At 43.3% G+C, this 565,928-nt stretch overlaps 14 protein-coding genes, 3 non-coding genes and 2 pseudogenes across 43 annotated transcripts; 10 read left to right on the top strand and 9 right to left on the bottom strand.

Annotated features, from left to right (window-relative positions):
- Positions 1–216: 216 nt before the first annotated feature.
- DHX38 (DEAH-box helicase 38) lies at positions 217–18,708 on the bottom strand. 2 transcript variants are annotated; one of them, XM_012437421.3, is made up of 27 exons: positions 18,543–18,708; positions 16,530–16,871; positions 16,014–16,201; positions 15,247–15,351; positions 14,238–14,385; positions 13,985–14,103; positions 13,750–13,826; positions 13,163–13,318; positions 12,479–12,640; positions 11,932–12,039; positions 11,512–11,624; positions 9,602–9,739; positions 9,019–9,205; positions 8,679–8,864; positions 8,205–8,345; positions 7,717–7,827; positions 7,525–7,641; positions 7,244–7,351; positions 6,719–6,831; positions 5,592–5,800; positions 5,335–5,489; positions 4,752–4,907; positions 4,521–4,655; positions 4,199–4,324; positions 3,622–3,717; positions 2,067–2,188; positions 217–717 (listed from the first exon to the last, which is right to left on the bottom strand). In XM_012437421.3, exons 2-27 carry the CDS (start codon positions 16,850–16,852, stop codon positions 633–635), a joined length of 3,684 nt encoding a protein of 1,227 aa, XP_012292844.1. In that variant the 5' UTR covers positions 16,853–16,871; positions 18,543–18,708; the 3' UTR covers positions 217–632. The 2 variants fall into 2 exon arrangements, with proteins under 2 accessions (XP_012292844.1, XP_012292843.1); XM_012437420.2 differs by having other exon boundaries at positions 18,413–18,708.
- Positions 18,709–18,838: 130 nt separating this feature from the next.
- Positions 18,839–61,487, top strand: TXNL4B (thioredoxin like 4B). Of its 2 annotated transcripts, none has more exons than XM_021672555.2 (4): positions 18,839–19,096; positions 21,741–21,909; positions 23,227–23,378; positions 60,421–61,487. In XM_021672555.2, the coding sequence occupies exons 2-4, from the start codon at positions 21,778–21,780 to the stop codon at positions 60,440–60,442; spliced, it is 306 nt and encodes a 101-aa protein (XP_021528230.1). In that variant the 5' UTR covers positions 18,839–19,096; positions 21,741–21,777; the 3' UTR covers positions 60,443–61,487. The 2 variants fall into 2 exon arrangements, with proteins under 2 accessions (XP_021528230.1, XP_012292846.1); XM_012437423.3 differs by lacking the exon at positions 60,421–61,487 and adding an exon at positions 25,293–26,954.
- LOC105706814 (haptoglobin) lies at positions 28,755–33,507 on the bottom strand. The gene is made up of 5 exons (XM_012437422.3): positions 33,355–33,507; positions 31,807–31,889; positions 31,402–31,503; positions 30,591–30,665; positions 28,755–29,688 (listed from the first exon to the last, which is right to left on the bottom strand). The coding sequence occupies exons 1-5, from the start codon at positions 33,357–33,359 to the stop codon at positions 28,910–28,912; spliced, it is 1,044 nt and encodes a 347-aa protein (XP_012292845.1). The 5' UTR covers positions 33,360–33,507; the 3' UTR covers positions 28,755–28,909.
- Positions 61,488–61,904: 417 nt separating the features above from the next.
- Positions 61,905–76,987, bottom strand: DHODH (dihydroorotate dehydrogenase (quinone)). Its single transcript, XM_064383250.1, has 9 exons — positions 76,952–76,987; positions 73,647–73,859; positions 71,448–71,647; positions 68,712–68,794; positions 64,899–65,086; positions 63,895–64,008; positions 63,067–63,220; positions 62,754–62,913; positions 61,905–62,263 (listed from the first exon to the last, which is right to left on the bottom strand). The coding sequence occupies exons 1-9, from the start codon at positions 76,970–76,972 to the stop codon at positions 62,209–62,211; spliced, it is 1,188 nt and encodes a 395-aa protein (XP_064239320.1). The 5' UTR covers positions 76,973–76,987; the 3' UTR covers positions 61,905–62,208.
- A 4,056-nt stretch (positions 76,988–81,043) lies between these two features.
- PKD1L3 (polycystin 1 like 3, transient receptor potential channel interacting) lies at positions 81,044–169,507 on the top strand. Its single transcript, XM_064383251.1, is given in 33 exon segments — positions 81,044–81,338; positions 82,302–82,424; positions 87,001–87,117; positions 94,039–94,088; positions 96,474–96,722; positions 98,802–98,933; positions 100,368–100,544; positions 102,739–102,866; positions 102,965–103,091; positions 104,394–104,522; positions 105,286–105,517; positions 109,086–109,279; positions 112,206–112,436; positions 114,954–115,055; positions 115,962–116,140; positions 123,023–123,169; positions 131,802–131,998; positions 133,171–133,370; positions 134,186–134,366; positions 135,617–135,809; positions 135,909–136,143; positions 139,943–140,042; positions 143,193–143,333; positions 144,318–144,590; positions 144,593–144,616; positions 144,619–144,755; positions 151,243–151,267; positions 159,831–159,958; positions 161,452–161,612; positions 163,144–163,354; positions 164,389–164,490; positions 167,944–168,075; positions 168,444–169,507. Coding segments are annotated over 33 exon segments (5,196 nt in total). The 3' UTR covers positions 168,588–169,507.
- A 703-nt stretch (positions 169,508–170,210) lies between these two features.
- Positions 170,211–200,492, bottom strand: IST1 (IST1 factor associated with ESCRT-III). 2 transcript variants are annotated; one of them, XM_012437332.2, is made up of 10 exons: positions 200,404–200,492; positions 180,825–180,927; positions 179,895–180,075; positions 179,375–179,462; positions 175,999–176,082; positions 175,385–175,495; positions 174,481–174,693; positions 173,764–173,856; positions 172,334–172,382; positions 170,211–170,505 (listed from the first exon to the last, which is right to left on the bottom strand). In XM_012437332.2, the coding sequence occupies exons 2-10, from the start codon at positions 180,910–180,912 to the stop codon at positions 170,306–170,308; spliced, it is 1,107 nt and encodes a 368-aa protein (XP_012292755.1). In that variant the 5' UTR covers positions 180,913–180,927; positions 200,404–200,492; the 3' UTR covers positions 170,211–170,305. The 2 variants fall into 2 exon arrangements, with proteins under 2 accessions (XP_012292755.1, XP_012292756.1); XM_012437333.3 differs by lacking the exon at positions 200,404–200,492 and adding an exon at positions 187,151–187,687.
- A 5,348-nt stretch (positions 200,493–205,840) lies between these two features.
- ATXN1L (ataxin 1 like) lies at positions 205,841–246,316 on the bottom strand. Of its 6 annotated transcripts, XR_002478882.2 has the most exons (4): positions 246,251–246,316; positions 244,292–244,353; positions 208,094–208,382; positions 205,841–206,254 (listed from the first exon to the last, which is right to left on the bottom strand). XR_002478882.2 is itself a non-coding variant. In XM_012437334.3 (3 exons), exon 3 carries the CDS (start codon positions 242,644–242,646, stop codon positions 240,577–240,579), a length of 2,070 nt encoding a protein of 689 aa, XP_012292757.1. In that variant the 5' UTR covers positions 242,647–242,763; positions 244,292–244,353; positions 246,251–246,316; the 3' UTR covers positions 235,237–240,576. The 6 variants fall into 6 exon arrangements, 5 of the variants coding, with proteins under 5 accessions (XP_012292757.1, XP_012292761.1, XP_012292759.1 ...); XM_012437334.3 differs by lacking the exons at positions 205,841–206,254; positions 208,094–208,382 and adding an exon at positions 235,237–242,763; XM_012437338.2 differs by lacking the exons at positions 205,841–206,254; positions 208,094–208,382 and adding an exon at positions 235,237–242,766.
- On the top strand, positions 207,553–232,466 carry ZNF821 (zinc finger protein 821). Of its 15 annotated transcripts, XM_064383261.1 has the most exons (10): positions 207,553–207,602; positions 208,226–209,337; positions 209,614–211,136; positions 214,769–214,859; positions 222,702–222,891; positions 223,529–223,654; positions 226,817–226,962; positions 227,943–228,047; positions 230,543–230,709; positions 231,503–232,466. In XM_064383261.1, the coding sequence occupies exons 6-10, from the start codon at positions 223,573–223,575 to the stop codon at positions 232,155–232,157; spliced, it is 1,155 nt and encodes a 384-aa protein (XP_064239331.1). In that variant the 5' UTR covers positions 207,553–207,602; positions 208,226–209,337; positions 209,614–211,136; positions 214,769–214,859; positions 222,702–222,891; positions 223,529–223,572; the 3' UTR covers positions 232,158–232,466. The 15 variants fall into 15 exon arrangements, with proteins under 15 accessions (XP_064239331.1, XP_064239330.1, XP_064239323.1 ...); XM_064383260.1 differs by lacking the exon at positions 222,702–222,891; XM_064383253.1 differs by lacking the exons at positions 214,769–214,859; positions 222,702–222,891 and having other exon boundaries at positions 209,614–209,980; positions 211,020–211,136.
- An 11,359-nt stretch (positions 246,317–257,675) lies between the features above and the next one.
- Positions 257,676–260,168, bottom strand: LOC105706738 (E3 ubiquitin-protein ligase TRIM13-like; annotated as a pseudogene).
- A 16,582-nt stretch (positions 260,169–276,750) lies between these two features.
- AP1G1 (adaptor related protein complex 1 subunit gamma 1) lies at positions 276,751–353,759 on the top strand. Its single transcript, XM_021672577.2, has 23 exons — positions 276,751–277,037; positions 293,965–294,168; positions 306,155–306,279; positions 309,367–309,508; positions 311,158–311,254; positions 312,715–312,791; positions 317,010–317,105; positions 317,922–318,002; positions 318,198–318,296; positions 321,195–321,250; positions 323,451–323,564; positions 326,214–326,354; positions 328,980–329,034; positions 332,253–332,375; positions 332,601–332,690; positions 333,860–333,987; positions 335,805–335,909; positions 336,586–336,727; positions 336,925–337,051; positions 343,221–343,328; positions 343,459–343,619; positions 347,610–347,708; positions 349,567–353,759. Exons 2-23 carry the CDS (start codon positions 293,968–293,970, stop codon positions 349,666–349,668), a joined length of 2,469 nt encoding a protein of 822 aa, XP_021528252.1. The 5' UTR covers positions 276,751–277,037; positions 293,965–293,967; the 3' UTR covers positions 349,669–353,759.
- LOC135277314 (small nucleolar RNA SNORD71) lies at positions 323,891–323,976 on the top strand. Its single transcript, XR_010344933.1, has one exon. It is a non-coding gene; the product is annotated as a small nucleolar RNA SNORD71 (small nucleolar RNA).
- Positions 353,760–358,515: 4,756 nt separating the features above from the next.
- Positions 358,516–434,400, top strand: PHLPP2 (PH domain and leucine rich repeat protein phosphatase 2). 4 transcript variants are annotated; one of them, XM_012437479.3, is made up of 19 exons: positions 358,516–358,531; positions 367,263–367,555; positions 379,896–380,029; positions 389,142–389,332; positions 395,599–395,724; positions 398,139–398,293; positions 400,494–400,640; positions 401,031–401,261; positions 403,367–403,569; positions 407,868–407,928; positions 410,546–410,641; positions 412,243–412,398; positions 415,136–415,336; positions 420,871–421,033; positions 421,316–421,446; positions 422,984–423,094; positions 423,930–424,124; positions 426,101–426,332; positions 429,308–434,400. In XM_012437479.3, the coding sequence occupies exons 2-19, from the start codon at positions 367,269–367,271 to the stop codon at positions 430,460–430,462; spliced, it is 3,975 nt and encodes a 1,324-aa protein (XP_012292902.2). In that variant the 5' UTR covers positions 358,516–358,531; positions 367,263–367,268; the 3' UTR covers positions 430,463–434,400. The 4 variants fall into 4 exon arrangements, with proteins under 4 accessions (XP_012292902.2, XP_064239336.1, XP_012292901.2 ...); XM_064383266.1 differs by lacking the exon at positions 358,516–358,531 and adding an exon at positions 358,952–358,982; XM_012437478.3 differs by lacking the exon at positions 358,516–358,531 and adding an exon at positions 366,643–367,078.
- Positions 383,635–383,769, top strand: LOC135277307 (small nucleolar RNA SNORA70). Its single transcript, XR_010344927.1, has one exon. It is a non-coding gene; the product is annotated as a small nucleolar RNA SNORA70 (small nucleolar RNA).
- Positions 413,346–413,449, bottom strand: LOC135277366 (U6 spliceosomal RNA). The gene has a single exon (XR_010344977.1). It is a non-coding gene; the product is annotated as a U6 spliceosomal RNA (small nuclear RNA).
- LOC105706848 (2-(3-amino-3-carboxypropyl)histidine synthase subunit 1-like) lies at positions 416,455–417,652 on the top strand. The gene has a single exon (XM_064382952.1). It carries the CDS (start codon positions 416,576–416,578, stop codon positions 417,650–417,652), a length of 1,077 nt encoding a protein of 358 aa, XP_064239022.1. The 5' UTR covers positions 416,455–416,575.
- On the top strand, positions 417,658–418,236 carry LOC105706724 (esterase OVCA2-like; annotated as a pseudogene).
- A 1,294-nt stretch (positions 434,401–435,694) lies between the features above and the next one.
- On the bottom strand, positions 435,695–456,669 carry MARVELD3 (MARVEL domain containing 3). Of its 2 annotated transcripts, none has more exons than XM_012437481.3 (3): positions 456,230–456,669; positions 453,248–453,375; positions 435,695–438,762 (listed from the first exon to the last, which is right to left on the bottom strand). In XM_012437481.3, the coding sequence occupies exons 1-3, from the start codon at positions 456,667–456,669 to the stop codon at positions 438,125–438,127; spliced, it is 1,206 nt and encodes a 401-aa protein (XP_012292904.2). In that variant the 3' UTR covers positions 435,695–438,124. The 2 variants fall into 2 exon arrangements, with proteins under 2 accessions (XP_012292904.2, XP_012292905.2); XM_012437482.3 differs by lacking the exon at positions 435,695–438,762 and adding an exon at positions 442,164–445,343.
- A 35,946-nt stretch (positions 456,670–492,615) lies between these two features.
- On the top strand, positions 492,616–502,904 carry TAT (tyrosine aminotransferase). Its single transcript, XM_012437483.3, has 12 exons — positions 492,616–492,723; positions 493,383–493,629; positions 493,785–493,889; positions 495,852–495,919; positions 496,782–496,940; positions 497,146–497,284; positions 498,119–498,171; positions 498,965–499,117; positions 499,402–499,530; positions 499,857–499,940; positions 500,972–501,070; positions 501,489–502,904. The coding sequence occupies exons 2-12, from the start codon at positions 493,395–493,397 to the stop codon at positions 501,627–501,629; spliced, it is 1,365 nt and encodes a 454-aa protein (XP_012292906.1). The 5' UTR covers positions 492,616–492,723; positions 493,383–493,394; the 3' UTR covers positions 501,630–502,904.
- An 18,869-nt stretch (positions 502,905–521,773) lies between these two features.
- CHST4 (carbohydrate sulfotransferase 4) lies at positions 521,774–523,019 on the bottom strand. Its single transcript, XM_012437529.2, has one exon. It carries the CDS (start codon positions 523,002–523,004, stop codon positions 521,844–521,846), a length of 1,161 nt encoding a protein of 386 aa, XP_012292952.1. The 5' UTR covers positions 523,005–523,019; the 3' UTR covers positions 521,774–521,843.
- Between the last annotated feature and the right edge of the window lie 42,909 nt (positions 523,020–565,928).

A 565,928-nucleotide genomic window follows, 5' to 3' on the forward strand; every position in this document is an offset into this window, starting at 1 on the left:
CTGCTCACCTCCCTCCCACCACCTGGCCATCGAGGCAGCTCTGCCATTGCCCTGCAGCCTCAGGAGCAGCTGGGCACCCTCAGAGCTCAGCCTGCCCTGTACAGAAATGAGGACAGAGTTCCAGGATGATTCGTGCAAGGAAGTCAGGGCAAGCTTCTGCGGCCCCCTTCTTTATTACGTGATTTAAGGGGGCGAAAAAAGAAGTCAGAAATGCAATCATGTTTTACAAATAATAAATTTATTTCCAAATCCTGAATTATAACCAAATTACAATTCCCTTTAGGTCTTTTTTGCTGCTTTACACAAGGATTAAAAAAGACATAGCCACAGCCAAGTCACACATATGCCAAGTGTCCTGAGCTGGTTTATTTGGATGCGATGGGTCCAGCCACCTCCCACTGCCCAGGCAGCATCTCGGATGCTCTGCAGCCTGGCTCCCACCATGCTACACTCCTGCATGGAAGAACCCCACCTCCTCTGCCACAAAGCCTGGTCCAGCAGGAACTGCCTCGGCCATGAAGTGCACAGATAAAAGTCCTCAGATGAAAGGACTTTGTCCATAGCCTCAGGGCTTCTGCTAGAGGGCTCAGGGCCCAATACCTGCTGCCATCCTCTCCGGGGACAACCTCAGATCACAGACCAAAGCGGGCTGGCGTGCGGCGAGGGGTCATGGGCTCTCCTTGTTCTTTCCGGCCTGGAGTGTAGATCTTCGTAGACCTGGAGACACACAGGAGGAATCAGGAAACACCGTGCCCTCTCCCCTGGGAGGGAGGGCAGGAGGATGCAGAGCCCCAGGCCTTACTGTTCTAACCTGTGGTGAGGAGCTCTGGGGCCAAGGGATCTCCTCCTCGGCACATTCCCACTCCCCTGCCGTCCCCATGTTTGACTGACGATGGAATCAAGGAAGCTCACTCATTCCAATATGCTTCAGATTGGATTTTAACAACTCCTTCCACAGTCCCTATGTGAGCTACAAAGGCAGCTTTAGCACCACTCCAGCTGTGTCACAGAGAATTTCACCTGCCTTTGTCCCAGTGCCTGGGAGGCAACTCTAAACCCTTGGAATTTCCCAAGTGACTGAAGTGTTTGCTATTCATGGGGGCCCCTCAGCCCTCGTTTGAGAGATTACACTAATGAAGTGACTCTTGGTGAGCTCCTGAGTTTATCCAACAAGATGACTCAAGGCAGGCTGGCCTCTCAGCCACGGGGTTAGCGTTGGGGCTCTAAGCCATGTGCTGTCAGCCTCACTTCTGAAGAGGAGGGAGGCCTGGAGGCTGAGCTCTACCACGTGACAATGCTTCAGTCATTCATGCCTAAGTAACAGAACCCTGATGATAAGAACTCTGGACACGGAAGTTCAGGTGAGCTTCCTGGCTGGCAATACCCTGTCATACTGTCATGCATCAATGTGCCACGGGGGGACATGGTCCTGAGGGCAAACAAGGCTTTGCCTTTGAGACCCTCGCAAACCTGTCTCTATGCATCTCTCCCTTTGGCTGGTTCTACTTTGTAACTTTTTGCTATAATAAAGCTATAATGGTAAGTACAGCACTCTCTGGAGTTCCAGAAGTCATTCAAGCAAATATTGAAGCTGCAGGAGTCCATAGGGATCGCCAAATTTGTAGCACGTTGGCTGGAAGTAAGGATGATGTCCACACCTGCAGCTGGTATCTGAAGTGAGGGCGGTCTCACAGAGGACTGTGCCTGCAACCTTCAAGTGTGGCCTAACTCCAGGGACCAGCACAGACTCAGAAGCCCGAGGAGCTCTTCTCCCCAATGCACTGTGAGTAAAGATGTGAGACCTGCCCTGCTACTCCAGGCAGCCTCAGGCCTGAGGCTGAATCTGAGCGATAAGCAGAGGTTGCAGGTGTACAGTCACCCCTTTAAAGCTGCCTGGAACTCCTCCCACACGTCTATGTGACCACCCAGCACACAAGCAACTTCTGTCACCAGTTCACCTCCACGCATGCACCTTCTCATAAATCCTGGCCCTGCATCAGGGCCTGGTCTCTGGCAGCCTCCCGGAATGGGTGCCACCCCTGCCAGGTCCTACGGCCGGAGCTCACCTGACACTGCCCAGGGGGCTGCGCTTCTCCTGCTCCTGCCGCCGGGCTCGCAGCTGCTCCTCGGCCAGCGCCATCTCCTCCTCCATGGCAGTAGCTTCCTCTTTGGCCCGACGACGGTTCTCCTAGAGAAGAGGGACAGGCCTGGCTCAGCCTACTGGGGACCACTGAGGAAGGCGGCCTCGTTGGCACTCATGTCCCTGCCAAAAACCAGGCGCTGCGTCCACCAGGCCAGCACTCCACATGGCTACCTGCCCTGGTACCAAAGCCGCCTTCTCTTCTGCAGCTGAGGCCTGCTTTTTTCATCGACTCAAGACGCTGGACAAGTCAGTCCTAACCCAGTCATGCCTCAGTCCAGGGAGTACTTACATTTTCTTTCTTATTTAAAAAATAAAGTTCACAGCTATGCCAGGAAGTACAGAAAAACACAGACGATGTTACCTGCTGGCTGGATGAACAGGCAGAAGGTGCAGGCAGGCCCAGGGTGGGGAGAATTATGCTATGAAAGGGGAAAGCAAAAGCCCAGCACCATTTTGCAACCCTAAATAATGGATCTAGGTGATGGCCATCAACATACACTAAAACCTCAAAGAGACAGAGGAGCAGTGGAAACCTATCATGGAAGGGGCAGGCTGCCACCACTGGGGCCTCTCATCCATCCTCCCATCGGCAAAGGTGGGGCCACCAGACCTCACATGCTTCCCGACAGCATCTAAGAGGAGGTTCACAGCACCATATGCAGGCATTTCTGCCACACACAGCTGACCTGGGATCTAATCAAGCGGTCAGACTCATCACCAGCTTACAGCAAGTGCACGAAACACAGGCACAGGTTCAACACCAAGCAATGAGGCAAATACATCATACGGACTATTCAACAGGACAAATGACCTGACTGCTCCTATAAATCAATGTCATGAAAAAAAGCGTGAGGCGGAGCCTGTTCTAGAATGAAACAGTTAACACACATAAGCAGTTGCAATGTCTGGATGCTAATTCGTCATAAAGCATTATCTTTGAGATAAATGGGGAAATCTGAATGTAGACCAGAGACTTAGGTGACATTAAGTATTCATTCTTTTAAAAGTGATAATGGCACAGAGGTTATATTTAAAAATTTTAAAAGTCCTTTTACTCAGAGACACATACTCAAGTATTTCTGGATGAATAATATGATATATGAGATAAGCTTTAAACTATTCTAGAAAAAAAAATGGATGTGTGTGGAGGGAGGGTAGGAATAGTGAAACTGACCAAATGTTGACAATTACAGAGGCATGGCAATGAATTCACGGTGGCCTGTTGTACTGTTTTTCCCACTGTTATGAATATTTGGACTTTTCAATAATGAGTTTTTTGGTTTTATTTCTAAAGGCTCAGCCTACCAAACAACTGGAATGGGTGGTGGGGAATCAGACAGACCAGCCTGCTGAATCACAGCCTTTATGTTTGGAGAGAAAAGTAAGTGGGCTGGATGATGACGAGTCTTCAATACAAGCTGAGTGAACATCGACCCCACAGGCAAACAGCACCCCTGGGTAGAGCACAGAAGCCTCACCTGCCGTGACTTGCCTGCCTGTTTCACGCTATAAAACATGGGGCCCAGCTCCGCCAGCCACTCCCCGTCCACGGCAGTCACACATTGCATATACTCCTGTGGGCAGAAGGGCAAGGAGGCGAGGGTCACAGGAGGGCCAATGTCCCTCCCAGAGTGGTTCCACAATTAGAAGCCACGTGGGAAAGGCCAATCCCTGGCCCTGCAAGGCTGAAAAAGGAAAGTAAAAACCCCAGATACTCCCATCCAAATTCTTCCATGCTTAAGAAAATGCCCCCTAGTATCTAACAGAAAAGGCCTAACCCCTCTGAAAATCCTTCGAATGACACCAACAGGGGTTGCTCATCCCAAGCAGCAAGTGGGGAACGATCCTGCCCACACGGCTGAGGTCACTGCAGTCTAGGGCTCAACCCTGTGCAGAACTTCCCCAAGTCCCCAAATGAAAACCAGCCTCATATGGCAACACATGTGGCCTCAAGGCTCCCAGGCTAAAAGCTCATGCCAGAAGGCAGTGAGGGGTTTCAAGGCCTGGCCCAGACAGGTGGCCCTGCATTATGCAAGCGCCTTGGAAAAGACTCACCTTGGTGGTCATGACCAACTCGTGATACACTATGTAATCTGGGGTGTAGCCCATTCCAAAAAGGGAGCTGGTGGGGTGCAAGTGGCAGGGCATCCCTGTGCGGATGTTCACGTACTCCCCAATTCCCTAGGAAGGAGACAGAACAGGCAGTCGCATCAGGAAAACACCACCCCTTTGGGCAGCCACCCCATTCCTTAATGCTGTCTTGACACACCCTTTGGTGGAAGCCCGGATCTGCAGAACCACACCAGGAGAAAGGAAGAACTCTGCCCTCATATAGACAGGTATCAGGCCAGTGGGGCCCAGGGGCTCCCGGGCTCACCTTGAGCTTGGCTGCTTGGTGGAAGTAGGCAGCACAGATGCACTTCCTGACTATGTCCCAGTCAGTGCCACATGAGGCCAGGCTCATCCGCTGCTGCACCATGATGTCCTTGAGTTGAGCTCGCACCTCCCGGACCTGGGGCAGGACATGGAGGCACCAGGAAGGATCCCTGTTTCCTTCCCCACCCTCCCCTCATCCCAATATCCTGCTCATCTGGGCCACCACCCCTACCTTCCGCATGGCCTTAGCATGGATGAAATGATCGTTACACCAGATGGTGGAGTAATTATTGTTCTTCCACTGCAGGTAGACATTCAGGTAGGTCAAATGATCGCTCTCAGGGACAGCAAACTTCTCCCGGATTTGATCGCTCTCCTCCTCTCTGCCCTAGTAAAGGAAAAAGAACACTCACTCTAAGCACAGGGGAGTCCAGGCCCACTGAGCACATCCCAGAGGTTCTAACACTACCACCTACCCACACAGAGAACTTCAAACATGTCAACAGGTTACCCTGACAATCTGAGAAAAATAAAAATAATTTTTAAAAAGTCTATTCTAAAACATGAGGGTTCAAGAGCAACCATACTTTAAGATAAAAAATGCTCTTGCAAATTTCCAAAGCATTCCCTGAGAGCCACTGGCCCAGCCCTTCCTTTCCCCTACCCCAAACCTGCTTAACCGAGAACAGCAAAATCATTCTTCAGAAACTGATTCCGCCCTCTGTTCCATTTCAGTGATACAGAGAGAAGCCATTCCCCTCTCCAACACCTCCTCGAACCCTCTGGCGGGAGAGGAGAGCTGGCCGCTGCCCTACCTTGGGCCTGTAGAAGATGGCCGGGACCGAGAGCATGGAGACGATGAGCAGGATCTCAGAGCTGCAGCCCATGTCACAGGACACGATGAGCATCTTGGACAGGGCAGGGTCCAGTGGGAACTCCACCATCAGCCGCCCGGTAGAGGTCAGTCCACCTAGGAGAGATGAGCAAGCCCGGATATTTGACGGACAGTGGAGGGAAGAGGCAAGTCAAGTGCCAGCACCCATGAGCCATGAGGCTCCCAGGGCTGCCTCACCTGTGTTGTCCAGGGCCCCGAGGATCCAGAGCTGATACATGGAGTTGAGCATGTTGTCCTCCGGGGGCGGGTCCATGAAGTGGAACTGCAGCAGGTCCTGCACCCCGAGGGACTTGAGCAGCAGCACCACATTGGCCAGGTTGGTCCTCTGGATCTCGGGCACTGTGGTGGTCAGGAGCTCATTCTTATAGGCGCTCTGGGTGTAGAGCCTGCCAGGGAGAAGAAACCATCTTCTCACCACAAGGAAACCCCACAGCAGCCAGTACAGATGAAATCCCACAGGGAAGGAGGAAATTTCTCATTTCTTCTCCCAACCCCCTACTTCAGTGAGTCGCTGACTTCCACCTATTCAAAACTCCAATGTGCCAATTCAGCTCTTCTTCTAGAGCCTCTTACCCATCTGTTTCATTGCTGTAACCAATGGGCCTGGGATTAGAATCATGGCTGGGTTTTATTTTCTTGATATTTTTCTACATTCACTAACTCTCTGGAGTAAATACATTATTTTTAAAAATAGGAACAAAAAAAGGGGGAGAAAGCCAGGCACAGTGGCTCACGCCTATAATGCCAACACTTTGGGAGGCCAAGACAGGAGGATTACTTGAGGCTAGAAGTTCACACTACCAGCCTGGGCAACATAGCAAGACTCCATCTCTACAAAAATTGAAAAAATTAGCCCGGTGTGGTGGGGTCTGCCTGCAATCTCAGCCACTTGGGAGGCTGAGGTGGGAGGCTCACTTGAATGCAGGAGGTCAAGGCTGCAGTGAGCTGTGATTGCATCCTTGTACTCCAGCCTGGGTGACAGAGCAAAACTGTCTCTAATTGAAAAAAAAAAAAAAAGAAAACAAAGAGAACAACAGAGGTGAAAAAGAACCAGTGGCATCCTTTGTCCAGACCTACCCTCTGAAGGGAGATAGGCTGTATTACCTGCATGTGGACCTCCATCCACGTAGGTCGCCCTCAGACCTCAGAGCTCCCGGGAAAGCCACTCCTTCCTTCCACTCAGTAGCACAGGATGAAAGGACTAATAAGTAGCAGCCCTGCCAGCGGCCTCCAGCCTTGGGGACCAGCATTTTGCCCGCCCCGGCCTGGGCTCCACACTCAGCAGGCTAGCACAGGGCTCCTACCTGAAACACTGACCTGGGCCCGTCCTGCCGGCTCGCCCTGACCGCTGGTTGGCATTGGCCTGGCTAATGGGATAGATCTGCAGAGCATCCATGCCAATCCTGGGGTTGAAGACCTAGGAGGGGACAGCAAAGTGCTGATGAAGGACAGAGTGAGGGGAAAACAGAGGTAGTCCTGAGACAAAGACAAGCCCTGGCTGCTGCACATGGCAGAGGAAAAGCCAGAAGCACCGGGAGCCGTCCTGTGGAGCCAAGAGCCTCGAGGAATGTTCTCGTGAACACCTGAAGACGTCTTCCCCACAAACACCAGCTCTGTGAGCTCCACTGTTATTTCAATTATCGACCTCATTGAGTATTACAAGAGTTAAGTGAGCCAAGCACAGTCAGTCAATGTGAGCCTCCTGCCACCACCACCACTTCCACGTGCTCCCACATCCTGGGGCCCGCAGCAAGGCCCTGACTTCCCACCTCGCAGCTCAGTTAGCTTCTGGTGAAGACCCAGGCCCTGCCTCCCATGTCTTCTCTTACCTTTAATTTGCAATAACCAGAATCGATAACAAACATGATGCCGTCAACTGTCAGGGACGTCTCGGCAATGTTGGTGGCAACAATGCACTTCCGAACGCCATCTGGAGCCTAGAGCCGAGCGAGACACACAGGGAGGGAAAGCTGAATCCCTTGAGACAGGAAATGCTCCACGAGGGGAAAAAACCCACCTGCCAGCTCACCCCCTGCCAGGACAGTCACATCCCCTCTCGCTTCCTTTAGAGAACTCCAGGAGCCACTCCTGGACATTCCTGCTGTCGCACCTTCTGAAAGATTTTGGCCTGGAGGTCAGAAGGCAGCTGGGAGTAGATAGGCAACACAGCCAGGGCAGGCGCGTTCTCCAGTTCCTCCAGATGCTCCACAATCTGGTCTGAGGTCACCTGAGAGCCCAGGGAGCTGTGAGACACCGGAACCCTAACCTCTCACCCGCTCACCACAGTGACCAAGGCACACACCTCAATGTCCTCTTGGCCAGGCATGAAGATAAGGATGTCCCCAGGGGCCCCTGACAGATGCACCTGCAACGACTGCTTCACCGCAGCCTCCACGTAATCCTCCTGCGGGGTCTGCAACAGCGGCAGGGACACAGTCAGACGGAGGTACTGGAAGCCTGTGGCCCAGGCCCTGCTCTGGGCTACAGCCATGGACTTTGAACGCCACCACACCTCTAGATAGGCCTGACTGCGAGGCCTCTAAAAGAAGCCACAGTGCCTCCCTAGGACCTATACTTCAGCCCCAAAGAAACAATGAAACAAAATTTTGCCCAGAGCACAGTCCTCTGTCCCCCTGAGCCCCACAGCTGCAGGCTGCTCCATTTGCACCATGGTCCCCATGAAATCTTCTCCAACCCAGTCCCCTACCCACCCTCTACCCTCCAGCTGGCTTCTCATCAGAGAAAGGCATGGCATGGAAGGGTCAGTTCATAACATGGAGGCCTCAATACCTTGCTGAAGAGGATGTCAACAGGGAAGGTACGGCCAGGGATGTGGAAGATGGGGACATTCCCAAAAAAGGCAGCAAACTTCTCTGCATCCATCGTGGCTGATGTGACAATGAGCTTCAGGTCTGAGCGCCGAGCCACTACCTGGGAGAAGAGGCCGCTCAGAGGCCTCCGTGGTGGGGACCCTTGGCTCCTGCCCTGCAATCCCATCAGCACAACTCCCAAGGAAACAGAAGTCAAAGCTGACAAATGGGCCTATTCAATTCTTAACCAATCCTGAAGCAATGAAGCCACTGCGCAGAAAACCCCAAGTCACTCTCAGTGGAGCAAGAACAGCCTAAACTACAACCCAGGTCTGAACTCTGCAACCAGAGGCCTCAGCGAGAGGCCTCAGCCCACCTGGAGCACCCCACTAGCTACTGGTGCTGCTCTGGTTAACACCCCATGTGCAGAGGCACCAAACCACACAGCCCTCACCTCCCGGAGCAGCCCGAAGAGCACATCAGTGTTGAGGGAGCGCTCGTGGGCCTCATCCATGATGATGGCGCTGTAGTGATCCAGGTCAGCTTCCCGGAGGGACTCTCGGAGCAGGATCCCATCGGTCATGTATTTGATCAAGGTGTTCTCTGAAGTGCAGTCTTCGAAGCGGATAGCGTAGCCCACCTGGAGGTCAGAGATGGCTTGGACGTTCTGGCCACGGCTCACCACCAGCACACCCCATGCTGGGGTCCAGGCCTTGGCAGATCACACCCTTTAGCAAAAATGGGTGGAAGCTACTGGGGAATAACGACATGGCTCAGCCCCCAAGCCCACTCACCTCCTCGCCAAGGTTTCCCCCCATCTCTTCACTGACTCTCTTGGCCACTGACATGGCAGCCACGCGCCGGGGCTGGGTGCACCCAATCATCCCATAGTCCGTGTAACCATCTTCATGCAGATACTGCGTCAGCTGAGTGGTCTTACCACTTCCCGTCTCCCCAACCACGATCACGATGCTGTTGTCTCTATGAGGACAAGCAGGCAAAGGGCTTATCAGCTCAAGTGGGAGGCCAATGCCCACCCTCTGAGAAGACTCCACTACTTCCTATCTCCATGTCTAGCTATCCAGAAGCATGCCAGCTTAGAAGGGAGAATTTCACTGGGAAAACAGCCTCTTACTGAGATACCACCTGAAACATCTGGAATACGGTGGGGTTTAAACAGATGAGTTAAAACAAAATGGTGCCCTCTGTTACTTTGTGTGGTGTACCCCAGGCATGAGGTCAGAGAAAAAAATTATTACCCTTCTCCACTGGGTGCAATGCACAAAAAGGAAAAGAGCTCCTGGGTAAACATGGGAGACCTGGGTCTGCTTCTGACTCTGATTTGACACTGGATTCTTGGACCCTGGGTGAAGTTACCTGATAATAGTGAGCAGTTCCTGCTGCACTGCAAAGATGGGCAAGTACTGCCTCTGCTCCAGGATGGATTTCTTCTTTGCAAATTCACTGCTGGCTTCACTCTTTTTCTTCATGTGATCTGCAAACTTCTGCTCTGTCCTGGGAACACACAGCAGCCTAAACACCCTGCATGGTGCCCTATGCTGCCCTTCCTCCTACACTCAGGAATGAGGACTTCCACAAGAATCTGAGACACCAAAGCAGCCAGGGAATCTGAGATGGTTCTCATCGGCCTAAGGACTGAAATTGCCATGTTAAGAATCCATCATCCACAACACACTCAACACCCCAGGGTCCAACAGAGCTGGGATTGGAGGAGTTACAGATAACCAGGCTGGCAAACCCTCTAACCTAAACAAAGTGTGCAGAAAAGGAGCAGAAATCAATTCCCAGGTCACTAACTTGTAGAAAATACTCTTGGGAAACTTCAGCACAACACCTAAAGCGCTAAAATAGCCACACGGGCCTTGTGAGGAGGTAAGGGTGCAGAGCACGTGACATGGGTCAAACTTCCTCCCTCTTCTTGGCAGGACAGCAGGACAGCATAGTCTGTATGGCTTTGTTTTCAAAGAACTGTGAGAACAGCCCCACTAAACAGTTACCTGCAACCTCTACTGAAAGCTCTCAATGTCTGATACACGTACACACCCAAGACTCAGAGCACTGTCACTTTCCCAAGGCTGCAGGGCAAAAAGACACCAGCTCAGTGCTCCACGCTGTCCACACTCCCCTCCCCAACCCCTTCCCCAAGAGACTTTTCCTGGCAGACCTGCCACTCTATGCTCTGTTGAGCTTCCTATTTCTAATTTCACCCAGTTGCTTCTGGTCACCCAATATCTACTACCGAAGGAATTAAGTTAACTAGAGACAAGTAAGGACTGATCAATAGTACCAACTTGTCATTTGGACATTTCACATAGGAGTAGAGAGAATTATTAACTCAAATGACTGTTCAGTAGGATGTGAGGGCATTCGAAGGATGAGGATCTTGAGGGACAGGTGAGTCCAGCCACTGGCCCAACGTAGGAATCCCAGCTCAGCATCTGGTTAGATGCCTCTATGAACAGAGAAGTCATTGCCCAATAAGATAACCCTTTCTATTTCGGAACCTCTTTTAAAAATAGTTCTTCTTGCCAGACGCAGTGGCTCATGCCTGTAATCCCAGCATTTTGGGAGGCCGAGGAGGGCGGATCACCTGAGGTCAGGAGTTTGAGACCAGCCTGGCCAACCTGGTGAAACCCCATCTGTAATAAAAATACCAAAATTAGCTGGGTGTGGTAGTGGGTGCCTGTAATCTCTCAGCTACATGGGAGACTGAGGCAAGAGAATCACTTGAACCTGGGAGGCAGAGGTTGCAGTGAGCCAAGATCGCGCCACTGCACTCCAGCCTGGGAGACACAGCAGGACTCTGTCTCAAAAAATTAAAATTAAAAAAAATTTTTTTTTAAGTTCCTATAGTGAACTGAAATCTAAGAGAGTAAAACCCAGCCGCCCATGCTCAACACCTGGGAGATACTTCAGCAGAGTGGCTGAGGGCGTGGGCTCTGACAAGAGACTGCCTGGGTCTGATCCTAACTCCCTCATTGGCAAGCTGGGTGACCTCAGACAAGTTACTTAACCTCCCTGGGCCTCCTTCCTCTCACAGCACCAGCACCAAAGGAAACAGTGGGGGCAGCAGGAATCACATCTGGAAAAGTAGAAGACAGTGAAGAGACCAGGAGGAAGGGACTGGAAGAGAGCAGAAGATGCCAAGAGGCATCTTAAGCATCTCCCACTCAGGAGCCACAAAGTCGATGGGTTCTGCCGCGACTGCCCAGACGGGCCCCCATCTTTGGAGCAAAGCCGCTCCACTGCTGGTAGAGGCTGCCCACCTGTAGTCTACCTTCCCGTCCTCCGTCACAGGTTTATCTGGCTCTTCCTCCTTCTTGACGCCCATTATATCTCCCAGTTTGGTCCCAGCCAGTTCCCAGTGTTTGTGCTGGGCCTGAAAAGGAAAAAGGTCAGTCTGCTCCCTCCTGCCATGTGACTGTGGGCAATGGAAAATCAATCCCAGTGGACAGCAGGCTTCACCCCACAGGTCATAAACTCCCCCAGGGCGCTGGTGGCTCCGAGCCATGCATTCCAAGCCCCAAGTCTCCAGCTCTCCCAACACCAGGCTTCGTGGCTATCAAGACTAAGGACTTGATGGAGGAGACTCCTACCTCCTATCTGTGGCCTAATAAGACTTTTGAAAAGAAGAGAAAAGGAAAAAATATGCATAGACTTTGCAGCCCCGGTGACAAGAAACCAACCTTCTTGCGCTCCTTCTGCTCCCTGTGCTTCCGCACTGTTTGGCTGCCTTTCCGAGCAATGATGGCCAGGTCAGAAGTGGCATCCTTCACTGGAATCACTGGCTCCGGCTGCAGCAGGTCGGGGAAGAAGGCCAATTTCGTAAGAGTCCTACACGTGAAAGGGAGTGCTACCCTCTCATGGCACAAGGCTATTGGCTATTTTCTCCTTTCTCTTTCTGTCTCCACATCAGGGCTTTTTTTTTTTTGGAGACAGAATCTCACTCTGTCACCCAGTAGGGTGATGCCTGCTCACTGCAGCTTCCGCCTCCCAGGTTCAAGCAATTCTCCTGCCTCAGCCTCCCAAATAGCCAGGACCACAGGTGCCCATCACCACGCCCAGCTAATTTCTGTACTTTTGAGACGGGGTTTCACTGTATTGCCCAGGCTGGTCTTGAATCCTGTACTCCAATGATCCGCCCACTCAGCCTCCCAAAGGCATGAACCACTGCAGCTGGCCCACTTCAGGTCTCTCTGAGCTGTCTTGTCCCTGGCCACAGAGGAGGCTAACCTGCTTGGTGAAGACAATGCGCCCATCCAGAAAGGGAGGCACCAGATTGTGCACCATTAGGTGCACCTTGGCCGCGTTGTCCTCTTCAAAGTCCTCGTCCACCTCCAGCCGATGGACCACCCCACTGGTGAGCATGCGGTTCGTCTCCCAGCGCTCGTTATCCTGTGAGGACACAACGGGAGCCACACTCAAATTTCCATCCCAAAAGTCGTCCTGAAAGGTTACCAGGTAAGTCCATACATCAAGTCCCAACAGAAGGCCACTGGTGGCTGTAAAGATGTCACTAGCCTCTACCCACAGCTCCACAGACAGAATCACCTGCAGGACTTTGTTCCAAGAAGCAGTACCTTTTAACTAAATCAGAACCTCTAGATGGACACACGAATGGTGAGCATCCCTAACCCACATCAGAAACACAAAGAACACAGCCCACAGAGGCAGGTCCCACTGCACCTGTTCCCATCAACGGTACTTCCCTGAGCGCAGAAGAGAGAAGTATGAGCGGGGGCTTTCCTTAAGCTCCTAAAAGGCTCATCACCCACTCCTCCTCCACCGCCAGAGGACCTGGTCTTCTCAGCAATCGGGGGACAAACTGTGCTGGCCTCACTTGGGTGTAACCTGCTGCTTCCCCACATGCTCCACCTCCAGCTCTCAATCTGCTCCAACTTCTGCAGGCAGCCTCACCTCGTTGATCTGTCTTCGCTGAGCCGAAATGCGCTTCTGCTTCTGTTTATGCAGGTGCTGCTCCCGTCTCCTCACGTAGTCCTCGGAGGAATAGGCCAGCGGGTTGTGGAACTCATCATACCCCTCGTCCATCATGTACCAGTCCCGATCAGCTTGCTGCAGGGCAGGAGGCAAAGCAAAGGAATAAGGAACAGATCAAGTTTATGCACGAGACGTGGCCAACAGAGGAGGGGACGCTTGGTAAGAAGTCACTACTGCAATGGAGTTACCCTTGTGAGGGGTGTAAGAAAGGCCACCCTGCACCCACGTGCCATCTGGAGGAGAACCACAGTGGGAGACTACACACAGGACTGGAGGGCCCATCACGACAGCACATCTTAGATTTACCACATGGTGGCACCAACACGTAACCTACTGCAGTGAGTGACAGGGTTCACTGTGCCACCTATGCCTCTGCAGAAACTCCAGGGCTTTGGGGCTAAAAAGGGATCAGCTGCACCCTCATCAAAGCCCAGTCCCACTGGAGGGTCCCCCATCCATGGACGGACACCAGGCTCAATCAGCCCCTCAGAGGTATAAATCTTTACCCTCTGGTCATCCTCCCACTGCTGCCGCTCCTCCTCCGTGTCAAACGAAATGCCTTCTTCGCCCTCCTCACGTCTTCCTGGAGGAGCACAGAGAGCAGGTCAGTCCACACCCTGGCCTATCCCCAGTGGCCCTGGACAGATCTGCAGGGCTGCACAGCTCAAGAAGTGCAGCTCCTGCTCTTACTTGCTAGGGTGAGCAAGCCTGCTCTTCTGCCTCCTGCCCCCCAGGCCTCACCTCGGCCCCTGGACAGACGCGGGGTGGACCCCAAGTGTCTTCTGTCATCGGCCCACTCATTGTATTTGTAGGAGGGAGTTGGCAGAGGTGTGTCATCCGAGTACTTGCCCCTCACAGACCTGAGAACAGCAGCACCAGTATCAGAAAACCGTCACTGAGCTAAGTCATGTCCCACTGGCCGCCATCTGCTCTCCCTGCCAAGGCGCCTTACCGCCCACCTAGCGAAACTAGGCTGCTCTGCCCGGAACATCACCTGTCTCGATCCCGAGTGGACGGCCGATGGCTCCGCTCAGAATCCCGATAGGAAGGTGTTGGCGAGGGCGATTCCCACTGCGAGCGCCTTGAGGAGCCATAGCCACCATCCTCTTCCTCCCAGGTAGACCTTGAAGGGGTGGCTGCATCTGGGGCCACAAAAGACATATCCACAGGCAACATCTCACTTAACCACAACATGGCTCTAGAACCAGTTGCCAAAAGTCAATTACCCAAATTTACTCCTTTTACTATTTCTAAACCTTGCACGGATCTATAATGGATAAGATTGGTTTTGACAGTTTTTAAAGATACCTCAATTTTTAATGGTCCAGGAATTTTTTTGTTTGTTTGTTTTTTTGAGAGGCCTCGTTCTATCACCCAGGCTACAGTACAATAGTGTGATCTTGGCTTACTGCAACCTCCGCCTCCTGGTTTCAAGTGACTCTCCTGCCTCAGCCTCCCAAGTAGCTGAAATTAAAGGCGCCCACCACCACACCAGGCTAATTTTTGTATTTTAGTAGAGACAGGGTTGCACCATGTTGGCCAGGCTGGTCTTGAACTCCTGACCTCAAGTGATCTGCCCACTTCAACCTCCCAAAGTGCTGGGATTACCAGTATGAGCCACCGCACCTGGCTAATGGTCCAGTTTTCATTCTGTGTTTATGACAACATTTTAAGGGATATTTACTTTATCTGTACAAACACACCCCTCTTGGATATAAATAGTTTTTTTAAATAAACCCTTCTTCTACCTCTAGCTCCCTATTCTTTTGGGCCATTTGGAAAACTGGCCATTCAGCAAACCAGCCCCTCACAGTAAGCATATCCACCCCAATGGAGAAGTGCAGAGCTGTGCCCACCTGACTCAGAACCAACCATCCCAAGATGTTCATGGTAGAATTGGGAATTCTGACTCAGTGTCTCGGCCATCTCACTGAAGACAAAAATCACTCATTCTGCCTTTTATACACCTGAACCCTCACAAACCAACAAAACAGCCAGTCTACCTTTAGGTCGATGTCGTGGGCTCTCAGGTTCATTTCTTCTGCTGCTACGCTCTGACCCTCCATCTCGCTCCGATCTGCTGCTGTGCCTACTTCTATCCCGCTCATCTATGAAGAGTCACACAAAGCTTAGAAACAAACGTGTGTCCCACCCTAAGGTGCACCCATCTTCACCCTAAAGAAAGGACAGGCTGCCCACTCACTCACAGGTGCAACGTGCACTGCTCAAATGTGACCTGTAGGCTCCTGAAACTCACCTATGCCCATTCTCCCAAGAGGAAAGAAGTTACTGGCTAGAAAGTTTCAAACACCTAGTAACAGTTATTTTTCAGCAAGAATTCAAAAATAATAGTAAAAGTTTACAGTGAATCACTTTTTTAATAGTTACAATTCCATCAGCTATAAAACTCAATGCTGAGCACGGACAACACTGGATTTTATGTCTAGCTTTGTTTCATAGTACTGTCCTTTCTCTATAACCCATACTATTATAAACTCCGGTCTCTTCTATATATTCCTTATCTCCTTTATCATCAATTTTCATAATAAAACGAAGGCCACACACTCAAGGAGAGCAGCTATGTTACAGGCAACAGCTCTTTTCTGAAACTAGTATTCCCAATCCCAACAGGGTCAAAACCACTCAGGCGTACATCATGCAAATAGGACTCCCTAACTTAGGGGTGTTGTAAAAACTCCTGCAACAGGAAAAAGGGTGCCATGTTTATTCAAATGCTAACGGACAACAGGAACTATGCTGAACAGTTTACCTCTGTCCCTCTTGCGGTCATAGTCTCGATCCCGCGATTTCTCCTTCTTCCAATCCTTTTCTTCTTTGGATGAGGCATAGACACCATGTTCCCGCCGCTCCCGCTCTCTCTGCCGACTGCGTTCCCAAAACTCTTCACTCACACCACCAGGATGGGATGGAGTCTCTACCCGAGCAGATCGATAATGTCTGAAACAGGGAGGGCAAGAGGTAAAGCCCCTCCATAGGAGAAAAACTCTGCCCGAAAAACAAGTGATCTGTCCTTTTCCACTTTCTCTCCCTGGTACAGCAGGCTCACACATGGCAATAATCCAAGGCATCTCTAACCTGTACCGTCTACTCTTCAGCCACATTTGTTTTGCCCCACAAATTCCTACCTACCCTCAATATTACATAATCATCATAAAATCATAAAGCTCTAAATGTCCAACAGGAAATCTGAGAGATAAACATGAGATGTTATTTTCCAGCCTCCATTCACTTCCCTCTGCGGGCTAAACCATCGTAAGGCCTTTACCTGTCTTTCCGGATATTTCGGCCAGCCTGGGCACCACCCTCTTCCTCAGCATCCTTCTGGTCATCCTTGCTCTCTTCCCAGTCCTTGTAGGAAGAGATTTTGGACTTCTTCTTGTCCTCCCCATCGTCCTTCTCCTCTCGCTCCCTCCGTTTCAGGGAAGCCAGCAAGTCCAGTCCCAGTAATGAAGGGCGAGGAGCAGGGGCCTTGAAGACATGCTGCTCGCTGGCCGCACTTTTGGTCTTGCAAATTAGACCGCCAACCTGAGAGTCCAGATCGGTGCCTTCCAATCGATGGATAGAGGCATCCTCACTGGTGTCCCCCATCACAGGATATGGGATTTCTCTGGAAAGAAGGCAAACCATTTGCTACTGGAGAAGGCTCAGCTCTACTATATCCCAGAATAAATACAGTTATGGTTAAATTTAGGTGATTAACCATCCTCATCTCTCCCTAAGACCAGTACTATTTTTGCTGCCTCTCTCCAAGATCTTTCCATCAAGTCACTGACAATCTCCAAAGATCCTATTTCCACCCCCAACAGACACCCAAACAGATACACACACACACACACACCCCATATATTCCTCCCCACCCCCCACAAGGATCCAAGAGGCAATAAAAGGCCTCACTAAGGGATACTTTCTAGAGCCTGATGTCATCTGTCACAGGGCTGTAGGGGAAACACCACTAAGTTTGAGTCAGAAACCTCAATTAGAAACTAAGCTCTTGACACTTTCCACCTGTATGATAAGCAAATAATCTTTGGTTAGCCATAATTTCATATCTATTAAATGGAAATAATTGTTACTTCACCTAATCCATGAAGCTATTGTGAGAATCAAACAAAAAGTGTACGTGAAACCATAAAGAGTAGTTCTTTATGTAACCATAAGAGTTACATAAATGTAACAGCTACATTATATTATTTGCTATCCTCCTATATACTGTTGGTCTCTCACCAATTTTTTACATGAGTTCTACCTCTCCCTCTCTTTAAACATCAGGTACAGCAGTGTAGAGATGGGGCATAAGGCTACCATTCATGTTCTCCATACGTTAGTGACTTTTCTTGGCCTAGCTGCGTTTTACAGAAAACAATTTACTCACAGCAGCCAAAATCAGTTTAATAACGAACCATGTTCACCAAAAATATTTATGAGAAACACTAGATCAGGAATAAGTGTTACTGAGAAGTATTTAAGTGGCTACAAGCCTTCTGGCACTCCGCTTGAAACAAATTCCTCTTTACCTCTCACTACACATCTCCCACACATCAGCATATTCTAGTTCTGGGTGCTTGGATAATTCCTCTCATTCCAACAAGTTATCAAAGCAAAGGAGAAGGATGAATGACAAAGAAACTACAAGGGATACGAGGAAGCCAGGGAGGAAAGAACCTGGATTCATTCATTCGACAATTATTCACTAAGGGCCTCCCTGAGCCAAATGTAGTTCTCGGCAGTAGCAACAGAGAACAGAACAAAACAAAAATCCCCGCCCACCTGGAGCTGATATTCTAATAGAACAGATCGCTCCCCAGATTGCCTGGTATAAACAACACTGTGAGAGAGCAGAGGAAGACAAGGTGACAGTCTGGGGTGGGCAAAGGTGGAGGCCTGCGAGAGGGAGCAGGGCCGCTCCAGGCAGCATCTCTGGATCTCAGCGAGGCCGCTCCAGGCAGCAGGATCTGACTAGAACAAGGAGAAAGGCCAAGGTGGGCAGGACGGACGCAGCATACCTGAGTAGTAAGGCAAGGTGGGTAACAGGGACAACAGAGGAACTCCCCAAACCGGGGCCCCGACCTGAGCAGGGAACCAATATCCGCCGCCCGGAGCCGCCATTATTGGCGAAGGGAAGGTCAGCAAGGAAGAAGGGACTCTCACCTCACCAAGCGCGACTCTTGGGACCCTTCAGTCCCAGATTCTGGGGCGCCGGCGCTGCCACCCCTCGCTTAGACAGCCTCAAGGAGCCAAAATCCGCACCTTGAATGCGGCCATTATTGTCCCTTAATACCTTGCGCGGCCCCCTCTATCCGCCCAAAGGCACCATAGAGAGCAGCCTGGAACATGCCGATTCCTGGATCCAAGCGTGGAACGGAACGAGACCGAGCTCTCCTGCCCTCCTCTGGGGCTCTGATCAGAGGCACTTCCGAGTCTCCTTGTGACCAATCACTCTTAGTCTAAGAGACGACATCCCGCCTCTCGTCTGGCGGCAGGAAAAGGAGGGAAAAGTCGACCATTTTCAATACTGGCAGAAGTGACGTAAGACTTCCGGTCAGAGCCGGGCAAAGTGGGCGGTGACTAGAGGCTCTGCTGCTTATTGGAGTATTGAGCGGGGCCGACCGAAGCAAGGGAGTTTTCTTTCTGCGTTTGCGCGTTTTCCTATTAGGCTTCCTTCCCGCCACCGAGGCCACGGGGGTTGCTAGGCAACAGCCCGAAGGTGGTTTGGCCTTAGGGTCCGGTCCCGCTTGGGGCAGATGAAAGGAGTAATCCGCGTCCTGGCTCTTTCGAGAAGGAGTTGTTGACAGCCACGAAGGGGAAGGGAGGGAGGCGGCGTGGACGAGTAAGGTAAGTGCCGCGGTTCCTAGCGCTGTGGGCCAGGAGCAGCGCAATACAGGTGACTTTAAATATATATATGGGATAGTTAAATAAAGACGCGCGCCCCGCTGTAAATAAGAATCACCCATACCTTCACACGCAGAGTTGACCACTGATGGTGTTTGGGGATGTTTATTTCCAGTTGTTTTTCTGGAATATATTGCAGTTAGGTTCTGTACAAAAGTGGGTTCAAAGTTTATGTTTCTTCCTCTTTTTTTGGTGTTTCTGCAGTAGTGGCGCTGCCTGAGGTTACAGCTACTCGGGAGGCTAAGGCGGGAGGATTGCTTGAGTCCAGGAGGTTGAGACCAGCCTGGGCAACATAGCGAGACCCCTTCTCAAAAAAAGAGAGGGAGAGAGGAAAGAAGTGCAGTTATTGGTCAGAGTCTGTCAGCTTTGTATCCATAACGGTTTTTGTGTCTGCAGTCCAGCAGGGACTCCCTGTACCTGCCTCTACAGTCATACTCTTGCCATTATTGTGTACCACTATCTTGTTTAATTTTTGCCAATTCGGTGAATTTTTAAACGTATCTTTTAATTTGCTTCTCTTTGCTTATTAGTAAAGCTTAACTATTCAAATTTATTTACTGTCCATTTGTACCTCTTCTTTTGGGAATTCTCTGTGGATATCGTTTGCTATGGACATTTTCTTAGATGTGGTCTCAGTTTTCCTCTCCTTCCAACATTTGTCCAGTTCCACCCTTGGCCTCGCCACTGACAACTTTGTCTCCCCTTACCTTCTCCTTTTGATGAGTAACGCAGAGGAGTTGCTGTTTGTTTGAATTCTAGTGGGAGAGATCCATCTTCTCTTTGACCTTCCCTTTCATTGGTAATTTGTTCTGCTGCTCACATTTGATGATGTCCCTTTGCGCCATTAGTGTCCCTATTTAGAGTATGACCTATAGCTGGAACAACATTATTTCCTGTGTGAATTTTTATTAATTCTCTGTGTGTGTGTGTGTGTGTGTGTGTGTGTGTGTGTGTGTGTGTAGGCGGAGTTTTGCTCTTATTGCCCATGCTGGAGTACAATGGAGTGATCCCAACTTCCGCCTCCAGGTTTCAAGCAATTCTCCTGCCTCAGCCTCCTGAGTAGCTTGGATTACAGGCGCCTGCCACCACGCTGGCTAATTTTTTGTATTTTTAGTAGAGATGGGGTTTCACCACATTGGCCAGGTTGGTATTGAACTCCTGGCCTCAGGTGATCCACCCACCTTGGCCTCCCAAAGTGCCGTAATTACAGACATGAGCCACCATGCCAGGCTTAATTCATATCTTAAAATGTGACTTGTGACAAAAAAAATATAGAAAAATCCTCCCTTTTCATATTTGGAACTGAATTCAAAATACCGAGTATCTCAACGGAGTCTCTTATTGATGTCCACAAAATTAAGCTTCGTGGTCAAAGAGTTTCTCAAAAATGAAATTTCTTCCAATCATGAAAATAGCTCATTGTAGTAGAAGGACCCCTGGTCTAGAAATTTGGTGGCCTGTATTCTGGTCCTTGATGCTGTAGCAGGAAGTGCAACTGTAAGCAAGCCAGTTTGTAAAATGACGGGGCTGGATTAGGCCCCTTCCACCTCAGTACTTTATGATTTGTTTATGGAATTGTGGTTTTCACATACACTCTTAATTGATCTATTTGCCATGTAATGAGGTGCACCTAGTAAGTTGTGCACCAAGAATCTTTAAGCCAGGACTTGTAATAATATAATGTCCACAATAAAGGACTGTTTAAAAAGTGTAACACATGAAAGAAATAATATGCTGCCATGGCAAAGAATATGGATGCTCTCTATATAGAGATATGGAGTAATCTTCATCGGTTAGGTTCGAAATCATGAGAAGTGCAGAAGAGTAGACTAAGTGTGTGTGCCAGGAACACCTGCCATTTGTCCTTCTGCAGCCATTCTTCATCCTCCTCTAGAATGCTCTGGGACCAGGAAGCTTGCCTGCCTTAGCAGGCCCCTGCCCTCTGGTTCCAGTTGGAGTCAGCCTGTGAGAGCACTAGCAGGGGTAGGAGGGAGAGAGGAGAGTGGCTGTAACCCTTAACTGCAGGCCGCCCTCCTGTACACCGTCCTCTCCACTTACCTCTCTTTGCCACACAATTCTTATAACTGCTTCCTTCCATGGCCCCTTCCTCCCATGGCCTAGGGGTGGGTACAGCATCCCGCTGTTACTAGCCCCAAAGTACTGCACTTTACCTTGTGGTTTTTCTACACTTGCCTTAGTTAAACTGCCTTCAAATTACCAAATTTGAGAGTGTCCACTTTCCTGCTGGAACACTAACTGATACAATAGGCTCTATCTTTGGGAGAGAGAGAGAGAAAAAAATAAATATAGAAACACATAATTGCATTTTTTTGTGAATGCATAACAAAACTCTGAAAGATACATGAGAAACTAATGAAAGCAGTTATCTGGGCTGGGGGAGGGATCAATGAAAACTGGGCCCAAGGAGCAGGGACAAGGCGGGGAACTCCACAGTATTACCTTTCTATGATGTTTCTTTTTATGCCGTGTGAATACATTACATACTCTGTGAATTAATTTTTTTTTTTTTAACAAGGGCTCATGTACTTACTCTAAACTGTCTTTAAACATTGCGCCTTTATTTCAGGAGTGAGAGTGAGGAGTCACATTTGGGTTATTTCAAGATGAGCTTCCTACTGCCCAAGCTGACTAGCAAAAAGGAAGTAGACCAGGCGATAAAAAGTACTGCTGAGAAGGTGTTGGTTCTCAGGTTCGGGAGAGATGAAGATCCTGTCTGTCTGCAGCTAGATGATATTGTAAGTGAATGTCTAACATAAGTGGTTTTTATTAATAGTCTACATATCCTCACTTCAGCATCTGCATAGGGTATGAAAGGGAGTAGTCAGCTGTTCATTTGTTAGTTCACTAAGAGCTGATCGTGTGCCTGCCCTGAGCCGAACCCCCACATCTTTGTGTGCTGTATCTGCCTTGGATGTCCTTACCCACTAGAAGCTGTCAGTGCTGTTTCACCAGCAAGGCGATGGAAGAGCAGAAAACTATTAGCAAGCATCTGTGAACATTAGCTTTTCAGTGCTCGCAACAGTAGGATGCTAGTAGCACCATTTCCCAGTTGGAGAAAAAAATGCCAGAACGGTCAAGTAACTTTTCACAGGCACTGATCCATTAAATTCCAGAGCCAGGATTTGAACTCAGTTTTCTGTAGCTGCAAATACTCTTTTCTAGTGTGCTGCCTCCAGTGTGTACCTGATGATAATCTCTGGTTCATGGCACGTCTTCACATTCTGAGTAGAAAGGAGGAGGAAGATGGGACAGCATGGGAGTATTCTTATCTGTTCATTGCATAGAGACTTAACCCAGAACTAAGACCTCTTCCCTCCATTTCCACTGCTCCCATCCTGTGTAATAGCTGAGCATATGAATCCTCTTTTCTGTGGTTACAATGAGGGTCTGATGTGTTAGCCTGGGGAGAAAAGGACCAGAGGATTTCACCGTCAGCTGTAGGGAGGAGGAAATACCACAGAGGTCAGTAGTGTAGACTCTGAAGCCATGCTACCGAAGTTCAAATCCCAGCCCTACTGCTCAGGAGCTGTGTGACCTGGGGCAAATTATTTTCCCTCCCTGTGCAGCTGTTTCCTCATCTATAAAATGAGAACTCTAATAGCACATACCTCATAAGAATGTTGTAAGGATTAAATGAGTTAACAAACGTTAAGCACTTAGAACAGTTACCACATAGTAATGTCATCCAGTCGTCTGCTGCGAGTAATCATGATTATCATTTCTGGGAGGATTGGGAGGAAGGAGAGTTTAGGGAGTTTCAGTATCCATATTACATATTTCTAAGTTGAATAAGCATGGATTACTTTTATAAAACATTCAAATAAAGGAAGAAATAGATTCACACAGTTTTCCCCAAGGTCTCCTCCTAACCCAGTCTGCAATGACTGAGACTCTGGAGGATGAGGTTACGTCGTGTCTAATGGGGGAGCAACATGAGCTGCTTTCTTGGCCCAGGAGTTTTTTTGAACAGAATACTCTGTTGTCACAAGTTTCACAGAAGAAACATTAGCTGCCTCTCATATTGTAACCTTTGTCTCTCTCATTATTTGCAGCTTTCTAAGACCTCTTCTGACTTAAGTAAAATGGCTACTATATACCTGGTAGATGTGGACCAAACTCCAGTTTATACACAGTATTTTGACATCAGTTATATTCCGTCTACTGTCTTTTTCTTCAATGGGCAGCATATGAAAGTGGATTATGGGTAAGTGTCATTGATAGGAAGGTATTGCAGCCTTGAAAGTTTCCTTTGGTAAGCAGTTTCAGTAGCTGCCTATTTGCATGTGATATTGGCTCTGTGAGTCTTATATCAGTACTGTTGCCTCAATGAATGCATGCTCTAATTTTTTATGCAAAACCTTGCTACAAACTGAGTGTTTCAGGTATGATTGTCAAATTTTATGTTTTTAATTTTAAAAATAATGCATACACACGGTTTGTCAAATTTTAATTCCCAACCTAAGTGTGAAGAAATAGTACAGTTTGCAAAGCACTAACCATCCTTCAGTCTATAAAATTTAAAATAGCTATATTAGCTAAAGAAAGAACTCTTAACATTTTCCCAGGAATTTCATTTGAAACAAAGTATGTAGTTGTTCTTAAGCTTTTGGACTGGTAAGTGGCATTTACAAAAGACGCATTCCTTCCAGCAGACTAAAATGTGCTTCTCTCTTACAAAGTTTCCTGCTTTTCACCACTCAGAGAATTTTAAATCATTCTTCAGCAAAGCCTGTCAAGAATAAGTAACATGAGGTCTTCTTTAATGCCTTCCGCTCTATCCAATTACCGTCTAATACTTTAACCAGTTACTGTCTAATACTTCATATTTGTGGTTGGATGCATCCATGATTCTGACCATTTCTTACTGTGGTTGAGGAGTTCACTTGTCTAGATCTGTGTACCTTTTTGTCTTCGTTTGAAAGTGTGTGGAATATTATCTGTTTTAAAGTGTCTTACGCTGGGCACAGTGGATCACGTCTGTAGTCCTAGCACTTTCGGAGGCTGAGGCAGGTGGATCATTTGAGGTCAGGAGTTCAAAACCAGCCTGGCCAATATGGTGAAACCTCATCTCTACTAAAAATACAAAAATTAGCCGGGTATGATGGTGGGAGCCTGTAATCCCAGCTACTCAAGAAGCTGAGGCAGGAGAATCACTTGAGCCTGGAAGGTAGAGGTTGAAGTGAGCAGAGATCACATCACTACACTACAGCCTGGGTGATGGAGCAAGACTCCGCCTCAAAAAAAAAAAAAAGAGTATTTTAAAGCTGTTTGTTCTACCAGAACACATTTGCTATAAGTATTAATTTGGCACAACCTTTTAACAGGGCCAGTTCAACATTATGTATCAAATACTTCGAAGTGTTTTAACTTTTTAAACCAGTAATTACACTTCTAGGATTTTAATATGATATTGTAGATGCATATTTAATGACTGAAAGAAATATATGTTAGCTGGAAAAAAGCACATTACCGAATAATTTGTATGACATAATTCCCAATGTTGGGGAAAAAGGAAATGTACATAAGCACACATACACACACGCACGCGCACGCACACACACACACACACACACACACGATAGGACGGATATACACTGAAAAATGTCCTCTGGCCTCATTGGTGATTTTCTTTCTTTCTTTAAAATTTTTACAGTAACATACCTGGTGTTTGAGATACTTTTCTTAAAAAACAATGTTTTTAATGCATACAACACAAAAGTATAAGTGACTAGATCTTAAAGACCGTGACTAGTGAATGGGCTTTGCACAGTGCCCAGGCAAAAACCACAACAGCGAACCAAGAAACAGTGCGCACTCCAGCACTTGGTGAATTCTACTTATGATTTGAGAAGTGATAAAAGCAGATTCTGGGATTAAAATAGATTTGAAGCTGAATCTTTTCACATGACAGAGCTTTCATTCTAGTTGCCCACTGCGCTGGGTTTAGTCATTTACCAAATGGAAAAAAATGATTAAAAAATTAACGTGGGGCTTTCTGTCTGAAGTCTCATTGACAAGAAGAAAATAAAGCTATTGTTCATTTTGTTTATCCTGAAAGTCTTCAACAAGTGATTTTTCAGAGTTCTTAGAGCATTTGTTTCTCTTCTACGCTGTCTAGCTCTCCAGATCACACTAAGTTTGTGGGAAGTTTCAAAACCAAACAAGACTTCATAGATTTGATTGAAGTAATCTATCGAGGAGCAATGAGGGGGAAGCTTATTGTCCAAAGTCCTATTGATCCCAAGAATATTCCCAAATATGACCTTCTCTATCAAGACATTTAGCACAGTAACTGCTGTCAGAGATGAAGAAAAAGGCACATCTTGACGTGATACCTGAATCCAGCCATGCTGTTTTTCCGGAGTCCTTTGGAAACATGCCCAGTGTCCCAGAGGAGAAGAGGTTTGACTTGCCTGTAGAAAACTCAGCCCCTGAGCGAAGACCCTGCTGATTCTCTGATGACCTGGGATGCCTGTCTACACCCTGCGAGCCTCAGAGCAGCCAAGTCAATGGTGTTCGTTTTCTCCTATGGTGATTTTTTCACTTCTCTTTATAATGTTTTTCTTTATCCCTTTAATACAGAATCCTTCCAGACATTGGTTAGTACAATTTGATTGAACCATCTTCATTTGATACACAAGTGAACTGGAAAGTCATTTTCCGTGGAAGGAAAAATACTTATTTTCTACCCTAGATAGGTGCATGCATGCACACTACACACACACACTCACACAGACACACACACACACACACACACGCTCACACAGACACACACCCCTTCACCTGTTCCTCCGCTCAAACATCTCTCATGCTTTCCCATCTCCAGTTCTTATTACCGTAGTTTCTCTTCAGATAACTAATGGAGCAGACAAGTTTGTTTTATTTTGGAGCCTTTTGGCTCTGGCTTTTAAATGTTGTCCTGGTTGGCTCCTTTAATTATGTTTTTGTTATAAAATTGAATATGAAAACAGAATTGGAACCTTGACCCTCCACCACTCTGCTGAGGTAAAACAATGAATTAGCCACCCTTAGCAGGGGCAGATTTTACCCAAAAACTGCTGCCTCTTCCTGAGGCAGAAAATTTATTATTAGGGCTCTAAACTAAAAGAGATGTGAGAAGTGTTAGAATGAAATGTCACCTGTATGGGATTTGCCTGTTTAAATAACTTTGCGGAGAATTCTTGCTCTTCCAGGGGCACCTGGCACAACCATGGGCAAGTTACCACTCCTCTCAAAACCTCATGGTGGTTATTGAAACTGACTCAGAAGGAGAGGGTGCGCACAGAGCTGGAGGGCCACAGGCGAGGCAGCTTGTGATCTGCTTAGCAGCAGCTGACCTCCTCACCAACAGAAGCCCAGTCCCGTTCAGGGCAGCACTGTCACTGCAAGTCCAGCCACGTTTACCAGGGGCTCCATTCCATGCCTTTCTGCAGGGAGGAGTGCCATGAGCTTGCTTCTAGCTCTTGAGGCAGAGGGGGAAGGCTGCTGGGCACTGCTTGTGTCCCTGCTGATGAAAGGAGGGAGTCCCTCCTGGAATAAGACACAACAAAAAGAGAGAAGGAGCCCACCACCTCTATCCTCTCCCATCCTACACTTCCTGCCACTGGTTTAATCCTGATGCATGGAGCTACAACAGCCATCCTAGGCCCAGCGTCAGGTAAACATCGATATGCTAAGAACAAAAAGAGCCCTGATCCCCGATATTATTGAGCTACTGTGTGAACTCTGGACCTGCCTCTTTCCAGACTTCTGTGAAAGAATAAAATTTCTTTTTGCCTAAGTCACGGTTAGTCGGGTTTTCTGCTCTTCAGCCCAGATCACACAGTATTTGAGGTACAGTGAGTGCTCAGCGAGCCAGCCAAAACTCAGAACCTGCATGTGCAAAATTCGGGGGTCTTCTTCCCCCTAAGGGCTTTCAGTCATCTTTCTCTCAAGTCCTGATTTGTATTTTTGATCCTATCTTAGTTGCTTTCCATTCCACAAGTATTAAGTGCCTGCTGTATGCCCCATCCTATGCTGAAAGCTACGTAAGTACAGATGGCTCCTGGAGGGCAGAAAAGGTCCTGAGAGGAGGCAGTGCCTGCATCTATCTGGAAGGAGAGTAGGAGGTGCTCATACAGGAAGGGGAAGGGAATTTCAGCAGAGGGCCCCCGCGGAAATAAAGCCCAGGGACTGGAGATGGCCTGGCGTCAGAGAGCAACGAGGAGTTTGGTGTGGCTGAAGCCCATAGACTGAGGACACGAGGTGGTGCTGAGGAGGGAGGCAGAGAAGAACACCCGAGCTTTTCTCTTACTGTTGTTCTACCAGAAGCCACTTAATACAATCAGACAGTTCTTTAACAAAGGAGTGCTTCTTGTTACAGGAAACTTGGTGCTGAAGAGAACTACCAGAGGAAAAGGTGTCAGTTACTGTGTTCTGAGAGGCTTTTTTTTTTTAAGAGTTTGACTGTTATTTTCCAGTTTCTGGCTGTTATCTCTTTCACAGGTTCTAGAATATAGGTGTGTGTCATATTGGCCTACTAGCGCTAACCTGTTGAAGTTTACTGATGAATCTGCAGGGTGCTTGTGAGGAGAGCTTTACAGAGATGGCCAGACCCTGCTGAGAGAGAGTGACATCATTGTCATTTTATACCCTGCAAAGAAGGGCCCATATTTTGGCATGAAAAGAAGGTGCATTGGTGATCGGTCAGGTTATTGAAAGCTTGTAGCAAAAGAAAGGTCTCTTAGAACAGCTTCTGTTTATCGGAGTTCAGAACCTTTCTTTTGGGAGACCCTTCATAGCATGACCTGCCATCGGGAGAGGAGCCTTAGACAGCTTGCATTTGATTCCTGATGAAGGATGGGTTTGTTCCAAGTAGGAAAAGCAGCTTCTACTGAGGCAGGAACTCTACCTCCCCACTCTTTACAGAGTCCCCGAAGGTTATTGCTGATAGGGACGTTAGCCATCGCCTGGCTCAAGTCCTTCATGGAAGAAACTAGGAACTGATGGCCTGGAAGCCTAAATTACTTGGCACATTTGTGGGCCAAGCTGTGACTTGGACCCAGCAAGTCCAGAAATCCTGCCTTTCCATTCATCGTCTTTTGTTTTCTGGAGTGCTGGTAGATTAGATCACAAACTCTGAAGTACTGTCTGTGTCAAAGCTTTTTCCTATCCTATTTCCCATTCTGTTTTGAGCTAGCCTCTTCCTCACCAGGCCCACGCCCTTTCTCCTTATTGCCTTTAAAGAGGCAACAGGATGCAGTGAAAAGAGCTCTGAGTTTGTAGCAAACAGACCTGGGTTCAAAGTTCAGCTTCACTGTTTCGTAGCTATGTAATCTTGAGCAAATCACTTACCTCCTCTGAGTCTCTGTTTCCTTGTCTGTAAAACAAAGACAACAATTGCCTTTCTGGGACCTGGCATCCATCAGGCACTGAATCAGTGAGCATGATTCCCTAAGATGGAACAGTTTGTATCACCTTAGGGATTCGCAGTGAGTTTGGGTATTTTCTGCCATACTCCCCGTAGACTCTATACCTTTTCGCTACCCTGTACCATCAAAGAGAGAATAAAAAATTCTCAAGACTGAACACAACACAGAAATGAGTCAAAAGAAAGCTCTTTATTGACTGACTCAGCAACGCAGGGCTGGCATCCATCAGCTTCAAACCACGTCTCATCCCGTCCACTCCCATCCACTTTGCCCTCCTCCAGGCTGAAATCCTGCTTTCAGGCAAAGGCTTCCAGCCAGGCTTGCGTTAGTTCTCAGCTATGGTTTTCTGAACCCAGTCCTGGATGGAAGTCGCCTTCACGTACACACCATACTCAGCCACGCTGCAGCTCTTATCAAAGCTTAGGATCCCAGCCGCGTACCATGTGTCCTCCTCCAGGTCGTGAACGGCAAAGGCACTGCCCGCATCACCATAGCAGGTGTCTTCCTGGTACTTGGACATGCCAGCACAGAAGGTGTGTTCGTTCAGTATGGGCTGTACACCGACGGGGCTCTTTGGTGTCTTCTTTTCAGGGACTGTGCTGCCTTCATAGTGCTTTACGCATTGGTCTTGGTCAGCCACAGGCAGCATGACATACTTCAGATGATCAGTAAATTTAAAGTTGGCATTTCGCCCCCAGCCAGACACGTAACCCACACGTCCTACTTCTGCATAATCCTTTGAAGGTAGGCAGATGGGCATCACTCTCTCATTAACAGGCACCTTCTGTTTGAGTTTGATGAGCCCAATGTCTACCTGGGAGTAGGTAGGGTGTAGAACCACCTTCTCAATCTCTACAAGCTGATTTTTCCCCACATAGAGTGTTAAAGTAGGGGCAATGTCTTTTGCTGTTGCATTTTCTGAATGGTTCAGGAAGAGATTTTTAGCTGTGGTCAGCAGCCATCGTTCATTGATCAGCGTGGCCCCTGTGGTGAGATTATGGCGGGAGACCATCTTAGCCTGCCAGGGAAAACTGCCTTTGGCATCCAGGTGTCCACCCAGGATCCGCTGCACCGGGTCTGCTGGATTCTTGGGCTTCCCACATACTGTCAAGAGCAAGACACTCGTGAGTGGAAATGTGCAAGAGCCTCCTCATCTGAGAAAGGGGTGAAACCATTGGCGGCCGTCACTGCTGCATAAACTAGAAAGTTTAAATGCTTTGCCCTTACCACCTGCTCATCTCATTTCCAATAGTTGCAGTTTTAAAATAATTGTTTTCTTTAATTGTTTGCATCACAAAAAGCTCTTATTTCTGGCCTTTCTGACAAAGGAAATGAGAAATACTGAGATTTTTGAACCTGGCTGATGAACTGTATTATATTTAAACAATTATCCCAACAAAGGAGTTTCTCCCATTCCCTGAAGTTCATTGAAAGGGCTAGGAGCTACAATAATTCATTCTCTCTGAAGAAAGAGGAATCCAGAGCAGCACTGCCTGGAGTTCAGATTTTGTAGATGGTGCAGTTCTGCACCACTAAGAGCAGGAGAGGCTGGGCCAACGCCTACAGTTCTGAGAGGGAAAGGAGAGAGCAACAGCTCTTCCTAGTAACCAGAAGCAAGAGTCCCAGCCCACGTCCAGCCTCCTGCTAGGCTTCCAGGGATTAAGATTTAATGTCTTCCCTTGACTTGTTCTCTCTGGAGCTTGCTTCTCCTTAGACCCAGGGCTCTCTAGCAGGCTCTCTGTATGCACAGGCTCCCCTGATCTGTGGGCAATGTAGACAGTGGATTCAGCCAATGCCCTGCAGGCCCCGATGAACAAGACCCTTAGACCCTTGGTGACCCTTAGGGAGTCATCACCTAACTGCCTGAGTCTCTCTTCCTGGCCAGTTACGGTCCTCCCACATCCCTCCTCTGGGCTCTTGTGTGCTCAAAGGAAGCCGCGTCGGAAGGCTGTGCCTCTAGGACATGCCCACCCGGAGCCTGCCTGGGCTAAGTGCTCAGCACCCACCTGCTTCACATTCAGGGAGTTTATCTCCAACAACCTTATTTGTCCACTGCTTCTCACTGTTTAAGGTGTACACTCCTGAAACAAAAGGCAAGAAATGAGCCAAAAGAGAAGTCAAGTCTGGATCCAGTGCAGAGTGAGAAGGCATTTAAGCAGAAGAATTAAAAAGAGTTGGGAGGGGGAGGAGATAGAAAGGGGAAAAGGAGGGAGAATATGAGGAGGAGGAAGGGAAGGAGTGCTGTGCTGGCAGCCAAGTGCCTCGACGCCAGTTATGCCCAGAAGAAGAGACTGTGGTCATGGTGGACACAGCCAGGCAGTACAGGGAGGGCTCAGGGTTCATATCCTGACTCTGCCTCTTACAGGCTGCCTGAATTTGGGCAAGACGCTCAACCTGTCTGTGCCTCAGTTTCCTTATTGGCAAAGTTGGGATAATAATCTCCATTAAGAGGGATATGAGGACTAAGTGAGCAAATAAGTGTAAAGCACTTAGAGCATTGCTGGGAATGCAAGACTCACTAGGTGAGGGTGACTTGTCACCATCAGTGTTCCTTCTTTTCCCACATCTCCTGACTCTGAGATAGGTAGGCTGCACGGCATTGCCTCCCCTTAACAAAAGAGAAAACTTGAGGCTGACAAAGGTTAGTCTGCCCAAAGGGCCACAGCTGCTGGCGACAAAATGCTTCTTAGAATCTAAATCTCCTGGCTCCACGGAGAGCACGTGAACTGTCTGGCCATTCACCCCAGCACCACCCCTCATGGAAAAGTCGGAGCAGGGGTTGTGTGTAGGGTACTGAGGCGGGTGTCCAGGTCTTACCGTCTCCCTCTGTGCGCAGTCTATAGTATTTCTTACACTGGTAGCGAACCAAGTGCTCCACATAGCCATTTGCAATCTCAGGGGGCTTTGGGCAGCTGTCATCTGCAAAGAAAGACAAGCTAGAGAGTTTACTCTTTGGAAATTATTCCCAGAGACCCATGAAAAGTCAGATGAGAGGACGCTGCTCTGCACATCAGTCTCCTTCTACCCCAAATAGAAGCCAGTGGAAGGGCAAGCTCCATCATTTCTGGCAGGATCCCCAATGTTCTTCAAGGTCCTGAAAGCCCAGAGGTCGAGATAAGAAGGTGGAACTGGGTGTTCTTGGAAAGCAGGAGTGCAGACCCAAGAGGGTCAGAGTGGGATGTGGCGCCAGGGATGACGCTCCTACCCAGCTCAAAGACTGACCTGCAACATCCGTGACATCGTTGCCTGAGTCCACTGCGAAAAGCTGTCCCCAGAGCAGGAGGGCAATGACAGCTCCCAGGGCACTGCAGAGAGAAGACAAGAAGGAGTGGAAAGCTGGTCTCCCTGCTTCACAGCACATGCATGCATCCACACACACAGACACGGACACAGGCATGCACACACACTCCTCCCACTGAGCAGCCAGAAAAGAAAATCGATATATGGAAGTGCTAGGACCAAGAAGTTGCCCCTCCCCTGCACATACACAGTTTAGCAGCTTCTGAGCTACTAAGCTTCCAGCAAGCTTAGAAGTCCTGCTGGAAATTCTACAGAGAGAAATAGGAAGAAGCATAGGTTGGGGTGGGGGGGCTCAGTTTCTTGCCACATTCAGGAAAGTACATTGGCAGTAATACAGGAGCCCTCCAGGAAAGAGAAACCTCCCTCAGCACCTGGAAGATGCTGCTAATAAAATGTAGATAACTCAGAGATGGGAACACAGGGCTTATTATGCCATTCCCTCTACTTCTTGAAATTTTCCATAATAAAAGTCTCCTTAAATATATAATTTTAAATACTTATGTGGTTATTTTTAGTATTTCATGACAATTCACCTTTAGGAAATGTATCACGAACCCCAAAATGTCAGCAGGTCACCTGGAAGAGACCTGGTGTCTGAAACCAGGACTGTGGCCGTGGGCATTGATGCACAGGCGCCACCTGCCAGTTCACTGTCCCACTAACACGCTGGCTATTCAGGCACTACTTGCTACTATTAAAATAGTTTCTAGGCCAGGCGCGGTGGCTCACGCCTGTAATCTCAGCACTTTCGGAGGCCGAGGCGGGCAGATTACAAGGTCCAGAGATCAAAACCATCCTGGTCAACATGGTGAAACCCCATCTCTACTAAAGATACAAAAATTATCTGGGCACGTGGTGGCACACACCTGTAGTCCCAGCTACTTGGGAGGCTGAGACAGGAGAATCACTTGAACCCAGGAGGCAGAGGTTGCAGTGACTGAGATCACACCACTGCACTGCAGCCTGGCCACAAAGTAAGACTTTGTCTCAAAAAAAAAATTTCTAATGTTTTTATTTCAACATTTCAAAAGTCTTTTTGTTTTTCTAAGATCTGAGTATCTTAATGAGATGTATCCCAGGTACTCATGTGTATCCCAGGTACTAGTCAGTTAATTGTGTCACTCAAATATGTTACTATTAGTCTTATACATTTTTAAAGAGGAAAATATCTGCTAGTAAATATATTCAAAATGCCAGGAAGCCTACTACAGGAGCTGATGACATCTCCTACAAAGACAAAAATGTAACCTCAAGGAAAAAAACACTCCTGAGAGTAAATCACATCTCCTAGGAAAGACAGCACTGTCTATGGATGCAGGAAAGGAGAAGATTTAACCCACGAAGCCCTTTAGTTCACTATAATTTAGCCCATTTGCCCTGCTTTTTATTCTATTTCTGCATCTCCACCAGTGTACGCAAAGAATGAAATAAAGAACCAGAGGAAAGGCAGGAGAGAAAGCTGTGACCCACCTCATCTTGGTTGGTCTTGCCTCTGGAAGAGCAGAGCTGTGGGGCCTGTGCTGGTCTTTTTATGCCACCACTAGTTCACCTCTCCCCCTCTCTATTTTGTAATTCCTGTGTCTACATTGACTTTGGCCTTGGTAAGGTCACTCTCTTCCAGTAACCACAAACAATACCCGTGTGAAGAGTTGAGCTCTTGCTTCACACTTGATTTTCCTGTGGTGTTCTCTTACAAACCCCAGAGAAACCTGGTAACTTCATTACCCACGAACCTGCAAAGTATTTCCCGAAATCAGCAACTGGGCAGGACAGGGCATGGCAGCAACTGTCAATCCGTCTCTATCTGGGAGGATTTTCACACTGCAGAAGGCCTCACTTGGAGTTGTTTCAAACCCATTGTAGACATTTCTGCAGCCTAGCTTATATGGGGCTCTAAAGAAAGCACTTCCTTGTCACAGTAATTTTCTTCACCTTGTGTGTGGACATCTCCATGTTGCTTAAAAGCTCTCCAGCCTGAAATCAGTAAATGTGTTTATTGTGTCTTCTCTGATTGCTCTTTGCAAGAAATCACACAACTAATAAAAGCTATAGTGTAGACTGACACAGACCATGCTCAATGACAGTGGTTCTCATGTTTTTATAGTCTGGTGAGTAGCCTAAATAGGCAGATGAGAAAAAGCCATATGTCTCAGCCAAATGTCTTCACCTGTGTGCATCCCAGGTACTAGTCAATTGAAATTTAGTAGCAACTCAATACAAGATTGATTTAGTAATTAAAAAGGGTTAGGCTGGGCACAGTGGCTCACACCTGTAATCCTAGCACTTTGGAAGGCCGAGGTGGGTGGATCACGAGGTCAGGTCAGGAGATCGAGACCATGCTGGCTAACATGTGAAACCCCATCTCTACTAAAAATACAAAAAATTGGCTGGGTGTGGTGGCATGCACCTCTAATCCCAGCTACTCAGGAGGCTAAGGGAGGAGAATCACTTGAACCCAGGAGGCAGAGGTTGCAGTGAGCCAAGATCGTGCCACTGCATGCCAGGCTGGGCGACAGAGTGAGACTCTGTCTCAAAAAAATAATAATAGTAAATCTTTAAAAAAAGGGTTAGTGGTTCTTAGAGTGTACAAAATAATTACTTTTGGATAATCATGGTGACACTGATATAATAGGAGAGTAGCTAGAAATGAGACAAATGCCCATAAACAGGAGGATGTGTCAACCATGCGTGGTATGTTGACATGATGGAATATTACACAGCTTGAAAATGAATAAACTCTGCAAGAACATGGATAGTCTTACAAACGTGATTTTTGAAAGAAAACCGCAAGTTTCAGGAGATTACCTTCAGAATGATAGTAGTCTTCTAGAGATCAAAATGAAGTAAAACTTGGCAGTGGATTTTTAGATATGACCCCAGAATCGCAAGGAATCAAATCAAAATTAGATAAATTGATTATTATCAGAATGAATGTTTGTGCATCAAAAGGCAGTATTAAGAAAGTAAAGACAATTACAGAACGGGAGAAAATCTTTGCAAATTATATATCTGATAAAGGGTTAATATCCAGAGCATATCAAGGACTCCTACCACAACAACAAAAGGACAGACAACTCAATTAAAGCATGAGCAGAGGATCTGAATAGACATTTTCTCCAGAAAATATACATAAAGTGCCAAAAAGCACATAAAAAGATACTCAAGGCCTGGCAGTGGCTCACACCTGTAATTCCAGCACTTTGGGTCCAGGAGTTTGAGACCAGCCTGATAAAAATACAAAAATTAGCTGGGCATGGTGGCATGCACCTGCAGTATCAGCTACTACTCAGGAGGCTGAGACAAAGGAATCGCTTGAACCTGGGAGGCGGAGGTTGCCGTGAGCTGAGCTCGCATCACTGCACTCCAGCCTGGGTAACAGAGCCAGACTCCATCTCAGAAAAAAAAGAAAAAGACACTGAACACTAATTGGAAAATGTCAATAGGGAAATGCAAATCAAAACCACAGTAAAGCACCACACCTACTAGTAGTGAGTGTGTGTGTGTGTTTGTGTGTAACACATGTGGGCAGGGATGTGGAAAAGTTAGAACCCTGGTACATTACCTTGCTAGTAAGAATGTAAAATGGTGCAGCTGCTGTAGAAAACAGTTTTATGGTTCCTCAAAAAGCTGAGCATTGAGTTGCCATGTGACCCAGCAATTCCACTTCAAGGTATACACCCAAAAGAATTAAAATCAGAGACTCAGAGACATGTACACCAACATTCATAGCAGTATTTTCACAATGACCAAAAGGTGGAAGCAATCCAAGCTTCCATCCACAGAGGAATGGACAAATGCATACAATGGAATACTATTCACTATAAAAAGGAATAAAATTGGTACATGCTACAACATGAATAAACCTTGAAAACATACTAAGTGAAAGAAGCCAGACACAAAAGGGACAAAATATTATATGATTCCACTTATAATAAAGTATCTAGAATAAGGAAATGCATAGAAACAAAAAGTAGATTGGACTTTACCAGGGGCTGGGAGAAGCCAGAAATGGGAAGTGCTTGCTTAATAGGTACAGAGTTCCTGTTTGCGGCGATGATAAAATTTTGGAAACCCGCAATGGTGGTGGTTGCACAACGCTGCTGATGTAATAAATACTGCCGAATTGTATACTTCAGAATGGTTACAATCAGAAATTTTATGTTATCAATATTTTAGCACAATAAAAATTTCAAGAAGTAAGTAAATAAACTTCTTTTTATTGGAGCGAAAAAAAAAAAGGAAAGAAACAAGCAAGACTCAGCAGTATGTTGCTCAGGCATTGATACCAAAGAGACAAAACTGTATTTTTAAGTCTTTTAATGGAACGGAAATCCTAAAATGTGAAATGTTACATCCCGGGGAGAGGTAGGAGGAAGGCATAAGAGAAAGACACTTAGGGAAATATAAATAAGTTGTTAATGACCCAGGTTTTTGTCTGGGTAGTAAGTTCATTAATGTACATTATATTATTGTGTTTTATTTAAAAAATATATATATATATGCCCACATATATATGTCACATATAATGTTTTATAAGTATCAAATATTTAAAAATATGAAGGAGGAGGGAATAACCCAGAGGACATAGTGGCCCCTTTTCCATGAATTTGATCCAACAGGTCTGCTTGGGGATGTGAGAATCTACATTTCAAATGTCCATAACTTCTCCCCACCCCTGCAGGTACGAGACAGTAGACTGCAGCTCTTCACTCATAAGCAGGAGCCGATTTCTGTACCCCTGGAATCTGGGTTTGGCTCTGTGGCTATGTTGAAATAGCAGCAAATATAAAAATGATAGCCTTGAAATATGCTTGTGAATTGGGGTTTGCCTGCTTTTCCAGCACCTGGAATCTGGGGGCTGCCCTATGAATGAGCCCAAGTTATTCCTCCATTGCTGGAGAATGAAAGATCCCCATAGAGCAGAACCCAGAAATCCCAGCTGACAGGCAGCCCCAAATTCCCAGAAGCCCTCCACAGAGGCATGAGCGAGCCCCTGCCAACACCAGCTGAAACTGGTCCTGACCAAAACCACCTCCAGCTAAGCGCAGCGTACATTGCTGGCCCACAGAATCATAAGCTCGATAAAAGATGGATGTTCTAAGCCACTAAGCTTGGGAAAGACTCGTTAGGTAGCAAATGTTAACCAGTAGAACTGGCATATGGAATGATGGAAATGGAGCTGCTCTGGCTGAATCTGAGGTGAAGGTGTTAGAATTCTGCTCCCCAGGTCCCTGGGTTCCTGCCATGCTCTGTCACAGCTTGTCTTTACCTGCACTTTGCCACCCAGTTTCCTTCAGTGACCAGAAGGAGGGAGCTACACCCTACATTTTCCAAGGATAACATGTGCTGAAGACTGTGAAGGATTCCACTACACCTGGAACCCTTCCCTCCTTTGACATCCTCATGCCCTCCTCCCCCGCCACCTCATCCAGTCCGTCACCCCTCCCCACAGAAACTGTCAAGCCTTAGCCTCTCACAGTCCTCTGTCTGGTCTTGGAAATGTCACAGCCCCAGGCTTCTTGTTTCTTCTCTGTCCAGTTGCTGCTACTTTTCCAGAGGGAAGAGACGGCTTCTATTTCTGCAGCTCTGTGGATCCTCAGGGAAGCGGGGAGAGCGCTGGTCCTGTGAAATGCAGGAAGAGACTTCCTCCTCAGACTGCAGCTGGTGCCCTCCTAGGGTGTCTAAAGTGAAACATTTCTCACCACTGCTGTAGAACAATTGTTTATTCACCAGGTTCGTGAAAATTCATTCTTCCTCTGAACATACCCTTAACTCTATTACTCTGACCCCTTGTCTTGGCCAACAGGGGAGCATTCACACACAGCCTTCCTGCCCTGGGTGTCTTTCATTAACTTGAGGAGAAACAGGATCCAGCCCAAAAGGCTTCTGTCTTTCAATGGAAAAGTCAAGGTGTGAGAGAGCAAGTCAGAAGGCTCCGCCAAGGGAAATAGGAATATATTTTGTTGGGAGAATAGAAAGCAGGAAAGCCTGAAACATTAACAGGCAGGACAGCAGTTGACAGCGGAGCTTGAAGGGGAGAGTTTTGATTTTAGAAGCAAAAAATTCTTTTTAAAAGTTCACTCTGCCAGTCAGCCATAGTGGCTCATGCCTGTAATCCCAGTGCTTTGGGAGGCCAAGGCAGGTCGATTGCTTGAGCCCAGGAGTTGGACACCATATGGAATAAAATGGGCAACATGATGAAATTCAGTCTCTACAGAAAAATACAAGAAATTATCCAAGCATGGTAGCACACGCCTGTAGTCCCAGCTACTCTGGAGGCTGAGGTGGGAGGATCGCTTGCACCTGGGAGTTGAGGCTGTAGGGAGCTAAGATCATACCACTGCACTTCAGCCTGGGTGACAGATTGAGACCCTGTCTCACAAAAACAAAAAGCTCACTCTGCCATTACAAAAGTCTTGAAATTTTGTAAGCTACCAACAAATGAAAATAAGAAACAAGTCCTCCGATAATTTCACCACCTCGAGACAACCAGTAACGACGTTAACACTTCAGCGTCACTTCCTTCTGTTTCTCTACATACTTTTACACAGTTGTGATCACTCTTTGTATAGAATTTTTAGGTCTACTCTTTTCACCCAATGTTGTAGGCATTTTCTATGTTGCAGCAAACTCTTTAAAACATTTTAAATGCCATATTATACTCTTAATTTAAGGAGGAGGTATCACATGTACTTTAATTTTGGTGTTATGAATAGCTTCCACACACACAGGGAAGTGAGGTAGGGAGACCACTCTCATTTCACTCCATATGGATGTACAAATGATCCAGCGTCGTTTACTAAAAATGCCTAATCTTAAGTGTTCATCTCAATGAATCTTTATAGTATGAGATATTTCTAGCACCCCAGAAAACTTCTTTGGCTTCCTTTCAGTCCACACCCCACCCCTACCAAAGTAACCACTGTCCTGACTTCTATCATGATCGAATAGTTTTGCCTGGTCCTGAACTTCATATAAATAGAATCGAATAATAGGCATTCTTTGTTTCTGGCTTGTTTTTTACAACATAATGTCTGTGAGAATCATCCATGTTGTGTTGTCACATTAGTTTCTTTTTCATTGCTGAGAAGTATTCCATTGTGTGACTAAAGCACAATTGATTTATCCAGTCTCCTGATGGAGAGATTTAAACTGATTCCATTTGGGGGCTATTGTAAATCAAGCTGCTGTGAACATTCTTGCATATATCTTTTGCTGGTTACCTGCACTCAGTTCTTTTGGATACGTACCTGGTTGTATCATAGGAAAGCATATGTCTAGCTGTAATAGATTCCCAGTTTTCCAGTAAACACTCCTATCAGCAGTATGTCAAAGTTCCAGTTGCTCTGCATCCTTGCCAATATTTTTCAAGTTTTGCCATTCTGCATATATGTAGTAAAATATAATAATGGAGGCCGGGTGCAGCGGCTCAGGCCTGTAATCCTGGCACTTTGGGAGGCCGAGGTGGGTGGATCACCTGAGGTCAGAAGTTGGAGACCAGCCTGGCCAACATAGTGAAACCCTGTTTCTACTAAAAATACAAAAATTAGCCAGGTGTGGTGGCACAGGCCTGTAGTCCCAGCTACTCTGGAGGCTGAGGCAGGAGAATTGCTAGAATCCAGGGGGTGGAGGTTGCAGTGAGCCAAGATCACATAACTGCACTCCAGCCCAGGCAAAAGAGCAAGACTCTGTCTCAAAAACTAATAATAATAATGGCTTTAATTTTGCATTTCCCCAATATCAAATGATGTAGAGCACTTTTTAGATTTGTGTTGGACCGTTTAGATACCCTCTTTACAGAATGTCTCCTTGTAGATTTGTTGTCTTTTTCTAAAGTATTCTGCATACTAGTCTTTCTTTGGATAAATGTATTGTAAACATGTCTCCCATTTTGTGGCTTGTCTTTTAATTCTCTTAATCTTTTGAAGAACAAAAGTACAGAAGTTCTTAATCTTAAATAAGTCCTAATTTAACAGTTTTTTAAATTTCATAGTTAGTGGTTTCTATCTTCTGATTAAGAAATCTCTGCCTACAAGGTTGTGACAATATTCTCCTATATTTTTTTCTAAAAGTGTATTGTTTTACCTTTCAAATCTAGGTCTGTGATCCATTTGGAATTAATATTGGTATATGATATGAGAAAAAAGTTCATTTTTTTCATATAGATGTGCAGTCAATCCAGTATTACTTGCTAAAATGACCATCCTTTGCCCCTGAATTGGAGTGCTATCTTTATTATAAATCAGGTGACTACATAGGTATTGGCCTCCTCCTGAATCCTCTGTTCTCTTCCATTAGTGTATTTGTCTAATCTGGAGTCATTGTCATATTGTCTTAATAATATGTGAAATGAAACTGTCTTAAACCCCCAGAATCACTAAGCTAAAGCGAAAGTTAAGCAGGGAACTGCCTAGGGCAAACCTGCCCCCATTCTATTCAAAGTCACCCCTCCGCTGACTGACATAAATTTGTATCCGATTGCCTCCTCAAAAGAATACAGCCATTTGTCTCTTATCTACCTATGATTGGAAGCCCCTCCCTGCTTCAAGTTCTACTGCCTTTCCAGACAAAACCAGTGTTCAACTGACATATGTTGATTTCTCATATCTCCCTAAAATGTGTAAAACCAAACTGTGCTCTGACTGCCTTGGACAGACCTCATGAGGTTGGGCACATGTCAGGACCCCCTGAGGTTGTGTCGCGTGTGCATCCTCAACCTTGGCAAAATAAGCTTTCTAAATTAACTGAGACCTGTCTCAAATTTGGGGGGTTCACAAATGGGAACATTTTTTTGAGACAGGGTCTCACTGTCCTCCAGACTGGAGTGCAAGGGCAAGATCTGCAGCCGCAACCTCCTGGGCTCCAGCAGTCCTCCCACCTCGGCCTGACGGGTAGCCGAGACCACAGATACTTGCCAACACACACAGCCAACGTGTTGTTGTCGAGATGTGGTTTTGCCATGTTGCCCAGGCTGGACTTGAACTCTTGGGCTCAAGTGATCCACTCACCTCAGCTTCCTAACCTGCTGGCATTACAGGCATGAGCCTCCACACCTGGCCAATAATGGGAACTTTGTAGTAAATCTTGCTATCTGCTATTATAAGTGTTCCAACTTTATTCATTTTCTTTCAGAGTTTGTCTTGACTATTCTAGGTCTTTTCCATTTTATGTAAATTTTAAAATCAGCTTTCCAATTCTCACAAAATGTCCTGCTGGGATTTTTATTGGGATTACATTGAATCTCCAGATCACTCTGAGGAGAGTTGACATCTTAACTGTGTTGAGTCTTTCGAGCAATGAGCATAGCATCTCTCTTCATTTATTTAGGCTGCCTTTAATTTTAATAATTTGTTCATATTGATACAGATCCCTGGCACCTCTTTCATTAGATTTATTCTTAAGCATTTGATTTTTATGTTACTGTAAATGATATTTAATGTATTTAAGTAGTGTGGCAACAAATACCTGCATAGCCATGAAGTAAGAACCGTGAGTATTCCCAGGAGTATACGTGACCTTTGAACAGAATGGAAAGTGGAGTGTTGAATTCAGAACAGCACATGTTGTTCAGAATCACAGTTTATCTTGATAAGAAAGTTAAACAAAGACATTGACATGATTACACCTATTTCTAGACTGTCTCCTTTTTTCACAGTCACCAGGACCAGGGGCTACAGGGACCTGCTGTGCCTGGAACATAGGCATGGCTTCCTAGTTGTATTTCCTTACTGTCAGCAAATCTCTTCTCCAAAACTGAGCCACTGGCAGACACAAATATGGATATTTTGTACCATACACATTGATATTTTAAGCTTTTTTAAAGTTTTTCAAAAGTAGCATCAACACTGATAGTTTGTAAATGAGGAACTTCCAAGATCCAGGCGGCTAAATCAAATACTACCCTCAGACTGGTTTCCTGTCAGCAAACAGCCAACCAAGGTGGGCAACCCACACAACCTGTCAAAACTTCCAAAATAATACTGCCTTTCCCAGCGTGAAACTGGGCAGGTGTCAAAGGCATGAGGACATTCGTATGAGTGTAAAAACTGACTCTCTATTCAAAAGAATTCAGATCAACCTTACTCAGTTTCTTCAACCTACATTTGTGGGACAGATTTGAGGAAAGGTAGGACCACGTCGGTGTTTTTCATTCACCTTTATCTCTATATCCGCAATGCCCGGCATGCAGCAGAGGCCTAGTCCAGTTGATTGAATCAATGGATGATAAACATAGCCTCTGCCTTCAAAGAGTTCAGAGTGGGGGCAGAAATCAAAACTGTAACATAAGTAAGTGCTACCTGTCTCGTCAGCTTCTGTCTGCAGAAGATCCAGCCCTCAGAAGCATAAAAGCTGTCCACAGAACCAGCCCTGCAGGTACTTTAGGAGAAAATTCAGTCAACTCCTAGTAACAGGTAACGTTGGGAGAGTCCTATGTCCCAGGCACTGTACTGTGTGCTTTCTGTGTATTCACTCATTTAATTCTAAAACAGCTCATAAGCAGTAGGTCTTTCTATTATCTAACAACCCCATTTTTACAGTTGGGGCATAGAGAGGTTATAGAACTTGCTCAAGGTAAAACAGCTAGTAAAGAGAGCAGGCAGGATTCAAACCCAGGCCAAGTCCTTAACCACCCTGGGTGCTACCTCTCCCACATGATGAACTACACAGAATTTTCAGGACTCCCTCACACGGGCTGGGCACGGTGGCTCATGCTTATAATCCCAGCACTTGGGAGTCCAAACTGGAGGATTACTTGAGACCAGGAGTTCAAGATGAGCCTGGGCAACATGGGGAGACCCATCTCTACAAATAAAAATAAAAAAAGAGCCAGGTGCGGTGACTCACACCTGCAATCCCAGCACTTTGGGAGGCTGAGGCGGGCAGATCACCTGAGGTCGGGCGTTCGAGACCAGTCTGACCAACATGGAAAAACCCCATCTCTACTAAACACACAAAAAATTAGCCGGGCATGGTGGTACATGTCTGTAATCCCAGCTACTTGGGAAGCTGAGGCAGGAGAATCTCTTGAACTGGGAAAGTGGAGTTTGTGGTGAGGCAACATCACGCCATTGCACTCTAGCCTGGGCAACAAGAGTGAAACTCCATCTCAAAAATAAAAAAAAAAATAAGAAATTAGCCAGGCATGGTAGTATGCACCTGTAACTCCAGCTGCTCAGGGGACTGAGTGGAGAGGATCACCTGAGCCTGGGAGGTCAAGGCTGCAGTGAGCTCTGATTGCGCCACTGCACTCCAGCCTGGGCAACAGAGCAAGACCCTGTCTCAAAAATAACATTAAGAAGATCCCGTCACATAATCAGCATTAAGGGCTCACCATTAGAGTCACTTTTAAGGGTCATTTGGGGGCAGATCTTTCACTGCGTTAAGGCATTTCAGACTTGGAAGGGATAATAAGCTTGCTAGCTTAACCACATTAGCCAGGCTAAAGGGTATCAATTCTGCATGGCTGTGGAAGCCCATTAAGAACCCTGTGTCTCAGATTTCAACCGTGACTGAGGCAGTGATACCCAGCAAAGAGGATAAGGAGAACCCGAAAGCACTGGCACCCAAGTCTGGAGAAGCTGCAAAGAGTTGGAGGCTTTCTCCAAGCATGACCCCTGTGTTGGCCTTGGTGGCGCTGGAGCAGGCAGAAACCACGTGGGCCATGGCTGGGACGCACATTAGGAAATAGATCAAGGAAACTACCTGCTATCTTCAAAGCATTTGGGCAGCACAGTGCCCTGGGTGCCAGCCAGATGCAGGGAGGAGTGAACCATTCACCCTGGTCTCAGGACAGATCTCTCCAGAAGGAATAGAATTTAAATGGAGCTCTGCTTTTAAGCAGTCAGTGGGAGAAATCAAAGACTCCCATAAACTTGCCAAGCCCAAAGCGAATCCCCTCTCCACTACAGAAGCACTGGGCTTGTTGTAGCCCACAGCTTTGTTCCTGAACCCACCAACTTGAGTGATTAACGGGGTGTCAGGTGGTGCAGCAGCCAGGTGACCTCCACACACTGTAACACTTTTTGTTTCCTATGGGACACTTTCCGGATGGAGATTTCAGCATGCAGGAAACCTTTGTGGCTGGCAGGAATGCAAGGAGTGCAATGTTCATCTGTTTCCTCTCCTGAAGCCCTGCCCTTTGGAGCCTTATCCTTGTATTGCTTCCCAGGTAGTTCACAAATTCCAGATCATTCCCACATTGCTCCTGCACACACACCACTATGCCCTGTCCACTGCTGTCCTCTTACATGTGACAAGCCACAGTGACTTTATTTCTTACGTGTCTAACCACAAGGTTCTTAGAGAAATTTTCCCTGGCTGCCAAGACTCGTTCAACATCACAGGTGGCCAGACTAGAGGATAGGTAACATCGTCTGAGAGCTTTCCCATGGTGTACCGGGACCAGAGGTCTGCACCTGCAGGAAAGAGAAATCCTAAAACATGTTTTAGCCAAGTGGGAAGCACATAACATCTCTTCTAAGCAAATATAAAACTATAGTAGGCCTCAGTCTGGCTTGTTTATTAGCTAGGATTAAATTTGACTAAGTGACTTAACAGGGATTTAAGCACACAAGGTCCCACCCACCCTGGGTAACATAGTGGAACCCCATCTCTACAAAAACTACAAAAATTAGCCAAGTGTGGTGGCACACACCTGTAGTCCCAGCTACCCTGGAGGATGAGGTGGATCTAAAAAAATTTTTTTAATTAATTTAAAAAAATGCACACATATACACAAACAAGGTTCTGTTTTCTCAGGTAAAGAGGTGGGGAAGTAGGCAGACAGAGCTGGTATTGGTGGCTACATTAAGCTCTTCCCAGCTTTTGCTTCCATCATCCCTGCAGGGTGACCCCGATCTTCAGGTCTAAAATGAATGCCAGAGCTCCAGCCATCATACCCATATTCCAGGCAGCAGCAGACTTCCCAGAAACTTCACACAATACTTTCACATATATGTCATTGAATAGAATTTGGTCACAGGCCCATATCCAACTATACTGGAATCAGGAAATGTCTTTATACTGGGCATCCAGAACATGGAACCATTGATATGGTTTGGTCGTGTCCCCACTCAAATCTCATCTTGAATTGTAGTTATCATAATCCCCACATGTCATGGAAGGGACCCTGTGGAAGGTAATTGAATCGAGGCAGTTACTCTCATGCTGCTCTCATGATAGTGAGTTCTCATGAGGCCTGATGGTTTTATGAGGAGTTTTCCCCAATCCTTCATTCTGCATTTCTCCTTCTGCCACCATGTGAAGAAGAACATGTTTGCTTTCCCTTCCACCATGGCAGTAAGTTTCCTGAGGCCTCCCCAGCCATGCTGAACTGTGAGTCAGTTAAACCTCTTTGCTTTATAAATTACCTAGTCTCAAGTATGTCTTTATTAGCAGCATGAGAACAAACTAAAACAGCCATCTACAAGATAACTGGCCTGATCTCATGAGACGTTACTGTTCTAAATTAAAAGAAACTAAAGGGCACATGGATGAGCCTTGATTGGATAAGGAAGATATTTTAGGTACAATAGGAGAAATTTGAACATGACTCAGTGTTAAATGATACTAGCAAATCATAATTAATTCTCTTATGTGTGATTATAGACTAATGGTTACATAGGAACACGTACTTAGATAACGCAGGTTACAAAGTAGCTAGGAGTGAACCAAAATACACAATAAAAATAGGTTAAAAGATTGACAGAGCCAACAGGGAAAATGTAGTAAGGATTACTGAGTGTAGGTGGAAGGAGTACGGATATCTATTATACTATTCTTTCAGATTTTCTTATATCTAAACTTTCTTTTCTTTCTTTTCTTCTTTTTTTTTTTCTCAGAGACAGAGTCTTGCTCTGTCGCCCAGGCTGGAGTACAGTGGTGTGATCTTGGCTCACTGTAGACTCTGCCTCCCAGATTCAAGTGATTCTCCTGCCTCAGCCTCCTAAGTAACTGGGACTACAGGTGTGCACCACCACACCTGGCTAATATTAATAATAGTAGACACAAGGTTTTGCCATGTTACCTAGGCTGGTCTAGAACTCCTGGCCTCAAGTGATCTGCCCACCTTGGCCTCCCAAAATGCTAGGATTACAGGCATGAGCCACCATGCCCAGCCTAAAATGTATTATAATACAAATTACAGGAGAGTAATTCTCTATTTGGGCTGACTATTCCTCAGCTTTCTTATGTGAGGCTGATGGCCTCCTGGTGCAAAGGAATGGGGTTCCTGTCAGCACTGTGGAACCAGTCAACACAAAGGGTCTGTGAGGAATGGGTTGAAGCCTACGGTCTCAGCCAGGATGAGTCTCAGAGCTTGTGGATGTGGAGATAGAAGGCTGCCCTCCAGCCTCAGCTTCTCTAATAGTCTTCTGCTGTCACCCAGCACTGCTGCAAGGAGCCACAAATCCCATCACCTATTTGAGATAACAACATGGCAGAAGATAGAAAATGAATCTAAGACATGTAGTGGAGACATCAGTACTGTGTTAGAATGTGACTGGGTGGAGCAGAACAAATGCCAGACTTGAGATTAGGAGGATTCGTTGCCCCCTCCACCATTTCTGCCCATATCACCTTGGAGCAGGTGCTTAATCTGTTTCCTCACCTGTCAAGTGGGGATTGCAATTGCCACTCTCAACTACTCCACAGAGCTGTCTGAGGCTCAGATAAGATAATGTGTGTGATTTCTGATAAATGTGCAAGACCGTTTGGAAGAACACGTTGCTTAGCCCTGAACTACCGCTTTATCCTGTTAGACTCACATGCAATTATCCACAGACCCCAGAACCAGATGAACTTTTTCAAACTCCTGCTTGTGGTGGTTGAAAAATACCTCGACAAATTATTGGACATTCCTCCCTTCAACAGTGGAAGCCACCACATTTTTCTTCACCAGCTCACTTGGAAAAAAAGAAAAAAAGTGGGCTGGACTAAATGACTGGCTTCTAACATAGGATTGCCAGATAAAATATATGATGCCCAGTTAAATTTGAGTTCAAATAAACAACAAATAAATTGTAGAATAAGTGTGTCCCAAATACTGCAAGCGATAGACTTACATTAAAAGTGTATTCATTGTTTAGCTCAAATTCAAATTTAACTGCGCATCCTTTTGTTTTAGTTTTGCTTAAACTAGCAACTCTATTCCAATGAGTAGAATGAAGCTGGGCACAGTAGCTTATGCTTGTAATCCTAGCACTTTGGGAGGCCAAGGCTGGAGGATCTCTTGAGCTCAGGAGTTCAAGACTAGCCTGGGCAACACAATGAGACCCAATCTCTACAAAAAATACAAAAATTAGTGAGGCCTAGTGGCACATGCCTGTAGTCCCAGCTACTCAGGAGGCTGAGGTGGGAGGATTGCTTCAGCCTGGGAGGTTGTAGTGAGCTGTGATCGTGCCACTGCACTCCAACCTGGGTGACAGGGAAAGACCCTGTCTCTAAAAATGAAATAAGAATAGAATGCATGTGGCATAAGTAATGATGTGTGACTTCCAAGGCTAGGTTATAAAAGCACTGTAGCTTCCACCTTGCTCCCTCTTAGATCACTCTGATGCCATATTGTGAGGACACTCAAGCAGCCCTATGGAGAGGTTCACCTACACTTCCTGCCAACAGCTTGCATCAGGAGGAGATGCTCATACCCTGGGGGGCTCCAGTTCTATGGAATCCTAGCCTCATGGTTTAGGGACGTTATTTAATCTCTCAAAGCCCTTGGTTTATCTATAACTATGGGTATACTAATATCTGTTTTCAGGACCTGTTTGTGATAATCAGAAATATCAAAAATAATAGCTAACATTTATTAGAAATTTAGAATATGCTAAGCACTATTCTAAGCACTTCACATTTAGTCCTCATAGTAACCCTCTGAGATTAGTGCTGTCCTTATTCCCATTTTATACATTGGGAAACTGAGGCACACAAAATTACATGATCACCCATAGCTAATAAGTACATAATGTGCCCAGCACATAATACGCATCCTTTTTTTTTTTTTTTTTTTGAGACAAAGTCTCATTCTGTCACCCAGGCTGGAGTGCAGTGACCTGATCTCGGCTCACTGACTGCAATCTCTGCCTCCTGGGTTCAACAATTCTCCTGTCTCAGCCTCCTGAGTAGCTGGAATTACAAGCACGTGCCACCATGTGCAGCTAATTTTTGTATATTTTGTAGAGACGGTGTTTCGCCATGTTGCACAGCCTGGTCTTGAACTCCTGAGCTCAAGCAATCCTCCCATCTTGGCCTCCCAAAGTGCTGAGATTACAGGCTTGCATCACTGCATCCAGCCTGCATCTTTTTATTTTATTTTATTTTATTTATTTGTTTTTGAGACAGAGTCTCGCTCTGTCACCCAGGCTGGAGTGCAGTGGCGCCATCTTGGCTCACTGCAACCTCCGCTTCCCCAGTTCAAATGATTCTCCTGCCTCCGCCTCCCAAGTAGCTGGGACTATATGTACGTATGCACCACCACGCCCAGCTAATTTTTGTATTATTAGTAGAGATGGGTTTCTCCATGTTGCCCAGGCTAGTCTCGAAATCCTGGCCTCAAGTGCTCTGCTCACCTCAGCCTCTCAAAATCCTGGGATTACAGGTGTGAGCCACCACACCTGGCCAATATTCATCTTCTTAGAAGTTGCTGTTAGCATATCATCAAACCACTGTTTTTACAGTTGAGAAAATAGGGCCTCAGGGAGGTTAGGTAATGTACCTTACAAGGCTGACTCCATGTCTGTACTTGCACCCTACACCTAGTGAGTCTGGGGTCAACAGCACATCCCCAGGTGCCCTCCTGCCCCACCCCTGGCTGGAATGGGCCCTTTTCCTGAAACACCCCTAAGTCCTCTGCTGGTGCTCCTGGTTCATGGACTTAACTAATCACTACCAAGGATTGCTCTTGTCATCTTATGCCCCCAGACAAGATTGACCCGGGAGACGTATCTAAATTAAACGATGCACACAATTAGAACAAAGAAGAATCTGGAATCTCAAAGTATCAGCATTTTTGAAAGTTCCAAACACAATTGTCAGTCTCTCTAAATTTTTAAAGGCGACTAACTGGAACAATTAACAAATGTCTCTGAAAGCTTGAAAGGCTCTCAGACCCTAAAACAAGGAGCCCTGTATCTCCCTGCTCCCTCATTTGCATTCCACTTCCATCTTTTCCATCTTGCCACCACACTCTTTGTGCCTGGAACATTGCAAGGACCCTGAGGGTACCACCAAAAGCCCTTTGAGCCCCTCCAGCTCCTCCAAGGTTGCAGACAACTGCGTACCTTTCTCCTGAGCCTCAGACTTCCCACACAATTCCAGCCCCGAGTTCTGTTCTGCTAGATATTCTCACTCCTCAGTGAAGTGGTGGGTTTTTCCTTGAGACCTTCCGTTTCTCAGGAAGGGGGTAATCACTCTGGGGCACATGGATAACTCCGTATGCCAGTTCTGCTCATCTCCTTTGTGAGGTGATTTTTCAGTGAACTTTCAGAAGGCAAGGGGGAAGCTTTCCCTTGAACCCTGCAGTTTTGGTGCTGTTAGCGGCTCACCAAAGCCACTCTGCTCTTCTAGAAGGCATAGTGAAGGGAAGCCAGGGCCTGACAAGCAGGCAAAAGGGTAAGAATTCCTCAGCAGTCAGGCTCCCCAGCTTGTCTTGCTGTGAATCCCAGTTGCGCAGACAGGAAAAAGTAACTGTTTATCTCCTCAACATAATCTTGATTAATGGGAGTGCTGTGGTTTGGCTGTGTGCGCACCAAAATCTCACCTTGAATTGTAATAATCCCCATGTGTTACGGAAGGGACCCGGTGGGAGGTAACTGAGTCATGGGGGCAGGTTTTTCCTGTGCTGTTCTCCTGACAGCAAGTCTCACAAGATCTGATGGTTTTATAAAGGGGAGTTCCCCTGCACACGCTTTCTTGCCTGCTGCCATGTAAGACGTCCCTTTGCGCTTCCTTCATCTTCCACCGTGATTGTGAGGCCTCCCCAGCCCTGTGGAACTGTGAGTCCATTAACCCTCTTTCCTTTATAAATTACCCAGTCTTGGGTATGTCTTTATTAGCAGCGTGAGAACTGACTAACACAGGGAAAAAAGGATTTGTGTGACTGGTTTTGGGTGTAGAGCGCTGGTGTGCTTTTTGGTAGTTTTTGATATGAATATTCTTATTGTTTGATCCCTTTTTTCACTGAAATAGTCTTTTCTTTGTCATCTTCTTTCTGTGTCATTCTGTCACAAAAAGAGGTAGAACATGAGCCTAAGCCCCTAGAAGACCTCTTGTTCAAGCCAGTTCTGCAGACTGCTCAGTTTGTGGTTCTGCTCAACATTACTTTGAGACAGGGTCTTGCTCTGCTGCCCAGGCTGGAGGGCAGTGGCACAATCATGGCTCACTGTAGCCTCAACCTCCAAGCAATTCTCTCACCTCAGCCTCTTGAGTAATTAGAACTACAGGTGGTTGCCACCACTCCTGGCCAATTTTGAAATTTTTTATAGAGACAGGGTCTCTTTTCTGTCAGAAAATAAAAGTGCACACTTTAAAAAAGTGTGACAGGGTCTCACCGTGTTGCCCAGGTTGGTCTCGAACTCCTGGTGTTACCAGTTGAAGGTGTCCAGGTTCTTGGAGTCTTCAACAAAGAACTGGACAAAATGCACAAACAAAGCAAGGAAAGAGGGAAGCAACAAAAGCAGAGATTTGTTGGAAACAAAAGTACACTCCCTAGGATAGGAGTGGTCCTGAACACAGGGGCTCAAGAGCTCCATTACAGAAATTTCTGGGGTTTCAGTACCCTCTAGAGGTTTCCATTTGTTACTTGGCGTACGCCCTATGTAAATGAAGGGGATGAAGTAGAGTTACAAAGTCATTTACTCAGTGTATGCCCTATGTAAATGGAGAGGGTATTTCCTGTCATAGCTGAAGTGTTTCCATTTGATTTAGTTCTAGGATGTCAGCGTGAATTGGCCTTATGTTCCCTGCCTCCAGACCCTATTATCCTGCCTCACAGGGCTCAAGCAGTCCTCCTGCCTTGGCCTCCCAAAGTGCTGGGATTACAGGTATGAACCACAGTGCCTGGCTTCAACACACTTTTTGTTCTGAACATGTCAAGCTCTTGGAGGAGTTTGTCTTAAGAAGTTGCTGTGGGGGCTGGGAGTGGTGGCTCACACCTGTAATCCCAGCACTTTGGGAAGCCAAGGCGAGTGGATCATGAGGTCAGGAGTTTGAGACCAGCCTGGCCAACATAGTGAAACCCTATCTCTACTAAAAGTACAAAAAATTAGCTGGGCATGGTGGCATGTGCCTGTGGTCCCAGCTACCTGAGAGGCTGAGGCAGAAGAACTACTGGAACCCGGGAGGCAGAGGTTGCAGTGAGCTGAGATTGTGCCACTGCACTCCAGCCTGGGTGACAGAGTGAGACTCTGTCTCAAAAAAAAAAAAAAATTCTCTATGGGGATTTTGTTGTCTCAGCCCTTGTTGCTAGGTTACTCCTGGGAAAGTCCAGTTCCAGGAGAGTCTTCCTAGTGTCATAGATTAACAGGTCTGTGACTAGTGACCCCCCACAAACTTGTAGGTTGCTGGAGGCAGGGTATGCACAAATACCATCATCCTTAACCATCTGTGGCAACTAGAGTCTTTTGCCAACTTAGCCTGTTCCTGGGAGTGAACTTTTTTGCATGGGGAGATATTTGGCATTGCCTCTTCTACACCCTTCCCAGGAAACACCTGTTTCTTAACTCAAAAAAAAAAACAAAAAACAACTTACTCTATATCTGGAAAATTACATCCTGGACTTTCCATAAAGAGTCAATTGGATTGTGTCATTATTGAAATTAGTACACCACTGAAAACTCTAAATGTCAATGGCCAGCTGACAGATCCTTTAAATTAGCCTCCTAAATTTTAAAAAATCTTAGAGATCTCTCATTCAAAACAAATGCCCTCATTGTATTTATGAAAATATTAAGTTAAACTATAAAGACACTTAATAGTTTCATGGCTAGCCCTAGAAATTCTCTTGACAAAATTAAAGAGTAAAAACATGACCTAAAACAAAGTTAATGTTATATGTAAATTTTCAGTGCTGTAAAAGCATTAGCACTCAAATATAAATTTTCTCAGCAAGGCAATTTACTTCTATAGAAAGGTGTGTCTCAAGAATGGAGCAATGACGAGCACATGCACATGAACAGGGGAGTGGAAGGGGTTCTTATCCCTGACTCAGGAAGCCCCTACTGCTGTGTCGTTCCCCTGTTGGCTAGGGTTGGACTGCACCATCTAAGCCAATTCCAATTGGCTATTTAAAGGGAGCAGGGGTATGAGCCAGAGTGGTGGGGTGAGCAGTTTGGTAAGAAAGACGGTTGCAGAACAGGTAACTAAAAGTGACTCAGGTCAGAGCAGGTGACCAGGGGAACAGATGTGAACTACTGATTAGAACTGGCAGGAAAGTTGTTTACTGAAACTAGAGGCAAGGGGGTGAAGAGAGGCAGGAATTTAAACTTTAAAATGGAGAACAAAGAATAAGAGAGCTGAACATATGGACATACTGATTCTTTGAAGAGAAACTTGGAGCTCACTTTATTTAACACTTAAAATAATTTTTATACTCAAACTGCCTGCTTTTGATCCCCTGTAGATTTTACAAAAAGCACTCCACCCTATGGGCTAGTGGCTGAGATTCTGTGCTTTTGTGGCTGTAGCCTAGGTTCAATTCCAAGTCAGGGAAACAGTCCCATTTGTTTTAAATTATTTGTTTGACTCTTGACCTTTTTTGGGTACCCATTTGTTATTGATCCTTTTTCCTTCCATGGACACTGATAGTGACATGGCTAGCTTTAGAAATTCTCTTGACAAAATTAAAGCAAAAACATGATTTGATTTCCCATCTTTTTCCTTCTATGGGGCATATGGGGGCCTTTGGGCCTTTGGGCCTTTATGCATAGGTGCTCAGCTGAGAAGCTGAGATCCTAGAAAATATGGCTAGTTAGAAGTGTAGGCTATGTTCCATTTGTGGCTAAAAAGACTTTTTATCTTTGAGCTGACTTTGTGGTAGTTCTAGATCTTGTGAGGACTGTTTTGCACCTCTTGGAGATGCCTGGTTCCTCTTTGACTAACCAAGTCATAACCTTGGTTAAGGGTTATTGCTTTTGGTGAACTACTTGAAGAAGTACCTTTGGTTCAAAAGAAAAACGAGCTAGCTAAGGTGTTTATAAAAGATAGGCCCTCAGGCAAAAATAGACTTGCTAAGTCCAAGCATGGAAAAGGCTGCCTTTACCTTGTTAAAGGGCTCTGCCCTAAAGTCAATAATCGGATCAAGAAACAACCTAATTTAAAAAGACCAATCTAACTAGATTGGTTTCCAAAATACTTCCTGGTATTTAGCTGGCTATTTTGAAATTATTTGTAAAAGAAATTTACATCTATGAAAGAAATCTCCATTTGTAAGGACCCTCTGCATCCCCATACTTAAACCATTAGAAACTTTTCAACAAGAAAGATGTCTTAGTTTACATAACAAACCTTACATTTGTTTAAGATACTTTTCCTGGAAAGCTTGTCTTGACTGGGCCTTTACCTACCCCTTTTTTGTCTTGGCAGATAATGGTGTTTAGATCTAAGTTCTGTGTCTTTGAAACGTAAATTTTTACCAAATTAATCATGTCTTTCAAAGTACGAATTTCAGGTTGCCTAGCTAACAATTGCTTACAGCTTGATAGTCTGTCTGCAGGGAGGAGAAAAACTATTTGAAAACTGACAAATGAAGAATCTTGTAAAGCTTTAAAATTTTCTTCTGGCTGAATGTTTATATGTGTCATGTGTACGTGATAGTTCACTACCAAAATATATGAAAGAGCTCTAATTAGTTGGCTTAATAAAAAAATAAACACTTAAATCAAAATATTGTATCAGAAAAATAGAAACTAACTCAAATGCCTTTTAGCTTATGTGACTCTAGTAAGCTTTGGTAAATAAAACTAGTTTAAATTGTTGGCAAAGTAAAATTAAATGTCTTCAGAATTATCAGTATTAAATTTGACTCAGACTTCTTGCCTGAATGTATTGGTTAGACAGGTTTAGGTGGTTTCTGTAGATGTTTTAAGGTCAGAAAACTGTTGCTTACTTAAAGCTGTGAAGGCTGGCTGTTGGGCTCCCCAAAGCCTTGCACACATCTTACTGTCAGCCTCTTTTCAGTTTTCAGCATCTGAATTCTAGAGTCTGGACAGGTTGGCCATGGTGGGATCTGGGGACATGTCCTCAGTTCCTTGACCACCAGCTGTAAGTCAAAACCAAGCCCAATATGGCCCCATCCTCCCTGGCCCAGCTTTGCCTCCTTGCTGTTGGAAACAAATGCTTGGTGCCACAAAGAAGAACTCGCACTTAGGCAAAAAGTTTTCTCAGCAAGGTAATTTACTTCTGCAGAAGGGTGCTGCCTACATCAGTCATGATCACAAGAGCACAACAAACAAAGAAGAGAAGAGGTTTTTATCCCTAACGCAGCTCCTGTCCCGGTGTCCTTCCCCTCTTGGCTAGGGTTGGACCGCACAAACTAAGCCAGTCCCAGTTGGCTAAGAATTAAACTTTTCTAAATATGGTTAGCACGCAATTTGTAAGAGAAGGAGAGGGTGGGAGTGGTGTGTCTGTTACAGTACAAGACATGTCTGGACATGTCTGGGCGTGTCAGGGCATAACTAGAGTGGGAGGGTGGTCTGCAGGCTGGAAATAAGAGAGTACAAAGAAGTTGGGCTTTTGAATAAAGGATAGGAACATTACACAATTAAACCTTTTGAAGAGGAACTTTTTATTCCTAACATTTCCATGCTGGGATGGGTTGGATTCTCCAGGCATTAGCTTCACAACTCTATCCTGTCCTGAGCTCTATATCTGGTATGTAAATTTGGGACCGCAACAGGGTCTGCCCGTCATAGCTGTCCTTGGGTACCACATGGGCACTTGAGACCCAAGACAACTGAAAAAAAACATTAGGAAGAGTACCTGTGTCATCATTTCAAATAATTAATTTAAAGTCTTAAAATCATGCTATGTTAAATAATAAGTAATCATAGAATGTCTAAGTCATATGTTTAGAAAACAATAGATCTGTTAATAATAAATTGAGGAAACATATCTTTCTAAAAAATTACAAAATGGTTTTCATCTACAAATATTGATATAAAATAATTCAAAAGCACTTCCTAAGTTTTCCACTAGAAATTAGGGCTACTAAGAATTAAAATTATAGTTTATATATATAATTAAAACTACTAGATGTGCCTGTAATCCCAGGACTTTGAGAGGCCAAGGCGGGTGGATCAAGAGTTCAAGACTAGCCTGGCCAACATGGTTAAACCCTGTCTCTACTATAAATGAGCCAGGTATGGTGGCACGTGCCTGTAGTTCCAGCTACTCGGGAGTCTGAGGCAGGAGAATTGCTTGACCCTGGGAGGCGGAGGTTGCAGTGAGCCAAGATGGCACCACTGCACTCCAGCCTGGATGACAGAGCGAGACTCTACCTCAAAAAATAAAATAAAATAAAATAAAACTAGATATAAGAGAAACAATTCTATATATAGAGTGTATAAAGAAAGTAAAATGTGTTTTTTATTTTTAAAACAGTTAAAAAGTGTAATTTTGTTCTTTTACATGAGAAAGGACTAATGAGGAGAGAAAGAAAAGTAAATTTTTTTTTTTTTTGAGATGGAGTTTCACTCTTGCTGTCCAGGCTGGAGTGCAATGACACGATCTTGGCTCATCGCAACCTCCGCCTCCTGGGTTCAAGTGATTCTCCTGCCTCAGCCTCCCAAGTAGCTGGGATTACAGGCATGCACCACCACACCCAGATTTTTTAGTAGAGACAGGGTTTCTCCATGTTGGTCAGACTGGTCTTGAACTCGCGACCTCAGGTGATCCGCCCACCTCAGCCTTCCCAAGTGCTGGGATTACAGGCGTGAGCCACCACACCCAGCGGAAAAGTGAATTTTTGACCTAAGGTCAAATGCCAAAAAAAAAAAAAGGAAAAGTATAGAACAAAACTGAAGGTTTAAACAAGTTGCAGATGGTTTGTAGAAGATTAAGCTGTGAAAGAAACTTCATGTATGATCAAGTTGGCTAAAATTAAAAGAAATCTACATATTTTTCCAAAAATTGAACACTAATATCAAAAGAACACTGATGCAAGGCCAGAGTCTGGGCCCCTGTGTTGGACCAGTGGTTTTCTCAAAGCACTGATTTGCTCTTTAATGAAAAAAAAATCATAAAAGAATTTTCTTTACCTTTTAGGGAATTGGCCTAGGAAACAGAGTCCATTCCGTGTTTCCTCAGGAAAATTTCTTATGCTTTGTGACTCTGAAATCTTTTGTCATTTTCATTTTATTCATAGTGACCTGTGATCCTATTTTGATCAAGTGTTTTAAACCTTCACTATTTGACAGACTTCCCAAAATTAAATTTCAAATTATAAAATCAAGTCTTTTTTGACCTGAACTAACTTAGACATAAGAGGAACTCCTGTAGGCCGGGCGCAGTGGCTCACGCCTGTAATCCTAGGGCTTTGGGAGGCTGAGATGGGTGGATCATGAGGTCAGGTGCTCAAGACCAGCCTGGCCAACATGGTGAAACCACATCTCTACTAAAATACAAAAACTTAGCTGGGCGTAGGCCGGACATGGTGACTCAAGCCTGTAATCCCAGCACTTTGGGAGACTGAGGCAGGTGAATCACGAGGTCAGGAGATCAAGACCATCCTGGCTAACAAGGTGAAACCATGTTTCTACTAAAAATAAAACAATAAAAAAATTAGCTGGGCATGGTGGCACATGCCTGTAGTCCCAGCTACTCAGGAGGCTGAGGCAGGAGAATCACTTGCACCTGGGAGGTGGAGGTTGCGGTGAGCCGAGATCACGCCACTGCACTCCAGCCTGGGCAACAGAGCAAGACTCTGTCTCAAAAATAAGGGGAACTCCTGGAAGTCCAAGAGAGACATATTGGACTTGTTTAGTATGTTAAAAAACCATATAGGAAGCATTGTCAAATAAAAAAAATGATGTTTAACTTTCTTTGAGTTATATTTATAAAAATTATTAACATGTTCTGAGGCCCAAAAGTTAAAAGCAGAACCAAGAGGTCATGGCAGGGTGAGGGGAGTGGTAACACTGTGTCCTTGGAAAGTGTTGCAAAGTCTGTTTTTCTGTGACCAAGTCAAAGAACAGTGCCTGAAAACAACTGTACCTGGAAATTCCCCACCTGGCCACCAAGTACCAACTGACCAACAACCTGGAACCAGCCAATTAAGAGACTGTTCTGGCCAGGTGCGATGGCTCACACCTGTAATCACAGCACTTTTGGAGGCTGAAGCGGGAGGATCACTTGAGCTCAGGAGTTTGAGACCGGTCTGGACAACATAGTGAGAATCCATGTCTACAAAAAATTTTTTAAATAGCCAAGTATGTGCACACTTGAGAGGCTGAGGTGGGTGGACTCTGAGCTCAAGAGGTCAAGGCTGCAGTGAGCTGTGATTGTGCCATTGCACTCTAGAGTAGGTGACAAAGTAAGACACTGTAAGACTGTTCCTGCCTCCTTTTCTGTGGGTTTTTGCCTGTATAATGTCCTGCTCTCTGACACGTTCTCAGAGCACACTTTGATTTTACACCAAAGGCTGTGTCTCCCCGATCTGCAGATTGCCTTCAGAAAATAAAGTTCTCCCTTTTGCCTCCATAAATCTCATGGTCTTTTGTTAACAGTATGGACCTAAATTAGAAGCCCTAATTCACATATGGCACACAAACCAGTTTTAATGGACTGGCACGATATCAGCTCATGTCTTAAAAATTGGAGATGATTCACAAAACATGCAGATTTCTGCCTTCTCTTATTTTTATTTATTTATTTATTTTTTATTTATTTGGTTGTTTTTTGAGACTAAGTCTCACTCTGTCACCAGGCTGGAGTTCAGTGACGTAATCTCGGCTCACTGCAACCTCTACCTCCAAGGTTCAAGCAATTCTTCTGCCTTAGCCTCCCAAATAGGTGGGACTATAGGCACGCACCACTACACCCAGCAAATTTTTGTATTTTCTTTTTTTTTTTTTTTTTTTTTGAGACGGAGTTTCACTCTTGTTACCCAGGCTGGAATGCAATGGCGCGATCTCGGCTCACCACAACCTCTGCCTCCTGGGTTCAGGCAATTCTCCTGCCTCAGCCTCCTGAGTAGCTGGGATTACAGGCATGCGCCACCATGCCCAGCTAATTTTTTGTATTTTTAGTAGAGACGGGGTTTCACCATGTTGACCAGGATGGTCTCGATCTCTTGACCTCATGATCCACCCGCCTTGGCCTCCCAAAGTGCTGGGATTACAGGTGTGAGCCACCGCGCCCGGCCTAATTTTTGTATTTTTAGTAGAAACGGGGTTTCACAATGTTGGCCAGGATGGTCTTGATATCTTGACCTCATGACCTGCCCGCCACAGCCTCCCAAAGTGCTGAGATTACAGGCATAAGCCACTACGCCCGACTGGCTTTCTCTTATTAAAGGCTGGCCAACATTGCAGGCAGCAAACCAGCTGGAGTGCAAGAGCAGGGTCCTCTTCCAGATGGAGCCTGTGACTCCCATCTGCTGCTGAGAGCAGAGCTGAGTCAACCCTCCGTGTCCTGCAAACCTGATTTCCCTACCCAGGGACACTGAGTAAGCACCACCAAGAAGCTACTAAGCTAGCCAAGCTACACCCTCGGCCTCCAAGATGGAAGTGAGCAAATCGTCTCCACGCTGCATCACTGTTCCCCACTTGTCCTGGAGACTGCCATTCTGACTGGATATTTTCCAAGTGGGGTCTTCATAGATAACCAGATTAAAAAGTATTGGCTACAGAACTTGACCCAGAAGCAGCCTATCAGAAAGTCAGTGGGGAAATGAATTCTTTCAAAACACAGAGTGTATATGACCTGACGTACCTGCCCCTTTGAAGGAAGCTGCTGCATGTAGGAACCTCAGCCGTTTCTGATACAGAGCTGAGCCCATTGTAGGAGACAGAGGAGAGAAAAAGAGAGAGATGCACGTGACAGTCACTCTGGCTGCAGCCCAAAGTAACTTGCTAAACCTTCCTTTTTTTTTCTCTCTTTTTTTTTTTTAACCAAGGGAGAGCCATAATTCAAGCTATTCCTAGTGGAAAAGTTGAGAAGAAAGAACAGCTTATTCCAGACCAGTGAAATTGAAATTCCCGTGTGGAACAACGTAAGAGGAAAGGGGCCTCCCTTACAAAGTTGGACAGCCCTCTTTCATGGCAATTTGGCAATAACTATCAACATGTTCAGTGTGTATAACCTTTGCTCAAGCAATACCACTTCTGGGAATCTATTCTACCACGAAGATATGTAAGACTACAAAGATACATAAACCCTGAGCACTGAGGCACTGTCTGATGTGAAAAACTGAAAATATCCTGTGTTTACCCATAAGCAAATGCTGAAGCATTTATGCTGTGGAAAGGGCTGTTAGAGCGGGGCCAATCTGAGGGATGAATATTGAAGTATATCATTATGATGATGTGAAGAGTAAGTCACAGAATAGGGTTAACTTAGGGCTTTTATTTAACTGATATGAAATTGGCAAGCAAAGACAATTATGCACTCCACAGAAAACACAAAAGTGAGTAATGTAAATAGCATTTGGAATTCTGCGCACCTTTCCACCATCCTCGGTCCCAAAAGAAGACGCAGGCATCACCAATCTCCCAGGTCTCCCAGCACTGACAGCTGCTCTGGGGTCGGAATGTGGCTTCCAGCATTAAGAAAAATAGGTATCCTCGGGCTGGGTGTGTTGGCTCACACCTGTAATCCCATCTCTTTGGGAGGCTGAGGCGGGCAGATTGCCTGAGGTCAGGAGTTCAAGACCAGTATGGCCAACATGATGAAACCCCGTCTCTACTAAAAATACAAAAATTAGCCAGGCATGGTGGTGGGCACCAGTAATCCCAGCTACTCAGGAGGCTGAGGCAGGAGAATTGTTTGAACCCAGGACATGGAGGTTGCAGTGAGCAGAGATTGCACCACTGTACTCCAGCCTGGGTGACAGAGTGAGACTCCGTCAAAGGAAGAGAGGAGGGGAGGGCAGGGGAGGGGAGGGGAGAGGAGGGGAGGGGAGGGAAGAAAAATAGGTATCCTCACACCAAATGGCCCCTGAATGCAAGACAGCTCCTTACCCTGGTGCTCAAGCAGCCTGTTCCAGCTGTGCTGAGACAGAATGTCAGTCTCCCATGGAGAACCTTCCAAGGGCCTACTCCTCCCCCTTCTCCTCTACCCCTTCCCTTCCCTTTCCGGAGTCTTTCAGTCCTGAAGCTATTAAATGGGACAGAGAAGGTAGATGCCTGTAACATGGGGAAGGGAGGGCAGGTGGCTCACAGAGAGCATCGAAGCCCAGACAGAACAAGGAGGGTGTCCAGAGTATGTGCACAAGTACTTGATGTGGCATGTTGGAGCCCAAGCTGGTGAAGAAAGCGACCCACAGGGGACTGGCCAGCATGTGGCTCCTTTTCCTTCTCCTTCTGCCCATTCCTGTCTCTCCTTCAGGGCACTGCTCTTCCTGGAGTAAGGAACAAATATGGAGAAGCAGAAGGCAATGAGCCGGCTTTGACAGCAGCCAAGGCTTGGCCCATTCGGCCCAACATGCTCTGCGACCACCCCGCCAGGCTTGAGCCCAGCCAAGCAGCCTCCACACACACGGACTGGACCATCAGCCACCTCTCTGCCCCCATCTCCTCATCTGTAAAGTGGGCATGTCAAGCCCTTGGCGCAGCATCCGGCCCACAGTCAGTGTTCAATGGATGGGAGACGCCTTCCCGCAGCTCCTTTCTTCAGGCCTCACAGGGTAGCTTTGAACAGGCAAAGCCAAAGGAGCTAGGGATGTCCCCTCTGTTGCTGTCTCCACGATGGGAAAGGGGCAGCTTGGCTCTATCTATCAGAATGTGAAACACACCAACCCCTCAGCCCAGCTGTGACATCTCTTGGAATCTGCTCTGCACTGTTGCCCGAACGAAGGCACATTCACACGGTGTTCACTGAGGCACCAACAGTGATAGGAAAATGCCAGAAGTCAGCAACGTGATCACCAACACAGGCCCAGCGTGAACCGGCCCACACGTGATGAAGAAAGTCAACGCAGAATTGTATTTGTGGGATGATGCCATTTGTGTGAAAACGTAAAATAACTATACAGAAAACAGTGTGCATTCCATCCATAAATAGGTATTCCAAAAATACACACAGCCACATGGATATCTGAGTGTGTATGTAGAAAATGAACACTTTTATGCAGGGGAAGAAGTCCGGGAGATAAATACCAAGCAGAAGGCATGTCTGCAGAGTGGCGTGAGGAGGGACAGGAATGTTTACACGTCAAGAGTGTGGTACTGTTTGAATTGCTGGTGAAGAATTCAGGCCAGTTTTCTCATCAAAAACCTAACGTCAGGATGCTTAGGAGATACAGACTGAAGCACTTCAGGGTAAGGCGCAATGACTCAGCAATAATAAATACATAATACACATGAATATTTTATCCAGGTTATAGAGGGAGGGAGAGAAATGGGAAAACATTTTTTGTTTTTGCTTTTTTTTGTGACGGAGTCTCGCTCTGTCACCCAAGCGGGAATGCAGTGGTGCGATCTTGGCTCACTGCAACCTCCACCTCATGGGTTCAAGGGATTCTTCTGCCTCAGCCTCCTGAGTAGTTGGGATTAAAAGTGACTGCCACCACGCCTGGCTAATTTTTGTTATTTTTGGTACAGACAGGGCTTCACCATGTTGGCCAGGCTGGTCTCGAACTCCTGACCTCAGGTGATCTGCCTGCCTTCACCTTCCAAAGTACTGGGATTACAGGCATGAGCCATCACGGTTTGAATTTTTTTTTTTTAAGTTTAAAATATTAAATAAAAAAGATCAAATGAAACACAGTCAGGTTCCTGGGAAGCCCACTGCAGATGCAGGTAGAAGATCCTGGAAGGCCCCGCAGCTTCTGGGCAGGGCCTGTGGCAAACCAGAAAGGGCTAGGGTTTAAATCCAGGTTCTAAATGACTTTATTTTTTCCATGACTTTTTTCCCCTAATATTCAATGTCTTGCAATACTGACGGATCCTAGGGTTTGAATCCACAAAGAATCACAAATGCAGTTGATAGTCTGACCAAGGGACTGAAGAAAGCTCACGGTTGAGCCTGGTGACCCCGATTGGCTTTTATGGTGCAGCCATGCCACAGCTTGGGGACATAGCTCAAGACAGAGTCCCTCCTCTCACGATCCAGCCACAGAGGCTTGCCTGAGTCCTTGGGAAGATTCCAGATCAGGTTTCCCCACAGATGCCATCCTCACCTCCGATGATCTGCTCCAATGGCATCTGTGACTCTGCCAAAGCCCTGTTCTCTGGAAAGAGCAAACAAAGCAATTTCAGCAAACAGTGAAGGATGGGCCCTGCTCTTACAGGAAGCCCACGTTCACCCATAAACGCATCATCCTGCCCAGGCACATCTTCGTTCGTTTTCTCTACACTCTTCACCCAGGGACCTGGGGATAGTTCCACCAAGGTAGGAACAGAGCAGGAAGGAAATTGCTTTTAAGCATTGACAGCTCCCAGCATTGAGCCAGTGTTGCTTAATTAATGGGAATGCTGCTGGGATTCCTCAGGCTCCTCTCCCTCAAGCAAATGGACAACTCCGCTTTAGAAACACCACTGCCTTGGAGGTTAATCCTCAGTTCTGCTTGGCACTGTTTGTCCTTCATCAAAAAAGTAACCCAGAATAATTTCTCCCCACTTCAGAGTGTACCCCTCAACTCCTTTTTGAATGAACAAGAAAGTGATTCTGAATTAACCTCTGCCTAACTTCTGTTTCAAGCCACACATGGCTTCACTCACTTCAGAAGGGCTTCCAGTTCCCGCTTGACTCTGCCCACCACAGGTGGCCCCCAGAAGGTGAGGGCCGTGTACAGCTGCACCAGGGAGGCCCCTGCCTGGATCTTCTCCAGCGCGTCCTGCCCGCTGCTCACACCACCAACCCCAATTATGGGAACTCGGCCTATAGAAAAACACATGGCAACACCATAAAGAAGGATGTGGCTTCAGCCCCCCAGCCCCCCACAATCACAGCAGATTAGGGAATTATGATTCCCATCACAACCCAAGAGCCCAAACCACATGCAGATCTGAAGACAGACGCCGGAAGCCTTGCCTTGGGTGAGTGCGTACATCTCCCGAATGGTCTGAGTTGATAAATCCCGGAGGGGCTTCCCACTCAGCCCTCCTGTTTCAGAGCGTAGGGCACCCTGGAGGCCAGCAGGGCGACTCACAGTGGTGTTTGTGACAATCAGCCCATCGATGCCCAACTGCAGTGCGAAATAGAGAAAAAGCCGTGAGTCATGGCACTGCAGAACTCAGAGGTGCTTCTCTAGAGGTCAAAAGCAGCAGCCGGGCTGCACTTACAGCCCCCAAAGCAAGAGCTACACCAGACCCCACTACTCAACTTTTCCTCAACAAGTTGTAAAACGAGCCATAACGTGACCACGCTGACCACCCGTAACATTCCGCTAGGACAGGGTCCAGTCCTTACAACAACCCAATTATAGTGTCTTGTCTGAGGCCCCCAGGTAGTAAGTGGTGGAACCAGGATTTGAACCCATGACGGCCGGGCTCAATCAGTTTCCACTACTCTCCTATGCCACAGAGACCTGCTGTTCAGACAGGCTGGAGAGAGGAGTGACATAAGGAATTTTCAGTCCCATTTGAGACTGGCCAAGGACCCAACCAAGCTCAAGCCTTAACCTTGCTGGATGGAGATGAGGAGACACAGGAAGAGGCATGAGAAAAAGACTCCTTCGAGCATTTATTCCAATGTTCGCTTTTGACTACAGGGTGAGTTACACCGTGACAGGCACCAACCCAGCCTTCAATATCAAGGAGAGGAAATCACAAAAGCTGCTGTTCTGGGCTAGCCCAGCTGGCCAAATGGCCTCTGCAGACCACTGGGGGGTGCACCCTGGGCCCAGACCCCCACTCGAACCTCTTTGACCACACTGGCAATGTCCTCCTTGTCCTGGGCGGTGAGGTCAGGAGCGATCTTCACCAGCACTGCCGGCCTGTGCACTCCCTGCAAGGCATCCCTCTCCTGCAGCACCTAGGGTGACACAGCCAGAGCTGGGGACCCTGCAGACCACAGCCCACAGCGCAGCTGTGACCTAGAGCGCAGGTCAGGGTTTCCACAAAAGCGATCAGACTAAAGCAGGAACAATTTCTCCTTTTCAGGAAACCTAGCCCTCAGACATGTGAGGTGCACCATCAAGATGGATTCGATTCCATTTAGGCCAAGGGATCCCCATGGGCATCAGCTAATAGCTTAAAAGTTTTTCAGACGTTTTTTGAGACAAGGTCTCACTCTGTCACCCATGCTGGAGTGTAGTAGCATGATCACGGCTCACTGTAGCCTGCACCTCCCTGGGCTCACGCGATCCTTCCATTTCAGCCTCCAGAGCACCTGGGACTACAGGTGTGCGCCACCATGCCCAGCTAATTTCTGTATTTTTTGTAAGATGGGGTTTTGCCAGGTTGCCCAGACTGGTCTCAAACTCCTGGGCTGTAAGTAATCCACCCACCTCGGCCTCCCATGGGGCTGGGATTACAGGCATGAGCCACCATGCCCAGCCTCTTCTAGACTTTTATTCCTAAAAGATAACCAGGAAATATTACCACAAGTAGTAGGTGATGAAGTCCTTCAGTTCACTCAGAGCTCTGGGTGCAAGGGTCAGAGAGACAAATGAGAGAGAGACAGTCTCTGCTCTCACAGACCCTGTGGTTTACAGCAGCAGGGACACATAATTTGTCACCATCGTGTATAATCGTCATGACAGGGGATCAGAGGGGGCTCCAGGAAGGCATAGCCAGGGGTCTTACTGGTCCAGATGCTAAGGATAGCTTCTGAGGGCGATGCTGAAACCGCCCTAGAGAATGAAGGTAGCAGGTAGGACAGGCTGGTGGGACGGGGCCTGGAGAAGAGGTGCAGTTGCCCACCTTGGTCAGCAGGCGGCGCAGCTGGGCCTTTCCCTGAAGGCTCCGCAGCCCGGCAGTGTTGGGGCTGGACACATTCACCACCAGGTAGTCGGCCAGTGGACCCAGCACGCGCACCCCTTCTGCATAGTCTGCCGCGGCGTCCGCTGAGGTCTTGTTCTTCCCCAGGTTGACACCCAGAGGCAGTCCATCTGCAAACATCGCTGGTCAGGCCTGCGCCCCGCACACCATTTCCTGTGCCACCTTCTGAGGCTGTCTTTGACCAAACCACCCATGGACAGCTGCGTGGAAATTGCCCCCAAACCTGACCTGCCCCACACCAGCTGACAGGTGCTCCACTGGCCTGGGCCTGCCTACCGACCAAAAACCACTCGCTGCCTGTCTAGCAAAGTCTGGGCAGCTATCACAATGTTTTGCTACATTTTGCCCTTTTTATTTTTAAAATTTTCATGGAAAAATGGACAAATAAGTGCAAATACTTATGGTACAAAAGATGGGCCTCATAAATTGAATAAAACTGAGAACAGACAGAACTCAGTAGGACGTCAGACCGGCGACGCTCACCTCGAGGGATGCTTGTTGGTCTTGGCTCAGCTGACTGGATGTGCAGTTGTGAAGAAAAAACAAAATGAAAGGAGTATGTATACAATACTGAAAACCAGGCCAGGCATGGTGGCTCACGCCTGTAATCACAGCACTTTGGGTGGCCAAGGTAGGATTGCTTCAGCCCAGAAATTCAAGACCAGTCTGGGCAACATGGCGAAACCCCGTCTACAATTTAAAAATCAGCCGGGTGCAGTGATGCACTCCTGTAGTCCCAGCTACTTGGGATGCTGAAGTACGACTGAGGCCACAGTGAACTGTGATCACGCCACTGCACTCCAGCCTGAGCAGCAGAGCAAGACGCTGTCTCAAAAATATATATATACTGGAATTTTTTTTTTTTTTTTGAGATGGAGTCTCCTCACTCTATTGCCCAGGTTGGAATGCTATGGCACGATCCTGGGTCACTGCAACCTCCACCTCCCTAGTTCAAGCAATTCTCCTGCCTCAGCCTCCCAAGTAGCTGGGATTACAGGTACACGCCACCACACCCAGCTAATTTTTTTATTTTTAGTAGAGACAGGGCTTCACCATGTTGGCCAGGATGGTCTCCATCTGACATCATGATCCACCTGCTTCGCCTCCCAAAGTGCTGGGATTACAGGCGTGAGCCATGGCGCCCGGCCTAATTTTTGTATTTTTAGTAGAGATGGAGTTTCACCATGTTGGCCAGGCTGGTCTGAAACCCCTGACCTCAAGTGATCTGCCTGCCTCAGCCTCCCAGAGTGTTGGGATTACAGGTGTGAGCCACCGCACCCGGCCAAATATTTTCAATTATCATGTCTAAAATGTGGAGGTATAATTGTTTCTAACTTCTTTTACTTCTCTGAGGAAAGAGACTCTCCCTCATGTGACAACTGAGGGAACCCCGTATCTTCCGTGCTCCCGGGACAGCCTGATCACTCCCCTAGCCTGGGCATCATTATTAACACCTGCCCCTTTTTACTCTCAGGAGGCTCTCAGTTTGCATGTAAGCTCACTGAAAAGTCCACAGGACTCACTATCAATGGACTTGCATTTTGGACTTCCAGAAAAACACATTTTCAGAAACACACTATGTGTAAAAGAAAAGGGTTGTCTGCACTTGATTTCTCCTAAGATACTCTCATATCTGCATAGGGAGTGGTACATCAATGGTACAGGCTGTTTTTTTCCATCTGAAGGTTGGGGAAAGACCTAGAACAAATAGCTCACAAAATGTGTTCCCAGGCCAGAGAGGAACGAACATTTGCTGTACTGCTAACCACCTTCTCACGCCCCAGCACCCCCTCTCATCTCAGCTAGAAAGTAAATGAGATTAGTGTAGCTACCTTCCAGGGTGGGGACTGGAGGAGGGGATCAGAACCCTATTAGAAGCCGGGCACAATGGCTCATGCCTGTAATCCCAGCACTTTGGGAGGCTGAGGCAGGCGATCACTTGAGGTCAGGAGTTCAAGACCAGACTGGCCAACAAGGTGAAAACCTGTCTCTACTAAAAATATGAAAATTAGTTGGATGTGGTGGCAGGCCCCTATAATCCCAGCTACTCCAGAGGCTGAGAAAGGAGAATTGCTTGAACCTGGGAGGCAGAGGTTGCAGTGAGCTGAAATCATGCCACTGCACTCCAGCCTGTGCAACAGAGCCAGACTCTGTCTCGGGAAAAAAAAAAAAAGAATTCAGTTAGAGAAAATGGTTATCATAAGGTCTCCAAGCTTCCCATCAAGCCAAGACCATTTGTAAGCTTGAATTCTTTTCCACGAAAGTAAACTGGCTTGAAGGAGACTCCATGTAGCCAATGGATTAGAAGTCACCTGCCCAAACTGACAAGATTTGGGAGTTAGACAGAAATTGCTGGATTACTCTGTTCCCAAAGGGCACGAAAGCGTTTATCAACGCACGTTCCTTAGCATGGTGCTAACAAGAAGCTGTCATCAAGGCCCCTAAGCTGCTGGCAGACACATCCGTGCAGAGCACTGCTGCAGCTCTGCTTCACTCCGCTGACCAGGAGGGCCACTGGGAGGGAGGGCTGGGTGGGGAAGAACAGGGGATAAAGCCAGGACACAGCACTGCAGACACCGAGAAAAAAAAGCAAGCACGAAGGCAGGCGAGCATCACAAACCATGCAGGTCCTGTGATGACCTCCAAAGTTCCCCACGTGGGCGGCTCTGCAGAATAGCGGGATTCCACCCAAGCCAGGGGTTTCCAAAAGATCACTTCCTGTTCCCCAAATCCGACACTGCTCAGTGCCCTTTCCACCTCACTTCCTGAAATGAATCCGGTGCGGTTTCTTCATCCTGCTACCAGGACTATCTGGGACTAAGACACCCTGGAAGGAGTTTCAGAGGGACCCAGAGAAGAAAATAGTCACTACTGAGCCGCAGCCCCACACAGTCCCAGAGCGTACCAGGGGCATTAAGGTCGGAGCAACACAGGACTACGACCACTAAGTACATCCGGAGAGAGAGGAGGCAGAGGCCACAGAGAACACCCGTGTGGCTGAAGGCACCTTCCAGAATGTATGTTGTTTTTGTTTGTTTTTTTTTCTTAGAGAAATGGGATCTCACTATGTGGCCCAGGCCGGTCTTAAACTCCTGAGCTCAAGCAATCCTCCCACCTTGGCCACCCAAAGTATTGAGATTACAGGTGTGAGCCACCACACCGAGCCAAAGATGAGCATTGTTTTCAAAACGAGTCATGAAGAATATTTTCCCAAATGCTAATATTAGTTATCCTTGAGTAGGGAGGAGTATCTGTTTCTTGAACTTTCTGTCTTTACATTTCTATTTACTAAGTCTTCTATAATTAATGAACAATATTTACACAGTAGACAAAAAAAAAAGGAGGACAGAGGGGACCAGAGGAAGATGACGCTCAAGTCCTGCTCACGCGGTCACTGCCCGTGAGATCGCAGCCCAGCCGCTTTGCTTCGTTCGCTTTCAGGCCTCCCTAGTTAGGGTAACAGGTTACATAACGAGGCAGAAGCAAAGTGAGTATTCGCTAAATTGTGAAATCCAGTTAAACTCTTGGAGGCTGTGCAGGACCAGGAAAATCCCTCTAGAAGGCATTTTGGTGGTTCCCTAGTGGTTTTTGCTATTGAGCTCAGGTAACCACTGAGTTCCTTAGTGGTTTTTGCTATTGCTCAATCACGTTTATTTCACTAGAAATGTTCCCAGCGTTTCTCCCACGTTTCCTCCTAATCAATAAGAAAGGCCCGCTGACGCAACCCCACTTTACCTTCTGTGAGCTTGGCCTGCTTCTGCTGTCTGGCCCGTAACCTGTGTTCCACCACTGAAAGCCCGTGACTGTTAAATCCATACCTGCAGAGAACAAGCAGATGGGAGGGGCAAAGTGAGAGGGCAGAGGATTTAGAGAGACCGCTCCATGGCCACTTCCTGTATACTTAAGACTTTTAAACACAAGAGAAAAAAATCACAGTCAGTTCTACACTTCCAGGGTCTAAACACCCCTGGGGCTCCTAGAGAACTTGCCAGGACACCATCCAATACCCAAGAAAAGATTAAAATTTGCAAATGCTCAGTCAACTGGCATTGGAAACAGCCCAGGCTCAGCAGCAGCTGCCCCAGACCTGCTGGATCGCCACTCCTTACCCAACCACTGAGAATCGCACGCGCACTTGCCACCTGCTGCTGGGCTCCCCAACAGCCTCCTGAGGCCCCTGCAGCCACCTCCATCTCCCTACGCTTTCTGCCTGTGAAAATCACATCTCTTCCTAGCTCAGAGCAAACGCTCCCTCTCCTCCTGCACAGAGCTTCCAGCTACCAAGGACCCCTCATCCCCCTGGCCTTCCTACCTCTCCTGGCTCAGGATAGATGCACACATGTATGCTCAAGGTCTCCTACCAGGTTACAATCTTCTTGAGGGTGAGCAACATCTCATACCTCTCACATTCCTCTGTCACTGTCACTAGACACTCCTCAAAGGCAGGGGCCTCATGTCTCTTTCATCCCTTTGTCCCCAGCCTCACCGTGCGTGTTGACCTAGTAGCCAATCCCCTTCCTCTTCCTTCTAGTCAGTAAAACCCACCTTCCCTGATACAAGGTAAAAATGCTAATGACTCCTTTCCCAGTCTTGCTGGCAAGTGAAGCACAAATGTGTGCCCAGATGTGGACACGGAGACACTAGTGAGGCCTACTGGGAGCCTCTGAGAGCAGCCCTCCACTCTTCCCTTCTGCTCTTGGGCGTCCGTGTAAGAACATAATACTTGGCTGGGTGTGGTGGCTCACGCCTGTAATCCCAGCACTTTGGGAGGCCAAGGCAGGCAGATCATGAGGTCAGGAGACTGAGACCATCCTGACCATGGTGAAACCCCATCTCTACTAAAATACAAAAAAAAATTAGCCAGGCGTGGTGGCGTGCACCTATAGTCCCAGCTACTCAGGAGGCTGAGGCAGGGGAATTGCTCGAATCCGGGAGACAGATGAGTGAGCTGAGATCCTGCCAATGCACTCCAGCCCGGCGAAAGAACAAGACTCCATCTCAAAAAAAGAAAAAAAAAAAAAAAAAAAGTTTACTTGCAGCTGAGGTCACTCTCCAACAAGCTAAAAGGGAAGGCCCAGAGAAGTTGGACCAGAGTCTCAGCGTTGCCCTGGTACTCAACCAACCCCGGACCTGCCCATCACACCTGTTATGAGAAGAAAATAATATCAAATGCCTGTTGTTTAAGCCACTTTGTTAAAGCCAAAAGCATCTATAATAACAGATACAGTGGCACACATATTTGATGACTTCATAAATTCACCCATTCATTCAGAAACTGTTTACTGCACACCCACCATGCGCTGCGCAGCCAGGAGGCTGCATACACAGTGCTCAGAGCACGATCTCACACCCCTGCTCACCTACAGGATTCACCAAGTACCATCCTCCCAGCACCTGCAGTTATCTGTAGCAGCCGAATGATATGCAAATACATTTTGCCTGGCCAATTCTGAAGATATTGATCTCCACCTGCAATGCAGCAGAAAGATCAATAACTTGATCTCTAATGCTGGGGAATTTCCCTGAAACAAGCATAATAAAGCAGGAAGCACGGCCAAGTAAACATCCTACAGGTCTGTCTCCCAGGAGGCTACCAGTGGCCCCAAAGATGCCCTTTGAAATCTCCCCAAGGAAGCTCTTCAAAATCCTCTTCCAAAAAGTAGGCACTTCTTCACTTTTTGGGTTTGCTGTAGTAAAAATTGCCCAGGGATGACAAAGGGAGGGGCTTTCTACAGTCTAGAAGGATCTCTCCTACTAACAGCAGCTGTGCCTGCTGAATATCACTTTCTCCTGTTTGCTCAAGGCTGGGGCTGTGCTGTCCAATACAAGCCTGCTGGCCACATGCGGCTACTGGCTGCTGGGAATGCGGCTGGTCCAAAGGGAGAGGTGCTGAGAGGAAAGTACACACTGGCTCTTGAAGACTTGGGACAAGCAAAAGAGGTAAAAATAGCCCATTAATAACTTTTATGTTGTTTTAAATATATGTTTTTTAAATACTTGTAACAGATTAAATATAACTAAATTATAATTTTAAGTATTAATTTCACTTATTTCTGTTTACTGTTTTAATGTGGTCACTAGAATACTTTAAATCACATATGGGCTTATATTACATTTCTCTTGCACAGTGGAGTAAGGGCATTGGAGAAACAACATGGGCAGAGCAGAGACTCTAAAGTCCAGCAAGCCCAGGCCATGCCCAGGCTCTCCTGCTTACAGTCTCCGTGACTGAAGCTGTTATTTGGCTCCATGAGCCTCCACATACACAACGGTTAAATGGACATAACAAAGCCTGCTTTTCAAGATAGACGCCCGGGGCACATAGTAGATGCTCAGCAGCGTTCCTGAACGTTCCAAATGACAGAAGAATGTCCACATTGTATGACAGAAAACAATAGACGCAGATCTTACATCTCTGAAAGCCTGGCTGGAAAGAGGGCATCCTCCGTGAACTCTGGGCCCCTCACCTACCTGTTAATGACAGCTTGGTCCTCAGGGAGGCGGAAGACTCTGGGTCTGGGGTTTCCTTCCTGAGGTTTTGGAGTCACACTTCCTATCTCAACAAAACCAAAGCCCATCTTATAAAGTCCATCCACGGCTTCTCCATGCTTGTCAAATCCTGCAGCAATTCCTACTGGATTTCGGAATTTATGGCCCAGAACTCTCACTTCCTGAGAAGAGGAAGACAAAGTGAGAGGCACACAAGGCTACCCCAGCGTGTCTCAAAGCATGCTTCCTGGCACGGCTACATCAGAATGACCCAGGAAGCTTGTGAAACCTCAGATCTCAGGGCCCACCCCCGAGGTCAAAATCCTTAGCGGGGGAATGGAGCACTGGGGGAACCTATTTTTAACAATGCCGGCTTTCCAGGGGACTGTGACGCCTGCTACAGTTTGAAAACCATGAGAATTTATTATTAGCAAGCCTAGGGGAAGAAACGGTGTTTTTGTTGAATGAACAAAAGACGAGCACTGTCTTTTCCAATTGTGGTTAAGGTTCATACCTTGTTGTCAACTAGCCTTGGTGGGAGAGAGTAGCTCGCTGGTGTCAGGCCCTAGGTAGTGCTTCCCTGAAACCACAGCATGTCAAGCAGCAAAACCCTTTAATCAGCTTAATAAACATCAGCTCCAGCTGTGTCCCTCTTCATCCAGGCTGGTAATAAGCCCCAGCCACGTGCCCCACCCTCCCATGGGGAACCAGAGGAAGGAAGGTGAGGTGTTCAGCTGGGCAGAGCTGACTGACTGGCTTCATGACCTTTCAGGAGACTAGCCAGGGCCTCCCAGGGTGAGCACCAAAGGATCCTGGAAGCAGGGGGTTAAAAGAGACACTCCAAGAAGGAAGAATAACAACAAATGAAGGTAAGAACGTTCGTGGCACCTCGGGACTGGGAGGAGACTGGGGGCTGTGCTAGACCAGGCCCCGCTCTCAGATGTGGCGGTGAAACTGGCCTGGCATCGGGCCAGGGCATCTGACTATTCCAAGTGTACCCCCAGGGGATTCTAACACATCTGACAGAGGCAAAGCATGGAGAGCTAAACCAGGAAAGTTGGTGTGAAATCATCAAGAGTCCTGGCTACCAGTTAAAAAGCCTGAGTCACATTCTAAATGAGCTGCTGTAAGAGTGGGCCCACACCGCGGTGTTTAGGGCAATAGCTCAGGCATCTGTGTTTACACAGACACAGCTTTTGCCCTCAAGCACACTGCACTTCCTTCTAAATTCACCCCATCTCTGTATCCCACTCATCATTCACTCACATTTTCACTGGTTCCAGGGATCTCAAACTAGCAGTCTGGGGTGAGGACGGCTTAAGGGAGTGCTCTTTCTGAGCCTACAGTGCCTGTTAGCGTGTGAGCAAGGTGAGGCAAGGCAAATGACACATCTGCTCAACACCGTACAATCAGAAAGTGAAAAGGAGTTTACGGTAGGAAGGGGAAATGCGGTGAAGGCCCCTTTAGTTTGTAACAGTGACCCTCCCCACCAGAGTTCTGAGTGCTCCTTGTTTGCATTTTCACACACAAATCTTTCTGATGTCCTTCCGTTTGGTAAGCAGCCTCTCAAAAGGAGAGGAGGCTTCCACGAGGATGCAGCTTCCACAAGGACAGGGATTCTTCAATTCAGTGTGCTGCACTTAGCCCGGAACACAGCCCGCATCAGCGCGTGGAGAGCGCCCGTATGCTGGACATGCAGCTGAGTGGGGCTGAGGCTGGGACTAGACCCTCCTGCCTCGCACCTGCGCTTATTGATTCTGGCAGCTTCCCCATACAGCCAAGGGGAAGACTGAACTACCTGAACCTCAGCAAGGCAGGACAGTGGCCAAGGGGCAGGAAGCCAGCGTCAGACTCCATGGGTTTGAATCCTGGTTCTGCTACCCGCTAGCTGTGTGACTTGGGTTACTTTTTGTTACTACTCTGCTCCTCGGTTTCCTGATCCCTGTCGGGGGATGGTTACAAGACCCAGCTCATGGAGCCGTTGGGAGGATCACACAGGAACACCACCTAACACCATCCCATATACGCAACATGACATAAAATAATAATGCTCAGACTGAATTCCAAATCCCCACTGCCCACTTGGGGTTCTGGTTTTCAAAAAGATCAGTCCCAGCTGAGTTTAGGAGACTTCAGCCCTCACCTTTGCATTTAATGCACGGGGTGTCCCGGAACACCTACCAGCATGTCAGAGTCTTGAAATGTGGCCCGAGGAAGGAGCCCCAGGGAGGTAAAGCGAACGGCCAGTCTGTGGGCTGACTCTGGGTCCAGCAGGCCCTGCAGAGCCGGCATCAGGTGTTCAGCATAGAAACGCTCATCCCCCGTGGCCATCAGGTAGGAGGCGAAGAGAAACCCTCCACCCCCCAGGATGACCACAGCATCCTGGGCCCGCTTCTGCAAAAAAAGAGCCTATTAGGGGGGCCCCCGGGCCGGGCTGCAACACCCTCCCTGAACCCTTCACACCCAGGCACACAGAGGGCATAATGGCAGGCCACATGAAACAGACGCCTTTAGCCTTCCGCTGACACTAGCCTCTACAGTCGGAGGCTCTATCTACACTTCTGCGTACATACCCTCTTCCGGCCCTAAAGGCCTTCCTGGGACTCCAGGCCAGAGATTTCAGGAGGGACAGTACCGTCCCCTAGGGGAATTGTGGTGGATACCATTACTGGTTACAGTGACAGGGCAATGCTAATATACGTGGTGGGCAGGAATCCGTGAAGTCAGACATCCTTCTGGGATTGAGACTATCTGACATGAACTGCGCCACTTCCTGTGTGACTTCTGAACGTCCTACTGACATTTGTGTGGGGGAAAAAGTTATCTGTTCGTATTATCTGAACCAAACTACATTTTACCACATCAACACAAACTGTCTTCCTTGACCTCCTGGTTTCAAGCAATCCTCCCACCTCAGCCTCCCCAAGTAACTGGGACCACAGGTACATGCCACCAAGCCCAGCCAATTTTTTGAAGTCTTGCTATGTTGCCCAGGCTGGTCTTGAACTCTAGGACTCAAGCAGTACTCCTGCCTTGGCCTCCCAAAGTGCTGGGATTACAGGTATGAGCCACCATGCCCAGCCTCCACAAGGTTTTCACATACAGTACAAGTATCTTGTAAATTGAGGGGCAACTGTCCAGTTTTGCACAGAACATTCCCAAGAATTGTTCACCATTTCAGAAAATCTCATTGGGAATGGTATAGTGCTTTGCTGGGGTGTTTGATGATGTCACACACCTGTGCACTCACATTTCTAAATAGAGGCTTAAACAGAACTATCTCACTAGGGGAATCATATAGAATATTTACATACTGAAATACATGTGATTTTATTATTAATATAAACTTTTAAAATTTCTCCTTTATATTCCAGTTGGGGTATTAATTATGCTGGCTTTTTAAAACTGTACATAGCTGGACTTGGTGGCTCATGCTTATAATCCCAGCACTTTGGGAGGCTGAAGTGGGAGGATTGCTTGAACTCAGGAGTTTGAGACCAGCCTGGGCAACATGAGACCCCGTCTCTACAAAATATAAAAAATTAGCCAGGCATGGTGGTGCACCTGTGATCTCAGCTACTTGGGAGGCTAAAGTGGGTAGATCCCTTGAGCCCAGGAGGTCCAGGATGCAGTGAGTCAGGACTCACTTTCAGGTGTCTCCACACTATGCTCCTTCTGTCAAAAGTGGCTCGCAATGCTTTTCTTTAATTATCACTGCCAGACGCTGAATGATAATTCGTGAGTCCAGTCATTCATCAAATACTGATGAGCAAAAATGGCAAAACAGATCTTGCTCCTGCCCTAGTGGAGAATGTGATCTTATGAAGAGACAGACAGAAATCAATCATCATGCAAATATGTAGTCATGGTAACTGTGATGGATAAAAAGTATAAGGTAAGGAAAGAATTCAACCCAACCTTAGAGGTAAGGAAAGCCTTCCTTAAGGAAATAACTTAAAGCTGATGCTCAAGGGATAAACAAGTTGATGGGAGTCTCTCTGAACTTACTCTGGTTCAATTATTTTAAAAAATAGTTAACTAGAAGGCAGTAGGGAGAGGAAAAAGTATAAAGGCTCTCACAGTAGCAGAAGAGAATGAGAAAGGGAGAAAGTTTGGAACAGTGAGTGAGGGAAAGTAAGGCTTAAGATGAGGCAGGAGAAATGAGCAGGAGTCTTGGCCAAAATAAAGATTTGGGTTTTGTTCCCTAAGCCAGGAAATGACATGATCAGCTTTGTTTTTAAGGATCTTTCCAAAGTGCTATAAGAGATGTAGACCAAGTATTCATTGGCTGGGTGCAGCAGCCCACGCCTGTAATCCCACCACTTTGAGAAGCTGAGGCGGGAAGATCCCTTGAGGCCAACAGTTCTAGACCAGCCTGGGCAACACAGTGAACCCCCATCTCTCTCCCTATATTTATTTATTTTTAATTTTCTATTTTTGAGACGGCGTCCTGCTCTGTCGCCAGGCTGGAGTGCAGTGGCACGATATCGGCTCACTGCAACCTCTGCCTCCCAGGTTCAAATGATTCTCCTGCCTCAGCCTCCCTCCCGAGTAGCTGGGACTACAGGCGCCTGCCGCCACGCCCAGCTAATTTTTTTTTTTTTTTTTTTTGTATTTTTAGTGGAGACGGGGTTTCATCAAGTTGGTCAGGATGGTCTCGATCTCTTGATCTCATGGTCCGCCTGCCTCGGCCGCCCAAAGTGCTAGGTGAGCCACTGTGCCCGGCCTCATATATTTATTTTTAAAAGAGACTCGGGCCGGGCGACCAACATGGTGAAACCCCGTCTCTACTAAAAATACAAAAATTAACAGGGCATGGCAGGACGCGCCTGTAATCCCAGCTCCTCGGGAGGCTGAGGCAGGAGAATCGCTTGAACCCGGGAGGCGGAGGTTGCAGTGAGCCGGGATCACGCCATCGCACTCCAGCCTGAGCGACAGAGCGAGTCCGTCTCACAAATAAATAAGTAAAAGAGAGACTCAAGGCATTCATTGCCTCCCTTGGAGACTCTACGACCCCCCATACCAAGCAACAAACATTTGAATACCTACTACACACGGGGATACAACTAAGAACGCTTTACATAGAGCCTCCCCCACAACAAAACTTTACCTAAAAGGGTTGGGAGCATGTCCTACTCTAGATTGATTCCGAATTGGATCCTGCACACAACGCTAGGAGGTCATGTGTTCACTAAGCAGCCCTGTGCCAGGTTCAAAAACATGGCCCAGGCTCAGACACTCAGATCAGCACCCTCCCAGACCTGCAGGCGCTGTCTGCACACGCCTGACCGAGTCCACGTGCAAATGCACACGTACGAGCATTTGCAAGCGCCCCCGGAAACACGCACACGTCCCGGGGGAGGCCACACTCCCGGAGCCGCCTTCGATCGAAGCCTCACCCGGCCTGGCTCCCCGTTCTCCCCTCGCCCGCCCTGGTCCCGTCCGGACACACCCTCGCGGCCCCAAGCATCACCCGCGGGACTCACTTTCAGATGTCTCCACGCCATGCTGTTTCCGTCATTAAGCCCGCCCCTGTCTCCCTTCCATTGGAGGATATGGCGGCGGCCCCTCCTATTTCCAGCCCTTAGCTGCCAATCCACACCAATCCCCGGGCAGTAGGGTTGAGCGGGCGCCTCCGCCGCGGGGAAGGCCCGGCAGCACCTCGAGGTTCTGGTTGGGTGCGCTTGCGCAGTAGCGGCGGTCAAGCCTCTCACACCCGCCCTCCTGGTTTTCCTGCGGGGTTGCCGGCGGTTGACCGAGGAGCTGCTGCGCGCGGTTTGTCGCTAGTCCCGTAGTCCCGCAGTCTCGAATCCGAGAGTCCGCGAGGAGTCGGGGCTCTGTCAGAAAGACAGGTGTTGAGGTCGTGCCACACACCGCTGTCTTTCTGCCGGGGTCGCGTTGCGACTTTCGTGGGCCCCCTGCTGGTTTTAGTGTGGACATCAGAACACTGTGTTTCACAGAGTATATGTGCAGTTTTTATTACTTTAAAAAATAAATTGGCCGGGCATGGTGCCTCACGCCTGTAATCCAAGCACTCTGGAGGCCAAGGCGGGCGGATCACCTGAGGTCGGGAGTTCAAGACCAGCCTGACCAATATGGTGAAACCCAGTCTTTATTTAAAAATAAATAAATAAAATAATAAATTTTACTGCTGTGTTGATATAAAATGAATATGTTAATATATAAACGTTTTTCTACTTAAAAGTTGATTTTTCTTCAGGTTTTTAAAGAAATTAAAACATTTTCTTGAGGCCGGGCGCGGTGGCTCACGCCTGTAATCCCAGCACTTTGGGAGGTCCAGGCTAGCAGATCACTTGGGGTCAAGAGTTCAAGACCAGCCTGGCTAAGATTAAGCAACACCCCCCCACCATCTCTACTTAAAAAAAAAAAAAGATAAAATAACCGGGCATAGTAGCGGGCACCACTTGGGAGGCTGAGGCAGGAGAATCGCTTGAACCCCGTAGGCAAAGGTTATAGTGAGCCAAGACTGAGACTGCACTCCAGCCTGGGCAACAGAGCTAGACTCCATCTCAAAAAAAAAAAGGACTTTACCCTTTATGAAAAGGACTGAAATGAAATTACCTGACTTGACTTTCAGAGATTTCATCAACATCAGGTTTTATTTTAAAATGCTTGAAACATATGTGTGGATGTGTGGTGTATTTATTTGTGTATGTATATGAAGATGTTTAGAAGTTGAGGCTCTGTGAACTCTGAAAACAAAAAAGCATCCTGTATCCAGATGAGTCCATTGCCACACACTCTTGTAAGGGTGGACTGCTCTGCTCAGAAACCTTCCAAATAAACTGCAAACCTTTTATCCTGGCACTTGAAACTCTCCCATTTTCTGGTTACGGTTCCCACCAGAGTCCCACCGAGTACCCCCTACATGCACACACACACAAATATTTCTTTCCGTTTATCAATACCTTCCACTTTCCCACCTCTGTGTATTTATTCACATCGACTTCTCTGCCAAGATGTCCATTTCATCTGTCTAATTATTGCCATCTTTGTATGTTTGTTTCAAAGGCCGAAAGTAGTTTCTTCCTTTTCTGAACCTTAACAGCAGCACTTAAGCTGTCCCTGTAGGCTGGCACTTTTCGTTGTCTCTGTTAGTTATAATTATTATGCCTTTTCTTCCCTTATTGGACTTTTTGAAAGTGATGATTGTGCTATATTTATCTTTCATCTGATTACTGCAGTGTTTTTGGGTTTTTTGTTTTTTGGGGGGTTTTTTGAGACAGAATCTCACTCTGTTGCCCAGGCTGGAGTGCAGTGGCACAATCTCAGCTCACTGCAACCTCCACCAACTGGTTCAAGTGATCCTCCTGCCTCACCTTCCCAAGTAGCTGGGATTACAGGCACGCGCCACCATGACTGGCTAATTTTTGTATTTTTAGTAGAGACAGGGTTTCACCATGTTGGCCAGGCTAGTGTTGAGCTCCTCAACTCAAGTGATCCGCCCACCTCAGCTTACCAAAGTGCTAGGAATAGAGGCCTGAGCCACCACACCCAGCTGATTACTGCAGTGTTTTTCAAACAGGATGTATTCTTGGAGTCTGTGTTTTAGAGAATCTCATAATTTTGGTGGCCACTTCTGTACTGATTTTTAGAGTAATTTAAGCATCATTTGGATTATCTGAATAACCATCTTAACCCTGAAACCTGTCAACTGGTCCAGTGCCCACATTTGTTTGCGTTTATCATCACTTTTTGGCACCAAGACAGAACCAGCTGTAACACATGTGATGGGTACGCAACAGGTGGAGACCAAATGACCTGCTGTGTTTGAACAAAGGTTTTTTTCTTTTCGTGAGTCAAATAAAGAAATGTGGTAACAGAATTGAATCTTCCCCATATCATAAAATAGTATGCATGCCAGATTCAAAGGAACCTGTGCAGTCATAGGCCAGAGAACCCTGTTTATCTGCTATTTAGCTTGGCAAAATTTGGATCTCATTCGTTTTCAGTTTTGTTTGTATTTAATTTGTATTCATTTTTCCATTTAATATTGTTTGGTTTTTATGACTGAGTAAGAGTTTTAAGATAAAGTTCATGGACCTGGGATGGTGGCTCACACCTGGACTTTGGGAGACTAAGGTGAGAGGATCATTGGAGTCTAGGAGTTCAAGACTGCACTGAGCTATGATTGTGCTACTGCCCTCCAGCCTGGGCAGCATAGCGAGACTGCATGTCACAAAACATAGAGTTTATGCTTAGTTCTGTTTGCATGTACTTAAAAGACAGAATACAGTAATTTAAATCAGTCCTGGGGGTAGCAGAGATGTAGGATGAACAAGTCGAGAGATTTAATGTATGATCTGAGGACTACAGGTAACAAAACTGGATAATAGACAGGATTCTTGCTAGATGAATTTTAGCTGCTTTTGCCACAAAACCAAAAAAAAGGTGGGTAACTAATGTTAAATGATGGATATGTTTGTTTTACTATAATAGCCTTCTTAATATCTATATGCATCCCATAACATCATGCTATGTACCTTAAATATTCACAATAAAATTCCTTTTTAAAAAAATTAGGCCAGGTGCAGTGGCTCACACCTGTGATCCCAAAACTTTGGGAGGCCAAGGTGGGTGGATCACCTAACGTTAAGAGTTTGAGACCAGTCTGGCAAACATGGCAAAATTCCGTCTCTACTAAAAATACAAAATTAGCCAGGTGTCGTGGCACATGCCTGTAATTCCAGCTACTTGGGAGGCTGAGGCAGGAGTATCACTTGAACCCAGAAGGTGGAGCTTGCAATGAGACAAGGTCACGCCATTGTACTCCAGCCTGGGCAGCAAGAGCAAAACTACATCTCAAAGAAAAAAAAAATCAGTCCTAGGGGTCTGCAAGAATGACTTTATTTAAAAAAAAAAAAAAAAACATGTAGCTGAGTCTGGTGACTCACACCTGTAATCCCAGGACTTTGAGAGGCCAAAGCAAACAGATGGCTTGAGCCCAGCAATTTGAGACCACCCCAAGAAACACAGCAAGACTCTACCTACACACACACACACACACACACACACACACACACACAAAATTAGCTGGGCGTGGTGGTGCGCTCCTGTAGTCCCAGCTGCTTGGGAGGCTGAGGTGGGAGGATTGATCAGTTGAGCCTTGGAGGTCGAGGCTGCAGTGAGCTGATACCATGTCACTGCACTCCAGGCTGGGCAACAAAATAAGACCATGTCTCAAAAAAGAAAAAGCTACACTTATTAATTATTAGCAACACTGACTTAGATGTTAGATATTCATCATCCTCTACCTCACGCAGCTTAAACTCAGCTTTGTAATCCACCTCTATTTGCTATAGGCATATATGGTAAGTAGACACAGATGGTGGGGCCCCGGATACAAAGGCTCATTACTTTATTGATCTCTGCTATTTGTTTTCAGCTTGTAGGACAGGAACTGCACCTGGGTCCTCAAAACAAAACCTTTTGTATCCTTGGTAAATCGTTCCCAATTCATAAAAGAATAATACTAAGACAAGGCCACTAATATATATATTTAAAGGACCAGGCAGCTGCTGAACCTACACACTTTTTCTTGCTACAATTCAGAGAAAATGTTCTTCAAAGGAAGAAGCTGGCTTTGGTTATACATGAGAACAAGTATCCTTCTAGGAAGTGAGCTAAACAGCCCAGAGCCACGTGGGCAAAATAATTGTTATCAGCTTAACAGCTTTCACTGCAGCTTTGAGGAAGCAGAGCACTACTGCCATGCCCAGGGAGGATTCCTAGCTCATATTAGGAGCCAGCGAGTTCCAGATCGCATCTGGGACTTTCTGGAAGAAGGAAAGAAGTGGTGGATTGGGCAAAATGTAATGCCACTGAAAAAACATCAAGACGAAAAATACCCAGGTGAGACTGCGGGGTTAGTGCTGGTGAAGGAAGCTTCCCTGTGTTTTATTCTGGGGCAGAAAAAAAGGAAAATCTTAATCTTTCTGCTTTTGTATACAGAAAAACCAGTCACTTTACTTCATTACCATCTTTCCTCTGAAATGTTTCCGTTTTGTGCTACAGCCTTTGATTCGTCTGTGTAGCAAAGGTGATGTGATCTTTCCTAGAACCCATCTAAAGTTAAGTTACCTAACCTTTCACTAAAAGAATTGTGCTGGATTCGAAAGACAGCAACCTTTGACAGTCACGTTTTTCCCTAATAAACATCTCTTCATTATTCTGAGCTCCAAATTTCCTAACACAAAAACTAAGAGGAAATTATCTATTGTCCTTCTTACAAAGTGTTTTCAAAGTTATGCACCATCATCTTGAAGTTTTAGAGACAAATCCAAGGCATTTATTATATCATTCTCGTCATCTTCATTAATGCATAGGTAAAGTAATACTAAGCCTCGTGATAAGGAATACATATGAAAAAATAAACTATAATGCACGGGAGGAAATTCTAAATTGCTATCTATTGGAAGTCAGCCAAATTTGGCTTTCATGTTTACTTTTTAAAAATGTCTGGTGGCTGGGAACAGTGGCTCATGCCTGTAATCCCAGCACTTTGGGAGGCGAAGGTGGGCGGATCACCTGATGTCAGGAGTTCGAGACCCGCCAGGCCAACATAGTAAAACCCCATCTCTACTAAAAACACAAAAATTAGCCAGGCACGGTGGTGGGCACCTGTAATTTCAGCTACTTTGGAGGCTGAGGCAAAAGAATTGCTTGAACCCAGGAGGCAGAGGTTGCAGTGAGCTGAGATCATGCCACTGCACTCCAGCCTGGGCAACAGAGTGAGACTCTGTCTCAAAAACAATAATAAAAAATAAAAGCCTGGCTTTTGAGTATGAGGCTCATCTGGGTCTGATCTCCCCTCAGCAGACATTGCTGCCCGTGGGGACACAAAGCCCCCCAGCTGCACCTACCTGTCCAGAAACTTCAGTCAGATCTCATTCAAAGGGGACGAGTGCTCACTGGGACACTATTTCATTTGCCAGACTGGTAAGTGATAAAGCTACATACTGCCAAAGACCCAAATTTTAAAAACTGACTCTAAATAAGGAGTGCATGTGAGAGTATTGGTTAAATAGTCTGTGAATGATAGACCATGGGATGATACAGGGCTTTTGATTTCCATGAAACTGATTAGCATGAGAAACTGTTATCTGGAGTGACTTCCACTGGGAGTTGGAAGAGTTGTGCCTCGATGTTCCCTCGTGTTTTGACTTGGATAGAGTGTCAGAGAAACTGTATTGCTGACATCATTTTCCACATGCGCACTCGTGATTCAGTCAGCATTCGGGCTTCAGAGGGAAGGATGGGAAAGAGGAGAAGAAGAGAATATGGCAGAGGAAGATGAGAAGACTAAGGGTGAGGGTGCTGTTATCCGAGGTTCGCGTCCACAGAAGTAGATCAGGATTAAGCTATGTATGTATGCATTCATGTGTGTGTGGTTGTTGTTGTTGTTGTTGTTGTTATTTATTTATTTATTTCCAAGCTGGAGTTTCGCTCTTGTTGCCCAGGATGGAATGCAATGGTGTGATCTTGGCTCACCGCAACCTCTGCCTCCTGGGTTCAAGTGATTCTCCTGCCTCAGCCTCCCAATTAGCTAGGATTACAGGCATCTGCCACCATGCCCAGCTAATTTTGTATTTTTAGTAGAGGTGGGGTTTCTCCATGTTAGTCAGGCTGGTCTCAAACTCCTAACTTCAAGTGATCTGCCTTCCTTGGCCTCCCAAAGTGCTGGGATTATAGGCGTGAGCCACTGCTCCTGGCTTGCTTATTTATTTATTTATTTATTTATTTATTTATTTATTTATTTATTTATTTATTTTTGTGGAGATAGGGTCTTGTTATGTTACCCAGGCTGATCTCGAACTCCTGGCTTCAAGCAATCCTCCCACCTTGGCCTCCCAAAGTGCTGGGATTACAGGAATGAGCCGCCGTGCCCGGCCTTGGTGATTTCTTAAAAAAACAACTACTATACAACCCAGAAATTGCTTGGAATTTATTGCAGAAAGAGAAAATCTATGCTCACATAAAAATATGTATATGGATGCTTATAGCAGCTTTATTCACAATAGAGCAAAATTAGAAACAATTCAGACATCTGTCAACAGGCGAATGGTTAAACCACTGTGGTCCAGCCATGATAGTCATGCGTCTCTACTTTCCCGGGTGACTTTCCCACTTCCCGCTCTCTACTCAATCTCCAACACCTGGGGACCTCCCTCCATCTCATTCTCAGGTCAGGTGATCACCTTGCTTTCTAACTCAAGGAGAAAATCAAAGCAATGTAGAGTCCTTCCACGACTCCGACTGTCAAACCTAGCCACCTACCAGCACCTGCACCTGTAGAGAGACAGTGCCTTCTCTCATGCTCTTCACACTCCTACCCAAAGTGAATCCCTGGAGTTGTTGAATTGGACTCTATGGAGTCTAATTCAGTAATAAAAAGAAACAAACTACCGATACAGCAATTTCGAGAGAATTCTGCTGAGTGAACAAAGCCAATCTCAAAATGTCACATACTCTATGGTGCCATTTATTGAGCATTCTTGACAACATGATAGGAGTGGAGAACAGATTAGTGGTTGTCAGGGTCTAAGAAGGGCATGGGGACAGGATGGAAGTAGGCGTGGCTATAAAAGGGCAATGTGAGGGATTCTTATAGCAATTGAAAAAAATTTTTGACATGACTGTATCAGTGTCAATATGCTGTTGTTGCTCTTGCAAGATGTGTTACCCTTGGAAAATGGATACAGGCATCTCTCTGCATTTTCTCTTTCATCTGCATGTGAATACATAATTATCTCAAAATAATAAGTTACATAAAAAAAAAAAAAGAAAATGTGGCCAGGTGCAGTGGCTCATGCCTGTAATCTCAGCACTTTGGGAGGCTCAGGCAGGAGGATCACAAGGTCAGGAGATCAAGACCATCCTGGCTAATACGGTGAAACCCCATCTCTACTAAAAATACAAAAAATTAGCTGGGCATGGTGGCATGCACCTGTAGTCCCAGCTAGTCAGGAGGGAGGCTGAGGCAGGAGAATCATTTGAACCTGGAAGGCAGAGGTTGCAGTTAGCCAAGATCACGCCACTGCACTCCAGCCTGGGCGACAGAGCGAGACTCGGACTCAAAAAGAAAGAAAGAAAAATGCCTTGATGTAAGTATACACATGACTTATACAGTATTCTTGCCAAAAAAAAAATAGAGTAATGCAAATTAAAAATAAACGGAGATATCCTTTCCCATCTATCAGATTGGCATAAATTCACAAACTTAACAACAGATGCTGTTGGCAAGGCTGTAAGAAAATATGTCCTCTCATAAGTTGCTAGTGAGAATGCAGGAATATATAATCTCTGTATATCTTGTAAATAAAGGGGAATTGAGCAATATCTAGCAAAATGACATATACATCTACCCTTGACCCCGCCTCCACTGCTAGGACTCTATCCCAAAGTCAAAACAGCAAAAATACAAAAAGATGAACGCATAAGACTGTTCATGTTGCTCTCTGTAAGAGCAAAAAGTAGGAATAATCCTATCAAAAGGGAACTGGTTGTAAAAAGCAAATAACAACAATCTCCGTGTACTGCAGTGGGGTTAGCTCTGTGATTTTTTTTTTAGTGGAAAATAAAAGTACAGAACAGATATATTTGCTTATATACATACACATATGTATAAATATAATAGAAGGAGAAACAAAAACTGATGGAAATTGTTACGTCTGGGGGAGAGAGAAAATGGGGCAGAAAGGATGAAGATGGAAATAAGACCTTTCGAAATGTACCGGTTTGATAGTTTAGGCATGGAAACTCTTTAAATGTTTTCCATAATTACTGCTATGGTTTGAACGTGCCCCTTCCAAAACAGGTGTTGTCAATGTGATTGTATTAAGAGGTGGGGCTTTAACAGGTGGGCTGGACCACAGGGCTCCTCCCCTGTGAATGGGACAGGCGCCCTTATAAAAGGGTTCGGCAGAGGGAGGGAATTCTCTCGACCTTCCTCCTCGCGAGAGTGTAAGTCTCCTCTGACTCGAAATGGCAGTGCTTTGATCTTGGGCTTGCAGCCTCCAGAACTGTAAGAATTAGATTTCTGTTCTTTATAAATTACCCTGTTTGTGGTATTCTGTTATAGCAGCACAAAATAGTTTAAAGCAATTATAAAACAAATTTATTTCAACATTTTTTTTTTTTTTGGAGATGGAGTTTCACTCCTGTTCAGGGTGGAGTGCAATGGCGCCATCTCAGCTCACTGCAACCTCCGTCTCCCAGGTTCAAGTGATTCTCCTGCCTCAGCCTCCTGAGTAGCTGGGATTACAGGCATTCACCACTATACCTGGCTAATTTTTATGTTTTCAGTAGAGACAGAGATTTCACCATGTTGGCCAGGCTGGTCTTGAACTCCTAATCTCAGGTGATACACCCTCTTCAGCCTCCCAAAGTGTTGGGATTACTGGTGTGAGCCACCATGCCCAGCCTGTCAACATTTTAAAAAACAATCTCTAAAAGTAGGGAAATAGAGGGGAGGAGAAGAATTGGAGCTAACAAGTTAGGACAAGTTTTAAGGTGGTTTTGCTCAAGAGCAGGAAACAGCTGGGGCAGTAGTTCGTGAGGCCAATATAAGTTGCTGGGTTTTTTTGAGACAGGAAAAATAGCATTCGGGGATGATGCACTGGATTTGAGCTACTGAACAACTAGAGGGATTCACTTTGGGTAGGAGTGTGAAGATGGGTAGAGCATGAGAGAAGGCACTGTCTCTCTACAGGTGCAGGTGCTGGTAGGTGGCTAGATTTGACGGTCGGAGTCGTGGAAGGACTCTACATTGCTTTTTCTCCTTGAGTTAGAAAGCAAGGTGATCACCTGACCTGGAAATGAGACGGAGGGAAGCTCCCAGGTGTTAGTGGTTGAGTAGAGGGAAGTGGAGGTCACCTGGGAGAGTGGAAACAGTGAGACTGCCAGGCAGCGTGAAGGCGGGCCACTCAAGCTTCATGACCATGAATTTAAGCTGAGCCACAGTCAGGTGGTTATATGATTGCATTGCTTGCAGTGAACCAAGATCACACCATTCCACGCCAGCTTAGGCAACAGAGCAAAAACTACCTCTCAAAAAAAGAATGTTATCACCCACCTTTGTTAAGTCTTATCTCTACCAATGAGAGTTATAGAACAGAAAGGAGAATATTATGCTTAGTAGGATATTTCCCATTTATACTGGAGGTTGCAAACTTTTTTAGTGAAAAGTCAGACCCTGGCGATGACCTTAAGCAGTAGGATATAATTCCGAGCTTAGCATTCCAATAATGGAACACTAGGCATATAGGGTTAATGAACTTCTCAGTGTTGATCCAGTTAGTGGACTTAATTTGAAATGTAGAACACCATAATTTGATGTGACCAGGCTGCAGAGTAAAAGGGCTACTGCAGAATTCGTATTGTCTTTAAAAAACTGGGTAGTAATTTTTAATTTGTGTTTTCCTGATTATCACATATGTGCATGTAATGATGATTTTATAGACTTGTAGCTAGAGCTATAACCTATAAATTAACTTGTGTATTGGCCTCCAAGTAGATGCCTTTGTGGACGGAGACGCTCGTTATGAAAGAAATGGAAATAATTCTCATTTGCCATGGAGACCCAAGAAGACAAAAAGAGAAGTTGAAATACCAAGAAACAAAATGCTCCCAGGTAATATGTTACTACCTCAAGTAACCTTAAAAATCAGTGAAATCCATTGCTGCTCAAAGGATGCACAAGACTGAATTAATGCTGAAATGTGGTATCATACCACGTGCCCAATATTCGTTGTGTTCTATTCTGTCTGATCTTAATATGACAGTCTTTGCCTTCGTTTTATATTTGTGTTTGCTTGCTATACCCTTGGCCATCTTGTTTTCAGATATGCCCAAGTACAAGGCAAGGTTTTATTCCCACAGAATTTTTTCATCAACAAAGAGAAAGTCGTCTTAAAGTTCTTGCAAAGTCTTTGAAATCATGGTGTTATCTCTTGTTTATTTTTTAATTTTGAAAAACAAGTACTGTTTGGGAAGGATGCCTTAGCCTGAAATGACGTCAGTATCGGTGGATGTGATTATAGAGGTCACCTGAAAGAAAGGAGTAAAGCAGAGATCAATTTAAAGTGGATCTTGTGATTATTCATCAGGGTACGACCTCACTGCTGCAAGTGGTAGGTGTCCTGATCAACAAACCCTTTGAATATCCCTTGAAAGAACAATTTAGAAAGGGTTATTTAGAGACATGAATATGTATTTAAAGAACAAATGGGAAAACTAGCTTTTCTCAAGGCTTTGTAAATGGGGACTTGTGATTTGTAGGAAAATATTTAGTGATCACATTAGGTAGAAGTAAAGAGGACATAGTTTGGAGAACTGTTAAATCCAGAAGTTCTGATGATGAAGCAGTGATGTTAAAGATGCATTGGAAATGTCTGAATTAAACTGTGTCGTGAAATGGGAGTTTCATGAGAGTAATGCTTCTACTATTACTTCATATGACATGTGACTTTATGTAATAGTAGAACTGAATTGCTGAATTAAATAGACATTTGACTGTTTCACCTATATCCTTTAAGTTTATATTGTCAAGCTTGCCCCAGAAATACTTTTTAAAAACTCCTCATTGGGAAAAATGTAGATCGCGTTATTGTGAGGCAATTTACCTAACAGGGTATATGCCTAATATTTATGTATGAGGGTCCTTTAAAATGTTTGCAGGCTGGATCTCCCCTCAGCAGACTTTGGCTCACACCTGTAGTCCCAGGTGTGACTTGGGTGTAATATAGTGACTCACACCTGTAATCCCAGCACTTTGGGAGGCTGAGATGGAAAGATTGCTTGAGGCCAGGAGTACAAGTCCAACCTGGGCAACCTACTGGGACTCTGTACAAAAACTTAAAAAAATAAAAATTAAAAAAATTAGGTAGGTGTGGTGGTGCATGCCTCTGTAGTCTCAGCTACTCAGGAGGCTGAGGCAGGAGGATAGTTTAAACCCAGGAGTTACAGACTGTAATAAGCCATGATCAAGCCACCATATTCCAGACAGCCTTTTTTTCTCTTATCAGATTGCTTGTAAAATTTTTTTGTAAATCAGAAATATTCTTAGTGTGTATCTAGGTTATTTTTCACTAATTGTGCCTAAAACATGATGCTACATATACACATCCTTCTTGAATCAAAAATATCCTATGTATGTATCACTTCTATTTCATTTATTCTGGTTTTGTCCTTAAGAAATACGAGGTATCGGCCGGGCGCGGTGGCTCACGCCTGTAATCCCAGCACTTTGGGAGGCCGAGGCGGGCGGATCACGAGGTCAAGAGATCGAGACCATCCTGGTCAAGACGGTGAAACCCCGTCTCTACTAAAAATACAAAAAATTAGCTGGGCATGGTGGCGCGTGCCTGTAATCCCAGCTACTCAGGAGGCTGAGGCAGGAGAATTGCCTGAACCCAGGAGGCGGAGGTTGCGGTGAGCCGAGATCGCGCCATTGCACTCCAGCCTGCCTAACAAGAGCGAAACTCGGTCTCAAAAAAAAAAAGAAAGAAAGAAATACGAGGTATCTATGTGCTGTATTGTTGCTTCCTATCTTCAGCCTTTCCTGCACTCCCTTTAAATGAAAATAATGGTTTTGTATTTATCACCCTTTCTGTTAGAGGAGAGCACCTTACATTTATCTTCCATATCAGGGACTAATTTTTCCACATCTGCTCAGTATTCCCTACCATGCAGATTTTAATTTTTCTGCAGTATGTTTTTTCATCATCTGGAAATCCTTTTATATAATTTCTTTTTCTTTTTCTTTTTTTTTTTTTTTTTTTTTTTTTTTTTTTTGACAGAGTCTCACTCCGTTTCCCAGGCTGGAGTGCAGTGATGCGATCTCGGCTCACTGCAACCTGTGCCTCCCGGGTTCAAGCGATTCTGCTGCCTCAGCCTCCCAAGTAGCCGGGGTTGCAGGCACCTGCTACCACGACGGGCTAATTTTTATATTTTTAGTAGAGATGGGGTTTCACCATCTTGGCCAGGTTGGTCTTGGTCTCCTGACCTCGTGATCCACCTGCCTTGGCCTCCCATAGTGCTAGGATTACAGGCATGAGCCACCGTGCCTGGCCTATTGTGTGTGTGTGTGTGTGTGTGTGTGTGTGTATGTGTGTGTGTATGTGTGTGTGTGTGGAGTCTCACTCTGTCTCCCAAGCAACAGAATTACAAGCACCCGCCATCACGCCCAGCTAATTTTGTATTTTTAGTACAGACAGGGTTTTACCATGTTGGCCAGACTGGTTTCGAACTCCTGATCTCAAGTGATCTTCCTGCCTTGACCTCCCAAAGTGCTGAGATTACAGGCATGAGCCACTGCATCTGGACTTCCTTATCTTTTAAGGCGAGATCTGTCTACACAAAATATGTGTCAGTTGACTAAGAAATTGAATGGCCCTAATGTAGCAGCCCGTCAGCTGATCCAGTGGCTGTAACCCCTCCCAGATCTACAACTGATGTGCAGGGTCCTTCCCTGTTCCCAGCACACCACCCACCTCATGACCCTACTCTGAGGCGATGGTTTTCTCTCATTTCTGCGGCCTGGTTTTCTGGTGCTCTGAATCAGCGCATGTGGAGAACTTTAGCACCCCGCGTTTGCGTTACTGTTCTTTCTGTCTCCTCATGACTCCTCTCAATCCCATTCCCTGGTGCTGTCTTTGGGGGCAATGCTGGCAGGGCCCATACATCACAGAACCCACCATGCCCGCCCTGGTTCCTTCCTCCTTGCCTGCCTCACTGAGGTCTATCATGACCTGGGGCTTCCCAGATTAAGAAAAATGGCATGAGCTGGAAAAGCCGCTGAGAACCATGACAATGGCACTGTGCTCATCTCAAAGGGTAAGTGTAGGGCAGAAGGGAAGGTACTGCCCATGTTTGTTTCTCTCTTTCTTTCTTTTCTTTTTTTTTTTTTTTGGAAACAGGATCTCACTCTGTCACCCTCGCTGGAGTATAGTGGCCTGCTCCTGTCTCATTTCACCCTCGACCTCCTGGGATCAAGTGATCTTCCTGCCTAAGCTTCCTGAGTAGCTGGGACTACAGGCGTACACCACCATGCCTGGCTAATTTTTATATTTTTTGGAGAGAGAGGATTTCATGATGTTGCCCAGGCTGGTCTCGAACTCCTGGGCTCCAGGGATCTGCCTGCCTGGGCCTCCCAGAGTGCTGGGATTACAGGCATGAGCCCCCACACCCAGCCTTTCATTTTTCTAACCAGCAAAGGCCTTGGGTGTCTTAGTCAAGGTACAAGTGTCAAGGGGGTGCAAAGTTCCTTCTTACCCCCTAAAATGGTCAGGGTGTCTTTGACAAAATGAAACTGACATACTCCCTGAGGACAGTGATCTCTATAGAGGCTTACAGCCCATTTCATCTGCATTTTAATTTGTATCCATTCTTCCTATTAAAGGAAAAAAGTATTCTGAAACTTATTAAAACAGTAAGGAAGACCTGTTTCAGGACTATCACAATAGTGGAGAAAGATCAAACTCAACTCCATAGTGAACAAGTGGGGATTTATAGCCAAGGAGAAGGAGTAGGAGTTGGAAGTAGATGGAAAATTACTAAGAGGAGACATCAAGCATAGAGAATTCTTGCTGAGGGCAGGCCGGGGTGATCAGATAGCAAGGGTGAAAGAAGGGATTCTTGTTAAAACTAGGCTAGGCACGGTGGCTCACACCTGTAATCCCAGCACTTTGGGAAGCCAAGGCAGGCAGATCACAAGGTCAGGAGTTCAAGACCAGCCTGGCCAACATGGGGAAACCCTGTCTCTATTAAAAAAAAATAAAATCAGCTGGGCATGGTAGCGCGTGCCTGTGATCTGATCCACTCAGGAGGCTGAGGCAGGAGAATTGCCTGAACCCTGGAGGCAGAGGTTGCAGTGAGCCAAGATCGTGCCACTGCACTCCAGCCTGGGTGGCAGAGCAAGACTCCATTTGGGAAAAAAAAATTGGTTATGCAGATCTAGCAAGGATGGGGCCTAGTTAGGAAGTAGGTTTAGAGGAACTTAGCTAAAGTTTGCTTAAAGAGTCTATAATCACTTTGGGAATCTGAGGTAGGCAGATCACTTGAGGTCAGGAGTTCGAGACCAGCCTGGCCAACATGGCGAAACCCCATCTCTGCTAAAAATACAAAAAAAATGGCCGGGCACAGTGGCTCATGGCTGTAATCCCAACACCTTGGGAGGCAGAGGTGGGTTAATCACAAGGTCAAGAGACCAACACCATCCTGATCAACATGATGAAACCCCATCTCTACTTAAAATACAAAAATTAGCTGGGTGTGGTGGCACACACCTGTAGTTCCAGCTACTCAGGAGGCTGAGGCAGGAGAATTGCTTGAACCCAGGAGACAGAAATTGCAGTGAGCCGAGATCATGCCACTGCACTCCAGCCTGGCGACAGAGACTGTCTCAAAAAAAAAAAAAAAAAAAAAAAAAAAGAGCTGGGCATGGTGGTGCATGCCTGTAATCCCAGCTACTCGGAAGGCTGAGGTAGAACAATCACTTGAACCCGGGAGGTGAAGGTTGCAGTGAGCCGAGATTGCACCATTGCATTCCAGACTGGGTGACGGAGTTAAGACTCTGTCAAATGAATGAATGAATGATTGAATGTATTACTCCCAAGTTCTAGAATTAGCCGATCAGTCGTGTTTATAGTAAAGTGACTTTTTATCTTTACAAATATTTTAGAAAAAAGCAGGGAGATGGTTTACAGAAGCTGTTGTCATAAGTTATTTGGAGCTAAAAGTTACAATTAGAAATCCTGCTCTAAACACATTGCTTTAAAGTTCACATTTTTAGGTATCATTACACCCATTTGCCAGACAAGAAAACTAAAAGGTCATGTTCTCAAGGCTTCATAGTTGCAGTAAAAGGCAAAAGTGGCTCTGAAACCCAGGTCTTTCGACTCAGAATGCAGTTTTTCTTCTACCCTCTGTCATCTTTGCCTTGATAGAAAGTCATGACATCTGATCAGAAGAGCATCTCAGAATTCTGTCCTCCCCCAGCAGTAGTAACTGCAATGGTTTGGCTGCTAACTATATGTATCAGCCCTGCGAACACCAGAGGGAATGTTAAAAGAGAGGGCAGAGAAGGCTTGCCATAGCCAGGTACTTGTTAGTAGGTCTAGAAGCTCTTGTTTTGAAAGAGATCAACCTAAGCTAATAGTAAGTAGACATATTAATGCACTGATAGTATCTTCAGGTCATGGTTTCCTACTGGAAAACGGGGTGGGGGGAAGCAGTAATGGTTATCTGGCACAATTTTATAAATGATCATTTTCCAATGATTGTTTGGGGGCCGGGGGTGGGGGAGAGAAGACAGAGTCTTGCTTTCTTGCCCAGACTGGAGTGCCATGGCCTCATCTCAGCTCACTGTAACCTCCGCCCCCCAGGTTCAAGCAATTCGCCTGCCTCAGCCTCCCGAGTAGCTGGGATTATAGGCATACGCCACCATGCCTGGCTAACTATTGTGTTTTTAGTAGAGATGGGGGTTTCACCACATTGGCCAAGCTGGTCTCGAACTCCTGACCTCAAGTGATCCAACTGGCTGGGCCTCCCAGAGTGCTGGGATTACAGATATGAGCCACCAATTACAGATATGCCCAGCTCCAAATTATTTCAATTAGTTAATAAGGAGCTCCTCTTTTTGGTAAATTGATGAAGCAAGTATTTCTATAGTAATATTTGTATACTGGGTACTTTATGATTAATGTGATTTTTTTTTTTTATTTTTTTGAGACAGAGTCTGCCTCTGTTATTCAGGCTGGAGTACAGTGGTGCGATCATTGGCTCCCTGCAACCTCTGCCTCCCAGGTTCAAGTGATTCTTCTTCCTCAGCCTTCCAAGTAGCTGGGTTACAGGCATGCGCCACCACACCCAGCTAATTTTTGTATTTTTAGTGGAGACAGAGTTTCACCATGTTGGCCAGGTTGCTCTTGAACTCCTGACCTCAGGTGATCCACCTCCCTCAGTCTCCCAAAGTGCTAGGATTACAGGCGTGAGCCACTGTACCCAGCCTAATTTGATTTAATATTTATTTTTTGTACAGAGTGTTTCAACAGCAAACAAAGAGATTCGACATTTATAACAGAGTTCTAGTTTGTCTACAGACTTATCTATAATGACAAATCACTTGGTTTTCCTTTTTTTTTTTTTTTTTGAGATGGAGTCTCACTGTGTCTCCCAGGCTGGAGTGCAAGGACGCAATCTCAGCTCACTGTAACCTCTGCCTCCTGGGTTCAAGTAATTCTCCTGCCTCAGCCTCTCAAGTAGCTGGAATTACATGTGCGGGCTACCACGCCCAGCTAATTTTTTGTATTTTTAGTAGAAACAGTGTTTCACCATGTGTGACCCAGTCTGGTCTTGAACTCCTGAGCTCAGGTGATCTGCTTGCCTCAGCCTCCCAAAGTGCTGGGATTACAGGCATGAGCCACCGCTCCCCGGCCTTGGTTTTCTGTGTAAAACAATTTGCATTGTTTTCAGCCATGAATAAGATCCCCAAGTAATACAGAAATATTTCTATTTTAGGCTCTTACTTGAATTTGCTTTCTTTTTTCTATAGGAGCTGCTCATCTTTCAACCACATGTCACCATCCTCCTCATGCTCATCTTGTAAGTGCTTCCCTTGACATCTTGGAATGTTGATCCCTTTGTCATACCTAGTAGATCCGGTCAGAGCTCTGTCTTACAGAGTGTTCTGAATACAGTTTTCTAATAAGGAAAAGAAAGTATTTACATGCGGGAGAAAATTGTGTTTAATAGGTGCTTTGTTAAAGGAATTTATTTTTTTCTTTTTTTTGAGACAGCATCTCACTCCGTCACCCAGGCTGGACCGTGGTGCCTCAGTCTTGGCCCACTGCAACCTCTGCCTCCCGGGTTCAAGCAATTCTCCTGTTTCAGCCTCCCAAGTAGTTGGGATTACAGGCCTGCACTACCACACCTGGCTAATTTTTGTATTTTTAATAGAGACAGGGTTTCACTACGTTGACCAGGCTGGTCTCTTAACTCCTGACCTCAGGCAACCCTCCTGCCTCAGGCTCCCAAAGTGCTGGGATTACAGGTGTGAGCCAGCATGCCCATACTTGTTACAAGATTTTTAAAGCCTATCTTTCTGACTTTCATGCTGATGTAATTATCATTTATTTGTTGGTTGGATGTGTGTTCCCTTCTTCATTGCAAAAGGGACTTGTGGCATCTTACAAAAATACAATGCAATAAAATGTAAACCTCAAACAGAAAGGAAAAGGAAAATAAAGGTAGAAACTGTCCACATAGTCTATAAAATGTCACCTTCAAAAAAATCTGTCAGCATTCTCATTTTTGTGTCCTATGTAGAAACCCTTCAGTTGATGCCTAAACACGGATGTGTATTTCTTGGACTCAATGCTCCCTGTAAAAATAAATGTTTCTAACAGTATAAAAGAATGGGGGGCCAGGATTGGTGGCGGGTGCCTGAATCCCAGCTACTCAGGGGGCTGAGGCAGGAGAATTGCTTGAGCCTGGGAGGTAGAGGTTGCAGTGAGCCAAGATCACACTATTGCACTCCAGCCTGGGTGACAGAGGGAGACCCATCTCAAAAAAAAAAAAATTAATGAAAAAATGAACTTGCATACTTGCCTCATACTGATCTGCTTCTACCCTTGCTGATTTTTCTCTTTTCTCAACAGAGTGGTTGATTGTTTAAAACACAGAGTGATGCTTTAAAACAGAAGTCAGCTCATGCCACTGTTCTGCAAAGCCCTTTAATTCATCCAAAATAATATCTGCATTCCTTTCAACTGCCTGACAGATGACACTGTGCCAGCCCTGGGATCTTATTGATCCCCCTCCTGCCACCAGTGCTCCTCTAGCTTCCTTGGCCTCCCTCAGACAGAGCCAGCTGGCTGTGGGCTTGGGGGCCTTTGCACTCCTCACATGCCATCACTAACACACAGGCAGAGTGCGCGCTCTCTCCCTTTATTCAACTCTCAGCAAAAATGTCCTTTTCATCAGGCATAGTGCCTCGTGCCTGCAATCCCAGCACTCTGGGATGCCAAGGCAGGAGGATCACTTAAGCTAGGAGTTCTAGACCAGCTTGGGCCACATAGCAAAATCCTGTCTCTATAAAAACGTGAAAAAAGGCTGGGTGCAGCAGCTCATGCCTGTAATCCCACCATTTTGGGAGGATGAGGTGGCAGATCACTTGAGGTCAGGAGTTGGAGACCAGAATGGGCAACGTGGTGAAACCCCATCTCTACTAAAAATACAAAAATGAGCTGGGTGTGGTGGTGTGCTCCTGTAGTCCCAGCTACTCAGGAGGCTGAGCCAGGAGAATTGCTTGAACCTAGGAGGAGGCTACAGTGAGCCAAGGTGGCACCACTGCACTGTAGCCAGGGTGACAGAGTAAGACTCCATCTCAAAAAAAAAAAAAGTAGCCAGGCATGGTGGTATGTGCCTGTAGTCCCAGCTACTTGGGAGGCTGAGGCAGGAAGATCACTTGAACCCAGGAGGTCAAGGCTGCAGGGAGCTATGATTGTGCCACTGCACTCCAGCCTGGGTGACAGAGTGACTCCTCATCTCAAAAAATCCTCCCCTTACCACTGAATACCGTCCATGATAGGCACTTTCTATCTGCTTAGCCTTATTTTTTCTTCATAGCACTTATTTAATGCATGACACAATTTATCTGCCTCCACCAACACAGAGGCTCGACAAGGCCAGGAACTTGGCTCCTTTTGCTCCTTGCTGTATTCGGTTCTCCAGAACATTCTTAGCACTTCATAGATGTTTAACAATTTATTGAATGACTGATATAAATACACTAATGTAAATCCTGAATCTCAGTAATATAATATGCAGCTTTCTTGAAGCTGTTTGAGCACAGAATTTTTGAACAGAAATGCCTGTTACCTCATAGGACATGAGAGTTTCAGAGCAATTTGGGAAACACTGCCTTAATTATTCCTTCAATGATAAAATCAGATTTTGCCTTTTCCTTTACGTATTTTTATCTTTTAGTCCAAGACGCTGTGTCATCCCATCAGCCCATTCTCTTCAGTACTACCAAAAATCACAGCACAGGTAACGCCAGTCACATCTGAACCCAGCAGCCAGCCTCTCCCTGTGAGAACAGAGCCCACCAGTCCTGTGTCTGTCACACAGGCTGGTCAGTCTCAGACGGAAACGGCTTCAAGCCCAGAGGAAGACGCTCATCCAAATAGCTTCACCTCTCATCGCCCGGCATCACTGCAGAATGCATCTGGTCAGGTAAACATGGGAAATGCAAGTACAACTAGGTAGCTTTGTGACAGTGAAAAAGCAGTTGGTTTCCCATTTGCCTCCCTGCGGAACTGCACCTAAGAAAGCCTGACAGACCAGCATGTGTGCCAATCCAAAGCCAAAACGAAACGAGGCCGTGGAAACAGCCTACAATTTGGTGGCACCCGTACAGCCCAGCGTTTCATTAAATACTCAAATATTCTCATTTCACTATTTAATGATATTATTTAATGCTATTGTATTTAATGCTTCAGATGGACAAGAAGTTTTGTTCACCTGCCCTGCTTTTTCAGCAGCAGCAAACTTCTAGAGAATTCCTCCTACTCACCATCCTGACTCTTTTCCCCTTGTTTCCTTCCTTCCAAGAGCATGGACAACAAGGTAGCCAGACGCAGTGAGTCACACCTGTCATCCCAGCATTTGGGAGGCCAAGGTGCGGGGATCACTTGAGCCCAGGAGTTTGAGATCAGCCTGGGCAACATAGCGAGACCTTGTCTCTACTAAAGTTCAAAAAAATTAGCTGGGCACAGTGGCTCATGCCTATAATTCGGCACTTTGGGAGGCTGAGGTAGAGGATCACTTGAGCCCAGAAGTTTGAGACCAGCCTGGGCAATGTAGTAAGAGCTTGTCTCTACTAAAATTCAAAAAAAAATTATCCAGGTGTGGTGGCGTGCACCTGTAGTCCCAGCTACTTGGGAGGTGGAGGTGGGAGGGTCACTTGAGCCTGGGAGGTCCAGGCTGCAGCAAGTTGTGACTGCACTACTGTACTCTAGGCCAGGCAACAGAGCAAAACTGGCTCAAAAAAAAAGACAAAGCCCCTTTGACAGTATTGACTGAAGAAAATAATCCTGCTTCACCTACCCTTCCCCCGCCACACCAAACTCAAAAGAGCCCTGTTTATATGCAAACATTTCCCTGCTAAAACATAATCCTGTTGACCCTGGATCTGCCTGCAGTGGTGATGGAAATTAGGGGTTCTGCTGGGGGGAGAAACTGACCTACAGGAGTTTAAACAAAGAGGGATTTTTTTTCTCTTAAATAGAAATCTGAAGTATAGGGTAGCCAAAGGAATCTATAATTATTAGAAATATTAAGAGAATGTAGCAGTATTCAGCATTTAATCAAGTTTGATTGACGATGTGATTGATTTAAGCTGGGAGTGAGCTGTTCTCCAGAACTGGAACACATAGTTGGCATTAACGGTGATGGTCTCAGGGCCAGATTTCCAGTTCAAATGCAGGAGCCACTTAGTTTTGGGATAGCGGCTAGTTGGCTCAGTTTGTTTTTTCAGGAGGTTTTCTGCTTCCCCCGCCTCCTGCTATGAGGCATTTTAGGTCACTCCCTCTTGAATATGAACTCTTTTGTTTTCTGGGACAGAGTTTTGCTCTGTCACCCAGGCTGAAGTGCAGTGGCACATTCTTGGCTCATTGCAACCTCCACTTCCCAGGTTCAAGTGGTTCTCCTGCCTCAGTCTCCCGACTAGGCGAAGACTACAGGCATACGCCACCATACCCGGTTAATTTCTGTATTTTAAGTAGAGATAGAGTTTCACCATGTTGGCCGGGCTGGTGTTGAACTCCTGACCTCAAGTGATCTACCTGTCTTGGCCTCTCAAAGCGCTGGCATTACAGGTGTGAGCCACTGTGCCCGCCTTAAATATGAACACTTGAAGGGAGGGAAACTCGCACAGAGGGAAGCCTGGAAGGAAAACATACTTCTGAATAGAAGAGTTTGCTTTTAGCTTTTTGATGTCCGTGTTTCCCTCATCTTTGCTCACGGCCTTAAAACTTAAAGTTACTGCTATAAATCTCATTTCCAGACTCATTTGCCCTTGGAGCAACGATTGTATAACCTCCTCTTTCATTTTCTCTATCATAAGGAAAATGTAGAAATAAATTGTGTCCACTTGCAGAAAAGCTTCTGAAAGTAATCACTGTTTTAGAGAGCTGTGATTCGTAGAGTTTATAATGTTATTCACGGTCAACTTTGGTTAAAACAGTCTTTCTGACTACTACAGTACGGTAATTTTATATGAGTAATTTTGACAAAATTCTTTGTTCTCTATAGGTCATAGATGAGACAGTAGGAAACTTAAGCAGAGCAGTTCATGGTTTGCAAGCTCATAACAAACTGCAGGAAGCTTGTGAGGTACTCCAGAAACTAACAGCCTTGATCTCGAGATTTTCTAAGCCAGCTCAGGTAAGCAGAGGGTGACTGGGAGGGAAGAAGACAGGAAAGAGGGAAAAGTGAAAAACAGAAAAAGAGAATCTAAGGCTGGGTGCGGTTTCTCACTCCTATACTCCCAGCACTTTGGGAGGCCAAAGCGGGAGGATCACATGAGGCCGGGAGTTAGAGAACTGACTGGGCAACATGGTGAAACCATCTCTACTGAAAAAGAAAAATTCAAAGATTAGCTGGGCTTGGTGGTGGGCACCTGTAATCCCAGCTACTCAGGAGGCTGAGACACAAGAATCACTTGAACCCAGGAGGCGGAGGCAGTGAGCCATTATCACACCACTGCACTCCAGCCTGGGTGGCAGACAGAGACTCTGTCTCAAAAAAGGAAAAGAGAATCCGGAGATTGTACCCTGTGCCAAGCTTAACATTATAAAGACTGTGTTTAAATTTTAGCAAGCAAATTTTTACCTTTAAATCTGGAAAGTTAAGAATTAAATTGGTCAGTAGTAACATTCTTGGATATACTGTGTTTATGTTCATTTGTTCATTAATCAGGTTACTGCCTTGCTGTTGCCTTTGTTAGAAGTGTGCCAGTATTCAGCCAGGCACAGTGGCTCATGCCTGTAATCCCAACATTTTGGGAGGCCAAAGCAGGCAGATAGCTTTAGCCCAGGAATTCAAGACCAGCCTGGGCAACATGGTGAAACCCCGTCTCTATCAAAAATTCAACAATTAACTGGGTGTGGTGGCGTGCGCCTGTAGTTGCAGCTGTTCGGGAGGCTGAGATGGGAGGATGGCTGGAACTCGGAAGGTGGAGGCTGCAGTATGCCAAGACTGCACCACTGCACTCCAGCCTGGGCAACAGAGCCACACCCTGTCTCAAAAAGACAAAAAAACTCAGCATTGCTCTTTTCTTCAGCATTTCGTTTTTCAGTCTGGTGGTGGTAATTGGATATTTGGTCTACTTACCACTCAAAAAGAATTGTCAGTTTGTCAGAATAATATGAAATATGAATCCTACCTTATAGGTCATATGAAGTAATATATTCTCCTTCCCTGTCAAATTGTAACATTGTTTTTTATAAAATGCAAATTTAAAATAGTCACGTGCTGGGTGTGTGGCTCATGCCTGTAATCTAGACACTTTGGGAGACCAAGACGGGGATCTCTTGGAGCCAGGTGTTTGAGGCCAGCGTGGGCAACATAGTGAGCCCCCACCTCTACAAACAATTTTTAAAAATTAAGTGTGATGGTGTACACCTGTAGTCCTAGCTACTGGGGAGGCTGAGGCAGGAGGATTACTTGAATCCAGGAGTTTGAGACTGCAGTGAGTCGTGATTGTTCCACTGCACTCCAGCCTGAGCAACAGAGCAAGACCCCATCTCTTAAAAGTAAAATTTTCAAAAGCAATCATAAACAGTTCAAGGATGTATGTTTGCTTTCTGATACTCCCAGGTTCATCTCATCAATTCCCTTATTTACCTGAGTGAACAGTTCCTGAGGATCCCATTTCAGAGCAATAGCAGTCTGGGCTTCAAAGTTCCTGCAGCTATCTGCCTCTTTCATTCTTTCAACAATGTCATCAAAGCTGGAGAAGGAAGTTGGCAGGGATCCAAGCATGACCCTGAGCAGGTAGGTGCCAGGTATGCAGGTGGCCAAATCTGCTTAGAAGCATTTTAATCTTGGCAGGTCCAGGTATCACAGCCTCTCCACAGACCTTTAAAGAGAACCTTGCAGAAGTATGTGCTGCGGAAGAAACCACCTGCCAAGCCTTCTCTGAGGTCTCCCTCCCCACCCCACCAGTGAGCCAAGACTCCCTAGTGCTACAATCAAGTGAAAAGAAGTTAGGGGCTGGGACCCGGTGGCTCACACCTGTAATCCCAGCACTTTGGGAGGCCAAGGAAGGTAGATCACCTGAGGTCAGGAGTTCGAGACCAGCCTGGCCAACATGACAAAACCACATCTCTACTAAAAAAAGTTAGCCAGGCGTGGTGGCAGGTGCCTGTAATCCCAGCTACTCAGGAGGCTGAGGCAGGAGAATCAATTGAACACGGGAGGCGGAGGTTGCAGCGAGCTGAGATCATGCTACTGCATTCCAGACCAGGCGACAGATTGAGACGTCATTGGGGGGAAAAATGACTTAGGAAAGTGTTGGCATACAGCAAACACTGAATAACTTAAGTTTGCTATTCACATGAAAAGACGTTCAACATCATTGGTCATTAGGGAAATGCAAATCAAAACCAAAATGAGATACCACTTCACACTCAAAAAGACAGAAAATAACAAGTACTTGCAAGGATGCTGAGAACTTGCAACCCCATCCATTGATGGATTGTAAAATGATGCAGCCGCTTTGGAAAACAGTTTGGCAGTTGCTTAAAACGTAAAAAGTAGGCCTAGTGCAGTGGCTCATGCCTGTAATCCCAGCACTTTGGGAGGCCAAGGTGGATGGATCACGAGGTCAGGAGTTCAAGACCAGCCAGCCAATATGGTGAAATCCCATCTCTACTAAAAATACCAAAAAAAAAAAAAAAAAAAAAACTAGCTGTGCATGGTGGCGTGCACCTGTAGTCCCAGCTACTCAGGAGGCTGAGGCAGGAGAATCGCTTGAACCCAGGAGGCGGGGGTTGCAGTGAGCCTAGACCTCACCAGAGCACTCTAGTCTGGGCAACAGAATGAGACTTCCTCTCAAAAAGTAAAAAATAAAATCGCCATGTAATCTAGCAATTCTCCTAGTGTCTACCCAAGAGAATTGAAAACATGTCCGTATAAAAACTTGTACACTCATGTTTGTAGCAGCATGGTTTAATAGCTAAATAGCCAAAAAGTGGTAACTACTCACACATCTATGATCTGATGGATGGCTAAATAGAATCCGGTCTATTCATACAATGCAATATTATTCAGCAACAAAAAGGAATGAAGTCTTGGTACATGCTCCAACATGAGCCTTGAAAACATGATGCCAGGTAAAAGAAGCCCATCACAAAAGACTGTATTGTGATGCATTTATATGAAATGTCCCAAAGAGGCAAATCTATAGACATAGAAAGTAGCTTCGTGGTTGCCTAGAGATAGAGGGACTAGGGATGGGGGAAATGAAGAATTACTGCTAATGGGTACCAGGTTTATTTTATTTTATGAGGCAGAGTCTCATTCTGTCTCCCAGGCTGGAGTGCAGTGGCACGATCTTGGCTCAATGCAACCTCCATCTCCCAGGTTAAAGCTATTCTTCCGCCTCAGCCTCTCAAGTAGCTGAAACTACAGGTATGTGTCACCATGCCCAGCTAATTTTTTGTATTTTCAGTAGAGATGGGGTTTCACCATGTCAATCAGGTTGGTCTCAAACTTTTGACCTCAAGTGATCCAACCGCCTCAGACTCCCAAAGTCCTGGGACTACAGGTGTGAGCCACCATACCCAGCTACCAAGTTTATTTTAGGGAGGTTGAATCCTAAAATTAGATTGTGGTGATGGTTGCATAACCCTGTGAATATACTAAAAAACATTGTTATATACTCTCAGTGGATAAATTGTATATAGCAAAGTCATCTCAATAAAGCTGTCATTTAAAAAAACTCTATCATGAGCAGGTCTAGGCTGATAATCTGATGGGGCAAAGGTATATTTCTTTGGTTGGCCCTCTTAGTTGGGTTCGAAGGATAGTAAGTCATTAGCCAGGTTGCAGGTACTTTCTGCTGGGTTCCAAGGCCTTCTCTAAAGAATACCTGAAAATTACCCTTCCAATCCTCTCCAAAACATTATTTTACTGATACAAGACACGAAGGTTTTACAAGTCACATGCTGTTTTCCTCTCCATGCAGGTAGAAGACATGCTGGAAATGTCCTTGGTGGCGCTTGGGAATATCGGGGAAGCATTTCTAGAGCAGAAGCAGCCTCCCAAGTCTTCTGTGACTTTGACCTCTTCCATTGCTTCTCTGCTGCTGAGCAGGTTAACAGGGGAGGAGGGAACGGGACGAGTTTCACTGTGTTTTTCAATTTCAGAGGCCATAGAAAAATTGACTTCCTTTTTCACTTGTTTCTCGTTAGACAAAACCTGTCAACTTTACCTCTGAGCTCTTACACTCTGGGTCACCCGGCCCCTGTAAGACTAGGCTTTCCATCGGCTTCAGCTTTGAAGGAGCTCTTGAATAAACACCCTGGAGTTAATGTCCAAGTGAGTGTGAAATTGATTGTGATCAGAATGAAAGTGGGATCTGATGGCCACATAGGCACTGGGGCGAAAGTAATGTACCATGAAATGTAAGCTGAACAGACCAGATCACATGAGAGAGTTTATGTGGCATTTGTTTTTATTTCATACTGGCAGGGATAGAGACCTCTTAAAAATGATCCACTGTAGAAGTTGGGAGCATTAAACAGATTTCTGGATTTAATTAAATTTCTAGGTTGTGATTTGAATTGATCTCAACTCTGTAGTTTGTTTTTCGTTGTTGCTTTGAGACAGAGTCTCAATCTGTCACCCAGGCTGGCGTGCGGTGGCATGATCTCAGCTCACTGCACTCTCTGCCTTCTGAGTTCAAGTGCTTCTCCTGCCCTAGCCTCCTGAGTAGCTGGGATTACAGGCGTGGCCCACCACATCCGGCTAATTTTTGTATTTTTAGTAGAGATGTGGTTTCACCATGTTGGCCAGGCTGGTCTCGAACTCCTGACCTCAGGCGTCCGCCTGCCTCAGCCTCCCATAGTGCTGGGATTACAGGTATGAGCCACTGTACCCAGCCTCTGCACTATTTAAAAAAAAGCTGGGACTATCTAAGTAATTGCTGACTAAGTATACCAACCTACTCATATCAATATATTTCAGCAATTACCTGACAAATAGCTAGGTAGCATCGTTTCCTTATCCTGAAGAGCAAAATAGTTACTTCCTAATAAAACAGAATCCTCTAGATACAAAGAAGAAAAATAATAATTCTGGGAGCCCCAGGTATAATTCATCTTTAACTATTTCTCATAGAGGTTATAATGTAGAATGTTATTTGTGGTATTAGTAGGGGTAACATCCCAACATTTACTTTAATACATGATATCCAGCTGGGCATGATGGCTCACGCCTGTAATGCCAACACTTTGGGAGGCTGAAGCAGGAGGATCCCTCAAGTCCAGGAGTCTGAGACCAGCCTGACCAGCATAAGGAAACCCCATCTCTACTAAAAATACAAACATTAGCCAGGCATGGTGGCACATGCCTGTAGTCCCAGCTACTTGGAAGGCTGAGGCAGGAGACTCACTTGAACCTGGGAGGCAGAGGTTGCAGTGAGCTGTGATCATGCCACTGTACTCCAGCCTGGTTGACAGAGTGTGACTCTTTCTCTAAAAAAAAAAAAAAAAAATTAGACATATACACATACATATATGGTTGTATATACATATATATGATATCTGATATCTTAGGAAAATTGGGGTCATTTGTAAACATTACAGCAGTGGATAAAACTGGACTTTTCTTTGTCTCTAGGTAACAGGACTAACTTTCAATCCCTTCAAGGATTTAGACAACAGAAACGTTGTTGGAATCATTGGAAGTGTGTTACTAAGCGCTAATCATAAATTGCTCCAAGTCCATGATTTAATGGAGGACATTGAGGTAACAATGGATTCTTAGGGAATAAAATAGAGAATGGGATATTCTAGAACAGGGTGGGAGGATGCAACAACTTAAAAGGAATTATGTTAGAATGATGGCAGTGCCATTGTTTTGTTATTAACATCTTAGGAACTTTTACAGGGAGACATACCTTACCCTTAGAAAAAGTGTTTTAGAGAGCCGGACACAGTGGCTCATGCCTGTAATCCCAGCACTTTGGGAGGCTGAGGTGGGAAGATCACTTGAGGTCAGGAGTTTGAGACCAGCCTGGCCAACATGGTGAAACCCCATCTCTACTAAAAGTACAAAAAATTAGCTGGGCATGGTGGTGGGCACCTGTAATCCCAGCTACTCTGGAGGCTGAGGCAGGAGAATAGCTTGAATCTGGGAGGCAGAGGTTACAGTGAGCTGAGATCATGCCACTGCACTCTAGCCTGGGCAACAGAGTGACACTTGGTGTCAAAAATAATAACTGTTTTGAGTCTTGGTCTATGTACTTTTAACCTCAGCAGTATCAGCTACTAACATCCAATGAGGAAGCCTTGGCTGCGACAGTGGCTCATGCCTATAATCCTAGCATCTGGGGAGGCTGGAGCAGTAGGATTGCTTGAGACCAGGAGTTCAAGATGAACCTGGCCAACATAGCAAGACCCCATTTCAGAAAAAAAAAGGAAGACCTAGGAAGTTTCCTTACCTTATCAATATAACGGATTTTGAAAGGCATCAATGAATGGACCATTATAATGATTGTCTCTTATTCTAGATCATGCTCTGGAGAAATGTTAGCCTGGAAACCCATCCCACCAGCATCAACATGAGCACAGATCAGTTTACAATCACAGTGAACATCACATCCTTGGAGAAATCCCTGATAGTGAGCATAGATTCTGACAGTCCCCTTTTAATGACGCTCTACCTGGGGTTCCAATATCAGCCTAACTGCACTCACTTCCACCTGAACATCACTCTTCCAAAGGATAAGGTGTGGCAAAAAGGTAAAACCCAATCAGCTGTTAGAAACTTACCTTGATTTTTTTTTGGCCTAGGATGGAGTGCAGTGGCACCTGTACTCCATTGTTCTCTGCAGCCTCAAACTGTCAGGCTCAAGGGATCCTCCTGCCTTAGCCTCTTGAGTAGCTGGGACTACAAGTGCACACCACCACATCTAGCTAATTTTTTTAAAAGAACTTTTGTAGAGATAGGGTCTCGCCATGTTGCCTAGGCTGGTCTTGAACTCTTGGCTTCAAGCAGTCTTCCCGTCTCAGCCTCTCAAAGTGCTGGGATTACAGGCATGAGCTACCGCACCTGGCTAATTTTTTTTTCTTGTTTTAAAAAATTTTTATTTTGAGATAATTGTAGATTTGCATGCAGTTTCAAGAAATAACAGAGACAGGCCAGGCGCAGTGGCTCACACCTGTAATCCCAGCACTTCGGGAGGCCGAGGTGGGTGGATCACCTGAGGTTAGGAGTTCAAAATTAGCTTGGTCAACAGGGTGAAAACTCCATCTCTATTAAAAATACAAGAAATCAGCCAGGCCGTGGTGACGAGCACCTGTAATCCAGGCTACTTGGGAGGCTAAGGGAGAAGAATTGCTTAAACCCTGGAGGTGAAGGTTGTAGTGAGCCAAGATTGCACCATTGTACTCCAGCCTGGATGACAGAGTGAGAAAGAAAAAAAACTAGACAGGCTGGGCACGCCGTGGCTTATGCCTGTAATCCCACTGAAATCCTAGCACTTTGGGAGGGAGAGACCAGTGAATCACCTGAGGTCAGGAGTTTGAGATTAGCCTGGCCAACATGGTAAAACCTCATTTCTACTAAAAAGACAAAAATTAGCTGGTGATGGTGGTTGACACCTGTAATCCCAGTTACTCGGCAGGCTGAGGCACAAGAATCACTTGAACCTGGGAGGCAGAGGTTGCATTGAGCTGAGATGATGCTACTGCAGTCCAGCCTGGGTGACAGAGACTCTGCCTCAAAAAAAATAAAGAACAGCAGCAACAGCTTGTATATCTTTCATCCAGCTTCTCTGAATGGCAGCATCTTGCATAACTATAGTAAATCACAACCAGAAAATAACATTAATACACTGCGCTGATTTTATGCAGATTTCACCGGGTTTACAAGCACATTTCTGTATGTGTGTGTATTGAGTTCTGTGTGATGTTACCACATGTGTAGATACATGTGACCATGAAATGCATTTTTTTAAAAGATTGATTATTGGATGGATGAGGATATATATGTGAGGAAGCAGATTTAGTAAGATGTTAATCGTAGATTTTAGTTAGTGTTTATATGGTTATTCCCTGTAAAGTTCTTTATGGTTGAATATTTTCATAATAAGTTGAGACCCACAGCAGAAGTGAGGTTCACAGCACCGTGGGTTACATGTACCTCACATTTATATATTGTAGATGAGTACATACAAAATACACCATATGTACTGCAACTTTATTATTATTTTTTTAACACCTACAGCACCCAGTATTTCCAGGCAGTCTCCCGTCCAAGTAATAACCAGACCCGCCCCTGCTTAGCTTCCAGGATCAGGCACGTTCAGGGTGGTATAGCCATAGACTTCAACTTTTTTTCTTACCTTAGATTTGAGGAAGAAAGGCCTGATGATATCTCAGTGAATGACTGTACTGTAGTTTTTAAAAGTTAAGAATTTCTGAGACATAACATTACAGTTAAAAATGTCTGGCCTGGTGTAGTGGCTCATGCCTATAATGCCAGCACTTTGAGAGGCCAAGGCAGGAGGATCACTTAAGGCCAGGAGGTTGAGACCAGCCTGGGCAACATAGCAAGACTGTCTCTACAAAAAAAGAAAATTTTCAAAAAAAAAAAAAAAAGCCTGGTGTAGGGATGTGCACCTGTAGTCCTAGCTACTTGGGAGGTTGAGGCAAGAGGACTGCTTGAGGCAAGGAGTTGAAAACTGCGGTGAATTTGGATCATACCACTTGGTAACAGAGCAAGACACTGTCTTGAAAATAAAAAATAAAAATTCCTGATAGATAGAAGTAGTGCTTGGATATATTTGATCAAAAACATGCTCTGTGGGTATCTACTTTAAATGTAGTAGTGAAAAGTCTTAATGAGAGCTACACTTTTGTGTTATTTTTACATTGGGAAAATTCCAAGTGGAGAAAGCATGCTACAGTCTCCCATCAAGACCACTTTCCGTGTTGAAAGAACTTTCTCTGGTTCGTACATGGTTCCCTCTCACACAGGAACAATCACTTTTAAGTTCTTTCTTTTAGGCAAAGCCCCTGAGGCAGCAATGCTCACTACCAGGCTGCCCACTGCGGGGTTTGTGTGACTTTACAACGGGCCCTTTCCCGATTCCAAAGGTGTGTTCAGTTTTGTTTTTGTTTTGAGATGGAGTCTCACTCTGTCGCCCAGGCAGGAGTGCAGTTGCGTGGTCTCAGCTCCCTGCAGCCTGAGCCTCCCAGGTTCAAGTGATTCTCATGCCTCAGCCTCCCAAGCAGCTGGGACTGCAGGTCCATATACCACCACACCTGGCTAATTTTCTGTATCATTAGTAGAGACAGGGTTTTGCCATGTTGGCCAAGCTGGTCTCGAACTCCTGGGCTCAAGAGATCCTCCTGCCTTAGCCTCCCAAAGTCCTTGGACGACAGGTGTGAGCCACTGCGCCTGGCCATGCACTCAGTTTTTCTTGCTGATCTTGGCAATGATATCTTGTCATTCAGAGTGGGAAGGGGCCTTTGAGAGCCTTTGTTTGAGAAACAGGACTCTTTGAAAGATGAGAAAGCTGAGGCCCACAGAGACCGGGTGACTGGCCTTATCCCCTATCAGCCAGCTGCTGACAGAGCCAGGCCTGACCTCAGGTCCCTGGCGTGCCAACCTGGGCTTTGTTCCTGGAGCCACCCTATCCCTGTCTTTGCTTCACCCTGCGGTTTCTCTTGTGACCTTAGCCTTCCATCTGCTAACTTATGTGTGTGATCATTTCATTTTTGTAAACCTCATAATACATTCTAAATTATTAGACCTAAATGATCACATGCCAAAAGAATGTCTTTTTTTTTTTTTTTTTTTGAAACAAAAATCTCACTCTGTTGCCCAGGCTGGAGTAAAGTGGTGTGATTTCAACTCACTGCAACTTCTCCAGGTTCAAGCAATTTTCTTGGCTCAGCCTCCAGAGTAGCTGGGATTACAGGCCCACATCACCACACCCCACTAATTTGTGTATTTTTAGTGGACGTGGGGTTTTGCCACATTCACCAGGCTGGTCTCGAACTCCTGATCTCAAGTGATCCACCCACCTCAGCTTCCTGAAGTGCTGGGATTATAGGCATGAGCCACCGTGCCTGGCCCAGGACGTAGCTCTTGAGCCTTGTCATGCCAGTGATTCCTTAGGAGCAAAGCAGTGATCCAGAGCCTGGGATTGTATCACTGGTCATTTTCTTTCAAATCGTTTGTGACTCTAGGTTTGTCATGGTCTCATTTGTAAGATATTAATAATAGATCCTTTAGAAGAGAGATTCTACTGGTGCTTTTGTCCCGTTTGATACACAAGTAAGTACTCTTCTTTGTTCTAAGATGAGGAGTACACGTGGGTGCTGACTCCAGAGCGTCTACAGCACGGGATTGGCACCTACTATATAACAGCTGTGCTGAGTGAGAGCCAGGAGGCTGCTCAGCAGATGCCCAGCTTGGTCTCGGTCATCACAGCCGTCACTCAGTGTTATTACTGGGACAGCCACAACCGGACATGGAGCAGCAGCGGATGCCAAGTAAGAAACTGAGCCGCCTCTGGGGCCTGTCTTCTGCTGTAGCCGCTGTTAAACCCAATGCATCTGTTATCTCATTTGGGGGAGCCCAGCAAGAAAAATAATCAGGAGGCGTGAAGTGACTCTGCTTGGGCAAGAGGAGGAGGGTTGTGGGTGGGGCAGGGCGAGTGTGGCTCTTCTGCAGGAGCAGCTTTGTGCTTTATCTTTGTAGTTTCTTCCTCAAACAGTCCAGGGTAGACCTGACCATTGTGGATAAAAGGAAGCAGTGTGCGGAAGCTGTGAAATTCTACAAGTCCTAAATAGGTTGTGGGTGGGTAAAATGAAGCCTCTTGCTAAACAAGAGAGAACTTTCATAGTTCACAAAAGAAGTATGTACCCCTGAGTAAGGACACTAAAGGTATATATAAAAAAAAAAAAAAAGAAGAACTATGTTCTCAGATTCTTGAACATTCCAGGCCAAGTGAGGACAGGTTGTCACTTTAGTAATTAGTCACCTTGTCCCTGGTCTCCAGCTGGTTTAAAACACCACTATTACATTTGCACACTCGTGATTCTGTGAGATTACGCCTGATAAAGTCCTGGTTCAGTAGCTCAAAGAACGTGATGTAAGGTCTTGCAAAGCATGAAGCTGTCCTAAAAAGAGCTGAGAAAGTGCCATCTAGATTGGGAAGAGAAGGAAAGACAATTTTTTTTTTTTTTTTTTGAGATGGGGTCTGACTGTATCGCTCAGGCTGGAGTGCAGTGGCATAATCACGCCTTACTGCAGCCTCGACTTCCTGGGCTCAAAAGATCCTCCTGCCTCAGCCTTTCAAAGTGGGGATGAAAGGCATATGCTACCATGCCTGGCTAATTTTTTGGTCAGACAGGGTCCCAACATGTTGCCTACACTGGTCTTGAACACCTGGGCTCAGGCAATCCTCCCACCAGCACTTTGGAAGGCCAGAAAGGATTTTTAGGAAGGAATCTGTACCATTCATAGCCTCAGGCAGTCATAGCTGGGCAACAGCTATCAAGCAAATGTATAAACAGAGCTTGTTAAAAAGGAGATTCTGATGCAGTAGCTCTGGTCAGGCCCTGAGAGTCTTTCTAACAAGCTCCCAGCTGATGCCAGTGTTGCTTGTTAGGGAAACCATAATTTGAGAAGTTTGAGAGCTTTTCCCCTCCCACAGCACAGACCCATTGATTGCAGAAGGCATCAGATATTTCTCATAGCCTTGCAGCACTCTGAAGTGCTTGGACTCCATGAAAGGAATTGAGCTGCCCCAAGTACAGCACAAGAGGTTTTTATTTATTTATTTATTTATTTTGAGACGGAGTTTCGTTCTTGTTTCCCGGATCCTGGAGTACATTGGCAGGATCTCGCAGGTTCAAGGAATTCTGCTGCCTCAGCCTCCCAAGTAACAGCGATTACAGGCACCTGCCACCACATCCAGCTAATTTTTTGTATTTTTAGCAGAGACTGGTTTCACCATGTTGGCCAGGGTGATCTCAAACTCCTGACCTCAGGTGATCCGCCCGCCTCGGCCTCCCAAAGTGCTGGGATTACAAGCATCAGCCACCGCGCCCGGCCAAGAGTTCTGCTAAGGGCAGACTAGATTGGGCCTCCGGGACTTAACTCTGTGCCATGCAAATAAGTAGTAATGACAGTACTTTAGGCTTTTCATCCACGAAACCAAACATCGAATTGGTAGCTTCCATGTAATCACCTTCTGACATTTTTTTTTAAATATTAGGAAGAAATGTTCCGACATATGGAAAGTCATAAGAAATAATATAAAAAACATTGAATGCACATTCAACTTTACTAAAGTTCATATTTTCCTCAGCTTCAGATTATCTTTAAAAATTTCAGGAATAATTGAAGCCCTTTGTGTAGCCCTCCCTAATCTCTCTCCTTCCTTCCCTTCCACCAAAGGGTAACTAGTTGTCTGAATTTGTGTGGGTACTCATTCTGTCAGCAAGCATTTATTGAGTATCTTCTACATGCCATGCCCAAGTCTAGGAACTAGAGATAAAGCAGTGAACAAGACAATATCCTCATGAACTTACATTCTGGAGAGGGAAACAGACAATGAATAGATAAGTCTTTTGCATGCTTCTCAGGCTTTGTGTAAATAGCACTGTACTGTACATATCTCTTTAATGCGTTTTATATTTACTCAGCATTTATCTATGTTGATACATCTACCTCTAATTCATTCATTTTTTACATTTTTATTTATTTGTTTTTGAAGATGGAGTTTTGCTCTGTCACCTAGGCTGGAATGCAGTGGTATGATCTCAGCTCACTGCAAACTCTGCCTCCTGGATTCAAGTAATTCTCCTGCTTCAGCCTCCCAAGTAGCTAGGGCTACAGGCATGCACCACCACACCTGGCTAATTTTTATATTTTAGGTAGACATGGGGTTTTGCCATGTTGTCCAGGCTGGTCTCAAACTCCTAGCCTCAGGTAATCCACCTGCCTCAGCCTCCCAAAGTGCTGGGATTACAGGTATGAGCCACCACACCTGGCTAATTCATTCATTTTTAACTGCTGTATAGAATTCCATTAGTTTGCCTCTGCCTACTTAGGTATTTATTAATTTGTATGTTCTGTTACTAAACATGTAAGTTTTTTCCTGTTTTTGGTAATTATAAACAAAGGTGACAAAACACTTCTTTTAGTAGATCTTTATACACATGTGCAAAGTTCCCCTAGAACATATATACATTCAGAACTGGAATTGCAGGATTCGAAGAGTTGGTGCTTCTTCAGCTGTACTAGGTGTTGCTGAATTGCTTTCCACATTGGTTATACCAGTATACGCCGTGACCAGCAGTGAGTGAGAGATTTAAGCATCTCTTTCCATCTCTAAATTGCCAGTGTTTATGTCTGGCTCGTCCTTAGCACTCTATCCGACTAGAGTCAACATCTTGATTCTAATTCCAGGTTGGGCCACAGAGCACAATTCTGAGGACACAGTGTCTCTGTAACCACCTGACCTTCTTTGCCAGCGACTTCCTCGTCGTGCCCAGGACTGTGAATGTTGAAGACACTATCATACTCTTCCTTCGCGTGACCAGCAATCCTGTTGGGGTGTCGCTGCTGGCCAGCCTTTTAGGATTCTACATGATCACAGTTGTGTGGGCCTGGAGGAAGGATCAAGCAGATATGCGGAAGGTAATGAGACTTGGAGTCCAGCAGTTCCGCCGTGATACTGACTATGTTAAATTACATGGGAAAAAAAACATACCTTTGTCAAAAGAAGCCAGTGGCACAGTACTGAGAGGCATAGAAATTCAAGTGAAACTTAAATTTATCTTCATGTCCACTGTCTCAAGACCTAAGAAATTTTTCTATTTTTTTTTTTTCTGGATCCAAGATTGGACCGTTGTGGGACTCATTTTAGATTAGGAATGAGCCAAAAGAAAACACCAGCTTGGTGCAGTGGCTCATGCCTATAATCCCAGCAGTTTGGGAGGCCGGGGCAGGAGGATCACTTGAGCTCAGGAGTTCAAGACCAGCCTGGGCACCATAGCAATGAAAATTAAAAAAATTTTCATTGAAAATTAAAAAAATTTTCATTGAAAATTAAAAAAAAAAAAAAAAATTAGCCTGGCATGGTGGTGCATCTTTGTAGTCCCAGCTACTTGGGTAGCTGAGGTGGGAAGATCACTTGAGCCCAGGAGCTTGAGGCTGCAGTGAGCTATTGTTGTGCCACTTTACTCCAGCCGGGGCAACAGAGACCTTGTCTCCAAAAACAACAACAACAAAAAAAAACAAAAGAAAAGAAAACACCTAGAGAGCTTAACTGGAGTCAAATGCAACTTTATCCTACTTTATACATTATATGTGAAAGTTATATGTAAGTTGGCAGGGCACAGTGGCTCAATGACTGTAATCCTGGCATTTTGGGAGGCCAAGGCAGGTGGATCACCTGAGGTCAGGAGTTCAAGACCAGTGTGGCCAACGTGGTGAAACCCTGTCTTTACTAAAAATAGAAAAATTAGTCAGCTGTAGTGGCACACACCTGTAATCCCAACTACTTGGGAGGCTGAGGCAGGAGAATTGCTCGAGCCCAGGAGAAGGAGGTTGCAGTGAGCCGAGATCGTGCCACTGCACTCCAGCCTGGCTGACAGAATGAGACTATGTCTCAAAAAAAGAAAGTAAGTTATATGTAAGTCAAATTATAATTTAATGTAACTGGCCAGGTAAAGTGGCTCACGCCTGTAATCCCAACACTTCGGGAGGCCAAGGCTGGTGGATCACTTGAGGTCAAGAGTTAAAGACCAGCCTGGCCAACATGGTGAAACCCCATCTCTCCTAAAAATACAAAAATTAGCCAGGCGTGATGGTGGGCACCTGTAATCCCAGCTACTTAGGAGGCTGAGGTGGGGGGATCACTTGTACCAGGGAGGTAAAGGTTGCAGTGAACCAAAAACACACCACTTGACTCCAGCCTGGTCAACATAGCAAGACTCTGTCTAAAAAAAAAGTAAAAATGTAACTATAATATGCAAGAAACCTATATGGAATCTTTATAAAAACAAAAACATTGGCCGGGCGCAGTGGCTCATGCCTGTAATCCCAGCGCTTTGAGAGGCCGAGGTGGGCAGATCATCATGAGGTCAAGAAATTGAGACCATCCTGGCCAACATGGTGAAACCCCATCTCTACTAAAAATATAAAAATTAGCTGGGCATGGTGGCGGATGCCTGTAATCCCAGCTACTCGGGAGGCTGAGGCAGGAGAATCACTTGAACCCAGGAGTCGGAGGTTGCAGTGGCACAATCTTAGTTCACTTGTGCCACTGCACTCCAGCCTGGGCGACCGAGCAAGACTCCATCTCAAAAAAAAAAGATTTTTTTTTGACAATATCTTCTTTCCATGTGTATGTTCTTCCTATGTTTTGCACTTGGAAATTCTAGAATACGCCAGGTGTTCATTTCTTGTTGCCCTGAGTTCAGGGTTGTCAGTATCAGTAAATATTCAGGGCCGGGCGCGGTGGCTCACGACTGTAATCCCAGCACTTTGGGAGGCCGAGGCGGGTGGATCACGAGGTCAAGAGATCGAGACCATCCTGGTCAACGTGATGAAACCCCGTCTCTACTAAACATACAAAAAATTAGCTGGGCATGGTGGTGCGTGCCTGTAATCCCAGCTACTCAGGAGGCTGAGGCAGGAGAATTGCCTGAACCCCGGAGGCGGAGGTTGCGGTGAGCGGAGATCGCGCCATTGCACTCCAGCCTGGGTAACAAGAGCGAAACTCCGTCTCAAAAAAAAAAAAAAAAAATTCAGGCTATCTAGTTAAATTTGCATTTTAAACAAATAGTGTGTTTTTAGTGTAAGCATGTCCCAAATCATTCATAGTTTATCTGAAATGCAAATATAGCTGGGCCTTCTCTGTTATGTGGTGACCGTCCCTGAGTGGGAGGGAGGTGGGAGGATTTAGAAGCCCAAGACATGGTCAGGTGATTCTGACTATTTCACTTGAGAGGCACCGGCCCGGAGGTTCAGGCCTCATCCCCACTTTAGTGGCTTAGGTCTGCTGGTGTGTCTGTCTGCTGACCACACGTCTGCCCTGCTTTCTCTAGTGCTGCCACACCTGCGGTAGTGCCTCCTCTTGCTCCTCAGCTGGAGGCAGGAGCTATACTAAGTGGAGGCCTGGTATGTTGCTTAGTTCTGCTTTTCTTGCAGGTGAAGGTTACTGTCCTGGCTGATAATGACCCCAGCGCTCAGTTTCACTACCTTATTCAGGTCTACACCGGATACCGAAGAAGGGCTGCTACAACAGCTAAGGTTAATGAGAAAAATGTTCTTCCCTCATTGCGTCGTGTCTTCTGCCACATGAGATACACTCTGAGTTGGTGATATCCTGGCAACCAATAGCACTTTAAAAGAGATCAGAGGCTGGGCATGGTGGCTCATGCCTGTAAGCCCAGAACTTTGAGAGGCCGAGGCGGGCAGATTATGAGGTCAGAAGTTCAAGACGAGCCTGATCAACATGGCGAAACCTCGTCTCTACTGAAAATACAAAAATTAGCTGGGCATGGGGGTGAGCGCTTGTAATCTCACCTACGCAGGAGGCTGAGGCAGGAGAATAGCTTGAACCTGGTAGGCAGAGGTTGCAGTAAGCGGAGCTCACAGTGAGCTGATATCACACCACTGCATTCCAGCCTGGGCGACACAGTGAGACTCCATCTCAAAAAAAAAAAAAAAAAGATCAGAGATGGGTATTTTATAGTTCTAAACTGTACATGTGGGCCAGGCATGGGGGCTCCTGCCTACAATTCCAACACTTTGGGAGGCCAAGGCAGGCAAGTCCCCAGAGGTCAGGAGTTTGAAACCAGCCTGGCCAACATGGCAAAACCTCTTCTCTACTAAAACTGCAGAAGTTAACTGAGGGTGATGGCCCATGCCTGTAATCCCAGTTACACAGGATGTTGAGGCATGAGAATTGCTTCAACTCTGGAGGTGGAGGTTGCAGTGAGCCGAGACCGCGCCACTGCACTCCAGTCTGGGTGACAGAGCAAGATTTCATCTCAGAAAAAAAGACTATACATATGAAGAGCTCTCTATGCTTGTCTAAGATCTGAAAGACTTAGTCTAAATACAGTTTTCTACGTCTTCCTCTTTCTCCTTATGGGTAAACCCAAAGAATCATGTTAAAACTCCCTATATTTACCTTTCCCTGTCTCATTATAGGTTGTCATCACCCTCTACGGATCAGAGGGACGGAGTGAGCCCCATCACCTTTGTGACCCCCAGAAGACAGTCTTTGAACGAGGGGGCCTGGATGTCTTCCTTCTCACCTCTCATTCCTCTCTAGGGGAACTGCACAGCCTTCGGCTCTGGCATGACAATTCTGGCCTCAGTCCTTCCTGGTGAGCACATGTATCATGTTGACTATTGCTGTTTCTTTGTGGATCTAAGAGAGAAGAAAGCTTATCACCACAATAAAAACAGTAAATCTTTGAGCCGAATAGTAACAAATGACTGTTAGATTTAAGTTCTCAAGCTGTCTACAAAGAATAAGCCCTGGCTGTTGGTTGCTGATTCACTCTAATGACTGTTTCTTTTGCCGTGCAGAAGCTGTGGAGTTTGATTAGGTCCCATTTGTCTATTTTGGCTTTTGTTGCCAATGCTTTTGGTGTTTTGGCCATGAAGTTCTTGCCTACACCTATGTCCTCAATGGTTTTGCCTAGGTTTTCTTCTAGGGTTTTTATGGTGTTAGGTCTTATGTTTAAGTCTTTAATCCATCTGGAGTTAATTTTAGTGTAAGGTGTCAGGAAGGGGTCCAGTTTCTGCTTTCTACACATGGCTAGCCAGTTTTCCCAACACCACTTATTAAACAGGGAGTCCTTTCCCCATTGCTTGTTTTTGTCAGGTTTGTCAAAGATCAGATGGTTGTAGATATGCTGTGTTGCCTCCGAGGCCTCTGTTCTGTTCCATTGGTCTACATCTCTGTTTTGGTACCAGTACCATGCTGTTTTGATTACTGTTGCCTTGTAGTATAGTTTGATGTCCGGTAGTGTGAGGCCTCTCGCTTTGTTCTTTTTGCTTAGAATTGACTTGGCTATGTGGGCTCTCTTTTGGTTCCATATGAAGTTTAAGGTGGTTTTTTTTTCCAGTTCTGTGAAGAAGGTCATTGGTAGCTTGATGGGGATAGCGTTGAATCTGTAAATTACTTTGGGCAGTATGGCCATTTTCACAATATTAATTCTTCCTAACCATGAACATGGAATGTTTCTCCATCTGTTTGTGTCCTCTCTTATTTCGTTGAGCAGTGATTTGTAGTTCTCCTTGAAGAGGTCCTTTACATTCCTTGTTAGTTGTATTCTTAGGTATTTTATTCTCTTTGTAGCAATTGTGAATGGCAGTTCATTCTTGATTTGGCTCTCTTTAAGTCTGTTATTGGTGTATAGGAATGCTTGTGATTTTTGCACATTGATTTTGTATCCTGAGACTTTGCTGAAGTTGCTTATCAGTTTCAGGAGATTTTGGGCTGAGACAATGGGGTCTTCTAGATATACAATCATGTCATCTGCAAATAGAGACAATTTGACTTCCTCCTTTCCTAATTGAATACACTTTATTTCTTTTTCTTGCCTGATTGCTCTGGCTAGAACTTCCAGTACTATATTGAATAGGAGTGGTGAGCGAGGGCATCCTTGTCTAGTGCCAGATTTCAAAGGGAAAAAATTTTTGCAGCTTACCCATCTGACAAAGGGCTGATATCCAGAATTTACAACGAACTAAAACAGATTTACAAGAAAAAAACAAGCCCATTCAAAAGTGGGAGAGGGATATGAACAGATACTTTACAAAAGAAGACATACATGAGGCCAACAAACATATGAAAAAATGCTCATCATCACTGGTCGTTAGAGAAATGCAAATCAAAACTACATTGAGATACCATCTCACGCCAGTTAGAATGGAGATCATTAAAAAATCTAGAGACAACAGATGCTGGAGAGGATGTGGAGAAATAGGAACACTTTTACACTGTTGGTGGGAGTGTAAACTAGTTCAACCATTGTGGAAGACAGTGTGGCAATTCCTCAAGGACCTAGAAATAGAAATTCCATTTGACCTAGAAATAGAAATTCCATTTGACCCAGCAATCCCATTACTGGGTATATATCCAAAGGATTATAAATCGTTCTACTATAAGGACACATGCACACGAATGTTCATTGCAGCACAGTTTACAATAGCAAAGACCTGGAACCAACCCAAATGCCCATCGATGATAGACTGGACAGGGAAAATGTGGCACGTATACACCATGGAATATTATGCAGCCATCAAAAATGATGAGTTCGCATCCTCTGTAGGGACATGGATGAACCTGGAAACCATCATTCTCGGCAAACTGACACAAGAACACAAAATCAAACACCGCATGTTCTCACTCATAGGCGGGTGTTGAACAATGAGAACACATGGACACAGGGAGGGAGCACTATACACTGGGGTCTGTTGGGGGGAATAGGGGAGGGACAGCGGGGGGTGGAGAGTTGGGGAGAGATAGCATGGGGAGAAATGCCACATATAGGTGAAGGGGAGGAAGGCAGCAAATCATACTGCCACGTATGCACCTATGCAACAGTCTTGCATGTTCTTCACATGTACCCCAAAACCTAAAATGCAATAAAAAAAAAAAGAATAAGCCCTGGAATGAAGCGTGAGAAATTAATAATACAATTTTTTTGGAAGGTAGAATAATAGACGCTTTGTTTTCTCTAATTTTGTTTATTAACTGCCATGATTGTATGCAGCAAATAACACCAACGAAATATTGCCTGAAAGTGCCACAAATTAAAAGTATTTCTAAGTATGAAACACATCCTTAAAGACTAACTTTAGTAAACAACTGTCTACTGATAGTCAAACTTAAGAGCTTAAGGGCAGGGTGCAGCGGTTCACACCTGTAATCCAATACTTTGGGAGGCTGAGGCAGGAGGATCACTTGAGGCCAGGAGTTTGAGAACAGCCTGAGCAACATAGGAAGACCCTGCCTCTACAAAAAAAAAAAAAAAAAAAATCAAAAAAATTCACCAGGCATGGTGGTGTGCACCTATAATCTCAGCTACTCAGGAGCCTGAAGTGAGAGGATCACTTGAGCCTAGGAGGTTGAAGCTGCAGTGAGTATGTCTGCACCACTGCACATCAGCCTGGGCAACAGCAAGACCCTGTCTTGGGGTGGGGGAAAAATGTCAAGATCTTAAGGAGAAAGAATAGAAGTACCATGTGAGATGTGCCTAGGGAATTAGAGAAATAAACAGATGATGATAAAGTCCTTGAACCTAACACGTGTTAGGTTTGAATGATTCAGCATCTTCCTTCAGCAGCACTCAGAATGAGGAGAGGTGCTAGAGAAAGTAGATGATACAATTAATTAAAAATGAAGATTACCGATTCCTTGGAGTTGGGGGAAAAAAAGAAAAATGGAGTAGAAGTCTTAAGGCTCAGGCCCTCAAAAGAATCTGTTGCTAAATGTTGCCCGCCTGTAAAGAGCGTGCAGTCTGCTTACATTTATTAGTGAAATAAGTTTTTTCCACTAGGCTAGATAGACCAGCCACTGGGCCAATAAAACCTAATAACTTCCCCGCTGCTTCCATTCTGTTCCAGTACGCACAAACCAGCTAGCAAACTATCCTTCCAGTTTTATTTGTAAAGGCGAATAATGTATAGCAAGCGCTTGAAAAGATGTGCAACATGGTTAGTCATCAGGAAATGAAAATGACAGAGCACGAGCCGCCCATCAGAATGGCTTAAATTTAAAATGCTCACAAAAGGCCACGTGTGGTGGCTCACACCTGTAATCCCAGCACTTTGGGAGGCCGAGGCGGGCAGATCACTTGAGGTCAGGAGTTCAAGACCAGCCTGGTCAACATAGTGAAACCCTGTCTCTACTAAAAATACAAAAATTAGCTGGGCGTGGGGCCCGCACCTGCAGTCCCAGCTACTCAGGAGGCTGAGGCAGGAGAATTGCTTGAACCCAGGAGACGGAGGTTGCCTTCAGCCAAGATTGTGCCACTGTACTCCAGCCTGGCAACAGAGCAAGACTCTGTCTCAAAAAAAAATAAAAAAGTGAAAAATAAAGTATGTGTATAGGAAAAAGTCTAGAGTATATGTAACAAATTATTATAGTTATCTCCAGGTAGTAGGATTATAAATTTTTAAAATTTTCTTCAGTGTACTTTTAGGTATGTTGAAACATTTTAATGATGGATGTTATTTCATAATTATAGCAAAATAATTTTGAAATTTAACTCTTAGAGAAAGCACCCAAAGAAATTTCTACTGATGTAGTATTTTCTACTTTTCTCGCAATTTCTTAGCACTGGTTTATATCAATCCTAATTCTATATGTAGTCTTTGATTATAATACTATTATTTTTTAGCTCACGGTGATTTCATGCCCCTCAAGGATAAAGATACTGTCTTATTAGTATTCTATTCTCAGCTAGTACAATGCCAGGATTATAGAGGGACTGAATAAACACTTGTTACAATTAATAATTACAATTAATACTGTAACAATAAATATTTGTTACAGTTAAATTCTCAGGATTATGTGTCACCTCTAGAGCTTCGTATCAGGTATCATGGCTCTTTTTGTTTTGTTTTGTTTCAGACAGAGTCTTGCACTGTCACCCAGGCTGGGGTGCAGTGGTGCAATCTCAGCTCACCACAACCTCTGCCTCCCAAGTTGAAGCGATTCTCGTGCCTCAGCCTCCCAAGTACCTGAGACTACAGGTGTGTGCCACCACACCCAGCTAGTTGTTGTGTTTTTAGTAGAGGTGGGGTTTTACCATGTTGGCCAGGCTGGTCTCAAACTCCTGGCCTCAAGCAACCCACCCACCTCAGTCTCCTGGAGTGCTGGGATTACAGGCATGAGTCATTGTGCCCAGCCCGTAAAGCTCTTTTGAAGGCATTCTCTAGTCTCCATTTGATTTTCTTTTCTTGTTTTTGTTTGTTTATTTTTGAGGCAAGGTCTTCCCCTGTTATCCAGACTGCAGTGAAGTGGCATGATCATGGCTCGCTGCAGCTTCAACCTCCTGGGTTCATATGATCCTCCCACATCAGCCCACCAATGAGCTGGGACTACAGATGCATGCCACCACACTGGCTAATTTTTCTTTTTTTATAGAGATGGAGTCTCCCTGTGTTGCCCAGGCCAGTCTCAAATTCATGGGCTCTAGCAATCCTATTTTGGCCTCCCAAAGTGCTGGAATTGCAGGTGTGAACCATTGTACCTGGCCTGTTTTTATTTTTTAATTGCAAAAGTAACATCGGTGCTTTAATGCAGACAACTTGGAAAGCACAGAAAAGCGAAAGACTACTACTTTTTTTTTTTTTTTTTAGCAAAAGACAGCTTTTTTCCATAATCTTTCTGGTAATCATAGTGACTTTCCTAACACATTAGACTCTGTACTTTTTCTTACATTTGAAAGAATATGAGAATAAAAGTTACAATTGATGCATAAAAAGCCTGGGACTAGAAAATGAATATTTTCTTCTGTATTGTTTTATTCTACTTTTATTATACTTAGCTTTTTTTTTTTTTTTTTTCCTTCTTATTTTCTGAGACAAGATCTGGCTCCATCACCCAGGGTAGAGTGCAGTGGCATGATCACAGCTCACTGCAGCCTCTGTCTCCCGAGCTCAGGTGATCCTCCCACCTCAGCCTCCTAAGTAGCTGGGCCCACAGGCATGCACCACCATGCCTGGCTGATTTTTGTATTTTATAGAAATGGGGTTTCACCACGTTGCCCAGACTAGTCTCGAATTCCTGAGCACGAGCAATCCACTCATCTCGGTTCCCAAAATGCTGGGATTGCAGGCACAGGTCACCAACCCTGGCCCATACTTTGCTTTATAATGACAGTTTTAAGTGTATAAAATGCACTGTCTAGTTGAATCAAATGCAGCTTAGTCACCTGTTGTTTCATAAACTGCTTCAATGAGACAGTCCCCAGAAATACCTTAGGTTTAAAGGAGTCTATATTCCCAATACAGAAAATAATGTTCAACTAAAATGAAGATTTTCACGAGGGCAATTTAAGTGGTTTCATGACATTAAACACAGACCCTTGGAGAAAATACCATCATTACAGTGAAGCAGGAGGTTTGCTGACTAGTTGTGAGATGAAGTCAATAAGTTGAACAGTCAGGTGAAGACAAGTGTGTGAGTGGCTGAAGTTTGCGGAAAAGTTAGTGATAAAACACTGTGGCTGGGAAAAGGATGAAATCTCAGGGCCTTTGCCTCAGTGAAGTGGAAATGAGGCCAGACTAAGTAGAGTGAGAAGTCATCGATGTAAACGTTAAAGACTATGCCCCATTTGTACCCGGGATGATGAAAGAGAGGCAGATGGGATATTTGAAAATGTGGCAAGCCACTGTCACATACAGGACAGAGAAAGGTTATAAAAAATACATATACACTGGGCACAGTGGCTCTCACCTATCATCCCAGCACTATGGGAGGCCGAGGCGGGCAGATCACGAGGTCAAGAGATCAAGATCCTCCTGGCTAACATGGTGAAACCCTGTGTCTACTAAAATACAAATAATTAGCCGGGTGTGGTGGCATGCGCCTGTAGGCAGGAGAATCACTTGAATCCAGGAGGCAGAGGTTGCAGTGAGCCCAGATTGTACCACTACACTCTAGCCTGGGCCACAGGGTAAGACTCTGTCTCAAAAAAAAAAAAGTATATAGGTGAGAAAAGTTTGAAGTCTGGTGTCTGATATATGAACTCCCTTAGAAGTTAGTTGGGAAGGGAAGGATAAGATCTACTCTCGTTTCTTTTTTTTTTTTTTTTTATGGAGTGGGGGTCTCACTCTGTCACTCAAGCTGAAATGCAGTGTTGCAATTTCAACTCACTGCAGCCTTGACCTCCTGGGCTCAAATAATCCTTCCACCTTAGCCTTCCAAGTAGCTTAGGACTACAGGCGAACACCACCATGCCCAGCTAATTTTTATATATTTTTTAGAGACAGGATTTTGCAATGTTGCCCAAGCTGGGCTCACACTACTGAGCTCAAGCAATTCACCTGCCTCAGCTTCCCAAGGTGCTGGGGTTATAGACGCACACCACCGTGTCTGGCCTCTACTCTCCTTTCTTTCCTTAGTTCTTGCCTTGCAATGAAACAGTTCGTTTACTTGAATAGTTACTAACGGTGCTATTACGTCTTACTACAAACAACTGATTCGAGCCCACCTCCCTAACATGACTGTCTTCATTTTACTATAGGTATGTCACCCAAGTAACTGTCTGTGACATGGCAGTTAAGAGGAAATGGCATTTCCTGTGCAATTGCTGGCTGGCTGTGGACCTTGGAGATTGTGAGCTTGACCGAGTCTTCATACCAGTTTCAAAGAGAGAGCTCTTTTCCTTTAGGTACTGTTGGAAAATTACTATTAACAGTGAATACTGATGTTCACTATTAATTGAATTGTTCACTATTAATTGAAATGTTCACTATTAATTGAATTGTTTTCAATGCAAATTATTAATATATTATTTCAAACATACATTAGCATTACTGTTGTGGTTGTAAATGGTGTAACCATTATCTTAAAAATCAGAAGCATGACAAGTATAGAACTTAAAAATGTTGCCATTATTTTCTGAAGCTGCTTACCTAGAGAATCATTTATAAATAATTTACTAAGATATCTGGGAATAAAACAATCCCTCAATGGAATATAAAAAGGATACCACTACTTCCATGATGCAAATACGAGGACAAAACATAAGCGTAGAGGAAAGTGTGAGAGGGCTGTAGCCTTCAACTGATTTTCAGAGATACTAGTAAACTGGCCAGGCACCATGGCTCACACCTGCAATCCCAGCATTTTGGGAGGCCGAGGCAGGGGATCACTTGAGGTCAGGAGTTCGAGACCAGCCTATCCAACATGGCAAGATCCTGTGTTGACTAAAAATAAAAAAAATTATCCAGGCCTGGTGGTGCACGCCTGTGATCCCAGCTACTCGGGAGGCTGAGGCATGAGAATCACTTGAATCTGGGAGGCAGAGGTTGCAGCGAGGCAAGATTGGGCCACTGTACTCCAGCCTGGGCAACAGAGCAAAACCCCGTCTCAAAAAATACAAAGATGCTAGTAAACCAAAATAATTAGAGCAATGTGGTATACTGGTAAATTCACAGACCAGGAGAACAGTATAATGTGTGTATCTACTTCTGTATCTTTCTAGGTATCCATGTATCTTTCTGTGTCTCCTGAATGCTAAAGATGAGAATATGCCTAGGAGAATATACCTCTGCCACCTGATACTCTTCTTCCCTTCAGTTTTCTGGTTCAATATTAGGGCTGTTGGCTTTTTCCTTATGGGAACAAGATGATTACAAGAGGCCCAAACACCATGTCCTGGCCAGGCATGGTGGCTCACACCTGTAATCCCAGCATTTTGGGAGGCTGAGGCAGGCGAATCACTTGAGGCCAGGAGTTTGAGGCCAGTCTGGCCAACATAGCAAAACCCCATCTCCACCAAAAGTACAAAAATTAGCCAGACATAGTGGTGTGCGCCTGTACTACTTGGGAGGCTGAGTCAGAAGGACGGCTTGAACAGGGGAAGTGGAAGTCGCAGTGAGCCAAGATCAAGCCATTGTGCTCCAGCCTCAGCGACAAGAGAGAAACCCAATCACACAGATGGGGATCTGTGTGATTGAGTAGTGAGGATGTCCGGAACAGCAAGAAATGTGTGTTTCTTTATCAAGATCTGCTCCAATTACAATTGCTGTGTAACAAATTACTCCCCAAACTCAGTGGATTGAAACAACCATTTTACTTTTCTCCTGGTTTTGTGGGTCAGAAATTGAGTGAAGCCATGGCGGGGAGTTTTCCTTTGGGCTCGTTCATCCCAACTGGGTCTCTACTCATCTGTGGGCTTCTCTGTTAGATTTCCAAAAATGATTTTCTCACAAGGTCAGCAGGTGGCGCTGGCTGTCAGCAAAGCACCTATGCATGGCGCCCGCAGCAGCCTCAGAAGAGTGTCATTTTTCACAGGGTGGCTGTCTCCTTCCAGAATGGGCAGTTCAACAGAATTAAGTGGGGGCTTTGGCCTTTTATATACTAACTTTGGAAATAAGATTTAAGGAGAAGGGCCAGGTACAGTGGCTCATACCTGTAAGCCCAGCACTTTAGGAGGCTGAGATGGGTGGATCACCTGAGGTCAGGAGTTAGAGACCACCCTGGCCAACATGGTGAAACCCCCTCTCTATCAAAATGACACAAATTAGCCTGGTGCTGTGGTGTTCTCCTGTAGTCCCAGCTACTGGGGAGGCTGAGGCAGGAAAATCACTTGAACCCGGGAGGTGGAGGCTGCAGTGAGCTGAGATCGTGTCACTGCACTCCAGACTGTGCAAAGGAGTAAAGCCTTGAAAATAGTCTTTGAAACTAAAAAACATGGATGTTCATCAAGCAGGAAGTGGAAAAAAAATACAGAATGAGACCCTATCTCCAAAACAAAAGCAAACAAAAAATACGTATTTTAAATTGTGTGTTGCTTGTGTCTAGGAATAAACTGGTAGAAGTTTTCTCTCCTTGATGAAAACTTAAGAGATAGTGAATACAGTTTCCCTTCCGTATGCCTGTTACAGTTCCAGGTTTGTTTTGTTTTGATTTCTGAGATAGGATCTCGCTGTGTTGCCCAAGCTGGTCTTAAACCCCTGGGCTCAAGCAGTCCTCCCACCTCAGCTTCTTGCATAGCTAGGATTACAGGCAAACACCTTTGCATCCAACGAGTTCTAGTATTTTTAAAACATATATAGGTATATTTATTAATTCAAATATATTCATTTTTATTGTTGAAATGTGATTTTTTTATCCGTTTAATTTCTGTGTTTCCAATAGAGGTATGACACCATCACTCTGGGCTTTTTTCTTATTGTTAAAGTAGCTCTTTTAATAGTTCTAATGAGAGGCGTGTGTGTCCATCTTTACTCTCGACTCTTAGTTTAGCTATTTAGCTGGATAGAAATTTTTTGCTATCCTTCCCTTAACACTTTGAAGATTTTAATACATTGTCTTCTTCTTGTCAAGCAGTTCCTAAGCAGAAACACTGTGACAGCTATTTGGCTGGCTAGCGACACTTCCATTTGGCTTGTAAGATGACAATGAGCCCAGGTGAATTTATCTTCTTAATAGATTGACCCCTTAATAAAATGTCCTTTGTGTCTAGGAATAATTCTTGTCTGGAGGTATATTTTATCTTAGTATAGCCACTCCAGTTCTCTTTTGATTGCTGTTTGCATTTTTCCATCTTTTTAGTGCGGTGGTGTAATCTTGGCTCACTGCCACCTCCTGGGTTCAAGCAATTCTCCTGCCTTAACCTCCGAACTAGCTAGGACCGTAGGCATGTGCCATCACACCTGGCTAAATTTTGTATTTTTAGTAGACATGGGGTTTCACCAAGTTGGCCAGGCTGGCCTCGAACTCTTGACCTCAAATGATCCTCCCACCTCAGCCTCCCAAAGTCCTGAGATTATAGGCGGGAGCCTTCACTACCAGCCCATCCTTTTAATTTCATTTCATTTGTGTCTTCATGTCTAAATTACGTCTGTTGTAGACATAATATAGTTGGATTAGGGGTTTTTTGGTTGATTCTGCCAATCTCTATCTTTTAATTTGTGAGTTTAACCTATTTACATTTGATATAATTACTAATAATGTGAGGTTTATATCTGTCATTTTACTATTTGTTTTCTATATGTGTTTTCTATTGTATCATTTTGGTTTCTATTTTTTTATCACTACCTTTTTTAGCTTCATCACAAATGGGGTTCAACAGTTACCCACACCTACTGGCATAGAATCTACAAATGAACATCACTGCCTTCTTTGTGTTACATAGATATTTTCTAGTCTACTGTATTCTTTTGTGATATCTTTTACTATATATTTTTAAATTATTTTCTCCATGCTTTCCCGGGCAATTATAAATCCTAATTTATGACAACTTAGCTGGATTAATATCAACTTAATTTCAATGGTACACAAGAACTTCACTCCTATAGCTCAGTTCCCTTCCCACTCCTTTGTGCTACTGTCATACCAATTACCTCTTCATGCACTGTGTGTCTATCACCTAGATTCATAGTCACCGCTGCATGTAGCTATTTTTGAAGGCAGACAGAAAAGTTGCAAGCTATATATCTAGTTTATGCTTTTTTTTTTTTTTTTTTTTTGAGACAGAGTCTCTCTCTTTCACCTAGGCTGGAGTGCATGGCCTGATCTTGGCTCACTGCAACCTCTGCCTCCAAGGTTCAACAGACTCTCCTGCCCTCCTCCCATCCCAAGTAGCTGAGATTACAGGCACATGCCCCCATGCCGGGCTAATTTTTGTATTTTTAACAGAGACAGGGTTTCACCATGTTAGCTAGGCTTGTCTGGAACTCCTGACCTCAAGTGATCCATCTGCTTCGGCCTCCCAAAGCGCTGGGATTACAGGCGTGAGCCACCACACCTGGCCTGTTTATGCTATTTTTAAAAAAGTTTTAAATTATGGTAAAAGCACATAAATTTTACCATCTTAACCATTTTTAAGTGTTCAGTTCAGTAGTAGCATATATATTCACACTGTTGTGCAACAGAGCTCCAGAACTTTTCCAGCTTGCAAAACCGAAACTCTGCACCCATTAAACAACTTCCTGTTTCTTCCTCCTTCCAACCCTTGGCAACTATTCTTCTATTTCTACGAATTTTATTACTTCAGATTCCTCATATAGGTGGAACCATATGGTATTTGTCTTTTCGTGACTGGCTTATTTTATTTATCATTGTCCTCAAGGTTCAGTAGTGTTATAGCATGTGCAAGAATTTCCTTACTTTTGGGGTTGGGTGCAGTGGCTCACACTTGTAATTTCAGCACTTTGGCAGGCCGAGGCAGATGGATTTCCACAAGTCAGGAGTTCAAGACCAGCTTGGCCAATGTTCTGAAACCCCATCTCTACTAAAAATACAAAAATTAGGTGTGGTTTGGATGCCTGTAATCCCAGCTACTTGGGAGGCTGAGACAGGAGGATTCCTTGAACCTGGGAGGCGAAAGTTGCAGTGAGTCGAGATTGTGCCATTGCACTCCAGCCTGAGCAACAAGAGCAAAACTCCATGTCAAAAAAAACAAAATTCCTTCCTTTTTAAAGCCAAATGACAGGCCAGGTACAGTGGCTCACACCTGGAATCCCAGCACTTTGAGAGGCTGAGGCAGGTGGATCACTTCAGCTCAGGAGTTCGAGACCAGCCTGGACAACTTGGCAAAACCCCATCTCTACAAAAAATGCAAAAAGTTAGCCAGGTGTTATATTTAGTCCATTCTCATGCTGCTATGGAGACATACCCAAGACTGGGTAATTTGTAAAGGAAAGATGTTTAATTGAGTCACAATTCAGCATGGCTTGGGAAGTCTCAGGAAACTTACACTCATGGCAGAAGGCGAAGCAAACACATCTTTATTCACGTGGCAGCAGGAAGGAGAATGAGTGCCTAGTGAAGGGGGAAGTGCCTTATAAAACCATCAAGTCTTGTGAGAACTCACTATCACAAGAACAGGATGGGGGAAACCAACCCTATGATTCAATTATCTCCACCTGATTCCTCCTATGACAGAGGGGAGGATTATGGAAACTACAATTCAGGATGAGATTTGGGTGGAGATACAGCCAAACCATATCAGCTTTGGTGGTGTGCACCTGTGGTCCAGCTACTCAGGAGACTGAGGTGGGAAGATGGGATGGAGGTTCCAGTGAGCTGAGATCTCACCTCTTTACTCCTCTCCAACCTGGGTGACAGAGCAAGACACTGTCTCAAAAAAAAAAACGAAATGATACTCCATTGTGTGTGTGTGTTCATATACGCCACATTTTGTTTATTATCTTTACCTATGTAGTTACCTTTACTACTATTTATTTCTTACTGTGGTTTTGAGTTACTGTCTAGTTTGTAGGGCAGGATTATTAGAGATAATTTTCTCAATTTTATTTCTCTTGAAGTGTCTTAATTTCTCCTTGATGCTAATATACATATACATGTATATGTATCTATAAAGAAAAATGAATAGAAAAATAAGGATGCTTACTTCTCCATTTTTGAAGAATAGTTCTGCTATATATATAATTTTGGACTGACAACCTTTTTCTTCCTATACTTAAAGTGTGTCATCTCATTGCTTCCTGTTCTCCATGATTTCTGATGAGAAGTCAGCTGTTAATCTTATTGAGGAGCCTTGTACATTATGAGTTGCATCTCTCTTGCTGCTTTCAAGATTCTCTCTGTTTCTGGCTTGCACCAGTTATATTATGAAGTGTACAAGCGGATCTCTTGAGTTTATTCTACTTGAAGTTCTTTGAGCTTTTTAGATACATGATAATCTTTAATCGAATTTGGGAAATTTTCAACCATTTCTTTAAATCTTATGCCTCTTTATCCTCTTCCGGGACTCCTATGGTGGTTCACTTGGTGGTATTCTACAGTAGTCTGAAACTCTGTACATTTTTCTTTATTTTTTATTTCTGTTTTTCAGAATAAATCATTTCACCTTACCTATGTTCAGGTTTGCTGATTCTTTTTTCTGCCTGCTCAGATCTCTCTAGTGAAATTTTCATTTCACTTGTATTCTTCAACTTGAGAGTTTCTATTTGATTTTTAAAAATTTTCTCTTCATTGATATTCTGTATTTGGTGAAACATTCTCAATTTTTCAAAATAGTTTCCTTTAGTTCTCTGAATATATTTTAAATAGCTGATTTAAGGCCTTTGTCTAGTAAATTTGGTGTCTTTCTCAAGGATAATCTGTTGACTGCTGTTTTTTGTTTTTTGTATGTGAGGACCATACTTTCTTGTGTCTTTGCATATCTTGCATATCTTGTGATTTTTGTTGTTGTTGTTGAAAACTGGACATTTTAAATAACAAAATCTAGCAACTCTGGAAGACAGATTTTCTTCCCCTCCTCTAGAGTTCATTGTTTTTAATGTTTGTTGCTGTTTGCTGGTTTGCTTAGGGATTTTTCTGAATGAATTCTGTAAAGTCTGTATTCCTTGTTGTGTGTGGAAACTGAAGTTTCTGCTCAGGTAGCTTAGTGACTAGCTATTTATTGAACAGAGATTTCCTGAAATGCCTAGAGCTAATAAGTCACCAACTATTTACCAAGGGACTCTGTATGCATGTTGGGTAATGCCTTCAACATTCAGAAAGGCGATTGACAATTCTGTGTTGGCTTTCACTTCCTCCTTGCTGAGAGTCCACGTTTTTTAGTTTCAAGACTTTTATTTGTTTCCTTTTTTTTCTTTTTTCCTTCCTTTTTTTTTTTTCAAGACAGTCTCGCTCTTTTGCCCAGGCTGGAGTGCAGTGGCATGATCTCAGCTCACTGCAACCTTTGCATCGCATCCGAGGTTCAAGTGATTCTCGTGCCTTGGCTTTCCGAGTAGCTGGGATTACAGACATGCACCACCATGCCCAGCTAATTTTTATATTTTTAGTTGAGACAGTGTTTCACCATGTTGGCCAGGCTGGTCTCAAATTCCTGGCCTCATGTGATCCGTCCACCTTAGCCTCCTAAAGAGCTGGGATTACAGGTATGAGCTGCCATGCCCAGCCAAGATTTTTAATTTATATGATGTCTGGTTTTTTTCATAATATTTTAGACTTAAGTCAACATTATTCCTTTTCCATTTTTTTCAGACAGTGTCTCTGTCACTTAGGCTGGTGTGCAGTGGCATAAGCACAGCTCACTGCAGCCTTAATCTCCTTGAATTACAGGTGTGTGCCACCATACTTGGTGAGTTTTTAAATATTTTTTAAAATATTAAAGTAGTGACAGGGTCTTCCTATGTTGCTCAGGCTTATCTCAAACTCCTGACCTCAAGCAGTCCTCCTGCTTTAGCCTTCCAAAGCATTAGGATTACAGGGGCCAGACAGTACACCTGGCCTATTCCTTCACTTAGAGCAACCTGAAATATTTACTTCAAAGTTCTTGTCACACTGCCCCATTAAATTAATTTCTTTTGAGCTGGATTGTTGTTTTCCCTCTCCCTCACACTCCTCTCCCTACCACTGCACCTCCATGTACACACACACCATCCCTTCCACCCCTCCCACAACAAACACCATCTCTGACTGGTTTTGCTACTGTTTTCATTCTAACCCTTCACATCTCTAGTTTAGGACTAGGCCTTACGGTATTATATGGCATTTTGGAGCTCCTATTCTTCAATGAAATTTATGAAACTAGGAATATTGCAGACCTTGGCATAAGCCAGTAGATCTCTTGACTCAGTTTCTGGTCGTGAGACTGTTCTTTTTTTCTCACCTTATTACTACAAATGTGTAGCCCTACAGAGGTTTTTTTGCTTTCAAGTATTCTTTCATGAGCTCCAGGCTCAACCCTGGCTTCTAGCAGTGAAGTTGGCTTTGTCTCTCCCTCTCCTGCACCCAGTGAAACATTTTTAGTTTCAGTTACCCTACAAAAGTCAAACTCCAACCTTTGTACTACTTTCTTCCAGATCTAGAGCTCTGTAATCCTGTGGCTTCTACCTCCCTCTCACCATCTTGTTTTCTTATTCTGCATGTCTTCCTCAGATGTTTATTTTGTGTTTAAGCCCAGCGAAGTCATTTTGGTCCTCCTCTCTTTTTATATATTATTTGTAGTTCCTCCAGATTTCGAATAGAGAAAGTGCTCAGAGTATGAATTCACCAAACTATTTTGAATAGAAGTTTAATGTAAACTTTTGAAGAGTAAAATATTTACCAAAACTCTCATAAAGCTAAAACATTTTTAATTTTAAACTTGGATACCATAAAAATTATCCTAAACTTTTTGTCCTAAAATAACAAAAGAATCTTACATGGACACATTTGTGTAATGGTGAAAGAATTATGTTATCTGAATATAATATATTCAGTGTTGAATAGAGGCTTGGGAGTTGCTGTGTCACTTGTTGCTGGACAAATCACATCTTAAACTGGGGCACTTTTAGAATAAAATCTCATGTATTTCCTCTTCTGATTTCTCTTTTCAGACATCTGTTTTCCTCCATGATTGTAGAAAAGTTCACCCAGGATTATCTGTGGCTTTCAGTTGCAACTCGGCATCCCTGGAACCTGTTTACAAGAGTCCAGCGGCTGTCTTGCTGCATGACACTGCTCCTCTGCAACATGGTCATCAGCATTATGTTCTGGAAGATAAATGGCAACACTGGCAAGAGAGATGAGCAAAGTATGGATGAGCCCTGATGTGGGTAGTAAGCAGAAGCAATCTTTTTTTTTTTTTTTTTTTTTTTGAGACAGGGTCTCACTCTGTTACCCAGGCTGGTCTAGAGCTCCTGGCTTCAAGTGATCCTCCTGCTTCAGCCTCCTGAAATGCTGGAATTACAAGCATGACTCACCATGCCCAGCCTACTATGCAATACTTTTACTAAACTCCGCTCTCATTACTTTCGGGATTAGAAACAGAATCATGTTGTGTGATACGGTTTTCCTCTGTGTCCCCACCCAAATCTCAGGTCCAACCGTAATCCCCGCAGCGCTGGGGGAGGGACTTGGGAGGTGACTGCACGTCCGACTGTAATCCCCGCAGTGCTGGAGGGGGGGACTTGCTGGGAGTGACTGGATCATGGGGGCAGTTTCTCCCATTCTTTTCTCATGATAGTGAGTGAGTTCTCGTGATATCTGATGGTTTAATTGCTTGAACCCAGGAGGCGGAGGTTGCAGTGAGCCAAGATTGTACCACTGCACTCCAGCCTCTGTCACAGGGGGAAAAAAAGTGTGTGGCAGTTCCCCTGTCACTCGTTCTCCTGCACCATGTAAGATGCCTTGCTTTGTACAGCATGTGAGGTGTACTGCTATGTAAGGCGCCTTGCTTCCTCTTCACCTTCCACCATGATAGTAAGTTTCCTGAGGCTCCCCCAGCCATGCAGAACTGTAAGTCAATTAAACCTCTTTTCTTTATAAATTACCCAGTCTCAGTGCAATGGCATGATCTCGGCTCACCGCAACCTCCGTCTCCTGGGTTCAAGCAATTCTCCTGCCTCAGCCTCCCGAGTAGCTGGGACTACAGGCTTGTGCCACCATGCCCAGCTAATTTTTGTATTTTTAGTAGAGACGAGGTTTAACCATGTTGACCAGGATGGTCTCAATCTCTTGACCTCGTGATCCACCCGTCTCAGCCTCCCAAAACATTAGAATATTCTAACAGATTTTTTCAGTGTTCTCACTCATTAACAAATGAAGCAGTATTAGGAATACAACATGATCTTTACTGCCATGATAATTTTATTCCTAGATAAACATAGTTAGCTTCCTCAATAAATAGTTAAACCTAGGAGAGGAATGACTTTGAGATTATTTTAATAGTTGAAGATAAAAGTTGATGTCATGCTTTCCTTTCAGTGGGTACATTTGCTGTGGCCTGGTCTGAACTGCTCATCAGCATCCACACTGCTGTCATCCTCTTCCCAATCAATCTTGTCATTGGGCGGCTCTTCCCATTGACTCAGCCACAGGAGACTGTGCCCCGCTTTCCTCCCAACCAGGTCTCCTGCCTCTTAGATGCTTCTGTTGAGCCTCTCTCTGTCACAATGGTAGTTGAGGTAAGTTTGGTATCAAATTTTATTTTATTTTTATTGCTTGCTTGTTTGTTTGTTTTGAGATAGGGTCTGGCTCTGTTGCACAGGCCTGAGTGCAGTGGTGCAATCTCAGCTCACTGCAGCCTCAGACTCCCAGGCTCAAGCAATCCTCCCAGCTCAGCCTCCCAAGTAGTGGAGACTACAGGCATGTGACACTACATCTGGGTAAATTTTGTATTTTTTTATAGAGACAGGTTTTCACCATGTTGTCCAGGCTGATCTCAAACTCTTGGGCTCAAGCCATCCTCCCACTTAGGCCTCCTAAAATGCCAGGATTACAAGCGTGAGCCACCTTGCCCAGCTAGTATCAAATTTTACAGATGAATTACATGCTCTCCTTCCCCACACAGTGAAAGAGAGCAGTGGGAAGAATCTCATGGAAGGCTGTCAGGGTCCTCTTACCTGTAACCTATTTTTCCCAGTTCTTGTCCCCTGAGCTGTGATTAACCACATCTTTAGCTTTTACTCTTGGTCGTGAAGTATTCTGAGGACTGAGTGGGTGTGCATAGGTACCACTCTGGCCTTGTTTTAGTCTTTGATGTTTGATCAAATTGTCTCTTTTTTCATTCTGTATTCTCTCATAAAACTGGTATTGCAGCTACTGTGAGCTATGAGGTGACTGCTTTCTGAAAAATTAGAGAGAACATGAAAAATTGAGGTTCTTCATGCTAAGCAGATCCCCTTTTGACTAAAGGAAACAGCCTTACCACCTGTAATTGCTACAAATCCCGGGTTAATGAAAAACAGGCTGATTTTTCTCATCTTGGTTCTATATTCAGGAATTAAGGGAGACTGTGCAATTCCTGCTCAGGAGACATACATACCTACTCTCAGAGTGTGAACAACCGTCATGGAGTTCTTGCAGCATTACTAAGCTGGTGGAACTTTTATCCAGCCTCCTGTCTTCTCACTTGGAGGGTCAAGGCTGTCATCAGCAGGCAGAGCACCACTGTGCACTTGGTAAACTTCAGTAGATTTGAGTAACGAATGTTCCATCTGCCTCCCACTCCCTTGCCTGTCTCTTTCTTTCTTACTCATTCATAACTGACAGGCCTGATACAACCTTCTGCTTGTTTTAATTGCCTTAAGCTCTAATATAGAGCTGATAGCTTTGTTCTCCTTGATGGCGTCTAGACAATCTATCTGGTGATACAAAGTACAGGATTTAAAAAACACACACACACAGGCCAGGCGTGGTGACTCATGCCTGTAATCCAAGCACTTTGAGAGGCTGAGGCGGGTGGATCACCTGAAGTCAGGAGTTCAAAACCAGCCTAACCAACAAGACAAAACCCTGTCTCTACTAAAAATACCAAAGTTAGCTGGGCATGGTGGCACATGCCTGTAATCCCAACTACTATAGAAGCTAAGGCAGGAGAATCCTTGAACCTGGGAAGCGGAGATAGCAGTGAGCTAAGATTGCACCATTACAACTAAGCCTGGGTGACAGAGCAAGACACCGTCTCAGAAAAAAAAAAAAAAAAATACAGGAAAAATGTTCTCTGGGCCAGACGCAGTGGCTCATGCCTGTAAGTCCCAGCACTTTGGGAGGTCAAGGTGGGTGGATCACGAGGTCAGGAGATCGAGACCATCCTGGCCGACATGGTGAGACCCCGTTTCTACTAAAAATACAAAAAGTAGCTGGGTATGGTGGCACACACCTGTAATCCCAGCTACTTGGGAGGCTGAGGCAGGAGAACTGCTTGAACCTGGGAGGCGGAGATTGCTGTGAGCCGAGATCATGCCAGTGCACTCCAACCTGGGCGACAGAGTAAGACTCCATCTCAAAAAGAAAACAAAAAGAAAAAATATTCTGTGTATTAGACCCACATATCCCATCTGCTTTGTTGAAGGCTGTTGAAACTTATCATTCTTTTTCTTTCATGAGATGGTGAGATGATACAATCTATGGATCCTCAAAACAATTTGAGTCTCCTGGGTACTAGTATAGGTCACATGTACTGCCATTCTGGCGAAGGAGTCAGTAAGGTTTTAAAAGTCTTCAGATCAGCTTAGAATTTTACAGTTGTTAAAATTCACCAGTATCCTCAGAGAAGATGGTAATACTGCAAGTGTTGGGTACAGTCCAATCTCTGCTAGTAGTGGGAAAATTTAGCCTCATCATCAATTAATGAATTGCTCATCTCTACCACTAATTGCTACTTACTGAAATCTGCTTGTGAAAGTATCAACTTGAAATATATTTTCAGTTGTTCCTGAAAACCACCATCATTTCTGCTGTTACCTGTGTAGAGTTCTACAGAGGCTAAAATCTCACTTAGGCACTCTGGGTCTCACCCAGGGTCACCAGACTTGTGACCTCCTAGCTGCAGCCAGCCATCTTCAAAAACTCCAGGAATTCTTGGAAACACACATGCTTCCCACGGAGCAAGAGCCATTCAGGTAATGCACCACACCAAGCCTTCTTTATCCCCTGTAGTGTTCCTCATCCTCTCTCTCAGCTGGTGGGTATGAGATGATTCCTTCAACTTTGTTCTTCAGGGAAGTCACCAGTTTTGCCATCCTGAGCTCAGAAGAAGGAAAAAGGCCCATCTCTAATGGCCTGTCCAAATGGTTGAGTTCATTCTGCTGGCTCCTACTGGGTCTCACTAGCCTGGCTTCGGCCTTCTTTACAGCACTTTATAGCTTGGAATTGAACAAAGACCAAGCCACCAGCTGGATGATTTCAATTATTTTATCAGTGCTTCAAGATGTCCTCATCAGCCAGCCAGTAAAGGTATGTGAGGAATGGGAAGAACCACTGGAGTTGCAGAAGTTTGGGAAACTGAGGTCCCTTGGTGTCAATCCAAAGTGCCTAGTGGTTTTGACAATGTATCATAAACATCAAAAAACAAATAGGCAAACCAGGCTGTGCGCAGTGGCTCACACATGTAATCCCAGCACTTTGGGAGGCCAAGACAGGCAGATTGCTTGAGTCTAGGTGTTCAAGATCAGCCTGGGCAACATGATGAAACTCCATCTCTACAAAAATTACAAAAACTTAGCCAGGCATGGTGGTGTGCTCCTGTAGTTCCAGCTACTTGGGAGGCTGAGGTGGGATTGGTTGGCCCAGGAGGTTGAGGCTTCAGTGAGCTGTGATTGCACCACTGTACTCCAGCCTGGGTGACAGAATGAGACCTTGTCTCAAAAAAAAAAAAAAAAAAAAAAAAAAGGCACACTGACGTTTGTTAGGGATATGTGTAATTCATCACAGAAAAAACTAAGAAGCATGGCAGAAGAGGATTGGGAGCGAAGAGGACAGTAACCAGTAACAAACCAACAACCTAGACTACTTTGAAAAAAACAACCAACAAAAAACTTAAAATTTTTATATTTAAGGAAAATGTCAAACCCACACAAAAGTGTAGAGATTAGTATACTGCATCCTAAAGTCCTACCGCCCAGCTTCAATAATAACCAACTCATGGCCAATCTTGTTTTATCTGTTATGTTGGGGGGAAAATATCAGACTTCATATCATTTTTTCCATTTCACATATTTTAGTCTTTATATTTCTAAAAGTTATGGACTCTTCCTTTTAAAACAAATATAAATACAAAGAGACAGCTTGTGGGAATTTTGGGGGCGATGAAACTACTAGGTATCTTTTTTTTTTTTTTTTTAAGATAGAGTCTCATTCTGTCACCCAGGGCTGGAGTGCAATGGCGTGATCTCAGCTCACTGCAACCTCTGCCTCCCGGGTTCAAGCCATTCTCCTGCCTCAGCCTCCCAAGTAGCTGGAATTACAGGTATCCGCCACTATGCCCAGCTAATTTTTTGTATTTTTAGTAGAGACGGGGTTTCACCATGTTGATTAGGCTGGTCTCAAACTCCTGACCTAAGGTGATCCATCTGCCTCGGCCTCCCAAAGTGCTGGGATTACAGGCATGAGCCACTGCACCCAGCCAACTACTTGGTATCTTGACTGTAGTGGTAGATATACAACTCTAAGTATTTGTCAACCCTCATGGGTTGACAAAAAGCAATTTTTTTTTTTTTTTTTACTATATATAAGTTAAGATAGAAATTTTTTAAAGCAAAAAACCCTGTGATTGCAGTGGCCAAAACACATGTAAGAAATTTAGCTTCAACTGGTCCAATGAAATGATAATACCATGTTTTTGTTTTAATAATGGCAACGAAAAATAATAATACACAGCAATGCCACGGAAGTGAACAGCCAATGCTGGTTAAGGAAAATCTGGCAATATAAAGTGAAAACCTGAAAATTGTGCATCCTTTCGCTAGAGAGGTTTCACATCTAAGGATCCATCTCAAGAAAATCCATAGTGGTTTATAACAATAAAATAAATTGCAGTAATTTACATGCCCAACAATAGGGCATTGGTTAATATATTATGAGACAACCATATCACGGTGTATGGAGTAACCATTAACAATGTTATAGAAAATGTAATGATGTAGAAGCTGTTCCAGGTATATAAAGTAAGGTACAATGGATTGAAGGCCGAGTGTGTGGTGGCTTATGCGTGTATCCTAGCACTTTGGGAGGTCAAGGTGGGAGGATCACTTGAGTTCAAGAGTTCAGGACCAGCCTGGGCAACAGAGTGAGACCCTGTCTCTATTTAAAAACAAAAATTGAACAATTTACCCCCATTTTTTTTAAGACAGAGTCTCACTCTGTTGCCCAAGCCAGAGTGCAGTGGCACAATCATGGCTCACTGCAGCCTCAGCCTCCTGGGCTCTAATGATCCTTCCACCTCAGCCTCCCAGGTAGCTTGGACTACAGATGCTCACCACACTACCCAGCAAAGTTTTTTTTTTTTTTTTCTTTTGGAGACAAGGTGTTGCTATGTTGCCCAGGCTGGTCTTGAACTCTTGGCTTCAAGTGATCCTCCCACCGTGGGCTCCCAAAGTGCTGAGATTACAGGATGTATTCTGAATTTTAAGGCTTTAAAAAAATATCTGGTGGCGAGAATACACAATATTTTTAGGTTTTTTTTTTCCTTTTTCCAAATTTTTATAATAAACATTACAGTTTTTGTAAAGGTTGAGGGAAAGTATGAAAAGAACAGGATCGCTGGAGACCAAAGTATTGGTAATCATTGGTATTGCTGCAGTGGAGAGTTTGGTTGGATCATGGCCAATGAGACTTTCTACCACCAAGTCTTGTTCTTGGGACGATCCACTAGAGGGCGACTTTAGGTCTGCAGAGCAAACGGACCCAGAATTGCCACCTCAAATCCATCAAACTCCAAAAGTAGGAGTAAAGAAGGACCTGAAACCCCCCTCTAAATACAAAGCCTGGCCCTGGCCCAAGCCCACCGGCCCAACCCTGGGAAGCCCAGGCAGGGCTGAGCAGACCACACTGCAGGCAGGCAGGTCCCAGAGAGAGGAATCACCGGCAGATTCTTCCTAGTGAGTTAAGGTGGAGTAAGGGGAGTGTGGCCCCGGGCTGAGAATATCACCCTTCTTCATTCTCCTGAGTATTGGAATGGAGCTTTCTTGCCCTCCATGGAAATTTAAGGAATGGGGGAATACTTGCTTCCTCTAACAGATGCTTAAGGTCTTACTCGATTCTAAGATTTCTTAACTTCTTTTGCTAACCTGAGATTTAATCCTGGGACTTCTAAAAGACTGACTCTTGGCCAGGCACAGTAGCTCATGCCTGTAATCCCAGCACTTTGGAAGGCCAAGGCAGGCAGATCTCTTGAGGTTGGGAGTTCAAGACCACCCTGGTCAACATGGTGAAACCCTGTCTCTATTAAAAATATAAAAATTAGTTGGGTATGGTATGCACCTATAGTCCCAGCTACTTGGGAGGCTGAGGCAAGAGAATCACTCGAACCCAGGAGGCAGAGGTTGCAGTGAGCCGAGGTTGTGCCACTGCATTCAAGCTTGAGTGACAGAGTGAGACTTCATCTCAAAAAAAAAAAAAAGTCTGGATCTTCATCAGAGGTCTTCCAAAGACACTGAGAGATATTACTGAATAGACATCACAAATCATTTGACATTGTAAACTTCTCCAGCCAACCAGATTAAGAACTATAAGCAAAAAAGAGGAATATTAACAGTATTTAGAGTCTGCTGGCCCTTCTCCAGGTCCCCATCATTGTACAAAAATGACTGAAATTAGTTTTCCATTGAAATAAAGGGCCAAAGCCAGGCACAGTGGCTCATGCCTGTAATCCCAGCACTTTGGGAGGCCAAGGTGGGAGGATCACAAGGTCAGGAGTTCAAGACCAGCGTGGCCAAAATGGTGAAACCCTGTCTCTACTAAAAATGCAAAAATTAGCCAGGCATGGTGGCGTGCACCTGTAATCCCGCTACTGGGGAGGCTGAGGCAGAGAATTGCTTGAACCCAGGAGGCGGAGGTTAGAGTGAGCCAAAATCGCACCACTGCCTTCCAGCCTGGGCAATAGAGTGAGACTGCATCTCAAAAATAAAAATAAATAAATAAATGGCCAAATAATTGAAGTTTTTCATTAATGCCCACCTCTTCCTTTACATAAGGTATCATCCTCCTGGGTCTGTAGTTTCCGCTCACGATGTTCTCCTGTGGTTCTCCTGCCCAGGTGGTCGTCTTCACATTCTTCCACTCACTGATGATGAGCAGGGTGCCCCGGCTTCACAAGGAGGAGGAACAACAAACCAAGAGGATCTTGGCACTCCTGGGTAACTCAAGTAGTTCCAACAACTACCTAATTTTGAAAAAGCAAATTAGATCAGATCAGTGGTACTCTGGCCACCTTGCTGACTCAGAGAAATTAACCCATTCAAAGGACTTGTCTCTAACCAACTGGTTATTTCTCCTCTTCTGCCCAAAACTAATGCGCTTCCAGACGAGGATCCTCACCTCGATCATCACATTCTCCCTCCTAGTGCTTCATCTCTCCCCTGCAGTTTATTTTGTTTATTTTTATTTTTTTGAGATGAAGTTTCACTCTTGTCGCGCAGGCCGGAGTACAATGGTGTGATCTCGGCTCACTGCAACCTCCGCCTCCTGGGTTCAAGTGACTCTCCTGCCTCAGCCTCCCAAGTAGCTGGAATTACAGGCCTCTGTCACCACACCCAGCTAATTTTTTTGTATTATTAGTAGACACGAGGTTTCCCCATGTTGGCTAGACTGCTCTTGAACTCCTGACCTCAGGTGATCCACCCTCCTCGGTCTCCGAAAGTGCTGGGATTACCAGTGTGAGCCACTGCACCCAGCCTCCCTGCATTTTAGATCTCCTTTTCATCTCTGTCTGTCTCCCTCCTTTCTCCTCTCTCTCTTCTCCCTTCCCTCCCTCCCTTCCCTCTCATGAGCCCGAGGTGCCATTTTCCACGGCTCCCTATCTGGAGCTTCATGCCTCCAAGTGTGTCAAACTAAATTGTTTGCCTGCCCCACAAATCCACTTCTTTACTATATTTTCTCATTCTAATCAAGAGCATTAGCATTCTCTAAAAAAGTCAGATACATAATCCTAAATTCCTCTCTTAGTTTCCGCATTTAGTGACCAAGCCTGAGAGAGCCTACCCTCTAAATAACTGGCTAGGGCTAACTTATCACCTGGGTGAGCCTCAGAAACACAATCTTGGGCAAAAAGAGGAGCTTGCAGAAAAATTGGCAGAATATTTTAATCACGTAAAAATGATGCATATCTTGATTGGAGGATACGTATGTATCTCTTCTATGCATTTATAGATAAAGTATAAAGAAATGCATGGAAATGATAAACTCCAAAATTCAGGAAAGAATCGCCTCTGAGGGAAAGAGGGGAGAATGCCATCACAGAGGGGTACGCAATAGACTTGATGTTGCCAGTCACTTCTTTTTTTTTGAGATGGACTCTCACTCTTGTTGCCCAGGCTGCAGTGCAGTGGTGCGATCTTGGCTCACTGCAACCTCTACCTCCAGGATTGCAGCGATTTTCCTGCCTCAGCCTCCCCAGTAGCTGGGATTACCGGCATATGCCACCATACCTGGCTAATTTTTGTATTTTTAGTAGAGATGGGGTTTCACCATGTTGGCCAGGCTGGTCTTGACCTCCTGACCTCAGGTGGTCCAACTACCTTGGCCTCCCAAAGTGCTGAGATTACAGGCATGAGCCACGTCACCTGGCCTCCTAACAGTCACTTATTTTTTAAGCGGTGATCTACTGCTAAGCAGTAGGCACTCCATTCCTTGTGAGATGAAAAAACTTAATCTGACTTGAAACTGCCTTCTGTCCACGACCAGCCTGGCCAACATGGTGAAACTGTCTCTACAAAAAATACAAAATTAGCTGAGTATGGTGGTGCACACCTATAATCCCAGCCTCTTGGAAGGCTGAGGCAGGAGAATCCCTTGAACCTGGGAGGCGGAGGTTGCAGTGAGCCGAGATCGCACCATTGCACTCCAGTCTGGGCGACAAGAGCGAAACTCCGTCTCAAAAAGTAATAATATACTGACTTCCTTGCACTTAGTTTCTCCATGCATTCTGAACTGTTGGTCTCCCTGCCTAAAAGAGACTTTTTTTCCCCCTTATCCTCAGCCTTGTTCATCTGGAGAGCTCTGATTCATCCTTCAAAATAAATGTCAAATGTCACTTCCTCTGTGGAGCCTTCTCTGACTTTCTTGGAGAGATGTATTTGCTGACTCTTCACTGATCCCACGGTATTTGGCACATACATGCTAGCAAGTTTCATGCCTCTATTTTTTTTTAATTTAATTTTTTTTTTTTTTTGAGATGGAGTCTTGCTCTGTCACCCAGGCTGGGGTGCAGTGGCATGATCTCGGCTCACTGCAACCTCCGCCTCCCAGGGTTAAGTAATTCTCCTGCCTCAGCCTCCAGAGCAGCTGGGATTACAGGTGCACGCCACAACGCCCAGCTAATTTTCTATATTTTTAGTAGGGACAGGGTTTCACCATGTTGGCCAGGCTGGTCTCGAACTCCTGAGCTCAGGTGATCGGACCACCTTGGTCTCCCAAAGTGCTGGGATTACAGGCGTGAGCCACCGCACCTGGCCTCATGTCCTCCTCTAATTCACTGGCTTTCTCTCACTCTTAATCTGTCTCTAGATTCTTCTACTCATGATGTTGTCTGCAGACCAGCAGCACTGTCATCTCCTGGAATTGTCAGAAATGCAGAATCATCTTAGCAGTTACCCATGGGGTGGAAAAATAAAAAGTAAAAAATTAAAAATAAAAACATAGAAATGCAGACTCAGACCCCACTCCAGAATCTTTATTTTAACAATATTCCCAGACAATTCCTAAGCACATTAAAATGTGAGAAATGCCACTATAGAATAGTGCTATCAAAGTGTGGCTCACAGACTAGAATTGTTTGTTTCTAGTCTAAGATAAGTACAGGAATCAAGAATAAACATTTGAAAACTTTAGCAATTTGGCAGCCTAACTTTATACCTATTAAATCTAATTTTCAAAAACAGGCTTTGTATTTTACCTGCTTCTGCTTTATTTTATATATATATATATATATATATATATATTTAAGAGATAGGGTCGCAGGTGGATCGCCTGAGGTCAGGGGTTCGAGATCCACTTGGGCAACATGGCAAAACCCCTCCCAAAGTGCTGGAATTACAGGCATGAGCTGCTGTCCTCAGCCTGGTAAATAATTTTTATTGTATTGCATAGAAGTATCAGTCTCCAATCGATTGGAATTTTTTTAAAAACAGGTCCTTTATAATAGAGAGTTTAAGAAGCACTGCAGAGGTAGTTTTACTCCTTGTTTCTTCAGCATTTAAAAGGAGGTGCTACATAGATGCTCAGTGAATGGTGAGTGACCGCTTAATGAAATATAACATTTCTTTGGTCTACATTTGAATTTTTGACAGCAAAGTGTTCTTCATCAGTACCAGGTTCAAGAGATAAGAACAACCCCGTCTATGTAGCCCCAACTATGAATAGTCCAACTAAGCACCCAGAAAGAACCTTGAAAAAGAAGAAACTCTTCAAGCTGACTGGAGATATTTTGGGTATGGAGAGGAAATGCCAACATATTGGTAATACAACACTTTTTTCAGAAGGGAAAGGAAGAGGGAATAAAATGGAAAATAAAGAAGGTTTCAAAAGCTATCTTTTAAGATCTTCAGCTTGTGAGATTTGGGATTCCAGTAAAGCAGGTGGGATGGTAACTGGACAGACCCCCGACCTTGGAGTCTAGAGGTTTCATTGTGTGCTTGAGTACGTCACTTTTTCCACCTGCAAAATATAATAACACTTGATCTATGGAGGGAAAATGAAAATGCTTTGGCAAAAGGCTATCCTGGAGGTGCTAGTTGACTGGCTTCAACACAGATTCTCGAATCCAAGGAAAACCAATTCTGTTTTTATCATGACTTCGCTTCTAGTGAACACAATCAGATGAGTGAGACGGAGTGCACACTTAGTCCTTAGAGCTAAACACAACGTTTCTTATATGGGATTTTATGTATCTTTTTTTTTTTTAATGGAGTCTCACTCTGTCGCCCAGGCTGGAGTGCGGTGGTGCAGTCTCAGCTTACTGCAACCTCTGCTTCCCAGGTTCCAGCGATTCTTCTGCCTCAGCCTCCCAGGTAGCTGGGATTACAGGCATGCACAACCACACACAGCTAATCTTTATATTTTTAGTAGAGAGGAGGTTTCACCATGTTGGTCAGGTTTGTCTCGAACTCCTGACCTCAGGTGATCTGCCTGTCTCGGCCTCCCAAAGTGTGAGGATTACAAGTGTGAGCCACTACGCCTGGCCTGTGTATCTTATTTTAAGTAAAATGTATGATTAGTGGCAGAATAATTCTGGGAAGGAAATGTGTATGTGTGTATTTATAATTATTAGATTGAACCATATGAAATTGCCATTTTTTTTTTTTACTGGTTTTGACCTACATATGTCTATAGACTTAGGAAAAATGAAGAAAAAGGCATAGAGAATTTCTAAGTTAACCACTCAACTATGACATTTTTTTCCTCTTCTAAACTAGTACAGATCTTCTTCCTTACCCTGTTGCTGACTACAATCTACTCTGCAAAGAACTCCAATAGATTTTACCTCCACCAAGCTATCCAGAGGACCTTTGCTCACCGTTTCTCAGATATCAAGCTTCTTCAGGATTTCTATCCCTGGGCCAATCACATCCTCCTTCCTAACCTGTATGGGGATTACAGAGGTAAGAATGCAGTCCTGGAGCTCAGTCATTGCAAATGTAGGATACAATTAATTTTCCAAATACCCGCTACCAAGACCCATGAGAAAGTGGGGAAGGTCAGCTGGCTTTTATTGATATGGCCATACCTGTGGGTGTCCCAAGGGCCTGCTCCCTGAACCTCATCTAAGCAAGTTCAGTTTTATCTGTTCACCCAGGCCTATGGGGCTGATTTCCACTGATGAGCTTCACAAAAGACTGACGAGAATGAGAATGGTTTCAGTGACATCATGAGAAGGAACTGGAGTGACCCCTGGGACTCAGCCACACGTAGCAAAGAAGGCTGTTGGATAAGTGCAAAACCAGGAATGTGGTTTCGCTGGAAAGATCTCCACATGAGATGATATTCTGGCCTGAGCCATCTTTCCCAGTCTATGAGTGTGTCTGTGTAACTTTACCTTTGCTTGGATGGGTACCCAGTTCAGACCCTACAAACATGCATGGAACTCCTGTAATAAGCTGGGAACTGTCCTAGGAGCTAATGATAAAAAGATGGACCTGATATGGTTTGCATCTTAAAGGAACATCACCATGCAGAGGAGTTAGTATGCTTTGCTGTGGACAGTGATGAAGAAATGCTAAAGAATGACTTTCTTAAGGAATGCATCTGGTTTTTTCTGTTTTTTTGTTTTTGAGATAGTCTCAGTCTGTCATGCAGGTTGGAGTGCAGTGGCATGATCATGGCTCACTGCAACCTCTGTCTCCTGGGTTCAAGCAATTCTCCTGCCTCAGCCTCTCTACTAGCTGGGATTACAGGCATGCACCACCACACCTGGCTAATTTTTTTTTTTTTTTTGAGACAGAGTTTTGCTTTTATCACCAAGACTGGAGTGCAGTGGTGTGATCTAAGCTCACTGCAGTCTCCGCCTCCTCAGTTCTAATGATTCTCCTGACTCAGCCTCCCGAGTAGCTGTGATTACAGGTGCATGCCACCACACGTGGTTGATTTTTGTATTTTTGGTAGAGATGGGGCTTCACCATGTTGGCCAGGCTGGTCTCAAACTCCTGACCTCAAGTGATCCACCCGCCTCAACCTCCCAAAGCACCAGGATTACAGAAATGAGTCATCATGTCTGCCAGGAACATTTCTTGATCGATATTTTTCCACCAGTTACCACTCTGTCATTATATAACTGTAGATCGTGTTAAGTAAAGCTGCATTCTGAAAATTGTTACATTCATTTATCTCAGGATTGGTGACTTCCTGATGAGATTTGGATCATCTCCTAGGTTCCCGAAAAAGAATCTAAAATACATTTTTATCTCAGCAAACATTTAGTCTTTTCTTAAAGGTGTGGTTGGTGTATTTGGGTGAGTTTTTATAGATGACAACTCCTGTTTATTGCATGTTGAATCTATTTAGTTCAATTTTTTTTTTAATGTTACTATTAGAGTCAGGATCTCACTCTCTCACCCAGGCTAGAATGCAGTGACAGGATCTCATCACACTACAGCCTGGAACTCGTGGGCTCAAGCGGTTCTCCCACCTCAGCTTCCTGAGTAGCTGGGACTACAGGAGTGTGCCACCATGCCCGGTTAATTTTTTTTTTTTTTTTTTTTTTTTTGAGACAGCGTCTTGCTATGTTGCCCAGACTGGTGATGTTAGTTCAGTTTTAGGTGGTGACAGTTCTGGATTCAGGATATGTTCTTTTTTTTACCAAGAAAGAGTTTTGCTCTGTTGTCCAGGCTGGAGTGCAGTAGCGTGATCTCAGCTCACTGCAACCTCCACCCACCAGGTTCAAGCAATTCTCCTGCCTCAGCATCCTGAGTAGCTGGGATTATAGGCGCCCGTTAGCATGCCTGGCTAATTTTTATATTTTTAGTAGAGATGAGGCTTCACCATGTTGGCCAGGCTGGTTTTGAACTCCTGACCTGAGGTGATTCACCTGCCTCAGGCTCCCAAAGTGCTAGAATTAAAGGCATAACTCATCATGTCCTGTCCAGGGCACATTACTTGCAGTCTGTAAATCTATCTTGTGCTGAACAAAATAATGAATAAAAATAACTGGACCAGGCCCAGTGGCTTATGCCTGTGATGCCAGTGCTATGGGAGGCTGTAGCAGGGGGATCAGTTGAAGCCAGTAGAAGTTCAAGACCAGCCTGGGCAATATGACAAGATCCCATCTCTACAAAAATTATATAAATTAGCCAGGCATGGTTGCACATGACTATAGTACCAGCTGCTTGGGAGCTTGATTTGAGCCCAGGAGTTCAAGGCTGCAGTGAGCCATGATTGCACCACTACACTCTAGTCTGAGCAGAGCCAAGACCCCATCTCAAAAATAGTGGGCCAGGTGCAGTGACTCACATCTGTAATCCCAGCACTTGGGAGGCTGAGGTGGGTGGATCATGAGGTCAAGAGATCGAGACCATCCTGGCCAACATGGTGAAACTGTGTCTCTAATAAAAATAAAAAAAAAATTAGCTGGGTGTGGTGGCACATGCCTGTAGTCCCGGCTACTCAGGAGGCTGAGGCAGGAGAATTGCTTAAACTGGGGAAGCAGAGGTTGCAGTAAGCCGAGATCGCACCACTGCACTCCAGTCTGGCGACAGAGCGAGACTCCATCTCAAAAAAGAAAAAAACAAAAATAGTGACTGGATCTCTGGCTGTGGTCTGCACCGTCACGGTAGGCATGGTCTCTCTTGCACTCCTTGACTCTGTAGTATGTAGTGTCTTGGCCAGGCACAGTGGCCATGCCTGTAATCTTTGAGCCCAGGAGTTAAAGACCAGCCTGGACAACATAGTGAGACCTTGTATCTGTTTTTTAAAAATAGAAGAATTTTAAAAAGAATCGTTTTGCAAATCAGTAAAATATGAATGTGGAGAAAATCTAGCCAGGCACAGTGGCTCATGCCTACAATCACAGCACTTTGTGAGGCCAAGGCGGGAGGATCCCTTGAGCCCAGAAATTTAAGGCTCAGCCTAGGCAACATGGTGAAAACCCCATCTCTACAAAAAATATACAAACTAGCTGGGCACGGTAACACACACCTGTGGTCCCAGCTATTTGGGAGGCTGGGGTGGGAGAATTGCTTGAGCCTAGGAGGCAGAGGTTGCAGTGAGCCAAGATCACACCACTGCACTCCAGCCTGGGTGACAGAGTGAGACCATGCCTCAAAAAAAAAAAAAATCCAAGTGGACAACAAGGGTATATTGTGCAATTCTTCCTTGTCCCATAGTCCCCCTTCTCTCAAGAAGCAGTTGCATTCCCAGCTTATTATATATTCTTTCAGAGGTAACGGCCAGATGTGCTGACTCACTTTGTGGGTGTAATCCTAGCACTTTGGAAACAAGGCAGGCATATCACGAGGTCATGAGTTCAAGACCAGCCTGGCCAACATGGTGAAACCCCGTCTCTACTAAAAATAAAAAAAAATTAGTTGGGCATAGTGATGGGAACCTATAATCCCAGCTATTAGGGAGGCTGAGGCAGGAGAATTGCTTGAACCCAGGAGGCTGAGATTGCGGTGAGTTGAAATGGCACCAAGTGACAGAGTGAGAGTCGGTCTCAAAAAAAAAAACAAACAAAAACACTGAGGTAATGTATGCATTTGCAAATATATTTGACAATGAATGATAGCATACTATAAAAATTGTCAGGTGGCCAGGGGCAATGGCTCACACCTGTAATCCCAACACTTTGGGAGGCTGAGGCGGGCGGATCACCTGAGGTCAGGAGTTGGAGACCAGCATGGCCAACAGGGTGAAACCACATCTCTACTAAAAATACAAAAAATGAGCCGTGCGTGGTAGCACGTGCCTGTGTTCCCAGCTACTTGGTAAGCTGAGGCAGGAAACTCACTTGAACTGGGGAGGTGGAGGTTGCTGTGAGCTGAGATCATGCCACTGCATTCCAGCCTGGGCAACAGAGTAAGACTGTCTCAAAAAAAAAAAAAAAAAAAAAAAAAAATTGTCATGCATTTTGCTTTTTTCCATTAACAATTTTTCTGGGACTTGTTCTATCCGAATATATGAAGCTGCCCCTATTATGTTTTATTCACTTACTGTATAGTATTCCATTGCATGGATATACCATAATTTATATATCCAGCTCCTTTTGGATAGATATTTAGATCATTTCCAGTCTTACTGTTAGCAAGAATATCATTAATATCCTTGTACGTACTTAATTCCACAAAGGTGCAAATATATCAAAAGATAAATACCTTGGAAAGGACTTGCTAGGTCTAAGTATATACACATTTTTAATTTAGAAAGACATTGCCAGATTGTCTTAGTGTACCAATAAACACTTCTATTAGCAATATATGGCCGGGTATGGTGGGTTACATCTGTAATCCCAGCACTTTGGGAGGCCAAGGCGGGCGGATCACTTGAGGTCAGGAGTTCAAGACCAGCCTGATCAACATGGTGAAACCCCATCTGTACTAAAAATAAATAAATATGTATATATAATTAGCTTGACCTGGTAGTGCGTGCCTGTAGTCCTAGCTGCTCAGGAGGTTGAGGCAGAATTGCTTGAACCTGGGAGGCGGAGGTTCCAGTGAGTCAAGATCATGCCACTGTACTCCAGCCTGGGTGACAGAGCAAGACTCTGTCTTAAAAAAAAAAAAAGAAGCAGTATGTGAGAGCACCTGCCCACATCCCCAGCAGACAGCCTGGTGAAAACTGGTGTTTTCAAACAATTCAGGTGTCCCTAAAATACATGAAAGACTTTGCAACTGCACTCAGAGAAATCCAAGTTCAAACTAAACTAAGATACCCTTTTTCCCTTCTCATAGGGGCAAGACTTGCCCATATGCTTTTGCCTTTTTTCATTCAATCCTTCCCGTATTCTCTTTTTCAGACATAAACTTGTGTTACTTCACTGTTCAAAACCTCCCAGTAGATTCCCATCAAACTTAAAGTCCCAAGTCGCCCCTGGTCGTACCTGTTACTTCATCTCTTACTCCTCTGACCGTTGCCACTCAAGCGTCTGTATTTTCCTTAAATATGTCAAGCTTGCTCTCACTCAGGGCCTCGGAACTTGCTGTTCTCCTGGCTGCTGATATTTGCGCTGTGTGCTCCCGACTGTGTTAGGGCCTCTCCTGCGCCACCTTCCCAGAGAAAGCTGCTCTAATGATCCTACCTAAAGTGACAGCATGGCTCCTCCCCAAAGCACTCTTCATCCCCTTACCCTGCTTAATTTTTCTTCATAGCTCTTATCATTACCTGAATATTATTTGGTTATTGCCTTTCTCTCTCGCTCCTCAAATATGGGCTCTCTGTGGCCTAAACTCTCTTACATCTACTGGTATATTCTGGGTACCTAGGCGGGACATGGTGCCTTTGAGCACTCAAGACATACTGATTGAAAAAATGAATGAATAAGCGTCTGCCCATATTCTTTGCCTATTTTTCAACAGGCTGTGTGGTTCTGTTTACCCATTTTGATTTGTAGGAGCTTTTTATGTATTAAGAATGTATACAAAGATCTAGATCTTTATAGAGATACAGACTAAGAACCTATAAATATTAATTTAGGGAATTAATATTTTTGTTACATTCTTCCTACCTGATGGCATGGTATGCTTCTATGTCTGTTTTCATCTTCATTTGTAGCGCTCAGTAATATTCAGAATTGTTCCCCATATAGTTTGTGTACATCTCTTATTAGGCTTATTTTTCCTTTTGTGTTACTATTATAAGTAAGATGTTTTAGGCCAGGTGTGGCAGCTCATGCCTTAACCTCAGCACTTTGGGAGGCCAAGGTGGGCAGATCACCTGAGGTCAGAACTTTGAGACTAGCCTGGCCAACATGGTGAAATCGTGTCTCTACTAAAAAAATAATAATAATAATAATAAATAGCTGGGTGTGGTGACAGGCACCTGTAGTATGTGCTACTTGGGAGGCTCAGGCAGGAGAATCACTTGAACTCAGGGGGCAGAAGTCACAGTGAGCAAAGATCGTGCCACTGCGTTTCAGCCTGGGCAACAGAGGGAAACTCTGTCTCGAAAAAAATGTTTTAGTTCTGTATACTATCTAAGTAAATATTGTGTGGCCATATGAACACTATTGATTTCTTTGTGTTTATTTCGTATCTAGCTATCTTGCTGAATTCTTTTTGTAAGTACAATTGGCCCTTGAACAATACAGGGCTTGGGGTACTGGTCCCACTGCAGATGAAAATTTATGTATAATTTTTTTTTTTTTTTTTTTTTTTTTTGAGAAGTCTCACTCTGTCGCCAGGCTGGAGTGCAGCGGTGTGATCTCAGCTCACTGCAGCCTCTCCTTCCCAGGTTCAAGCAACTCTCCTGCCTCAGCCTCCTGAGTAGCTGGGATTACAGCCACACGCCACCACGCCCAACTAATTTTTATATTTTTAGTAGAGACAGGGTTTCACCATGTTGGTCAAGCTGGTCTCAAACTCCTGACCTCATAATCCACCCACTGTGGCCTCCCAGAATTCTGGGATTACAGGCATGAGCCACCATGCCCAGCCCATGTGTAACTTTGGACTCCTCCAAAGCTTAACTACTAATAGCCTACTACAGACTGGAAGCTTTACTGGTAACAGTTGATTAACATATGTTTTGTATGTTGTATGTATTATATACTGTATTCTTACAATAAGTTAGAGAAAAGAAAGTATTAAGAAAATCATAAGATAAAATAATTTACTGTTCATTAAGTGGAAGTGTATCATCGTAAAGGTCTATATCCTCATCGTCTTCACATTGAGCAGGCTGAGGGCGAAACAGAGGGGTTGGTCTTGGTGTCTCAGGGGTGGCAGAGATGGAAGAAAATATAGGAGGACCCACGCAGGTCAAACATGTATTGTTTAAAGCTCAGTTTTTCAGTTGATTCTCTTAACATCTAGATAGACATATCGTTTACAAATTGTGACAATTTCACTTTATTATATGTCTCATTTTTATTAATTTTTTTTTTTTGAGACAGAGTCTTGCTCTGTTGCCCAGGCTGAAGTACAGTGGTACAATCTCGGCTCACTGCAACCTCCACCTCCCAGGTTCAAGCAGTTCTCTGCCTCAGCCTCCCAAGTAGCTGGGATTACAGGTGCCCGTCACCATCCCCAGCTAATTTTTGTATTTTTATTAGAGACGGGGTTTCACCATCTTGGCCAGGTTGGTCTTGAACTCCTGACCTCATGATCTGCCTACCTCAGCCTCCCAAAGTGCTAGGATTACAGGTGTGAGCCACTGCACCCTGCAAAAAAAATTTTTTTGCTATAAAGACCAGATCCCCCTTTGTTGCCCAGGCTGGTCTTGAACTCCTGGCTTCAAGCCATCCTCCTGTTTTGGCCTCCTAAAGTGCTGGGATTACAGCTGTGATGTACCATATCCATTCTTATTTCTTTTTCTTGCATAATAGCATTATTTAGAACCTACAAAAATGTCTTCAAACCTAATGGTGAAAGTGTGCATTTTATCTCATTACTAACTTAATGTGGCACTTTTTACATCGTTTCTTTTTTCTGCATTCTGGATGTGCTGGAAAAAAGATTTCAAAAAACACGTAAACAAAAGTGTTTTTTTTACTTTCTCATTAGGATTTATTGCTGACGGGAACTCCTTTCTTTTGGGCAATGTTCTGCTTCGTCAGATTCGTATTCCTGATGCTGGACTCTTCCCAGCTGGAGTATCTCCCCAGGAGCAAGTGAAGCCCTCTCACCAACACCAGGAGGATACAGAGAACTATGGGGTTAATTGGGGTGCCCTCGATACAAACATCACCAAATCAGATAGCATTTGGCATTATCAGAATCAAGAGACCCTGGGTGGCTATCCTATTCAAGGGGAATTTGCCACTTACTCAGGAGGAGGATACATTGTGAAACTTGGAAGAAACTCCAGTACTGCAACCCGGTGAGTAGCCTCAGCCCAGAACGAGAGGACCAGAATATTTGCTCTTGCCCATTCATGGGACAGTTAGGAATTTCGGACCCATTTGAGTAGTTTTGACAGCTATGCTACTGTCTATAAAACTTAGGACACTTTTTTTAAATTTTAGACTTTTTTTTTTTTTTAGATGGAGTTTCATTATTGTTGCCCAGGCTGGAGTGCAGTGGCGCTATCTCGGCTCCACCTCCCAGGTTCAGGTGATTCTCCTGCCTCAGCCTCCCAAGTAGCTGGGATTACAGGCGTGCGCCACTACACTCAGCTAATTTTGTATTTTTAGTAGAGATGGGGTTTCTCCAGGTTGGTCAGCCTGGTCTCGAACTCCCAACCTCAGTTGATTAGCCCACTGTGGCCTCCCAAAGTGCTGAGATTATAGCCGTGAGCCACCGCGCCCAGCCTTTATTTTAGATGTCTAAAGAAATATACCCTTTAGTTTAAAAATTCCTTGCTCAAGTTCAAACTACAGGTATGTTTTGGTTTGGCAGTTTGCCAACACTCATTTTGTAGCTGGAAAAATACCTGACAGTTTCAATCCTAGCTGGAGTTAAACTCAAGTGACCCTAGCTTGGACAAACTGTAATCTTCACATATAAAGGAAACATTGCTGGTCATGAGCCAAAATATAGAAACCCAAAATTCAAATGCCAAAATTAAGTTTCCTGAGACTTTCAGAGTGGTTTACTATTCTCAGAGTCTCTGTCCTTACGTGAGAAAAAAAAGTCTAAATAAAAATAATTACCTCTTCATTTAAATGTACAGCAAGGAATTCATTATTCAGCAACAACAGTGCCAACCAAATAGTGACATTTATACTCCTTCTACCTCCCAAAACTGAACAGCTGTTACTAAAGAGTAACTTTGAATATTTTAAGTAGAAATAGTTATCATAGCATATGAAATTCTGCTTCAGACCTGAAATGCCAAATATGTTTTCCTGAATGGTTAACCTTGTTGTGAATATTATTGTAAAAACTGTCATTGTTATGGTCTACTAAATTTATATTAATACCAGTGAAAGTTTGGGCTTTAGTAATCATAAAATATTTCATAGGAGAAGTAGATTGGGAAATGTAACTTCTTACCTGGTATATGACAGTGTTGGAAACATCAGGACATTCTCCTCCTTTGCAGTATTGGAGAAAGCAGCTGACCCTGTCCTCTGTTTACCCAGAGTTCTACAGCATCTTGAACTGAGGCATTGGCTAGACCAACGCACAAAAGGCCTCTTTGTGGAATTCGTGGTCTTCAATGCTAATGTGAACCTGTTCTGCGTTGTGACCCTGATGCTGGAGTCCAGTGATGTGGGTATGAAGGCCTCTTCTCTCCTCTGTCTGTGATTTGTGCTATGGCCTGGATGTTTGTCCCCTCTAAACCTCATGTTGAAATTCCATCCCCAGCGTTGGAAGTGAAGCCTGGTGGGAGGTGTTTGGGTCCTGGGGAGGCAGATCTTTCATGGATAGATTGATGCCCTCCCTTAGGGGTAAGTGAGTCGTCATTCTATTAATTCCCAAGAAAGCTGGTTGTTTAAAAAGAGGCTGACATTTCCCTGACCCCTCTCTTGGTTCCTCTTGTTCCATGATCTCTGCATAGGCTGTCTCCCCTTCACCTTTTGCCGTAAGTGGCAGCAGCCTGAGGCCCTCAGATGCAGATGCCCAATTTTGAACTTCCCAGCCATCAGAATTGTGAGCCAAAGAAACCTTTTTTCATTATAAATTACCCAAGACTTGGATACTCCTTTATAGCAACACAAAATATACTAAGACACTTGGGTAGCTCAGGAGAAGGCCCAGGTTCTTTCTGTATCTTATACCATTAAGTTAAATATTTTTAAAATTACAATTATTATATATAAATATAACTTTAAGAGTCAAATAGTTCAAGGGAAAAACAGGAGTCCTCAGTTCATCCCTCCCTCCTTCCTACTCCCCAGAGGAGGCTACTTTCAGTTTTTTTAAACTAGATCTTTCAGATTTTAAAAATTATTAACATGGTTATTGTCTATTTTATAAATTTTCAGTTTGGGATATTTTCTGTTTCTTTGTTAGGTTGAGGATTTAGCTAACTTGCTTGCCTTTTTTTTTTTTTTTTTTTTTTTTTTTTTTTTTGAGGCAGAGTCTCGCTCAGTCACCCACTCTGGAGTGCAGTGGTATAATTTTGGCTCACTGCAACCTCTGCCTCCCAGGCTCAAGCCATTCTCCTGCCTCAGCCTCCTGAGTAACTGGGATTACAGGCACCTGCCACCACACCTGGCTAATTTTTGTATTTTAGTAGAGATGGGGGTTTCATCATGTTGGCCAGGCTGGTCTTGAACTCCTGACCTCAGGTGATCCACCTCCCTCAGCCTCCCAAAGTACTGGGATTACAGGCAGAAGCCACCACACCCAGCCTTGGAATTTGAGATTTAGAATTAAGCTTTCTTACATCCACATATATGTTGAACACATACACATCTTTTTTCTTCCCTCCTTCTCACAATATAGTAATAAAATTTATTTAGTTTGAGTATTTCTATTATGTGTTTCAGTGATGAGACATTAGTATATTATGATTAAATTTCGTTTCTTATACAACCTTTTGTTTTCTCTAGAATTTATTACTTTTTAAAACTTTGTTAGGTTTTCTATGTATCTGTCATTGATGCATCTCCAATTCTTTGTAAAAGTAGAAATGCTCCTAGAGTATCATGTAAACTCTCATTTTATCTTCTTGGAGACACCTCTGTGGAGCCCTCCCTCTGTCGTACCATCTGGGTTATTCTCTAGGCTGCTTCACAGCTCTCATCCAGGACTCTCCCTTCACCAACACCCTGGGATTATCTTTACCTCTCTCCTCTACTGGATCCCCTTTCTTCTGGATTCCATGTCTTCCTTTCTTGGCTCAGTTGCTCTTTTTGCTAGATCATATCCTCCACTAACTTCCTGGAAGAGGGCAAGGGAGGTAAATTTGTTGGAGACGTACATATCCAAAAATGTTTTTATTCTGCCATCACATTAGATTGCTAATTTATCTGTATATAATTTCTTTATTGCAGAATTTTGGTGTTTTGTTGTTTGTTTTGAGATGGAGTCTTGCTCTGTCACCCAGGCTGGAGGGCAGTGGAGCGATCTCAGCTCACTGCAACCTCTGCCTCCCGGGTTCAAGCAATTCTCCCTGCCTCACCCTCCCGAGTAGCTGGGATTACAGGCACCTGCCACCATGCCTGGCTAATTTTTGTATTTTTACAATTTATGTATTTACCTATTTTATGGGGTTTCGCCATGTTGGCCAGGCTGGTCTTAAACTCCTGACCTCACGTGATCCACCTACCTTGGCCTCCCAAAGTGCTGGGATTAAAGGTGTGAGCCACCACACCCAGCCAGAATTTTGAAAAGTATAGGTCCATTGCTTTCTAGCTTTTCATGGTACTGTTAAGTATTACACTGTCATTCTGATTCCCAGTCCCCAACCCCAAAAGTTTTAGATTTTTTTCTTTGTCCTCTGGGTTAGGAAAGAATGTCGTAGCAAGCCCTATTATCTGGAAACTTGTGTCCTTAAGTTCTGACAATTTTCTTGCATTTTTCTTTAATTTCTTCTTCATTTTCTCTCGTCACTTTTTCTGATTTTCTAGTATTTTGAAGTTGGAACTCCTGGAGTGATGTCATTTTCTTATATTTTTGATTCTGTTTTCCATCTTTTTTGTCTAATATCTGCAGTATTACTTTAATTTTTATATTGTAAACTATTTGTTTTTCTTTAATATTTCCAAAATTGTTTTCATTTTTTTTCATAGTCTCTTATTCTTTTATGGATCCAATAGCCTCTCTTAACTCGGAGGATATTATGGTGGGTTTTTTTTCTTATCCTTTACTGTCTCTAATTCCTCTGAACTTCTTTTTTGATTTGTTGTTTGTTTTCATCTACAGTTTTCAACATTGGAGGTTCAAGTACCTGGCTGTCCTTTTGAAGAAAGGCAGGCTGGGTGTGGTGGTTCACGCATATAATCCCAGAACTTTGGGAGGCCATGGAAGGAAGATCACTTGAGCCCAGGAGTTTGAGATCAGCCTGGGCAACATGGTGAAACCTGTCTCTACCAAAAATACAAAAATTACCCTGGTATGGTGGTGTGCACCTGTAGTCTCAGCTACTTGGGAGGCTGAGGTGGCAGGATGGTTTGAGCCTGTGAGGCAGAGGTTGTAGTGAGCCAAGATCGTACCAGTGCACTCCAGCCTGGGTGAGAGTCAGACCCTGTATCAAAAAAAAAAAAAAAGCTACAAAAAGCAAATAAATGCTAATTATAAACTCTGTGCCCGGCTGAGCTCGGTGGCTCATACCTATAATCCCAGCACTTTGGGAGGCCGAGGCAGGCAGATCACCTGAAGTCAGGAGTTGGAGAACAGCCTGGCCAACATGGCAAAACTCTGTCTCTACTAAAAATACAAAAGTTAGCCAGGCATGGTGGCACACACCTGTAATCCCAGCTACTCAGGAGGCTGAGACAGGAGAATCGCTTGAACTCAGGAGGCAGCGGTTGCAGTGAGCTGAGATCATGCCACTGTACTCCAGCCTTGGGGACAGAGTGAGACTCTGTCTCAAAAAAAAAAAAAGGCTGTTATCTATGTCTCTCTTTTTGGGCAGTCAGTTTTTAGAGATCCTCCAAGCTCCTACCTTGAGGATATGAGCCTATTATAGTTCTCAGAGTGAGTTGAGGGAAAGGATCTGGGAAGCATCTCACCATGCGGTATGTAAGCTTTCCCTGAATCCCCTTTTCCTCTAAACTGTTACTGTCACGTGCAGCTTGTGCTCCCAAGTCCAGATTCTCTCATTCAGCATCACTTGGAAACAAACTTTTAGTCAGTGGGGTGGTGGAAGGCAAGATGGGTAGCAAATCCCTGGTTGTGAATGGTGAGGGAGGAAATTTGGAATCTAATTGTTTTATATGTATATATATAATGTCTGAGGCTTTCCCGAGTTTCATGGTTAGAACTGGTTTGCTTCTGGTTTCTGTACTGCTGTTCAGGTTCCAGCTTTCTTGAACTTGCTAAGTCAGTGTGATTCCTCTACTGTTCAGCTTCTAACAATTTGTTGCCCTCATCTGCCCTCCTTTTCTTCATCTTTTGAAGTTTTTACTTTACACTTTCACTTTCATTGTAGCGGCATTTTGTCAGGGATTGGAGGTAAACTGGTCCATTCAGTTTCCCTCCCTTTAACAGGAAGTCTGTCCTAATCCAACTTTTTTCTCCTCTTCTTTCTCCCAGAATTGGTTCACAAGTATCCTTCCATTTTCTGGCACATCTTTCTCCTAATCAGGAATTTTTCTCCTCTCAGACCTGCAGAGTAGACCACGTCTCTTATATTTGTTTCTAATGAACCATAAAGGTTTCCTGAGGGTCTTCATGGGATTTTTATTGGTAGTTACTACCAAAATATAGACAGGGATTAAAATGGGAAAAGGCCTCAAAGTCTTGAGAGCTAGCTAGGTGAAATAGGAATTCCTTTTGTTCTTAAATGTCTTTTCTACCTACAAGAGGTACATCTGAGTTTTAATGTCATGGCATCCTTAGGGTGTGGCTTTGCCAGCCAGAAACCTCTGTGGCCAGCAGCACCTTCTGCCTGAGTATTGCTTACACCCACTGGGCTCCTTCTGCCCACTTGGCCTGGCAGGCTGCACTTGGCTCGTACTACCAGCCTGGATCCGACACCTGCCAAAGGAGAGCCAGGCACGGAGCAGCAAAGGGATATATGGGTGAGCAATCGTGGGGTCCAGCCACTGCACACAGCCAGGCATGCTGGCTGCTGCAGTGAGGTGGGCATCTCTATGTGCTGGCACAGGTGCCGGCTCCCTGCAAGGCTACAGTTGGACCACATGTGCTGCACATGGTTTCCGCTGTGGGTACCCGCCTCTGAATGAGAGAAACACCATGGTGGCCAGAAGTTTGGAGATGCCAGGAACCACAGAGGCCCAAAGAGGGTGTCACAGCCCTGGCTCAGGGAGCCCATAGGTCTGGGCTTCCCCAAAGGGCCGCAGCTCTTCTCTCCTCCTCATTGCCTGCAACATGGCCCATGAGGGGCTGTTTCAGCCCTGTTGGTGCTGTGCTTTTTCAGTCCCACCACTTGGGGGGTCCAGAGTTTTTGTCCTGCATCCAGGAAGAATGAGGTACACAGACAACTGGAGGGTGAGAGAGGTGGAGAGGAGCTTCACTGGTGGCAAAACAGTTTTCAGGAGACCTGGAGTGGGTAACTCCTACCTGCCATCTGAGTCTGGAATTTTTATGGGATTCAGAGGGGAGTGTGTGCTCATTGGTCAATGTGCAGCCATGAGTGGACCCAGAAAAAGTGTCTTAAGTTCTCATTCCAGTTGGTGAAAGTGCCAGGTTCCTGAACTGGCAGCCAGGCCCCCAGGCTTGAAGGTGCGGCTGTACTGGGGACCCGCCCCTTTCCACTCAGGAGCCTGTCTGCTTCCTGCCAGCATCCATATGTCACCCATGGTGCCCAGGCTGTCTGTGCCAAGGGGCACCTGCAGGCCCATGCCAAGCTGCCCTTCGCCCCCCACCTTGCCTGCCCTCCCTCTCATGCTTGTCAGTGCCCAAAGTTCAGAGAGGGCTGAGACAGTAGGGGACTGCGTGTCAGCACTGCCCCAAGCGCATACACACCCGTCTGGGTCTTGGCAATGCCCAGGCTTGGCCAAAACTTTGCTCCAAAATCAGAGCAGATGAGGGTAGTGGGGAGGGGCCGTGCAGCGGGAGCAGGGATGGCCGGTCTGCAGCCATGGCTGGGCAGCTACAACTGCACCCAGGAGGGTGGGGCTCCCAACCCTCCAGCTCAGAAGGGGGCAGGTCTCCCACCAGTTTCTGGCTCCCGCGCTCAATGGAGCACACAGCCCCGGCCACACCTCCCCCACTGCAGCAGGTGTCATGGCAGCAGCCACTCCAGACAGCCTGCTGCTGCCATCACTAATATTTTGAAGCTTTATGAAAGGTTTACATTCATAAGACCTCTCATGATTTTATAAACTTGAATCTTTTCACTGTCCTTCCACATGGAGGCTGAAGCCTTTTAGTCCATCCTTATGTAAATGAGTATCCATGGGATACTATCATTAGTCATGGCCTATCTCTGTGCTTTAGACTTCTCTCTACAGCCATTCCGACTGGGTTAGGGTGACATCTATAACAGGTGTTAAGCCACTGACACCTTCCCTGCAAGGCAGGATCAGCAGCATATCCTTTCCCGCTACTGACTTTTGTGAAACCAGTATTTCTCCAGTAGTTTTGCATATATGATCTCATTTAATGTTCATAACAGCTCTAAAGGAAATACTAAGTGGAGCATTGAACTCAGAAACATTTGAATTGATGATATAGGAAGAGTTGGGGTTATTCAAAGACAAAGTGTAACCACAAGTGGGCAAAAGTTTTAGACGCTTGACTCCAGGTGTTCTTTGTTATTCTCAGGTGCTTTCTTCACCTCTGTGAGACTGGAAAGCTTCACTTCCCTCCAGATGTCACAGAAGGGCTTTGTCTGGTCTGTCATCTCACAAGTCATCTATTATCTACTGATCTGTTACTATGCCTTCATACAGGTGAGTCAGTAATGTTAGATGTCAGCCTGGGCAATGTGGCAAAACCTCGTCCTTAACAAACTACAAAAATCACCCAGGTGTGGTGGTACACACCTGTGTCCCAGCTACTCGGGAGGCTGAGATGGGACAATCACTTGAGCTTAGGAGGCAGAGGTTGCAGTGAGCCAAGATCACACCACTGCACTTTAGCCTGGGCCACAGAGCAAGACCCTGTCTCAAAAATGATGATGATGATGATGACGACGATGATGTTAGATGTGAGAAATAAAGGTTGCCACATTTTATTTGGGGAGCTCCACAATGACCTGTTACTAGAATTATGGCGATGATTTTGGTCCTTTTCCGAAACTTGAATTCAGTTAAAGACTGACTGGTTTTCCACCAAATAGAGTAGCTCTTTCAAATTTCAGGTGCTAAAGAATTTAGTCTGTAGAAATAGTACTTTTATAGTTTTATTAACCCTATATAAATTAATACCAAGCAAGTATGATGAACAAACAGCAAGCACTCAAAAATACAAATGATTGGCTGAGCGTAATGGCTCACACCTGTAATCCCAGCACATTGGGAGGCTGAGGCGGGTGGATCACCTGAGGTCAGGAGTTCAGGACCAGCCTGGCCAACATGGTAAAACCCCGTCTCTACTGAAAATACAAAAATCAGCTGGGTGTGGTGGTGGGCTCCTGAAGTCCCACCTACTCAGTAGGCTGAGGCAGGAGAATTGCTTGAACCTTAGGGGTGGAGGTTGCAGTGAGCCCAGATGGCGCCACTGTACTACAGCCTGGGTGTCTGTGAAACTCAGTCTCAAAAAAAAAAAATACACTCACAAGAAAATATATTTATATCTTAAGCCAAACATAGTATTTTTTCTTCAGTCTCAGGCTTAATAACTAGCTTGGAAACTTTTCCTGGCCATGGTGGCTCATGCCTGTAATCCCAGCACTTTGGGAGGCTGAAGTGGGCAGATCACTTCAAGCCAGGAGTTCGAGACTAGTCTGGGCAAAATGTCAAAACACTGTCTCTACAAAAAAAACACAAAACTTGGCTGGGCATGGTGGCATGTGCCTGTGGTCCCAGCTACTCAGGAGGCTGAGGTGGGAGGATTGCTTGAGCCTGAACTTGAGCCTAAGAGGTTGAGGCTGCAGTGAGCTATGATCACACCACTGCACTCCAGCCTGGGCCACAAAGCAAGACCCTGTCTCAAAAAAAGAAACTTGTATTATTTATCTTTAAGTGACAGGCTTATGATCTCCAAGAAAAAGAATAAATGTATTCAGTGGAAGTTGTATGAGAAGCCAACTTTTCTGTAAGTGGCATTTCTGAATGACTACAGAGCTGAACTAAGACCATAACTCGTTTGTCTAAGTGAGAGCTGATAAATGCCTCGTAGTGTGCTCTGCCCATAGACATCAGCTGCGCTTGTCACACTTAAGCAGGGAGAAACCTAGCTAATCTCTTAGACCAGCAGTGATGACCTTGCTGTCTATGTTTAGGGTTGTCGGCTAAAACGGCAGAAGTGGAGGTTCTTCACCAGGAAAAGAAACATTCTGGACACGAGTATAATCCTCATTAGCTTCATTATCCTGGGGCTTGACATGAAGAGTATTTCTCTACATAAGAAAAACATGGCACGATACCGCCATGACCGGGACAGGTGAGAGGAAGCCTGAGGGGCAAAGGATACTCCTACCTCATGTCTAAAGTTTCCTGGTTATACACAAGTATTCTTTCAAACTCCCCTTCCTTCACTGGTCTACCAGATCTGTATTTGTATAGTATCAGAGTTAAAACAGAACTTGGATTCATGTCCACAGCAGGGAAAACTGAACTAGGCTGGGCATAGTGGCTCACACCTGTAATCCCAGCACTTTGGAAGGCCGAGGCGGGTAAATCACCTGAGGTCGGGAGTTGGACCAGCCTGACCAACGTGGAGAAACCCCATCTCTATGCCGGGCATGGTAGCGGATGCCTGTAGTCCCAGCTACTCGGGATGCTGAAACAGGAGAATCACTTGAATCTGGGGGGCAGAGGTTGCAGTGAGCCAGGGTCATGCCATTGCACTCCAGCTTGGGCAACAAGAGCAAAACTGTCTGAAAAAAAGAACACAATGAACTAGAAACCATTTAACTGCTAGTCACACTGAAGAGCTCTTCTGCCTTCATTAGTGCTCAGGTATGTGCTTAAGGATAATGCATTTAAGTTTCATAAAGGCCTGGAATTGGTCATTATTTTGCACTCTGGCAAAGGCATAAAGCCTGACGCATGACAAATAATCCTTTAAATGAAAGTACAACACATAGTCCATCCTTTAAATTCAAAGGGAGTTGCTTTCTGGGTAGGGATTTCATCCATTCACTCATCCATACCAAGAGATGTTTGGCGTCCCTTTGGGTGCCTTCTCTGGTTTTTCCCATGGAGAGGAACATCTTTCTGTTTCCCACGGCAAGTGTTGCCAAGTGGTGCTTTGCTACGCTTTTTGTCAGTGGCCTACAGCCTGGACAGTGATCTGTGTGACTTTTCCTGAGGCATTGTTTCAAGTAGGCCTTATGGAGAGTAGTTTATGCAGGGACTGTGTCTGTGCAGAGCACCGCTTGCTAGTGTCTTGGGGAGGTCCTTCCAAGTTACCTGGTTGCTGCAACCTAAAATTATGAATATATGTCTCATAAAATAAAACCTAATTGTTGAGCAACACCCCTCGCCTCTAGTCTACCATCCATCATCATTTTGTTCCAAGCATTATTAAACCTGTTACATCAATCCTGTACTGCCAGAGAACAACACAGGATTAGTGTGCCGCAGAAAACAGACCAGCAGAATGGCTCCTCTCTCTGGGTTGAGTTAATCTCCTTTTGAGAGGAGAGATTTGGCTCAGAGCAGTGCAGGAGGCTGGTTTTGCTTCCCAGGATGAATTTAAAGAAATCAGCTAGAGGTCACATTTTAAGGTTTCTTCAGCACAGCTCCCAGTGCCATCTGCAGCAGGCAGATCATTTGAATAACATGTGGCCTTTTGTTATTCCCATATCCACAACTCACACGAGACCACACTAGAAAGCAGTTCTCATATCAACCAGCATTCGATCTCATAGGACTCAGGGCTGCTGCGCTCAGCAGGAGGGGCGCTAGGGAAACCGCGGTACAGGCGCATAGTCTTCTTGCTCAGTAACTGTCAGCTTTCTTTGGTGCAGGTTCATCAGCTTCTATGAGGCAGTAAAAGTGAACTCTGCTGCAACCCATCTCGTGGGCTTCCTGGTTCTGCTGGCAACTGTTCAGTTATGGAACTTGCTGCGTCACAGCCCCAGGCTGTGGGTCATCAGCAGGACACTGAGCCGAGCCTGGGACGAGGTGGTGGGCTTTCTGCTGATCATCCTGATCCTGCTGACAGGCTATGCCATTGCTGTAAGTCCCCACATTGCTGTCTGTCCTTCCACATGGGCTGTGGTCTTTTTTTTTTTTTTTTTTTTGAGTGGAGTCTTGCTCTGTTGCCCAGGCTGGAGTGCAGTGGCACGATCTCGGCTCACTGAAACCTCCACTTCCTGAGTTCCAGCAATTCTCTTGCCTCAGCCTCCATAGTAGCTGGGACCACAGGTGTGTGCCACCACACCCAGCTTTTTTTTTTTTTTTTTTGTAGAGACGGGGTTTCACCATGTTGGCCAGGCTGATCTCGATCCACCTGCCTCAGCCTCCCAAAGTGTTGGGATTACAGGTGTGAGCCACCTCGCCAGGCCCACTGTGGTTGTTTTATCGCTTCCCATAGAAATGGTTACAACACAGAAATCTGAGGTGGCAGAGTAAGAAAGCTAGGTTTAGTTCTAGTTCCATACTTAACTAGTATAATTTAAACCCACAGGTTTGTCTCTAAAATGGGGATAAAACTTAGCTCACAAAGTAATATAAAGGTCAAATAAATTTATATGAAACCACTACGTTAGGCCCGGCGTGGTGGCTCATGCCTGTAATCCCAACACTTTGGGAGGCTGAGGCGGGTGGATCAAGATCAGCCTGAGATCCACTGAGGCGGGTGGATCACAAGGTCAGGAAATCGAGACCATCCTGGCCAACACAGTGAAACCTCGTCTCTACTAAAAATACAAAAATTAGCTGGGTGTGGTAGCGCCAGCCTATAGTCCCAGCTATACAGGAGGCTGAGGCAGGGGAATCGCTTAAACCTGGGAGGCAGAGGTTGCAGCGAGCCAAGATCAGACCACTGCAATCCAGGCTGGCGACAGGGCGAGACTCCATCTAAAAAAAAAAAAAAAAAAAAACCCTGTGTTATTACAAAGAAAGAAAGTTTATGTATTCTTCAGGGCATAATTTGGCCACAAGGAATTTCTTTCTGTTCCTTTGGTTAAATACCAGCGACATCGCCAAGCACCTCAGGACAGAAAGATGGGTGCTCCCTCACGCTAACAGGCCTTTCCCCTTCTGTTCAGTTTAACCTGCTGTTTGGATGCAGCGTCTCTGACTACCGGACATTTTTCAGCTCATCAGTGACCGTTGTTGGTCTCCTCACGGGAATTTCTCACCAAGAGGAGGTAAAAAAAAAAAAAAAAAAAAAAAATTAGTTTCTCCACAGAATTCTATTTAATATATTGAACAAGGAGAGTTGGGGGTGCTTCTTATGAAAACAGCCCCCTACTGTGCACTGCACACTGGAAAGGTGGGAAATTTCAGTCCTTTGGTCTTTTGTTTCATGGTACTGCCTTACACATACAGTGTATACATGGCTGTTGCCTTCAGAAGTCTGCCCTTTCCTAAGTGCTTAGTCCTTCCTTCCTCACTTCTTGTGTCCTTAATAATTATTAGCAAAAAACACTGGGCCGAACCTTGTGCTGTTGTGCTTGACCAGATTAACATGATTCGGTATTTCTCAATGGCCCTTTTAAAGTGCATTAACAGGGCAGGGTGAGTTAGCTCAAGCCGTGAGAGGCCAAGGGAGGACTGCTTAAGGCCAAGAATTTGAGACCAGCCTGGGCAACATAGTGAGACTTTGTCTCTACGAAAAATAAAAAAATAAAAATTAGCCAAGTGTGGTGGTACACTCTGTAGTCTTAGCCACTCAGGAGGCTAAGGCGGGAGGATCCTCTGAGCCCAGGAGTTGAAGGCTGCAATGAGCCATGATCATGCCACTGCACTCCAGACCCTGTGTCTATTAAAAAAAAAAAAAAAAAAAAAAAAAAAAAAAAGCTAGGTGCAGTGGCTCATACTTGTAATCGTTAACACTTTAGGAGGCCAAGGCTGGCGGATCACTTTGAGGTCATGAGTTAGAGACCAGCCTGGCCAACATGGTGAAACCCTGTCTCTACCAAAAATACAAAAATTAGCCAGGCGTGGTAGTGCATCCCTGTAATCCCAGCTGCTGGAGAGGCTGAGGCAGGAAAATTGCCTGAACCTGGGAGGTGGAGATTGCAGTGAGCCGAGATTGTATCACTGCACTCCAGCCTGGGCAAGAGAGTGAGACTCTGTCTCAAAGTGACATAATGGAAGTGACAAAGAATTTTGAAGGTACAGTTCCAAGAGGAACTGCATTATTTCTGTTCAGTTAATAAATACTTCAGACAGCCTATTATTTCCTCCCAGGAACGACCAATAGAAATCCCTGCCTTCCTACTCATCATATAAAGTAGGAAACCCAAATGAGGCATTGGGCGCCAAACACTAGTATGAAGGGTAGACACGTTCAGGCAAGGAAAAATCTGCCATTTAAGCAGTGAAACTGGCAAGATTTTGATAATGGTTGACCATTCTGATGATCTACAATTTCAAAATTACTAATTAAAATAGGTGGTAGGTTCAGTTTCTAATGTATCCACAAGTTCCACATCCTCAGATTCAACCAACCCCAGAATGAAAATATTTGAAGATAATAAAAAATAACACCAATCTTAAAATACAGTAGAAGAGTCAGGCATAGTAGCATGTACCTGTAGTTCCACTTAGGAGGCTGAAGTGAAGATTGCTTGAGCCCAGGAGTGAGGCTGCAGTGAGCTATATCGCGCTACGGCTTTCTGAGCGAGACTGTCTCCCCCCCCCAAAAAAAAAAAAACAAACCGGTATAACTATTCTACGTAGCATTTACGCTGCATTAGGTACTAGAGGTAATCTATAAGATTAAAGTATAGGAGAGATGTATATAGGATTTATGCAAATACTGTGTCATTTTTAAAAAGGGCTTTCTAAGCCAGGCGCAGTGGCTCACCTGTAATCCCAGCACTTTGGGAGGCCAAGCCGGGGCAGATCACTTCAGGTCTGGAGTTCAAGACCAGCCTGGCCAAAATGGTGAAACCCCATCTCTACTAAAATACAAAAATTAGCTGGGCATGGTGGTGGGAACCTGTAATCCCAGCCACTCAGGAGGCTGAGGCAGGAGAACTGGTTGACCCTGGGAGGTGGAGGTTGCAGTAAGCTGAGATGGCGCCACTGTAGTCCAGCCTGGGTGACAGAGGGAGACTCTGCCTATAAATAATTTTTTTAAAAGGGTCGAGTGAGGGGAACCCTTTCTTAACCTTTAGGGAAGCTTGCAATAAATAAATAATAAAAATAAGGGACTTAAGCATGCTCAAATTTTGGTACCTGTGGAGGCCCTGGAGCCAATGTCTCTCAGATACTGAGGGACAACTGTAACTGCTATTTTCGCTGACTGGGCTGTTCTGTTGTGGTCCTAGCTCCAATAACTGGGGAATGAGCCTTTACCACTGCAGCACTTTGTATCCAAAGCAGTGAAGGAAGTAACAATCAGAATAACAAACTTTTGCTGATACCTGCTTTTTGATGGGGAAAAAAACAAACTTTTCCGCTTTTGATGTAATTGTATATCACAAAAATAGAGTAAACTTATTGGAAAAAAGTCTTGTATCACAAACTCAAGAGATTGCCCACATTATCTGGTTGACCTGAAATTTTTATAAGCATTTTTAAGTGGGTAACAGTTTGGTGCTTGAAAATATTTTGTCATAAAGATTTCCATCAGGGTAGTGTTTAAAAACATCCTGAAAGGGGGTGATTATCATAAAAAGTGCCCTCGTGGCAACAATGAATGGGCCAGTACCAAGGGAAAATACCATTTGTTGATAAAGAACACCTAAATTTTTAAAAATTCTGTTATGGTAACCATTCTAGTAAGCCCAGAACTTGATGTTTATTTATGCAGAAAACTAAAAGGATGACATAACTCAATACTTAAACCTTTAAAAATGACAATGGGAAAAAAAAGTACTAAAAAGCCAGTTTTCTGTGGCCAACCTGTTAACTTTTATTGGAATGCTCCTGTTTTATTTAGAGTTGTGGTTTCTTGATGTGGCAGAGACAGTTTGCATTCTTTTCTAGTATGCATTTATTCTTTCAGTGTGCATGACCCCTTTTAGCTTCCATGATTAGATGAATTTTCTGGAATTGCCAAAACTCGTGTGACATTTGAATCACTTCCAATTCCACTGCAACTCACCTGTTTTCTTCTTGTGAAAGCCCTGAAGTCAAAATTATCTTACCTCCTTAAAATCAGTCATTCCTGCTCCTCTGTTTGTTTATAAAAGTATTTTCCCCTGGGTGTGGTAGCTCATGTCTGTAATCCCAGCACTTTGGGAGCTGAGGCGGGCAGATCATGAGGAAAGGAGTTAGAGACTAGTCTAACATGGTTAAACCCCATCTCTACTAAAAATACAAAAATTAGACGGGTGTGGTGGCACGCGCCTGTAATCCCAGCTACTTGGGAGGCTGAGGCAGGAGAATCTCTTGAACCCAGGAGGCAGAGGTTGCAGTGAGCTGAGATCACACCACTGCACTCCAACCTGGGCAACAGAGACTCCATCTCAAAAAAAGAAACAAAAAAAAAAAACACATATTTCCTTCTTAGTATCTTTTTGCCTCTCTCCCTATGTTTTTATCAGATAAGCTTTTCTTCTGAAAAGATCCCAAACTTTAGCATATAGCTTATGTTTGTAAAGTTGAAACTAAATGGTCAGTCACTGCAAGTGTTACTGTCTTCCCAGGTTATCGCTTTAGACCCAGTCCTGGGCACCTTTCTGATCCTCACCAGTGTCATCTTGATGGTACTTGTGGTAATTAATCTTTTTGTTTCTGCCATTCTAATGGCCTTTGGAAAAGAAAGAAAGTCACTTAAGGTAGGTAACTAAAAGATAAACTAGCATGCTGTTATGTCACTGGGAAAACTCCACTGTAATTGCCCCTAAGACTTTATTTATAATGCACAGAATCATATTACTTTTATTTCAGAAGCTCTGCCAGCTATCTTCCTAGGAAACCCAATTTATAAGACTGTGTAATGTTCCATAGCCACTGTCCTATTAATAGCTGGGTCTCAACCATTAATTAGATAGTGGAAACATTCCAATGCCTGACTGTAAATTATTAAAGAAATAGTATCTTTACTACACATTAACTAATTTTTAAAAAATCTTTGGTACATTTTTACTCCAGTATTAGTAATTTTAGTTTTCTCACATTTCTCTTTTTGTCTTCAAATACTCAGAGACAAGTTGCACTAATAGATATGCTGCTACAGAAGCTCTCAAATTTGTTAGGAATCCGTCAGCCCCAAAAAACGTCATCTGAGCAAGCAGCTACAACATCAGTGGGCACTGACACTGAAGTTTTAGAAGACGAACTACCTTAATCCTGTTTTCTCCTACTTGGCTTGGTATTTCTTAGCATATTACTACTTAGCATCTTTGCATGGCATGACTTTACAATAATAACACACTTTGTTTTTAATTCTGTAAGTTAGTGAGAAATTGGAATCCCCTTGGTTCCAAGTTCTTAGGGATCTTGGCACTGTCAAGATAGGATTAACACCGCAAGAAGACTACCAGACAAACCAGCTCAGCTGCCAACCACCAAGTAACAGAACACTCACCACCCATGGCCCAGGATGGCTTGGGAAACGGAGGAGTCAGAAGTGAGCTCACTGCAACTTACTAAAAATAAATATACAAGGATGAGGCATGGCAGATGCGGAGCCCTGCCACTAAGGAGGACCAAATTCACAGATGCTGTCTGGGCTGTCTAAATACAGAGATCAAAATGAGCCCTGCACTGCTCCAGGAATCCTGAAGTTAAGGGCTGGCTCACATGGATCACTTGGTTAAAATATTCTCCACTGAACTCCAGCTTTCTACTTCATCATCTGAGCAAACAGAGAAAGCAGGACACAGGATCTTTAACTTTATTAGCAGCTACTGAGCTACAGAATACAAACCAACTGAAAACATTAAAGAAAGTCTGCTTGAAACAGGTATGTACAGGTATACTACACAGAAGTGAAAGCCATATCCAATCCCACAGCCACCCCTGTGGGGAAGGATGGACTTAGCTATGAGCCAAAGGAGTATAGAAGTTACAACATGAGAGTCCCATCCATCCAGGAAAGCAGTGAACAACTATAGCCGCATGGGCACCAAAAATTTATCTGAGATTAGTTTTAAAGGTTCCATGAATCAGTTTTCAAATGAAAACAGGTACCCCTCTTTTCCTGTAGGCTTTCCAGCTCACTACCCAAAAGATTTGAGTACTTCTATTAAGGCAGCTGGAAGCCCACCCTAGACTTGAATGGCAACCTGTCCTTTTTTTTTTGCCAGTAATGCAATCCAACAGAATATGCTATGGGAAAAACAGGAATTTCCACAGTGCTGCCCTCTGGTGAAAGGGAAATACAGCACTCAAAGCAAAAGGCCACAGAGGGCTCCCTGAGAATCCAGTACAACTAAGCGAGGCCTTCAATTGTTGAGACAAACTTTGCAACTGGATCCTGGTGGGACAGTTCCCTGCGGCGAGGAGTAGCGTATATGCCAATGAGAGGGCCCAGTTTCCAGGAACCGTTACAATGGCGTCCTGAGTCATTTTCTCTCTCCCAGTCACATTAGAGTGTGAGAATACACACACCGTGGCCTTGATTCTCACTCACCACAGTCCCCCTGTACAGAGGGGTTTGTTTCTAAGTCTGGAACCTCAACACGAGGCTGGGACATTTCATGAGGTGCTCTCTCCCACTGTCCAGCCATCTTTGGTGGTCTCTCCACAGTGTTTCCCATCCTCTCATGCTCCTGTGGAGGGACCGTGGGACAGGCCAGGAGGAAACCTGGGATCACTCTGACAGGAAACCTACAAGCACAGCTGCCAGGAGCCAGCTGCTCCGGCCTCAGTCTCCAGTTGTTAGGATCAACAGAGAACTGGAAAGCAGCAGAATCTGGAGGAGCAGGAAGAGAACCCAGAGGAGGAGTGTTGTACTCAGTGACGGTTAACAGATGAAACGGAATTTCATGGAGATTCTTTGTTACAAGGAGAGATTGCTCAGTCTCAACTCCCAGAATGTGAAAGTTGCCTGGTTTAAGAGACCTATGTTTTCTTTTTCAGCTCTTCAAACCTCCGGGAAAGATCATCAAAGTCAATGTCTTCAGAGGCTGAGGTGCTGGCACCAGCAGATGCAGTTGGTAGTGTGTCTGGCACAGATGGCAACTCTGGTAGGACAAAGTTGTCATAGTGATCCACAGGTCTGGAAGGAAGCTTTGCAGAGGGTTCTGGCTTGGGTCCAGGACCTGATTCAATTAGGACAAGGAGCACAATGTTACAAACACCAAAGAAATGACCCAGATCCCTTTTCGCAGTAAAAACAAAATGATCAAAATACAGGAGAAAACCCTAGTTTAAATTTTTATTTATTTTTTTTTTTTAGTGACTCTCTCTCTGTTGCCCAGGCTGGAGTGCAGTGGCATGATCTCGGCTCACAGCAACCTCTGCCTCCCAGGTTCAAGTGATTCTCCTGCCTCAGCCTCCTGAGTAGCTGGGACTACAGGCAGGTGCCACCACACCTGGCTAATTTTTGGATTTTTAATAGAGATGGGGTTTCACCATGTTGGCCAGGCTGGTCTTCAACTCCTCATCTTAAGTGATCCACGCACCTCAGCCTCCCAAAGTGCTGGGATTACAGGTGTGAACCACCACAGCTGGCTACCAAAAATTTTAATTCTGAAGGCTAGTAAACATCTACATCTTCTAATTAGGGTTGAATCCTATCTGTTTTACTTTCCTGTGGTAAGAAAAAAGTGGGATACATGGGGCCATATCCACAGAGCAATCACCTAAAGGGAGTGTCCCTTTCATAAGGTCTGCTCCTTTACCAACCAAGTCCAAGGAGTGGAATAGGATTCTGCTAGAACACTGCTTCCTTCAGAACCAACACTCTTTAGGGATTGGGGGCAAAGCTTTTTTAAAGAAAGAAATGTCCAAGTTATTTGATAGAATGGTCTGATCTGTATTTCCAGTCTTCCATTTAGTAGTTTATGTTAAAATCATACCCCAACACACACCTACTGTATGTTTTCATCAGTTCTAGAATGAGGAAAACTAAACTAAATTACAAAAAAAATCCAAATAGTGCTCTGACTCTGGAGGAAAGGGCAGAGTTGACTGGAAATAAGGGAACTCTGAGGTAAGAACAACATTGTATACCTTGATCACAGAGTAGGATTCTGTGTGTGTGCATGTATACATACACATACTTAAAATCTATGCGTTTTTTAATGTAATTTATATCTCCATAAAACAACTGTCTCTAATTTTAAAAGTATTCTTCTGGTCAGGCGTGGTAGATCACCTGAGGTCAGGAGTTCAAGACCAGCCTGGCCAACATGGTGAAATCCCGTCTCTACTAAAAATACAAAAATTAGCCTGGTATGGTGGTGTGCACCTGTAGTCCCAGCTACTTGGGAGGCTGAGTCAGAAGAATCACTTGAACCCAGGAGGCAGAATCCTCTGGGTTCCTGGTAGTATCTTAATTTTTAAGACAGGGCCTCACTTTGTCATCCAGGCTGGAATACAATGATAGCTCACTGTAACCTTGAATTCCTGAGCAGCTGTGACTACAGGTCTGCACCACCAAGCCCAGCTTATTTTGTGGAAACAGGATCTTGCTATGTTGCCCAGGCTGGTCTCAAACTCCTGGCCTCAAGTGGTCCTTCTGCCTCTGCTTCCCCAAGTACTCAGATTACAAATGTGAGTCACTACACCTGGCCAGTGTTTAATTGATAGCTACATGAACAGGTTTGCTTTGTAAAATTCACGGAGCTATCTGAGGCACAATGTAAGATGAAGCAACAATAATATAAAGAAGTCAAGCATGACCGAAAAAGAATAGTGATACCACTGACAGGAAGAGGGAACTTGGGAGCTTCTTCTGGGCCAGGGAAAATCTTTAATCTTTGGAAGCAGGATATCCTGAGTTGTATTTTAGCATGTGGGATGAGAACAGGGCATGCAGATAGAATGCGATGGGCATGGAAACAGTCTCTAAGGGAGGAACAATAATGAGAAAACAGCAGAGGATTCAGCACTAAGCCTTAAAGCTTTCAGACTGATACCACTCACCAACAATCTGTGCAGAAGAGATATTCTTATCAGCATTAATGTCATCAACCTGAAACACAAAGATTGTTACCATAGGAAACAGCAATGGCATCACTGAAGAAAGAACTGATGTAAGCCCCTGTGTTTCCAAAAGCTGAGTTGCTCACCAAGTGCAACAGAGCCTGCTCCAAAGAAACTGCCCCTGCATTTCTTCCATTCAGGTAGATACCATGTTAAACTCGTTTGTTTTTAATTGAGAGAGGGTCTCCTTCTGTCACCCAGGCTGGAGTGCAGTGGCGCAATCATGACTCACTGCAGCATCTACTTCCTGGGCTCCAGCCATTGCCCTGCCTCGGCCTTCCACATAGGTAGGACTGTAGGCATGCAGCACCATGCCTGGCCAATTTTTGTATTTTGGGTAGAGACAGGGTTTTACTATGTTGCCCAAGCTGTTCTCAAACTCCTGACCTCAGGTGATCTGCCCGCCTCGGCCTCCCACAGTGCTGGGATTACAAGCGTGAGCCACCAGGCCCAGCCTCATGTTGAACTCTTAACTGCCAAACGGAGAAAAAAATCCCTACCACACTGACACCTTTGGGCAAAGAGAAAGTATTCCTGAATATATCTGTAAGAACCAAGTCCTCAAATACTGATGAAGGTTTTCGACCTCATTCCTACAACCACCTGTGGGTTATGCTCTGACACATGCAAAAGCAAAGCATAAGAAAAACTCAGGCCCAAGGTAGAACACATCAGCTAGAGATGGAAACCAAAGGAAAGAACAGAAAGCAAGCTCAGGAACAGGAAGAACTTCCTAGATGAGTAATTTACATAGCAAATGCCACACCAATTTGTTTCTCAGTAAAAAACTAGATGGAGACAGGTCTCAAAAGGCATACAGTAACTGAAGAAACAAGGCTGGTCAAAAGCAAGCACTAAACCACCTCCAGTTCAAGGTATCATTACTATATTAGCTATTCATTACTAAGTTTTGACTAGAATACTAAAATGAAATCAATACTACTGGCAGACATCTATTAACTGGATAATTCTGGTCAATGTTCCTTTACATGTGTTGAGAACATATAAGAGGAATATTTTAATAATTGTGATACTCTAGCACCATGACTTTATCAGCTCAATGTGATCCTTTGCCTAGTCAAAACAACTAGTTAAGTGCCTTCATAGAGCACTACAACTTTCTAAGAAATCTGCAGTTCCTTCCTGATGCCTGGCTTAATTGCGGACAAAGCACTGCCACCAATGATACTGCCATCACCACCATTCCCCATATCCAGGGTAATGTTATAAAGCAAAACAAGAATCCCAAAGCAAGAATGATGACGGTACTAGGAGTTGATCAAAACTCTGCCTTTCCTGTGGTCATTATTTTGCTTGCTCTTCATGGGATTCACTCTCCTGTTGCTTATAAAAGAGGCTCAGGCACTTACAGATTCATACGATGGGGGAGTTGCTGGTATCTGAGGTGGATGAATATTGGGAAAGGCCTGGTAAGTCCCCATTGGCAATCCATTGAAATCCGACTGTAAGAGGAGAAAGGCAACATCAGACACACTGACCCCAGTTTGCAGTTTCCGAGGTTTGGGTATGGGAAGGGAGAAAAATACATGTATATTCTCATACTGAATATATACAAATATTCAAGATCCTTAAAAATGCCCAAAAGGGCCACATGTGGTCAGAAGGATTCCAGATTTTTAAAGATCTGTAGCCAAAGGCTATTCTTTACGTAATCAAGTGCTTCAATGTTTACAAGGGAAAATTCTAATCAGACTTTCTTACTAGCAATGACCATCTTACCTACAAAGGCTTTTCTGCATGGTAATAAAGTGGTGATGGAAAATAAATAAATAAAAAGTGGTGGTGGAAAAAGCTACTAGTATGAGTATAACAGATCCCAGATATTCAGGAAACCTTTATGAAAGTGTTTTTCTGGCAACATCTCTATAGATTTTCCTACAGCTGAACTAAAAGACCTCTGAATCCAATGATTTTTTTTCCCCCACAAGATGACTGCCAGCTAATACCAAATGTTCTTACTGCTAACAGCTCCTGACAACCTACGACTCCTCGGTGTATTCACAGAGCCAACTTGTCATCTTCTGTAACATCTTCTAAAGCTTATATCCACACTTATGTATACTTACTGGTCCCTTTGGCAGTGGATATGAGAAAGGCGTATTTGCAGATGGCATGGGCATAGGCATGGGCATGGGCATTGGCACTGTTCCATCAGGTCCACCAACTGGTGCTGTGAAGCCACCACCACCTCCTCCTCCTCTTCCAGGGCCTCCTTTCTTCACATCATCTGTGAATCCAACATCAATAAGATCTGTCTCTACCCCAGGTGGAGCTTCTGCCTGAGAAAGAGAGAGAAACCCATGTCATTAACCCATGTCCAACGCCAGATTCCCCAGAAAGCAGACTCTGAGATGGAAATTAGCATAAAGCAAGTTTACTGGAGTGCTTCTGGGATCAACACCTGTGGGGAAAGAAAAGGAGGCAGAGGTGGGTGGAAGAAGTTGGGCTGCAACACAATCACAGCAAAGGCCTCAGCCAATTCCCCAATGACTTCTGCAGCTGGAATGGATCTGATAGTGTTCCCAACTGTGAGTAATGGGGATGTCTGAGCAGCAAACCAAAGCATCTACCATATCCCACCAACCTTAACTGCTGGATTATTTTTTTCCCCTGTATTCTCAGCTTTCTGTGCACCATCTGACACATGGTGGGTACCCAATAAACATTTTGGGAACTGTTTGGGTCTTAGGGCATTCCTTGCTATCAACAGCAGGTTTCTCAATTCCTGAAGTTCACCAAAAAGTAGCAATAATGGTGCCATTTTACATTTGTATCAAGGTTTAGACCTTCTCAAAGTGTTGTCAGTCAGTCATCTAATGATCCTTAAGAACCCTCAGATACACAGGCATATTTATTGCCAGTCAGAAAGGTACTACCTGGACAAAGGCTTAAACTCACACAAATTTAAGTTAGTGCAAAGAAGGCCATACCTACAAACTCATTTTTCTTTGTGTTCTGGGATAAACTTACCATGACCACAGAGTCAGGCTCATAGGGTACATTGTAATTCTTCGCAATTTCAATCAGGTATCTCTCCACCAGGATTTTGGGTGGGGCTTCCACACTCAGTTTGTGCATTAGCTGTTAAGTAAAAAGACCCAGGTCTAAGATGCATCTATACCAACCAGCCTAATCCTAACTTCACTATGCAAAGTTAGCTCCTCTCATTTTACAGGTTAACACTGAGGGAAAAAAAAGTTTCAGAGCAGTTAAATGATTTTTCAGAGTCAAAAGACACATCAGAGGCCCAACATCTCTCTTTCACATTCTCATTACACGTGACCCAGATGCTGATAAAAGACAATACTGCTACCTTCCACAGTTCAATTCATCCACCCTCCTCCCTGCCTCACTTCCCACCTTCACAAATGACATGAGGCGTATGAATGACAGCTATGAGAGGAATTGGGCAGGTGTAAAGACTGGATCACAATGCCAGCCACACAGCTGTCCTCCTCACTCTACTATGAAATGTGAAACCCTATACTGAGCCATACAATGGTACCCACTAGAATTGCTACAGGCAATACAATAAACTGCTCCCATCCACACACTGCTTCATGTTTACCAAGTATGTTCATTACCCTGTCATTCACAGTTCCAATCTGGTTGGTCCTACATAACTTGCCATATTCCTTGCTATACTTGGCACAGAGCTGATCAGCAACCTAAAGAGAAAAAGGACAGTAAATAAAAATAGAGACCACTCCAACAGACTGCTTTAAGCTTCTTACTGGCAACAGCAAACATGTGTCTATTACAAGATTTCCAAAACATGGGAATCTGCAACACCTTAAGGGATACATATTAATCCACTATTTCATCCTTCCAATAAGCAACACTCAAATGCTACTATCATGAGTGTTATGATATACAATATAAAAAAAAGATGAACAAACCAGATACTGTTCCTATTGAGTCTTACAGTCATTAATCAAATAATTACACAGATAAAGGTACAACTGCAACTACGGTAAGTGATACCAAGGGAAGGAAGATGTACCATGTTATCACCAGCTTCTAACAGCAGCATCAGATGTGATAAAGTCAGGTAAGGCTTCCTGAAGGAACTGATGCTTTGCTGACATTTAAAGGATGACTAAAGTCAGGCATGGTGGCTCATGCCTATAATCCCAACACTTTGTAAGGCTGAGGTGGGCAGATCACTTGAGCTCAGGTGTTCAAAACCAGCCTGGGCATCATAGCAAAACCCTCATCTCTATTTTTTAAAATATAAAAACTAGCTGGGCATGGTGGTACGCACATGTGGTCTCAGCTACTCAGTTAAGTGGGAGGATGATCACTTGAGCCTGGAAAGCCAAGGCTGCTGTAAGCCGAGATCGTGCCACTGCACTCCAGCATGGGTGACAGAGCAAGACCCTGTCTCAAATAATTAATAAATAAAGGATGACTAGGAGTTAACTAAATGCGGAAGGAAGAGCATTCCAGGAAAAGAAAACAGCAGTGCAAAGGCCACTGGTGAAAAAAAACATGGTCATTCCTCAAGCCTGAAATCAAGTCAGTGAACCTCTAGTGCAGAGTCCAAGGACTGTGGCAGGAAACAAAGAAAGGGAGGTGGGAGCCAGACAACACAGGACCATGTAGGCCATATTAGGGAGTTTTGTTTGTACCACAAGAGCAACAGAAAGCTACTAAAGGGCTTTAAAGCAAGACGTAGGGACAGGATCAGAGCTGTGTTTTGGACAAAACCCTCAGGTGGTTCTAACAGAATGGTGAAAAGATTAAAAGAAACTGAAATAGGAATAGGAAGAATATTCAAGAAGCTACTCTCATTTCCAGACAGGAAATGATAGTAGCATTGGACCAGAGTAGTCCCAACATTCCAGAAGCCCAGTAGGAGAGTTCTCACTATTCACTATGAAGACTTTCAGGGGTACCTGGCACCTATAACATAAATGGCATTTGTCTTTTAAGGCTTTTGTTTTGCTTTATACTACACAGATTTTTATTTATACTAATTTATCACTTTTTTATGGCTTTAAAGTTTTGTGACATATTTAAGCCTTTTCCACTATAAGATGAATTTTAAAGGAGTATACAAGAGACCAAAAATGGCAGGGTATGGTGGCCGACACCTGTAATCCCAGCACTTTGGGAGGCCGAGGCAGGCAGATCACAAGGTCAGGAGTTTGAAACCAGCCTGGTCAACATGATGAAACCCCGTCCCTACTAAATATACAAAAAATTAGCCGGGCGTGGTGGCAGGCACCTGTAATTCCAACTACTCCAGAGGCTGAGGCAGGAGAATGCCTTGAACCCAGGAGGCAGAGGTTGCAGTGAGCCGAAATCACGCCATTGCACTCCAGCCTGAACAACAGTGCGAGACTCCATCTCAAAAAAAAAAAAGTCTACATAAGAATCAGTTGCCTCTATTGTCCCTCTTCTCTGCCCCCAAAACTCAATGACTGCCACCGGTACCCTATTGGACTATCAGAGATTTATTTTCTGGGGTGAGCAAACTAAAGGGACTCTGGAGTCTATACACAAGAGACAGCAGTGATACCTACAACAGAAGAATTATGTGTAAGTCTTCTATATATCAAATCGATTTTTGGCTTCCTTCTCCACTGGGCTCTCAGAAATGCTGGCAGCCAGCTTATACACTCTAGGCAGAAGGGAGGATGATTCTGGAGAAAATGACCAACCCAAGGAAAGACAACTAGTTCCTGACAGTCTGGAATTCCTCCAAATAAGAGCTTAGTCAGACCACTCAACGATCTGGCAGTAAAAACCCACCCATGCACACAAGGTTCCAATCTGCTTTATAGTGCCTCGCTCTTAAATGTAAACCGACAGCCAAGGACCACTAAATCTTCAGAAAAGTCTCTACTATAAAACTAAGAAATAGGAAAAATGAATTTGAGAGAAACAAACATGACAAAAGCTTAAAAATAAACTATTATATCCTCAGAGACTCAGAAAACATTGTAGCCATGAAACAAAAATGAACTATAAAATATATTCAGAGAATTAAAAAGAGTTCTTCAAAAAAACCTAGAAAACAAGGAAATCTCAGTAGATGGTTTGGGAGACAAGAATGAGAATCTCAGGTTGGGAGATAAGAATGAGACAATCTCCCAGGAAATAGAAAGGTAAAGATGTAGAAAACAGAAAACAACACAACTGAATTTGTATCCCAGCAGTCAGTATCATATCCATGTTGTGATGTGCAATTTTCTGGTTAATGTCTGTCTCTTCTGCTAGACTCTAAGCTACAGGAGTATGGCTGGTGCCATATTTTGCTCACTACAGCACTCACATAACTCATACAATTTACTTAATAAATATCTGTGGAATTAATAAAGCAAAAACATCTGTCACCTTAAATTAATGTTATTTTAACTTTACTGGTTTACAGTTGTATAAAAATTGCTTTTTTTTTTTTGAGACGGAGTTTCGCTCTTGTTACCCAGGCTAGAGTGCAATGGCGCGATCTCGGCTCACCGCAACCTCCGCCTCCTGGGTTCAGGCAATTCTCCTGCCTCAGCCTCCTGAGTAGCTGGGATTACAGGCATGCGCCACCATGCCCAGCTAATTTTTTGTATTTTTAGTAGAGACGGGGTTTCACCATGTTGACTACGATGGTCTTGATCTCTTGACCTCATGATCCACCTGCCTGGGCCTCCCAAAGTGCTGGGATTACAGGCGTGAGCCACCGCGCCCGGCCCTAAAAATTTCTTTATTTGCATTGAGTTAAATAACATTAAGACACAACTGGAGATACACAAAGCTGTGCTCCTTAAAAAAAATTACTCAAGTTTACAAAAACACTGTTCTGTAAGTCTGAAAAGGGGAAACAAATAAATTTACAAAACCCATTTCAAAAGCAACCTAAGAAGGGTACAAAATACCTGGTCAAATGAGCAGAAGTAACTTATATTAACCCACCTTCCTAACATATGAAAAGCTACAAACATCACTGAAACTACTTGTACTCACTATTTTCAACTCAGCCACTTCTGACTGGAGTCGAGGAGCAGCCCAGATCAGTGTAGACACAGATTCAGCCAGACCAGAATCCAGCTCCCTAATCGGGGGAAAAATTAATATAACATTCTTTAAAATAAACCAAAAAAATCGTAGCTTTTGTTTTACTTTATAGCCTCCAAAGCTATTTTATGAATCTCACTGGATTCTCACAATAACTCTAGGCTTCTAGCCATTTTCGTGATCTTATTTTACTTCTGGAGAAACTCAAAACTACCAAACAAGGCCAAGGCCATGAAGTCAGAAAATGGTTGAGCCAAGATTCAAATTTAGACTTCTCAGTTTCAGATTCTACATTTTCATTTTAACAGTTATCCACATTGAGATCAGGCCTTTAAGCAACTGTTAGGAAGAAGATCCTTGGGTATGTGAAATAGTCCCCTAATGCTAGCCCCCCGACGCAGAAAGAGACCATATTACTCCTTTTTCAAATTCCAGAAATGATTTAGATCTTTTAATCACAGTATCTTACTTCATAGACTGGATAAGGCCAAACCGAGCCAGCAGCAGGTCACAGTACAGCTCCAGGATCTCCATGGCCTCCACAAGGTAGTCTTCCCGGATAATGTGCTCCACACGGATCCGAGCTCGTTCATCTTTCCCAGCAGCCAGATAGTCAGCAATCTCCTTCCTTGCTTTCTGGGCCAGTTCCGCTACGACACAGATCCCACTCCAATCTCACAGCAGTAGAGCACTGGCATCTGGCCTACAGGCCAATCTCCCCTCAACAGGAAGAACTGGGTGTTTCTACTATATCCTAGCTCCTCTCCCTTAACAAACCTAGTCCCATCTCATCTACTGTAGAAATTGCTATTCTGACTAGGTGAGAAAATATGGCTCATGTGGCTTGACAGGTCCAACTCAGGAGTCAGATTACCTAATTCCATAACAACAGAGCATGTCCCTTTCTCTGCAACCAAAGGACTCAGTCTGACTAGTCACAAAGGGCAGAAATGCATCCAAAGATTAAAAGATAAGATCCCCGGCCAGACACAGTGCCTCAAGCCTGTAATTCCAGCATTTTGGGAGGCTGAGGCAGGAGGATGGCTTTGAGGTCACGAGTTCAAGACCAGCCTGGCCAAAATGGTGAAATCCCATCTCTACTAAAAATATGAAAATTAGCCAGGTGTGGCAGCACACGCCTGTAATCCCAACTACTCGGGAGGCCGAGGCAAAAGAATTGCTTAAACCCAGGAGGTGGAGGCCGCAGTAAGCCAAGATCACACCACTTCACTCCAGCCTGGGTGACAGAGTAAGACCCCATCTCAACAAAAGCAACAACAAAAAAAGATATGATTCCTAAGACTTCATAGTACTACACTGAAAAATCCAGTACTGGAGTGCTAGCATCCAGTGATGTATTTCAGGGGGAAAAAAGGTAAGGCAATCATGCACTACTCACTTTTTTTTTTCTCCAAAAGTTTAAGGCGATTTATGACTAATCTCAAATTGACTCTTAAGCGCTCAGCTTTAAATCCAGAGCCCAGCATGCTGTGCTGTTTCTCCTAGAAATGGAAGAAGCACAATGACTATTTTCAAGTCAAAATTAGTTCAGGAACTAACACCTCTTAGGGGTGAATTACTTGAAACAATAAACCAGAGTGTTTTTCTAATACAGGAAAACGACATGATCTAATTCACATTTTTTACAGATCATTTTGGCTGTTGTATAGAAAACTGATTGTGAAAGGATAATACTGGAAGCAAGAAGACCAACAGGAAGGCTATTATTATCATCCAGACAAGAGATGGTAATAGCTCAGACCAGGGTGGTAAGCAGTGTCAGCAACCAGATTTGAAATCTACTTTGAAAGCACAGCTGAAAGAATTTGGTGACAGATGAAATAAATACCTAGATATTGGCATGGGGGTAGAGTGATAAAAAGATAAAAAAGCAGAAGGGTTCCCTGCTTCTCCAAAAAACAATCTCAAAAAATAATGGGGAAAGATGATCAAACTCAGACCTGTAATTGAAAATATTCTCGGCCAGGTGTGGTGGCTCACACCTGTAATCCCAGCAAATATGGGAGGCAAAGATGGACAATCACAATGTCAGGAGGTAAAGACCAGCCTGACCAATATGGTGAAACCCTGTCTCTACTAAAAATACAAAAAAAAATTAGCCGAGCATGGTGGCGCTTTAAGGCTGGTTGCATCGCTGGGAGCTCGCGCACACCACCCCGCCTTCCCTCGCCAGGAGCTTGGATGCAACCCCCTCCCTCGCGGGGAGCTCGAATGCACCCCCTTCCCTCGCGGGAGCTCATGCACACACCTCCCTCCCTCGCAGAGCTCGGACACACCCCGCTCCCTCACAGGGAGCTCGGACACACCACCTTCCCTTGCGGGGAGCTCGGACACACCACCTTCCCTCGCGGGGAGCTCGGACGCCCCACCAGGACCCACCTGATAGCATTTTGTCCAATCCAGGCCCCACTCCCCACCATTTTGTCCTATCTGGGCCCCACTCCCTGCCTACCATTTTGTCCTATCTGGGCCCCACTCCCTGCCTACCATTTTGTCCTATCTCAGCCCCACTTCCTGCCTACCATTTTGTCCTATCTGGGCCCCACTCCCTGCCATTTTGTTCCATCCGGGCCCCACTCCCTGCCATTTTGTTCCACTCACCTTGGGCACAACCAATCAAACGCCTCCACTCCCTATAAAACCCCACGTCTGAGGAGTCCCCGCGACTTCTCCGGCCCTTCCTGTCGGACCGCAGAACCTCACCCAGGAGCCTGAATAAATTCCTTCGCATTGGATTATTTTCGTGCTGGCCTCAGTTTCTTCGTTTTATCCTCAGCGAGAACAAACCTTACAGGTGCATGCCTGTAATCCCAGCTACTCCACAGGCTGAGGCAGAAGAATTGCTTGAAATGGGGAGGCGGAGGTTGCAGTGAGCCAAGATCACGCCATTGCACTCTAGCCTGGGTGACAGAGTGAGACTCTTGTCTCAAAAAAAAAAAATAATAATTCTCATCTTAACTCCCCAAATCCTGCCACTAAGTCTCAGTCTTTTGGGAAAAGCTAGTGCACTAGAGTACAGAAATATCATTAACGTCTACTCACGTACAAGTTAAACAAAGGGGTGAAAAGTCCAAGAAAAAAAACTGCTCTACAAAATTCTACAACAGAAGGCTCTTTACCAGGAACTTCACTGAATAGCAGAGTTACAGTCAACAAAACCACCCCTTCCTCTACCCGCAAGACTTTAGGGTATACCATTGTGCATTGACTACTGTGCATTCTAGTTCAAAACAGCACAATTTCCATTTCTCTAAATTTAAATTCTGGACTCAAAAACATAGTATTCAAACAAAAGCTAGGTCAAACAAAGTAATGAAGGACAGACAAAAGAGCACCAAAGAAAGAACACTAAGAATAGTATTTGTCTACTAGTGAATTAACCACTAGTAAAAAAACATCAGTGGGTTTTCCTTTTGTAAAATTGATCCCGAAAGCCTTTACCCTAAATTTAGGAATTAACCCAGGTCCCAGGTTAAAACAGGGCTTTTATGTCATAAAGTGTCTGTAATCCATTAATTGAATTATGTTCAAGCCACACAATAAGTATTTACTGTTTAGGTATGTGTCAGACATTGGCTAGATGCTGGAGATTAAAAGCGTAAATCAAGGTGCAGTCCCTGTTCTCAAAGGGACACATGTTCTACTGGGAAAAAATCACAAACGATAATTTAAAAAAAAAATAAAAACTGGCCTGGGTCAGTGGCGCACAACTGTAATCCCAGCACTCTGGGAGGCCTAGGTGGGTGGATCACCTAAGGTCAGGAGTTCAAGACCAGCCTGACCAACATGGAGAAACCTGTCTCTACTAAAAATACAAAATTAGCCGGCCCTGGTGGCGCATGCCTGTAATCCCAGCTATTCGGGAGGCTGAGGCACAAGAATCCAGAAGAATCACTTTAACCCAGGAGGTAAAGGCTGCGGTGAGCCGAGATAGTACCATTGCACTCCAGCCTGGGCAACGAGAGAGAAATCCATCTCAAAAAACAAAAAAAACAAAAAAAACCCCACAGCTGAGAAAATCCAGCAACAATATTGTTGGATAAAAGCTGTAATTCTAGGCCAGGAGCAGTGACTCACGCCTGTAATCCCAGCACTTTGGGAGGCCGAGGCAGGTGGATCACCTGAAGTCAAGGATTCAAGACGAGTCTGGCCAACATGGTGAAACCCCATCTCTACTAAAAACGCAAAAATTAGCCGGGTGTGGTGGTGGGCACCTGTAATCCCAGCTACTCAGAAGGCTGAGGCAGGAGAATCGCCTGAACCTAGGAGGTAGAGGCTGCAGTGAGCCAAGACCATGCCACTACACTTGAGTCTGGGCAAAACAGCAAGACACTGTCTCGAAAAAAAATTTTTTTTTTTTTTTTTTTTTTTTGAGACGGAGTCTTGCTCTGTCTCCAGGCTGGAGTGCAGTAGCACAATCTCGGCTCACTGCAACCTCTGCCTCCTGGGTTCAAGCGATTCTTGTGCCTCAGCCTCCTGAGTAGCTGGGACCACAGGCGCGTGCTACCATGCCCAGCTAATTTTTCTATTTTTAGTAGAGACAGGGTTTCACCAGTTGGCCAGGATGGTCTCGATCTCTTGACCTCATGATCCGCCCACCTTGGCCTCCCAAAGTGCTAGGATTATATAGGTGTGAGCCACCTCACCCAGCCACAAAAAAAATTTTTTTTAAAAATCACTGATCTCTGCAGCTGAGCCTGCGTCCGTCTCCCCGACAAACACCACGAGAATTCCGCAGCTCACATGGTGACCAGAAGCCAGCCCCGCTGGGAGTTGAACTCTTGCGTGTTGACCAGCCCCTCTCCTGCTCTCTGGATGATGTTGGAACACGACCTGGTGGATGTGGTTCAGATCGCAGTGGAAGACCTGAGCCCTGACCACCCAGGTACAGAGCTGTGGGACATTGTTTTGGAGAATCATGTAGTGACAGATGAAGATGGAAAGAAATGTAAAATTATTAAAAAAAAAAAAAAAATCACTGAATGTACATATTAAATGTGGTATATACATACATTACAGCATTATTCAGCCTATCACACTCACAAAAAAACAATTTTCAGATTAAAAAAAGGGCTGGCCAAGCATGGTGGCTCATACCTGTAATCCCAGCACTTTCGGAGGCCAAGGCAGGTAGGTTACTGAGGTAGCGAATTCAAGACCACCCTGACCAACATGGAGAAACACCATTTCCACTAAAAATACAAAATTAGCTGGATGTGGTGATGCATGCCTCTAATCCCAGCTACTCAGAAGGCAGAGGCAGGAGAATCGCTTGAACCCAGAAGGCAGAGATTGTAGTGAGCCGAGATCACACCAATGCATTCTAGCCTGCGCAACAAGAGCTAAACTCTGTCTGAAAAAAAAAAAAAAAGCTAAATAGCAGGGTGTAGTGGATCATGTCTGTTATCTCAGCACTTTGGGAGGCGAAGGTGAAAGGACTGCTTGAGCCCATGAGTTCAAGACCAGCCTGGATAACGTGGCAAAATCCCATCTCTACAAAAAATACAAAAATTGTCTGGACACAGCGTCTCACGCTTGCAATCCCAGCACTTTGGGAGGCAAAGATGGGTGGATCACAAGGTCAGGAAATCAAGACAAGCCTGGCCAACACAGTGAAACCCCACCTCTACTAAAACTACAAAAATTATCCAGGCATGGTGGCACACATCTGTAGTTTCAGCTGCTTAGGAGGCTGAGGCAGGAGAATCACCTGAACCCGGGAGGCAGAGGCTGTGGTGAGGCTAGATTGCGCCACCGCACTCCAGCCTGGGCAACAGACAGAGAATCTAAAAAAATTTTTCAAAAAATTCAAAATACAAAAATTAGCCAGGCATAGTGGCATGCACCTGTGGTCCCAGCTACTCGGGAGGCTGAGGCAGAAGGATTGCTTGAGCCCCAGAAGCAAAGGCTGCAGTGAGCTGAGAACGTACCACAGAACTCCAGCCTGGGTGAGAGAGCAAGACTCTGTCTCAAAAACAAACAAAAACACAAGAGCTAATACATACCAAGGACTCCTGTAACTCAATAACAACGTGTTTAGAAATTGAGCAAAAAACTTGAATAGACATTTCTCCAAAGATGATATGCAAATGATCGATAAGCATAACAAAAGTGCCAATATCATTAATCTTTAGAGAAAAGCAAAATGAACTCACAATGAGATACCACCTCACACCCATTAGGATGGCTACTATCAAAAAAAAAAAAAAAAGGAAAATTTCAAGTACTAAGGAGGCTGTGGAGAAAATAGAACCCTTGTGCACTGTTGGTGGGATCGTAAAATGGTACAACCATTACAGAAAAACAGTATGGCAGTTCCTCAAAAAATTAAAATTAAAAATGGAACTACCATATGATCTAGAAATCCCACTTCTGGTATATAACCAAAAGAACTGAAAGCGGAACTTTAAAGAGTTATTTGCATACCTATGTTCCCAGCAGCATTATTCACAATGGCCAAGAGGTAGAGGCAACCCAAACAGCCACAGAGGGATATATAGAATAAACAAAATTACGGTCTATACATACCACAGAGTACTAATCAGCCTTAGAAAGGAAGGGAAATCCTATCACATGTGACAACATGGATGAACGTTAAGGATATCACAGTAAGTGAAATAAGCCAGTCACAAAAAATAAATACTGTAAGATTCTACTTGTGTGGGGTATCTAAAATTCAGAGAAACAGAGAGAAGAATGGTGGTTACCAGCGTCTGGAAGCAGGGGGAATAGGGAATTATTTAACGGGTACTGAGTTTCAGTTATGAAACGTGAAAAGGTAATGGAGATCTGTTGCACAACGATGTGAGTACACATTACTGAACTCTACACTTAAAAATCGGTAAGTTGGTAAATTCTGTCATGTTGCCATGTGTTTTTCACCACAGCTAAATTTTTTTAATTCTTAAGAGCTAAAACAAAACTATTAGCATATAACTGTATTATATATATAATAATTGTTAATATTAACATATTAGGATAAACATAAAAGAATAGTTATATGTTAATAGTTTTATGTTTAGGAGAAACACAAAAGAATATTTTAGGCGGGGCGCGGTGGCTCATGCCTGTAATCCCAGCACTTTGGGAGGCCGAGGTGGGTGGATCACGAGGTCAAGAGATCGAGACCATCCTGGTCAACATGGTGAAACCCCATCTCTACTAAAAAAAAATAAAAAAAATTAGCTGGGCATGGTGGCGCGTGCCCGTAATCCCAGCTACTCAGGAGGCTGAGGCAGGAGAATTGCCTGAACCCGGGAGGCAGAGGTTGCGGTGAGCCAAGATCGCGCCATTGCACTCCAGCCTGGGTAACAAGAGCAAAACTCTGTCTCAAAAAAAAAAAAAAAGAATACTTTATAATGGAGATAGAACAGGCCTTTTTAAAAAGATATAAAAATTATTTTATGTGAAAAAAACTATAAAATAACACTAAAAGGTAAGCAATATTTGGGGGAAAATCTGCAACAAAGATTATTATACACTTGATCATGATGAGTGAGAAAACTGGTGCATTCTCAAACTCCTGCTGGAAATGTAAATTGGCAACACCTCTCAAGGTCACTCTTTTAAATTTCCAAGTTTAGCCAGGAGCAGTAGCTCATACCTGTAATCCCAACATTTTAGGAGGCAGAGACCATCCTGACCAACATGGTGAAACCCCGTCTACTATAAATACAAAAATTAGCCAGGGATGGTAGCACGTACCTGTAGTCCCAGCTACTCAGGAGACTGAGGCAGGAGAACTGCTGGAACCCAGGAAGTGGAGGTTGCAGTAAGCCAAGACTACACCACTACACATCCATTTTATGGGATACACGGCAGTAGTTTGTTTTGGTTTGGTTTTTTTTTTCATTTGTTTTTGAGAAAGTGTCTTTACTTTGTTGCCCAGGCTGGAGTGTGGTGGTACAATCCTGGCTCACTGCAACCCTTGGGATCCAGTTAAAGCGATTTTCTTGCATCAGCCTCTGGAGTAGCTGGGATTACAGGTGTGCACCACCACACCTGGCTAATCTTTGTACAGCAATATATATATATATATATTTTTTAAAGTAATGTAGCATTCTAAAACATATTAGCACAAAGCAAGCACTCAGATAATAACTGCTGAACAAATGAAATGGAGCTCTAAGATGTGTTTTTTTGTTTTGTTTTGTTTTTTGTTTTTAAAGATGGGGTTTCACCGTGATGGCCAGGCTGGTCTTGAACTCCTGACCTCAGGTGATCCACCCACCTCAGCCTCTCAAAGTGCTAGAAATATAGGCGTGAGCCACCGCGCCCAGCAGATGTGTTGTTTTTATTGTTTTGTTTTGTTTTTGAGATAGAGTCTCACTCTCACCCAGGCTGGAATACAGTGACACAATCACAGCTCACTGCAATCTCCACCTCCTGGGTTCAAGCTATTCTCCTGCCTCAGCCTCCCAAGTAACTTGGATTACAGGTGTGAACACCTTGCCTGGTTAATTTTTTGTATTTTTTGTAGAGACAAGGTTCGCCATGTTGGCCAGGTGGGTCTTGAACTCCGGGCCTCAAGTAATCCACCCACCTCAGCCTCCCAGTGTATTTTTTTGTTTTTTAAATCAAACTGAAAAGTAGTTTACATTATATAATACTACTTTATAGATGTATATAAATGCATAGAGAAGGGGGCCTATAAAATAAGGTATTAACATTTTAATGGTGTTAACTCTAGAAAGTAAAGTTGAAGGGAAGCCTCAGCATTTTTTCTTATATACTCCAAATTAATGAATATTTACAAAAATGTATTTACATATATTTGGGTAAGAATATTTCTATTAATACACAACCACCCTTGACATTATGAAGTATACTAGTATCCCCTTATCCAAGGGGGAATATGTGCCAAGACTCTAGTGGATGCCTGAAAATTGCAGATCATACCGAATCCTATACATAGTACCATGTTTTTCTATCAGATATCCCAGGGTGCTAAGTGACTAATGGGCAGGTAGCATACATAGCGGGGATACACTGGACAAAGAAGTAATTCACATCTCAGGTGGGATGAACAGGATGGCCCAATATTTCATCACACTACTAAGAATGACACACATTTTAACATTTATGAACTGTTTATTTCTGCAATTTTCCATCTAATATTGTCAGACCACACTTGACCAAAGTAGCTAAAGCCCCAGAGAGTGAAAACATGAATAAGGGAGGACTGCTGTACCTCAAGGCCTTTATTATATAATCATGATAACAAATCAACTCCCACACAAATTATTTATCTGCAGTGACTGAAATTAGAAGACATTAACCTAAGGAATATTATCCAACTTGCTGTTAAATTACTCAATATACACATAATTAATAAGGTAATTAAGTTTAGAAAGGCACAAAAAATATTCCTGAGTATACCTCTATCATGATTCCTACAAAGATCTTGCCCTTTGCAGATAATTACTCCAGCTTAACATGGATACACCAAACTTGTCAAGTGAACAGTGACATTTCTAAGAGAAGGATAACCTAAAAAGTTATTCTTCAAGTTTTCATATACTATTTTGTATAATCCTAGAAGTTAAGGTGTTAACAAAGATAAGATTATACCTGTCAGACTGGCAAAAATTAGAAGTACGATTTCAAATACTGGGCAATATAAATAAATTGATATGACCATTTTAGACACTAATTTGTCAGTATTTAAAGAAAAGTATGCTTTAATGAAAGCTATCCATATACTTTAAGACACAGCAATCCCATTCCTGGACATACACCACCAAATAAATTTGTACATAGCACCATGAAGACACAAGTACGCATTTTGTGCTAGTAAGGAGGTGGAAGAATGCTAAGTGTCCATTTCAAGAGAACATGAGGCCAAGTACCGTGGTCCTTGCCTATAATCCGACCAGTTTGGGAGGTCCAGCCAGGAGGATCATTTGAGGCCAGGAGTTCGAGACAAGCCTAGGCAACATGGCAAGACCCTGTCTCTACAAAATATCTAGAAATTAGCCAGGCATGGTAGTGCATGCCAGTGGTCCTAGCTACTTGGGACGGTGAGGTGGGAGGCTCAATGTGGCCAGGAAGTCAACGAGGCAGCAGAGAGCTGTATTCATGCCACAGCACTCCAGCCTGGGTGACAGAGTAAGACCCTGTCTCAAAAAAAAAAAAAAAAAAAAAAGGACCAATAAAAGGTGACAAAACATGACAGAACACTATGCAGCAGACAGAATTAAACAGCTGTACTTAGTGCAACATGGGTAGTCCTTAAAAACAGAAGTAAAAAATGTAAGCAACAGGATTCTACGTTCAATGTCTCTTTCACTGAATGAAGCTATAAAACAGGAACAGAATGCATGTAGCAGCTATTTGAGAACTCTGAAAAATAACAGCAGATGGACAAAGAAGACTAAAATTTGAAGTACCAATAAACTGGCAGCGAGTTTATCATTTTTCACTCTGATGTTCCCTGGCCTGGATGCACAGCAGCCTGAAACCCAGAAAAGAGCATCAGCAGACAGAAAGAGCATCAAGAACTCTCAGGTCCTGGCTTGAGGAACTAGAAAAGGGACCACTGGTATAGACACAGAGTGGGTGAAATACCCACTGAGAAAATTTCAACTCACACGTCAACTAACACCAATGTTGGAATTAAAACTGACAAAGACTTTAAAGCAGCTACTATAAAAATGCTGGCTGGGCATGATGGCTCACACCTGTAATCCCAACACTGTGGGAGGCCAAGGCAGGTGGATCACCTAAGGTCAGGTGTTTGAGACCAACCTGGCCAAAATGGTGAAATACCTCCTCTACTAAAAATACAAAAATTGGGCTGGGCGTGGTGGCTCACGCCTGTAATCTCAGCACTTTGGGAGGCCGAGGCGGGCGAATCACCTGAGGTCAGGAGTTCAAGACCAACCTGGCCAACATGGTGAAACTCTGTCTTAAAAAAAAAATTTTTTTTAATTAAAAATAAATAAAAATAAATAAATACAAAAATTAGCCAAGTGTGGTGGTGCATGCCTGCAGTCCCAGCTACTGAGGGGGCTTAGGCAGGAGAATCGATTGAACTGGGGAGGCAGAAGTTGCAGTGAGCTCAGATCATGCCATTGCACTAGAGCTTGGGCAACAGAGCAAGACTCTGTCTTAAAAAAAAAAAAAAAAAAAAAGGCCGGGCGCGGTGGCTCACGCCTGTGATCCCAGCACTTTGGGAGGCCGAGGCGGGTGGATCATGAGGTCAAGAGATCGAGACCATCCTGGTCAACATGGTGAAACCCCGTCTCTACTAAAAATACAAAAAATTAGCTGGGCATGGTGGCGCGTGCCTGTAATCCCAGCTACTCAGGAGGCTGAGGCAGGAGAAGTGCCTGAACCCAGGAGGCGGAGGTTGCGGTGAGCCAAGATCGCGCTATTGCACTCCAGCCTGGGTAACAAGAGCGAAACTCTGTCTCAAAAAAAAAAAAAAAAAATATATATATATATATATATATATATGTGCTGCAACAACTAAGGCAAATTTCTTTTGAATGGAAAGATAAAAGAATAAAGACATAAAGAGGAAACAAATCTTAGAACTAATTATTACTATTTGGGAGGCTGAGGCAGGACTGCTTGAGCCTAGTTTAGTTGACTAGCCTGAGCAATATGGTAAGATTTTGTCTCAAAATAGAAAAAAAACAAAAAACAAAAAAATTGAAAACAATGAACAAAGACTTACACATCTGTAGGACAAGAGCAAGGAGTCTTAATGTCTTAATGACAGTTGGGTCATTAAATCCCTTAAGGATAGGAGAAATAATTTTTTTTTTTTGAGACAGAGTCTCACTCTGTCACACAGGCTGGAGTGTAGTGGCAAGATCTTGGCTCACTACAACCTCTGCCTCCTGGGTTCAAGCAATTCTCCTGCCTCAGCCTCCTGAGTAGCTGGGACTACAGGCATGCACCACCACACCCAGCTAATTTTTGTATTTTTACTAGAGATGAGGGTTTCACCACGTTGACCAGGATGGTATTGCTCTCCTGACCTCATGATCCACCTGCCTATGCCTCCCAAAATGCTGGGATTACAGGTGTGAGCCAACGCACCCGGCCAGAATATTTTTATTCTTTAAGAATATTTTTTAAAATACTACCTTTTTAAGATCTGACATTTAAAAAAAGAAGAAGAAAAAGGAAAAAATACTGCCTGAAAACCTCCCAAATTTAGTAAAATATATTAACTGATTAGACTTCAAAAGCTCAGCAAACTTGAATCAGACAAAACCCAAAGAAATTCAAGTCCAGACTCATAATCAAACTGCTAAAAGCCAAAGACTTTTTTTTAGACAGAGTCTCGCTCTGTTGCCCAGGCTGCAGTGTGATGGCGCGATCTCGGCTCACTGCAACCTCCACCTCCTGGGTTCAAGTGATTCTCCTGTCTCAGCCTCCCAAGTAGCTGGGACTACAGGCACACACCACCATGCCTGGCTAATTTTTGTATTTTTAGTAGAAAATACAAGGGTTTCACCATGTTGGCCAGGCTGGTCTCGAACTCCTGACCTCGTGATCCACCTGCCTCGGCCTCCCAAAGTGCTAGGATTACAGGCGTGAGCCACCATGCCCGGCCGACAATTTTTTTAAATAATGAAAGCAGTCAGGGAAAAACAATGCATTACCTACAAGGGACATATTAGATGACTGTAGATTTCACTTCAGAAACAAGGGAGTCTAAAAGGAAGCGAAGCAACATTTTTAAAGTGTTGAAAGAAAAGAACTGTCAGCTTCAAGTTATATATCTAGGGCCAGGTACGGTGGCTCACGCCTGTAATTCCAACCCTTTGGGAGGCTGAAGTGGGCGGATCACGAGATCAGGAGATGGAGATCAACCTGGCCAACATGGTGAAGCCCCATCTCTACTAAAAATACAAAAATTAGCTGGGCATGATGGCGTATGCCTGTAATCTCAGCTACTTGGGAGGCTCAGGCAGGAGAATCACTTGAACAAGTGAGTAGAAGGTTGCAGTGAGCCGAGATCGCACCACTGCACTCCAGCCTAGTGACAGAGCAAGACTCTGTCTCAAAAAAAACAAAAACAAACAAATAAACAAAATATATATCCAACGAAAATATCCCTCAGAAATCAAAGTCTTTGCAGATGAGGAAAAACTAGTAAGAGAATTTGTCACCAGTACACCTGCTCTAAAAGAATTGCCGGCTGGGCACAGTGGCTCACACCTGGTAATCCCAGCATTTTGGGATGCCAAGGCAGGTGGTCACCTGAGGTCAGAAGTTCAACACCAGCCTGGCCAACATGATGAAACACTGTCTCTACCAAAAAAAAAAAAAAAAAAATTAGCTGGGCGAGGTAGTGGGCACCTGTAATCCCAGCTACTCAGTAGGTTGAGGCAGGAGAATCGCTTAAAAGGAAAGTGGAGGTTGCAGTGACTCGAGTTCACACCACTGCATTCCAGCCTGGGCAACAAGAGCAAAACTGCATTTCAAAAAAAAAAAAAAAAAATTGTAAAGGTGGTTTTAAAGCAGGCTGGGTGCAGTGGTTCATGCCTGTCATCCCAGCACTTTGGGAGGCCAAGGCTGGTGAATCACAAGGTCAGGAATTTGAGACCAGCCTGGCCAACATAGTGAAACCCCGTCTCTTCTAAAAATACAAAAATTACCTGGGTGTGGTGGCACACACCTGTAGTCCCAGCTATTTGGGAGGCTGAAGCGAGAGGATCACTTGAACCCAGGAGGCGGAGGTTGCAGTGAGCCAAGACCTTGCCATTACACTCCAGCCTCGGTGACAGAGTGATACTCCATCTCCCTCCCCCGCCAAAAAAAAACTATACACAAAAAAAAAAACAGATTTTAAACTGGAATTTAAAATGTGTTCAAAGAGCCCAAAAAGCAGGAAAACAGAAACAAAAATGAGAGAAAAGAACAAATAATAAAATGCAGACCTAAACTCAAACATTCAAAAATTATATAATTAAATAAAAATGGGATAAGCACGGCCGAGTGCAGTGGCTCACACCTGTAATCCCAGCACTTTGGGAGCCTCAGGCAGGTAGATCACAAGGTTGGGAGATTGAGACCATCCTGACCAACATGGTGAAACCCCGTCTACTATAAATACAAAAATTAGCCAGGGATGGTAGCACGTACCTGTAGTCCCAGCTACTCAGGAGACTGAGGCAGGAGAACTGCTGGAACCCAGGAAGTGGAGGTTGCAGTAAGCCAAGACTACACCACTACACTCCAACCTGGGTGACAGAACAAGACTGTCTCAAAAAAAAAGAAAAGAAAAGAAAAGAAAGAAATTAGGATATTGTGTTATATGTACACAACAAGCACCATATAAACATTTATTAAACAAATTCCAGTCAATGTACCCATATTTTAAAAAGTCTTAGCTCTTTTTTTTTTTTTGAGACGGAGTTTCGCTCGTTACCCAAGCTGGAGTGCAATGGCGCGATCTCGGCTCACCGCAACCTCCGCCTCCTGGGTTCAGGCAATTCTCCTGCCTCAGCCTCCTGAGTAGCTGGGATTACAGGCACGCGCCACCATGCCCGGCTAATTTTTTGTATTTTTAGTAGAGACGGGGTTTCACCATGTTGACCAGGATGGTCTCGATCTCTTGACCTCATGATCCACCCGCCTGGGCCTCCCAAAGTGCTGGGATTACAGGCTTGAGCCACTGCGCCCGGCCCAGTCTTAGCTCTTCCTCTAAAGATTAGCTAGCCTTTTTTTGTGTGTTTTATGTTAAAATAAAATGTTTAAGGTATGCTTTGTATCTTCCCACCACCTTTAACAATTTTGATTAATCTGTTTCAATCTCACTGCAGGACTGCAACTGTTTCTTTGTTTTCTTTTTTTCGAAACAGAGTTTCACTTTTGTTAACCAGGCTGGAGTGCAATGGCCCATCTGGGCTCAGGACAACCTCCACCTCCAGGGTTCAAGTGATTCTCCTGCCTCAGCCTTCCCAAGTAGCTGGGATTACAGGCATGTGCCACCACACCCGGCTAATTTTTGTATTTTTAGTAGAGACGGGGTTTTTCCATGTTGGTCAGGCTGGTCTCAAACTCCCCACCTCAGGTGATCCTCCCGCCTCAGCCTCCCAAAGAGCTGGAATTACAAGCATGAGCCACCTTCCCCAGCCTTTCAACTTTTTCTTACATGTCACTGTCACTCCCATATTGCCTAGCACAGCGTATTGTACAAAGCTATCACTCATGTATTATGTTAATTAGAAGAAATTTTAATTAAAAGTCACATGCTTTTTAAAATATTCTATGAATTTACATCATCTTGTTTTAGATTTAAGGAAAGAAAAACAATTTGCTAAACTATTTTGTCAAGTACTGAGAATTTCAACTCCTCAACAGATTCTTATTTTACAAAGAAACTAATCATTAAAGACAATGACAGTAAACCACAAAAGTAATAACTACTTAGTTATAACTACTTAGTTATTACTTTTGTGGTTTACTGTCATTGTCTTTAATGATTAGTTTCTTTGTAAAATAAGAATATGATTACCAGTACATTAAATAAATCATTAGACTAAAAATGAATTTAAAACAAAAGACTGACTTAATTACTATCTCAAAATTTGAACCTGTTTCCAAAGCTAAACATAATATAAACTTTGTTATCTTGTATGATTAGGAACATTAATTTTGGAGACAATAACCTAAAAGTTAATAAAATATTGTAGTCAACAGTTACTGTTTACATACACATTAACAAACATGAACAAATTTTCATACATATGTGATTATATACACATCACATACTAACACTGTCCAGTAAGTAATCTAAAATTATTTTTGTGATTCAGAGGTTACTCTAAAACCACTCTGTGCTTCAACATCTTTACTGTCATTCACTCACTCACCAAATATTTGTTGAGTGCTATTCTATCAAACACTGTGCTAAGCCACTGTCTACAAAAGACATTTAAATGAGAGCTTCCCTAGCTTTCAAGGGGTTCACAATCAAATGGGTATAGCTGACATAAAAACAATAAGACAAGTAAGCAATTTTAACATAAACCCTAAAAAATGTTTATGAACTAGTGACCACAATACTAGTTCTTGGTATTCTATTCTGTTTATATATGTAAATATTAGTGTAACACCATTATTTTTATTAGTGCCACACATGAATCAACAGCCTCATGTGCCATTCTTGCACCTTCCAATCCTTCACTTTACTCCAGTTCTTAACACTGGTACAGCAAACCCATCCAGTCTCTCTTTTATCACTCAACTAGCTGAGACTTTGGGAGCTAGATAGCCTCCTCATCTTGAATAAGCAAAGTAAAACCGTGGAATGAATCCTTCCTCTTAGGATATTTGGGGGAGTAAATGAATCAGAGTTGCTGCCCAAAAGAATAAAGCTGCCCAGAGGTAGTGACCCTGAAAGCCTATTCAAAGTAGCAGTAGTTAAAAGTAGCTCAAAAAAAAAAAAAAAAGAAAAGAAAAAAAGACTTTAGTGTTTGTAGCTCTAAAAGTACCAAGTGAGGAGGGGAGAGAGCCGGGTCAAGAGTGGCTACAGACACTGCAATATGTACAAAAACTTTTGGTTTTGAAATGTATTATTTTATTTATTCTGATCTTTTTTTTTTCTTTTTTTTGAGACAGAGTTTCACTCTCCTTGACCAGGCTGGAATGCAATAGTGCAATCTCAACTCACTGCAACCTCCAACTCCCAGATTCAAGTGATTCTCCTGCCTCAGCCTCCCAAGTAGCTGGGATTACAGGCATCTGCCACCATACCCAGCTGATTTCTTCTAGTAGAGACCGGGTTTCACCACATTGGCAGGCTGGTCTCTTAACTCCTGACCTCAGATGATCCACTGGCCTCGGCCTCCTAGAGTACCGGGATTACAGGACACTGCGCCCAGCATCTGATCTCTTTTTCTTAAAAAACAAGTGATACAAACAGATTTGGGTATGACCACTGTATTGGAGTAATGAAGATGTGACATTAGAGTAGGAAGAGACACAATGGGGTGTCAGGACACATTTCCAAGATAATATAGCCCAAATCCTTTTATCTTTTGTAAAATTGTTATTAATAAAGATGGGGCCTTGCTATGTTGCCCAGGCTGGTCTCCAACTCTTGGGCTCAGCAGTCCTCCTGCCTCATCCTCCCAAAGTACTAGAATTACAGGCATGAGCCGCCATGCCTGGTGCTCCAATTCCTTCAGAAGCTTTTCATGTACAAGTGGTACAAAGTTTACTGTGTATTTTCCCACTATAATCAAATCTTACTGGCCAAACTAATTAAGACTGAATATTTAATTTAAAAAGAAGACTGGGAGGCGTGCAGTGGTTCATGCCTGTAATCCCAGTACTTTGGGAGGCAGAGGCAGGTGGATCACAAAGTTCAAGACCAGCCTGACCAATATGGTGCCCATCTCTACTAAAAATACAATAGGCCGGGCATAGTGGCATGCGCCTGTAGTCCCAAATACTCAGGAGGCTGAAGCAAGAGAATCGCTTGAACCCAGGAGGCTGAGGTTGCAGTGAGCCGAGATCGTGCCACTACACTCCAGCCTAGGCAACAGAGCAAGACTCCGTCTCCAAAAAAAAAAAAAGGGAAGACTGTAAGACCCACAGCATCATGTGTTATTCACAAGAAAATAAGGCTTCAGAATTCAGAGACCATCAAAATTTTCTTGAAGGAGCTATAAATACTGAAATGCACAGGCATTATGAAAGTATCTTTATCTTTGTTTCTCAATACAATTGATATAAAAACATTATAGAAAATTCGCTGGGTCTTTTACCAAGAGTGTTTTTTTTTTTTCTCTTGAGATGGAGTCTCGCTCAGTTGCCCAGGCTGGAATGCCATAGCAAGATCTCAGCTCACTGCAATCTCTGCCTCCCAGGTTCAAGCGATTCTCCTGCCTCAGCCTCCTGAGTACCTGGGATTACAGGCGCCCGTCACCACGCTTAGCTAATTTTTTGTATTTTTAGTAGAGACAGGGTTTTGCCATGTTGGTCAGGCTGGTCTTGAATGCCTGACCTCATGATCTGCCCACCTCAGCCTCCCAAAATGCTGGGGTTACAGGCATGAGCCACAGTGCCTGGCCTGTTTGTTTTTTTAAGACAGAGTCTGTGTCGCCCAGACTGGAGTGCAGTGGCGCAATTTCGGCTCACCGCAGTCTCTGCCTCCTGAGTTCAAGTGCTTCTCCTGCCTCAGCCTCTCAAGTAACTTGAATTACAGGTGCCTGCCACCACACCCTTTTTTGTTTTAGTAGAGATGGGGTTTCACCATGTTAGCCAGGCTGGTCTCAAACTCCTGACCTCACATGATCCACCCATCTCAGCCTCCCAAACTGCTGGGATTACAGGCATGAGCCGCAGTGCCCGTCCCCAAAAGTGTTTTTCTTTCTTTCTTTCTTTCTTTGAGACGGAGACTGGCTCTGTCACCCAGGCTGGAGTGCAGTGGCATGATCTTGACTCATTGCAACCTCTGGCTCCAGGGTTCAAGCGATACTCCTGCCTCGGTCTCCCGAGTAGCTGGGGTTACATGTGGCAACACCACACCTGGCTAATTTTTTTGTATTTTTAGTAGAGGTGGGGTTTCATCATATTGGCCAGGCTGGTCTTGAACTCTTGACCTCAAGTGATCTGCCCACCTAGGCCTTCCAAAGTGCTGGAATTACAGGCATGAGCCATGGCACCCGGCCAAGAGTGTTTCTTTCCTTTTTTTTTTTTTAAGACAGGGTTTCACCATGTTGGTCAGGCTGGTCTTGAACTCCCGACCTCAGGTGATCCGCCTGCCTTGGCCTCCAAAGTGCTTGGATTACAGGCGTGAGCCACCAAGCCCGGCAAGAGTGTTTCTTAAGGCATATTTTTGCAAAGCGGTACTCATGGACTCAACAATATAGAATCCTTCTCATCATATCATGTTACAGTCTAAAATTTTGAATAGCTGACGCTATCCAATATCCCACTCAGTAATAATTTTCTAATCAATTCTCCAAATTTTTGACATGTGTACCATATAAATAATGCTGACATAAGTATTCATGAGCATATTACTTTTCCTGCATTTGGAATGATTATCCTACACTTTGTTTTCCAGTTTTATTGTATAATCCTGGAACTTGATTCTGATTATTTTACAACAATCGGAGCTTAAATCAAATAAACTAGATATAGAAATTCTGGAGCTCCTGATAATTTAGAACCCAGAGATACAAGAACAAAGAGGAAGAATGAAAAATTATTTGGACAAAATAATTACACTATTTAAAAAATAAGTTATACGAAACTGGATCACTTTAAAATGTAACACTAACACTGGGGATTCAAAATACTTCTAATCCCAGCACTCTGGAAGGATCACTTGAGCCCAGGAGTTCAAGACCAGCCTGGACAACATGAAAAAACTCCCATCTCTCCCATCCATACCCTTACACCCCAACCCCCACCAGAAAAAAAAAAAAAAAAAGCCGGGTGTGGGCCTGTGTAGTTTCAGCTACTCCCGAGGCGTGGGAGGGCAAGGCTGCAGGGAGAAGTAATTGCACCACTACACTCCAGCCTGGGAAAGAGAACCACCCCCTCCACCGCCTTTTTTTAATTTTTTTTTTTAAAGACAGGGTCTCTCTCGGTCCTCCAGACTGGAGTGCAGTGGCTCAATTACCAACTCAGCCTCGACCTCCTAGGCTTAAAACAATCCTCCTACCTCAGTCTCCCGGACTATAGATGCGCGCCTCCACACCTGGCTAACTTTTTATTTTTATAGAGAGCTAGAGCGGGGTTTTGCTATGTTGCCCAGGCTGGTCTCCAATTCCTGGGCTTAAGTGATCCTCCCACCTAGCTCTCCCAAAGTGCTGGGATTACAGGGGTGAGCCACCACAACTGGCCACTTTTATCATCTAATGACTATTACCAAGTCCTATCCCAGAAGTTCTGAGGAAGCTAAAAAACAAAATTTCCCACGAAATACCGGCTTCTAGGTACAAAAGCCAAAAGTCTTCTACTTGGAAAGGAGAAGGAAATATATATATACATTTCAACTATTAGTTTATTAACTTAGAAAACTACAGAATGGGAGAGGTATAGATAAAACAAGGTTCGGCATTAAGTGATTGTGTTTGAAACTGCATGAGAGGATTCATCACACTCATGTCTGCTTGACATTTTCCATAATAAAAAATAAAAAGTTAAAATATTACGCATAGTTTTAAAATTCAAGTTTCCCCTAAAGATCTGTTTCCGACCAGATTTTAAGTTTACTACTACAGAGTGAAGCTGCTGTGTCTTTCGTAATTAACCTACAGTTCCTGGGTCCCGACCCTCCTCAAAGTTTATGCTGGTGAATTCCAAGTGCTCACCTCCAGCACCGCGGAGGAGAAGCGCCGAGATAACAAAGAAGAGAGGCCCAAGGATCCTCCCAAGACCTCTCACCACACACGCAGGATGCGAGAAACCGAGCAGAGGCCGCTGCTCGCTTCAGCGAAAGAAAATGTAATTTTCTCCGGCCAAACTGGACCCAAGTCCGCCCCTCAGCCCAGGAACAAGCCCAGGAGGCTATCCCGCCCGGCGGAAGTGGACCAGGCTCAGGGACAACGGTCTCTCGAGGCACTGGAGGCCCCGACCTTCCCGAAGTCTCTCCGGGCCAGAAGAGAGGGGGTAGGGGTGTCGCCGAGAAGCCCTCGCCGAGGCCGCGGCGTTTCCGCCCCAGGGAAAACACACCTCGGGGCAAGAAGACTAAGGGAAAGTTAAGCGGCTCGGAGTATCAACGACCAGCGGCCCCCGAGCTGCTCGCGACCCTGCGACGCCCCCCACCCCGGCTGGGGCAACCTCCCCTGCCGCGGGCCCTCGACGACCTGACCCCAGGTCTGACCCCCACTTCCATGATCCTTCCCTTTCTCCTCAGCTGCCCCCTCCGAAGTCGTTTGAAGCCCGGGACCTAGCGCTAGCTAGAGACCGCTAAATCCGGGGCACAGAGGAGACAGGAAGACGGAGACCTCTGACGCCGAGGATGCCACACTCACCTGACCGAATCCAGGCGTGAACACTGCAGACTCCGACTTCAGAATCAGGGTTCAGCATCCAAAATGGCGACTCTCGAGGCCTCAGCACAGCAACCACAGGCGGAGGGATCCACGGGATCTGAGCTAGCCACGCCCTCCTTTCCATGGATTGGCTGCGCGATCGCCGCTGCCGGGACCCACACGCTGACTCAGGGCTCCCTCCCTCGGTTTCCTTTGGCGCGGGAGCGGCCGGGGACTACTTCCCGCGGCGGAGGCACGGGAGGCCGTGGGAGACGCGACACGCCGACTGAGTCAGCTGCTGGGGGCGCGCCCGGAATTTTGTTCTGGGCGGGGTGAGGCCAGAAACGGCTGCTGGTTCTTGGACTCTGCGCCCACGGGCTTACCGTGCCCAGTGCCCTGCCTCCGGATTCTATCATATCTGGCTCCCAGTACTGCCTCTCTGACGCCAAGAGTTGCTCCTTGAGATTTGTTGCCGTCCGTCGCTGGACTTTCCCCCTGGGTGGAGCGGCGAAGCCGGTTTCGAAGCCTGCTATCTCTGACTCTTCACCTAGCGTCTTCGTGTCACTCTACGGACTCGTGTTCCCCCGCCCCGCTTTTAAGCCGACCCGTTGCCCTTTCAACCAGAATTGCTGCGGTCTGTGTGGTGTAATTCCGTAGTGTGACCTCAGCACCACATTCTCTGGCGATTTCCCTAATTTATCTCGGTATTCAGAGGAAACTTTTTCCTTGGTTACCTTTGTTTTTAACTTGAAAACCATTCTCTGCTTGGCCTTGGAAGGGGCCTTCTGAGTACTTTGGGAGGCCAAGGCGAGAGGATCGCTTGAGCCCAGGAACTGGGGACCAGCCTGAACAACATAGGGAGACTCCATCGCTACAAAAAAAGTTATTAAAAATTAGGCGAGCAGGCTAGGCGCGGTGGCTTACGCCTGTAATCCCAACACTTTGGGAGGCTACGGCGGGTGGATCACCTGAGATCAGCAGTACGAAACCAGCCTGGCCAACGTGGTGAAACCTCGTTTCTACTAAAAATACAACAAATTAGCCAGGCGTGGTGGCGGATGCTTATAATCGCAGCTACTTGGGAGGCTGAGGCAGAATTGCTTGAACCTGGGAGGCGGAGGTTGCAGTGAGCTGAGATCGCCCCATTGCACTCTAGCCTAGGCAACAAGAGTGAAACTTCGTCTCAAAAAAAAAAAAAAAAAAAATTAGGCAGTGCGTACGTGTGGCCCCAATTACTCAGCAGGCTAAGGCAGGAAAATCGCTTAAGCCCAGGAGGTCGAGGCTGCCGTAAACGGTGATCATGCCACAGCACTCCAGCCTGGGCCACAGAAAAAAAGTGAAAGGGCTGGGTGCGCTGGCTCACACCTGTAATTACAGCATTTTGGGAGGCTGACGCGGGCGGATCACCTGAGGTTGGGAGTTCAAGACCAGCCTGACCAACATGGAGAAACCCTGTCTCTACAAAAAAATAAAAAATAAAAAACAAAATTAGCCGGGCTTGCTGGCACATGCCTATAATCCCAGCTACTCGGGAGGCTGAAGCAGAATTGCTTGAACCCAGGGAGCAGAGGTTGCCGTGAGCCGAGACTGTGTCATTGCACTCTGGCCTGGGCAACAAGAGCAGGGGGAGAAAAAAGAAAAAAAAAGGGGGGTCTCCAGAAGGAAGTCATCTGACCCCTGCTATAGAGGATATGCATCTAACGCTTGCAGCAGGGCACTCTTATGACAAGTAGAAGCTAGCCGATATGGTAAGATGTTGATGTGAGTTTAGAAATACTGTATCTTTATAACCATTTGCAACATTTCAAGATAAAACCAAGTTCCAAGCCAGCTCAGTGACTCAACGCCTGTAATCCCAGCACTTTGGAAGGCCTAGGCCAGTGGAAAACCTGAGGTCAGGAGTTCAAGACTAGCCTGGCCAACATGGTGAAACTCCGTCTCTACTGAAAAAAAAAAAATACAGGCCGGGCGCGGTGGCTCACACCTGTAATCCCAGCTACTTGGGAGGCTGAGGCAGAAGAATTGCTTGAACCTAGGAGGCAGAAGTTGCAGTGAGCTGAGATCATGCCACTGCACACCAGCCTGGGTGACACAGCAAAACTCTGTTTCAAAAAAAAAAAAATTTAAGTAATGCATAAACATGGCAAACTACACACATAGCTCAAAAAGATGCACAGTGAAAATGTCTCCCTCCTCTAATTCTCAGACTTTCAGTCCCCTTCTCCAGAACTAGAGTAACCATTGTAACCAGATTCTTATGTCTTTCTGCAAGTTACTTAATCTCTCTGTGCCTTGGTTTCCTCATCTGTAAAACACCACCACCTACCTTAACAAAGTCACGAGGCGGTGCGTGGTGGCTTATGCCTGTAATCCCAGCACTTTGGGAGGCTGAGATGGGTGGATCACGAGGTCACTAAATCGAAACCAACCTGGCCAAGATGATGAAACCCCATCTCTACTAAAAATACAAAAATTAGTCGGGCATGGTGATAGGTGCCTATAAGCCCAGCTCCTCGGGAGGCTGCAGCAGAGAATTGCTTGAACCCAGGAGGTGGAGGCTGCAGTAAGCCAAGATCGCACCACTGCACTCCAGCCTGGGCGACAGAGCGAGACTCCATCTCAAAAAAAAAAAGACGTGAGGATTAAATGTTTTAATTTCTGAAAATCTCTTAGAACAATGTCTGACGGCTGTTTAATGGTGTCAGTATTTTTCCAGTGATATTTACATGTAAAACCATGTGTCTTTATTTTTTTTTCTTTAGATGGAGTCTCACTCTGTCGCCTAGGCTGGAGTACAGTGGCACAATCTCGGCTCACTGCAGCCTCCACCTCCTGCCTCAGCCTCGTGAGTAGCTGGGACTACAGGCACCTGCCACCATGCAGGGCTAATTTTTGTATTTTTAGTAGAGATGGGTTTTCACCGTGTTAGCCAGGATGGTCTCAATCTCCTGACTTCATGATCTGCCAACCATGGCCTCCCAAGGTGCTGGGATTACCAGGTGTGAACCACCGTGTCCCGCCCATGTGCCTTTTTTACACATATTGTAGCATACTAAAATCCTATAGTGTAATTTACTTTAAAATACCTATCTTAGCCAGGTGCAGTGGCTCACCCCATAATCCCAGCACTTTGGGAAGCCAAAGTGGGCAGATCTCTTGAGCCCAGGTGTTTGATACCAGCCGGGGCAACACAGCAGAACCCCATCTCTACAAAATACACAAAGAAAAATTCAGCCAGGCTTGGTGTCATGCACCTGTAGTCCCAACCACTCAGTAAACTGAGGTGGGAGGATAACTTGAGCCTGGGGAGGTCAAGGCTGCAGTAAGCCATGATTGTGCCACTGCACTCCAGCCTGTCTCAAAAGTGAGACCCTAGGCCAGGTGTGGTGGCTCATGCCTGTAATCCCAGCACTTTGGGAAGCCGAGGCGGGTGGATCATGAGGTCAAGAGATCGAGACCATCCTGGTCAACAAGGTTAAACTCCGTCTCTACTAAAAATATAAAAAAATTAGCTGGGTATGGTGGCGCGTGCCTGTAGTCCCAGCTGCTCGGGAGGCTGAGGCAGGAGAATTGCTTGAACCCAGGAGGGGGAGGTTGCGGTGAGCCGAGATCGTGCCATTGCACTCTAGCCTGGGTAACAAAAGCGAAACTCCATCTCAAAAAAAAAAAAAAAATGCAAAAATTAGCCAGGCGTGGTGGTGCAGTGTCATCCCAGCTACTCAGGAGGCTGAGGCTTGAACCTGGGAGGCAGAGGAGTTTGCTGTGAGCTGAGATCGAGCCACTGCACTCCAGCCTGGGTGATAGAGTGAGACACTGTCTGAAAAAAAAAAAAAGCAAAAAAAAGTTTGCTGACTTCTGCAATAAAACTACTACATATCGTGTAAGAGAAAGAGGGGAAAGATGATGGGCGTAGAGTTATTTCCCTTGTTTTCACTACTAACATTTAGAAAGAGGAACATCTCAGACAGCTTTTAGACTAAAGAATATACAATGAAAGGAAAAAAAAGAAAAAGAAAAAAACAATGATAAAAGAAATACAATGAAATAGGAACTGCTCTGGACATCTCAAAGCCTAGGGAAAAGAAAAATCAAGATCACTTTGTAGAGAACCTATGAAGCAACCTTTCAGAGAACTTATCAATATCACTGATTAGGGCTATATACGAATATTAAATTTATCTTTGTGGCATTTTACAGTTTACAAAGCACTTATAAGCACATTAGCTCAATTTGAGGCTGACATTTCTGTGAAGCAGGTGCAGGTCAAAAATCATTATCAATTTTTTTTTTTTTTGGTTGTTTTGTTTTGCCTAAGACAGGGTCTCACTCTGTCGTGCAGGCTGGAGTGCAGTGGTGCAATCATGACTCACTGCAGCCATGATCTTGGGCTCAGGTGATCCTCCCACATCAGCCTCCTGAGTAGCTGAGACTACAGGCACATGCCCCATACCTGGTTAATTTATTGTATTTTTTTTGTAGAGATGGGGTTTCACCATGCTGCTTAGACTGGCATTATCAGGTCAGCTGTTTGTTTGTTTGTTTGTTTTGAGACATTGTCTCGCTCTGTCTTCTAGGCTGGAGTGTTAGCTAGTTTTCTGTTGAAAATGTCAACTAAGTGGACTTTAAAGTGACATAATAAAGCCATACTTGTATCCCTCAGTCTAAACTGATCAGCAATTACTGTTAAATATAAAAGTGTGTATTCTAGCTGCATTCATTCCTATACAAAATACTATAAAAACTTGCTGGTTGGATGATATTCCATTGTCTGTCTACTTAGAAACTAAGTTTTTTTTTTTTCTTGTTTTTTAAATAATATTTTATTTTATTTATTTATTTTTCTTTTTTTTTGAGACGGAGTTTCGCTCTTATTACCCAGGCTGGAGTGCAATGGCGTGATCTCGGCTCACCACAACCTCCACCTCCTGGGTTCAAGCAATTCTCCTGCCTCAGCCTCCCAAGTAGCTGGGACTACAGGCGTGCGCCACCACGCCCAGCTAATTTTTTTGTATTTTTAGTAGAGACGGGGTTTAACCTTGTTAACCAGTATGGTCTCGATCTCTTGACCTCGTGATCCACCTGCCTTGGCCTCCCAAAGTGCTGGGATTATAGGCGTGAGCCACTGCGCCCGGCCTTATTTTATTTTTTTAAAGACGGGGTTTCACCATGTTGGTCAGCCTGGTCTTGAACTCCCAACCTCAGGTGATCCACCCGCCTTGGCCTTCAAAGTGCTTGGATTACAGGCGTGAGCCACCACACCCGGCCGAAAGAAACTAAGTTTTTAAATAAAATTAAAATGTTTCCTTGACTGAAGTGAAACAATGTTAATTACTATTTAAGTATCCCAATCACAATAAACAAATGAGTGAGTGAATTATGAATGAGCTATTTATCACAGAATTGTGAAGGACCAAGATCCCTCAATGTAGCCATTCTATTAAGTTGAACACAAGATGCAGACAATGAGATCATCTCACAAAATATTTGGGGGAGAGACAATTTGCAAGAATGTCCTACGCAAATACCAGGACTTGTCACTTCATCAGCAAATGTCAGCATCGTCTGTGGGGCCAGTAATCACAAGAAACAATTGCATGATAATTTTAGCCATTTGTTTTACTTAACTGTCACAACAATCCACTGAGAGTAGAGGCTAGAAATTATTGCATCATTATCCATTTGACATCTTAGGAAGCAGAGGCTCAGAACAGGGAAGTGACTTGCCCAAAGTCAACAGGCTGGTTGGTGGCAGAACTGGGGCTCAAAGCGGGATCTTCTAATACCAGATCTCATCTTTTCCTCTGCATTCCATACTTCTCCAGGTAAGCATGTCAGGGCAGGCTTAGGCATTCTAGAAGACAGAGAGGAAGAAAAGAAGGCAACGGGAACTAGGAGACAGAAGGACGAGGACAGGAGGAGGTGTTTGACTAGAAGTGCGTCCAACCAGGCCGGGCACAGTGGCTCACGCCTGTAATCCGAACACTTTGAGAGGCTGAGGCGGGCGGATCACCTGAGGTCAGGAGTTCGGGACCAGTCTGGCCAAAATGGTGAAATCCCATCTCTACTAAAAATACAAAAATTAGCTGGGCATGGTGGCGCACGCCTGTAATCCCAGCTACTCATGAGGCTGAGGTAGGAGAATCGCTTGAACCCGAGAGGCGGAAGTTGCAGTGAGCCGAGATCTCGCCATTGCACTCCAGCCTGGGTGACAGCGAAACCCTGTCTGGGAAAAAAAAAAAAAAAGTCCAACGACTCTCGATTGCCCCCAAAGATGCCTCACGTGGCAACAGTGCCACAAGTTTCCCTGCTTCTGGGTTGGCAGCGAATGTTATTTTATCAGTTGAAAATCATGTCAGAAAATTAAATGCTCAAAAGAAATCTCAAGATTTCCCTGCTCTGTGGTTCTGACAGCTAAACTTGGCTCCTCCCACCAAGACCAGTGGTCACATTCAAAGCCTCTGAAGCCGAAGCCACCGCGACGCGTAGTGGAATGAGGCGAAGAGGGTTTGTGAAGGTGGTGGGGATCTGGGCTAAGGTCGGGCTAAGGAGATGGGGAGCCTGAGGCAGAGCTGTGGTTAAGGGATGTGGGTTTTGTGGCTGAACTCTATAGTGGGGTAAGAAACCAGGATCTGGGCTGGGTGGTGTGGCGTTTACACGTCCAGGAAGGTTTAGGGAGCTGAGCGGTTGAGACAGCCAGAGAAAGACCTAGGAGCGGGCGAGGCCGGGGGGGTCCCGGAGCCCTGGGACGCGAGCGATGCCCTCTTGAGCGCCCGGATCCCCTCTCGAGCGCCCGGTATTGGGCGCTCCCCGGAGCCCGTCTCCTCAGGCCCCGCCCACAGAGCCGGGCGCGCGCCGGGCCGCGGGGAGGGGGACCGGGCTGGCTTGGGGGAGGGGGAGAGAGAGGCTCGTGCACGCGCTCCACTGGCTGCGGGTGCGCGAGCCGCGCGCTCCCGCCGCCCGCGTCGCCATCTTTTTCCCCTCTGTCTGTCTGTCTGCGGTTGGCTTTGTCCGTCTGCAGCGCCGTCCCTCGGCTCCCCGCCATCGGCTCGGCCCGGAGCCCCTTCCGCCGGCCGGGCCCAGTCCCGGAGTGCCCTGGTCCGGCTGGCCTGAGCTGTGGTCCCGGGCCCATTGTCCGGCGGTCCGTCTGTCCGGAGGCGGGGCCCAGGGACTCGGAGCGCAGCGCTGCGCCGAGGCGCCGGGTAAAAAGACCCCCGAGCCCTCCCTCCGTGGCCGGGCTAGGGATACGGGCTCCTCGCCCCCTCGCGGCCGCCGGCTGTCTGTCCTTTTGTCTGTCTGCGCTGGGGAGAGGACCGGGGGCCAGCTCTGGCCTGGGGGCAGCCCGGGCTCACCCTCCCCGCGCCCACCCCCGATCCCTCCCCGGCCGCTCCTCCTGCTGCCCCTTGGCGCTCTCGGGCGCGGGGCCGGGGGGCGTTTGCGCGGGCCGCGGGCACCCCGCCTCCTCGGGCTCTGGCGGGGACGGCCCCGGCGTCTGACAGCCTTGGGTGGAGCTGGGGGAGGGGAGGATGGGCGTGGGCGTGGGCGTGCAGACTGGGGGGTATCGGTCCCAGCGTCTGGGTCTCGCAGAAAAGCTTCTAAATTTAGATTTCAGAGAAGATTGTGTTGCCTAAGGGTTTGTCTGAGCCGCCTTGGAAGACCTCCGGCTCTTGTCTGGTAATTCCTGGGAATTTACCTGGGCTCGTGCTTGAAGGAGAAGAGGGACCATCTCGGCTGATTAGACACACGCCCCAGACCCAACTCCAGGGGACAGGTGAACAACCAAGCGGCTAGGTGACCAGCTTTCTTGTCCTCTCCTTTTTGGCAGATACAGATCACTTGGATTCAGGAGAGTTTGCTTTGCTCCGTGGGAACTGCACCAGAGCTGGAGGTGGGAACGCTCTCTCTTTTCTTCAAGCTGGGATTTCGTCCGTTTTTTTCTTGCTAAAAGTCTGTGGTGTGCACTAGAAGCTGCAACCTAACACCTGTGGGAGAGCAGAGACAGTGTTCAGGGGAGACGTTGCACCTTCCCAAGGACTCACCCTCGCTCTAAAGGCGGACAGTACTGCCTTCTTTTTACAATAGAATCCCTTTAGACCTGAATCTCACCGTTTACCCATCTTCCCAGCCCATGTTCAGGCAGCTATCTATTTACATTTTTGGTTTGGTTTCAGATTTGGGCTTGGAAATTGAGGCAATGCTAAAGTAAAACGGAATGAGTGACCTTTAGGGCTGTGTGTCTCTGGGTTTTATTAGCTTTAATGCCTATAAAACAGTTATCTGGCCTCCGAGATCTTGCTTTGTGGCCAAGAATGTCCTTTCAGCGCCATTTACGTATTTACTTATTTATTTCCAACAGCCCTTGACCCTACAGGTCTGTTTTTGTGGGTGTTTGTGTTATTATTTTCGTTTTGTTGTGTGGGAGAGGACGGTAATTGCTTATTTTTCTCTTGATCACTCAGGTGTGAAGTCCCGTTGGGTACCATCTGGTCAGTTCCCCATTTGACCACTAGGAGGATTATGAAATGCAGCGGCCACTGCTGATTTAAATATGCAGATACTGATCTCTGTCTTCTGACTTGCAGCTTTAGTATTGAAGTGTTGCCTGATTCAAATTATCTGGCTTTCCTTCAGAAGAGACTTTATCTTTATCTTACAGTTTCAATTTCTGATCTTGAAGGGAGAAAATATAAAAATTAAGTCAAGATTCTGGTGTTTTCTTCTATAATAGAGAAGTATACATATTTTTAGTCTCAATATATTATCACATTAAAGGAGTATATTTTATTTTTTGTTTTTATTTATGTATTTTTTGAGATGGAGTCTCGCTTTATCACCCAGGCTGGAGTGTAATGGCTCAATCTCAGCTCACTGCAACATCCGCTCCCCAGGTTCAAGCGATTCTCGTGCCTCAGCTTCCCAAGTAGCTGAGATTTACAGGTGTGTGCCACCACGCCAAAGTAATTTTTGTACTTTTAGTAGAGATGGGGTTTCACCATATTGGCCAGCTGGTCCCAAACTCGTGGCCTCAAGTGATCCGCCTGCCTTGGCCTCCCAAAGTGCTGGGCTTACAGGCATGAGCCACTGCACCTGACCATATTTTTAAAAATATTAATAGAGCCTGCATTAATCAGTACTTAGTATATTGCCTTCTAGTTAAAATCGATTTTTATTATATACGTTTAGAGTTTTGTTTTGTTTTGTTTTTAATTAAAGGTCTGAAAAAGAACTGTTTGATATGCAGATATGCTAGAAGACTGCCTGAAAGCTGCTTCCTTTGCCACTTCCTGTGGAGGCCTGTCTTTGCCATTTGCGGTTTCTTTCTTCTTTTGGTAAGGGGAGGCAGGATCTGATTATAGGTTTGAGGTCCTTCTAGCTACATAGAGGAGTTAGTTGGCATAACAGGAGGTGAGTCTTCATTAATAGGAGTACAAAATATAGCTAGCAGTAGTCTCCCATAATTCCTCTTAAGGCAATAAACTATAATTTTATATTTGCTTATTCAGTGTGAGTGTAACTCAAGAAGGCAGGAAGGAACTGAAAGAAAACTTACAGAGTGACCAGATCCATATTCCTGTCTTTGGTAGGAAATCCAATCCCTTTTTATTCTATGTGTGTGTATTCACTCTTTCTAAGAAAATGTCACAGCTATCAATACTAATCCATCTCAGACTCTCTAATAATGCTTAAGGCTGGGACACTCTTTCTGTAGTTAATCAGGAAACTCCAGGCTTACCTATGTATCCCCTTCTCTTTGAGGTGGGGAGCAGATGCATGTCTTGGCAGCATTTTTCGTTTGGGGAGCTTTTCTCTTTGTTCCTCCCAGTGATCTCTTTGCTACACAGTGGCTTGATTGAGAAGAGTCTTGAAAATTATTAACTTTGACTACCACTCTGGAACATGTGAGGAGGGCCAGATGGTATTCCATACTCGGGTATTGTATTAGTACTCATCAATGTGGATGGCATCTGTTCCTTCTGGTCAGAGTCCATTTTCAACATTAGAAGTTTGATTTGCTTAGTGCCATGTCATCCACAGTGCATGGCATTGAGCCTCTATCACCAGATAGAGGCTTTATTTCCTATGCTGTTCTCATTTACAGATGGCTATTTGAGACATTTTCTGTCTCACAGGGATGTGATGCCTTTGCTACCTGTAAGCAAGATAATGTCACAAAAAATCCACTGGTGTAGATTGCAGGGCTTGACTTCCACTGGGCATGTGACATGCGAGCTGCCACCCTCTTTGGCTTCCTTTTGCTTCCTTTTGCAATTCATGAGGGTTATCTCCTTGAGCCCTCAATACTTCTAACCCTGGTTGCCTGAGTTTTGCTTCCTCTTTTATCCTGTGACCTCTATCGTGATCACTTAACAGTATTCTGGATTCCAAAGATGGATTTAGAGTATAATTCTCTAAATCCTCTGAAGAAGTCCCCTCTTAAACTTTCTGGGACCTTGACATTAGGCTAGAGATTTATTCATTTCTTTCTTTCATTAGTTCAATTGTTTATAATTGGTGAGTTTTGTATGCTTAGGAGCTGTTTTTTAAAGACATTTTATCTTTAAATTTTATATAACTGCTGGGGGAAAATGACGTGCTAACAATAACCTTTCTTATTGTAGGTTAGCATCTTGCAAGGAGGTAGTAATATATCCAGTCGTGAAACTGGGCAAGACCAGAGCTCTTGGATCAGGGAAACATGTCCCGTCGGAAACAGACAAATCCAAATAAAGTTCACTGTGAGTATTGGGCTTTGTCTTCTGGAACCTGGGAATGCTGAGGGGTAGGATGGAAGAGTAACCTGAATTTATGGGAGAGGCTTAGCTTACACTGATTTATGAAGAAGAAAAGGTTAAATTTAAAACAGTTTGCTGAGCAGAAAAAAAAAAGGGAAAAAAGAAAAAGGGTGAAAGGATGTTGGATATGATGGATTTAAAGTGTGTCTGGTTGCTGGGGGAGGTGTTAAAAACTGATCTTAGGGGTATGTACACTTGATTTATCTTTAATATCACATTAACAAACATTTATAAGATACCTACCCTGTGCAGATCCATGTGCTAGATGTTAGGGCTGTAAAACAATATAAGATCTATAAGACTGTAATATAGCCTTAGATATATAAATATGAATGATAGTATATGCTAAGTGCCAAACAGATGCTGCAGATTGTAAGTACCAGAGAAGTTAGGAGGAAGGAAGTTAAGAGAGCTCTGTGGACTGAAGTAGCAAGGGGAATGCTTAATGCGCTTGAGCTGGGCCTTAGAGGGTAGAATGTGGATTTGAAAAAAATAAATAAATAAATAAAAAGAGGCAGGGAGAGGGAAAATCAGGTAGGGAAACTAACATGAGCAAAGATAGAGGCGGGAATACAAACATGTTCAGAGGATGAGGAGACTTGATATAAAGGAGAAGTTTCATTTGTTCACAAGTTATAAGATGTGAAGTTAGAGATGTTTCACTCTACATTGTGGAAGCCTGATTGCCAGGCCAAGTTCAAAGTTCATTCTATAGTCTGTAGGGAACTACTGAAGGTTTTTGTGGGTTTTTTTTTTTTCTTTTTGAGACAGAGTTTTGCTCTTGTTGCCCAGGCTGGAGTGCAATGACATAATCTCAGCTCACCACAACCTCTGCCTACCGGGTTCAAGTGATTCTCCTGCCTCAACCTCCCAAGTAGCTGGGATTACAGGCATGCACCACCATGCCCGGCTAATTTTGTATTTTTTTAGCAGAGACAGGATTTCTCCATGTTGATCAGGCTGGTCTTGAACTCCCGACCTCAGGTGATCCGCCCACCTCAGCCTCCCAAAGTGTTGGAATTACAGGCATGAGCCACCACGCCTGGCCACTACTGAAGGTTTTTAAGCAGGGAGAGGGGAGTGACATTTAGAATGCAGCATTTTGGTACTATGAAGCAATTCGTGGGATGGATCACAAGAGGGAGAGGCTAGAAACCAGAAGACCAGGTATACGCTGTTACCTTGTATTGTTTTCAGCAGTTTTATATGCATATTTTTCTTTTTTTTTTTTGAGACAGAGTCTTGCTCTGTCACCGAGGCTGCAGTGGAGCAATGCAATCTTGGCTCACCGCAACCTCCGCCTCCCTGGTTCAAGTGATTCTCCTGCCGCAGCCTCCTGAGTAGCTGGGATTAAGGTGTGAGCTACCATGCCGGGCTACTTTTTTTTTTTTTTGAGACGAAGTCTCACTCTGTCTCCCAGGCTAGAGTGCAGTGGTGCCATCTTGGCTCACTGCAGCCTCCACCTCTCAGGTTCAAGTGATTCTCTTGTGTCAGCCTTCTGGGTAGCTGGGACTACAGGTGTGTGCCACAATGCCCGGCTAATATTTGCTATTTCTTTTTTAGTAGAGACAGGGTTTCACTCTGTTAGCCAGGATGAACTCGATTTCTGACCTTGTGATTCGCCTACCTCGGCCTCCCAAAGTGCTGGGGTTACAGGTGTGAGCCACTGTGCTCGGCCTTTCTTTTTTTTTGTATTTTTAGTAGAGACAGGGTTTCACCATGTTGGCCAGGCTGGTCTTGAACTCCTGACCTCAGGTGATCCACCACCTCTGTCTTCCAAAATGCTGGGATTATAGGCATGAGCCACCATGCCCAACACATATTTTATTTCAGTAATTGCATGGTAAACTTCTAGAAGGCAGAGAATATATGCCATATGCATTTCCTTATATATCCTCTCTACTTCTAGCACTACTCATGGAGGGTGTTCAAAAAGTGCCTTCTTAAATTGACATTAATATCTATGCAGATTTGAAAAAATTAACCATTTTCCTATGATCTGGGAAGGTAAGCATTCCTACCCAAATGTTCATTAAAAAGTCAAATAAATAGTGGCTGGGCACAGTGGTTCATGCCTATAATCCCAGCACTTTGGGAGGCCAAGGTGGGCTAGATCATCTGAGGTCAGGAGTTCGAGACCAGCCTGGCCAACATGGCAAAAACCTATCTCTACTAAAAACACACAAAAAATTAGCTGGGCATGGTGGCAGGCACCTGTAATCCCAGCTACTCTACTCGGGAGGCTGAGGCAGGATAATTGCTTGAACCCAGGAGGTGGAGGTTGCAGTGAGTTTAGATCGTGGCACTGTACTCCAACCTGAGCAAAAAGAGTGAGATTCCATAAAAAAAAAAAAAAAAAAGACAAATAGTTCCCTATTATTATGGACTGATTGAGTAAAGTGCAGCAACATTTGAAGAGAATTCAGAGATGAAAAAACAAAAAAAAAACCTAGGGGTGTGTGTGTGTGTGTGTGTGTGTGTGTGTGTATACACATAATTTCTTTTTTTTTGAGATGGGGTGTTGCTCTGTTGCCCAGGCTAGAGTGAAGTGGCATGATCTCAGCTGACTACAATCTCTATCTCCCAGGCTCAAGTGATCCTCCCACCTCAGCCTCCTGATTAGTTGGGACTACAGATGCATGCCACCACGCCCAGCTAAATATTTGTATTTTTTGTAGAGATGGAGTTTCACCATGTTGCCCAGGATTGTCTTGAACTCCTGAGCTCAAGCAGTCTACCCACTTCAGCCTCCCAAAGTGCTGGGATTATAGGCATGATCCACTGCAGCTGGCCAAAACCCTACATTGGATAGGATAGATTAGCCAAGTAGTTGACAAGAGAACTAAAATTTATTAAAAACATATAGGCTGGGCGTGGTGGCTCACCCCTGTAATCCCAGTACTTTGGGAGGCCAAGGCAGAAGGATATCATTAGCCCAAGGGTTCAAGACCAGCCTGGGCAACATGGTGAAACCCCATTTCTACAAAAAAATACTAAAAAATTATGTATGGTGGCATACACATGTAGTGCCAGCTGCTCAGTAGGCTGAGGTGGGAGGATGGCTGGAGCCTGGAGGGTCAAGTCTGCAGTGAGCCAAGATTATGCCACTGCACTCCAGCCTGGGTGACAGAGTGAGACCCGGTCTCAAACAAACAAACAAAAAACTGTATCCCAGGAATGCACTTTCTCTGAATCTTACTGGTTTATTTCAAGAGTAGAAGATTGGCCAGGTGCAGTGGCTCACGCCTGTAATCCCAGCACTTATAGTGAAACCCTGAATCTATAAAAATACAAAAATTAGCCCGGCATGGTGGCATGCGCCTATCATCCCAGCTACTCAGGAAGCTGAGGTAGAGAAGAATTGTTTGAACCTGAAAGGCAGAGGTTGCAGTGAGCCGAGATCTTGCCATTGTACTCCAGCCTGGGCAACAGAGTGAGACTCCAGTTTAAAAAAAAAAAAAGGATAATCAAGAGTAGAAGACAGCATAGTGAGGAATTAAGAGAGTTTTGACATTTTATACATTATTGAGATTATGATAGCAAACCTCCATATACAATTCTTTCTTCTATTTAAGTCCTGGAAAAGTTGTATAAAACGGAACCAGTTGGATGCTTCTAGGAGTGTATTCTGGAACAGGGGGACGTGCAAGGCTACTTAATGTACAGGTGAGTGGTTAAGGGAGGATTTAGAAATTGCTGCTAAAGGCCGGGTGCTGTGTCTCACGCCTGTAATCCCAGCACTTTGGGAGGCTGAGGTGGGCTGAACACGAGGTCAAGAGATCAAGACCATCCTGGCCAACATGGTGAAACCCCATCTCTACTAAAAATACAAAAATTAGCTGGGCGTGGTGGCACTCATCTGTAGTCCCAGCTACTCGGGAGGCTGAGGCAGAAGAATAGCTTGAACCTGGGAGGCAGAGGTTGCAGTGAACCAAATTTGTACCACTGCACTCCGGCCTGGGTGACAGAGTGAGACTCTGTCTCAAAAAAAAAAGAAAAGAAATTGTTGCTAAAACAGCAAAATGTAGTGGGCTTGCATGTGAGGATTGTCAAGAAAGATAAAATGAAGTATCTTTGGCGGAGCGCAGTGGCTCATGCCTATAATCCTAACACTTTGGGAAGCCAGTGCAGGATAGCTTGAGCCTAGGAGTTCGAGTGCAGCCTAGGCAACAAGGCAAAACTCTGTGGTGGTGCACACCTGTAGTGCCAACTACTTGGGAGATGGAGGTGGGAGGATCGCTTGAACTCAAAAGGTCAAGGCTTCAGTGAGCTGAGATCACACCACTGCACTCCAGCCTGGGTATTGGAGTGAAATCCTGTCTCTAAGAAAAGAAAAAGAGAAAGAAAAAAATGAAGTATTTTAGCACAGGCCATCTAACACAGGGGTTTAGAATTGTTTCTCCTCTCTGGTTGATAAAAGACACAAGTGTGACCCCAAGAAGGCAGGGCAGGAAAGGTACTCTTAGTAGAGATGATAGGTTCACAAACAAGGCAGTTATAGGAGTTGGGTATTCACCTACAAAAGCCACCTGTCCAAGAGCCTGGTTAGGTTTGAGGAAAGTAGCTGGTGGGGTGATGGCATGATTGTAGTAAGGTCAGGGGAGTCACTTCAGGCTTATGTGGCCGATGGCTATGCCCACGTAGCATGTATTTATCAGCTCCATCTCCCTGCCCCATAGTCAAAGCCAAGATGAGCTGGTAGTGGAGTTGATAAACAGATGGATGCCAGGTGCAATAGCTCATACCTGTAATCCCAGCACTTTGGAAGGCCCAGGTGGGCAGATCACCTGAGGTCAGGGGTTTGAGACCACCCTGGCCAACATGGTGAAACCCTATCTCTACTAAAAATACAAAAATTAGCTGGGTGTGGTGGCACAAACCTGTAATTCCAGCTACTCGAGAGGCTGAGGCAGGAGAATCACTTGAGCCTGGGAAGCGGAGGTTGCAGTGAGCCAAGATCTCACCACTGCACTCCAGCCTGGGCAACAGAGTGAAACTCCATCTAAAAAAAAAAATGAAGAAAAACAGATGAACAAACAAGGCATGGAAGTAAGGAGAATATCACACATCCACAGTTGCAGAAATGCAGTTACCAGAGTCAAGCCAAAGGACGTTGTTTTGAGGTGGACTAGATGGGACTTTGCAGGCTCTTCAGAGGTGGCCATTATAAGGGCCTTTACTGTGGGGCTGTGAGCACAGATGTTCAGCTACAACTAAAGAACAGACCCCCAGGAAAGAGCTGTTTTCAGTGACGCATTTGGTCAGGGAGCCACAAAGCCTTCTCAGGTGATACACTAAGCTTGACTAAAGAAGAAAAGACACTGAGATTTGCTAGTTTCAGAGGACCTTCTTTTTATTTATTTATTTGTTATTTGGGGACTAAAGCTGACCCTACCCTTTTCGAAAGGTCATCTTTTCATCACCCATGACAATAGTGGCCAGTAGAAATAAGTAATTTCATTTTCTGACCATGTGAGTCTCCCATCACCTTGCAGTGAAATTGAACCAACTAAATGTATTGAATTGAATGCTCCTTGTCTATTAAAGTAAATGAAATGGGGCCTAGCGTGGTGGCTCATACCTGTAATCCCAGCACTTTGGGAGGCTGAGGTGGGGAGATCACTTGAGGTCAGGAATTCAAGACCAGCCTGGCCAACATGGCAAAACCCCATCTCTACTAAAATAAAAAAAAATAGCTAGTCATGGTGGCACATGTCTGTAATCCCAGCTACTTGGGAGGCTGAGGCAGGAGGATTGAACCCAGGAGGCAGAGGTTGCAGTGAGCTGAGATCACGTCACTGGACTCCAGCCTGGGTGACAGCATGAGACTTGGTCTCAAAAAATAAATAAAATAAAGTAAATGAAATGGACTCAAGGTCTCGGAGGCAGGAAAGTCTGCATTAAGTTTTGCTTAACTATCAAAGCCAGTTGACACTTGAGCAGAGTAATGGCTCAGCTTTATTAGATATGCCTTCTGGGAAGAAGATTGTGTGGCATGAAACTAATAGGCCACTTAAAGGGATATATTAAAAATTCCAGCTGGGCGTGGTGGCTCACACCTGTAATCCCAGCACTTTGGGAGTCTGAAACAGGACAATTGCTCGAGGCCAGGAATTTGAGACCAACCTGGGCAACATAGTGGGATCTGATTTCTACAAAAAAAATCTAAAAATTAGCCAGGCACAGTGCTCATGCCTGTAATCCCAATACTTTAGGAGGCTGAGGTGGGAGGATTGTTTGAGTCTGGAAGTCCAAGGCTGCAGTAAGCTATAAATACACCACTGCTCTCTCCAGCCAAGGTAACAAAGTAAAACCCTGTCGCAAAAAAATATATATTTAAAAAAAAACTCACTGCTGTAACCCAGCAACGTTTGATGGATCCATATTAGAAGCCAGTGGGCAGCCGTTTTGGCAGTTGCTGGGTTTTCATCAGGACTGTTTATATGTCTAAATCACTGGCATGATCCTTTCCTCAGAAATAATCTGGACAGACTCTTGTATTTTGCCCACTTCACTTCATTAATAGGCTTGATACAGAGCTTTTGGAATAAAAACCCAAAATTGTGATTAGTTACTGAGAAACTGCTGATGGGCTGAAATCCGTTTTAGACATTCTCCCTACCTCCTTCCCCATTTCACCCCTTCTGAGTACACTTTTTTTTTTTTTGAGACGAAGTCTTGCTCAGTCACCCAGGCTGGAGTGCAGTGGCACGATCTCAGCTCACTGCAACCTATACCTCCCAGGTTCAAGCAATTCTTCTGCCTCAGCCTCCCAAGTAGCAGGGATTACTTGCACTCACCACCATGCCTGGCTAATTTTTGTATTTTTAGTAGAGATGGGGTTTCACCATGTTGGCCAGGGTGGTCTCAAACTCCTGACCTCAAGTGATCACCCACCTCAGCCTCCCAAAGTGCTGAGATTACAGGCATGAGCTACCTTGCCTAGCCCTGAGTACACATTTCTGTCAATACTTGTAGAGAGGTTGAAAATACAGTCCCTTGCACACTTTCATTTAGTGTGTTTGAACTAACCAAACCACTAAGAAAAGGAATTCTTTTTTTTTTTTTTTTTGAGACGGAGTTTCGCTCTTGTTACCCAGGCTGGAGTGCAATGGCGCGATCTCGGCTCACCGCAACCTCCGCCTCCCGGGTTCAGGCAATTCTCCTGCCTCAGCCTCCTGAGTAGCTGGGATTACAGGCATGCGCCACCGTGCCCAGCTAATTTTTTTTTTGTATTTTTTAGTAGAGACGGGGTTTCACCATGTTGACCAGGATGGTCTCGATCTCTTGACCTCGCGATCCACCCGCCTCAGCCTCCCAAAGTGCTGGGATTACAGGCATGAGCCACCGCGCCCGGCGGAATTCTTTTACTTTAGAGACTTTTGCTTTCAGATTGCAAAATACACACGTGACTTAAAACTTACAACTTTAGCTGGGCGTGGTGGCTCACGCCTGTAATCCCAGCACTTTGGGACGCCAAGGTGGGTGGATCACCTGAGGTCAGGAGTTTGAGACCAGCCTGACCAATATGGAGAAACTCCATCTCTACTAAAAATACAAAATTAGCCAGGTGTGGTGACACATGCCTGTAATCCCAGCTACTCGGGAGGCTGAGGCAGGAGAATTGCTTGAACCTGGGAGGCAGAGGTTATGGTGAACCAAGATCGCGCCACTGCACTCTAGCCTGGGCCACAAGAGCGAAACTCTATCTCAAAAAAAAAAAAAAAAAGAAAGAAACTTTCAGCTTCAACTAAAAGCTTTACAAAGAGGAGAAATAAAAGCCTTTGAAGTCCTTTCTCTTTTAAAAAGCACAACTTACTTTGTTTTTATTCATTCTGTTAGCGTCGTTGTGAAGTAAATGGCTGTGTTTCCAGCACCTTGGGTTACAAAGACTGTCAGCTAGAAATGGAATCCTAAGCGCCTCACTCCTAATACTAGCTCATTTTTCCTGAACTGGACATTTGCTCTCTTAAAGAATGTTTTGGCCGGGCGCGGTGGCTCAAGCCTGTAATCCCAGCACTTTGGGAGGCCGAGGTGGGTGGATCATGAGGTCAAGAGATCGAGACCATCCTGGTCAACATGGTGAAACCCCATCTCTACTAAAAATACAAAAAATTAGCTGGGCATAGTGGCGCGTGCCTGTAATCCCAATCCAGAGGCTGAGGCAGGAGAATTGCCTGAACCCAGGAGGCGGAGGTTGCGGTGAGCCAAGATCACGCCATTGCACTCCAGCCTGGGTAACGAGCGAAACTCCGTCTCAAAAAAAAAAAAAAAAGAATGTTTCAGCTGCTTTACTTAATTGTAGTCAGCTTGAAATTACATTTGTTTCACTGCACCAAGGACCCGAGAGAGAATTGTAAAATCTTTGTCTTTCTAATAATTTTCATCTCAGTCTTCTCATCTGTTCTTCAAACTTGCTTGCATGGCCTTGTTCTTATCTGGTCTGAAAAACCTTAACCAAATCACAGACAAACAGTATTTTCTTGATTTTGTATCCAAAAAAAAAAAAAAAAAAGGAGAGAAAGTATCTTGGTTTTTATTATGGAGTGTAGCTGATTCTCAGCTATTAATAGACAAATACCCATATTAAATAAGATGGTTGCCCTACATTAATATTTAGGGACCAGAGGATTTTTTTAAAACCGACTCCAAAGATCTCAAGACAGAATGGAATAATTCTAACATTATAAAAATAGGCAGTTCTGTAACACTTCTTAATCACTAGTATCTCCATGGATCACAATATACTGCAGTTAATGTGACCTGCTTTTAGCAAGTCTCACTACCTTATGAAAGGATGATTCTGGACAATTTGATTTGAAGATTAGGTAAATAGTAACTACTGGAAGATCATTCACATATCTTAGGAGGTCTGCTAAAATAGCTTTTTTTTTTTTTTGAGGCAGAGTCTTGCTCTGTCGCCCAGGCTGGAGTGCAGTGGCGTGAACTTCACTCACTGCAGCCTCTGCCTCCTGGGTTCAGGCACTTCTCCTGCCTCAACCTCCTCAGTAGCTGGGATTACAGGCATGCACCAACATGCCCAGCTAATTTTTGTATTTTTAGTAGAGACAGGGTTTCACCATGTTGGTCAGGCTGGTCTTGAACTGCTGACCTCAGGTGATCCGCCCACCTCGGCCTCCCAAAGTGCTGGGATTACAGGCGTGAGCCACTGCACCAAGCAAAATAGCTTCTTTTTTATGGTTTTTATATATTTTGCTTTATGGTGATGCTTAAAATAGGAATAGTCCTGAGGAATAAAGTTCACCTTACCCTTTTTCCCAAGTTAAGAATAGACTAAAATATAAGCACAGCTTTCCTTTCTAAACTGCCAAAAAGGAATGACAGAATTAACTTATCCAGGTTACACCAGGTGAGATTGCCTAGGAGTCCTAGATAGGCAAGTTGTATTGAACAGATTTCTCTCTGTTCCTTGAAAGCCTAAATATTCAGACAACATCAATAGAAAAAAATAAATCTTGAGCTCATGTTGGAGACAAAACTGAATCACTGACTCATCTGGAAAGGGACATATCCTTTTAGATGTCTTTATTAATCCATTGGTGAATCCAAGAAAGAAGATATAATGTTTATTCTAGATGTCTTTATTAATCCATTGGTGAATCCAAGAAAGAAGATATAATGTTTATTCTTAGTATGTTCTAAACCTAGCTGGTTTCTGGCTAAGTTTCTTTGAAGACCAGAAGTGTCACTGATGAGAATGGTCTGCCCCTTGTAAATTATATGCTAGTACATAACTTATTCCTTAGTGCTATGTCTGCCCATGGCTCCTAGGTCTGAAAACATGCACCTATCCCAAATAATTCAGTAACGAATAGTAGACCCTCAGCCGGAAACAGTAGCTCACGCTTGTAATCCCAGCACTTTGGGAGGCTGAGGTGGGCGAATCACCTGAGGTCAGGAGTTCAAGACCAGCCAGGCCAACTTGGTGAAACCTCATCTCTACTAAAAAAAATTAGCTGGGCGTGGGCAGGTGCTTGTAATCCCAGCTACTCGGGAGGCTGAGGCAGGAAAATCGCTTGAACCCAGGAGGCGGAAGCTGCAGTGAGCAGAGATCAAGCCACTGCACTCCAGCGTGAAAGTCTGTCTCTTAAAAAAAAAAAAAAAGTACCAGTTGGCCCTGGTCTTGTTGTTGCAGTGTAACCAACACAGAGAAATTAAGTATTTCACTTCTGCAAAAGGGATGAGGAAACACTCTAACACTGAATTCATTTTTTTTTTTTTTTGCTTTCTGTACCCATTAATTTATATCCAATGTGTCATCTTGGATATTGTGAAGATGGACTTAACACAGCTTATTTTTCCTTTCCTTTAGGGATATGTAGCTGGGAATACACTTTAACATGAACCACCTCTATTCCCAGTCACAGTATGAGTCATAATAGCCATAATGTTAGTTACTGTAATTCAGGCATGATAACTCATGATGTGGTATCAGAACCATCATTTTTCCTTTGGTCATACACTAGCCCTGATAACATAATTTTGCTGTTTGAGTTGTATGTATCAGTTTCTCATGGTATGAAGGAAACACTAACACTAGGATCAGAGCCATATTCACACAGAGATAAGTGTTTGTTTTCAGCAAAACCATCTGAAGAAGCTTCTAACCTTCTAATTACATCTCTACTAGAAGGCGGTTAAGGAATATAGACATTAAGCTGGGAGCAGTGGCTCATGCCTGTAATTCCAACACTTTAGGAGGTTGAGGTAGGGGGATCCCTTGAGAGCAGGAGTTGCAGACCAGCCTGGGCAACACAGTGAGACCCTGTCTATACAGAAAAGAAAAATATTAGCCAGGCATGATTGTACACGCCTATAGTCCCAGCTACTCTGGAAGCTGAGGTGGGAGGATTGCTTGAGCCTGCGAGGTTGAGACTGGAGTAAGCCATGATCACACCACTGCACTCTAGCCTGGGAGGGAGACTGAGACCCTGTCTCAAAAAGAAAAAGGGCATTAGAGTTAGACAGATATTGGTTCCACCATTAACCTTAGTTTTCTCCTAAGTAAAGTATAGGTAGTAATACCTACCACATAGAGTTTTGCAGATAATTAAGATAAGGTGATAACTATAAAACACTTAACTTAGAACCTGGAACTTGCAAGTGTCAAACTATTATTAGTGTTTGGTAGTTGGCATATAATAGATGCTCAATAAATATTTGCTGAAAGAATGACTAAAGGGATCACATGAAGCCTACTCCACATCAAGTCTTTCACTGCCCAAGGTCTAGGAGTGCAGATCAGCTAACCATTTGGTTCCTCCCACATCACTGTATCCTGGCTCAGAAACCGAGCCTGTGTACTTTCCTTTCTCTGTTTAGTAAGAAAGGGCCTGGCTATTGTCAGACATTTCACTGGGGCTTTTTATTATTCTCTCTTGCTGGCTGGTGAATGGGGACTGTAGTTTCTACTCTGACTGAGATAATAGAAACCTCAAGAAACCCAACTCTCTTTTCTCCTTATGCCCGGTCTCCTGGAAATAAAAGGGCACTTAAACATTAACTCTTCAGTAGCCACGTGGATCCCAAGCAGTGTTCGTGAGAAGTAAATGCAAAATCAAGGATCGGTCCAGGGCTTTGGGATACTGCATTAAAAAAAAATGGACCAAGAAGACTACATGAATATTATTTGTTGTAAATCAGCAGTGTGTTTCAGGAAGTTTGTTCTTCTGCAGAAGTGAGTTCGTATCTATTCTTCTTCTAGTCTGTTATTCAATCAGTTGTTAATTTTCTCATGGCTAATTATGATAAACATTAGAAAGAAAGTCAAGCAAGAACTTCCAGAGCATGTTTTGGAAGGAGAGTGGATAAAAGATGGGATGAGAGAGATTGCTATTTAGAAGGATGATTTGAAGTACTTATTTATAGTCAGAGATAGACACTGAGTCAAGACCATGTTAGTACATTATGGTACATAATGTTAGTACATTAAGACAGGGCCCAGATTTGTTGCCCTGTCTTCATCCCATCACTTTACCCCTTCTTGCCCGTCTTCCCAATCCTGATGGAAGGCTGTAAATGGATTTGAGAGTCTGCAGTGAAATCTGTGAGGTAGTAGTTGGTCACCTTTTGAAAGGAGTCAAGACTAGGAAGATTTAAGAGGAGAAAGTGATGCTTTCTAGCATCTGGCTTACTACCCAGGAAGAGCAGCTGCACCCAGAAACTTGGAGGCAGCAAGCTGTGTTGGAGATGAGTGACCCCGCCACAGGGTACCTACCTGTCTCCTACCTTTGAATGGTCTGACCTTCCAACCAGCTTGCCTGGGGATGTGCTGCCCAGCTGGTGGCCTGACTATTTTTCCTTGTGACCACCAGGGGATCAAGTATTTGCTGGGCTAGAAGAACAAGCCCGCCAGGCGATGATGAAAACTGATTTTCCTGGAGACCTTGGCAGTCAGCGACAAGCTATCCAACAACTAAGAGATCAGGACTCCAGTAGCAGTGAGTTCTGCACCTTCTGGTAATGACTCAGGGCAATGGGAGAAGAATTATCAGAGTGTGTGTGCTCTGGGGATTGTGCATGGGGGTTGGGAGAAAGACATGAAAAAGGAGATATGTGGATCTTCAGCGTCCCTAAAGGTGGTCTAAGGTGTATAGGCATGTTTATCCAGAAAAAGAGGACAGGTTATATATATGTAATTTTATTTGAGATGGAGTTTTGCTCTTGTTGCCCAGGCTGGAGTGCAATGGCATGATCTCGGCTTACCTCAACCTCCACCTCCCGGGTTCAAGCGATTCTCCTGCCTCAGCCTCCCGAGTAGCTGGGATTGCAGGCATGCGCCACCACGCCTGGCTAATTTTGTATTTTTAGTAGAGACGGGGTTTCTCCATGTTGGTCAGGCTGGTCTCGAACTCCAGACCTCAAGTGATTCACCCGCCTCGGCCTTCCAAAGTGTTGGGATTACAGGCGTAAACCACCACACCCGGCCTATGTGTGTGTATATATATATATATATATATATATATATATATATATATATATGTATATTTTAACTTATGGACTACAGTACTTGGCACAGTGCCATAACAAACAAAGATACAGGAATAAATACTGCTCAGGCAGTCCCTGGGCTAGGTCAAATGAAAAAAAATTCCTGTCTCCTAGGATCTATGTATTTGCAATCAATAAAATATAAGGGTGGCATCAATGAAATCTTGCTTGAAGGCCCAGTGTTAATGTTACACAAGAAGATTTGCTTAGTAATGAGATTATGCAGTGTATAAAATGCTAACGTCAGGGTCTTCCCATACCAATTCTCTAAGAAGATCCCTGTGGTTAAGACAGCGGCTGTTACAAGTTGAGCCTCATGGATTGTCTGTCCTGTGACCTGCCTGAACAAACACGTCTTGAGACATGTATTCCTAGGAAGATTTCAGCACTCTCGCCACCTCATCCACTTGATACCAGTTATTATTAGGATGAATTCAGAATCACTTTTCCAATTTTTCACCATATTTGAGGCTGGGTTGGGTGAAAACAGGGAGAGAGGACTCTGCAACCTTCTAGGAACATGTTTCCACCCAAGCTAATAATAAAGCAATATCAACAACAAATAATAATTTAGCAATTAATTCCTCAGGCACTGAAAAATGAACCCAAACATGTCTGGAAAACCTATGGAGGCCACTACTTTCTTCAGTAAAAGGTTGGAATTACAATATCTGCAAAAGTCTAATAGGTTTCCATTCGGGAAAAGATGTACTATCCCTCTAGACAGCACATGTATTTTTTTTTTATTTTTAATTTTTATTTTTTGAGACAGAGTCTTGCTCTATTGCCAGGCTGGAGTGCAGTGGCACAATCTTGGCTCACTGCAACCTCTGCCTCCTGGGTTCAAGCGATTCATCTGCCTCAGCTTCTCAAGTAGCTGGGACTACAGGTGTGCACCACAATGCCCAGCTAAGTTTTTATATTTTAGTAGAGATGGGGTTTCACCATGTTGGCCAAGATAGTCTTGATCTCCTGACCTCGTGATCTGCCCGCCTTGGCATCCCAAAGTGTTGGGATTACAGGCATGAGCCACTGCGCCCGGCCTTTTTTTAAAATTTTTCTAGTAGCAACATATATTTGGATTATTGCAAAATTACAAATATATGTTTGATACATCAGTTTATATTAAATTTGCAAATATTTCAAATAAACTGGTGAGAAAACATGGTATGATCTAATCTGTGCCAATCCTTCATTATTCAGATGGATTCAAATGAAAGGAACTTTGGGCTGGGGAATAAGACACATAAACCATAGCTCTTTCCAGACCCCAAATCCAGTCCAACTGTCGCCTGGAGTACCTAATAAGGACACATGTAACTACTAGCAGATTTGCTTAGACCTTCTCATGAAGAAAGGGAATGTACCCAGTTTTACCCAGGAAGAAGTAAATATAATGGCTGTTGCTCACATACTGGTGGATTTAGATATTATGCAAGGAGTAGTAGAGAAGGCAAGCAGCACTGTTAGCTAGGAAATGTGAGTCTCATGCGGACAGCCTGGTGAGACTCAGCCCTGTATTTCTCGCTTGCTCACATCAGGCCCAGAAGTCCAGGGTCCAGGGGTTGGGAGAGGGCTGGAGCGTCACAGCTTCCCTAGGCTTGGCTACCTCTTGAGATCTTCAAGGTACTAGCACTTTTTTCCCTTTCAGAAAGAACTACCCTTATTATTTGTTTTTCTGATCCTTTTTCATTTTCTATTTTATAAGGAATAGAGAAGAAAAATCAGCTCACATAAACCTTGCAGATTCCCCAGCCACAGGAAGGCCTCCCCATAGCTACATCCTACCCCCCAAACTAAAACAAACTCAATTTATACTTTAGTCACAAGAAAGTACGTTTCATCCTAAAGAATGGCCTGTTCCTTCCACTTAATACATTCAGTTACCCATCAGATAATCCAAAGAATCGACAGAAACAGTAGACTTATTTAGCTTAGAATGCCATGTTCCAATGTAGATTAAGAAAAGAGAGAGTTGGATACCACTGCAAAGTGCCTGAGGTTGGTTGCTGTGCTAATTTTTCCACTGTAATGAACAACCCTTTCCCTATAAAGTGACATCATTTCAAACTTATTTACTACTGTTTCCTTTGCTGGTAAGAAGGAAGAAAAACTTGCTGATGTTCCTGTAAGTGTGCCTTGCGGTTTGCTGGGAAAGGAGATTAGTGGGGTTCAGAGGAGAATAGAATAGTGACACCACAGAGGAGTTGTGCAGGGGGCTCAGGGTGAAATCAGTGGGAAGTGCCGCTAAGTCAGAGGTGGTATGCTGCGGGAATGAGCTCAGTGCAAGGTACTCGGGGAGGTGTGATTTGAAGTGTGAGATACTTGAAAACTGTGAGTCAGAAAGATTATTTTTATGATCATGCAGAGGGCACAGTAACCATTTCCGATGCAGTTTTGCCTCACTTCTTCCCTTTACGTGTATATGGCATAATAAATGACAGCTATAGCTGATTTCCACTTGACATAATATGTACCCAACTAAACTATATAAACTATATAATGGAAGATCTGAAAATGTTTTCTATATAACTGCCAACTCCAGGGTGGAGAGCAGCTCAGGATGTATTCATGCAAAAAATCAGAACAAGTGACCAGTTTGTGTGTTCCAGGTGACAGTGAGGGTGATGAAGAGGAGACCACACAAGATGAAGTCTCTTCCCACACATCAGAGGAAGATGGAGGGGTGGTCAAAGTGGAGAAAGAGTTAGAAAATACAGAACAGCCTGTTGGTGGGAACGAAGTGGTAGAGCACGAGGCAAGTGACAATGGCCCCTGGGTCCAGACATCCAGCAATGCCCTACCCTTCTGCCTGTTCTGATGCTGCTCACCCCTGTGGCACAGTCTTGCCTCTGAGGGTTTCTTGGCCTGCACAGGAGGCCTCTTCATTCGTGGCACCAGAACCCACACCTCAGATTCTCAGTTCTTGCCACATTCAGCTATGCTTTTCTTTTTTTTTTTTTTTTTTTTTGAGACAGAGTTTCGCTCTTGCTACTCAGGCTGGAGTGCAATGGCGCGATCTCGGTTCACCGCAACCTCCGCCTCCTGGGTTCAGGCAATTCTCCTGCCTCAGCCTCCTGAGTAGCTGGGATTACAGGCACGCACCACCATGCCCAGCTAATTTTTTGTATTTTTAGTAGAGACGGGGTTTCACCATGTTGACCAGGATGGTCTCGATCTCTTGACCTCGTGATCCACCCGCCTCGGCCTCCCAAAGTGCTGGGATTACAGGCGTGAGCCACCACGCCCGGCCTTCAGCTATGCTTTTCTATCGATGCATCACTGCGCCCGTGCACAGCTCTCTTTCCTACAGCTCCCCATGTCTTTCCAGACAGAAGAGCCATTTTAGTGAAGTGGAAAGCTGACTTCCCAAGGTGGACTCTTGAACGTGCTTGCAAATCTAAGTCAAGGTGTCACCTGGAGTGCTACCTTCTCACTAACTTTGTTCCTGAGGATTCCTGCAAGGAACATGACAGGAAAAATGCTACCCCTGTCTCTGCAGAGTTTATCTTCAGGGAAAAAAAATAGATCGGCTCTCTGAAGCAATCCTGTGTCCTCATGGCTGAAAGCCATACTTCCCTTTCAACTATTACTTTTTCTTCAGCCCACAATGGGAAGCTAAGAATAACATGTGCCATCAGCCTGGGTTCCTTTTAACAGGGTACCCTGTTTAAAAAGCTGGGGCAGGGAAGAAACGAGTGAAGAGTCCTAATGAGTTGCCTGTTTGTTGAATCACAGGTCACAGAGAATTTGAATTCTGACCCCTTGCTTGAACTCTGCCAGTGTCCCCTATGCCAGCTAGACTGCAGGAGCCGGGAGCAGCTGATTGCTCATGTGTACCAGGTATGGATCGGGGAGCTGTGTGCTCTGAAACATGAGTGTGGGCAGCTTGTTTGTAGCCCAGATCTTGCTTTGGCCTTTTTCTCTCTCTGACTCCTGAAGGAGTCTTGGGTTGTTGCTTCCATTAAGATTTTTTTTTTTTTTTTCCTTTGAGATGGAGTTTCGCTCTTGTTACCCAGGCTGGAGTGCAATGGCACGATCTCGGCTCACTGCAACCTCCGCCTCCTGGGTTCAGGCAATTCTCCTGCCTCAGCCTCCTGAGCAGCTGGGATTACAGGCACGCGCCACCATGCCCAGCTAATTGTCTGTATTTTGAGTAGAGACGGGGTTTCACCATGTTGACCAGGATGGTCTCGATCTCTTAACCTCGTGATCCACCCGCCTCCACCTCCCAAAGTGCTGGGATTACAGGCGTGAGCCACCGCGCCGGGCTTCCATTAAGATTTGGCTTAAAGAGGCTGGGTGCAGTGGCTCACACCTGTAATCCCAGCACTTTGGGAGGCTGAGGCGGGTGGATCACTTGAAGTCAGAAGTTCAAGACCAGCCTGGCCAACATGGTGAAATCCCATCTCTACCAAAAATACAAAAATTAGCCAGGTGTGGTGGCATGCACCTATAGTCCCAGCTACTGGGGAGGCTGAGGCAGGAGAATTGCTTGAACCCAGTAGGCGGAGGTTGCTGTGAGTCAGGATCATGCCATTGCACTCTGGGCAACAGAGTTAGACTCTGTCTCAAAAAAAAAAAAAAAAGATTTGACCCAAAGCCAAGCATGGTGGCTCACACCCAGAATCCCAGCTGAGAGGCTGAGGTGGGAGGATTGCTTAAGCCCAGGAGTTTAAGACCAGCCTGGGCAACATAGCAAGACCCCAGCTCTACAAAAATTTTTTTAAAAAATTAGTTGGGCATGGTGGTGTGTGCCTGTGGTACCAGTTACTTGGAAGACTGAAGTGGGAGGCTAGCTTGAGCCCAAGAGGTCGAGGTTGGAGTGATCACATTTCAGCCAGGGTGACGAGAGTGAGACTGTTTCAAAAAGAAAAAAAAAAAGATTCTGCTCCAAGCTTCCAACATTTTAGAAAATAAATGAGATATGTTGGATAAACATGTCTGGGTTTCCAGGCAGACACACTGTGAAAATTAAGTGACTTTTTCTAAATTATTTAATGCATATTTTAAATAGTGAAATAGAAACTAATGTCTACTAATAATGAGGGCTTTGTGTTAAAGAAAAAAAAAATTAGTTAACATGGGTGGGCACAGTGGCTCACATCTGTAATCCCAGCACTTTGGGAGGCCAAGGTGGGAGGATCACTTGAGGTCAGGAATTTGAGACCATCCTGGCCAACATGGTGAAACCCTGTCTCTACTAAAATACAAAAAAATTAGCCGAGTGTGGTGGCGCGTACCTATAATCCCAGCTACTTGGGAGGCTGAGGCAGGACAATGACTTGAACCCAGGAGGCAGAGGCTGCAGTGAGCTGAGATTGTGCCACTGCACTCCAGCCAGGGTGACAAAATGAGACTCTGTCTAAAAACAAAAAAAAACAAAAAATTAACACAAATGTTTCTGAAATACTAGTGAAAATTAGTGTAAACCACGGGATCCGAATACCAGACTTCTGTGTTCTTTTTACCATGATCCAATCACAGGGCACTTGTGCCTCCTGGCTGGTGTTGACAAGTCATTGGCACACATGGCAGCCTGGGCTGTACCATAAAAGATAGTTGGTTCATGAGGACAAGTGTTACTTCAGAAGACTATCTTGAAAAGATTGAGAAAGCAAGATATAAATACCTGTTGCATACCAGTATTCCATGCCAGCTTCTAGATTTGGCCTTCATTGTTTCCTTAACATGTATTTGTACCTGCACAGTGTGAGCCAAGGAGACAGAGAGAAATTATCCGAGACATGAATTCTTCTCAGGCTCTGAAGAGGGCTCTGGTGCCCCACTGTTTCTTAAGCCAGTCTCATGTTCCAGAATGTAGGCAGAACTCAAGCTAATGAAATCTAAGCAGTGGTCTAAATGGCTACAGCCGCTAATACAAGAGACTAACTTTTCTAGGGGCTAAACAGAATACTTGTAAATTCCTTACTCTGAGACTAATGAAAGGAAACATTTCCCAGAAAGTTTTTTTTTTTTTTTGAGATGGATTCTCACTCTGTCACCCAGGATGGAGTACAATGACACAATCTCGGCTCACTGCAACCTCCACCTTCTAGGTTCAAGTGATTCTCCTGCCTCAGCCTCCTGAGTAGCTGGGATTACAGGCGTGCACCACCATACCTGGCTAATTTTTATATCTTTAGTAGGGACAGCGTTTCACCATGTTAGTCAGACTGGTCTCGAACTCCTCACTTCATGATCCACTCACCTCGGCCTCCCAAAGTGCTGGGATTACAGGTGTGAGCCACCGTGCCCTGCCAGAAAGTTGTTTCTAAGTGGGTACAAATTGTCCTGGAGGTAGCGCCAGACTGACAGATCAAGGCTCTGTTTTACAGCACACTGCAGCAGTGGTGAGCGCCAAGAGCTACATGTGTCCTGTCTGTGGCCGGGCACTTAGCTCCCCAGGGTCATTGGGTCGCCACCTCTTAATCCACTCGGAGGACCAGCGATCTAACTGTGCTGTGTGTGGAGCCCGGTTCACCAGCCATGCCACTTTTAACAGGTCAGCTGGGCAACTATCCCTATTGTGCTGGGAGTAAACTACTGGGTATGAGTTCTGCTTTCTGAGGTTAAAGCGAAGGCTAGAGATAGGTAATGCAAAGGCAACTGATGCATGACTACCTGGAAGTACAAGTAAGAAGGCTAGGAAATACGCCTATTCCATTACATAGCCCCAAAGGAAAATGAATTCCCATTTCTTTTCCTGTCAGAATATCTTCAACTAGAAAGAGATGCAGGCCAAGTCCAAGAACACTCATGATAAAGCATGGAGAAAGAAGTTGTAGGGTCCAGAGGCCCTGGCGTGAGGACGCAGTCTCTACTGTGTCCTAGGAAGACTGGAACGTTGTATCCTTGTCCCGTTTGTCTAGTATACAGCGCAGTCTGCCTTTGCATGCAGGCAGTGCAAGGGAAGGAGGTGAGTTGGTGGTCTGCACCTTGCCTGAAGGAGGTCTCCACCTCCAGGAGCCTCCATTCCCACAGCAGGATTGCCCCTGCAAAGTTCTTACCAAAACCATTATTCTGGCTTGAGTGAAAACGCCAAGGGTATGTCTGATTTCTGGTGCACTGCTGTGGCAGGTGGCTCAGTCATTAACTCCAGGTGGGCTTTAAGACTTGATAGACACCCTTGCTTGAAGAGAAGGGATGGAGCAGTAGAAGAGATCTGTCAAACATTCAAAGTGACCCCTTTTGGTGAGCATGGAGCCCCTGGCATCATAGGAAAAGAATAAGGCAGGGCTGGAGTCCTGACCCTTGCTAGAAGGAAACCCTAACCATCCAAAATGTTTGCTTTACAGTGAGAAACTTCCTGAAGTACTCAATATGGAATCCCTACCCACAGCCCACAGTGAGGGCCCCTCCAGTGCTGAGGGCAAGGACATTGCCTTTAGTCCTCCAGTGTATCCTGCTGGAATTCTGCTTGTGTGCAACAACTGTGCTGCCTACCGTAAACTACTGGAAGCCCAGACTCCCAGTGTACGCAAGTGGGCCCTTCGTCGACAGAATGAGCCTTTGGAAGTAAGGCTGCAGCGGCTGGAACGAGAGCGCACGGCCAAGAAGAGCCGGCGGGACAATGAGACCCCCGAGGAGCGGGAGGTGAGGCGCATGAGGGACCGTGAAGCCAAGCGCTTGCAGCGCATGCAGGAGACAGATGAGCAGCGGGCACGCCGGCTGCAGCGGGATCGGGAGGCCATGAGGCTGAAGCGGGCCAACGAAACACCAGAAAAGCGGCAGGCCCGGCTTATCCGAGAGCGAGAGGCCAAGCGGCTCAAGAGGAGGCTGGAGAAAATGGACATGATGTTGCGAGCTCAGTTCGGCCAGGACCCTTCTGCCATGGCAGCCTTAGCAGCTGAAATGAACTTCTTCCAGCTACCTGTAAGTGGGGTGGAGTTGGACAGCCAGCTTCTGGGCAAGATGGCCTTTGAAGAGCAGAACAGCAGCTCTCTGCACTGAACCGCACCTTCCTGCCTGCCATCCTACCCACCTACCTACCCACCCACCCACACGCACAAGGCCCTGTCCTTGTTGCCAGAGGCAGGCCCGGGTTTGTTGCAGGTGGACCCGTGCAGCCCCTGCATGTGGGAGCAGGATGATGATGGGGTCAGGAGGGACCTGGCTCAAGGCAGCTCTGGACAAGGGAGCAGGCACTCCAGAGAACTGGACTCCCCAGCCCACTGCCACAGGCCTGCTTCTAGGACTGTGGGGCCCCTGTGTGGCCCATGAAGTTGTGAGGTCAAATAAATTAATTTTATCTTTACTGACCCTTTCCTGCTTTTCTCTCAATGTCATTCTAGCAAATGACATTGGATGGAAGTTTTCGGACAGTGGCTTCTGGTGGCTTGCCCTTTTCTTAGGGAAGGTGCTCCTCAGCTTAGGCTGTCCAAGCAGAGGCCCTTATTTGAGCCTTTACAAGTTGCCATGGAATAAGCACGACACAGAAGAAAGAACCAGTGTTGACTGTGATGATTATTCCCACAACCATAACGAAGATACCTACGGTCCCAAGGGCTATTTAAACCTAGCTTACCTTTTCTAAACTTAGAAGTAGAAGCCTCGCCTCGTAACTGGTGTTTCCTAAAGACTATGCAATACCTTCAACTAGGTGTGCAACTTTTCCCAGCAATATTGTTTGTCGAACATTTACAATTCTATCTCAGACAGTAGTCAGCTGCATCTAGGAATAGGCTCAGAGAAAAATAACTACAATATTAAGGTCCACAGCACCAAGAAACTCATGTTTGTGTTTTATGTTTTATTTATTCACCAGAGGCAAGGTAGGATAATAAACTCACTGAAGAAAATCCAGAATTAAGGTGGTTAAGAACGTTCAGGTCAATAGTGGTTAAGGCTAGGCCAAATGATTACTCTGGCAGGTTGTATGGCTGCCAAACCATGGAGGAGACAAGAGCTGAGGTCATTTCTAAAAAGTTTCTGTGATGGTACAGAACAGGCACAGAACCTTCCTAGCCTGCACCAAAGGTTGTGTTCAGTTTAGATAATTATAGATCTTGAGGTCCAGAAGGAAGTGCCCTAGTTAAATTGTAGCCAGAAAAATAACTATGCCAGGAATGTGGACTTCTTCCAGTATCTTAACAGGGAAACTTGGATTCCTCTCTGACCTCCATAGGTCCAAGGCTGTTTAAGTGTCAACTGACCCCCACCAAACTAGGGTTTTCTTTTGTTGTTTTGTTTTGAAGATGAAATCTCACTCCGATGCCCAGGCTGGAGTGCAATAACGCAATCTTGGCTCACTGCAACCTCCGCCTCTGGGGTTCAAGTGATTCTCCTGCCTCAGCCTCCCACGTAGCTGGGATTACAGGTGTGTACCACCACACCTGGCTAATTTTTAGCAGAGACAGGGTTTCACCATGTTGGCCAGGTTGGTCTCAAACTCCTGACCTTAGGTGATCTGCCTGCCTTGGCCTCCCAAAGTAAGGGGAATACAGGCATGAGCCACCATGCCCAGCCTAGGATTTGTTTTTTTGAGAAAGGCTATCACTCTGTCACCCAAGCTGGAGTACAGTGGCACAATCATAGTTCATTGTAACCTCTAACTCCTGGGCTTAAGAGATCCTCCTGCCTCAGCCTGCCAAGCAGCTGGGACCATAGGTGTGTGCCACCACACCCAGCTAATAAACTAAGGTTACTTCTACCAGGCAGGCTAAAATATTTGTTTTGAAAAATACATTTAAAAGAAAATACTTACTTGGCGTGCTTGTAATCAACTCCAGCTACCTGGGAGGCTGAGGATGAGAATCATTTGAACCCAGGAGGCAGAGGTTGTAGTGAGCTGAGATTGTGCCAATGTACTCCAGCCTGGGCAACAGAGTAAGACTGTCTCAAAAAAAAAAAAAAAAAACTCGACATGGTGGCTCATGTCTGTAATCCTAGCACTTTGGGAGGCTGAGGTGGGCAGACCATAAGGTCAGGAGTTCAAGACCAGCCTGGCCAACATGGTGAAACCCCGTCTCTACTAAAAATCCAAAAATTAGTCAGGCGTGATAGCAGATGCCTGTAGTTCCAGCTACTAGGAAAGCTGAGGCAGGAGAATCACTTGAACCCGGGAGGCAGAGGTTGCAGTGAGCAGAGATCATGCCACTGCACTCCAGCCTGGGCAATAGAGACTCTGTCTCAAAAGAAAAAAAAAAAAAAAAAAGAAAAAATTGAACCAAATGCCTTTCTCTCAGAGCTCCATACTGGAGTCCTACTTGGATGCTTCAAAATGACAGTCCTCACTATGTGCCAAAGATGATTCTGAGCACTTTACATGGATGATCTCAATTTTCACAAGAAGCTGAAATAATACAAACTCAGGAGTTGCATCTCTGGGTTCAAAAGTGCCCTGCCACTTACTAGCTGTGTAACTTTGGGGAAGTTAGTTAACCTCTGTCTTTGCTTCCCCATCCACAAAATGGAAATAATACTAGCAACAAATGCTTGTTCCTATATATAAAGCACTTAGGATATCTTATAGCACATAATAAGTGTTCCATAAAGGCCACTTACTAGTGGCAAGCTTTGTAAATTTTAGGCAGTAGCTATGATTGGGGCATATTACTGGCGGCATTCCTGAGTAAAGAATTGGGGAGGAGGCCAGCAGTGAAGGTAATGACAGATCCTTGTGAGTCCACTAGAATCTAAGTCTTCAGGTAGACTGCCAGGTCTCTGAAATCCACACCAACCGAGGGGAGAGACCATGCCAGGACAAGCTCATGCCATTTGCCTTGTGCTCACCGCACAAAGATAGGCACCATGTAACTGCTCCCACAGAGGTTTCTATCCCCCACCCCGTGGCCACCATCTAAGGCTGGGATAGGAAGAAGGCGCAAACACCAAAAGGAAAAGCTAGTAGTTTATATAGATAGATATATAGATATATAGATATTGATAGATATTGTGTTTACATAGTCCACAAGTTAAATGCAGGTATCCATAAGAAGAGCATTAACAATAAAAATACAATCTGTGTGTAGCCAAGTACAGAGACTTAAAATGGTAAAACAGCAAAAAGGATCTCACAAAAGTACAAATATACAGTACAAATTGATTTATTTAAAACAGTTACAAAAAAGCACAACAAAATAGAGATTATCCTTAGAATTATTAATGCTTTGTTAAAGATCAGGTAGGATTAGAGGGTAAGAAATGGTATTGGGTGGAGGGAGCACCTGACTAGTTCTAAGGCTTTAGATACAATGCAGTTGATTACATATTAATTCAGCCATTACACACTGGGGATAGTAGATGGGGGATCAGTAATTTATCTACAGGGAACTCCTACCAGATCCATCCAGACCTCCCCAGTGCCATCCTCCTCCACTCCTTAGGACCCTAAAGCCACCTGGATGACAACATTCTCATCCTTCTTTCTCCACCCCATTCCCTATCCATATATTCTTCCCTCACCTAAGGTGCTGTGCAAGCTGAGAGCAGTCTGCTCTCTGCAGCTGGATCATATACTGTTTTGGCTACAGGGATCCTGTGTGACTAAGAAGGTTGTAGGGAACAGCCTTATTTTAATACTTCAAGTTAGCCATGAGTACAATCAGTCCCTTCCCCAACACAATCTAGATTCTTTTGAATGCAAGTTGCAAGTATCAAGCAAGTGAGGGATCAACCCTGCCTTCGGCAATACCAGCAATGCACTAACCACTCACAGCTCACAACTACGTGCAAACTCCCTGTCCGGGGGTGGGTGTAAAACCACTGTGTCATCAGCTCACTCTCTCTCTCTCTCTCTCTCTGAAGAACCTCAGTCCCCATGACAGTCATAAAGACAAATAAATGCTTGCAAGTTTGACAATAGGTAAAGGCACATGGGCTGCTGCCAGACACATTGCAGGCAGGAACCCAATTTGAGGCCATCTTCACTGCTGGGCATTTGCAGTGGAATGGCTTTGGGATCACAAAGACTTTGAGTTTGCAATCTACCAGGGAGGGATCTAGGTTTAACAGGAGAACTAATAAAGAAACCTTTAGTGTGAAAAGTGCATTTATGACTATTGTTCCTGCTGGGGAGGCAGCAGGGCAAACCGAGACACCTCTCCTCCTTCCGCCCCAGGCACTGTGCATAGTCTGCAGTTAAGGAGAGAGTGCAGTTGACTCTAGCATCTCTGGGGCCAGTGTCATCCTAGGCCCAGACCAGGCTTCTGGTCCAAAGATGGATCCTAGAGTTGAAAGAGCAACTGACAGCTGCAAAGACCCAGATGCTTATTTTATTATTGCATAATGTGGGAGACCTTCCCTACCCCAGGGAAGCTGGAGGGTGAAGGCTTCCCAGCAAAGGGCAAACAGGTTCCTGATCAACATCCAACCTAATAAGGTTCAGCTCTTCAACTGTAGTGTACACTTTTTCCCAACTGGAAGGTACTGTAGCTTCACTGTCATTTAGTAAACTTGGCCTAGGAGGCCAAGATGTCTCCCTAAAACTTAAGTCTCTGTCCTATTTACTTTTTTAAATAAGACTGTGACCTAACCTCCCATGGCCAATTCAATCAATCAGATTATCTTTACTCCAATGGACCCGGGCCTTTTCCCAGTCAATCCATGTCCACCCTTCATCTCCAGAGGGATCACTCAACTCCAGTATGCCTGCTTGCTGCAGGTTCAAATCACACCACCATTCTGTTCTTCCCTCTAAATCGCCCATGATGCCCACTGGTAAAAAGAAAACTAAACCCCACTTGAGGGGCTATTTCAGCCAAACTTTAAACTCTCTCCAAACTCCAGAATCCACCTAACTGGAGCTGGAGGAACTAAAATGGGATGCTGGCATGGGCCCTAATGTGGTTCCCTTCATTTCATTTTTAAAACAGGATACAAGATACCACAGAGGAAAGAAGTTAATACAACAGAAGACACCCACTAGTAGAAACCTGCTTGTTTCTCCCTCAAGATAGTCAGACATTTGGAGCCAAAGGGCTCCCGACAGCACTGAAGCCATATCCCTTTGGATTCACCAGCCCACCAGCAGCATTTCATACCATCCCTATTCAACGTGACTTTGCAATAAAATAACATGGCAGAACACAGGTAAGAATGAAACAGACGCCTGGACTTATCTACATGGCCAAAGACATGGAAGGACAGGAGCTGTAGAGGGCAGCAGACAGGACAGTGAGCAGACAGCAGCAGTGGCAAAGCAGCGCAGAGCAAAGCCCTTGGTGGTATAACCAACTGGGACCAAGAATGCAGAAGGATCAGCCCAGATCCGCTGGGACCCCTTCCCTCAGGTACAAGCACTCAGCTCTGAACTCCCAGAGCCCCTTTCCTCCATGCCACCTCTCTTCCTAATATACACTAATCTTGATAGGAATGATTCAAGACTTGGCTTATTATCCATCCATTACTGGGTTCCCCTATTCCCGTACAGTGCCAGACAGTCAGCAGTTCTCCTTTCTATTCCTAAGCTCTGGGAACATCCTACTGCTGACAAGGAACAGGCTCTGGCCCTTGTCAACTGCTCATTCCTAAAAAGTTGACAACTTCCCACCAAAATGCTGACTCTCTAAAAACTGCTCTCGTGTCTCCTGCAAACTCAGGAAATTCCTATAAGGAAGAATGGACACACCACAGGTTAGTCTTACTTTTCATGCCTAGAGGAAAAGACTAAACTAGAGGTTAAAGGCAAGGGGAAGGCCATAGCTCTGACTGAGATTTAGAGCACAGACCTTCTTTTCCTGGGGACCATATTTTATGAAAGATACCTTTGCAGCTCAGCAAGATCAAGTATTAATATGTTACATATGCATGGCACGATATTGTGGTATTACAGGAGCTGCTGGTATTGCTTCACCAGCAAGAGACAGAAGAGAAGCAACAACAGAAAGGTCAGGGCCCAACTTGCCAGGGTCCTCAAGAATTTCTTTTTCCAGAATTCAATGGAAGTTACCAGTTTGTAAAGTCACAACTAGCCCAAGTGGAGGGTGATTTGATTTAAACTAATTAGTCTATATCTAGTTAGACATAGGTTTTCCCCATAAAGAGAAAGCTCAGCTTGTATCCTTGTGGTCATTTCTTGAGCATCTCCTGTGTACATGTTACTAAACTCAGTTGATGAGCCTTCCCATGAGGAAGGATGTTTGTGAGAAACCTGTGCAAACAATGAACTCTAGGAATAAGTTGCTCATGAAACAGCCAGAGATGAGGCCTTCTCCCAAGGCTCTCATTTGAAGGGATTCCACAAGACTCAACCCCACAGGCCCCCACTGTAGGAGACAAGCCAGAGAAAGCAGCATTCAGAGAATGGGGGACAGAGAAGAGGAAAGATATGATCCCAAATGCAATACAAAGTTGGTGTCTGGTTCTGACACAAACCAGATACTGAAGCACTCGCAGTTACGTCAGCAGCTTCCTTTGATGGACCCCTAAAAGCTGACTGACCAGGCAACTGCTTTCAAGGAATCAAACAGTGGAGTGTAGGGCTTGTAGCAAACAAGCCAGTTTCAGTCACTCTGTTCCCCCAGGAGAACAACCTTTAGCACCTGAACACTAAGAATGACTCCATTCTCAGAACTTCCCCTCCCCCCAGGAGGTAGGTAAGATTATTTATCCCCATTTGGCAGGTGGGGAGGAAGTGAAAGAGCCAGAGGTCACGAGACTTGCCGAAAGTCCTTGACAGAGCAGAGATCAGACCTCAGAGGTTTGGACTCCTGATGCCAGGCCAGGTCTCAGCCAATCCAAGTATACCTTATAAAGGAAATACCAGGATCATAGCCTGGAGAAGTCTAACCAGAGAGCTGAGTGGACAATACCCTGAGTTGCCTTCAAGAGTCTAAAGACCCCCAAAAAACAAACAAAAAACTCACCCACCTGAAAGCTAGTGGGGGAGCCTAATTCCCAATACCCAATGGAACCCCACGGTCTGAGCTGATGCTAAAAGTTGTGAAGAAAATGTGGGATTAAGACATTGGCGGGGAGCAGGAGGGGGGTGCAAATGTAACTAAGATTGAAAATACTTTTTGCAGAGGAATATACCACCACAAAATGACATCTACCTCAGGTATTGAAATGTTATCAAGACTATCCTAGAATCTTAGAGCTAGTGGTGGGAGGGGATAGCTTGGAGATGCCAGAATGCTGGGAGAAGCAGTGGAATAAGACGGGAGGGGACATATGGGACATCTGAAAATGCCATGATGGGCACTGCCCAGCCACGAATTCACCCTGGCCCAGGGCACAGTTCCCTTCTTGTTTCTCCACCTAGCTGTTTGGCAGTGGAAGTGGAGGGGACATGATTTTGAGATTTTAAAAATAGAGATTATAGCTGACGGGGAAACCCGAGAGACCCCTTACCCACCAAAAACTAGAGGTCTTGGTCAGAGTGGACAAAACCAACTTTGCAGACAAGGAAAGACAGTGCAGCTACAAACGAGGCCCAGGTCACGACACCATGCAGAGGTCAGGGCAGCAGGAGGGTGGGGACGGCGCAGGCACTTAGGCACAACACAGACAAAGGTGGGGGGTTGGTGCCTGGGGAAGAGTCTACTAGCTCTTTCTAAAGTCACCATTACCAACGAGATTCTGAGAGATTTCAAAGTGGGTCTGGCATGCTGAGTTGGAGGAGCTTTCTTAGGTGAGCTACCTTTCCAGAAGCCCTGCCTAGAACCCAGTCAGCCTGGCTATCGAGTCTTTCTCCCAAAGTCCCCTGACTGAGTCCCTGGCAAGGTAGTTCTTCACTCTGCACCCTGCATGGGCTCTTTCTCCGGGCCCCCGTGCTGCTAGAAGCCTTGTAGGCGGAATGGTGAGGAGAGATGGGGAAGGGCTATGAAGCAGAGGATCAAGCAGAGTCCTGTCGATGAGAGTGCTCCTCCCCCACACACTCAGCCATAGACATCTGGAATAAAATCACCCTTTAAAGTGCACATCTCTCACAAGAAGGGTTCTGGGTGGGAACCCTCTTATTTCCAACCTTGGGGCCTCCTGCCCTTCCACCACAAAAAAGGAAAAAAACTTCTGACAGTTTAACTGCTACTATAAGCTGTGGATCATCATTTTTGGCTCTTTCTTTACTCCCTCCCTCTGCCATCTGCTCCCAAAGCCTGGACTTTCCTTTGCAGGAGCTAGGGATGGGGAGGAAAGAACAGGGAGGCCCTGATTTTGGAATGTTTCTTCTCCTGTGTGCACCCCCTTCCTTCCTTGCCCCAGGCCTGCTGCTCCCCATCACAACACCCTCTGGGGTTGTCCTGAAAGGACGCCATGGGGTAATGAGCAACAGATTCTGCCTTGGGAGGCTGACTTCATGCCTCCCCTTTCCCCCAAATCTCACTGCCAAGAAAGCCATTCCCTGCTCGGCATGTGCAAATCCTCTGCCTGCTCACGGCGGCGAGGCTCAGCTCTGGGGTAAAGCCCAGTCCTGGTCTGGGAAAGTGTTTCATTTTCCTGCATTGGAACGCCCTTCAATGGACAGCTTTACCTCCTGTGGAATGAAAGAGGGACGGAGCAGTGCGGCCCGTGCCTCCTCCCCTTGCATGCTGTATCTTTGGAAGCTCGGGGCTGGCCAGCAGGCCTGAGCACCGGGCTCAGGCTGGGAAGGCTCTACTACACGGGAGCCCTCTCCTGCCAGCTGGCTCTTCCCCTCACTGTCACATAGCTCTCTGGGTCCCAAGACCGTCCTCTCAGGCCTTTCTCGGGGGGGACCCAGCTGGCCTGGGGGAGCACAGCTGGCCTGAGAAACTGAGTTACTGTTCAAGCTCTGTAAACTGATAGAGATGCAGACATCTCCCACCTGTAGCCGATGGCAGGGCAGAGAGAAGAGCTGTGTTGTCCGCCCAGGGTTGCAGGAGGACCAACCCTGGCCATATACAAAGAAGGGGTGCTCAGGGGGCACCTCGATGCTCACTTTGCTCTGCTGCTCACCAACCACAAAATGCAGCATGACAAATCCAGGCCATTGGCTCTCCTGAATGTCCACGACCGTGCTAGAGTCAATCTTCAGCCCCCCGCTCACTTCGGCACTGCGCACAAAATCTTGGGTCTGGAGATCCTCCACCCGCTTCAGCTCTCCTGTAGCCAGCTGGATGATGGCGCCTTTCATGAAATGGGAAGGCAAGTGGGAGGAGGTAATGGGGGGCGGTGTTGGTTCCTTGTCTGGGAAGGTGGCTCTGGCCTGCATGTCCAGACTTGATGCTACCAGGATCTCCGAGCCCACAGGCAGCAGGCCTGAGTCAGTTCCAGTGGGCACCAGGTTGCCATTGGCTACAACCATTGCTTTGGGTAAAGGTCTATGTTTTACTGGTTCCTGATGGGACTGAGGGTAGAACCCACGGACCTGATTTTTCTCTGCCAGCTCTGCAGGGTTCCTGGCTGACCCCTGTCCCTCACCCTGATGGTCGGGGGTATGATGGGATAGGTTGAGGGGGCTGTGTTCCTCCTTCCTCTGAGCTGCCACCACACGATAGTCCTGAGAAGCTAAAGCGCCAACCACCCGCTGGACCTCGAGGTCAGTGTCCGGGGTCCCTCGGTGTGCCAGGGCTGCTACCTCCACCCGTGGAGTCTGAGAACCTGAAAACAACTGTCCATCCACCACACATTCTACCACGGGTACCAGTCCCTGGCCTTCGCCCTTGCTGTTGGGGGAGTCAAGGGCTTCACTTTCCCGTCTTACGATATTTCGCTCTCGCTGTCTCTGTCCTCCATTTGCAGCAGCTGCTTCCAGAGCAGACTGGCTCTCCTGAGGGGTAAGAACTGGGCTGGCACCTGCTGGAGGGGTTTCATGCAAAGTATACCCAGCAGGCAGCCTGGACATCTGATAATAAATGGGCATCCGGCCTGGAGCGAGGTCCAGCGGCTGAGTACTTGAATGATGTGGCAACTGCCCAGGTGGGGAGGTGGCAGGCGGGGCTTTGTTAAATGAGTGGGCCGGGGAGGGAGCCTGCGGCGGAGAAGTGGCTCCTTCTGCCAGAAGTGAGGCATATGGCACAAAGTGTGGAAGGTGAGAAGTGGCAAGGTTGGCAGAAGGAGATAGGAGGGGACTTGGTAGGAAATTAGGTGGCACAGCATAGGGAAGGCTATAAGGAGACCCAATGAACTGCAGCGAGGTGGATGGGAGCTGAGCATAGTGGATTGGGGGATAGTGGATGCCTGGATGTTGAATCAGTGAAGACGCTACATTAAATGTGGGGGGCAAGGGGCTCATATTCACCACAGATGGGAGGCCAGTTGGTGAGAAGGTGGCAGGTGGCACAGCCACCTTATACAGCATGCCATACTGGTCCACTGTCAGACCGGTGATAGGCTCAGCTCCATCACCCCCCAGGCTGACTCTAGCTCCTGCCTGGCTCTGCCCGGCCACCACAACCCCTCGGGACCATTCAGAGGCATCACTGGAGGGTGTGTGGTTAGTGGAGCAGCTGGTAGTTCTCCCCATATTCTCGCTGGTCACGGGGAGGTCTCGTTTCTTTGGTGGAAGGCATTCCTGACTCCTCTCATGAACAGGTTTCATATTGCTTTGTGGTGTTCCTGGAGCCTGGAAGGAGTCGGCTTGCTCCCTGGGGCATCAGAAGGGGCTTCGCTGTGGCTTCCCTGTACCCCTCTCTGCTTCTGGCTGGGGCGCCCACATCTGCTAGGGAACAAATCAGAGGCAAAGAAAAGTAACCTAGGGATGAGCCAAGACAAAGGAAATAGGAGGAATTGTGCCATGGAGGAAGATGTAACAAAGGGAATTATTAGAAAAAAGAAGGTAGAAGGGGGCAGACAAGGAGACTACCCCCAACTCATCCAGACTGGAACATGAAACAATGGGGGAAACCACAAGGCACCAAGAGCTACACGGATGACTATTCACCAATGCGCAAATAACCTGTGGGCTCCCCAAGCCCAGAGAGACCAACAGCTTCATGGTTAGTCATGTGTCTCATGAGCATCTTGAGTCTTTTCAGCCTTCTTCCCAAAGGGGGCTCTGAACACCAAGTCTTTCCTGCTGGCTCTTTTTCCTTTATTTTTAAGATGGAGTTTTGATCTTGTCGCCCAGGCTGGAGTGCAGCAGCGCAATCTTCAGCTCACCAGAACCTCTGCCAGCTGGGTTCAAGCAATTCTCCTGCCTCAGCCTCCTGAGTAACTGGAATGGAACTACAGGCACACACCACCAGGCCCAGCTAACTTTGTAATTTTAGTAGAGATGGGGTTTTACCATGTTGGCCAGGCTAGACTCGAACTCCTGACCTAGGGTGGTCCATCCGCCTCAGGCTCCCAAAGTGCTGGGACTACAGGCATAAGCCATCATGCCCAGCCTCCTGCTGGCTCTTTTCCTTAAGTTTCTCCTTTTTTATCAAATATGAATGTGCCACCTTCTTTCCTGAACATATGACCTCATCCTTGCTTCCTTTCTGTAGCCTAATTTGGGTTATGATCTCACCTACTACCATCCCAAGCCTGGCTAAAAAACTCTCTTCCACCTTTGCCTTGTATCATCAGTATCTCAAGGACCTAGGTGTCAAATCCTCAGGTCTGCTTGTGTCTTTTTCTTTTTTTTAAACTTTGCTCCCTAACCAGGTTATGAAAATAAACATTTTTGTCCCATGAAATACTACATTTTAACTCAGATTCCATATAGCAAGAGTGAGTAATCTAGTTTGCTGTCATCTTGTTTCTCCTCCCCACCAAAGAAAAACAGTATTTTTCTGACCTTACGTAGACTTCCAGTTCCCTAGTCTCAAAAGGCTTCTTTTCTTCTCAATGATCACCTTCAATTTGCCTTCTCTATTCATTCCCTTTCTTTTTCTGTTGTGCTTTCTTTTGCCAATAGCTCCTTCTCCATTGCAGGTCTGCTCCAGCCACCACTCTATAAAATTCTGGTTCCATTCCTCTAAACATGCCTGTCTTTTCCCCCGTATCTGTATAATTCATAAGAAAGTTCTCTTTTCCCTTTCTCTTACTGTCACCTTTCACAAATGCTTTTGTCCATTGTGATAAAGCAACTTTTTGGTCTTAACACTTCAGTGCACATGAACTTTGCTGCCTATTTCTTCCAACCAGGTTCCAGTTCTTTGAATCTGAAAAAGCCTTCTTATGTTATATTCTGTTCTGTTTTTCCACTGTGACATCCCAGATATTTTCCTGAAACAAGGAATTCAAATTGCCGGTACTACCTGAGCTTCCAGTGGTGCTTCTGAGCAGCTGTAGTAAGTGTCCTCCCGGCTGGCTCGGGAGCCTAGAAGATAGAAACAGGAATGGAGTAAGCAGCTGCTGGACCTCTGATTTTACCCAGGGTTATCATGAAAGGTAATTCCAAGGCATTAGAGTATACACGTCCTTGCCTCATCTTCTTCTCCACAGGTAAATGGTACATTTACCCAGAGTACCTAGGCAGTTGAAGAGAGGAAAAAAAAAAATCTCTAATGCTCTCACTTGTAAGAAGACATCCCTGGAAAAAATCCATGCATCAAATTTCAATGGTTTTTCTTAACATTGTTTCCTTAACATCTACCTATGCCTGTTCCCCAAATGTTAAACTTGCTTCCAATCCGAATTTCAGTTAAATGCACAAATAAAAATGTAAGATTTAATACTGTTCCCATATGACCAATGGGAAGCAGGAAAAATCAACTCCATGGATTTCCCCTTTATACAGGGCCCGTGAAAACATAAATGTGGAGGTTACTTAAATGAAAAAGGCAGCACTAGATGAAAAGAACAATTATTTATGTTTCTGGGGCAGAAAAAGAGGTCAAGGGGGAGTCACTCAAGGGGAAGACTTATTAAGAGATTTTCAGGGTAAAAGTGTGTGTGTGTGTGTGTGTGAATATTCGTGTAAAATATTCTGAGTGACAACTTTACACCAAGAGCTAAATCAAGTGGGAAAGAAACTGAAAATACTGCCTTGGTCCTCAGGTGGCTAACACTACTGAAACAAAACTACCACTAAACCATCAATATCTGAATCTACACTTGCCAGAAACTCGAAGCACAAAAGAATGGAGCCTTAACCTCTGAAAACAGAGAAGGCAGTAGAGATGAGTGCTCTAAGAAACTACTGACTATCCTGTCCAAGTCCTATAGAACACTGCAACCCTCAACCCAAACTGAACGCAACATTTCTCTCTCATGATTGGCAAGATGCAGGTGTACATAAAAGGTAATAGGATAGGAAAGCACAGTGGGAAGACAAATTCCTAATTCCACAAACACATACTACACAGTGGCATAAATGTTGCCTCTGTTCTCCACCAGCAGTTCTAGTAACTGAAAAGCAGTTTGCTTTCTTCTTCATTTCCAGTGGAAAGTGGGGTCACATCTTCAATCCCAAAATGATCCTTGCTTTCTGTAACGAAAACATTAGAGAAAACCTGCCTTCAGGTCACCCAGAGGTTAGCAAACACAGGCTAGGAAAAGGACCGAAAGAGGCAAAAGGTCTGCAGAAAGGATAACAAAGAGCCAAGCTTGTGCGCCAGGTTCCCACAAAGCAAAACACACTTAAAAATCCGAAACCTCGGCCTCTTCAGAACCTCACTGAGGATCTCAAAGGGAAGACGCAGCTTGTGACCCCAACCGAGCTAACAAGAGAGTTGCCAACGCTGCTAGCAGAGCCCGGAACCAAGCTCCTCAACACGCTTGGGTCGGAATCAAGGGGGTGAACCCAGCTGGAGACCCCAATTCTCTGCGGGCAAGAGGTGCACCCGACAAAAAAAGAGAAGCTTGTCAGAGACTAGTGTTATGGCTCCCAGTGGTCCCGCAATCCTTGCTCCAATCAGGGTAGGGCTCGAAATCGGGAATTCTGCGTTTAGAGAGTAGAGGGTCGACCCACCAAGGGGGCAGAGGCGAGGGCCTGCAAGCGACGCTTCCTTCTTTGGGGGCCATTCCCGCACCGCAGACTCGGACACCTTGGCCCGCAGAGATACAGACTCCGGGGCGCCGGGGCCTGAGGCCGCCTTCCATGCCGGGGTAGAAAGAAGGGCGCAGGGGTTTAGGTGCGGCCTCTTCCCTTCCCTCTGTCCGCGGTTCATGGGCCCCGGCCCGGCGGAGCAACGGGCTCCCGGGGGCCACTTCCTCCGGAGCACCAAGCCCAGGCCTGCCTGGCCCCGGCGGCCACGACTTCCAGGGACACTCACCGGCCCATTTCACAGCGCTTCCCGGGATCCACCCGCTCGTCCCGGAGCCGCCGCAACCGCGGCCGCCGCCATCCCCGGCCCCGGAGCCGCCCCACACCCAGCGCCCCCCCAGCCGGGCGCCCGAAGATGGCGTCAAACGCATCCCGCCCCCGGCGCGGAGAGATTGCGTCACCACTGGGGCGAGAGAGCAACGCCCAGGACTCCCCGGGAAGGAAGGGCGCCAGACTCCCTTCGCGTTCAGCGTTCCCTCTGGTGGGAAAACAAACTCTTTTCCCTGGGACCAGGTCCCCTCACCCTAATCCCACAATGACCCGCAATTTTTCCACCTCAGTAAATTTTGGGGGTTTTCAAATAGTCCCTGGGCGTGGTCATCGGCGACCTCCCCATTTCCTGGACTTCCTATCCTGACTTGTGCAGCCTCTTCTGGGGAACCTCGGGGAATCCCGAGGTGACCAAGGCCCAGGAGAAGGAGATCCGTCTTGGAGACACAGGTGGAGATGAAAGCTCTTTAAGTGTTGAGAAGCGGCCCCCGAGGGAGATAAGAGAGTGAACCCCACTCATGATCTAGGGGAAGATGACAAGGAGTTGGCCACCTGAAAGTTTGGAGAATGAGAGGCAGGGGTTTAGTACAGTGAGAAGCAGCTTCTTTTAGTGGAAAGAGGGATTGACTACTCAATGAAATATTAGGTCACCATTCATCACAAATTAACTTGTCAACTTCATAGTAACCTGAACATTTGATTAACTTAAGTGAAAACAAAAGTGAGCACCAGTTGAATTTATGTTTGAATAACAACTGTTTTTAAAAAATTATTAGGTTGGTGCAAAAGTAATTGCGGTTTTGGTCACTGAATTGGAGACTTCCAGTTTCTGCAAACTCTGTTCAATAAATAACAATTGATTTTTGTTTGACTAGAAACTACTGGCTGGTCTCTGGTCCCTATTGTGTAGCTGTCCGACTTAGGAAAGTCATTGTATGACTTTATGTGTGGTTTTCTACTACTGCAAAATAAGAAGCTTGACCTAGATGAGGAGGTGGGAGTAAGATGTATACAGAAGAGATCTCCAAACATTTTGTTAAAGGAGAAAATAAACAAACCTGTACAGAGTTATTCCATGTTAAAAGATAAGTTGGCTCGGCACGGTGGCTCACGCCTATAATCCCAACACTTTGGGAGGCCGAGGTGGGCAGATCACGAGGTCAAAAGTTCGAGACCAGCCTGAACAACATGGTGAAACCCCGTCTCTACTAAAAATACAAAAATTAGTCGAGTGTGGTGGTGGGCACTTGTAATCCCAGCTACTCGCGAGGCTGAAGCAGGAGAATTGCTTGAACCCGGGAGGCGGAGGTTGCAGTGAGCAGAGATCACACCACTGCACTCCAGCCTAGGGGATATCGCGAGACTTGGTCTCATAAAAAGAAAAAAGAAACTCCATTTCTACTAAAGATACAAAATTAGCCGGGCATAATGATGAGCGCCTATAATCCCAGCTACTCACGAGGCTGAGGCAGGAGAATCGCTCTATCTCCAGCCTGGGAGCTAGAGTGAAACTCCATCACACAAAAAAAAGACAAGTCATTGCAGTTGCATCTCTCTCTCTCTCTCTCTCTGTGTGTGTGTGTGTGTGTGTGTGTGTGTGTGTGTGTGTGTACATATAATTTTTTTTAATACCTCTGTCACCCAGGTTAGAGTGCAGTGGTGCCATTTTAGTTCACTACAGCCTCAAACTCCTGGGCTCAAGCAGTCCTCCCACCTCAGCCTCCAGAGTAGGTGCGATGATAGGCATGTGCCACCATGCCCGGCTAATTTTTTTCAAATTCCTTGTAGAGACTATGTCTTGCTATGTTGCCCAGGCTGGTCTCAGACTCCTATGCTCAAGTAATCTTTCCTTCTCGGCCTCCCAAAATACTGAAATTTCAGGTGTGAGCCAACCACACCCAGCCTTGGTTGCATATATTTGTGTGTATCTGTACAGAAAAGGAGTAGAATACATAACTAATTAACACTGGGTATTTCTGGGGAGGAAAGTGAAATTGGGTGGCGGTCAAAAGGCAAAGAAGCAACTTATTGTTTGAATATTTAGGAGAATATTATCTTAGAAATTAAAAAAAGTAAATTAAGATACAGATACAATGCATGATCTCTAAGATTCTTTCTAGGGAATCCTTAGACCTCAATTATTATATTTTCTCACCTGGATGGGTACATAGGGCCATAAAAAAAATTTTTTTTTTTTAGACAGATTCTTGCTCTGTCACCCAGACTGGATTACAGTGGCACAATCTCGGCTCACTGCAAACTCTGCCTCCCGAGTTCAAGCAATTATCGTGCCTCAGTCTCCTGAGTAGCTGGGATTACAGGTGCCTGCCACCACACCTGGCTAATTTTTGTATTTTTAGTAGAGACAGGGTTTCATCATGTTTACCAGGCTGGTCCTGAACTCCTGACCTCAAGTGATCTGCCTGCCTCAGCCTCCCAAAGTGCTGGGATTGCAGGCGTGAGCCACCGCACCTGGTATAAAAGATTATTAGGCAACACACACACACACACACACACACACACACACAGCACAAACGGGAAAAACAATGAAGTTACTGCTGTCATCTAAATCATCAGAGTGCTTTGCTTCATTAATATTAATATTATTCATGACAGTCTCCTCTCTCAGTTTGGCCAAGAAGGAAGTTCTGTGGTCACTCAGTGAGTCTGTTTTAGCATTAACAGGCATTCTGGTTTCTAGTTCATTTCTTTTTTTTTTTTTTAATTTAAAGATGGGGTTTCACCATGTTGGTCAGGCTGGTCTTGAACTCCCAACCTCAGGAGATCTGCCCGCCTTGGCCTCCAAAGTGCTTGCATTACAGGCATGAGCCACCGCGCCTGGCCTTTTTTTTTTTTTTTTTTTTTTTTAGTTCATTTCTTAGCTCACTAAACTGGCATTAAAACTGTCAAGATAGAAACCTTCAGACTATACAAGCATATTCAAGGATATTTAGTCTCTCCCAGATCAAGATATTCACTGAGAGCTGGGTTTTCTGTATAAATCTGAAAGAGTAAGCAAAAAAAAAGTTTTATGGCTACCAGCCACTAACATAATGACGAGATACAAGGGCATGTCTATTAAAAAATAAAAAACAGGATGTTCTGATTGGTTAAACACAGGTGATTTCCTAGTTTGGCACTGCAGTCCCAAAAGGGTGGGTCATATCTCTGCTGTATCTCATTCCAGAACTCTTTACTACACTGAGTATCCTTTTTCTTTGGTTGTGTATCTTGATAGTAGAAAGCTCTATAGCAACAGTTTGACAGGTATATTAGTGATAAGTAAACTAACAAAGTTTTTAGATTCATGGTGCAAAAAGAACCAAAAGTTACCTAATTTATCCAAAAATCTGTTTTATTTTCTGGAATCTGGATAACCCCCTATTTAAGCTATTTATAATCAGTAAACCAGGCCAGCTGTGGTGGCGCATACCTGTATTCCCAGCAGTTTGGGTGCCAAGGCGGGTGGATCACCTGAGGTCAGGAATTCGAGACCTGCCTGGCTAACATGGTGAAAACCCATCTCCACTAAAAATACAAAAATTAGCTGGGCATGGTGGCGCATGCCTATAATCTCAGCTACTTGAGAGGCTGAGGCAGGAGAATTGTTTGAACCCTGGAGGCAGAGGTTGCAGTGAGCTGAGATTGTGCCACTGCACTCCAGCGTGGGCAACAGAGCAAGACTCCATCTCAAAAAAAAAATGTATGTGTATATACTCTTATGCATGTAAATAGTTTAATAAATAGCCAGGCGTGGTGGCTCATGCCTGTAATCCCAGCACTTTGGGAGTTCAAGGCGGCTGGATCATGAGGTCAGGAGTTCGGGACCAGTCTGGTCAACATAGTGAAACCCCATCTCTACTAAAAATACAAAAAATTATCTGTGTGTGGTGGTATACACCTGCAGTCCCAGCTACTCGGAAGGCTGAGGCAGGAGAATCACGTGAACCTGGGAGGCGGAGGTAGCAGTGAGCCAAGATCGCACCATTGCACTCCAGCCCTCCAGCCCGGGAGACTTTGTGACACTTTGTCTCAAAAAAAAAAAAAAAATAGTTTAATAAATAGGCATTAAATAACATTTTGCAAAAATCCCCAGTTTACCCCAAACTGGAACAATTTCCTTGCAAATTCTTTTTTTCTTTTTTCTTTTTCTTCAAAACGGAGTCTCACTCTGTTGCCAAGCTGGAGTGCGGTGGCGCCATCTTGGCTCACTGCAACCTCTGCCTTCCTGGTTCAAGCTATTCTCCTGCCTCAGCCTCCTGAGTAGCTGGCATTACAGGCAAGCACCACCATGCCAGGCTAATTATTGTATTTTTAGTAGAGACAGGGTTTCACCATGTTGGTCAGTATAGTCTCAAACTCTTGACCTGGTGATCTGCCCGCCTCGGGCTTCCGAAGTGTTGGGACTATAGACGTGAGCCACCACACCCAGCCTCCTTGCAAATTCTTTTGCTCCCTCTACTCTTTTTTTTTTTTTTTTTTTCAGACAGGGTCTCACTCTGTCGCCGCAGTGGTGCAACACAGCTCACTGTAGCCTTGGCCTCCTGAGCTCAGGTGTTCTACCTGCCTCAGCCTCCAGAGTAGTTGGGACTACAGGTGCATGTCACCATGTCCAGCTAATTTTTAAATTTTTTGTAGAGATAGGATTTTGCTATGTTGCCAGGCTGGTCTTAATCTCCTGAGCTCAAGTAATCTGCCTACCTCGGCCTCCCAAAGTGTTGGAATTACAGATGGGAGTTACTGAGCCCATCCTTTCTACTCTTATCTGTTTTGCCTATTTGATAACTGTTTTCAGTTTCTCTCATCTGCAAGCCCTTAATTTTCTCTCACTGAGTTTTTTATTTCCACTAAGTTTTAAAAACTGATGAAGGACGCCAGGCACAGCGGCTCACGCCTGGAATCCCAGCACTTTGGGAGGCCAAGGTGGGTGGATTATTGAGGTCTGGAGTTTGTGATCAGCCTGGCAAACATGGTGAAACCCCATCTCTACTAAAAATACAAAAATTAGCTGGCTATGGTGATGCATGCCTGTAATCCCAGCTACTCAGGAGGCTGAGGCAGGAGAATTGCTTGAACCCAGGAGGCAGAGGTTGCAGTGAGCAGAGATTGCACCACTGCACTCCAGCCTGGGCAACAGAGTGAGACTTTGTCTCAAAAAAAAATTATAAAGGAAAGGGTTTTTTGTTTTTGTTTTGTTTTAGATATTTGGGGTATTTGGAGAATGAAAAGTTAAACTTCAATCTGTTTTGTCCACTTCTCCCCTTTCCCTGGATTCCTGTTGAATTTCACTGTTGTGTGTAGATTGATTGAATTTTTGTAATGGGAGAGCTTGAGCTACTCTGTTGGAAGGAAAACAAAAATAAAATCCTGTTTTGCTGGTTATTTTTCTCACTGAGCAGTCAGAAATTGCAGACTAGCTCTCTGTGTTACCTGGTTCTCACCGGTGATATTTCTTGTCCTGTAGTACAGAGAGGGGAAGCTCAGGAAACTACCCCAACTCTTTTTGACAATGCAGATCAAACCAGAGAGAAGCACTGGTAACATGGGAAATCATGCCTGTCATACCAAGAGGAGTAGGTGATGTCTTTCATACTGTCATGTCTCCCTGTTTGTATACTTGAGCATGCCAAGGTGTCATTTTAGGAAAGGAACTTTATCTTTGGGTGCCAATGGCAACAACAACAAACCAGCCAGGCATGGTGGCACTTTGGGAGGCCAAGGCAGACAGATCACTTGAGGTCAGGAGCTCGAGATCAGCCTGGCCAACATGGTGAAACCCCACTCTACTAAAAATACAAAATTAGCCAGGCGTGGTGGCACATGCCTGTAATCCCAGCTACTCGGGAGGCTGAGGCAGGAGAATGGCTTGAACCTGGGAGGCGCAGGTTGCAGCAAGCCAAGATCGTGCCACTCCACTCCAACCTGGGTAACAGAGCAAGGCTCTGTCTCAAAACAACAACAACAACAACAACAACAAATAAATCCCAATTATACCGATACTCTAGAAACTTTTTTAAAAAAAATTTTCCCTGCCCCCTTCTCTCTAGAAACTTATTGATGCCTAGTATTAGAATACTTTTCTCTTTTTTTGAGAGGAGTCTCACTCTGTCCTCAGGGTGGAATGCAGTGGCTCAATCTTGGCTCACTGCAACCTCTGCCTCCCGGATTCAATTGACTCTCCTGTCTCAGCTTCCCTAGTAGCTGGGATTACAGGTGCCTGGCACCATGCCCAGATAAATTTTGTATTCTTAGTAGAGACAGGGTTTCGCCATGTTGGTCAGGCTGGTCTGAAACTCCTGACCTCAGGTGATCCCCGCCTCAGCCTCCAAAAGAGCTGGGATTACAGGGGTGAGCCACCATGCCTGACCTTAGATTACTTTTCAAAAACTTTTCTAGATATCCAAATGTGGAGATAGGCAATTCTCAAGTTTCTGTTTTAGTTACTTCTCTGAACAATTCTGTGTCCTCATTTCCACATGCTTTTAATGTTGTATGACCTTGCAATATTCCAAAGGGGATTTCCCTTAAAAATTCATTAATATTTTATTTAGAAGGAGGTCTTATAATTTCTCTGTAAGTGACCACTATTTCCTTAGAGAAGGAGGATCTCTATCTCCTGTAAATTTCCTCAGACTCTTGCCAGTGACTTTTGTTTTTGTCAGAAACTTCCTGCAGAATTCTTTTTTTTAAATTCTATTTTTTTTCATGCTGTTGATAAAGCTGCAGAACTCTTTTTTTTTTTTTTAGAGGCGGGGTTTCACCACATTGGTCAGGCTGGTCTTGAACGCCTGACCTCAGGTGATCTGCCCGACTCAGCCTCCCAAAGTGCCAGGGATTACAGGTGTGAGCCACTGCGCTCGGCAAAGCTGCAGAACTCTTAAAGGTTACAGTAGAAACACTGACCATTGGAATAAACTGAAGGAGAGCTAACCCTTATTTGAACTGTAAAAGTCATTATCTGGGGAACTGGTCCACAGAAAAGCAAGTGCATTCAGGTCACTGCTGAGTGACCAGGAGTTCATTACAGGAGGCTTGTTGAATGAATAAATTGGGTGTGGAAAAACTGGAACTGTTCGTAATGTTAATAGCTGTCTCTGGGAAGCTTGCTCAGCAACGTGACTTGTAAGCTGTTGTATCCTGTTATGAAATAACAGTTCAGCTCTATCTGCAAAGTTAACTTTGTAGTTAATTTGCAACTGGTTATAAATCGCCTGTAACTCCTGAGAAAAAGGTGAGTAAATATTTCAGACAGCATGGCAAGCTGCCTCTGAGATCACTGTACAATCCTCAAGGCAGTATGTCGCCTAAGACCTCACTTAGAAATTTTGGAATTTAAAGGAATGTTTCAGACTTGTGGGAATGTGGTAATCATTATGATAGTGATCAACTCATTTTAAATGTTTCCAAAAATGGGTGTGGTGGCTAATGCCTATAATCCCAGCACTTTGGGAGGCCAAGGTGGGTGGATCACTCAAGTCCGGGAATTCGAGACAGCCTAGCCAACATGGTGAAACCCTGTCTACTAAAAGTACAAAAATTAGCTGAGTATGGTGGTGGCCACCTGTAATCCCAGCTACTCAAGAGGCTGAGGCAGGAGAATTGCCTGAACCTGGGAGGTGGAGTTTGCAGTGAGCTGAGATTACACCACTGCACTCTAGTCTGGGTGACAGAGCGACACTCCACCTCAAAAATACAAAAGAAAAGTTTGCAGAGTCTGTTCTGTATCTTGACCGTATCGATATCGAGATCTTGGTTGTGATATTCAACTACACCTTTGCGGACAGGTAGGGGAAATGGTACTACTGATTTCTCTGTATTGTTTCTTTTCTTTTTTTTTTTTTTTAAAGATGGGGTTTCACCATGATGGCCAGGCTGGTCTTGAACTCCTGACCTCAGGTGATCCACCCACCTCAGCCTCCCAAAGTGCTAGGATTACAGGCATGACCCACCGCGCCCAGCTGTATTGTTTCTTAACAACGTGTGAATTACATGTGAATCTACACTTGTATTAAAATAAATTTTTTTTTTTTTTTTTTTTTTTTTGAGACGGAGTTTCACTCTCGATACCCAGGCTGGAGTGCAATGGCGCGATCTCGGCTCACCGCAACCTCCGCCTCCTGGGTTCAGGCAATTCTCCTGCCTCAGCCTCCTGAGTAGCTGGGATTACAGGCACGCACCACCATGCCCAGCTAAAAATAAAAAATTTTAATTAAAAAAAGTTTCTGAGGCCTGGCATGGTGGCTCATGCCTGTAATCCAAGCACTTTGGAGGCCAAGGCGGGCGGATCACCTGAGGTCGGGAGTTCAAGACCAGCCTGACCAACATGGTGAAACCCCAGCTTTAAAAAAAAAAAAAAAAAGTTTCTGAAGGTTTAAATGTAAAACAGTGTTGAGGCTGGGCCCATGGTTCATGCCTGTAATCCCAGCACTTTGAGAGGGTGAGGTGGGCGGATCACGAGGTCAGGAGTTCGAGACCAGCCGGGCCAACATGGTGAAATTCTGTGTCTACTAAAAATACAAAAATTAGTCACGTGACAAAAAAGTTCTGAAACTAGAGAGTAGTGATGGTTGTGTGACAGTGTGATGTACCAAATGCCCTAATGCCACTGAATTGTACACTTTAAAATAACTAAGATGAGCTGGCCATGGTGTCGTGCACCTGTAATCCCAGCTACTCAGGAGGCTGAGGCAGGAGAATCGCTTGAACATGGGAGACAGAAGTTGCAGCGAGCCAAGATCACGCCACTGCACTCCAGCCAGGGCGACAGAGAAAGACTCCATCTTAAAAAAAACAAACGAACAACAACAACAACAAAAAACCCTCAAGATCCAGATGTCCAGACTATTGGACTTTTCTCCACCAAGGCAGAGAACTTTATCTCCTCAGTCTTTTAAATTGTGCAGTAGCTATTAAGTTTGAGACCTCTGGGCAAATTTTTCCGGAACGGCTCCTTTACTTTTTTCAAACACACACACACAATGCTATTCCTTCTATCAGGTGGCAGCTCAACTAGGAGTACACCCGTGAGCAGACGTGGTGCTCAGTGTTGTTTTTCTTAAGTTCAACTTGTTTTCTGTTGCCTTTTGCTCTTTCCTCATTCCAATGGGTCACATGAGTCATTAACCCTTCAATAAACTAAAAAACTGACAATCGGCCGGGCGCAGTGGCTCACACCTGTAATCCCAGCACTTTGGGAGGCAAGGCAGGCAGATCACTTAAGTTCAGGAGTTCAAGACCAGACCAGCCAACATGGTGAAACCTTGTGTCTACTAAAAATAGAAAAAAAAAAAATCTAGCCAGACTTTGTGGCGCATGCCCATAATCACAGCTACTCTGGAGGCTAAGGCAGGAGAATCGCTTGAACCTGGGACATGGAGGCTGCAGTGAGCCAAGAATGTACCATTGCACTCCAGCCTGGATGACAGAGTGAGACTGTCTCAAAAAATATATACACATACATGTTTAAACTGCATGCCCACATGTTTTTTTATTTGATCCTGACAATCTGGGGGCACACATTATCCAGATAAATATTACCCTCTTTTTACAAATGGAGAAATTTAAGCGAAGTGCTCAAGTGATTTGAGATAAAACAAATTAGCCATGTCTTACCGAAGTTTATTCCTTTTTTGAAAGGAGATAATAATCTTGACCTTCTGTAACGCAGTCTGGGCACACAGTAAATATGTGCTGATATTGGTATTGGTGTAACAATGACTTAGCATTTATCTGAAACAAGTCTGGTATTACCATGATTTCTTTTCCCCGAGCTGTCCAGCACAAAGAACATTTTTCTACTTTGGACTTACCTACAACCCCTTTCAAGCACGGAGCCTTGTGTTTATCTCAGATCCAAACGCAGTCTCATGTCAACATGTTTTGCAGCGACAGAGTAACTGTCTATTCACGATTAGGTGGTAAACATGACTCGCTAGGGTATAGCGGACAGACAGCATGTATAATTTGGAGGCTCACAGGTTTTCCTGGCTTGTGAAAAGACCATTTCCTCAGGACTCAGTCATCAATTGATAACACAAAGTAGAAAGACTTTATTTATCCCAGTGGATTGGCCTGAGAGGTTACATTTGTTACCTCTCCAGCATGACTCTGCTTGTTCATTGTGTGGCATAAGGTGGTCAAAAAAAAAATAATAGGAATTTGCAGTTTGAAAATTTGGCATTGAATTCCAATTCAACCAATTACTCCTAATCATGTGAACATGAGCAAGCCATCTAATCCACCAGAATCTCAATCCTCTTATCTATAAAATGCAAATAATAACACAAAACACACAGGTGTTGCTGGGATCAAATGGAACTGTATATATACAAACATGTTTTTCTTTTTTATTTTCTTCTTAATATAATTTTTTTCTTTTATTATTTTTTTGAGACAGAGTTTTGGTTTGTTGTGCAGACTGGAATGCAGTGGCATGATCATGGCTCACTGCAACCTCGACCTCCCAGGCTCAGACAATCCTCCTGCCTCAGTCTGCTGAAGCAGCTGGGACCACAGGTGTGCACCACCATGCCAGACTAATTTTTATATTATCTGTAGATGGCCAGGTGTGATGGTTCACGCCTGTAATCCCAGCACTTTCGGAGGCCGAGACAGGTGGATTGCTTGAGCCCAGGAGTTTGAGACCAGCCTGGCCAACATGGCAAAACCTTATCTCTACTAAAAATACAAAAACTAGCTGGGTGTGGTGGTACACACCTGTAGTTGCAGCTAGTCGGGAGGCTGAGGCAGGAGAAATGCCTGAACCAAGGAGGCAGATTCTCAAAACTTTGAGAATGAGGCTCAAAAAATAAATAAATAGGCCAAGCATGGTGGCGCACGTCTGTAATCCCAGCTACTCTGGAGGGTGAGGGAGGAGAATTGCTTGAACCCAGGAGTTGCACTGCAGCCGAGATTGTGCCACTGCATTCCAGCCTGGGCAACAGAGTGAGACTCTGTCTTAAAAAAAAAAAAAAAAAAAAAAAAAAAAAGGCCAGGCATGGTGGCTCACACTTGTAATTCCAGCAGTTTGGGAAGCTGAGGCAGGCAGATCACAAAGTCAAGAGATTGAGACCATGGCCAACATGGTGAAACCCTTTCTCTACTAAAAATACAAAAAAAATTAGCTGGGCGTGGTGCCACATGCCTGTAGTCCCAGCTACTTGGGAGGCTGAGGCGGAGAATCACTTGAACCTGGGAGGCAGAGGTTGCAGTGAGCCAAGATTGTTCCACTGCACTCCAGCCTGGCAAAAGACTGAGACTCGGTCTCAAAAAAAAAAAAAAAAAAAAAAAAGCTCCTGGGAATCTTATTAACGAATGTGTCAATGTGTTGAGGCAAAGAAAATGTATGTACAACTACTAGTTTTATATCCTCCCACTGACTGGTGTCAAAGTTCTTCATTAGGGAACTTGTGGCAAATTGGAGAGAGGTAAGGGAGTTTTCTTAATTCCCTCTCATAATTCCTGCATCTGTCGCAGCATATCACCGGTACCGACACGACTTTGAAAGCCTCTGCAATGTTAAAGGCCATCGATTGTTCCTGTAAGATGGTGTTGAGTTTGTTGATCTCTGCATCAGAGGTTTGCCTAACTTTAGGTTTTATTTTTTGAGCCCTGGTGCAGTGGCTTGCACCTGTAATGTCAGCACTTTGGGAGGTCGAGGCAGGTAGATCACCTGAGGTTAGGGATTCAAGACCAGCCTGGCTAACATGGGAAAACCCCGTCTCTACTAAAAACACAAAAATTAACGAGGTGTGGTGGTGCACCCCTGTAATCCCAGCTACTTGGGAGGCTGAGGCAGAAGAATCGCTTGAACCTGGGAGGTGGAGGTTGCAGGGAGCTGAGATTGTACCATTGCATTCCAGCCTGGGCAACAAGAGAGAAATTCCATCTCAAAAAAAAAAAGTTTTGTTTTTTTTTTTGGATCCAATGTGTGTTGTAACTTCTCAAAAAGCTTCACCTTATTAAAAAAAATTTTTTTTTGAGACAGACTCTTACTCTGTCACACAGGCAGGAGTGCAGTGGCATGATCTTGGCTTACCACAGCCTCCACCTCCTGGGGTCAAGCAATGCTCTAGCCTCAGCCTCCCAAGTAGCTGGAACTACAGGTGCATGCCACTATGCCTGGCTGATTTTTGTATTTTTGGTAGAGATGAGGTTTCACCATGTTGACCAGGCTGGTCTTGAACTCCTGACCTTAAGAGATCCACCTGCCTGGACCTCCCAAAGTGCTGGGATTACAGGTGTGAGCCATTGCACCCAACCTTTATTTCAATGTTTAATACTTTATTTAAATACTTTAATCAGGCCAGGGGCAGTGGCTATTGCCTGTAATTCCAGCACTTTGGGAGGCCTAGGCGGGCGGATCACCTGAGGTCAGGAGTTCGAGGCCAGCTTGACCAAATTGGAGAAACCTTATCTCTACTAAAAATACAAAATTAGCCAGGCATGGTGGTGCATGCCTGTAATCCCAGCTACTCAGGAGGCTGAGGCAGGAGAATCACTTGAACCTAGGAGGTAGAGGTTACAGTGAGCCAATGTCATGCCATTGCACTCCAGTCTGGGCAAGAAGAGTGAAACTCCATATCTCAAAAAAAAAAAAAAAGGAAGAAGAAAATAAATAAATAAATACTTTAATCAGTAACTTGCTAGTCTTCAAGGTATTCAAGTGAGAAAGAACATCTCCCCAACGCCAGGTCTCAAAACTGTAGAAGAGGAATTCAAAGGCATAAACATTTCTTTCTTCTTTTTTCTTTGAGACAGAGTTTCGCTCTTGTCGTCCAGGCTGGAGTGCAACGGCACGATCTCGGCTCACTGCAACCCTCACCTCCCAGGTTCAAGCAATTCTCCTGCCTCAGCCTCCTGAATAGCTGGGATTACATGCATACGCCACTACACTGGGCTAATTTTGTATTTTTAGTAGAGACGGGGTTTCTCCATGTTGGTGAGGCTAGTCTCAAACTCCCAACCTTCGGTGATCATCCGCCTTGACCTCCCAAAGTGCTGGGATTACAGGTGTGAGCCACTGCGCTCAGCAGGCATAAGCATTTCTTTCCTGAGCATAAACGTCTTCAACAGAACAGAAGACAATGCTTGGTGTGGTCACCACCAGGAGCACAGATTCCACAGATTAGCTGTATATCAGTTAAGCAGAGAATGCTGAGAGGTACTCTAGATGTCCTTTGCACACTGGCATTTTATTTTAGAAGAGATCTTGATCTTGTTATATTTTCTTCAAACTCTTCAGGGAGTAATTAACTGGCAGGCTATTGACTTCAGTTGCTGAAGTTTCCTTACAGCACCCCAGGGCACTTGAGTGAATTCTATGCATTCCTCCCTTAACATACCTTGTATTAGAGTTATCCTAGAAGGGCAGAACTAATAGGATATATATATATGGGAGTTTATTAAGTATTAAATTACATGATCACAAGGTACCACAATAGGCTCTATGCAAGCTGAGGAGCAAGGAGAGCCAGTCTGAGTCCCAAAACTGAAGAACTTAGAGTCATATTCGAGGGCAGGAAGCATCCAACACGGGAGAAAGATGTAGCCTGGGAGGCTAGGCCCATCTCTCCTTTTCACGTTTTTCTGCCTGCTTTATATTCGCTGGCAGCTGACAGTGCCCATCAGATCAAGGGTGGATCTGCCTTCCCCAGCCCACTGACTCAAATGTTAATCTCTTTTGGCAACACCCTCACAGACACACCCAGGATCAATACTTTGTATCCTTCAGTCCAATCAAGTTGACTCTCAGTATTAACCATCACATGCCCTCTAAGCATTTTTTTTTTCCGGAAGTTGTGCAAGTAAGGCAAAACTCAATGATCATCAAACAGACTGTAACAAATTGGGCATATGAGATCTTTCAGCACTTCCATCACATACTTTGTCCCCTGCCAACAGATGTATTCAGCAGAGTCACCGTCTCCAAGGGCAAAGCAATCACATTTATCTCCAGATCTAGAGATAAGAATTGTGATATCTTTCCTTTGAGTCCCTATATATGTATCTATGTGTAACATACACAAGTGCGTAGACACAGGGGTAATAATATACGGTTTTTTTTTGTTTTGTTTTTTTTTTTAGACGGAGTTTCGCTCTTCTTATGCAGGCTGGAGTGCAATGCGCGATCTCGGCTCACCGCAACCTCTGCCTCCTGGGTTCAGGCAATTCTCCTGCCTCAGCCTCCTGAGTAGCTGGGATTACAGGCACGCGCCACCATGCCCAGCTAATTTTTGTATTTTTGGTAGAGATGGGGTTTCACCATGTTGACCAGGATGGTCTCGATCTCTTGACCTCGTGATCCACCCGCCTCGGCCTCTCAAAGTGCTGGGATTACAGGCGTGAGCCACCGCGCCCGGCCCCTTTTTTTTCTTAAATAAAAAACTTTCACCGTTTTTTTTGTTTTTTTTTTTGAGATGGTGTTTTGCTCTTGTCGCCCAGACTGAAGTGCAATGGCATGATCTTGGCTCACTGCAACCTCCGCCTACCAGGTTCAAGCAATTCTCCTGCCTCAGACTCCTGAGTAGCTGGGACAACAGGCACCTGCCACCATACCTGGCTGATTTTTGTATTTTTGGTAAACATGAGGTTTCACCATGCTGGCCAGGGAGGTCTTGAACTTCTGACCTCAGGTGATCTGCCTGCCTCGGCCTCCCAAAGTGCTGGGATTACAGGCATGAGCCACCATGCCTGGCCCATCTTTTCACTTAGAGGAAGCAAGTTTTGGCTTCTCTTTGGTATGTCCAAATTGCAGTATCACTAACTACTCTTGCACTTTCGGGGCATTCTTATGTAAAACAAGGGTTACTTGAACTCAGGCACTGCGATGCCCGTAAGTTGATCTACTAACTGAGAAGAGATGGCTACTAAGTGATATGCGAGACAAGGGAGTGATTCATGTCCCAGGTGGGACAAAGTAAGACGACTTGAGATTTCATGACTACTCAGAATGGGTGCAATTTAAATTTACAAATTGTTTGTTTTTGGAATCTTCCACTTAACATATTCGGACCATGATTAATTGCAGGTGATTGACACCTCGGATAAGGGGGAACTATTGTACATCATAGGTAACAGAGAATACCAAGATGAAGAACAAAGATGACTCGGGGTTGAAAAGCCACTAAAAATCTTTTTGTTTCTTAGTTTGTAGGTATGTGTGTGACCAAATCTGTTACGTTCTTTATTTTGCAGCTAACGTGTAAATATTCTAGTGGAACAGTACCTGATAGAAATTGCTAGGATCTATATAATGTGTTCTTTTTTTTTTTTTTTTTTTTGAGACGGAGTTTTGCTCTTGTTACCCAGGCTGGAGTGCAATGGCGCGATCTCAGCTCACCGCAACCTCCCCCTCCTGGGTTCAGGCAATTCTTCCTGCCTCAGCCTCCTGAGTAGCTGGGATTACAGGCACGCGCCACCATGCCCAGCTAATTTTTTGTATTTTTAGTAGAGATGGGGTTTCACCATGTTGACCAGGATGGTCTCGATCTCTTGACCTCGTGATCGACCCGCCTCGGCCTCCCAAAGTGCGGGGATTACAGGTGTGAGCCACCGCGCCCGGCCTTATATAATGTGTTCTATAAATCCAAGGCAATCATGGTGAGTACTTTTTTTTTTTTTTTTTTTTTTTTGAGATGAATTCTCGTTCTGTCACCAGGCTAGAGTTCGGTGGGGCAATCTCGACTCACTGCAACCTCCGACTCCCTGGTTCAAGGGATTCTCCTGCCTCAGTTTCCTGAGTAGCTGGGATTATAGGCACACACCACCATGCCCAGCTAATTTTTGTAGTTTTAGTAGAGACATGGTTTCACCATGTTGGCCAGGATGATCTTGATCTCCTGACCTCAGGAGATCTCCTGATCCACTGGCCTTGGCCTCCCAAGGTGCTGGGATTACAGGCATGAGCCACCATGCCCAGCCCATGGCGACAACTTTCAAGATGAGAAAATTGACTTAAAACTGAAGTTTTCATTGTGCACTGAATTTTTTTTTTCTACTTAGTGATGTGGCTTCCAGAGTAGCTCTGGAAGAATTGTAAAGCAGGTAAAATTTGTACTTTTTCTCTGCCCACGTACTATTTCTAACAGACCCTTATAACTGGTTAACAATAGAGTAGAAAACAAAAAAACAAAGGTATCTAAAAGTATTATATTCAGAAGTGTGCGAAACATTTTTAGTTATTTTCTTTCATTCATTCATTTTTTTTGAGACAGAATCTTGCACTATGGCCCAGGCTGGAGTGCAGTGGCTTGATCTTGGCTTACTGCAGCCTCGACCTCTCAAGCTCAAGCAATCCTCCCACCTCAGCCTCTCCAGTAGCTAGGACCACAGGCTCACATCACTACACCCAGCTAATTTTTTGTAGAGACAAGGTCTCACTATGTTGCCTGAGTTCAGGTGATGCTCCCACCTCAGCCTTCTAAAGTGCTGAGATTGCAGGCATGAGCCACTATGCCGGACTCATTTTTAGTTCTTCTTTTTTTTTTTAATGGCAGTGAGGAAGGACGGAAGGAAGGAAGGTAGGCTCTTTTTCTTTATGAGCGTGAGGAAGGAAGGAAGGATGGATGGAAGAAAGGAAGGAAGGAAGGCTCTTTTTCTCTATGGCAGTGAGGAAGGAAGGGAGGGAGGGAGGAAGGAAGGAAGGGAGGAAGGGAGGGAGGGAGGGAGGGAGGGGGGAAGGAAGGAAGGAAGGCTCTTTTCCTCTATGGCAGTGAGCACCATCTGGCATGCTGTGTGCTAGGATTGTTTCTTGCCTATTTCTCCATCAGAATAGGAGCTTCAGGAAGGCAGGGACCTTTCTTCTCTTGCCCACCACTGTACCCTATGCCCAGGCCAGGTAGACATTTGAGCCAAGAATGACTGCTGGTGCTTCCCAAGCTCCCATTTATTTGGGCCAACCCCTTGATGCAAGGCCCTTGTGCTAGGAGAGGGTACAGGGGCCCAAAGCCAGTGCATTCTGGAAGAGCTTTGGACGTGATACCAGGAAGGCCTGGGCCTGGACAATGGCCTTCCTGGCACTGCCTATCCAGTCCTCTGTGCTTGTCGTCAGATGTACCTAATCCCTGAGTCTCCAGCATGGGTCCCTTTCTCCCAGGCAGATGGGGAGCTCACCTCCTTCTCAGATGCTCCTTCCCAACTTAAGCTGCTTCTGCCCTTGGGCCCTGAGATGGTCGAGTTGAGCTGTGTAGACATGAGTCTGGAGACAGGGCTGGCCAACTGGAGGCAATTCTATGAACAGACATAGCCAGGCCAGGAATGTGCATGGCCTCAGGTCTCATCCTGGAAGGCTTGGGCTCCTGGTCTGCTTGCAGATTCTCTGAGACTATGTCTTTTGGTCTCATCTGCCAGCATATGACTAGTTCATGGGTGAGCTGGGCTTAGGTGGAAACACAAGAGCCCAGAGGGAAAGGATCCTTCCCCAGCTTGGGCTGGAGTCCCAGCTTCCAGTCATCAATCTGTGCAACCCTGGGGCTGGGTCTGGATGAGGTTCCATGGTAAGGATTCTTGTCTGTCACCTAGTTGGTCCCAGACTGTGTGGGAAACTGGCTGTGGTGGGCAGGTCTGGGGTCTCGAATCTGATAGGGGCCAGTAGAGCCTCCAAGTCACCAATCAACCAAGTGTGAGAGGTTGCTATGGTTGAATGGCCATGTGCAGGGCTCTGACTCGCCCAGCCACAGGGAGGCCGGCATCCTGGAGCTGAGTCCTAGAGCCAGACCTTAAAGTGCATGGAGCCCGTTGTGAGGTGTCTGGTGCTGAGGCGGTGGGGTGACCTGTCCAGGCCTCCACCTTTGTCGCCTGCAACATTCTTCTCCCCACTTTCTTTAAACTTTTTCATTTAGAAATGATTTCAGGCAGGGCACAGTGGCTCACACCCGTAATCCCAGCACTCTGGGAGGTGGAGGCAGGCAGATCACGAGGTCAGGAGATAGAGACCATCCTGGCCAACATGGTGAAACCCCGTATCCACTAAAAATACAAAAATTAGGCTGGGTGCGGTGGCTCATGACTGTAAGCCCAGCACTTTGGGAGGCTAAGGTGGGTGGATCACCTGAGGTGGGGAGTTCTCTAAACTGATACTTCTCTAAACTGATACTTCCAGTTTTTTCCCACCCTTCTGGCCTGGAACCACCAAAAATTAAAATTTCCCATTTCCTGAAGCCCTGTAAGCTGAAGCTGGACAACTTAATAGAAACTTTAGGCCGGCCGCAGTGGCTCATGGCTCCCAAAGTGCTGGGATTATAGGTGTCAGCCACCGCACCTGGCCCTTTTTTTTTTGAGCCAGAGTCTCACTTTCACCCAGGCTGGAGTGCACTGGCACGATCTTGGCTCACTGCAACCTCTGCCTCCTGGTTTCAAGCAATTCTCCTGCCTCAGCTGCCAGAGTACTTGGGACTACAGGCACGCACCACCACACACAGCTAGTGTGTGTGTGTGTGTGTGTGTGTGTGTGTGAGAGAGAGAGAGAGAGAGAGAGAGAGAGAGAGAGACGGGGTTTAGTTCTTGTTGCCCAGGCTGGAGTGTAATGATGCAATCTTGGCTCACTGCAACCTCCGCCTCCTAGGTTCAAGTGATTCTCCTGCCTCAGCCTCCCGAGTAGCTGGGATTACAGGCATGCATCACCACATCCGGCTAATTTTGTATTTTTAGTAGAGATGGAGTTTCTCCACGTTGGCCAAGATGGTCTCGATCTCCTGACCTCGTGATCTTCCCAACTCGGCCTCCCAAAGTGTTGGGATTACAGGTGTGAGCCACACTGCAGCTGGCCTAAAGTTTCCATCAAGTTGTCCAGCTTCAGCTTACAGGGCTTCAGGAAATGGGAAGTTTTAATTTTTGGTGGTTGCAGGCCAGAAGGGTGAGAAAAAAACTGGAAGTATCAGTTTAGAGAACTGTAGTCAGATATTGGAGAAATGTAGTCAGATCTTAAGAATTCAGGATCCAATCCAGTTTGTAGGTAAATATCAAAACCTCAAAAACAATATACAGGGCTAGAATCTATCTTTTTTTTTTTTTTTTTTTTTTTTTAGAAAGAGGAAGAAAATGGGGGAGAGAGAACAGGATTCTTGCTCTATTGCCCGGGCTGGAATGCAATCTAAAAATAGGTATTAAAAACCTCTTTTATGCCGATAATTGTGCTTAACAACAGAGACAGGAAGGAATAAGGGAAGAAAATAACAAACAAACAGCCAACCAATATTTCATTTAAGTCTGTGAAATGCTATGCAAATGTTGAAGAGTGATTTACTTCCAATTATGTGGTCACTTTCAAAATAGGTGTAATATGATACTGAGAAAAATGTATGTTCTGTGGACCTGGGGTGGAGAATTCTGTAAATATTCACTAAGTTTTCTTATTCCAGGTCTAAGTTCAAATCATAGATGTCCCTATTAATTTTCTATGTCGTTGATCTGTCAAATATTAACAATGTGTTGTCAAAATCTCCCGCTATTATTGTGCGGGAGTCCAGGTCTCTTTATAAGTCATTAAGAACTTGTCTTATGTATCTGGGTGCTCCTATATTGGGTGCATGCATATTTATAATCATTGACTCCTGTTGTTGCATTGATCCTTTTACCATTATGTAATGTCCTTGTTTCTTTTAGTCTTTGTTACTGTTAAAGTCTATTTTGTGAGAGATGAAAGTTACAACTCCTGTTTTTTGGTTTTTTTTTTTTGCTCTTCATTTAATTGGTGAATCTTCCTCCATCCCTTTGTTTTAAGTCTTTGTATGTTGTTGCTTGTGAAGTAGATCTGGATACAGTGTACTGATGGGTTTTGACTTTTTATTCAATTTACCTGTCTGTGTCTTTGACTGGGGCATTTAATCTATTTAAATTTAGAATTAATATTAATATTTGTGAGTTCAATATTGTCATTTAATGCTAGCTGGCTATTTTGCCCATTAGTTGATATAGATTCTTCATTATAGAGATACTCTACGTTTTGGTAAGTTTTTGGGATGACTGATACTGGTTGTTCCTTTCTGTATGTAGTGCTTCTTTCAGAAGCTCTTGTAAAGCAGGCCTGGTGGTGATGAAATCTCCGAGTGCTTGCCCGTTTGCGAAAAACTTCATTTTTCCTTCGCCCATGAAGCTTAGTTTGGCGGGATATGAGACTCTGGGCCAAAAATTCTTTTCTTTGAGGATATTGAATATTGAAACCCTAGTTTGTAGGGTTTCTGGTGAGAGGTCTGCTGTGAGTCTGATAGGCTTCCCTTTATGGGTAACGTGACCTTTCTCTCTAGCTGCCCTTAGAATTTTCTCCTTTATTTCAACCCTAGTGAATCTAGCGATTATGTGTCTTGAAGTTGCTCTACTTGAGAAATATCTTTGTGGTGGTCTCTGGATTAGCTGGAGTTGAGTATTGTCCTGCCTTACTAGATTAGGAAAGTTTTCCTGAATAATATCCTGAAGAATATTTTCCAACTTGGATTCATTCTCTTCATGACATTCAGGTATACCTATCAATCGTAAATTAGGTCTTTTCACATAGTCCCATATTTCTTGGAGACTTTGCTCATTCCTTTTTACTCTTTCTTCTCTAATCTTGTCTTCTCGTTTCATTTCATTAAGTTGGTCTTCGACCTCTGATATCCTTTCTTCTGCTTGATCAATTCGACTGTTAAAAACCTGTGCATACTTCACAAAGTTCTTGTATTGTGTTCTTCGGTTCCATTAATTCACTTATATTCCTCTCTAAATTGTCTATATTCGTTAGCATTTCATCAAACCTTTTTTCAAGGCTCTTAGTTTCCTTACATTGGGCTAGAATATGTTCTTTTAGGTCACTAAAGTTCCTTGTTATCCACTTTCTAAAGCCTAAATCTGTTAATGGAACGCACTCATTCTCCATCAGGCCTTGTTCTCTTGTTGATGAGGAACTGTGATCCCCTGTAGAAGGAGAGGCATTCTGATCTTGGGTATTCTCAGCCTTTTTACGCTGGTTTCTTCCCATAATTGTGAGTTCATCCACCTGTCGTCTTTGTAATTGCCTACTTTCAAATTAGGTCTCTGAGTGGACGTCCAACTTGTTGATTCCCAGCGCCGAAATCTGAGCAACCCAGTGCGCCGGCCAAAACAGCGGCATTAAGATTCGTTGTGCTTTTCTGCCCAGGAATCTCTGGTCTGGCTTCTCTCTTGAGTCCCTTCTTCAATCAGGTAAATGGGCGACTCTGCCTTCCCGGAGCTCCAAACGTTGACCAAAAGGGGACCCAGTCCCATTTACTCTGCACCAAGAACCGCTGTGCCGGCCACAAGAGTCACCCTGGTGACCCGTGGGGCTCCTCCGCTGGGAATCTTCAGGTCCATGGGTAACAAAAATTCATCTGAAAGTGTGGTGTCCTCTCATTCTGTGACGTTTCTCTGAGAGCTACAATCCTGAGCTGCTAGTAATCAGCCATCTTGGATCTCTCTCCTTTTTTTTTTTTTTTAAATAAAGATGGAGTTTCACCATGTTGGTAAGGCTGGTCTTGAACTCCCAACCTCAGGTGATCTGCCCACCTTGGCCTCCAAAGTGCTTGGATTACAGGCGTGAGCCACCATGCCTAGCTGGCCCATTTTTCTTTTCAATATACTTTATTTTTAAGATTCATTTTAGGCTCATACCCAAAAGCCAAATTAATTTTTGATGCAATTATTGGTTATGCAAAATTTTTAGTTCAGAATTCTATTTTGTATGTCCTGTGGAGTTTACATTCCTCCTTTTGCATGTGAGAAGGTGATACCTTCATCTAGATTTTTCTAGACGAATGATGGTGCCCATATTTATAGATATTTTCAAGATGAGGTCTCACTATGCTGTCCAGGCTGGTCTCAAACTCCTGGACTCAAGCTTTTTTCCTGCCTCATTCTCCTGAATAGCTGGTACTACATTGTATGAGCCACTGCTCCTGGCTCGATGGTGTTCATATTAAGGAAATAAAATTAATTGAGTGGAAAACAATGGGTCAGAAGTCCTGCTTGGTTTTTAGATGGTGCATTCTCTTCTAGTGACCTTAGTTTTGTCATTCCTAGCAGGAGAATGGCATCATTTCCTCAATTTGAAATTTAAGTTGATTGCAGTCTCATACCTGGTAAGGTTTTTCCCTCCAAAGGAGCCAAGATAATACAGAATCGGCTGGGTGCGGTGGCTCACACCTGTAATCCCAGCACTTTGGGAGGCCGAGGCAGGTGGATCACCTGAGGTCACGAGTTCAAGACCAGCTTGACCAACATGGAGAAACCCCGTCTGTACTAAAAGTACAAAATTAGCCGGGTATGGTGGCACATGCCTGTAATCCCAGCTACTCGGGAGGCTGAGGCAGGAGAATTGCTTGAGCCCAGGCGGTGGGGGTTGCGGTGAGCCAAGATCGTGCCATTGCACTGCAGCCTGGGCAACAAGAGTGAAACTCTGTCTCAAAAAAAAAAAAAAAAAAAATACAGACTCATTTAGAAGCCAAGAAAAACTACCCTATGAAAAAGAAAATACTGTGACATAAAGCATCTCAGGTGGCACTTTGGGCTGCCTTTTTTTTTTTTTTCCTCAAACTCCTGACCTCAGGTGATCCACCTGCCTGGGCTTCCCAAATTGCTGGGATTACAGGTGTGAGCCTCCGTGCCCAGCCCAGGGCTGCCTCTTTAAAAAAATTTCTGAAAACAAGAAGATTGGCAGAAGCTAATGTCCTCTGGGCTTTGGTCATCAGTCTTCTACACATAGTAGAGTTCCTAATGCTATTGGTAGGAGATCAACGAGTGTGTGGAGATGGCTGTTGGAATGTTAATTTTTGCATCATTTCTGGCTTTTGCCATAAGTGAAAGATGAATTCCTAAACTCTTGTCTCAGGCCAGCAAACACTGTGATTAGGGACTGTACTTTAAAAGAATTGTGAAAATGCTTTTTGTGAAAACATTACATAAACAGCAGACAGACTAATTTCTCTCTGACTTTCAGTCTTATTTATAGATTCATGTGACTCAAAGGATAACAAAACAGGCCAGTGGAGCCACCTCTTCGACTCACGTCACTATTTCCTACACGGCTGTGCTCCTCTTCACTCTCCTTTCTCTGCTGAGATCACTGGCACGAGGAGAGGCAGGAAGGGTTCCTTGTGAAAGACACTGACCGAATTTCTTCAGAGAGAGCTTTCCCCATCTGCTCTAAAGGTCATATGGGCTTCAGCTGCTGATACTGACCGAATCATTTAAGAAACTCACTGAACTGGGTGCAGTGGCTCACAGCTGTAATCCCAGCACTTTGGGAGGCCGAGGAGGGCAGATCATGAGGTCAGCAGTTTGAGATCAGCCTGGCCAACATGGTGAAACCCTGTGTCTACTAAAAGTACAAAAATTAGCTGGGCGCAATGGCACACCCCTGTAGTCCCAGCTACTCGGGAGGCTGAGGCAGGAGAATTGCTTGAACCTGGGAGGCGGAGGTTGCAGTGAGCCAAGATCATGCCACTGCACTCTAGCCTGGGCAACAGAACAAGACCCTGTCTCAAAAAAAAAAAAAAAAAAAAAAAAGAAAAGAAAAGAAAAGAAAAAGAAACTCACTGTATCTCTAAACCCAAACAATATGGTTCCCCTCTAGTACCCCAGATTCCACCAGATACCATATATTCCAGAAACCGTCTTTCACTGCTCTGGCTCCCAGCAACCTCTCCTTTTTCTGCTCCTTCTGAACTATGACTTCAGTGACCTCTCTGTTTTCTGCTCTTTCTTTCTGAACTAGGGCTTATCTGCTGAATGATATCATGGGCATATATATATATATATATATATATATTTGGGGATTTAAAAAAAATCTTGTTTTTCTCAGTGAGATTGTAATTATTTGGAGGATAGGGGCAGTCTCTTTTGTTATGTCTATTACAGATTCTGGTGGAACCAGGACAGTGTGGCGTAGGGGAAAGAATCAGGTAGCCTGTTTGAATGATTACTATATGGGCTAGAAGATGAATCCAGAGTTGTGAGGACTAGATTTGAGTCTGGTCTCTGCTGTATGAAAGTGTGACCGATCATTTAATCTCTCTGAGCTTCGCTTCTCTTCTCTCCTCTCCTCTCCTCTCTCTTCTCCTCTCTCCCTCCCTTCCTCTCTCTCTTTTTTTAAATTTTTTTTTCTTTTCTTTTTTTGAGACAGTCTCCCTCTGTCACTCAGGCTCAGGCTGGAGTGCAGTGGTGCAATCATGGCTCACTGCAGCCTTGACCTCCTGGGCTCAAAAAATCCTTCCTTAGCTTCCTGAGTAGCTGGGACTACAGGCACATACCACAATGTCCAGCCAATTAAAAAAAAAATTTTTTTTTTGAGACAGAGTCTGTCGCCCAGGATAGAGTGCAGTGATGCAATCTCAGCTCACTGCAACCTCCGTCTCCCAGGTTCAAGCAATTCTCCTGCCTCAGCCTCCTGAGTGGCTGGGATTACAGGCGCATGCCACCATGCCCAGCTAATTTTTGTATTTTTAGTAGAGACGAGGTTTCACCATATGGGCCAGGCTGGTCTCAAACTATTGGCCTCCCAAAGTGCTGGGATTACAAGTGTGAGCCACTGTGCCTGGCTTAATTAAAAAACTTTTTTTTTTTCTTTTGTAGAGACAGTCTCACTGTGTTACCCAGGCTGGTCTCAAACTCCCAGGCTCAGGCGATCCTCCTGCCTTGGCCTCCCAAAGTGCTGAGATTACAGGTAGCCTCTGTTTTCTTATTTCTAAAATGGGGATGATAATATATATGCTAAAGAGAGCAAATATTTACTGTGTCCTTACTATGTGCCAGGTGCTTTTCTAAGTGCTTTAAGTGTGTCAGCTCATTTAATTATCACACCAGCCCTAAGATGCTAGTGCTACTATAAGCCTCATTTTTCAGATGGGAAATGTTAAGTAACTTGTTGTAGGTCACATAGTAAAGAAAGAAAGAGCAGGGTTTTTTTTTTTTTTTTTTTTTTTTTTTTTTTTTTTTGGGACGGAGTTTCGCTCGTTACCCAGGCTGGAGTGCAATGGCACGATCTCAGCTCACCGCAACCTCCGCCTCCTGGGTTCAGGCAATTCTCCTGCCTCAGCCTCCTGAGTAGCTGGGATTACAGGCACGTGCCACCGTGCCCAGCTAATTTTTTGTATTTTTGGTAGAGACGGGGTTTCACCATGTTGACCAGGATGGTCTCGATCTCTTGACCTCGCGATCCACCCGCCTCGGCCTCCCGAAGTGCTGGGATTACAGGCGTGAGCCACCGTGCCCGGCAGAAAGAGCAGGGTTTTAAGCCCAGGTAGTCTAGCCCCACAAATCTATGCTTTTAACTACTATGCTATAATGGTTGTGTGGTTTACAAATTCATGGTGTATAAGGAGCAAATTAATTGATGTATATGAAAGTACTTTTTTTTTGAGATAGAATTTCGCTCTTGTTGCCCAGGCTGGAGTGCAATGGCATGATCTCGGCTCACCACAACCTTCACCTCTTGGGTTCAAAGGATTCTCCTGCCTTAGCCTCCCTAGTAGCTGGGATTACAGGCATGTGCAGCCACGCATGGCTGATTTTTGTATTTTTAGTAGAGACGGGGTTTCTCCATGTTAGTGAGACTTGTCTCAAACTCTCGACTTCAGGTGATCCACCCACTTCGGCCTCCCAAAGTGCTGGAATTACAGGCTTGAGCCACCGCGCTCGGCCACTTATTATTATTTTTTGAGACCGAGCCTTACTCTGTTGCCCAGGCCAGAGTGTAGTGGTGCAACCTTGGCTTACTGCAACCTCCGCCTCCCGGGATCAAGCGATTCTCCTGCCTCAGCCTCCTGAGTAGGTGGGATTACAGGTGTGTGCCAGCATGCCTGGCTAATTTTTGTATTTTTAGTAGAGACAAGGTTTCACCATGTTGGCTAGGCTGGTCTGGAACTCCTGACCTCAGGTGATCCAACTGCCTTGGCCTCCCAAAGTGCTGGGATTACAGACGTGAGCCACCATGCCCAGCTGAAAATACTTTTGTAAATGTAAGACACACTATACTACCATTACTTATAAAGGGCAGTCAGTAAATTCTTTAGTTGAATTATGAGGCGGCACAAAAATTTTAATATTTACATTCTTATGATGCTTTAGGCTTTTCAAAGTACTTTCACGTATCTGATCCCTTCTGGATAACAAGCCATTCTAAATCCATTTTGGAAAAGGCAAGACATAAATAAATATTGGAAAGCTGAGTAAAGAGGCTCAGAGATGTTTACAGCCTGGGTAACAGAGCAACACCTTGTCTCCAAAATATCTGAAAATTTTCTCCTAGCTGTTATCGCTCACTAAGTTTGTTTAACCCTTTTAGGCTATTGCTGTTTCAAAAGCAAAAATTGGCCCGGCGAAGTGGCTCATGCCTGTAATCCCAGAACTTTAGGAGGCAGAGGTGGGCAGATCACCAGAGGTCAGAAGTTTGAGACCAGCCTAGCCAACATGGTGAAACCCGTCCTCTACTAAAAATATAAAAATTAGCTCGGTATGGTAGTGGGCACCTTTAATCCCATCTACTTGAGAGGCTGAAGCATGAGAATTTCTTGAACCTGGAAGGTGAAGTTTGCAGTAAGCTGAGATCGTGCCACTGCACTCCAGCCTGGGCAATAAAGCAAGACTCTGTCTCAAAATAGTAAATAAATAAATGAAGTAAAAAATAAAAATAAAAACAAAAATTCATAAAACTACATTTTCTTTTTTTTTGAGACGGAGTTTCGCTCTTGTTACCCAGGCTGGAGTGCAATGGCGCAATCTCGGCTCACCGCAACCTCCGCCTCCTGGGTTCAAGCAATTCTCCTGCCTCAGCCTCCCGAGTAGCTGGGACTACAGACGCGCGCCACCATGCCCAGCTAATTTTTGTATTTTTAGTAGAGACGGGGTTTCACCTTGTTGACCAGGATGGTCTCGATCTCTTGACCTCGTGATCCACCCGCCTCGGCCTCCCAAAGTGCTGGGATTATAGGCGTGAGCCACTGTGCCCAGCCTATAAAACTACATTTTCTTACAAGAATTTTCTTTTCAAATAAAAGGACAGTATGCTCATTGCAAAAACAAAATATAATAAAGTAAAAATTCTCTGTAATCCCATCATCCAGAAAAGCTATTTTTACTTTTCAGTTTTATCCTGCAATTTTTTTCTATGCATGTAAGTTATCAATAGTAAACAAACCCATAAAAATAATAATCTCTGGCCAAGCACAGCGGCTCACGTCTGTAATTCCAGCACTTTGAGAGGGTGAAATGGAAGGATCACATGAGCCCAGGAGGTCCAGACCAGCTTGGGTAACATGGCAAAACCCTGTGTCTACAAAAAATTTTTAAAAATTTAGCTGGGCATGGTGGACTACTGCAACTGTAGTCCCAGTTACTCAGGAGTCTGAGGTGGCTCAATATATTCTTTTGCAAGCTCATTTTATAACATTGTTTTATAATATTTCCTTTGAAAGTCTGCCATACTATAATCAAAAAAGTTCTCATTTTACTGGGAGCATAGTCTTCCCTTTTATAGATGTGCTGTAACTTATTCATCTGGAATTAGGGATTATGTTTGAGAAGATGGGGAATAAGCCTTCCTAAACTTAAATAACTAGCCATGGAAACCAAAGATCCGAAGATAATGTGACTATGCCACATATTGGGGCAATTGCTTTTATTTATTTATTTAAAAAATGGGGTCTCACTATGTTGCCCGGGCTGTTCTCAAACTCCTGGGATCAAGTGATCCTCTTGCCTTGGCCTCCCAAAGTGCTAGGATTACAGCCGTGAGCCACTGCCCCGAGCCAGGGCAATTGCTTTTAATTTTAGTTGCATGGAAGAAAGGTTTGGTAATCATAAATAAAAAGAAATGTAAGGTAAAAAATACTGGGAGAGAGCTTAGTTTTTAATGCTTAAAACTCTTTAATGCTCTGCACTTGGCATGGTAGAAAAGAAGCTCTTTCCTCCTTAGGTAGCTGGCTTAATTTTTCTTTTGTGGTTTGCAATAATAAACGTTTAAATTTGACCTCTAAGCATTTTTTGTGGTATTCCAAACGAAACACTTTAGCTAACTCTGCTTTGCAACCTGCAAACTTCTTACTTATGTGGAAACCCCAAACTAAGTTTGGCCTGTGTTCCCTGCATAGCTGTACCTCAGAGGAAGTTGTGTTTTGGCATTATTCCACTATTTACCAGCCTAGTAGCCCAGGGCTACCCTGTACAGTAGTAGCGTGGCAGAGGATCTGAATTCCGTAAACATTCTGTTCTCCAGACCACTCGTTGGGGGTTGACTACATCCTGAGGGTGTAGGTGTGTGTGTAGTAGGTGGTTAGGTGGGTGGGTAGGTAGGGGTAGTAGGTAGGTAGGTAGGTGGAAGATGGTGGTACCCCATGCTAATTTATAAGATGCCACCACAGCCAGGTGCGGTGGCTCACACCTGTAATCCCAGCACTTTGGGAGGCCGAGGCGGGTGGATCACCTGAGGTCAGGAGTTCCAGACCAGCCTGGCTAACATGGTAAAACCCCGTTTCTACTAAAAATAACAAAAAATTAGCTAGGCATGGTGGTGTGCCCCTGTAATCCCAGCTACTCAGAAGGCTGAGGCAGGAGAATCACTTGAACCCAGGAGGCGGGGGTTGTAGTGAGCCGAGATCCGCCATTGCACTCCAACTTGGTCAACAAGAGCAAAACTCCGTCTCAAAAAAAAAAAAAGGCAGTCTATAGCAGAACCCCAGTGAAGGAGGGGAGTTAATGTGTCTTTCAGCCAAGTTGGTTTCTTGGAGTCTGTTTCTTCTTATCTATAAAACTAAGTTACTTATGCTTGCCTAGCCTGACTCAGGAGATTGTCCAGAGGGTCAGATTAGATTATACACATGAAAGTGCTTTAGAACAATGTGGTATCAATATTTAATGATAAAAATGATAATTATTATCGTACCCATGGCCTCCTTTCTTTCCAGCCACTTGGCATGCCCCAGTAGTTCAAGGACAAAATTGTACAGATGGGCCTACTTAGTTCAATTTTTTTTCTTTTTTGAGAGAGAGTCTCACTCTGTCGCCCAGTCTGGAGTGCAATGATGCGATCTCAGTTTACTGTAAACTTCACCTCCTGGGTAGCTGGGATTACAGGCGCCCACCATCACGCCCAGCTAATTTTGTATTTTCAGTAGAGATGGGGGTTTCACCATGTTGGCCAGGCTTGTCTGGAACTCCTGACCTCAGGTGATCTGCCTGCCTAGGACTCCCAAAGTGCAAGGATTACAGGCATGAGCCACCACGCCTGGCCAACTTAATTCAATTTTTGTAAACTATTTTGAAATCCCTGCATGAAAATGACTAAGGAAAAAAAGTGCAACCTTTTGTCTATGACACCCAGGTCCTAAACTCAAGATTTGTGGGTAGTTCTGGCCAGGCACAGTGGTTCATGCCTGTAATGTCCACACTTTGGGAGGCTGAGGCAGGTGGACCACCTGAGGTCAGAAGTTCAAGATCAGCCTGACCAACATGGTGAAACACTCTCTCTACTCAAAATACAAAAATTAGCCGGATGTGGTGGCGGGCACCTGTCATTTCAGCTACTTGGGAGGCTGAAGCATGAGAAATTGCTTGATCCTGGGAGGCAAAGTTTGCAGTGAGCAGGGATCCTGCCACTGCACTCCAGCCTGAGCAACAGAGCGAGACTCCGGCTCAAAAAAATATATATATTTGAGAGGTTGGTTCTGTTCTCTTTGGCACCCAGCCTGGTGCTGTATTGTATTGTACTTTGTTGCCAATCTAGCAGAAGGATTTTAGTCTAGGTAGGTCACCTTTCCTTTAAACAGGCCAAGATATCAGGCCCTCTTTATATTTACATGGAAAAGACTTGTGTCAGATGTAAGTAATTATTTATCAGGTTAGGAACTGTCTGGTTAGACTTTCTTTGGCCCTGGTCATTAATTCATGGAGTCATAGACCGAAAGCCCATTCTGGAAGAGTTTTAGCTATCAGGAGTCCAAGTCTTCTTTCTACATATGAGGAAACTGAATCCCTGTAGAGTTTAAGTGACTTGTGCAGTGCATGAGCCGCGGTAGTGGGCGTGGAATCCATTCTTGTGAGTCATTCTCCTAACTCTTCATAAAATATGTCGCAAAGACACCATAAAACCATAGAATCCCAGACCACCTGGAGCATGCTCCTGAAGTTAAAAAGAAAGCACAAGTCTGAAAGGAGACAGGAAAGAGTTTGGGATTCCCGTGGATGAAGACCGTGTCAGCCCGGCTATCTCCTTCTCCCTCACCTGCCTCGCTTCTCCCACTTCCTGGGCTACCTGACCTAGCTCCGCCCCCTTCAGGTGGCCCCGACCGCTTCCTGGTAGCCCAGCCCCCACCCGCTCCCGCCAAGCGGAACCAATGTCCATCCGCTCTGGGGTTGGCCGGATCTTTCTCGCTCAGACTCATCGCAGCGGTGACTCGGCAGCAGCGTCTCGCGTCATCAGTGACAGCCCCGACTCTTGCTACGCTTTGCGTCGCTCTGCCAGAAGCAGTCGCCTCCTCCTTGGCAAATAGTCCTCGGCAGGGTCCGAGTTCTTGGATAATCCGAGAGGGGAGGCACAAGAAGTTGCAGTGCGGGGACTCGGAATCGACCAGGCGAGGAGGCCAGGGAGCGACGTTTCCGCAATAGTGTGTGAAGTTAGTTAAAAACTCTCTCCTTCCTCAAGATCCCTCCGCCTGCAGTAGCGGTGGTGAGGCCGAGGGAGCCGCCATTTTGGATGTTCGGTTCCTGCTGCCACTGCTGCCGCCGCCCCCGGAGCTGCTGGTTTCATTCGAGGTTTCGGGCCGGTGAGTGTCACTCGCGGCGCTGAGAGCATATTGCTGATTTTTGCCCCGCCGCTGCCGCGGGCGCTCGAGCGGAAGCTTCCTGTCAGTCCCAGGGGTCCCGTCCCAGGCTGTGGGTGTTGAGAAAAGAGGACAGAGAAGCTGGGCCAGGAGAGGCCGGGAGCCCCAGGGGCTGCTCTGACTCCTGGAGGGCCGACCCCGAGGCCTCGGACTGGGAGGTTGCGCGCACAGCTGCGTTGCGTGTTGTGGCGTTGCCCCGCCGATACGGGCCTCCTTGAACCCTTGACTTTCTCAGGCTGCGATCTTTTAGGGCTTATTCAGGGAGCCTGGGGTTTAACGGGGCGGGCCCCACCCCCGCGTGTCTTCTCTGAGCCACGTATCGGCGTTCTTGTATCTTGTACCCGGGTCAGGTCTCTCAGAGAACTCTCAGCATTTCCACATGCCCTGTTAATCGCTGCCTGCCCCTGCAATGCCGTCCTCTCGGAACCGGACGTCGGCCTCGTCTCTCTCTAACCTTCCGACCAACTTCTTTTCCAATTTTCCGTGTTTTTTGTTTGTTTTGTTTTTTTCAACCTACCTGCGAGTATACTGTTTACCCTTTTCTCAGCTCTGGGTCCTGCGGACTTCCTGATTGCCTGAAAGAGTCAGGACGGTTCGGTTGATTGTGTTTCCCGGTTAGGACATGGTGTAGGAGATCGGTCGAACCACTCGCTCAGAGTTGTGCTTCAGCGGTAATGTTTATAAAGCCGATTAAATGGCTTTTGGGAGGCGGGAGCTGTCAAATGTTTTCTCATTTGTGGATTCCCTCCCTGTGCGAAACACTTAGCTTTTTGTTACTTACTGACACTTGTGTAGAGAGAGAGAGAGAGAGGAGAGAGAGTATGTGTTTCCTATTATATATCCCTGAGCGTGGAAATCTGTCCATGGAGAAAAAAAATAATCTGAGGTAGGTAGAAAGGAGAGTTGGGCTCCTTTACAGTTAACAGAAGAGAGGAGTTACTGCTTTCTTAATGACCTTAACTTTTAAGTGTTTGTACATTAATGATCTTTGCTGACTGATGCTAAAAAAACACTTTTAATGACTTAATGTATTGTTTTTTTCTGGGGACAGTTGAATTTTAGTATCCATTTCCACCGTTCCTTATAATACTTGTTAAATACCTAACTTGTCATACACCCTAACTTTCAAGTTTGAAAAATATGAACCCTCTAGTTACTCGTAATCTCGTCTCTCTTTTTTTTTTTTTTTTGAGATGGAGTCTCGCTCTATTGCCCAGGCTGGAATGCAGTGTCGCTATCTCGGCTCACTGCAACCTCCACCTCCCGGGTTCAAGTGATTCTCCTGCCTCAACCTCCCGAGTAGCTGGGACTTACAGGCGCGTGCCACCACGCCCGGCTAATTTTTATTTTTATTTTTTTTGCATTTTTAGTGGAGACGGGGTTTCACCTTGTTAGCCAGGATGGTCTTGATCTCCTGACCTTGTGATCCCCACCCCTCTCGGCCTCCCAAAGTGCTCGGATTACAGGTGTGAGCCACCGCGTGCGGGTGTCACTTTTATTCTAAAAGTATGTTTGCAGTCTAGCATGCTTGAATAAAAAGTATTTCACAGTAATTCACTCATATGTTTCTTACGTTTCAAGTTAGGCAAGTGTGATTTAATCACCCTTATTTTATCTCAGCCTAGGTGGGTTTTTACATCTGCAAAAGAGAAATTATTTGATTTCACAGTCTAGTGGTTGGAATTTAAATTTATAACTTGAACTGAGTCAAACTTTTTAATACTGCTAAGCCACATATAGATGCATTATTATTATCAGGCTGTTGAAATGAGATCGTAGATAATTCCTGTATAGGTCATATGATGTCTCAGGAGAAAAGAATATTTTCAGTGTAAATACTCAGTGTTTTTGCCATTTGTTATTTATTTATTTATTTATTTTGAGACGGAGTCTCGCTCTCTCGCCCAGGCTGGAGTGCAGTTGCACAATCTCGGCTCACTAGGACCTCTGCCTCCTGGGTTCTAGCGATTCTCCTGCCTCTGCCTCCTGAGTACCTGGGACTACAGGCGCGTGCCACCACGCCCAACTAACTTTTTTTTTTGTATGTTTAGTATTTTCACCATGTTAGCCAGGATGGTCTTGATCTTCTGACCTTGTGATCCACCCACCTCAGCCTCCCAAAGTGTTAGGATTACAGGCGTGAGCCACTGCGCCTGACCCCTTGTTACTTGTTTTAAGGAGATTTTTTCAAAAATATATTAGTTGCTATTAGATATAACTGAGTTCTGTATTACCTTGAAGTGATGGAATTTTCTTTTGGTTTAAGGGAACTGTCAAATGCTGAACAACACCTATGTAATGCTCACTCATTTACTAAGTATCCCCTCCCAGTTACTACTGAAATGTTCCATTTCTGACTTAGACTTTTCAAGTAAGTTTGTTAGAAGAGCTATGGAATAGATGTTATATTTAGCTCGGTGGCTTTCATTCTTTAATATGTTGGTATTTAAATGTCTTTCAGGGGGGTGCTCAGTGGCTCATGCCTGTAATCCCAACCCTTCGGGAGGTGGAAGGTGGATCACTTGCCCAGGAGTTGGAGGCCAGCCTAGGCAACATAATGAGACTCGCTCTCTACTAAAATATTTAACAATATTTAAAAATTTTAAAGTTCATTTTTAGATAGTTTGCATTCACTTGGAGAAAGCCTCCTTTTGCCTTAACAAATTCCTAGCAAAGTGTTGTTTAGTGCACCATTGATCAGTGGATCTGTGAACATCTTGTTTTGAGCTTAGGAAACCTCCATTTTCTTTTGGGAGCAGCTATTTGTTCTTTGTCAGTTGCTATTCTTTGAGCAGTTGCTTGACCTCTGTCATTGATAGCAGTCTAGATTTGATGGCAGATTTTAGAGTGAAATTATAAAGTACAGAAATTGCCAGGAATGTCTTCGTGATATTTCACCCCAGTATTTATTTTAAAAAGGAATTTTAAAAATCATTGCCATGCGAACAAAAGCCAAAACACAAGTTCTTTATGATTGATAAAAACTCTTTTATTTTTTATTATTTTTATTGTTTGAGACAGGGTTTCCTCCTCACCCAGGCTGGAGTGCAGTGGTCTCTGCTGGCTGCAGCCTGGATCTCCGGGGCTCAAGCGATCCTCCTGCCTCAGCTCTCCGAATAGCTGGGACTACAGGCATACACCACCATGAGGAGCTAATTTTTGTGTTTTTTGTGTAGATAGTGTTTTACTGTGTTGCCCAGGCTGGACTCAAGGAATCCTCTTGCCTTGGCCTCCCAAAATGCTGGGATTTTGGGCATGAGCCACCTTGCCTGGCCAAAACTCTTTAATTTATACAAATTACACAAGTTGAATGAGTATTTTCCAAGAGATTATTTTGAATTAAAAACATTGAATTGGGAATCTCCATACTGAAACAGATTTTCCACAATGCTTAATCTCCTTATTTGCATTTGATGAAGATTTAAAAATTTTGTGTATATAGCAGGACTTAATTACTGTCAAAATTTTAAAACTCTTACTTAGATTTAGTTTCAGAAAATTTAAAAATACTATTTAAGGTGCTTATAATTTAGTCTGTCCTTGCTTTATGAATTGTTTTCAGTTCTTTTTTTATTTTTTGAGATGGAATGTTGCTCTGTCACCCAGACTGGAGTGCAGTGGCTCAATCTCGGCTCACTGCAACTTCTGCCTCCTGGGTTCCAGTGATTTTTCTTGCCTCCCGAGTAGCTGGGATTACAAGTGTGTGCCAGGACACCCAGGTAATTTTTGTATTTTTAGTTGAGATAGAGTTTCACCATGTTGGCTAGGCCAGTCTTGATCTCTTGACCTCAAGTGATCCACCCACCTTGGCCCCCCAAAGTGCTGGGATTATAGGCATGAGCCACTGCACTAAACTTGTTTTCATTTCTTGATTTTGGCTTGCTTTATTCGGTGCTGCTTTTATTCAGTTTTTAATGCAGAATAATATTGAAAGTAGCAAACAATTGTTTTTCAATTCCTCTCAGCTTATAACTAACAAGCAGTTTTATTTTTATTGATTGATGGATTGATTGAGACAGATTTTCTTTCATCCAGGCTGGAGTGCAGTGGTGGGATCTCAGCTCACTGCAGCCTCGACCTCTCAGGTTCAAGTGATCTCCCACGTCAGCCTCCCAAGTAGCTGGAACTATAGGCATGTGCTGCCTGATTTATTTATTTTTTGGTAGAGAAGGGGTTTTGCCATATTCCCCTGGGGCTGGTTTCAAATTCCTGGGCTCAAGAGGTCCTTGCACCTTGGCTTCCCAAAGTGCTGGTATTACAGGTGTGGGGCACTGTGCCTTACCAACAAGCAACTTTAAAATTAAGAGAGCAGGGTGGGCACAGTGGCTCATGCCTGTAATCCCAGCACTTTGGGAGGCCAAAGCAGATGGATCACCTTAGGTCAGGAGTTCAAGACCAGCCTGGCCAACATGATGAAATCCTGTCTCTGCTAAAAGTACAATAATTAGCAGCGCATGGTGGCGCGAGGCTGTAGTCCCAGCTACTCAGGAGGCTGAGGCAGGAGAATCGCTTGAACGCAGGAGGCAGAGGTTGCAGTGAGCTGAAAATGGACCACTGCACTCCAGCCTGGGGACAGAGTGAGACTCCATCTCGAAAAAAAATATATATATATATAGTTGGGGTGCGGTGGCTCACACCTGTAATCCCAGTGCTTTGGGAGGTTGAGGCAGGTGGATCACAAGGTCAAGAGATGGAGACCATCCTGGTAAAACCCCATATCTACTAAAAATACAAAAATTAGCCAGGCGTGATGGCACATGACTGTATTCCCAGCTACTTGGGAGGCTGAGGCAGGAGAATTGCTTGAACCCAGGAGGTGGAGGTTGCAGTGAGCCAAGATAGTGCCACAGCACTCCAGCCTGGCGACAGAGTGAGACTCTGTCTCAAAAATAAATAAATAAGAAAATATCTTCGTCGAAATGTAGTAGCATTTTTCCAGTTGCCTTTTTGTATAGAAAATTTTATTTCAATGAAGTCAAGACAGAGAAAAGGGAAAAGAGGTGTTGTTTTTACTTTGAAAATAGGTGTTAAGTTTTTTTCTTCACTGAAGGAGTAACACAATACACTTAATATGGCATGAGTTTTGGTTGCTAGAGAAACTCATCAAAGTTTGAAGGGTCCAGGTTGAGGATGAGATGATTCAAATGAGAAATGCTTTTTTTCTTTAGGTACTTGCAAATTTTACTTTTTAAAAAAGGCTACTCACGTTGGGCGCGGCAGCTCACGCCTGTAATCCAAGCACTTTGGGAGACCAAGGCCGGTGGATCAAGACCATTTTTAGTAGAGACGGTAAAACTCCGTCTCTACTAAAAGTACAAAAATTAGCCAGGGGCGGTGGCAGGTGCTTGTAATCCCAGCTACTCGGGAGGCTGAGGCAGGAGAATGGCTTGAACCCAAGCAGCAGAGCTTGCAGTGAGCTGAGATTACGCCACTGCACTCCAACCTTGGCAATAGAGTGAGACTCCATCTCAAAAAACAAAAAACAAAACAAAACGAAACAAAAAGCCTACTCAGACAATTGGAGAGATTTAATTAGTAAATTATAAATGTTGGTAACAAATGAGATTTAATTAGTAAATTATAACAAACGAGATTTAATTAGCAAATTATAAATGTTGGTAACAAATTAAGTAGGTTTATAAGGAAAAATTCACAGTTTTTTAAAAGATGAGGAAAATACATGTGACTTTTGTATTTTATAAATAATTAAAAAAGATTTTATTTATTTATTTATTTATTTTTTGAGGCAGGGTATCACTCTCTCACCCAGGCTGGAGTGCAGTGGTGCCATCTTGGCTTACTACAACCTCCTGCCTCCTGGGTTCCAGTGATTCTCATGCCTGAGCCTCCCAAATAGCTGGGATTACAGGCATGAGCCACTGTACCTGGCTCATTTTTGTATATTTAGTGGAGATGGGGTTTTGTCGTGTTGACCAGGCTGGTCTCAAACTCCTGACCTCGGGTGATCCACCTGCTTCAGCTTCCCAAAGTGCTGGGATTACAGGCATGAGCCACCACACTCGGCCGAAATATTCTAGTTCTTTTAAAGATATGTGAAGATGTTACGTGTTTTCTAAACCTGAAAATAAACTTCACTAGCCAGGCCTGGTGGCTCATGTCTGTAATCCCAGCACTTTGGGAAGTCAAGTTGGAAGGATCACTTGAGGACAGGAGTTCAAAACCAGCCTGGGAAACAGTGGGACCCTAGCTCTACAAATTTTTTTTTTTTTTTTTGAGACAGAGTCTTGCTCTGTCACCCAGGCTGGAGTGCATTGGTGAGATCCCGGCTCACTGCAACCTCTGCCTCCCGGGTTCAAGCTGTTCTCCTGCCTCAGCCTTCTGAGTAGCTGGGACTACAGCTACATGCCATACATCCAGCTAAATTTTGTATTTTTAGTAGAGACGGGATTTCACCACGTTAGCCAGGATGGTCTCAATTTCTTGACCTTGTGACCACCGGCCTCTGCCTCCCAAAGTGCTGGGATTAGAGGTGTGAGTCCATGGTGTCTAGCTTTTTTGTTTGTTTGTTTGAGACAGAGCCAGGCTGGAGTGTAGTGGCATGATCTTGGCTCACTGCAGCCTCCACCTGCCGGGTTCAGCAATTCTGCCTCAGCCTCCAGAGTAGCTGGGATTACAGGCACCTACCACCACACATAGCTTATTTTTGTAGTTTTAGTAGAGATGCAGTTTTACCACATTGGCCAGGCAGGTCTTGAACTCCTGACGTCAAGTGATCTACCTGCCTCGGCCTCCCAAATGCTGGGATTATAGGCGTGAGCCACTGCACCCAGCCAATATAATTCTTTATTACTCTTATTTTTTTTCTTTATTATTATTTTTTTAAATAAGAGATGAAAATTTGCTATATTGCTCAGCTGGTCTTGAACTCCTAGGTTCGAAAATCTGTCTGCCTGAGCCTCCCAAAGTGCTGAGATTACAAGTATAAGCCACTGTGCTCAGCCCACAGTAAATGTAATTCTACCTTGTTCTTTTAAACAGTTCTATTGTGTCTTTAGCATGGATATACTATAATTTATTATTATTTTCATGTGGACATTTAGATCATTTCTAGATTTTTGCTACTTACAAAGTGCTGCAATAAATATCCTTGTACATGCCACCTTATTTGCTGATGCTTTTATTTCTGTAGAGTCTCCAAAGTAGGAATTCTGGGTTAACAGAGAAATATATTTTATATGTTATTATTGCCAGATTACTATGTAGATAGGTTGTCATAATTTTCATCCCAAGTAGCCTTGACTTCTCCCTACCATCAAACCACTGGGTGTAAATAGTTTAATTTTTACTAGTCTGCTCAGTGATAAATGGTCACACAGTTTTGTCTTAATTTCAACTTCCCTATTACTGGGGCTAGCTTTATTTGATATGTGTAGTGGCCATTGAATTTCTTTTATTGAGAATTGACTGTTTATGTCGTTGATTGATTTTTCTTTTTCTTTTTTTAAATTTTCTTATAGGAGTGCTTATGGAATATTGTTTGTTATATGGCACATGTATTTTTTTGTCTTTCATTTACCTTTTTTATTTTTTTTTGAGACAGAGTTTCGCTCTTGTCCCCCAGGCTGGAGTGCAGTGGCCCGATCTCGGCTCACTGCAACCTCCGCCTCCTGGGTTCAAGCGATTGTCCTGCCTCAGCCTCTTGAAAAGCTGAGATTACAGGCACCCACCACTATGCCTGGCTAAATTTTGTATTTTTAGTAGAGACAGAGTTTCGCCATGAAACCCCGTCTCTACTGGTCAGGCTGGTCACAAACTCCTGACCTCAGATGATCTACCCGTCTTGGCCTCCCAAAGTGCTGGGATTACAGGCGTGAGCCACCACACCCAGTCTCATTTATCTTTTAACCTTATTTATGTCACAGACATTTTCAAGTAGTTATGTATATCCCTTTTTTCATCTTTGGTTTCTGAAGGTGTCTTAGAAGAGACCATTCCAGTCAGGTGCTGTGGCTCATGTCTGTAATCCCAGCACTTTTGAGAGGCTGAAGCAGGCGGATCACTTGAAGTCAGGAGTTTGAGACCAACCTGGCCAAAATGGCGAAACCCCTTCTCTACTGAAAATACAAAAATCAGCTGGGTGTGGTGGTGGGCACCTGTAGTCCCAGCTACCCTGGAGGCTGAGGCATGGGAATCACTTGAAACTGAGAGGTGGAGGTTACAGTGAGCTGAGATCGCTCCATTGTACTCCAGCCTGGGCAACAGAGTAAGACTCCATGTCAAAAAATAAAAATAAATAACTAGAAGAGTCCATTCCATATGAGGAATATACAGATGTTCTCCTTAATATTTAATATTATGGTTTTAAAAAAATTAACATTTATTGACCTGGAGTCAACATTTATATGATGTGTGAGGTATTGGATCTTAATTATGATTTCATTTTTATAAAGAGCCAGCTATGCCAGGACCAAATAAACCATTCTTTTCTCAGTGAATTAAGTGCCACCTTCTCCCTTCTCATATGTTAATCTCCCATGTATGTTTACTGTTTTCTATCTTCTATGTTTTTCTCTTCCTGTACTATTATTTTACTGTATTGAGTAACTTTCAGAAAGTTATTTTCTGTTAAGAAAAGCTCCTATTAGTATAGTTTTTCATTTTTTGGCTATTTTTAAGCATTTATTCTTATAGCTAAATGGATTGAAAATAGTTTTGTTGGCTGGGCATAGTGACTCACACCTGTAATTTCAGCACTTTGGGAGGCTGAGGTGGGTGGATCACTTGAGGTCAGGAGTTCAAGATCAAGACCAGCTTGGCCAACATTGAAACCCTATCTGTATTAAAAACACAAAAATTGGCCGGGCGTGGTCGCAGGTGCCTGTAATCCCATCTACCTGGAAGATTGAGGCAGGAGAATCACTCCAACCTGGGAGGCAGAGGTTGCAATGAGCCAAGATCGTGCCACTGCACTCTACTCTGGGCGACTGAGCAAGACTCAATCTCAGAAAAACAAAAAAAAAATACCAAAAAAAAAAAAAAAAAAAAGGAAAGAAATTAGTTTTGTTGAGTTCAGAAAAATTTAAAAAGCCTGTTGCTTGGAATTGCATTGTATTCATATGTTGATTTCAGAGGCCTGACAGTTTTTCTTCTTTTTTTTTTTGAGACAGGGTCTCAATCTTTCTCCCAGGCTGGTGTACAGTGGCGTGGTGTGATCACAGCTCCTTACAGTCTCTGGGCTCAAGTAATCATCCGACCTCAGCCTCTGAAGTAGGATTACAGGGATGTGCCACCACGCGTGGCTAATAGTAAAAAAAAAAATTTTGTAGGCCGGGCATGGTGGCTCAAACCTGTAATCCCAGCATACTGGGAGGCCAAAGTGGGTGGATCACAAGGTCAGGAGGTTGAGATCATCCTGGCTAACACGGTGAAACCCTGTCTCTACTAAAAATACAAAAAAATTAGCCAGGTGTGGTGGCACTTGCCTGTAGTTCCAGCTACTGGGGAGGCTAAGGCAGGAAAATTGCTTGAACCTGGGAGGCAGAGGTTGTAGTGAGCTGAAATCACAGCACTGCACTCCAGCTGAGGTGACTGAGCAAGACTCTGTCCGCCCCCCAAAAAAAAAAATCTTTGTAGAGACAGAGTCACACTATGTTGCCCAGGCTGGTTTCTAACTCATGGCCTCAAATGATCCTCTCACCTTGGCCTCTAAAGTGTTGGGATTACTGGTGTAAGTCACTGCACCCAGCCCTAACAGTTTTTGATAATAATTTTTCCTTGCTATAGTGTCTGTTTATTCAAGTTTATTTTAGCTCTTTCAACATGTATTTTATAGATTTCGTAGTTTTCTCCATATAGTTCCTGTACCTTTCTTACTAAATTTATTACTGTGTATTTTATTTTGACACTGTTGTTGGTGGGACTGTTTACCCTCCATTTCTAACTAGTTAATATCAGAAACATCAATTAAATGTGACTATTATAACATCCATTTGCCAAAGAAAAAAAATGACTATTAGATCATCTTTAATTTTCTTTGGACAACTCTGCCACCCTCCTTGTATATCCAGAATTAACAGAACTTGGATTCATGAAGAATATACTAGGGAAAATTTGTCATCTTAGTATTATATTGAGTAACTTTCTAATATTTCTGCGTGTCATTCTAGGGAAAAGTACCCCCCCCCCCCGCCTTTTTTTTTTTCCCTGAGGTGGAGTTTCACTCTTGTTACCCAGGCTGGAGTGCAATGGTGCGATCTCGGCTCACCACAACCTCCGCCTCCTGGGTTCAGGCAATTCTTCTGCCTCAGCCTCCTAAGTAGCTGGGATTACAGGCACGTGCCACCATGCCCAGCTAATTTTTTGTATTTTTAGTAGAGACGGGGTTTCACTATGTTGACCAGGATGGTCTTGATCTCTTGACCTCGTGATCCACCCGTCTCGGCCTCCCAAAGTGCTGGGATTACAGGCGTGAGCCACTGCACCCGGCTTTTTTTTTTTTTTTGAGACAGAGTCTTGCTCCGTTGCAGGGAGCCAGGCTGGAATGCAATGGGGAGACCTCAGCTCACTGCAACCTCCACCTCCCAGGTTCAAGCAATTCTCCTGCCTCAGCCTCCCGAGTAGCTGGGACTACAGGCGCGTGCCACCACACCCAGCTAATTTTTGTATTTTTAGTAGAGACGGGGTTTCACGAAAAGTACCCTTTTTTAAGTTTTTCTGGAATGAATGACATCTTACCAAGTTTGAAAGTTTACAGTTACTTTATTTATACGTTTTTGTTAGTTTGATTTTTTTTTCAAAGCAAGTTTTATTCCAAGTTTTTACATGTTCGTTACTTGAAAGATAGCAGACCATATATAGATGTTAAAAAGGCATCTATATCGGCTGGGCATGGTGGCTCACGCCTGTAATGCAAGCACTTTGGAGGCCAAGGCAGGTGTATCACCTGAGGTCAGGAGTTCAAGACCAGCCTGACCAACATGGGGAAACCCCGTCTCTTAAAAAAAAAAAAAAAAAAAAAAAATCATCTATATTTACATCAGATAACCTCCCTTAGCATTAATTTTACCCTTTGGGACATGTCTTTAAACCAAAATTTTGTTTTGAGAATTTGGTGATACTTCTTGAATTGAGAATACCTTAGTGTGGTTTTGCTAATAACATTATGGTTGAGAGAGTGAGAATTGTTTTTTATTTTATTAGTGTCACATTAGAGGTTTGTCTTGTTTACCTGTCATTGTTTACTTGGTGTTTATTACTTTTTATGTATATATATATATATACTGTTTTAAGAGTCGGGGTCTGCTGTGTTGCTGCCCAGGCTTGTCTTGAACTCCTGGGCTCAAGCAGTCCGCCTCCTTGGCCTCTCAGAGTGCTGAGATTACAGGCCTGAGCCACCGTGCCCAGTCTGCTTTTTATGCATCGCAGTGCTGTTGAATTGTTTAGTATGTTTGCATTTATAGACATCTGCTTTTTAGATCTCAGTTCTGGTGAATTTTGGTTATGGATAATTAAGCATAAAATAAGATTCCTGTAATTACTGTGACGATTTAGGGAGAATTGAACTTAAGTCCTCTTAGAGGGATGCCAGCTGGCTGCCTAGACAGGGTGGGGTGGTGTCTTGATGTGATCATACATTCCACAGCCTATTCGTTAGCATTGAAGATCCAGAAATTCTGTATTAGTAGTTCATCTCCTAGGGGTGATTTAGACCAATTAAACACACTGATTTGTAAGTTATAATAATACTGTAGTATTGTAATTCATAAGGGGAATATGCTTTTCTCTTGAATTACCTGTGTCTACATTCCACAGCACACTGTTTCTAGTATGGAGGTACTTGGGAGTTGGAGTACTTGAGGAGGCATTTAATAATCAGAAAGCTGCACTGTGAGCCTGAAATCAGGGCATATGAAGTTGGTCTTGAGTGTTTTATCATTCTAGGCCATGGTTAAACCTGTTCAAAGAATTATGCTTGTCTTACAATGGCGTTTGCCTCTCTAATGACCAGAATACTTATCTCCAGATTTATTTCATTTTATTATTATTGTTGTTTTTGAGACAGGGTCTTACTCCGCCCCCCCAGGCTGGAGTGCAGTGATGCGATCTCAGCTCACTGCAACCTCTGTCCCCTGGGCTCAAGTGATCCTTCCACATCAGCCTCCTGAGTAGCTGGGACTACAGACACATGCCACTACGCCCAACTAATTTTTGTATTTTTAGTAGAGATGGGGTGTCGCTATGTTGCTCAGGCCAGTCTTGAACTCCTGGACTCAAGCAATCTCCACCTACCTCAGCCTCCCAAAGTGCTGGGATTACAGGCATGAGCCACCAGATTTTTATTTCGTATATAATCTGAGTTGCTTTAATGCATTTACAACTTGCAAAATATTATGACTAGAATGTGACACTAGGAAAGCTTAAACCAAATCAACTGATTGTATTATGCTTCAATCAGACTTACTTTCCAATACATCTTAGATATTCTGGCTGTCATTAAACTGATCTAGCCTAGATAGTTTTCTGTCTGTGTTTTTGTGGTTTTCTTTCTTTTGAGGGTAGTAGAAGGGTGCATATGCGTTTCCCCTGTAAGAAGAAATGTCTTCATAGAAAGGAAATGGTCTACAGAGTGAATAAAAGGAAAGACCAGTGTTAGTACATCACTGTTTGAATAGGAGAGATTAAATCTGGAGACAGGGTTTCACTTTGTTGGCCAGGCTGGTCTTGAACTCCTGACCTTGTGATCCGCCTGCCTCAGCCTCCGAAACTGCTCAGATTACAGGCATGAGCCGCTGTGCCTGGCCAAAATAGGTGATTTTAACGTTGAAAAATTAAATTTCAGAATTTTGTTTTTAGATTTAGAGCTCAAATAACTTTAGGTCTATTAGGGGAAGACTGATCACATAGCAGCAGAAGCTCCAGCTTTTTGGTTGTGTTCTTGACGGTTGGTTGGCTATCAGTAGCTCAAAGCTCACAGCAGGCAGTGTGAGTTCTGAAGCAGGGAGAAAGTTATCTGGGCAGGGTGAAAGAGAACTGGGTTGAATACTGGCAGCCTTTTCCCATAGCTGTTGGTGAGCAGCTGGTACACCTTTATTTTGTGTGCTTTGGAAAGGACAATTAAATTTTTTAAAGATATTTCAAGGCCGGGCGCGGTGGCTCAAGCCTGTAATCCCAGCACGTTGGGAGGCCGAGGCGGGTGGATCACGAGGTCAAGAGATCGAGACCATCCTGGTCAACATGGTGAAACCCCGTCTCTACTAAAAATACATAAAATTAGCTGGGCACCGTGGCGCGTGCCTGTAATCCCAGCTACTCAGGAGGCTGAGGCAGGAGAATTGCCTGAACCCAGGAGGCGGAGGTTGCGGTGAGCCGAGATCGCACCATTGCACTCCAGCCTGGGTAACAAGAGCGAAACTCCGTCTCAAAAAAAAATAAAAAATAAAAAAAAAATAAAGATATTTCAGCATTTAGGATTTAATAAATGTAGTATTTATCAAGTTTGTATTTTTTTTTTTTTTTTTTGAGACGGAGTTTTGCTCTTGTTACCCAGGCTGGAGTGCAATGACGCGATCTCGGCTCACCGTAACCTCCGCCTCCTGGGTTCAGGGCAATTCTTCCTGCCTCAGCCTCCTGAGTAGCTGGGATTACAGGCACGCGCCACCATGCCCAGCTAATTTTTTGTATTTTTAGTAGAGACGGGGTTTCACCATGTTGACCAGGATGGTCTCGATCTCTTGACCTCGTGATCCACCCGCCTCGGCCTCCCAAAGTGCTGGGATTACAGGCGTGAGCCACCGCGCCCGGCCTCAAGTTTGTATTCTTATAGGAGGATACAAGAGTGAACAAGACAAATGAGGATCTAGACTTAGGGAGCTTATATTTAGTGGAAAAATGTCTTTTCCATCTCTGTGGATTAGCTTTGTTCTAGAATTTCACGTAAATGGAATCATGTAGTATGTACTCTATTGTGTCTGCTGCTTTTGCTTAGCAGAATGTTTTTAAGACTTTCATATTGTATATAATTGGTTCTATTTTATGCTGAGAAGTAGTCCATTATATGGATACACCATCATCCATTCACCTGTTTGTGGAAATTTAGGTTGTTTTCAGTTTTTGGCAATTACGAATTAAACTTCCATGAACATTTCATGTACCAAGTTTTGGTGAAGATACATATTTTTGTTACTCATGGGTAAATACTTCTCTTGGGTATATACTGAGTAGATTTGCTAAATTATATGCTAAGTGTATGTTTAACGTCATAAAAACCTGCCAAACTGTTTTTTAAAGTAGTTGAACCATTTTTATTCCCATGGGCAGTTTATGAAAGTTTAGTTTTTCTATATCATTGCCAGGTCTTGGTATGGCCAGTCTTTAATTTTAGCCGTTTTAGTGGTGTGGAGTGGTATCTCATTATGGTTTTCTTCTTTTTTTTTTTTTTTTTTTTTGTGTGTGTAACTGCAATGATCTATCATCATGGTTTTAATTTTCTTTTTCCTGCTAACTAATGATGTTAAGCATCTTTTCATGTGCTTATAACCATTCATGTATTTTTTTTGAGAAGTATTTGTTCTAATCTTTTAGACGCTTTTTGTTTACACTTTTTTTTTTTTTTGAGATGGAGTTTTGCTCTTGTTGCCCAGGCTGGAGTGCAATGGCACTATCTTGGCTCACCGAAACCTCTGCCTTCCAAGTTCAAATGATTCTCCTGCCTCAGTCTCTCTAGTAGCTGGAATTACAGGCATGCACCACCATACCCGGCTAATTTTTTTTTTTTTTTTTTGAGACAGAGTTTCACTCTTGACACCCAGGCTGGAGTGCAGTGGTGTCATCTCAGCTCATTGCCACCTCTACCTCCCAAGTTCAAGTGAGTCTCCTACCTCAGCCTCCTGATTAGCTGGGATTACAGGTTCCTGCCACCACGCCCAGCTATTTTTTTCCGTATGTTTAGTAGAGACAGGGTTTCACCATGTTGGGCAGGCTGGTCTTGAACTCCTGACCTTAGGTGACCCACCTGCCTCGGCCTTCCAAAGTGCTGGGATTATAGGCTTGAGCCCCTGTGCCTGGCCTAATTATTTTTATTTTTAGTAGAGATGGAGTTTCTCCACGTCGGTCAGGCTGGTCTTGAACTTCCAACCTCAGGCAGCCAACTCAGCCTCCCAAAGTCCTGGGATTACAGGCATAAGCCACCATGCCTGGCTTGTTTACCCACTTTTAAAATAAGATTGTCTTATTATTGAGTTGTAAAAGTTACATATCCTGAATGCATGTCTTTTGACAGATAACGTATATTGAATATTTTTCACTTTCTATGGCCTCCCTCCCTCTCTCCCTTCCTTCCTTCCTTGCTTCCTTGCTTCCTCTCCTCTCCTCCCCTCCCCTCCCCTCCTCTTCCCTCCCCCCCTTTCCTTTCCTTTTTCCTTTTCTTTTTCCTTTTCTTTCCTTTTCCTTTCCTCTTTCCCATTTCCCCTTTCCCCTTTCCTTTACGTTTTGGCTCTTGTTGCCCAGGCTGGAGTACAATGGTGAGATCTTGGCTCACTGCAACCTCTGCCTCCTGGGTTTCAGTGAATCTCCTGCCTCAGCATCCCAGGTAGCTGGTATTACAGGCATACACCACCACGCCCGGCTAGTTTTGTATTTTTAGTAGAGGCGGGGTTTTGCCATGTTGGCCGGGCCAGTTTTGAACTCATGACCTCAAGTGATCTGCCCACCTCAGTCTCCCAAAGTGCTGGCATTACAGGCATGAGCCACCCTGCCCAGCTAGTGTGCCTTATTTTCATAATGATGTCTTTTACAGAGCAAAAATTTTAAACTTTTATATGGTCCAAGTATCAGGTTTTTCTTTTATACTTTGTGGTTGTGTGTGAAGTCTCTGTTTAACCTGTTTGCAAAGATTTTCTTCTGGAAGATTTTTAGTTTTAGCTTTGACTTTTAGGTTTGTGATTCATTTTGAATTAAATTTTGTGTATTGTGGGTAGGTAGGATTGAGGTTAATTTTTTCCCCTATGGAGTTACCTAGCTGCCAGCACCATTCATTGATAGACTATCATGCTCCTATTGAATAACTTTGGCCTCCTTGTTAAAAATCACTTGTGCATATTTGTATGGGTTTACACCTAAACTTTCAGTTTTGCTTCAGTCTGTTTTTCCCTGATTTCCCTGATTACTGTAACTTGGTAGTAATTCTTGAAATTAGTTTGTAGTAATTACTACAAATTAGTGCAAATTCTCTGTTCTCTCCTTTTTTTTTTTTTTAACAATTATTTAGGCTCTTATATGTCCTCTGTTAATGTGTATATATATTTGCTTTTAAAGAATATTCATGACACTCATAGCCTTATTCTCTGAGGTGAATTTATTTCCTCATCACATTTTTAAAGTATATGCAGTGTACTGAGATGATTACCATTTGTTGGATGTGTTTTAATCTGACATTTGGTCTTTTCTCTTAATCTCTCATATTTTATTGAGTCGAGCTATGATTGTGACCATATTCATTTTTGTTGAGCTATGTTGTCTTTAGCAGCGGTTGAACAGAAAATATCTTTTCTAAGGTTAGGCATTGGCCTTATTACTTTAAGGATTGAGTAAATATTTGAGTTGTATTCGTTTCTGAGATATTTTGATATTAGTGATGGACTTTCATATTTAATATATTCTTTGTCTTATTTTGCTTAATTTAATACTTACCATTTTTGTTTGTAGACCTTCCAGAAATGTACAGAGTTGAGAGGTCTGTATGTAATAGCTTTGCTGAAGCTTAGCAAGCTTTGTTTAGGTTAGAGCTAAGCTGGATTTGGCAAGTCTTGAATTCTTAAAAACTAGTCAAAAATTTAAATGGGAAGTTGTGTGAATACCTTTGCTAGTAAAAAAAAAATGTGAACATCTCTATTTAATGTCTTTCCATATCCAGAGGATGCCAGCCCCCATCAGATTGCGGGAGCTGATCCGGACCATCCGGACAGCCCGAACCCAAGCTGAAGAACGAGAAATGATCCAGAAAGAATGTGCTGCAATCCGGTCATCTTTTAGAGAAGAAGACAATACATACCGGTGTCGGAATGTGGCAAAATTACTGTATATGCACATGCTGGGCTACCCTGCTCACTTTGGACAGGTAAGCTGGGCTGATAATACATCTAGCAAGAGTATTCTTTGACACTGTTGCTCAGGGATTGTCAGTCTTTTTCTGGTGGGAGGTACTTTTGATAGCCTTCTAGTCTGATGATTGTGGAACTGAGGGTAAGATTGAGAGAGCAAGCAAGCTGTAGGCATGATATTGCCATCAATTATCCTTTCCATTGGGAGTCTCATTATGTGGATGAGAGAATGTTTTGATGGTAACAGCTAGCTTGCTTAAAGATTGACCAGAATTGGCCAGCTGCAGTGGTTCACACCTGTAATCCCAGCACTTGGGGAGGCCGAGGTGGGCAGATCACTAGGTGAAGAGATTGAGACCATCCTGGCCGACATGGTGAAACCCTGTCTCTACTAAAAAAGTATAAAAATTAGCTGGTCGTGGTGACGTGCGCCTGTAATCCCAGCTACTCAAGAGGCTGAGGTGAAAGAATCACTTGAACCCAGGAGGTAGAGGTTGCAGTGAGCAGAGATTGTGCCACTGCACTCTAGCCTGGCAACAGAGTGAGACTCCATCTCCAAAAAAAAAATGATGTGATTGTTCTGACAAATAGCCTGGACTATAATGAATATTTAAGAAAATGTTTGTTGCTGGGCATGGTGGGTTGTGCCTGTAATCCCAGCTACTCAAGAGACTGAGGTGAGGTGGTAGAATCACTTGAGGTTAGGAGTTTGAGACCAGCCTAGGCAACATAGTGAGACCCTGCTCTTTAAAAAAAAAAAAAAAGAAGAAGCCTTGTGTGGTAAAGCATACCTTTAGTCCCAGCTACTCAGGAGGCTAAGTCAAGAGGATTGCTTGAATCCCAGGAGTTTTGAGGCCTTAGTGAGCTGTGATCGCACCACTGTACTCCACCCTAGGCAGCAGACTAAAACCCCATTTCTTTAAAAAAAAAAAAGAAAAAAGGCTTGCTAAATGTCTTTTTAATTATTTTCTCTGTACACAATGTTATATGGAGAAACTCACAACATTTTTTTTTTTTTTTTTTTTTTTGAGACGGAGTTTCGCTCTTGTTACCCAGGCTGGAGTGCAATGGCGCGATCTCGGCTCACCGCAACCTCCGCCTCCTGGGTTCAGGCAGTTCTCCTGACTCAGCCTCCTGAGTACTGGGATTACAGGCACGCACCACCGTGCCCAGCTGATTTGTTGTATTTTTAGTAGAGACGGGGTTTCACCATGTTGACCAGGATGGTCTCGATCTCTTGACTTCGTGATCCACCCGCCTCGGCCTCCCAAAGTGCTGGGATTACAGGCGTGAGCCACCGCACCTGGTTTTTTTTTTGTTTGTTTTTTTTTAAATGAATGAGAGGTTCTCATATTGCCCAGGTTGGCCTTGAACACATAGCCTCGCCTCCTCAAACGCCAGGACAACTGGCCAGAGCCACCGCAGCTCCCAACGTATTTTTAAGTTAAGGAAATTGGGTAGTTGCCAGTTGGTGGCATCTATTTTGTTCTAATTACTTTGTGCCTTGATTGCTATTAATTCTTAGTAGATCTGGCTGTTGATTCTCTCCCATGCACAAATGGTTACTATTTAATATGTCCAGTCAGGGTTTTGAGAATGATAGTCTCGGTAAGTCCTTTTTTTCCCCCATGTTTATACTGTCATAAGTGGGATTTAGTCATGGAAAAGGAAATAGTGGGTTATTTTTTTATTTCGTATTAATGCTGTTAAATTTAATTTTACTTAATTTAAGAATTGTACTATATGCTAAATAGTCTCTCTAAGGAACAGACTGCAAAATTGAAAGAAAGAATGTGCAACACTATCAGGAAAGATCGCCATCAACTTATTTTCTGTTTAGGTCAGTAATTTCAGTGGTAGGAGATCTTCAGCCCCCAAGTTAAAACAAAAAAGTACTGGGATTTAATTTTATCAGACTGACTTGGATTTTATACTCATCTTGGGGTTTGGAGTGGGATCAGCATCTTTAGAAATACATGATTCAGAGTGGTAGTCCATTAGTTTCCCAAAGAAAAATTGACGTGTTAATATCAGAGGAAAGGGGACCGGATCAGAAGAAAAATGGCCAGGCAGGAGCAACTGCTAGCTCATCAGTATATTCATATAGTTGGTTTGGGACAGAATTAGTGTCATAATAGCATTCTTCTCCTCCACATGGTTTCTAAAAATGTAATTAATAGGAATATACTTCATGTTTCACTCATAGAAAGATAAGAGTGGAATTAAACCCTGAGGCTCTGATTTTTCAGTTATAAACTTTACCACATCAAAAATTGATCCAGATAGTTATCCATGTAGTGGCTGTCACAGTATAAAGCAAATAGATGCCCATGTGTTCTTGTTGGTTGATATTAAGTATTAGGTTAGATTTACAGAAATCTGATACATTAGAAATTGGGCTATTAAAAAAGTCTAGAGTAGGGAAAGACTCTTAATTCCTCAGAGATAATTATTATTAACATTTTAGAAGCAGCACATTTACATATTCTCAAAGAAGTTCTTTTTTTTTTTTTTTTCCTGAGGTAGTATCTCGCTCTGTCGCACAGACTGGAGTGCATTGGTGCGATCTTGGCTCACTGCAACCTCCACCTCCCGGGTTCAAGCTTTTCTCTACCTCAGCCTCTGGAGTAGCTGGGATTACAGGTGCCCGCCACCATGCCTGGCTAATTTTTTTTTTGCATTTTTAGTAGAGACAGGGTTTCACCATCTTGGCCAGGCTGGTTGTGAGCTCCCGACCTTGTGATCTATCTGTCTTGGCTGCCCAAAGTGCTGGGATTACAGGCGTCAGTCACTGCACCTGGCCCCCAAGGAAGTTCTTTAAGAGCAAATTGTTGTTGTTGTTGTTTTTGGAGGCAGGGTCTTGTTCTGTGGCCCAGGCTGTGGCTCTTTGATGGGTCACTTTAGCCTCAACCTCCTGGGCTCAGGCTCTTCTCTCACCTCAGCCTCTTGAGTAGCTGGGACTGCAGGTACATGGTACCACACCCAGCTACTTTTTTGAGACAGGGTCTCACTCTGCTGCCCGGGCTGGAGTGTGCAGTGGACACCACAAGCTTCCTTTCTACTTGGCTCACTGCAGCCTCGACTTTCTGGGAACCACACCCGGCTAATCTTTGTATTTTTTGTAGAGGCAGGGCTTTGCTGTGTTGCTCAGGCTGACTTTGAACTCTGCGTGCAAGTGATCCACCTGCCTTGGCCTCTCAAAGTACTGAGATTACAGTAATGCACTACCATGCCTGGTCAGCTAATTTTAAAAAAAATTGTAGAGTTGGGGTTCTGCCACATTGCCTTGGCTGAACTCCTAGGCTCACGTGATCCTTCGATCTCAACTTCTCAAAATGCTGTGAATTTAGGTGTGAGCCACAGTCCCCGGACTAAGGGCAAATTCTTGAATTTGGAATCGTAGAGTAGATTTAACACTTTGTGGGATATTTCATTTTGTAAAAGATGTCTGTGTGTTTTCTAAGATTTATTTCTTTAATGTGTTTAAATAGAATGTGCTTTTCAGATCTATCTAGGTGGCATTTTGTGGTATTTTGGGCCTTAATTATTTGATAAAATAATTCTTAGGTAAAAAGTATAAATGCTCAAGAAAACTGCTAAAATTTTATTATAAAAATATTTTTCTGAATGGGACTAGGAATCATAATTTTAAGTTCTTATTCTGGCTGGGCACGGTGGCTCATACCTGTAATACAAGTATTTTGGGAGGCCGAGGCAGGTGGATCAGGAAGTCAGTAGTTCAAGACCAGCCTGGCCAATAGGCTGAAAGCCCATCTCTACTAAAAATACAAAAATTAACTGGGCATGGTGGTGCATGTCTGTAATCCCAGCTACTTGGGAGGCTAAGGCAGGAAAATTGCTTGAACCGGGACCCAGAAGGTGGAGGTTGTTGCAGTGAGCCAGGATCCTACCACTTCACACTCCAGCCTGGGCTGCAGAGCAAGACTCTATCTCAAAAAAAAAAAGGAGTTCTTATTCTGTTTCCTCTATTTGAATGAGTCACCAACTTGTTCATATCAGTAATTTAGTACCCCACCCATTGGAATTACCTTTATAATATGCCTGTAAAAGGTTCATATCTAGATTTTGTCACCTGTCTACATGAATCAGTGCCATTTTCTTTTCTTTTTTTTTTTTTATTTCCAGCAAACAATGTATTCTATCATAGTCACTTTCATTTAGTGTATAATAACAGCCACTTTTTTTTTTTTTTTTTTTTGATACGGGGTTTTGCTCTTGTCACCCAGGCTGGAGTACAGTAGCACGATATTGGGTCATTGCAACTTCCGCCTCCTGGGTTCAAGCGATTCTCCTGCCTCAGTCTCCTGAGTAACTGGGATTACAGGTGCCTGCCACCATGCCTGGCTAATATTTGTATTTTTGGTAGAGATGGGGTTTCACCATGTTGACCAGGCTGGCTTGAACTCCTGACCTCAGGTGATCCACCTGCCTCAGCCTTCCAAAGTGCTGGGATTACAAGTGTGAGCCACCATGTCTGGTGTGCAGTCATTCTTTAATTGCATTTTATTTATTAGATGCGGTGTTCATTATGGAAACTAGTAGCTACATGTAGCTATTGACCTCTTGATGTGGCTATTTCAACTGAGGTGAATGTTAAAGGAAAATAAGTTTTTTTGATACTTGATTTAATTATTGGAAAACTCTTGCCCAGGCTGAAGTGCAGTGGTTCAATCTTAGCTCACTGCAACCTCCACTGCTCAGGTTCAAGCAATTCTTCTTCCTCAGCCTTCCAAGTAGCTGGGATTACAGGCACCTGTCACCACACCCAGCTAATTTTTATATTTTTGATGGAGATGGGTTTCACCATGTTGGCCAGGCTAGTCTCAAACTCCTGACCCCAAGTGATCCACCCGCCCTGGCCTCCCAAAGTGCTGGGATTACAGGTGTGAGCCACTGTGCCCGACCTAGTTATTGGAAAACTTTTAAATATGTTTTAAACAACTTGGGTATGTGAGTCTACTTTATAAATAGTAAATTTTATGAAATCTAAATACAGTTCCCATTTCTTTTTATTTCTTTTTCTTTTTAGTTCAGCTATTTCTGATGAAAATGTACAAATTGAGATGTGCTGTAAGTGTAAAGTACATACTGTATATAGAAGCTTTAGTGCAAAAGCAAGTGTAAAATACCTAAGTACAATTTTTGCATTGATCATATGTTGAAATGATATTTTAGATATATTGATTAAATAAATAATATTATTAAAACTAATTTCATCTTTTAAAAAAGTTTTACTGTAGTATCTGGTGTGATGCTGATAGAAATAAAATATAAGCCACATAGAAATTTTAAAATTTCTAATAGCTATATTTTGAAAGTCTTAAATTTTACAATAAAACTTATGAGGTAGGCTGGGCGTGATGACTCATGCCTATAATCCTAGCACTTTGGGAGGCCAAGGTGGACGGATCACTTGAAGTCAGGAGTTTGAGACCAATCTGGCCAACATTGTGAAACTCCTTCTCTACTAAAAATACAAAAATTAGCCGGACGTGGTGTCTTGTATCTGTAATCCCAACTACTCAAAATGCTTAGGCAGGAGAATTACTTGAAACTGGAAGGTGGAGGTTGCAGTGAACTGAGATCATACCACTGCACTCCAGCCTGGGTGACAGAGTGAGACTCTGTCTCAAAAGAAAAAAAAAAATTAACCCTGCCTTGCTGTACAAAGGATTTGAGATGGCATAAACTACCAGCATCTACATTAAAGAGAAAAAGAATAGTAGAAATTAGGAGTTGGAAAAAGGAAGAATTTAGAGTAAGGTCAGTGTAGTTGCTGTTGGTGCAACAGCTAAGGCAAGAAAAGAGACAGTCAGCTGTTACGTGGTTGTTATTGCCAGGATGGAAGTGCAAAACTGCAGAGAACCAGACTGCCTGGATGTGACTTCTGGCTTTGAGCAAGATCTTTAACCTTTCTAAGTCTCAGTTTCCTCATCTATAAAATGGGGACAGTCTTAATGCCTACTTTATAGTGGTGTTATAAAGGTTAAGTTATTAAGTGTTAGACACATATTTTGTATATGAAAAGCCTCAAATATTATGCATTTTACCATTTCCTCAAGGACAGCAGTATTTTTTGAAGCAGTGAATTCTGAAAGAGGTTTTTTATATGGACCTTTCATTCAGGAGTTTCTTAATAATTTAAGAGACGGTATCCTCAGCATTGTTATAGCAAAGGTGATGATAGATTTCCTGTGGTATATGTAACCTTTGTGTATGTGGGTTAAGGACATTCCAGAAATATTAGTCAAGTAGCTGAAGAAGTGGGTAGATTGCAGGAGTAGAAAACTGTTGTGTAAGAATATTGTTAACACATACTCTTACACAGATGTGTTTCGTTTGTTCTGTATAGTATTTAAAATTATTTCTGCTATTATATATAAAAAAGAATTTTCATAGAAATCTGGATTTCTAGTTTCTCTTAGAAGAATCATTAGATTTGTAGAATGGAAATCCACATTTCCATGTCAGTAGTAGGCTGCTTCCAGGCTGGGCCTGATTCTGTTTTTCCCCAGTTCCAGTCTTGCTTGCTATACCTAATTGCTCGTCTAGGATATTCTTTCCTTCCATCTGTATAGCATAGCACTGCACTTCTTTAGCTTCTCTAAATTTTACAATGTTCTCCATAAAGTCTTATACATCTTTTTAAAAAATTTTTTTTGTTGTTGTTGCAGGAAAGTTATTTATTTAGGTAAAGAAAGAGAAAAAAAGGAGAAGAGAGAAAACTTCCACGAAGAGTGTGGAAGGGGACTCCAGAGGGGAAATCTAGGAGAGAGAAAGACAGCTTCCATGAGGGTGGAAGGGGATCCAAACATGGAGTCCCCCTTTTAAAAATTAAAAATAAATTTTCCCCAAAACACACGATTTTTAAGTCTTACACATCTTTGGAGAAATTTGTTTGTAGGTTATTTAGAGCTCTTGTTTCTGTTGCAAATAGTGTTCTTTAAAATTTTAAATAATTATGTTGTAGATCTTTAGCAATATAATTGATTTTTAAATATATTTACCTACTTTGCCACATTAATGAACTTGGTTCTAAGAGTCTCTGTAGATGTCATTGTTTCCACATAGTCAATGCTACTTTTGTCTGCACACAATGACAGTTCTTTTTTTTCCTTTGACATCCTGATACATTTTCTTATTTCCTTGTTACACTGTACAGGTAGTACAGTATTGAAAAGAAGTGATGATAATAGCACTTTTGTTAAAGCTGTAAACAAATGCTCTACAGTAATACGTGGCTGACTGTCATAGGCTTTAGGTAGAAATTCTTTCCCCCGCAATAAAAGGATATGACCATTTTGCAACCTGTGATGATCATCAGTGCTGCTCATGTCACAAAACAGAGACAAATACCAGAAAAGTTTTTTTTTTTGAGATGGAGTTTTGCTCTTGTTGCCAGGCTGGAGTGCAGTGATGTGATCTCGCCTCACTGCAACCTCAGCCTCCCGGGTTCAAGCGATTCTCCTGCCTCAGCCTCCCAAGTAGCTGGTATTACAGGTGCCCGCCACCATGCCCAGCTAATTTTTTATATTTTTAGTAGAGACAGGGTTTCACCATGTTGGCCAGACTGGAACTCCTGACCTCGGGTGATCGCCTGCCTTTACCTCCCAAAGTGCTGGGATTATAGGTATGAGCCACCATGTGCAGCCTACCATGAATAATTATATGCCTTCTGATGAAAATTTATACCACTGGCTCTAAGTGGTGCATATTTGCAAAATCAGATCACAAGGCAAAACCTGAAAAATCTGAATCTGATCAAGCCTCCTTAGGCCTATAACCTAGATAAATTGTCCAGTATACAAAGACATGTATAAGAGTATTCATTTCAGCAGTGTTTCTAATAGTAAAACATTGCAAACAATCTATTGGTCCTCAAAAAGAATCGGTAAGTTTATATTCAAAAGTGGGATACTATGTAGCAGTGAGTTATGACTGAATTAGAACTTCTTGTCTTGATGTGAGTAATACTCAAAGTTGTTGAGTGAAAAGAGCAGGAATACAGTATAACATTTATTTAAAGTTGAAAACATTTAAAACCACCTGTCTCTCCATGTGTAGTAAGAATATGTGGCATGGTAGTCATGAACAGCAGTTTGGAGTTTTGATTACTTCTGGGATGGAGAAATGAGATTGGGGCTCAGTAAACAGAGGGCTTAGTTGAATTTGTAATATTAAAAACTTTAGGGTAAAATGTTAAGATTTAATAAAGCTGCCTGGTGGATGAGTTGACTGTTAAGTGATGTTTATGTATTTTGAGTGGAATATTTAATAATAAATTTTCTCAAAAGAAAAAATAGGATTCACTAGGAGGGTCAGGTTTTTCTTTTTTGTTTTCTCTCAGAAGAATGAAAAAACAGGCTGGTCTATATAGGTTTTGTGTTGCCAGCCCTACATAGTGGTAGAGCAGTTATAACAAGCTTGCTTTTCAAAAATAATGATTGTTATGTGTGTGTGTATAAACCAGACAGTTATTTCTGAATATCAAAAAGAAGTAGGTTGGGTATGATGGCTCATGCCTATAATCCCAGCACTTTGGGAAGCCAAGGCAGAAGCATAATTTGAGACCAGGATTTCAAGACCAGCCTGGGCAACATAGCAAGACTTTGTTTCTACAAAAAGGAAAAAATTAGGGCCAGGTGCAGTAGCTCACACCTGTAATCCCAACACTTTGGGAGGCAGAGGTGGATGGATCGCCTGAGCTCAGGAGCTTTACACCTTCCTGGGCAACACAGTGAAACCCCGTCTCTACTGAAATACAAAAGATTAGCCAGGTGCGCTGGGTGCCTATAGTCCCAGCTATTTGGGAGGCGGAGACAGGAGAATCACTTGAACCCGGGAGGTGGATGTTGTAGTGTGCTGGGATCGTGCCACTGCACTGCAACCTGGGCAACAGAGTGAGACTCCGGCTCAAAAAAAAAAAAAAAAAGGTAAAGTAAAAAATTAGCCTAATAGTTGTAGCTGCTTGGTAGGCTGAGGTGGGAGGATGTCCTGAGCCCAAGAGTCAGAGGTTAGAACTAACTGTGATCATGCCACCACACTCTATCTTGGATGATAGAGCAAGACCTGTCTCTAATAAAGTAAAGGTAACTTTTAAAAAGATCTGCCCAGTCAGTTGCAGACCTGTTAATGTTTACAAAATTTTTATTGCATCTTTTCATTAAGGTGATTGTTCACATCATACCATCATATAGCTCCAATTTTTTTTTCTTTTTAATTAAGAGGATGAGGCCTGGCACAGTGGCTCATGCTTGTAATCCCAGCACTTTGGGAGGCCGAGGTGGGTGGATCCACAAGATCAGGAGATCAAGATTATCCTGGCAAACATGGGGGAAACCCTGTGTCTACCAAAAATACAAAAATTACCGGGTGCAGTGGCTCACGCCTGTAATCCCAGCACTTTGGGAGGCTGAGGCGGGCAGATCATGAGCTCTGGAGTTCAAGGCCAGTCTGGCCAATATGGTGAAACCCCGTCTCTATTTAAAAAAAAAAGTACAAAAATTAGCTGGGCATGGGTAGTGCATACCTGTAATCCTAGATAGTCGGGAGACTGAGGCAAGAGAATTGCTTAGTTGGAGGCTGCAGTGAGCTGAGATTGCACCACTGCACTCCATCCTGGGTGACAGAGTGAGACTCTGGCACGCACACACACAGACACACATGAATGAGAAGATTGAAAAACCAATTTTAAAAAAAGACTTGTTTGATGATATTTTAGCTTTTGGTTTTCTCATTCACCTTAGCAGTAAATTTTTTGTTGACATTGTGAAGATGACTTTCATCAGCTTCTGTTTCAGAAATTGCTTCTTAAATTTGAAGGGAAGGTTTATTACTTAAATAATCTTTTCAATTTCACAAGGCATTTATGTTTTCCTTTTTGATCCTGGTTATTTTCCCTTGGAGACTTCTTTGAAATGCTTGTGATAGTATAGTCATTCAGCCAACTTTAGAAGTTTTTAATGAAGGTACATTGAGAGAGCATTTTTTTTTTTTTTTTTTTTTTTTTTTTTGATACAGAGTCTCACTCTGTCACCAGGCTGGAGTGTAGTGGTGTGATCCTGGCTCACTGCAACCTCTGCCTCCCAGGTTCAAGTAATTCTTCTGCTTCATCCTTGCGAGTAGCTGGGACTACAGGCATGCGCCACCATGCAAAGCTAATTTTTGTATTTTTAGTAGAGATGGGGTTTCACCATCTTGGCCAGGATGGTCTTGATCTTTTGGCCTTGTGATTCATGCGCCTTTGCCTCTCAAAGTGCTGGGATTACAGGCGTGGGCCACCATGCCCAGCCTGAGAGAACAGTTTTTAAATAGCTTGAAATAACTGTGGAACTGTTTCACTTTCCTAAATTTCACGTTTGAGCTTAGTAGATACATTCATAATGGAAAGTAGTCTCACATGATTTTAGCTTTCTGTATACACAGGTCTCCATTTGAGCCTCTTTCCTTGGGATATATGATTCTAAAGGGATCAAGGTTTTGAAAACTCTTCCTGGTTAGTCTGCCTTGTGTATGCCCTTTGAAAACTGCTGTAGAGGGAATGCTTTGGCCTTTTCTATGTTTGTCAAGATGGAGTGATAAAGTATGTCAAAATGATTTTGAAGGTGATTCAAGAAAGGCCAAGTAGATAGACAGACTAATTTACATGAACTCTTAAGCCCTAAGAAGCTATTTCTAACAATGATGTAAACAAGAAATCATGCACATTATTTTAGCTTAATTCTACTACTGAATTTTGTTTTCCTCTGTTTTTTGTTTGTTTTTTTCTGTGTTGGATTTCTTTCTTTCTTTCTTTTTTCCAAGACAGGGTTTTACCATGTTGGTTGGGCTGGTCTTGAACTCCTGACCTCAGGTGATCTGCCCGCCTTGGCCTCCAAAGTGCTTGGATTACAGGCGTGAGCCACCGTGCCCGGCCACTGTGTTGGATTTCTAAACTCACCCTCTCCCATAGTACTTGGATCAAGCCCTAAATGTATTTGGTTCACATACTTTGTACATTATATTAAACTTAGGTATTGCCTCTCTCTTTTTAAATTAATTATACATTCCTGATGGTTAGTATAGGTTGGTGTATTTCCAGTTATTGAGTTTTTTAATTCCCAAAATGAAACCATATCTTAAATACACAGTAGATGCTCATTTAATGTAACCTGGGGATTAAAGTAGGAATTTGGTTTGTTAATCTCTTCTTATAATATTTCACTAGTTTGTGTTTGTATGAATCTGCAGAACTAATGTAAAACTGAGAGATTATTTGAATGGCAAATATCATGGGGCCTTGATAAAATGATCTGTTCTAGAACTTGGTTTCTATTAAGATAGCCAAAGGTCTTACATCTTTGCCTTCTAAAAAGATTTAGGAGTTTGACCAAGTGTGGTGGGTCTCACCTGTAATCCCAGCACTTTGGGAGGCCCAGGCGGGAGGATCATCTGAAGTCAGGAGTTCGTGACCAACCTGGCCACCGTGGTGAAACCTGTCTGTACTAAAAATACAAAAAAAATCACCCAGGCATGGTGGCAGGCACCTGTAGTCTCAGTTACTTGGGAGGCCAAGGCTGGAGAACTGCTTGAACCCAGGACTGTAATCCCAGCACTTTGGAAGGCCGAGGCAGGTGGATCACCTGAGGTCAGGAGTTTGAGACCAGCTTGACCAACATGGTGAAACCTCGTCTCTACTAAAAATACAAAAATTAGCCTGGCTTAGTGGCTAACACCTGTAATCCCATCTCTTTGGGAGGCCGAGGCAGGAGGATTGCTTGAACTTGGAAAGCGGAGGTTGCCATAAGTTGAGATTGCACCACTGCACTATAGCCAGGGCAACAAGGGTGAAACTCTATCTCAAAAAAGAAAAAAAGATTTGGGTAGTTTGATGAAACATGTTTGTACATTACTTTAGCCAGCTGGGGACTCTGGGTTAAAAACATTGCTTTTCTAGATTGTGGTAGCAAGTTTTTAATTTCTTTTTTTTTTTCTTTTTTGCAGTTGGAGTGCCTCAAGCTTATTGCCTCTCAAAAATTTACAGACAAACGCATTGGCTATTTAGGGGCAATGCTGCTGTTAGATGAAAGACAAGATGTCCATCTTCTCATGACCAACTGTATCAAGAAGTAAGTCTTACTTTCCTTTTTTCTAACAACTATTAAATACTTTATTTTTTTATTTTTATTTTTTGAGACGGAGTCTTGCTCTTTTGCCCAGGCTGGAGTAAAGTGGTGCGATCTTGGTTCACTGCAACCCCTGCTCCCCCAGGTTGAAGTGATTCTTCTGCCTCAGCCTCCTGAGTAGCTGGGATTACAGGCACCCACCACCATGCCTGGCTGGCTAATTTTTATATTTTTAGTAGAGATGGGGTTTCTCTATGTTGGCCAGTCTGGTCTAGATCTCCTAACCTCAGGTGATCCACCCCCTTGGGCCTCCTAAAGTATTAGGATTACAAGCTTGAGCTACTGCGCCCAGCCTACTATGTACTTTTAAGTCTTTTTTTTTTTGTAATATAACCTCAAGAACTTCTATTTACTGAGTTTATATTTACTTTCCAGAGTATATTTGAATTGTTCTTAGTTCAGTAGCTTATATGTAAAGAGGTTAAGCATAGGATTAAAACTTGTGTAGGGGATAATTTTATTAAATGAAGATACTGCTGTACACCTTCATACATAAGAATACAAGCTACCAATGAAACAAACATTTGGACCTTCATAGAAAAGAAAAAGCATTGGTAAAATCTGGGCATTTTTGTATTTCCAGGTCTTTGAATACTATGAATAATGAGACTTTACATTTATTTAAAAATTGGCAGTGTATATTCTGAGTAAATACCATTTTAAAGGTAAAATGAGAGGTCTTGCTTGTTGGCTGTCTAATCTGTCTGAGAGTTCAGTTGCATAGGATTATACTTAGCTACATGAATGTTTACGGGTAGTCTTTCTCTTATGGCTGCTTTACTAATGCAGTAGTTCATTTATGTTTGTTGAACTTGATTACAGACTGAGGAAAAATTGCTGTATAAAGAAATGAGAGGACCTAAGCAGGGAATTAGCAGTTTTTCCCAGCATCCTTCTTAGGATTTTCTGTTAGAAAGCTATGGAAGTTCTGATGGCTTTGAATGGGTTAACATGCTTTTTGGTTTGTTTTAGTGTGGTTTTGATTTGTCTATGAGTTTAATCTCCTTTTAGCTTTGTTTTTTATTCACAGTATTTCTTTTTATTTATTTATTTTACAGTCTAATAATGAATAGTGGTGGGTATCTGCAGTATTTCTGTATTTAAGAGAAAGTGGAAGCAGAGGGATATAGGTGATCAAATTTGTTGACATATAAAAGTTTTACTTTTCTGTGGTAAATGAAATTTTACTTTAAATTTTTCCAATGGGTAGTAGAAAATTCCAAAATGAAAATTATGATTTGGCTGTAATTATAAAATATAGTATTTAAATACAATGAATCTGCAAACTTACTTTTGGGAGAATTTTTTTTTTTTTTTGAGAGGAGTCTTGCTCTGTCGCCCAGGCTGGAGTGCAGTGGTATGATCTCGGCTCACTACAACCTCCACATCCCTGGTTCAAGCAATTGCCTCAGCTTCCTGAGTAGCTGGGATTACAGGCGCCTGCCACCACGCCTGGCTAATTTTTTTGTATTTTTAGTAGAGAGGGCTTTTACCACGTTGGCTAGACTGATCTCAAACTCCTGACTTCAGGTGATCTGCCCACCTCAGCCTCCCAAAGTTCTGGGATTACAGGTGTGAGTCACCGTGCCTGGCAATACAGTGCTCTTTTTTTTTTTTTTAATTGTACTTTAAGCTCTGGGGTGCATGTGCAGAACGTGCAGGTTTGTTACATAGGTCATACATCACCCCATCATCTATAATAGGTATTTCTCCTGATGCTATCCCTCCTCCAACCACCTCTCCACCCCTGACAGTCCCTGGTTCGTGATGTTCCCCTCCCTGTGTCCATGTGTTCTCATTGTTCAATTCCCACTTATGAGTGAGAACACGTTGTGTTTGGTTTTCTGTTCTTGTGTTACTTTGCTGAGAATGATGGTTTCCAGCTTTATTCATGTCCCTGCAAAAGACATGAACTCATCTGTTTTTATGGCTGTATAGTATTCCATGGTGTATGTGTGCCACATTTTCTTTATCGAGTCTATCATTGATGGGCGTTTGCATTGGTTCCAAGTCTTTGCTATTGTGAATGGTGCTGCAGTAAACGTACATGTGCATGTGTCTTTATAATAGAATGATGTATAATTCTTTGGGTATATACCCAGTAATCCCCAGTAATGGGATTACTGGGGCAAATGGTATTTCTAGTTCTAGATCTTTGAGGAATTGCTACCCTGTCTCCCACAATGGTTGAACTAATTTACACTCCCACCCACAGTGTAAAAGTGTTCCTATTTCTCAGCATCCTCTCCAGCATCTATTGTCTTCTGACTTTTTAATGATCACCATTCTAACTGGCATGAGATGATATCTCAATGTGGTTTTAATTTGCAAACAATGCTCTTTTAAAAACACAGTTTTGCTTCATATTTTCTCTTTACCACCTGTTTACTGTTAACTGTTTGCTGAATTTTCTTTCTTACCTTTCTTTTTTTTCTTTTTTGAAATGGAGTTTTTGCTCTGTTGCCCAGGCTGGAATGCAGTGGTGCGATCTCAGCTTACTGCAACCTCCGCCTCCTGAGTTCAAGCCATTCTTCTGCCTCAGCCTCTTGAAGAGCTGGGATTACAGGTGCCTGTCACCATGCTCGGCCTATTTTTATATTTTTAGTGGACATGAGGTTCCACCATGTTGGCCAGGCTGGTCTCAAACTCTTGGCCTCAGGTGATCCACCTGCCTCAGTCTCCCAAAGTGCTAGAATTATAGGTGTGAACTGCTGCACCCAGCCAAGTTTGCTGAGTTTTCTAAAGTGTGTGTCTTTAACATCCAATAGATAACATGTTCAACTTCTACTGCTTTGGTACCTGGAAACATTGGCTTATAAGCCTATAGGAGAGACTCTCAGTCTGTTTCACTATATTGATAATTTGTAATAAAGTTGGGATAAACATTTTCTGCAACAAATAATTCTATTAATTGTTTTTGTTACTGGAGAAATCTTGAGTCATTCTGAACTAGTTTGAAATTGTGAAGCTGCTTCTTGGGGAACATCAGGCAGAGCATGCTTGTTCCTACCTTCTTCTTTTCTTTTGCAGTGATCTGAATCATAGCACGCAATTCGTACAAGGGCTAGCACTTTGTACCCTCGGCTGCATGGGCTCCTCGGAGATGTGCAGAGATCTTGCAGGAGAGGTAGAGAAACTCCTGAAAACCTCCAACTCTTATTTAAGAAAAAAGGTAACTTTTAATGAAACCAGATGTCTGTTTGGATTAGGGGGTATTATGGAGATGAGAAGGCTGATTACTCATTTTTGAAAGATCTCATGAAAATGTAGTCTTTTTCTCTGTGTAGTAAATATATTTTACATCATTATATAGTAACACCTTAATTCCTCTTTTTTTTAAGGAAATGATTTATAAACAAACAAATGTTACTGGATATATCCTAGGTGACATACCAAGTTACTTCTTAAATTACCTGATTCTAAATAGTATTACAACAAAGTGATTATGAACTGCGTTATGAATTTACTTTTGTTCTAATAATTAGTGCCTGTATCTTTGTATTAGTGCCTTTGTATCTCTGGAAGGGCAGTTCCATTGGGACCTAGACAATTATTAGGGAATTATGTAGAACCCACTTTCTGAATGGATTAGTAATAGAATTCTTCTATCTGATTTTATTTGTTGATATAAACATTTTATTGAGTTTTTAAAAGTTGCTTGAACCCTACAGCCTTTGAAAACGAAGTGTATGGAATTTAGAACTTAAGAAATGAACATAAACTGTGGTCTATTTGGCATTTACTGTGTCTTTCTATTAGTGGTGTGAGAAAGAGGCATTGAAAGGGCCAAGCCATTTTCTGGGATGATACACTGCTAATGATGTCTGCAAACAAAATTAAATTATTTTCTTAATTTGTAAGCTGGTCCTTTTTCTCAAAGAATATGTGAGGTACTCTTGTTTAGAAAGCTCATTATCATATTAAAATAAAACATTCCTACAGGTTAGGAAAAAAACATTTTTTTCCTCCCAAATGTAATATAAATATAATTAGCAGAAATATATTTTTTTGTTAATACATGTAAACTTTGATGGTATTTGACTGAAACACATAGTAGTGATAGTTACTTTGGGGGATATCCAAAATCAGTGTTTAAATGTACTTTATTTTCCAGTGAATAAGCTAGTAAGGCCATCTTTTCTTTAGTAGAAACTAAGTATTTTTCAAATTATTTTCTTGATGTCAACAGAGTCATTTGGGGGCCACATAGATACTATTAAACATAACAGCAGGTTTATAGCATTTACAGTAAATATCTTTTTGTTGTGTGATATCTTTATAGCTTGTTAGTCATCTTATTCAGAGGTACGATTATCACAGATGGAGGTCCTTATCTTTTTTACCTCTTCAAACCTCCACATAAATTATGTTTAACTTGTTTGATAAGTTTATATTAACCATACATAGTCTAATGTAGAAAGTTTTTGCCTACTTGTCTAGCAGTATATAAAGAAAGGGACAGGTGAAGTGGAAAATCTCTTTAATGTAATAGTATAAACTGGAAATTTCCAACCGGTTAATAAATAATTTTCTCTCCTCTTAATTTTTTTGAATAGAGACAGGTTCTCGCTGTGTTGCCCAGGCTGGTCTCAAACTCCTGGGCTCAAGTGATTCTTCTGCCTTGGCCTCCCAAAGTGCTGGGATTATAGGAGTGGGCCACCACTGTGTCTAGCCGTAAATCTAATATTTAACCTCTTCCTTCTTTATTTTTCTAGTAGATGAACTAGTTGGTGAGATTTTTGTGTTGGTGGTTTTTTATAAGATTGGGTGCCCTGGCATAATTGAAATAAACCTTTTGTTCTTTTATTTTTTTTTTTATAGGCAGCACTATGTGCTGTTCATGTCATCAGGAAAGTTCCTGAACTTATGGAGATGTTTTTACCAGCAACAAAAAATTTATTGAATGAGAAGAACCATGGTAATGTAATTTGGTGCATTCATGAAGTATTGAGGGAGAAAGGGAAAGAGAAAAGGCTTAAGGGTATGTTAGTCCTATGTCTCACTACAGTGGAGTCGCCTTTCTACTGTGCCTGAGACACAATTCCAGGAAGGTCTGGTCTGCCAAATCTTTCTACTTACATATCCTTATTTTATATTAGAGATTGATTCCTTCATAGTAAACTTATCTTTCATCTTTGGTCTTCTTTTACTATATTAAAAATATTAAGTTAATATTTAGTGTAATAGACAAAACCTACCCATAATTTTGGTGTGAAAAATCTTTTGATTTCTTGGCTATTTTACAGTAAAAGAAAAAGTGTTCTTCATTATCATGTGGTAGGAGTATAAGATTTGTGTGGCCAGGCGTGGTAGCTCGTGCCTGTAATCCCAGCACATTGGGAGGCCGAAGTGGGCAGATCAATTGAGCTCAGGACCAGCCTGCAACAAAGTGAGACCCCATCTCTGCAAAAAATACAGATAATAAGCTGGGTGTGGCAGCACATGCCTGTGGTCCCAGCTACTCGGGAGGCTGAAGTGGGAGGATGACTTGAGCCTGGGAGGCAGAGGTTGTAATGAGCCAGATTGCACAACTGTACTCTAGGTTGGGCTACACGGAGCCAGACCCTGCCTAACTCAGGAAAAGAAAAAAAAAGTGAAAATTATTTTCTATTATTTCTGACAGAAGCTTGTATTAGGTACTCAGAATCTTTATATAAAACAGAGGAATTAAATGGAATGTGGCCGTTCTTTTCCCAAACATTTTATTCTTATTTGAAATCAGTTAAATAAGTTCTGAATAAAGAAAACTCATGTGGCTTAAATGCTAAGAGAAAAAGTTGTTTGGTATATTTAATTTTATGAATTCAGTGTTGTGCCCAGAATGCTCAAAATATACTTGTTGAACAACTGAATTATTTAGAGCACTTATTTATTAGTGGAAAGCGTTGTGAGATTGTTTTTACTGGCTCTGGAGCCAGTAAATTTACTTGGTCAACCACAATTATCCCAGGGTTTTGGTACGTTTTATCTGGAAATTTAAAATCTTATTGGGATTTTTGCCTCTTGAATTATCTGTTAGAATGCAGATAATAGCCTATTGATTAAGTACAGAACAGATGATACCTAGCTTACATTGTGAGTATGTTTTTATGGATATTCTCAGATGGAGAGACACGTATTGCTCGTCACTTTTGAATAATTATTTTGGTCATGTAATTGTTGAAAACATTCTAATTTTACTGACTTGGCCAGTATTAAGTCAGCAGGCATCTATTAAGTTCCTCCTTTGTATGCACTTCAATGCTCAGATTCTTTGGGGGATTAAAAAGCAAAAGTAGCAACTATCATTTTGGAATTGACCTTCAGGAACTCAAAGCCCTATTCTATAAAATTGAATAATAGCCTCATTTTTAGTTTTCCTTTGATCTTTTCTTTCAGGTGTCCTTCACACATCTGTAGTCCTACTCACAGAAATGTGTGAGCGAAGTCCAGACATGCTTGCACATTTCAGAAAGGTAGGTGTCATTCTGTATGCCTAAGCCTTTCTTGATTGAAAAATGATTTTCCTGAAAAGTACATGATTTTCTTACTTTTTTTTAATTTAAAGCAAGCTATGGATCTGAATAAGGGATTTAACCAGCCCTTCTGTGAGGTTGGGCTGGAAGCCAGATTTAGGCATATAAGTAAGAACTGGCACTAGTATAGTGTTTTCCCTTTCATAATAGAAGTCTTCTCTCATTATTGGCAGACCACCAACCTCACGTGTTTTATCTGCTGTTTTCACATTTGAGTCAGGAAACATAATCTGAGGTCAAATTAGAAATAGGAATTGTGTATGTGTGTGTGTTTTCTTCTTTTTTGTTTCTTTCTTTTTTTTTTTTTTTGAGATGGAGTCTTGCTCTGTTGCCAGGCTGGAGTGCAGTGGTGTGATCACGGTTCACTGCATCCTCCGCTTCCCAGGTTCAAGCAATTCTCCTGCCTCAGCCTTCTGAGTAGCTGCAGCTACAGATGCACATCACCGTGCCCAGCTAATTTTTGTTTTTGTTTTTTAGTAGAGATGGGGTTTCACCATGTTGACCAGGATGATCTTGATCTCTTGAACTTGTGATCCACTCACCTTAGCCTCCCAAAGTGCTGAGATTGCAGGCATGAGCCACCGCACCTGGCCTTTTTTTTTTTTTTTTTTAAGACAAGATTTTGCTTTTTTTGCCCAGGCTGGAGTGCAATGGCACAATCTTGATCTCTGCACACTGCAACCTCTGCCTCCTGGATTCAAGCGATTCTCCTGCCTCAGCCTCCTGTGTAGCTGGGATTACAGGTGTGTGCCACCATGCCTGACTAATTCTGTATTTTTAGGAGAGATGGGGTTTCACCATGTTGTCCAGGCCGCTCTTGAACTCCTGACCTCAGATGAAGCCCCCACCTCGGCCTCCCATAGTGCTGCGATTACAAGCCTGAGCCACCACTCCCAGCCTGTTTTTGTTTTTGTTTTTAAATAGAATAATTTCTTCTCTTCTCTTCTCTCTTCTCTTTTCTCTTCTCTTCTCTTCTTTTTTCTCTTCTCTTCTCTTCTCTCTCTCTCTCTCTCTCTCTCTCTCTCTCTCGTCTCTTGTCTCTTTTCTTTACGTTTCAGATGGAGTCTTGCTCTGTCCCCAGGCTGGAGTGCAGTGGCATGATCTCAGCTCACTGCAGCCTCTACCTCCCGGGTTCAAGCGATTGCCTGCCTCAGTCTCCCAAGTAGCTGGGAGTATGCCACTACACCCAGCTAATTGTTGTATTTTTAGTAGAGATGGGGTTTCACCGTGTTGACCAGGATGGTCTTGATTTCTTGAGCTTGTGATCTGCCCACCTTGGCCTCCCAAAGTGCTGGGATTACAGGTGTGAGCCACTGCACCCAGCCTCTTTTCTTTTTTTTTTTTTTTTAGGTTAAAACTGTAAAAAAAATTTTTTTATTACTTTTGACTTACTGTTCACTTTAGGCCATTGACTTCTGTGTTGGAAGTCCTAGTTCTCTTAAGTACCCCCTTCTTTCTCTTCTTTTTTTTTTTAAACTAGTATTTTAAAGTGGACATTTCTATTTCTATACTTAATTTTAGAAGGCAGTAGTAAGGAGGACTCAGAGGAATACTGTTCTTTGGGTAGTTATATGCATTGAACTGCTTTTATAGGATGCTCGTCATTCCATAAATAGGACTCACTTTGTACTTTAGATCTAGTAAGTGTCTAACAGCAGTTCTTTTTTGACTTTTTTCCCTTAGATGTTCATGTCTTGATTAAATTATTGTAATATAGTATGAGACCCGTATCTGTCCCTAATGCTTGCTTTGTATGTTTTGTTCCTGTTGTCTGTTTGGAATCCTGCTGTATGTTAGAATGAAAAGGTAAGAATTAACCCTCTTATAGATGGTGCATGCTGGCATTAGGTCCTTAGTAGCTTTTGTGTATCCATCCACAAATGTGGCTTTTGAAATATACTAATGCTGAAGCTGTGCTTAATACTGTGAGTTATTTGTTCTAGCATTTTTGGCTAACTTCCTAGTCTAGTTTTTGTTTTGTCACTTAAACTCCTGACTCCAAAGTCAGCCTTGGATTTCAGTTGCAGCCTTTCTGAATTGTAAGCCTTCTTCTCTGTCTTTTCTTTATCTTTACTTGAGAAACTTTGAGCAGTTTCCCAGAGTGACTTTGGTGGTGGCAGTTCCAGATCGGTCTGGAGCTTTGACACAAAATGCTGCTGCTTTTTGAAGTAGATATTTTAGAACTGTATGTAGGTAACCTCATACTTTAAAAAGCTCAGTATGTACTGCTGAGCTTTCAGTTCAGACTTAGAGCTTTTATTTCTCCCTTACCTATACTTAACCTTACATAGATATTTTGGAATATTAAAAGGATTTTGAGGTAGAGTAGTGGGCACCAACTGATTTTCATGGCTGCAGCCTTTCCCTGTGTCATCTTATTTTGTTTTTCTTGTCATCAGTTTTAATAACTTGCATTTTTGTCTGAAAAATGAAGCTGGGTTCCAAGAATTGTATGCTGAACATTTAGACATTTGTGCCATGTGGCCCAGGTAATCTTATGTGATGTGCTGCCCTTTTGGCAGTGAATAAAACAATTTCTGAATTTAGTAGCCAATGAAAGAGTGACTTTTCCAAGAAATAAACCAAATAAAAAATAAATAGGATTATATATAGTACAAAAAAGCAGACCATTGGGAAGTATGCAAGATAAGCTTGGTGACCAGTTGGTCTTCATTTTATTACAAAAATACTGATTTAAAGTGGTTTTAAAAGGTATGTTATCTCTAATATAACTTTTTCCATAGTTGACAGATTTAATGAATTTACAGATATCCATGGCTTAGATTTGGAGTTGTCCGAATTAGATTTTTGTTTAGGTGACGTGTAAGTCACTTAATTCTGAACTGTTATGGCTAAACTTACTTAAATTCATACATACTGTGTATTCTTGTATTTAGAAGTGGCCTTAATGTTTTGAATGCTTTGAGTGCATGCCTTGGATATATAGTTTGGCTTTTTATTTCAATCTTGATCCCCTTTCGGCTTGGGGAGTAGGTAAGGGACAGAGTCTAAATACAGTGAGGAAAAATAATTGAGTTGCAGCAGAGTTGTAGCTAAAATTGCCTGCAAAAGAGATGCAATGCAGTTCACTTTGCACACTTTTTAACTTAATTTTTGATAGCTAAAAATTGAGTTTTTAGTTGGAAACCTAAAAGATGTCTATTGTAGCAAGCTTTTTGTTTTAATATGAGGTAATCGATCAGCAATAATGAAATGAGTGCCAGTATTTAAAACATCTTCGGCTTGGCAATATAATTGCCTTTACTATGTGTTATGACTATAATAGATAAAGTAAAGGTAGGACAGGAAGGAAATTCTGACTATAAGGAATGTATAGTCTCATTGAAAAGATAAAAAAACAGGTCACAAAGCTGTATATATAAATAAGTCCTGAAATTAAAAAAAAAAAATGGTATCATATGAGTTAAGAATAGGAAGAGGAAATTATGCATGACCTTGATATCTCTTAAGATGAAAGATAATTTTTTCATATGTCTTCCATTTGATTACCATTGTCAGCTTTGGTATTCTTTGTTTGTTGGAAAAGGGCATAATTCTTCTAAAGAGAATAGTTTTTTTTTTTTTCTCCTCTATTTGGGGCTGTATTTTTTTTTTTTCTTTTTTTTTGAGATGGAGTCTTGCACTGTCACCCAGGCTGTAGTACAGTGGCACAGTCTCGGCTCGCTGCAATCTCTGTGAGGCCGTATGTTTTAAAGCTATAATTTTAAGATCACCAGTTGTATTTTGGTGTGATAACATGTTATATACAAATGTTTGAATGTATGAAAACTAAATAAATTTTTCCACCTAGGCATGTCAAGTTCTACAGAAGTAGAAATGCAGTATGCCCCACAGGCATCCATTTTATCTGATTCCCATAGGCTTTCTGACCCAATAGTATTTGTAATATCTTTACATATAACTCTGTCGTAAAAAAGTCTGGTTTGTTTTCATCCAGATAATATACATACTACTTGTTGAACATTGGCCTAAGTTACTCCTAAGTTTATCAAACATCTACAATACGCTAGTATATTAAATCAGTAGAATTTGCTTGGACTCAGAGCTTTACACCCTTTTTCTAAACCAAAGGACCTGTTTATTCATGAGACATTATTTAATATTCACTGTTTTTTGATGCTTCTTTCTTCTCTGCAGCTTGTGCCCCAATTAGTTCGTATTTTAAAGAACCTCATCATGTCCGGATATTCACCAGAACATGATGTTTCTGGTATCAGTGACCCCTTTCTGCAGGTGAGATTGTGAAAGAAAGTTTTAAATAAATGTTACATGAATTTAGTATCTTTTAAGTAGACCATTTTCTTCCTCTTAAGTTTGTATTGAGTAGAAATTTGGTAGTTGATTGATGAATTATATTAACGAATGGTGACACAATTCTATATTAGATTAAGAGGATAAAATTACAGGGTTTGTGTTTTTTCTTTTCCTTTGAGACAAGGTCTTGCTCTGTCACTCAGGCTGGAGTGCAGTGGCACAATCTTGGCTCCCTGCAGCCTCAACCTCCCAGGCTCAAATTATCCTCCCAAGTAGCTATGATTTCAGGTGCACGCCAACCATACCTGGCTCATTTTTGTTTGTTTTCTAGAGACAGGGTTTTGCCATGTTGCCCAGGCTGGTCTCAAACTCCTGGCCTCAAGCAGCCCTCCTGCTTCAGCCTCTCAAATTACTGGAATTACAGGCAAGAGCCACTGTGCCCCACTTTTAATTTTTTAAAAGTGTAATTTTGACTATTACACTTTTAATAGTCAAAATTATTTACTATTTGAATTATTAATATACTGTAGCTCTGCAGGTCATAGTAGTATCCTTTAGCTGTGGAGTGCTGAAGTATGGGTTGTCTTATAATAACTTTATTAGATGTAGAAGCATATAAAGCTTCTCAAAAGAAATGTTTTCAATTCTTCTCTTTGTTTTTTGACCATTTCTGATATGAAGAAATGGTTCCAAATGAAGTTTTAAGACTTCATTTAGTTATTTGAATTTCATACCAAGTGAGATTTCTTTGTGTGAGATATACTTTGTTGACATTTTTCATATTTTGCACATTAGGTACGAATTTTGCGGTTATTAAGAATTTTAGGACGAAATGATGATGATTCAAGTGAAGCTATGAATGATATATTAGCACAGGTGAGTAGACCAAACTTATATTAAATATTTATTTTATTTTTGCAGGGAGTAGAATGATTTTGGTCATATGAAGCAGTTTTTATTTGTGTTTCCTCATTCATAGCTGTAATCACAAAATGCCTCTTGTTACTTGTGGATATTTTTTGGAAGCATTGTTTTTATCACTTATGTACTGCCCTCGATATGTCTTTTCAGGTTGCCACTAATACAGAGACTAGTAAAAATGTAGGAAATGCTATTCTTTATGAAACGGTTTTGACTATCATGGATATTAAGTCAGAGAGTGGATTGCGAGTAAGTCTTTTTAAATCTTTTCTCCCTCCCTAAATGTTTCATTTAGAATGGTTGACTTGGACTTGAGTACTTCAGAATTGTATTCCATTTGGATCTCGACTTTAAGAAAGAATGATGCAAAATGGAGAATGCTGGATTTTTGGTATCTGAACTATCATTCCTTCCCACTGAAGCTTAACATTGATTATATAAGCTTTGGGAGATCTTAGGTGTAGCAATATATAATAAATATATTTGTCTTATCGTTGGTGATGTTAACCTTGATCATTTGGTTGAGGGTAGTGTCTGCTGGGTCTTTCCACTGTGAAGTCATTATTTTTTCCTTTGTAATAAAAAATATTTTGGGAGATATTTTGAGACTATGTAAACATGCTATTCTCAGACTTTTACCTATCAGTTTTAGTATCCACCAGAGGATCTTGCCCACAACAATTATTAGGATGGTATTCTGATGACAGTTTTCCATTTCCCTTATTTTTTCCTCGTTAAATAATTGGAATTCTTCTATAAAGAGAAGTCGTCCCTTCTCCCTTATGAATGGATTCATTCTATCATTTATTAATATTAGAATTGTTGGCCCTTAGCCTTGTAAAAAACAAATGTACTAAATAGAGTATAATATTTGTGTAAAGTTCTTTTTGTTGGCAGCATTATATTATCTAGTCAGACAACCAGAGTAACTTTGATTAAGTTCTTTTCCTCTCCCCACCTTCCAAACAAAATGGTAGCATACCATATATATTGTTCTGCACCGTACTTTGTTCACCTAACATTATCTTGGAGCCATTTCCAAATTCATGTATAGAAATGTCTCGTTTCTTTTTTTTCTTAATTGTGATAAAATATATATAACATAAAATTTACCATTTTAATCATTTTTAAGTGTACAGTTCAGTTAGTACGTTAGTACACTCATCTTGTTGTGTAACCATTACCATTTATCTCTATAACTTTTTTGTCTTCTTAAACTCTGTATCCACTAAACAGTAAATCTCCATGCCCTAACTACCTCTAGTCCCAAAATGGTTTTTTTTACTTTTTACTCTCTACTCTCACACAGTCATTCAACACTTCACTTATTTTTTGTTTTGTTTTAGGGACAGGGTTCTCTCTGTTGCTCAGGCTGATCTTGAACTCCTGGCCTCAAGCAGTCTTCCCACCTCAGCCTCCCGAGTAATGTGAGCCTTCATGTCCAGCTCCAGCATTTCACTTCTGACACCATATGTGTTGGGGCTATTTCCCTATACATCAAGCAGTTTTCTAGTGGATACCAGCTGGATATCTTCTAATTGAATTCAATTCTGACACTGTCTCCCTGGAGATAGTGTCACATCCCACAGTTTGAGGACTCAGTCCCACAAGACTGATCCTCCAACTTCAGGTGCCTGTCCCAAGCTCAGGTTGTGACCTGTGCCTCTGACCAACCAGCTGTAAGTCAGGATTCCCACAGCCCCCTCTTCAGGTTTGGTTAGTTTGCTAGAATGGCTAACAGAACTCAGGGAAACACTTTACTTATTATGCTTGCTGGTTTGTTATAAAGAATATAGATGAACAACCAGATGGAAGAGATGCATAGGGCAAGGCATATGGGAAGGGGTCGGGAGCTTCCATACCCTCTCCAGATGTGCTGCCCTCCAGGAAAGTCAACACGTTCAGCTATCTGGAAGCTTCTCTCAACCCTGTCCATTTGGGATTTTTGGAGGCCTCATTATGAAGACATGAATAATTAAATCATCAGTGATCAGCTTAACCTTTAGCATCTCTCCCCTCTCCAAGGTTGGGGGATAGGACTGAAAGTTCCAACCCTCTAATCTCATGGTTGTTCCCCTGGCAACCAGTCACCATTCTGAGGCTATCATAGGAGTCCATTGAGAGTCACATCATTAGAACTAAAGAAGCTATCATCAGGAAATTCCAGGGGATTTAGGAGTTGTATGCCAGGAAATGGGGACAAAAACCAAAGATGTGTTTCACCATATCACAGTACCTCATATAAGTGGAATCATACAGCATTTATCCTTTTGATAAATAGATTGTCTTATTTCATTTAACATAATGTCTTCAAGGTTGCTCCATGTTGAACCATGTGTCATAATGCATTCTGTGTTAATGGCTGCGTGACATTCCATTGCATATGTGTGCCATAGTATAATTAGCAGATTTGGAGTTTTAGGGTTTCTCCTATCATTTCATGGATCATTTCTCCTATCATCTTCATGGAGTTTCAGGGTTTCTCCTATCATTTGCAGTTATCAGTAGTGCCATAGTAGACTTTTGTCTATATGTACAGTTGTTTGTCATATCAGTTCCTAAAAGTGAAATTGTTAAAGCAGAGAATTCATTTTAAATACAGTTATTGCCAGATTTCCCTCTAAAGAGGCTGTACTAATACTATTCTTCCAATAACAGAACAATATCAAAGCATTAAAATGACCTTCCAGTACTTACTTTTAGAACATGATTTTAAGGGTTTGCCTTTAGATTTTTTTTTCTTCGAGACAGAGTCTCACTTTGTCGCCCAGGCTGGAGTGCAGTGGTGCGATCTGAGCTTACTGCACCCTCCGCTTCCAGGTTCAAGTGATTCTCCTGCCTCAGCCTCCTAACTAGCTGGGATTACAGGTGCACGCCATGACGCCCAGCTAATTTTTGTATTTTTAGTAGAGATGGGGTTTTACCATGTTGGCTAGGCTGGTCTCGAACTCCTGACCTCATGCTCTGCCTGCCTCGGCCTCCTAAAGTGCTGGGACTTCAGACATGAGCCACTGCACTCGGCTCCATTTTTTTTTTTTTTTCGCTAGAGTCTGTGAAGCACCGGAGGCCAGGAAGTGATCCTTTAAAGTCAGAAAACAATATAAAACTTCATTTTCCTAAGTTTCAACCTATGCTATTTCTCTTTAGGTCCTAGCCATAAATATCTTGGGTCGTTTCTTATTGAACAATGACAAGAATATTAGGTAAGTCAGCTGAAATATGTCGTTTATCTTGAATATTATAAGTCCAGTATTTCAAGAGTGTTTTTGCTCAAGATTATACCATTAAGTCACATATCTAGAACTTTTAGCTCAGAATTTATATGTTTTTCTGGTCTTAAAACTACAGTTTTGTAAAGAACTTGAGGATTTGTCTCATGGCATATATTCCTATTTGTTCTGTTAATCGGGAGTCAGCAAAATTTTTCTGTAAAGGGTCAGATGGTAAATATTTCAGTCTTTGTGGGCCACGGAGTCTTTGGTAACTACTCACCTCTGCCCCTTAGCATGAAATTAGCCATAGGCAATATGTAAGTGATGCGCGTGACTGTGTTCAATGAAATTGATTTACCTCAAACTTTGGAACTAGTAGGAAAAAAATATTTTGATGTACAAAAACAGCAGAGAGCTGGGTTTTACAGGTGGGCTGTAGTTTGTTGACTTCTGCTCTAAATTAAGAAAAATGTAACATTTCAGGTAGCAAATCTGGAATGTCTTTGTGAACACCAGCTAGTGTATTAGGTAAATGAATTGATCAGTATTGTCTTTTATTTTGTTATTTTCCTGTGTGTACTATGTATTCCTGCTTGCCTGTTTTTCTAATCAGGAGAATTTTTTCTTATATTAAACATAAAAAGACATGGAAGCTGGGCACAGTGGCTCACGCCTGTAATCCCAGCACTTTAGGAGGCCGAGATGGGAGGATCATGAGGTCAGGAGTTCGAGACCAGCCTGGGCAACATGGTAAAACCCCATCTCTACAGACAAATACGAAAATGAGTCAGGTGGTGTGGTGGTATGCACCTGTATTCCCAGCTACTCACGAGGGTCAGATGGGAGGATCACCTGAACCTGGGTGGTTGAAGCTGCAGTGAGCCATGATCATGCCACTGTACTCTAGTCTAGGTGACACAGTAAGACCCTGTTTGTTTTTTTTTTCCTTGAGACGGAGTTTCGCTCTTGTTGCCCAAGCTGGAGAGCAGTGGCGCAATCTTGGCTCACTGCAACCTCTGCCTCCCGGGTTCAAGTGATTCTCTTGCCTCAGCCTCCCAATAGGTGGGATTAAGGCACGTGCCACCACGCCCAACTTATTTTTCTGTATCTTTAGTAGAGATGGGATTTCACCATGTTGGCCAGGGTGGTCTCCAACTCCTTACCTCAGGTGATCCGCTCCTCTAGGCCTCCCAAAATGCTGGGATTACAGGCGTGAGCCACCGCACCTGGCCGAGACCCTGTTTCAAAAAAGAAAAAAGATGTGGAAATAATTATTGTGGGACTCTGAATTATCTTCTCTTTCTAAAGAATACTTGGATTGCCAGGTGCGGTGGCTTACACTTGTAATCCTAGCACTTTGGCAGATTAAGGTGGGAGGAATGCTTGAGCCTAAGAGTTTGGGGACCCCGTCTTTATTAAAAAATAAATACATAAATAAAATTTTAAAACACTAAAATAAAAAGTTAAACACTTGGATTTTAAACTCAAATTTTTATAGAGACAGTTTTGGTAGCAGTATCAAAAGCAGTGAAAACTCAAATGGTAAAATTAAAACAATTTCCTCTTGCATTTTGGGGCTAAGACAGCCTTAAAACACATACTATATGCTCTTTTTGTTTTAGTATTTGAAAAAATTTAAAGTAATTGAGTCAGTGACTTTTGGTTTATTTATTTAATTATTATTATTTTTTTGAGACAGGGTCTTGCTCTGTTGCCCAGGCCAGAGTGCAGTGGCATGATCTCAGCCTACTGTAACCTCTGCCTCCCAGCTTGAAGCAGTTCTCATGCTTCAGCCCCCCAAGTAGCTGGGACTACAGGCGCCCACCATCCACGTGTCCGGCTAATCTTTGTATTTTTAGTTGAGACAGTGTTTTGCCATTTTGACCAGTCTGGTCTTGATCTCCTGACCTCAGGTATCTACCTGCCTCTGCCTCCCACAGTGCTGGGATTACAGGCATGAGCCACCATGCCTGGCCTACTTTTAGAATTTAAATGGACTCCGCCATGAATGCATATCTAAAAAATCCCAAGCTTTTTCTGGGTGCCACTATTTTAGATTATGGTATCTGTTACACCTTTAAAATGTATGCTTTCTCTTATCCATTAGACATCTTTCTTCTTATTATTTAAACAGAGAAAAACTGTCCTGAATTTTACATTTTAACTCTTATTTTGCAACTGTTTCATCCAGATATGTGGCTTTGACATCTTTGTTGAAGACTGTGCAGACAGATCATAATGCAGTACAGAGGCACAGAAGTACAATTGTGGATTGTCTTAAAGATTTAGATGTCTCCATAAAACGGTAACAAACTGAGAGCCTTACTCAGTCTAGTGCTTTTGGAAAATTGAGTGACGAACAGATTATTGATAATTCTGTGCCCTCACCATGTAATACTTTGTTATAGTTTTCAGAGCAAGAGTGTTGACATTTATTGTAGTCAATTGTGTTCCCAGATGGACTCTGCTCAGTGAATCCTTTTTCAGAAAGGATTGGCAAGGAGAAGTTTAGGTTAGTAAAGGAGGCCAATAAGAATACTTAAGTGCACACTGAAGTTGTCCTTGACTCTTTAATAAATGTAACAGGCGCAGATAAGCTAGGCAAAAGTTTACCTTACAGGTACTGTGCTTTGTGTGTTGGAGGATGAAAGTACGGAGTGATCCATCGGCTAAGTGTCTTATCACAATGCTGACACTCAAATTGCTGACAGCACACATTTTTCACAGTACTAATGCCCCAGGATCTTGAAGGTAGCATGTTTCTTAGAACAGTGCATCCTGAAATGAATGCTAGGCAGCACATAGCACTCTCAAAAAGCATAAATCTTGCCCTCAATGGAGTAATTCTACTGGATCTCCTCTTAGACCTGTAGATGTTTGTATAACCTAGCTAAAGTTGGCCACAGTGAACTTGTGGTTGTATATTCAAACCTAAAACAATGTATGTTTAAAATGATCTCTGAAACCATTCAGTTAACAAACATTTATTGATGCTGAGTTCCTTTGATTTGCACAGAACAGGTACAAATAAAAGGTGCTGAATGCTTGAGCAATCTAAAGATAAGACCTAGACTTAATAACGCCAACTTTTATATACTGCTTTGCAAAGGATTTTACAAGCACCGTCTCAGTGGGTTCTCAGAGCAAGCCAGTGGTGGAGCTTAGGCAACTACTTCTATCCCTAATTAACAGATTAGTTAAAATTCAGTCCCACAGGGATCAAATGACTTAACCTAAACCTTAATCCTTGTCAGGGGCAGTCCTGGGAATAGATATTAGCCTTCTGACTCTTTGTTGTTTTTCTATAGCTTATTAATGGACTGTGAATTTCAAAAGAAGTGAAACCTGTGCCTCTTTGACAGGATATGTAACAGTAAGAGCTCAGACTCTGGAGCTAGACTGCCTCATTTCATATTCTAGCTCTGCCTTTAATAGGCTGGGTTAAATTACTTAAACTTTCAGTGCCTCAGTTGCCTCATATGTAAAATGCAGATAGAAGGGCAATCACTTCATAGGGTTATACAGGATAAATTGAATTAATATATGTAAATTACATAAGCACTATAATAAGAGTTACTATATCTAAAGATAGAATTTTTACTGCTTATATGTTAACTAGGATGAAAAAGTATCTTCTACTTGTTAAATTTTTTTTCTTTTTTCTTTTCTTTTCTTTTTTTTTGAGATGGAGTCTTGCTGTGTCGCCCAGGCTCGAGTGCAGTGGCACCATCTTGGCTCACTGCAACCTCCGCCTCATTCTCCAGTCTCAGCCTCTCAAGTACCTGGGATTACAGGCGCCCACCATCGCACCTGACTAATTTTTATAATAGAGACGGGGTTTTGCCCTGTTGTCCAGGCTGGTCTCTTAACTCCTGATCTCAGGTGATCCTCCCGACTTGGCCTCCCAGAGAGCTGGGATGACAGACGCAAGCCACTGTGCCCATCCTAAATTGTTTTGAAAGTTAGTGTACGTGTGGTGTTTGATATTATTGACCAAATATGGAAAGATGCATGTAGCAACCCTATAACTTTTATGTTAAACATTCCTGTTTTTAACTTCATTGCCAACTTTGAATAGACAGCTATAGAAACACTTATTTGTCCTCATAGCACATACCATTTTTTTTCCTTCTCATGGCCCTCATTTTCCCTTTGAAAAAAATTTTTTTTTTTAATTTTGAGATGGAGTCTAGCTCTGTTGCCCAGGCTGGAGTGCAGTGGCGCAACCTTGGCTCACTGCAACCTTTGTCTCCCAGATTCAAGCAATTCTCCTGCCTTGGCCTCCCAAGTAGCTGGGACTACAGGTGTCCACTACCATACTTGGCTGATTTTTGTATTTTCAGTACTGAAGGGGTTTCACCATGTTGGCTAGGCTGGTCTCAAACTCCTGACCTCAGGTGATCCACCCACCTTGGCCTCTCAAAGTGCCAAGATTACAGGCGTGAGCTACTGCGCCCTGCCTTGAATTTGTTTTTAATTTGAATTTTCTGCATACCTTTTGATATAAATTATGTTAGATTATCTTTGGACAGAGTAGGGCCTAATAAAAGTAGAATATGGTGACAATATGTCACATTTTTAAGAAATAAAGCAGATAGGTATTATTATTGAGTAGTACATTTGTTGCCCCTTTTTGAGACTCTTAGGTATTCTAACTTCCACCTTTATAGAACGGCTTGTTGAACCCAAACTGCATGTTTGGACATTAGTGGTATATCTCGTGGGGACTTTTGAAGAAAAATATTGCATGAAGATTCAAAATACTAAAACTAACTTTGATTACATAAGAATATATCTCCTTGGTTATCTTGTGTGCAAAGACTGGGATCACAAGATTGCGCAAGGATGTTGGCACATCTGGCACTCCCTTTGTGTTCACAGAGTGCATACCTGGGTCTTTGTTTCATTCCCACTATAAATTTCATAACTGTTTTTAATTTTTCCCTACTGTAAGGCGTGCAATGGAATTGAGTTTTGCCCTGGTAAATGGGAATAATATCCGAGGCATGATGAAAGAATTACTTTATTTTCTGGATTCGTGTGAGCCAGAATTTAAAGCAGACTGTGCATCTGGAATCTTTCTTGCTGCAGAAAAGTAAGATTTAATTTTTATCTTTATTGGTAAAGGATGGTTGGAACTTTTTGAAAGAGTCTTTAAAACATGGAGAAACTACTGTAAATATGTTTAAAACATGTAACATTTATTTTAAGCTCTGAATTATAAATTAGCTTGGAGAAGGCTATTATAGCCAGCATTTAAATATACTGAAACCAAAAAAATTCTACACTTTTATGAAATCTTCTCCTTTACTTGTTTTTAACCTCTCATCTATGATGCTGCCTTTTTTTTTTTTGAGATGGAGTCTTGCTCTGTCGCCAGGCTGGAGTGCAGTGGCACGATCTTGGCTCACTGCAGCCTCTGCCTCCCAGGTGCAAGTGATTCTCCTGCCTTAGCCTCCTGAGCAACTGGGACTACAGGCGCACGCCACCATGTCCAGCTAATTTTTTGCATTTTTAGTAGAGATGGGGTTTCACCATGTTGGCCAGGATGGTCTCCATCTCTTGACCTCGTGATCTGCCCACCTGAGCCTCACAAAGTCCTGGGATTACGGGTGTCAGCCACTGCGCCCAGCCCCTTTTTTTTTTTTTTGAGACAGGGTCTCACTTTGTCACCTAGGCTGGAGTGCAGTGACACAATCTCAACTCACTGCAACCTTGACCTCTCAGGTTCAGGGGATCCTCCTGCCTCAGCTCTTCCAAGTAGCTGAGACTACAGGCTTGTGTTACCACACTCTGCTAATTTGTTTTTTTGTGTGGTTTTGTTTTGTTTTGTTTTGTTTGTTTGTTTGGAAAAAGATGGGGTTTCACCATGTTGTCCAGACTGGTCTTGAACTCCTCGAATCAAGCAATCTGCCTGCCTCGGCCTCCCAAAATGCTAGGATTATAGGCATGAGCTGCCGTGCCTGGCCTGTGATGCTGTTTTCTTCTTCTTTTTTTTTTTTTTTCCACAGATGATTCTTCATCGTTCAACTTGAACGATGGTGTTTTAATAAAGGGAATAGAAAAGTTAAAACATCTGAATTGCAGTTCTATGCAGAATTTTGAGGAAGTACCTTATGATTTTAGTAGTACAGCTATTCTTTCCACTCTGAATTTAAGGAAACAAGTTTTTAGTCCTAATATTGTTGTCGTCTTGGTCTGAGAACAGTCCCTTTTTTTCTTTTTTTCTTTGTCCTCTCCTGCCCTGACTGATTCATTTTCTGTGAAACTGAAGACAAATCTCATTTCTCAGCTTAGCAACTCTTACTGCAATATTTTTTTTTTTTTTTAGACGAAGTCTCTCTCTGTTGCCCAGGCTGGAGTGCAGTGGTGACATCTTGGCTCACTGTAGCCTCCACCTCCCAGGCTCAAGCGATTCTCCTACCTCAGCCTCCTGAGTAGCTGGGACTACAGACATGCACTACCACGCCCTGCTAATTTTTTTCCTTTTTTTTGGGATGGAGTTTCACTCTGTTGCTAGGCTGGAGTATAGTGGAGCAATCTTGGCTCACTGCAACTTCTGCCTCCCGGGTTCAAACGATTCTTCTGCCTCAGCCTCCCGAGTAGCTGGGACTACAGGTGCGCGCCACCATGCCCAGCTAATTTTTGTATTTTTAGTAGAGATGGGGTTTCACCGTGTTGGCCAGGATGGTCTTGATCTTTTGACCTTGTGATCCACCTGCCTCGGCCTCCTAAAGTGCTGGATTACAGGTGTAAGCCACCTTGCCTGGCCTCTTATTGCAGTCTTATGGGAAATATCTGAGTTTAACTGCATACCCTCTTTTTTTTTTTTTGGTTTTCTTCAATTTTAGAGATGGGGTCTTACTCTCACCCTGCTGGAGGGTAGTGGCCCAGTCATAGCTTACTGCATCCTGGACTTCTGGGCTTAAACCATCCTTCTGCTTCAGCCTCCCGAGTAGCTGGGACTATAGGTGCAAATCATCGTGCACCACTGATTTTTACATTTTTATTTTGTAGAGATGGGGTCTTGCTGCATTGCCCAGGCTTGTCTGGAACTCCTGGCCTCAAGCAGTCCTCCCTCCTTGGCCTCCCAAAGTACTGGGATTATAGGCATGAGCCAACAAAGTCTGTTGATTGTATACCATTTTATCACTCTTTGAAATAGCATTTGCTGCTAGATTTGAAGCTGAAATGTTTCCAGATAGAGTCAATTATCCAGGGAACCAAGGAAAGACTGTAGGACAGAATTTTCTTTTCCTTTTCCTTTTCTCTCCCCTCTCCCCCCTCCCTTTCCCCCTCCCCCTCCTCCCTCTCTCGCTTCTCCCCCCACTTCCCTTTCCTCTCTCCCCTCCCCTTTCTTTTCCTTTTTCCCTTCCTTTCCTTTCCTTTTTTTTCCTTTCCTTTCCTTTTTTTCTTCTTTTGCTGGTTCACTGTAGCCTCAACCTTCCAGGTTCAGGCAATCATCACACCTCAGCCTCCCAGAGTAGCTGGACTCTTGGCACCCGCCATCACACCCAGCTAATTTTTGTATTTTTTGTAGAGACGGAGTTTCACCATGTTACCCAGGCTGGTCTCGAACTCCTGAACTTAAACGATCTCCCACCTCGGCCTCCCAAAATGCTGGAGGCGTGAGTCACTCTGCCCGGCCAGGATTTTCCACAGTCACTGAATATAGTGTATTTTACTGGTTCCAATTATCCCTTTCCATTGTTTTTTTCAGGTATGCACCTTCCAAACGGTGGCATATAGACACAATTATGCGTGTTTTGACAACGGTAAGTAGCTTTTTTCAGGCATCATATACAAAGTGCTGGGATATATTGATAAAGGGGGCATACACATCCTTTGTTATCGTGAGGTTTATGTTCTAGTCAGGAGGTAAGAAATTCACAAGTAAATAGGTAACAATTTCAGTTAGGAATAAATGTCATGAAGAAAAAGCAAAAGCAGCATGGAGGGAATATAATGATGGCAGGTTAGGGCCAAGCGTTTTAGATTAGAGTAGTCAGGGAGGTCTCTCAGAGGAGATAACGTTTGAGTAGAGACCTTAGAGACATGAGGTGCCAGCCATGCAGCAGTTTTGAGGAATAGTGTAACATATGGAGGGAACAGTAAGTGCCAAGACCTGAGGCAAGAACAAGCATGGCTTGCTTGGAGAGCAACAGGAAGGCAAGTGAAGCCCTAAAGTGAGAGAGGCAGAGAATGGTAGGATGGATGTCAGAGACATAAACAGGGGCCAGACTGTGTAGACCTCATGGGAGTTTGCATCTTACTTTATTTTAAAAAAATTTTTAATTTTTTTTTGTTTTTTTGGGAGTTTGCATTTTATTTAGAATATATTAGGAAGCTGTTGCAGGGTTTTGAATGGGTAAAGTTATTCAGGATTTGAGATCCTGTTTTGGACGGGATCCTTTCTTTGGCATTCTTGCAGTAATTCGGGGTTTCTGTGTTTATTATTCAATTAGTAGGCAAGGAAGGATTAGGTATTTAAGAGTAAAAATGAAACTGCAATGACAGGTAAAGAAAACAACCATTTCCATCTAATTATGTCATTAGAAGTAGATACTGTAAAGGAAAAGTCACAAATTTAACCACATTAAAATTTAAAACTTGAATAACAAAAAGGGGGAACAGTACAGATTTAAAAGGCAAATTAACAACTAGGGGAAAACATTGTTAAAATAGGACAGCATATTATTTTAAATCTATGAATAATTTACAATAAATAGGAAATACTAATGAAATAATTGGTATTTGAACAGGCAATTCATGAAGAAAGAAGTGGCTAATTAACATTTGAAATAAAAATTTTGTTAGTAAAGAAATAAAGTAAAAGTGAGGTATTGTTTTTCACATTTCATATTTTTTAATCTAATTCCCAGTGTTAGAAAATAGAGAAACAGGCAGTACTCTTCACTTTATGGGCGTATAGGATGATGCCATCTTGTTACTATGCAATTTGGTAGCATGTAGCAAAAATCTTAAATTGTACCCTTTGATTCATTAATTCAATTTTTTTTTAATATTATACAAGGAGAGTCATCAAATCATTAATTCAATTTTTAAGACTTTAGCCTGAAAAAATAATAGGAAAAATAAACAAAAATGTAGAAGTATTCATCCTAATCTTGTTTGTAATAGGAGAAGACCGGAAACAACTAGTAGTATCCAAGAGGGGATTCAGTAAATTATGAAACATCTGTAGGGAGGGGATGATACCATTGAAATTATGACTTATATGTGTGTGTTGACATCTATGAAATTATGACTTATATGTGTATGTATTTGTTGCTGTGGAATTTTCTCTGGGGCATACTCATTTTTTAGTTTACTTACAATGAGTTCGTAAAAGGTTAAAAGTTAATAAATTTGATTAACGGTAAAAATTATAATCTAACAAAATATAACGAACATAACGATGAATCAGGACGTATTTTCCTAGTTTTCCTGAGGCTCAGAAGAAGGGAGAAATTAGCACTCCTGAAGGAAAGTGTTCAAATAATTCAGAACCTTCTTTTTAATGTCCCTGATTTTATTTCTCCAACTGACTTGTGTTCATGATCATGTGATTTGTTTTCTTTAGCCTGTTATGTGCTGGGTTACACTGATATTTGCTGAACCAGACTTACATACTGGAATACATGGTCAGGGTGTTATTATTCTTTTTATATATTGTTGGATTTGATTTGGTAATATTTTGTTGAGTATTTTTATATCTACATTTATAAGAGAGATTGGCCTATAGTTTTGTAATGTTGTTTTTGACCTATGTATTATTTAGAAGTATGTTATCTCCACATAGTTTTGGATTTTTTTGCAGCTGTGTTTGTGTTACAGATTTCTAGTTTAATTCTGTGTGCTCTAAGAACATACTTTTTGTGATTTATGTTCTTTGAAATTTGTTAAGATTTTTTTTATGACCCAGAATGTGGTCTTTCTTGGTTCGTTGTAAGTTTGAGAAAAATGTGTATTCTGCTTTTGAATGAAGTAGTCTTGTACATGTCCATTAGATCACACTGATGCTTTCTTTTATTTAAAGCACTCTGCTTTAGGGTAGGATGTAAATAAGCTATACCACAAATTATCTGCTTTTTAGCTTCTCACCTTTCCTTTTGACCATTTTCTTGAAATTCTTCCTCTGTCTTTGTGTTTCTTAATAGAAGTGAGCCTCCTAATCACTTTTTTTTTCCCCCTTCTTTCTAAAATACACACAGTTAGGCCTGGTCTCAGTCTTGTAAATTGGATCTTTTATTCTGTTCAGGAATGAGAGATTGACCAAGGTTGGCTGATAAAGTTTTAAATCTTTACATCGTTACTATTATTGGTAGTGATGGAGTCTTGCTGTGTGACCCAGGCTTATGGCAAACTCCTGGCCTTAAACAGTTCTCTTGCTTTGGCCTTCCAAAGTGCTGGGGTTAGAGATGTGAGCCACTGTGCTCAGACTTGCTTTTAATTTGGACAAAGAAAATTTTTAAAAACAAAATTAAATTTAAAAGTTTAATATATTTAAGCCTTTGAAATTTGAGTTGTTATGAACTTGGGAATTGGAACCAAATTTATCTTTGAGGGTGTTTTGCAGTATTCTTCTTTTAAAAACAACAATTATGCCTGGGCCCCATGGCTCACGCCTGTAATCCCAGCACTTTGGGAGACTGAGGCAGGTGGATCACCTGAGGTCAGGAGTTCGAGATCAGCCTGGCCAACATTGTGAAACCCCTTCTCTACTAAAAATACAAAAATTGCCTGGGCATGGGGACGTGCCCCTGTAGTCCCAGCTACTTGGAAGGCTGAGGCATGAGGATCACTTGAACCTGGGAGGTGGAGTTTACAGTTGCAGTGAGCCAAGATTGCACTACTGCATTGCAGCCTGGGTGACAGAGCAATACTCTGTCTTGAAAAAAGAAAAAAAAAACTCACAATAATAATAATAGCTAACACTTGTTATCATCATTGCTGTGTGTTTCTTGGGGTAATTGTCTGCATTTCCTTTTAGGCAGGAAGTTATGTTCGTGATGATGCAGTCCCCAATTTAATTCAGTTAATAACTAATAGTGTGGAGATGCATGCCTATACCGTCCAGCGCCTGTACAAAGCAATTCTTGGTGATTATTCTCAAGTAAGTACTTCATTTAGCTTTCTATTTTAGGGGGTAATTTTACCAATTTTTCTGGTATGTCTTCTTTTTTTTTTTCCTCCTTCTCCCTCCCCTTTGGTATGTCTTTATTTTTGACACTCTAGATATGTACAGTTTTGATCTTTATTTTGAGATGACCTATGATTTACATTAAATGTCTCTGGAAAAATTGAAGTCCTTGACAAATGTTAACTTTTCTTTTGACAGCAACCTTTGGTACAAGTGGCTGCGTGGTGTATAGGTGAATATGGTGATCTTCTTGTATCTGGCCAGTGTGAAGAGGAAGAGCCTATTCAGGTACACCTTGTCACTCTTGGTTAAGTGGGGGAAAAACAGTGGTTTTGGTTATAGTTGAGTAGTGTTCAATGGGGAGTTGAGGTTGATTCTTGAAAACTTTTTAGGCCAGGTGTGGTGGCTCATGCCTGTAATCCTAGCACTTTGGGAGGCTGAGATGGGAGCGTTGCTTGAACCCAGGAATTTGAGACCATCCTGGGCAACATGGTAAAACTCTGTCTCTACAAAAAACACAAATATTAGCCGAGTATGGTGGCGTCTGCTTGTAGTCCCAGCTACTCAGGAGTGAGACCCTGTCTCTAAAAAAAGTACTCAACTTTTTAAAGAAGCAAAGTAGAATTATATTGGAAAACCTGCCATTTTTCAAGATGGAACTTATTGAGCCATTGTGAGTTGTTTTTTTTCTTTCTTTTTCTTTCTTTTCTTTTTTTTTTTTTTTTTTGAGGAAGAGTCTCACTCTGACACCCAAGTTGGAGTGCAGTAGCAAGATCACAGCTCACTGCAGCCTCGATCTCCTGGGCTCAAGCGATCTTCCCACCTCAGCTCCTGAGTAGCAGGGACTATAGGCATGCACCACCGTGCCTAATTTATTCTACTTTTCGTAGAGACAGAGTTTCACTATATTGCCCCAGCTGGTCTTGAACCCCTGGAGTCAAGCTATCTACCTCCCTTGGCCTCTCAAAGTGTTGGGATTATTAACAGGCATGAGCTACTGTGTGCCAGCCCCACTGTGAGATTTTAAAACCACTTTAGGCCCTACTCCGTGTCCTAGTGGACTGAATTATTTCTCTTACCCTGTGGCTGATAAGAAGAAATGAGAAACGTATCCATGTTCTTATTTGTACATTAAAGGACTGGCTTTAAAAGGGAAAATTGTGGCAACAACACTTGAATTCTCTGTATGTTTTTCTTTTCTTCTTCTGTTTCTGTCACTTGAAGCTGTAATATTGCCTCTCAGCCCCAGTGGTCATTTTTCTCTTTTTACCTCCCTCCCACCTGTTCTGTTTGATAGAACAGCTTGGACAGTTACCCTCGCAAAGCACAGGTTGGGTTAGAGGCTTTTGTAATGGTAGGAGTGGCTTTCTGGCCACATCCCCTGACTTGATAACTGATTTAGATGCATAATCATGCTATTCATTCTTCATGGTCTTCTTTTTCCTGCTTCTCCTCAGGTAACAGAGGATGAAGTATTGGATATTTTAGAAAGTGTCCTAATCTCTAATATGTCCACCTCTGTGACACGAGGTTATGCCCTCACTGCCATTATGAAGCTTTCTACTCGATTCACTTGTACTGTAAAGTGAGTATTAAAGAAACATAGGGTGAACAGGTTGTTTTGTAATTTTAAAAAACTTGTTATGGAAAATTTCAAGCATAGACAAAAGTAGAGAAAATAGTAACACAAATTTGCATTTACTTATTTCTCTACAATCACAGTGATCGATTCATGTTTAATCTTTATTCATCTGCACTTTGTTTCTTCTCATTCTTTTTTTTGAGACAGAGTCATGCTCTGTGTCGCCCAGGCTGGAGTGCAGTGGCACGATCTCGGCTCATTGCAACCTCTGCCTCCTGGGTTCAAGCAGTTCTCTGCCTCAGCCTCCCGAGTAGCTGGGATTACAGGTGCCTGCCCCCACGCCTGACTAATTTTTGTATTTTTAGTAGAGATACCATGTTGGCTAGGCTAGTCTTGAATTCCTGACTTTGTGATCCACCTGCCTCGACCTCCCAAAGTGCTGGGATTACAGGCTTGAGCCACTGTGCCTGGCCCCTTCCTCTCATTCTTTTATACCACTGTGGATTATTTTGAAGCAAAAAGTTTTGGGGTTTTGTTTGTTTGTTTATTGAGACAGGGTCTTGCTCTCTTACCCAGGATGGAGTATAGTGGTGCCGTCATAGCTTACTGCAACCTTGAACTCCTGGGCTTAAGGGATCTTCCTGTCTCAGCCTCCAGATAGCTGGGACTGCAAGTGCACGCCACTGTGCTTGGCTGATTTTAAAATTTGTTTTTTATAGAGAAAGCGTTTCGTTTGTTGCCCAGGCTAGTCTTGAACTCCTGGGCTCAAGCGATCCTCCTGCTCTGGCCTCCCAAAGTGTAGGGATTACAGATGTGAGCCACTGCACCTGGCCTAAAAGTTATCTTTTTAGAATGAGATTTCTAATACTTTTTTTTTTAAGTTGAGAATCTAGTTTCCCACACAAAGGTTTTTGTTTATTTGTATTTTATATTTTATTTTATTTTGTTTTATGACAGAGTCTTGCTCTGTTGTCCAGGCTGGAGTTCAGTGGCTGCTCACTGCAACTTTCGCCTCCCGGGTTCAAGCAATTCTCCTGCCTCAGCCTCCCGAGTATTTGGGATTATAGGCTCATGCCACCACACCTGGCTAATTTTTGTATTTTTAGTAGAAATGGGGTTTCACCATGTTGGCTAGACTGGTCTCAAACTCCTGATCGCATGATCCAGCTAAGGTTTTGGTTTAATATATTTTGAATGTCTTAATAGGAATAAAATCATGAACGTTTTGGTGATTAAATGTTTTAATTCTCCTCTTTTCTATTTTGCATGAGTAGATTCTCGGGTTAGTTTCCCACCCAAGCATATTTAAAGCAAACTTATTTTTCATAGTCTTTCTGCTTCACTTTTAAATGTGAAGTCTTAGGAAAAATGATACTGAATTACTTTTAAAATTGTGACTGGAAGAATTTGGCGTCTACATTTTGATGCTATGGCCCTTTTATAGGAGATCAAAAATTATTTTAAAATAAGAGTGTGAACAATACAAATTTCTTCTGTGGCAAAGTAATAGTTGGTACTTTGGTCTAGCAGATTTTAGTAGTGGCATATATATGTATTTTTTCTGCACCATCATTGCTGCAAAATGGGAGTGGCATATTTAACAGACAAAAATCTAGAGTTACAATGAGAATAGTATCATGTGAAATGTCAGATAAATGGATGAAGATAAAGTATTTTGTTTTTGGAAAATTATGTGAATTAGGGAAAAAATGAGTATTTCAGTATTTTAAGCAGAAAACTCTGGCTTATTAAACATTCTCTATATTTATTTTTGAATTTTCTTTTGAGTATTTGATACTGTTGGTCATTTTATCTTATAGCCGAATTAAGAAAGTGGTTTCTATCTATGGAAGCAGCATTGATGTGGAACTCCAGCAGAGGGCAGTAGAATATAACGCACTTTTCAAGAAATACGACCACATGAGGTAAGCGAAAGAAGCTAAGCAATGTGTCTATCTCTTAGCATCCTGAATAAATTGTCATGGTAATCCATAAAGAAGATTCATTCCTTGAGCTTTATTAATTGGTCTTCATATCCCTATTTAGTTCTAATTGCTTGGCTGCTTCTGTTTTGTCCATTTTCTATTCTGTCTAGTCTCTAAAGAAATAAATTGACTCTCTTCTTTTGTTCTGTCTCCAGCTCTTACCACTTTTTTTGGTATGGAAAGTTTGCTTTATTTTCTATTTTATTTAGTTAAGAAATGGGAGTTGTATTTTTTTCAAGACAAATAATTTCATTCAGATTCCATTATTGTTACATTTTGGTGTTTGTCATCTTTTTTTCCTTCTATTAGGTAGTATCTTTTTGACTGTTAGTACCTATGGGTTTACCTTTCTTTCATCTCAGTCTCTCTACCAGTGAAATATATGCTTTGGGATTTAGGTGGACAGTTGGTTTATTCAAGATTTTTTTGTCTGCCCTTAATCCAGCCAGGAATTTAGGTCATGTATTCTTATAATCTACCTTCTATTTTAGTGTATGTGTTGGTTGGGGAGGGGAGATGGATCTCCATGTTTGGGCTCAACATAGTTAATGGTGATTATTTCGGGTAGGGAATCTAGGTTAACTGCCTAGAATTTAACCACTTCAGATTCTTCTAGGTCTGCCCTACTTGAGAGAATGCCTGTCATGGAAAAAGTGACCACAAATGGCCCTACTGAGATTGTGCAGACAAATGGAGAGACAGAACCAGCTCCACTGGAGACCAAACCGCCACCCTCTGGGCCACAGCCCACCAGCCAGGTAGCCAGCCTTTCACTTGCTCATCTGGGGCATCTTATGATTTTACAGTCCCTTATAGCTTGTCTCTTAGCTGAGTCCCTTTAATGTTCTTGGATTGGTTGATGATTTCCTTCCTTATTTTTACATATTGAAAGAGCTTTGCATTAGGTGTAAACTAGACAAATAATGATGAATTGAGCTGTTGTTACCTTGTTTAGGCCAATGATTTATTGGATTTGTTGGGAGGAAATGACATAACACCTGTTATTCCAACTGCATCTACAAGCAAACCATCTTCTGCTGGTGGAGAACTTCTTGATTTGCTGGGAGACATCAACCTTACAGGTGAGGCCAGTCTGGAGCTATTTAATGTCTGGGAAAATATAGGAGGCCTTGGGGCAAAACTAAACTGAATCCAGACTTTTCAGCATGTGAATCGTTTGAAGATGGGAGAGGCTACATGAGAAGCAAGAATCAAATCTTCACAATATTTGGATTATAAGCTGTAATGCTAATGCACTAAAGATAATTTATAGCGATTTCTTAAAGGCTAACTTTTAATTTTGGGTGAATAAATTATTCACAGTGTTTTAAGATAGAAACTACTTACCCTTTCAGGCTCAAAAAATATATCCCACATCACCTTTACTTTAATTAGTGTCCCAAGATATGACTTCTTCTTGGTTCCTTTCCACTCATGGTTAGTTTTCAATAGCTGTGGCCATTTGTGGAGAGATGTTAACCTACTACCTACCTTTTATCTTCCTTCCCTTCTATACTTTCTGTAATTAAAGCAACTAAAGGAACAGTTACTCATAATATTCAAACATTTCATTTGGGAATATTTTTTTCTTCTGTTCATATATACCAGTCATTTGTAATTGATATGTTCAGCAATATGATAAACCTGAGTCCAATACAATTTCTTTTCTTTTTTTTTTTTTTTGAGACGAAGTCTCACTGTTGCCCAGACTGGAGTGCAGTGACACAGTCTTGGCTCAGTACGACCTCTGCTGCCTGGGTTCAGGTGATTATCCTGCCTCAGCCTCCCAAGTAGCTGGGATTACAGGTGCCTGCCACCGTGTCTGGCTAGTTTTTATAGTTTTAGTAGAGGTGGGGTTATACCATCTTGGCCACACTGATATTGAACTCCTGATCCGCCTCAACCTCTCAAAGTGCTGAGATTACAGGTGTGGGCCACCACCCCTGGCCTACAACTTCTAAATTACAGTGTCAAGTATAGCTGAAAGGTTAAAATGTCATCTTTTTTTATTTTTGACATATAAATAAAATATATTACTCTGTTGCCCAGGCTGGAGTGCAGTGGCACGATCTCAGCTAACTTTACTCTCTGCCTCCCAGATTCAAGCGAGTCTCCTGCCTCAGCCTCCTGGGTAGCTGGAATTGCAGGGGCATGCTGCCACGCCCGGCTAATTTTTTGTATTTTTAGTAGAGATGGAGTTTTGCCATCTTTAAAAGGATAATGTAGAGTTAAAGCCTACATGACCTTGAGTAAAAAATAGACATAGGGTAACAAATTGGATGGTCAGCTATGCTTGTTCCCACAGGCTGATTTTTTTTTCTCCTAATACAGAACAGCCACAGAGTATAGGATTTATGTCTGTGCCTTAACAAAATTTCAAAATGTTACTTGTCATGTACTTTTGAATTATTTACAAATGGTCAGTTTGAAATCTTCAAATGCCAAAGCTATACTGGATGACTGGCAAAGAAAAAGCAACCCCATAGTTAAACCATAGTATATACTTCACCTAACATGTTAGTATTTCCATGTTAGTATATAGTCTTCATAGTCATAATTTTAGATGACTAATACTTTCTTAACAAGTTTGCACTATTGTTTACTCAGTTTCTTAGTGTTGGGTATTTTGAGTTCGTTGTTTTTTTTTTGAAATGGAATCTTGTTCTGTTGCCCAGACTGGAGTGTAGCGGCATGATCTCGCCTCCTGGCAGCCTCTGTCTTCCAGGTTCAAGTGATTCTCCTACCTCAGCCTCCCGAGTAGCTGGGATTACAGGTGTGTGCCACCACACCTGGCTAATTTTTGTATTTTTTTAAGTAGAGATGGGGTTTCACCATGTTGGGCAGGCTGATCTTGAACTCCTGACCTCAAGTGATCTGCTCACCTTGGCTTCCCAAAGTGCTAGGATTACAGGCATGAGCTACCACCCCTGGCCAGTATGTATTTTTGTTTCTAGATTTTTCTTACCTAGTGGCTTCAACAAATATTACATCAATTTGTTCTTATTTTAGATTAATTTCTTAGACTAAGTTACTTAGTCTTTCTGAATGTGGTTAAAATTAGGATGATTAATACTTACTCCATAGGGTATTTGTGAAACCCATTGACCTATTGAGTACATGACACATAGTAGGCACTTGGCAAATATTATTTACCTTTTCCTCAATTTATGTGTTTCTCTGTCATAAGCATTGTATATTATCATTTTTAAAAGTTCTAGTGGGTGAAAATTTGGTCCTATTTTATTTTAGTATTATTTTTTAAAATTTTGTACTCCCTTCTGCCAGGCTTGGCCAGCAGGGAGGGGCCCTATTATTTTTTGATCACAGGGAATGTTTAATATTTATCCACATATCTGTATTATAGAGGGATTTCCTTTGTGAACATTCTCGTATCCTTAACTCATTTATTGTGGAGTCTTGTCTTTTGTTCTTTTTTGTTTTCCTAGTATTGTATGTTAAAGCAAAATGATAAAATGTTAAAAAGTCTAGGTTTTCTTTCTTTATTCATAATGTGTTTTGAAGATGTTTTTCCATTTTTTACATTAATTTTCAAAATTCTGAATTCTAAATTTTTAAATTTATCATTATAGTTTTACCCTTATTATGTCGAAAATTAAGTCAGTAGAAATTCAGAAATAGATTTAGCCTGTGATTTTAAAGGGTTTGGAGCAGTAAATTTCTGTTGTTCTCTTAAACTACCTTGCTATACTTTTACAGGATTTTAAAAAAGGTAAAATTTGAGGGAGTTGGGGACCTATATGCTGCCTGTGTATGTTGAGTAGCCTCTGATTTTCCATGAGACCACATTTCTAAAATTGTTTTAAAACTGGGAATTGGGGGAAATTTTCTCAATTAGATTTTTTAGACTAGGAGAACTATATGAATGTTTCTTTGTCTACTTCATTGGTAATCTGCTGGACTACACAAATGGTGTTTGCATTTATTTTAGCTTCTTGTGCTTTGCTTAGCCTCTGTATTTCTGCTTTCTTTGCTAAGTTTTAGTGTGTTATTTACTTTTTTATTTTTTAACAGAGTCTTGCTCTGTCACCCAGGCTGGAGTTCAGTGGCGTGATCTTGGCTCACTGCAACCTCAGCCTCTTGGGTTCAAGCGATTTTCCTGCCTTAGCCTCCTGAGTAGCTGGGACTACAGGCGCGTACCACCATGCCCAGCTAAGTTTTATATTTTTAGTAGAGACCAGGTTTTGCCATGTTGGCCAGGCCATTTTGTATTTTTAGTAGAGACAGGGTTTCGCCATGTTGGCCAGGCCAGTCTCTAACTCCTGACCTTAGGTGATCCACCTGCCTTGGCCTCCCAAAGTGCCGGGATTACAGTCATGAGCCACCACACCTGCCTGCCATTTACTTTTCTAGTGTTCTTTAGTATCTTTTTCCCTTCCCTTTTGCTGTCATACTCTTAAAAAAAATTTAAAAAAGATATTCTATCCTTCCTTTATTTCATTGTGTTGATTCTTTTTTAAATGGCATATTTTCAGTTAATTTCGTAAGTAGTTTGAAGTCTATTTAAATATAAAATACATTTTTTTTTTAAATGGAGTTTCGCTCTTGTTACCCAGGCTGGAGTGCAATGGCACAATCTCGGCTTACTGTAACCTCCGCCTCCCAGGTTCAAGCGATTCTCCTGCCTCAGCCTTCTGAATAGCTGGGATTACAGGCATGCACCACCACACATGGCTAACGTTGTATTTTTAGTAGGGATGGGGTTTCTTCTTGTGGTCAGGCTGGTCTTGAACTCTGGACCTCCAGTGATCCTCCCACCTCGGCCTCCCAGAGTGCTGGGATTACAGGCGTGAGCCACTGCATCTGGCCTAAAATACATTCTTTTAATTTTGCTGAATTTTCTTATAATTTTTCTTAGAATATTGATTTCCCTCTTATTCTATGAATTATCTTCTATTGTATCATTGTCAAATTGTTCTTGTTTGGAAAGATTAAATAAAAACGGTAATCTGTTTCTTTTTCCCACCCTATTTTGTACCACCCCTTGCAGGGTGTGTGTGTGTGTGTGTGTGTGTGTGTGTGTTAAAATTTTGTTTTACAGCATTTAACATATATAATTTTTTTTATTTTGAGATGGAGTCTTACTCTGTTGCCCAGGCTGTAGTGCAGTGGCGAGATCTCAGCTCACTGCAACCTCCACCTCCTAGGTTCAAGGGATTCTCCTGCCTCAGCCTCCTGAATAGCTGGGATTATAGGCATATGCCACCATGCCCAGCTAATTTTTGTATTCTTAGTAGAGATGGGGTTTCACCATGTTGGCCAGGCTGGTCTCAAACTCCTGACCTCAGGTGATCTGCCTGCCTTGGCCTCCCAAAGTACTGGGATTACAGGCATGAGCCACCGTGCCTAGCCAACATCTATAGAATTTAATGAATGTTTTGATCTCCTAGTTTGTAAAATAAAATATGAAGAGGGTTGATGTCCTTTGTGTATTTCCCTCTCATCCCATTTCTTTTTTATTCCAGAGGTAACTACTGTCTATCCTAAAGTGATGTTTAACGTTGTTTGCCATTCCTGTGCATTTCTTGATACAGTATTTAGTATTGTTTTGCCAGTTTTTACCTTTTTTAGACATGGTATCCAACTTAATGGTTTTTTTTGCACCTTTTTTTGCTAAATATTGTAACTGTGAGAATGAATTATGAAATATCCATGTTAAGTGTATTTCTGGTTAATTCACTTTTTACTGTTGCACATGTGTAGTATTTTAGTTTTTCAGCATATCACGGTTGACTTGTTCATTATCAAGATGGCAGACATTTTGGTTGTTTCCAGTATTTCACCATTAGAAGTATTCCTGCTATGAATGCTTTTGGATGTATCTCCCAGTGTACACATGCAAAGATTAATTAAAAGCATCTCTAAGAAGGGTAATGGTTCTCAACTGGGGAAGATTTTGCCTTCCAGAGGTTGGCAGTGTCTGAAGATATTTCTGGTTGTTACAACTGGGAGGATACTGCCACGTAATGCATAAAAGCCCGGGGATGCTGCTTAATATCCTGCAATAAACAAGTCAGCCCCCACAACAAAGAATTAGGAAACCTAAAAGCTATTGCTTTCAAGATTGAGAAACCTCAGTTTAAGGATATACTGATGTTCAACCCAACTGTTGCCAGATTACTCTCTAGATTGGTTGTACCTAGTTTATATTCCTACAGTGGAGCTTAAAAGTTCCTGTTGTTCCATGTTCTTGCCAACATCTGGAATTATCAGACATGGAAATTTTCATCGTTCTGACAAGTATATAAAATTATAGCAAGTATATTGCTATAATTTTAAATTCCAGTTCTATCATTACTGGTAAAATTGAGCATCTTTTTATAAGATTCTCTTTTCATTCACGTTTCCTCTTCTTTGACTTGCTTGTTTATATATCTTGACACTTTTAAGTTGGGTTAGCTGTTTCTTATCGATTTATAGATGACAGTTATCATTTGGATACTTTTCTATTCATTACTGTATAGCAAACATTTTCTCCTGTCTGTGGGCTCTCTTTACTTTTTTTTTTTTTCGACAGAGTCTCTCTCTGTCTCCCAGACTAGAGTACAGTGGTGCAATCACAGTTCATTGTAGCCTCAACTTTCTAGGCTTCAGTGATCCTCCCACCACAGTCTCTCAAGTAGCTGGGACTACAGGCGAATGCCACCATGCCTGGCTAATTTTTTTTTTTTTTTGTAGAGACAGGGTCTTGCCATGTTTTGCTCAGGCTATACTTTCTCTTACAGTATTTTTTGATGAACAGAAGTCGCTCATTTTAAAGTACTTGGGGCCAGGCGCGGTGGCTCACGCCTGTAATCCCAGCACTTTGAGAGGCTGAGGCGGGTGGATCACGAGGTCAAGAGATCGAGACCATCCCAGTCAACATGGTGAAACCCCGTCTCTACTAAAAATACAAAAAATTAGCTGGGCATGGTGGTGCATGCCTGTAATCCCAGCTACTCAGGAGGCTGAGGCAGGATAATTGCCTGAACACAGGAGGGGGAGGTTGCGGTGAGCCGAGATCGTGCCATTGCACTCCAGCCTGGGTAACAAGAGCAAAACTTCGTCTCAAAAAAAAATAAAATAAAAAACAAAGTACTTGAATGTTTAGTTCTTTCTCTTTGTGGTCTATGCTTTTTGTATCTTGTTTAAGGAATCTTCCTAACCTGAGATCAGAGTAATTTTCCCTATAATTTCTTAATAAACTTTGTCATGCTGTCTAAGGTTGACTTTCCATTGGAATATTTCCTTTAGGTGCTCCAGCTGCTGCTCCTGCCCCTGCCTCAGTCCCACAGATATCCCAGCCCCCCTTCTTGTTGGATGGGCTTTCATCACAGCCTCTCTTCAATGATATTGCTGCAGGTACGATGACTGTTGTTACCATGATTACATGGAGCACTGAGTAACAGAAGTATTTATTAAGAAAAAGAAGTAATAATTCTGCGAGCATTAGGCTGACTACAATAAGACTTATCTTCCTGTACTTTCTCAGGCATCCCCTCCATCACAGCATACAGTAAGAATGGCTTGAAGATAGAATTCACCTTTGAACGGTCAAATACCAACCCCAGTGTAACAGTGATAACGATACAGGCCTCCAACAGCACAGAGCTAGATATGACGGACTTTGTCTTCCAAGCTGCAGTACCAAAGGTACTACAATGTCTTCTTTACCTTTTTCCTTTGATTAAAGATTGGCTGATTTTTTTTTTTCATGTGTTTGGTAAAGGATACGTTTTAATGTTTAGAGATTAAATTTGCAGATTTAACTCTAATGTAACTTGTAGTTCATTGAAGCATATCATTTTTAGTGAATAATTTTTACTAGGTTACAAGTATTCTGATGGTTAGTATTGTAGGATAAAGAAAAACAATTCTAATAGTGAGAGCAAGGTGGTCAGTTAATATTCTGGGCATTGAGGATGGGTTAGGCTTTAGTAATACAGTTTAAAGACCTAAAAACACAAAATCTGGTGTGGTATTAAAGTAGGTTGAGAAACTTTGTCTATTTTATGTTATCTTCTAGTCACCAGATCAGAATTGAAATTTTTTGTCTTTTGGTATATAAGTGAGAGAAACATTCCTCCCTCATTAACATCCAATTTATTATAGATATAGTAACTGTTTTTGTTAATGAAGGTTTGGTTTAAACCAAATTTTAAGTTAAAGGATATTTATGTTTGTTTTTGAATAATGAAAAGTCTTGAGGCTGGGTTCAGTGGCTCATGACTGTAATTCCACAACTTTGGGAGGCTGAGGCAGGCAGATAACTTGAGGTCAGGAGTTCGAGAACTTGGCCAATGTGGTTCGACTCCTGTCTCTACTCAAAGTACAAAAAAAATTAGTCGGGCGTGGTGGCGGGTGCCTGTAATCCTAACTACTGGGGAGGCTGAAGCAGGAGAATCGCTTGAACCCAGGAGGCTGAGGATGCATTGAGCTGCGATTATGCCACTGCACTCCAGCCTGGGTGGCAGTGAGACTCTGTTTCAAAAAATAGTAAATAGAAGTTCTGAATAAAGAAAAGTTTAGAATGAGGAATGGGTAGTTTCTCTAAAAAAAATGAGATAGTAAGTATTAGGTTGCTATCTGGTTTTTACTGCCACTCACTTCTCTTATAGTGCAGAAATAGCTGTAGATGACATGTAAATGAATGAACATAGTTTGTTCCAATAAAATGTTATTTGTAAAATCAGATATTGGGCCATTCTTGGCCAATGGGCCATAGTTTGCCAACCACTGAGTTAGACTAAGCTAACCTAATCTTGGCAGTGGCATGTGAAATATGGCATTTAGACATTCAGACAACACATTTTTGGAAATTGAGTATGTTTTCTTTATTTGTGGGTACTGCTGACTTTACAATCTTTTTTTAATTTTTTTCGTCATCCTCTTGACTCTCACGCAACCTTCTTTGCTTACACTTTGTAGGAGCCAGAATAATTTAGATGTTTAATAAGCAGTTGGCTGGACATGGTGGCTCACACCTGTAATTCCAGTAATTTGGGAGGCCGAGGCTGGTGGATCGCTTGAGCTTAGGAGTTTGAGACTAGCCTGGGCAATATGGTGAAACCCCATTCACCAAAAATACAAAAAATTAGCCAGACGCGATTGTGTATGCCTGTGATTCCAGCTACTCAGGAGGCTGAGGTGGAGGAATCACTTGAGCCCTGGAGGTGGAGGTTGCAGTGAGCAAGATCATGCTACTGCACTCTAGCCTGGGTGATAGAATGAGATCCTGTTCTTAAAAAAAAAAAGAAAAAGGGAGCTGTAGTGTCAAGTGGTAAAAGACCACTAATGAACTCTAGAGCCATTCTGTTTGGATTTCAATACTAATTGTATGATATGAAGAAAGTTACTTAGTCTCTGTGCGTCAGTGTCTTCATTTGCAAAGAGGGATGACGACAATGATAGCTACTTCCTAAGGTTGCTTAAAGGAATAAGTAAATTTTTTGAATTAGGCACTGTTTGAAGCACTTTTCATCTGTTCAATGCTCAGTATGTTTAGTTTCTGCAACTTAGGTTTTATACTTGTTACTGTAGGCTGCTGCTCTAGCGACTTACCACCTCTACTGTTAAAGACCTTGTTTTTGGTGGTGTACTGTACAGTGCAGCATGATGATGTATTTTCAACTTTAAAATGTCATATTTTATAGGTTCTACATATTATTTTTGTGTTTTAATGTTTCTGAAATTGGGGTACATTTTATTTTACTTATTTTTTTTTTTTTGAGATGGAGTTTCGCTCTTGTTACCCAGGCTAGAGTGCAAGGGCACGATTTCGGCTCACCGCAACCTCTGCCTCCTGGGTTCAAGCAATTCTCCTGCCTCAGCCTCCCGAGTAGCTAGGACTACAGGCACGCGCCACTATGCCCAGCTAATTTTTGTATTTTTAGTAGAGACGGGGTTTCACCTTGTTGACCAGAATGGTCTCGATCTCTTGACCTCGTGATCCACCCGCCTCGGCCTCCCAAAGTGCTGGGATTATAGGCGTGAGCCACCGTGCCCGGCCTTACTTATTTTTTTTAAAAACAGAGTTTTGCTCTTGTTGCCCAGGCTGGAGTGCAATGGTGTGATATCAGTTCACTGCAGCCTCTGCCTCCTGGGTTCAAGCAATTCTCCTGCCACAGCCTCCTGAGTAGATGGGATTACAGGCATGTGCCACCACGCCTGGCTAATTTTGCATTTTTAGTAGAGATGGGGTTTCTCCATGTTGGTCAGGCTGGTCTTGAACTCCTGACCTCAGGTGATCTGCCCACCTTGGCCTCCCAAAGTGCTGGGATTACAGGTGTGAGCCACCAAGCCCTGTGGGGTAAATTTTAAAATTGATATCTTGTCATAGTCTAATAGGCTGCATGTTTTCTATCTCAGTGGTACATAAAATAATGGTGTGAATTACAATTGATGATATCTTACATTTAATGAAATATAGTGGTAATGAATAACATTTTAGCTTAACATAATTTAATGTGGCAGTAGAATAATGGAAAAGACTACACACACACACACGTTTTCTTTTTTCTTTTTTGAAATGGAGTCTCACTCTGTTGCCCAGGCTGGAGTGCAGTGGTGTGATCTTGGCTCACTGCAACCTCTGCCTCCTGAGTTAAAGCAAATCTCTTGCCTCAGCCTCCTGAGTAGCTAGGATTACAGGCATGCGCCCCCACTCCTGGCTATTTTTTTGTATTTTTAGTAGAGATGAGATTTCACCATGTTGGCCAGACTAGTCTAGAACTCCTGATCTCAGGTGATCTGCCTGCCTCAGCCTCCCAAAGTGCTAGGATTACCATGCCCAGACCCCCAGTGTAATATATCTGTGCACTGAGAGTGAATCTCACTCTTGTAACTTTTGGCCCTAGAAAAGACTAGTGTATTTCTCTCGCTCTTAAATATTTTAGAAGTCTAATCTACTTTTAGCAAAGATTTCCAAATTCTAGTTTATAGAATAGCTACATAATACAGTATGGTTTACCTAGCTTGCTCTTGATAGCACTTTCATCTCTTATTTCTATAAACAAGCAAATAAACTCTACCAGCATTCAACAAATTATAGTGTCGGGCTTATCTAGGTCTTTTGCTGTATAGACTGGTTCTGGAAGTCTTTCTTTTACCTCTTTGTCATGTGGAGAGAAGACCTTAAGACATTCTAGATTATGCAGGCTTTAAACAAAAGTTCAAGTCTCTGAGCCCCAGTTGTCCAATCACACAAAAAAGCATAGAAGCTTATAGTTGGTAACCAGTATGTTGGTTTGCTATTTTTGGAAAGCTTTTCTTTTGGTTTCTTTCGGGCTGTTTTTTAAGTCAAGCACCTATATTTTACTTGCATAGTTGATCAGTTACTATAAAGTGAAGTTGCCAGTACAAGAATTGGTCAGCTTTTGAAAAGAAGTAGGCTAAAATTCCTTCTGCCAGAGAGTGTGGTTTATTGCTGGTTGTCATGATCCAAGAACCGAACAGTGGGTTTTTATAAATACCACACAGTGAGTCAGCTCACGTGCTATGAATTCCTGATGTTAGAAAACAAGTAGTAGGCAAAACTTAGTAGCGAAATCTTACTTGATATCTGGGTGTCTAAATGTTTTTTGATATCTCTGACCTAGCATTGCGTGTTTCTTTTTCTGAAGAGTGCCCTTTGTTCCCCCCTAGACATTCCAGCTGCAGCTTTTGTCTCCTAGCAGCAGCATTGTCCCAGCATTTAACACGGGGACCATCACACAAGTCATTAAAGTTCTGAACCCTCAGAAGGTGAGTAGCACATTTGTAGCCAATATCTGAGCTGAATTGTAAGCGTATTTCCTGAAATAAATTTCTGCTTTGTTTCTTTAGATTTTTCTGACTTGTTGTTAGAGATCAATGAAAATGCCTGATGTTTTTCTTGATCTTTTGTGAACAACAAATGGACCCCAGAGACATCAGGTGGTTTAGTGGCATCCTATTAAAATGCAGCTTCAAAAAAAGCTAGATTGGGCCGGGCGCGGTGGCTCACGCCTGTAATCCCAGCACTTTGGGAGGCCGAGGCGGGTGGATCACGAGGTCAAGAGATCGAGACCATCCCGATCAACATGGTGAAACCCCGTCTCTACTAAAAATACAAAAAATTGGCTGGGCATGGTGGCGTGTGCCTGTAATCCCAGCTACTCAGGAGGCTGAGGCAGGAGAATTGCCTGAACCCAGGAGGCGGAGGTTGCGGTGAGCCGAGATCGCGCCATTGCACTCCAGCCTGGGTAACAAGAGCGAAACTCCGTCTCAAAAAAGAAAAAAAAAAAAAAAAAAAAAAAGCTAGATTAAAAGTCTAGTTTTGGGGGGCAGGGGAGAAGCTTAGACATTTTAATTTATATACAAGTTGAAATCTGAGGTAAGAGCATTTGTTGAAACCAAATATCTATATTTACTGCTGCAGTTATTAAGTATGAATAGCAAAAGTGGAGGCATTTAAATGAAGCGGCCAAATTTAAAATAGCCTTAGAAACTGAAATTAACAATATTTTTATTATATCTTCAAAAAAAAAAAAAAAAAAAAAAAAACTTGCCTTAATGGTAATCAGTTGGTTTTCAGAGTTTTGGGAAATGGTTCAGAGCATTTCTTTAACAAAGCACTACTAGTTGCTCATAAATACCAGTATGCTTTCCTCCTCTTGTAACACTTGCCTTTCCTCTGCTATTCACTATATTTTGAGCATCTGCCTCTATAGTACAAGCACAAATTCCTTTGACCATCTCATACAGAGAGTAAAAAATTTCTTAGTGCATTTGTATTTGAAATCTGCCACATCAAGTAAAAGGTACCTAATTGAGTTCTCTTAAAACTACTGCTGTTACCTGTGAGTTAACTCATTTTTAACAAATTTTATGCCTTAGGAACAAAAGTTTATATTCACATTTACTGTAGGTTTTTCAGACAAAGCAACAGAGCAACAGTATATCTGAATGTAGAGCATACGATGAGTATATGTTCACCTCATTTTGTAAGAGACTTCAATACAAGGTTTGAATCTTTTTGAAAAGGACTCAGCAAATGTTACTAGGAAAATGCTCTATGGTATGGTGGCTCACACCTGTAATCCCAGCAGTTTGGGAGGCCGAGGTGGGTGGATCATGAGGTCAGGAGTTCGAGACCAGCCTGGTCAACATGGTGAAACCCCGTCTCTATTAAAAATATAAAAATCAGCCGGGTGTGGTGGCGGGTGCCTGTAATCCCAGCTACTCAGGAGGCTGAGGCAGGAGACTCGCTTGAAGCCGGAGGCCGAGGTTGCAGTGAGCCGAGATCGTGTCACTGCACTCCAGCCTGGGCAATAAGAGCAAAAAAGAAAGAAAAGAAAATGCTCCCAAGGAGTTCTGTCCTTTTAATGCAGTTCAAGGATTAACGCAAACCACATGTTCTGGATATGCGCTTTCTCTACTTGGGGCCATGACGTTGTCAGCTTCTTGGCTCAAGCCTAGAGTACTGGGTGTTTTTTGTTGTTGTTTGCCTATGTGTCATTCTTAATAGTTTTGCTTTAAAGTAAGTTTTGACCTCTAAGATTAAAAGTCTTATTTGTGGACTGGACAGATTCTGGAGATTTTCTTTCAATATATAATTTGTATTTTTTTTTTCCTCTTACAGCAACAGCTGCGAATGCGGATCAAGCTCACATATAATCACAAGGGCTCAGCGATGCAAGATCTAGCAGAGGTGAACAACTTTCCCCCTCAGTCCTGGCAATGAGGGTTTGGCACCATTTTCATTCTTATCCCACTCAATCAAAGGAACTCTGGGAAGGAGGTTGTGATTGTTGGCAAGTTCCCCCCAACTGTACCACGGGCATGAGGAGCTGAAGAGAACTGCTGAGGAGGATTTTCCTAAAGTTACTGCTGACCTTGAAGCATTGTTAAAGACTAATGTCCTCTCCTCCATTGTTGAGGCTGGCTGCTTCTGGAGGCTACTTTGCACTCTTCCTCTTCTTCTCCTTTTTCCGCACTTCTCCACCCCTCCCACATTTACAGCCAGAATCAACATTCCCTGGGCCCCTGAGGAAATAAGCAGCTGGTCTAGAGGAGAGGACTACAATCCATGGCGAAAAAACACTCACTTTGTCTCTGCAGCAAAGAGTTGCCCCTTCTTTCTACTGTTGTTTCTCTGTGGACTGGGCAAGGTGGGGTATTTATTCCTCACTAGCTGGGTTACCATCTTCAGGCGCTTTTCACATCTGGCATTCGGAATGGAAATGTAACAATGGACATTAGGGAGCCCTGCCTTTTTCTACTGGTTCCCCCAATGTTTGAAAGAGGCATTAGGCTCCTGGTAGCCTTTTCTGTGCATTGCTGTATACACACAGACAAACACATGTATGTATGTTTGTTATCAAGAGCTGGTCAGACCTTGTGAGTTTATTTGTAAACACTGGACAGATGGAGTTAAAAAGAGCTTTTGTTGAGATTTGGCATGAAGGATATGGTGCTCTATTTGTAATAGAAACTTCCAAGGCTCTTCCAGCTCCCCTTTCTCTCCATTCTTTAGCTGTAGTCATGAATAGTCTCCATGATTTTCAAAATTGATTCCCCTTAAAGTGCAAAATGGTCACCTTCTAAAAGATATATTCATAGTTATTAATGACCCTATTCCCACCACAAATTTTAAAGTGCTCCTAAGCCCATAACTTGCCTGTTTGAAATACGGTAATGGGTGGAAAGAGGAGTTCACCAGTTTTAAAGATCAGACTCTGTATCAAAAGTACCTTTGCCCTTAGGAAGAGGGAGTATCAAACTCACCTTGGAGCATATTGGAGTCATCTTATCTATTACTCCAAACCTCCCTTTTTATTTCCTGAGCCTGGCTTGGACCTTGGCATTCCATTTGAATTCCTTCTAACTGGAACATTTGTGTTGTATCTGTAACACTGGCACTGAAATAAAGACCACACGGTTAAAGAAATCTTTCCTATATTGTACTTTATGGTGTTGGAGTGAAGCCTTGTAGCTTCCTTGCCCTCGTGTCTGAGGAAGTCTTAGGGACACCATAGGGTAGGAACAGCCTTTCCTCAGTCTGAGAAATTGGTCTCTTTTAAGAGACAAATCTCATGAGTATCCACATCAAAGACTTTAGCTTTTTAAACTAGTGAGAGTGCCAAGTGCTTTTTAGAAAGGACCCATGTGTTATCAAACTTTGAAATTGAGTTGCTGGAATGAAGTAGAGGTGACTCTCTCTGTGGTACATGTTGAATGTACTATGTACGTTCAAGTAGTCAGGTGCCATGTCTTATATACTGAAAAAGAAAAAAAGTGAGGCCCACCTTGCTCTTACAATGTTTGTAATAGTTACTGTATTGAATACAGTATAATGACTACTATGGCTTCAATCTTAAACCTGGAAACAAATATCCATTTTTCCCCCTTCATTTCACCAAGCCTTTTCTTAAAATCTTCAGTGTCTTGTCAAATCTAGCTCTGTATCAGATGCTGGACTATTCCTAACATTTGACAGACTGGAGTTGAACTAAAGGATCCACAGGGGAAAGTTTCTGGTCTTACTAGTATGTATGAGCAAGATCTGCTAAAACTTACTCCACTGGGTAAATGGTTGATCGAGTCAAGAACAGGATATTATCTCCTGCATAGTTTTCAGTAACGTAAGTGTGGACTAGTGCATATTTCAGACAACTGCTCTGCCTGTGCAATGAAAAATAGCCTTTAAGGGTTTCTTTGTAGACTGATTCCATTGGATGGATACTTAATGCTGTGAAATATGATAGGATTAACATAATGTTGGTGGATTTCTTGAATAGAATTTGTCTTAACATTCCTCTTTGTGTAGAGGCTTTATTTTCTCTCTTATATTTGTAGCTATCCAGCTCAGGTTTTTAAATTTGAACTGGGTTGAATCTCTGAGGAAATCTGTTCAAGACCATGCTATAAGACAGTGTCAGATAATGGAGCTGGGAAGGGTCTACTCTGCTGACAGAGCATTTCCTTGGGTGATCATAGTTTTGAGGTAGAGTTTATGATCATTCATAGCTTTGTCTAGGAGTAAAATATCATGGCCTTAACACAAAGGGTGCTGCGTAGAGTATGAATTGATTTCAGAATCGGAACACAAGCACCATACTGAAGGACTAGCAGCCAAATAACTGCCTAGGATACTGATGGTTGTGAAGACTGTTTCAAATGATTGGATCTTTGAAAGCTTCAGTGTGCCTTAGTTTCTAGGATCAGAATTAGTTTTCCTCTCACTTGGCCTTGCAGCTAAAAGGAGACATTTTTCAATTTCTGTGAATACTTGCACATTTCAGTAATTCCTTTCCCAAGTATAACCACTCAAGAGGGAGCAAATTTGGATGGATTTACAACTTCAGAGGCATTGTGAGGAAAGAGCAATTTCCAAGGCTGTTTTGATAACCCTGGGGTGATAAGCAGTAAGCCCTCACACACTTACTTCGACACTTTGACATGCACTTTTACCTCATTATTTTCCTCTTCAAGAGTCGATTTTATTCTAGTCTCTGCCCCATCCCGGGGAATCCTAAAGGAGAATTAATTCATCTAAGTAATCTCAAAAAACTGTAGGAAGGGTGTTCTCCCCGAGAAGCTTCTCTTACAGTGCTTTGGTGCTGTTACCTTGAGGTGGTTTGGACAGTCATGCAAGTTTTAGGCTCTGTATAGTGATCAACTGTTAATTTTAAGGTCTTTCTCATTTAAAGAAACATTCCTCAGTGTAACATTTGGGAGGGGATTCTTTTCCTCTTGCTAGTTTAAAGGTGTGATTCATACTCCTTATTTGTCCCATTCATATATGAAAATAGACTTTTAAAACTGTCTGACACTAATGGCTTATATAACATGCTTCCCCTTTTTTTTTTTTTTTAAATGTCCTAGAAGAGATTGGAAGTTAGGGAGTACTGCTTTTGAGGTTCAACTTCATTATCGTCTGCATTGGAAAATATTTGGGTCATGAGAACTAGGGGAAAGGAGTTTGAATGTGTATATTTTTTTCCAGAGAATGTATTTTAACCACAATGTCCTGAACTGAGAAAGCTAGAGAGGAAAAAGTGGGTGTTCACGAACTTTGTGGTTGGGAGAGTGGTTTTACATGTCTGTGTATTCATGACTGGGAGTGGGGAGGATCATTGAAGAGAGAATTGCACAGGAAGTCCTGAAGTTTAAAACACTTTTGACCAGCTTTGGCTTGGGAGAGTGGGGCTGCTTGTAGAACTGGAAGTGAATAACTTTTTCAAGCAATATCAGTGAGTGGGTCCCATCTACAGGGTTCCAGGACCTGGAACACTTTAATAAAAGGAAATGCTGAAGCAGCTTGCACAGTTGCTTTACAAACTTCCAAGAGGCTGATTCTGGCTTCAAGATGGAACATTGGAGTTGGTTTTTTGTTTTTGTTTTTTTTTCCTCAAAGAACCTGCGGTTGCGCTTTGTGTGTTTTGTTTTCGTTTTTTATTTGGAAGCCCCATGGGAAGGAGCTTCTGAACTCTTTCCTTTATGAATTCCCACTGTGTTCCTCTAAAGTCCCTTTTCTTTCATAGTGTTGTAAGTTACATTTTCATTATGCCCATCACATCTTCTTTACTGTAAAAATATTAAAAAGCTGTTTCCAGGTGGGACAGCTAATGAAGCTCTAATTATTGCAGACATATTTTTGAGATGTAAAAAAGAATTTAAAATTAAATGATAAGTCTTAGAGGCGAGTGAGGAATAAAATGGATGTAAACATTTACATGGGATGCATTAGAATTCTGCTGTGTGTATTGTCTTTTGGTTGAAACATTATGAACAGTGACTAATAATAAAAAGTCAATACTCAATGATTTAAAATTTGCTTCCTTGCTTCTTAAGAGTGAATTAGAAGACTTGAATTCTTGAATAAGAATTCTTATTCTGGAGGTTGAGCTAAACTTACCCGTTAGTATTCCTTTTACACATAAGTCTCACCAAGAGAGGAATTTGAACAACTTAAAAACTTGTGGCGAGGCATGGTGGCTCATGCCTGTAATCCCAGCACTTTGAGAGGCCAAGGCAGGCGGATCACAAGGTCAAAAGATAGAGACCATCCTGGCCAACACAGTGAAACCTTGTCTCTACTAAAAATACAAAAATTAGCTGGGCGTGGTGGCACGCGCCTGTAGTCCTAGCCACTTGGGAGGGCAGGAGAATTGCTTAAACCTGGGAGGTGGAGGTTGCAGCGAGCCGAGATCACGCCACTGCACTCTGACCTGATGACAGAGCGAGACTCCGTCTCAAAAAAAATAAAAATAGGCCGGGCACAGTGGCTCACGCCTGTAATCCCAGCACTTTGGGAGGCCGAGGTGGGCAGATCATGAGGTCAAGAGATAGAGACCATCCTGGCCAACATGGTGAAACCCCGTCTCCACTAAAAAATACAAAAATTAGCTGGGCATGGTGGCGCACACCTGTAGTCCCAGCTACCTGGGAGGCTGAGGCAGAAGCATTGCTTGAACCTAGGAGGCGGAGGTTGCAGTGAGCCAAGCTTGTGCCACTGCACTCCAGCCTGGCGCCTGGCGACAAAGCAAGACTCTGTTTCAAAAAATAGAAAACAACTTGTGTTGGCCGGGCACGGTGGTGCATGCCTGTAATCCCAGCTACTCTGGAGGCTGAGGCAGGAGAATTGCTTGAACCTGGGATGTGGAGGTTGTGGTGAGCCAAGATGAGTGAAACTCCATCTCAGAACAAACAAACAAAAACAACTTGTGTTATAGACAGTGAAAAAGTCTTAAGTGCAATTGGACATTTTAACTGTAACGATTAATTTCATGCTTAGTCTTCTACAGAGGTGAACTCTTTTTTTTTTTTGGAGGTTGGAAGCTTTAGGTTTTCTGTTACTCTGATGATCCCTGACAGTCCCTTGATTGAGAAGAGGGAGAGTGTGATAGTCCAGATTGAAAAGGGGAAGGGTGTAGGCCCTAGCAGTTATCTAGTTAATGCAGAAGTGCCCTTTGGTACTGTTTGATAAGCAACATTTCTATAATCTTACGCATGACTTAGTTAAAATTCATAGTTGTTTCTAATAGTAAATTTCGTTGGCACCTTCATGTACTATAATTAGATGAAAATATAAAAGCTACAATAGTTTAGCTAGTAATAGACATTTATTTAATAATACAACAAATAGTATTCAGATTTGAATTTCAATTCAGAAACACCAAATTAATTTTTATCACTTCTAAGCGTTTTCTATCCTACGTCCTGTCTCCAGTTCAGTTGTCCGCATATTTGGAAAATATCAAAATGTTTACAGAAAAAAATTTCTCCACTGTAATCCCAGCTACTCAGGAGGCTGAGGCAGGAGAATTGCTTGAACCCAGGAGGCGGAGGTTGCGATGAGCCGAGATCGTGCTATTGCACTCCAGCCTGGGTAACAAGAGCGAAACTCTGTCTCAAAAAAAAAAAAAAAAAATTTCTCCAAACTTTGAAGCTAGGTAAATACTGCCTGTTTATTTGGAACCAAAATTAGGAATATCCAAATATGCTCAACCTATTGGTATAATAACAAGGGATTTAGGCCTGAAGATTACTTTGTGGATCATTGAAGGAGTGGGAACTAAATATAAATAAGTAAATAAAAGTCTTTTATGGTTCCTCTACCGACATCTGATAGACATGAGCTTTCCTTCTCCAGACTTTCCATTATGTAGTGAAAATCTGGAAAAGCTTCTGGCATAAAGAATGTGTGTGCATATGTACGTACCAGAGAGCTGGAGAGGGGAAGCACAGCTGCTATAGGAAGGAGACAGAAAGGAGAGATCCTGATGACTTCTCTGTCTCTTGGCTTGATCTAAACAGTGATTTTTGTAATGATGAACCTGCAGTGAGGGCAGATGGATTTTCGCACAGAAAAAAAAATCCCAGAGGAATTTATTTTTAGGGTTAGTCTCAGCTGTTTACCATTTCCAGAAACTGTAGTTACATAACCCTTGGCATACATAATGCACACTGCCTTGAACTGGGGGAGAATATCAATATGTGACCTTTGAAACAAAGTATAAAATGTTAATGGCACTACGTGATTTGAAAAAACTCAATCAACTGGTTGTCACTTCTGAATTGGATCTTAAATCGTGGGAACCATTAAAGGTAGGTACATCATAAATTAGCCACTGAAACTTTTGGATGGATTTTTTTTTTTTTATGTTTTCCCTTTTGAAAGAGGGACTACCGTTGCCAGAATGAAGAAGTAGTAAATAGCAATGTTTAGCCCACTATCCCATTAATTAACTACTCACCACTGCTCTTCCCCAGCATGAACTTAAACTTTAATTCTGGAACAACATCTTGCCCTTTTGTGTAATCAGTCAATAAAGAGCTTCTACGCATGAAATCTGGAAAAGGTAATGTGTAATACCTCAAGAAACAGGCTCTTAGGCTAGGCGTGGTGGCTCACACCTGTAATCCCAGCACTTTGGGAGGCTGAAGTGAGGAGATGGCTTGAGCTCAGGAGTTCAGGACCAGCTTGGGCAACCTGGTGAAACCCCATCTCTACAAAAAATGCAAAAATTAGCCAGGTGTACGTGCCACTCGTCTGTGGGTGGTCCCAGCTACTGGGAAACTGAAGTGGGAGGATCACCTGAGACCATGGAGGTCGAAGCTGCAGTGAGCCATGATTGTGCCCAGCCTGAGCAACAAAGCAAGACTCTGTCTCAAAAAAAAAAAGTTTGAGACAGAGTCTCCCTCTGTCGCCCAGATTGGAGTGCAGTGGTGTGATCTCAGCTCACTACAACCTCCACCTCCTGGGTTCAAGTAATTCTCCTGTCTCAGTCTCCTGAGTAGCTGGGACTACAGGCTCATGCCACCATGCCTGGCTAATTTTTGTATTTTTAGTAGAGATGGGGTTTTGCCATGTTGGCCAGGCTGGGCTTGAACTCCTGACCTCAGGTGATCTGCCCGACTTGGCCTCCCCAAGTGCTGGGATTACAGGTGTGAGCCACTGCGGCCAGCCACAAACTCTTGTTCTAAACCACATTTTTTTCTTATCACTGCTTGTCTGCCCTTCGTCAAATTTGCTTGTCTCCATATTGGTGGCTATTTCTTTATATACCAGTTTTCTTGTTGGGAAAAATTACCCAGTAAGCACTGAAATGGGAATCCAACTACTTTGAGTACTTTTCTTGAAAATAATTTCAAGGTGGAAGGAAAATGCAGGAGGTGGATGACTAAGAGCTTTTTCCCCCTTAAACCAGACTTCACAGTGACAAATCATTGACAAATCATTTTTAATGCATTAAAATGAGACCAAGAAATGAAGATTACTGGAGATTGGAATTTTGGTATATACAAAGCTAACTCGTGTAGGGAGAAAGTAGGTCAGAAAAAGGTCAAAACCTGCGAGAGCCAAATTTGGTCCTGGCATTTAAAATATCTCCAAATGGATATATATCTCAGATGGGGGACACAGACTGCCCTTTTAAATCTAAAAGTCTTGTACTAAACCTGCAATTAAAGTATTATCTAGACATACAGTTAGTCTGAACGAGGCAAACTGAAGCAATGGATAATAGGTGATATATATATAAATGTATTTGGAGACAGGGTCTCTCTTTTTGCCCAGGCTGGAGTGCAGTGGTGTGATCTCAGCTCAGTGCAACCTCTGCCTCCTGGGTCCAAGCGATTCTCATGCCGCCACCTCCCAAGTGGCTGGGATTACAGGCGTGCACCACCCTGCCCAGCTCATTTTTTGTATTTTTAGTAGAGACAGGGTTTTGCTATGTTGGTCAGGCTGGTCTCGAACTCCTGGCCTCAAGTAATCCGTCTGCCTCGGCCTCCTATAGTGCTGGGATTACAGTTCTTCAAAGGTCAAGAAATTACTGTTTTGTGCTGTTTAACTCCTTATAAATTGCTTGAAGATTCAACACCCTCTGTACGAGGGGAAGCCCTAAAAATCCACAAGTCTAGAAGCCTTCCTAGGAAAATTTAGGAGGAATTGACAGAGTACTTTCCGAGAAACCGAATGGATCTTCAATTTAGAACTTCAGAATTATAATGGCTACTATGAATCCCCGGTCTACATTAGGCACTTTGTACTCATTAAATCTTCATTATAACTATTTGGCAGTTTTAATATCTATCTCACAGCTTAAAAACCAAAGGCTTAGATCAAGTAACTTGCACAGAGGTATAGCTCTAAAGAAGGGCAAAGCCAAGATCTGGAATCAGGCTGGCTGACTCCAAATTTGGCCGACTGGCCACAAAACTATCATCACTGCAAGAACGAAAAGAAAAAAAAAGAACAAAAGGAAAATAAGTTAACTTTGAAAAGTTATTTTTTTTTTTCTGAATTAGCCTTGCAAATAAATCATAAAAGGCTCACAGGCCATATTACTGCTTGAAGCAGAGCGCCAAATGCTCATCACTTTGCTCCATGAAGAGCAACGGGATTAAAATGTGGCTGGGAGGTGAGCTGACGTTTTGTACGATGTCGTGTTGAATTTGCTTAAGAAGGTCGCACGCATCTCTGATAAGGAAAAGACCTTGACAAGGTGAGTATTCTCAACAGTTCGTTCCACGGATTAGCAAGTGAGGGAAGTTACAAGTGCCACCCTGGGCGGAGGGCAGCGTCCTGGCACAATTCACAGGTGCAGGCGCCACCTGCCCCTTCCTCTCGCGGGTTTCTTAGAGGGCCGGGACAGCGGCAGATACCCGTTCTTGCGCCGTAGTCCTCCAAGCCTAGGGCGGCGGGCAGTGGAGGCTCCACACCCTGCGGTGGCGCCAGGTTCCGCTACACGAGCTTCGGCCTCCTGGCAGCAGGGAGGAGGCTCCGCGGCGCCCGGGCCACACGACGCCCGCAGTTACGCAGGTTCAGCGGGGCTGCGGGAGGGGCGGGGCCGATGGGCCGCGGGGGGCGGGGCCGCCGGCTGCTCGCGCGCGCCGCCAAGGTTCCGCACGCCGTCGCGCCGGCCGGGCGTCCCTGTCCAGCCTCGGCCGCCCATGGGGGAGGTGGAGCCGGGGCCCGCGGGCCCGCTGGAGCCCCCGGAGCCGCCCGAAGCGCCCGCGAGCCGCCGGCCGGGAGGGATCCGGGTCTTGAAGGTGAGGCGGGCGGACGGGTGAGCGAGCGGGCGGGCGGGCTGGCTAGGGAGGGAACACGGGAGGAGGGTAGAGGCCGCCGCCGCTGCCGCCCCCGCCCCGCGCGGTGGCTGAGGCAGCCGGTGACCCCCGCCCAGCTTCAGTCAGTCGGCCGCCCCACACCCGGCCGGGGACGCCGAGGTCTTCGTGCCGCGCCCGCCCAGGCCTCGGCCGCCTCGGTCACCCGCCGCTGCTCATCCCTGGCCGCGCGCCTCCCGCCGCCCGCCGCCCGCTCGCAGGCCCACGCCTTCAGACTGCCGGCAGCCGCCGCCCACCCGGACCCTTCGCCGCCCCGGGCTGGCCCCTGCCTGCCTCGCCGCGCTTGGAGCCCGGAGGCCGGCTCCGGGGGGCTCGAGGGCCGCCGGCTCCTGGTACTGGAGCGGGGCTGGAAGTACGCAGGGCTTTCTCCCCTCCCGGACACCTGAAGACATCACCTCAGCAGGAGGATGGCGGCGGCGAGTGGCCGGCGCCGCGGAGGGCTCCGGGCCCCGCCGTGTGGAGCCGGCTCCTCTGCCCTCGGGGCTCGCTACTCGAGGTGCGGCCGGGAAGGACGACCGGCTCCGCTTGAAGCGAGAATCCCCGCTGGAGCTGCGTCGCGGGGACTCGCTGGGTGTGTTGCAGGAGGGAGGAGGGGCCGGGCCGAAAGGGGCATTCCTGCCCCCGGGAGCGGGGCCGACTGCCCAGGGAGACGTAATGGGGGAGCCGTTATGCAACAGGCAGCTAGCGGGGCTTCTTGGCAGGAATTGGGGGAGTGGGAGGATATGAAAACAGATGCAGGCAAGAGGGGAGTGGAACCTTGAAGGTGATGACAAGTAAGTTTGGTGGGGCGGCTATAGTGGGGAGAAGATGGTTAAAGGGAGGGGTTGTGGGAGGCTGACTGGGTGGAGTTTTTTACTAGCATTTGTAAGAGTTGCAGAGGAATTTTTCTGTAGGTCAAATACGTAAAATAGGTGTCCTTCCGGAGGTGGAATGGAATTCCTTCTAGAGTTCTACATGAGGAATGCAGGATATAAAACTTGCCCGGTAGAAGGATGGAAAGGAAAGAAAATTTAGATTTGATGTGTTTCAAAAATACATTGCAAAATAATGAAAACATATGATGTTAAAAATACATTAAATAATAGTTTATTGGGATTGAGTTTGAGCAATGTTTACATGTTATGAAGGTTGTTAGTACGATGTCCCAAAGATGGGAATGCGGAAAAAATAATAGAACATAGTGAATCCATGGAACAACATAAACTAGAACTCTGTAAAATATAAAACATAAAACCTTTTTTTGTGCTACTGCCTCTCAATCTTTTTTATCTATTTATTTATTTTCTTTTTTGAGACAGAGTCTCGGCTCTGTTGCCTAGGCTGGAGTGCAGTGACTCACTTGCTGCAACCTCTCCCTCCAGGTTTCAAGCGATTCTCCTGCCTCAGCCTCCTGCGTAGCTGGGATTACCGGCGGGTGCCACCATGCCCGACCGATTTTTTGTATTTAGTGGAGACGGGGTTTCCCTATGTTGCCCAGGCTGATCTTGAACTCCTGGTCTCCAGTGATTCCCCCGCCTTGACCTCCAATTGCTGGGATTACAGGCATGGGCCACCGTGTCCGGCCTCGTACAGAAGTTTTCTTAAGTAGCTGAGTGGTTAAATTTTGTGCCAAGTGATGTTGGAAAAAAAGTAGTACAGTATTTGGTCAGTGTGGGTCTGAAAGAGAAAAAAAAGTAGTGCAGTAGAAGATTCTCTGAATTGGGAAGAGTCATCTCCCACTCATTGTTTTCCAAAGATCCTTCAAAAACTTCATTCTTTTTTGTAACTCTTTTATATGTAATACCAAATCATGAACATCATTATTGTCAAATAACACATTCTTCAAAAAGGCGAATATAATAAAGTCAGTATAACTTAGATAAGATTTAGTTCCACCTATCCTGGGATATTGGAAAATTTCCTTCAAAATATGCTCCCAATTTATTTAGCTCATTGCTGAAGCATAGGTTTGTAAATTTTCCAGATGTTTCGTACGATTTTGGGTTTATTTTTTTTTAATGTTTTTTAACTTAGCTTATAGAAGATATGAAATTACAACTAAAGTAGTCAGTGTGTGCCATGAGATTCATTTTTTGGGGGGGTGTTTAGCAAAGTATGTATAAACAATTAATGCCAAACAAATTTAAAAAGATTTTTTTTTAGAGACATGGCCTCATTCTTTCACCCAGGCTGGAGTGCAGTGGTGCGATCATAGCTCCTGAGCTCAAGTACCTCAGCCTCCCAAGTAGCTAGGGCTCTAGGCACATGCCTCCCTAATTTTTATTTTTGTAGAGATGGAGTCTTGCTTTTTGGTCTCGAACTCCTGGCCTCAGATGGTCCTCTTACCGTGGGCTCCCAGAGCACTGGGACTACAGGCATGAGCCGCTGCACCCAGCCCAAAACACTATTATTGTTGTTATTATTTTTTTGAGGCCGAGCCTCTCTCTTGCCTATGCTAGAATGCAGTGGCGCCGTCATGTATCACTGCAGCTTTTATCTCCTGGGCTCAAGTGATCCTGCCTCAGCCTCCTGAGTACCTGGGATCACAGGCACATTTTTTAATTTTAGTAAACCGCCCTGTTGCCTAGGCTGGTCTTGAACTCCTTGGCTCAAAGGCTCTCCCTCCACGGCATCCCAGAATGCTGGGATTATAGGCATGAGCCATGGCACTCAGCGCCAGAACATTTTTAAAGCACTCGCATATTCTTCCTCTCCCTATCTCATCCTACCCCTCCACACCCCTTTCACAATATTTTATAACATGTATATTCCCAGAGATGAGTCTAGATTTTTTTAAAGTTTTGAATGCAGAAATGTGTCTTCTACCTAAGAGTATTTCACATTCTTACAGAACTATCTGAATATGGAAAGTATGTGAGTGTTTAATAGTATATCACCTTTGAACTGATCATTGTCCTCATAGATCACCTTTATTTTTAGAATTGAAAGTATAAAACTGGGCCGGGCACGGTGGCTCAGGCCTGTAATCCTAGCACTTTGGCAGGCTGAGGTGGGTGGATCACTTGAGGCCAGGAGTTCAAGATCAGCCTGGCCAACATAGTGAAACTCCGTGTCTACTAAAAATATTTTTAAAAATTACCTGGTCGTGGTGGTGCACATCTGTAATCCCAGCTACTTGTGAGGCTGAGGCAGGAGTATCGCTTGGACCTGGGAGGCAAAGGTTGCAGTGAGAGCCGAGATTGCACCATGGCACTCCAGCCCGGGTGACAGAGTAAGATGCTGTCTCCCAAAAAAAAAAAAAAAAAAAAAGTGTAAAACTAAAGCAGTGGGTACTTAATTTGTAGCTTACCCTCAAGACTTTTGCTTTCTAGTAAGATTTTTTTTTTTTGAGATAGCATCTCCCTCTGTTACCCAGGCTGGAGCTCAGTGGCATGATCTTGGCTCACAGCAATCTCTACCTCCTGTGTTCAAGTGATTCTCCTACTTTAGCCTCCAGAGTAGCTGGGGTTACAGGCATGCGTGCCACCATGCTCGGGTAATTCTTTTGTATTTTTAGTAGAGACAGGGTTGGCCAGGCTGGTCTTGAATTTCTGACTTCAGGTGATCCTGCCCGCCTTGGCCTCCTAAAGTGCTGGGATTACAGGCATGAGCCACTGCGCCTGGCTAGAAAGATTTTTAAATCTTAAATATGCTCTTTGTGTAAGAGGTGATTGTAATTGTGTTTCCTTTTAAATAAATTTGTGATAACAATTTTGTAAGAGTAAGGGGAAAATAGTTTTCTCAACCTAGCAGTTTCAGTAGAATGGTGATTCTAAAAGTTGAAAGCACCTCACAGGACAGTGTCATCTGCAGTCCTGGCTGTTAAGAAGGTTTTTCCAGCAGTTACCTGATGTGTTAAAGCAGTGGAGCAAGACATTCTTGAGAAGAAGGAAGCACTAGGTAATTCAGCAGTGGCTAATAATAGCTAAACAGTCTGTCTAGATTGTTGCTATAAGCCTTTGCTTGGCTTAATATCCAGAAGTGCCCGTTGGTCAGGTTTAAGAGAATGATATCTACTGTTGTAACTCAGCAGTTTATCTTCTTAGGGTGGAGTATATAATGTAGACAGGAGATAGATCCTTTAAGATAAATGATGACCAACAGTGTGTATATTTTGTTGTATGTTTTTTTTTATTTTAATTTTTTTGGAGATGGGGTTTCACAACATATGTTGCCCAATCTGTTCTTGAACCCCTGGCCTCAAGTGATCCCCCCGCCTTGGTCTCCTGAAGTGCTGAGATTACAGGCTTATATGTTTTGATAATGTAAAGTTCCTTAAGGAATTTATAATCTAAGAGAAACATATATGCACTAAAAATGGCTGTTAAAAATCCTCAGAGAATTAAAATCAGGCCTGGTGTGGTGGCTCATGCTTGTAATCCCAGTGCTTTGGGAGGCCAAAGTGGAAGGATTGCTTGAGCCCAGACGTTCAAGATCAGCCTGGACAACATAGCAAGACCCTATCCCCCCCCAAAAAAATACAAAAAATTAGCTGAGTGTGGTGGCATGTGCCTGTAGTCCCAGCTACTCTGGAGGCTAAGGCTTTAGGATCACTTGAGGTCAGGAGTTTGAAGCTGCATTGGGCTATGATCACGCTACTGTAGTCCAGGCTGAGTGACAGAGCGAGACCTTGTCTCAAAACAAACAAAACTTCCTTGAGTCTTCCTTGACTTTTCTAAGATTTAGAAGGTCAGTGGACCATTAGTTGACTTTGGAAAGTTTTTCTGAAGAAAACTTTTTGTTGGTTGTGTGGAACAGTGTCTTGTTGTTCTTCTCCACTGAGTGCAGAATGCAGAGCTTTGTGTAAATGTTGTTGTACTGTATGGAATACTGTTTTCAGATGATGTGGTTAATCTTTCCCAAAGATTAAAAAATGAGGAATATTTAAACTTTAGCAGTATTTAACTGCGAAATATTTAACTATTAGCGGTATTTATTCAGTGGTTAAAATTATTTAGTAGTACAAATATGATGGTCCCTCGTTTATGCAGTTAGCAGTTGAAAGCTCTTTCATTCTGTGATGTTCAGCTTTGAGAAAACACATTTGATGAGAAAAGAGAGGTCTAGTTCTCACTTGTAGCAGGGATTTATCCTACTTCTCTAAAGTTAGAATCAGTAATCCTCATGGTTTTGAATAGCAATGCCTAAATCCCCAAGATCTGCAAAATGATCAGTTTTCCTGAGTTATTCTAAATTTAAACAATAAAGCCATTCTCACTCTTGTTTTTCTTTCTTCCCACATGGAAATATCTGCTAACTTTTCATTCCTCTTTCTCTGCCATCTTTAGTAATGTGTTACCCTCAAATATTTAATCTTAGTAATTATAAAAATGATATTTGCTGTATTTATAGATATTTCTATTTTCCAATGAGGAATACTACTGAAAGTATTTTATTTACTTGCATTCACTTTGCAGCTGCTGCAAAGATGTAGGGTTCTCTGTAGAAATGGGAATTTTTGGCCGGGTGCGGTGGCTGATGCTTGTAATCCCAGCACTTCGGGAGGCTGAGGTGAGTGGATCACAAGGTCAAGAAATAGAGACCATCCTGGCCAACATGGTGAAACCCCGTCTCTACTAAAAATACGAAAATCAGCTGGGCGTGGTGGCACTCGCCTGTAATCCCAGCTACTTGGGAGGCTGAGGGAGGAGAATTGCTTGAACCCGGGAGGAGGAGGTTGCAGTGAGCTGAGAATGCGCCACTGCACTCCAGCCTGGGGACGGAGCAAGATTCTGTCTCAAAAAAAAAAGGAGAGGGGGATTGTTTTCCCCTAAGTTTGTTCAACTTCTTGCCAGAGCTAATTGGACTAAAGTACAGATTGGGAATTAATTTCTGTGATGTCAGCTGAGTTCTGCAAACACTTCTGTGTCACCCAGGTGTTAACATGCTAGAAGTGGAGAAGAGGAAGACATACCAAATAAATAACTAAAACTCATTGTCATAGATGTAGTATTAGAGGTATACTCAAGGAGAAGAAGTTCTTAATTCTCTCTAGGTAATTCGTTAATTCTGTCTACTAAACATGTCTGATAGTCATCAATTCTGTCTAGGGGAAATGGGGATGGGAAATGTGGAAGGCTCCATAGAGAAAGTGATTCCTGAGTAGAATTTTGAAGAACAACTTGTCATATGGATGAGATGGAGAAGGACATTTCAGACAAGCCACAGAATTGTGGTGTACTTGGTGTGTTTGGAAAGGTACAAGTAGTTGGATGTGATTGAAATTTGGAGTAAAGGGCAGTAGTAGAGAATGACACTGGAGAAGTGCGGCTCTGGAAATGTCAGTGGAAATTTCTGTTTTATCAAAAAGAACAGAAATAGCCCATCATAAAAATAGAGCAGGCAAATGCCGGTCTCTAGAAGCTTGTTAAATTACCTATAGACGTTTTTGCTTTGAGATAACTTCGCAATATATGAATTTCACATACCTAAATTATCAAATGCCACAGTAATTTTTTTTGAAACAGGACAGGAATAGAAGGTATATTTGTGCAGTATTGTGTTGATACTACACTTGGCTTATTAGGGATGTAAGGCAAAGGGGTAAGACCCTAGAGAAACATGCATTTTCATAAGGAGACGTACAAAAATGTTTATTACTGGATTGTTTCTAACAAGTGAGAACTTGGAAGCAAACTAAATGCTGTCAGCAGGAGAGTGGATAAAGTTTGGTGTATTCGTATAAGGGAATATTATTCAAATGAATCAACTGGGTATATTAACATAGTTATGTCTCTAAAGCAATATTGAACTAAATAAAATTACAAGATGAAACATAAGTATTGTTAAGGTTTAGAGATGAAGTTTAAATTAGATAAGACAATACTGTGTATGGTTATAGATAAATACATTTATGGCAAACATTGAAAATTCACAGAATGACAAATACCAAATACAGTAGTGTGTTTGTGGAGAGGGAAGGAGGGAATGAAATTGTGATGGGGTACTGGAAAGCTTCAGCTGTATATGTAGGAATGTATTGTACCCAAGTTTTTTAGAATAATGATTTGAAACAAATATGGCAAAATATTAAAGTTTCTTTTTATATTTTTGTTTTTTGAGACAGGGTCTCACTCTGTCACCCAGAATGGAGTGCAGTGGGGCACAATCTAGGCTTACTGCAACCTCTGCCTCACAGGTTCAGGTGATTCTCCTACCTCAGCCTCCTGAGTAGCTGGGATTACAAACACATGCCACCACATTCGCCTAATTTTTGCATTTTTTGTAGAGATGGGGTTTTACCATGTTGGCTAAGGTGGTCTTGAATTCTTGACCTCAAATAAACCACCCACCTCGGCCTCCTAAAGTGCTGGGATTACAGGTGTGAGCCACCTTGCGCAGCCTAAAGTTTCTCTTTTTTTTGAGATGGAGTCTTGCTCTGTCACCCAGGTTGGAGTGCAGTGGTGCTATCTTGGCTCACTGAAACCTCTGCCTCCTGGGTTCAAGCAATCCTCCCACCTCAGCCTCCCAGGCAGCTAGGATTGCAGGCATGTGCCACCATAGCTGGCTAATTTTTTTGTATTTTTTAGTAGAGATGGGGTTTCACCATGTTGACCAGGCGGGTCTCGAATTCCTGACCTCAAGTGATCCACCCGCCTTGGCCTCTCAAAGTGCTGGGATTACAGATGTGAGCCACTGTGGCCAGCCAAAATATTAAAGTTTCTGTTTTTGAGAGACAAGGTCTTGCTCTGTCAACCAAGATAGGATTGCAGTGACACAGTCACAGCTCACTGCAACCTCAACCTCCCAGGCTCAAGCTCTTCTCCACCTCAGCCTCTCAAGTAGTTGGGGCTCTAGGCTTGTGCCATCATGCTGGCTAATATAATTTTTTGTTTGTTTTTTGTAGAGATGGAATGTTGCCATCTTACCCAGGGTAGTCTTGACCTCCTGGCCTCAAGCGATCCTCTCATGTTGGCCTCCCAAAGTGCTGGAATTATAGGCCTGAGCCACCGCAACCCACTGTTTGTTATTCTTGACATGTTTCTGAAAACACAAGAAAAAGAGAGAGTCAAAGAAGATGATGGATGGAGACATAGACGGCAGTAAAGAAAATTAAGTTATCTGAGTTATTACAAATGAGTGTGACAGATGATGTGCTCCACAAAAGAAGGGGATACTTGAGCAGAGTGTTGAGGAATATAAAGTAGAGAGGTGGGGTGAGGACTAAAATGTCTAATTCAGTCAGATGTTCTAGCTAACAATTTCTTTCTCTTGATATTTTTTTAGAGAAATATGAAACGCAATGGGAGCAGAAATTGTTTGAATAGGAGAAGTAGGTTTGGTTCTCGAGAAAGAGACTGGCTAAGAGAAGATGTAAAGAGAGGCTGTGTTTACCTTTATGGAGCAGACACTACCACTGCCACTACAGCCACCACCACCTCCTCTTCCTCTTCCTCATCCTCATCCTCCTCCTCTGACTTACATCTCGTCCTTTGCACTGTAGAGACACCAGCATCAGAAATATGTGCTGGAGAGGGAAGAGAAAGTCTTTACTTACAGCTTCATGGAGACCTGGTCAGGTGAGGTCTCAGTTTTACCACTCTTAATTCTGCTGTAATATAAATAATATGTATTTCTGCTTAGAATTGGACTTTAGGATATTAATTCTGCTGGAACTGATGTTGATTACAGACTCACTGGGCTTCAAGATTTGTCCTTGGAAGGCTGACTTTATGAATCTTGAATTTAAAAACTATTGACAAAGGAATAGTTGAAAGTTCTTTCATTTGGAATATACCACAGATCAGATATCTAAATTTAAAATAAGTATTTTAAAAGTTAAATTTTTTTGGCTGGGCACCGTGGCTCACACCTGTAATCCCAGCACTTTGGGAGGGTGAGGTAGATGGATCACTTGAGGTCAGGAGTTTGAGACCAGCCTGGTCAACATGGCAAAACCGTACTGCTACTAAAAATATAAAAATTAGCCAGGCATGGTGGTGCAGACCTGTAATCCCAGCTACTTAGGAGGCTGAGACATGAGAATCTCTTGAAACTGGTAGGCTGAGGTTGCAATGAGCCGAGATCATGGCACTGCACTTCAGCCTGGGTGACAGAGAAAACTCTATCTCAAAAAAAAAAAAAAAGTTCACCGGGCGCAGTGGCTCACACCTGTAATCCCAGCACTTTGGGAGGCCGAGGCGGGTGGATCACGAGGTCAAGAGATCGAGACCATCCTGGTCAACATGGTGAAACCCCGTCTCTACTAAAAATACAAAAAATTAGCTGGACATGGTGGCGCGTGCCTGTAATCCCAGCTACTCAGCTGGCTGAGGCAGGATAATTGCCTGAACCGAGGAGGCGGAGGTTGCGGTGAGCCGAGATTGCGCCATTGCACTCCAGCCTGGGTAGCATGAGCGAAACTCCGTCTCAAAAAAAAAAAAAAAAGTTCATTTTTTTGAAAAGTGTAAATAGAATGAAATTTTTATAAAGGGTACAGAGTGAGAAGTACTTTGCTCTCTCCCATTCCCTAGCTACCCAGGCCTGTTCTTGAAGATAGTTATTACCAGCTTCTTATGCATCCTAGGGATATTCTATTTAATTAGATGCATATATGTGCCCATGCATGAGTATGTATATCTATATCTATTATAAATTTTAAAACTAATGGCACTATATGCAACACATTGTTGACTTAATGTCTTTTAGAGATCTTTCCATGTTAATATTTATATAGCTGTCATTTATTTAATGGCTGCAAGAGTGTTCAGTTAATTTTAGCCAATCTTCTATTTATGGACATTCAAGTTGTTACCAGTTATTTGCTACTACGAGAAGTGCTGCAACGAGTATCCTTCTATCTGTGATATCTCTCTTATTTGGGAGTCTATCTGTATGATAAACTCCTAGAAGTGGAACTGCTGGGTCGAAGGATATGAGCATTTACAATTTTGATAGTTACTGTCAAATTCTTCTTCATAGAGGTTTTATTTCCATCAAAAATATAAAAGTATGCCAATTTTTCCCTTACAAACATGTTAGTATTACATTTTATGTATAAAGACACATACACATGCATGAGCTCAGACTTGCTTGTAAATTGAAATGATTGTTAACAGTTTTAAAATTAGAGAATCATAAAGTCAGCATTCCAAGGACAAATCTTTTTCTAAGCCAAGTGACTTAGATTTCTGCAAATGTGATAAGAATTTTGTTTTGTTATTTTAATTTTCATTTCTCTTAATGAATGAGCATATTTTCATGGGTTTAAAAGGCATTTGTGTTTTGAAATATTTTTATATAAATGTGAAGAATATATTTTTATAATAGTCTTATACTATGCATGTGAACTCTTTGAGTCAGCTTTTTAAAGTAAACCACTGTTCGTTCTTTGACTTAGATGTCAAATAAGAGCTCTTTAAATGCCTGACCATGATTTTTCTCTCCTCCCCATTTCCTGTCATTAAAAAAATGTCTTGAAACAATTCAAAGCTGTGGATTTAATACTGTTGAAAGTGAAAAGGAACCTCCCACTTACACCTTAAAAGTGTGGTAATAATAGTAACACCTTTAGCTGAGCTAAAATTTGATGTCATTTTAAAAGTCTAAACTGAGATCTACTATGTGTTCCTTTTAGGATTTGGACTAATTCCTGAAAATGTAGATTAGCATTTGAATGTTTTCCTTGTTCACCAGTTAACTACATTTGCTAAATCCATTTGTAAAACCAAAGGATCAGACTGGGTGATCCGTAGGCTTTTCTAAGTCTTAACACTGATGCTGATCTAATTTTATCAGGTGGAAAGCCTTGACCTAGATTATATCTGGTAGTGATTGATTGAGTTCACTTATTTAAGTATATGACGTATTCATTTGTGTAGTAATATTTATGTATACAAAGATACTAGAAATGTGAAGAACCCACGGGAGTTGGCTTGCTACTAGTAGTTGTGTAATTAGTTAAGAATCCGAATGTGATAGTTTATTTATGTGAATCTAAATTGTATTTAAAAGTGAGGAGGTTGTTTCTTTTTAGCCCTGTAGCCTTCATCACTTACAATGAGATAGCCCTTTGAAGGTATAATTGATTAGAAGATAATGAAAACACTATTGAACTGTGGTTTCAAAGAATGAATATACTTTCATTGCTGGAGTAAGACCTCAGGAACTTTTATCCAGCTAAGGATGATGATGATAGTTGATTTCAGCTAACATTAAATGCTTTCCTGTGTTAGTGTGCTTAGTGTTTTATGCACATTTTCTCATTAAATCCTCACAATAACTCCAAGGGAGGTAGAATCATTGCTTTTAGATGAGGAAGATTGAGGCCTTGAGAGAGGTTCAGTAACCTGCTGAAGGTCAGGCAGGTACTGCCCTGCAGTTGGAATGCCTGAATCATTCAAGGTAGATGATGGACTTTGTTCTGAGTAAAAGCCAGCCATGACAGAGGAGCTGGCACAGCAGCGACCCTTCCTCGGTTTCACTATTTAATCATGCTTATTTCAAGATCTTTTTTAGATCTGTTACTCAGCTGTTAATTGTTTATGATCAGTCTTATCTAATCAAGGGAGTAAGTACTTTGTTTGTAATAGCCCTTTATAAGATAGTTGACAATCTAAGCCATTATCTTTTTAAGGAACTTTTTGCTGATTACTGAAGTATAATACTTATTCACTGAAGAAATTTTGGAAAATGAAAAGGCATAAAGGGAAATAATAATAATCAATGCTTATGCTTTATGTAAATTACCTCATTTAATCCTCACAACTATCTTGTGAGGTAAGCACTATCCCCATTTTATAAATGAGGAAAATAAGGTTTAACCGTGTTAAGCATCTCATCTAAGTGCAATCAACTACCAAGTGGTAGAGCTGGAGTTTGAACCCTGGCATTCTAACACTATGTCTGTCTTCTGTATTGCCTCCCCATAATAACATCTTTCCTCGAATACCTTTTCAACCCCACATACTTTTTTTTTCTCTTTTTTTGAAACAGAGTCTTGCTCTGTCACCCAGGCTGGAGTGCAGCGGTGCAATCTCATCTCACTGCAGCCTCCACATCCCAGGTCAAGTGACCCCAGCCTCCCGAGTAGCTGGGATTACAGGCGCCTGCCACTGCACCCGTCTAATTTTTGTATTTTTAGTAGAGATGGGGTTTCACCATCTTGACCAGGCTGGTCTCTAACTCCTGATCTCGTGATCCACCCACCTCGGCCTCCCAAAGTGCTGGGATTACAGGTGTGAACCACTGCGCCCAGCCAACCCCTCATACTTTTAAATAATTATGTATTTGGGCTCATGCCATATATTCAGTTTTGTATCCTGCCTACTTACTGGATCATCTTAATTTCATGATATCATTAGAAATTCTTTAGATACCATTTTTAATAGCTGTAGAATATTACTATTTATGGATATACTATGAGACATAGTATGCGATAATGGTTCAGAGTTTGGATTCTGGAATGAGAGTGTGTGGGTTCAAATTCTGGCTTTGACAGTTACTATGCAGGTTATATAATGCTGTGTGCCTCAGTGTAGTAATCTAAAATGGAAGTTGATAATTGCATTGTTGAGTTGTCTTGAGGATTAAATTAATTATATGTGATATGAAGATTAAATGAATTAATACTTGTAGTGCTGCTTAAACTGTCCACATGTGGAGCTTGTTCAAATACAGATTCTGATTCAGTAGGTTTAGGTGGGCCTTGAAAATGTGTATTTTGATTAAGCTCCTAAGAGATGTGCTGTCCTTCAAAGTACTCAGCAAGGAAGTAAAGTACTTAGATTGATGTCTGGCACCTAACATGTGCTCAATAAATGTTACTTATTTCAGTTGTTTCAAATCATGCAAATCTTAGAAGTTGTGTTGCTTTGACTAAACCATTGCCCATGAATTGTCACATTGCTGGTTTCCCTAGGCTAGGTCCTGGAAATGGGATTACTGGGATTAAAATTACCCTGTATTTTCTCTGAGTTATTCATTACTACTTTATATTTTTTTCAACCATGAGTTATCATTTGAATATAACTCAAGAATTATTAATTTATAGAATTTTAGCACTTGAAGAAACCTTAGAGATCATCTGGTGGTGAAACTAATCTACCCAACAATACCCCTACCTTGCCATTTGGAAATATGTGTTGGGGGGCAGGGTGTTTTGGTTGTCATAACTGTTCTTAAGAGTTATAGCTTATAGGTGGCAAGGGCCATAGAGGCTTATTGAAATGTGTGTGCCAAGGGCCATGGCTCAACCCTGTAATCCTAGCACTTTGAGAGGCCAAGGTGGGAGGATTGCTTGGGCTCAGGAGTTCAAGATCAGCCTGAGCCACATGGTGAAACCCCTTGGCTACCAAAAATATTAATACAAAAAGTTAGCCACGCATGGTGGTGTGCACCTGTGATACCAGTGCGCGTGCTGCTTGGGAAGCTGAGGTAGGAGAATCAGTTGAGCCTGGGAGGCCGAGGTTGCAGTGAACCGAGATTGTGCCACTGCATTCCAGCCTGGGCAACAGAGAGACCCTGTCTTAGAAAAAAAAAATGTGTGTGGGACAACCCTGTACAGCCAAGGATTGTCCTGCCCCAAAAGTCAGAAACTTTCCCATTAGGAATCACTGAGACCATTTTCCTTTGTTTAATAAATGTGAAAACAGGCTCAGAGGGTTCAGGTTGAAAGCACATTCCTGCAGCTGCCTGATAATAGATTGATCTTGTCTCTCAATCTGCTGGTTCTTACAGTTATAATATTTGGCTTGTCTTTTCTATTGAACTGTTTTGAGTGATAAAAATGACTCATCAGTGAAGCTTGGTGTAATCATTGGGTACTGTCTGAAAAGTTGTTAACAAGATCATTCGTGTTAAAATGGATTGCCCTTTGGCTCATGGTCACATACTTTTTTTTTTAGTCATCAAAGTAACCAAGGTTTTTTAAATTTTTTACTTTTTTATTACCAGATGAGAAGAGAAACTAAGATTTCTTTCTTTTTTTTTTTTTAAGACGGGGTTTCACCATGTTGGTCAGGCTGGTCTTGAACTCCTGACCTCAGGTGATCCACCCACCTTAGCCTCTGAAGTGCTTGGATTACAGGCGTGAGCCACGACGCCTGGCCGAAACTAAGATTTCTAAATAATCAGTAGCTATCTTTTAAAATTAGCTGAGAACCAATAGTGTATATACTATATACTATATAGTACAAAAAATAGCACCCTTGGGATTTGGGATGCTGAATTCTGATTCCCATTTGCTGAATGACCTCTTTCAAGTCACTAAAATTTTGTTTACTGTATTTTGAAATTATAAAGGTGGAATGAAAAATCCTGTTTTAGGATACATACTGAACTGATTACCACTGAATAGGGGAAAAAGAGGTTTTTTTCCTACATATTTTTGTACTATTTAAAAATTTTAAAAGATTGCATCATATGTTAGAAAATTGGAATATAAATAAATACTTTTCTCTTTTTGGAAACATTTTTTATACATTTTAAAACTTCTGAAATCAGCATGTATATATTAGAGTTGGTGGTAGGTTATAGTTTAATTGGCAGAAATTTTCTTTTTTTTTTTTTTTTTGAGATGAGGTTTTTTTGTTTATTTATTTATTTATTTTTGAGATGAATTCTCACTCTGTCACCAGGCTGGATAGAGTGCAGTGATCTCGGCTCACTGCACCCTCCACCTCCCGGGTTCAAGCAGTTCTTCTGCCTCAGCCTCCCAAGCAGCTAGGACTACAGGCATGTGCCACCATGGCCAGCTAATTTTTTGTATTTTTAGTAGAGACAGGGTTTCACCATATTGACTAGGCTGGTCTTGAATTCTTGACCTCGTGATCCACCCGCCTTGGCCTCCTAAAGTGTTGGGATTACAGGTGTGAGCCATCGTGCCCAGTTTGAGATGAAGTTTTGCTCTTGTTGCCCAGGCTGGAGCACAGTGGCACAATCTCGGCTCACAGCAACCTCCGCCTCCTAGGTTCATTGATTCTCCTGCCTCAGCCTCCTGAGTAGCTGGGATTACAGGTGTGACCCACCATGCCTGGTTAATTTTGTATTTTAGAGATGGAGTTTCTCCATGTTGGTCAGGCTGGTCTTGAACCCCAACCTTAGGTGATCCGCCTACCTCGATCTCCCAAAGTGCTGGAATTACAAGTGTGAGCCACTGTGCCTGGTCATTTTTTTTTTTTTTTTAATAGAAATTGGATCATTGTGTGTTGTCCAGGTTAGAGTACAGTGGCTATTCACAGGCCCTGTCATAACAGGCTACATACAGCCTTGACCTCCTGGGCTCAAGTGATTCTCCTGCCTCTGCCTCCTGAGTAGCTGGGACTACAGGGGCACACTACTGCACCTGGCTAGATTTTTCTTTTCTTTTTTTTTTTTTTATAGAGACGGGGTTTCACCATGTTGGCCAGGCTGTTTTCAAACTCCTGACCTCAGGTAACCCACCTACCTCGACCTCCCAAAGTGCTGGGACTACAGGCCTGGGCCACTGTGCCCAGCCAGATTTTTCTTTCTTAATGGTTATTCTGACACCAGCTGGCTTACTGTTATACAGTTCTGACACCGACTGCCAGAGTTAGTACAGACTTCACAAGATAAAGGGCAAGGTCTCCAACAAGACTGCCCTTCAGACTCCAGGTGCACTTCTGACCAACTGTCTACAAATTCGAGAGTTGCCACAACCCTCTCAGGTTTAGTAGAATAACTTACAGAACTCAGAAAGGTGCTGTACTTAAAATTATAGTTTTAGCTTGATGCAAATTAGAACCAGCCAACTGAAGAGACACATAGGAGGGTGAGGTCTAGAAGAGTCTCAAATACGGAACTTTGTGCCCTCTCTCAGTGGAGTCAAGGCCTGTCACCCTCCTACCATATTGAACAGTTCATTAACTAGGATGCTCCACTGAGCTTCAGTACAGTGTTTTTATTGGGGTTTCATTATGAAGGCATGATTGGTTGAATCTTTGACCTTATGATTCAACTCAACCTCCAGTCCTGTGTGCTTCCCCACCCAGGTCAGGCTGGCTCAGAGCCCCAACCCTCTAATCACATGGTGGTTGGTCTTTTCTGGTGACCAGCCCCTGTCTTGAGTCTTCTCATCTCTTAGCATAAACTAGGGATTGATCTGAGGGGCTCATGAGTAACAAAGACACTCCTATTATTCAGCAAATGGTAAGGATTAGAGTCTCCTCCCAGGAACCAAGGACAAAGACTGGCTGTGTTCTTTTTTATTCAGCTGTGATGTGTAAAAAGTAGTGTACCTTTTAAATCATGATATATTAGGCTTAATGAAATAATGGTTACTTTAAAACATAACTTTTTTAGGTTTCTTGGTGTGAATAAGTTAACACGCAAAGTGGCTTGAACTCTCTTCTGCATAAATTATTTTAACTATATGTAAAATAATATAGTTGTTGTGTACTAATTGTGTGACTCTGAATCTCGTTTTTCTTATTTGTGAAATAAACGTAGTTTTGTAATAATTAAACACTTTTAGCGTAGTGTCAGGTATTAAACATTTGTTGAAGTATCCTTATTGTTTCTATTTGTATTATTATCTGTAGTATTGATTTTAACATTTGCAAATTTTACCTTTACAGGCAGTCAAGGATTGAGTTTTAATCTGGTTTTGGTGCAGAGCGTAGTACTGCACTTTGTTAGGGTAATTAGATGTGTTTGATTTTAGTAGTGTATGGGTTGGCCCCCCACTATTAACTAAAACTTTTGTGAAATGATACTTGGAATGAAATTTACTCTTCTCTTACATATATCTTAACTATGGGGACTACTTAGAATAACTAATATAGAAGGATACTACTCTTGGCTAAGAGGTATAATTTGCTGTTAATAGCATTGCTGTATCTGTTGGCTGGTTTGGAAGGAAATTACCACATACACATATATTCAAATTTACATGGACTGTAATAGTTCTTAGAAGCATTCCAAGCAAACCAAAACTGTTACTCCAAAACTATTGTTTCCTTAAAACAGTAGTAGAAGTAGTTCAAATGCTCAATGGAACTTTTCGTTGCCAGCATTACTTTCTTTCGCACCTGTTTTGCAGTTTATAATTTCCTTTTGATTTGTGAGATTTCACAAACAGCTAATTACCAGACTATTAAACTTTTGGAACTTTGAAACACAAAATTGAGCTATAAGCACGTTACAACGTTTTTCTCCCCGATACTGTCTACTCTCTTCAGCCGATGACTTTGATGAGTAAATGGAATTAGTCCTTCATTTTACTTGTTTTTGTATTTCTTGAAATATTACTTGTTTACTTAGAAGAAAGAAAATACTTTCTTAGAGTAGAAATGTATGAGGAGGGCTGGGCACGGTGGCTTACACCTGTAATCCCAGCACTTTGGGAGGCCAAGGTGAGTGGATCATTTGAGGTGAGGAGTTCGAGACCAGCCTGGCCGATGTGGTGAAACCCTGTCTCTACTAAAAATACAAAAATTAGCTAGGTGTGGTGGCACATGCCTGTAATCCCAGCTACTTAGGAGGCTGAGGCAGGAGAATCGCTTGAACCCGGGAGGTGGAGGTTGCAGTGAGCTGAGATCACGCCACTGCACTCCAGCCTGGTGACAGAGCAAGACTCTGTCTCAAAAAAAAAGAAAAGAAATGTATGAGAAGGGTTTCCAAAGTCTACAGAGCCTTTTTAGGCCAGGAAATTTGATCTTATGAAATATGTCAGAATTAGGATGCTTCCGTTTTTCAGTATTCTAGAGAGAAATAGAAAAATTGAGCACATGAGATTTAGCTTGAAAGTATAATTATTTGTTGGTCCTGAATATGTGATCATTATATGGAATTATGGTGTTTAAATACATTGAACAGCAGAGGTCAGGTAGAATTTGTATTATATTAGGAAGACGTCTTAGATACCTAATAGAACCTTGATTTCTGAAATACCCCAAGGATCACCTGGCCCAGTTTGATTATTACAGGTCTTTCTTCTAAAATATCTGTGACAGATGGCTCTCCAGGTCTCTCTGGGCAGTTCTGAGAGGCAGTTTGTTTCATGGTTGAGCATCTCTAATTGTTAAAATTCTTCCTGATATTTAGCTTAAATCTGCCTATGCACCTTCTCATTGTTCCGAGTCCCATTCTTTGGAGCAATACAGAATAAGTTCAATCCGTCTCAACATTTGAAGATCTCTCTCTTTATATCCTTACTCTCCTTGTCTTCAAGTTAATCCTTCACTTTATTCATATTATGAGGTCAGTTGACCTTTCTCCAAGATGCAGTTTATTAAAAGTCCCCCTTAAAATGTGTCTTTCTCAGAAGAATCCCACCATTGTGCTGGGAAAATGCCTAATGTTATCATAGACAATGAATTTTGTAGTTTAATTTTCTTTGGCTAAGATTAATTGTAATTGATGTCTCCACAATCTGAAAAGTTTATTTCCCATTTCTCTTTAATTCAGTCTTTATTTTTTTCTTTCTTTTTCTTTTTCACAGACAAGAATAATTCAGTCCTTATTGGTCATTATAGGCTTTTTGTTCTTTGATCATTCCCCCATGTAGCAGTTTATTCTGAGTTTATTTGATAGTTTCTGGAAGCTAAAATACTGAACTGAGCAGTCAGGAGAGACCAGGTGGTTATTTTATTTTTGTCTTTTTTGTATATCAGTATGATTTCTATTCCTATTTTGTTGCATTTGTTTATCTTCAGCTTTGTAGTGTTCCATGATATTTTTTACTTCAATCTTGTTGCCAATAGCATTTTCTAGTTCTTCAACTACACAATGCAGACCTTGTTCATATCTTTTTGCCATGATGGGAAATACATCATGTTTCTTATAGTTATTAATAATATAATTCTTAAGTTTTCTAATCAGAGTTCTTTAAATGTTCTCTCAGACCTTTTGAACACGTACAGGCTTTCCTGTACTTGCTTTTGGTTATTGTTTGAGATGGGAGAAATATTCTATTTTTATTCTAACTAAAATTGATTCCAATCTTAAATTTTTTTTTTTTTTTTTGAGACAGAGTTTCGCTCTTGTTACCCAGGCTGGAGTGCAATGGCGCGATCTCGGCTCACCGCAACCTCCGCCTCCTGGGTTCAAGCAATTCTCCTGCCTCAGCCTCCTGAGTAGCTGGGACTACAGGCGTGCACCACCATGCCCAGCTAATTTTTGTATTTTTAGTAGAGACATGGTTTCACCACGTTGACCAGGATGGTCTCGATCTCTTGACCTCGTGATCCACGCGTCTCGGCCTCCCAAAGTGCTGGGATTACAGGCGTGAGCCACTGCGCCCGGCCCTTAAAATTTTTTAGAAGAATAATTGTTAACATCTTATTGAAGACTTAATACATGTGAGATATTTTGCTAAGCACTTTTATACTATATAGTATCTTGTTGTAAGTAAATAAATAAATTTTAAAATCTTCAGAGTTAGGTACTATTGTTATTCCTTTGATACTGATGAGGATTTAAAACAGTGATAGTAAATAACTCGTATTGAGGCATGCAGTTGGTAAGTGGCAGGACTAAGACTTGAACCCAGGCAGTTGACTGTTGGAGCCCATATGTTTAGCTACTGTATTTATAACTGTTTGGTTTCTGGTAAAAGCATTTTAAAAGAGCCTGACCTCGTGATCTGCCCGCCTTGGCCTCCTAAAGTGCTGGGATTGCAGGTGTGAGCCACTGTGCCTGGCCTCATTTTTGTTTTTTAAATATTTTTCAGTATTTTATGTTTGTAATTTAAAATACAGTGTCACCAGAGGCCACAAGTGATTTCAGGACATTCTGATTTTACCTTAGCATTCAATTAGGACCATGTAGTAGAATGATTTTTAGGGAGTTATTTTAAGGTGCATAAATAAATGGAAATTTTCCATTTTAATTTCTAATTTGGTAAATTTCAGTAGATACAACTCATATAAACAGAAGCTCTTTGGGATCAAAGTGTAAAGGGGTCTTTATACCAAAACATTTAAAAACCACTTTTTTTTTGCTTGTTTTGAGATGGAGTCTCACTCTGTCACCCAGGCTGGAGTGCAGTGGCATGATCTAAGCTCATTGCAGCCTCTGCCTCCTGGGCAGCTCTCCTGCCTCAGACTCCTGAGTAACTGGGATTACAGGCACCTGGCTCTGTACCTGGTTAATTAAAAAAATTACTTGTTTAGATTAGTTGTATCATAGAATATTAAAGAAAATCTTGCTGGGCGCGGTGGCTCACGCCTGTAATCCCAGCACTTTGGGAGGCCGAGGCGGGTGGATCACGAGGTCAAGAGAGACCATCCCGGTCAACATGGTGAAACCCCGTCTCTACTAAAAATACAAAAAATTAGCTGGGCATGGTGGCGCGTGCCTGTAATCCCAGCTACTCAGGAGGCTGAGGCAGGAGAATTGCCTGAACCCAGGAGGCGGAGGTTGTGGTGAGCCGAGATCGTGCCATTGCACTCCAGCCTGGGTAACAAGAGTGAAACTCCATCTCAAAAAAAAAAAAAAAAGGAAAATCTTGACCTAGGAAATAAAATCAAGAGCAGATTTTGTATATTGAGTTACTACTCAGCCATGAAAACAAATGAAGTCATGTATTTGCAGCAGCATGTATGGACCTGGAGGTCATTATCTTCAGTGAAATAACTCAGAAACAGAAAGTCAAATACTACATGTTCTCTCTTACAAGTGGAGGCTAAATAATAGAGTGTGGGGTAATAGACATTGGAAAAGCAGAAGAGTGGAGGGTGGGATGAGGGTGAAGGATGAGAAATTACTTAATACAACGTACATTATTCAGGTGATGATTACACTAAAGGTCTACACTTCATTACTGAGCAGTATATTCATTTAACAGAATAGCCTTGTACCTCTGAAATTTATACAAATACAAATAAAAGTATTAGAAAATTAAATGAAGCATTTTTATGACTTACCAAATATATATATATTTTTGAATTGTGTAATCAGGAGACTGGAACCTACTGAAAGACCTCTTCAGATCGTTTATGATTACTTATCCAGGCTGGGATTTGATGATCCTGTGCGCATACAGGAGGAGGCTACAAATCCTGACCTCGGCTGTATGATTCGATTTTATGGTGGTAAGAATTTATCAGTGGCTTTTTATGTTAACTACTTTTAAGTTGATCATTTGTGTGTCTCTGTCTGCCGTCAGCTTTTTCAAGTATTTTATCAAAAACTAGTTTTAAGCCAATTAATTAATGTAGTTAAAACCAACCAAGCAAAAAAAACCAAGAGGTCAGGGGTAAGGGAACATTTAAAAATATGAGCCTAATTTTATCTTCCCTTTTTATTTTTACTCTTTTTGCACTTGTGTTTTGCTAATCTTACTAGCATTATTTTATACCTTTGCCAGAATCTTGACTGGATCAAGCTTTAGTAAATTATTTTTTCAAGCTCCTGGTAAGGTCTGAATTTCTAGATAGCTCAAAAATGTTGAGAGTAAGTAGTCATCATTATATATGACTTGACATTGATGAATATACCTGTCAAATTTGTATATTGGTGAATTTAGTGGGCTTTAAATCTAGGATTTTTGACTCTTCTGAGAAAAATATTTTAAGATGAATTTGAGGAACACAACCCGTCTATCACCATAATACTTAGTTAAGAAAACAAAAGCTTGAAACAGTAACATGCTTCTTATCTGATTGTGGTTGAACCCTAGTTCTTCATTATGGTTGTCTCCCCTTATCCACAGGGGTTGTGTTCTAAGATCCCTAGTGGATGCCTAAAACCACAGATAGTACTGAACTGTATATATAATATGTGTTTTCCTGTACACACATACCTATGGTAAAGTTTAATTGATATATTAGATAAAGTAAGAGATTAACAATCATAAGTCAGTGAATGTTCTCTCTCTCTCTCTCAAAATATCTTGTACTGTACTTAACCTATTTTCAGACCATGATTGACTACAGATAACTGAAACCTTGGAAAGCAAGACCACAGGTGGCAGGGACAGGGAGGGGCTACTGTGTATATTTTTATTCCAGAATGAAAGTTGAACCATTCTTTTGCATTCAGTTATACTGCACAGTGGTTGGCTCTGATACCCCTATCTTCCTACCACCACCTGATAAATTAGAGCCTACCCAGCATCTTAATATACTATACCCTTAAGAGGATATTTCTAGTACAGTCTAGAATAATACCAGTTTGTAGTACTACTAAAATTTTGAGGGATCTTTCCAAAAGTTAAGCTCTATTGACATAGAGAAACTAGTATAGTTTGAGTGAGAAAATTAAGTTTGGGATGAAACTTTTAAAGTTAATAATCTTAGAAAAGAGGCAATAATGGATCTGGTACCAAAAATAAAAGATAGATAAATGGACAGATAGATAGATGAATTAGTTATCTGTTGACTCTGTAACAAATTGCCTCAAAACTTAGGACTTAAATTGGTAATAAATACTTTTAATACAGTTTTTATGGGCCAGAAGTCTAGGAGCAGTTTAGCTGAATGGATGATTCTGGCCTGGGTTTCATGAAATTGTATTCATCTGAAGGCTTGAGTGGGGCTGCAAGATTCACTTTCAACACAGTTTATTCACATGGCCTCACTTCCTCACCACTGCTGGTAGGAGGCTTCGGTTCCCTCTTCTATAGATCTTTCCATAGGGCTTTCTAGGTGTCTTTACAACATAGTGGCTAGTTTCCCCAGTGAAGAGACACACACAACATAGTGGCTAGTTTCACAGAGGCGTGTGCATGCATCTAGGTGTCTTCACACCATAGTGGCTAGTTTCTCCAGTGATGAGACACTTCACAACACAGTGGCTAGTTTCCCCAGTGATGCATGCACATGCAGAGGCCTCAGTGTCTTTTATGACCAAGCTTCATAAGTCACCTTTACTTTTACCACTTATTTATTAAGAAATGAGTCACTAAACATAGCTCATACTACAGAGAGAAGAATTAGCTACAGTTTTTGAAAGGAGGAGTGTCAAAGAATTTGTGGGTCTATTTTTTTTTTTTAATTTTTAAATTTTCTTTGAGACAGGGCCTCACTCAATTGCCCAGGCTGTAGTGCAATGGCACCATCATGGCTCACTGCAGCCTAAACGTCCCAGGCTCAAATGATTCTCCCCTCTCAGCCTCCCAAGTGGCTGGGACTACATGTGCACACCTCTGCACATGGCTAATTTTTATAGAGCTGAGGTCTCACCATGTTGCCCAGGCTGCCCTCAAACTCCTAGGCTCAAGTGATTCCCACCTTGGCCTCCTAAAGTGCTGGAATTATAGACATGAGCCATGATGAGCAACTGGATCTGTATTAAAACTGATGCAGGATATTTTCTTGACCCCTTTATGGGACTTGTGACAGGGGTGCCCTATTTACTCAGCCCACCCTGCTCAACCTGTTGTGGGAGGGAATGCATGGGCAAATGAATGTGGGAACTGCTGCTTTTGTGCTGGTGGGAACAAACCGTGTTCACTGGGGTCTGTCATGCTCCATCCTTTGTGGGACATAGTGCATAGGAGAGTGAGTGCAGGAACTGGCTGCCTGCTTTAGCACCAGCAGGAGCAAACTCCATGCAGGCCCGTGGCAGCATCCAGGTGGGACTATCTGTGATCCCAAGACCCGGAGGACATGTTACAATGCTTTCTTAGCTCTGTCATCTGCAGACAGCAGTGTGTTACCAGCTCGGTGGGCCCTTTGCCTTGTTGTGTAGGACAGCTCCCTTCCACCAATGAGGGCAAAGGGCCAATGTGGCAGTCTTTTGAATACCGGCACTTGGTGCATCCCAAATTCTTGTCTGGTGCCCAAGAGGAATGAGGTCATGTGGACAAATTGAAGGATGGTGAATATGGAGAATTTTATTGAGTGACAAAAGCAGCTCTTAGTGAAGGGGGAGCTGGAAAAGGGATGAGAAGGGCAGGTCACTTTCCCTTGAAGTCAAGTCTCCTCTCTGCCTCCGTCTTCTGAAGTCTAGTCACCTCTGCCTAATGTCCAGCTGCTTCTCTTCTCTACTGGCTGAGTCTGGGGTCTTTATCGGCACAGGATGGGAGGCGGGGCGTGCTGTAGGTAGTTTTTGAAAAGATAATATTCAATTGGTGAAAAGATACTACTCAGAAAGAACCATTCAGTGGAGAGCAGACACACAGGGATGGAAATTCTCACTTTGGGTCACAGGTTTCAGTCTTTTCGGCTTGAAGGTGGGGTTTTGCTGGGAACCAGCTCCTGTCTGCCTAGAATTTCTCTGCCTCCTGCCTTTATCAAAACTATCTTAGAAAATATACTTCCCTCTCACCTTTTTCTACCAACTACCCAGTTCCTGAAACCAGACACAACTACTTTTAACTGAAGGAAAGACTTGAAGATTCTCTTTGAAGTAAATAGCTTAGTAATCAGCTTTAAATCTTTTATGTGTAGAATTTTTGTTGAGTCAGCTTAGTTGGAATATAGTGTTAATAAGGTCAAGGCCATAAGGGCCTAAGTGCAAACCAGTTAATGTTGTGTTCCCTGGTTATAAAAGGACGCTAGATAGTGTCCCAGTCAACCATTATGCAAATGCCAGTTATCAGTCTTGCTAGAGAGGGAGTGGGGGGTGGGAAGTGAGTGGAATGACTCTCTCAGTTCAAATTCATAATAAAAAAGCTGTGGAAAGAACATTTCACTAAAGTCAAGTTGAGTAGGTAGCATGAGCAATCATGGGATTAAGAGAGCATATAAATCCTCTGCAGCCAGTTAAGCTGACTGAGTTTCTTTCCTCATGGGGGCCCCGTGTGCAGTGGCTACAAATAGCAGCTTCCTTGGTAGTGTGCTCAGCCTGTTTCTTATATGGGTTGTTCTAAGGGACCTTGGAGACAGGCCTTTCAGATGTATGTTCATGTCCTGACTTTGCACTATCCCTAGTCTGGGCTCCAAACAGGTGTGCGAGGTGCCTTTGGAAAGCCCCAGGGCAGTGTGGCTGGAGTTCACATTGACCAAGTTATGTTCATCCCCACCAAGCTGCAGAGCAAGGAACATGTGATCGATGCCCTATGCAGGGCCAAGTTGAAGTTCTCTGGCCACCAGAAGATCCACATCTCTAAGAAGTAGGGCTTTATCAAGTTCAATGTAGATGAATTTGAAGACACAGTGGCTAAGAAGCAGCTCATCCCAGGTGGCTGTGGGGTCAATTGCATCCCCAATTGTGGCCTTGGGAGGGCTTCCTCTGTGCTGCCCCCTCTTAATGCTCACCAATAACTCCTACTTCCTGTCTACCTAAAAAAAAAAAAAAGAGAGAGAGAAAGAACAAACCCCTTATTTGCATCGGAGGAAGTGTCATTTAGAGGGTGTGATTTGTGAGGGAAGTTGTAGCTCTGGGACTGTATAGCTCAGGTAGCACAACTCCCTGCCTGAACATTTCTCTGGGTACTACATTCTCTGGACACGTTGATAAAACAGTTTTGTCAAAAGAGCATAAATACAAACATCAGAAACCAGACAAAGAATTACATCGTATGTTTCCATTCATTTAAAGTTCAAAAAACAGGCTAAACACAGCCATATTGTTAGGAGATGTGTGGCAATACTACTGTTTATCAAAATCTGTTCTTTCATAATAACAAAATTGTAGTGGGGCATATAACTGCCCAGCTATAGCCCATTTCCCAGCCTCTCTTGCAGTTAGGTGTGTCCATGTGACAAAATTTTCTTCCATGGTATGGAGTAGACTTGATGTGTGCTACTTCTGCCTGGTTCCTAAAACTCCTGGTGTGTGCTTCTCAGTGCTTTTATGCTCTTTTCCTCTGTGGTGGGCTAGGATAACAATAATCAGAGCAATATTAGAAGTCAAGTGTGGAAGATGGCAGAACCTGAGTTTCTTTTTCTTTTTAATTAATTTAATTAACTAATTAATGTATTTATTTTTGAAACAAAGTCTTGCTCTGTCACCCAGGGTGGAGTGCAGTGGTGCCATCTCCACTGCAACCTCTACCTCTTGGACTCAAGTAGTTCTCCTGACTCAGCCTCCCAAGTGATTGGGATCACAGGCACCTGCCACCACACCCAGCTAATTTTTGTATTTTTAGTACCAGTTTCACATGTTAGCCAGGCTGGTCTCGAATTCCTGACCTCAAGTGATCTGCCTGCCTTGGCTTTCCAAAGTGCTGGGATTACAGGTGTGAGCCACCACTCCCGGCCAGGCTTTAAAATTTTTACTAATCTGATGGATAAAATGATGGTCTCTTTGTTTAAATTTTTTTTTCCAAATCACCCTGCTATGTGTGTACCTGTGCAACAATCTTGCATGTTCTTCACATGTACCCCAAAACCTAAAATGCAATAAAAAATATTGTTATTGGATGTTTTGATTTCTTCTTCTTTGAATTACTTACTGATATTTTTGTACATCTTTCTGTTTCTCTTTTTTCATATTGATTTCAAGGACTTCTGCATATATTTTGAACATATATCCTTTGGGTACTATGTTTGTGACTCAATTTTTTTCCAGCCTGTAACTTTTAATTTTATTTATTACTTTTTATTGTACATAACCTTTAAAGTTTTATTTAGTCACTATTTTTTTATTTTTGAGACAGCATCTCACTCTGTCGCCAGGCTGGAGTATAGTGGCATGATTCAGCCCACTGCAACCTCTGACTCCTGGGTTTAAGCGATTCTCCTGTCTCAGCCTCCCAAGTAGCTGGGATTACAGGCGCCTGCCATCACACCCAGCTAATTTTTGTATTTCTAGTAGAGACAGGGTTTCACTATGTTGGCCAGGATGGTCTCAATCTCTTGACTTTGTGATCTGCCAGCCTCAGCCTCCCAAAGTACTGGGATTATAGGCATGAACCACTGTGCCTGGCCTTTAGTCACTGTTTAGTCAATTTTTTTTTTTTTTTGAGACGGAGTCTTGCTCTGTCACCCAGGCTGGAGTGCAATGGTACGATCTTGGCTCACTGCAATCTCTGCCTCCTGGGTTCAAGAGATTCTCCTGCCTCAGCCTCCCCAGTAGCTGGGATTACAGACGTCTCCCATAGTGCCCGGCTAATTTTTCTATTTTTGGTAGAAATGGGGTTTCACCATATTGGTCAGGCTGGTCTTGAACTCTTGACCTCAGGTAATCCACCTGCCTCAACCTCCCAAAGTGCTGGGATTATAGGTGTGAGCTACCACACCCAGCCGGTCAATTTTAAAAATTATTTTATTATTTTTGAGACAGAGTCTTGCTCTTTTGCCCAGGCTGAGTACAGTGGGTGATCTTGGCTCACTGCAACTTCTGCCTCCTGAGTTCAAGTGATTCTCCTGCCTCAGCTTCCCAAGTAGCCAGGATTACAGGTGCCCACGCCGGGCTAATTTTTGTTTTTAGTAGAGATGGGGTTTTGCCGTGTGGGCTAGACCAGTCTCAAACTCCTTGCCTCAAGTGATCCAACCGCCTGGGCCTCTCAAAGTGCTGGGATTACAGGTGTGAGCCACTGTACCTGGCCAGATTTTTACTAGTTTACATATGTGATGTATTTTGCTAGCTGATAGTGAAGTTTTCTGTCACTGTTCTTCTCTGGAAAGTCAGAGATTGTCTAGAAATTGGAGAAGTCTTTGTGAAAAAGCTGTGTTTGAATTGGTTCTTTAAAAACCGAATGTTTCCACAAGCAGGAATGAAAAAGAAGGCAATGATGGGAGATTAGAAATTACACTGCATGTTTGTGAATCACAGTTAGTTTGAGTCCAGATTGTTTTGGGCCATGGGTGCTCCATCAGGAGTTTAGCCATCATTTGGCAGATGATAGCAGAAAGTGATGGGATCCAAGTGAGCTCAAGGAAGACAAATCTGTTGCCAGTGTGGATAATGATTTAGATGTGAATTAGTAAGGGTCCGATCTGGGAATTAGAAAGAAATTGTTGATATGAGAGACTTTTTGAAAGAGTAATCACTAAGACTTAACCGTTGATTGAAAAGGGAAGTTGAGAAAGCGAACCCAAGAGTTGAAGCTGCTTCTGAGGTTCTGAGCATGGATGACTTCAGGATATGAGCTTGAATTGTGAGAAGGAGCTGCTGTTGTGCAGGGATGGGAGATGAAGTCTAGCTTTGTCTCCCAGGCTGTAGTGCAGTGGTGCTATCTTGGTTCACTGCAACCTCCACCTCCTGGGTTCAAGCTGTTCTCCTGCCTCAGCCTTCTGAGTAACTGGGATTACAGGCGTGCGCCACCCACCATGCCCAACTAATTTTTATTTCTTGTTTTTTGTTTTTTTTTTTTGAGATGGAGTCTCACTCTGTTGCCCAGGCTGGAGTGCAGTGGCATGATCTCGGCTCACTGCAACCTCCTTCTCCCGGATTCAAGCAGTTCTCCTGCTTCAGCCTCCTGAGTAGCTGGGACTACAGGTGTCCGCCACCACGCCTGCCTAAATTTTGTGTTTTTAGTAGAGATGGGATTTCACCATGTTGGCCAGGCTGGTCTCAAACTCTAGACTTCAGCTTATCTGCCTGCCTCGGCCTCCCAAAGTGCTGGGATTACAGGCATGAGCCACTGCACCCAGACTAATTTTGTATTTTTAGTAGAGACAGGGTTTTACCATGTTGGTCAGGCTGGTCTCAAACTCCTGACCTCGTGATCTGCCCACCTTGGCCTCCCAAAGTGCTGGAATTACAGGTGCTGGGCAGGCATGTTGAATTTTAAGTGATGGTAAACATGCAGTTGGAGATATCTGGATTGTTGGAAATGTGGAACTAGAGTTTAGGAATATAGATTTGGGAGAATCAGACTCTCTGAGAAAGGTGGAATTTAGAATATAGTCAGCCGTCCATATCCACAATGGATCAAAAATATTTTAAAAATGAAAAAAATAAAAAATATAGCATAACAACTATTTATATAACATTTACATCATTTTAGGTATAAGTAATCTAGAGATGATTCAAAGTATACAGAAAGATGTGTGTAGGTTATGTGCAAATACCATTTTGTTTTGTATAAGAGACTTCAGCATCTATGGATTTTGGTATCCTCAGGGGTTCCTGGAATCACGCACCTGCCAATAACAAGGAATAACTGTGTAGATGAAAGGATTGTCCTAGAGTAGAAGGAGGAATGATTATCCCATATAGTGTATCAACATACACAATTTTATTGAATAATGCGGTTTTAAGGCTTTGAAGTAATCTAGCTCATTTCCTCATATTATATTTGGGAAACACATGGTTAAATAGGCAAAGTTTACCTAAGCTTGTATAATCAATTATGTGATAATATCAGGAGTACAACCCAGCCTTTCCAACTTCTGGGTTACTATTTGCACCACCTCATACTGCTGCTCCTGCTCATTTCTGTGTATAGTTGTCTTTTTTTTTTTTTTTTTTTTTTTTTTTTTAAGAAACAGGGTCTTTCTATGATGCCCAGGCTGGCCTTGAACTCCTGGACTCAAACAGTCTTCCAGCCTCAGCCTCTTGAGTACCTGGACTACAGGTGCACACTGATTTTAATGGTGCTTTTACCAAGAACTTCACCTCTTTCCTGTTTTAATGTGGTGATTTGTTCATTGTATCTCAGTCATATGAAGGCCTCTGATGGGAAGCAGAATTTCCATCACCATGATTGGAATAGTTGATTGAAGTACCACATATGAGTTTTTCCATATTAGTGGCAGAGAGATGGAGGGATTATGTACAAAATTAGAGTACTCTTATAGTTACTAATTTCTTCCTTCTAGAATAGACTAATTACAGTAGTGGTTGTCATTTATTTCGTGTTCCTTTTGTATCGAAAACTATGCTTAGTATTTTATATTAATTATTTTAATTTTATAAGAATCTCCAGAAGGTAGGTTGTGTTAAGATTCAAACTATATAAATGAGTAAAGCTTAATGGGAATAAATAGTTCAAGGAAACAAAGTGACAGAACCAGCATTCAAATTCAAGTATATCTGACTCCAGAGTTCATGATCTTAGCCACTCTACTATACTGCCTTTCTCTAGGTACATAGGAGTTACTGCTGTTGGAAGATGGGTTAATTTAACGATGGCATCCAAAGTAAAATTTTGCTTTGTAGACCAAAATTTACAGATACTCCCACTGTATATAATAATTCAGTGATGCATAATCTTTGAGGATTAGATCTAATTTTGTCATAACTATATTGCTTGGTTACTTACCCCTATAAGTAAGGTTGTTGAATGTTGACACATAATACTTTCTTTTTTCCTTTCTGTATTCTTATACTACTTTAATGGTGTATTCTGAAGTATTGTTTTCTTTTCAGAAAAACCATGCCAGATGGATCATCTGGATCGAATCCTGCTGTCTGGCATCTATAATGTACGCAAGGGAAAGACCCAGCTGCATAAGTGGGCTGAACGCCTAGTTGTCCTCTGTGGTACCTGCCTTATCGTTTCCTCAGTGAAGGATTCTCAAACTGGAAAGATGCACATTTTGCCTCTGGTTGGGGGAAAGGTAAGACTCACAAAGATGGATTGTTTTTCATTTCTCATCTTAGTTAGGAAAATATCACATAGGCTTTTCATAGCTTTTATTCATATCTTTTCAAAGAAGCCAGTATGGGCATTATTAAAGATTATATCAGAGACTCTCTGAGAGGTTCAGAGGCAATTATGCCCCAAATCCTGCTGCAGGAACATCAAGACATTCCAACCTCCACTGCTGGGCACTACATTCTGTGGCTGACGACAGCTAGAGTAGACAGTGGATGCTACCATTAGAAGCTGCCTTTGGAAATCAGGAATAGCTGCCAGTATCCATCACCAAATAGATTCTTTGTGGGATTTTCTTTTTCCCAATTAAATTAAAATTCAGAGTCTGAGGTAGTCATAAGATATGATCCAGCAGTCAGGGAGCCATGCCATTTCTTCCATCTGTCCTAGAGGATTCTCCGTCCCAGGAAAGGAGTTTACTTGTTAGATAGAATGACAAATGACCATAAACAGATATATTAATATTTATAGGAAGCTATACATGATTTTATTCTGTTTTGAATCTTGAATGTCATAAACCAATCTGAATTTAAGAGGACTTCCAGACAAAATTACCTCATGAATTCATACTTTGCATCTAGTCTGATCCAAATACACAGCAATATAGATAGAATATATATATTAAAAAGATAAATAGCCAGGTGTGGTGGCACGTGTCTGTAGTCCTAACTGCTCGGGAGGCTGAGGTGGGAGAATTACTTGAGCCCAGGAGTTCTGGGCTGTAGTGTGCTGTGCCAATTGGGTGTCCATACTAAGTTTGGCATAAATATGGTAACCTCCCGGGATTGGGGGACCACCAGGTTGCCTAAGGGTGAACCGGCCCAGGTTGGAAATGGAGCAGGTCAAAACTCCCATGCTGATCAGTAGTGGGATCGCACCTGTGAATAGCCACTGCACCCCAGCCTGGGCAACATAGCGAGACCCTGTCTCTAAAAACAATAAAATGAAATAATAAATAAGCTAGGTGTGGTGGCTTGTGCCTGTATTCCCAGCTACTCAGGAGGCTGAGGTGGGAGGATCACTTGAGGCCAGGAGTTTGAGTACAGTCTGAGCAACATTAGGAAGACCCTGTTTTGGCTGGGTGAGGTGGCTCATGCCTATAGTCCTAGCACTTTGGGAGGCCTAGGGGGCAGATCACTTGAGGTCAGGAGGTTAAAAGCAGCCTGGCCAACGTGGTAAAATCCTATTTATACTAAAAATTAAAAAAAAAACTAGCTGGGCATGGTGGTGGGTATCCGTAATCCCAGCTACTTGGGAGGCTGAGGCAGGAGAATCACTTAATCTCAGGAGGAGAGCTTGAACCTGGTTGCAGTGAGCCAAAATCGTACCATTGCACTCCAGCCTGGGAGACAGAGCAAGACTCTGTCTCAAAAAAAGGAAAAAATAGCCAGTTGTGGTGGTACAAACTGTATACATGAGTAAAGCTTAATTGGAATAGTTTAGTTGTGATGGTGCAAATTGTTTAAATGAGTAAAGCTTAATGGGAATAGAATGAAGTCTCAGCTGCTTGGGAGGCTGAGGTGGGAGGATGGCTTGAGCCCAGGAGTTCGAGCTGCAGTGAGCTGTGATCGTGCTGCTGTATCCTACCTAGCCTTATGTGACAGAGTGAGACCCTTTCTCTTAAACAAAATAAAAATAAAAAATAAATATATGAAAAGACCTAGCTGGGCTTAGAAATACAGAATAGAAGCATAAAATGATCAGAAGGTCTGAGTCTGTGGGCCTCCTGGGCTCTGAAAGGTTGTGGCAGCCCAGGAGTTTGACTCTTATAAGTATTTAGGTCTAATAGTTTTCTGCTCATAATGAGGGACCTGGGTTAGGTTTATGGCCTAAAGCCAGGCTGATGAGTATTTTTTGTTTCTGGAAGAAAGCTAAACCAAAAATTGCCATTAAACACTGACTGGAAACAAGGCTTATTTCTAGCTGTGGTCCTAGAGAGGTGGGAAAATCCAGTTACATGGCCTATGACCAGGAAATGAATGAAGTCTCTACTAGTTTAATGAATGAATGTTTGTAACTCCAGTCTGATCCATGGGGCCGGAACCTACCACTGCCAATATGAGGTCTTGGGGGCTGAAGGATAAAGTGAAGAAAGTAAGTAGAACTGCTTGATAGGGAAAGAGTGAATGAGGATGAGGTTGGGGATTGGTGGAGAGGAAGCAGTAGATAGGGTGAGAGAGAAAATGAACCTCCTGTTCAATGAACCTGAAAAGTAAACTGCCTCTCATACACATACAAAAATTAAAAAAAAAAGAAAAAAGAAAAAAAAAAAAACACAGAGAAATTTAATACTAGGGAAGATTTCCACAAACTCAACCATCAGAAGATAAACTCACTTCAGATTGAAATGGAAATAAATGAACATCCTGAAAAATCTTGAAAATAAATGTGTTTAGAATTTTCTAGGAGAGAATGAAAGAACAAAAATGGAAAACAAATTCAGAAATAAGAATATCTGCCTATGAAAGAACCAAATAGAATATTAGAAATAAAAATACAGTTACTAAAATTTAAAACTTACGTGGTTTAAACCCTAGATTAGACAGAGAGAATTGATGAAGAGTAATTTTGTCTGTTCTGTTTGCTAATAGAATTTTGTTCAGGGTAGCAGTGTGCCTGGGATCAAAAGCTAAATCCTTCAGCCCCTCTTGTAGCTACTGAGATATAGACAGAAGTATCCTGGAAGGACTTTTGGAAAAGCTCTTTAAAATGGGATAGATTTTTAAAGAGCCTGACCTTTAAAGGTTGGAAAGAGATGACTTGACCCTTTACCTTACTCTTCCTTTATGGAGCACAGTCCCTCAGTGTCAGAGGTGGAGCAGTCATGTGATGACTGTGAGTTGGCAAGCAGATGTCAAATATAGCGTTAGAGGAAGATGGAGCCTGGGTCCTTGCTGGCATATGGAGCTGCTATGCTAGTCCTGGACTGACTCCTGTTTTTTTTTAAGCCACTGTTTAGTAGCTGAATGTAATTAACTGATGTACTGAAGAATTTCACAGACAAAAATTATAAGAGAACCCTTCAGAAAGGCTCTGGTATATATCTAATAGGAGTTCTAGAGAAGAGAGGAAGAGAAAAGAGAAGTAATATCTGTAAAAATAAGAGCTGAAAATTTTCTAGAAATGACAAACATGGGTGTTTAAATGTGGCAATGTGTTAAGTGAAGTGTGATACACTCTTGGGATAAGAGATAGAAACATCAAATAATCTTAAAGTTTATTAGAAAAATTTAACAGTAGAGGAGAAAAAGAGGATATGGAAAACTTTGTAAAACTAAAGGCAAAAAGAATTGAGAAAAAGGAGCAAAATAATTAGCATGGTAAATTATCACAAATTATAGCGATAGGAGTAAATCTGAATATATCAGTAATCACAATGATTGTGATAATCAAATGTTATTTTAAATACCATTTGCTGCTTATAAGAGATATAATTAGAACTTACTCTTAGAAGCTTGAAGGTAAAATAATGAAAGAATATATACTTGTCAAAAAGCAAAAAGAAAATTGATGTGGTTGTATTAATAGCATAGGACTTGTATTCAGAATATATAAGGAACTTTTGCAACTAAGTAACAAAAAGACAAATAACCCAGTTAAAAACTGGGCAAAATATTTGAAGAGACCCATCACCAAAGCAGATATACAGGTAGCAAATAAACACGTGAAAAGATCTTCAGCCTCATTAGTCATTAGGAAAATGCAAATGCAAATCACAGTAAGTTACTGCATACCACTAGAATGGCTAAAATTAAAAGACTGATGAATAGCAAGTTTGGCAGTGATGCAGAGCAACTGGAACATTTATACATCATGGTAGGAATGAAGTTACTTTGCAAAACAGTTCATTCATTTTTGTAAAATTAAACATATACTTTTCAAATGACCCAGCAATTCTACTTCTAGTTTTTTATCCAAAAGAAATGAACATATGTTCTTACAAAGACTTGTATGTGAATGTTTATAGCAGCTTTATTCATAATGGCCAAAAACTAGAAACAAATACTCATTGACTTGTGGATTGATAAACAAATATGATGTAGCTATATCATGAAATAGAGCTAAGCAAAAAAAAAAAAAAAAAAAAAAAACTGCTAATACAAGAACAAGGATAAATCTTGAAAGTATAATTCCTAGTGAAGGAACAGATACAAAAGTCTATTTATTGAATTATTGAATTTATATGAAATTCTGAAAAAGGCAAAAAATTACAGTGATAGAAAACAGATCAGTGGTTGCCAGGGTTGGTGGTGAGGGAACTGACTGTAAAGGAGCACAGGGGTAGTTTTGGGGTCATGGGGTTGTACACTGTATTTATTAATTTATAAAAACTCATGAAATTGGTCACTTAGAATCAGTGAATTAAAAAAAAATCAGGGCCAGGCATGGCACAGTGGCTCACACCTGTAATCCCAGCAATTTGGGAGGCTGAGGTGGGAGAATTGCTTGAGTCTAGGAGTTTAAGACCAGCCTGAGCAACATAAATGGGACTCTGTCTCTACAAAAAATTTAAAAAATTAGCCAAGAACAGTGGCACACACTTGTAGTTGTAGCTACTCAGGAAGCTGAGGCAGGAGGATCGCTTGAACCTATAAGGTTGAGGCTGCAGTGAGTCATGATTATGCATGTACTCCAGTCTGGGTGACAGAGTGACCTATCTCAAAACAAAACAAACAGTGGTTTTTTTTTTTATAGGTTATACCTCAATAAAACTTATCTCCAAAAGGACTTTTTTTTTTTTTTTTTTTGAAATGGAGTCTCGCTCTGTCACCCAGGCTGGAGTGCAGTGGCGTGATCTTGGCTTATTGCAACCTTCACCTCCCGGGTTCAAGCAGTTCTCCTGCCTTAGCCTCCCAAGTAGCTGGATCAAAAGGACTTTAATGCAAAAAGCATTAGTAGGGATAAAGAGGCTCACTACAAAGTGATAAAATAAACATTTCACCATCACTATTTAATAATTCCAAAGTTGTACATATGTAATAATATAATCTCAATATCTGTAATACAAAAATTAAAATAATTACTCAGAGAAATTGACAAATTAACTTATAGTGAGAGATTTACAAACCTTTCTCAGTGATTCTCCGTACTTTTCTGTGTCAAGCATTCCAAAATAAAATACTTAAAATATTATGCTAAAACAATCAGTGTCTATTCTTTATTTCAGTAATGTTCTTTATTTTGACACACTCCTTCGGTTGCAATGATTTGTTACGAGTGAAAAATGGTCATGTTCTATCACAATTTAATATTGTGAAAATTATTTAATTTTAATGGATCTTTTCAATATGATTCTCTTTTCTTGAAGTATTTTGTTTCTGCTGCTTGATTCAATCTTTAGTTGGCACAGAAACCTAATGTAAGTTTCCGTCTGATTTGCCAAGATTCAGTAGCTATGACGTAACTGAGATACCAGACAAAGATGTGTGGTTCCATAACTATAAAAAGGCTGCTTCCTCATCAAAGTTACATAGGTTGGGTGGTTGGAATTCGGGGGAGAATTTCTTTTTTTTTTTGGAGACACAGTCTTGCAATGTCACCTGGGCTGTAGTGCAGTGATGCAATCTCAGCTTGCTGCAACCTCTGCCTCCCAGGTTCAAGTGATTCTCCTGCCTCAGCTGCCCAAGTAGCTAGGATTACAGGAGCCTGCCACCATGCCCAGCCAATTATTCGCATTTTTAGTAGAGACAGGGTTTTACTATGTTGGCCAGGCTGGTCTCGAACTCCTGACCTTGTATTCCGCCTACCTTAGCCTCCCAAAGTGCTGGGATTACAGGCGTGAGCCACCATGCCAGGCCGAGAATTTCTTTAAGGAGCTATTTTTGTGCTATGAATTCCTGCCACCACTCCAAATAGGAATGGAGGAAGTTTTTGCCTCTTTTCTCAAGCCTAGTAAAAGAGATTTGAATGGAACTCAAGAGAACTTGCTAAGAATCCGTGCAGTATGGGGTTCACAATGGACTGGTATCCTGCTTCCTGACCAACAAGTCCTGAGCACAAGAGGTGCCACCCAGCTGCTGGGGATAGAGCAAAAGCACAGCTAATGTGTTGAGATCATTGTGTATTCATCTGTGACCCATTGGCAGATGGAGGGGAACAAGAGGGTAGAGAGAAAAAATTAAAAAGTCTGTTTAAAAAATTCAGTTGTTAGTCTTGTGATTGCCTTTTGCTTTTTGACTCGGATTTTTTTTTTTAGTGATTCTGGTTTTCTCCCCTCCTCTTCTTCAGATAGAAGAAGTGAAGCGACGGCAGTACTCCCTTGCTTTCAGCTCAGCCGGAGCCCAAGCTCAGACCTATCATGTCAGCTTTGAGACTTTGGCCGAGTACCAGCGATGGCAACGGCAAGCATCCAAGGTGAAAATGGTGGGATGTTCTGAGATGCAGATAAGAATAGAGAACCCCAAGAGAAATGTGTTTTGAAACTGATGGCCGGGTGAGGTGGCTCACACCTGTAATCCCACCCCTTTGGGAGGCCAAGGCAGACGGATCACCTGAGATTGGAAGTTTTGAAACCAGCCTGACCAACATGGAGAAACCCTGTCTCTACTAAAAATACAAAATTAGCTGGACATGGTGGTGCATGCCTGTAATTCCAGCTACTTGGGAGGCTGAGGCAGGAGAATCACTTGAACCTAGGAGGTTGCGATAAGCCAAGATTGCGCCATTGCACTCCAGCCTGGGCGATAAGAGCGAAACTCCATCTCAAAAAAACAAAAAAACAAAAAAAAAAAAAAAGAAAGAAACTAAACTTATTCCCAAGATAACAAGTTACAATTTTTATTTTCCTTTCTAGGCCTTTTCTGAGTATATAATGAATAAAATCATGGAATTCTACCAGGTCTTTAACTTATTTATATTTGCATAGTACAAAATGCTGTCAAAAATGTTTTTAAGGGCATTTTCATCTGTACTATCTCTGTGAGGTAGGGCCTTAGAAGGAATTAAGACACAGAGAGATTTGACTCTTGAAGGAATTGAGATACAATGAGATTTAAATGACCGTCCCTCAACTATAGTAGTCAGTGATAGATGGGTTCATTCTGTAACTTGTGTCTCAGTGCTTCTTGGTCTGCAGATGTTCAGCACAGCCTTGGTGAACCACTTCAAATTTGCATTCATTGATGGGACAGTGACCTCTAATGCTATCATAAGCCATTATTCCTATATGCTGAGGATTAGTCTTGGAGCATAATTTCTGCTCATTAGCCTTTAAAGAGCAATAAAGTGTATTGTGATTTTCAGTTTCTCCTCTTTTAGCCGTTGTTACCGGATTTTGTATAAGAGATTGTTACAGTATAAGGACATGCTGTCAAAACATGAATGATTTTTCTTTTTCTTTTTCGAGTGCAGTGGTGCAGTCTTGGCTTACTGCAACCTTTGTCTCCGGGTTCAAGCAGTTCTCCTGCCTCAGCCTCTGGAGTAGCTGGGATTACAGGCGTGCACAACCACACCTAGCTAATTTTTGTATTTTTAGTAGAGATGGGGTTTCACAATATTGGTCAGGCTGGTCTTGAACTCCTGACCTCAGGTAGTCTGCCTACCTTGGCCTCCCAAAGTGCTGGGATTAAGACGTGAGCCACTGTGCCTACCCATGAATGACTTTTTCGTGATAGATTAGATTTTTTTTTTTGAGATGGAGTTTTGCTTTTGTTGCCCAGGCTGGAGTGCAGTGGCACAGTCTTGGCTTACCACAACCTCTGCCTCCCAGGTTCAAGCAATTCTGTTGCCTCAGCCTCCCAAGTTGCTGGGACTAGAGGTGTGCGCCACCATGCCCAGCTAATTTTTGTATTTTTAGTAGAGACGGGGTATCACCATGTTGACCAGGATGGTCTCGATCTCTTGACCTCGTGATCCACCCGCCTCGGCCTCCCAAAGTGCTGGGATTATAGGCGTGAGCCACCGTACCCGGCCAAAAGGCCATGTATTTTCATATCACACTGCCTCTTAAAATTTTTTCCAGTTATTTCTAATCATTTTAAGATTATTTCTTGCAGCCGAGTGTGGTGACTCACACCTGTAATCCCAGCAATTTGGGAGGCCAAGGTGGGCAGATTACCTGAGGTCAGGAATTCAAGACCAACCTGACCAACATGGTGAAACCCTGTGTCTACTAAAAATACAAAAACTAGCTGGGGCTGGGCGTGGTGACTCACGCCTATAATCCTATGTAGACAGGATGTAGACATTCAGTACTAGCTCAGACAGCTCTTTGGGAGACCAAGGTGGTTAGATCATGAGGTCAGGAGTTCGAGGCCAGCCTGGCCAATATGGTGAAATCCCATCTTTACTAAAACAAAAAAAACACAAAAATTAGCTGGGCATGGTGGTGTGCACCTGTAATCCCAGCTACGCAGGAGGCTGAGGCAGGAGAATTGCTTGAGTCCTGGAGACAGAGGTTGCAGTAAGCCAGGATTGTGCCAATGCACTCCAGCGTGGCTGACAGAGCATGACTCTGTCTCAAAAGAAAAAAAAAGATTACTTCTTGCATGAAGTGTTAACTTTCCATCTTTAATGATTTGTGTTTTTCATTTTTTACCTTGTACCTGTAGGCACTTTATAACTTACACCCTTGTTTTTTAAGCAGCTTATGGTTTTAAGAAAAAGTAAAAATTAACTGGTTTTTATAAATGAATAATTGGATCTTATTACCTTTTTTTCTTTCCTATCTTTTTAATTAGTGTCTTTTTGTGTAAACGCCATTTCATTCTGTGCTGGGTGATAGACATTCAGTACTAGCTCAGAAGGCTCTTCTTTTTGACCTTATTCAGGTGGTGTCCCAGCGAATCAGTACCGTGGACCTCTCATGTTACAGCCTCGAGGAGGTTCCTGAGCATCTCTTCTACAGTCAAGATATCACCTACCTCAACTTGCGACACAACTTCATGCAGTTAGAAAGACCCGGAGGCCTCGACACACTCTACAAGTATGTGGAGAATGGGTTTCCAGACTGACATGTTCAAATCAAGTTATAATCAGTATCTTATGGCTTCCACGTGCTACTATTGTATGTGTATTCTAAAATTTTCACTCCCTTTTAAAGAGGAAGTAAAATTTTTTATTCACACAGTTCTCCTACCTGCTCTTTCCCCCCCATAAAACAGAAGGTTGATGTAAATGTTCTGTGAGCTGCCAGTTGATATGGGTCATCTTTTTGTGTAAATCATTGACATTGTTGTGTGATCAGCAGTAAATTACATCAAGAGATTTAGTATATAGGAAAGTTTTGAATGAGAACTATAAAATTTAATAACTTAAAGGAGATAGGCCTCATTTTAAGAATTTCATTCTGAGAGACAAAGCTCTGTCTTTCCTTGTACCTTCCACTGCCAACCCTTAAGCTGTGAAGCTTCTTTCTTCTAATAAAGGAACCATTTTAGCTCTACGATACTATGACCTACTTGTTATTTCATCTCCTTTATTAAAATATATACCTCATTCCCACCCTCCACTCATCCCATCTCACTCCTCCACTTAAAAATGGATGGTAGTGAATAAATATGTGTTGTAAGTAATTGTCTTGGCTTCTGGAGGAGAAGAGAGAAATTGGAAATTAAAGCATTTGAAATGATTTAAATTAGATGGTGACTAAAAGGATGATATAAATTAAAATGACATATTTTACGTACTTCCTTAATAGCTAATACTTCTAGAGTAATGTCCAGATATGTTGTGATTTTTTTAAAATCTCATCTGATACTTATTTTAGAAAGTTTTTCAAGTACAAGTCTGTAGTAATGATATAGTTATTTTAGTAACATTGGCATGTAAATGCAGACAAGCTATAATTTTAAGGAAGCTGGTTTCCAGCATTTCTTTGTGAGTTGCTATAAAAAGAATTGGTCCAGTTTGAGGGCTGGATCATAAATTTTGAATTTAAAGTACCAAACCAAAGGAATAATCAGTAATCAAGGTTAGGTCATCTGGAAATTAAACATTGAAAATGTGTAAGCAAAGCATTAGAGTGAGGTACCAGGGATTCAGGTATAGAAGCAGGTGATACAGATCATCATCATGGAGAACATCTTACCCTTACCATCTTGCACTTGTATAATAACAAAATATCCTATTCTCCAGTGGAATACCAGAGTCTCTCATAAAAAGTTCTTTGTAATGAAACCTTTTTTTTTTTTTTTTTTTTTTGAGACGGAGTTTCGCTCTTGTTACCCAGGCTGGAGTGCAATGGCGCGATCTCGGCTCACCGCAACCTCCGCCTCCTGGGTTCAGGCAATTCTCCTGCCTCAGCCTCCTGAGTAGCTGGGATTACAGGCACGCACCACCGTGCCCAGCTAATTTTTTGTATTGGTAGAGACGGGGTTTCACCATGTTGACCAGGATGGTCTCGATCTCTTGACCTCGTGATCCACCCGCCTCGGCCTCCCAAAGTGCTGGGATTACAGGCTTGAGCCACCGCGCCCGGCCGAAACCTTTAAGATCTTAATTATAATACAACGGATATCAAGAAGAAACTCAAGAGATCCATTTTATAACAATACTGTCTCTGGGTAAGACAGTATAGATACTTTTACTTCCATGAACAAAATAGAAGCACTAAAAATTACCATTTTATGTTGTGTATCAGATCACATAATGGTAAAATGCTGTCATATTCACATTTTCAGGCTTTAACTGGTTTATTCATTTCATGTAACATTTGAGCTAACATAATTTCAGTATGAAAAAAGTTGCTTATATATGAGGTTTGATCTACATAATTGTTAGCTATTGCTTTGCCTATGAGTTGATTAATTCCTGCAAGGCTTTTGTATATTACATGTAGAAATTTAATAATGGAAAAAGATTTCAAGCATATCAAGTATGATGTAATATAAAAGAATTGTACCAGCATGAGCAGTTCTTCAAGACTGTCTACCTTTTTAAGGAGAAAATAGAACTCTTGTAATGCTAGACCTGGTTTCCTTGATCACATGGACTGTGCTTAGTTATCTTGGTGTCCTCTGTCCCCACTCAATGTTTGATGTGTAGTGAGTGCTCAGTAAGTATCTTTGGAATAAATTCTATGATAGACATTTAAAATAGATCATCAGAGGCCATTGATGTCTGGCACAAAGATACAGTAATAGATTTATTGAAATGCAATATACATTTTTGCCTTTGCTCTTTAGATTTTCTCAACTGAAGGGCCTGAACTTGTCCCACAATAAACTTGGGTTGTTTCCTATATTGTTATGTGAGATCTCTACCCTGACTGAGCTCAACCTTTCCTGTAATGGATTTCATGACCTACCAAGTCAGATTGGCAATCTGCTAAAGTAAGTAACTTTATTAGATTGTTCTTTTCCCTTGCAGAATTAGAAACTTGCCTGGGGTTTGGAATGAAGGTAGTACCATGGGTCTTGCAGTGAAATAAATAATGTACTTATTAGGATTCTAGTCAGCAGCAGGAGATCTACCTGCCTATAGCAGTGACTGATCCCTCAGCTTCAACAGCAGAGGTCTTAACTCTCATTAATGTTGGAGGGACCATTTGTGTAAGTTATGTGTAAGTCATCTATTAAGTCTGTATAGATGGAGAGTTAGGACATTTTACTACTTTTGGATTAATAACAAATTAGTGACATAAATCAGAATTCATAACTCTGATTCTGTTCATTCCAGAGAAACCTTTCATAAAATCGACTTGTTTTGTTTTTTTCCCATAGTCTTCAAACCCTCTGTCTTGATGGCAACTTTCTGAATACTTTACCTGAAGAATTGGGAAATCTACAACAGCTTTCCTCCTTGGGAATTTCCTTCAACAACTTTAGTCAAATTCCTGAGGTTTATGAGAAACTTACTATGTTAGATAAAGTAGTTATGGCAGGAAATTGCCTAGAAGTCCTGAACTTAGGGGTGCTCAATAGGATGAGTCATATCAAGCATGTGGATTTAAGGTAAGGTTATTCTTTAGCATAGCTTCCTTTAGATTGACTCTGGTGGACCTTTATGTCTTCTCTTTATGAAGATTTGTTTAAAACATTAGGGTTTTTAAACTTTCGTTGTTGTTGTTTTGAGACAGGATCTCACTTGTCACCCAGGCTAGCGTGCAGTGGCACGATCTCAGCCCACTTCAGGCTTGACCTCCCATTCTCAGGCGATTCTTCCACTTCAGCCTCCCAAGTAGCTGGGACTTCAGGTGTGCACCACCATGCCTGGCTAAGTTTTTTCTATTTTTAGTAGATTTGGGGTTTCACCATGTTGTGCAGGCTAGTCTTGCACGCCTGGACTCAAGCAGTCAACCCACCTCAGCCTCCCAAAGTGCTGGGATTACAGGTGTGAGCCGCCGTGCCTAGCCCTAACATTAGGTTTTTTTGAACAATGTAGGAATATGTATTTTCAAAGGTAGAGTAAGACTTTACTTACCACTCAGTAGCAGAGAGATTAAGGATCAGGTAGCTGTACCATAGGATAGAGACTATCAAATTGCCTTTGACAAAGATTGTTTTCACTTACCCTCCCAGTAATATGTATTTTTTATTTTTTAATTTTTTTTGTAGAGATGGGGTCTCGCTCTGTTGCCCAGGCTGGTCTTGAATTTCCGGGCTGAAGTAATCCTCCTGTCTTGGCCTCGTAAAGTGTTGGGGTTACAGGTGTGAGCCACTGTGCCTAACCCCTCTAACACTTTATGAGAATTCCCATTTTCTCATATGTTTGTCAGTGCTGGATTTTAACATTTCTTTTTCTTGTATCATCAGTCTAGTAGGTTGAAGAAAGTATTTCATTATTTGTATCAACATTTATTTATTTAGCAGTCAGGTTGAACATGTTTTTATATGTGTATTAATAGTTTAAAGTTCTCCATAAACGACTATTTTTCTGTTGAGTCTTGATATCCATTGGGTTTCTTCTTGATATCCATTGTATTACAATTAAGATGTTAAAGGTTTCATTACTAAGAACTTTTTTTAAATTTTTTATTTTTAAAAACTGTTTATTATGGAAAATGAGAGTTTTATTTTCTAGTCATCTTTTCCTAAAGGAAGCTGATAAAAAGACACCTGCTGAATGTTCTGTTATTTACAGTAAACAACCTTATAAAGACAGTAAGAGAGAATTTTTTTTAAGTGCACCGGAGACTTAAGAGAGAGATTTATAGAAATACAAGAAAATGAGAACACACCTGTATAAATTAAATCATAGACTTGTATGGAAAATAACCCAGAGGTTATTTTCTATAATTTGCCTTTGAACTATTCCATACATATACAGATTATTTCCTTGTCTGTTAATTAATTTTATATGAACCTTAACACTAGAGATAGAGCAGGCATAGCAACAGGAGGAAGTATGGTCCATCCTTATACTCTAGACATGGTACTGTTATGACTGCTTTGCTACTCCCTAACCAAAAAGGTTGTGTTCATCTTCCTTTTCTTTTGTCTTCCTTAGTGCCCATCTAACCTTACTAGGTATTTGGATATAAGTGTTTAACTGTTTGTCCATATGACCTCTTTTTTTCTTCTCTTTATTAATTTGTATATGTATTTGCCAGTCTGGATTGTCTAACCTGGCTGTACCTTGAATTGTTTATAAATTGTAGTTATTTATATAGTACCTTGCAAAATTAGGCAAGAAGTCAAGTTCTTAAATTGTTTAGGAAACAGAAGGGGGCTGGGCGCAGTGGCTCACACCTGTAATCCCAGCACTTTGGGAGGCCGAGATGGGCAGATCACCTGAGGTCAGGACAAGACCAGCCTGCCCAACATGGTGAAACCCCATCTCTATTAAAAATATAAAAAATTAGCTGGACGTGGTGGGGGCGCCTGTAATTCCAGCTACTCGGGAAGCTGAGGCAGGAGAATTACTTGAACCTGGGAGATGGAGGTTGCAGTGAGCCCAAATTGCACCACTGCACTCCAGCCTGGGTGACAAGAGCGAAACTCCGTCTCAAAAACAAAAGGAAACAGAGAAAGGGATAATACCTGTCCTATTTTTTATTTTGGTAAGCACATTTAATAGACTCACATTTCTGATTATTTTCTTGTTTCTGCATATTAAGGATGAACCATTTGAAAACCATGGTTGTTGAAAATCTGGAGGGAAATAAATACATCACTCACGTGGATCTGCGGGACAACCGACTGACTGACTTGGATCTTAGCTCCTTATGCAGCTTGGAACAGCTGCACTGTGAGCGGAACCAGCTGAGGGAGCTAACACTCAGCGGGTTCTCTCTTCGGACCCTCTATGCCACTTCCAACAGTGAGTTCTCTATCCAGCCTTTTGTTTTTTCTCTTTCAGCTGTAGTCAGCACTTTCTAAGAACAGTGGCATCCGTGGTGTTCCTCAGCCACTCTGCAGGATGGAGTTTGTGGCTCATTGAGGCAAAGCTTTATCTTTTCACTTTGCTGTCAATACTTAAGTGGTTGCAATATGCATAAAAAGACATGGCAGGATACTCTGAGCTTTACCAATTGAGCATAGTAAGAGGCATTTCACAGAATAGTGGTGGGAAGGTGGGCAAGAATGTTCAAAACAGAATATCAATAATGGTTTAAAACAGGGGTTGGCAAACTATATCCCATCACTGCATCTAGCCTACCCCCTCTTTCTGTATGGCCCATAAGAAATGGTTTTTACTCTTTTTTTTTTTTTGGTAGAGACGGGGTTTCTCCATGTTGATCATGCTGGTCTCGAACTCCTGACCTCAGGTGATCCGCCTACCTCGGCCTCCCAAAGTGCTGGGATTACAGGCGTGAGCCACCATGCCCAGCCGGTTTTTACATTTTTTTAATGGTTGGTTAAAAAAATGTCAAAAGGAGAATTTTGTGGCCGATCATGGGGGCTCACACCTGTAATCCCAGCACTTTGGGAGGCTGAGGTGGGCAGATCACCTGAGCTCAGGAGTTTGAGATCAGCCTGGGCAACATGACGAAACCCCATCTCTACAAAAAATACAAAAATTAGCTGAGTGTGGTGGCATGCTTACTGTCCCAGCTACTTGGGAGGCTGAGATGGGAGATTACTTGAGCCTGGAAGGCAGAGGTTACACTGAGCTGAGATTGTGCCATTGCACTCCATCCTGGGTGAGACCTCATCTGAGTGAGACCCCATCTCAAAAAAAGAAAGAAGAATTTTGTGACATGTGAAAATTACTATGAATTTCAGGCTTCTATATTTCTAAATGAAGTTTTATTGGAATGCAGCCATAGTGGTTTGTTTGCATATTATTTATACATTCTTGTGCTACAGTGGCAGAATCAAATAATAGTTAGAGAGACTGTCTTATAGTCCGCAAATTCTAAAATGTTTACTATTTAGCCTTTTACAAAAAGAGTTTGCCAGTTTGTGGTTTAAAAGCTTGTGTAGCCTCAGTGCTAGAATGAGGAGCCTCTGATTTCAATACGATTTGCCCTAAGAATATTTTTCAATGAAAAGGTCCTCATATTTGTTGAGGCCATTCATTTTATGGAAAGTTCTTCTTTACCATAGAAGATATAATTACTTTTGATATATGTTTAAGGAAGGAAAGGGAAATGTGTTAAATTTTACTGTCAGAAAAATGCAAATTTAAATAACATTTTATACTTATCAAATTTTAAAAAAAGGTAAGGCTAAGTGTTTCTGGAGGTGAAGAGAAGCATCTTCCTGAGCTCTCACACACTGCCAGTGTGAGTTGACTGGTAAAACCAACCCAGAAAGCAATGTGACAGTGTTAGAGATGTCAAGACACACACATACCATGTTCTAGAAGTTCCCTGCTTGAGATATATCTCAAAGACACATGTGTACAAGGAGATGTATACCAGATTGTTTATCACTTTTTGTGAGCACAGAAAAGTAGGATTTTTCTTGTTTTTTTTTTTTTTTTTGAGATGGAGTGTAGTTCTGTTGCCCAGGCTGGAGTGCAGTCGTCAGATCTCGGCTGTTGCAATCTCTGCTGCTTAGGTTCAAGTGATTCTCTTGTCTTAGCTCCTGAGTAGCTGGGATTACAGGAGTGTGCCACCATGCCCAGCTAATTTTTGTGTTTTTAGTAGAGACAGGGTTTCACCATATTGGCCAGGCTGTTCTCGAACTCCTAACCTCCAGCGATCTGCCTACATGAGCCTCCCGAGGTGTTGGGATTACAGGCTTGAGCCATTGCGCCTGGCCTAAAAGTAGGATTATTAGTAGGAAAATGGGTAAATCAGTAATTACATATTCATGCAATAGAATATTGCACAGCAATGGAAATGAATGTAGTAAAGCTTTGTATGGTTAATATGGATAAATTGCAAACATTTTTTGAGCAAGGAAAAGTACATAATTAAATGTCAATTGTGATAGTTATATCAAAATTTAAAACACTCACAGAAATACTATTTTCTTAGCCATAAGTATGCCATAATAGTGTGAAAGAATACATGAGAGTAATGAAAACCATATTCAGGATGATGTTTACCTCTTGGTATGTGTGGTATTTTAATTCTTAAAAAAATAGTCTGGGCTGGACACTGTGGCTCATGCCTGTAATTCCAGCACTACGGGAGGCCAAGGCAGGCAGATCACCTGAGGTCAGGAGTTCGAGACCAGCCTGGCTAACATGGTGAAATCTCGTTTCTACTAAAAATACAAAAAATTAGCTGGGCGTGGTGGCGCGCACCTGTAATCCGAGCTACTCAGGAGGCTGAGGCAAGAGAATTGCTTGAAACCGGGAGGCAGAGGTACAGTGAGCTGAGATTGCGCCAGTGCACTCCAGCTTGGGCAAGAAGAGTGAAGCTCTTCAAAAAACAAAAAGTCTGGAGCGTATAAAGCAGAAAGTAGATTTGTTAAAAGCTCTATAATAGGTGAAAGAGGGTTTATTATTTTATTCTCTTTATTTTTCTGCATCTGTAAACTAGATTATACAGATAAATGAAATTTGAGGACTTCTGTTTGCGTTACCTTTTATTATGTTACTTATAGAAGCTTCAAATTGTAGCTTAGATTAATTGCTTGGTCAGAAGAGGGTTAAAACTGATGCTGTTTATAGATGCCTGACATAGTAGTAAGTTTTAGCCTTGGAGATTTTTGTTATCAGGCTCATCTCTATCCTTAATGTGTCTAAAGATTCTGAATTCCTGGCCCTACTGAAAAAGACCTCATCAACAGGCACGCAGTCATAAATACTTACTCTTTGTAAATATTTAAGTATTTACAAATAAATTAAATATTTTAATAGTACATAAATGCTTAAGTACTATTAGTCACCAAGATTCCATCACAGTGGTTAACTAAACAGGGCTTGTTTGAGGTCTGCTGTTTTGTTTACAAATTCCTTAAATTCTACAACCTGGAAGAATTCACATAAACACTTGCAGTTTTGATGCTTCAAAGTCAAGAACTCCATTTTACAAAAAAGTTATCTAAATGTGATCAGTTAAGATAGAGAAAGCACTGAACTTGACTAGTCATCAGGGATATACATATTGAAACCCTTATGTGGCACCACTACACACCTACCAGAATGCCTAGAATGGAAAGGCCTAAAAATCCCAGGGCAGCTGTTGGGAGTGTAAATTGGTACAGTCACTTTGGAAAACTATTCAGTAGTGTCTACTAAGGTGAACATGAACATAACCCTGTACCCAGCAGTGCCTCTCCTAGGCTTATGCTCTATATAAGGGCTTACATTAGTCCACAAAAAACACGGACAAATATGTTCATAGAAGTACTATTCACAGTAACTGCAAACTAGAAGACTTACATGTCCATCAACTCTAAAATGGGCTAATAAATTGTGATATATTCACATAAAGTAATTTTATACAGGCATCAGAATGAATGAACTATAACCATATGCAACTATATAAACAAATCCTGTAAACATATTGTAGAGTGAATAAAGTCAGAAAAATAAAATTATACATACTGTGTGTATGTATGTATGTAGATAGGCAAAAGTAATTATATATACTGCATGAATATATTTATATAGATAGGCAAAAGTATACATACTGCATGCATATATTTATATAGATAGGCAAAAGTAATTATACACATGCATTTATTTATGTAGACTGGCAAAAGTAATTTGGTACTTGGAGTCAGGATAATGTTACCCTGGAGGGGTAGTGACTGGAACGGGAAACACGGGGCAGCTCCCAGGGAGCTGGTAATGTTCTGTTTCTTCATCTGGGTGTTGCTAGTGTGTTCAGTTTGTGAAAATTTACTGATTTTTGCACTTTTCTGTATTTATGTTATACTTTATTTAAAATATTGCCAGTAAAAGTCTGATTATTAATTTTTATCAAGTTAAAAGGCTAAGTAGTTACTGTTAACATTTAACAACTGTTTAACCTTGTATAAAGGTAGTGTGGTACACAGGATCCTTTAATTAGTTGTTATGTTTGTTTTTCAAGACACATTGGGATCAAGCAGTTAGTCAAAATGAGTTATTCAGTAGTTTCAGTCTTTAGTTCATCTTAGTAAAGGACATCAATTTTCTCTCTCGTGATTTCACTAAGCTACTGTTCCCTTGTCAGCTCTTAGTTACTTTCTTTTTTAGAGGATGTCACTAACACCTGTTTGTTTTTGGATTAGGGCTGACAGCAGTGAACATATATCCAGTACCTAGCCTACTCACTTCGTTGGATCTTTCCCGGTGAGTATCTCTCGTGAGGGTGATGCTTGTTTCTTTCTATTTAAGAGATACGTGTGGATTCTTGGCAGTTTTGATACACAAGAAATCTAAATATTTTGAAATATTTGGATAACCTGGAAAAAGGAGAAAGGATGAGTGGACAAATAAGTTTAATAGCCTTACTGTATAAAGGAAGGATTCTGTTGAAATAGTAAGGTGCCTATTAATTATTCCTTCTTAAAGGATGAGGTACAAAGAAAGACCTGTTATCTTCATGGCACTGATTCCCATTTTGTTGGTTGGAATCAGATAATGATTAATTTTTAGATGGTGAGTTTTTAAAAATTTTAATTTTTTTGTACTCCCATATCTCATGTTGGTCTTATTTTTGAAGGGACATTAATTATATTCATGATTTTATTACTTCTCTTGGTGGCCAGAAACAAACATAAATGAAGTTTGTTTTTCTTTTATTCATTCCTTTTTAACCACTGTTGGGCATTCTGGGTTCACTGGTTGAGTTTTGCAATCTACTGGCGAGATGAACAATCAAACAAGTAGTGACAGGGCAGCATCCTAAGTGCCGCAAGTATAGGGTGCCCAAAGCAGATGAAAGGGGCAGTAGGCACAGTCCTATATGGTCAGGGTTGTAAAGACTGAGTGAGATGATAGATGCAAAATATACAGGAGAGTACCTGACATGCAGTTGTCTCAAGATATACTAGCTATTATAGCCAAGTTTCTCTTTTTGTTGATTTTGTTATTTTATTATCATTTTAAAAGCTAATGTTTTAGATTCCCTTCCGTTTCTTTCTGCTTGTCTTCCCAGCAAAACCCCAACATGGATCAGTACTAAAATTTTACCTTTTCCGTTGAGCTTGGTCATTGCCGAAGAAACTCACATCCAAGTGGACCCTACAACAAACTCACAATTTCCAACCTTATCTGGAGCTTATTGGTTCTTCCTCTTGCCAGATCCTTCCAGTATCCTCAGCATCTGTTCAGGATTGCTCTACCTTCCTCAGTGTCCCCCTTCTTAGTCTCCTCCATGCTGGAACTTAGCTTCCTACTTGATTGGGAAAACAGAGACCATTGTGGGCGATTTTCCTCAGCTTCCTAACACCCACCTTGCTTGAATTTATATAGGTGCATATTTATTCTCAGCTTATCTCCTCTGTTACAGCCAGTCCAGCTATTTGTGCCTGTGACCCCTCCCCTCCCACTGCCCTGGACCTTGCTCTGTTCATCGTTATTATTGTTCTCCTCCCTCCCCTCTCCTTTTTTTGCTCCCTCCTGCTCGTGTGTGTGTGTGTTCATTCAGCCTCTTTTTTCTTAGTCTGTACACACACTTAAATCTCTTCTGTCGTAATAGAGAAAGTTCCCTTTACCTTACAACCCCACTGGCTATTGTCTTGGCTATTGTCTTAATTACTCTCTTCCCCCTTTTGTCCAAATTTCTCAAGAATTATATGCATTTTTTGGCTTAGTGTCTTCAGTCCCTGTCTGCTTATCCCTCTAACAGCTCAGTTTAGTGCTTCTCTTAGTGGAAGTTTTCTGTGTTGACACAATTAATCTTGCCCTCTTGTCTCTAAGCATGCTTTTTCCTTGGCTAGTTAATACAGTCTGATTTTTGTCATGCCACTTTGGCCATTTCTCTTTTGCATACTCCTCTTCCTCAGCTAGCCCTTTAATGGTCGTTTATCCCCAGGGTTCTGTCCTTAGTCCGCTATACTTTATTGGATGTGACTTTATTATACTTTATTATCTCCAGCCCATGCCCTCTCCTCCCGGGTGCTCTAGCATCACCAAACTGCTTGTTATTCCCCACCACACACCCTGTGTTTCTTTTCTTGCCTCTGTGCTCTAGCTCGTGTTGCCACTCTGTGCTTGGAATGTGCTCCTCACCTCAGGTCATTGTACAACACCTTCACATTCTAACCCACGTCATATTTTTTAGAGAGCTTGTTTTGATCCATTTAAGGTAAAGGGTTTCCTTCACTAAGGTATAGCGATATGTGTGTTTCTTTTACATAGCACTACTTCATTCTGCCTCATTATATCACTCAGTAAATCTGTAGATACCTTGATGCCTAGAGAAGCTGTCACATCTGAAAAAAAAATTCTCTTTACTAAGTATCTGCCTAGTGCTTTACAAATTACTTGAGCTCACATTCTAAATGGTTTGAAACTTTTTCCTCACTAGTTATCTTTTGCCTCTACTGTCTCAGTTTTATTCATCTGTTCGTTTTTCCTGGAATTTGCTTCTCTTCTCACCCAGTCAGTACCTGTGGAAGTCTTAACTCATCTTTGAAGGTTTGTTATTATAATTCCTTATCTTTCCCTCATCCCATCCCACCATAAGTGTTCTTTTCTAATGCAGAAAACCTTTTTTACCTTCTTCAAGCATGTAGCATAATTGATCCATATTACATATTTTCAAGTACCTGTCCTCTCCCTTCTAATTCAACAGCATTCACTGAGCACCTGCTATATTCCAGGTAATGTACCAAGGGATGCCTTGGAGATAGTGTCCCTGTCCTCAAGGGCTCAGAGGCTGCTTAACAGATATATTACAGTCTAGTGAAGTAAGTTAATTTGTCATCTTAAATGGTGCCATTTAATTATTTATTTTCTGCAGAAACCTGCTAGAGTGTGTCCCTGACTGGGCCTGTGAAGCAAAGAAGATAGAAGTATTAGATGTGAGCTATAATCTTATCACAGAGGTTCCCATGAGGTATGTGTGCATGGATACATGTATTATGTATGTATGTATGTATGTACTAACTTTTACGTGTGTGTGTATTTAATTTTTTTTCTAGATTTGGGTTGCCTTTTATTTGTTCAGTGAGTATTGAGTACCCTCTGAGCATGAGACAATGTGATGTGCTGTAAGGAACATAGTAAAGGCTAAAGCATGGTCTTAGCTTGCAAGGAACTTAAGGATAGATAGTGTATATGTGGATAACTGTGATGAAAGAAATATACCAAGGGTTGCTTCTGTAGGTTGGTGATATGATAGTAATAATAGTTAATTTTTATAGTATGAGCTATTATGAGCTGAGCGATATTCTAAGAACTTCACTTCTATGATCTTACCTAATCCTTTAAAAAGCTTGTTATATATTTAATAGGTGCTTTATCTTTATCTTAAAAATGAGGAAAGTAAGGCTTACCTAAGAGCAGTTAGGTAACTTGATGAAGGTTGCACTTAACTCAGAAGTGATGGGAGGTGACATTTGAATGTAGTGGTTTTTTTTTTTTTGGAGACAGGGTCTCATTCTGTCACCAAGGCTGGAGTGCAGTGGCGCAATCACTGCTCACTGCAGCATCAACCTGCTGGGCTCGGGTGATCCTCTGGCCTTAGCCCCCTCAGTAGCTGGGACTAGGAGCACACACCGCCACGCCCAGCTAATTTTTGTATTTTTAGTAGAGACATTTTGGCCACGCTGGTCTCAAACTCCTGGGCTCAAGTGATAGGCCCATCTCAGCCTCCCAAAGTGCTGGGATTACAGGCATGAGCCACCACACCTGGCCTTGGATGTAGTCATTTTTACTCCAGAGCCTTCACTCTTAATCACTACACTGTGTAAATTGAATGGAGAAAATCAGAAGAAATTTGAATAATTAGGGAATGTTTCATGGAGAAGATGGCATTTGAATTGACCTTTACCAGATGATGAAAGTTTTCTAAGTGGAGGGAGAAGGAAGGTGGGGCTTGGTGAAGGGGACAGAGAATGATATATTCAAAAGCACTGAAGTGTAGAATGTATGGTTATTATCTAATAGAGTCTTTAAAAATAAACTCGAGGCATTTAACATAGTCAATATCACAGTCTTTGGAGTCAAACCTTATTTCAAGTCTAGACTTTACCGTTTACTATTCAGTGGGAAATCTTAGGCAAATCAGAGTTATCGAACCTTTCTGAACTTCATTGTTAGTGGCTTAGCACATTTTGAGCACTAAAATAAATAGTTTTTATTGTAATGAAATGTTATGAATTTATTTACAAAGTGAGTTAATATACTGAATTTTTGGTACTGTTTTTAGACTTAAAATCTAAATTGATTTATTCTAGAAATTGCCTTTTTAGTTTAGATCTACTCTGTGCTGTTTGCCTTCATTAATTCACCTTTTCTCAGACTGACCTTAATGACTTCCTGGTGGGTGGTAGGTAAACATACAGTCATAGCTGCTTTCTTGGCTGAGGCACTTGTCTGTGAGTATACAATCTAGAAGAATATATTTCTATAACTTAGTTAAATAGGCTAGGACAGCCTCAGAAAGAATGATTTCACTAAATTTTTAATTTGTTTCTTTGTATGTTTTCACCTTAGAATTCTGAGTAGCTTAAGTCTTAGAAAACTGATGGTGGGACACAATCACTTAGAAAACCTCCCAACACTGGTGGAGCATATCCCCCTCGAGGTGTTGGATCTTCAGCATAATGCACTCAGCAGGCTGCCAGACACTCTCTTCTCCAAGGCCTTAAAGTAAGTACCATAGGATATTTTTCGGAAGAGCAGAATCATTGGCTAAACAGAAAGTGACTTATCATTGGAGTGACCTTTGGAACTATATTTTTAGAGAGTTTACCTGATAGTCCAACTATGGGTGGAGACTTATTTGCAATTTTTATAAAAGAATATATGACACTGTTTTATGAAGCGGTACGTCAAAGTTGAAATAACTGTCAAATACTTAAAGAGGTTTCTGTGTTGTAAACAATTTCAGACAGGTCAAGAAGATTCAGGCTTTCATCTCTGAAAATGAATATAGTTATGACATTTAAAGAGAAATTACCACAATCTGCTGTAGCTTCTTTGCACAATTTTGAGCTTTTGCATTGGAGAGAAAAGGACATACCACTAAAGTTAATTTGGTTTTTGCTCCTGGCTTTACCAAACTGCCTCTGAATTACAGTCTTTATGTACAAAGTGTTTTGGGTACTTTGAAAACTGTATTTACAGGTAATATCCTTCCAAAAGGTGTCATTTGCCTTCTAACTATAAATTAACAAATAGATGACATGGCCTTCCTATTTTAGGTGTGTAATCAGGTTTACCTAATGTGTCTATCACCTTTAAATGAAAACTAGTTTGTGGGGTTTGTTTGTATGAATTTTTTTTTTTTTTTAGAAACATGGTTTCACTCTGTCATGCAGGCTGGAATGCAGTGGTGCAATCATAGCTCACTGCAGCCTTGACCTCCTGGATCCAAGTGATCCTTCCTCCTCAGCCTCCTAAGTAGTTGCGACCACAGGTGTGCACCACCACACCTGGCTAATTTTATTTTTTGTAGAGACGGGGTTTCACCATTTTGCCTAGGCTGGTCTCAAAGTCCTGGACTCAAATGATCTGCCTGCCTTGGCCTCTCAAAGTGTTGGGATTAACAGGCATGAGCCACTGCACCCAGCCTGAAAACTAGTATTTTTTTTTTTTTTAATATGGAATGCTTCGCGCATTTGCCTGTCCTTGCTCAGTGTCCATGCTAATTTTCTCTGTGTCATTCCCATTTTAGTATATGTGCTGCCAAAGCGAGCATTGAAAACTAGTTTTTAATTTTATTTTTCTACAACACGGAGAAGGCAATATTGTCTTCACTTTAGAAATGGAGGAAACAGAGATGGGTAGTAGTATGAGCAGTAGTAAATTAAGAGGAGACATAAAAAACCACTTAGTCCACAGTTATCTGGCTTGTTCTTTCTTTAGCAGCTTATACATTTCTTAATGTATAATACCCTTGGTTGGATATTCCTCAAAATAAAGTCTTTGGAAATTCTAAAAAGCATTTAAAGGAAATATTCTTTATGTAATGTTTATATGGAGTCTTGATGCAGTTGTTAGTTTACAAGTATTTGTTAGCAATGCATAGCACTGCATTTGGTCCTCATGATAGTCTGAATAAAATTAGTTTACAACCTTAGAATCTGTAGTGAGTAACTTAACTGTGGCGAACTGTCAGTGGTATTTATTTAATATTAACTCTGGACAGAGCTTTGTTGAGACAATAGCACAAGCAGACACACAGTACCCACCATTAGCTTAAAAGCTAGTTATGTAAAACTTACATATCAATTTAAAAATGAGTTAGGGATTATGGATCATACAACATGATGAAGACCTGAGAACACACAAGTTTAATAATAATAGCTGCCTTTTATTGAGCATGTTCTGTATATACCAAACACTACGTTAGGCAAAATTTTAAATTATATCATGTTTTATCAATCATCTCGGCATAGATTAGAATGGATTTGTAATACTCAATGTTGACAAAAGTGTGACAAACTGGCATTCTTAGTTTTCTTGTATAATTTCTGTTTTTTTTTTTTTTTTTGAGATGGAGTCTAGCGCTGTCGCCAAGCTATAGTGCAGTGGCATGATCTCAGCTCACTGCAACCTCTGCCTCCCAGGTTCAAGCGATTCTCCTGCCTCAGTCTCCCAAGTAGCTGAGATTACAGGCACATGCTGCATGCCCAACTAATTTTTGTAGTTTTAGTAGAGACAGGATTTCACTGTGTTAGCCAGGATGGCCTCCATCTCCTGACCTCATGATGCACCCACCTAGGCCTCCCAAAGTGCTGAGATTACAGGCATGAGCCACTACCCCTGGCTGGAAGTATAATTTCATATAGTCTTTCAGGAGGTCAGTTTGGCAATATATTAAATCTCTAAAAAATATATAATCCTTTGATCCCACAAAATCTGTTTTTAGGAGTATACTCTAAGGAAATAATTGGTTAAGGATACAAAGATGCTCATTACAGTGTCTATAATAGCATTTGTATAGAAATGGAAACAGCCTATGTGTTTTTTATTAGGGGATTATGGATTGGCTAAATACATAATGATGCTGTTGAAACCAGACAAAAGTTTTTCTAAATGTTGTCTTCATAGTTCAGATATATTTGAACATGATATTCAGCAATATCCTTTCAGTAGGCAGTTTGATAGTAAAAGATGAAGTTAGGTTAGAATCAGGCACTCCAGAAGCCTGGGAAAACAATCAGGCTTGTACTTTTTCCTCTCTATTTGGTTTGCATGAGTTGAGTAAAAGGAACTTTGGGTTGGTTGGATAGGATCAATTATGGAAAAACTTTCTGGAGAATGTTTTTGTTTTTTTCATTTGGGAGCTTGGAATGGCAGCATTCCATACTGAGGTCACATGATGGTTTCTATACAGAAAGTCAACAAATAAAGGAAGTGATGATCTGTGTGTGTCTGTCAGTCTCAGATACTTGAATGCATCTGCAAATAGTCTGGAGTCTTTACCATCCGCCTGCACTGGGGAGGAGAGTTTGAGTATGCTGCAGCTGCTTTATCTGACCAACAATCTCCTGACAGATCAGTGCATACCCGTCCTGGTGGGGCACCCGCACCTGCGAATCTTGCACCTTGCAAACAATCAGCTACAGAGCTTTCCTGCAAGGTAAAATGAATGCAAACTTTGATCATTTCAAATATACAATGTTAATTCTACATTTGTCAAAAAAATACAGCCGTCTGACTGTAACTCTTTGTTTATGTTGACTGACTTACAGATGCTATGGTTTCACTAGTTGAGTGGCAGAATCTCATCTTAATAGTACCCTGTTAAGTATCAGTAACCAGGAAAATTGGTTAAAATATGTTTAATTTTTAGTTGTGACTCCTTAATAATGGTCTAATACTCAACCTAGAAAAGTACAGGCTTATGAAACAAATTCAGAAGATAATTTTTTCTTTTGTCAGCACTGTTTTATAAAATACTGTTATCTATTAATTTATTCATAATACAAAAATGGAAGTCTATTGTGTGTCAGGTATTGTGTAACAGTTTCAGTCTCTATCCTCTAGAAATTTACAGTCAAATTGGGGAAATAGACAAGTGGATAGGCAGTTGCAGTGCAGTCTAAGAAAGTCAGGGTGTTAAAGAACATATGTACACGTTGTCAGTCCACTGCACAGAGCCTGGGGATGGGGTTAGGCTCCCTGGAGGAAGAGATGAACAGTAGTTAGCCAGGCTACCCGTATAAGAACACATAAGAAAGATGTTTAATGCTGTCAAAGTTGTAGAAAGTGTCAATGGATAAGTAAATCCTTTCAAAATACATTTGATTTTAAAAAAAACTTTAGTTTTTTTTTTTTTTTTTTAAAGAGATTGGGTCTCATTACCTTATCCAGGCTGATCTTGAACTCTTGTCTGAAGTGATTCTTCCACCTCAGCCTCTAAAGTAGCTGGGACTGCAGACACATGCCACCATGACTAGCTAAAATTTGGGAAATTTAACTCCAGAAAAATCTATGCCATGAAAGTACTCATTAAAAATAATATTTTCAAAGATTAACATGGGCCAATGGCATTTGATATAAATAATTTTGGATGAAATTATGTAGATTATAAAATTATAATTTTTATAAACATTTACAAAATGAGGTAGAGCTTCAGAAGACATACAGGAGAAACTTGATTGTTTTTTTTTTTTTTAAACAAATAGGGTCTTGCTCTGTCATCCAGGCCTAGAGTTCAGTGGGCAATCACAGCTCACTGAACTCCTGAGTTCAGGTAATCCTGAACAACCTCCAGCTGCAGGCAGCAGTCCAGGTCCTGCCTTCCAACTACAACTTTGAGATCCCCAAGACCATCTGGAGGATCCAACAAGCCCAGGCCAAGAAGGTGGCTTTGCAAATGCCAGAAGGCCTCCTTCTCTTTGCCTGCACCGTTGTGGATATCTTGGAAAGGTTCACCGAGGCTGAAGTTATGGTGATGGGTGATGTGACCTATGGGGCTTGCTGTGTGTATGACTTCACCACCAGGGCCCTGGGAGCTGACTTCCTGGTGCACTATGGCCACAACTGCCTGGTTCCCATGGACACCTCTGCCCAAGACTTGCGGGTGCGGTACGTCTTCGTCGACATCCGGATAGATGCTGCCCACCTGCTGGACTCTCTCCGCCTCACCTTTCCCCCAGCCACTGCCCTCGCCCTGGTCAGCACCATTCAGTTTGTGTCCACCTTGCAGGTAGCTGCCCAGGAGCTGAAAGCTGAGTATCGTGTGAGTGTCCCACAGTGCAAGCCCCTGTCCCCTGGAGAGATTCTGGGCTGCACATCCCCCCAACTTCCTGAAGAGGTAGAGGCCGTTGTGTATCTTGGAGATGGCCGCTTCCATCTGGAGTCTGTCATGATTGGCAACCCCAGCGTCCCTGCTTACCAGTATGACCCATATAGCAAAATCCTATCCAGAGAGCACTATGACCACCAGCGCATGCAGGCTGCTTGCCAGGAAGCCATAGCTGCTGCCCGCTCAGCTAAGTCCTGGGGCCTCATTCTGGGCACTTTGGACCGCCAGGGCAGTCCTAAGATACTGGAGCACCTGGAGTCCCAGCTCCGAGCCCTGGGCCTTTCCTTCGTGAGGCTGCTGCTTTCTGAGATCTTCCCCAGCAAGCTTTGCCTACTTCCCGAGGTGGACATGTGGGTGCAGGTGGCTTGTCCACGGCTCTCCGTTGACTGGGGCACAGCCTTCCCCAAGCCGCTGCTGACACCCTATGAGGCGGCCGTGGCCCTAAGGGCCATTTCCTGGCAGCATCCCTACTCCATGGACTTCTATGCCGGCAGCTCCTTGGGGCCCTGGACGGTGAACCCCGGCCAAGACTGGCGTCCCCAGGACGCTGGGGAAGGTGCAGGAGGGTCCACGCAGCCCCCTTCAGCCGTGGCTTGCGAGGACTGCTGCTGCAGAGACGAGAAGGTGGCGCCGCTCGCTCCTTGACACGCTCCCGGGCCCGAGGGTCCTGTCCTCTGGAGGAGCAGCCTCGAGGCTGGTGGTTTTCAGAGCAGGAGGCGGATGTTTTCTCCGCACTGGAAGAGCCCGCCATGTGCAGGGGCCTGGAGGAAGCCCTGGGGACGGTGGCGCAGGCACTGAACAGGCTGGGGCCTTTTGACAGGCTTCTTGGTTTCAGCCGAGGGGCTGCGCTGGCAGCCCTCATGTGCACCCTGGGCCAGGCAGGCGATTCCCGCTTCTCCTTGCCGTGGTTTGTCATCTTGGTATCTGTCCCCGGGGCCTTGGGTTCAAGGAATCCATCCTGCAAAGACCCTTGTCTTTGCCTTCCCTCCATGTTTTCGGGGACACTGACGAAGTCATCCCCTCTCCGGAGAGTATGCAGCTGGCCAGCCAATTCCCTGGAGCCATCACCCTCACCCACTCAGGTGGCCACTTCATTCCAGCGACTGCACCCCAGCGTCAGGCCTACCTCAAGTTCTTGGACCAGTTTGCAGAGTGAGATCAAGAAATGTCTCTGCTCCTACATCCACCCCCCTTGGGGTAGCCTCGTCATCCATGCCCCTCCCAGGTCTCTCCACTGCTGTTGGTGGGCCTCACCAGGACCAGTTAAGAGACAACTATTGGCCAGGTGCAATGGCTCATGCCTGTAATCCCAGCACTTTGGAAGGCCGAGGCAGGCGGATCACGACGTCAGGAGTTCGAGACCAGCCTGGCCAACATGATGGAACCCTGTTTCTACCAAAAATATTTTTTATTAAAACATTACCTGAGTGTTGGGGCCTGTACCTGTAATCCCATCTTCTCGTTAGGCTGAGGCAGGAGAATCGCTTGAACCTGGGAGGCAGAGGTTGCAGTGAGCCAAAATCACACCACTGCACTCCAGCCTGGGCAACAGAGTGAGGACTCGGTCTCAAAAAAAAAGACAACTATCAATACTCGGGACTTAGTTATATGAGCCCTGCCATGTCTTGAAGAAAAGGGGAGCACAGGCCATAACGGACATTGACCTTGATTTGTGAGACTCAAGAATATGCCTGGAGAGCCCTGGATTAAGAGGGTGGTGATGTGGGAAGAGCAGAGGCTGGCACCACGGTGACTGCCACATAATAAAGCGATTTGGATTTGGATTTGGAAAAAAAATAAAATAAAAAATAAAAAATAAAACAAATAGGGTCTTGCTCTGTCCTCCAGGCCTAGAGTTCAGTGGGCAATCACAGCTCACTGAACTCCTGAGTTCAGGTAATTCTGCCTCAACTCCCAAGGAGATGAGACTACAGGCATGCACCACCACACCTGACTGATTTTTTTTAAAAAATACTTGTGCCAGGTGCGGTGGTTTATGCCTGTAATCCCAGCACTTTGGGAGGCCAAGGTGGGTGGATCACCTGAAGTGAGGAGTTTAATACTAGACTGGGCAACATGATGAAACCCCATCTCTACTAAAAATACAAAAATCAGCTGAGTATGGTGGTACATGCCTGTAATCCCAGCTACTCAGAAGGCCAAGGCATGAGAATTGCTTGAACTTGGGAGTAGAGATTACAGTGAGCTGAGATTGTGCCATTGCACTTCAGCCTGGGCAACAGAGTGAGACTCTGTCTCAAAAAAAAAAAAAAAAAAAAAAAAAAAGGTAAGACTTAACAGATCACAAAGAATAGAGTAATCTGGATATATATAATAAAACAATGAAATTTAGGAATAACATGTTTTTAAAAATGTGTGTTCTTAACTGAATAATCCACTATCAGGGGTCATTTCCTGAGCAGTGTTATAATTGTATAGGCACAATACAGATCTTGTTTGTTTTGAACTGTTTTCAGAATCTGGCACAGTTCTGGATACTCAGAAACTGACTGAGGAGGCTGCATTTCTATTTACAAGTCAGAAAAATCCAGGCAGGACAAGGGAAAAGCATGAGATTTGGACATGAGAACACTTTTAAAATATGTTGTTAAATAAAAGAAAGTCATAAATACAATGTATATAATATAGCACCCTTTTTTGTTTTTTTTGAGGCGGGGTCTTGTGTTGCCAAGGCTGGTGTGCAGTGGTGCAGTAATAACTCACTGCAGCCTCAAATTGCTGGGCTCAAGAGATTTACATGCCCTAGCCTCTGAAAGTACTGGGATTACAGGTGTGAGCCATCATACCTACCTGGCCTATAATACCAGTTTTTAATTTGAAAAGTATGGTTTCATGTCTTAGGAAAGACAAGAGTACTATTTACCAAAGTGTCATCAGAGATTATCTTTGGTAGTAGCATTAAAAGTTTTTTTTTTCCTGTTTGTCTCTATTTTTCAGTTTTTTTCAGTGAGCATATATTATCAGAAAAAAATTATTTATTAAGCTTAGTTATTAAAAAGTATTTATAAAATTTCTAGTAGAAATTATATGTTATGAAAAAGGCAAGATATAAAATTTATATAAAACAAATACATAAATTTGGTAGGAAATTCAGCAAAATGATAAAAGTAATTCAGATTATTGGTATTGGTGATTTATTTTCTTTATTTTTCACGCTTTCTCTCCATGTTAACAGCAGTTGATTATTTTTATAATTTTTAAACCAATAAATCAAAATAAATTAGAACAATTTGTAATAACCTCCATAAAGGTGTTACTCTTCCTTAAGGTATTTTGCATACAGTGTAGAAAGCTTTGCTCAGTCATGGAACAGTGTGAATCACTTGCCTCACAGCACAGTGCTGTGTGTATAATAAGAACTTGATAACGTTTAGTGGAGATGAGTTAATGTCATGAATAGGTAACTGTAGAATTTTAAAATTGAGAAGAATCTTAGTGATGATGTGGTAAAACTTAATTTTTTACAACTGAGGAGATTGAAGATGCTGACATTGATTTACCTAGTATTTCTCAGCTAGTTAGTGGTAAAGCAAGGATCAGGCCTAATCCCCCAACTTGAGGCCACTCCTTTTCTAGCCACTTTCTGTACATTAGGTAACAGGAAGATGTTCCTGCCCACAAGATCCAATAGCCCTTGAAACAAACCGAGGCAGATCAGGCTTAGTTATAGCAGGAGCTATAACTTGTTGAGCCATTGCCTTTCCTGGTATCAGTTTCATTTCTCACCAGTCATCTGGCAGTCGACCATACTGGCCTTCTTTAATGTGGCTGCTGTAGAATAGCACTTGCTTGGCAGCTGCTCAGTCGTGGTGCATTATAGTATTCTGGTGTTTCTTTTTCAGCAAACTAAATAAATTGGAGCAATTGGAGGAACTGAACCTAAGTGGCAACAAGCTTAAAACCATTCCCACAACCATAGCAAACTGCAAAAGGCTGCACACCCTTGTGGCACACTCCAATAACATCAGCATTTTCCCAGAAATACTGCAGTTGCCACAGATCCAGGTACTACTGTGAGCTGGAATGATGTCCTTATTGGAGGAAATGGCAGGAGAGTGAATGAGATTATTCTCCTCTTATAAAGAAGAAAGGAGTGTAAATGAGATTATTCTCATAAGGAAAAATATTGTCTTCTTATGTACTCAATTTGCGACCAGAATGTATGTAATAGACTCCTGGGAAAAAGTTAAGTTTATCTTTGGGGATATAGTAAGAGATTGGACACTTGGGAGTAAACAACTAAGTCTCCATGATGTGTTTTCTTTTGATTTCTCCATTTCTTCTTAGTTTGTAGACCTAAGTTGCAATGACTTGACAGAAATCCTGATTCCAGAGGCTTTGCCTGCTACATTACAAGACCTTGACCTGACTGGAAATACAAATCTGGTTCTGGAACATAAGACATTGGACATATTTAGGTAGGAAAAAATTTGAAATGGAATCTGCATGTGCTCTTAGGCCCACCAGCCGTGTGTAGGTCTTGTTTCTTTTGAACTATTTTCAGAATCTAGCATAGTTAGTACTGTGGAGATCTTGAGTAATTAAAGGAACAAAATGAATTTAGGCTATAAAGCCCCTAAGTTCTCTTTTTTAAGTTATGAATAGATGTCCTATCCAATAGTCAATCTGTTTATATTAGGACTACTCCATGTCTACTTCCCACTCACACACTGAATATTTTCATGACAAGCATAGATGTTTTAGGTGGAACAGATTATATAATATCTAAGAGACAATACAAGTTCATCCATTGTACCAAGACTTCATTGTATCAAAGTACTTAAAAGAAATAGACAGTTGGCTGAAACTTAGAAATCTTTGCTGTGCTTAGTTTTTGATTGAAACTCCTACTCCTTTAATCCTTCTACCCATTTCCTTTCTCTCCCCTCCTTCTTTGCCAGTAGTTCAGCATACTACTTTCATCCGTCTCTCTAGAAATGCATTTAGTCTGTCCATAGATTATTTTATTAAAAGATACATTATTGTTGGCTGGGTGCAGTGGCTCATGCCTGTAATCCCAGCACTTTGGGTGGCTAAGGTGGGTGGATCACTTGCGGTCAAGAGTTCAAGACCTCCCTGGTCAACATGGCGCAACTCCCATCTCTATTAAAAATACAAAAATAGGCCGGGCGCGGTGGCTCACGCCTGTAATCCCAGCACTTTGGGAGGCCGAGGCGGGTGGATCATGAGGTCAGGAGATCAAGACCATCCTGGTCAACATGGTGAAACCCCGTCTCTACTAAAAATACAAAAAATTAGCTGGGCATGGTGGCGCGTGCCTGTAATCCCAGCTACTCAGGAGAATTGCCTGAAACCGGGAGGCGGAGGTTGCGGTGAGCCAAGATTGCACCGTTACACTCCAGCCTGGGTAACAAGAGTGAAACTCCGTCTCAAAAACAAAACAAAAAAAATACAAAAATAAGCCAGGCGTGGTGGCTCACCCCTGTAATCCCAGCACTTTGGGAGGCCGAGGCAGGTGGATCATTTGAGGTCAGGAGTTTGAGACCAGCCTGGCCAACATGGTGAAACCCTGCCTTTACTAAAATTATAAAAATTAGCCGGGCATAGCAGCAGGCACCTGTAATCCCAGCTACTCAGGAGGCTGAGGCAGGAGAATTGCTTGAACCTAGGATGTGGAGGTTGCAGTAAGCCGAGATCGCGCTACTGCATTCTAGCCTAGGCGACAGAGGGAGACTTTGTCTCAAAAAAAGAAAGAAAGAAATACAAAAATTAGCTGGGCGTGGTGGCACATGCCTGTAATGTCAGCTGCTCAGGAGGCTGAGGCAGGAGAATTGCTTGAACCTGGGAGGTGGAAGTTGCAGTGAGCAGAGATCATACTACTGCACTCCAGCCTGGGTGACAAGAGGGAGACTCGGTCTCAAAAAGAAAATTGTTGGGATAGTTTTTGTAAAATACAGAAGAGCATATTGTTTAATCTTCCTTCACCTCCCACAGCCATATCACAACCCTGAAAATTGATCAGAAACCTTTGCCAACCACAGATTCTACAGTTACATCAACCTTCTGGAGCCATGGACTGGCTGAGATGACAGGGCAGAGAAATAAGTGAGTATATTGGCCATGGAGACTGAGAAAGAAAAAATGGCAGCCCCTGGCATCTGAGAACTGGTCTGATGCTCATAATAGCTAGGCCATGTTATTCTGTTGTACACAAGTCATAGAACATCAGTGTCAGATTAGATCATTTTGAGACCATAATAAAGTTTTAAGACAAAAACAACACGAATATGTAGTCAACAAAATACCAAAAATCCGCTTTCATGGCTAAGATGGGTAGATGCTACTTTCTTTACCGGTTACAGCTTTATCCTTCTGCTAATTTTCTTTCCCTATAGATAAGATTTATACCCAGCCATAGAATGGCCCCACTTTCTGATGACATCCAGTCTAGTATGATCCTCTTCCTTAGACCCTCCCCAGAATGACCCAGCCAAAGTTCAAACCCTATAGTGGGTTCTTTTCAGCACCCCTTATCTGTATACCCCAGGGTTCCATGGGGTGCATTTTCATTTGCTATAACGAGTAATAAACTCAACTTTTTCAACCATAGGTGTGCTCCGGTGATCTTTCGCTGATGAGCCTTGACAAAACTAATCCTTAGTCACCACTAAGAGAAAGTGTTTTATCTTACCAGCCTTCCACAGCACTGCAAAGCTGATATGTAGTGCCCATGAATGTGGCTGTTTCCCCTTTCCTTGGGACATTAGCTCTTTCAGATGTTGCTTAATTATCATGTCTAGGGACTTTTTATGTGTAGATTACAATTTGCTACTGGTCTTCTCCACCTTTAATTAATACTTTTTAAAAGAATGGTCCCTAAAGAATAATACTTTACCAGTAACTTTTTTTGATGATTGTGTTTCTCATATTTCTGTTACAGGCTGTGTGTCTCAGCACTTGCTATGGATAACTTTGCAGAAGGGGTGGGAGCTGTGTATGGCATGTTTGATGGGGATCGAAATGAGGAGCTCCCACGCCTGCTCCAGTGTACAATGGCAGATGTGCTTTTAGAAGAGGTACAGCAATCAACTAATGACACAGTTTTCATGGCTAACACCTTCTTGGTATCTCACAGGTAAGCAGGTGGGTTGAATAATCCCTAACTCAGTTCTACTTTTAGAAAATATATCTTATTTATTTATTTATTTTTATTTACCAGATGTTGGTTAGCAGACATTTCCAAGAAAATATATCTTTCTAAACCAGAAGGTCAGGGTCTAAATTATGGTTACAGGATCATGGAGAGAACTCACATTGTTGTCTTCTATGATCATTCTCTATATCAGCATGGAGTGTGAGGCTTTGGCTCTTTAAAAAGCCTGTGAGTTCATCTGTTTTCTCTGTTGAATCCAAAGGCTGCTGAGGATCTGAGGAGCCCAGAATTTATGTGCAAAAGGTTGTGTGTGTATATATATGTGGTTGTACATTTTGAGGAGGAAGGTGCTCAGCTTTCATAAGATTGTCCAAGGAGTCAGTGACCTACAAAAGGTTAGCCAAAAACTCCTCAGATTCATATGCTTAGAATCCCTGTTTCTGGGGTTTTATCCAACTAGTCTAAGTAAAGTCTAAACCACTTAAGGGCAAAAACTCTATGCAGATGCTCCTCAGCTTACAGTAGGGTTACATCTTGATAAACCCATCATAAGCTGAAAATATGGTAAGTGGAAACTTCATTTAATACACCTACTCAACCAAACGTCATGGCTTCACCTAGCCTACATTAAATGTTCTCAGAACATTTACCCCATTAACTTACAGTTTGGCAAAATCATCTGGTGCACAGGGCACTGTGTTGATTGTTTAGCCTTGTGATCAAGTGGCTGGCTGGTAGCTGTGGCTCGCTACCTCTGCCCAGCATCATGAGAGAAGATCATACCACATGTCACTAGCCCAGGAAAAGATCAAAATTCAAAGTACAGTTTCTACTAAATGCATACAGTATTGCTTTTCACTTGTGAAGTCAAAAAATCTTAAGTTGAACCACTGTAAGTTGAGGACATCTGTATAACCTAACTGTAGTCGAGCATTTGCATATCAGGTGGACTGATAAAGGGTATGAATAACTGAGAGGTTGTTAAGTTGTATAGTTCAGGTTGAAATGGAACAGCCTGGATCTTGAACTAGGTTTATCTTTCATGACACAAAGCAAAGTGTTAGGAAGGAGTTTGTGGCTGGGCGTGGCGGCTCACGCCTGTAATCCAAGCACTTTGGAGGCCAAGGCGGGCGGGTCACCTGAGGTCGGGAGTTCAAGACCAGCTCTGACCAACATGGTGAAACCCCGTCTTGAGGAAAAAAAAAAAAAAAGGAAGGAGTTTGTTTTTCAGTATTAGAATTTAGCTAGAGACTTCACAAAATAAAGGGTTTAGGAAAGGGAACTCAATTTATGAAGCAACTCTTGAACCAGGAGCTGTAGTAAGTATTTTTCGTACTATATGTTTTATCAGAGAAATTTCTAGGAGAAATCATTTGCTGAGGGTCTGTAGCCAGGAAGTGGCAGAGCTGGGATTGAAACTAGGTCTTTCTGCCAGTGTCTGCTCTTCCTTAGCATTGTTTCCAAGTACAGGCACGTGGATGCCCTGCATGCGGGGGGAAATTTAAGAATTGTGGGCCTTCCCTCAAGGAACTTATAGCCTAAGTGAATGGTTCTCAAAGTGTTGTTCTAGGACCAGCAGCCTCAGCATCACCAGAAATTTCTTGGAATGCAGTTTATTGAACCAGCCTCTTACCCACTGAATCAGAAACTCTGGGGCTAGGGCCCAGCAATCTCTGTTTGGACAAGCCCTCAGGTGATTCTGATGTGCTAAAGTTTGACAGCCCCTGAATTAGGAAGTCTTTGATCAGACACAAAAAAAGCAGTGGAGAAAGATGCACCTTTACTCTCTACTCCCATGTCTCCCTTTTGTAAAATCTTTTCCTCAGCTGAGAGTGGAAGGCAGAACTCTCTCCACCACCATCAGCCATAGCCAGTCTGTACTTAGAAGGGCTGTATGTGCAGGACCACTACTTCTAAAACTAGCCACCACATCTTCATTTTCTTTTCTTTCTGAATAGGAAATTAGGAATGGCTGGCCAGAAGTTGGGCTCCTCTGCTCTCCTTTGCTACATCCGCCCTGACACTGCCGATCCAGCAAGTAGCTTTAGCTTGACTGTGGCCAATGTTGGCACGTGCCAAGCAGTCTTGTGCCGAGGTGGGAAGCCAGTGCCCCTGTCTAAAGTATTCAGCCTGGAGCAGGACCCAGAGGAGGCGCAAAGGGTGAAGGACCAAAAAGCCATCATCACAGAGGTGTGTCTCACTACCTGCCAGTCACTTATACTCCTCAAATCCAGTGGAGGCTGCTTTGTGTATAGGTGATGAAGGTCCATTTTCTTCCTCTCATGCCCTGTAAATTGTATCCAGTTCAGATAAAAATTCAATTCAGATGGTTTCAGCAACAGTACTAGAAGAAAATCTGATCAGTTAGTGACTAGCACAAAGAAAAAGCAAAATGCATTAGAAATACAAATTCCTAATTTGTGATCCTCTACATTGATAGCTAGCATGTAAAATGTATGTTAAATGCCCCCCTTAGCTAATTTCCAGCTCATCTGGTTTGTTACTCCAAATAGAAGAAAGAGTTCTCTAGTTTGACATCCCTATTCTGAAATGCAAAGTTTCAAAATGTTTTGTGTTTATACTGTATGTGGTGTAGTATGCTCTGGTGTTCTGTTTTGATAATGAAGCATCAGTATTTCTACTGTTTTATAGCTTTTCTCCTCTTTTTTTTTAGAAATTAACATTTTTGCTTTCAGAAAAACTGGAGCAATTACTTGTGAACGTTGTTTATCACAAAACAGAATTCCTTTGAGATCTTTTGAACAGCTTAAATTGGATTGTTTGTTTCTGTATTGTTGACTTTTAAGAGTCTTTGTAGGCCGGGCGCGGTGGCTCAAGCCTATAATTCCAGCACTTTGGGAGGCCGAGGCGGGTGGATCACGAGGTCAAGAGATTGAGACCATCCTGGTCAACATGGTGAAACCCCGTCTCTACTAAAAATACAAAATATTAGCTGGGCATGGTGGCGCGTGCCTGTAATCCTTGCTACTCAGGAGGCTGAGGCAGGAGAATTGCCTGAACCCAGGAGGCGGAGGTTGCGGTGAGCCGAGATCGCGCCATTGCACTCCAGCCTGGGTAACAAGAGCGAAACACCGTCTCAAAAAAAAAAAAAAAAAAGAGTCTTTGTATATTTTGGAAACAAGTTCTTTATCAGATACATGTTTTGCAAATATTTTCTCCCAGTCTGGGGCTTGTCTTTCCATTTTTTTAACAGTGCTTTTTTTTGCAGAGCAGAAGTTTTAGTTTTATTGAAGGCATTGTCAGTTTTTGTCTCATGGATCGTGCTTTTGGTGTTGTATCTAAAACTCATCGCAAAACCCAAGGTCACCTAGATTTTCTTCTATGTTATCTTCTAGAAGTTTACTTTTGTGTTTTACATTTTGGTCCACCGTCTATTTTGAATTAATTTTTGTGAAAAGTGTAAGCTCTGTGTCTGTATTCATGTTTTGCATGTGGGTATCCACTTGTTCCAGCACCATTTGTTGAGAAGACTATCCTTTGTATGGCCTTTGCTCTTTTTTCAGAAATCAGTTGACTGTATTTGTGTGGGTCCATTTCTGGGCTCTCTGTTTTGTCAGAATTCTTTATAGAGTTCATCTGAGGTAACAAAAAAGCATTAATATTATGTGATTGATACTATTAGGATTGTGGAAGTATGAGACATTAGTTTTGGGAAGCCCTTTCACTCTAAACAAAGGAAAAATAAAATTTTGATGATGTTTTAAATTTTTATTTAATTTTATTATTTTAGAGACAAGGTCTTGCTGTGTTATCCAGGCTGGACTTGAACTCCTGGATTAAGTGATCCTTCTGCTGTAGCCTCCTGAGTAGCTGGGACTATAGGCACATGCCACTGCACCTTGCTTCAGATAACTTTTTGTTTGATTAGTCTTTTTATAGAGTTTGGATACTGTTTAGATTTTTTTTTTTTTTTTTTGAGACAGAGTTTCACTCTTGTTGCCCAGGCTGGAGTGCAGTGGAGCGATCTTGGCTCACCACAACCTCAGCCTCCTGGTTTCAAGCGATTCTCTTGCCTCAGCCTCCTGAGTAACTAGGATTACAGGCATGCACCACCACACCTGGCTAATTTTGTATTTTTAGTACAGTGTTTCTCCATGTTGGTCAGTCTCGTCTCAAACTCCTGACCTCAGGTGATCCACCTGCCTCAGCGTCCCAAAGTGCTGGGATTATAGGCGTGAGCCACTGTGCCCAGCCAATGTTCAGATTTTTCTTAGGGGATTCTAGATAAGTAGGAAGTATTTTTATAAATGTAGTTTTAACCACAGACATATATTGTTTGTCCATTATTTGCCAAGCACCATACCTTCATTATTTTACCTGAACTTAATAACTCCCATGAATTGGTGGGCCCTAGCCCCAGAGTTTCTGATTCTGTGGATAATTGTTAAACTCCCATTTTCATTTTACAGATGAAGAAAGTAAAGTTTAGAATTTATGACAAATTCTGGCAAATAAGCTCAGGTCTTCTCCTAGAGGGTGACTGCAACTGTGAAATTAACTTATTGATGACTTTAGAGTTTTGTTTTGTTTTTTCTTTTCTTGAAATCAGTACTACAAAGTGTGTGGCTTATGAGTATTGCCAGCCTGCAAGCAGGGTTGTTCCTTTTCCTCTAAGTTTTGAATTACACTGCTGAGAAGACTCCCCTTTTTTAGGCTGAATAACCTGAGAGATTATTTGATACCTTAACTACCAAGATTCTCTTTGCCATTGGGTATCTTTTCAGTCCCAGATGATACACCTTTAAGTGAGAAATTACTTTTTAGTACCTTTCTGAGTTTTGGCCTCTCTGAGAATACTAGTGATAGAGAGTTAATGATAGTTCTGCTTAATTGTTTTTCTATTGTGTTTCTCTATTTATAGACATACTGAGGTCTGTTCTTCATGTTTAAGCAAACATCTTTTGGGATGGTGTTGCCTTTTAGTCATTTATTTTTACTTGGCTCTATAATAACCATATAGTATTTTGTCTTTTAAGACTTCTCTACATTTATTTTTATGCGTTCACTTAAAATTATACTAACCTGCAGAAAAAATCATATATAAATTGTTTTATTGTATATCCCTAAGCATTGTGATCTAGAAAGATATAAAGTTGCTTGTCATTGTTGCTTGTTTCTCAAATCTGTGTCCTGCTCTTCTGTAGGACAACAAAGTGAACGGGGTAACCTGCTGTACCCGGATGCTGGGCTGTACATACCTCTACCCTTGGATCCTCCCCAGGCCCCACATATCTTCCACTCCACTGACCATTCAAGATGAGTTGCTGATTCTGGGAAACAAAGCTTTGTGGGAACACTTGTCCTACACAGAAGCTGTCAGTGCTGTACGTCATGTACAGGACCCATTAGCAGCTGCTAAGAAGCTGTGCACATTAGCACAGAGCTATGGCTGTCAGGACAACGTAGGGGCAATGGTGGTTTATTTGAATATTGGTGAGGAAGGCTGCACTTGTGAAATGAATGGTCTCGCCCTCCCAGGTCCTGTGGGATTTGCTTCAACCACCACCATCAAGGATGCCCCTAAGCCAGCTACTCCTTCCTCTAGCAGTGGGATTGCCTCTGAGTTCAGCAGTGAGATGTCCACCTCAGAGGTGAGCAGTGAAGTGGGGTCCACTGCTTCTGATGAGCATAATGCTGGGGGCCTGGATGCTGCCTTGCTTCCAAGGCCAGAGCGGCGCTGTAGCCTCCACCCAACACCCACCTCTGGGCTGTTTCAGCGCCAGCCTTCTTGTGCCACCTTCTCCAGTAACCAGTCTGACAATGGCCTGGACAGTGATGATGACCAGCCTGTTGAGGGAGTCATAACAAATGGCAGCAAGGTAGAGGTGGAAGTAGACATCCACTGCTGCAGGGGCCGGGATCTGGAGAGCTCACCCCCTCTCACAGAGAGTGCTTCTACCCCATGTTCTGAGGAACATGCTAGAGGGTCGTGTTTTGGGATCCGAAGACAAAACAGTGTGAATAGTGGCATTCTCCTGCCAATGAGCAAGGACAGGATGGAGTTACAGAAGTCTCCCTCCACCTCCTGCCTCTATGGGAAGAAGCTCTCCAATGGTTCTATTGTGCCCCTAGAGGACAGCCTGAACCTCATTGAAGTGGCCACGGAAGCACCCAAGAGGAAAACTGGCTATTTTGCTGCCCCCACTCAGATGGAACCAGAGGACCAGTTTGTTGTACCTCGCGACCTGGAAGAAGAAGTGAAGGAACAAATGAAACAGCACCAGGACAGCCGGCTTGAGCCTGAGCCCCACGAAGAGGATCGGACCGAGCCCCTGGAGGAGTTTGACACAGCGCTATGACTGCCCTGCTGGGCACAGTGTGGGAGGAGGCTATGCACGGTTGGGGTAGGGACCTGCCAGAGGCATTCTGCCTCTACATTTCTCTCTCTCTTTTTGTGTGTCTGTGTGTATGTGTTTTGAGACAGAGTCTCGCTCAATTGCCCAGGCTGGAGTTCAGTGGCACGATCTTGGCTCACTGCAACCTCCGCTTCTGGGTTCAAGCCATTCTCTTGTCTCAGCCTCCTGAGTAGCTGGGATTACAGGCACTCACCACCACGCCCAGCTAATTTCTTTTTATTTTTTTTTGTATTTTTTTTAGAGATGGGGTTTCACCATGTTGGCCAGGCTAGTCTTGAACTCCTGACCTCAGGTGATCCGACCGTCTCAGCCTCCCAAAGTGCTGGGATTACAGGCATGAGCCACTGTGCCCAGCCCTGCCTCTACATTTCTAACCATAGCTGTATGGTATTGAACTCAGAGCCAGAAAGGGTGAGAGCCATCAGGGGCTGGCTCTGGATAAACTGGTAGCCACCATCAATGTTAAGTTTCACATTTAACCTGCATTGGAATTCCCAGGGGTACTGGGAAGACAGCAGCTGTTCTGTATCAGTCCTACCACCTGCCATTAACCCTTTCTCTCCTAGGATCACTTTGAGAATTTGCCTGCCTGGGCAGGAAAGGGACTATTTCTGTGGAGGAAAAAAGTGAAGATTGATTATCTTTACTAGTTGCTGCTGATGGATCTCTGTGACAGAGAAATCACCTTATCTCAGACTAATGAGGTGTGATGTGACTAGTCACATGGGTTTTCATTCTTCTCTACGAGAATACAGCCTATCAAAATGATGTCTGTTGGAAATGTAGAACCAATCAAACAGATACTTTATGTATGTAATATAATGAGAGCACTTTGCATTGACTGTGAACTTTTTATTTTTGAATCTGCACTAGAGCCAATCTTAGAGGCAGCCCGGCACCTTCATCCTAGGCAGAGAGAGAATTGGGTGTTGGAGCCTTATCCAAGGGTATTAGGAAGGGCCCTGGGAAGTTGAGTTAACTGTTGGATGTCAGACTGTGAAAGCTCCTGAGAACCTCGGGGTAGTAGGATCTTCTTTTGGGGATGAAAAGGGGGAAGGAGTGAGGACCAAGACTACTTCTCCCTAGATCAGAAAAAGAGAATTACTCCTTGACAAATATGACACCTGCTATGAATTTCCCAGGGAAACTTAGGGATTGGCCTCTTTCCCTAACATGTGGAGGAGTTGGCAGACAGCCTCCTAATGGGGAGGGCCAAGGCTAACATTGCTTGCGTCCAGGTGACCTTAAGTTATGGCAGATGACACTGAAACTGATTGAGGCCAATGAGAACAAATGGATGGAGCACTCAGGTTAGACTTGTTTCTTCTCCTATGCTGGAGGAGAGGGATGGTTTTCTAGAATGTTAGAAGTGAGTTGAGGGCCCACCTCTTGAATGTTGAACAGTGTACTCTTCTGAAAACTGCATATTCAGTTTATGTGGTTTCAGAATACTGGGCTCAATACTGACAGAAAAAAGACACTTCATTGAGAAATTCTTAAGCTTACAGAAAACCTGTATTTTTTGCACATTCCACTTAACCCTAGCAAAATTCAGTTTCTTCCATATTTCTGTCACTTTTTCCATTGTAAGATTTGCTTAGGAAAATTAATTCCTATTTATTCTCCAAAATTTTGGCATTGCTTGATTTTACCCAGTGGGGAATGTGCTTTGAATTTTTGGAACACTTTCACAATTAAAAATAGAGTAGAGCCATTTTTAATTTGTTTCATCAGAAACAATATGTTAAAGAGAGGGTTAAATATAAATATATTTTCGTGTGTGTTTTTCAGAAGTTTTTGTTAAAAGCAATAGTCAAAAGCCAGATGACCTGTCCATAATAATTATGTGTCTTCATATTCTCAGAGACCCCATGCCCATATGCACGTTTCATTGGGGTACACTCTTGGGGGATTTGGTACACTCTAATGGATGTCTAATGTTCGATCCCTCGAGAATCTGAACTTGAGTCCCCACATTGTCAAACTACTGGTCAGCTATTGAAAAATTTTAGAACTCAGGTCTTTGATTTGAAGTAGGGAACATAGTGGCTTACAGAGTTCAGGTGCTGTTAGAAAGATGGGAACAAGAGTGTTTTGTCACCTTATTTTTATATGGGAAAAGTTTTTTTTTAATAAGAAAAAAATGAAAAATAACCCAAGCTGATAGTGATGAGTGATGTAAAACATGCTACTCAGATGGTAGAACCTTCAGGTTGTAGAATAGTGATGTCTAAAAATTAAAGTTATTTTGGGAATATACCACTTTAATAGTATAGTCTTATAAAAGGTATTCTGTATTGTGAACCCCTTTCATGTCTGCTATTTGCTTCCCACTCTACTTATTGGAACCACCTCAAAATCCAGTTCTGAAATGACCTTTCCAAAAGTAAATGTATTTACTTTTTAGTCAGCAGAACTCTGTAATTCCAGATGTTCTTCTGTGTGGTAGAATTTTCAGGAACCATTAGGTTGTATTGAAAATCGTTATTATAGGCGATACTAAAACTGATTATTCTTTTTTGCAGTCTCCTTTAATTCATGTCCTTCTGCAGTTGCTCTGTATTAAAACAGAGGGTAAAAAGGCCATAGCCCATCATGAAAAATATAATAAAAAACTCTTTAACCTATAAGGTAATTTACAGACATTGTGTTTTCTGAACAGGCTGTTAGTGAAAGCCCGTATCTGTCTCCAGGTGAATGTAATCTACTTCCGAGTACTTTACTCAGAGGATGTGTTCCCCAAGTGGGCGGAGTACAGTTAATCTCTGGCACAGAGATTCTGGCCTCTGCATATTCTCAGGTCTCTGTGTGTACCTCCCATTGAATAGAGAAGCTTAATAGAATGAGAGAAGAATACTGCTTCTTATGGGAGCAGTTTAGGAGTCCATGGAAGAAAGAAAAATACATGTGTCTTGGCAGCCATGGTGTTATTTTTATCCAAATGGATTGAAAGTATATTTAAAACTTTGAATGTCGGTATGACAAAGCTGCAGTGCACTATAGAGTCAAGTCATTGAATTACCACTCCTGATACAAGTGAGTGCTTTATTGCACTACTGTGGAGCCTATGTGTGCAATACATTGGTGAGTTCATTTGCTGGTGTATGGAAGAGCCAGCAGGAGCAGCATGGTCATCGCTGGGTGCTATTAACTTGCTTGTAGTGAGTGCTGTTTTCCAGGAAATGGAACCAGTTGGATGTGGCGAAACTACTGAATATCAAATGATGCTCTTCTTCCCATGTAGACCTTCAGCAGAAGCCAGTACTTGGAAGCCACAGGCTCACCTTCTCTATCCAATAATTATTAATGAAGAGACCTCCATAAGGGAGCAGCTGGCTGTTATCAATAAATGTACCAATTATTAAATAGTCTCCAAGCCATTCAGTGATGTCTTCAGCATCACTATAGAACCGTCTTGTGTCACTTTTTACTGCCTTCTGGGTGGAGCCTTTCAGACTCCCCAATCATGAAGGCAAGTTAATCTTTCTCTCCAGTTAGTGACTTTTGCCCTGTAGTTGGGTAAGCACTTCCTAGATTGAGAAAAGCAGCTACAGTCAATCCTGCTCTGTTTCCCTCATTTGGTGATGAGTCAGTCACACATAAGCTCCTTGTATTCTCAATTTCATGCACTTCTCCCAGATGCTGTAGGGTTTTCTCTCACTGTTGTTGATGGATGTCATCCAGACAGTGGGTTCATATCTTATGGTTTTGTGCAATCATTGTATTGTTGTCCTAAGACTCATTATAGTGTATTTTTGATATTTTTGAAATGTGTTAAATTTTTTAATTCAATAATATGAGCCAGAGCATGTTGCAGCAAATCTATTGTTTGTAAAAATAATAATAATAAATAAAATAAAGTGGAATCTCTTTTTCATGGCTTTGTTTTAAAATGGAGTGCTTGTTTTTTCATAAGTATTTTAGCATGAAGCTATAATTTTCTCTCCTAACTTGTATGTAGAATTGGGTTCTTAACCAAAAGCACCTGCAGGATTTTTCTGCTTTTCCTGGGGAAGATAAATGAGAACAAACACATGAAACCACATTCCAGGACACTGTAAAGGTAAGAGTTAAGGCAAGAATAAATGTTGATTTTGATCAGCTTTTCAGCTAAAATGGCAATACAGATTTTTACTTTAAGAAATACTGTATTTTGCCTTGGTTTATATGCTTAAGTCAGAAAACTGGAAAAAGGAAAAAAATCAGGAAACTCCATCCTTAATGACATGCAGGTTATTATCTGACTAGCAAAAACTCAATTGTAAACAGTCTACAGCTCCTCTGTCTAAATGTCTGCTGATGACACAGAGGAGCCGTGGAAAAGCCGGTCATCATGTTTTTCAGCACGACTTTGGTGTAAGAAGGAACTTCAGAGTCTTGGCTCATGAGATACTTAGAATCCAGTTAAGCCTCTAAATTGTTGCTCCCCTACTCCCACTCTTGTGGATGTCTCCCACAATCTCTGGACTTTTAGGCAAGATTAACTACCTCTCAACTGATGGAAACAAGGTCTTGCTCTGTTGCTCAGGCTGGAGTGCAGTGGTATGATCTTGGCTCATTGGAATCTCTACCTCCCATGCTAATGTGATCTTCCCACCTTAGCCTCCTGAGTAGCCAGGGGTACAGGTGAGCACCATCACATCTTGATGTTTATGTTTTTTGTAGAGACATGGTTTTGCCATGTTGCCCAGGCTGGTCTTGAACCCCTCGGCTCAAGGAATCCACCTGCCTTGGCTTCCCAAAGTGCTAGGATTACAGGCATGAGCCACTGCAGGCTGCTTGCCACCTCTCATTTTAAATAAAGGTAAAGATAAGTCATTTCATAGGTTTCCTCTTCATCTAGCTGAAGGAACATTTTATTTATTTATTTTGAGACTGAATCTTGCTCTGTCACCCAGGCCGGAGTGCAATGGCGCTATCTCGGCTCACTGCATGCAGCCTCTGTCTCCTGGGTTCAATTCTCCTGCCTCAGCCTCCCAAGTAGGTGGGATTATAGGCATGTGCCACCACACTGGCAAATGTTTTTTGTATTTTTAGTAGAGACAGGGTTTCACCATGTTGGCCAGGTTGGTCTTGAACTCCTGACCTCAGGTGATCCACCCGCCTCGGCCTCCCCAAGTGCTGGTATTACAGGCTTGAGCCACCATGCCTGACCAGAAGGACCATTTTAAACACTTGGTTGAACAACCATTTATTGAGCACCTTTAACATGCTTTAATACCTCAGTTCCACTATACACACCTCTCTGGGCCAACATGGCAGAAATGAATCAATGCCATGTGATAAAAATTCCCTGGTACACCAAAGGCCACAAGAGTATATTAGTCACTGAGAACCTTCCAGTGTGTGATTCAGTGGGGCTGAGTTTTGCCTCTGCTAGTTAAAAGTTTTTTTACTTCAGGCAAGTTAACCTCTCTAAGGCTGTTCTTATTAAATGTTAATTCTAACACCTGTCATCAGTCATGGGCTAAATGAGATGATGCAAAGGGCTTATCAGTACTGTACATACCTGGCACACAGCATTAACTCTTTCATAAACCACCTAACCTTGAACCTTGTCGGCTCATCTGTAAAGTGTGAACAAGACACCTTGGCCTGTCTGAAGTGGTAGTAAAAGAAGGTATGCTAAAGCATCGCGAACGTTACTAAGACGTGGGATTATTGTTACAGTGATGGCTCCTTTCAGTTGAGAGGAGCTGCCTCTTGGGAGCAGTATTGGAGCTGGGCCTGGTCACAAGGTTGGGGTCAGGCCAAAGTTTCCATTTTCTGAACCACAGGACCCAGACGTGGGCGAGGATCTAATAGGGACCCATTTCAGGGAATACATGCGAGGTGAGAATAGTGGCTGGGCTTGGTGGTATTTCTCTGGAGGGTAGGTGGAGAGTGTGTTGCTTGATTCTGGCTGCAGTTATACTTCTCTTCTACCACTCAGTGAAAATTGTGTGAGACTGTAGACACTGCCTTGGGCTAAGGGTGATGGAGTGGAGGCATTTTTCTGTAGCACCACAACTTTTAACCTAGCAATGTAGATTTCCAGTTTTATTATTTTCCAAGCTTTATTTTTGTAAAAGTATAATCTAGATCTTTTCCACTTAGGTAGGAGGCTTAGTTTTGATCCTTTGTCCTGGACAAGTTCCATAAGAATTAGCGATTAAAAAGCAAGAGGACAATTAGAAAAAAGACCATAACAAGAATGTGTATTTCTAGTTGCATCTGATTTGAACTGATATATTTGAGACTAGCTGTAAAGTATAAGAATAGGTGTTGAGAAACGCTGAGTGTATAAAATTATATTGTTTGCTGGGAAGAACGATGTCAAGGAAAACCTAGCGGCCTCCGCCCCAAGTGGAAAACTGCTTGGGGCATTCTAAAGTAGCAAAGCAGTATATGTATATTATACACCGGTTAAAACAATTCTTTAAGCACAGGATACGTGACCCTGCCCCCGTGGCTCCCTCGTGGAGAATACTTTCTGGTTTGTCCTTGATCAGTGGTAAGCAGGCACCAGCTGCCTATCTAGTTTATCTTGGTTCTATGAGAAAACACAGAACACCTGTTCGTTAATAATAATCACCTGTTCAGAGAGAATAACTATGTGGGTCAAAATCTGCTTGAGGCTCTCAGCCCAGAATGCTGCCAGCCCCTGAGGCTCTCAACTTGGAAGGCTGCTGACCCCCAGGTAGTCCCACTTTGCTGTTCTATCTGGGTATCTGCTTCTTAATGCCTTCAGCGCCGCCTGGGTGGGGGTCTGTATGGCCAAGCTGGTCTCGTTAAATAGGTATAAAACATGTAATATTAAAATTACTGAAAGAACTTTATTTTTAAGATTCAGTGTTAGTGATCTGTTACATTATGGGAACAGTTCAAGGTAATGAGATTACTGTCTACCTTTGAAGACCTACTGTATGGAGCACTGTCAGGGAATGCAGAAATGAAAAAGCGTTCATAGTCTAATAAAATTAACTGTCCTATCTTTTTGTTGTTGTTTTTGAGACAGAGCCTCGCTCTGTTGCCCAGGCTGGAGTGCAATGATGTGGAGTGGATGTTGCTCACTGCAACGTCTGCCTCTTGGGTTCAAGTGATTCTTGTGGCTTAGCCTCCTGAGTAGTTGGGATTACAGGTGTTTGCCACCAAGCCCAGCTGATTTTTTGGTTTTTTTTTTTTTTTTTTTTTGAGATAGAGTTTCATTCTTTTTGCTCAGGTTGGAGTCCAATAGCACGGTCTCGGCTAGCTGCAACATCTGCCTCCCGGGTTCAAGTGATTCTCCTGCCTCAGCCTCCAGAGTAGGTGGGATTACAGGTGCCTGCCACCATGCCCAGATAATGTTTGTATTTTTAGTAGAGACAGGATTTCACCATGTTGGCCAGCCTGGTCTCAAACTCCTGACCTCAGGTGATCTGCCCGCCTTCGCCTCCCAAAGTGCTGGGATTACAGTCAAGCCACCATGCCTGGCCTCAATTATTTAACTTTGCCTAGGTCCAAAGGGAGCATGTATAAAGTCAAGTGTGTGAAAACCATAGCTGTCTAATGTGGGGTTTTAAAAGACCTTTTTGAGAGAAACAACGGAGCAACCATGGTGGGTTCACATTTAGGTTCTGGAAGATCTCAGAGTGTTCCAGACCACAGGTATTCCGGTGCATCACTGTAACTTCTGGGCTGTTCTTGGCTGCCTTTGTAGTGCTTCTGTTCTTGGTAGCTCCGCAGGGCCAGCACCACGCTGGCGCCGTACATGATCACCAGAAGGCAAGCAAAGGTGGCTGCTGCTCCGTCAGTGCCTGCCAGCTGGCAGTTCATCCAGGTGAGACCCCTGCGGGCATACAGCCTCTCTCTTGTTTTGCAAGTGTCAGTGCTATTTATTTGCAGAGCTACATAGAGGTAAACACCAATGCCTGCACAGTATCCCACTGCCGCTAGGAGGCTGAAGGCGGCCTCCGTGAGGAGCCACTTCCCTGGCAACACTGTCAGACTCTTAGCTCCTTGGAGTAAAACACCCATGGTGAGGACCCCCAGCCCCAGAGAAACAGCCACGCCACCATATATCAGGGGTGCCCGGAGGACCGTGTACTTCTGGTCCAGCTGCCGAACTTGCTCCAGCTCAGTGCCCTCGAACGGTGAGTAGTAGTTGTTTCCAAAGCCACCACCGCTGGAAAAGCTGGCACTGAATCCGGCAAGGACAAAGTAGGAGGCCACGATGCATATGAGAACCATCCCATTCAAGACCACCTCCACTATCTGCACCACACCTAGGAGGAGAAAGATTCGGGCTTTAACACTGACATCACCTACTGAGGCCAAGCCAGAGACATACCACAGGCCGGGCCACTTCATTTTAAGGATGTGGTTGATTCAATATCAACATTCTTTTTTTTTTTTTTGAGATAGAGTGTCACTCTGTTGCTCAGGCTGAAGTGCAGTGGTGCGATCTTGGCTCACTGCAACCTCTGCCTCCTGGCTTCAAGAAATTCTTCTGCCTCAGCCTCCTGAATAGCTGGAACTACAAGCACACGCCACCACCCCTGGCTACTTTTTGTATTTTTAGTAGAGATGAGGTTTCACTATGTTGGCCAAAATGGTCTCAAACTCCCGACCTCAAGTGATCCGCCTGCCTTAGCCTCCCAATATGCTGGGATTATAGGCATAAGCCATCGCACCCAGCTTCAACATCAATATTCTTAATTTGCTTTTCGTTTTTGTTTTGTGTTCAATCTATGTTTGAAAAATCAAAGCACCACTCTGAAAAAATTGGGGGAAGTTTCTTAAAAAACAAAGCATGCACTTACCATGTGACCCTGATTTATCTGAAAGAAATGAAAACTTACGTCCACACAAAAACATGGACATACTCATTGTAGCTTTATTTATAATAGCCAAATCTTGGAAACAACCCCAACATCCTTTAGTTGGTGACTGGTTACACAAACTGGTACACCCATACCATGGACTACCCATACCATAGACTACCCTACCCAGTGATAAAAAGGAATGAACTCCTTAGGCTGGATGTTGTGGCTCATGCCTGTAATCCCAGCACTTTGAGAGGCCAAGGGGGCAGATCACATGAGGTCAGGAGTTGGAGACCAGCCTGGCCGACATGGTGAAACCCCATCTCTACTAAAAATACAAAAATTAGCTGGGCGTGGTGGCAGGTGCCTGTAATCCCACCTACTCAAGAGGCTGAGGCATGAGAATCGCTTGAACCCAGGAGGCGGAGGTTGCAATGAGCTGAGATCGTGCCATTGCACTCCAGCCTGGGCGACGAGTGAAACTCCATCTCCAGGAAAAAAAAGAGAATCAGTCTGAAAAAGTTACAAACCAGTGATTTCATGTACGTAACAGTCTCAAAAGGACAAAATTATAGAGAAGCCCAGATTGGTGATCAGTAGGGGATAAGAACGAGTAGGGATCGGGGAGGGAGGAAGAGGATGGGCATGACTATGAAGAGTTAGCACAGGGATGTCCAGGATGAGGGAACAGTTCTGGATTTCATCATGGTGCCACTCACACAAATCTGCACATGAGATAAAACTGCCTAGAACTACAGACACACACAAATGTGTGCAGGTAAAAGGGGGAAATCTAAATGAGCTCTGTAGATTGCTACTTTTCTGGTCTTGATATTGGACTAGTTGTGCAACAGATTATCACTGGAGAAAACTGGGTTAAGGGTACACAGGAGTACTCTGCACTGTTTTTGTGACTTCTTGCAAATCTATATTTCCAAATTAAAAGTTTCTAAAAAATTGAAATGACATAAGGTATAAACTAAGGAATTTCACTCACATCCAGTTTCTTCTCCATCTCCAACTTTCATTGGTCTCTAATATAGTTGTCCAGTGTTCCAAAGTGCTGGGATCCCAGGCAGTGGCTCATGCCAGAGACATGCCACAGGCCTCATGCCTGTAATCCCAGCACTTTGGGAGGCCGAGGCGGGCAGATCACCTGAGGTCAGCAGTTCGAGACCAGCCTGGCCAACACGATGAAACCCCATCTCTGCTAAAAATGAAAAATTAGCGAGGTGTAGTGGATAGTTCCAGCTACTTGGGAGACTGAGGCAAGATAATTGCTTGAACCCGGGAGGTGGAGGTTGCAGTGAGCCAAGATCATGCCACTGCACTCCAGCCTGGGAGACAGAGTGAGACTGTCTCAAAAAAAAAAAAAGTTTCTAAAAAATGGAAATAACATGAGGTGTAAACCGAGAAATTTCACTCACATCCAGTCTCTTCTCTATCCCCAACTGCTTTCATTGGTTTCTAATATAATTGTCCAGTGTTCCTTTATGCAAATAAAAAGCACATTTAAATCTGCCTTCCATTCCCTTTCCTGCATTTTTCACAAAAGTGTACCACATATACTGTTCTGCATCTTGATTTTTTCATTTACCATATCCTCCAGATGTTTTCCAATCATATCCTACAAGAGGAGCCACATTTTGTTCAGTGGCCTTTGACTCTGTTGTATGGATGGGAAAGGAACCCACAAATGCCACCAGGCAGAGGAAGCCAACAGGCCAACAGACTGAAATCTTCTTGTTCAAGGTCAGCTTTTGTTACTGGCAGAGGCGTCAAACCCTTCTTAGGTGTCCTTCTGGGAGAGGTTCTTCTGCCATTCCTTGGTGCTCAGAGATGAGCATTTAGAGAAAAGCAAATGAACTGAGAGCGGGACCACCAAGTTCAAGTTCCCGGTTTTTACGGCCTTGTCATCTTGGCCAAGCCATTCAGGCCTTCTAAGCCCCAGACAATCTGACAAATGGAGCTAATGCCTGCCAATCTTCACCCACAGGGATGTAAGAAGGCTCAAATGAAAGCAACTGTGTGATACGTCGGTGTTGTGTGGGAAGTTAACTACAACGAAAAAAGCAAGTATGTGAAAATACTCTAAAAATAAAATATTATACAAATGGATGGTGACGCTACTCAGTAATGTTTCCAAAATGGAAGGGGATTAGTGAGAAACCTAAGAAAGAATGGGATAAATTTGAGAAAAGTGTGGTTTTCCAGAAATCAGGACAACCTCCTGACTGGGTTAGAGGGGGTACCATGATGTTTATAATCTGGGCAGTGAGAGACTCTAAAGTACTTAGGCAATAGCTACTCAATTTGCTAATCCTGTCTCCTGCTGGGCCCACACGAATTCTAGCGGTCCACATTGACATAGCAGTCAAGGGCTCTGATAGTTGAAAAGCTACATTCCTCTAATTTAAAACTGAAAATAACATCAGACTAAAACTGCCTGCTCATCACTTGGGCACAGTAATCTACTGGTTTACGCCGTCTCTACAGCAGAGGAAGTGAATTGACCCAGATATCATTCTTTTTTTTTTTTTTTTTTTGAGATGGAGTTTAACTCTTGTTACCCAGACTGGAGTGCAATAGCACGATCTTGGCTCACTGCAACCTCTGCCTCCTGGGTTCAGGCAATTCTCCTGCCTCAGCCTCCCGAGTAGCTGGGACCACAGGCATGCGCCACCATGCCCAGCTAATTTTTGTATTTTTTAGTATAGACAGGGTTTCACCTTGTTGACCAGGATGGTCTTGATCTCTTGACCTCGTGATCCACCCACCTTGGACTCCCAAAGTGCTGGGATTATAGGTGTGAGCCACCACACCCAGCCCCCCAGACATCATTCTAATTCATGGGGGTTAGTGGACCCAACACCTTTCTCTCCCTTCTGCATGGATGTTAATATTTCACCCCCTGAAGGGAAACAGAAATACTCTATTAATAATACAGAAGACTGGGATGTTTTCCTCTGGGATGGATTCACAATCCATGCAGCATCTACCTGTTAGGCTGCAATGGAATAAATCTAGATCTTGTCAACCACCTACTGACTCCGCCAATTGACAGGAATAATGATCTGCTGGGTCCAGTGATATTGGATCTGTTGAAACAATGTGGCCAGGGAATATTATCCCAGGTTCCAGCCAGAATTGGCCTGGCTTAGCTACCAATATCAAGCAGGTTCAAGTATTTCCAAGCATGCTTTCAGTGCAGAACACACGGGGCAGGGGGAGGGGAAAACAGTTAAGAGCTAGCAGTAGTTTATCTCTATGGTGGAGTGGAACAAATTTCTGGAAAGACAGCAGAGGGTTTGGTAGAGGGAAACAGAGATCCTGAAACAGACATGAGATCTTTGTTGTAAATAACGTCTTTCTGGGTCTGGCATGGTGGCTCACGCCTATAATCCCAGCACTTTGGGAGGCTAAGGTGGCTGGATCACTTGAGCCCAGGAGTGTGAGATGAGCCTGGGCAACGTGGTGAAACCCCATCTCTACTAAAAATTAAAAAATTAGCCAGGCACAGTGTCATGGGCCTGTAGTTCCAGCGACTCTGGAGGATGAGGTGGGAGGACTGCTTGAGCCTGGGAGGCAGAGGTTGCAGTGAGCCGAGATCCTGCCACTGCACTCCAGCCTGGGTGACAGAGCCTGATCCTGTTTCAAAAGATAAAAAAATAAAAGTCTTTCGGGGTGAGGCTGTTTTTGTGGCTGATCATTTAATAATCTGCTTACCTATATATCCACACCTGCCTTTGAACTTTAAATGTGGTCCTGAAAAGAACTGAGGAAAGCAAATCAACTTTTTTACTTTTTATTTTTCTAAAATAAACATATGTGCAGTCAACCCACACATAAATGAAAAAAATCCCCTTCTCTTCAAAAGCAAAACTGTTATACTTTCTGATGTTATTCTTCAAGAAATTTTCCAATACCATATACAAGCATATATATGTATTTCCTTTTCTAAACCCAATGGAATTCACTTTCTAAATGTGACAAAATGTCTGTATTTAAGAGAGTATTATAAATGTATTGTAAAGAGAACATCAACTCCAAATTAAAATTCTTTGGATTTCTTTATTGGATTCACATAAAGCAAAGAACTTATTCACTTGGACCAAGAACATACTGTAATGTTCCGTACGTCATAACTTAATGTGCAATAAGAAATAAGAACCCATGAAGTTGTCTGGCCAACAGTAACACTCTTCCGTTGGGAAAGAATTCACATTCTTTTATTGTGGATGGATCCTGAATTCTAGATGTTGGGTTTGATGCTTCATACAATGCCACATTGACAAGAGGCACAAAACACTTATTGAGCTTACAGGGCCACTGGAAGGGGCCTGCAGAATAGCCTCTTTGCAACCCAGAGAATTAATCTGATTTCTCTTTCCTCAGCTCACGCCTACCTCCAACTTAAATTTTATAGGAGTAGTTTCCCCAAGAGTCCCCATCCCCTCCATTTGCAGAATTAAGGAAGGGGAAGGACTAAAGAGTTCAGTGTGAAAAAACGTGTGGGTTGATCTGCTTGAGACAGCTGTGTTTAGAAAAATTCTGACTGAAGTGTGGTCTTATGTCTATGTGGCTCTCCATGAACTTTTTTTTTTTTTTTTTTGGCATTTTGGCAATAAGGTCTGTTGCTCAGGCTGGAGTGTAGTGACACAATCATAGCTCACTGCAAACTTGAACTCCTGGGTTCAAGCAATCCTCCTACATCAGCCTCCGAAAGCGCCGGGATTATAGGTGTGAGCCACCCTGCCTGGGAACTTTGAAGATAACGTTCCTCAAATTCTCTTAGTGATCTCCCTTTACTGAATGAATAAGTGCATTCTGTTGTAGCACACTTCTTTTCCTTGTGGCTCTTGGGCTCCAGTTTTTTGGCATTTTTTTTTTTGAGATGGAGTCTTGCTCTGTCACTCAGTATGGAGTATAGCGGCATGATCTTGGCTCGCTGCAACCTCCACCTCCCAGGTTCAAGTGATTCTCCTGCCTCAGCTTCCTGAGTAGCTGGGATTACAGGCATGTACAACCATGCCCAGCTAATTTTTGTATTTTTAGTAAAGACAGGGTCTCACCATGTTGGCCAGGCTGGTCTTGAACCCCTGACCTCAAATGATCCACCCGCCTTGGCCTCCCAAAGTGTTGGGATTACAGGCGTGAGTCACCAAGCTGGGCCATTTTTTTTTTTTTTTTTTTTTTTTTTGCGTTTTGAAGAATAATTTTGGTTGGTTTCCCACTCACAGAGGACTCCAGAAGCCAGGGTCTGTTGCATCCATGAACACTGCTCCATGCAACTGGGAGCTCCGCCACCACATCAAAACTGGCTTGCTGCTTTTCCAGCATTGGAAAGTTCCACAATGAAGGATTCTTGGGAAAGACAGTGGCTCAGACTACCTTCCATCACTTGCATCTGGCAGAGCATTTTAGAAACCCTTAAAACTCAAACATTTCTGCTGGCTTCTCCTTTAGCTTCCTGACTTTTCGGTAACCCTTTATGGCCAGGACAGCCCCCAGGGCAAAGACCGGAATGCCCAGGGCAGCAAAGATTCCAGCTCCTATATCTGCCCCGTGGAAACTGCAGCTGAAGCCGCTGTAGCCTTTGCTTTGGTACAGCACCTGCCTCTCTTTACACACAGGAGAGCTGTAGGCAGCAGAGAGGTAGTGGAAGTAGAAGTACAAGGCCGGGATGTACCCTGCAGTGATGAGCATGTCCAACAAGACTTCGGTCACCAGCAACAGCGGACAATGCCAGGGGACCCGCAGGACACCCATGGCAATGAAGAGGCAGCAGAGGGCCATGAGGGCTCCACTGCAGGCCATTGCCGCAGTGACTGTGGGCAGCTTTAGCTGGTAGAATTGGACGTCCAGCTGCTGGGCTTTCTCCCCATCAGCACCATCAAAGCCACTATAAGCCCCTCCAAATTGGTAGTAGTAAATGCCCCCTAGGCTGGTGATGCCTGTGTAGCCCCCTGTGGAACTGTAAGACACAGAGCTGCAGGCCAGGATCAGCAAGTTCAGGAGAACCTCCAGCATTTGGCAGCAGGCTGCAAAAAAAGGGTGTTACCATTTTTGAGTGATGCTGTTTGGTACTGGGAGACTCTTCCACCTGAGGCTCACCTTCCATGAGGGCTCAGACCGCTGTAGGCTCTGCCCCCGGGGAAGGCCCGAAGCCAAAGCAGCACGATTAGCACTAGAGGGTAGTAGGGAACTGTGGTCTCCAGATATGGTGCCAGGAATACTATGTACTCAGAGGAGTGACTCTCAAAAGAGCAAAGCAGAGTGCCCTGAGAGAGGGGCAGGAAGATGGTGGGATAGGTCAGGTCAGTGAGCAGAAACAAAGCCATCCTGGATGGAAGGGTAAGAACATTCCATCTCCCACCACAGAAAGACTAAACAAGGCTGGGCGCGGTGGCTCATGTCTGTAATCCCAGCACATTGGAAAGCCAAGGTGTGAGGATTGCTTGAGCCCAGGAGTTTGGGACCAACCTGGGCAACATAGTGAGACCCCATCTCTAATAAAAAAAAAAAAGGCCAGGCAGGTGGATCATTTGAGGTCACGAGTTCAAGACCAGCCTGGCCAACATGGTGAAACTCATCTTTAATAAAAAATACAAAAACTAGTCAGGTATGGTGGTGGGTGACTGTAATCCCAGCTTCTTGGGAGGCTGAGGTAGGAGAATTGCTTGAACTCGGGAGGTGGAAGTTGCAGTGAGCTGAGATCACACCACTGCACTCTAGCCTAGGTGACACTATGTCTCAAAAAACAAAAACAAACAACAACAACCAAAAAGCTAAACAAGTTATCTCTTTGTTCTTTTTTTTTTTTTTTGAGACAAGGTCTCACTCTGTCACCCAGGCTGGAGTACAGTGGCATAATCATGGCTCACTACAGCCTTGACTTTTCAGGCTCAAGCAATCATCCTGCCTCAGTCTCCCACACAGCTGGGACTACAAGAGCATGCTGTGGGGCCTGTCTCATTTTGGTATTTTTTTGTAGATATAGGTCTTGCTGTGTTGCCTAGACTGGTCTGGAATTCCTGGCCTCAGGCAATCCTCCTGCCCTCACCTCCCAAGGTGCTGTGATTACAGATGTGAGCCACCACACTGGTCATTATTTCCTTGTTGTTTTTTTTTTTTTTGAGACAGAGTCTCACTCTGTCGCTCAGGCTGGAGGACAGTGGTGTGATCTCGGCTCACTGCAACCTCTGCCTCCCAGATTCAAGCAATTGTCCTGCCTCAGCCTCCCAAGTAGCTGGGACTACAGGCATGTGCCACCACGCCCAGCTAATTTTTGTATTTTTGGTAGAGATGGAGTTTCACTATGTTGGCCAGGCTGGTTTCGAACTCCTGACCTCAGGTGATCTGCCTGCCTTGGCCTTCCAAAGTGCTGGGATTATAGGTGTGAGCCACTGTGCCCAGCCTCTCCTCTTTATATATGTTTTATGGTGACTACAATTTGTAAGGGGAGAGTTCTCCAAGTTTGAAGAAAATCACAGCTTAAAAAACATAATAATTCAGAAAAAAAGCATGGAGGTTATACATCAAAATGTTAACTGTGGTTTGTATATTAGAAATAGGAAAAATTGGCCAGGTGAGGTGGTTCATGCCTGTAATCCCAGCATTTTGGGATGCTGAGTCCGTCAGATCACCTGAGGTCAGGAGTTCGAGACCATCCTGGCCAAAATAGTGAAACCCTGTCTCTACTGAAAATACAAAAATTAGCCAGGCATGGTGGCATGTGCCTGTAATCCCAGCTACTCAAGAGGCTGAGGCAGGAGAATCATTTGAACCCAGGAGACAGAGGTTGCAGTGAGCCAAGATCGTGCCACTGCACTCCAGCCTGGGTGATAGAGTGAGACTCCGTCTCAAAAAAAAACCAAGGAAATATTAAGTTAGTTAAACGCTTAATGCCTACTGAATTTAAAAAAATTTGTTTTACTGTTCTTAGACTTTAACTTAAAGTTTAATGCTATTTTCTTTAGTTCCCTAAAGAGTGTATCTGGGCTGTGTTATTTTCCCAGAGCTGGAATCTTCCCAGGCCCTTGGCTTCTTTATCTTGGACAAGGAAAACTGGCTGCTTTCCTTAAAATCAGCCTTAGTGAAATATAACTTATATGCAACAAAATGACCCACATTAAGCATACAGCTTGATGAGTTTTGACCAATGTATATGCCACATAACCACAATCAAGACAGAGAACATTTGCATTAGCCCAGAAATTTCCCTAGTAACGCTAGTCAGTCCCTCACTTTCCTTGTCCACAGATCTGCCCTCTCTCATTAGAAACTAGTTCTGCCTTTTCGAGAATGCCATGTAAATGGAATCATACAGCTGGGTGCTTTTTTGTGTGTGGCTTCTTTTGCTCCACATCATATAAGCTGGGTGCTTCTGAGCTGGAAATTGTAGTGCTGCCAACATCGGTCTGTCAACATTCCCCTGACGTTTGATAACCAGATTTTATGCCTGGTTCCAGTTGGTCTATTTATGAAACCACAGCTACACACTGTCTAACCGAATTGATGCTCTCTCAAGTACGATCTTTACACAGTACAGTTTTCCCCCAGAATGCAAACGGCATTATTGTTTTCATTCTTTTTTTAGAGACAGGGTCTCACTATGTCACCATTTTATTTATGAAAGTTATACTTACTTATTACAAAAAAAAAAAGAAAATGTAGACTTAAGAAAACATGCAATGTAAAAATTGCCTATAATACAACCAATTAAAAAAAGAATCACTGGGAATATTATATTTTTTCCTGAATTTTATTCATATAGTCACAATTTTTGTTGTTTGCTCTCAATAAGAACACAGTCCTACTTTGTCTACTGCTGTATAACTTCTTCTTTTTTTTTTTTTGAGACAGAGTCTCACTCTGTTGCCCAGGATCACAGTGGCATGATCTCAGCTCATTGCAACCTCCACCTCCTAGGTTTGAGTGATTCTCCTGCCTCAGCCTCCCAAGTAGCTGAGACTATAGGTGCCCGCCACCATGTCCAGCTAATTTTTGTATTTTTAGTAGAAATGGGGTTTCACCATGTTGGCCAGGCTGGCTTCGAACTCCTGATCTTTTGACTCGCCTGCCTTGGCCTCCCAAAGTGCTGGGATTACAGGCATGAGCCACTGCACCCGCAACTTATTCTTTCATTAAGAATATCGTGGGACTATTTTTCTATCTCAGTAAATATAAATCTACCCCACTATTTTAAAGGATGTATAGATTACCACAGTTAGTTTAAGTCATTTCAATGTAAAGGACATTAGGCTTTTCCAATGATTAGCCATATGGGAGAATTTTAAAAAAATTTTATTTATTGATATTTTAATTACATTTTTTTTGAAATGGGATCTTACTTTGTCGCTTAGGCTGGAGTGTAATGGTGGGATCACAGCTCACTACAGCCTCAACTGCCTGGGCTCAGGTGATTCTCCTACCTCAGCCTCCCAAGTAGCTGAGACTATAGGTGTGCGCCACCACATCCAGTTAATTTTTGTATTTTTTGTAGAGATTGGGGTCTTTCCACATTGTCCAGGCTGGTCTTGAACTCCTGGGCTCAAGTGATCCACCTGCCTCGGCCTCCCGAAGTGTTGGGATTATAGGCATGAGCCACGGCACCCAGCTGAGAATTTCTTAATAGAATGTTGGAAGGACTAGAGCCTCCACCTGAGCCCCACATTCCTCTTTTAAGTTTAGTAGAACTAGAAAAGAATCACCAGGGCTTGGGTACATAGCCGACGGTATCCTTAAGCATAAATAGCCAAGGTTCTCCAGGCCTTCTTATACACCATGGAGCCCTCCTTACCTGCTGAAGAGTTCTGGTTCTCTGAGTTACTACCTGCCTCTCTCTCTCCTAAGGGCCTGGAGTTCATTTGAAGTCATTCCTTCCCTGACTCTGGCCAAATCATTCAGATCCGTTGAGCTAACATTCTTAAGGATTACTGGTCAACTGTGGTTTGAAATCTTTTTATTTTTATTTTTTGACCTATGACAGCATGGCCAAGTGGTTTGGAAATGTATGCTCAGTCCAGATGAGTACTGGATTCGGGTGTTAAGTAAAATAAAGTAGAGGGGATGGAGAGTATTAACTGGGAAATCACCACGTACAACTTTCTGTCCTGAGCTTCTCAATGTGATCCGAGTGGATGCCATTGGCAGGAGGGGCTGGGTGTCTTTCTCTCCCCTCCCAGCGCTGAGGGACAGTGCTCCCCACTCCTCCAACCTTGAGTTCCTAGTCAGGAAACCATCCCACTGAAATACAAGCTCAAACACTCTGAAACCTAAACCTCAAGTGAGAGATGGGCACTACTGATGACAGAAGTTTTAACTGTCCTGGAAGAAAATTATATTTTACCTTTAAAGTTGCATGGCAGGCCGGGCACAGTGGCTCACACCTGTAACCCCAGCACTGTGGAAGGCTGAGGTGGGTGGGTTGCTTGAGGCCAGAAGTTTGAGACCAGCCTGGGCAACAGGGTGAAATTCCCATCTTCACAAAAAAATACTAACATTAGCCAGGTATGGTGGGGCGGGCGCCTGTGGTCCTAGCTACTCAGGAAGCTGAGGTGGGAGGATCGCCTGAACCTGGGAAGCTGAGGCTGTGGTGAGCTGTGATTGTGCTACTGCACTCCAGCCTGGGTGACAGAGTGAGACCCTGTCTCAAAGAAAAAAAAAAAAAAGGCCAGGCATGGTGGCTTATGCCTGTAATTCCAGCACTTTGGGAGGCCAAGGCAGGTGGATCACGAGGTCAAGAGATTGAGATCATCCTGGCCAACATGGTGAAACCCATCTGTACTAAAAATACAAAAATTAGCTGGCTGTGGTCGCGTGTGCCTGTAGACCCAACTGTTTGGGAAGCTGAGGCAGGAAAATCATTTGAACCCAGGAGGTAGAGGTGAGCCGAGATCACACCACTGCACTCCAGCCTGGCGACGGAGTGAGACTCCATCTCAAAAAAAAAAAAGAGAGAAAAAGAGATGCATTGCAGTTGGGGCTGGAGAAGCTGAATACAAACCATCATGATTTGAGCACTGAGGGTCTAAGGCGAGAAGGAAAGAACAAAACAAAGAAAAAGCTGCTTCACGTGCAAATGGGGGAGCTAGAAAACCTGCCTTCCTACCAGGGACCTGGGGCCTCTTCCTGTCCCTCCAAATAATAAACGAACACAACCTCCACAGGCACAGGACTCCCTTCTGGCCTGATAGGCACGCATGACACCTGTGCCTGCTTTTTATCTCATGTTTATCCTCAGCCCGGACTGCCTGTGCAGGTGAATTTGGGGCCTCTTTCTGCTGGAATCTTCAGTGTTCCCCTGAACTTCGCAAAGGTGAATCATAGGCCAGACTTCAGGTCACCCTAGGAAGTCAGAGAGGACCATAGTTGCCTCCCACTTTTGCAAATTTGCTATAGAGGGACATGACTTCCCCAATCAGGAAAAGAAGTCACAGAGGATCTACTCTAAGATGGGTCAAAAAATCTTCAGGCAGGCAGGGTGCAGTGGTTCATGCCTGTAATCCCAGCACTTTGGGAGGCTAAAGCAGATCACTTGAGCCCAGGAGGCTGAGGCTGCAGTAAGCTACCATCGTGCCACGGCACTCCAGCCTGGGCAACAGAGTGGGAGCCTGTCCCTTAAAAAAAAAAAAAAAAGAAAATCTTCAGGTTACCTTTATCTGAACATGTATTTCCTGCATGATATAAGTTCCTGGTATTTAATGGCTGATTCTCAACGTGACACTGTGTTGTATATTTATGAGGCTCTGCAGGTCCATAGTTCTTTTTTTATTTTTTTGAGGTGGAGTCTCGCTCTTTCGCCCAGGCTGGAGTGAAGTGGAGCAATCTCGGCTCACTGCAACCTCTGAGCCCAGGGTTCAAGCGATTCTCCTGCCTCAGCCTTCCGAGTAGCTGGAAATATAGGCACCTGCCACCATGCCTGGCTAATTTTTGTATTTTTAGTAGAAACTGGGTTTCACCATGTTGGCCAGGCTGGTCTTGAACACCCGACCTCAGGTGATCTGCCCGCCTCAGCCTCCCAAAGTGTTGGGATTACAGGCGTGAGCCACCGTGCCCGGCCCCAGAGTTCTTAAAAGCCCTCATTTGTTAGCTTACAACTGCTGAACCATCCCTTCACTACCTTAGCCTAGAAACCAAACCTCCAGGCCCAAAGCCAGTCAGGAGCCTAGAATCAAGGTGTGTTTTGTTCAGAAGCCTCAAGCCCTGCCCTCTCTTCCTCGTAAATCAACCACAGAAGAAAAAAATATCTGTACAGAGAAACCTGTTAACTAGTCTCTAGCTTATTCCTGTTATTTATATTGAGAAAGGAAGGAAGGTCACCATCTGGGGCCTTAGTCAGGCTGTAAGTTTTAATTATAGTTCTTTCACTTGACACCTGTGTGACTCTGGATATCTACTGTACTTCTCTGAAGCTGAGGAGCTGTTGACACAATTACAGGCTGTGAAGTTGTGCCAGTATCTGCAACTAGAGTAATGATCCTTGTACCTGCATTGCCTAGAGCCCTTTCCTCAAAGTTCCTCTAATCCTCTAATCATATATATCTTTGGAATTGTCCTGAGATAAATCTTCAGGCATGAGCTCCATGAGTTCTCTCCTTTAGGCTGGAATGTTTTCTCCCTTAGTCATAGTAAACCTAGAAACATTTCTTACCAAATCATGTGAACTGTAAGCTCTCACCCAGATAAACCAGATTTTCTTCATTGCTGGCAAGTTTCATTGCTGGTCCGGTTTCACCAAGACTGCTAGGATGGGAACCTGGGGACGCCACATTTGGGGTGGATACATGATAGGATGGAAGTGCTTTCAGACTGTGAGTCCTAAATAAGTATGTTTTTATAAAAAAGGATTTTTTTTTTAATGAACAGGATAGAAAATATCACAGTACTTGGTATATAATAGGGTAAGTATGGTTTCACAACATTTTTGTTTCTGTGTGTGTGAACTCAGTCTTAATGTAAAAAATATACATATTTAACAACCTCGTGAATATATTATGTGTATATATGTACATACATATTATTTTTTTAAATTTTTAAATTTTTAATTTTTTTGAGATGGAATCTCACTCAATCGCCCAGGCTGGAGTGCAGTGGCATGATCTCAGCTCACTGCAACCTCCTCCTCCTGGGTTCAAGCAATTCTCCTGCCTCAGCTTCCTGAGTAGCTGAGATTACAGGTGTCCACCACCACACCCAGCTAATTTTTGTATTTTTAGTAGAGACGGGGTTTCACCATGTGGGTCAGGCTAGTCTCAAACCCCTGACCTCAAGTGATCCACCTACCTTGACTGCCCTAAGTGCTGGGATTACAGGTGTGAGCCACTGTGCCTGGCCTTTTTTTTTTTTTTTTAAACTAGAGATGGGATATTTGCTATGTTGCCCAAGTTGGTCTCAGACTCCTGGGCTCAAGCGATCCTCTCACCTGGGCCTCCCAAAGTGCTGGGATTACAGGCGAGAGCCACAGTGCCTGGCTTCAGGCAATAAAGTTTAAAAGCCATTGATCAAGTGTTGAGTGTCAGATCTTCAAAGAGATTGGGTGCTGCAATTTGGCTGCCAATGCTAGGTGATTTTCCCTCTGTGTTAACACAGAGGCTGCCTCACCATAGGATGCCTCCTTTGACAGCTGGCAGCTCATAGCCAGTTCTAACTAAAGCCTCTGCACTTCCACCTGGAGTCTAAAGCTGCAAACATGGCTGCTTGGCTCTCCACACCCAGGGCATGTTTAAGGAGAAGCATAGGAAATCTAGCAGCACTTTTGAGACTTTCCTATTTCCTACCTCTTTTTTTCTTTTTGAAAAGAAGAACCTCACGTAGGCACAGAAATGAAAATGCTAGGAACACACAAGGGAATCTGCTTAAATTTTTGCTTCACCAGCTCAGATCATCCTTTCCAGAACCACCAGTGACAGTAAATGGTCAAACAGCCTACAAAACGGCTCACCTCTCCCAGTGCACAAGTATTTGCATTTATGGCATTCCAGGAGTCCTTCCGCCTCTGACTGGTAATATTCCACCTCCTCTTGTCCAGGCTTGGAGGTTGAGGGCAGATATCTCCCTGAAGGGGGCTCACTATAACCAAAAAGCATACACGGCCATTAGGGTGTCTGTCATTCAATAGCTTGTTTCAGATTAGAACTCGTGACTCCTTGTGCTGCGCCCAAACATAAAACACTATGCAGAACAGAAATAGAATGTGTCACAGTATTTTAAACTCCAGATAATTCTCTGGTTTGGTGGCCCCATAGGACATCCAAATACTTGGCCCAACTCCACTAACAAACCACTTTACAGATGCTGTGATCGGTACCCCTGAGCACCACCTTTGATGATTTGTCTGTCCGTGGCAGGTGTCTAACCAGGTTGCTGTGAGCTGCATTCCTGTGAGTGCAAGTTCTCAGTTCAGCATGCACCAGGCCGCTTCAAAACCTGTGTGCATTCACATGACTCCGATGCCCAGGCAGGCATTCTCTTCCTCCCTTTGTTACTTTGGAAAGTGCTGAGTCAGCAATAACTCTCCAGGCATGTGGGAGCCGCAGACAACGGATTTTGACATCATCACATCATTTATTTCTTTTTTTTCCCTTTTGAGACAGAGTTTCGCTCTTGTTGCCCAGACTGGAGTGGAGTGGTGCAATCTCAACTCAACTCCTGGGTTCAAGCAATTCTCCTGCCTCAGCCTCCTGAGTAGCTGGAATTACAGGCATGCACCACCGCGCCCGGCTAATTCTATATTTTTAGTAGAGACGGGGTTTTTCCCTGTTGTTCACGTGGGTCTTGAACTCCCGATCTCAGGTGATCCACCTGCCTCAGCCTCCCAAAGTAAGGAGGCTGTAATCACACCTGGGATTCTGTTGCTGGGCTCCCACAATCTTTCTAGAACATCATGTCTCTTAGGTTTGAAATTTTTAAAACTTTCAGTGTGCACAGGAGGCCCCTGTTCAGCTCTCTACACTTACAACCTCATGCTCACAGACAGAGCCATAGTGAACTACCGGCTTCCCTCCAAAAGATAACTACTTTCCCATGCCTCTGGGTTACTATGGAAGCTATTGTTCTGCTTGGGACACCTTTTCTCTCCCTCCCCAGTCTTCTTCTTTTTTTTTGAGATGAAGTCTCACTTTGTCACCCAGGCTGGAGTGCAGTGTCACGATCTCGGCTCATTGCAACCTCTGCTTCCCAGGTTCAAGCAGTCCTCCCACCTCAGCCTCCCAAGTAGCTGGGAGTACAGGCGTGTGCCACTGCGCCCAGCTAATTTATTTCTATGTTTAATAGAGACAGGGGTTTCACCAAGTTGGCCAGGCTGGTCTTGAACTCCTGACCTCAAATGATCTGCCCTCCGCGGCCTCCCAAAGTGCTGAGATTACAGGCGTCAGCCATTGTACACGGCTCTGACACTGGTTTTTAAAGAAACCTAAAAATGCAGCTCTGAATTCTCTCAGGTCGTGCAGTTACAGTACAATGGGCTTTAGTAACGGAAACAGCCGTTTCCCTGGGCGCAGCTTCGACTGTATCTGGGCGCACCCTTTGTCATGCTAGTTGGTTTTAGATAATGTAAAATAAACTCAGGATAGCAGTATTCCCGCTGTGTGGACAGAGAAGGGAGAGAGACTGGGCTCAGCCTCCAAGTTCCCGGCAGAGGGGAGCCTGACTCCTCCCCAGAGAAGAGGCCAGGTGTCAAAAACCAGAAGCAGTCATCCCCCTGGATCTGTCTTCTGTTGGAGCCGGCAGGGGCGATATCCCATCTGCTCACAATTCACCGTGTGGGGTATATTATCTGCACATTCAATGGATGGAAAAAACACCAGATCCCCTCCTGACATCCCTTCCACCCCCACCCTCCCCTAGCTCAGAGTCTTCCAGAACACCCTGAATCTTTCTCCTTACAAGGGACTTATGGGAATTCTGTGCAAGGCAGAGATGGCAAACTTTGTTCATTAGGAGGGTGGGGTCTCAAGCAACCATGGAATTCCAATGACGCTGCCTAAAGAGACCTCACTGGCAAAAGGGAAAACAAACCCGTACCCTTCAGTGGGGGAATTTTAGGTAGACTTAGTTCTTTGGTTAAAAATGTAGCATCCTACACCTGTCTTTTTTTTTTTTTTCTTTTGGAGATGGAGTCTTGCTCTGTTGCCCAGGCTGGAATGCAGTGGCGCGATCTCCGTTCACTGCAACTTCCATCTCTTCCTGGGTTCAAGAGATTCTCGTGCCTCAGCCTCCCAAGTAGCTGGGACTACAGGTGCGCGCCTCCACACCCTGCTAATTTTTGTATTTTAGTAGAGACGGGGTTTCACCATGTTGGCCAGGCTGGTCTCGAACTCCTGGCCTCAGGTGATCCGCCCGCCTAGGCCTCTTAAAGTGCTTGGATTAGAGACATGAGCCACCGTGCCCAGCCCACCTGTGTTTTTGAAGGCATATATTCCTGGGAGGGGTAACTCATTAAACTATTAACTATTCATTGGGCTTCCCAACTGGGCCGCCCGGCCACAGGGAAGAGGACTTTGGAGTCGGGTTGGGCTAGCTCTGGAACACTGGACAACGGTCTGAACCCCAAGGTGCAGTCTTGTGACCAGGCGGGGCCGGCCGGGGAGGAGACTGGGGTTAACCCTACCCGCCCGGTTGCCTCTCACCCCTCCCTCTCCGGTCCCCGGGGGGCCTTTCTTCCTCTTCTCCAGGTCCCCCAGCCCAGCCACTGCTCACAGGGGCGGTTTCTGCTTTATTAATTGGGTTCAGGTACCGGGGAGGGGGAACCCTAAACTTTTCCTTCCATGCCAGATAGTCTGTTAGAGCGCAGAAGGGAGGAACGGCATTTGTTCCTGAAAACCGGCTCCTAGGACGAGAACCCGGGGACACCTGGGGCCGCGCGGGTTGGCCTGGGCCCCAGGTGTCCCCGGCACGGAGGTCGCGGCGCCCCGGCCCCTCTCACCTTTCGGGTGCGCGGCGCCCGGGGCTCCCCTTCCTCTGCGGCGGCCGCTCCGGGGCTTCCCAGGGCGCGGGCCAAGGAGGCGCGACTGCGTCCCAGGTTGGTCCCCGGGTTCCGTCCCGCGTCCAGCTTTGGCGCGACTTTTCCCAAACTCCGTGTTCACCTGCGCGAGGGCCCGCGTCCCTGTGTCGGTCCCGGCGGGGGCCTCGGTCCCGGTCTCTCTCCCTTTCCCGGTCCCGGTCCCGGTTCCGGTCCCGGTCCCTCTCCCGGTCGCGGTCTCGGTCCCCTCGCCGGTTCCTGTCGCCGCTTCGCTCCCTCTGCGGGTCCCTGGGTCGGTCCCAGTGTCGCTCGTGGGCGCGGTCTCGGTCCGGGTTGGGGTGCCGGCCCGGGTCCCGCTCCCTCGGCCGGGCCCGGGGCTCGCGAGCGCCCGACGGATCTTCCATGCCCCTGTTCCGTGTTCCCGCCCGGGAGAGACCCGAGGGAAACAGCCAACAATTTCCTGGGCAGGTGGCCAAGCCTGGGGGCGGGGCGGGCACTCACCTATGCGCATGCGCCCTAGTCCGGGAGCGCACCTGAGCACGCGAGTCGGCAGGGGGCGCCCTGAGCACGGCTGGGGCCCCGGCGGTGGGAGCCGGGCCGCTGCTGCTGGAAACCCGGGCGAGGCGACCCACAGCTGCGGCTTTCTGACCCGAAGTAAATCCTTGGTGACCACGCAAGGTAGGCGGCCTAGGGAAGCCAACTGTGGCCACCTCCCCTGGCTTAACTTACACCTTCCCGGAGCATACCCTCTACTTGCTCACCCAGCTAGCCACCCATTCACTCATCTACTCACCCACTACCCGCTCATCCACTCAGCTACCCACCCACCAATCCACCCACTCATTCACCTATCCACCCACTTACCCACCCATCCACCATCCATCCACCCAGTCACCCACCCATCCACCATCCATCTACCCATCCACCCACTCACCTACCCATCCAACCATCCACTCATCTAACCACTCACTCATCCATCCACCCATCCACCCAGTTACTCACCCATCCAACGATCCACCCATCCACCTACTCACTCACCCACCCATCCAACCATCTACCCATCCATCTACCCATCCAACCACTAACCCATCCATCCACCCATCCACCCACTTACCCACCCATGCAACCATCCACCCATCTACCCATCCATCTACCCATCCAGCCATCTACCCATCCATTCACCCATCCATCCAACTATCCACCCACCCATCTAACCACTCACCCATTCATCCCATCCATCCACCCATTCATCCACCCATCCACCCATTCATTCACTCATCCACCTACCTATCTACCTCTCCATCCACCCACCCATTCACCCGCCCATCCATCCACCCACTCACCCACCCATCCACTCTCACCCACCCATCTACCATCCATCCACCCATTCACCACTCATCCACCCAGCCACTCACCTGCCCATCTACCAACTCACCCACTCATCCACCCATTCATTCACCCACTCACCCATCCACCCACCCACTCATCCACCACCCATCCACCATTCATCCACCCACCCACTCACCCACCCATTCATCCATCTATCCACACACTCATTCACTCATGCTCCATCCATCCTGAGCACTCACCTACCCACACATCCACTCACTCACCCACCATTCACCCCTCCTTCCACCCATCCACTGTCCCTCTTTCTCCCTTCTTCTGTTTTCCTTATAACACCTATGTTGTAAGGGGCTTGCAGCCAGTTCATCTATTAAAATAGTCCTGGGCTTACAAATAGCCCTGTTTTTTTAAAATGGGGACTTACACAGAATTGGCAGCTTTTAATTCTTCCAAATAAGGATATTTAAAAATATATACAATTGCCATCTGATAATTAATTCTTTCAGCAAATATGTATGAGCACCTGGTTCAGCAGGTACTGGAGATACAGTGGAAAGTTTGCTTGCAGGGTGCTTCCATTCTAGTGTGTCAGGAAAAGGGAAAGCAGGTAGTAAACAAAGAAAGAAGACGATGTCTAAAGTTTAACGGGCAGGGCAGCTTTCCTTATATAGATCTGGGAAGACATCATTTGAATTGAGTTCTGGATGACAAGAAGCCTGAAAAAATGTCCCAGAAAGAGAGAAGGCTGAGGAACACAGGAGCTGGACAAGGAGGTCCCTGGAAGTAGAGTTGGTGGGCACAAAATGAGGCTGGAGAAGTGGACCAGGCAGCCAGGCAGATGGTGTAGATGGCAGTGTGCATTTTTATTTTAAACAATGGGAGAACATTGACGGTTTTGAGCAGGAGAGTAACTTTTCTGATTTATATTTTTGAAAGACCAGTCTGGCTTCCGTGGGAGGATGGATGATAGGGGGCCCAGAGTAGAGGGATGAGATGAGTTAGGAAGCTGCTGAGGAAGTCCAGGTGAGGGTGACGGTGGCCACGGAGAGAGTGACAAGTGGACAGGTTCGGGTTGTAGTTCTGGGGAAGAATTTACAGTATGGATTGGATGTCGGGGAATGAGGGGAAGGGAGAAGCGACTGGGTGGATGGTGGGGTTGTTTACTGAGATGGCGGAGGCTGGACAGAACCAGATTTGCGGGGAAATTAGAGATTTCCAAGTTGGACGTGCTAAATTTGAGATGGCTATAATTCATCCAAGTGTAGATGTCTAGTTGCAGTTGAATATATGAGCCTGAAATATGGGGAGAGGGTTGGGCTGTAGATAGTCCATGGGAGTAAAGAAAGGGGGAAGATAGAATGGAGAAGAGGCCTTGAGCAGAGCCCCCAGGGAATTCTAACATTTAGAACTAAGACGCAAGAGGATTAAGAAGTGATGAGTGAGTAGGAGGAAAACCAAGAGGGTGGAGGTGACCAGACGTCAACCTCCAACAAACAGAAGTGCTACTGTGAGCCCTGAAGCACTTCTTCCCAGAGTGGAGAGGATGGGGCCACATTCTAGGACCTTCCACAAATCCTTATTGAGCAAAGCCCTGTTCTGAGCTCCAGACAACTATGTATGCAGAGGAAGCCTGGTGAACAAGCAGACACAGGATGGTTTGTGGAACGGCATGGCCTTTCCTCTCCTAGACCTTCCCTCTGGACCTCTGCAGACCTCTGTCAGAATAAACAAACCCTCACACCAGCTTGCCTTTTAGTTTCATTTCTCTTTTTTTTGTATCTTGATACACAAATTATTATCATTTTGCCACAATAGTGTGGCCAATGTTAAGAGCTGAATAAAAAGAACTTTGAAAAATACCTGTGGCCCTAAAACAGATAAAAGTCTGGGAAGGAAAATATAATAGAAAATCAGGCCCTAATTTGTATTCATTAGAAGTTTGTAAGAAATAAAAGCTGTTTAGATTCAGAGCTGCGTTAAACCCCTCCTATCTTGTGATGATGAGAGAGTTACAAATTGACTTTATTAACTTTAAAGGTGTAATGAGACTGAACATGATTGGGAGAGAATAAAACAGCTCCTGGAAAGGCCTTAGACAGCAAATAAGGAGGAGGGGCCCAGAAGACCCTCAAAACCCCCTTTTCGGCAGGAAGCAGTTACAGAAGAATGACCTCCGGCCTCTTCCCCAACAGATTTCTGGGTCCCAACTCCTTAAGGAAGACACGTAAGAGTAGACAGTTAGGCTCCGAGGTGCTTGAGGGAGCTCCTGGTGGACTGGCTGCCCTAAATTTGGATGAAAGCACTTGGAGGATCTGTGATTCTGTTGTGATTATGTTATTAATCTGTTTTGTTTCTCTTTGCGTAGTTTGCAGGTTCAGATCCAGAATCCTCCGAGAAATGATTCACCAAGATAGAGCTGTACTTGCTTACCTAGCTTTGTAAAGAAGGGGGAAGATGTCGAGAAACATTGTTTACCCTGCCCCTGTGGCTCCCTTGTGGAGAATACCTTTTAGTTTGTAATTAGTGGTGAGTGGGTAACAGCTGCCTACTTGGTATATTTTTGAGTTATGAGTAAATACAGAACACCTGTTTATTAATAATACTCACCTGTTAAGAGAGAATAAATACATGGATCAGAATCTGCTTGGGGCCTTCAGCCTGGAAAGTGTTAGCCCCTGAGGCTTTCAGCTAGACAGGCTGCCGGCCCCCTGGATAAACTCACTTTGGTGTTCTATCTGGGTGTCTGTCTCTCATTGCCTTCAGTGCTGCCTGGGCGGGGGTCTCCCGACTGAGCTGGTACTCAGCAAAACTCTCATATAGATAAAAAATGAACATGTTTAAGATTTTATTTAACTCAATGATCACTGAAGAAATCAGGCAGATATTACAACAGGTCCAAAAAAGAATATGAAGAACAGACTCATTTGTAGACCAGGAATGATGAAATAAATATGCAAATGGAGGCAAACGGACTTGCTTTTTCCCCCAAAGGGAAAGCAAAATCAATTGACTTTCTACTAGACAGGATATAATTTGCATGTTAATAGACAAGAATTTTTTATTTTATTTTTTGCATTGCTACCAATTAGCTATTTTGTAAAATAGCTCAGAGTCAATGAAAGACTAGGGTCAGACACCCTGGAGGAGTGTTCTCTAGACAATTAGCGTTTTCACTGAAGTACAAATGGAAAGGCATTGGTTTTCCTCCAGCTGGAAAGGTGAGATGTTAAATGGTCTGGGAGCTTTGGGGTTTGGGAAAATCTGGGTTTGAGGCTAGCCTGGAGGAGAAGTAGCAACTCCCGGTGGTTCTGATTGAGCAGGCTTGGAACGGAGCCTGGGCATCTGTATTTTTGAATAGTTCCACGAGGCACCCTAATTAAGAACCAATGTGTTAATTTAGCACTCAGTATTCCATCCTAAAGGAGAGTCTAATGTTAATAATAATCCGAATACTTTCCTAAGTGTTTCCTTAAATAAGTAAATATTTCTATTGGTTTTGGGTACAGGCAATGGCATTTAAGACACTGAGTTGACTTTCCCCATTGGGTTTCTTTGAGTGGTTTCTTTCAGCCTTCACTTATGAGGGAGGCAGTCCTTAGGTATGTGGATTCAGGGGGAAATCCTTGCACATTCCCAGCGAGATCTTCTGATTCTCTTCCCCACTGAGCACATCCTGTGCTTGCTGTCAGACCCTAGACTCGAGCTCTGGCGGCAGAGGGGGCTTATGGCTGTGTTGGTTCCCACTCAGGCGCTCCGGGTAGGAAAGGGAGCCTGCAGGGAGGGCAGAGCTGGCCAGCAGGGGGCAGCACAGGCTCAGGCTGGGATGGCCCAGCTATGCTGGCAGGAGGCGCGGGAGCCCGTACGATGCTGTCTTCCTCAGTTTTGAGAATCTCCTCCCCCGTCTCAGCCTGGGTGACAAGAGTTCTCTCATCATAGCTGTGATACAACGCCTGGAGTTCACTATTTAGGCTTACTAAATAGTTCACTATTTCCTGAACTTTACATAATACATAGGTGAGACTGAGCTTGGGAAATCACTCACCTTCTCTCTGCCCAAAATGCAACCCTCTCGCTTGCAAAATGGGAATAATTGTACCTACCTCATAGGCTTAAATAAGTAATGTGTATAACACACTGGAGCGGTGCCTAGCGTATATTTATACTATACAGGTACTAGTTCTTCTTTTATATTATTTAAATTCTTTTTAGAGACAGGTGGTCTCCCTATATTGCCCAGGCTGATCTTGAACTCCTGGGCTCAAGCGATCCTCCTGCCTCAGCCTCCAAAATGCTGGGATGACAGACACGAGCCCCCGTGCCTGGCCTGCATTAGCTATTGTTACTGCATTTCTGCTGCTTATCAGGCACTGTGTATGCCATTGTGATGTAAGGAAGATGAATAAGATAATCGAGCTGGCAGAGAGTTCACAGCCTCATGAGAGAGGCAGCTAAGTAAATTCTGTGTGACATTAAGAAAAAGATGAGCATGAAGTGTGGTCAGGGTATGGAGGCAGAAGTAAGCAAAAGTCTTTGGGAGGCCGAGGCATGCGGATCACCTGAGGTCAGGAGTTTGAGACCAGCCTGGTCAACATGGAGAAACCCTGTATCTACTAAAAATACAAAAATTAACCAGGTGTGGTGGTGTGTGCCTGTGGTCCCAGCTACTTGGGAGGCTGAGGTAGAAGAATCACTTAAACTTGGGAGGTGGAGATTGCAGTGAGCCAAGATCATGCCACTGTACTCCAGCCTGAACAACAGAACAAGACTCTGTCTCAAAAAAAAAAAAAAAAAAAAAAAAACAATTACCCAAATGCGATGAAGGAGTGAAGGAAGAGCATTCCCTTCACCCTCTGAAGGGTTGCTGAAAATTAACTGACAAAAGGCAGATTAATAGGAGAAATAGAAATTTATTAATGTGTAGGAGAGTCTTACAAAATACAATGTCTCAAAGAAAGGAAGAGGCTTGGATGCTTTTTTTTTTGAGACGAGAGTCTCGATCGGTCGCCCAGCCTGGAGTGCAATGGCGTGATCTCGGCTCACTGCAACCTCTGCCTCCTGGGTTCAAGCAGTTCTCCTGCCTCAGCCTCCGAGTAGCTGGGAATACAGGCATGTGCCACCATGCCTGATTAATTTTTGTATTTTTAGTAGAGACGGGGTTTCAGCATGTTGGCCAGGCTGATCTCAAACTCCTGACCTCAAGTGATCCACCCACCTCGGTCTGTCAAAGTGCTGGGATTGCCAGTGTGAGGCACTTCGCCCAGCTGGTTTGGATGCTTTTATACCATCTTGAGGTTACAGGAAGAATAGGGGCTTGGACTCTGGCAAAACAGGTTATGGGAGAGGGAAAGGTGGAGGCCTGACTAGCAAAGGTGGTTTTGTTATGTAGCTGAAACCTCACAGGTAACCACTGTCAGAGAGAATAGATGATGAATGTTTCTTTCAAACGTTTATTTTTTATTTTTTGTAGAGATGGGGTTGGGGGGGCGGTCTCACTATTTTGCCCAGGCTGGTCTTGAAGTGATCTCATGAGCTCAAGTGATCTGCCAGCCTCGGCCTCCCACACACCCAACCCCTTTCAAACGTTTAAAAGGGTTAGACACTCAGTTAACCTGCCTTAATTTTGGACAAAGGAGGAAAAAATACTAGTATTTGAAAAAAATACTAATCAGAGAAAGCCTGGCTGCATTGAGGCAGATTTTCTCTATAGATACAAATCTCTCCCACAAAAGACAGCTTTTCAGCTATTCTTGTATTTCCAGTTCTTCTGAATAGCCAGCTTGAAATGTGTTAAAGAAGTATATTTTGGGGTACAATATTTTGGTTTCCTCTAGTGGCTTCCACGTGAGAGAATGCTTAAGGAGAGTTTTTAAGAATGAGTAAGACAGTAATCCTTCCTTTTTTTTTTTTTTGAGATGGAGTCTTGCTGTCTTGCCCAGGCTGAAGTACAGTGGCGTGATCTCTGCTCACTGCAAACTTTGCCTTCCGGGTTCAAGCGATTCTCCTGCCTCAACCTCCTGAGTAGCTGGGATTACAGGCATGAGCCACCACATCCAGCTAATTTTTGTAGTTTTAGTAGAGATGGGGTTTCACTACTTTGGCCAGGCCGGTCTCGAACTCCTGATCTCAAGTGATCTGCCTGTCTCTGCCTCCCAAAGAGCTGGAATTACAAGCTGGGATTATGAGCCACCACTCCTGGTCCTGTGATCCTTACATTTGAACCACAAGGGAAGAAGTAAAGGAAAAAAAGAAGAGGGAGGCAGGGGTCGGATGCAGGCATATACATTTCTCCTATGCTTCTCACCCAAGACACAGTCTGGTTCCCTCCTGGCAACAGGAAAATGATCTAAGGTCATCGACAACTTCCAAACACAAATGATGTGCTGCAATCTTGAACTTACTCAGCTTCTTTGTAATAAAAACGCGATAGCTACCAGTATCTGACATTCATTGAGTACCTGACATGTGCTGATTATTTTGAGCATTTGTAGTTCACCGAGTCTTTATTTGACCATCAGTGACTCATTGTTCTCAGGTGATGAGTCAGTGACCATGTATTCTCTCTGGGTCTGTGGTCTCCAAGCAGGTGCACACAACCTCCCACTGTGGTAAAGAGTGAAAATTCTAGAACCTCTATTTAATCTGTACATATTATCTTTTTGGGAATCTCTTTTTCTGTATCTGATTTATTACATAAATAATATGTTAGCACAGCAGTTCATAGATGTAATTTATAAATAAATGTCATCATGTTGGGGTTAGGTTTGAGAATACAGGCTGTATTGAGCCACCAGAGATGGCTTTTAATCAGAGAAGTGCCTCTGTCAAATTTGTTATAAAAATAACATTCCACGCCAGGTGCGGTGGCTCACGCCTGTAATCCCAGCATTCTGGGAGGCCGAGGCGGGCAGATAACGAGGTTAGGGGTTTGAGACCAGCCTGCCCAACATGGTGAAACCCTGTCTCTACTAAAAATACAAAAACTAGCTGGGTGTGGTGGCATGCGCCTGTAGTCTCAGCTACTCGGAAGGCTGAGGCAGGAGAATCACTTGAACCTGGGAGGTGGAGGTTGCAGTGAGCCTAGACTGTGCCATTGCCCTCCAGCCTGGGCTACAGAGCAAGACTCCATCTCAATAACAACAACAAAATAATTCTAGGCTAAGCGTGGTGGCTCACGTCTGTAACCACAACACTTTGGGAGGATAAGCAGGAGGACTGCTGGAGACCAGCCTGGGCAACAAAGGCAGACCCTCATCTGTTAAAAAAGAAATGTTAGCCGGGTGTGGTGGTGTGTGTCTGTAGTCCCAGCTACTTGGGAGACTGAGGTGGGAGGATCACTTGAGCCCAGTAATTTGAGGCTGCAGTGAGCCATGATTGCACCACTGCATTCCAGTCTGGGCGACAGAGTGAGACTCTGTCTCAAAAAAAGAAAAATAAAAAATAAATAACATTCAAAAATATTCTGGAGAAAGAGCAGCTGCCAGCTGAGGCCTTGGGAGAGAGAAAAAGTGAACGTGAGAGACATTAAGAAGGGGAATTACACAAGCAAGAAGACGCAGGTGATCAATAGTAACGAATGAGAACAATGAGCCACTGATGGTTAAATAACGAGCTACAAAGGCTGAAAACACTCTCCTTACCACACCGTGGGTCAGAAATTCAAGAGCGACTTGACCGTGGAGTTTGTGAGTCTCCCTCAATGTTACAGCCAAGAGGTTTTCAGGGACTGCAGTCATCTAGGCTTTAGTGGGGCTTCTTCTGTGGGGCTGTATATGCAAAGCAGCCCCCAAACACAGAAGGAGCTGAGAAACTAAAGAACAAACCAGGTAAATCCAGTTTGTCAGTAGAGGATGAATTATTGGGGAATTTACAGGCGGAAGTGTGGTCTTCGAGGGCAGCAAGACTGGTACAGCTCTGCACTGTTACTTACCAGAGGGCTTATACGCCAGAGGGAAGGGGTGTACTTGTCTGCCGTATAGACACAATTAAAGGCAGCCCTCGGCTGGGCACAGTGGCTCTCGCCTGTAATCCCAGCACTTTGGGAGGCCAAAGTGGGCAGATCACGAGGTCAGGAGATTGAGACCATCCTGGCTAACACAGTGAAACCCTGTCTCTACTAAAAATACAAGGAAACATTAGCCGGGCATGGTGGCACACGCCTGTAGTCCCAGCTACTCCAGAGACTGAGGCAGGAGAATTGCTTGAACCTGGGAGTTGGAGGTTGCTGTGAGCCGAGATTGCCACTGCACTCCAGCCTGGGTGACAGAGCAAGACTCCATCTTAAAAAAAAAAATAAATAAAAAGGCAGCCCTCCAGAACAGGTGAGAATGCTTTCTGTGTCATAACCTATAATTTGTGTGATAATATCAAGCTTGCTTTGGCTTAAAGGTATGATTTATAGTGAGCACATATTCTTACATAAAGAGTAGTAAACAGCGTTGGAACCAGGAGGCACTCACGGGGATTGGAGTTAATCAGAAGTCAGCATGGTGAATTAGCATCCAGGACAGAGACACTCCAGTCTTCACAGGGCTTGAGGATCTGCTCCAAAGCTGGCTTGCCCAATGTGAGCCTCTCCACAGGGCTGCTGGAGTGTCAGCATGATATGACAGCTGCCTTTTCCCAGAACAAGAGAGTCAAGAGACCAAGATGGAAACTCAATGCCTTTTAAAAAAAAAAATTTTTTTTTGAGATGGAGTTTTTGCTCTGTCCCCTGGGTTGGAGTGCAGTGATGCAATCTCAGCAAACTGCAACCTCTGCCTCCTGGGCTCAAGTGATTCTCCTGCCTCAGCCTCCCGAGTAGCTGCGAGTACAGGTGATCACTACCACACCTGGCTAATTTTTGTATTTTTAGTAGAGATGGGATTTTGCCATGTTGGCCAGGCTGGTCTCGAACTCCTGGCCTCAAGTGATCCACCCGCTTCGGCCTCCCCAAGTTCTGGAATTATGGGCATGAGTGCTGTGCTTGGCCTGAAATGCCTCTTTTGACTCTTACCTTGGAAGCCACATGCTGTTAGTTCTGCAGTATTCTATTGGTCATACAAGCCAGACCTGGATGGAATGTGGGAGGAGCACAACAAGGCCTAAATCATGGAAGGCAGGGATGGTTGGAACTGTCTTGGGGACTGGATATTCCAAATGGGAATTATAGCTTTTATTATTATTTTTTTCTTTTGAGATGAAGTTTTTCTCTTGTTACCCAGGCTGGAGTGCAATGGTGTGATCTTGGCTCACTGCAACCTCTGTCTCCTGGGTTCAAGCAATTCCCCTGCCTCAGCCTCCCCAGTAGCTGGGATTACAGGCGCCCACCACCAAGCCTGGCTAATTTTTGTATTTTTAGTAGAGACAGGGTTTCACCATGTTGGCCAGGCTGGTCTTGAACTTCTGATTGCAGGTGATCCACCCACCTTGGCCTCTCAAAGTGCTGGGATTATAGGTGTGAGCCACCGCACCTGGCCTTTTTTGTTTTTTTGTTTTTGAGATGGGGTTGAGGTTGTGCTGTGTTGCCCAGGTTGTTCTCAAGCAGTTCTACTGCCTCAACCTCCTGAGTAGCTGGGATTACAGGCACATACCACTGTACTCGGCTTTATCACTCTCCTTTTGATATATGGAATCCTTATGAATTTTCCCAGATTGGGAAGACTTTTTCAAAGCATCCCGTTTTCAGAAAAAGGTCTATAAAATCATGTATATATATATATTAATTTTATTTATTTTTTTAGACAGAGTATCACTCTGTCATTCAGGCTGGAGTGCAATGGCACAATCTTGGTTCACTGCAACATCCTCCTCTTGGCTTCAAGCGATTCTCCTGTCTCAGTCTCCAGAGTGGTTGGGAATATAAGCGTGCACCTCCACGCCTGCCTAATTTTTATATTTTTAGTAGTGATGGTGTTTTGCCATGTTGGCCAGGCTGGTCTCAAACTCCTGACCTCAAATAATCCACCCACCTCGGACTCCCAAAGTGCTGGAATTACAGGAGTAAGCCACCGCACCAGGCCTTATTAATGTTAAAAGTAATGGAACAATGTAAAAAATAACCCCTCCCCTAACTGTATACTATTTTCATTTTTGTGTATCCTATAAAGGTTTTGTCTGCAAAAATATTTTTACATATTTTATTATTTTTAAATTTTACTTTAAATTCTGGGATACACGTGCAGACGGGTAGGTTTGTTACATAGGTACACATGTGCCATAGTGGTTTGCTGCACCTATCAACCCGTCATCTAGTTTTTAAGCCCGCAGGCATTAGGTGTTTGTCCTAATGCTCTCCCTCTCCTTTCTCCGAAGCTCCTGACAGGCGCCAGCGTGTGATGTTCTCCTCCCCATGTCCGTGTGTTTTCATTGTTCAACTCCCACTTATGAGTGAGAACATGCAGTGTTAGGTTTTCTGTTCCTGTGTTAGTTTTTTGAGAATGATGGCTTCCAGCTTCATCCATGTCCCTGCAAAGGACATGAACTCATTCTTTTTAACTGGCTGCATAGTATTCCATTTTACATGTTTTGTATTGTTGTAATCATAATGTGCATAACATTTTGCAGTATGCTGATGAGATTCAGGCCATGCTCTCTGGAGCCAGATTACCTGGGTTCAAAGTCTGATTCTGCCACCTACTAGCTATGTAACCATGAGAAAGTAACTTAACCTTGCTTTGCCTCAATTTCCCTATCAGTAAAATGAAGATAATTATATCTCATAGGGTGTTGTGAAAATTAAATCAGTTACCGTATTTAAAGCATTTAAACCACTGCCTGCTACTTAGAAAGGTTCGAATATGAGTTTGCTGCAATTATTATTCCTCTTAGCATTATGTCATAAAACACTGTTATGGGTTGACTTGTGTCTTTCCCTAAAAATATATGTTGAAGTCCTAACCCCCACTGCCTCAGAAAGTGACCGTATTTGGAGGTGTGGTCTTCTTAGCGGTAATCAAGTTAAAATGAGTTCATTAGGGTGGGCTAATCCAATATGAATGGTGTCCTTATAAGAAGGGGAATTTGGACAGAGGCACACATGGAAGGTGAGGTGAAGACTCCAGGGAGAAGACAGCCTCTTACAAGCTAAAGAGAGAGGCCCAGATCACATCATTTTCTTAAAGCCCTGAGAAGAAACCAACCCTATCAGCCTCGATTACAGAGCTGTAGCCTTCAGAACCGTGAGACAATGAATTTCTGTTATTTAAGCCACCCAGTTCATACTATGTTCTTACAATAGCACTAGCAAACAAATGCAGACACTTTCTTACGATGGTATGTAGTCTTGATAATTGTTATTATGGTGGGGTGCAGGGGCTCATGCTTATAATTCCAGAGGTTTGGGAGGCTGGGGTGGGAGGATCACTTGAGGAGTTTGAGACCAGCCTGGGCAATATAGCAAGACCCCATCTCTACAGAAACAACAACAAGAACAAGAACAACAACAACAAATTAGCTGATTACATTGGCATGTCCCTGCGGTCCTAGCTACCTGGGAAAGCTGAGGTGGGGGAATCACTTGAGCCCAGGAGGTCAAGGCTGTAGTGAGCTATGATCATGTACTCCAGCCTGGATGAGAGAGTGAGACCTTGTCTCTGAAGAAAAATTAAATAAATGTATAATTGCCATTATAATGAGTAACTGCAGCTTTGAATTGATGTTATCACAATTTGCTTAGCTGTTCCCCAATTGTGGGCATTTAGAAAATGTTCAGGGTTTCCATATTAGTGCTCATGTGGAAATAAACATACGAGTAATGACAATGGCAGTTGGTAGTGTGCTGGAGATGGTTTGCACTGGTTCACAGGAACTGCTCGTATATCTCCCCAATTCAGCGTTTAGTGAGCATATTGGCAGCTACGGTGAAATGTTTATACCAAAGAAATTGCGAACATTGCAAATCAGGGACTTTCCACTGTGGGAACCGGTTGTTAAATCTGCATACCACCGATTGAAGCCAGTATATATTGGTTATTAAGAGATTACTGTGTGCTGGGCTTTATGCAGTGATCTTTACTGAATTATCTTGTGTATTTCTCAAAAACTGTGTGAAGTAGGAAGATGATGATGATGATGATGATGATGATGATGATGATGATGTTGATTATTTTGAGAGCAAGAGGGATCTGTTTTGCCAAAGCTTACTTTGAACTCCTGGCCTCAATCAGTCTTCCTGCCTCAGCCTCCCGAGCAGCTAGGATTGCAGGCACATGCCACCATGGCCAACTCAAAGTAGGAAAATTATTGTCTTCATTTTGCGGGTGAGGAAGTGGCAGTTAAGTAACTCATCCAAGGTCACACAGTTGACTTAAGTGGCAGATATTGGATTCAAAATCTGGGTTTCTCTAATACTGAAGTCGAGGATTTTAAACACTATAGGCCAAAGATTTTTTTCTACCTCACTTAGTTATTTTTAAGGATACATTCTCAAGAGTAAAATTCCTATACCCAGGAATAGAGATCTTTCTGAGTCTCGGTGTGTTTTGTCGCTTTGTTTTTCCAAACAAAGGGAACTCTTCTGGCCTACCTCTGAAACATAGCCATGGGAAATTGGAGTCCTGTGTAATTATTCGTCTTTCTTCTGGGCCTCTCCACGGTTTCACAACTGCACAGTGCCCTCTGAACCTTGTTCTGTTTTCTATCACAGCACCCAGTGATAAAGTTCAGGAGATGCTGGAGAAAACTAGCAGTTCTCTAGACCTTAAGAGGTCAGTGATGACACGTACAGTCACCCAAAACAGGTTCCTCCCGTCTTTTCATCCCAGCAAGCATCTGCCGCATTGCCTGGAAAAGTGACTCAGAGTGAATCCGCTGCTTTACCAAGGAATGGCACCTACATTAGCCCATCTGTGGGCCCCTGCGACCTTCTGCACATGGCGTCGGATGTATGCCCTATCCTGCTCTCAAGCCCCGCCTCTCCCAGTCGTACCCTGGTGTTGGTAATTCCCAACTTGGGTTTCACAATCTCCCAAGGAAAGTGAATGAAAGCAAGAAGCAGCCTAGGACCAAGGAGGGTGGAACTCTGGAACTCTGACTTCAAGAGCCATGTTCTAGTAAAATCTGGATACAAAGAAAGCATGCTGCTCCCCACTTTGAAACTTCTGCATTTGGCATGGTTTCCTTCTCTGGGAATGCATAGCAGCCCCAGCAGGCTGCAATCTCTATGTTCACATCCCCTATCCTCCAAAATTTGCTCCAAGTTAACTTTTACACAGAAGAACAGATGATTTGTTTCTTTTTCTGTTTCTTAATACATTTTTTTTTAATTTAGAGACAGGGTCTTGCTCTGAGGCTGAGGCTGGAGTGTAGTGGCATGATTGTAGCTCACTGCAGCCTCAAACTCTCAGGCTCAAGCCATCCTCCCACCTCGGCCTCCCATGCAGCTAGGACTATCTACAGGTGCTAATTTTTAAATTTTCCTTTTATTTATTTATTTTGTGTGTGTGTGTGTATGTGTCAGAGTCTCACTCATGCTGGAGTGCAGTGGTGAGATCTTGGCTCACTGCAACCTCTGCCTCCCGGGTTCAAGTGATTCTCCTGCCTCAGCCTTCTGAGTAGCTGGGACTACAGGTGCACGCCAACACACCCAGATTATTTTTGGTTTTTTTTTTTTTTTGTAGAGATATGGTTTCACCATGTTGGCCAGGCTGGGGTAAAAAGTTTTAAGTAAGGATGAGGGAGAGAAATGTGACATAATCAAAAAATACTTTGGGATGATATTACTCTGGCTGCAATATGGAGAACAGATTAGGATGAAGGAAGATGACCAAGAAGGCAATTACAAAGAGTTCTGCCAAGAGGTGATGGTGATGTAGCTAGGGCTAGGAGGAGATGATGAGACGAGGAGAAAGGAATGGATTCCAGAGATATTTAGGAAGTAATTTTTTTGTTTATTTTATTTATTTTTTATTTTTCCTTAAGTTATTGCGTTTCAAGTGCTATTTGGTTACATGAGTAAGTTCTTTAGTAGTGATTTTGATGTACCTATCACCCATGTATACATTGCACCATATTTGCAGTCTTTTATTCCTCTCCCCTTTCCCCCAAGTCCCCAAAGTCCAGCGTATCATTCTTTTTTTTTTTTTTTTTTTGAGACGGAGTTTCGCTCTTGTTACCCAGGCTGGAGTGCAATGGCGCGATCTCGGCTCACCGCAACTTCCGCCTCCTGGGTTCAGGCAATTCTCCTGCCTCAGCCTCCTGAGTAGCTGGGATCACAGGCACGCGCCACCATGCCCTGCTAATTTTTTGTATTTTTGGTAGAGACGGGGTTTCACCATGTTGACCAGGATGGTCTTGATCTCTTGACCTCGTGATCCACCCGCCTCGGCCTCCCAAAGTGCTGGGATTACAGCGTGAGCCACCGCGCCCGGGCCCCATTGTATCATTCTTTTGCCTTTGTGTCCTCATAGCTTAATTCCCACATATCAGTGAGAACATACGATGTTTGGTTTTCCATTTCTGAGTTACAACACTTAGAATAATAGTATCCAATCTTTTTTTTTCTTTTTTTTAAATTGTACTTTAGGTTCTAGGGTACATGTGCAGATCATGCAGGATTGTTGCATAGGTATACACATGGCAATGTGGTTTGCTGCCTCCATCCCCCCGTCACCTACATCTGGCATTTCTCCCCGTGTTATCCCTCCTCGACCTCCCCACCCCGCTGCTGTCCCTCCCTTGGCCCCCCCACAACAGATCCCAGTGTGTGATGCTCCCTTCCCTGTGTCCATGTGTTCTCATATTTCAACACCCACCTATGAATGAGAACATGTGGTGTTTGATTTTCTGTTCTTGTGTCAGTTTGCTGAGAATGATGGTTTCCAGATTCATCCATGTCCCTACAAAGGACACAACTCATTGCTTTTTTATGGCTGCATAGTATTCCATGGTGTATATGTGCCACATTTTCCTTGTCCCATCTATCTTCGATGGGCATTTGGGTTGGTTCCAGGTCTTTGCTATTGTAAACAGTGCTGCTATGAACATATGTGTGCATGTGTCCAATCTTAACCAGGTCACTGCAAATGCTGTTAATGCATTCCTTTTTATGGCTGTGTAGTATTCCATTGTATATACGTATACCACAGATTCTTTATCCACTTGTTGATTGATGGACATTTGGGTTGGTTCCATGATTTTGAAATTGTGAATTGTGCTGCTATAAACATGCATATGTAAGTATCATTTTTGAATAATGTCTTCTTTTCCTCTGGGTAGATACCCAGTAGTGGGATTGCTGGGTCAAATGGTCATTCTACTTTTAGTTCTTTAAGGAATCTCCACGCTGTTTTCCATAGTGGCTGTGCTAGTTTGCATTCCCACCAGCAGTAGAAGTGTTCTTTGTTCACCACATCCATGCCAACACTTACTGTTTTATGATTTTTTGATTATGGCCATTCTTGCAGGAGTAAGGTAGTATTGCATTGTGGTTTTGATTTGCATTTTTCCCTAATCATTAGTGATGTTGAGCATTTTTTCATGTTTGTTTGCCATTTGAATATCTTCTTTTGAGAATTGTCTATTCATGTCCTTAGACCACTTTTTGATGGGATTGTTTGATTTTTTTCTTACTGATTTGTTTGAGTTTGTTGTATATTCTTGACATTAGTCCTTTGTCAGATATATAGATTGTGAAGATTTTCTCCTGCTCTGTGGGTTGTCTGTTTACTCTGCTGACTGTTCCTTTTGCCATGCAAAAGCTCTGTAGTTCAATTAGGTTCCAGCTATTTATCTTTGTTTTTATTGCATTTGCTTTTAGATTTTTGGTCATGAAATCCTTGTCTAAGTCAATGTCTAGAAGGGTTTTCCAATGTTGTCTGCTAGAATTTTTATGGTTTCAGATCTTAGGTTTAAGTCCTTAATCCGTCTTGAGTTGATTTTTGTATAAGGTGAGAGATGAGGATCCAGTTTTATTCTCCTACACGTGGCTTGTCAATTATCCCAGCACCATTTGTTGAAAAGGGTGTCCTTTCCCCACTTTATGTTTTTTTTTAGCTCCCACTGTGTGGGAGGGCATTTCAGAAAGCTGGAAATCCCCCTACTTTATTTTTGTTTGCTTTGTCAAGGATCAGTTGGCTGTAAGTATTTGGGTTTATTTCTGCATTCTCTATTCTGTTACATTGGTCTAGGTGCCTATTTTTATACCAGTATCATGCTGTTTTGGTGACTATGGCCTTACAGTATTGTTTGAAATCAGGTAGTGTGATGCCTCTAGATTTGTTCTTTTTGCTTAGTCTTGCTTTGGCTATGCAGGCTCTTTTGTGGTTCCATATGAATTTTGGAATTATTTTTTCTAAATTTGTGAAGAATGATGGTGGTATTCTGATGTGGATTGCGTTGAATTTGTAGATTACTTTTGGCAGTATGGTTATTTTTGCAATATTGATTCTACCCATCAATGAGCATGGAATGTTTCTATTTGTTTGTGTTTATGATTTCTTTAAGCAGTGTTTTGTAGTTTTCCTTGTAGCGATCTTTTGACTCCTTTGTTACATATATTCCTAAGCTTTTTTTTTTTTTTTTTTGCAGCTATTGTAAAAGGGGTTGAGTTCTTGATTTGATCCTCTGCTTGGTCACTGTTGAAAGAGCTACTGATTTGTGTCCATTAATCTTGTATCCAGAAACTTCACTGAATTCTTTGATCAGTTCTAGTATCTCTCTGGAGGAGTCCTTAGGGTTTTCAAGGTAAACAATCCTATTGTAGGCAACCATGACCGTTTGACTTCCTCTTTACTGATTTGAATGCCCTTTCTTTCTTTCTCTTGTCTGACTGCTCTAGCTAGGGCTTGCAGTACAGGAGTGGTGAGAGTGGGCATTCTTGTCTTGTTCCAGTTCTCAGAGGGAAAGCTTTCAAGTTTTCCCCATTCAGTATTATGTTGGTTGTGAGTTTGTCATAGATGGCTTTTATTACATTAAGGTATGTCCTTTGTATGCCAATTTTGCTGAGAGTTTTAATCATAAAGATATGCTGAATTTTGTTGATCCTTTTTCTGCATCTATTGAGGTAATCACATGATTTTTGTTTTTAATTCTGTTTATGTGGTGTATCACATTTATTGACTTACATATGTTAAACCATCCCTGCATTTCTGGTATAAAGCCCACTTGATCATGGTGGATTATCTTTTCGATACGTTGTTGGGATTCAGTTAGCTAGTATTTTGTTAAGGATTTTAGCATTTATGTTCATCAAGGATATCGGTCTGTTGTTTTCTTTCGTGGTTATGTTCTTTCCTGGTTTTGGTATTAGGATGATGCTGGTTTCATAGAATGAATTAGGAAGGGTTCCTTCTTTCTCTATCTTGTGGAATAGTGTCAAAAGGATTGGTACCAATTCTTTTTTGAATGTCTGGTAGAATTCTGCTGTGAATCCATCTGGTCCTGGATTTTTTTTGTTGGTAATTTTTAAATTACTATTTCAATCTCACTGCTTGTTATTGGTCTGTTCAGGGTATCTAATTCTTCCTGATTTAAGCTAAGACAGTTGTATTTTTCCAGGAATTTATCCATCTCTTCTAGGTTTTCTAGTTTATGTGTATAAAGGTGTTCATAGTAGCCGTGAATGATCTTTCGTATTTCAGTGGTGTCAGTTGTAATATCTCCTGTTTCATTTTTTAGTGAGGTTATTTGGATTTTCTCTCTTCTTTTCTTGGTTACTCTTGCTAATCGTCTATCAATTTTATTTATCTTCAAAGAATCAGCTTTTTGCTTCATTTATCTTTTGTATGTTTTTTTTGTTTCAATTGCTGTCTATCCCATTTCTTAGGTTTATTAGTAATTGTTTTATAAATTTGGGAGCTCCAGTGTTAGGTACATATATGTTTAGGATTGTGATATTTTCCTGTTGGATAAGGCCTATCATTATATACTGTCCCTCTTTGTCTCTTTTAACTGCTGTTGTTTTAAAGTTTGTTTTGACTAAGAATAGCTATCTCTGCGCACTTTTGGTGTCCATTTGCATGAAATGCCTTTTTCCACTCCTTTAAGTTTATGTGGGTCCTTATGTGTTAGGTGAGTCTCCTGAAGGCAGCAGATGGTTGGTGAGTTCTTATTCATTCTGCAGTTCTGTATCTTTTAGGTGGAGCATTTAGGCAATTTACATTCAATGTTAGTATTGATATGTGAGGTACTGTTGCTTTCATCGTGCTCATTGTTGCGTATATATTTTGGTTTTGTTTTTTGTTTTTGCTTTTTTTTTTTTTTTTTTTTGAGACAGAGTCTCACTCTGTCACCCAGGCTGGAGTGCAGTGTTGGAATCTCAGCTCACTGCAGCCTCCGCCGCTTAGGTTCAAGCAATTCTCTTGCCTCAGCCTCCTGAGTAGCTAGGATTACAGGCGTATGCTACTATGCCTGGCTAATTTTTGTATTTTTAGTAGAGATGGGGTGTCACCATGTTGGCCAGGCTGGTCTCGAACTCCTGACCTCAGGTGATTCCCCCAGGCCTCCCAAAATGCGGGGATTACAGGCGTGAGCCACCATGCCCAACCCTTATTTATGTGTGTATGTGTGTGTATGTGTGTGTGTTTTTTTTAGGAAAGGGGACAAGAGTTCCTGGGAGACCCCAGAACAACCAGCATTCACATTTCTTATAGTTATTGATTGTTGCTCTGACATCATGGAATATTACATTCCCATCTTTGCACATTCTGTGGGCTTTTGTACAAGGAACTTTGCAGGATCAATAGTTGGTCACTCTTTGTTGTTTTTTCATCACCCTCTGCATCCCTAGGTGGCCCCTAGTTCTCCCCCATCTCATTTACTGGGATTTAGCTTTGCTTTGGCCACCTGATTCTCATTTGTGGAGGGAGTGGGGGTGAGGGGGATGAACAGATTCATCCCTGTGGCACACGCAATAAGGTGCAACACTAAATTCACCAAGTTCGACATTTCCCAATATTTGCTCTGGCAGACGTAGGGAGCTAAAGCTGATCGCTTTTCCAGGGGACTAAAAACCATTTTGTAAAGAGAGGGGGCACATATACTCAGCCTTAGGTCTAGAGGGCAGGAGGTTTGCAGGGAAATATGTCCAGTGTTCCTTTGCTGGTCTGCTTGGTAAATTGTAACTCCTCCTTCAAGTTTCAACTCAAGGGTAGACACAGTCCCTCTCTTTCTCCAGGCTCATCCTGAACCTCCTACAGACCTCCATGGCGATGATCATTTGTTTACTGGCCTCTCACCTCTGTATTGGGAACGCCTGTGTCTTATCTACCTATCTCTAGCAACTAGCACAATGCTTTTCACATGAAGGGCACCCAGCAAATGTCAATAAAACAGAAACCAGCCAGGGCAGGTTGACTTGGTCTTATTACCTCTTGATATTCACCAGCCAGAAATCAAAAAAAGCTGAAGGGAGGTCACTTTGGTTACAAAAGTTAATAATTTTTGTTGCTTTATTGATTTCTTCTTCTTCTTCATCTTTTTTTTTTTTTCTTTTGAGGTAGAGTTTTGCTCTTGCTGCCCAGGCTGGATGGAGTGCAATGGAGCAATCTGGGCTCACCGCAGTCTCCGCCTCCCAGATTCAAGCGATTCTCCTGCCTCAGCCTCCTGAATAGCTGGGATTACAGGCATGCACCACCACGCCCGGCTAATTTTTTGTATTTTTAATAGAGATGGGGTTTCTCCATGTTGGTCAGGCTGGTTTCAAACCCCCGATCTTAGGTGATCTGCCTGCCTCGGCCTCCCAAAGTGCTGGGATTACAGGCATAAGCCACCATGCCCAGCCTATTGATTTCTTAAATACCACTTAAGTACTGTACCAATAGCAAGAGAAAGAGAGAGAGGGAAAGACACCGCCCCCCCACACACACACGGAAAGAGAAAACAAAGAAAAAAATCGCCTCCCAAAAACAAAACAAAACAGAGCAAAAACCTGGCTGAAAAAGGTGCCACTGAATCTCAGTCCCATATCTAACCCTTCAAAGTAATTTTGCAGAAAGGGGTAGAATGATATCAGTCGAAGGGTGTCTTATTGCTCCTTTCAGGTAACTATCCTTTGGGAGCAAAACCTATTCAGTATCAGAAGGACAGCAGCTTGATGTGGTTTTGCCATTCAGAGTCTCCCAATTGAGGAATGTTTGCAAGCAGCATAAATCAGAACCAGTTTAGGTGACACAAAATCCCTGTCCTCATCGCCATTGCAATGTAACCTCAACTGGATTGCTTGCCTCTGGAGCCCATTCTCCATGTTTCATTGCCAGAAAGATCTCAAACTTCACACCCATCCTTCAAACCTTCAGAGGGCTTCCCATTGTACTTGGAATAAAATCCAAGCTTTCCAGAAGGCTTCCCATCAACCACTTGCATGTCACATTCTACCATATTCTCCCCAACTCTCCAAGCTTGGCCACACCAGCCTTTTGGGTCCCTGAACAAGCAGCAGTACCCATTTCACAGGGAAGCTGAGAACTGTTACAGTAGAGCAATAATCTCTGCTCAGTCTTTGATTTCCAAATAGGATTATCAAAATCCATTTGAGAGATAATAGTTATGAAAATCAGAGCTTTAGATTCTCTTTGCTCTAGGAAAGGAAGGAGAAACGGGTTTTGGCAAATCAAATAAAGGAAAGTTCATAGTTTACATGCAATGGATTGAAAAGATAGCTCAGATGAAAAACATAACAACCCTTCCCTAAGCAGGGGATTACAATGGGAGGTGGGAGGGGGCAGAGCAGCTGGGAGCTCTGTTGCTCTCATAGTCCTCCTGCCACCCTCTTGCAGATGGCTTCCCACTTTAGAGACCAAACTTGGAGACTCATTGAACTGCCCTGTGTAGATAACCAGCTGGCAAACAACCAGTGACACTCACTAAGCTCAGGATACAGAAGGTGGGCCCAGAACGTGGGATGGAGAGGAGGGAGGAGAAAGGGAAGCTGCATAAGGTTGGATGGGGGAAGCCCAGGTCTAGGATTCAGTGGGGTTGAGGTTTGGGGGGAGATGAAATCCAACTGGCCCCAGATAATGTCCTACCAAGTTGTGACAGTCTACAACTGCCAAATTTATCCTTGTTAAACTTGCTTAAGAGAGAAATCCTATAATCTAGCAGTCAGCTGTTCCATAAATAATTTCCAGAACAGGACTGAAGCCAGTGTGGTGGCTCAAGCCTGTAATCCCAGCACTTTGGGAGTTTGAGGCAGGAGGATTGCTTGAGGTCAGGAGTTTGAGACTAGCTTGGGCAACATAGTGAGATCCCATCTCTACCAAAAATAAATAAATAAATAAACAAACAAGTAAGCCAGGCATGGTGGGGCATGCTATAGTCCCAGTTACCCAGGAGGCTGAGGTGGGAGGATTGCTTCCTAGCAGTTCAAGGCTACAGTGAGCTATGATTGTGCCACTGCACTCCAGCCTGGGCAACAGAGTGAGACCCTGTCTCTAGCAAAAAAAAAAAAAAGAGTGGGATATTAACTAATTAACTAATAGCTTTCAAATTCCTTTTTTTTTTTTTTTTGAGATGGAGTTTTGCCGGAGTGCAGTGGCATGATCCTTCCTCCTCCTGGGTTCAAGCAATTCTCCTGCCTCAGCCTCCTGAGTAGCTGAGATTACAGGCATATGCCATCATGCCCAGCTAATTTTGTATTTTAGATAGAGACGGGATTTCTCCATGTTGGTCAGGCTGGTCTCGAACTCCCAACCTCAGGTGATCTACCCAACCTGGCCTCCCAAAGTGCTGGGATTACAGGTGTAAACTACCACACCCAGCCAATAGCTTTCAAATTCCTCTTACAGAACCCATCAGGGACTGAAATTATTGTTCCTCAAAACCATCTGCCCATAGGACTCTTATTAAAGAAGGGCCAAGAAAATGGATGAGTTTGAAGATCCTTGGGTGAGATGGAGCCGGGTGTGTGTGAAATCCCTGTGCTAAAGGTGTGCACAGCCCTGGTTCTGTGCAGACGAAAGCAGAAGGACAGCCCTCATCTACATCTGTGTTTGATCCCACAAGTCCGAGGTCAACTCCCACAGAGTAGGATGACACTGCTGACACTCCGTTAGCAGCACATGCCTACTGTGGATTTTATTAATATTTTAGTTTCTGAGTGGGGCAGACACGCTCTCCCATCCCCTCATGTCCAGAGGCATTCATAGGTGGCCAATTGGCATCTATGCAACTTGGGCCAAGAAAACAAATTTTCCTGTGTTGAATCAGTAGGCCTTGTTCATCCTCTTGGAAGTAAGACAAAGCACTTTCTCACTAATGTCATCTCTACCACGGTTTTCTTTGCTTACCCCAGCTTGCTTGCCTGGCTGTGCTCTGAGCACACCAAGCGCAGTCCCACCCCAAGGCATTTGCCCCCGACGTTCCCTCTGCCTGGAGCGTTGTTTGCCTGGTCATCCACAGGACTCATTCCCATCTCCCATTAATCATCACTACCTTAGTGGGCCATTCTAGTGATCACACGCAAATTACTACCCTTTCTACCTCCACATCTTGCTTTACTTTTCTTTATGGCATCGACACCTTCTACCATCTGTTTCTCTATTTACTGCTTCTCTCCCCCAACAAGAATGTCAGCTCCATGAAAGTAAGGCTTGGCTTGCTTCTTTCACTGCTGTATCCTCTTTAAATAAATAAATAAATAAACAAATTTAAGAGGAATTTGAAAGCTATTAGTTAATTCGTTAATATCCCACTCTTTTTTTTTTTTTTGCTAGAGACAGGGTCTTACTCTGTTGCCCAGGCTGGAGTGCAGTGGCACAATCATAGTTCACTGTAGCCTTGAACTGCTAGGAAGCAATCCTCCCACCTCAGCCTCCTGGGTAGCTGGGACTATAGCATGCCCCACCATGCCTGGCTTACTTATTTGTTTGTTTATTTATTTTACTGCATTCAGAATAGAACCTGGTTCATAAACACTTACTGAATGAGTGTATTAATGAAACATGGTTGCAGGACTCTTGCTATGGAAGAGCTTTAAGTGACAAGTAGGCACAATGTCCCACCTCTCCAGGTTTGACTTGGTTCAAACCTGAATCCTCTTATTTGACTTGGTTTATTCTCATCTCATGTCACTCCTTTTCGTTTTCCAATCCTGGAGACCCCATTGCGTCTCATCTTTGTTTTGTCCATGGTTCTGCGGGAACTTGATGTTCCCAGACTTGGGTAATTCAACTGTCATTTGGCCCCATCGATGGTGCTGTCCCTTCTGCAGGTCCCAGAAGTGAATCTGGATAAAGTTTGCTGAGTTGCATCACCTCTGGCACCTGTTTCCAGGCAGAATAGGGAGGGAGTGGTCTTGAGGCTTTCCTGGGGGATGGCTGTGACAAACCCTTTAAACTTTGGAGCATTCTATGCTTCTTGGCTGACAGAAGTCTTCAGAACTACATACCATGGGGGTCTACTCAGGCCTCTCTATGGCACAGAAGCTAAGCTCAGTACCTGTCTGGTATGGAGCAGATCTTATATTACCCATCAAAGCACAGAATAGGATGCTTAAATACACTGTGCTACCCCAACAGACTCTTCCTCATGAAAAGCCCTGTCTTGTGCTCAGAGCTCTCACTGCAGGGAAAAATGTAGCCTGAGTAAAAGGCCAAAGGATGGAACTCCCAAGCCCAGGAATCCCAAAAAGGTCGGCAAGAGAGAGAAAGGTTTTGTGTTTCATGTCGCTATTTAAACCATCTTTTTGGTTGATTGCTCAGAAATCAGGCTTGATGGGAAAATAATCTCTCTCTCTTTTCCTTTTCATATATGTTATATCTACATCTATATATATTCCTGGTATTTACAAAAATAGTTGAACCTTTACAAGAGGAGCTGGGCTCCATTTTGGGTACCAATATTCATAAACATTTTTCCAGGAAGGACAAGAAATAATATTCAAGGACTGGCCAATTACAGGACCTTGGAGACAGCTGCAAAAAATGATTTGTTGAGCCTGGAAAAGAAAAAAAAAAAACACTATGCTTTCTTGAGTGTATGAGCAATTCAATATATGCAGGATGCTACCTCTGCCCTTGAAAGTGACTTGTGAAAAGTCTTGAGATTTAAACACCGAGGTTCTGTGTTTAAAATAGAGTGAATAGAGACCCATGCATGTAGGATGACCTAAAGATGATGGCTTTTCAGGATTATTCCAACCTTTATTACTTATAGGATCCTGTGATCCAGGCGAGAAGTTAAAGGAGGGATTTTGGTTTCCAGACATTTTTGATTGTGGTTTGGGGTTATAGTTATGAGGTCCCAGAAGGAAACAGATGTTGTGCACAAACTAGGCAATTTGAAAGGAATTTAATAAAGGGACCATATGCAATGATGTTCTATTTAGTTTTGATGTCTCGTAGTTTGGAGTATTGATGGAATATTTGAGTGAATCTCACCTGGGATTTCTCATGCAGTTGCAGCCATCTTGGTCTGGGGTCATCTGAAGGCTCAGATGGGGGACATCCAAGGTAGCTTCCTCAGTTACTTGTCTGGTACCTCAGTGCTTCTCTCTGTGTCCTCTCTCACCAGCAGGGTACACTGGGTTTCTTACAGGGATGCTCAGGGTGCCAAGAGCAGGAAGCAGAAGTTGGTATGTAACCAGCCTATCTCTAGAACTGTCACAGCACCACTTCCCCCAACTTCCATTCATCAAAGCAGCCACAGAGTGTGGCCAGATTCAAGAGGGTAGAGAAATAGACTCTGCCTCTCAATGAGACCTGGCAGGGCTGCACTGCTGAAGAGCATGTGGTTGGGAGTGTTGGTGCAGTTATTTTTGGAGACTAAAGTCTGCCATAAAAGATGTGAAGAGGAATTAGAGCAACCATCAGGGGAGCTGGCCTCACTGAAGCCTCAAGGGATGGGGGAAGGAAGTGATTCCAAGGACCCAGGAAGAATGACTGTATGGAAACATCCTCCTGATACTAGCTGTGGCTTCTGAAAGATGCAACCCAACATGAAGGGAGCCGAGGATGAATTGCTCAACTTTGCACATCTCCCTTTCAAAGCTTTTCCAGTGACCCCCAGTGGCCAAGAAACCCCATTGATGGGGTTCATGCAGGGCAGCTCCATGGAACAATGAGAAGGATGAAGGGCAAAGAGTAGATCTAAGAAGGTAAACCGAAGACATCCAACATATCAGTCAATAACAAAAATATCTAGGATAAGTTATCCATGGGCAAGAGTAAGGTTTAGGATCAAAATTACTCCTTATGGGACTAGAAGGAAAGTTGCCTACTTTTGAACAGCTTGTAGGATTTCTAAATGCTCTGGTGTGTTGGGAGACAGTGCAAGCCTTGTCTTTTGGAGAGAAGATGCTGCTACAGATACTGATTACTTTACCCATAAACAGGGTCCAGCTAGCCCCCTCTGCGTCTCTCTAGCCTCATTGTCCACTACTCCCCTGTTACTCACAGGGTACCACCACTTTCTCTTGGGCTTCTAGCCCACCAAGTCTTCAGCATGCTGTTTTCACAGCTTGGAATCTCTGTCCCCACTTCTGCCCAAACCCACATTGTTCCAACTCAAATTAAATGCCATTTCTCCAGTGAAGGCTCTTTTAACCCCTATTCTCACCCCAACCTATTCTTTTTTTTAAATTTTTTAAATGTTTATTTATTTATTTTTTGTTGTTTGTTCTTACCCCAACCTATTCTCCATGTATTTTTCCTTCACGGCACTGACTTTAAAGCAATGAAATATTGATTTCTGTAATAATTTGCTTCATGTCTATCTCTGTCACTAGACTCTAAGCTCCATGACAGCGGAGTCTGTACCTATCTTCTTGACCCCTATATCTGTAGGACATAGAACAATGCTTAACACGTAGTAGATACTCAGTAAGTATGTATGAATCAATTACCGCATGTATCTGATAGAAAAATCAGCAGTGGTTTCTGTAAAGGTGATCTTTTGGTGTTGCTGTGTGTTTGTCTTTAGCTACAGCCAGTGTTTGGCTGTATTTTGTTTGTGGGCTAAACATGGGATTGAGAAGGAAGACAAGCTAAACACCAGGAACTGAGTCAATTAGTAAACACTGAGCAGCTACCAAAACACAGTCAACTAGGAAATGATCCAAATGTCCATTAGCTGGTGAAGAGGTGAACAAAATGTGGCATAGTCCATGTAAATAATGGAATATTATTCATCCACAGAAAGGAATGAAGTGCTGACGCATGCTACGATGTGGGTGAACCTTGACAACATGATGCTAAGTGAAAGAAGCCAGATGCAAAAGACCACATAGTATGTGATTCAGTTTCTATGAAGTGTCTGGTATAGACAGATCCACAGAGGGGAAAGGTAGATTAGTGATTGCCAAGGGCTGGAAGAGAGAGAAATGGGAGTAACTGCTAATGGGATAGGGCATAGGGTTTCCTTCAGGTATGATAACAATGTTCTGAATTAGATAGTGGTGATGGTTGTGTTATTTTGTGAATATAATGAAAGCCGGCAAGGTGCAGTGGCTCACACCTGTAATCTCAGCACTTTGGGAGGCCGAGGCGGGCGGATCACGAGGTCAAGAGATTGAGACCATCCTGGCCAACATGGTGAAACCCTGTCTCTACTAAAAATACAAAAAAAAATTAGCTGGGCGTGGTGGCACACACCTGTAGTCCCAGCAACTCAGGAGGCTGAGGCAGGAGAATTGCTTGAACCAGGGAGGTGGAGGTTGCAGTGAGCCAATATTGCGCCACTGCACTCCAGCCTGTGCAACAGAGTGAGACTCCATCTAAAAAAAAAAAGCCACTGAATTGTACTCTTGAAAAGGATGACTTTTATGGTATGTGAATTATACTTCAATGAAAAAAAAAACCACAATCAACAATGTGTTACTACAAAAAATAATGGGACATTGCGATCCAGAGGTAGGCTGGTGGGTTGGAGCATGGTTTGGACTCTAGATCATTCTGGATATTAGCATGGCAAGAATGCAGAATGATTTCCCAAGAACCTAGGTGTATTTGTTTGGTGGCTTCCTCCGTGAGTACAAATGACACTCTTTCTTGATGAACGCTAGGAACTGGAGTGGGATTCAGGTTTCAGACATTCACAAGGGAAGGAACAGTAAGTTCCAGCTAAAAGAAAGTGGCTGAGTTAGTGGGCATGGTTTACATGGTTATGCAAAGCACAAAACAAACAGGATGATGTTGTTTGCTGAGCTTCATGAGAAAGTGGCCTGCAAGCACTTCAATCAGCAAACAGCTGAAGGTTCTACTTCTTTTTAACCTTTAGAGCTCTGACGTGGAGTGAATGGCTATAACTCTGAAAGCTCAGCTGGTCTTTCTAGCACCCATGAGAAAAATATCAGACAAACCCAGATTCAAGAATATTCTACACCAAAACTGCCAAGGTCATGATAAACAAAGTCTAAGAAATTCAGACCAGAGAAGACTAAGGAGACATGACCACCAAATACAATGTGATATCCCAGATGGGATCTGGAACAGAGAAAGGATGTTAGTAGGAGAAACTAGTGAGATCTGAATAAAGTGTGGAGTTTAGTTAATATTAACAGGCCAGTGTTGTTTCTTAGTTGTGACTAAGAATTTGCCATGGTAAATATCCTATGTTTATAAAGGGAGAAACTGGGTGAGAGGTATGTGGGAACTCTACCATCTTTGCGACTTTTCTGAAAATCACTTTTTTTTTTTTTGAGACAGAGTCTCGCTCTGTTGCTCAGGCTGAAGTGCAGTGGCATGATCTCGGCCCACTGCAACCTCTGCCTCCCAAGTTCAAGAGATTCTCCTGCTTCAACCTCCAGAGTAGCTGGGACTATTGGCACATGCCACCACACCTGGCTAATTATTGTATTTTTAGTAGAAACAGGGTTTCGCTATGTTGCTCAGTCTGGTCTCGAACTCCTGACCTCAGGTAATTTGCCTGTCTCGGCTTTCCAAAGTGCTGAGATTACAAGCATGAGCCACCGTGCCTGGCTGTGAAAATCTTTAAATAAATAAATAGTTTCATTAGAAAAAGAGACAGACTTCTCTCTATCTAGCTTACAGGGTGTGTGTGTGTGTGTGTGTGTGTGTGTGTGTGTGTGTGTGTGAGAGAGAGAGAGAGAGAGAGAATTACATGAGATAATTGGGACAATGAATGGGAGATCAAATGACAAAGCCCTCTATAAATGTAAGGCATTATATATGATCAAAGTCCAACCTGGTCTCTTAATCCCTCCTAAATTCTTCACCCCACCATCTAGAAATACAATAAATACGGCCAGGCACAGTGGCTCACGCCTGTAATCCCAGCACTTTGGGAGGCCGAGACAGGCAAATCACCTGAGGTCAGGAGTTTGAGACCAGTCTGGCCAATATGGTGAAACCCTGTCTCTACTAAAAATACAAAGATCAGCCGGGCATGGTGGCACACACCTGTAGTCCCAGCTACATGGGAGGTTGGGGCAGGAGGATTGCTTGAACCTGGGAGGCAGATGGAGGTTGCGATGAGCTGAGATCGTGTCACTGTACTCCATCCTGGGCATTGAAGTGAGACTCTGTCTCAAAGCAAACAAACAAAAAATACGCAAAGATTTTGGTTTCCCTTCAATTACCACTTCTTCTACTATGTCCCCGCCTCTGGATTGTGTACTGTTATTTATTGCCAACTGGCCAACGAGTATTGAACACAGCTTCTATAAAGTGCGGTGCCAGACGCAAAGGAGGATGTTGATAGTATTGGGAACGTCCCACTGTGCACTTCCTCATGTAACATACAGTCCACTAGGGGAAGTAGAACATATGCATTCTCTGTACCAATAGATGAGTGATAACTGATGATGATTCAGGGTGCAGAGACACAAAATAATTCATAAAGATGAGCAATAAAAGGTGGGAGAGTAGTCCATGCTTAATCCACATGGTTAATTCACTATTTTCTTAAGGTTTTCCCTAGTTGGCTCTGTCTTTGTGTTTTCTCTTTTTATGTTCCTTAGAAAAGAAAAGACTACGCTTCTCAACTTACTTTGTCCTCGACAGAGAGGCAGCCTGTGTAGTGAGATCTGGAGCCTGATTATGAAGCTTCAACTTCAATTCGCCACCAACTACCGGTGTGACTTAGTTTTCATTTGTAAAGTGGGGACGAAACAGGCTCTACTTCTAGGACTGATGTGAAGATTACATGACTCGATTCAGGTCCAGGGTGCCAGAGAGTGCTTGGTGTGAGATAGATCCCCAATCTGCATGGGTAGAGAAAAGAAACCGTGTGGGAAACAGGTTTGTAAAAATGAGGGCCCCGGGGTTTTAGGCGACTATTGAAAAGCAAGTGTACAAAAATTTTTATAGGCTTAGGAAAATGTTCACAATATATTGTAAATGAAAACCACGGAATACAAAAACTCTGCGTATCTAGAAAAAAGTAGAAATTTCAAGACCTGAATTGTGGGCAAAATGGTTAACAGTGGTTATCTCTCTAGGCAATGGTGTTATTTCACAAATTTTCTATCAGAAAGTGGAAAGGTGGTTGTGAAGGGCTAAGGGGAGGTCAAAGGGGGAATTTGTGCTTAATGGGTGTAGAGTTTCAGTTTTACAAGATGAAAGAGTTCTGGAGATCTGTTGTATAGCAATGCTAATATACTTAATTAAACCTTAAAACTTAAACTAAAAATGTTTAAGTTGGCTGGGCATGCTGGCTTATGCCTGTAATCCCAGCACTTTGGGAGGAGGATGTGGGAGAATCACTTGAGGCCAAGAGTTCAAGACCAGCCTGGACAACATAGTGAGATCCCGTCTCTACCATAAAATAAAAATTGGCAGGGTGTGGTGGTGTTTGTCTGTAGTCCTAGCTGCTCTCAAGGCTGGGGTACGAGGATCAGTTGAGCCCAGGAGTTTGAGGCTGCAGTGAGCTATGATCACACCACTGCACTCCAGCCTGGGCAACAGAGCCAGGCCCTGCCTCTTAAAAAAAATTTAAGATGGTAAATTTAATGTTAAGTATTTTTTTTTTACCACAATTTAAAAAAATTAAATACAAAATGGCAAACAACAGTTTTATACTTAAGAAAAAAAGGCCAGAAGTAATGACTCGCGCCTGTAATCCCAACACTGTGGGAGGCTGAGGCGGGTGGATCACCTGAGGTCAGGAGTTTGAGATCAGCCTGGCCAACATGGTGAAACCCCGTCTCTACTAAAAATACAAAAACTTAGCCAGGCGTGGTGGTGGGCACCTGTAATCTCAGCTACTCAGGAGGCTAAGGCAGGAGAACTGCTTGAACCCAAGAGGTGCAGCTTGCAGGGAGCCGAGATTGTGCCATTGCACTCCAGACTGGGCAACAAGAATGAAACTCCATTTCAGAAAAAAAAAAAAAAGTGAGTGTTTCTACAGTTTACTGGGTCCTGACTGCTCTGTAAAGTTTATCTGGCATCAGGAAAGCATCCTAAGTAGACTTGGGTCCTCTCATGTTCCCCTGTCTGCTTTCTATAGTGGAAAACATTCGCTACAGAAGGAGGCATGACTAAAGCATGTTTGCTTTGCATGTTTTCCTTCTGATTTAGGTTTGGTTGTCAGCTGCCAAAGTGGAGTCGAGGGTGTGTCCATGGTGATGACCTTCTGGTACAGCAGCCCTTGTCCCTTTCACACACCCCTCGGTCCTGCAGATTCTGCGTCAGCGGCACTATTTGCAGGACAACCTGCCAAAATTCTGTGCTGCTTGCTGTTCTTTGATCTGTAAACCCAAGTCTCAGCCAGTCAGGTTGACACAGAGGAAACTGGGCTAGTGATCTCAAAGCAGCTGTCTTGTTGCTTTGCAGTGGCTTCCTAGGACAAAGTCTTAGCTAAGAAAAAGATGAGTCCCCTTGTAGACAGACAGGTGAGAGACATGAACAGACAATTCACAAAATGGGAAGAGCAAAAAAACATGAAACATGACCACCCTTGCTAATACAGTTAACAGAGATAACAGTAGCACTTGGATACCATTTTTCCTCCATCAATCAATTTGGCAAAGATTTTTTTAGAAAATAATTCCCAGGGTTTGCAAACAATTACTGATAGAAAGGTAAATGGCCTTTCTTAAAGCACCATGGCTGTGTGTATAAAGAACTGTAAGAACGGTCACTCCGGAATAGAATATTCTGGAATAGAGTATGCCAGAAACAGATTCAGGAAGATACAGGAATTTAGTACAAGGACAAAGTGACATTTTAAGTTAGGAGGAAGAACACAGATTTCCTTTTCTGGCTATATTCAGGACGGGATAACCTAGAAAATCTTCAGTTACAAAAATATCTAAATATTTTAGATATACAGGATAAAATATTACAAAATGCCTGAGCTCCAAAGATAAAAAGGGAAGACCTCCCGGGGCACAGCCTGTAAGAGAATAATCTAAGTCTCCTGGTTTAATGTCCAGCTGGAGACAGGACAACAATCTTACAGGCTGTGTGAATGCAGGAGGGGGAGTTGGATCTGAGTCTCCTTAAAAATCTGAACCTTGAGGCCAGGTGCAGTGGCTCATGGCTGTAACCCCAGCATTTTGGGAGGCTGAGGTGGGCAGATCACCTGAGGTCAGGAGTTCGAGGCCAGCCTGGTGGTGAGCATGGTGAAACCCCATCTCTACTAAAAATACAAAAATTAGCTGGGCATGGTGGTGCATGCTGGTAATCCCAGCCACCTGAGAAGCAGAGGTGGGAGAATCACTTGAACCTGGCAGGCGGAGGTTGCAGTGAGTCGAGATCGTGCCATTGCACTCCAACCTGGGTGACAGAGTGAGACTCTGTCTCAAAAAAAAAAAAAAAAAAAAAGAGAAAAGAAAATCTGAACCTTGAGTGACAGAAATCAGTCATAGTAGCCTTCTCACATTGAGAAAAATCTCATCGTTGCTTGATCTAACTCTTTTAAAGACCAATGGTCTCGACCTCTGACAAAGATTCTCTGATTGACCAGACTTTTGTCAGGCTTCTGGATCTTCTTCTAGGCACATCTGCACTTCTTACAAGATCCAGTTTTGGCAAAGGACCCTTAGTCATTTTGACAAGATTCCCCACCCTGCATATCTGACTGGCTTCCTCATTCTTTGCTGTCCCCCAGAGAATGTTTGATCACCATGATCTGTCTTCAGGAGGAAGACACTGACACAGACCTTTTAGGTCAGTTGAGCAGAATCCCCCTTACTCCTGATGTTTACTCTTACTTTTTCCATCCTTGGCTGTAAATCCACACTTACCCTCACCATCTTTGGAGCTGAACCCAGTCTCTCTTCCCCACCGGAAATTCCATTGCAGTGGGCCGTCTAGCTATTGGAATGGTCCTGAATAAAGCCTGCCTTACCATGCTTTAACAAGCATTATTGAATATTTTTTTTCTTTAACACCTCTGAGTCTCTGTCCACCTCTTACCTACAGTAACAGTGGGGTCCCTGGGTCATTTCTCAAGCATGGTATATTGTTGTGACAGGTAGTCTGAACTCCAAGAGGTTGTTCAAATTAGACATATTTACATTGCTTTTGTCTTTGTATAGTCCGTCATTGATCACTTTGGCAGGTCTATCAGTATCTGGAATGTGACTCCACTTCTAGGAAAGTATCCCTCAAATAACAGGATACTCATAAAAGTTTTTATCAGTCATAAATGTACAAGGACATTTGATATGCTTTATTCGTAATAGGAAAAAAAATTGGAAGCTGCTCCTTGTCTGACAAGTGTAGAATAAACACCATGCAGCCATTAAAAAGAATGAAGTTCATCTCTATAAAAATGGAAAAACTGTTCACACAACATATTTTTTAATTTTTTTTATTTTTTGAGACAGAGTCTCACTCTGTCTCCCAGGCGAGAGTGCAATGGCACAATCTTGGCTTACCACAACCTTCACCTCCTGGGTTCAAGCAATTCTCCTGCCTCAGCCTTCTGAGTAGCTGAAATTACAGGTGCGCACCACTGCATCCGGCTAATTTTTGTATTTTTGGTAGAGATGGGGTTTTGCCACGTAGGCCAGGTTGGTCTTGAACTCCTGATCTCAGGTGATCTGCCCGCCCTGGTCCCCAAAGTGCTGGGATTACAGGCATGAGCCACAACACCTGGCCCACACAACACATTATTGAGATTTTTTTTTAAAAAAGCAAGCTATAGAACAGCTCTGTCTACTAAACAGAATGCAAGCCACATAGAGACTTCACCCCCCAATTTTTTTTTTTTTTTGAGGCAAGGTCTCATTCTGTCACCTAGGCTGGAGTGCAATGGCATGGTCACAGCTCTCTGCAGCCTCTACCTCCTGGTCTCAGGTGATCTTCCTACCTCAGCCTCCCAAGTAGCTGGGACTACAGGTACAGGCCACCATGCCTGATTGATTTTTGTATTTTTTTTTTGTACAGACAGGGTTTCACCATGTTGCTCAAGCTGGTCTTGAACTTCTTAGCTGAAGCAATCCATCTACCTCAGCCTTTCAAAGGGCTGGGATTACCAAAGGTGTGAGCCACCACGACCAGCCCCCAAATATTCTTTGAACATGTAATCATATGCAATTATTATGAGAGATTTAATATTCTTTTTTATACTAAGTCTTTGAAACCTGATGTGTATTTTACAACAACGTATCTCAATTCAGACCAGCCAAATTTCAAGTATTCAATAGCCACTTATGACTAGTAGCTACGATATTAGACAGTGCAACATCAGACCGTGTTTAGTCTCTATTTTTTTAGCAACCCCAAAACCAGCTGTATATGTAATAAACATAGAAAACATTTGAAAGGATACACACGAAATGACTAAAAATGTTTTTTTATACGAAATGGGAATGCAGGGAGGGAAGGCGATCAAGGTTTAATTTATGTACATCTCTGTTCGAATTTATTACATAAGGATATATCATATTTTACTAAAAATGTAAAAGAGAAAATGCTTATTCTTTTTAACACAGTCAATGTATAGAAATTTATCTTAAGGAAATAAGAAAATATGTAAACCAACATTTATGACAAGGATGCCCTTGGCATCCTTCTGTTCTGTGTGGCCCAAGACGTGAATAATTTTGTCTAGTGTATCCATGCTGTAGACGTTACCTGCCATTCCTGTGTAAGAGGAGATATAGTGGATCTAGGGTTCAGTACTACCCATGGTTTCAGATACCCATAATTTCAGGCATCCACTGGAGGTCTTGGAGTGTATCTCCTGTAGATAAGGGGGGACTACTGTACTCAACACCACTGGGGGCTTGAATCCCTGAAAAGTGGATGGAGAAGAACAAACTGATGTGAAAAATCTTTGTCTTCCAACAAATAAACAGATAGGCTCTGAGCCCTGGGAGATGACTGAGGCTTCTCTTAACTTTCAGTGGGTGGTATTTTCCATCCACTCACAGGAATGTTGAGATTTTGGCTGTGGACCTTGTGTTTTGCTTAGTCAAGTTGTTTTGTGTAGATTGCACCTGACATTTTATTCTTCCAATAACCATAGGAGGTAAATGAATAATTCATACACAGTGCAAGGATAAAACTGCACAGGGTTCAGCTGCCTTGAAAACCCTGCGCTGTTCAGATATTTGTTGAATGGAACTTAAGTGCCCAATTTGTTCTGATTGGAGCAAAAGTTTGTGGACTGACAAGGAAAGGAGTCCAAGATGTAGGAAGTAAAAAAAAAAAAAAAAAAGTTACTCGACAAGGTGTAGAGCACGATCCTATCTGTGTTTTGAAATCTACAAAATTATGTATTTATAGCTATGTATGTATCTCTGAATGGAGAGAAAGAGCCCGATCATTACCACTGCCTACCCCTGGGAGTGAGAATGAAGTGTATAGGGAGCAGGTGCAGGGAAGAATGCTCACTTCTTACTTTATGTATTTCTGCACTGTTAAAATTTTAACAGGTCATCTTGTAACAACAACAAAAAAATTTAATAAAAACTATCAATTGTAATCAGAACTACCCTTTGACAGTAAATGTTCTCAAACCATCTCACCAAATGCCCAGAAAGAGTTAACACAGGAGAATTCCAGATGTTTGAAGTGAGGATGAATTCCTGCTTTGAGGGTGGGAGGTGGGCTTAGGGATGAGAGGCAATGAGGAGGGGAGAGGAGGGAAGAAGCTGAGGGGAGGGCTGGCTGCTGAGCTCTCATTCCCAACCAATGGCATGAACGTTTCAGGCCCAACGCCCATTTGTGGAGACTATTTCAGGAGTCTGGATTTGCATCTGAGTTCATTGCCACTGAAACCTGCCAAAGAAGAGCTAAGGGAGCTTTAGGAGTTGGCTTCTTGGAGGCTGCTTCTCCTTTACTTGGAAGGTAAAAATCTCAAGCCCAAGCTGATCAGGTGGTGGTGATTGATTGGGCTGTTTACTTTTTTCTTTTTGGTGTATGTATTTCTTGTTCCAACCAGGGCTGTAAGATGCTTATGGTATAGGGTTTTACTTTTACTAACAATGATATTTACATGGAACTTCTAATAAGGTGGAGTAGTAGTTCTTCCTGGTCCACTGCAGATGACAAAGCGCAGATTGTTAAAGCGTTAAGTCGATTTTGTTGGATAGGCTCGCATGGAAATGAGGGAGCACCTATGCTTTGATGATTAACAATTTTCCTATTATTCCTTCTTGGTTTCACACAAAGCATGGTTAAGCTTTGACAGGAATTACAGGTGCGTGTAGCAAATCCTACTTAAGTATTCAACTGAATGCTTTCTACTAACACTGTAGAATGAGTTCTTGCTTTATTTTCCATCTTAGTAAAATTTCTTAAAAACTCTCTTAAGTTTTTAAGTTTAAAAAAAAAACTCCCCTCTTTCATAGTAAAGCTACTTTACAAGAGAAAGTAGAAAAAAAAAAGAAAGAGAGTTTGGAAAGACACTTTCAGTGAAGTCACCCTGATGTTTAGGTCCAAATGTAGTTCCTCTCTCCACCAGTGCTATGTTTCCAACATCACAGGGACCTTCTTCCCCCTCTCAGGCTTCACTATTGATGGACCCATACGTGATTCAGATGAACAGCAAGGGCAACCTCCCCTCAATTCTGGACGTGCATGTCAACGTTGGTGGGAGAAGCTCTGTGCCGGGAAAAATGAAAGGCAGGAAGGCCAGGTGGTCCGTGAGGCCCTCAGACATGGCCAACAAAACTTTCAACCCCATCCGAGCCATTGTGGACAACATGAAGGTGAAACCAAATCCAAACAAAACCATGATTTCTCTGTCCATTGGTGAGTTGGGGACACTACGGAGGGAATGTCATAGTCCCCTCTACTCTCATATTCACAGGCTGGTTGGAGAAGACGGGAGGTGGGGGGGTGAGTCTGAATACTGAATATGGGAGAGTAATCTCTTGGTTCCTTTTGTTTTTTCATTCCATAAAAAGGGGACCCTACTGTGTTTGGAAACCTGTCTACAGACCCTGAAGTTACCCAGGCAATGAGAGATGCCCTGGACTCGGGCAAATATAATGGCTATGCCCCATCCATTGGTAAGCTCCTCCTGAGACTCTGTACCTGGTGGCTGCCCAATGTTTAGTGCTGTTATAACAGGACCAAATGTCTAGCAATTCTCTTCACTTTCCTGATGCATAATTTCTAAGGAGACGCTAAGATTACATGGTCCTTTGTATTTGGGAAAGGGGTCTCGGGATGCTTAAATACAAGGCATCAAGGTCCAGCTTCTTTCCTGACTTCCTTTGGCATATGGGCACTTTCCCTCTAGGCTCCCAAACATACTTATTTGTCAAATAAAGGTCACCCCCTATCATTACTAATTCTAATATGAAGGTCTTGAGTCTGGCAGGAACTTTGTGTTTATTAAGACTTCCAGGTGCTAAATGGTTTTACTTATTACCCTGTGTACATAGCTCCTTTGCTTCATTTCTTCTTCTCTATGTGTTGAGGGCCTATTTTCATTATGGTCCTGAGCACATTGAAATGCAATTGTTACCGTTTAAGACTCAAGAGGTTAAAGAAACCCTCAAGAACAAGAAAAAATGGGCTGTCAAATTGAAAGATAGAAGGTTGTTTCTGATAGATAGAAATTACTTCTTTTTAGGTTTAATTCTCTCTATTAAAAATTTCTGCCCTGAATATTTTGGTAAAGTACATGATTCCTTGACTTTCAGTGTTGCACATTTTTTTTCCTTATGTGTACATAGAAACAATTCTAAATGCAGAATAAAACCCCAGTTTCATGATAAAATCAAATTTTAAAAACACTTTAAAGAGTTATATCGGGGACTTCGTGGTTTTAAGGTTGATGACTTACATTTTATAAAGTTTCATACAACAAAAATCAAAACAAAATCAAGACCAAAATTTAAGTTATAAAAGACATTTATAATGACTTTAATATCCAAAGCATTGGGAAACGAATTTAACCTGAAAAACCAAAATCAAGTCTCCATTTGACGAATGTTCAAAGATTCAGAACATTTCATTCCAAAGGAGATACAGGTGGTAATATGTGTTTAGAAAAGTGTTCCTCCCCATTAATAATTAAGGAAGTGCTGATTTATATAATTCTGAGAGACACGTCTATACCTATTAAGTTAGTAAACATTATGAAATAGTACCTCTAGCCTTGCTAACTTGTCTTTTTGAACATACATTTTGCAAAATATTGTAACGGGCATGAAACTGCTGATATTGCAAGCTTATAAGCTAACATTTGGAAATATTGGACAAAAATAACATGAAATAAAAATTTGTACAAAAATTACTGATAGCAATATTACATAACATAAAAAACTTAAAATGGACCACATGAATTGAATGCATTGATTACAACTTCTTAAAAAATACAGTCCTTAAAGTACATTTAGGAATAATAGAAATCCTTATTTTACACAGAATAAAACATAATTGCAGAAATCAAGATGGTGCAGAGTATTTGGGGAGCTCTTCCTTGTTAGTGTTTATGTTTATACATTTGTGCTTATACTAAAATTGTAGTACATAAAATTGTGAAGTGAATCTCCTTTATCCACAGTGGCTGAGAGTTGAACTATATAGAATGCCCTCTGAGCAGGGGCAGAGGCAGCCTGAAGCCCATGCTGGCCCTCCAGGACACAGCTGTCAATTGAGGGATGAAAACTCCACCTTCAGGCCAGGCACAGTGGCTCATCCCTGTAATCTCAGCACTTTCAGGAGGCTGAGGTGGGAGGATCCCCTGAGCCTAGGAGTTTGAAATCCGCCTGGGCAACAGACGGAGATTCTGTCTCCACAAAAAAAAATAAGTAAAAATAAAAATAAAAATTATCTTGGTATGGGGTACATAACTATTGTCTCAGCTACTCAGGAGGGTGAGTTGGGAGGATCCCTTGAGCCCAGGAGTTTGAGGCTGCAATGAGCTATCACTGTGCCACTGCACTTCAAGCTTGCGTGACAGAATGAGACACCGTCTCTAAAAATCAAAAAAACCTCCACTTTCCACTCTTTTCTTTCAGGCTACCTATCCAGTCGGGAGGAGATTGCATCTTATTACCACTGTTCTGAGGCACCCCTAGAAGCTAAGGTGAGCCTTATACAAGGTACCAGCTCTGAAGCAATTTAGGGCAGACTATCCCCTTTTCCTTATTTCTGTTCCACAAGAAGTATAGGTGTCAGAGGGGAAAAAGCTGAAAATAATTTTTCTTTAGCAATTTGAAGACCTCTCATATAGCTGGGGTCACGAATCAGTGATTATAGTCTAATGGCATTACAGTGTGTTAAGGACCGTCTCATACAACTTAATGTGGTGTCTGTCTCAAGGAGGCCAAAAGGATCCAGAGAGCATGTATATTTGGTTGTCTATAAAAGATCATATGAGAACAACTCATAAACACCAAAAAATTATTTTTTTAAATTTTACCAATAGGTTTTAAAACAATTATTATTTGTAGCTTTTCTCATTTACTGTAAGGTCATTTAGAGAGAAAGACAGAAGCACCAGGACATACTGAATTGATGGCCGTGCCAAGTTTAAATGATGTCCTTCCCTCTGTCGTCTACAGTATGGGGTCAGCATTTTCTAACATAATATGTGTCCGTTAGAAAATGCTGTGTGTATGTCAGAGAAGAGCCGGGCTTCAAATCTCTGGCCAAAAGTAAATAAATAACCAGGTGAAAAAAGTCCAAGGCCAGCATGCTCTCTCATGGAAGTCTGCTGAGTCACAGCCAACCTGTCGTTTTTAAAGTGATTTGTTTAAGTGGCCAACATTTCCATAATAGTTATTAATATATATGAATTTCTTCTGGTTTTGGCTTAGTACATTTCCTTCTACTTACAACTTGTTAAAGGAAGTTCACAATTGTTCCCAACTCACACATCTGACAACTTCTTTTCTCCTGTTGATGTTGGAACCCCTAATGAAATTAACCTTTTATTTCCTTCACAGGATGTCATTCTGACAAGTGGCTGTAGTCAAGCTATTGAACTTTGTTTAGCTGTGTTGGCCAACCCAGGGCAAAACATCCTGGTTCCGAGACCTGGTTTCTCTCTCTACAGGACTCTGGCTGAATCTATGGGAATTGAGGTCAAATTCTACAATTTGTTGGTAAATGACTTTTTAATTTTGGACTCAAATGCTCAGTTACTAACCTGTAAAAAATATATGACTATTACTTCAGCAGAGGAAGGTCTCAAAATGGTGGTTGAACCCAGAGACACACTTTATTGCTTACATTGCTCCCTTGAGATAAGTGGGGATTCCCCCTAAATGTTTCAGAATCATCTTAGTTTCATCTTTTCTTTCTCTCCAGCCAGAGAAGTCTTGGGAAATTGACCTGAAACAACTGGAATCTCTGATTGATGAAAAGACAGCTTGTCTCATTGTCAATAATCCATCAAACCCCTGTGGGTCAGTGTTCAGCAAACGTCATCTTCAGAAGATTCTGGCAGGTAAATCCAGTAGACTTCACAGAGGATGAGATGGGGACAGAATCCTTCAGCTGTTGTGTGGAAGGACAAAAAAATAGTCATTCCCTAAGTTCTAAGCCTGCGGTGGAGGTGGGGAACTCCACTGATGTCTCTCATCAATACTGTGCCATAGGAGTGGTAGAACTTGGCTAGAAAAAGAAAGAGTAAAAATATTTGCCTCTTAATCACTCCCAGGAGAAAAAGAAATAATACTTGCCTCTTCATCACTCCCATCATGTTGAAGAGAGGGTCTGAAATATCTAGTTACTTAAATGGCGAATTCAGTCTCTGCACTCTGGAAGAATATCTTAAGAATTTAAAGTGCTTGGCTGGGCATGGTGGCTCATGCCTATAATCCCAGCACTTTAGGAGGCCAAGGCATGCAGATCACCTGAGGTTGGGGGTTCAAGACCAGCCTGACCAACAGAGAGAAACCCCGTCTCTATTAAACATACAAAAAATTAGCAGGGTGTGGTGGCACATGCCTGTAATCCCAGCTACTCGAGAGGCTGAGGAAGTAGAATCGCTTGAACCTGGGAAGCGGAGGTTGCGGTGAGCTGAGAGTGTGCCATTGCACTCCAGCCTGGGCAATAAGAGCGAAACTCCATCTGAAAAAAAAAAAAATTACAGTTCTTAAATAGGACAAAACACACAAACATGAAACGCAAAGCACACTTTGTTTGCGCTTTCTGTCTTCTTTAAGAACTGTAAGTTCTTAATATTATGGGATAGGGAAATTACATGATATGATGTGACTATTATGTGATAAAGCAATTCACAGTAAAACTGATTTTGGCATGTTTCTTTTATTTTCAGTGGCTGCAAGGCAGTGTGTCCCCATCTTAGCTGATGAGATCTATGGAGACATGGTGAGTCTTGATCAGGATATATCAGTACAATAAGCTTAACCTCAAATTATTTTATGGGAACTTGAGAAGTGGAATAATCAGAAGCAACTCCTAATCATTTCAGTACAGCAAATCAGTATCCCTGCACTTTTAACAAACATACAGACCCACAACTCCTTAGCCAGTTTTCCAAAACCCAAAGAACTTAGGAAATACAAAGACTCTTGGAATTCATTTGGTTGCAAAACCTGATTTGACTTGATATTTGTAGATTTTTATTTATCCCACTTATGGATCTATGTATTTGTTAAAGAGTATGGGGGAAGTGGCAGAGATCCTGATATTCTTGATTAGGAATGCTATCCTAGACAGCTCTGGGAATGTTACATGATGTATGGTAAATGTGCTTCATGGCCTTTCTAAAGCCCAGACATTCTTCATTATGAAACATACCTGGTCCCAGGAATTTCGATAAGGAATTGTGGACTCATCTTTACTTTTAAATCTGTAAGTCCTATAGACACAAATTTCATAGAGCCAGCTTCATGGAGTTGTACATATCATTACCGGGCTAGGGTCAGTTTCCTAGTTTCTGCATTTTAGGCTTCCTTTATTCCAGTCCAGACACCAAATTAAATGTGTTTGTGTAGTCCCCTTCGAAGCCTCTTGCAATCCCAATCATGCTTCAGGGTAGGGATGATCCCATTAATTCCAGGCCCTGTCCCTAGTGATAGAAGGAAAAGGGTGGGAGGCATGGGATCTGGGATTGCGGTGAGAGGTAGAGAAGGCAACCATAACAAGCGCTTCTTCTCAGGTGTTTTCGGATTGCAAATATGAACCAATGGCCACCCTCAGCACCGATGTCCCCATCCTGTCCTGTGGAGGGCTGGCCAAGCGCTGGCTGGTTCCTGGCTGGAGGTTGGGCTGGATCCTCATTCATGACCGAAGAGACATTTTTGGCAATGAGGTGAGAACAGTATGAAAGAGTATGTCTAATTTAGGGTATATATTTACTTTGTGAGCACAGTGGGGACAAGGTAGGCTTTTTTTTCCTCCTCTTTCTCCTGGTCAGTCACACAGCAGGTATGTGGGAGAGCTGGGCTACGAACCCAGAGGGTCTGATCTAAGAATGCCACTAGGTACCATCACTTCCCAAGAATAAGAATCTGATAGAAAGGTCAGAACAAGAAACCTGAAGACAGGGATGCTTAAGAAAAGCTAAACAACGTGTTTCTTGTGGGGGTCTTTTAGATCCGAGATGGGCTGGTGAAGCTGAGTCAGTGCATCTTGGGACCCTGTACCATTGTCCAGGGAGCTCTAAAAAGCATCCTACGGTGCACCCCGCAAGAGTTTTACCAGAACACTCTGAGCTTCCTCAAGGTAAGGCCAGCTCCTGCTCTCCACTTTGGGAGTTTGGGAGTCAGAGAATGCAGCCCATGGAATTAGGAATAATTGGTTCTTCTTTCTGGAGCCATGTTCTAATATTAGGATATGGCATCAGTGTAAGCATCCGCCCACACATTTCTCACTTCTGGCCATTCTCTCTGCCCCTGGCTGAAAGCTTCAAGTGAGAGAGATTTTTCTCTTAGACTCCTCATGCCATCACACCTACATTCCCAGTCTTCAATGAGGGGTCTATTTTTAATGACTTGGTTTTTCTTTTACTTAAATTTCAATCCTTGATTTCTTCTTGCCTCCTCTTGTAGTCCAATGCTGATCTCTGTTATGGGGCACTGGCTGCCATCCCTGGACTCCGGCCAATCCACCCTTCTGGGGCCATGTACCTCATGGTGAGTATGTGGGTGGCAGGCACTAGGTCTATGCATGTTGTAAGGCAATGGGCAGTCACTCAGCAGAACTGCCACAGGCACTTACACAGGGCACAAAGACGACCAGCTAGGCGCCTGAGCCAGGCAGTTCAGGAATTGTCTTATTCTGAATTGTCCCACTGAGGTAATTTAACCTCTATCAGTTCTCATAAAATTCTTTAAAATACTTAAGTACGCAGAGCATGGTGGCTCATGCCTGCAGTCCCAGCACTTTGGGAGGCCAAGGTGGATGGATCACTAGAGCAAAGGAGTTAGAGTCCAGCCTGAGCAACATATTGTCTCCACAAGAAATAAAAAAGTTAGCCAGCATGGTGGCTTGCTCCTATAGTCCCAGCTACTTGGGAGGTGGAGACGGAAGAATCACTTGAGCTTGGGAGGTCAAGGGCTGTAGTGAGTCATGATTGCGCCACTGCATTCCAGCCTGGGAGACAGAGTGAGACCCCATCTAAAAAGAAAAAAAGAAAATTTAATTCTTGAGTACAGAGAATCATTTTATCTATGTAGGTACAGGGAAGATTTAAGACACAAATAAGAGGCTTTTCATACCACTGTAATTCTCAACTGGGAGTGATACTGGTTCCCTAGGAATATCTGGGAATGTATGGGAATTTTGTTTGTTTTCAGAATGACTGGGGCTGTCATTCTGTGGGTAAGGGATGTCAAATATCCTGCAGTGGGTGGGCTAGTCTCATGCCATAAAGAATTGCCGGGCCCTAATGCCAATACTGTCTCTTTTGAGACATACTAGCATTCTGTTTCCAGCTTTTATTTATCAGTGTCCGGGAAGGAACTCTTTTAATAAACTATTAATAAAAATATATGCTCTCTTCCCTGAGAAAAATTCCTGAAGTGTAAGCACTCTTATTTATCAGTTATCAGTAGTACAGTTCCAAGATATCTTTAAAAGTAGCCCCTACCTTAATTTCTGGCATAGGAAGTTGGCTGGTTCTCCCTCCTTCTGATAAGTTGGCCTCTCCCTCCTGTTGGTATAGGTTGGAATTGAGATGGAACATTTCCCGGAATTTGAGAACGACGTGGAGTTCACGGAGCGGTTAGTTGCTGAGCAGTCTGTCCACTGCCTCCCAGCAACGGTGGGTGCCTGTGTCTCTCAGGACATTCTCAACAGTTTCTAGGGCCCCAGCAGCAACCTCTGAGCTGGTTTTTCGTGTGATCTTTTCTCCTCCACCAAAATGTCTTCTCATTTGATAAGATTCAAACTGATGTGTCTCATGGTTCCTATTTAAAATTTGTTTCTGCCCCCACCCCCTTAATAATCCCATCCATCCTGGGAAGAAAAGCTGTAAACAAACATTCTAGGTGAGAGGAAATAGAGTCATTCTAAGATGAACGAACTCAGTTGCTGACTTAGCATCCTAGTGACAGGAACTGAATGAACTGATGGCGCTGATGAAATGGTACCACTTCTTGTAGATCAGGGTCCTGACCATTTTAGGGTGGTCCAGTACCAGACTCAATTGCTCTGAAAATAACAGGCTCTCTTTTTTGCAGTGCTTCGAGTACTCGAATTTCATCCGAGTGGTCATCACAGTCCCTGAGGTGATAATGCTGGAGGCGTGTAGCCGGATCCAGGAGTTCTGTGAGCAGCACTACCACTGTGCTGAAGGCAGTCAGGAGGAGTGTGATAAATAGGCTTGCATCCATTCTTCTGAGGAAGTGTCCCATCTGGGGAGGGCTGGACTAGGCCTTGCAGCTCCTCAGGGAGTTAGGTGGCCCTACTGGGAGAGGGGCCTCAAATGCACCATGTCAAGACTTCAAGATTGCTCCTGCTTTTCCCCAAGTACAACCACAACCACACTCAGATATTCCTCATCCACATACACATCCCAGATTCTCCCTTGCTATGCGCTACTGGAGTGACTCACTAATTCATTCATCTGTCTCTCTCTCTTAAGATTTCCTCCTTTTTTCTTGAAAGTACCAGGTGAACAAAGTTTACCAGAAAGCAGATGAGACAAGAAAATGAGAGCTCAGGATGTGGGAAAAATAAAAGATTGAGAGAACTTGTGCCCCCAACCATTTCCTCAGACTCTAAAAAAGAACATACTCTGTCCAGGCAGGTCTGGAGCTCAACTCTCTTACTGCTTCTAGTTAGGATCCTAACTAGGAAGGAGTTGGAGACACATGTATTTGGTTAATTACATTTTAAATACATTAGGAAAAGTTGCTATTTGAACTTTTGATTTTTGGGGGGAGTAAAGAATTATTTTGTGATGCAAATAAATATCCTTTAATTGATCAATTGATCAACTTCCTAAATTTAGATTTGTGTGCATCATCAGGCTTTCTTTCTTTTTTTTTTTTTTTTTGGAGACGGAGTCTTGCTCTGTCAACCAGGGTGGAGTGCAGTGGTGTGATCTCGGCTCACTGCAACCTCCACCTCTTGGGTTCAAGTGATTCTCCTGCCTCAGCCTCCCGAGTAGCTGGGATTACAGGTGTGTGCAACCACACCCGGCTAATTTTTGTATTTTTAGTAGAGATGAAGTTTCACCATGTTAGCCAGGCTGGTCTCAAACTCCTGACCTCAGGCAGTCTTCCCCCTCTCCCCCACGCCTACCCTGCCTCAGCTTCCCAAAGTGCTGGGATTACAGGTGTGAGCCACCACATCTTTCTTAAAGATCAGGCATCAGGCTTTCTTAAAGTGACAGCACATCTGTACTAGAGCAAGTAGGAATCAGAGACCTTCAAGAAATACTACTATGTAAGGGCCAGAAATATCTTCACTTGTCATTGTTATAGAATAATTATTACTTTTGCTATGATGTTAATATTGATTTATTAATATATATTATCTTTTCATATATTTTCTAAGAAACATTTATATTGACAAGATCTTTTATTTTGCCAAGGGCATAAATTATTGTTTTTCTGTGTGTTTTTTTTTTTAAATAAATTTTACGAAGTATGGCTCTGCTGTGATGTGTTTTTTTCTCTTCTGTGTGAGAATTTCTAATTCTAGGCACTGCTCAGTCCCATTTCCATTACCTATGAGGTTTCATTTACTTCTTTGTAAATGTACTGACTTTTGGAGTTACTTAAGAACCACAATTCCTAAAACATTTTATTTGGGAACTCAACTTCTGGCTTCCTACTTACAAATCAAGAGGCAACAAGTTATAACCTCTGGCCTTTGTCTTTACATTTTCAACTTTTTGAATCCCTAACCTCTGGTCCCAAGTTCCTACCCCTTGCCTAGGTCCGCTAACCACTCACTAGGTCACAAAGTTGACTGCTCTGGCTTGACCCAGCAAATGAGAAGTGTCCCATATGTTCTTTCAGCATGAGCTTTTTGTTAGCAAATCTTCATAGACAGAGTTGCCTGTTTAATTTGTCTTCAGCACTTCCCTTAGAGGAGGGAGCCTGAAGTTAACCTTTCAAGGTTGGGGGATTAGGAATCTATCATAACCAGTCTGGAGATTTCTCACCAAGGGAAATTTTCCTTATCTAGAAGAGGAACTTCAGGTCTCAACCCTGCCAGTCACACCCAATTAATGTCCTTCACAAAAATAAACAGCAAATGTCCCCTTTCAATTTGAGTTCAGTGAGCTCACAGCAAAATTTACCTTTTAATTTTCTTCAGCAAATCCAAAATGAATATACAAAGAATGAAATTAAAGATTTCAGTTTCCTGTATGCCACCGCCGCCGACAATTTTCCAAAAAAGCCTGGCTCCTCTTTTCCTGTTCCTTCATCCGAGCCCCCAAAGATCTCTATCCAGAAATAAACAGGAAGACTCAGCGATTTACAAAAGACATTTTAGCTTCACACGTACAGATAATTCTATCCAGCACATTATAGAATTCTACTTAGACCTCTTAAATTCCCAAGTTTCCATGGTATTTACATTTTGATAAGAGAGTCAATGGCCCTTCAAACATTTAAAAAGAACACATGTACACTGGACAATTTCAAACGATACAAACTAACACAACAGTCCTTTCTCATCCCCGTCCTTCAGCCACCCAGTTTCTTCTCCCCTGAGGGAATCAGTTATCAGTTGCTGGTCATATATCCTGTGCCTATGTAAGCATGTGTGTGTACTTTTCCTTTTTTTCAAATAAACTACTACTCAACTTTATCATTCTGCACGCAATGAAAGTCAAAGGAGGGATGGCATTGCGGGAGTGTCCCCTACGTCATGGGTGTCTCTAGATAAAAAAGGAATTCCCGGGTGGCAGCTACTTCCCACACAAGCTTAAAATTCCCAAAAGTCAACTGCCAGTTGCTTTGGGTGGTGGCGTCAGAATGTTTTCAGATAACACAAATAATACGTATAACAATCGGAGAAGGCCAGGTGCGATGGCTCAGGCCTGTAATCCCAGCATTTTGGGAGGCCAAGGTGGGCGGATCACGAGGTCAGGAGTTCGAGGCCACCCTGACCAACATGGTGAAACCGCCGTCTCTACTAGAAATACAGTTTAGGCGGGCGTAGTGGTGCGCGCCTGTAATCCCAGCTACTCGGGAGGCTGAGACAGAAGAATCGCTTGAATCCGGGAGGCGGAGGTTGCAGAGAGCCGAGATCGCGCCATTGCACTCCAGCCCAGGCGACGGAGCGAGACTCCGTCTCAAAAAAAAGAAAAAAAAAAAATCAGAGACGAGGGCTCTCAGCTGCGAATTCAACTTTTCTTTCTGTGTCCAAGCACCGCCCACCGGATAACTAGACAGTACCAAGACAGGCTGCCAACAAGCGTCCCACAGCAGCCGCAGGCACATCCGGATCCGGCGACCCGCGGCTGCGCAGGCGCAGATGCAAGTTTACGAGTCCTGTGTTGCTCAGTACGCAGGCGCTGTCGCTAGGCAACAAGGCGCCGCTCTGAGCGCCCGCGTAGAATCTGAGCTGCCGGCGAGGGTGAGTCTCTTTATTCGGTTCCTGCTTTCTGTTAGGATGTTAAATTTTGTTTCCTTTTTCAGCCTGTCTACCCTGGTCACACCCTGCTTCGAGTTCCTCTTCCTCTTTGCCCCCTGGTTTGGGCTCTGACTGGTGGAATTCTTCCAGGAAGTTGACAAAACATCCGTGGCGTTTTAAACACCTGTTAACATTTCCCAACTCTAGATCAGAACCCGCAAATTCCATGAGTTGTGACGCAGAGCAGAAAATCCTTTTAGCTGGTGTTAGTTTCAAATGGTATTGCCCCCTAGACTTTTCTCTAAAGAATCGTGGCCCTCACCGTCCGGAGTACCTGCCGTTAGGATCTCTACTCAGTAAGAAAAATGAATCCACCTCGCCTGCTCTTGTCAAAGGCAAAGCAGGACAGTAAAGCGGCTAGGACAGGTTCTAACCAGTAATATACTAATGGAATAGGGAAGAATCCAGCGCGAACTGAACTCAACTTGGATTTGTACAAAGGTTACTCAGACTTTAAAGGAAAAATGAGGGACTAGGGAGAGGGGAGAGGGATGAGGGGGTGCTAGGAAGAGTGAGGGAAGTGAAAAATTACAAAAAGTGGGAGGTGGGGGTTAGTCCACATGAAACCCATCTGGGTTTGTTAAATGGTGTTTCTGGAAGTTAGGCTCTTATCCTCCCACAGAGGCTGGGAAACAAGGACCGTATCTTCAGGTGTTGGCTGGAACATAAATTCCTTTGGCAGCCTGAGTTTTTTCAGGCAGGCCCTTTAAAGAGAGGCTGGAGTCATCCTAAAGATGCTACCTTGAACTGTTAGAGACTGTGTTGAGTTTTTTTCAAGTCCGTTGAGGCCTAGTCCAGAAATGGCTCGGAGCCTGGCTAGAGTTTGGTCAAGGAGAGAATCTTTATTACTCCACATATTCTGTATATTACTCTGCAAGAAGGATTGTATTTTACGTATCTTAAAGTTTGAATTATTGCATACGTTGGAAAAGAACTGAATAGTACATATTATTTATTTTAAACAAATTTATTTACAAACAGTTTCATATAATGTTATAGAACCTGCAAATACAGATGCTCTCTGTAGGTCAAATTGTTTCACAGCACCTTCCAAAGAGGCAGTCATTTGCAAACGTTAAGGTTGGAGTGTATTATACAGGAAGTGATGCCCAATTCCTCAAAGAAAACAATAAACAGAAGAACTAGCACATGGGTGTCTTAATTTTTGTGTGTTTCAAATGTAGAAAAGAATTCTTGGTTGTTAACTCGTTTGATAGCCTAAATTCAATGTATTTTTACATTATACTATATTTAAAAAGTAAAATTGCAAGAGCGTCCCTTTGGCAGTGCATATGCTAAAATTGGAACAATACAGAGAAGATTAGCATCGTACTAGCAAACCAAATTCAACAGTATGTTACAAGGATTATACAACATGACCAAGTGGGATTTATTACTGAGATGCAACATATAAAAATCAATATAATATGCCACATTAATAGAATGAAGTATAAAAACCACATGATTGTCTCAACTGATGCAGAAAAATTAGTTGATGAGATTTGACACCTTTTCATGATAGAAACACTCAATGAACTAGGAACAGAAGGAACCTACCTCAAGATAATAAAAGCCCATGTTCCAACTTCCTGGAATATCAGAGACCATCTATGAAAGCTCACACCTGTAATCCCAGCACTTTGGGAGGCTGAGATAGGTGGATCACCTGAGGTCAAGAGTTTGAGACCAGCTTGGCCAACATGGGAAAACCCTGTCTCTACTGAAAATACAAAAATTAGCTGGGCGTGGTGGCACATGCCTGTAGTCCCAGCTACTCTGGAGGCTGAGGCAGGAGAATCACTTGAATCCAGGAGGTGGAGGTTGCAGTGAGCCGAAATCACACCACTGCACTCCAGCCTAGGTGACAGAGCGAGACTACATCTCAAAAAAAAAAGCGGGGGGCAAGAAAAGCTTATATCAAACTTCATACTTGATGAAAGACTAAAAGCTTTTTTTCTAAGATCAGGAAAAAAGCATGCATGCCCACTCTCACCACTTTGATTCAACATAGTATTGGAAGTAGTAGCCAGAGCAGTTATACAGGAAAAAGAAATAAAAGGCATTCAATTTGGAAAGGAAGAAGTAAAATTATCTTTGTTCTCAGATGACATGATCTTATATGGAGAAAACCCTAAAGATTTCACAAAACTCTGGTAGAACTAATAACCAAATTCAGCAAAGTAGTAGTATATAAAATTGATATGCAAAGTCAGTTACTTTTCTATACACTAACAACGAACAATCCTAAAAGAAAATTAAGAGAACAATTCCACTTACAGTAGTACCAAAAAGAATAAAATACGTAGGAGTAAACCTAACCAAGGAAGTAAAAGATTTGTACAATCAAAACTACAAAACATTGCTGAAAGAAACTAAAGAAGACACAAATAAATGGGAAGATATCCCACGCTCGTGGATTGCAGCACTTGATGCTGTGAAGATGTTGATGCTACCCAGTGATCAATAGATTTCAACACAATCTATATCAAAATCCCAATGGCTTTTTTTTTTTTTAAATAGAAAACAATCACCCAAAACTTCATACAAAATCTCAAGGGACCCTGAATAACCAAAAAAAAAAAAAAAAAAAAAAAAAAAAAATTGAAGAATAAAGATGCAGTCACACTTCCTGATTTCAAAAGATATTACAAAACCACAGTAATCAGAACAGTGTGGCACTGGCATAAAAAAAGATAAATGGGTCAATGAAATAGAACAGCCAAGAAATAAACCCTCATATATATGGTCAAATGATCTTTGACAAGGGTGTCAAGACCACTGAATGGGAACAGAAGTGCCTTCAACAAATGGTTTTGGGAAAACTAGATATCCACATGCAAAAGAAGCTGGGCCCTTATCTTACACCATATACAAAAATTAGACTAATGACCTAAATGTAAGACCTCAATCTATAAAACTCCTAGAAGAAAACATGGGAAGAAAGCTTCATGACATTGTGTTTGGCAATGATTTCTTGGATATGACACCAAAAGCATAGGCAACAAAAACAAATATGGACAAATGGGACTTTAAAATTTTTGTGCATCAAAGAACGTAATTAAAATGAACAGGCATGTCATTCTCCCTGTAGAATGGAAGAAAATATTTGAAAATTATATATCTGATGAGGCATTAACATTCAGAATATATAAAGAACTCCTGCAACTCAACAACAAAAAAGTCAAACCACCCAATTTAAAAACCAACTGGAATAGGCATTTCTCCAAAGAAGATACACAGATGGCCAACAAGCATATGAAAATATGCACAACATCACTAATCATTAGAGAAATTCAAACCAAAACCACATTGAGATATCACCTCAGGATAAATAGTATGGCCATTATTTTTTAAAAAACACCAAAACCCACAAAATAGCAACTGTTGGTGAGTATGTGGAGAAACTGGATCCTTTTGCATTGGTGATGGGATTGCAAAATAGTGCAACCACTATAGAAAATAGTATGGCAGTCCATTGAAAACTGCCAAACTACCATATGATTCAGCAATACCACTTCTTGGTATAGATCCAAGAGAATTGAAAGCAGAGTCTCAAAGAGGTATTTGTACTGTCAGGTTCATAGCAGCACAATAACAATATCCAAGAAGTAGAAGCAACCAAAGTGTCTACTGAGGGGTGAATGGATAAACAAAATGTGGTATATACATACAATAACATATTATATAGACTTAAGGAAGAAAATCATGTCACCTCCTGTCACTTTTTTTTTGTGGGGAACACATTTTTTATGTGTTGTCTTCAACAGCCATGAGAACCAGTGATGATTATCCTATATCACAGATATGATTTACCACCACTACCCCACCCCCACTCCCATGAAGAAAGCAGGGCAAGTGCTGTGCTGCCCATTTGGGCCTGAGTGGGTAACATGATTGGAACCCAGGAACTCTGGTCTCCTTGGCTAGTGTTTTTCAAAACTCTGTGCCACACAGGAGTGGATCCAGGCCTGAAGGTCATAAAATTCTGGGGACTCTCTTTAAGAAAAAGAATTCTAAAATATCTTATTTTTGCAAATATTATAAAAATATACTGCCACATTAATGTTGTTAGGGTCCCTGCTAGAACCTTAAGAAGAAGGAACTCATTTGAGTCAGGATCCTGAATGTTGAACCTTGAGGACATAGTGTTAAGTGAAAGAAGCCAGTCACAAAAAGACAGATACTGTATAATTCCATTTATATGAGTTATCTAAAGTAGTCAAATTCATAGAAACAGAAAATAGAATGACAGAAACTAGGGTCTGTGGGGAGGAGAAAAAGGGAGTTGTTTAATAGGTATGGAGTTTTAGATTTGCAAGATGAAAAAGTTCTAAAGATCTATTTCACAAAATGTGACTATACTTTACTGAACTGTACACTTAATATGGTTTACATGGTAAACTTTATATGTGTTTTTAAAAGTCACCATAAAAAAATGCCCATGTAAGCTCCATGTTGACAATAATTTTTTGTCTGTTTTGTTTTCTTCTATATGATCAGTGCTTAGAACAGCAACTGGGGTAGGGTAGCCTCTCAGTACCTATTTGATGAATGAATGAATGGGAAAATTCAAAGAGTAATTTGTTGCCATTACTTTTTATCTTCTTGTTAAGTGAACTACAGCAAGGGGAAGTTGAGTTTAACTGAAGATACTATTAGCATAGATGAAAGAGACAGAGACAAAGGCATTTAGAAAGATCACTTTCAAAGAGGTGCAAGGAAATAGTAAACACTTGAAAAGTTGTTCAACATCATTAGCCATTAGGGAATTGCAAATTAAAACCATGAGATACTTCTTCACACTTATAGAATGGCTGTAATAGAAAAGTCAGACAATAATGAGTGTTGGGAATAACGTGGAGAAATTGAAATCCTCATACACCACTGGTGGGAATGTAGAATAGTGCATCCACTTTGGAAAACAATTTGGCATTTCCTCAAAAGTTTAAAAAATATGGTTACTATCTGATTTTCAATTCTACTCCTAGAGAAAAGAAAACAAGAGAAAAGAAAACGTATGTTCCATAAAAACTTTTACACAGCTGGGCATGGTACTGTGTGTCTGTAATAACTGCTATTCGGGAGGCGGAGGCAGGAGGATTGCTTGAGCCCAGGAGTCTGAGACCAGTCTGGATAACATAGGGAGACCCTGTCACACACACAAAAATCTTCAAAGAGCTAGGTGCAGTAGCTGTAGTTTCTGCTACTTGGGAGACTGAAGTGCAAGGATCACTTGAGCTCAAGATTTTGAGGCTGCAGTGAGCTATGTTAGTTCAGCCTGCATGACAGAGCCAGACCCTGTCTTTTAAAAAAAAGTCCAAAAAACTTTTCATGCAAATGTCCATAGCAGCATTATTTATAACAGCCAGGAGAAAATGGAAACAGCCCAAATGTTGGATAAATAAAATGTGATATATGTATACAATGGAATATCATACAGGAGCAAAAAGGAATGAAGTACTAATTCATGCTACTATAATACATGGAAGAATCTTGAAAATGTCAGTAATCAAAAATACTATGTGTTGTGTGATTCCATTTATGTAAATGTCCAGAATAGGCAAACTCATTGTATTGCTCTGTTCTTGCACTGTTATAAAAAAACTACTTGAGACTGGGTAATTTATAAGGAAAAGAAGTCTAACTCTGCTCATAATTCTGTGGGTTGTGCAAGCCTCTTCTTCTGAGGAGGCCTCAGGAAACTTACAATCATGGCAGAAAGTGAAAGGGAAGAGACGCATATTCACGTGGCTGGCTGGAGGCAGGGGAAGGCACTGCACACTTTTAAACAAGCTTATCTTAGAAGAACTCTATCACAAAAATAGGAAGAGGGAAGTCCACTTTAATGATTCAGTCACCTCCTACCAGGCCCCTCCTCCTATACTGGGAATCACAATTTGACATGAGATTTGGGCAGGGACACAGAGCCAAACCATGTTATTCTGTCCCCGGATCCTTCCAAATCTGATGTACTTCTCACACTGCAAAATACAATCACTCCTTCTCAACAGCCTCCCAAAGTCTTAAATGATTTCAGCATTAATTCAAAAGTCTTCAGTCCAAAGTCTCAGCTGAGACATGGCAAGTCCCTTCCACCTATGAGCCTGTAAAATAAAAAACAAGTTAATTACTTCCAAGATACAATGCAGGTATCGGCATTGCATAAATACTCCCTTTCCAAAAGGGAGAATGACCAAAACGAAGGGGCTATAGGTCCCATGCAAGTTCAAAACCCAGCAGCGCAGTAATTAAATCAAGGCTCCAAAATTATCTCTTTTGACTCCATATCTCACATTCAGGCCACACTGATGCAAGGGGTGGACTCCCAAGTCTTGAGCAGCTCTGCCTCTGTGACTCTGCAGGGTACAGCCCTCATGGCTGCTTTCACAGGCTGGTGTTGAGTGCTTGCAGCTTTTCCAGGTGCATGGTGCAAGCTGTCAGTGGATCTACCATTCTGGGGTCTGGAGGACGGTGGCCCTCTTCCCATAGTTCCTCTAGGCAGTGCCACAGTGAGGATTCTGTGTGGGAGTTCCAACTCCACATTTCCCCTCAGCACTGCCCTAGTAGAGGTTCTCCATGAGGTCTCTGTCTCTGCAGCAGACTTCTGTCTGGACATCCAGGCATCACCATACATCTTTTGAAATTAGGCAGAGGCTCCCAAGCTACAACTTTTGCCCTCTGTGCACCTGACGGCATAATATCACATGGAAATCACCAAAGGTTTTGGCTTGCGCCCTCTGGAGCAGTGGCCTAAGGCATATCTGGGGTTATTTTAGCCACAACTGAAGCTGGAGGAGCTGGAACACAGGGCACCATGTCCCAAGGCTGCACACAGTAGTGGGTCCCTGGGCCCAATCCACGAAATCAATTTTTCCTCCTAGGCCTCTAGGCCTATAATGGGAGGGCCTATCATGAAGGTCTCTGAAATGCCTTGGAGGCATTTTCACCATTGTCTTGGCTATTAACATTCAACTTCTCTTTACTTATGCAAATTTATACAGCCAGCTTGAATTCCTCCCCAGATAATGCGTTTTACTTTTCTACCACATGGCTGGGCTGCAAATTTTCTGAACTTTTATACTCTGCTTTCTTTTTAATTTCTGATAATCTCTTTGTGCATGCATATGAGTGTATGCTGTTAGAAGCAGCCAGGCTATATCTTGAACTCTTTGCTGCTTAGAAATTTCTTCTGCCAGGTACCCTAACTCATTTCTCTCAAAATCAAAGTTCAACAGATCCCTAGAGCAGGGGCACAATTCTGCCAGTCTCTTTGCTAAAGCATAGCGAGAGTAACCTTTACTCCAGTTCCCAGTAAGTTCTGTGACAGGAAAATATACCTTGGGGACCCCATGTCACTAAGCTAAAAGGAAAAGTCAAGCTGGGAACTGCTTATGGCAAACCTGCCTTTCATTCTATTCAGAGTCATCCTTATGCACACTGATATAAATGCACACTGATTGCCTCCTTTGGAAAGGTTAATCAGAAACTCAAAAGAATGCCATCATTTGTCTCTCACCTACCTGTGATCTGGAAGTCTCCTCCCTGCTTGAGTTGTCCTGCCTTTCCAGACAGAACTAATGCTTACCTTACATATGTTGATTGATGTCTTCTGTCTCCCTAAAATGTATAAAACCAAGCTGTGCCCCAACCACCTTGGGCACATGTCATCAGGACCTCCTAAGGCTGTGTCATGGGTGTGTGTCCTCAATGTTGGCAAAATAGACTTTCTAAATTCACTGAGAACTATCTCAGATATTAGGGTTTCACAGTTTCTCATCTCCATCTGAGAACTCCTCAGCCTGGACTTCACTGTCCAGCATTTTGGTCACAACCATTCAACAAGTCTCTAGGAAGTTCTAAACTTTCCCCCATATTCCTGTCTTCTGGGCCCTCCAAACTGTTCCAACCTCTGCCTATTATCTAGTTCCAAAGTTGCTTACACATTTTCAGGTATCTTTATATTAATGCCACACTTGTATGGTACCAATTTTCTGTATTAGTGCATACTCACACTGCTATGAAGAAATACCTGAGACTGGGTAATTTATAAAGAAAAGAGGTTTAATTGTGCTCACGGTTTTGCAGATTGTATATGTTTCTGCCTCTGGGGAGGCCTCAGGAAACTTACAACATGGTAGAAGGTGAAGGGAAAGCAGGCACATCTTCACATGGCCAGTGGGGGTGGGAGGAGGTACTAAACACTTTTAAACAAGCAGATCTTGGGAGAACTCTCTCACACGAATAGCAAGGGGGAAGTCTGCCCCCATGATTTAATTGCCTCTCACCAGGCCCCTTCTTCAACACTGGGGATGACAATTCAACATGAGTTTTGGATGGGGACACAGAACCAAACCATATCACTCCTAGAGACAGAAAATAGATTAGTTACTTTTAGAGCTGGGGTGAGGGCATATGTGGGAGGTGGAGAGCAATGGCTAGTGGGTACAGAGGTTCATTTTGGAGTGATGAATATATTCTAAAATTGATAATGCTGATGGTTACACAACTCTGAAGAAACTAAAAACCATTGAATTGTACGATTTAAGTGGGTGAGTTGTGTAGTATGTAGATCGTATCTCAGCAATACTGTTTTTTTGTGTGAAGAAAAAAGATATAAAGGAGTTAGACTCTGGGAAGATCAACTCAAATAGCTGTGTGGCATTTAAAGGATTTTTAGGTTTTTAAAGAGAAGAAAAAGCATATAAGATTACCAGTTTGTATCTATCTGTTCATGGTGGAAAACAGTAAACTTTTCTCATGTTCATCTAGTCACAAACATTGTGACATTATTTCAGACATAAACTTTCTAAAAGGCAGAGATAACTTCATTTTTTTAAAGTTAAGGAGTGCACATTTACAGGAATCACTTAGTTTGGGAACTAGAACTAGATGGGGTGACCTCATCATTGTTGTTTCGTCTAAGAGTACAAAGTGCTTATTTTTACTGACTCTGGCATTTCATAATGGAAGCAGGGCAAAGTTTCAGTTGGGCTTCCACACTGGGAGCAAGAAGAAATTTCTAGAAAAACATGAGATGTTTCTGTAAATAGCAGAATTAGCATATGTGCTAAACTAGTGGTTTTTACACTTTTTTGTTCATGTGCTCCCTAAAATAATTTAGAATTCTTGACTGTGAAAATTCAAACATATACAAAAGTAGAAGCAGTAGTATAATTAGTACCAATATATGCATCACTCAGATTTAATGACTCTCAAGATACTGCCATATTTGTCCCTTCCTTCTTTTTCTTGTTTTCTTTGCCAAAAAATTGTAAAGCAAATCCTGGACATCATGTTAGTTCTCCCCATACACCTCAGTACACATCTCTAAACACATAATTTCTTAACCACAGTGCTACATCACGTTAAATAATCAGATATTTTTGGTTGCTTCCAAAATGTCTTCTTATAGTTGGTTTATTTGGATCAGGAGCCAAACAAAATCTAATCATTACTCTTCAGTTTTACGTCTTAAGCTTAAATCTCTCTGAATTTAGAGAAAGCTCTTGTTTTTTTCTTTTCTTTTCATAACATTGACTTGTTGCAGAAATAGTTGTCTTATAAAATGTCCTACATTCTGGATGTGTTTGTTTGCTTCCTTGTAGTGTCATTTTACTTGTTCACTTAACTAGAGCATGCATTTTTCAACAGAGATGATATTGGATATTTACCAGAAATTTACCTTCTTCTTTGTTGTTGAAATAGCATCTTGCTCTTTGCCCAGGCTGGAATGCAATGACATGATCACAATCACAGCTAACTGCAGCCTTGACCTCCTGGTCTCAAGTAATCTTCCCACCTCAGCCTTCTGAGTAGCTGGGACCACAGGCACATACCACCATGCGCACCTAATTTGTGTATTTATTGCAGAGCTGGGGTCTTACTATGTTGTCCAGACTGGTCTCAAACTCCTGGGTTCAAGTGACCCTTTTGGCCTCCCAAAGTGCCAGGATAATTTTATTTTTTCATCTTGTATTTCTACTTTATGTTTGACCCCAGTTTTACGTTAATGTTATCCTTATCTTTGAAAGTATTTTATTGATCATACTTCTCTGCCACAAAAATACAGACTGATGTGGCATGTTGCTAGTTGCTCCCCAATGCCCTTCTCTTCTTCTTTTCTAGTATTAAAACTGCAGATGTAATGGATCAGGATCACTTTTCAGTGAATTTCTCAATTTCACGGTTTCCAGACCATACAGGTAGGATACATTTGAACACTAAACTCATGTAAAGGACTGCCTGTGCGTACAAACTGTCACGGAGAATTTTCTTTTTCCTTCCCAGGGGACAGAATAAGAAAGATTTCTTTTTAATCCATCTTGTTACTCAGACTTAACATTTGGAAGGTCTTGGCTTTGTGGAGAGGTCTAAATTTTAAATCCCTGCCTTATATGGGTCTAAGTCCTCCTCTGCTCGTGTTAAACTCGAAACCCATGACTACTGAGATAGTACCAGCATAAGCATACTCTTATTTTCCAAATTTTCAGGCCCCTGTTTGTTTTTGCATCTTTGGGGATTCATGTACTCTCTTGCAAGCTTGGCTCTGAATGTGAAAAAATGTTTGTTAGATATCTGTCTTGTGATGTTGCTTTGGAAATCTCTATGCTTCCTTTACATTCCTCCATCCTGACGTTTCCTTCTTCCGTCCTCCCCTGCTTAAAATATTTGTTACATAGCAGGTAAAATTATCTGCCATTATCAAACCGTTTACTACTTTGCCCTAACTGTAACTTGGCTCTTCCCCTAAAGTCACTGTTTGAAACAGCTTTTTTCCCACATAACCCAGACTCTTAACTTATTGTTTGTTTCATATAGATACTCCCCGAGACTCACACGATAACCAGCTTCCTTTGAAATATGTGCTGAATTACTTTATATCATTTCTGTGCACACTCCCTTATTTATTTAGGGCCTGATATGTGGGCAATTTCAACATCTCCGTGGATGGCCTCACCCACACTCTGACGTCAAGTCCCCTTGCTTATTCCAAACCTGAGGAGTTATACATTCTACCCTACAATGGCCACCCACTCCCAAAGCCAAACCTGTGTTCCTTGTCATCATCTGAACTAGACTATCTTAGGAATCTTAAGTCCTGTCATATAACTTACTAACCGCAAGCTGCTCACCCTCCACCTGATTCACAATATGACACCTGGACATCGTTCAGCCCTCTAATCTCTTCAAACATTTCCCAAGTCCATTACCTCCCTTGCATTGTTACACTTCTTTTGTTTCCCCGTGGTGCTATACTCTGCCCACCTTCCTGCCAGCGACCTCCACTTCTTAGCTTCCTTATCATTCTATAGCATCTACTGTGCACAGCCTCTCCCTGGGATTAATCTGATCCTGAACCTTCTCCATTTCTATACTTAAAGTAAAAATAAAGGTAAATGGGTGCCACTGGTACCTGGTCTCTGGCCTCACTAGGGCCTCAGCATTGTCTTGGTAATCCTTTACAAACACTGGACCAGTGCTTCCTTGAGTTGAAGATGGCAGGACTATAGAATGAGAGGAGCCTGGGTGCTTCAGTTACTGCTTGGAGAAGAGCCATTTATTGACTATATTGGTCTTCATTTGAGCAAGAAAAAACTTCAGTTGTGTTTGAGCTATCAGGCATTTGGTATCTGTTTGTTGTAACAATTACCATTACTTTAATGAATACAGTGAGATACCATTTAAAATGTTAATTTTCATCAATAATAAGAGAAAATGTTATTTTAAGCTAGCAATATAAAATTTAATTTCTTTCTTTTTTTTTTAGACAGGGTGTCACCCTGTCACCCAGGCTGATCTCAAATTCCTGGCCTCAAGTTATCCTCCCGCCTCAGTCTCCTGAAATGCTAGGATTACAGGCGGGACCACACCTGGCATAAATAAATTAACAGTATATTTGTTTTGTTTTGTATTGAGACAGGGTCTCACTCCATTGCAAAGGCTGGAATGCAGTGATGTGATCATGGATCACTGCAGCCTGGACCTCACAGGCTCAAGAGATCCTCCCACCTTGGCCTCATGAGTAACTGGGACTACAGGTGCGCATTAATACTCATAGTTAATTTTTTTTTTTTTTTTTTGTGGAGACAGGGTCTCACCATGTTGCCCAGGCTGGTCTTGAACTTCTGAGCTCAATTGACCCACCTGCTTCAGCCTTCCAAAGTGCTGGGATTATAGGTGTGAGCTACCACCAGTTCCAAGCATATGTTTGTGATATTAAAATTTTGTATGGGGGTTGGTGGTGATTGGAAAGACAGTGTCTATAGGGCTCGCTGGAGTGATGGTCGGGGGATGATAACGGGGAAAAAAAAAGCTTGAGAAACACTGGTCTCAATCCTGAGGTACCTACGGAGCTTTTTGGCGTTCGTGAATGGTTGTCTCTGTTCCCAGTCACTTACACGTTGGTCCAGCACATTTGCTTCAGACTTCATTTGTCCTGCCCATTTTACCTGAGGCCCTAAATGATCATGTTTTGCCTCTTTTTTTTTTTTTTTTTAAGACAGAATTTCGCTCTTGTTGCCCAGGTTGGAGTGCAATGGCGCAATCTCGGCTCACTGCAACCTCTGCCTCTCAAGTTCGAGCAATTCTCCTGCCTCAGCCTCCAGAGTAACTGGCAGGCGTGTGCAACCGCAGCCAGCTAATTTTGTATTTTCAGTAGAGATGGGGTTTTTCCATGTTGGTCAGGAGGGTCTAGAACTCCTGACCTCAGGTGATCTGCCTGCCTCTGCCTCCCAAAGTGCTATTACAGGCTTGAGTCACCGCACCCAGCCACGTCTTGCTTCTTTAAACCCTTTCCTCTTCTGGCCACAGCTGCCTGAATTAGGGTGGACATGAGCCATGACTAGTTAAGGCACAGTGAGTGACTGGTCCCAGGAAGGCTGGCTGCACCTCACTTCCTCTCCCCAGTCTCTTCTTGGTCCACCTCGTGTGATGCAGCTCTGTAGTTTTATAACAGCTACTCTACCACTCTCCTCTTGAGATGGCTACCAATGGAGTGGGTATCAAAAAGCCCTGGTTATATCTCCCCAGTCAGGACATTTGAGCTGGTGGCATAGCCGTTTGAATGAGGTTGGATGAAAGGGAAATCCATTTGAGTCATCAGCTCTTTATCCTTATCCCTGGGATAAGGATTTTGATAAGGAATATCAAAATACTCTCCTGACAGATTGTAATAGGTATGTAGGTATGTAATAGGTATCGTGCTACTGCACTCCAACCTGAAGGACAGAGTGAGACTCCGTTTCAAGAAAGAAAAAAAAAAAAAAAAAAGAATGAGGTACCTTTTGGTGTTAGCTCTTGCTCTGCCCTAAATCAGTGTGGATTTTAATGGCTAACTGCTGCTGATGGAAACATGTTGAGAGGAAAAAGTCCCCTGTTCTTTTATGATGCATCATAAACCAAGCTCTTTATCCTTACCCCTGGAAAATCCATTTGAGTCATCAGCTATTTATCCTTATCCCTGGTTGATATAGAGGGGCTTTTCAACAGCTGCACTATTGACATTTTGGACCAAATAATTATTTGTTACAGGAAACAAATATAGGATGTTTATTTACCAGCATCCCAGGCCCCTACACAGTAGATGCCAGTAACACTGAATCCCCCACTCTCCAGTTGTGACAATCAAAAATGTCTACAGATAAATAGAAACAATTATCCATTAAAAATAAAATATAGTTGGGTACAAGTTCTCACGCCTATAATCCCAGCCCTTTGAGAGGCTGAGGTGGGTGGATCGCTTGAGGTCAGGAGTTTGAGACCAGCCTGGCCAATATAGTGAAACACAAAATTTAGCCAGGTGTAGTGGTGTGCACCTGTAGTCTCAGCAACTCAGGAGGCTGAGGCAGGGGAAAATTGCATGAATCCAAGAGGTGGAAGTTGCAGTGAGCCAAGATGACATCACTGCACTCCAGCCTGGGCTACAGAGTGAGACTCCAACTCAAATAATAAAATAAAAGTCTCCAGACATTCTGAAGTGTTCCCCGTGGGACAAAATTGCCTCCAATTGAAAACCACTGATGTAGAGAACCTAGAAGATCAGGAAGAATAAAGCTTATCATTTCAGTATGATCAGACTGTATAGCATTTTTTTCTTCCTTGAGACAGAGTCTCACTCTGTCACCCAGGCTGGAATGCAGTGGCGCTATCTTGGCTCACTGCAACCTCCGCCTCCTGGGTTCAAGCAATTCTCCTGCCTCAGCCTTGGCCTCATGAGTAGCTGGGACTACAGGTGCGCATTAATACTCATAGTTAATTTTTTTAACTATTACAGGTGATTACAGGTGTGCACCACCATGCCTAATTTTTGTATTTTTAGTAGAGACATGGTTTGTCCATGTTGGCCAGGCTGCTCTCAAACTCCTGACCTCAAGTGATCTGCCCACCTTGGCCTCCCAAAGTGCTGGGATTACAGGAATGAGCCATCACACCCGGCCTATACAGCATGATTTTATATTATACACCCTTATGCTATATAAAAATGCCATGATATTATATATTCTTTAAACTTTTTGGCTTAGGGGGATGGGGTTCAATTAGGGATTAGATGACACACATATAAAAATGAATTTAGACCAGAGTTGTCCAATCAAACTTTTGCAATGGTGGAAATTATATCTGTGCTGTCCAATACAGTAGCCGCTAGCCGCATGTGGCTATTGGGTCCTTGAAATGTGGCTAGTGTGACTGAGGGGCTAAAAATTTATCAAATTTTAATTAACTTAAATCTAAACAGCTACTAGTGGCTAGTGGCTATTCTATCAGAGAGCACAGATATTTTCTTCAAGGGTGTGGCTCTCAGATTCTGGACTTCATTGGGTATCTCAGACTTGGAATGTAAGAAATTTAAAACTGTTTTAAAGTGGATCTTGAATAAGACCCTGAGACTTTCGTGTGGCTAGTCTCTTTTCTTGTCTCAAAATAGGATGATCTTTTTGGAGAAGGACAAGCAGGCATCACATAGGGATGGCTCATAAAGAGGTTGCTAAGTTTAAAACAATTCAGACAGAGGTCCGACTTTCAGAAGGGAAGTCAGAGATGGTTGAGTCTATCACTGTTCACTCACTGGCCCTTTTCACTCTGTTCACACCATCATCTGCTGTTCTGGTCTTATTTTCAATGCTGGGAAATTTTACCCTGACCTTGTTTAGGAAGTAAACATTTGCCTTGTAGAGGCAAGCATTTGTCTGGGAGATCCTATCCTCTTTAGGTGTTTTTAAAGATTTGGACATCAGAATAAATGAGCTCCTTTAAAGCCACATACAAATTAACTTCAACAGACCTAGCTGGGAAAAGTAGCTACTCAAGTATCTCAGGCAGTGGGGAAGCTCAGTTACTACTTGGCAGAGTGGAGTGGGGGAGTTCTGACCTGACATGGAGGAAGCTTTATGAAGCTCACCAAAAGGTGGGAACAAAAAGAAAGAGAAAACGACACAATCTGTCAGACTTGGGACAAAGTGAGATATTTAAAAGTCAGGACTCAGAGGGCCATGGAATTCCAGACATATAGGGAGCTTCTTTCTATTCTTTCCAACCTGAGGACAGCACCAGTGGCAAGAGCAAGTAGCATACATACCCTGTGTTTGTGTAAGAGTCACCTTTCTTGGAGCAAGAAGGTGAGCAGTGCTGCTGCCCGGTGCAAGGTGTGCTAGTGCCATGCTAGCCATAGAAGAGTCACCAGAACTCCAGCCCCCACACTGGGGGATTCTGATTCTAGCAGATGTGAGGTAGTGCCTGGCAATCTGCATTTTTTAACAGGTGAGATTCTACTGTAAAACTAGATCTGAGGGCTCCTGCCAAGACTGAGAGAAACAACTTTTCTTATTAGGAGAAGGGTTCAGGAGGAGCTAAACAGCACCAGTCATACTAGAACTGAGGTCCTCTGGCCGAGGGATCAGAGTAAAAGAACTCTCTGCCCAGACCCTACGGTGATGCATATGGCATTATCACAACTTATACCTAATACAAGAAAGAAGGGGCTTAGCTGCTGGTTGTCTACTTTCCACCAATTCTTAACAGGGTACAGACTTAGGTCATCATCTGATACCAAACATTATTGTAGCAATTTTCTATATACATGGAAAGATAGATATAGATAGATAATAGATAAGATATAGATAGATAATAGATATAGATATTGATAGATAATAGAAAAGCTATTAAAAAAACAAATAAAGATGATTACATCTGTTCTTAGGTTAGGATCCCCTAAGAATGAACATTTGCTGCTAGTAATTAAGAAGCATAAAAAGGGACATTCCAAACAGAATCTTATTTTGGAATTTTAGTATTAACAGATGGCAGCTTCACCAGCCAAAGTCTTTTATGTGATAGGAAAATGCGGAGGGGAAATGACATTCAAATGCAGCCCAGGCACCCCATGAACTTAAGAGCTTACTCTGTTGTGCAGAGATTTTGTTTCATATTTATGATAACTGATAGCTATGATGTTCAAGCTCAGAAGCAGGCATCCAACCTTGTTCCCACTTCCTTTTTTGCATCCACTGGGAAATCCAAGGGCTCAGAATTTGTGTCTCTGTGGAAAACACTGGTGAGCTTTTTGGTGAAAGATTCCCCATTGGGCAAGATGTGGACAGGGAGGTTTTTGATCAATTCCACTGATACCGTGTCATCCTTAATAGGCCTCCAGGCCACAAAGTCTCTGAAGTCCACCCAGACAGGAAGATTAAGAAGAAGAGAAGAAGAGCAATACCCTGTTTCACTGATGGGACGTGCTGCTCACATAAGGTTCCCGAGTCTGTTTTCTAGACACAAGCATGGACACAAAAATCCTTCTGCTTGAACATGTGTGGACACAACTCACACTCAATGTGATACCTACAGACAGGTAGTTAAGGCTCAGAGATGTAGGCAAGGCTCAGAAGCATTAGAGAAAGTGACTGAGGCTGACACCAGGTGGGGACAAAGCCTCCTCAACCCTCTTAACGGATTTGCTCAGGGACAGTCCAGGTGGACAGAAGATCCAGCAACAGGTTTTTCTGTTCTTGTTCAGATCCAACATGGCGGTAGCCCAGCATATCCATGGTATCGCCACAGACTTTCTGAAGTCGAGAAACCTTTCCATAAGGCAAAGACCAGCGCCAAGCCTGAGAGACATTGAGGGCATTCCTGGCATTTGTGTGGAAGGCATGCTCACCCATGCCCTTGCCTCGAGTGATATTATGCACCCAGGTCTGGAGGTGGGGCAAGAATTCCAACTCCACGAATTCATACATTCGGGAAGTCTGGGCCACAGGGGCTCGGACCAGGTCCTCATAACGCATGAGCAGGTAGCGTTCCTGCAGGGCCTTAGGCAAGGACTGGATGGTCTTGTAGATCTCCAGCTGGCTTTGGCAGATGACCTGCATCACATAGTAGGGTTGATCCTCCTTCTTGAGTGTGTGCCCATGCTGCCCCATCACAATGCGACTGTCAATCATGAGATCCCCCTCTGTGCGTTCTCGGGAACGGAACACGGCCCGGGGGTCCCGGACCAGGTGCACGATGTGCAGGTTGAGGGAAGGGTCTTTCAGCAGTGGGTAGAGGGACTGCAGGTTGAAGAAGCGTACCTCCTTGAGCACCACGTGGCTGTAGGAGCGGCAGGCCTTCTCCACCACCTCGAAGGGCTGTTGACTGCACAGGAGCCTGCAGTGAGCCTGGGGGATGATTTCATCTCGTGGGAAGATGTTGCAGGCAGGTGTGGAACACAGGGCCCTGCTGTTTTCCCACTGGAAGAGGCTGGACTGTCTCCGGGGACCAGGTTCCATGTAGGCATCAAAGACGCTCATGTCGCACAAGAAGATGGCCCGTATCAGATCCCGCACTGCCATGTGCAGAGTTCTGGCGGTACTCTGTCTGAAGGTCATCCACACGTGCCAGGCAGGCTCCATAAGGTAGAAGACATCTGGGTGTTGCCCAAAAAGCTGCCCCACAAAAGAAGAACCGGAGCGCCAGGAAGACAGAACCAGCACGTGCATGCGCTTGGGCTGCGCCTTCACAGACAGCGAGCTGATGTTGTGGCTGTACATGTAGAACAATAGAGCAAAGATGGCCATTTGGGAAACCAGAAACAGCAGGAGCCTCATTTTTTTAGGCAGTAGCATTGTGTTGAAGTGGAAGACCTTTAAGGAACAAGCAGAAAGGGCTGAGTTAGGCTGCTGTTTTAGTGTCTGCTTTCTATTCCCCTTCTGGCCAAAGCCACCTGCTCTCTGACCCCTACCAAGGAGCAACATGGAAAGCCAGAGGATTCCTGCAAACACTGGCACCAATCCCTCTCTAAATCAATTCCTGTCCCTTACACTTAGTTTGTTGATACTTTCTACTTCAAGGTCTTTTATTCCTCCTGGTCTTTCTAAACCAAGCCACTGTGCCGAATGGTTTACCAAAAATATCTGAACTCAGCCATATTTAATCAACATAAGGGTGTGGCTCCATCATGGTGCCCTGATGACAAGGATGTCTTCAGATGGGCCACTTAGGGGAAGCTTCACCTCAGTCTGACTCAAGTCTTGGTTGAATGTCTTGTGATTTCTGCAGAAACACAGGGAGATAGCTACCTAATGGGGAACTGCCTTGAGACCACTGCTTACCCGCCCTCCATCATAAGGGAGGCTGCAGCCGAGACTGTGTCTCACCTCCCTCCCTCACTGCAGTTAAACATAGGACTTTCCACTCCAGTCCCACAAGGGATAGGGCTGCAGGCTGTACAACTGCTTGGCTTTAGCTGGAGTTGTCTCCTCAAAGGTAGAACTAAGTGCCCATGGTGCCTGCCATCTATTTCTGCTAGCTGGTGTTTTGTTACCACTGTACAGTGAAAAGTCTACTTCCAGCACCTGACCTCACCTGTCCATTTCTCAACTTGCCCCAGATAGCAAAGCTCTTTGATTTGGTGTCATCTCCTGGAACTAAGGCTATGGGGAGTTGATCCATTGTTGACCTTGTATCTGTGTAGGTGATAAACTCTCTAATCTATTTGAGCAGAATTAGAGTTATTTGAGCTATTAGAGTCTCCTTACCGGTTGACTCTAAGAAAGTGCTGCAAACCACCCTAAGCACTACATATGTCAGAGCTGTGTCACTCTCATTGGTGATACTTGTGGCCCATGACTCCCACACTGCTGCTTGAGGCATGCTTGACTACGTGGGACAAACTACTCAGGACCGCTCAGTACAGTTGGGCAAGTGTGTATCACACAACCCTAGGGAATGCCATCCCATCAAGAATTTAGATATTTATTTTTAAGATGTTTTTTGTAGGTGACAGTGAAGTATCTTAGTCCAACAAAGTAAGTATATTAAGGCTAGATGCAGCGGCTCATGCCTGTAATCCCAACACTTTGGGAGACCGACGCGGGTGGATCACTTGAGGTGAAAAGTTTGAGATCAGCCTGGCCAACAGGGCAAAACCCCCATCTCTACTAAAAAGACAAAAATTTTAGCTGGGTGTGTTGGTGCTCACCTATAGTCCCAGCTACTTGGGAGGCTGAGGCAGGAGAATTGTTTGAACCCAGGAGGCAGAGGTTGCAGTGAGCCGAGATCGCACCACTGCATCCCAGCCTGGGTGAAAGAGTGAGACTCCACCTCCAAAAAAACCCAAAAACCAACCAAACAAAAAAGTATATTAAGATGGTTTTCCAGTTGATAAACTGTAAATATCTAGAGAAAGAAGTCTCACTTTGTGATTCATAGTAAGTCTAATACTGACTGATGGCAACGTTTTGCAGTCAGGGCTTGCTTCATGTCAAAGGATCACAGTTCCCAGTGCCATGCTAGAATGGTATTCCAAGGGAGATTTTAACCCTTCTTCCCACGTGACTCTCTCATTCTGGGTGACCTCCTGACATAAATAACTATTGAGAGAGAATAGCTATTGCACATAGTAAAACATTCATAGTAGTAGTAAGGTGTTCATTTGTATATCACTATGTACACAAGAAATTCTCCCTTCTGGCTTTAATAAAAAATAGAAGCTAGAATTCCAGATAGTAACTGGGGCTAGATTTGGGGATCTGCTATTTTTGTAGTGGCAGGTCTTATACCAATTTTTTTAAAAAAGTTTTTATCTTTTTTTATTATTTTTTTTGCAGAGATGAGGTGTTGAAATGTTGCTCATGGCCAGGTGCAGTGGCTCATGCCTGTAATCCCAGCACTTTGGGAGGCTGAGGTGGGTAGATCATATGAGGTCAGGAGTTCAAGACCAGCCTGGCCAACATGGTAAAACCCCATCTCTACTAAAAATACAAAAATTAGCTGGGCATGGTGGTGGGCGCCTGTAATCCCAGCTACTTGGGAGGCTGAGGGAGGACAATCGCTTGAACGCGGGAGGTGGAGGTTGCAGTGAGCAGAGATTGTGCCATTGCACTCCAGTCTGGGCAACAAGAGCAAAACTCTGTCTCAAAAAAGAAAAAAAAAAAGTTACTCCGGCTGATCTTGAACTCTTGGCCTTGAACAATCCTCCTGCCTCAGCCTCCCAAAGTGCTAGGATTACAGGCATGAGCCACCGTGCTCAGCCTAAAAAGGTTTTAATAGGTAATAGTTACATGATTCAAATTGTTTTGAAAAGCCTAAAAAGGTTTTAATAGGTAATAGTTACATGATTCAAATTGTTTTGAAAAGACTCAGAATTTAAAACAAGCATTTTCTCAGATTCTACATGCAGGAAGGAAAGGAGTACCTGGCAGCCTGCAGCCCAGCCTGACACACCCCAGGCTTTTAACATATGTCACTGGGGAGGGGAAATCTTATGACAATCACTTGTGCCTGTGAGGGAGGCCTGCAGTCAGAAGTTAGGAAACTTCTAGAGCCATTTGTAAACATGGGTAGTGACATATCTTAAAACGGGTCATACTATTTTTCCAGAGGAAAGAAAGCCTAACAATTTTACTAGCTGATAAATCAGTCCCCTCTTCTTTACATACTGACAGCTGCTAATGCTAGCTGGTATTTTGTCATCAGTGTACAGTGAAAAGTCTACTTCCAGCACCTGATTGCATCTGCCCATTTCTCAACTTGCTCCAGATAGCAACTGAGATCTTTTTTTTTTTTTTTTGAGACAGAGTTTTGCTCTGTTGCTCAGGCTGGAGTACAGTGGTGCAATCTTGGCTCACTGAAACCTTCGCCTGCTGAGTTCAAACAATTCTCCTGCCTCAACTTCCTTAGTAGCTGGAACTACAGGCTCCTGCCACCACACTTGGCTAATTTTTGTATTTTTAATAGAGACGGGGTTTCACCATGTTGGCCAGGCTGGTCTCAAACTCCTGACCTCAAGTGATTCGCCTGCCTCAGCCTCCCAAAGTGGTGGGATTACAGGTGCGAGCCACTGCACCTGGCCTGAGTTCATTTTTTAATCTGTCTTTTCAGTTGTTTTATGTGTACACAAGAAAATTCAAATGTATATGTGTTCTTACTTATTTTCGTCTAAAATGCAAAAAAAAAAAAAAAAATTTACAAGCTGTCTGTGCTGTGCTTCCCTTTATTTTTACTTGTCAATATGTCTCAGGGAGCATTCCTAGGCAGTTCGTAAAGCAGTTCCTTGTTCCTTATTGCTTCAAAGAAGTATTGTATGGATTAACCCGTTTATTTAGTCAGTTTCCTCAATGATGGACTTTCAAATTGTTTCCAGTCTTTTGCCATTTCAAATGCTTCAGTGATGACCTTTATGTTCATACACCATCACACATGTATGTAAGATCACAGATGTATCATCAGCATGGAGGCAGCCTTCATACTGATCAGAAACTATTCTCTACCTTCAGGGCTCCAGAGACCTGCCAGAGTGGAGTTTAGGAGAGACGTTGGGAAGCCACAGAGGAGACTCTTGGCATTTATAGCTTTCTTCCTGAAGGGAGAGCATGTTTTGCCAGCTCGTGGATTTTCCTTGGAAGTCCCCTGAACCTTCTGGGAAGTATGTAATGACTCAAGCTAAACCTTGGGTGGCGATAGCAGAAAAACCCCTTCTCTTCCATTCATAATAACAATGCTTTTCCTCTGGATGTGCTAAAAAGATCCAGTGAGGATCGTCTCATCTTCATGTCTGAAAACCACTTGCTGTACGGCAGGAAAATGTCAGTGAGTGGTAATTCCTGCCTTGTAGTCTTAGCCCTGCAGATTAGAATAGGGCCAGCTAAGATGTGCTTCTAGTTCTTAAAACTTGAGTCCAAGAGGAAAATGATTAGAAACTAGGCCATTATTAATCATAGCCAAGGATGCCCTCCCTCCCTGCAAAGACTGAAGAGGTGACTTTAGCAAGAGAGCTTCTCCTAAGGGCAATGTGAGTATGAGAAAAAGTTTGGAACAAAAATAGGAAGCAATGGAACCAAATCAAAAAGAGAGGAAAATGAGAAGCACTTAACCTGTATATAGTTATAAGGAAATGGTGATAGAATTTTTTAAGCAGGGCTTATAATTAGGAAAAAGCTAACATTTCCTAGGGATTAAGAGAATAGACCTTTCAAAGCGACACCCTCCTTCCCTCCATCCCAGCTTTGGGCCAGTTCTGAGTCCTGTGTGGGGTTTGGTGGCTCTGGGCACTCTTTGCCTGCCAACTGCTACTGGCCTCAAGCCCATTTCCTCCCCAAGCTGGAGCTGGGCTTCCTAACTCTGCCCCCGGTTGTTCCCAGGTGTTAGTTGTCCACGGTTCTCAGCAACTCCTGTGGAAATCCTCTTACTTCTTTTTCTTTCCATGAGCACTTGTCCTCGCTAGAAAGTGTATGCTTTTGGGAAGCAAGTCCCATCCCTTGTCACTGAGCCCCATACACATCTGGATCTAGACAACACACGATGGGCTGGCCGGAGAGCCAGGGGACACTTCAGGATGTGTCTTGGGCAAAACTCATTCTGAAGACTGTAATGAGCAGCAGAGGCAGATGCTCCTGGGCCCTGGCAGAAGGTAAGTGACAAGAGTCACCAGGGCGCTTCATGGAAGGAGATCCTTTAATAGTGTCCTCCAATCCCGCTCGCCCATTGCCAGAATTCCCAGTTACTTGTCTCTAGGGTGGCCTTTGACATTGACCTTTCTCTTCTGTCGCTCCACATCTTCCCGTCACACACTGCTGCCAAAAACTGCCGCCTTCTTTTTTTAAAAAAATTATTATTGTTATTTTTTGAGGCAGAGTCTCGCTCTGTCAGTGATCTGAGCTCACTACAACCTCTGCCTCCTTGGTTCAAGTGATTCTTATGCCTCAGCCTCCCAGGTAGCTGGATTACGAGTGCATTCCACCATGCCCAGCTAATTTTTGTGTTTTTAGTAGATAGAGGGTTTTGCTATGTTGGGCAGGCTGGTTCAATCTCCTGACCTCAAGTGATCCACCCACCTTGGCCTCCCAAAGTGCTGGGATTACAGGTGTAAGCCACAACACCTGGCCCAAAATCTTATCTTTCCTTTTTTAGAGTTGGAGTCTCACTCTGTCTCAGCATCTCCCCATCACCTACTCTTGAAGGAGCTCCTTCAAGATACTTTTTTCATTTTTGACTAGAGATTGGACCTCGCTATATTGCCCAGGCTGGTGTCTAACTCCTGGCCTCAAGCCACCTTCCAAAGTGCTGGGATTGCAGTTGTGACCTACCATACCTGGCCACAACTATCTTTTAAAAGCACAAGTCTATAAAATCCCTGCTTAAAATTCTTCAATAAATTTCCAGTGTATACGGGATTAAATAAACATCCCCACGCCTTGCACCCGGGTCCTTCATGGCCTGCTCTTGATCTCCCATCACTCTCCTCCATTTTAGTGCCTTAGGCTCCTGACTTTCCGTCCTTCTAAACTTGCCCTGTTATTTAAAAGCCCTGAGATTTTTGCAGGACAGCCACTCTTTCTTAAAAAATCTGACCACAGCTTGCCTTCTCCCTGAAATAAGTTGTCTCTCTTCCTCCTGAGATTTTTTACTTTTAGAGGGAGTCTTGCTCGTCACTCAGGCTGGAGTGCAGTGGCGTGATCTTGGCTCACTGCAACCTCCACCTCCCAGGTTCGAGTGATTCTCCTGCATCAGCCTCCTGAGTAACTGGGATTATAGGCACGCACCACCACGCCTGGCTAATTTTTATATTTCTTTTTTTTTTTTTTTTTTCTATTTTCTTTGAGATGGAATTTTGCTCTTGTTGCCCAGGCTGGAGTGCAATGGCGCGATCTTGGCTCACTGCAACCTCTGCCTCCTGGGTTCAAGCGATTTTCCTGCCTCAGCCTACCAAGTAGCTGGGATTACAGGCATGTGCTGCCACACCCGCTATTTTTTTGTATTTTTAGTAGAGACAGGCTTCTCCATGTTGGTCAGGCTGGTCTCGAACTCCCACCCTCAGGTGATCCGCCCACCTCTTCTTCATAAAGTGCTGGGATTACAGGCGCGACCCACTGTGCCTGGCTTTTTGTTTCTAGTGGAGATCGGGATTCGCCGTGTTGACCAGGCTGGTCTCGAACTCCTGACCTTAGGCGATCCACCCGCTTCATCCTCTCAAAGTGCCAGGACCACAGGCATGAGCCACTGTGCCAGGCCCCTTCCTGAGATTTATTTGTTTTCCCAGACCTTCCATTAGCAGCTGTCTGTCTTGACAGTAAACAGCTGTATGGGTTCCTCTCTTCTCTCAGGCCAGCTATAGCTTAAGGGAAAGGCTGTATCTTATCTTGCTTACAGGTACATAACAATTCTACAAATGATCAGGGCTCATTAAACACTTGCTGAATAGGTGAGTGAGTAAGCCAATAGTTGAGCATGGGAAGAGGCACAGTCATTGCTGGAAAGCAGAAAACCAAAGGAACTCTTTCAAGAGACTGAAATGTAAGTATCCTTTTCTGAAATGGACATGGACAGTCTTTAGCATCAGTGAGTAAAAGTTATGTGATTACATGGAGCAGTGAGCACATAACCCATGCCGTCTCAGTTATTTGAACCAAACTACTAATAAAGTCAGAGGCATAGATTAAATGCAAAATGGCACAGTAACCATCAGTCCAAAAAAAACAGTTACCATACCAAGCATGCGTTAACCACAACCAGGAGGGAAATTATTTTTCCCTCCTAGTATGAAGATTATTTTGAGCAAACATTTAAAAAATAAAAGCCTCATTGCTGGGTGACAGGCTATCTGCTTGAATCAGCTCAGTTACTAGGTCGACAAAGCAAAGCAAAACAAACAAAACAAAACACAAAAACAAAACACAAAAACAACCTCAGCACATTCTATCATCACCACCCCAAAAAATTTAAAAGCATGTTCTGCAATGATGGGTGAGCAGTATCATCTTAAAACACAAACAGCCATTTCTGAGGAGTCAAGAGAACCTTAGGATCTTGAAAACATCACCAAAGGTGAGAAGGGAGAACCTATGTTTGGCAAAGGAACCATGAAGGTGCCAGATGGGTGACCTCATGGAGCAGCTGATTATAGAGGGCTGAATTATAGATGTCCCCCAAATTGGTACCATGTAGCCTTTTAGAGACAAAATGGGAAATTCTGAGGGGAAAAAAAACAGACAGATATTAATTTAAGAAGTCTGGATTCCAGCCACTGGATACATTTCTAACGTAGGGTTCCTGTGAGATTATCCTCCCTAGAAGTAGAAATTAGATACAGCAGAAGATACCTCGAACAAAGAGAGAATGGTTGGGGAAACTGGCATCTTTACAAATAGCTTGAAGACCTGGGAAACCTCTGAAGCCAAGCACCTGGACAAAGGGAGTTCATACAGCCAAGTCTTCCTAGACAGTGTCATGAGGATTGAACCTGGGTCCCGCCAGGGCTGTGTCACTAGTGCCAAGGACAGTGCCTGGCACATAGGTGCTCAAGGAACATCTATCAACAAATGCCAAGTGAACATATATTGTAGGGTGTTTTTTACTATATGAGGTGCCCTCATTGACCCGGAAAGCAAGATTGGGCAAGATATTATAAACCAAAAATAAAATTCTAAGGACCCTCAACCATCTGAATGGACTTCCTCAGCCAAGACTCTTCTTTTTTTTTTTTTTTTTGAGACAGAGTCTTACTCTGTCATCCAGGCTGGAGTGCAGTGGCACAATCTCGGCTCACTGCAACCTCCACTCCTCATGTTCAAGCAATTCTCTCTCAGTCTCCTGAGTAATTGGGATTACAGGCACATACCACCACGCCCGGCTAGTATTTTGTATTTTTAGTAGAGACGGGTTTTGCTATTTGGTCAGGCAGGTCTTGAACTCCTGACCTCAAGTGTTGTACCACCTCAGCCTCCCAATAGTGCTGGGATTATAGCTCTGAGCCACTGTGCCCGGCCAGGGGTCTTCTAAAATTTTACCCAAGAGACTGTTTCAGGCCATGACGAGAAGTGGGGGTCTGACATGCCTTACTATACCGCTCCAGCATTATCACCAACACAGACCTTACGTCTGATAAGAAATATTTTACAGCCTATTCTCTCTGAAGCCTACTACCTGAAGGCTTCCTCTGCAACCAAGAACTTGGGTCTCCACAATCCTTTATTTTAACCCAGACATTCCTTTTGATCCCAGGTCTTTAGATAAACTCAACCAATTGTCAACTAGAAAAATTGTAAATCTACCACCGCTGTAACCTCCCACCGCTACCTCCACCCCAACCCTATTCCCACCCCTGATTCAAGTTGTCCTGCCTTTCTGGACCAAACCAGTGGTCTTTTTTTTTTTTTTTTTTTTTTGAGGTAGAGTTTTGCTCTTGTTGCCCAGGCAGGAGTACAATGGCAGGATCTGTGTTCACTGCAGCTTCCACCTCCCAGGTTCGAGCAGTTCTCCTGCCTTGGTCTCCCCAGTAGCTGCGATTACAAGCACCTGCCACCACACCTGGCTAATTTTTTTTTTTAAATGTATTTTTAGTACAGACAGCGTTTTGTCATGTTGGCCAGGCTGGTTTCAAACTCCTGACCTCAGGTGATCCACCCACCTCTGCCTTCCAAATTGCTGATATAGGCATGAACCACTGCGCCTGGCCAGATGTAATTTTTAAATATATTTGATTGAAATCTCATGTCTCCCTCTCGAGTGTATAAAACCAAGCTGCACCCCGACCACTTTGGAGGCATGTTCTCAGGACCTCCTGAGGGCTGTGTCACAGGCCGTGGTCAGTCATATTTGGCTCAGAATAAATCTCTTCAAATATGTCACGGAATCTGACTCTTTTCATTGACAATATTATATTTATTTTACACACAGGAAAGTATTACAATTCCAATTAGAAGTTCCAAACTTGTCCAAAGCCATACGAGATACAGGTATCTTCTACCTTAGCTGATATGCTGGCACCAAAACTTAATCATATTGCACATGTGCGTGGTGTTCCACACTTTTAAAGCTCTTTTAGCTGCAATGATGATAATGATCCAGTTAGATATTTTAGACAGTGATGGGCCACTCCCTCATTTTTCAGAATAAATGAAACTGATGGGCTAATGTGGTATAATAGCCCTTTCTGGATCAGAACCCAGGTTTTGGGGATCTCAGGCCTGAGGGTTTTCAATGATCACATTCTCCCTCACCTGAGCTAGAGAAAACCTGCAGCTCCTTGCACCTCCTGTCTTCCACTCCTCAGCAGAAAACAGAGCAGAAGCTGCAGGAGGTACAGAAATGTGAGCTCCGAAGCCTGGATCTGAACGAGTCAGTTACACCAGGGGACCATCTACAAAATACACATCAGAAAAGTCTGACCTGCTTTCTGGACTCTTTTTGGACACATTTAAGGACAGAGCTGGTGGGGCTGTGGAGCTGCTGGTAAGCAGCTTGTGTTTGATTTTCCCCAGAAAATTCCCCAGGTGATCTGATTTATCCCCTCTACGCAAACCCCCTTTGCCACCAAAATCTCCAGCTTAGCTGTCAGAGGTTATCTGATACTCTTGCTCCAGCAGCTCTGGGATAATGGCTCTGTATTGGAGTCGTACATAGAAATTCTCTTCTTACCTTGTGGCTTGGGCTTCCCTGCTGCTTTTCAGAGGCTCCCTGCTAGCCTGGCGGTGCGCTTTTCTCCTCTGACTCACCAACTCCCCTCTTGGCTTCCTCCTCCTACTTGCTTTTGCATAACTGTCCCTACTCAGAGCACTTTCACTGTCCTCTTCCCTTCTGCCAGAACAAAAACAAAAAAGGACCCACCTTGCAAGACGGTCTTGAGAAAGCACTTGCTCCCAGGAAGCTGTAACAATAACAGCTTTAACATCCGTGAGACCCAAGGTGTGGGGAGACTGCTTGAGGTGGGCTGGGAGAAGCAAAGGAGGAAACGTTTTCTCCCGGACTGGAGGCATCCTGGAATGTTGACTCCTGAAAGGCAACTGTGAAGGTCAACACCCTTGGGGTAGAGTGGGAAGGGGGAGAAAGAAAGAGAGAGACACTGGGAGAACTAGTAGATGAGGCTGACAGGGAAATTTTATGATACAACCAGAAAGGCCACAAAATCTCAAATCCAATTCCTAGACCTTATCTTATCTCTGAGGAGAAAATGTGAAAGTTATTTCTTGCATTGCACCTGCCTGCTCACTCCACCCTGGGTCTAGGGAGGTAACAGTTCTGAGGCTCTGTGTCATATTCAATATCTTCACCCTTGCTACAGGAGGTAATAAATATTTTCTGGGAGGACATAGATGTACTGACTTGGTGGTACAGGAGAAAAAAAATCCCCCTTAGGAAAAAAAGAAACAAGTTATCATTAAAGACTGTAACTTCTCCCTTGCTGTGTGCCCTTGGTCAAATCAGGTACCTGCTCTGTGCTACTTTACATGGTTGTCATGAGTCTGAAACAGTGGATGCCCATGAATAAACGTAAACTGTGGTGGAGAATGGGAGCCTCAGACTTTCAAGTTTGAAATCTCTCTGGGCAAGTCATGCCACCTCTTTGAGCCCTAGAATATCATCAGTGTTAAATAAGGGTAACGATATATATCTTTCAGTATTGTTGTGAATGTTAGGATTAATACATATGAAGCTCCTAACACAGTATAAGAGTTAAAAAGTGGTTGTTTACCTTCCCCCTCCCCTGCAACTCAGCTGCCAGTTCCTTTCCCAGACCTTGGAAGAGAGAGCAGGCAGGTAGCTGTGAGAGCTCTGAGATGATCTTTGTTGATTTCCATCAGCTAAGTCCACTAAGCACAAATGACAAGAACATGTGGTGGTTGCCTTATATTGATTTCAATTGTGTGGCTCTTGCTTCCTTCCTGTTTCTCTCTGGCAGAGAGAAGAGAAATTTCTCTTCCTCCAGTGAAGGACTTTGGGCAAAGGTATTACTGGAGGCGCTGGAACTGGGCAGTTGGTAGTTTTGCTTTTATGGACAAAGAGGTGATTCAGGTGCTGGCACGACAGAGTGAGATGGCACAAGGCTTAATCATGCTACTCAGAATGGTGTGTAATAAATGAACTGTTTATTTCTGCAATTTTTCTGTTTAATATTTTCAAATTGTGGTTGATGATGTGTAGCTAAAACTGTGGGAAGCAAAACTGTGGATAAAGGGGGGACTCCTGCAGTTTTACTCCAGCCCTTTCTAACATTCATTTCATGTTTTTTCAAAGCCTTCCTAAATATGGTGAGGTCACTCAAATACATGATGACCCCCAAGTAATTTCGATCACCTGCCATCTTTCCCTTGCTAGGAATTCATGCTGGCAGAATGCCAAGCAGCTGAAGAAAGGCATTCTCTGGTCATTAGTATATAGTGATGACCAGCATGTTCAGAAACTGGACTTCCAAGGGTCTACCACATTCCACAGCACTGGGAAGAAATTTGAATGTTGGTGTCTGATATCCAGGCCTTCTTGTGGAAGTCCTGCTGTCCATGTCTCTAAGGCAGCACTGTCTAACAGCAGTCTCTGTGATGATGGAAATGTTCCATATCTGCCCTATCTAGCCACTATCCATGCAGCCACTGAACACCTGAGATGTTACTAGTGCTACCATATTGGATCGTGCAGTCAAGTGAGAGATCTAATTTTCTTCTTGAGTCTCACAAAATCTGATGATGGATATGGACCTCTGTAGGAAAATGTACAGTTGCTCATACACAAACACAAAATCATGTGCAATGTCAAGGAATCCCAGGTTTAAAATCCCTACAAAGGGCTGTGTGCACTTCAAGTGATTTAAAGACAATTGTCTCCTGGGGACCATTATTCAGCAGAGTGGCTGCTTTGCCCTTGGAATTTACCATCTTTACCGTCTGGGGACCCACCTGAGTGGTGACGAGACCTGGGGTCAGCTACTGACTTAGACTCTGATTTTCTCAGGGGTCAAAAGGATCTTTCTGCTTGTTATACTATCTGCTTGTGCTACCTTACTCTGACCATCACTCCTTGTGTACTGAGATTGCAGTTTCTTCACTTCCACACTTACTTACACATCTTTTCCATCCCTAGTGACACTAAAAGGACAGTGAGGCTTCCTTGAGTTTCTTTTTATATGGGGGCTCTAGGATTCCTCATTTTGCTCTGAGCATCAGCCTGCAATGCAGATGTCTAGGGCTGAAACTGTTGAGGAACATGTCACTCCCTACATTGGTCACCAACCCTGTGTTGCTTACCAAAGCCAGTGTCTGGCCCGTGTAGGTCACTGGCTAAGTGACTGAGTTTAGATAATAGATTCTGGAGAGATAGAACGTTGTAGTTTGGCTAAGTTTCTGAAGGCTATAGAGACTGGATCTTAGCATCATAAGGAGCCAGTGCCTTCGGAATCAAGCCAGGAAGGACATCTTGGCTGCTGTAAATCCTATTATCAAATGGGTAATTGCTTTCAGTAGAACCTTATTCCTTGAGCTGGACCCTGATAGTGAACATCTGTGTAGGGAATCCCCCAGCAATAGGATATCCCTTAGCTGTGTTAGAAGTATTTGTTTCAACAGTGGGAGAATAAGCTGGACTAGAATAGATCAAGATGAGGGAAAAAATGAACACAGTTTTAAGTCTTTCCTGGTTCTTGCTTTCTTGTTGCTCCTTTGAAGGGCAGAGAGGATGGGAAAGTAGGAAATAATGAGCCAGGAACTCCTAGTAAAGCTCAGGCATCCCTTGTATGTCTTTGATGGTTCAGGAACATAACATTGCTGGATAATTGTGGCTTTATCTGGAATCAGGCTCCTGAAATTCTACCTCTGGTCTTCCAAAAACTGTCAGAGACTGCTCCAGGTGAACCATGGTGATTTAGTTAAGGAGTTTCCAGATGAAATCTGGGGAGATTATCAGTGTGTCTTCCGGTGGACAATGTGATACCTCATGTATCACATTGATCACCAGTGTCTGTGTATTTTACCTTTAAATAGCTGTCAAATTTGCCCTCCTTCTTTTTATGTCAGCAGCCACTGTCTTCCATCTGCCTTTCAATTTTTTGCTTGAATTTCTGCCAACAGCCTCTCGCTTTTTCCCATATTCCCAATCTTACCCCCTCCAGCCTTCCCAGTCTACCCTGCAGCTACAGTGACCTTTCCTAGGATGGATCTGATCCCCAGCATTTCCCTGATGAAAACACTGCAAGGAAGCTCATTAGAGACACAGTACAAATTCCTCAAGATGCTTAGTTAGTCACCTTTTAAGAGTTGGTGTCTCTTGGCCGGGTGTGGTAGCTCACACCTGTAATCCCAGCACTTTGGAAGGCTGAGGCGGGTGAATCACCAGAGGTCAGGAGTTTGAGGCCAGCCTGGCCAACGTGGTGAAACCCTGTCTCTACTAAAAATAGAAAAATTAGCTGGGTATGGTGGCATCCACCTATAATCCCAGCTACTCAGGAGGCTGAGGCAGGAGAATTACTTGAACTCAGGTAGTGGAGGTTGCAAGCAGGTGGGTAGATGATGTGCTGGGAATTTGTGGAAATTCTCTTCTTATTGCTTTTGTTTTTCTAGTGAGTGAGGGGATAAAGTTGTCAGCTGAGTCTGAGGATGGGGACGGAGTTATGGAAGCTTGAAGAGAGAAGGGAAGATATGGAATGGCCATCTGTGAGAATACATTAGTGACTGTGCTAGGGTAATGGAAGTAAGATAGATGAGTGATGCTGAAGGTGAGTGATCATAAACTTAAAGTGAAAGCAGATAGCAGAGGTGTGTACTTTTTCCAGCCATGTTTGGCTGCTACTACTTGTGTGGGCATGGGTGGAGAGTTAGATTTAAGTAAGATCTGTGCTTTTTTGGAAAAGTACAATGAGGTATTAGAGAGGCAAGGGAGCCTAGGGGATATTCAAGGGTGTAATTGTAATAATGAACCATGGAATCTAAGCTGGTTAAGAGGAGAAACAAGCCGGGTGCCCTGGCTTATGCCTGTAATCCCAGAACTTTGGGAGGCCAAGACGTTCGAGGCCAACCTGGCCAACACAATGAAACCCTGTCTCTACTAAAAATACAAAAATAGCCAGATGTGGTGGCAGACGCTTGTAATCCCAGCTACTCAGGAGGCTGAGGCAGGAGAATCACTTGAACCAGGGAGTTGAAGGTTGTGGTAAGCCGAGATCATGCCACTGCACTCCAGCCTGGTGACAGAGTGAAACTCTGTCTCAAAAAACATAAAAAAGGAGAAACAAGGACATAAAGGTTATAGCTGAGCTAAGTTGGAGGGCAAGCTTTTTGGGAGTGAGGAGGTCAAGGATTTGAGACATCCGGGCTTTGAAAGTGTCATCTCTAAGGATATTAAGTTCATGTAGAATTGTCCCAGAGTAGGGTTGGAGAGTGACAGGGGCCATATAACTGTAATGAGGGCAGTATAGTCTGGTTAATATCAGAGTCAAAACTGGAAAGGTTTAAGAAGGAGGGAGCCAGAATAATCTGGAAGCAGCAATGAGGAACGAGAACACCTATCCCACTGTGGAGTGTAAGAGGAACAGCCACCACTTGAGAGGACTGCAGGGGAAGCAGTGTTTTCAAAGGAGACCCAGTTTCCTTTAGAGCAAGAAAGTGAAGAGGAAATTAGGAGACTTTGAGATGGATTTTGCAGATCCCAATGATGAATTCTTGGGGGTGTCAGGGGATGGGGAGGGTGGGAAATGGGGTCAGGAAATGAGATGTTTGGAGCCATTTGGGATGCAATGCAAGGGATAAGGAACAACTGGGAATCCTGGGCTTCTTGTGTGACTGCCATAAACCAAAATAAGGGAAATAATAACAGATGATGATGGCCTCCAGGAAGATAGTGGTGGCCAAATTGAAAACTTGGGGAAGGGCAGTGTGAAGTACCTGCCAGGAGAGGCTGGGGTGCCCCTCTTTACTCTTGGCAATGGTGATGTGGAGGCCAGGGTAGGGGTGTTGTTGAAACTGTAGACATTGAGAAACCGACCGCATCACCACTTTTCCAAACAATGCAAAGCATCTGAGGTCAGCTTGCTTGAAGGAACAAGAGTTTTGATTGAGGGAGAAAGAGGAGATAGATCATGGAGCACTGAGGGACAAGGTAGTTCTCCAGGGGATATCATAGGAGTTCCTGGGTGCTGACCTGTGTGACATGAAGTCATGTAGTTATAGAGTTGGGGCGGATACAGTGGCTCAAGAATGCTATTGAGTGAAGGCCAGGTGCAGTGGCTCATGCCTGTAATCCCAGCACTTTGGGAGGCCGAGGCAGGCAGATCACCTGAGGTCAGGAGTTCTAGACCAGCCTGGCCAACATGGTGAAACTCCGTCTCTACTAAAAATAAAAAAAAATTAGCCAAGTGTGGTGGTGGGTGCCTGCAATCCCAGCCACTTGGGAGGCTGAGGCAGGAGACTCACTTGAACCTGGGAGGCAGAGTTTGCAGTGAACTGAGATCACACCACTGCATGCCAGCCTAGGCAACAAGAGCGAGACTCCATCACCCCCCGCCCCCCCCCCCAAAAAAAGAATGCCATTGGGTGACTTATTTCTACAGACCATCAACTTCATGCTTATTGCCTCACGGCCAGGAGACACCTGTGCACACCTAGGGCTCACATCTACATTCTAGACAGGAAACTATGGAAAGGTTAATAGCTGCAGGGCATATGCATCACATGAAGTAAAGATGTGGAAGTACTTACAGTCTCCAAAGCTCTTGGTGCATGTGGGTTGCTCTGCTTAAAGCACCCTCTCTCCTTTATGGCCTGGCTAACTTGCATCTTCTCTTTCAAGATTCAACTCAAGTCAGCATCACCTTCTCTGGGAAAGCATTCCTTATGTCCCTAGACTGAGATAAGTGCCCCTGGTCTGTGTGTTCAGATCCCATGGCGAATTGCAATGATGACCTCCATTCTCCCACCTTTGTATCCATACCTCGTGACATATAACTCTGTCTGGGGTCTCAGCTATGCCACTCGCTTTGATTGTTGGGATGCATATGTATATATATTTATTTATTTTAATTTATTTTTTGAGATGGAATCTTGCTTCTTCACCTATGCTGGAGTGCAGTGGCCTGATCTCGGCTCACTGCAACTCCACCTCCCAGGTTCAAGCAAGTCTCCTGCCTTAGCCTCCCCAGTAACTGGAATTATAGGCACGTGCCACCAGCTCAGCTAATTTTTATATTTTTAGTAGAGACTGGGTTTTACCATGTTGGCCAGGCTGATCTCAAACTCCCAAAGTGCTGGAATTACAGGCATTAGCCACCGTGCCTGGCCTGTTGGGATATTTTTAAGTAGAGGCTTAAAAGTCAGTTGTGCGGTTGGACATGTTCTTGCTCTTGTGTCTAAGTCACTGCCATGAGAGCATGACTTCCAGATGAAAGGCAAAGGAAGCACATTTAAATTCCCACGGTTGTCCTAGCTGAGGCCGTCCTAGATCAGCCAACGGCAGCTAACCACCAGACACTTATGGGAACCCAAGCCAAATCAGCAGAACCACCTAAGCGACCACCTCAGATGCATGAGAAATGAGGTTTTTATTGCATACCACTGAAGTTACGTGGCTGGTTGTTACTCAGCATTATGGTAGCCTTAGATAATTGTGGCAGAGCCGCTTCGGCATAGCCCTGTCACAAGCCTTAGCCCCATCTGTCTTCCCAACTCATTTTGGGAGAGAATCACCTCTTGTCTGTGTATATCTAGCATGTAGCACAATGCTTGGCCCATAGAAGGTGCTTGGTGAAAGTTTGGGAAAGAAATGAATGAATAAGCCTTTGTTCACCCTTAAAAAAGATAACTTTTTTTTCCTGGAGACAGAGTCTCACTCTGTTACCCAGGCTAGAGTGCAATGGCATGATCTTGGCTCGCTGCAACCTCTGCCTCTTGGGTTCAAGCAATACTTATGCCTCAGCCTCCCTAGTAGCTGGAATTACAGGCCTGTGCCACTATGCCTAGCTAATTTTTATATTTTTAGTAGAGACAAGGTTTTGCCATGTTGCTCAGGCTGGTCTCAAACTCCTGACTTCAAATGATCTGCCCGCCTTGGCTTCCCAAAGTGCTGGGACTACAGGCGTGAGCCACTGTGCCTGGCAATAAACAAAACAAAACAAACAAAAAAACCTATTGCTTTGTGCACAAAAGGTGCACATTCCCTATAACTAAACAATGTAATCAAATACATGTACCCACAGTAAACCTGGTCCAACAAACATATGTGAAGCAACAATGAAAACCAACTCTCATCACAGATTAAAGCTTTTCTATCTCAAGTACAATGATTGTTTCTCAAACATGGGGCACTTACTTTTACATTTTATTATATCGTATAGATCAATCCAAAGGTAATCTAAATCCCACAAGTACATTTTAAAAGGTCGAAGGTAAATAAGTAGATATGACTCAGTGTCGATATTTTTTCTGTTATCTTCAGTACACAATACTAAACCACTCTAACCACTTCCTAAACACTGTAACCACTTCCTAAACAATGTCAAGAATCTTGCTTTGCCTAAAAAAGTATTTGTATTAATATTGAAAAGAGAGTATTGCCACTAGGAAACTACAGAGGAAACATGCATCTAGTAGCCTAGTAAGGTGTGTGGTTGGAATGGCAAGAATATCATCTTTATGAAAGGTCAGCAGTCACATGAGATCGTGTGTTTGAGGCACACTGAGAAAATTAGTTTTCTCAAAGAAGAGGGTTTCTGTAGAGAAATAATGAAAAAGGATGTGGGTAGACGGCAGAATGGAGTTTAATTGTAGAAATCTTGAGTGTAAGGTTAGGGCATTTTTATATTATATTCTGCTTAGCAGGGAATAGTTACAACTTTCTTTTTAATTTTTAAGACAGTGTCTCATTCTGTTATGCAGGCTGTTATGCAGGCTGGAGTGCAGTGGCGCGATCACAGCTCACTGTCACCTCAACCAATCCTCCTATGTCAGCCTCCCACGTATTTTTATTTTTTTGTAGAGACAAGGTGATCCTCCTTCCTTGGCCTCCTAAAGTGTTGGGATTACAGGTGTAAGTCACTGTACCTGGTTGCTTTTAACCTTTGAGCAAGGGAATGATATAATTAAGTGTTGGGTCAATCTAGCTGCTAGATTCTAGCAGTATGGTAAAATGGTTTTTGCAGAAACATGTTTAATAGTCATATCAAATAATTTAATGCCAAAATACGATTATGCAGATGTACCCATTAATTTAAAAATCACATGTCTCATTAAAGTCTAGATTGATGCTAGGATGCAAATGACTAATAAATCATTTTGAGATCATAAGGTTTGCTGTTCTCTTCCTGACAGTCATCTAGCTTGTTGCCTGTTGGGAGTCCATGAATTACTTGCGTGTGTGTGTTTTTTTCCCTGGGTATTGGGTTGATTTCATTTTCTTTTGTTTTGCTTTTGATACTTTCCCTTGGCTCCTGTTAGTCCAGTTCCTTGAAAAAAATAATTATAACCAGGGGTAGAGGTCAGAAGTAAGAATGAATGAGACTCTACATAGCCAAAACCAGAATCAACATTGGGATAAACTGTTCTAAGTGCCCTTTCCAAGAATACAGTTCACCTGAGTTATGATAGCATTTACCTTTTGGGTGTGAGGATATCATTTTGCCTTTGAAGTGTGTTTCATAATCCACTGATTGGATACATTGTTATATTGCTACCACTATTTCTTTTCATTCAAGCGGAGCTTAGAATTAGAAAGGATAAATAACTTTGTCCAAATTATATTGTTATGTTAGTCACAGAAGCATGTCTTTTCACACTCCATGCTTCTCTAAGACCTGCTGTTTCTTCTAGAATGTTCTCCTCTCACTTTACTCCCATTCCACCTGCCAAAAATTCAGCCTTTCTAAACTCTGTTCAGACATGCCTTTCCTGTGCAGCCTTCCCTTCTCCCCATGGCAGTCCTTTCTCCTCGCCCTGCAAAGTAAACTGTACAAACCTCTGTAATGATGCACATGTGTTTACATGTGTATCTCCCTATAGCACTATAGGGGTCTTCCCTTTTGTGTCCTCAGCACCAGCATCTAGTACACAGTAGGTGCTTAATTAATGTCAGATACAAGGGGACAGATCTAAAGGCAAGGAGGGAAATTTTAAACTCTTCCAAAATCTAAGCAAAAGATAAAAGAGGCAGCACCTAAAACCAGTCCCACTTGGATTAATTTTTTTCCTTAAGATATTTGGGGAAGGAGGCTTCTCAGCCCTCCCGCAGCCGTCAGGGGGTCGTCGTAGGGCTGTTTTCCCAGCTTCACCCCGGGGGCTCCCACGGGATCCCAGCAGCCTCCCCGGCCCCACCCCGCGGTTATGACCCCGCGCTGCCCTGCCTCTGTGCTCTGCACAGTGTGCATGCACTGTGCGCCTTGCTGCGTTTCCCACGCTGATGCAACCTCTTCTTTATTCCTTTTTGTCCTTTTCTCACATTTCCTCCACCCAGGAACTTTGTTTTCCCCTTAGAGGACATCCGCCTTTCTAGCCACATCCTTTTCCGGCAGCTGGCAGAGCCCTGGGGCGGCGCGGGGAGGCGGCTTCTGAGCGCTATGCGCTTTCTCTTGCACGAGTTTTCCTTCCAGCTTCTCCAATGAGCAATCTGGCGGTGAGGACTCAAGGAACATGAGCACAATTTGGTTAGCGGGGCGAGGAGGAGGTCTACCCTGACAGGCAGGTTGACTTTTCCAGCTGCTTCTAGCTCCTTGCAGACAAACCACTGGTTCCACCAGCTTAGGGCTGAATCCTGTATGTAGGTGGATAGTCCTGGGGCCTCATGCACAACCCATGCCAGGAGAATGTTTTTATTTTCTCATTTTTGCTCATTTGTATTTTTTTGGCTGGGTGGGTGGGGGGAACAGGGTCTTGCTCTGTTATCCAGGCTGGAGTGCAGTGGTGCTATCATAGCTCACTGTAGCCTTGAACTTCTGGGCTCATGTGATCCTCTTGCCTCAGCCTCCGAAGAAGCTGGGACTACAGGTGTGCATCAGGCTGGCCACTCCTGTATTTCCTAATTTTTAAAAGTGCGCATGTATTTCTTATGTGATAAAAACAGTTAAATGCAAAAATATCTTTGGAAGTAGTGATCCTTTGTGCAGCAGACTTGGCAGAAATCTCAAATATTTGTTGAAAGTGCATAAAAGAATGTGCACATCAACTTTATCCCGAATCCTGCTTCTTGAAGTTCTAGCTCAAATGCAGCCTTCTCTTAAAACATTTCCTTATATCCTCAATTACATGGGCCTGCAAAGCTTTACCTGATTTGGCCATGTCCAGCGCATCCCTCACTGGCCCCTTCACCTCCTGCTGTTCCTCATTTCCCCAGGCTCTGCAACCCTGGCCTCCTCCTCCCTGTGGTTCCTGGTACACTGGAGACAATCGATTAATATTTGCTGAATGAGTGAATGAATGTAACCTCTTCCTGGTTTATATCATTCTGGACAAAATCTGTTCTATAAGTAGGTATTTGTTCTATGTCCCCTACTGTTAAGCAACTAGGGCCACACCATGTGATATGACCCACACGGTGCCTGGCACAATGCTTGCTATGTAGTAATAACAAATATTAACAATAATAGTAGGAAGAGTTGTTATTTGAGTGACTACTAGGGGCCGAGTACTGTGTTAAACGTTTATAGGCATTACCTCACTTATACATTTAATGACCGTGAAGATACCCGGATTATAGGAACACATGCGGCCAGAAAGGTGACCTTCTATTCTTAGTATTGCTTTACAGCACAGGAAGCTGAGGCTTAGAGAAGTTAAGTAGCTCACCCAAGGTCACATTGCTAAGATGCGGCATTACAGGAGAATGCAATCCTAAATTATTATCAGATTCATAATTTTCAAAGTGTGGTCCTCAAGACCCTTTTATGGAGGTCTGAAGCTGCAAAATCATTTTTATAATAATACTAGGACATTGTTTGCCTTCTTCATTCTCATGTGTATGTATGGTGGCTTTCCTGAGGCTATGTGTCATGCTATATCAAATCACCTTGAATGCAGACACAGAAAAGAGAATCCAGCTGTCTTCTATTAAGGCAGACATTAAAGAGATTTTCTTTTTGAGAGGGAGTCTTGCTCTGTCGCCAGACTGGAGTGCAGTGACGTGATCTCGGTTCTCTGCAACTTCCACTTCCTGGGTTCAGGCAATTCTCCTGCCTCAGCCTCCCAAGTAGTTGGGACTACAGGCATGCGCCACCATGCCCAGCTAATTTTTGTGTTTTTAGTAGAGCCAAGGTTTCACCAGGTTGGCCAGGATGGTCTTGATCTCTTGACCTTGTGGTCCGCCCGCCCCAGCCTCCCAAAGTGCTGGGATTACAGGTGTGAGCTACTACACCCGGCCAAGAGATTTTCAAAAATGTCAAATAATGTAAACATTCCATTTAATTTAAAAAAACAAAACATAGTTATTTTTCATAAAGACATATTATTTATGTCACATGTAATGTGTTCATAATTGTTATTTTCACATAAATTAAGATTTAAAAATTATCAGTTTTGATTTCTATTATGATGAATATCTATAGAGAGGAGCCCATATAAACAAAAACACTATGGGATTCTCAGTATCTTTCCAAGTATTATGGGGCTCTGTGAACAAAATGCTTGAGAATAGAGGTATTAGATAATATTTGTTTCCTCGAAGCTCTGAAATATAAAGGTTCTTAGCTCCTGAGGCAGTTTAGATCATTTGTAACTGCTCTAAATTCTCAGTCTGCAGGTCAGCTTGGAAAAGAGGGGCAGCCCTGGGGTCTGTCTCCATGCCACGGCCTGACTGGTCTTGGTTACCTGGATTTATTCTGGCCTTAACTGCTCTGTGAACTTCTGGAAATTCCCATTCCTGTCTTGGGCTCACACATAGCTCCCAGGTAGCCTCATTTCATTCCTTTATTCCCTATTCTCAATTTGGTTAGGGGGCAAAGAGGAGGTCTAGTCCCAGCTACTTGGGAGGCTGAGGCGAGAGGATCAGATGAGCCCAGAAGTTTCACTCTTGTTGCCCTGGCTGGAGTGCAATGGCATGATCTTGGCTCACCGCAATCTCCGCCTCCCAGGTTCAAACAATTCTTCTGCCTCAGCCTCCAGAGTAGCTGGGATTACAGGCATGTGCCACCATGCCTGGCTAATTTTGAATTTTTAGTAGAGATGGGATTCCTCCATGTTGGTCCCCCCCATTCTCTTTCATGCTTATGTGACTTGTCAGTTTTTACCTTGATCCTGGAATACACAGTTCTCCTAACTTTCTATACCATCTTACAAAACAAAGGTTTGTTGTTTTTCCCAATATCCAAACACTTCCCTGACTCCAGTGGAGCCCTGAATGGTTTATTTCCTGTTGCCATGGCCTGTACAGAATTACAACGTATCTTATGTTCTAAATGATTTCTCATTGATTACCTCTGGGGAAAGGAACTGGGTGACAGGAGAAAAGGAGTAGGGGGAAGAAATCTTACCTCTTTTGTAATAGCTTTTGTCTTATAGGAATTAAATTAAAAATGTGCTTTAAGTGAAGCAAAAACAACAAAAAACAAACCATACACAATTATCTCCTGAAACGTGATTATGTCTAGAACGTCCCTGTTTGGTAGTGGCGGTCCTTTCAGGAGAGGATCATTTTACAGGTGGGTTCGGAAGCAGAACGCATGTCAAAGGTCACTGGACTGTGCAGAAGGAGGTGCAGTTTAGGATGGAGACTACCTTTGGGAACTTCAGGTTTTGTTTTTATTCCCCCCTTCAGATGTCTGAATCATAGTTTGCTGGAATAAACTAAGAATATTAATTGGTCTCTCTTACTTTGTGAACGTTATTTTGAAAACTCTTGGCTGGGTGCAGTAGCTCACACCTGTAATCCCAGTACTTTGGGAGGCCGAGGTGGGTGGATTGCCAGAGCTCAGAAGTTCGAGACCAGCCTAGGCAACATGGTGAAAACTGTTTCTGCTAAAATAGAAAAAATTAGCTGAGTGTGGTGATGTGCACCTGTAGTCCCAGCTACTTGGGAGGCTGAGGCAGGAGAGTTGCTTGAACCTGGGAGGGGGAGGTTGCAGTGAGCCGAGATCACACCACTGCACTGCAGGCTGGATGATAGGGCGAGACTCCATCTCAAAAAAAAAAAAATCTTATGTACTATAAACTTAGACATATGATTACTTCTTATCCTTTTGGCTAAGATCAAGTGTAAACATAGACATAAACAATACTATATATTATATATAGTATACATCCTGAGTCTACTTTTTATTTATTTGCTGGTGTTTAATTGGTGATTTCTTCAGGTTTTGCTTTCATTGTTTTCTCCGTATTTTCTTGTGCTGATGCATTTGGAGAAAGGAGGTAAATGCAGGTTCTTTTCCTAACCAGGTCACCTATTTGCTGTGTGATCTTTGGCAAGTCTTGCCCTGGGTCTCTGTGACCCATACCTGTTGCACAAGAGTGAGACTTGCCTTTGAGGGACAGTTGAGAGGGAAACAGAAGATCCAGGCAGCAAAGTCTTTCAGAAAGTTAAAAGTGCTATTCAAAACCTAAGTAGTACTTAGAACTCTTCTTCATGCTGAGGACTAAACTCTGGGCTGGGCGCGGTGGCTCACACCTGTAATCCCAGCACTTTGGGAGGCTGAGGCGGGCAGATTATGAGGTCAGTAGTTCGAGACCAGCCTGGCCAACATAGTGAAACCCCACCTCTACTAAAAATACAAAAATTAGCTGCGCATGGTGGCACACGCCTTTAGTCCCAGCTATTCGGGAGGCTGAGATAGGAGAATCACTTGAACCTGGGAGGCAGAGGTCATGGTGAGCCAAGAATGTGCCACTACACTCCAGCCTGGCCAACAGAGCGAGACTCCATCTCAAAACAAAACAAAAAAAAACCTCTGGTGTTTTATTCTTGCCCAAATTCCTATCTAAGGGGTCTGGGAGTCATGCTATACAAACCATAAATTCTCATCAGATGGGTTTTATATAACCTTATATATTGTAACTTACTTTCCAGTCTGACTCTGGCATAACATGTGACAAAGAAGAAAGTCTAAATATTTTACCCCAGAACTTGTTTCTTTGCCGTATTTTGAAATGGTCCTGCAAAGCTGTCCTTTGTGGGGGAAAATGTGCATGTAAAGAATCTCTATTCACATAGTTAGATCTTTTTCTTCCAGGCCCTCCCTATCCTGAAGAGATTAAGTAAAAGTCTAGCACCTTTTAAAGGTCTGAATAGGAAATATTTGTTATCTATTGTCTCTTAGGGCAGCCACCATATGACTTCAAAAGAATCTTGGTCTCCACAGTCTTTTATCTTAACCTGAACATTTTCTTTCTATTGATCCCACATCTTTATTTTATTTTTATTTATTTGTGTTTTTTTGAGATGGAATTTCACTCTTGTTGCCTAGGCTGGAGTGCAATGGCACGATCTCGGCTCACTGCAACCTCCAGCTCCCGGGTTCAAGCGATTCTCCTGCCTCAAGTAGCTGAGATTACAGGCATGCGCCACTCTTATTTTTTGTATTTTTAGTAGATACGGGTTTCTCCATTTTGGTTACACTGGTCTCGAACTCCTGACCTCAGATGATCCTCCTGCCTCAGCCTCCCAAAGTGCTGGGATTACAGGTATGAACCACCATGCCTGGCCGATCGCAGGTCTTTAGAGAAACTCAACCAATTGTCGATCAGAAAATGTTTAAATTTACCTATAGCCTGAAAGCTTCCCATCCTACAACCCACTTCAACTTGTTCTGCCTTTTCTGAACCAAGCCAGTGTCTTTCTTAAATGTTTTTGATTGATGTCTCATGCCTCCCTAAAATATATAAAACCAAGCTGCACCCCAGTCACCTTGGGCACGTGTTCTCAGGACCTCCTGAGGGCTGTGTCATGGGCCGTGGTCACTCATACTTGGCTCAGAATAAATCTCTTCAAATATTTCACAGGGTTTTGACTCCTTTTGTTGACAGTGTTTGATTCTCAAAATACCATGAGAAGGAAACAGGAAACTAGATATCGATTCCAATTTCAGATTAGCACAGTAAGACACTAAGGAATGTTCTCCAAGTTTCAAAGTAAGTCAGTAATGGTTGGGACCGCTGTTATCTGCCTTTTCCCCAGTCTTTTGAGGAATTATTCTTAAAGCAAGAGGTCAGCAGTTAGTAGTCTTCAAAGTGGGAAGAGCAGAGTGGACAGTTCTAAGGGAATCCATTTTTAGATCCTCGGCTTCACGTGTAGTCTTCTGGGAGTGGGCCTGGTTGCTCATACAGGGTCTCCTTTCCGAAGCACCTCCTGTAATCTGTTCTTCTTTTGCTTTGCAAAAGGAGTGTATACCCTTACCCTGCCCTGAATTGCCCCTGGGAGGCAAAACCTCTGGGGCATCAAACAAAGAGACACTCTGAGTTACGGACTTCTGAAAAGGCTCTTTTAATAATCAAAGAGGAAGCAGGGAAAAATTGCCTACCATTTATCTTCCGTTTTCTTGTACGTTTTCCTATTGGGAGGAATTGGCCTGCAAATGGATATTATGAATTAAATATTGTGGAGTAGCAATAGTGGAATAGAAGTTATTTTACCTCTTCCATCTCTAGTTTATTGTTGAAGAAAGCTTTGCTTCTAGCAAGAGCCTCTTGAAAGCAAGGCAGGCGTTAAATCCCGAAGATGTCTTTCCCTCTAGATATTTAAGGTAAATCATTTTATTCAGTACATTTCCAAGACATGTCTTTTTTGAAAAGAAAAGAGCCTCCAAAGGGATGAATAGAACTTGACAATGATTATTTTCAAGGAAACTGGAATTTGTTATGGGACTAACAAATTATTTAAGATATACTGGATAAAAATGCCAACAAAGCTTTATGCAATTTCCTTCAGATGCTCTGTGCACTGATCAATATGATAGCTGATAAGGTAGTTTTATCAAATCATATCATGAATTATTAATTCTAATAGCAGTTGATTTTCATTTTATTTTCTCTTGTAAATGTTTAATGATACACGTTCTTGACCAATTTGTGCAATATATACCTTCCTCTTTCTCAGGAAAGTTCAATCAAGATGTCTGATAAAATTAGTAAAGTTAATTCTGATGTTATACTTCATTTTATTTAATTATTCTGAAAGGCTGAATATCTTCCTTTGATTTATGCACACACATATCTCAAAGGACTATCAGGTCTTCCTTTGTATTTCTTGCTTTGTAAATAACTTACAATGGTAGCTGCGCAGAACATTGGATTATTATAATTAAATGATAGCAGGTGGCATAATTATCTTGTTTTCATAAATTATTCTAAATGTGAATAAATTAATCATATAAGAGCTACATTATTATTATTATTTTTGAGACTGAGTCTCCTTCTGTCACCCAGGCTGGAGGGCAGTAGGGTGATGTTGGTCTTCCTGGTTCAAGTGATTCTCGTGCCTCAGCCTCCCAAGTAGCTGGGATCACAGGTGAATGCTATGCTCAGCTAATTTTTGTATTTTTAGTAAAGACAGGATTTTGCTATGTTGGCCAGGCTGGTCTTGAACTCATGACCTCAAGTGATCCACCTGCCTCAGCCTCCCAAACTGCTGGGATTACAGGTGTGAGCCACTGCATCCAGCAAGAGCTACATTATTTTAATCTTGCCTGTATTAACTGAAAAATCACTATACAAATTTGAAAGGAGACTTTATTTCTTATCAAGGGCTACAGCCTGCAGGGTGGCCATCCTAACAGATTGGGAAATGTAGCCTTTGGTCAAAGCCCAGAAGCAGGCATTTTGAGGGAAGGAGGGGTAAGGCAGTCATTTGAGCTGAATGGGTTGGCCAGTTTCATATATTCAACATGTTACCAGAGAAGCTATGAATATTCATGAAGGTGACCCTAATGCTTGCATACTGAACAAACATGCATGTTACTTATGACCCATGTTCACCTTGGGGTGGAGACTTAGCATTTAAATTTATTACAATTAGGTCCTGTACAACAAAAGGTGAAGCTGGGATATAAAGTGCACAGCCTCTGTAAACCAGCCAGAACCAGTCCATGGTCTTGATCTCTTAGCTGGAGAAAGTTACTACAATCAGTCTCTTGTCCAATCAAAGCTGTAGTTATGGCTTGTGGAATGGGTGAACTCAGTAAGTTGGTGCCTGGTGGTGGATGAGCTGCAGATTATTTTAACAGTGCTTATCTTGAGACCAGTGATTGTTTAGCTGCTAGAGAGAAAGAAAAACCTTGTGTCAGTTAGAACATAGTTGATTCTTTAAGTGTAGGGGTGCATGACTTAATCCTTGCCTGGCACAGCTTTAGGTGCTGTTTATAATTTGGTATCTTATTGCCCCAAAGAGGCTATTCTGTCAGTCTTATGATCTCTGTCTTAATATTAATGCTGGTCAGTTTGAATAAATTGCAAAAGGGATGGGATATAATGAGGCATGTCTAACCTCTTATTCCATCATTGCTGAAAACTCAGTTTTTAAGATTTCTCTGGGTTTGTTCAGCTGCTGGGGGTGATACAGCTTGGATGTTTTTCCCCTCCAAATCTCATGTCAAAATGTGATTCCTGATGGCGAAGGTGGGGTCTGGGGGAGGTCTTCAGGTCATAGGGGCGGATCCCTCATGAATGGCTTGGTGCTGTCCTTTCCATAGTGAGTGAGTTCTCATGAGATCTGGTGGTCTAAGAGTGTGGCATCTCCCCTCTCTCTCTTGCATCCACTCCCACCATGTGACATACCTGCTCCTGCTTTGCCTTCCACCATGATTATAAGCTTCCTGAAGCCTCACCAGAAGTTGAGCAGGTGCCAGCACCATGCTTCTTGTACAGCCTGCAGAACTGTGAGCCAATTAAACCTCTTATTATTTACATATTACACAGTCTCAAGCATTCCTTTATAGCAACACAACAATGGCCTAAAATGAGGGGCTTAGAATTTTATTTTTAGTTTACATCTCTCCCACTTTTTTTGTTTTTATGTTTTTGAGACAAGGTCTCACTCTGTTGCCCATGTATGAGCTCAGCTGACCGCAGCCTTGACCTTCTGGGCTCCAGTGATCCTCCCACCTCAGCCCCCCAAGTAGCTGGGACTACAGGTGTACACCACCTCACCTGGCTAAGCTCTCCTTTTGGTAATGTATCTTACAAGATGTGTTCCATAATTTATTTCTCAGTGTTTTTTTTTTCTTTCTTTTGAGACAGAGTATTGCTCTGTTGCCCAGGTTGGAGTGCAATGGTGCGATCTCAGCTCACTGCAACCTCTGCCTCCCGGGTTCAAGAGATTCTCCTGCCTCAGCCTCCTGAGTAGCTGGGATTACAGGTACCTGCCACCACGCCTGGCTAATTTTTTTTTTTTAATTTTTAGTAGAGACAGGTTTCACCATGTTGGCCAGGCTGGTTTTGAACTCCTGACCTCAGGTGATCCACCCGCCTTGGCTTCCCAAAGTGCTGGGATTACAGGCATGAGCCACTAGCCTTCTCAGTAATTTTAATAATATTCCTCAATAGTGCCTATTAACACATTGCTATAGTACATTCACCCTCCCAATCTCATGTTGAAATTTGATCCCCAGTGTTGGAGGTGGGGTCTAATAAGAGGTGTTTGGCCACGAGGGCAGATCTCTCATGAATAGCTTGGTGCCATCCTCACAGTAATGAGTGAGTTCTTGACCAATGGGTTTCTGCAAGAGCTGATTGTTAAAAAGAGCCTGGCATCTTCCTCCCTTTTGTCTTGCTTCCTTTCTCATCATGCGGCCTCTGCACATGCCAGCTCCCCTTTGCTTTCTGCCCTGACTGGAAGCAGCCTGAAACCCTCAACAGATGCAGATGCTGGCATCCTGCTTCTTGTCCAGCCTTCAGAACTATGAGGCAAATAAACCTGTTTTCTTTGCAAATTACCCAGCCTCAGGTATTCCTTTAAAGCAGCACAAACAGACTAAGACACACATTTATTTGAATTTTAAAAGTCAGAGAGAAATTAACTCTGATTATGTTATCAGTTTGAAAATAAGAATCGGAGTGTCCAGTTAGGTTATATGGTGGGTGTTTTTCACAGGTGAAATGAAATAAGTTTCCAAGGCTTTTTAACAAGAATGTATTTAAAACATGGGATGAGATAAAAATATTTTTATTGAAAAAATAATGAATTGATGATGGTTTGATATGAATACTTTGAGTTTTCAATATTTTCTGAGTATATCAGGTTAAACAAGGTGTAGCTTAAGTGAAAGAATAATAGCAGGCTGATGTGCTGTAATCTTAGTGCTTTGGGAGGCCGAGGTGTGAAGACTACTTGAGGCTAGAAGTTCAAGGCTAGCATGGACAACACAGTAAGATCCCATCTCTACAAAAATAAAAATAAAACAATTTAATGGGGCATGATGGTGTATGCCTGTAGTCCTAGCTACTTGGGGGGCTGAGGTGGGAGAATTACTTGAGCCCAGGGGTTCGAGGCTATAGTGAGCTATAATTGTGCCACTGTGGCCGGGCGCAGTGCCTCATGCCTATAATCCCAGCACTTTGGGAGGCCGAGGCGAGTGGATCACGAGGTCAAGAGATCGAGACCATCCTGGTCAACATGGTGAAACCCCGTCTCTACTAAAAAAATACAAAAAATTAGCTGGGCATGGTGATGCATGCCTGTAGTCCCAGCTACTTGGGAGGCTGAGGCAGGAGAACTGCTTGAACCCAGGAGGCAGAGGTTGCGGTAAGTCGAGATTGCGCCATTGCACTCCAGCCTGGGTAGCAAGAGTGAAACTCCATCTCAAAAAAAAAAAGAAAAAAAAATTGTGTTTACTCCTGCCTGGGTGACTCACAAGACTCTGTCTCAAAAAAAAAAAAAAAAAAAAAAAGAACCGGTATAATTAATTATAATTATATGACAAGTCTTAAAATTAATAATTAATATAATTAATGATAATTCCTGAAGTTATTTGAGTATACTAGTTTCTAAAAATTAAGAGAGTGGCGACCCTAATAACTAGGAAACAAATTCTTTCACAGGTTTCCATTTACTGACTTTCATTAAAATTGAAGGAGGAACTCCATTTCAGAATGATGGATCCAGGTCATGTCATTGATGGCTGCTAAAACCATTAAATGAAAAGCTAATGACACTGAACCCACTGCACACACTATCTATGAAGGATTCTTGCCAAGGTATAAAATCTGAATCTGACCAAGCCTTGAGATCTAAAGATCAATTTCCAGGAAATTCAGGGGCCAGAAGAGCATGTTAAACAGTAAGCCAAGGAGATGCAAAGAGACTTAAGAGAAATGTCAGCCAAATGCAATTTTTGGGTCTTGTTAGGATCTTGAGTTAAAAAAAAAAAGCCCTAAAAAAAAGGAAAATAAAAGAAAGAGAAGAAAAACCAACCCTAAAATCTAAACCAAATCCAAACAAAAATGTGAGGCGATTATATTGAATGACTTGTATTTTTTAGATATACTGGTTTATAGTTATGTTTTCAAAACATTCTTATTTTTGATATATATATATGTATTTACAGATGAAGTAAAAGTGTGTAACCTGGGATTTGCTTCAAAATAGTCCAGCAGTGATGAAGTGGTGTGGGGTGGAGAGCAGATGGGAAGGGTAGAGATGAAACAAGATTGGGCATGGGTTAATGATAACATTGTTGATGCCAGTGATAGGCACACAGGGATTCTTTTTATTCTTCTATATTTGTGTCATCTTGAGTTTGTCAATATAAAAATTAAATAATAAAAACAAACCTAAAAATCAAATTTATGCATTGAAAGAATACCTCTAGTCATGAGCTGATCACTAAAGATAAATTTTTTAGGAGGGTTTTCATGGCTCAGGCCTGTAATCCCAGTGTTTTGGCAGGTGTAATCCCAACTCCTTTTGCTAGGAGTTGGAGACCAGCCTGGGTGAGACCCCTGTTTCTGAAAAAAACAAAAACAAACAAAAACAAAACAAAACAAAAAAAAAACAATTTTAAGTTAGTCGGGTGTGGTGGTATGTGCCTATAGTCCCAGCTACTTGAGAAGCTGGGACGAGAGGATTGCTTGAGCCCAGGAATTTGAGGTTACAATGAGTGAGGATTGCATCACCGCACTCCAGCCTGGGTGACAGAAGAGACCCTGTCTCAAAACAAGAGATAATTTTTTTTTTTTTTACTGTGTGATTTGGGGCATAAAACTCAAAAGGATTGAGTGACTGACGCTGATATCTCAAAACTCTCCATTTCCATCTTCTTGTATGTGTAAACAGTGCTTATATTTCTAGAAACAAAATTTAAAAATAGAGTTTATGGTCCAGGTGCAGTGGCTCACACCTGTAATCCCAGCACTTTGGGAGGCCGAGGCGGGCAGATCACAAGGTCAAGAGGTTGAGACCATCCTGGCCAACATCTACAACATCTAGTAGAAATCCCATCTCTACTAAAAATACAAAACTTAACTGGGCGTGGTGGCGTGCGCCTGTAGTCCCAGCTACTCAGAAGGCTGAGGCAGGAGAATTGCTTGAATCCAGGAGGTGGAGGTTGCAGTGAGCTGAGATTGAACCACTGCGCTCCAGCCTGATGACAGAGTGAGACTCTGTCTCCAAAAAAAAAAAAAAAAAAAGTTTATGCTGAACTCTCATTCTAGCATAATATTTATCCACTAATGTGTGAATAAACAGAAAAAAAGCCCCACCCAACCTATTAAAACATCTGTATTTTTAACAATTTTTTTCTTTTTGTGTTTAATAATTATTTATGCTATTTATCAAAACTTGTAATATTTATGTTGTTCTGATTAGTTATATACTAATACCAATGATAATAACCAATCCAGAATAAGTTTCCACTATTTGAAGACTTTGGTGTCAGTACAGTTTTCAAAAGTTTCTAATTTGAATTAAATACATATTTTATATATGATAAGATAATTGGGGGCCTGGCACAGTGGCTCATGCCTGTAATCCCAGCTACTCAGGAGGCTGAGGCAGGAGAATTGCCTGAACCCAGGAGGCAGAGGTTGCAGTGAGCCGAGATCGCACCATTGCACTTCAGCCTGGGTAACAAGAACGAAACTCCGTCTCAAAAAACAAAAAAGATAATTGAGAGAAGACTTTCAAACCTAAAAAAATTATACAAGGTTGAACGTTTGTGGAGAGGTGTAATGGAAACATAATTCCAAGGAGGAAAAGGAATGATATAAAATGACAGTTAAAGAAGGGGTTGTTCATATGTTTTTAAAAATAGGTGATCAAGTCTGAAGTTAATAGTGCATTAAGACTATATGGCTGTATTTAAATGAATGATGCAACAGTTTTATTTTAAATTACATCATTTGCAATGATTTACACTTATATTTGAAAATCTTAAATATTAGCTAAAAACATGGGGGTCTAGGTTTATTTTATGGATTTTTTTAATTGAGTAAAATTCACATAACATAAAATTAACCATTAACCATTTCAAGGATTACCATGACCTCTATTTATTTCGGAGACATTTTTATCACCTCAAAAGGAAACTCTGTACCCAGGAAGCAGTCACTCTCCGTTCTGTCACCCCACACCCCCTGCCACGGCTTGTTTTCTGTCTTTATAGATTTGTTTGTTCTGAACGTTTTGTAAGTGAAATCAGGCAGCATGTGGCCCTTTCTGTCTGTCTTCTTTCGCTTAGCATAACATTTTCAAGGTTCATTGCGTTGTAGCATGTTTCAGTATTTCATTCCTCTTTATGGCTGAATAATATTCAATTGTATGAGAATACACCACATTGTATTTATTTGTCAATTGTTGGGGATTTGGGCTGTTTCCATCTTTTTGGTATTGAGACTGGTGCTGCTGCAACACACATTCCTCTACAAGGTATTTGTTTGAATACCTCTTTTCAGTTCTTTTGGGTACACAGTATTCCCCCTTTCTTCTATTTCAGTTATCCTTGGTCATCCATGGCCCGAAAATATTAAACGGAAAATTCCAGAAGTAAACAATTCATAGGTGTTCAGTTGCATGTCATTCTGTTCAATTGCATGTTCAGTTGCATGTAATATGATGCAACCTCTCCCTGTCCCACCCTGTCCTGCCTGGGTTGTGAGTCTCACCTTTGTTCAGTATATTCACACTGTTGACGCTACCTACCTGTCAGTCACTTGGTAGCTGTTTCAGATATCAGATGTACTGTCATCACATTGCAGAGCTTGTGTTCAAGTAACCCTTATTTAATGACCCCATTAAATAAGTGATGCTGGCAGGTTATTATGAAGGTTCTATTTTATCATTGTTGTTGTTAATTTCTTACTGTGCCTAATTTATAAATTAAACCTTATCTTAGGTATGTATGTATAGAAAAAAACATGGTGTACATAGGATTTGGTACTGTGCGTGATTTCAGGTATTCACTGTGGATCTTGGAACCTATCCCCTGAGGATAAGGGGGGACTGCTATACACCTAGCAGTGGAATTGCTGGTGATTTTATGCTGAACTTTTTGAGGAACCACCAAACTTTCCCACAGTGACTGCACTATTTTACATTTCCACCAGCTATGCTCAAGGGTTTTAATTTTCCACATTCTCCACAATGTTATTTTCCATTTTAGTTATGGCTAACCTAGTGGGTGTCAAGTAGTATTGCATGTTTTTTTTTGAGACAGAGTCTTACTCTGTTGCCCAGGCTGGAGTGCAGTGGTGTGATCTCTGCTCACTGCAACCTCCAGCTCTCTGGTTCAAGTGATTCTACTGCCTTAACTTCTCGAGTAGCTGGGATTACAGGTATCCGCCACCATGCCCGGCTATTTTTTTTTTTTTTTTTTTGTATTTTTAGTAGAGATGGGGTTTCATCATGTTGGCCAGACTGGTCTTGAACTCCTGACCTCAGGTTATCTACCTGTCTCGGCCTCCCAAAGTGCTGGGATTACAGGCATGAGCTGCTTGTACCCGGTCTCATTTTGGTTTTGATTCGCATGTCCCTAATGACTAATGACATTGAGCATATTTTCATGTGCTTGTTGGCCATGACTATCTAATTTTTTCATGAAACTGTTTTAATAGGTATCAAAAAAAAAAAAAAAAGAGGTTGGCTGTGAGCCTAAGCCACTGTGAAGATCTTGTCCAAAGTACCCCACTGTTCTCCAGTGTTCTCCAGTGGATCATGCTATGACCCCAAGGCTTCAGGTGAGTTTGTCTGAGGAACACGTCTCTCTTCTACAAGTGCAGAGCTAAAAAAACTTTTAAAACTAGTTTCCCTTTTAGTAGGGTGTTATGAACAAAATCATCATTCTCTCCTATCTGCTAAATAAGTCCTCCTTTGTTTTGAAGACATTTTTATAAAGGCCAAGGTTTCAAGCCTCTATGATAAAATTTGTTTTTTCTTTTTAAATTTCTATTTTAGGTTCATGGGTACATGTGCAGGTTTGTTAGATAGGTAAATTGTGTGTCACAGGGGGTTGGTGTACAGGTAATTTCGTCGCCCAGGTGATAAGCAGAGTACCCGATAGGTGGTTTTTCTATCCTCACACTCCTCCCGCCCTCCACCCTCAAGTAGGTTCCAGTGTCTGTTGTTCCCTTCTCTGTGTCCTTGTGTACTCACTGTTGAGCCCCCGCTCATAAGTGAGAACCTGTGGTATTTGGTTTTCTGTCCCTGTGTTAATCTGCTTAGGATAAGGGCCTGTAGATCTATCCATGTTGCTGCAAAAGACATGATCTCATTCTTTTTTATGGCTGTGTAATATTCCATGGTATATATGAACCACATTTTCTTTATCCTGTATGATGAAATTTGAATGCCGAAGTAAGTCCCTTGCACATAGTGAGTGTTTCCCATGCTGGTTTGTTGGTTTGTCATTAAAAGCAGAAGGGACCTTCAGTGGTGATCCTCGCACATATTCTTTAGTGGGAGTGCACTGGGAAAGACACTTCTCTGTCAGGCTGGAGGAAAGTGAGGGAACTAGGAAGCGTGTAGGCAAATGGATTTGTGGCTGGGCAAAGAGCTATGAAAGTAGGAAGGGGAGAGTCTCCGGACTCTAGGAAAGCAGGGAACGTCATGAGTGGCAGTCTCCCCAGATGCACTGCTACATCGTTGGACAGATCCTACTTCTATATCCCTACATGTTCCCTGACACAGAATCTGGCACATAGTAGGTACACCAAGGCGTCTGCTGAATCAGGTTGGTCACTGTTGATGTCTGTCCCATGATAACTCTGTCAAGACCCGTTTGTCTCCTTGATGGGAATTAAGAAATAGACATCCTGGGTGCTGTTTCTGCTCCGCCTTCATCCCTGTCCAGCTCAGTCTGACATCCTCCATGGTTCCCCACGACCTCCTACCAGTGTGTCCCTTGGATCACTAGTTTTAGTGCCAAGTATACTTTTGATCATTATTTCTGGAAATTCTCTTCTTCCTTGTCATTTCTATTATGTTTGTGCTACCTAAAGGCATGGCTGTGTTTGACATCCTAGAATCATGCCCAGTCCTCTGAGGTGAAGAAGAATTGGTGAGACTATGGCATTTTTTTGCAGATAGATCCTTACCCCAGATGTTTTGTAGGTTTATCTGGGGTTATTCATTGCCTCTAAGGTTCCTGTGCAGAGGGTATAAGCCTGCTTGACAGTGTTTTGAGAGCCAGGTGGGAGAATGGGGCTGGGGCAGTGGCAAGGCCTTGTGATGTCTGTATGTTCAGCATGCACTGTTAATCATCTCCTTGTGTTAAATCCACTGCCTCCATCTGGCCCTCCGCTTATTTTTTCCCCAGAGAATAAAGCTCCTGTGTTACACAGTTTGGGAGGAGAGGTCTCTGGGCTTTGCAGGCGGGAATGGGATTGGCCAGTCCAGTTGCTCCTTATACATTTGTCACATGGCTCGCCTCTGCCTTGTGGAGTCTCTGATGCCCGATCCCTGAGCCTTTCCACTGGGTGAATCAGATTGCTTCCTGGTATCACCCATTGTCCTGATTACACTCCTCCCAGTTCCATTCCCAGGCAAGGCTTTTTCTGGTTACTGCTTCTCCATCCTTTTCCATCTTCACAAACTGTACAAACATCTCTGATCTGCTTCATCTCCTTTCTCACTCTTGTCCTTGTGAATCTGCATCCTTTTTGTCCTTTAAGTATCATGTTATGGGACTCAGGAAATGCCTGTGTTCATTCCACTCACATCTAATATGTGGCTATTCCTTAAAATCAAGTCCATGCAATGTAATATTTTGCAGCTGTTAGAGGAATAACATGTATCTGCATGCCTGAACATGCAAAGTGGGTAATATGGAGCGCTAAGTGAAAAAAGCAAGTTGTAGCTTGGCTTGTATAATATGACCCTATTTGCATTACAGATTTTAGATATTATCTATAAATATACATATGTATATCTATAGTATATATAATATTATACATATATGTATATAGTAACATATATTATATATATATAGTATATAGTAACATATTTAGTATATAGTAACATATATTTTCCTAGCATCATCTGAGATAATATAAATAAATGTTGAAGTACATATGGAGAGCTAGTGGTATATTTTCATGTAGCCAAAGTATTTAAATATTTCATGTAGCCTGGACTGGACCAGGTGTGGTGACTCATGCCTGTAATCCCAGCACTTCGGGAGGATCACTTAAGGCCAGGAGTTTGAGACTAGCATGGGCAACATAGTGAAACCCTGGCTCTACAAAAAAATTTAAAAATTAGCCAGGCATCGTGTCATGCACCTGTAGTCCTAGCCACTCACAAGGCAGAGGCAGGGGGACTGCTTTAGACAAGCAGGCCAAGGCCACAGTGAGTGATGATGGTGCCACTGCACTCTCCAACCTTGTCAATAGAGTGAGACTCTCTCTCTCTCTCTCTCTCTCTCTCTCTCTCTCTCTATATATATATATATATGCACACACACACACACACACATCTATATCTGTCTATCTATACATATATATGTATATACATATATATATGTGTATACACACACACACACACACACACACATATGTATATGGCCGGGCATGGTGGCTCATGTCTGTAATTCTAGAACTTTGGGAGGCCGAGCTGGGAGGATCATGAGGTCAAGAGATTTCACCATGTTACACCATCCTGGCCAACATGGTGAAATCCTGTCTCTATGAAAAATACAAAAATTAGCTGGGTATGGTGGCGTGTGCCTGTAGTCCCAGCTACTTGGGAGGTTGAGGTAGGAGAATCACTTGAACGTGTGTGTGTGTGTGTGTGTGTGTGTGTGTGTGTGTGTGTGTGTGTCTGTGTATGTGTGTATGGGGCTGATTTAAAATCTAGGCATTCTGGTGAATGTAAAATTTGCTTTGAGGGCCATGAAGCCTGGGAGCATCATTCACATTGCATTCTATGTGACTAGTTCTCCCTAATTTCACAACCGCAGTAGTCCTTCCTGGGAGGTCTCCCAGTGGGAGAAGTTGTTATTCTGTGAAACATCAGGGAGTGTAGGGAGTGTTCATTTGCGAAGGAGTTGCTTCTCTCACACGTAATTTTGAGTGACCTGTACCCCAGGACGTGTGTATTTGACTGTGGTTAATGATCCTCCTGAGCTATGCCAGGGAGGCCAACTCACAAGGTGAATAATAACAGCAAGAGTTCTATTTGTAGAGATGCCCATTCTAGCATGCTGTGGGAAATCTAGGCTTTCTCACAGAAGCAACTAGCTCTTCCTCCTTCCAACCACCCTCACCTCCCAAACAACTCCCAAATCAAATAAGAAGAGATGGAAATTTTCAGTTCGAGTTCAATGGCATGGGGTTGAGAGTAATTTAGCCACATAATTGAATATTCTCTAGGAACAGGTCTGTAGCAGTGGTTCTCAAACTTCACTGTATAGTATAATCACCTGGGGAGGTTTTAAAAATCCCATGCCCAGGCTGATTGCATATAGAGAGTTGCCTCTTTGTACAGTTTCTCCACCTTGGCACTATAGACATTTGGAATGAGATAATTCTTTGCTATAGGAGCTGTCCCGTGCATTGTGGGTTGTTTAAATGCATCCTTGGGCTCTACCCACTAGATGCCAGTAGCACACTTACCTATTTGTACTGACCAAAAGACATATCCATGTATTTCTAGTAGTGGGGCAAATCACCAGTTGAGAATCGCTGTTTTGGGGGTGGGTCTTAGGCACTATATATATATATATTTTAAAACTTCCTAGGTGATCCCAATGTGCAGCCAAGCTTGAGAACCAGTGCTCTGATGGATTTTCCCTTGGGAAGTGTACCCTGGTGGTAAGTCCCAGGAATTTTGGAGTACATTTTTATAAACTGTGATATAATGTTTTCTCAGTAAGAATGGATATATTCTGAGCCAGTTGAGTGGACCCACTTATCCCACCTTGTAGATATCTGTTTCTTTCCATCAAGGGGAGTCTGGAAAACAGTCTGTGAACAACTTGAGACCTAGCAAAGCCAGACGAGCTTGTAGCATACAGAGAACCTTTACAGGGAACGTGGTATGCAAACTAATGAAAGGTCTAATCAACACTAGAAAACCACAGGGTGTACATTATTGGTGCCAAGATAAGATCTATCATTGACTGGAGATCCTCTGTAAATCAAGGTCTTGTGCTAGAGGATGTATTTACATGCCATCTAATATGAAAGCATCTAAGTTAATAATAGTAGTAATAATAAATAGGGCTGATGCAAAGAACATGCATGTCAATACTTCTGAAACATGCTTTAACCTTAACTGTTGTATGTAAGCACTTATATAATTGGAGTGCTTTTCAGTCTCACTGTGGTAGGAATTGTGGACGGGCTCATGCAACCTCCTTTCCATCTTCTTTCTACTAGGGAAGCAAGAAGATAAAAAACTTGCCTTCCAGATGCCTCTGCTGTCAGGAGCAGCCATGTGACATAATTTTGGCCATTAAGAATGTAAGCTCTATGTGGACAAGGGTTTTTTGTTTGTTTGCTTTTCTATTTTGTTCTCTGCTGGTCAAAACTCATTACATTGTACACTCTAAACATCTCTGGTCTATTGTACGTTAATTTAAAACCCAATAATGTACAAAATTAAGGAGCGATTGTTAAGAAAATCCAAAGGCAAATTACAAGTTGGAAGGAAACGTTTCTTGGCCCTGAAGGAAGTTGAGGCGAGGATTCTAAGGCACTGAGACCCCGTGCTTAAATTTCAGATAAATTGCAGAGCTAGCTGAAATTTATCCAGCTGACACTAGATGTCACCATTGTGCTATGTAAGTGTAGCTGCTTCTCAGAGTGCTATTTGATATTCAGGACAGAGTCAGGCCCTATAGATGGTTGAAGCTTGTTAATTTTTCTTCTCTCTTGATGCCAGAATATGGTCTGGTTCAAAAAATGATGATACTAATAATGATGGAAGGGAGCAAAGATCACCTGGTGGCTATCAAGCAGACCATCCAGAGGCAAAACTCCTTGTCTGAGGGATTCAGAAGTAATTAGACTTCCCTATTATTGAAAGTTGGCATCTGGTACCAGACTTCTTTCCCCCAAATTTATAAGTAACTAGAATTTCTATACATCTCCAGAATGCACGCACGTTGAAACTCATTGTGCAACCCTTGCTGACATCAAGGCACCAAAATGTCTACAAATGTGATCATTTCTCATGACCTACTTTGCTAGTGTGGTCCAAAGTACCCTTAAACCCCCGCTTAAAGGTTCATTAATATCCCTAAGGAAAACCCACCAGCATGCTCAGTCCTCTCTTGCTGAAGTGCCCCACTGCACTCTTCTGCTGTGTTCTTTCTAACAAAACTTTCTTTTTACAAACTTGTACTGTAAATGATTTTTTTACCACCTGCAAGCCAACCACTTTCCATTGCCAGGACTCTGATACCTCACCTGGCAGGGATCATAGAAGTTTTTCCAAGGAGCAACAAGCAAGATAATTCTACCCAGTATGAGACCACATTTACATTATTAAAGCAAATAAATATGCGAAAAAGATTCAAGCTATGTTGGAAAAGACCCAAAATTAAATATTTAAGATAAAGTAAGCCAGGCATGGTGGCTCATGCCTGTAATCCCAGTACTTTGGGAAGCTGAGGCAGGTGGATCAGGGGTTCAAAACCAGCCTGACCAACATGGTGAAACCCTGTCTCTACTAAAAATACAAAATTTAGCCAGTCGTGGTGGTGGGCACCTGTAATCTCAGCTACTTAAGAGGCTGAGGCAGGAAAATTGCTTGAACTCAGGAGGCAGAGGTTGCAGTGAGCCAAGATCATGCCACTGCACTCCAGCCTGGGTGACAGAGAGAGAAAGCATCTAAAAAACACACATGAAGTAGGGTATAACATTGCAAATAACAAACTAGACGCAAACTTTGGGTCTACTTGTGGAGAAAGGTAAAGAGCTCAGGAATGAAACTTGTAGGACACAGATATGTAATGAAATCTCTGCAAGTGAACTGACCGATGGCTCTTCCTCCTATTTGGATTAGATTCCAAGCAAGAGGAGCAAGAGAGAGGACGGCTGATTACATCTCCTAGAAGGTTCCACTAGGTGGTGGTGTTGTGATCCTTATTTTATTAATATCATTTTTATTAAAACTCTGCTGATTTGACACAGTTGAACTCCCATTCCATAAAACCTACTTCTGTGTCTTCCAAGATTCTACATTCTCCTGGTTCTCTTCTCTTAATTTGAACCTATGTCATGAGAAGTTTCTTTCTGTTTCCTCTTAAAATGTCATTGCTTTCTTGGGTTCCTTCCTTAACCCACTGCTTTCATCAGTGGTGCTCAAACACTGTGTGTCACAACCATGCAGGGGATGTGTGAAAAAATACAGAAGCCTAGGCCCCTATTCTATTTAAATGAGCCACCTGTCCTTTGAACTTGTAACGAATGCACGTCTCTGCTGCTTGCAGAATCCAATAGCAAGAGTGAGGTATGATAGAAAGAAAGTGACGTTATTTACCAAAACTTGCAAGGGGGAAGTGGCCGGATTCACATCCAAAGTAACCACTTCAAATTTTGGGCTGGGGAGAGGGGCTTAAAAAGTGGAACTTGGTGTGGGAGGCATGTGAGGGAGTGCTGAGTACAAGGTCTGCGTGTCTTATTCCAGTGGCTATCTTGAGCTGTGGTCCACTTGGAGCATGGGCTGGCATCATCTCAACAATGGCCAGGTTGTTGACTAACTGCCTTGAATTTCTGGAATTTTGCTGCTGGGTCCCTATGCTTGGTCTGTTTCAAGATTAGCTCCTGGAATTTCTACATAATCACATAATTAGATACAAGCATATAGTTAGATAAATGTGCATGGTGTAAGGAAGTGTATGGTGAGAAAGGGAGGGGCGTGGTGTTTCAAAGAATGTGAATTTCAAGGCTATATTTTAAGATGAAGGAGAAGAAAACAATAGTATCTGCAGTAAGCTTCAAGGTTGTATCTTGAGACTAGGGAAAAAACAGAAAAAAGAGAAAAAGGTTTTAGTGCATTTTCAGGCTAGGCTATTTGGTTACAAATTCTCTGTCGGCTTAGTGTGATCCCATCTGGTCTTACATCTTTATCCACCCATATCACTGCCCCTGCCCTGCATTTTCCCCTGGGCTTCAGATGATATGTCCAAGTAGATGTGTTTCCATGCAGACACCAAAAGCTCATTATTGCTTGTCCACCTCCCCGCGAAACATCACCACCTACTCAGTCACCCCAGGCAAAACCCAGTATAATTTTAGCTTTCCTCCTCTGACTCACCAAATAATTAGAGTTACTATTTTCATAATGGTTCACATTTATTGAGTGTGATGTAGAACAGGTGGTACTCTCATATGCTGCTAGTAAAGGGTAAATTGGTACAAGCATTCTGAAAAACTGCATTTGACACAGACTTAAGAGACATATCATTAAATGCAGCATGAGGACCTTGTTTAGGTCATGATTAGAATAAACCACCTGTAAAAAGACATTTTTGAGACAATCAGGGAAAATGGATTATGGCTGGGAATTAGAGGATATTAAAAATTGTTATTAGCTGGACATAGTGGCTTATGCCTGTAATCCCAGCACTTTGGGAGGCTGAGGCAGCAGATCGCTTGAGCCCAGGAGTTCAAGACCAGCCTGGGCAACATCTCTAAAACATAAAAAAAGCAAAAAAAATATTAATGATAATTGTGTTATATTTTTGCTTATACCACCTGATCTGGTGGCAGTTATTAACTGAGGCGAAATGTATGATCTCCAGTGACTCAGCAAATTCACTCTTAGGTATGTTTAAGAGATATAAGAACTTATGTTCACCAGTCATGTGTGGAAATTTTTATTGCAATTATTCATAAGTAAACTTCAAGGTTATTCATAAGAGCCAAAAAGTAAAAACAACCTAAATATCTATCACAGTAAATTTTTTAAATAAAAACTGTGGTTTATTCAACAATGAACTATTAAACAATGATAAAAATGAATGAACTATAGTTACATCCAATAGATGAATCTCAAAGATATTATATTAGGTGAAAGAAACCAACTGCATGGTTCTATTACAATATGATTCCATTTATACAAAGTTTAAATACAGGTGAAGCTAAGGTGATGGAGGTCAGAATAGTGATTATTTTGGGGAGGCTATCAACTAGGAAAGGGTATAAGAGAAGTTTCTGGGGTGCTGGGGACATTCTATATCTTGATCGGTTGGAGTTACATATATAAATGTTCATGAAGTTGTGCACTTAAGATTTGTATTCTTTACTCAAATTATACCTCATCTGGGCATAGTGGCATGCACCTATATTCCCAGCTATTTGGGAGGCTGACTGGGGAGAATCAGAAGTGCAAATCCAGCCTGGGCAACACAAAGAGACCCCTACTCTAAAAAAATTTTTTTTAAAACTCAATAAAAATGAAACAATCAATTAGAAATGTAGTGAATGTTTACAGTAAGTTAGACACAAGAT

The sequence above is a fragment of the Aotus nancymaae genome, unplaced genomic scaffold (assembly GCF_030222135.1).
Source record: "Aotus nancymaae isolate 86718 unplaced genomic scaffold, 86718_ANA_hifiasm-v0.15.2.pri h1tg000030l, whole genome shotgun sequence".
NCBI lineage: Eukaryota > Metazoa > Chordata > Mammalia > Primates > Aotidae > Aotus > Aotus nancymaae.

What these genes read in the sequence shown, in the direction of transcription:
- DHODH (XM_064383250.1), bottom strand. Translation starts at nt 76,972, where the DNA reads ATGGCGTGGAGACATCTGAAA. An exon ending in GACCAAGCTGTCATTAACAG is followed by an intron (nt 68,795 to 71,447) that starts GTAGGTGAGGGG and finishes TGTTCTCTGCAG; the next exon opens with GTATGGATTTAACAGTCACG. An exon ending in GCAGGCCAAGCTCACAGAAG is followed by an intron (nt 65,087 to 68,711) that starts GTAAAGTGGGGT and finishes CGATGTTTGCAG; the next exon opens with ATGGACTGCCTCTGGGTGTC.
- AP1G1 (XM_021672577.2), top strand. Translation starts at nt 293,968, where the DNA reads ATGCCAGCCCCCATCAGATTGCGGGAGCTGATCCGGACCATCCGGACA. An exon ending in AACAATGACAAGAATATTAG is followed by an intron (nt 321,251 to 323,450) that starts GTAAGTCAGCTG and finishes TGTTTCATCCAG; the next exon opens with ATATGTGGCTTTGACATCTT. An exon ending in TCCAAGCTGCAGTACCAAAG is followed by an intron (nt 343,620 to 347,609) that starts GTACTACAATGT and finishes GTTCCCCCCTAG; the next exon opens with ACATTCCAGCTGCAGCTTTT.
- ATXN1L (XM_012437334.3), bottom strand. Translation starts at nt 242,646, where the DNA reads ATGAAACCTGTTCATGAGAGGAGTCAGGAATGCCTTCCACCAAAGAAA.
- LOC105706814 (XM_012437422.3), bottom strand. An exon ending in CGATGTCACGGATGTTGCAG is followed by an intron (nt 31,504 to 31,806) that starts GTCAGTCTTTGA and finishes CTTTCTTTGCAG; the next exon opens with ATGACAGCTGCCCAAAGCCC. An exon ending in ACTGCGCACAGAGGGAGACG is followed by an intron (nt 30,666 to 31,401) that starts GTAAGACCTGGA and finishes CTTTTGTTTCAG; the next exon opens with GAGTGTACACCTTAAACAGT.
- ZNF821 (XM_064383253.1), top strand. Translation starts at nt 211,097, where the DNA reads ATGTCCCGTCGGAAACAGACAAATCCAAATAAAGTTCACT. An exon ending in AAATCCAAATAAAGTTCACT is followed by an intron (nt 211,137 to 223,528) that starts GTGAGTATTGGG and finishes TGTGACCACCAG; the next exon opens with GGGATCAAGTATTTGCTGGG. An exon ending in ACGAAGTGGTAGAGCACGAG is followed by an intron (nt 226,963 to 227,942) that starts GCAAGTGACAAT and finishes GTTGAATCACAG; the next exon opens with GTCACAGAGAATTTGAATTC.
- IST1 (XM_012437332.2), bottom strand. Translation starts at nt 180,912, where the DNA reads ATGCTGGGCTCTGGATTTAAAGCTGAGCGCTTAAGAGTCAATTTGAGA. An exon ending in GGCCTTATCCAGTCTATGAA is followed by an intron (nt 179,463 to 179,894) that starts GTAAGATACTGT and finishes TCCCCCGATTAG; the next exon opens with GGAGCTGGATTCTGGTCTGG. An exon ending in CTCCCCCATCGTATGAATCT is followed by an intron (nt 172,383 to 173,763) that starts GTAAGTGCCTGA and finishes TTTGTGTTTCAG; the next exon opens with GTTGATGACATTAATGCTGA.
- MARVELD3 (XM_012437481.3), bottom strand. Translation starts at nt 456,669, where the DNA reads ATGGAAGATCCGTCGGGCGCTCGCGAGCCCCGGGCCCGGCCGAGGGAG. An exon ending in GGGCGCCGCGCACCCGAAAG is followed by an intron (nt 453,376 to 456,229) that starts GTGAGAGGGGCC and finishes TTTTGGTTATAG; the next exon opens with TGAGCCCCCTTCAGGGAGAT. An exon ending in ATACTTGTGCACTGGGAGAG is followed by an intron (nt 438,763 to 453,247) that starts GTGAGCCGTTTT and finishes TTCTCCTCCTAG; the next exon opens with GTGTGGTGCAGATAGTGGAG.
- DHX38 (XM_012437421.3), bottom strand. Translation starts at nt 16,852, where the DNA reads ATGGGGGACACCAGTGAGGATGCCTCTATCCATCGATTGGAAGGCACC. An exon ending in TTGACATCCTCTTCAGCAAG is followed by an intron (nt 7,828 to 8,204) that starts GTATTGAGGCCT and finishes CCGCTGTTGCAG; the next exon opens with ACCCCGCAGGAGGATTACGT. An exon ending in CTGGTTATTGCAAATTAAAG is followed by an intron (nt 6,832 to 7,243) that starts GTAAGAGAAGAC and finishes GTCCCCTCCTAG; the next exon opens with GTCTTCAACCCCAGGATTGG.
- CHST4 (XM_012437529.2), bottom strand. Translation starts at nt 523,004, where the DNA reads ATGCTACTGCCTAAAAAAATGAGGCTCCTGCTGTTTCTGGTTTCCCAA.
- LOC105706848 (XM_064382952.1), top strand. Translation starts at nt 416,576, where the DNA reads ATGCCAGAAGGCCTCCTTCTCTTTGCCTGCACCGTTGTGGATATCTTG.
- TAT (XM_012437483.3), top strand. Translation starts at nt 493,395, where the DNA reads ATGGACCCATACGTGATTCAGATGAACAGCAAGGGCAACCTCCCCTCA. An exon ending in TCTTCAGAAGATTCTGGCAG is followed by an intron (nt 497,285 to 498,118) that starts GTAAATCCAGTA and finishes TTTTATTTTCAG; the next exon opens with TGGCTGCAAGGCAGTGTGTC. An exon ending in ACACTCTGAGCTTCCTCAAG is followed by an intron (nt 499,531 to 499,856) that starts GTAAGGCCAGCT and finishes CTCCTCTTGTAG; the next exon opens with TCCAATGCTGATCTCTGTTA.
- TXNL4B (XM_012437423.3), top strand. Translation starts at nt 21,778, where the DNA reads ATGAGCTTCCTACTGCCCAAGCTGACTAGCAAAAAGGAAGTAGACCAG. An exon ending in GTCTGCAGCTAGATGATATT is followed by an intron (nt 21,910 to 23,226) that starts GTAAGTGAATGT and finishes CATTATTTGCAG; the next exon opens with CTTTCTAAGACCTCTTCTGA. An exon ending in CATATGAAAGTGGATTATGG is followed by an intron (nt 23,379 to 25,292) that starts GTAAGTGTCATT and finishes TACGCTGTCTAG; the next exon opens with CTCTCCAGATCACACTAAGT.
- PHLPP2 (XM_012437479.3), top strand. Translation starts at nt 367,269, where the DNA reads ATGAAACGCAATGGGAGCAGAAATTGTTTGAATAGGAGAAGTAGGTTT. An exon ending in CTTCATGGAGACCTGGTCAG is followed by an intron (nt 367,556 to 379,895) that starts GTGAGGTCTCAG and finishes TTGTGTAATCAG; the next exon opens with GAGACTGGAACCTACTGAAA. An exon ending in CTACAGAGCTTTCCTGCAAG is followed by an intron (nt 415,337 to 420,870) that starts GTAAAATGAATG and finishes TTTCTTTTTCAG; the next exon opens with CAAACTAAATAAATTGGAGC.